Consider the following 557,509-nt stretch of genomic DNA (forward strand, 5'->3'; position numbering starts at 1 on the left):
AATTACTAAGCCATGGAAGAAGCCCAAGTGCCCATCGACCCATGAATGGACTAGCAAATTGTGGTACATGTATACCATGGAATACTATGCAGCCTTAAAGAAAGATGGAGACTTTACCTCTTTCATGTTTACATGGATGGAGCTAGAACATATTCTTCTTAGCAAAGTATCTCAGGAATGGAAGAAAAAGTATCCAATGTACTCAGCCCTACTATGAAGCTAAATTATAGCTTTCACATGAAGACTATAACCCAACTATAGCACAAGACTATGGGGAAAGGGCCAAGGAAGGGGAAAGGAGGGGGGAGGTTTTGATGGAGGGAGGGTAATGGGTGGGGCCACATCTATGGTGCATCTTAGAATGGGTACAGGCGATTGCACTAATGTACACAGCTATGATTTAACAATAAAAAAAAAAAGAGAAGGTGTGAGGAACTGAGCTGCTGCTTCCTCTTCTGTTTCCATGGGGGCCTTCCTGGAACTCTTGGGGAGTGGGGAAGGGTCCTAGTGACGAGCCTCCTTTCCTTCAAGCAGGTTGGTGAAGGTTTGCCATGTTGTGATTTGGATATAAGAGGGAAGCAGCAGCTCTTGTGTTACAGGTGCAGGCTGGTGAGGCAGGCAACACTGGGATAGTAAGTATAGGATCCTACCTAGACACAGCTGACTGGCCAGTCGTCCCACCAGCTCCCTCTATCTGTCATGATGTGGCATCTCTGAGCATTACATCAGTTGGATGCACAAAAGGCACAGCCAAAGTGCTTGAATGATAAAGATGTTGATCATCTCCCTCCCCTGACGAGGCATCCAGAGGTACAGCAGGTCTAGAGGGGGCTAATGCTGCAACTCAGTAATGGCATCAAGGACTCTTTCTATCTGTCTTCCCTTTTGTCTCCCTGTCTCTCCTCATGGTCTCAAGGTGGCTGCCACAGCTCCAGGCAAACATCCACACACTATATCCAAGGGTGAAAAGGGGACACTCTCATCCTTGAGTCTCTAAGAGCTTAGAACCCTTTCCAGCAGACTTCTCCTCACATCTCATTGGCCAGGATGGGTCACATATCCCTGCCTAAGCCAAAAATAGGCAAAAAGGATGGAGCCACATGTTTACATCAACCAGTCAGAATTTACCCATGTCTGGTGGGGGAGGGGTAGGCATGTAAGAAAGGGCCCTGACCAGTTAAGTTGAAAACCAACATTTTCTGCCTCAAGCATCTTCTTTATTTTATTTTTTTTATTATTAAATCATAGCTGTGTACATTAGTGTAGTCAAGGGGTACAATGTGATGGTTTCATATACAATCTGAAATATTTTCATCAAACTGTTTAACATAGCCTTCATGGCACTTTCTTAGTTATTGTATGAAGACATTTGAATTCTGCATTGAGTAAGTTTCACCTGTACCCATTCTAATATGCACCATAGTTGTGGCTCCACCCTAACCTCCCCCCTCCCCACTCCTCCCTTGGCCCTTTCCCCATATTCTTGTGCTATAGTTGGGTTATAGCCTTCATCAAGCATCTTCTTTAATGACACATTCTCAGCCACCATCCCCTTACAAAGAGTCCTCACACCAAGTTCATATTCAGCTTCTTTGCAAGTTAGGCAAACTACCTGTTCTAAATAGGAAACACATGAAATTCATCTTTCCCCAATCCTTTGGTCTTCAGCCTTGACAAACAAAGCTTTGCCTTGCCAGGCTGTATCTGATCAAGTGCCAATAATGATAAGGTTAAAACAAAAAACAGGGCCCAAATTCCTGGCTCGATTCAACTTAGAGATAACTACGTACAGACTTTCTGGGTGTTTCTGTAACGGATTTTGAGCTCAGCCTGTGTTTAGAAAAGATTGGTGTCACACATAAGCAGTATGGGGTCAGACAAAGTTTAGCCTGATTTAAAAGCAGGTCTGAAAGAGAGGCTGGGAGAGCCAGAGAGACCAGAGAGAGGAAGGCGGGAGAGATGGCTGAAAACTCAGGCTGGTCTTTTGTCTTTATCCCCAGGCAATGATATGGAAATGTTGCTCCAAAGAAAGGGACAATTGAGCTCCCAAGACACAGAACACCCCACAGAATCCCCAAATATGCTACAATATCACCCCACAATCAGTCCTAAATCCTAGCCTGAGAAACCACTTCTGCAAACTCTCCCAGCCCTCCCATATCCTGAATAGTATGCTCAGATCCCAACCCCAAACCTGCCATTGTTAAAAAATCAGAGTAAGAGAAATATCCCCTCAGTGGAGAAGCTTTCACCCAGTCCCGGGCATGGTTCTTCTGATTCGATTTTTTATTCCTCACCTCATTTGCTCTTCCCAAGAATGCTGGGAGTTGAGTGTGATCCTTTTGTAATGTTAGGTTTTCAGATACTCATTAACAGTTTGGAGAAGCTGTTAAAAGACTCAGCTATCTAGGTAGTAAGTGGCAGAGCCCGAAGTTTAACTTAAGTCTGTCCAACAATATCTGGATGCTTTTGGCAGGGAGCAAAGACCATTTAAAAGGCTGGGTAGGCCCGGTACAGTGGCGCATGCCTGTAACCTCTCACTTTGGGAGAATGAGGAGGAAGGATCGTTTGAGGCCAAGAATTTGAGACCAGCCTCTCAACATGGTAAGATCCCTGTCTCTACAAAAACATTTCAAAAATTAGCTAAGCCTGGTGGCACATGCCTGTAATTCCAGCTACTCTGGAGGCTAAGGCAGGAGGATCACTTGAGCCTACAAGTTCAGGACTCCAGTCCAGTGAACTATGTTTGGGCCATTGCACTCCAGCCTGAGAGACAGCTGGGAGATCTTGCCTCTAAAAAACAAAACAAACAAACGAACAACAACAACAAAAACCCAGAGGCTGTTTAATAGCATTATTGTCATTATTTAGAAATCCCCAATAATCTGGTTAATGGCCATGCATAGAAGTAATGCAGAGAACTGGTGTATAAAGACACCAGGGAAGAAAAGAGCATGGGAACATTTCCTGGGGAGATGATGGTCTTGTTGACCTTTTTTGTTTAAAAAAACCACTCACCCCTCAAACATGTATGTGTACATAAGGGTCCACAGTAGTTTTATTCATAAAAGGCAAAAGGTGGAAACAACTCAAATGGCCATCCCTGCAAAAATGGATGAACAAAATGTGGTGTGTCCATGCTCAGCAGTAAGAGGGAAGGAGGTACGAACCCCGCTGTAGAATGGATGAGCCTTGAAAACACTAAGCTGAGCAAAAGAAGCTGGACACAAAGGCCTCATATCGTAGGATTCCCTTTATATGAAAGGTCTAGAACTGACTCATTCATAGAGACAGACAGCAAATCGCTGGCAGCCAGGGATGGGGAGGGATGGGGGTGGAGAGTGACTGCTTCCTGGCTATGGGGTTTCCCTTTGGGGTGATGAAGATGACTATACTAACTGTCCACTGACCTGTTCACCTTAAAATGGTTAATTTTATAATATGTGAATGTCATCTCAATTTGAAAAGAGAAGAAGGAAAAAAGAGAAATAGTCCTCTAGCTTTATAATCATATTCTGATCAAAATACATCTGAGAGGGACACAGCCATTTCCTTTCCAACAAGCAGGGTCAGAGCTGACACCCCAACTGTCAGTAACCTCGAGGCATGGGGCCGCCTTGATAAAGTCTTGTTACTTGTGGAGTAACCTGATGGAATCACATCATTTTAGGAAGCCAGGATATGTTGTGAGGGGCCGAAGGTCTGCAGAACCAGCTCCGGATTCAGTGAAACCACTGTGGAGTGATGCATCAGAAAGGCCCAGGGAACTCTACCTGCTCCCCAGGAGACATCTGGGGAATTAGCGCAGGAGGGCAAAATGCGATCATTAGCCTGGAAATAAGTCAGCAGCAGCCTCCAGCAGGAATGGGAGTAACCAAATTGGCAGTGTGCTCTCTCGGACTGCGGTACCATGTGGACAAACCCTCAAGTGTTCCTGATTTGAAATTCCGCTTGAGGGGTGGGGGACGAGATCTGGTTTCTGTCTGAATGGGACAGGGAAAGTGGGGGCAGATGGAGAAGAAAGGGAAGTAGCTACAGTCCCAGCCACAAGCTTCCAAAGGAAGAGAGAATTGCAGTTTTATCTTTTCATTTTCAAAAGCTGGGTAACCCTCCGGCGTGCATGAAACGCTAGCATGTCAATGACAAAGCCATCCTGCAATGCAGTCTCCGGATTTCCCAAAGTCAGAGTAGGGGGTGTGCATAGGGGAACCCCAGGTTTCCAATATCTGGACTGCCTTGGCTTCTGCAAGACCCCTATGCAGATAACTGGTGTATAAAGACACCAGGGAAGAAAAGAGCACGGCAACATTTCCTGGAGAGATGATGGTCTTGTTGACCTTTTTTGTTTCAAAAAAATCACTCACCCCTCAAACATACGTGTATACATACGGAGCAGTGTGCGCACTAGCCCCAGGCTGGTAGGTGCCCTCGGAAACAGTCCACAAAGAATGCAACAAAAGATAGGGAGAAGCCAGCGCGGTGGATCAGACCAGGAATCCTGGCACTCCGGGAGGCCGAGGTGGGAGAATTGCCTGAGCTCGGGAGTTCGAGACCAGACTGGGCAAGAGTGAGACCCTGTCTCTACTAAACATAGAAAAACTGAGGCAAGAGGATCACTTGAGCCCAAGGGTTTGAAGTTGCTGTGAGCTATGATGTCACAGCACTCTACCCAGGGAGACAGACTCTGTCTCAAAAAAAAAAAAAAGATGACACAGAGAAGCCCAAGCCGGCCTCCGGACTTCCAAAGATTCCTTTTCCCATTTTCCCTGTTAACCAAGGAGACATTGCTGAAGGACCTCAAAGTGCTGGGTTGAATCTTGTTCCTCCCAAAGTCTTCCCAAAGGTCCTCTGTGGTCCCCCACCCTCCCAGCATCCCTTCACTTACGATGGTTTTCTTTCTTCATCTGTACTAAAGTCATAATTACTGTTCCGTCATTTTTTACACCTATTTACCCCCTCTCTGAAGGTTCCCCACTTGGTCCCATTGCCCTGTGTGCCCCCCCACTTGAAGGCGCCCTCTACTGTCGCAGTGCTGAGCCTGCACCAGGTCCCAACTTCACCTCACCACAGGTGTCACAGGTAATTCTGATTCAACCAACACACACACCAAGAACCACTCTCACCCAGGTATGGAGCTGAGTTTTCACCTCCTTTTCACGTTTACATAAGAACTTGGGAAGACTTGAATGGATTATGTTTTATCAACACTGCAGGATATTATGCAGCTGTTAAAAAGAATGCACTAGGGCGGGGTGTTAACCTAAAGGGACAGCTTATATATTAAGTTCAAAAATAGCCAGGGTGTGATCAAGGTTAACATCATCCATGATGTGTGCAAAACTGTGGGACTGACATTACAGGACAAGAACAGCCCTTCTTCCTCCCCAGAACCTATGACCCTGGTCTAACCATGAGAATTACATAAATAAACCCAAATTCTACAAACAATTGGCTGGTATTCTTCAAATGTGTCAAGGAAATAAAATAACTGTTCCAGATTGGAGGAAACTAAGAGACCTGACAACCGAATATCAGGAGGGGTCCTTTGTGGTTTGCTAGAAAGCAGAAAAATATTAAGGAAACTGCAGAGAGCTCTATGAAGGGTGTGGCTTCATTAGTAGTAAGGTTCGAGGTGGATTTCTTGGTTTTGACAAATGGGCAATCGAGGAAACTGGGTGAGGAGTACGTGAGAATTCTCTGGACTATCTTTGCAACTTTCCTATAAAAATTAAAACCATTCCATTATGAAATTAAAAGTTTATTTTTAAAAAGAGTGGCAAGTTGTAATGTGAACAGCATACGCTCATTTATTTAAAAAAATCAAAACCTATCAATGTATCCATATGTACAAACACAGCATAGAAGGACTCCCGCTAACCTGTTACTATTTGTTCCCTGGGGGTGGAAGTTGGAGGATTATTAATATGCTCTTTATTTCCATGCTATCTGATCTGTTGCAAGAGTAAATAAGTAATTTAAAAAAAAAAAAATCTAATGACACTGGGGAATGGCGATGTTTGCTTCCCTGTCTTTAAACGCGATGGGAAAAAAACATTTGTTGGAGCCGTAACAAGGACACTGTCATGACCCCTGGAAGAGTTTCTCTCTCTAGAAATATAGTGACCCCATCAGACAGTTAAACTGGATAATAAGCGTAAGACAAATTACTACCCTAAAGTCTGGCAGCTCATAAATAATGGCCCTCAATTGTAGCCCACAAAGAATTTTATACATTAAGAAAAATGGGGGGAAACTGTTCACACTCCAGCTGGGGCAGTACAGCAAGACCCTGTCTCCAAAAAAAAGGTCCTAATTTGTTCTGAGATGCCAATTGGTCCACCCTGTTGTGTGGGAACCCATAATTCATAACTGAACCCTTCTACAGTCGAATGTTCCTCTTTCCCTTGAATATTCCTCTTTCCCTCTTTCCCTTGACTTGAAAAGTGGGGCCCAGGGTACCAGAATACTCTCAGGTCTGAGGGACAGGTGAATCCCAGGCCTTGAAGATGATCTCTCATCTCAAGGATAGTTTTTATTGCAAAAGCCACTGATTTTGTTGCTAGGAACAACATGCCTTGCACTGAACAGGTTTAATTCTAGGGAAAACACAGAACGTGGAATTATGACTGCACTTGTGCTTTCTGAAAACTACATCAGAGCCCCTCAGGCAGGAAACACACTTCAGTCCAGGTGGACAAGTGTTTCTGACTCACCCTTGAACCAGCTGCATCAGAACCCCTTTGGGGGCTCCAAGCCACAAAGTTAGAATAGAGAATCTGCATTTTTAACAGACTTCCCAGGTAGTTTTTAAGCAGTGAGAAGTTGGGAACTACTAGATTAGAGCAGGGTTTCAAACTCGTCACAACAAATTAGTGGGGTGTGAAATAAATTTAGCAAGTTTAGGTCAGTTTTTTTTCTTTTCTTTTTTTAATGAAAATATGAGCTAGAGCAGCTTCCCTAATCACAAAAACAGGCCAGCTGCCATGGCTCAAGACTGCAATCCTAGCACTTTGGGAGGCTGAAATGGGAGGATCACTTGAGGCCAGAAGTTCTCTTCTAAAAATAGAAAAACTAGCCTGGCGTAGTCCCAGTTACTTGGGAGGCAAGAAGAACCAATTGAGCCCAAGAGTTTGAGGTTGCTGTGGGCTAAGACGCCACAGCACTCTAGCCTGGGGCAGCAGAGTGAGCATCCCAGAGGTGAAAGGTAAGCATTGTTTTATGAAGCTTTTGTTTCAATTACATATATAAAGCTGTGATTCAGCCGGTATCCAACCCTACAACTCTACCTATTGTTAAAATATTGAAACAAATTTTTCCGTGTTTGAGGAGTGGTGCAAACCATACAACTGCTCTCCTACGGCCCCGATGCTCCTCCCTCATCTCACTTTGAAACGTGGGAGGAAGGGTTTATTGTGGCCCAGCAGCAGGCTTCCAAGACTCAGAACAGATTCTGAGTGGTCAGCCTCCTGGCTTTCCCAGATGTTCAGTATTTTCACTCTCACCCCTGTGGATGTGGGCATGTGTAGTGAGTGGATCAAGATGTTAAATGGGTTGAGAGTATTTATAAAGGTTGAAAAACACTGTCAAGGGGCAAAGTTTCTCAGTGGGCGGTGGTGACAGGAGGGCAGCAGAGGGATCCTGGTCACCTGGGCTGGCTTTACAGGGCAAAGCAAACAAGCAATGGCCTTTGCTTCCCTCTCACATATTTTATCTGAAAACAAACAGCGGAAGGTGAGTAAATACACACACTGGAAGGGGAGGTGGCAGGACGCAAGATCAGAATGAGATGATAATGGCCTTACAGCTGTGGTCCAACTTCTAATGAAACGTCCAGGGATGGTCCAGAGAAGTCTGGACTTGAGAGGAAGCTAGAAAGCAGGAGGAGAAAAGCTGCTATAAACAGATCAGTTCCTCGTGCTAAATATGAACCATAGCTGCTGTTTTAAATCAGATTTAACAGTAGCCAATCGTTTCATGAATCCAAAGTGGACAGTATCATTCAAACCCGATCCCTAGATAAAATCCATTTCCTAAAACACTGTCAGCCTTGTGTGTCTCCATGATTTTTTCACAAATATCTTTTTAGTGTAAGTATAGCCCATTTGTTGCATGGGCTATACTTACAGTAAAAATTGTTATCTAAAATTTTTAAATGAGATAGACTTTGTTTATCTGAAATTCAGATTTAACTGGGCATCCTATGTTTTAATCTACTAAAACTGGTAGCCCTAGAAAGGACAGTCTACAGGAAACGGGAAAAGTTCATTTTCCATATTATACTTTCCTGCACTATTCAAATTTTCAAGCATTATACATTTTAGTGTTTTTCTCTTAATGTAAATGGGCGTTGTGCAAAATACGGACCTATTTTGTTTTCTTCTTTGTAATTGGTAAAAATCTCTTAAATGTTATATGTATAGGTACATATATATGTTTTAAGATTAAAAAAAAAACAACTCAGCTCAATGTTAGTAGAAAAGTCAATGACAAGCATTTTTCAGATCCATGGGCCGAGAGAAGAAAGGGTTAAAGTCATGTATGGAAAATGACCTAAAAATGAGGGCTCTTCGAATAGTTGATGAATTGAAAGAAAATACCAGAAATGGAAGCTGAGCCAACACATGGCAAGAACGAGAAGTGGGAATGGGGGAAGCACGTCAGGTGGCCTCGCGGTGGAACTCAATGTTTTATTTTAACCAGCCCTGAATGTTCCCAGGTCGTTGTGGTTTTTGTTAAAATTACTCTTGCACAACAAACTAAATTCCTCCCTTTTTCAAAGTAGAAACTGTAAGATGTGATCTCTCATTCCTATCATTCTGGTTTTAATACTCGTACTGCATAATTAATCTTCAGAATGCAGACAACAGTGGCTCATTTACTCTGTTTTAGGGACTCTGTGATCCATACATTCATGAATTTAAACTTTTTGCCCTTGGCTTATGTAAATATTTTCTCTGATCCTGACAGCATTTTGTTCCATCCCACCAGGCAACCAGAAACCTTCGCCTGCAGGGAGTATGAGTGCCCTTCTTTGATTGGGACCTGTCCTTGTGTGATTAGGACACACAATGGGACTGTGTGTCCCCAAGGGGGAATCAGGAGGGGTGTGTTGGCATTATCCATGAAATCACTGGAGTCCAGGAGCAACTGCACATCTTTCTCAAATCTTTCCTTAAATGATTTTTTTGAGGGAAAAAAATCGATTTTGTAAACTGTGAAATATGGTTTATACCCCACAACTCAGGAGGCTGGTTGGGCCAGGCCAGGAATTCTGGAATTCTGCTCTGCACACTGTTTGGGAATTCACAGACACAGAAAAGGAACTTTCTGAGAGTGAAGAGAAATATCCATAGACCCCGGACAACAGATGACCAGGAAGGGAGCCCGGTGGCCCAGGGTGGGCTACTTCTGCCTGAGACCTCCTAGGGAGCCAGAGCTGACGCCCAACAGTGAGGAGTTGGAGTCATTCTTCCATCAGCAGACGGCCTGGACACGCCCCACCGGCCTCCCCCTACCACCAGACTCTGGCCTCTGGGTGGACACCGCAGTGCAGAGGAGACGTGCCATGCAGGGGTTAGAGGCAGGTGGCTCCTGCCCATTTGTGAACATCTACCTCAAGGGCAATAGTTTAGCCCGTGGGGTGTGCTTAGAACAGGGTGTGTCCTGAGCACTGGATAAATGTTAGCTGTTCCTATTATGAAAGCCAAACAGGCCATCCTCTTTGGCAAACCTCAACAGAAAACGTCAGAGGACGACAGGATTACCAGGTATTTTCCACACTGGACTCAGCAGACCAGCACTCCTGATCCAGCCAACACTGGGGCACAAGGAGGCTGTTTGAGGAATACCTGTTATTGCCTCTGATGTGATCATTCATGGCCTCCCCCCTCCTTCCCCTTCGTGTGTAACCAGGGCCTTCTACCCACGCTCAGGAGGCACATGGGTGATTAAGACAGAGACAGCCCCCACCAGCGGACAAGGAAGCAGAAAGACCATCATTTGGTTTCCTCTTAGGAGTCAAGCCAGGTACCAGCTCTCAAGTGCAGAATGAAAATGTCAGAGAAACATGTGAACCAGAACTTCACATGTTCTGGTTTGTGTGTTCTTCAGACAGTTCAATAAAGAGGATGCTAGAAAAAGGAACGCTGGGCATCTTGGTAACATGGTGGTTCCATACCCAGGCTCTCAAGTCGAAGGCATGAGATTTGCATCCTAACTCTCCTTCTTTCCAGTTGTGTGATCCTGGGAACAATATTCATCCTCTACAACAACACTGTCCAGTAGAATTTTCTGCCGTGATGGAAAGGACCTATATCTGTGGTGTCCAATATGGTAGCCACCAGCCACCTGAGCATTGCTTATGATGTGGGTGGCTAGTGCTCCACTTTAATTAATTAATCTAAATTAAATTTGAATAGCCACATGTGGCTGAAATTACTGTATCAAACAGCACAACTCGATACATTTTTCCTCCTCTGTATCTACCTCATAGAATTAAATGAGATGGGGTGGTGCCTGTGGCTCAAGGAGTAGGGCACTGGTCCCATATGCCGGAGGTGGTGGGTTCAAAACCAGCCCCGGCCAAAAACCACAAAAAAAAAAAAAAAAGAATTAAATGAGATGAAGTATGTAGTGAGTGTGAACCATTATTGTATCTACCTCATAGAATTAAATGAGATGAAGTATGTAAGTGTGAACCATTATTTCCTTTGTTTATTTGCTACACAGTAGCCACTCTCCTTCCTGACTGCCTTTTCCTCCTCCTCTTGTGACTAACTCACTTGGCTTGGGCGTTAGTACTGTGGTAGGTAGAATACTGCCCTCTATTTCCTCCAAAAAGATGTCCTTATCCTAATTCATGGACCCCATGAACACGTTAGGTTACATGGCAAGGGGAATGTAAGATTACATAGGGAATTAAAGTTTTTAATCAGCTGACCTTAAAATAAGGAGAGTGTTTTAGAGGATCCAGGTGGACCTAATGTAGTCACTCACAAGAGTCCCTGAAAGATGAAGGAGGGAAGCAGAAGAGAAGGTCAGAGACTCAATTGGCCATCACCGACTTTGGCGATGACGGAAGGGGCCACAAGCCAAGGTGTGCAGGTGTCCTCCAGAAACGGGAAAAGGCAAGAAGCAAATCCTCCCCTAGAGCTTCCAGAAGGAACACAGCCCTGCCTACACCTGGGCATCAGCCCTTAGACCCACCACAGACTTCAGACTTCCCAATCTCTAAGACAGTAAGCTGTGTTGTTCTAAGCTGCTAAATTTCTGGTAATTTATCACAGCAGAAGCAGGACACTAACACAAGCCCTGACCTGCAGATTCTGTTATCTGGACCGGGATGAACTCCAGCCACGGGTGCCTTGTATTTGACTAGTCAATGCCATGGTTAACAACAAACCTATAAATCAAAAACCCTGAAAGAATTCTTATTTAAAAATACCTTTTCTACAAGAAAGTAAAAAATAAAAAGGGGATCCTTTATTACAGTTTCAAAGTCTGTTTATATGTTTCAGTTCAGTGCTTCTCTAAATGGTGCTGAGCAAATCACAGTCCTCAGTGAGCACCCCTTGGAGGACACTGGGTTAAAATAAAAATAAACTGACAGTGGGTGTATATTTTTCCTTGCAGTGAAGTATCTCCTTTGGTGCCAAACTGCTTTCCATTTCTGAGCCTCCCTTCCAAGGCAACAGGGCCATTTTCAGGTATCTTGGCCGCCCAGATCCTCAGGATGACAAAGGACAGGGTGTGTTTATAGCCAGGCCCAGGGAATCTGGCTGGACTCTGAGCAGAGGAGGTCAAACCACACAGACTTTTCAGTTTCATTCCTTGGCCTATTCACCAACATCCCACACCACAAAAGCCCTCGTGATCATCCACATTCCTGCCTCTCTCCCCATAAGCACAATTTGGCTCCAAAAAAAAAAAAAAAACCTCAAGGAAGTAACTTTTGTACCATATTCCTCTTGGTCTGATCAAAGATGGTGATGAAAACTTTTCCAGCAAAAGAGGAATAGTATCGCAGGCTTCTCTGGGGAAAGCTAATTTCCAATGTCAAGTTAGAAAGGAGAAACAGGTCCACAAATCCAGAATCCAAAAAGATCTGAAAACCAAAAGTTAATTCATTTGGCACCAAAGCTGAGCTGAATGGACGTGAGTTGACTTAGAGTCTTTATTGATCCAGCTTAGCATGACTATTCCTACAATTTACAGAAAATACTGTGCTATCCCAGGGTTCTCCAGCTCTGCTGGGGAGGGGTGGTGTTCCATAGCATACTGTATGTGTAACTTACTGCTTTCCAGAGTTGGAAAAATTCTGAACTTCTGGACACACGAACACAAAGGCTTTGAGTAATGGATTGCAAATGTGTACTAGATTTACAATTCTCGTGGCATCTTCATTTTCCCTCTCTTTGTCCTCCTAGCAACCTAACATTGAAAAAAAAAGAATACATCTTTTTCTCCCAAGAATATTTTTAGTTTAAAATGATGTGCAAATTTCAAAATTGGGGAAAGGCCCAATGGGAAGTCTGGGTCTGTTTTACCCACATCCCGGGCCTCTTCTTGCTGGATGCCTGGCCTAAGTCCTCCCAAACTGCCCGTTCCCCACCTCCCTGTGACCTTGCTATGAAGTCCTGGGAACTATCGTGGTTTGATCGGTGCTGATGCCCCAAGTCAGACAACACTACAACACACACCTCAGCCAAGTTTCCTAGAAACCAAAGGTCAAGACATCAGCTGTCGCTGAACATTAGAAACTAGATGTTCCAAAATCTGTTAAGTTTATAGGTTTAGGCTGTTGCCAAGGTCTTGGTGTCCACCATTTACCTCCAAAGTCTTTGATTTGTCAACCACTTGACTGCCAAAAGGTAAGACAGCTCTTTGGGCTATCTTTACAACTCCATCAGCCTATTCATGGATACTTGAAGTCCTTCCAGAAAACAATCCCAGCATCCAGTTGTGGGGGAATCACAGGGAGTTGAATGTATGTTACAATTCTCTTCGGCAAAAATAATTCCATTTCTTCACAATATTCGGTTGGGTGTCTTCCAAAGGCTCTAAAATAGAGTCAGTTAGGTTGCATTCATTTAGGCAAAATATGGGGGAAGGAAGCCAATGAAGGTCCTTCATTTCAATCCAGGTACCGCTGTGTGTAACAGCACAAACAAAGCACGTGCTCCAGAATTACTCCGCCCAGAGGGATGGCTCTCCCTTTAAAAAACAGCCTTCCAATTAATAAATGTAATAACTGAAATAATAATTAAATAAATGAAAGTAGATAAATAATAAATTCCAAGTACATCAATGGAGGAAATACAAAATCGCCATTCTGGCAAACACAACTAGCCGTTGTTGTTGGCAAGCTCTACCAACGGACACTAAAATTAGCCTGTGAGCTGGGCACAGTGGCTCTGGGGGGGGCCTAGGCAGGAGGATCACTTGAGCTCAGGAGTTGGAAACCAGCCGGAGCAAAAGTGATACCCCGTCTCTACTAAACATAGAACAACTAGCCGAGTGTTGTTGAGGATGCCTGTAATTCCTGCTGAGGCAGGAGGATCGCTGGAGCCCACGAGTTTGAGATTGCTGTGAGCTATGATGCCACAGCATGCTACCCAGGGCAACAGAGGGAGACTCTGTCTCAAAAAATCAAAATAAAATTAGTACATGAATGTTTGAAGAGAAACAGGATATTTGCAAGGCCTCAAATGTGTCTCCCCCCCAAAAGTTACTCATTACAAGGGGGGAAAAGTAGAAACTTTACAAAGCAGAAAATTTGGCAGGCATTGTCTTCACCAGACGCTCAAGGTCAACAGCGCAGTAGTATCAATGTCATGTGCCCTCAGTATGATGCGGTGGAAAAGGACACCACGCGGCCTCTGAACCCTTGTTGCTAAACATGCATAACCTCACTGTGAACGTGGGAAAACAGTGACGAATCCCAGTCCAGGGCTGCTCTCAAAATTACTGACGAACACTCTGACAATGTAAAGATCATGAAACACTGAGACACCGTCCCAGGAAGAGACTAAAGACACAACTAAATATGATGTGGGCTCCTAGACTGGATCCTGGGACAGAAAAAGGACGTTAGCGGAAACTGGGAAATTCAGTTTAGGTCTTCATATTAGCTGCCCTAACACGTCCTGTCAATGTCACTTTCCTAGCTCTGCACCTTCTACCGTGGTGTGGAGACGTCAATGGTCGGGGAAGCTGAGAGAAGGGTAGTTGGGAAATTCTCTGCTATTTTTCTACAATTTTTTGTAAGTTTAAATTTATTTCAAAATAAAGAAGTTTGAAAAAAAGAGATGAATGAGGTCACCTGAGGAGTAAAGGAACTAGGGTATTTAATATTGACTGCCCACAACCATGGGTAGAGCGTTTCTAGGGTCACTGGCGACCCCCTAGCACTTCCGGCCTGCTGGCGGGCAAAGTGGCCCTGCAAGGCACGGGGGGAAAGCCTCCAGGTGCTGGTGGTGGGAAGCTGGTGAGAGCACAGTGACCGCTGGAGAGAGATGAGGGGGACCCTGGCAGTGTCCACCAGAGACTCTCACTCTGAGGCCCAGCGATTCCTTTCCTGTCAGCAGGAAAACACACTTCCATATAACCCAAATGCACTCAGCCAGGCCACGGTGACCCTTCCAGAACATGCCCGGCGGCACGCAGAGCATGAATGGTGTCCACCTGGCTTCCAGAACAAGATTCAGCACAAAGTTCAGTAGATAATGACTGCCAAGTTAAAAGCAGAAGACAAAAAATACCTCCACGTATTAGTAATTCCGTTTAAACATATGAGTTTGACCTAAATTCAAACCTAATGAGCTGTGACAAGAAATCGGTCTTTCTTTCCACCGTAAATGAAAGACTGTACCCTTCACTTCATTCTCGCATCCACTGACAGTCACCACACTGTGCTAACATCTTACCCCACACGGCATCAAAGGGGCCCCAGCTCCCCACGGTACAGTCTTTCCTTAGGAAAAGTCACCTTTTTTTTTTTTTTCAGATCTGATGGTACATTTATTTTGTAAGAGAGAGGGAGCTTTGTATGTGTGCTCCCAACCTCTGTTTTAAATTATTGTTCAGGCCTTATTGCCAAACCTGTCAGGTATAAAGGGACTCACAGCTAAGTGTGTAAATAATTTTTAAAATTCCACTGGTAGTGATTTGGAAATAAGAGGGGTTTTATTCCTTTTCTTTTTTGCTTTCTTTCTTTTTTTTTTTTTTTCTTTTCCTGCTAGGATTACTAAGGAATGTAACATTGTTTTAATTTGCAACACAAGTCCAGTCCATTAAAACCTCTTGTGCCCTATACATGAAACTTGCACTTGACATCATCACAAAGCTTTAGGGGCTTAAGTAATTGATTTAATTAAACAAGCACTTTTTTTCCACCCTTGGGCCCCACGCTGAATGTGAAAAGATTCTTATAAATTACAAAGAATGTGGAGACATGGGGAGCCATGAACCTAAAAACCAAGGTGATCGTTCCCACGGAGGTACTAAAGAACAAACACCTGGGGGATCCCTAGGTGTAGGCACACTTGAGAGTTCTTAATTTTGTCACTGTTTTACCACGGAGGTACTAAAGAACAAACACCTGGGGGATCCCTAGGTGTAGGCACACTTGAGAGTTCTTAATTTTGTCACTATTTTATCCCTATTTTATCACAGCAGAAATCCATTGTTTTTTCTGCTGGGCATTGTTCATTTTCTCAGAGAACCCAAGAACAGACTCATCATAGAGAAGATGGGGCCAAGAAGGACAGAGAGAGAGCCTGAAACCACATCCTGGTGACATGGGTGGGGCCCCTACATTCAACTAACTGTGCCCAAATCAAATAAGGCAATAAATTATTTTAGTGCTAACCCAGTTTTGATTTGTTTTTTTTTTTTTTTTTGGTCACTTGCAGCCAAAAGTAGACGTAAACTGATTTGTCTGGAGAATTAACCCAGCAGCACCCCCCAAATTTAAATTACTCCTCAGATGCTATTGTGTCAACTTCTCCTCTCTCCTCAACCACAGCTATAGCAGGAGGGTCCTGAGGATTAGCTGTTGATGCTGGAAGTTGAGAACCTGCCATCCGACTCAGGAGTGACTTTGGACAGTCACTTTGTCTCTCTGGAATTCAGTCCCTCAATGAGGAGGCTTGTGAGATTCACCTGTGTTCATAGACAATAGAACCTCCGTAGCTGACCACCTCCCTACACTGACCATCTCCTTAAGTTGATCTAATTTTTATAGAGCGGACATGCACCACATGTATGTTTCAGTCAGCAGGCCTAGTTCCTTACCTGGACCCCCTCCATGTGGTGACCAGTCTGTTACAGTCTTTTGGGTGGTCAACCTACAAAGGTTCTACCATATATGGATATCAAAACATCATGTTTTACACACTTATACACATACGGAGAGTGCCCCAAAATGCATACCCATTTTAAGAAAGGAAAAATCTGTATTAAAAGTGTAATACTCAATAAATACTGAATATATAAGTCATGTTGAGCATCTCTTGTAATCGCAAAAGTCAAACATGACTTGAATTTTACAATTTTAATAGTTTTCTCCTTTCTTAAAATGTGTATACATCTTTTTGGCACCCTCTGTATATAAACACACACACAATGAATAAAGAAATGCATAAATAAATCAGCAGGAAGAAAAAGAAAGGAAAGGAAAGCAATCATCTCCCAGCTGGGGGTGATGGAAATGCTCATCGTCTTGATTACAGTGACGGTTTCATGGGGACACACTACTGTCAAACCCCGTCACGCCATACCTTGTAAATACATGCAGCTTATTGTACCTCAGTTATACCTCAATAAAGCTGTAAGAAAAAAACATATTTTTCAATTCCATAGATATCTGTAGATGTCCAGCTATGTAGAAGTTCTATAACAAATTGAGAATTTATAGTTTTTCTTATGGTGATGGGGAAAAAAATAAATTTAAACATACTCTGCAAAAATAAAATAAATAAAAATTGAATCCCACCTCCAGAATGATCTTTTTTGTTGTTGGGTTTTTTTTGTTTTTTTTTTTTTTTGCAGTTTTTGGCCAGGGCTGGGTGTGAACCTGCCACTTCCGGTATATGGGGCTGGTGCCCTACTCCTTTGAGCCACAACCGCTGCCCTTGTTGGTTTTTGAAGAGATAGGGTCTTACTACATTGCGCAGCCTGGATTCAGACTCTTGGGCTCAAGCAATCCTCCCACCTCAGCCCCCTCCCCACCCCACCCCCCAATAGCTGGGACTGCAGGAATGTGCCATTGAGCCTGGCTCAAATCTGTGATTATAGCGATTGTGAAGAGATACCCGCACCCCTGCATGAGGCTCTTCCCCAGAAGCCCTCTTTACCCCATAGACTACAGCAGGCTCCCCTGCAGGATCCACCTGTTCCTGGCACCTACGGACCAGGTACCCATCAGACCCAGCAATTGAGCAGGAAAAGCAGGACACCAACCCAGAGGTGCCACTTGCTAACTTACCACGTGAAATCCCACCACCACGTTCTAGAATATCAAGGGGAAGAGCAGAGGACATGGACAGCTCCTGTTCCATGCCTGGATTCCTGGGAGCCCACTGTGGAAAGTGAAAGCAATTGCTGAACTTCAAGAAAGAGTTCTTTGCCAACGAGACAGTGATTGCAGTGATAGTTGTGGTGTATGTGTGAGTGACAGGCAGTGTCTTTCCAAGAGCTATCTGCTGCTCCTACTTCTGGTCATATCCAACGACCAGACTTGTAATAACTGCTCAGCTTTCAAATATCTATAATGCATATAATGATCTCAAAAGACATCAAGGGGCCAGTCATGGGGCCTGTTCCTATAATCCTACCACTCTGGGATTGGACTGCTTGAGCTCAGGAGTTTGAGACTAGCCTGAGCAACAGCAAGACCTCGTCTCTACTAAAAATAGAAAAAATTAGACAGGAGGTGTGGTGGGCACCTGTAGTCCCAGCTCCTCAGGAGGATGAGGCAAGAGGATCACTTAAGCCCAGGAGTTTGAGGTTGCTGTGAGCTAGGCTGATACCACAGTGAGACTCTGCCTCAAAAAAAAAAAAAAAAAAAAGAAAGAAGGAAAGAAAGAAAAGACATCAAGAAGGGCATTAGAAAAAGCCAATTCCTGGCTCGGTGCCTGTAGCACAGCAGCTAGGGCACCAGCCACATATACCGGAGACGGCAGGTTCCAACCCAGCCCAGGCCTGCCAAACAACAATGACAACTAAAACCAAAAAAAAAAAAAAAAAATAGCCAGGCATTGTGACGGGCACCTATAGTCCCACCTACTTGAGAGGCTGAGGCAAGAGAATTGCTTAAGCCCAGGAGTTTGAGGTGGCTGTGAGCTGTGACACCACAGCACTCTATCCAGGGTGACATAGTGAGACTCTGTCTCAAAAAATAAATAAATAAATAAATAAATAAATAAAAATTTTTAAAAAAAGAAAAAGAAAAAGCCAATTCCTGATTTAAATTTTATAAAACTGAGAAAAGCAGGAACAAACTCTTTTTTTAAACTTAAGGGTTTTTTTTGTATCTATTCACGGGGTACATGTGTAGTTTTGCTACACTGATATATTGCATTGTGGTAAAATCAGTGAAAATGACACTTCAACGTTTTACACATATGAATGTGCACATACATGCATGCATACACCTATTTCACATGCAGGGTGTGTACTGCACTCCAAGCCTCAGGTGAGCACAGTAACACCCCAGCTGGCACATCTACCCTCTGCTCACCTTCCCTGCATCAGCCACCTCTCAACCACCCTCAGGTCTAGGGATGCTCATTCTGATTCTGAGGCCTCAGGTACCAGGTGCTGTCAGGGGCTGGCCCTAGAAGGAAGATCAGTTGGGGGGAGCTGCCTAGGGAACCAAATTTAAGGAGGCCCTCACTGCCAGGTGCCACTCTGGGGCCAGCGCCTTCTGGGGTGTAAGAGCCTCCTTAAATTTTGCACCCTGGACTCTCTCTAGTCTGACCTTGGCCTCTGTGAGCTCTGGGTGGCCTCATTACCCTGGGCAGGAGGGGCACAGCCAAACAAAGACTGAGCAGGCTCTATAAAGGACAGGGCAGCCCCCTATAGGCCCTAGGCCAAGTTCAAGGGCACTGTTGGCCCATAAGTACCACCATCCTAACTACCCTCCTAAAACAGAATTTGGAAACTGCAGCTCTGAAATATAGATGTCCAGGGCAGGATCCATCAAGCACCCTTCTGGGAGCCCTGTTTCCGTCTCCCTGGGCAGATGCACCCCTCTCCCCTCTGCTCTCCAAAACAGACCCCCTTTCAGGCACTTGGAGCACAGCGATTTCCTCCCACTTGGAAAAATAGAATTGCAGCTTCTATCACAGTGGGCTTCAAAGGCATGGGGACAAATTGATTTTTCCAGTGCTTCATTGAAAGTCCCAGAGAAGCCCTTTAATCTCCTCTTCCTGTTCTATTTCTAGGGGTCTGTTTCTCCAGCTGCCTCTGACCACTCACTGTTCCCTCCAAGACCTTTCCAAGGGCTTGGGGGGTGAGGTGCATGGAGAAGGAGACAGCTTGAGGTTTTCAGGAGGGGTGGGGCGGGCAACACCTGTCACAGAGTCAGATGCTCCCAGCTCAGTGTGACTCCTGATCACAACTTGAGTTTGTAAAATTCTATCCTCCCCAGGAACGTGAAGCTCCCTTCTGTGTGTATCACACACATTATTTACCCGCCCAACAGTCACAGGAGGGATAAGGCATTTTAATGAATGAAGCCAAAAAAGTCAGCACCCAGATGGGGCAGACCCCAAACCTTGGTTCCTACAGGCCCAGTTCCCAGACAAAGCAGAGACCCCCCCCCACGTGCCTCTGGCTTTTTTTAACAGGCTATCCTGGAGAAGGCACGAATTGATATAATTCTTTTTCTAAGCCAAATACCAATTCCACTTTCTTGGGACTTAAAAAATATGTGCCTTGGACAGCAGTTGGGGGACTCAGGCTGGAAAGGGTCAGGAGACAGAAGAGAGATGTCCAGGCCTGAAACAGTCCGAATTTGTGCTTCACCATTTTTGAGTGAACATACAATTATTTCCACTGGAATCGGAGAGGACTGAGATTTTCAATTTTCCTACAACACAGGAAGGAAACAAACTTTTAGTTCTGGTTTGTTCATTTCAGTTCAGAATCACTCACTGGTTGGAAAACGCCAATAGTTTTTTCTGGTTGAATTTTTTCTGCCATTATTCCCTTCAACTCCCCACGCTTTGAGCTTCAGCTCTTTCTTTTTTATTTTCTTCTGTCTCCAAATTGTTGTTGCAAAATTATCCTTCCGTGTGGGGTTTCTAATGCCTCTACCTTTCAATGATCTTCTTTTGGATCTTTGGTTGTGTAAAAGATGAATACCCAAAGATCCTTCATCACAACGTATGGACTGAAGGGATATAAAGATATAATTCTTATTGAGGCATCCAGAGTACTACCAAGGACTGTATCCACATGTGTGCCCTGGTGGGGCAGGAATCCCAAGTCACCTAAGTAAAGGTCCCCATGCTTTAAGGGAGGATCAGGAAACACGGCCACTCTGCAATGATTGTTATGTTGGCTCCAGATCTGTACAAATTCCAAACCCTGAGGCCACAGGCCACCTTCATAAACCTCCACACACATGCCCTGTGGCATCCCCGGTTCTGACCCCACAGACCTCCCCAACTCACAGACCCCAGTCATCTGCCCAGACCTTCTCAACAGTGAAACATTCACACTGGGCAACTGGCTTCCACCCATCAGAAGACAAGTGCGCAGTGGGAAGATGAACGGCTTTTCATGGCAATCATCTCCTTATTAAAAATATAAAAGAGGAAAAGGCCCTTTCTGGAGGGAGGGGAGAGGCTAGATGGGGTTGCCGTTTCCTGGGACAGAGGCTCAGACCCTGAATATCATTCCCTGTATTATCTCATTCATCCTTCCCCACCCAGCAAGACCTTGGCAGCCAGCCCCGGGGAATACAGTCCTGTCCAAACGTGGGAAACTTCTTTTAAAATGCGCTCAGTGTTCTACTTAAATGATAGAAGGCAGCAGGGTCCCTGGCCTGGAAATAGAGAGCTATCAGAGAAGATTCTTCTCACCTCCCCCTCCAAACATCTGGTGTCTCCCCATCAGCCATGGAATAGGTCTCACAGCAACGAAACAGTGCACATTGTAGGCACCGGGCACATTTGTTAAAGTGACTTAACTGGTGTTCACTTCCTCCTCTGGAAAAAGGGGCATAAAAATATTTGCTCTGCAAATCCAGAACTGTAAGGGGCAAAGAGGTAAGTTCAATGTCTTGGACAATCTGGGAGTCAGGGTGACTGACCCCTGCAACACACGCACAGTGGAAAATCTGTGTATAACTTTGGACTTTCCAAAAAGGTAACTAGTAACGGTCTGCTGTTGACTGGAAGCTTTACCAATAACATAACGGTCGATTAACACATATTTTGTATGTTATACATTTTATGTACTGTATTCTTACAATAAGCTAGAGAAAAGAAGTCTTATTAAGAAAATCATAAAGAAGAGAAAATATATTTAGTATTCATTAAGAGGAAGTAGATCGTCATAAGGGTCTTCACCTTCATAGTCTTCCTATTGAGTAGGCTGAGGAGGAGGGAGAGAAGACGTCAGTCTTCCGGTCTCGGGCATGGCAGGGGTGAGGAGGAAGAGAAGGTAGAAAGGGAGGTGGCAGAAACAGGGGCACTTTGTGTAAACTTTCTTGGAAAAAAATCCATGTGTAAGTAGAACCCTACTGCTCAAACCAGCATTGTCTAGGACAGCTGTACTACCAACCTCAGTGAGCTATCTTTTTGTCATTAGCTCAGTCAGAGTTTGTTGTGGTGAGGCATTGCTGCATAACAGGGAAAAAAGGGGGTTAATATAAACATCACTTTAGTCTATCTCACAATTCTGTGGGTCAGAAATTCAGGCAGGGCTGGGCTGGGTGATTGTTCTGTCCTAGATGGTGTTGACAGAGATCACTCCGTAGCCCCAAGCTAGCTGAAAGGTTGGCCTAAAGTGTCTAAGACAATCATACAACTGGCACCTTAGAGGAGAAGGCTGGGAGGTGGGGCCCAGGGAGATTGTCAGCTCGAGGGTCACATATGTTCAGCCCGGCACTGCAAGTTCAGAATAATTACTGTTCTTACGTGATGGCTCAGATCTCCATGTGTGAATATTCCAATGAATAAAGTAGATGTTCCACAGCCTTTTGTAACCTGGCTTTAGAAGTCATATGGATTCACCTCCACCTAATCTACTAATCAACATGGTCACAAGGCTACGAGTTTTCAGGGAAGAGGAACTAGATATTATCTCTCAATAGGAGGAGTGTCAAAGAATTCATGAATATGTTTTAAAACTGCCCTACAATGTTAATCATCTTCTTTTGCCCCTGGTGGGTTGGAAACTCCACAAACTGAAAGGTAGTCTTCCTGGAAGATGAGACAGCATTTGCCTCCATACTGTGGCTCAGTCTGAATTATTTTACACTTTTCCAAATGGAAAAAGGGCATGGTGAGCTGAAGTTCTGAAAAAAAAAAAAACTGTGATAGATCAGTTAGTTCCTGAGAATAGGCCCAACCAAGATGGGTAGCAATTACCTCATGCTCAATCCAGGACTCAAATGCTAGAGTTACTCCCATCTTTGGCCTCACTCTATCCTATTGACAGCTTTGTATAAAGCTCAAAAAGAAGTTTAAAATATTGAATGAGTATCAGTGAAAACAGAGCATGACTACTTAACTCCAAAGATCAGAATTGTAATCACAGTAATGCCCACCCTTTGCTCCTTCTCTTTTTCTCTTCCTTTCATTTTCTTTTTCTTTCTTCCTCTCTCTTTTTAAAAAAATTTATTCCACAATATTTACTGTGCAACTGCCAAGTGCTGAGCACTGGAAACCTAGGGTCACAGAGTGAACAAGACCTAGCTCCCGCCTACCTGGAGCCCAAAGTCTAGAAAAGGGAACAGACAATCAAATAATCTAATGACAAGTGTATCATTACAAACCAAGGTCAATGCTCTGGAGCAGAGGTTGACAAACTTTTTTTTTTTTTTAATTAAATTATAGCTGTGTACATTAATGCAATCATGGGGCACCATGCACTGGTTTTATATACAATTTGATATTTTCATCACACTGGTTAACATAGCCTTCCTGGCATTTTCTTAGTTATTGTGTTAAGACATTTATATTCTACATTTAGTAAGTTTCACATGTACCCGACAAACTTTCCCATAAAAGACCAGATGGTAAGTATTTCAGGCTATGTGAGCCATACAGTCTCTGTTGTAACTACTTAACTCTGCCACGATGGCAAGGAAGCAGCCACAGACCATGCAGAAATGAATAAGCAGTGTGCAAATAAAACTTCATTTATAGAAACAGGTGAACAGCCAAATTTGGCCCAACTGTTGTAGTTAGTTTATCTCTACTCCGGAGGAAAGGAACGTTGCTCTCTGAAGATGTATAGCAAAGAAACTCGATCTACTTTGGGATGTAGAATCTTTCCCCGAGAAAGTGACTTTTGAGTAAACAGACATTAATCAACCTGATGACAACGACAGGGCACAAAGATGGAGGGCAGGGAAACTCATCGCACATTGGAAGAACTTTAAAGGGGTCTGATTGGATGGAGGAGAGAAAGGTCAAGAGAAACTGGGAAGAAATGAGATTAGAGAAAGATAGATTGTGACCAAATCATTCAATAATCATGTTAAAATTTAGGGGGTTTTGATCCCAAAAGTAATAGAAAGCCAATTCAGGATTTTTTTTAAAAAGAAGATGTATGTGTAATTTTCTTTTCTCTTTACTAGGACATGTATTGACCTGATTGCATTTTCTTCCAAAAAAAAAATAATAATTTGCTAAAGAACAAAATGTGATCGTAGTGCTAGAGAGCTGAGATGTCACATTTTGGTGGTCTTTATAACCTTGGAACAAGGTCACTGAAATAGTCACACATTCCAAGGGATCAAAATAGACTTTTTCAAAGTATTAAAATGCTATTCATACTAAGGTCTTATTATTATTCAAGGTTGGTGCTCCAGAGGGTTCCTTGCATAATTAATTAATTGGTCTCACATTTCTCACCATGGATTCTGAATTTTTTTGTTAAAAGTATTTGGCTTCAAAGGTTTTTAAACTATTCTGTTTCATAATGTTAATTTTTCCATTGTCTAGACAGCTGGAGAGTCAGACAGGATTATCAAGAGGAAAGAGCCGATTTATGACCAACAGTCAGAGCCTTCTCAGCCAATGGAATTTACATATTAATGACCACTGTGGCAGCTGTCATAAGAAAACCTGTAGAAACCAAACCTTTCACAACCATGCATGTCTGAAATTTGGCATTGGGCAGCTATTTTGCATTTGTAACACACATGAAAGATCCTTTAATAAAACCACAGAAGACAGAGATTGATGAGAGTATACACAGTGGTGCGGAATGTGGGCTCAATTTTAAGGGAAATCTCATAAGAAATAAGATGAATTCTAAATGTCTTTGTTTGGACAAAAAGGGACCCTGTGTCCCTTTTCATATACCACCTCTCAAGCTTTTACAAAATCAAAAGACAGAAAGATGTGCCCATTAAGTTGGGTCATAAAACCAAATTTAGAGTAGGAGGGAACCTCAGAGGAGGTTGCTGTTGCTTCACGCTTGTATCCCTTCCACATTCCTCCCAAATGGGCATTTTACTCCTGTGAATATCTCTGTTGACAAGGAATTCACTCACCTCCTGATTGGAATAACTTCGTCCTTCTAGAAATTCAGTATCTTCTTCCATGGGATTCTTATTTGTTAGTTCCAGATCTCACTTTTGAGGCCAGTAGACTATGCCTGGCCCCTCAGATAGATTATTCTAGCATCATACAGACAAAACACTCCTAGGTTCATTCACCATTTGCCCTAAGACACAGTCTTCTCATCCAGAGTATCCCCTCAGTTGGAGATTGTGTTGCCTGCGTGGACAGGAGCATAGGTCCAGTGGCTGTCACTTTTCTGCAAAGATGTCACATAATGTGTCCATTGCAATAGGATGAACTCCAGAAACTCAGTAGTGTGGATTTATATTATGTGTATGAAATATGCAGCAAATGCACAGCAAGTGCTCCACAAAGCATTAGGTCTTATCCATGTGGGCATGCTTTCATTCATAAGGATAAGAATGTGGACCAATATGAGGCCCCAATCCTCATAAAATGATAAGTTCATGCAGTTACGTCTTGATGCCATCAATGTCACAGGCTCCTTCTATCTTCCTGCCTCCCTGTCTATACTGGAGAATGTCCCTTTGAGGGCACAAGATGGCTGCTGCATCTGCAGCTTCATGCCCCTGATTGAAGTATGAAGCGACAAGAGGAAGAAGTGGTGCTTATAAGAGGAAAGCGAAGCAATCCCAGGCAGCCCCTCTGGATTTCCACTTACAGTAGCTTATTGGCCAGAGCTGTGTCATGTGATTACATCTAGGCACAAGGGAGCCTGGGAAATGTAGTATTATTAACTAGAAAAAAGAAGGATGGTGTTGGGCAGGCAACTGGTAGTTTGATGTTTGCTAAAACTTCTTTTTTTTTTTTTTTTTTGTAGAGACAGAGTCTCACTTTATGCCCCTTGGTAGAGTGCCGTGGCATCACACAGCTCACAGCAACCTCCAACTCCTGGGCTTAAGCGATTCTCTTGCCTCAGCCTCCCAAGTAGCTGGGACTACAGGTGCCCGCCACAGCACCCGGCTATTTTTTGGCTGCAGTTTGGCCGGGGCTGGGTTTGAACCCGCCACCCTCGGCATATGGGGCCGGCGCCCTACTCACTGAGCCACAGGCGCCTCCCTGCTAAAACTTCTGATAATGTTCCCCTAGAAGTCAGAGGTCCAGAATGGGATGCCATGTCCCAGGTATGGTCTATGCAATCAGAATATAAAAATGAGATGGCCCCTAACTCTGAGCTTAGTTTAATTCATATAGACTGGGCCTGGAATTGCAACTCTAATACTTACTACTTGGGTGACCTTTGTCAATTTATTTCTCCTTTGTAAATATCAGTTTTCCCATTTGTAAAATGAAAATAATTGTGCTACTTTGTAAGACCATTGTGGGAATGAAAACATGATTGATTATGATCAATGACTAGCACAGGGGTAAGGATGGTTAGGTTCTCACTAGTTTCCTTATTTTCTCTGGATCCAAGCAAACTATGTCCAAGAAGTGACACAGGAACGTTCTTGTTTGGTTGTATCCTTTCCCCTAATTTGGCATCAATTTCTGTCCCTTCATCATCTTTCCTCCATTCCTTGTTTAACTGGCTCTTGGGAGCTGATTGTTAAATTTTCAAGAATTTTTCAAGCTGGTTACCAAGCACAACCATTACTCAAAATTCAATAATATAAACTTCAATTAAACAAATTATACTATTAGAAGTAAAGGCAATAAATACTTACATTCATTTCTTCAAACTTATTTTACTACATTGTATTAATACCCATGCAGTTGAGGCTATTTATATTCATAGCATCTGATGGGTAGAAATACCACACACAAAGCCATTCCTAATTCTATGTCCAGTGAAATCACTTTGGTAGCTTGAGCTAACCAAGATAGGAGCGTTTACACCATGGAAATTGGCAAATAGTACAAATCAGGGCTTTGCTTATTGTTTTGTTGATTATCTAGACTTAAAAAAGAAATGGAAAATAAAATAATGATGCAGATGAAACTTTAAAACATATCATGTCTATAGCTATTATACTGTGAATAGCACAAAAAAATTTGAGGAAATATTCTTCTAGTATTTTAAAACTATAATCCAATTCAGCAAAGTCCCTCACATCATTGATGAGTGATTGCAGTTCCAACATACAAGCACCTTGGCTATTTCATTTTCATCTTTCTTATTAACATAAACAAAAATATCAACCAATATTTGCGAGTGAACTATACTTGTTAGCCAATTACAATCATTGGTTGGGTATAGATGCAAAAGTTCGGCAAAAATCAAGCAACATATTCTATGAGGATCAATTGGCTATATGGGATTTATGTTTTAAAAAATTGTATATTTCATTATTATTTGCAAAGTATGTGCTATGCATTATTAACGTTTATAGCACATACACATATGTACTCTGTTTTTCTGGAGAGCTGGTTGTTAAACATTCACTGAATCTAAGTATGGTCATCCCTTGGTATCCATGGGGGATTGGTTCCAGGACCCTAGTGGATACCAAAATCCACAGATGCTCAAATCCCTGATATAAAATAGTGTAATATTTGCATATAGTTTATCCACATCCTCCCGTATAATATAAACCATCTCTAGATTACTTTTACTACTAAATACCAATGTAAATACCATATAAATAGTTACTCTACTATACTGTTTAGGGAATAATCAAAAAAAGTCTGTATGTGTTCAGTACAATTTTCTTCTGAATATTTTCCATCTGAGGTTGATTGAATCCATGGATGCAGAACCCATGGACATGGAGGGCTGAGTATAATAGTGATCCTGTGTCCTTTGTAACTTTTAGAGGAAGCTAATGATGCCCCACAACCAAGGGGGCACAGAGCAGAAGCCCCCCGGAAGTAGATGGCAACAGGGATGAACCTGAAATCTTGTTGGGAGAGGCATGGGCTTTCCACCATGTCGTGGCTCCTGCCTCTGGGTGTGTGTTTAGGGGACCCAGGCACTTGGAAACTAAGGCAGAGAAGGGAAGGGAATGTCAGTAGGTCTTGCTGGTAAAACACAAAAGAACTGATATAAGACACGAGCCTCACTGTGGCAAGTACTTCATTTCCTAACCATATTTCAGTTTGCCCCTGCCCTGATCTGTGACTACCCCCAACATGAGTTCCCTGTGGATTATCCAATTGGTTCAGTCCATCCTCAAACAAAGCTTAAAGAAGATGGCTTGATTTTGCCCTTTGCAAAAGGCCTCAGGTGGGGTGTCCCTGGTAAAACACAAAAGAACTGATATAAGACACGAGCCTCACTGTGGCAAGTACTTCATTTCCTAACCATATTTCAGTTTGCCCCTGGTGTCCCTGGAAAACCAGGAATGCCAATGGCAGAGCCAGGTGGAAAGAAATTATAATAACCCTGGTGCGGGTGACCAGGCCAAGATGGGAAGCTCCAGCACTCCGTTGCTTTGCCTAGTGCTCCATGTGGGGAGCAGAGACTTGGGTTGTGTTGGCCAAACTCTCCTACAGTGTGGCCCAAGCACAGAGCCGCTCCAGGAGTTTCATCTACAGGTGTCACAAAGTATAGAAAATCCTGTTACCAAAGGCTTAGCAAGATTCCAGATGTAGGGCTTAAAAATACAGCGCTGCCACCTCTCTCCTACCCCTTCCCCTCATCTCTATACTCTCTGGCACTAGTGTCCATATCCCAGATACACTCAGTTAGCATGATAATTTGCCAAGATGTTGATTCTTTTCAAATAAGTGTATTGGTTTAGTGTAAATCAAGTCAAGATCCTTGATTGCAGAATGATTTTAAAATTCACCTGCAAACTTGACCTAACAAGAATAGCTAACTTCAAAGAAAAGACAGGGAGAGGAGGCTTCGGCCTGCTGTGGATTAAAACTGTATTCATAAACTACACTTATAAAACTGCACTGACAAATTCAACCCTTGACCAGGTGCAGTGGCTTACACGTGTAATCCCAGCACACTGGGAGGCTGAGGCAGGCAGATCCCTTGAGCTCAGGAGTTTGAGACCATCCTGAGAAAGAGTGAGACCCATCTCCACTCAAAACAGAACAATTACCTGTTCATAATGTCAGGCGCCTATTTTCCCAGCTACTCAGGAGGCTGAGGCAGGAGGATCACTTGAGCCCCGGAGTTTGAGGTTATAGTAAGCTAGGCTGAGGCCATGGCATTCTAGCTCAGGTGACAGAGTGAGACTCTGTTTCAAAAAAAAAAGCAACACTTGACAGAAGTTCAAGAACTTCCACATGACAAAGGAAGCATCAACTAGGGAAAAGCTCAAATTATTCAATGAATAGAGCTGGGAGAACTGGATAACAATTGGGGAAAATAAATGAATTTAGATTTTCACCTCAAACCGTTTACCAAAATAAATTATAGATGTGTTAAATGCATAAATTAAAAGCATAATAAACTACAATGTTTCTTAAATACTAGGGTGTAGGAGGACGTTATGTGATTCAAGATAATGGAAGAAATTCATAAGGAAACAATGGGAAACTATAGATGGGCTAGATAATCAGGAAACATCATCAACAGAATTAATCCATTACAACAAATTAAGGCAAATAGCCGAAATAGATAAGACAAAGGGTTGATAGCTTTCACATAGGAAGACTTGATATAAATTCATAAGAAAACACTATCTCCAACAGGTAAGTGGGTGGGAAATTAAAGTTAATTCAAAAGAAATATAAGAATCAAATAAACACATGGAGGGAAATGTTCCATCTCTCTGGCAATAAAAATGCAAATTAGAATAATCTGTGCTCATATTGGTATAACTTTTCAACCATACACTTTGCAAAGAAGGAAAAGTCAAAGTACTCAAGGCTGCCACGATGCCTGGGTCAGGCATTTTCTTTTTTTTCTTTTTTTTTGTAGAGACAGAGTCTCACTTTATGGCCCTCGGTAGAGTGCCGTGGCATCACACAGCTCACAGCAACCTCCAACTCCTGGGCTTAGGCGATTCTCCTGCCTCAGCCTCCCGAGTAGCTGGGACTACAGGTGCCCGCCACAACGCCCGGCTATTTTTTTTGTTGTTGTTGTTGCAGTTTGGCCGGGGCTGGGTTTGAACCCTCCACCCTCGGTATATGGGGCCGGCGCCCTGCTCACTGAGCCACAGGCGCCGCCCAGGTCAGGCATTTTCACACATGGTAGTGTATGCTAAGAATCTTGATTTTGCCATTTATTTTCAAGCATCTCTCCTGGACAAAACTTCATGTATAAGGGTGTTTATCACAACACCCGAACCTAAATGCTCATGAATTCAAAAAAGAAAAAAGTCACTTGGTAAATTATTAGAACCAATGGCATGAGGGAGGCATTAAAAAGTGTGATGTTATTAGAAAGAAAAGATCCGTAATAGAACTAGGGGAAACACCCAATAGGAGAACACATGGATTAACTTTCTGTTTATTCATAAAAATTATTCAGACTGCCTGCTCACTCATCCAAACGGTACTCAGCCATAACAGAAAACACACTTGCTGCTTCATGAAGCTGCATAGGAGAATCTCAGAAGGTAATGTCGAGTGGAAGAAGATGGGTGCGAAGGAAAATATACTGGATGGTTGTATTTATTTGAAGTTCTACAACTTCAGAACTCATACAAATAGAAATCGGAACAGCGGTTGCCCAGAGTGGGGAAGGATAAGGCTGCCTGTAAAAAGGCTGGAGGGAACTCTCTGGGGGGCCAGAACATTCTAGGACTTGACTAGGTAAAGGTTACACAGGTGTACACATTTGCCTGAACTTATCACCCCATACATTCGAGGTGAATACATTTTATTACATGTATGTTATACCACAGTAATGTTGGTATAACATGAACCTTGTAGAACTGTCAAAAAAAATTGGGGTGCAGTATTGAAAATAAAGTGGTAACTATATTCAAATAGAGAAATGGCAACAGGCAGTATATTAAAGAGTTAATGGTACAGTTTTACTCTGAGGTCATGGAAATGTTTTGGAACCAGAGGTGGTGACTGCACCGGACTGTAAATGTACTAAATGCTCCTGAATTATACACTTTAAAATTACCACTTTAACTTTATGTCACACAAATTTCATCTCCATAAAGACAATCGTTAATAGTGGTCAACTCTAAAGGGAAGGATCTAAGTGACTTCTAGCTCCATTATATCCTTTGAATTTTCTGCAATGCCTGCACGGAAGAGTGATAATTATTAAATGGCTGGGCACATTATCAGCAAGCGTCTTACAGCCAGGCCCCTCCAACACTCCAGCACTACAGGGAGGTCCCTTCCCTTGCCCCATAGGGTTTTGCTGCCCCACAAAGGCCACCCTAGATTTCTCTGATGGTGTGTAAGGTGAAATGTACATTGCAGACATTTGCCATGGAAAACAGAGAAACAGTGGCCCAAGCTCCCTGCCTGATGTGATATGAGCGGCGCACTCCGTACTCTGCAGGATGGCCAGCCTGTGTCTGTTGTTGGTGGTTTAGGCAGAGTTGAGGCTAATGTGGGCAAGGGCAGCTCTGGTATTCAGCAAAATGTCACCCAGCTTAGAGACACTGCAGGCTTCTGTCTCTGAATTAGGGGATTGGGGCCATGCCTTGGGCAGCATTCCTGGGGAGATTCCATTATCAGGGGTCAGATTGGCTCAGCTCAAAGCTCCATGGGATCTGGACTCAATCTAAGCAGCCTGCAGTGGCAGAGACCAGCAGACCCAGCAGAGAAGCAGCCTCACAGCAGTTCTGCGCTCCTGATTCCTGAAAGCCTTGGGTGGGGAGTGGGGGTTATGATCTTGGTAAGAGGCAGCTTGGGTGCAGCAAGCATGGCCCCGCAGTAAAACATGACTCCTACAAAAGGGGCATTGTGTGAGCTGCGGGAAGTCTTTATGGAGGCATCAATCTTCTGTCACCCAGATATGTTCGTGTTGAACACAGTGTCACATGGTAGAGAGGAGGGGAGTCGAGTCGTGGGCAAATGTATTCACTCCGGAGGCAGGCGAGGTGGGGAGGAAAGCCAGGCCATGGGACCAGCTCCCCAGATAAGCAAGCACCCCAGAGGGTGTGTTTGAGACCACTCTGAGAGAGGGACAGGTGGAAGGCAAGAAGCAGAAAGATGAACTTCTGTTGGCTTCATTAGCAAGGAAAAATCTAAATCAAGTTCAGGATGACTGGAGGATAAGGGCAGGGGTCTGGCAGGACACTGGGAATTGGCAGAACTTGGAGCTTCTCCTGGGGGACCATTCACAGCCCTTACAGAGAAGCACAGGGCGCTTCCCATGTCACAGGGGTCTCATGAGAAGCTCAGGGCATCTTATTCCTAAGTAAAGCCCTGGCGGGTTGGTAGGAAGAATGCAGCCTTTTCCCTCCATTACAGATAAAAAGACCTTGGATTTACCCCCACACCACAGAGCCAGGGCCAGTGTTGTCCTGGCACAAATACAGAGCCAGAGGCCCAGGAGGAGAAAGCAAACGTTAGAGAGGCTGGCAGGCAATTCCTGGATGTTGACGCCTCTGGGTTAACACAGGAGGGTAGGAATCGCCAGAGTGGGGCATGGGGACTGGAGCATTTGGACCAGGTTCTGTGATCCAGGTCTCTGGGACGTTCTACCTTCTCCCTCTGCAATGTGAGAGTCAAGATAGTCCCAACTGGCCAAGGACAAGCGTGTGCCCAGGCGTCAGAAGCCTTGGCCCCTGGGGCAGCCACCGTTGCTATCATGTGACATTGGGCGCTCAGCCCCCATGTGTCCCAGTTTCCTCCTGGTTTTATCAGCTTTAAATGAGACCAGCCAAGTCAAGGCCTTTCGTCATCCATCTAAGTCAAGTGCAAGTGCCACTGTTGGTGTTTTTCCTTTGTTTTTAGCATCCAGCTGACAAACAATCCCCCATAGGACAGAATAAACCTCCAAGAGAAACTTTGGTATTTGCTAAATAAAAAGAATCCTTTTCACAACTCAAATGCAGCACCTTTCAGCTGGAGAGTGTCCAGGAGCCTCGTGTTTTTCCATTTGGGGGCACCAGGGTTTATTTGGAAAGAGAAGACACCGGGCTCAACTCCAAGTATCCTCATTTTACACGCCTGGCTCCAAGTAATATATTGTTTCAGTGTGACTTGTGGGACTCCAGCCCCAAGCAGGCTGAGCCACACCAGAGAAGGGAGGGAAAAGAGTGGAAAGAGGGACAAAGAGGGAGAAAGGGCCAGCTAGTTCCTATAATGAAATCCAATCGATGGAACTTAAACATAGTAAGAAACACGCCTCAAAGACTGACTTTAAAAAACAGGGACATGTGTTTGGCCCATGAAATGCCAAGATCTTCCTTATCTGACTTATGAGTCAGAAGCCAGTGAAAGGAACACGGGACTGTCCTCAATTTGGTGGCAACAGGAGAAAGATGGGGTTTGGATTTTGCAGAGCAAAAACAAATAAGGCTGAGGTTTATCACTTCCCTGTCTCCTTTCTTGGGGAAAGCAGGACAGCAGGGCTCCACTGCTGCCGGGGTAAGCGGCTAGCAGACTGGCTCCCCATGCTAAGGCAGCACAGGAGGGAGTCCATGCTGGGGGAGGTTAGAATGGACAAGCTGGGCATACAAGGTTGCAAAACCTAAATAAACCTCATAAGCCTCGGCATGGCACAGCCTGACCATGGTCCCTCCACTTTCCAGATGAGATGGGCAGATAAGAACAGGGAACAGAGTCAAACAGAAAGGGAGCAGTGGTGATGTCACTGCACCTCTGTCTAAAGCTGAGACAAGAAAACAATGATCTTTTCTCATGATGCACTTAGGAGATGAGCAGGAAGAGTTCTAGGAAGAGATAAGGAACTTCTCCACTTACTGGTCGAAGATGGGGTGCTGAGGGTACCCCTCAATGTTGGAATCTTGGAATCCAAGATTTGCAAAGGTTACTCCACTCCCAAAAGATTAGGCAGAATTAAGAAAATGTTAATCCTTCCTGGGTGGGCAGGGACAAACACGGGGGTCACACCTTCTCTGAGGATGGTCCCTAATCATGAAGGCGTTGAAGTTACAGAAACGGCGTCCAGTGCAGAGCAAACTGGTCAAGAGGAGAGCAACTGCTCTGCACTGCCAGGGCGAGAGGGCAAGAGGGTGAGGGGAGGGCAGAGCTCAGTCCCACAGCTGCCCCTGAGGTCCCGGCAGGACTGAATCCCCACCACGACACCTGGGACTGCAGCGAACTATCACAACCATCACTGGTGCCAGTGTCCCTCCTGGTGCTAGAAGCCCATGCAGTTGGGTCTACCTGAACAGCTGGGTAAAATTATGTGGTTTCTCAGACTGCTGTGTGCACAGGACCTCACGCCGGTGACCCCCACTCCACGTGGTGGTGCCACTTCAGCAGGAAGAAGAATGGACACTACCCCTAGAGGCAGATGCCATGAAGACCTGGATTTTCTGGCTCTTGCTCACTCACAGACAGCTTCCAGGCTACAGGTCTGGTTGCTGTCAGCACGGCTGAGAGATTTGTGTGTTATGATTCCTTATGACTACCCTGTGAGGAGGTCCTGCTACACCCCAGCGTCAGTCTGCTCGGGCTGCCACAGCACCGCTCCACAGACCAGGGACTTCAACCACAGAATAACTTCCTCACAGTTCTGGAGGCTAAAAGTTCAAGATCAAGATGTCAGCAGAGTTGGGGTTCTTTGTGAAGTCTCTCTCCTTGGTTTGTAGAAGGCCACCTCCTCCCTTTGTCCTCAAATGGTCTTTTCTGGCTGTATCTGTGTCTTAATCTCCTCTTATGAGGACACTGGCAAGATTGCCCTAGGGCCTGCCCTCATCACCTCATTTTAACTTAACCACCTCTTCACAGGCCTTGCCTCCAAACACAGTCACATTCTGAGGTGCTGGGGGTTAGAGTTTTAACTTACAAATTTGGAAGGGGACATAATTCAGCCCAAAATGCCTCCTAAGGAAACGGAGGCTCAGAGAGGTCAAGTCATTTCCCAAAGGCCACACAGCAAGAAGGTGTGACCCAGTGTTTGTCCCTGCCCATCCGGGAAGGATTAACATTTTCTTAATTCTGTCTAATCTTTTGGAAGTGGAATAACCTTTGCAAATCTTGGATCCCAATAGCAACATTGAGGGGTACCCTCAACATGCAGAAATGAAGCACCATCTACTATCTGACTCTAACCGGCAGCAAGCACCTACTTGGTCTGACTTTCCAGCCCCCAACTCAAACTGGAAAAATAGATTGGACAGGGTCAGAGAGAAAAACAACCACTTATTTTTATCTTTGATTTTCCATTCCCTTGGTATTCAGGCAGCAGTCACTTTTACCTTGGCTCCAGGGCCTTCCCTATCTCCACCCCACTTGGCTGCAACCTCTCCACCAGTGTGCATGCTCCTCCCGCTGTGTTCTGCCCAGTCATGTGCATCTTTCCCCACTGGCTCCAAGTTCCTTTTCTGCAGCAAATTCCTTCTCCCTTTCCTGACTTCCTACCACACCTGTTAGCGGCATTGTCCGTTGAGGCACCCAATTCTATTCCATTTGTGCTTTGAGACACAGTTTCGATGAGTGTGCTAATTGTCTAATTTATTTCCCACCTGTTCATGCTCTCCTGGCTCCTCCAAGGTTAACTCCTGCCCTGACCTTCAATCTTCTTGCTGCCTTTGCTCATCTCACATCAATCCACTTTCTGTCTTGTTGATCTAATCTCTCCCTCTACATTAGTTCCCTCTCCTTGAATTATAAATTGCCCAAGTCTCTGCAAGAGTATGAATAATGACTCAAGCCCTTCTTTCTCCTCACTGTCATTGTTAACCAACCCCCCACCCCAAGGCAGTCCTGGCCTCGGCTTCTCTGCCTGTCCTGAACATGACAATCCCCCGTCCAGCTATTATGCTCCCCAGAGACCCAGTTCCCAATGCCCAGGGTGCCCTACGCAGACCTTGGAGGTCACCTCTCTTTACAAACAAGGGGACAGAAACTCAGAAGACACAAAGCACTTGCCCAAGGTCACACACAAGGTCAAACACAGTGCTGTCCAATACACTCGGGATGTGAACCACAGATGCCATTTTAAATGTTCTAGTAGCCACATTTTAAAAAGTAAAAAAGAGTGAAATTAGTTTAATAGGTTTCATTCGACCTGATCTGTCCAAAATCTTACCATTTCAACATGTAATCAACATAACAAATTAATAATGAGAGCATCTACCTTCTTGTTTTCCCCAAGTATTTGAAACTCCGTGTACATTGACTAACTTACAGCACATCTGGCTTCACATTAGCCCCAAGTGCTCTGCAGCCACATTGACCGGTGGCTGCCAAGAGGGACAGAACCTGGCTGTGGTGCTCAAGGGCTGGACTCCCAGCCCAGTGCTGTCTCTCCACCTTGGCAAGTCAGAGGAGGCCTTCTAGTCAGGCCTTCCCTACCAACTTGCCCCCAACACTTGACCCTGGACCCTCACCACCTCTGTCCACTCTTGCCTCCTGTGAACATGTGACCCTGCAGACTTTGGGTTTTCATTGTCACACCTCTTCCTGCCACCCTCCCTGACTCCCCTTTCTTCTTGATACACTTTAAATGTGGACACCCCTCAAGGTAAGTATATTTACAGAAATGGTAATTATAAAAATCTTCTCCACCACTGTCACTATCATCATCATCACCACCATCACCACCACTGTCACTATCATCATCACCACCATCATCACCATCACTGCCATCAGCATCACCACCACCATCACCATCGGCATCACCATCGTCGCCATCAGCATCACTGCGATCAGCATTGTCACCATCAGCATCACCACCAGCAGCAGCAGCAGCACTGATGCTATACTGAGCCATGCACCATTCTAAGGCACTTTCCACATAATAACTCATTTAAAATTCACAGCCACCCCAAAAGGCAGGTACAAGCATTCTGTTATAACAAATTGCCATAAACCCAGAAACTGAAAGTGACATAAAGTTATTGTCACTACAATCCTGTAGGTTAGAAGTCTGGCACGGGTCCCCGTGGGCTGGAACCCAGATGTCTTCAGACTGCCCTCCCTCTGCAGCCTTGAGGAGACAACCTATTTCCCATATTCTCCAGATCGGGGGGCTGCCTGTAGCCTGCAGCTCATGGTCTCTTCCATCTCCCAGTCAGCCACACCAGCCCTCTCCTTCCCACATCCCATCTCTTTAGCCTCCTCTCTGCCTTCTTCTTCACTTTTAAGCAGCTCACTTTGATAGTACAAGATAATCTCACCTGAAAATTAGCTGATCATCAGCTTTAATTCTATCTGCAGCCTTAAATCCCCTGCACCATGGACATATTGGGGGGCATTATTCTGCCTACTGAACCCCTATTTTACAGATAAGGAAAGAGAAAGGTTAAGTACTTTATGCAAGGTCACATAGCTATAAGTTATCATCACTGCCACCACCACCACCAGCATCATTAATGAACTTTAATTCCTTGATGTGTTTTAGACCCAACTTCCACCTGTTACCTTCCCCCACCCCCAGCATGCAGGTTCAGGCTCTATGCCTTAGGCTTCTAGAGACTTTAACTGGTCTTGGTTCCCTCCACACCAGCCCACCCACCAAAGTCTTTCTTTCCAGATCCCAGGCTTGTTTGCAGCTGTTATTTCCCCGATGCCTTATGCCATGTGAGTGGATAGACTCAGACAGTGTAGAGAAGGTTGAATTCTAAAGCCCTTTGTGAACAATTCAGCCAGGACAGTGTGCTCTCTATGGGCAGTGGAGATTTCTTGTCCTCACCTCTGCCCCATTTGGACAGGGCAGTCTTACTCAACCTGTGCTCCAGCCTCTGTCGAGGCTCCCACTCTGCCCACCAGCCAAGAGAGATGGTGGCATGTCTGGAAATCCCTGGGTACTGTCCCCCAGTAGCCTGGTTTCCTTCATTTTTATATATAGCCTGATTGGAAAGAGAAAGAAAGCCTCAAGTTCATCACTCTCTGACACTAAATGTTCCAGAAAGGTTGACTTGGGACAAAGTAAAGTCCATAGCTTTTCCGGCCCCTGTGGCTCTCCTTTGTGCTCACTGGTTCAGAAGATCCCTGAGCCCCACCTGGATGGATGGACAGAGTGTTGTTCACTCTCCCCTCCCGTCCCAGATAATTCCCAGTGAAGGAAGATAGGAGGAGGGAGAGCAGTCCAGGCTGCTGACAGAATCCTCCTAAATGGTCAGGCCTGCATCTGTTGTCCTGGGTCTCCCAACCAACTGCCCCAAGCTTCACTCAGAAAGAGAGTCCATTTGTTGGAGGTCAAAGGGGCCAGAAGCTGCACATCTGCTCCAGTGACATCTCTGGAGCACTCAAAGACCCCATTTCTCCTTGCAGAAAAGGAAAATAATGGGCTCCTCTACTTCCCAGCTCCCCAGCAAACCCAACATGGTAAAAGCCCAGGCAGAAAACCAGGCCAAGTGGCTGGAAAAGCCACAGGCCCTTGGCCTCTACTGGACGCCAGGACTCGTCTGCAGCTCCTCCAGCGATCACCCACGTCACGGGAGGCTGCCCGCCTGATGGACACACGCAGATTGCCCACAGAATCCCAGGCACAGTCTAAATAGCTTTCTCATCAACTCTGCAATCAGAGCTTTGCACCAAGAGCAGGCTGAGCCCATTTCACTTTCATCTCCTCTCACTTATTAAAGGAAAATAAATGAAGACTGAACACGGCGAAGGATGTGAGAGCACTTCAAATGGGGCCCGGCAAGGTCAAGGCCTAGTTCCTCACATTCTCTTTTTCCCTGCAGGAGTGCCTAGCAGAAGGGCCCAAATAACTCAAAAATGAGCAAACAGAACAGAGGGCACCTCTATCTGCAAGAATGCAAATACTACATACATGTTGTCCGAGGAGTTAAGAAACCTGAAAATGGAATAAATGTAGAACGAAAACATGAGAGTTAAAGGATGAAGTTGACTTCCTGTTTTGATATGGCACTATTGTCACATGAGCTGTGACTCTTGGGGGAGCTGGGCACAGGGTCCAAGGGACCAGCTATTACCATGGCATTTTTTCAACTTTCTGTAGAGTCTTTAATCACTGCAAGATTAAAGGGTGGAGAGGGGGATTTGTTTTTTAAGGTGAAGGACTTGTAAGAGAAGGTGGGAGGGGAGGGAAGGACAGAATAGGAGGGAGAGAGCCAAAGAGAAAAGCAGAGGGGGAGAGGGAGGGAGGGAGGAAAAGAGAGGTGGGAGGAGAAAGGCAGAGTCGCTGCATTCTGTCACCAGCTCACGGGTGGACAATTCAGGAGTGGGCATCCTTGGTGAAGCACGCTGGGGCAGCTGCTGACTTTGGCTTTGATGCTCCCTGCTCTATTCTGCATCTATCCTCGGCTTCTGACTGGTCTGAATTAAAAGCTATTTCCAAGTGGTGGTTGGAGGAGCAGATTTCTTTTGATTATTTATTCTGGACCCACACCCAATGGAAAAATGCCTTCTATGGCCTTCGCCTCAGCTCCAGGGCCTGTTTTATTTGGAGAACAATTGAAAATGATGAGCAGCTTAACACGCAAAGTGCCCTGGCAGTCCCTGGCTCTGAAGCAGGATGACTGCATGTTCCAAAAGTACAGCTACAAGCAGGGGGATGCTGCTGCTAGTGCCCAGGGTTCACGGGTCGGGACCCTTGAGTGAAGATGCTACCGGGGTTTGCTCCTCATTCCCTAGTCATGAGGCGGATTATTCCGAAAGCTCCTGGACTGACTTCCGACAACGATCCAAGAAGATCAGTTCCAAATTCTGTAGTCTAAGCTGAAACATTTGCATGTTCTCGGCAGAAATTAGTTTTCTGTGACTTAAAAGAACACAGGCTATGGTAGGGGCTGCCTGTTGTGAGCAGTGGAAAATTTATTCCAAAACTCCATTTCTCCTCTAAAAAAAAAAACCTCCAAGCCTAAGGAGACATATATTTTCCTGACAGTGTGGAACAGAAAGAGGCAACATTACCCAGCTTCAACTTTCAGATCCTATCCGCAAGGTAAATAAAGAATAAATTAACCAATTACAATAAAATGCCGGATAAATGCCTTTGACAACTCTGAATTTCCCATGAAAATGTTTCCAGCTGTGACCCCTGGCTTGAGCTGCCTGGGCTGACTGAGGCTTGAGTTTATTTATAAGGCTATTTCAAACTCTCTGTTCCCAAAGGGGAAGGTGCCAGGGACCGGATCCCCATCTTTATGCCCCAGGAGGCCTCTGCCTCTCTCTCAGACAGAATCAGATAGAAGCAAACCATTTTAAAAGCCAGTGGCAAGGAGAGAGATACGCCTGGATACTCCCAAGGCTTCCCATTACTACACTTCAATCAGAAATCTGCTTTTCATAAATTGAAAATAGACTCTTAAGAATGGAGCCAAGAGTTCGCCAGGGGTAGCAGCTTGGATCTGGTGAGAGTAATGATTCCCTGGACAGAGGAGGTGGAGTAGGAGTCTGGAGGTGGATGGGCTTTTTTTTTTTTTTTTTTTTTTGCAGTTTTAGGCCGGGGCTAGGCTTGAACCCACCACCTCCGGCATATGGGGCCAGTGCCCTACTCTTTTGAACCACAGGCGCCACCCGGCGTTTTTTTTAATAAAGATTTATTGGCACGTAGCCAAACCCAATTGCTGACATGTCTGTGGTTGCTGTTTTGTTGCAAAAGTGGCTAAGATGCCAATAAAATTAGGCTGGCTGGAGCCCAACAGGATGATGAAGAATGGCGTGACAATGCAGTCGTGACATCATGTGACACCTGTGTATTAGGTATCTACGCTGCAAAACAAATCACCATAAACTTAGTAGCTTAAAACAACACTTATGACCCCTCAGCCTTGTGGATCGGGAGACCAGGTACAGTATAGCTGGGTTCTGCACTCAGGGTTTCAACTCAGAAGGCTGAAATTGAGGCTGCTTTGTTGTCTGTGGCTTGGAGTTCTCTTCTACTGTCACATGACTGTGTCAGACTTCAGTTCCTTGGGGCTGTGGGACTGAGGTCCTGGTATTATTGGTGGATGTCCTCTGGAAGTTGCCCACAGATCCTTGCCATGTGGCCCCTCCATCTTCAAGCCAGCTAAGGTGGAGTACTTCCCACACATCAAATCTCCCTTGCACTCCAAATCTTTGCCTCCCTCTCTCCTAGACCTCTAGACCCAAGGGTAAAGCTCTTCTGTAATTAGGCCAGGCCCGCCCAGAAAGCTCTCTATCTTATAGTCAAATGATTTGGGACCATTAGCTGCTCCAAGAATAGTGTTTGGCTGAATAGTGGAGAGAAGGTATGCGAGTACCAGGGGCCAAAATAGGGGTATTTTATCATTCTGTCTACCCCACTATCTGCATGGCAGAAGTCAGCAGACAACACCGGAGGTGGGTAAACCCCAAAATAACCAAGGAAGCCTGCACTTTGGAGGCTCAGGGACAACCACCAGAGTGGACACCTGCAAGTGATCAAAGGAGGTTGACTCCAGGATGCAGGGACAGGAGATGGGAGTCAGAGATGGGACGAGGAACTCCTGCCAGCCACTAGACTACGTGATTTTTGTGATCAGGTGGCTATTTTACTTTGCTAATGATTGTTTTAAGAAAGAAATCGATCCCACTGGACTTCTTTTCCCAGAGGATCTTATCTTAGCTTTCTCATTTGTTTAATTCCCTCCATCTGTGACCACAGTCACATTCTCTCCTCCATCCCTAGTCATCCTTCTCTTTGTCAAGTTCTATTCCCCTCCACCCCATCTGTGCCCTGGACTGGGAGCCTCTCTGGGCCTCCCCAGGACATTGCACCCTCACCTACCATCTACAAGTTCACAGGCTCCATCTGGGCTTCCCTAGAAGCAAACGCTGAAACCAGGGAGTGAGTGTAAGTATTTACTGGGGAGGTGACCCCAAGAAGTAACTGCCGGGGAGCAGAGAAGGGAAGGAAGTCACTAAGGTGTGTGTTTAAGGAAGTTGCCGTGGGGAGGTGGGGGGGAAACTTGGAGCTTAACCCTAGGTAAGGCACCCCTCAGAGTCATCCCAACCCTGGGGCACAGAAGCCAGCGTATTTATCCCCCACACTCCACTGTTGGTCGAGGCTGCAGCTGAGCTGTCACGGCTAGGCCCCGCCATGTGCACAGTGGTGGGATCATGATACTGCAGGCACTGCAGATGCCCAGAGAGACTTGCCCTCAGGACACAGACTCAAGTACCTGCAGAGCACCTGCAGCATCCATTGCCCCCCTTTCAACAAGGCCTCCCATTCAACAAGATGGCACTAGGGTTTATAGGGCCCCTGTGGTCATTTCCTGGGGCCGCCATAACAAATGACCACAAACTGGGAACTTAAAACAGAAGTGTATTCTCTCCTGGTTGGGGAGACCAGACGTCCAATGCCTAGGTGTCAGCAGGGACATCATGCTCATTCTGAAACCTCTTGGGGAGAAGCTGTTTTGTCTCTTCTGGCCAAACGCACTCTTCAGTGCATTTCCTGGCTTGTGGCTGCATCACGCCAGCCTCTGCCTCTGCAGTCACATGGCTGAGTGTCTCTGTATCCAAATTTCCTTCTTCTTATAAAGATGCCAATCATTGGATTAGGGCCCACTCCAATCCAGTGTAACCTCATCTTAACTTGATCATATCTGCAAAGACCCTATTTCCCAGGCAGCCTACATTCACAGGCACCAGGGTCAGGGCTTGAATATGACTTCTTTGGAGCACACAATTCTACCTACAAAAGGCTCATGCTCAGGTCAGGCTCTATGCTAAGCACTTTATATATATATTAACTCATTTAGGTCTCTGGCAACACCTCTAAGGTGGGTACTGGTATGATCCCTGATTTATAACTAAAACTCAGAGAAGTTAAGTGATTTACCTGGGGTCACACAGCTCATCAGTGGCAGAGTAAAAATTCCAATATGCACCCCGTCGCTTTAGTTTCTCCTCTCAGCCTCTTTTCTTAACCTTTAGTTCCTTTCTTACCTTGGTTTCATCTGCCAAATGTTTCATACAGCTGGTCCACACATACTTGCCAAGGCTCTTCCAGGTACCAGGTGCCGGGCAAGGTGCTTGGATGTGATGAGCAGAAACAGCTTCATTATTGCCATATTTTGCTGCAGAAACAGCTTCATTATTGCCGTATTTTGCTTCCCTCTAAACCACCTGAAGCTGCTTTGGAGAATGCAGCATACTGTCCAGACGCTGAGACAGATGCTAATGACATATGTGTCAATGAAACTTTATTCACGGAAATTTGAATTTTATATAATTTCCTCATGTGATAAAATATTATTCTTCCCTTCCCCCCCACCCCACTATCTAAAAATGAAAACATATTTCAGCTGGCAGGGTCACTCAGCTGGCCAGATATGGCCCATGGCCCTGGTTTGCTGACCTTGTGTGGCAATCTTGACAGCCTCATCAAGCTGCTACTCTTGCCGCATTGTAGCTCCTTTGCTGTCCTCAGACTTTGGACATGGTTTCTTACATATTACCACCCGCTGTCACTAGAGAATTAAGGGATGGGTCTGTATGTCACATTGAGAGGCCAACAAGATGGCAAGAAGTGATAGGCTAAAGAAATGAGTTCTGGTTCTGAGAGACACCACCATCACCTCCACCGCCAGAAGATCCATGGGGTGGGTGGGAAGGGGGAGAGGATTTGTGGCACATGGTAGCAAGCCCCAGGAATTCCCAGAAATAAGTAGAAAGAGGAACTAAGTCAAAGACTAGATTCCTGGAAGAAGCCCAAGTGCCCATCGACCCACAAATGGATTAATAAATTGTGGTATATGTACACCATGGAATATTATGCAGCCTTAAAGAAAGATGGAGACTTTACCTCTTTCGTGTTTACATGGATGGAGCTGGAACATATTCTTCTTATAAAGTATCTCAAGAATGGAAGAAAAAGTATCCAATGTACTCAGCCCTATTATGAAACTAATGTATAGCTTTCGTATGAAAGTTATAACCCAGTTATAACCTAAGAATATAGGGAAAGAGAAAAGGGAGGAGAGGGGAGAGGGGAGGATGGAGGAGGAAGGGTGATTGGTGGGATTACACCTGTGGTGCATCTTACAAGGGTACATGTGAAACTTACTAAATGTAGAATATAAATGTCTTAACGCAATAACTAAGAAAATGCCAGAAAGGCTATGTTAACCAGTCTGATGAAAATATTTCAAATTGTATATAAAACCAGTGCATGGTACCCCATGATTGCATTAATGTACACAGCTATGATTTAATTTAAAAAAAAAAAGACTAGATTCCTGCGTGAAGCATAATGGGAACTCGAACTGTGGTTATTGAGGCCCTAGGGGTTGGCATGTTAGATATGTGGTGTCCAAGGCCCAGAAACATCAGGGATGTGCTTCTTTCTTCCCCTCTCTTCACTTGTTTTCTTTCCTGCCTTGTTCCCAAAGGGCTCTAAGGCAGCTTACAAGGAAACATACACTTCATCATGACAGAATACAGAAGATGGAGAAGGAAACGAGAGAAACAACAGCAGAGCCCCACATCCAAGAAGGAGGCTCCTTCTAGACTGTGGCCCGTATTGCCCTGCGCACTTGAGCCAGTAGACACACAAATCTGACTCCATGTCTCTGGCTCCTAGGAGAAAATGAAAATCTAATTGGTTACACAGTTCAACTTGGAGTGTCCCTAACAAAAGATGAACCAATTGCTCAATGCGTCTGAAAAAGAGAACAGTACAAAATGTCAGGACAGATTTCCCCAAAGGCATCTGAAAGGGTGACTTTGAGGGGGCAGTTTCTCCATCAATAGCATCATGGTTCAGTGCATCCTGCTCTGTGCAATTCGGTAAAGGTAATTAATCACAGATTAATAGTAATCCTCTACAGTAGGTCATGGCAGTTAATTAATTCTGAAGGGAGACATATTACAGTCTCAGGGCAGTGCTCTCTGCCGTTTGCCTGAATCTATCCAGCCTTAGGCTGCACTGTCTAGAGTGCTCTGAGGTCAGCAAACTGTGGCCTGCAGACCACATCCAGCACACAACCATTTCTGTAAATAAAGCTTTATCAGCACAGAGCCACTCCCATTCCTTAATGTGTTATCTGTAGCTGCTTCAGAGCTACAAGGGTCTTGCCGAATAGCTGCAACAGAGACAGTCTTGCCTGCAAAGCCTAAAGTCATTTCCTTACGGCCATTTATTTAAAAAGCGTGCCAACTCCTAGCCTAGAAGAATGAGAGGACATATGTCCTTCAGGTCAGCCCTCCACAAAGACTGTTCTCAGCCGAGCTCTCGACAGGTATATGGCAGCAGTGAGTTGAAGATCACACTTCCTGGCAAGTACCAATGCGTGCTTGATGCTGGAGTTATAAATGGAACCGCAAGCCTGAGCCAACATTGTGGGTCAGCCTTGAGAGAACTGTGGCAAGGACGGGAGCCTGCATAGGAACCCTGCACCATGGCTCAGCAGACGGAGAAGACAGCACAAAGGTCATCTTTTAAAAATAACCCTTCATGAGCTGTGCCCATGGCTCAGTGGGTAGGGCGCCAGCCACACACACCGGCTTGGGCCTGCTAAACAACAATGACATCTGCAAGAAAAAATAGCTGGACATTGTGGCAGGCACCTGTAGTCCAAGCTACTAGGAGAGGCTGAGGCAAGAGAATCATTTAAGCCCAAGAGTTTGAGGTTGCTGTGAGCTGTGACACCATGGCCCTCTACCAAGGGTGACATAGTGAGACTCTGTCTCAAATAAATAAATAAAATAAAAATAACTCTTCATCCACACTCACGCACAGGAAAATGAGTGCTCTGAACCTTGCGTGTCTGTGCCATGGGGTATGGCCACACTAGGGTTAGTCCAGAAATTTCTTAGGGTCAATGCACCCAAACTAAACTCCTCAACAAAGCCCTAGAGGACCACTCAGCATGGAAGTGGCTGTTCTCCAATGAAGGGGCTCCGTGCCCTGGAGCCCCGGCCTACAGTCCCTGGGCTCATCTGAGTCTACCTGCAGCTGTGCTGAGCCCTTCCTGTGCATAGGGACAGCTTTCCTTCTCCCACGCCTGCCTCTGCTTCTCCACTTTCCATCTCCTCTGGGCTGCTCAGCCTGTTCTTGGGGCAGCCTGGTGGATAAAGGATTTAATGCCTTCAAAGCAAACCATCAACCAGTGAGGAATGACAATCAGCAGACAGACAGACTAGCTTCCTGCCATCAGGATGATTATGAGGCCTGGACTACTCAGTTCTTCAGGGGACTCCCGGTGAGGTTCAGTCCAAGTTGCTCACAGGTAACCAGCTCCTGGTTGTACCTGTTTGGGACTTTCTCCCTCTCTGGGTCACAATCCCCACTCGCCTGTGCTTCCTGGCATTGCTTCCCAGATAAACCACCTGGCCCTGAGTGTTTGCTCAGCATCTGCACTGGGGGAATCCAAACTTGCTGTGCCCCCTCCAAAGACAGAGAATTTACAAATTTTACGATGAATTCATTAACTCACATGTCCTACTGTACACGTCGCTATTTATTAGCCTATTAAATGTTGAAAATATCCACCAAAATTAATAACAGCAGCTTTTTAAAAAAGTTGAAGTGATACCCTAATTTGTCCTGAAAATAGTAACAGAGAGGGGCTAATTGTCTGTTAAGACCACCCAAAGACTGTGATGACAATACCATGTCCTGTATTTAAAAATAATCTTCTATGTACAATCTCTAGTAGGGCCCTTGCTGTATTACAGTATACTCTTCTGAATATATAGGGTGGCCATAAAGTTCGTGTGCAATTTTATTTATGTTATTTTATTTTTATTGTTTCAGGTTCATTGTGGGTACAAAGAATTAGGTTACACTGATTGCATGTGTTAGGTAAACTCCCTCTTATAATTGTGTCCCACCCCCAAGAGGTGTATCATACACCAGAACCCCCATACCCCTCCCTCCAAGTGTGCGATTTTAAATTGCACACGGCCACCCTTTATATCTGTCTCCACTGCCATATTATCAGTTCTATGAAGAGGAGACACAAGAGATACCCCTGTTTTACAGGGCTAAAATGATTCCAAAATATCAGCCTTCTGAAATGGTCTCTGCTCCTTTTTGTGTGACCAGAGGAAAGAACTCTACAAATAAAAGAGAGGAACTCAGTCTAAAACAGCACCATGGCAGCAACCAAGGCTCGCAGGTCAGAACTGTGGGTTTGCCTTCGCTTCTTCTCTGGGAGATTAATGCATTCAAGGTCCCAATGTGTCCCCCTCTGAGTGTCCCAGCTCAGCTCCGGAGGGCCCTCAGGGTCCTCCCACTCAACCTCTGAGCTTGAGCTGTGACTTGCTCTGGCCAATGAGAGAGCTGCAGACTGGGCTCATATGGAGACTTAGAGAAGCCCCTGGCACCTCTACTGCAGGACAAATATCACAGGAAGCTGAGTAGAGGTGTCCCGGACTTCTGAGTGGTGCCCTCAGGTCAGCTGAGAGCTGGCCAACCCTCAGGCACGTAAGGGGGCCCAGCAGAAGACATGTGAGCTAGAAAAACCTATTGTGTTAAGTCAATAGAGATCTGTGGCTATTTGTTACACAGCATTACTGTAGCCAAATAACTGATACATCTTCCTCATCTAAAAATCACATTTAAGAGACAGTTTTCCTGCGTCCTGGGCTTTGAGTCAAACACTGCACAAACAGTGGCATGTGATTAACATGAAAGCTGAATATGTCTCCTGTGATCACTGCTGGAGATTTCTCCGCTTGACCAAACTTCAGTCAGGCCCCTGTTAGTCCTCTTCTGGAATACTGCCAAGCCCAGTTTTAACAAAAGAATTCTGCAAAGTCAATTTATCAAGAATCCGCCCACCCATGGTATCTGATCAGATTTCCCCCCTACCCTTGATATCTAAGTCTTTGATTCCTGCCTTTAATGAGAATCTTCCTACCTTTGAAGTCTAATCGAGTTCCTCTGAATGATTTCCCATCTACTGCCCCCATGCTCTGGCTGTAAATGCCCCACAGTCTTTGCTGTATGCAGAGTCAAGTTCAGTCTCTCTTCCCTGTTCAGTAGTCTCAACCTCTACTGCAATAGCCTTGAGTCTTCCTTGTCTTTTTCAACAAGTATTCAGTGAATAATTTTTCCATTACAAAGCTAAACTGTCATAAATGTACCTCATAAGCAGATCTTCTGATACCAGAAAGAAATCCAATTCTGGAGCCTCTGAGCCACCAGAACGTGTTGCTGCTGTCAACATGATGACGAGTGTCATCCATTTACTCCTCTCTGCTATGAGCAAAACAAAGAGGAATAGGATGAGACTGGACAGTGAAGTGCACCAGGGGCCAGCGAACTGAGGCGGGGGAATAAACAGGGTTGAAGGAGGCCTAAGAGAGCACAAAGGAAGGAGGTGACCCAGGATGTTCAGGGAAGGGGTGCAGTTGCACTGGGGCTTAAATCAGTAGTTTCAATGACTAGAGAGCAAGGTTCCAAAGAGAAATTCCACTGCAGAAGAGCAGGATGAGGACACAACACAGGTGACGTGCGCTACAGGATGACAAGGCGAGGGGGGCGTCCAAGGCATCTGCTTTCAGGATCCCAGGGGCACGGTCATATTTTCAGATGGGGATGATTAGTCTCTCCAGATGCCTTCCAAGTAAATCTAGGAGGTTAAAGAAAACGATGGGGGAAGGAGTGGCAGAGGGAAAGGCAGCAGCTTTCACTGGCTTTTCTAATTGCCAGGCTGTTTCTCCCAAGAATTAGTCCTGCAGGACATTGCAATGAGCTATGAGGTGGAATGTGAAATGCCCAGGACACAAAGGCCTTTGCAGGTGACGTGATCGCCAACTCTCAGGAGCAACAACTTCAGGAAGACCTACCTCTCCTCAGCCTCTCTGGATATCAACGCAGTTTGAAATATCCATAAATCAGTTTTCCTCCAAGACTAATTCTCCTTTTCTGCACCCCCCCAACTGCTTCCTTGCCTGAATCATGTTTTCCTTTATTTTAAATAATTTTAAAAATTATAACAGTCACAGTGGTTTGTTTGTTTGTTTTTTTTTTTTTGTAGAGACAAGAGTTTCACTTTATGGCCCTCGGTAGAGTGCCGTGGCCTCACACAGCTCACAGCAACCTCCAACTCCTGGGCTCAAGCGATTCTCTTACCTCAGCCTCCCGAGTAGCTGGGACTACAGGCGCCCGCCACAACGCCCGGCCATCTTTTTGTTGCAGTTCCGCCGGGGCTGGGTTTGAACCCGCCACCCTCGGTATATGGGGCCGGCGCCCTACCGACTGAGCCACAGGCGCCGCCCAGCAGTCATAGTGGTTTTAAAAGAAAAAAATTACAAATGGTGAAAAAGTTCAAAAAAGAAATGAAAATTGCCTGCTGTTCCACCACCCAAGCCCCATTCATTGTTGATATTTTGGTGGCCTTTCTTTGTTTGAGGCTTAGTTGTGCAGGATTCTCCCACCTATGTAATCGTGTCAGGCATTTAATTTGGGGTCTAGCTCTTTCTCTTAATATTGTATCTTTTTTATGTTTAGTGTGGCTAGTGTACAGTTTGAGGTCCTCAAATAGCAAGTCCGAGTTTGTTACCATGTAAAACTTCATCAAAAACACTGTTTCCTGCTATGTCGTACTCATCATCAACATCTTTCTAAGGACAACAGAATCATGTATGGAATAGACATCTCAGATGATGCTTCTGTGAACATAGTTGGGGATAATGGTCTTTAGAAATACTTCCTTGAGCTAGACCCCTAGAAGGAAATTAGAAGGCCAAGGGGCATAAGCCTTTTCTAGGTGATGTTCGGAGGACTGCCTGGGTTCAAATCCCACCTCAGTTGCTAACGGGGTGACTTTGGACAAACTACCTCATTGATCTCTGCCTCTTTCCTCTACCATAAGACGGGGTGCCAGTCCTTTCCATAAGGTTGGTACCAGGATTAAATGAGATAATACATGGGAAATGGTACAAATAGTCCATGTAAGCCCTCAACAAATGGGAACCATTATGGGATTATTAATTATTATTGTTCTGATCACTGCTCTGGTACCTATTGCTTAATTGTTTGTATATCTATATATTATTTACATAATTTGTATGTTTTCGATATGTTTTAATATGTTTATGCCAAAAACATACGTCCATGTGTATGGAATTTCATTCACTGCAACAGTGTTACATACATCTATCATTTTTATTTACTTCTTGGCTGACTTGATGACAGAAAGCATTATTTTAATTTGCATTTCTTTGAATCTAATTTAGGCTGACCTCTCAAAAGGTGTTTTTCACATTTTCTATGGTTTATGTTTGTTCTGTTTCTCAATCATCTGCTCATATTCTTGGTCCATTTATGCGTGGCGACCCTGATGCATTTCTCACCCTTTCTGAATTTTCACATTTACTAAACTATTCCCAACATGAGCACACTTATCTTTGCTAAACGGAGTGGGAGGCCCTGGGGATAGAACAGAGACAGGGGAGAATAAACAGACGTTCAGGTGCAACCTGTCAAAGTGTGGATGCCACAAAGGGCATTGGAAGGAGGGCTCTTTCTAGTCTAGGGATGAATCAAGGGTGCTCTGAGAAGGTCGCCCTGGGCTGAGAAACAGGAAGGAGGGGTGAACCAGACAAAGGTGAAAGGCAGGGGAAGAGGTGTGAGTGAAAAAGAGCCCACATCACAATCACAGAAACATGAGTGTTGCTGCAAAATACATAAAAGTACGTCAGATTCTGAGGCAGCTAGGCATTCAAAACAAATGCAGTTAATAATAACAGCAACAGCTTGCTTTTTCTCAGAGGGTGCGTAATCTAATTGGCTCCCTCCAAGTAAAGACACGCTCTGGGGTAGGTGTAGCTCTGGGCTCACCAGCATCCAAACTTGGCTTTCTGTTTCCTCTTTAATTGTTCCAGTCAACATGGCATACCCTTGTGCTTCCAAAGGTCCCAGAAATGCATCTTTTTACTTTTGTGTTACATCTAACAATCTAAGATCAGTCCCAAAGGCTAGAAATCAGCTCACAAAGGAACTTCTAGGAGAGATTCACTATTGGCTGTGAGGAAACCCGAGAGCTTTCAACTTGACACCCCAAGCTAAAATTTCCTCATTTCTTGGGGCTTAAAAAAATTGACTGTGAGGTACAAGGTTTTCTTCAAAATATGCAAACATCATATAAGCTTTTGATGTCAGGTTGTTTTTTTTTATTCCACATAATTCTCTGGAAATCGAGGCAGGCAATCACGACTTTGTTCTTTTTTATTGCTGAGTAGTATTCTGTGTACCACATGGAGGTACCGGGGTTTGTTGAGCCATGTACACGTTGAATATTATTTCCAGTTTGGGACTATCATAAATAAAATTGCTATGAAATATTCATATAGAGACTCTGCATGACTATCCCTCTTCATTTCTCTGAGGTAAACAATGGAAGAGTAATTTCTAGTTCTATAATGGGGGATACACGTTTAATTTTAAAAATTCAAACTGTTTCCTAGAGTATCTGTGCCATTTTACATTTCTTTTTTTTTTTTTTTTTGCCATTTTACATTTCTACCAACATGTAAGTGATCTAGTTTCTCTGCATCCTCACCAGCGTTTGATGTTGTCCCTAGTCTTTATTTTAGCCATTCTAGTAAGTGTGTAGTGATCTCCTTGTGATTTTATGTTTTCCTAACAGCTAATGATGTTGCTAATGATCTCCTCATGTGCTTATTAGCCAGTCGTAATCTTCTTCATTGAAATGTTTCTCCATGTCTTTGGCCCATGCTCTAATTAAATTGCTTGCATTTTTACTGTTGAGTATTCGACAGTAAAATGTGAGTGTTCTTTATATAGTCTAGACACACATTCCTTGCCAAATATGTGGTTTACAAATATTTTCTCTCTCTAGTTTGTCTTTTCATCCTCTTACTTATTTTTTTAAAGACAGAGTCTCACTTTATTGCCCTCAGTGGAGTGCTGTTTCATCACAGCTCACAGCAACCTCCAACTCCTGGGCTTAGGCAATTCTCTTGCCTCAGCCTCCCTGGTAGCTGGGACTATAGGCGCCCGCCACAACACCCAGCTATTTTTTGTTACAGTTTGGCCAGGACCGGGTTTGAACCTGCCACCCTCAGCATATGGGGCCGGCGCCCTACCCACTGAGTCACAGGCACTGCCCCTTTTCATCCTCTTAAAGGAGCATTTTGCAGAGAAAAGCTTTTTCATTTGATGAAACCCAGTTTACTAATTTTTCATTTTATGGCTCGTGCTTTTGGTATCAAGGCTAAGAATTTGTTTCCTATCCCTAGAGTGTAAATATTTTTCCTAAAAGTTTTACGTTTGTCTTACATATGTTTACATGTGTTTTACATTTCATTCAATGATTCATTCTGAGTTTTGTGAAAGGTGTGAGACAGGTCATGGTTCATGCATTTGTCTATGGATGAATATATTTGTCCAGCATGATTTTTTAAAGGGCTGTCTTTTTTTTTTTTTTTTTTGAGACAGAGTCTCATTTTGTCACCCTCGGTAGAGTGCTGTGGCATCACAGCTCACAGCAACCTCCAGCTGTTGGGCTTATGTGATTGTCTTGCCTCAACCTCCCGAGTAGCTGGGACTACAGGCGCCCGCCACAACACCCAGCTATTTTTGTTTGTAGTTGTCATTGTTGTTTAACAGGCCCAGGATGGATTCAAACCTGCCAACTCTGGTGTATATAGCTGGCACCTTAACTGCTTGAGCTACAGGTACTGAGCCTAGATGCTGAATTTTGTCAAGTATTTTCTATGTATCGGAATGGTCATGTGATTTTTCTTCTTTAACTTGTCAATATGTAGATTAATTACATTGACTGATTTAACAAATATTGGAACATCCTGGCATCCTTAGAATAAACTCCACTTCTTCACTATGTGTGTATAATTTTTTCATAGTGTGTTGAATTTTATTTGCTATTATTTTGTTAAACTTATTTTGCTCCTATGTTCATGAGGGATATTAGTTTATAGTTCTCTGTTTCTCTCTTTGTCCTTTGGGTTTTGGTGTGAGAAAAATATAGGCTCGGCGCCTGTAGCTAAGTGGCTAGGGCGCCAGCCACACATACCAGGGCTGGTGGGTTGGAACCCAGCCTGGGCCTGCCAAACAACAATGAAAACTGCAACAACGACAAAAATAGCCAGGCATTGTGGCAGGTGCCTGTAGTCCCAGCTACTGGGGAGGCTGAGGAAAGAGAATCATTTAAGCCCAACGGTTTGATGCTGTGAGTTGTGATGTCACACCACTCTGCCCGGGGCGACAGCTTGAGACTATCTCAAAAAAAAAAAAAAAAAAAAAATATATATATATATATATATAAAATATATTCATAAAATACATTGGGAAATGTTTTCTAATTTCTGGGATAGATTGTATAGAATTGGTGTTAACTTTAATGTGATAGAGTTCTCTAGTGAAACTATCTAGACTTAAAGATTTCTTTCCGGGGAGATTTTAGATAATTTAATTTCGTTAATATTTATAGAGCTAATCAAATGATCAATTTCACACTCTCCTTCGTACCCAGAAAAGTTCTGATAACAAGTTGGCTTCCCTTGGGCGGCGCCTGTGGCTCAGTCGGTAAGGCGCCGGCCCCATATACCGAGGGTGGCGGGTTCAAACCCAGCCCCAGCCAAACTGCAACAAAAAAAATAGCTGGGCGTTGTGGCGGGCGCCTGTAGTCCCAGCTACTCTGGAGGCTGAGGCAAGAGAATCGCTTAAGCCCAGGAGTTGGAGGTTGCCATGGCACTCTACCAAGGGCCATAAAGTGAAACTCTGTCTCTACAAGAAAAAAAAAACAAAACAAGTTGGCTTCCCATGAGTGCACGTCTTAAAGAAGACAACGCACTACTCATTCTGACATGCTCAATCCAGCTAGAATAAATGAGTAAACTTGTAGTCACAAAGAAATAAGACACAAGTTTTCAATGATTATATTAGTAAAAATTGAAAATAATAATACCTACCATTGGCACAGGTATAAGGACATTGGCATTCTTGTACACTGTTAAGTAGAAATTTAATTGGTACAAATTTTTCCAGAGTGCCTATTTGATAATATGCATGAAAAATACTGTGGAATGTTGTATACCCTTTGATCCACCTTCTCCTTCTAGGAATCTACCTAGACAGAGTTTTATAAGACTCCACCTTGCTAGCAGACTTGCTCTTGCTTTCCTCCTGTCCTTGAAGAAGCAAGTTGCCATGTTACGAACTGACAGGTAGCACGTACAAAACAAATGGAAGCTCTTGGTCCTACAGCCACAAAGAAACGATTTCTGACAACAACTGAGTGGGCTTGGAAGGAGATTCTTCCCCAGCCAGGCCTCCAGATAAGAACACAGCCCAGCCAACACCTCAAGTGCAGCTAAGGACTCTAAGCAGAGGACACAATTAAGTTGTGCCTAAGCTCCTGACCACAGAAACTGTGAGATCATTATGTATTGTTTTAAACCACTCAGTTTATGGTAATTGGTTTTGTGGTGATAAAACAAATATACTATTTTAAGCAAATAATGGACTAGTGCAGATTTACTTTAAAAAGTATTAATCAATATTTATAATGGCAAAGGAGCAGAAAAATCAAAATGTCCAAAACATGTATTAAATAAATTTTGGTATATTATAATAAAATAGTATGTAGCCATTACAAATGACAGTAGTTATTGATGTAGAAAAACATTCATGATTTGAGTTGAAAAATAACCTACAAATTATATGTGGTATCCTATTTTCTCTATTTATATACATATATATTTATTACAAATATATATTTGCATATGTGCTCATGTGCATATATTTGTATAGCAAAAGGCCTAGAAAGGCATATGTATACCAAAGGAGGTAGCCAGGTTAAGAGCTCCACCTCAGGAGGGCGGACCTGCCATTTGTAGGCTGAGAAACATTGGCAAAGTTACCTAATCTTTCCACATATAGTTCCCCGTGTGAAATAGGGATGACAGTGGTATCCCCTCTATGCCAAAGCACTGGAGATCTTAGAGTTGATATTTGCAAAACCCTTAAAAATAGAACCTAGATCCTCAACAACACCTGACCTTCATGTTTATCTCTAGGTAGTGGGGTTTCTTTTTATTTTACTCAACTTTTCTGTACAGTGCACACTTATGTAATTTAAACAATCTGACAGTTTGATTTTATGCATCAGTCCATGAAAGTGCTGGGGATTAGAGAAAAGGTCATAGAGACGTGAAATTTAAACTTGATCTTGAAGGGGGAGTAGAATTTCAATAGGAGGGCAAGGGATGCTGAGGGGGCAGCTTAAATAAAGACACTGTGGTGAGAGGGCAGAGCTTATTGATGATATACATGCCCATGGTAGCCATTACATTGAACAAGCATGACCTGCCACATGCAAACAAAAAGCAACTTTCTTTTTGTCTTCCACTGGGCTTCTAAGTCCACTCTATGGGAACAATTCCCCTTAACCCTAGAGGAAGTCTAGGGCAAGTCCTATACATTTTCTTGTCACTATGATGTAGAACAGTTCTTCAGGCCTTTCACATTCTAAAACCCAATTTCAACACTATCATTAAAACGTCTAGTTCATACAATAATCAGAACTCCAAACTTGATTTAAAGTTGATTGCTCTAAAAATATAAATAAAGTTGACTGTTCTCCCTGCTCCCAGTCCAAGCCCTGTTGCTTCTTCTCTTTCTTACTTTCTAGATTCTGCTCCCCTCTCCTGTCTTGATGCTTGACCCCTCACAGAGCAGGATGAGGTGACAGGAGCTCAAAGGTTGCGACTTGGCTGGCACCATCATGGCTATGGGGCTTCAGGCTCTCTGGAGTTGGTATGGTGAAGCTGAGCCCCTCTCTCATGTGCGCCTTTATGGGGTTTCACCCAGCAGCCCCCGGGACCAGGCTGATGCATCTCTTTTCTGGCTGGTCAGGCCTTTCTTGGCCCTGAGAAGCCTATGGATTTCTTTACTGAATGTTGTGCAACATCTAGGTGAGGTGGCTTCTGTAGCAAATTGCCCAGTGCCCTCGAAAGTCCCAATCAGCTTTGCGCCTTTCACGTTTTGTTGCTGAACCGGGGTTCCTCAGACATCTCGAGATCTGTTTTCCCAGCTCTTTCACCTCTGGCATGGTTTCCTCCCAGCTTCAGACTCACTGAGGCCTTCAGTTCTTGGCCTCCGTCTTGTTTGGCCTGAGGCTCAGTCTGTTGGCCCTTCTCAGCTGGGACTCAGTACCACTGCCTTCACTGCAGATGGGCACAGCCCCCTCCCTCTGAGCACCCCACCCCTGGGTCAGTTTAGCCTCTTCTTTCTCTGCCCCACTTTGGAGAGAGCTGCCAAAGTGTGCTGTAGACTGGACCACAAAGGGGGCCGGGGCACTTGACTAGGCCTCTGCGTTGCCTGGCAACCTTTCATGGCCCTGACCTCACTTCCTGGGCCCCAGCGCCCCTGCTTCCTTAGCAGTAGCTCCTCCTCATAGAGCAGGTGACGGACTGGCATGATCATCTCATGTCAGTCTCCTCCCCTGTAACTTTCTCTGCATCTTCTCTCAACCTTTCCTCCTCCCCTATTGCCTGGAAACAGCAATAAAAACAAAAAACAAACTGGGCGTGGTGGCACCCGCCTGTAATCTTAGCACTCTGGGAGGCCGAGGCCAGGGGATTGCCTGAGCTCACAGCCTGAGCCAGAGCAAGACCTCATCTCTAAAAACAGCCAGGAGTTGGGGCAGGCACCTGTAGTCCCAGCTACTTGGGAGGCTGCAGCAAGAGAATAGCTTGAGCCCAAGAGTTTGAGGTTGCTGTGAGCTATGATGCCGTGGCCCTCTACTAAGGGTCACAAAGTGAGACTCTGTCTCAAAAACAAAAACAAAAACAAAGTAACCCTACAAGGCTTATTTCCTCCTTTCTCCCAGGGTTACCACCACTGAGAATCCCCCTCTTCTCTTCAGCCTAAGAACATACAGGAATCTTCTTTATCTGAAAATTACATCTCTTGACCCAGATTTGCCAAGCTAACAGTCCGCCATAGGAAATCTCTGGCAGAATGATTGGAACATGGATGCGCTGGCTGCCTCTGCAAGGGGTTGGGGGGCTGGGGCCTGAAGGGCTTGGGGTGGGAGCAGGAAGGAGACGGCCTGTGAGCTCCAGTCACCATGTCTCCTTATGAGCCAGGCACCTATTCAAAAGGTTAGGACTCCTCACTCCCTGCTCTTCACTGCTAAGCAGCCCCCTGGGAGACATTTTCTTCAAAAATATCATTTTTCATGTGCCACATACTGTTCTATTCTTGGAGAATACCAGGTGTTAGACATTTTGTGTGCTCCCAAATTTTCAACATTATAAGGATGTCACAAAAACCATCTTTGGAATCCAGATCTGTGACCACCTTGCTGATGCTTTTCTCTGGATTAATAGCTGAAAGTGACCCACCAGGTAGATTCCTACAGGTGAACCACTAAGTCACTGAAGTTTCTTACGTATGGTGCCAAGTTGCACTTATAAACCCAGATGTCCATAGCAATGAGTGTTTTTCTCTGTACAGCCTCCCAGATTTGAATATTTTTAATCTTTGCTAATTTAATAAGTTAAAACATGTCGCCTCATGGTGTTAATTTGCATTTCTTTTATTATTACTGAGGTGGAAATTTTGCTCAACCTTTCATTAGCAATTACTTGCTATGCAATTATGGTTGCTCTCCCATAAATTGTCTATTCACGTTTTGCTCCTTTTTCTTTTTTTTGTTTTTTTTTTGTTTTTTTGGCCAGGGCTGGGTTTGAACCCACCACCTCCGGCATATGGGACCAGCGCCCTACTCCTTGAGCCACAGGCACCGCCCTTGCTTCTTTTTCTTTTGGGATCCTTGTCTTACTAGTGAATTCAAGTATTTTGTATTTTTAAAGATAAGACTCTAATACATTTGACCAAATATTTATTTTCTAGTTCATGATTGGCTTTTTTATGTATATATGCGGAAATCAAGTTTTTATGTATATGTATGTGATTTTTTTATATGTATATGAAAATTAAAAATTTAAGTGGCCATTCTATTAATTCTTTTAGAGTTTTTTTTCAGTTGCTTTTATACTGGAAAAGAAACAATGTTTTGTTTTGTTTTGTGTTCTGTGAATTTGTTTTTACTGAGGTATGGGACGTGGGGTGTGAAATGTCACTGTGAGGGATGGAATCCTCCTTCTCCTCACAGGGAACGTCCATTCTAACCTTCCTGGGCTGCCTTGTGGAACGTTTTCTTCTTCTTGGAGCTGCTCTTGCTGCCTGCGGCCTCTTCTGGCCCACTGCTGACCATCTCCTCCTTAGAAGAGATTTCCTAGAAAGAACATTTTTAATCCAGGGAGCACATTAACATCATCACCTACATTTTCTTCTAATTTACTCATGAGTTTACTTACATATGTATCTTCTCGATGCAACTAAAATTTACTGGGGATTCGGGATAAGGTGAAACTCTTCACAGATGTTTTTCTGAAGAGTCAATTTTTCACAAACCACTTACTACATGTTAACCAAGCCATCCCTTCCATTCTTTGGGATGTGTCCTTCATTGTAACTAAACATAACAGTGGATCTGTTTTTGAGCTCTCTGTTCTATCCCTTGACTTATTTGTATGTTCTTAAAACCATTTGCTATAATCATTATACCTTTACAATGTGTTTACTGTCTAGTAGGATAAGTCCTCTTCCTTTAGTCTCATTAAATATTTTCATTTACCCTTGCCTATTTATTCTTCCTAATAAGCATTTGCCAAGTTCCCGAAACTCTAATAGGATAATTAGTTCGACTGATTCTATCTTCACATCTTTTTTTTAAAATTTATTTATTAATTTCTTTTTACGTCTGTTGTTACTCTTCTTGGACCTCCCATTGCTTTCATGGTAAATAATTGACTTTTCTCCTGTGACCTTATGGGTTCACCCCGAAACCCCTGTAAAGGACATCAGCTGGTACTTAAACTTTATGTTAAACTTGAACTACACAACGTATTGTTCTAAAATGTCTGTCATCCTTTCTTAAGGGAGGATCATACTTTCTTGTCCAGTTGTAAGAAGCTTGGCCACAAGACTTGTAAAATATAGGAAATGGATGGTGAAGGAATGGATATGTGTCATTTCTGAATGGAAGCTGAAATAGTTAAGCATTTATCATGTCTTTTTAAAAATTTTTTCCTTTTGCCATAAGAAGTCATATCATGATGGGGGCATGGATAGCAGACATAGCCAACCCAAAATGGCCATGTACCATGAGTGAAAAATAAACCTCTATTGGTATAAATCAGTAAAATGTTGGCAATATTTGTTACTGCAGCCTAATGTAGCCCATCCTGACTGATACACTGAGGAAAAATAAAGAAAATGGATGATCTATGGACTAACAATTAGAATAGTTTTGTTAAAAGGAAATAATAATTAAATTTCACTAGCAGAGTATTCTATGATATTATTTGCCCTTTTATATTTCCTATGTGATGGATGAAAACACTGGATTACAGGGAACAAAGTATTAGCCTAAAGTTAGCCACAAATTTAAATGCATAGGTGGCCTGAGGCTCAGAGTCCAATTTCCTGACCCATATATTTCTTGATGCCTGAAATTAAGACTCTCAAAGAAGAGTCTCTCTGAAAGATACAAGTTTCATAAGCAAATATTCATGTAAACTGGTAATGTGACTGTTCCCATATAGGTATTTGAAGATGTAAAACAATGAGCATCATGAGTACCACCAGCCACAATTTATCCTTCCTCCCCTGCCCAACATCAGTTTGGCAGCCATTGAAAAGCTTGAAAATATATCAGATTATTCAAACCAACTAAGGATGATCCTCTTTCTCTTCTTCTTCCATGCCTGTTAGTTTCATTTTTCTGCTTCCTTTTTCTTCCTTCACTGTAACTGAGAGTAAAAATGAAACCAACTGTCACCAAGGACACAAAAGCAGGTGGCATATCTCCCCAGCCCTTCTCACAAGCAGCAGGTATGAGCTTTTCATTTCAGCAACAATTGTGATAAAGATGAAGGGAAATGTGGAATAGTTGAAATGTTCCTAGAAAAAAACCCTGTGCCAAACACTGGCTTATTCATTCATTCAGACACTGTGCTATGGAGATGATAGGAGTTGAATTCTGTACATCTCCCATTCATATGTTGAAATCCTAACCCTCAGTACCTCATAATGTGCTTATATTTGGAGATAAAATATTTAAAGAAGTGATTAAGGTAAAACGAAGTCTTTGGGATGGGCCCTAATACAATATGACTGGTATCCTTATAAGAAGAAATTTGGACACCCAAAGAGACACCAGAAACTTGAGCAGATAGAAGGACAACCATGAAAGACAAAGAAGTAGGCCATCTGCAAGCCAAACACAGAGGCCACAGAAAAAAACAAAACTACTGATGCCTGGATCTGGGATTTTAGCCTCTAAAACCATGAGAAAATAAATCTGTTTCTTAAGCCACCTGGTCTGTGATATTTGTTATGGCAGCACAAACAAACTATACAGGAAACAACACAAACAGACCCTGACCTCCCAGAACATACAGATTAGTAGTGGCTATCAAGCAATAAACATGAATAGAATAAAGTGTAATAAGTATTATGATGGGGCAGATGCTAAGAAAGCATAAGATAGGAGAAACTTATCTGGAACCAGGAAAAAGGTATGTCATCCAAGTCAATTAATATTTCCTATACATCATTATATTCACCATCTGTACCATTTACTTAGCATCTATCATGACAAAGATACAGTGTTAGAATCTACAAATAAAATTAGTTATAACTAAGGTTATATATTGAGTTAGGCAACTAAGGTTATATATTATAATGAGTTAAAGATGGTTATTATTTGAGTGATAAGATATATATAGAGAGGGAAGGGCGGAGACAAGATGGCTGACTGAAACCAGCTTTCCACAGAGGCTCCCATCCAGAAGAAGTTAAAGGACAGAAATTTACCAAGTAACCTGGTGGATTAGAGCTGTGCCAAGAGAGAAGGTTGAAGAACACACATCAACCCCGCTGAGGCGAGCCGCGACCCCAAGGATACAAACAAAAGATACAAAATCCATCACCAAGTGGACAGGAGTCCCCTCCCCCATGAGAATGGCTCGAAGTGCCCCACAAACAAATGAGCAGAGTTCAAAAGTCCTCCCATTATACTCCATGGGAGAGACCCTCTAAAAACTGCACCTACTTCCCCTACTAGGGTGCCATGGTGCTCTCCTGCCAGGCATAAAACTGTGTAAAACTGTATATATTCTCTACCTGCAATTCTGAGCTCTCAGCACTCCCCTCCACTCTCACTCTGAGGTCTGGAGGCCTGTCCCCCAGGAGTCCAGATTCTTGGGTGATTTCTTGAGGGGCGTGGACAGGGCTTGGACTGCAGCTGGTCAGTGCTGATTCTGCAGCACGAGAGTGAGGAGTAGACAGTCAGCTGAGAGGGAACCATGCCGGAGTGGTGGTGCCCCGAGACGCAGAGAGGGCAGCTGTTTTTGGCAACAATAGGGCTCACCCCCAGATACTCTGGAGTCACACCCTCTGTCTCTCTGGGCAACCAGAGAGGCCCGGCATCTTCTCAGGTGGCAACCACCGGAACAGATCTGGGACAGAAATGCAGGCCCCGTGAGTAAAGGGTTTGCCTGAGGCAGTACCGGCCTGGGTGGAGCGCGGGGACTAGAAAATGCACGCACAGTGCTGGCTGACTCCCAGGGCGGGGCTGACCCAGAGGACTGCTTTACTGAGCCTAAGACGCAGCCGGCCCCCAGGAGATCATCAGCCTAAACAAAGGAGGGCAGACAGAGGCTGGATCTGACAGGTAACTGTGCTGTGAATACAAACTACAGTTGAGACTGTACAACAGCACAGACAGGTCCTGAGGCACAGGTTCTGGGAACTCAAAACAGCTTCTCTTCTGCAGGGGAATTTAGCAGGGACAGAAACAAATTCCCACAAAGCTGTCAGTAACATCAATCAGGGGTGGGGCTGGAACTGAGTGAACAGCCCTAGCCTCCCAAAGTTGTCAGGCCTCACCTCCCCCTGCTGGATAGTGGCAGAGAGCAGTGGCCTGGCTGAGCAGACATAGATCTCCTTGTGATTCAGGCAGGTGCAAACCCCTGGAGTGTCTGCTCATTGGAGGCAACTGGGTCACAGCCCTGCAAGGTTATCAATGACTGGGTGTGACAGAGGTGCAAGGTAAGAAAGGAGGCATCAACCTTCCCAGACTAATCCATTTGCTGGGTGGGTCCTCCTGACCTCACAGAGCACCAGAGCAAGTCATTTTTGAGTTGTCAGCAGACCCCTGCGATCTAGTTGCCAGAGACCTTTTAAACGCTCCCACCTGAGACAGGTGCTGACTGAGACAATTGATTTGGACCTTTTGAACTGAGCCAATCGCCCAAGGACTATCCAAGTGGTGCCCTGGGTGTGTGGTTGTAGGAAGGTTTGATTTTCCTTTTCCAATTGTTACCTGCGGGGTGCGGAGCAACTTAATTGCTGGTGTTTCTCCACAGCTGAGACTTCAACCCAGAGTAACTGTTTCACTAGGGTTAGACAGAGACCAGCTAAAAACAAGACAGAACCACTTAGCCCCACTACACCAAACAGGCTCCCAGTTTCTCAGGCCGTAGCACTGTATGGGTCCTTGGCAAAGCTCCAGGAGACAAGTCAAACGGTGTAAAATAATCATGGGGCAGAATCAGTGGAAAAACTCTGGTAACATGAATAACCAGAGTAGATCAACCCCCGCCCCCCAAGGAAAGACATGACAGATGTAACTGAAGATCTCATCCATAAACAGATGGCCGAGATGTCAGGAATCAAATTCAGAATTTGGATTGCAAACAAGATTAATAGAATGGAGGAAAATTTGGAATTAGAAATTCGAGGAGCAATTCAAAAGTCAGAATTAGAAATTCGAGGAGAAATTCAAAAGTTGTCTCGAGAATTTAATGAATTTAAGGACAAAACCACCAAAGATTTTGACACACTGAAGCAAGAATTTGCAGTCCTCAAATATCTGAAAAATACAGTAGAATCCCTCAGTAACAGAGTGGAGCAAGCAGAAGAAAGGATTTATGACATTGAAGACAAAGCTTTTGAATGCTCCCAAACTCTCAAAGAAGAAGAGAAATGGAGAGCAAAAACGGGTCATTCTCTCAGAGAGCTCTGGGATAATTCAAAGAAGGCTAATATCTGCCTCATTGGAATCCCTGAAAGTGATTAAGTGGCTTTGCAAGGCAGAGGCCCCTCTCCATGAAACTAGGAAAGAGAATTTTCCAGACATGCCAAGAGACTCTGAAATTCAGATATCAGACAGTTTCAGAACCCTAGCACGAATCAACAAGAATAAGACATCCCCCAAGAACATCATAATTAACTTCACTAAAGTTAATATGAAGGAGAAAATTCTGAAAGCAGCCAGATGTAAGAAAACCATTACCTACAAAGGGAAGAATATTAGAATGACTGCAGATCTCTCTGCTGAAACTTTTCAAGTCAGAAGAGGGTGGTCATCGACTTTTAATCTCCTAAAACAAAATAACTTTCAACCCCGGATCCTGTATCCAGCTAAACTGAGTTTCATTTATGATGGAGAAATTAAATACTTTAATGACATTCACATGTTGAAGAAATTTGCCATAACCAAACCAGCTCTTCAGGATATTCTCAGACCAACCCTCCATAACGACCAGCCCAATCCTCTGCCACAAAAGTAAACTCATTCAGAAACTTTTGATCAAGATATATATAAAAGAATAAATAATATAAATAGTATATAATAATCACCTACCTAAAAACAGTTGCAGATTATTTCTTTACTTTCCTATCAATTCTGTGATCCCATGATGCACTTATGTTTTTATGGCAAATACTATATTGAATTTTAACATGACATTTGCTTTTCTGTGACATGAATACATGAGGTTTAACAGTGTTCTAATAAATTCACTGTACTGGCTAGCTATCACTATATAACAAATAACCACAGAAATCTCAGTGACATTCAGCAGTAAACATTTATTTCTTACCATTCAGATGGGTTAAGTGTTGGCTGATCTTGCTAGGCTCAGTGGGCCTGCTCTACTTAGGGCGACCAACTGTTCCAGTTTTCCCAGGACAGAGGAAACTTCTGTGATGTGAGATTTTCAGTTTTAAAACTGAGGGAGGGGGCAGAGCAAGATAGCCAACCAGGAGGACTGTTCAGCTGAGCTTTTCTAGAATGAAAAAAGAGACAACCCAGCCATACCTGGTACAAGAACCTTACCCAGAGTCGTTCCTCAGGGAGCACAGTGAGGCAATGGTGAGCTGGATACAGCATATGATCCAGAGTGGTGGAAATCTGATAAATTAGGCAAGTGATTGCAACCAACTAGGATCAGCTGGCCCTCCACAGAGGTCTGGAACAGGAGGAAGCCTTTCCAGAGTTTTCAGATGTTAAGGGAAGCTGAGCATTGAGTAGAAGCCTTTGAAGAGTGGGTTGACTTGAACAGTATACAACAACCAGGTTTTCATGCCAGTTGGAGTGGATTTGCCATAGGTTTGGTGGCAAGCAAGGCAGCCATACTGAGAAGGTCTCAACTGCCATGAGGATGCCACTGTGAGAAGGTCATGAGAAGGTCTTAGCAGGGGCCTAATGCACAGCTGTCTCAATTCCACCTGCCGGGATCAGAACTCCACTCTTGGGACGACTGAGGGACTCCCACACCCCATGGGAACTGAGTCAGGGATGCTGTGAAACCTGCTCTGAAGGATTTTTGTGGGCTTTAAGATTCCAACCCAGCAGGGTCTGAATGCCGAGGAAACAATCAGGCGATCACTGAAGGCAACTCAGTTTGGAATAAGGACCTTAGAGGCTGATGGCTGGGCTGTCTCCTAAAAACCCACAGCACTCAGTGACATATTGTAACATATTGTCATCAAGACAAGGACTTAAAACTGTTTATTTGGCCAGGAGGAAGAGTTTGGCTTTGCTCAGGCTGAGGCCACTTCAAGACCTAAGCTTTGAGACAAGGTAATTTGAAGCAAAGGAAGTAGTGAGAAGGAAAAAGGAGGACAAGGAGGTGAACAAGAAGAAAGAACACATGAAGAGGCCAACAGAAAAATTCAGGCAACATGAAAAACTGAAACAGAGGAACTCCCCCAAGGGACAATGAGGCAGCTACTCCATAAGACTCCATTTATAAAGAATTAATAGAATTGACAGGGAATTTAAAATGTGAATGATAAAGGCAATAAAAGGAATGGATGAGAAAATGGAAAGACAGAATGAAAAGTCAGATGAGAGATACGTAGAATATAGAAAGGATATGGGGGAGCTTAGAGAAATGAAGGAGACAATCAGGGAATGTAAAGATGCAGTAGAAAGTATCAAAAATAGGTTAGACCATGGAGAAGAAAGAATCTCAGAGCTAGAGGATAAAGTTTGAGTTAACCCAGGTAGTCAAAGAGGCAGAAAAGAAGAGAGAGAAAGCAGAACAGGTGCTCAGAGAACTACATGACTCCACGAAGCATTCACACATATGAATAATAGGGATTCCTGAAGGGGAAGAAGATTGTCCCAAAAGAATGGAAGCCCTACTGAAGATTATCATAAATGAAAACTTCCCAAGTGGCAGCACCTATAGCTCAGTGGGTAGGGTGCAGGCCACATACACCCAGGCTGGCAGGTTTGAACCCAGCCTGGGCCAGCTAAACAAAGACAACTGCAACGACAAAAAAAATAGCCGGGCATTTTGGCAGGCACCTGTAGTCCCAGCTACTTGGAAGGCTGAGGCAAGAGAATTGCTTAAGCCCAAGAGTTTGAGGTTACTGTGAGCTGTGATGCCATGGCACTCCACCGAGGGTGACTTAGTAAGACTCTGTTTCAAAAAAAAGGAAAAGAAAAGAAAAGAAAACTTCCCAAGTTTTACTAATGACTCTGACACACACGCCTTTCAGATGGATATCGAACCCTGGGTCATCTCAACTCAAACAGAGCCTCTTGGGAGGCTCATTCTCTCAGAGAATACACATCATAATGAACCTGTCCAAAATCAAGATGAAAGAAAAAAATTCTGCAAGCAGCCAGGAGTAAGCACCACCTGACCTACAGGGACAGAGCTATTAGGATGACAGCAAACTTTTCAACTGCAACCTTCCAATCCAGAAGAGCATGGTCATCTACTTTCAACATTCTTAAACAAAACAATTTTCAGCCCAGAATTCTATCTCCTAATAAACTAAGCTTCAAAACTGATGGAGACATCAAGTCTTTTGCAGATATACAGGTACTGAGGAAATTCACCACAACAAGATCAGAACTACAGGAAATACTTAGACCTATTCTCAACACTGACCATCACAATGGATCACCAGCAAAGTAAACACCCAGAAGCTAAAAGTCAAAACTTAGCTAATACAATGGCCAAAGGATAAAACTACACAATGGATTTTCACAAAATAAGATGAACAGAACTCCATCACACTTACCAATTCTCTCAATAAATGTCAATGGACTATATTCACCATTGAAGAGGCACAGGCTGACTGATAAAAAGAACACAAGCCATCTGTATATTTTTTCCAGGAGACACATCTAGCCTTGAAGGACAAATCAAGACTCAGGGTTAAGGGATGAACAACAGTATTTCAAGCAAATGGAAATCAGAAGAAAGGAGGGGTTGCAATCTTATTTTCAGGTTCAAGCAGATTTAAAGCAACTAAAGTTAAAAAAGACAAAGATGGATACTTCATACAGGTCAAAAGAACAATACAATAAGAAGACATTTCAATTTTAAATATTTATGCACCCAAATTAAATGCTCCCAGATTTATGAAACAGAGTTTGATGGGTCTGAGCAATATGATATCCCATAACACCATAATAGTCAGGGACTTTGACACCCCTCTGACAGAATTGAACAAATTCTCTAAACAGAAACTAGACAAAGATACAAAGGACTTAAATGTGACCCTAGAACAAATGGGATTAATAGACATTTACAGAATATACCATCCCAAAGTGAAAGAATATACATTTTTCTCATCAGCCCATGGTACGTACTTCAAAACTGACCACATCCTAAGACACAAATCAAACCTCAGCAAAATTAAAAGAATAGAAATTATGCCTTGTATCTTCTCAGACCACAGGCAATAAAGGTAGAACTCAACTCCAACAAAAACGTTCATCCCCACACAAAGACCTGGAAATTAAACTACCTTATGCTGAATGATAGTTGGGTTCAGGAAAAGATAAAAGAGGAAACCGTTTAACTCATCAAACATAACAACAATGAAGACACAAGTCATCAAAACCTGTGGGATACAGCAAAAGCAGTCTTGAGAGGGACTTAAGATGCCTACATTTGAAAAACAGAAAGAGAGTGCATTAACAAACTCATGAACCATCTTATGGAAGTGGAAAAAGAAGAACAATCTCATCCCAAACCCAGCAGAAGAAAAGAAATAACCAAAATTAAATCAGAGATTAATGAAATTTAAAACAAAAGAATCATTCAGAAAATTAATGAAACAAAAAGTTAGTTTTAGTTGGGTTTTTTTTTTTTTTTTTTTTGGCAGTTTTTGGCTGGGGCTAGTTTTAAACCCACCACCTCTGGCATATGGGGCCAGCACCCTACTCCTTTGAGTCACAGGCACCGCCCCAAAAAGTTAGTTTTTGACAAAATAAATAAAATCGATAAACCTTTGGCCAGATTTACTAGAAACAGAAAAGTAAAATCTCTATTAACCTCAATTAGAAACTATAAAGGAGAAATAACAACAGATGCCACACAGATATAAGAGATCATCTCTGAGTACTAAAAGAAACTCTATACCCAGAAATTCGACAATGTGCAGGAAATGGATCAATACCTGGAATCACACCCTCTCCTTAGACTTAATCAAGAAGAACTAGATCTCTTGAACAGACTGATTTCAAGAACTGAGATCAAAGAAACAATAAAAAAATCTCCCAACCAAAAAATGCGCTGGTCCAGATGGCTTCACACCAGAATTCTATCAAACCTTCAAAGAAAAGCTCATACCCATACTGCAGAAATTATTCCAAAAAATTGAGTCAGAAGGAATCTTCCCCAACATGTTCTATGAAGCAAACATCACCTTGATACCAAAACCAGGAAAAGACCCAACTAAAAAGGAGAACAACAGACCAATTTCACTAATGAATATAGATGCAAAAATTCTCAATAAAATCCTAGCCAATGGATTATAGTTACACATTAAAAAAATCATTCATCACAATTAAGTAGGTTTTATCCCAGGGATGCAAGGCTGGATTAACATACGCAAGTCCATAAACGTAATTCACCGTATCAACAGAAGCAAAAACAAAGACCATATGATCCTCTTAATAGATGCAGAAAAAGCATTTGATAAAATTCAGCAGCCTTTTCTAATTAGAACACTTAAGAATATAGGCACATTTCTTAATCCGATTGAAGCCATCTACAACAAACCCACAACTAATATTATACTGAATGGAATAAAACTGAAAGCTTTTCCACTTAGAACTGGAACCAGACAAGGTTGTCCTCTATCACCACTACCATTCAACATAGTACTGGAAGTTCTAGCCAACACATCAGGCCAGAGAAGGAAATAAAGGGCATCCAAGTGGATGCAGAAGAGGTCAAACTCTTGCTCTTTGCCGATGATATGATCTTATACTTAGAGAATCCCAAAGACTCAACCACAAGACTCCTGGAAGGGTTCAAAAAATACAGCAATGTCTCAGGATATAAAATCAATGTCCATAAATCAGAAGCCTTTGTATATGCCAATAATAGCCAAGATGAGAAGCTAATCAAGGACACAATTCCCTTCACAGTAGCTTAAAAAAAAAGAAAGAAAGACAGAAAGACCTACCGACCTAGGAATATACCTAACAAAAGAGGTGAAGGACCTCAACAAAGAAAATTACAAAATTCTAAGACAAGAAATAGCAGAAGATATTAACATATGGAAGAACATACCATGCTCATGATTGGGAAGAATCAACATTGTGAAAATGTCTGCACTACCCAAAGCAATCTACAGAGTCAACGCAATCCCCATTAAAATACTCATCATACTTTCAAGATTTGGAAAAAATAATTCTTCATTTTTTATGGAACTAAACCCCATAGAGCCAAGGCAATTCTTAGTAATAAAAACAAAGCTGTAGATATCACCCTACCAGACTTTTGGCTATCTTACAAGGCCATAGTGATCAAAAGAGCATGATATTGGCACAAAAATAGAGACATAGAGGCTTTGCGCCTGTAGTTCAAACAGCTAAAGTGCCTGCCACATACACCAGAGCTGGAGGGTTTGAATCCAGCCTGGGCCTGCCAAACAACAACGACAACTACAACCAAAAAACAGCTGGGCATTGTGGCGGGTGCTTGTATTCCCAGCTACTTGGGAGACTGAGGCAAGAGAATCACTTAAGCCCAGGAGTTGTTCAAGCTGTCACCATGGGTAGACAGCTTGTATTAGTTTGCTAATGTGAGCTGTAATGTCACAGCACTCTACCCATGGTGACAGCTTGAAGCTCTGTCTCCAAAAAAAATAGATAGAGACATAGACATCTGGAACTGACTAGAAAACAATGAGATGAAACTAACATCTTATAGCAACTTGATCTTTGATAAACCAAACAAGAACATACACTGGGGGGAAAAATTCCTATTCAATAAATGGTCTTGGGAGAACTGGATAACCACATGTGAAAGACTGAAACTGGACCCATACCTCTCATCACTTACAAAACTTAATCCAAGAGTGATAAAAGATTTAAATCTAAGGTATGAAACAATAAAAATCCTCAAAGAAACTATGGGGAAAACCCTTGAAGATATTGGCCTGGGGAAAGATTTTATGAAGAAGACTTCAGTGGCAATTGCAACAACAACAAAAATAAACAAATGAGATTTAAACTGAAATGCTTCTGTACAGCTAAGGAAACAACAACCAAAGCAAACAACCTTCAGAATGGAAAAAGATATTTGCATATTATGAATTGAACAAAAGCTTGATAGCTAGGATCTGTAGAGAACTCAAATTAATCAACAAAAAAAGATCCAACAATCCCATATATCACTGGGTAAGAGACATGAATAGAACCTTCTCTAAAGACGACAGACGAATGGCTAACAAACATATGAAAAATGCTTATCATCCCTAATCATCAGAGAAATGCAAATCAAAACTACCCTGAGATATCATCTAACCCCAGTGAGAATGGCTCACATCACAAAGTCTCAAGGCTGCAGATGCTGGCGTGGATGTGGAGAGAAGGGAACACTTTTACACTGCTGGTGGGACTACAAACTAGTACAACCTTTCTGGAAGGAAGTATGGAGAAACCTCAAAGAACTCAAATTAGACCTCCCATTTGATCCTGCAATCCCATTACTAGGCATTTACCCAGAAGAAAAAAAAAATCCTTTTATCATAAAGACATTTACACTAGACTGTTTATTGCAGCTCAATTTACAGTCACCAAAATGTAGAAACAGCCTAAATGCCCACCAACCCAGGAATGGATTAACAAGCTGTGGTATATGTACACCATGGAATACTACTCAGCCACTAAAAAAAGATGGAGACTTTACATCTTTTGTACTAACCTGGATGGAGGTAGAACACATTCTTCTTAGTAAAGCATCACAAGAATGGAGAAGCGAGAATCCAAAGTACTCAATTCTAACACGAAGGCAGTAGAAGAGGTAAAACAATGGGGGCGGGGGGACATGAACAAGTGGAGAGAGGAGAGAAGGGATGGGGGCCATGGTGTATGGTACACAATTGTAAGAGGGACTTTATCTAACAAATGCAATCAGTGTAACCTAATTTTTTGTATCCTCAGTGAATCCCAAACAATAAAAAATTTTTAAAAAGTAAACAAAAGGTATAAAATAAGGCCCCAGAAACTCACCTGGTGCTATTCTCTGTTGCTTTGAGAGATAGGAAGCTCCTTTTTTTTTTCTTTTCTTACTTCAATAAACTTACTTTTTCTTAAAAAAAAAAAAAAAAAAAAAAAAGACCTGGGGAGGTTGGTCATCCTTGCTCTACTTCAAACTCTGGTTCCAGGCTGATTTTCGCTACTTGCCGAGGGTTGGATTCCAAGTATCCATAGGGGAGACTCGGGCTGAATGGACAATAGCCACCCAAGGCAAGCTCTTCTCACTGTGAGAGCAGAGATGCGTGAGGCCAAGTGGCAACAGGCAATGCCTTCTAAAGCCTAAGTGTAGAACGGGCACAATGTCATTTCCACTGAGCAGAAAAATCGGAAATTCTTTTTTTTTTTTTTTTTTTTTGTAGAGACAGAGTCTCACTGTACCGCCCTCAGGTAGAGTGCCGTGGCCTCACACAGCTCACAGCAACCTCCAACTCCTGGGGCTCAAGCGATTCTCTTGCCTCAGCCTCCCGAGTAGCTGGGACTACAGGCGCCCGCCACAACGCCCGGCTAGGAAATTCTTGACAACATTGTTTAAGAGCCTTGATTCATCCATAGCTGAAAGTTTTCACCTTAACCCAATTGAGCTGGGTTTTCTGCTGTCTTCAAAAGGGTTCATATTACAGGGTTCATGGATTTCTCTCTCTCTCGTTCTTTTTGTATGAATAGACTAACAAGCTGGACTGGAGATAGATACAACTTTTCATAAGTTTTTGAGGTTTACAATAGGAAGGGGCCTGTGAGGTACCACAGCGGGGAGGGAAGGCTTCAGGATAAAGCCCCTCAAAGTAAGCACCAGCTTCTCCTCTCAGGTTTAAGGGTCCCCAGCATAGCCCACCACTCACTTAAATGTCCATCCCCTTTTTATATACATTCTATACTTTAGTGAAATTCGACTGTTTGATTTTTCTGAACCAAAGCCCACTCTTGGCCACTTCATTTAAAATACACTTCTTACCCCCTACCACATGTGCTACACTGTGCCAGGTTCTGGGGATACCACAGAGAGTAAGCCAGACAAGGTCCCTCCCAGGGTACTAACAGCGAAACTTGGATGGCAGGCACCAAATAAGCAATCCTACCGCGTGTGGTAAGTGTCTCAATAAAGGCATACCCGGCTGATGGAGCACTGGGGAAGAGGCCCCCCCATTTCCACTGGTGAAACCTATTCATCTGTCTCAGTCAGTATAAGAGACACTACTCACTGTAACAGACAACCAGGCACCCCAGTGGCTTACTTTCATTTCCCTTATGCCCTGGTCTCCTGCTGGCCGGCTATCTCTCCTGTGCAGCTCTTTTCAGTGACCAGTCAAAGATCTTGTTTTCCACCACTTATCTTAAACATGTGTCTTCCACGTGGAAGGGGACAGATGCTTGAATAACTGTGCAGGAGCTATTACAGACAGACCAAGAAGGGGCATACTCCACCTTCACTGTATCTGATTGGCTCTGTCAGACCCCCAGTCACCTGACAGCGAGGCAGGCCCAAGAAGATGAAACAGGATGGAAGGGCACCTGGCAAGCCTCTGCAGCACCACCCTCCCAGATCTGCCTCCAGCACTACCAACGCTATGAAGCACTTCCTGTCCCCCGTCAGAACGTCTCTCTCTCCTCACACTTGTCCTGCCCCTTCCTCGTGACTGCAATGTGCTCAACTGTCTGTTACAACCATCTGTGACTCTTATCTGTCTCCTCCTAATCAGAGGGGAACCTCTTGAGGGCAGAGACCAGGTCTAGGTCACCTTAGTATCTCCCGTTGCATCAGCCACACCAACAGATGGTAGGTGATCCACATATTTATGTGTTGAATGGGGGAAGACAAACGGGTTTGAACAGCACAGTAAAAACTGAGATGTTCGTTTCCCATTCCTTCTCTCAGGCCACCCTGAGACCAATTCTAATTCTAAAAATAATCACAATGGCTCTGAAAGGGGAGATTTCCGTGTGCCTATAAAACCCCATCATTGACATTTATACCTATGTTCCATTTCTTTCCACGATTCGTTGTATTTTTCCACTCTTTACTTCCAGCTAATGGAAAGTGGATTTTGAAAAAAAACAGGCCAACGGATTACAGGAAAATTCTTGATCCTAGAAAAAACAGAGAGGGACCCTTGAAAGGAAGTGGGTGGCGTTGCTCTCCGGCTTGCTGCAAGGTTGGAAGACCTTTGTTTCACATGTGTTGTGCTTGACTGCCCCCTTGCTGTAACTCTCTGTAATGACGATGTCGTATTCTAGGAGAGAGAGAGACTGACTTTAAAGAAAGAACCTTCGCAGGAAGCGTCGCCTGAAGCCGTCTGCACAGGAAACATACACAGAGAGAGAAGGAGGAGGAAGCAGCACGGCACAGATCTAGTATTTTTCCCTTTTCTACTGCATTTCCTTGTTCAGCAAGGGAGGTGGGGGTTCCCCCTCTCCTTCCTGTCACCTGTCTTGATTGTTCTGCTAGAAGGCTCTTTCTATCACATCCACACGTGTCCCATTGAGCTTTCTTCCTCCACTCTCTCCTGTAAACCAGAGAGTCAGTGCCACTCTGCCTCCTAGAGTTATGGAGACCTTGGCTTTTAGAGCTGGAAAAGAATCTTCATCAATAGCTTACAGAGCTTTTTCATTTTATGGAGGTACATCCTGATGATTCCTCTCTTCCCCTCCAGTTCAGAGCTTCTGCTGAGAATTTTCAACTAAAATGCAGGACAGCAGAGTCCAGTTGGTGAAAAGGCTCTCAACCAGAGACCTAGAAGGGGATTTCTGAGCTTGAGGGTTCCTTTCTAATCTCCAGGCAATATTTACCTGACCCAGGGCATGTCTGAAGCAGTGGGGTGTATGTAGGGCCCCAGGGACAGGGAGATGACACTGGGGTCCCCAGCATGCATTTCCACAACATCCTTTCCTTTTCATCTCCTCTTCTACTAACTCTGCCCACCACAACAAGGTAAGACAAATGTTTTTTTCACTTAAAAGAAAACCACATCCCTGGGAGATGAAATGATTTCTCAGAGGCGGTCATCGCATTAGTGCTGGCCTGGGCACCATCCCTTGGTTCTCAGAGGTGGTCATCGCATTAGGGCTGGCCTAGGCACCATCCCTTGGTTCTCAGAGGCGGTCATCGCATTAGTGCTGGCCTGGGCACCATCCCTTGGTTTTCAGAGGCAGTCATCGCATTAGGGCTGGCCTGGGCACCATCCCTTGGTTCTCAGAGGCGGTCATCGCATTAGGGCTGGCCTGGGCATCACCCCTTGGTTCTCAGAGGCAGTCATCACATTAGTGCTGGCCTGGGCACCACCCCTTGGTTCTCAGAGGCGGTCATCGCATTAGGGCTGGCCTGGGCACCATCCCTTGGTTCTCAGAGGCAGTCATTGCTTTAGTGCTGGCCTGGGCACCATCCCTTGGTTCTCAGAGGCAGTCATCACATTAGCGCTGGCCTGGGCACCATCCCTTGGTTCTCAGAGGCAGTCATCGCATTAGGGCTGGCCTGGGCATCACCCCTTGGTTCTCAGAGGCAGTCATCACATTAGTGCTGGCCTGGGCACCATCCCTTGGTTCTCAGAGGTGGTCATCGCTTTAGTGCTGGCCTAGGCACCATCCCTTGGTTCTCAGAGGCGGTCATCACATTAGGGCTGGCCTGGGCACCATCCCTTGGTTCTCAGAGGAGGTCATCACATTAGTGCTGGCCTGGGCATCATCCCTTGGCATGTGTGTCCTGACAGTTGGGAGCTCACAAAACAAACCCACTTCACCCTGCCCATCACGAAAACCCCAGCTTTTTCTGGAAAAATAAATGCCTTTTGGAGGGGGTGAGAATCATTCCAAAGACTTCATCTGATTTCTTCATCACTGGAAAATTCAGCCCCTGATGAATGTCAGTCCTACCCAGTCTAAATGTCCTAGAAACCCTCCCTCTGCATCACTGTCTGTAACTCAAGCAAAAGATGTATTTCCATCCTTCAAATCCTGTAATTTCTTGGAAGTACACAGATTTAGCATGTTTTCTCTATCCTCACTAAACATTTTTTCTAAACAACAACGAGGGAGTGAAACACTAATATCTTATGTAACCCAACCATCTAGATCAAAGATGAACCAGGTGAAGCCATTTCACGAGAGAGGTGAGACAGCCTTCCTTCCATTTTCTAGCATGTATGCAGAAATAGACCCAACTTCAGTCTGACAGGGTCATATTTCCACAATGTCTACAAATGCCACAAAGGAAATAATTAACAGGGACAAAAATTTTTTTTAAGTTAAGAATAACCATACACATATGAGTACACAGACCCACACAGAATGGCCCAGAGAAAAAACATGGATTGGGCGGCACCTGTGGTTCAAGGAGTAGGGCACTGGCCCCATGTACCGGAGGTGGCGGGTTCAAACCTGGCCCTGGCCCAAAAAAACTGCAAAAAAAAAAAAAAAGATAGAAAAGAAAAAACATGAATTATGCCTAAAAGAATAGATAAATACCAATTCTTAGAGTTGTTTGAAAGATCTAATTATTGGATTTTCTGGCATTAGCCCGACTCCTTAATGGAAGGAGTCAAATAAACAAGACTGAGTTCACATAGACTCCAAAATTAGTTAGGCTGGATTAAATTCTTAAGACCGCACTGAAGTCCAAGTTTGTGAATACAAATTCTTCCTATAATGTGAAGAACAAAATAGTATGTTTTGACCATGGAAAGTGAGGGATACAGTGACAATAGAGTTCTAAGAAAAGTCTAAACTTTGGACCTACTTACAATTCACTTCCTACCCTTAGGACACAAAGAAATGTTTTTTATGTTAGCGGATCACCCACTTATTAAACGCATATGCCCAATTGTATGGTGACATTAAGAAAAGCCATTTTGTCCAGGAATCTTCTAGACTCCGAGTCAATTTGCAACCAGATAATTCTCTCAAGCCTCAAAGTAAAACTTTCCATTGTTTTTACTTAATTCATTCAATGAACAAACACTGTGATGAGTGGTGTTTTTATTTTGTGAGAAGAGATTAAAGCAAAAAAAGCTTTGCAGTCCCTAAAGCAGCGGTTCTAAACCTGTGAGTCATGACCCACAGGAACTGTATTAAAGGGTTGCGGCATTGGGAAGGTTGAGAACCACTGCTCTAAAGGTTTACTTTGAGAGAGGAAAAACAAACATAGTCTTGATGACTTGAGAATAGTAACATTCATCTATAAATGAAACATATATTTCAAACTTAATACTGTAGCTCTTGGGAACAAGAAGCAGAGGAAGGCTCAAAGCAAGTGAGGTCCATCAGGAGTCCCCGTGGAGGACCAAGCATCCCTCTGAGCCTGTGTGGTCTGCCAGGGAACTGGGGAGAAGGCACAGCACCCCTGCAGGAGGCAAAACATCATGAAGACCCCAGGGATCACTTTCCTGTCTCGGTCCAGAAACCATGTTTTCTGTGTCTTTCCATCCCCACCTCCAGACCTCTGGCTGCCTCACCGCAGCCTGGAAGTCCAGGACTCCATGGCCTGCACCAAGAGCACACAGCACAGGCTTAGATCAGCAGCTAGCGTGAGTGGGAGCTGGGCCAGACGGAGCTGCTGCCATCAGTATATCATCGTCATTGTCACCAGCCACGAGCCCAGGTCTGCTGTTTCACCTACACCTTTCAGTAGACCTCTCAGGCCTTCCGACCTTTCTAGCAGAGTTAATGAGAAGAAGAGCAGAGGACGGGATTTTAGCTGGAAGCTGGTTGGACAGCAGGCCGGTGTTCAGTGAACATCATTTGTCCTGTTTTCCCTCCTTCTTATCTTCCTTCCTCTGGTTGGTTTATTAGCTACTGACTCTGCGGCAGGTACACCAGGGAGCAAGATCAATGTGGTCCCAGCCCTGATGGAGCTGACTTTCTGCCACTGAAATACAGGACACTTCTTTTATCCCCTTTTTGGAAGAACATCTTTCCCATAAGCTCTATCAGACTTTTGCTCTTGTTTTATTGGCTCTCCCTGGGTCACAGGCTTGCCCCACCCATCAGACACGGTCAGAGGGAACAGGATGGCCTTGCTGACACAACTCAATCATGACTCATCCTGGGGCTGGACCCCGGGACAGCCCAGATGAATCAGGATTTCTTTATGATGAAGGCAGAAGGGAGGATGGCCACGCAGGAGAGGACTTGGATGGACGATGGATTTAGACCACAGTCTGACACCAGGCTTAGGGCTCACACAGTTTTCTGGGGATCCCGGGGCTGTGGAATGGCGTTCAACTATGTCTGGCTCTTCAGAGGGGAAGGCTGGTTGCTATTGAGGATGACAGAGATGAGGTCAAGGGCTCACAGAAAGCACAGAAGGTTCAGAAATAACACAAAGGGTCTAGATTACCAGACTGGAGGACGCGAGGAAGGAGAGAATGGAAACCTGGTTCCACTGACCCTTTAACTGGCCACATAGGAACTTCTTTTAAAAAGGCCAAAGAACAGAGATTTTTTTAGAAGAAAAGAAACTCAGGGGCTGAGTTGAGAAGGACACTTACTTCAAAAAGCTTTTCTCCAGGGCACTGAGCAGAAAATCTTTTTGAAATAAGTGTCCTCCCCAACCCAGCCCCTGACACGTCTGTAATGGAACAGACCAGGTCCTTGCAGTAGCGTTGTGCAAAGAGCTGTTGCCAGCAGGAAGTGAAATAATAAAGCAAGGGCTTCTCCTCTGCTTACTGACCTCCTTTTGGGACCCTAGTCTACAAAAATAAAAAGAATCATCATCATCATTTCCATTCTGGAAACAGGCCAGCCTACTGTTGTGTTCACTAAACTCCCCAAGCCTGAGCCCTGAGGCAAGCTCGCTGTCTCTGGGACTGTAAAATGCCAAGTTAGCAAAATCTCTGGACTCCTAGTTTCCACCTTTGCACGCTTCCCTCACTGCCTGGGTACTTGACAGAGGATAAATGAGGTTTCATGAGCCAGAAATTAGCCTGACATCCTCCCTTCTCTGTTAAACTGTCCCATGTTACCTTCGACAACACAGTCTCCAAGTGTTTTTAATCATCCACCCTCACCAGGAAAAACAAATGAGCACAGACTCAGTTGGGTCCCCTGGGAAGCAGACACTGAGATGGAGTTAGGAAGGAAAGAGGTTTATTGCAAGTGATGCCCATAAAAGATAAAAGGGAAGAGAACAGGACTGGACAGGGAGAGCCGTGGGTGCCACATCAATCTGATGGTCTCAGCCAGCCCCACCTGCTCTCTGGGCAAAGATTGCCTGTAGGAGGAATTGCCCCGTTGAACATAAATGGCCAGGCCCAGGGGCACCGCCAGGCTCAGTCACTGGCTGGAAATGGGCGGCGCCTGTGGCTCAGTGAGTAGGGCGCCGGCCCCATATGCCGAGGGTGGCGGGTTCGGACCCAGCCCCGGCCAAACGGCAACAGAAAAGTAGCCGGGCGTTGTGGCAGGCGCCTGTAGTCCCAGCTACTCGGGAGGCTGAAGCAAGAGAATCGCGTAAGCCCAGGAGTTAGAGGTTGCTGTGAGCTGTGTGATGCCACGGCACTCTACCCGAGGGCGGTACAGTGAGACTCTGTCTCTACAAAAAAAAAAAAAGCTGAAGCGGAGTGTGAGGCGCATCTACCAGCAGGAGGCTGTCACACAACTCTACTCCTTGCTGCTCAACACGCCCTTTCTTAAAAGGGGATCTGAGCAAAGCAGCTCCACAGCTGCCCCAGGCCTCTGTGGGAGGGTCACAGGGGCTGCTCCTTATATTATTATACACGTGCCCCACAAATACATCAAAAATTAGGCCAGGTAAGGTGGCTCATGACTCTAATCCTATCACTCTGAAAGGCTGAGGCAGGCAGATTGCTTCAGTGAGACCCAGTCTCTACCTAAATTAGAAAAAATAGCCGGGCGTTGTGGCGGGCACCTGTAGTCCCAGCTACTTGGGAGGCTGAGGCCAGAGGATGGCTTAAGCCCAAGACTTTGAGGTTGCTGTGAGCTATGACACCATGGTATTCTACACAGGGTGAGAAAGTGAGACTCTGTCTCAAAAATAAAATAAAATTTCATAATAATATGACATAAAACACGTAAGTAGGGAAGCTCCATGGAGCTTCTTCATGGGTGCCCCTCTCCATCCCCAGGCCTGGAGTGGTGCTGGCTCCCCTCTGTCCAGCAGCAGCTGACCAGGTAGTCCTTGGACCCCGTGAGCCCCAGAGTCAGAGGAAGGGATCCAGCAGTTAAGGGGCACTTCCCATCCTTGGCACTCCCTTGTTAAAAACTGAGTTCTGCCATCTAAATCACACCGCTCTGCCTTTTGCTGCGGGAATCCCCTGAAGCCTGTACCGAACGTCTCCACTTGCAGTTCTTCCTGTCCTTCTCTCAAGCCTCGAGCAAAAGCAGCCACCAGGGGCGACGCCCTTCAGCTGCTCAAAGGGGAGATGCTGGCACTTAGCCAACGCGTCCCCAACATTGGTCCACGATTATTTCCTCCACCCGCATTTTGAAACCCCCCCTGCTAGGGCGGCACCTGTGGCTCAGTGAGTAGGGCGCCGGCCCCATATACTGAGAGTGGCAGGTTCAAACCCGGCCCCGGCCAAACTGCAATGAAAAAAATAGCCGGGCGTTGTGGTGGGCACCTGCAGTCCCAGCTACTTGAGAGGCTGAGGCAAGAGAATCACCTAAGCCCAAGAGCTGGAGGTTGCGGTGAGCTGTGACACCACAGCACTCTACCGAGGGTGACATAGTGAGACTCTGTCTCAAAAAAAAAAAAGAAAAGAAAAGAAAATCCCGCCCCCCCCACCGTATGACACACTTCAGGAGGACACAGAAAAGATCACACGCTCAGCCTTAAATTCAAGCCCAAACACAAGCACCAAGTTCCAACATCACAAGCAGAAGCATAGTGCCCAGGGCCTTGCCTGGGTCTCTCATCATTCTGACAGTGTAAATGCCTCCGTGACCCAAAGAGCACCCACATGGCTTCCCAGGGTGCTGTTCCCGGCACAGGACTGTGCTTGCCTAGTGTGTCCCCTGCTCTTTGAGAACCTAGGGTGCAAAGCTGAGGAAAGGAGATCAAAAAGAAACACAGGCCTCTAAACGAGCCTGGGACAAGAGCTGAGGAATGTGACAGTAGCTTCAGACAGAGCAGCGGACACCACACACATCACTGCCAGAGCACAGCCACGCGAGGGCGGAGATGTTTGTCTCCATAGAAAAGTTCATTTCTCTCCTCACAGCACCAACAACAGGGGCTGGCTTCAAGTATAGTATTTGTTGAATTAATTTTGTTCTTTTTCTAATATCTACATTTCCTTAAGGAGCCAAGACATCTACCATAAAAATATGAATTAAGGAACAAACAATGACTGTCCCTTCTTTCTCTTGAGTGCTTTCGGAAGTCTAGATCCTTTGTTTCTGGGGCTGTCATCCACAGCGACTTAGTAATATGTTTGTGAGGCCTCTCTGGACCAGCAGTAGAGAGCTGGCGGCAGGAGCTGCAGGGAGACCTGGACCCGTGTGAGTGGGCTCAGCAGATGATGTCCCCCACACCTACTACACCCATGTGCTTGCTTCTCTCCAATCTTTAGGATCGAATCTCCAGTAATGGCCCAGATCAGTGGTTCTCAATCAGGGATGACGGTGCCCCAAGAGACACTGGCAATGCTTGGAAACATTCTTGGTGGTCACAACCAGAAGGAAGCTTCTGGCGTCTAACAGGGACAGGCCAGTCTGGGCACACGGTTCCACAGCAGAGAAAGGCTCCTCCCCGAACGTCAGCAGTGCTGGGGCTCAGAAATCCTGACCTGTAACACAAGACACCAGCAGCCTCTTACCTTTTTTGGCTTTTTGTTTTCTTTCCTTCCTCAATGCAACAAAACAAAACAAAAAAATGCTGGAAAATAAAACCTTTTGTTCAACCTTCAGCCTGTGGCACTTCAAGCCAAGTGTGTCAGTGATTGGAGCAGCAAAGCCAAGGTTCACCTGGGAATAGGCACCTGGGCTGCCACGTACCTCTCTTGGGCACCTGCTACCAACCTCGAGGTGCCCAAGGTGCTGATTTCCCTAGAGCTCTTCTCTCCAAGTCACACCAAAGGTCTTCTGTACACCACAAGGAACTCTGCATAGGGCCATGAGCGGTGCTTCCAGGCAGCCAGGTCCCTGTCTCCACAGCCCACAACACAAACAGCATGGTGAGCCAATGTTTTGCGTATGGCAGAGTGGGCTGCACGCATCCATGGTGCTCTGGGCAGAAGGATAAGGACAGCAGACAAGAGGCCCTGACTTGACCCATATATTGGGAGGGGTAAGCCTTGTGCCTGAGACAGTGTTCACTGTGTGGGGACACAGGAAACCCTGCCAGTCTACAGGCCCAGGGAGAAAGTAAACATCAGGTCTCAGACTGCTCCTGTGTGCTGCCCCTCATCACAGAGAGGCATGTTTCTGCAAGAACTCTGATTAGGGATAAGACAGAACTTGAGATCAACAAGGTGATTCCAGAACACCTACCATGGAAGATATCTGTTTGGGTAGCCTTGAGGGGCCTAGGATGGAAGAAAGTCTCAAATCCATTCATTCAACGTAAACTCCGCAATCACTGGTGATTTAGACAAGATAAGAAAAATAGAAGCAGAATAGAGTTAAGAATTAAAGATATTCCACAATGATTGTTAAATTTTAGGCCAGGAGTGGTGGCTCCCACCTGTAATCCCAGCACTTTGGGAGGCCAAGGTAGGAGGCCAGAATTTGAGACCAGCCTGGGCAACACAGTGAGACTCCATCTCTACAAATACAAGAGAAGCTCTGTAAGTTGACCATCTAACTGTAACAAACTGATCAACATATAGATCAGTGGTCAACATAAGGAACTTCCATTGCACACATGTGGTGCATGTCCAGTCTGTGAAAATTAGGTCAACTTAAGGAGGTGCTCAATGTAGAGAGGTAGCCAACTATAGGTTCTACTATAATTCTTAAAAATTAGCTGGGCATAGTGGCACATACCTGTAGTCCTACCCAGGAGGACAGAGCACTCTGCCTCTAAAAAGAAAGAAAAGAAGAAAAGGAAATACAGGGTGGACATAAAGTTCATGTTCCATTTACTATGTTAAACTATTTTAAATTGCACACGAACTTTATGTTCGCCCTTTATATCAATTAAACAGCGTTACTACTGTCTAGGCACAGTGGCTCACACCTGTAATCCTAGTGCTCTGGGAGGCTGAGGCGGGTAGATTGTTTGAGATCAAGAGCTCCAGACCAGCTTGAACAAGAGTTAAGACTCCCATCTCTGCTAAAGAACAGAAAAACTATCCAGCCATTGTGGTGGACACATGTGGTCCTGGCTACTTGGGAGTCTGAGGCAAGAAGATCACTTGAGCCCAAGAGTTGGTGGTTGCTGTGAACTGTGATGCCATGGCATGCTACCCAGGACACCAGATTGAGACTCTGACTGGAAAAAAAAAAAAAAAGTTACTACTATACATTATCTACTATAATGATGTTGTTATATTGAATATAGTTAGTTGGGGGGAAAAGCAGTCCTAAAAATAAGTATCTATGACTTAATGAAGGCTCACTCCTGTGACTCCCAACTAAAGCCATCAAATCTTATTCTCTCACCAGCTGAGCAAAGAACCCTCCAGGTAAGATTATACTAAACTTTTGTTCTTATTCCCTTTCCAATAGCAAACAAAATCTGGCTGGTTTCATTCCTTCAGAATCCTCCTGATAAGCTGCCTGGTGGGTGGAAATGTTTTCCAAACAGAGGATAAGGTCACTCTATCCTACGGCAAACTCGCCCAGCGCCCGATGGCCCAGCTGCTGAGTCAGCGGTGCTGAGAAGGGAACAATTGCTGATCATTTCTGACAGTGGGCTCCAGGGCCCACTGGTTCAGCCTCTGTCTAAGTTAATCCTGTGTCTTCAAGTGTGGTGTTGAAGATGGAGTTCGTTTCCTTAGTTTGTACACCCTTGTTCTGTTCTTAACATCTGTGGGTTTATAGCTAAGGGACAAACAGATTTTAAAAGTTGGACAATCTCATACAAAAAGAAGTACTAACGGGGTCTTTTGAATTCTTCGATCAAGTAAGTGCTGCTAACCCACTTTCAACCATATGATACAAGAGAAAGTTTAAGGACACGTCAAAGTTTCATGGGCAAGTTGAGAAAATGAAATTTTTTCCCTTTTAATTTACAGAGCAGAGTTAATTGGCTCGGCTTCTGTCTTACATAAGCAAACTTGAGTCAAAGGCAAGGTCAACCAGAAACATCGGCTAAACCTGAGCATCCAGGAACTATACTTTCCCTTCAGGAGGCAGCTACTATCCCCCCGGCACAGTGTGGGAAACTCCAGTCACAGCTAAGGGGAGATGCTGCTGGATTTAAATCCAGAGCCTGAGGCTGAATTGCCCCTTAGTGATGAAAAGGGGATTTTTAGTGGAATTAAAGAAAAGGAAAATGTAAATTTTCAGGGAAACATGTATACTTTAAACTTAATAAAGTGAGTGGGGGAGGGCGGATGTTTTTAGAAATCAGTGTGCCCTGAGAGCCTGGGGACCTAGTAGTAAACCATCCACGTCACTTTATTTCAATGGACCAAAAAGTATTTTATATTTTCACTTTATTTCATAAATCTATTTTAAGTTACTATTACCATTATTTTCCACAAAGGTAAGAACACAGGATTACTTAAGTGGTTTCTTTATCTACCACTGCATCTATATTTACAAATCAAACAAACTCTTCTCACTGATGTATAATTTCAGGAGTGCTTTATATTTGTATTAAAATGATTTGGTACTTGGCTCGGCACCTGCAGCCCAGCTGGTGGGTTTGAACCCAGCCTGGGCCTCCCAAACAACAATGACAACTACAACCAAAAAGTAGCTGGGCGTTGTGGTGAGTGCCTGTAGTCCCAGCTACTTGGGAGGCTGAGGCAAGAGAATCGCTTCAGTGCAAGAGTTTGAGGTTGCTGTGAGCTCTGATGCCATGGCACTCTACCCAGGGTGACATAGTGAGACTCTGTCTCAAAAAAAAAAAAAAAAAGTTTGGTACTTCTTTTGCTGAAAATTTAATGTATTTATCCATTTCCCCACTATCATAATCCCATTTAAATAATCACAGTACTTCCCACTTCAAAAATACATCCCACTTAATCTATTGGAATTTGCATTTGTAAGAGATCTGATTAATCCCTGAGGCTCTGAATCTTAGTTAGGCTCCTCTTAGTAATTTTCCATCCATCCTGCTCTTGCCCAGCTGTCCTGGCTGTACCATCTCCCTCCCCTTCTGCAACAGGGAGAAGAACACCCCTCAAAATAGTCCTGAATCAAATCTTTCTCTCCCCATTAACAAGCACCAGAATAATCTTTTCTTTAACAGGCAAAATAACTCACACTGACCCTTACTCTAAGGCATCTGAGTGAAAGAGTATTCTTATAGTACAAAAGTATTTGACTTTGAAAACCAAACTTCAAGATAAGTGCCAAGAATGTTCCAGAACGTGCCTCCTTTTCCTCTTTCTGCAGACTTCAGAGGTGATTCCTAGGCCTCCTCCCAGTGTTGCCCCAGCATAGGCTGCTTCACTCCCCATCCACCCACAAGCTCCGGCCTCCTCTCTCCCCTCTCTAATTCACCTCCACTCCCCACTGAAGATCTTCCCATGACACTGGACACACACAGCGACTAAATTCCAAATCCGCTAGTTTTGGAATACCGCATCCCCTTCGGCCTCCCTAAACACAGCCTATGTTCCAGAACCTTCCAGCCATTTCACTTGCTTCTGGCACCATCACTTCCTGGGATGTCCCAACATGAGCTCACATCCACCTGAGTTTCTACAGCTTTGCTCGGAGTTGTGCTGGAGTCAGTGCAACCTCTCCTCCCTGCTAGGTCAGATAAGCTGCAAGGGCAGGAAATCTTTCACTTCTTCACCACTACAGTGCATGATGCATTGAACGCAGTCAGTATTCAGTTAATATTTATGGAAAAACTGAACAAATGTCGACAATGAATTTGATAGAATGGGAAACGCTGAAGGAAAAATCTTAAAAGACTCACATTCTTGGAAGATGTTTTATCTTTCATTGCTGGGCTCCAAAAATTTAAATTGTTCAAAGCAAACAAGTGCCGCCTTGTGGCTGAAAGCTGTCACTACAGCATTTCCAACAAAAATGGCGGCTCCCAGATAGTGAGAGAGTCAGGGAAGAATTAGTTTAATTATGGAGTTCTGAGGTTTCCCACCTGGAGGCTTTCTTCCCCCTATCCACAGGCAGGGGCACAATCGAACCATTCCAATCATAAGCCTAAGGTCCGCACGAGTAGCTCAGTGCCTGTCACTCTGAGGACATAGCTCTTCCTGCCTGCCTGCCAGATGATGGGAACTGTGGATGCAACCAGGAATTTGATGGGATCCCTTCCACATAAATACAGGAGGCATCAGAAGCACAACCATCAGCTACAATGTAGGGACCTTGAGCAGATCACAGTCAAAATAAACCAGCAATAGGAGACATTTGGAGAGTCCTCAAGAAAACCTGCATGTGAACAATCACAAAGGCTTTATTCACAATCACCAAAAAGAAGACACAGCCCAAGGACCTTTCAACAAGTGGATGGACAAGAAAACGGCTGAAGAGCCTCATGATGGGATCCCACACAGCAATGGAAAGCAGGGAACTACTGAGACACGCACAATGTGGATGAATATCAAAAGCATTAGGCTGCGTGAAAGATGCCTCACGCAAGAGTATGATTCTATTTACATGAAGTTCTAGAAGAGACGATGACAAGCAGGAACAGGAGTTGCAGGGGGTTGGGGGGCTTGTCTGGGAAGGGCTGTGGGGGAACCTTCTGGGGTGATCATAACGTTCTACATCTTTACAGGGACTTGGGTTAGACAGATATATCCATGTGTCTTAATTCTGAATATTATACTTAAAATTTGTGTCTTGCATTATGTGTCAATTTTACCTCAAAAGAAAAAAAAAACTAACCGATGCTGAACTCTAGTTAAGTGGTACCCATGCTGAAGTGTTTAGGGGGAAGGGTAATAATGTCTTCATCTTACTTTGAAATGCTCTGAAAAGCTGAGCTGGATTAAAGGATGAATGAAAGGATGAATAGAAGGATATGTACATAAGAAAGCACACAGAGCCAAGTGTTAAATGCAGAGCCAGGTGGTGGATATCCACATGCTCACTGTTCAATTCTTTCAATTTGTCTGATGTTTGAAAATACTTTTATATTGGCTCAGCGCCTGTAGCACAGTGGTTACGGCGCCAGCCACATGCATCGAGGCTGGTGGGTTTGAACCTGGCTCGGGCCAGTTAAACAACAATGACAACTGCAACAAAAAAATAGCCAGGCATTGTAGCGGGCACCTACAGTCCCAGCTACTTGGGAAGCTGAGGCAAGAGAATCGCTTAAGTCCAAGAGTTGGAGGTTACTGTAAGCTGTGATGCCATATCACTCTACAAAGGGCAACATAGTGAGACTCTGTTTAAAAAAAAAAAAGAAAAGAAAATACTTCTATGATAAAAATCTTGGAGGAAAAGACATTAGGGATAACAGAGGATATCCTAATATCAACTGTGTATTAGATGATTCAATCTTTTATGTGTGATGATGGTGTGGGAGTTAATAGGAAAGTTGTTCTTATTTTTAGAGATGTATATTAAAGCATTTAGAGGTGTCACAGTGTCTAAAATATACTTCAAAATACTACAGGGGGGAATGAAGCTAATATTGCAAAGTGTTAATCATCGTTACATCTGTCTGATGGACATATGGGTGTCAGTTACACTGTTGGCTTTCTGTGTTCATGAGAAGAGGACATGCTGTCTCAGGGAGCCTAGACTCCAATAGTTCAAGTTCTATCCTTCTCTCTTGTCCGGCCTCTTCCATTTTTTCCTTTTAAAATTTATATCCAGTTATAATTTGCTCATCTGGTGATGAGCATCATGTCATAAGAGAAAAGCAAAGAGAATGAGAAAATAAATAGAGAACCCAAAAATAAATCCTCATTATCTATAATGAACTTTATCTTCAATAGAGGTACCAAGAACATACAGTGGGGGAAAGGATAGTCTCTTCAATAAATGGTGCTGGGAAAAGTAGGCAGAAGGTTGAAACCAGCCCCTTCTCTATATATGTAAAAATCAAATAAAAACAGAAAAGAAAAGATAACAGAACAACCCAGTAAGGGAAAGGATGAGCGTCTGGTTAGGAGGGAGTTCCCAGGGTTCTAGGAAGCCTTCACCACAGGCCCATCCTGTGCCACCCTCCCTTGGTCACTGGCCCACCAGATTTCTCCCTCCAAAGTCAAAACCTATGAGGTCCTGCAACCACACCCCATCAGGTAGGTATTCCCCCGCCTCTCCTTTCCATTCTGCCTCTCCCCGTATGCATCTCACGTTCAGGGGCTACCAATTCAGCCTTTGCAAGTCTCGTGAAGAGTCCAGCATAAGCCCTTTCCCTTCCTTCCGTGCCCCCCTGCCCAAGATACTTCCTGTGACTCCCCAGTGCCTGTGGGGTGTTCAGTGCCTTAGCATGGAGCCTCCGGCAAGGGAGAAGGAATGGGCTTCAGGCTCACCCAGGTGTGGCTTGGAACCCTGGGTCCACCATTTACTCAAAGGAGTTATTTGGACAAATCAGTTAACCTTCTGTTCCACAACGTCCTGGTCTGCAAAATGGGCACGATGACGCCTACATTGGAGGCTGTTGTCAGGGTTGACTGTCACGGTGGAACAGCGCCACCTGCTGGCGGGACGCACAAAGTGCCCGCGCCTCAGCAACTAAAACGCCTCTCTGACTCTTAACCAGATTGCTCCGACATTCGGTAAATACAATTCCCCCAACACACGCTGTGCCTCCATGCTTCAGTTCTTCGTGTAAATCTGCAGTTTTCAAAGTGTGGTCCCTATAGCAACCTCACCAGCATTCCCCGGGAACTTGTTAGAAATACATATTTCCAAGCCTTACCCCAGATCCAGTAAATCCGAAACTCGAGGGCTGGGCCCAGAGATACCTCTCATCCTGAGCCTGTAGGCGATTCTGATGTATGCTTGGTTTTGAATACCACTGGTATATATTATCTTCTCTCCTTAAAGTGTGCTTTCTCACTGTGCCTGTCAAGTGAACTCCTAGGCATCACCTAAAACCCTCCTGTAGGAAGCCTCCCTTGGCTCCCATCATCCTAGATAGGGTGATTCGTGCTCATCTCTGAACTACAGCTATATTTTGATTACACTACTCTGGTTGTCTTTAGGACACTGTGACATAATTATTTGTTTGAAAGTCTTTCTCTCTTAACCATTGGTAACAAGGAGCATATTATTTTTTGTATTTTCAGCCTCTATCAAAATGACTCTCACTTCTTTGGGGCAAATACCCAAAAGTAAAATTGCTGGTAGTCATAGGGCAGTTTCAGGTTAGCTGGGTTTTGCAATTCACTGAACACTCTCTCCAGCTCTTATACATTAATAGAGACAGAGTATCTTTTCCCCTTTGAATTGCTACAACTAGTATGATGGGAAGTACGTTAAGACATAGATGTCAACTCCTAAAATATAAAGACGGTTTACATTCTACACTTGTTGCCTTGAGGGGGAGAGAATGGGCGGCAGAGAAGGAATTTTTTAACCGCTGAATGCTCAGAGCTTCCCCTACCTCTAAGCTAAAATCTGCTTTTGCAAGCGGCTGTGTCATGTAACATCTTTTTAGTCTTCTTACATTCTTAGTAGAACTTTCGGGCGGCGCCTGTGGCTCAAGGAGTAGGGCGCCGGTCCCATATGCCGGAGGTGGCAGGTTCAAACCTAGCCCCGGCCGGAAAAAAAAAAAAAAAAAAAAGAGAACTTTCTCTGGTCAGATCACGGTCACTGATGAAGCCCACAGGAGAAAAAGAGAATACAACATGATGCTAATCTGCTGACCCATGTGCTTGGGAATTTTAGAGCCAAAAAGAATCACTTTATCAATAGGCTGCCTTATTAGAGACAATTCATGGCATGTTTCACCAAGCAACTGTTTAAGAACTTTTAAAAACATTTTACCCTTTATGGTCTGATCGATGTGCAATGGTCTGAGCCCTCAGAAGGGAGCCTATTTTTATAATCTACAGCACAAATGAAGTAATGGCTTGTAATTTAATGCGTAGACTGTCAATTTCATTTTATATTTTCCCAAGGAAAGTACCTGATGAAAGCACATTGTTTTTCTGTTTTTGTATCACATGACCTCTTAGTATGAAAAGTCTCATTAGCATTCTTACTTAGATCTTTTTTATCTTGCAAATCAATGATCACTAAAGAACTAGCCTTGTTATAATTAATAAAACTTAGAAAGAAATACAAAGAATTTAAACAGCTGGAATTTAAAGTAAATGGAATCTGGTCATGAAGTTCACCATTTAAATTAGATAAGAAAGGCAGGAAGGAGAAAGAGAAGGGGTTAAAACGTGGGACCACAGAGTTTTATGACACCCATGGTGGTGGTTTTTGTAGCATTTGTGGTGAGCCAGAAAGGTGAGCCTTTATAAAACAAAAAAACCCAAAACTATCTTTTAAAAGTAATTCAGAGAACAAGTGAAGGGTGGCACTTTTCATCCTCCCTTCAAAAAACAGTTTAGAAAGTTGTATAGGGTTGTATGTAGATAATTACAAGAATTTGGGCCTGGTTCAGCTGCTCATGTCTGTAATCCAAGCTCTCTGGGAGGCCGAGGCAGGAGGACTGCTTGACCTTAGGAGTTCTGAGTCTAGCCTGAGCAAGAGTGAGACCCCATCTCTACTAAAAATATAGAAAAGTTACTTGAGAGGCTGAGGCAACAGGATGGCTTGAATTTGAGCTACCACACCCCTCTAGCCTGGGGTGACACAGTAAGACTCTGACTCAAAAACAGTTAAATAAAGAATTGGTAACACAGCCACCCTCCTGTCTACATCATTTCCCACAGCAGTACTTGGAGTAAGCAAGAGCTTAATCTTCAACTTCTACAGTCAAGTCACAGAACCGTAGGGCCCTTCTCATGCGCAATGCCTCTTGTTTCCTTTGGTACAAAACTTTGGCATTTTTTTAACCCTGCCAACCTAATCAAATGTGCCTCTGGTTTTTGTTTTGGCTTGGTTTAAAATCAGCTAACCCTAATAAAGGCAGTAGCAACCCTCCACTCAGTAAAAAGAGAATAACAAACTAAGTTGTTCTTCAGCTTTAGACTTGATTTTATAAAAGAAAAACAAACATCTCTCACCACATTGTGATTTTTAAAAATACTCCAGACTATGCAAAGCACATAAACTCTTTAGTATATGATTAATGTTCAACTATCCATGAGTGAATCAGCAACCTCTACTGTTGTTCACAGAGGAAAACTGAAATGAACCCCAGATTGGCCTTTTTCCTTTAGATTATTGGCTTTTTCCCAACCACCTATGCAACTCGAATTTGTTTAAGGAATGTAAGCTCATTTAATTATATTATTCAAAATGAAATCATGAAGGCAAATGAAATCTAATTCTGAAGCAACATACCTATTTTATTATTCCCTGCTCATGGGGATTATTCAAGTCATTGCTTCCCACCATCCCTCTGCAGATTAAAATTATATGTTAAAATTGTGTCAATTTTCAGAGCCAGTTATCAGAGGGACCAGAGGACTTTGAGGGTTTGTAAACTGTTCTGTGCATTTTCTCTGAGTGCATCAGAAAAAGAAAAAAGCACAAACCATTTGACACAGGGTCCCTCAAGCTTTCATGAATTCCCTGAATTGCCAGACATGATGCCTCACACCTACAATCCAAGCACTTTGCAGGCCAAGGTGGTAGGATTGTTTGAGGCCAGGAGGTTGCAGCCAGCCTGGGCAACATAAACAAGACCCCATCTCTACAAAAAGTAGAAAACTTAGTCAGGCGTGGTAGTGAGCACCTACAGTCCCAGTTACTTGGGAGTCTGAGGTAAGAGGATTGCTTGGGCCCAGGCAGAGGCTGCAATGAGCTATGATCATGATACTGCACTCCAGCTTGAGTGACAGAGCAAGACAGCGTCCTTTTTTTTTTTTTTTTTGAGACAGAGTCTCACCTGTGTCGCCCTGGGTAGAGTGCTATGGTGTCACAACTCACAGCAACCTCCAATTCTTGGGCTTAAGGGATTCTCTTGTCTTGGCCTCCCAAGTAGCTGGGACTACAGGCACCTCCCCCCCCAACACCCGGATATTTTGTTGTTGTAGTTGTCATTGTTGTTTGGCAGGCCGGGGCAGGGTTTGAACCTACCAGCTCCAGTGTATGTGTCTGGCACCCTACCCGCTGAGCTACACGCGCCAAGCCCTTTATTTTTATTTATTTATTTTTTTGAGAAAGAGTCTCTATTGCCTAGGCTAGAGTGTCTAGCTCACAGCAACCTCAGACTCCTAGGTTCAAGTGATCCTCCTGCCTCAGCCTCCCAAGTAGCTGAGACTGTAGGTGCCCACCATGACTCCCAGCTAATGTTCCTATTTTTGCTAGAGACAGGGTCTTGCTCTTGCTCAGGCTGGTTTCCAACTCCTGAGCTCAAGGGATCCTTCAGCCTCAGCTTCCCAGAAGGCTAGGATTATAGTTATGAGCCACCATAACTCTGAGCCCTGCAGAGATTTTGCTTTTAAAAAAGGAAGAGTTCCCTGCATTGCAGGTGTGAGGCTGAGGTTGACAACAATCCATATTTCCCAGGCACCCTGCAGCCCAAGGATCTCTCCAGGGTCTTAATTAGCACTTTGTTGCAACAGATACACACTGAAAAGAGATTATTCACACACCTTCCTGCCGCTCCACCTCAGGGAGGTCAAACAACTTGGCCAATGTGAAGCACACGAGCATCGGGAAAGCTGGAAAAAGACCCAAAAATGCTGACTCCCCTACCTGTGTTTTTTTGTGAAAAAAGAAGATTGGGCTTTAATGCCTAAGATTTTGTAAACTAAGAGTGGATTTCATGGGCTTTAGTTCCGATTTCTTTCTTGCCTCAAAATTACTGTTCAGTGTATATCATTTTTGTTTACTCATAAGGGACAGAAATTTCACTTAGGCCATCTAGTTTGCTAACCTGTGCTAACAAAATCTTTGAAGATGCCTGGTTGTCTGCACTACCCTTAAAGCTGGATAAGAGGGGTCTCTGCCCTGGGCCCCACTCTGACCCTCTCAGCAGCCATGGGGATACTCCAACCTGGAGTGCTGCTGCTTTGCTCAATCTCCCAGAGCTAGAGGGAGATAGCCCAGGCCTGTTCTTCAGGCTTGTCTCCCTAAGAGCAGGGTACTGGTCTCCATGGCTCATTCCAAGGGACTGCAAAGAGAGAGCTGCTGGAGTGGTGGGGCTGTGGACTCAGGCAGACTCAGCAGGGGCAGGAAGGGACATGAGCAGATCACTGGCCTCTGCTGCCCCACCATGACCCAAGGAAACCCAGACAGGTCACAGCAAGGTTGAGCCTGGCCTTCAGGACATTCTGAGGGGATCATGTCCCAGTGGAATGTATTTTCTTCAACACTTCATTAACTTGATTTATAATTTTAAAGCTGCAGCACATGGGCTTCAGGCCTCCACGTGTGCTCTTGCCTGGGCCCCCAATCATGCAGACGTGAATTCATTACTTGTAAGCCCCTGGGGGTCTGTTGTAAGATACAAACTTGGAGTGAATGCACACACAGGAAATTTGCAAATAATATTTTTAAGCATAATAAATAAAAAAAAAAAATAGGAATACAATTTTGCCCTGGTTACCTGCTTCCAAAGAATTCTAAAGAAATTGGTACATCAAGACCGAAGGACCAGATGGAAATTGGGCATGTGGGGTGTTACTGGGTTAAACTAAGTTCCACCAAACCCCAAGGCAAACTTCCAGCAAAGCAAGGTGACCATAGCTGGCAGGTCATCTGTAAAGAAATGCTGATGTTTCCAAATGCACACAAGCACCAGAAAACCAGCAGAGTCCTACCAAGAGCAAGATACAAGATCTCAGGCCAGGCACGTAGCTCCTGCCTATAATCCTAGCACTCTGGGAGGCTGAGGTGGGTGGATTGCTTGAGCTCAGGAGTTGAAGACCGGTCTGAACAAGAGCGAAACCTTGTCTCTAAAAAAATAGCCAGGCATTGTGGCAGGCACTTGTAATCCCAGCTACTTGGGAGGCTGAGGCAAGAGAATCGCTTAAGCCCAAGAGTTTGAGATTGCTGGGAGCTATGATGCCAGGGCACTCTACTCAGGGCCTCAAAGTAAGACTGTGTCTCCAAAAAAAAAAAAGATACATGATCCCTTCGCCCCATCTACCTGTCTGTAGAGAACTCACTAGTGCCCACAAGAGTCAGCTGTCCTCCTAAGCCAGTGCAGTGGTTCTCAACCTTCCTAATGCTGCAGCCCTTTAATACAGTTCCTGTGGGTTGTGATAGACAGGTTGAGAACCGCTTTCCTAAGCCCTCACCCTGCCGTGGAAGCTTGCAAAGATTTGCTTTTAGATAAAGGGAACTGAAAGTGTGTGGGGTTTTTTTTGTTTTTTTTTAGCTTTGGAGGTTTTTTTTTTTAAGATACAGAATCTCTTGATCTGACTTGAATGGCAGAAGATAGGTGCCCCAAGGCCATCAGAAGTGCATTCTTACAGGGCCTAACAGGGCCCACGTGGTGGCCAGGAGACCACAGGCTGTACAGTCCTGCAAGCAAGGAATGACTGTGGTTCAGAAGATGTTAGCTCAGACGAGAAAAAGGGACAATTGTGGAGTACATTCTGATGATAGAGTTGTCATGACTTACTGACAGATATGAAGGGAAAAGAGAAGTAAGAGCCTGCTGGGCATGGGGACCGTGGGCCCACTGAGGCAAGGCACCATGCACAGGGACAGACGTGGTGTGTGTGGTGTGAGTTTCATGTGTCAACCTGGCCAGGACATAGTACCCAAATATTCCGTCAAACACCAGTCAAGACGTCATTGTAAAGGTATTTTTTTTTTTAATTTTTTTTTTTTTTTTTTTGTAGAGACAGAGTCTCACCTTACCGCCTTCAGTAGAGTGCCATGATGTACACAGGACTCACAGCAACCTCTAGCTCTTGGGCTTCCGCGATTCTCCTGCCTCAGCCTCCCAAGCAGCTGGGATTACAGGCGCCCGCCACAATGCCCGGCTATTTTTTTTTTTGGTTGCAGTTCAGCCGGGGCTGGGTTTGAACCCGCCACCCTCGGTATATGGGGCTGGCGCCCTACTCACTGAGCCACAGGCACCACCCTGTAAAGGTATTTTTTAAGATGAATCAACATTTAAATCAGTAAACTGTGGGTGAGGCAGACGGCCCTCCACAGCGTGGGGAGGACACATCTTACCCAGGAAAGGCCTCAAAGCAAAAGACTGAGGTCCTGGAGGAAGAGGGAGCTCTGCCCCCAGGCAGCCTTCAGACTGCAGCTGCTACACCGGCTCTTCCCTGGGTCTCCAGGCCACCAGCTTGCCCTGCATCTTTCAGGCTCGCCAGCCCCTCCATTACACTCATCAATTCCCTAAAACAGTGGTTCTCAACCTTCCTAATGCCACGGCCCTTTAATACAGTTCCTGCGGGTCGCAACCCACAGGTTGAGAATCACTGCCCTAAAACCTCTACGTGTGTGTGTGTGTGTGTGTGTACATACATATGTATTTACGTACACAAACTCCTCTCACAGATGAGACACATATCCAGAATTCTCCTTTGAGATCCAGAGTTGTAGGTTCTGCCTGTTTGAATCTCTTCTTGGATGTTTCAAAAGCAGCTCAATCCTAAATCATGCAAACCTGCTCCTTTTCTGAAGCTGCCTCTTAATAAAACAGCCCCACTCAGCATCCCATGGCACAAGCCAGACACCCAGGAATCAGCAAGGACAGCTCTCTCTCTCCCTCCCTCCCTGTGGCAAGCAGAATTGTGGCCCCAAAGATGTGCACATCTTGTGGGTATGTCACCCAACATGGCAAAGGTGACCCTGTACATGTGATTAAATTAAGAACCTTGAGGTGGCAGATGGCCCTAGATTACCCAGATGGCCCTGTGTATCATCACAAGTCCTTATAAGAGGGGGATGGGAGGGCCAGGCTTGGAGGAGCAGATGTGACCAAGGCTGCAGAGGTCAGAGGTGTGGAGACCATGTATCAAGGAATGCAGGAAGCCTCTAGAACAGTGGTTCTCAACCTGTGGGTTGCGACCCCTTTGTAACAATGAAAATACATCCTGCATATCAGATATTTACATTACGATTCATAACAGTAGCAAAATTACAGTTATGAAGTAGCAACGAAAATAATTTTATGGTTGGGGGGTCACCACAACATGAAGAACTGTATTAAAGGGTTGTGGCATTAGGAGGGTTGAGAACCACTGCTCTGGAAGCTGCAAAAGGCAAAGAAAGATTCCTCAAGCTGCCAGAAGGGATGCAGCCCAGTGGACACCTTGATTTTAGTCCAGGGAGACTCTTTTCAAACTTCTGACTTCCAGAACTAAGAGAGAATAAATGTGAGCTGTTTTAAGCCCCCAAATTTGTGGTGATTTGTTCTGATGGCCACAGGAAATGAATATGCGCCCCATATCCAAATTCAAGTTCTGTCCCTTCCAAATATCCCCCAAGAGATCTGCCTCTGCCCATCTCTCACAGCACCTGCTTGAGGAGCTGCCTCCTCACTTCTCAGCCTCTATGACAATCTTCAATGGTCTTCTCCCACCTCCCCACCCACCCTCTCACCTCCCAGGAATGGAGGCCACCACCACCTTGCACCACTGCCTCCGTCTACTGGAAACACTTGGACCACCCATGGCCCTCAGGATCAGACTGAAATCCTAACCCATGCCTAAAGGGTCACCCCCTACCTTCCTCTGTGCCTCCCCACCCTGCCCTGTCTCAAGTGACTTCTTTCAGTACGCCAAAGGAACCCCTCCACCCCAGGCCTTTGCATGGCTGGCCCTCCCGTCCTCAGGGACGCCTCCTCTCCTCTGCAAAAGCCTCGAAAGCCTATTGGGAACCCACAATGCACACGTATTTCAGAGCATCATGTTGTATGCAATAAATACATACAATTATGTCAATTAATAAGTAAATTTTTAAAAATACGGACTGAACACTGCTTTCAGCACAATGAAAACAAAAACCATCTGCCAGAGCTACTGGTCAGCAGGTGAGACCTGCTGTAGGCAGCTGCCATCTGTGTTTGACTGATGTCTCTACCTGGCAAAACTGTAAACTCCACGAAGCCAGACCGTGGTTGTCCTTCTTACTCATGTGGCCTCGGCTCAGGACCCAGCACAACATGGATGGGTGACCCTTTGGCATGTAAATAAGTGACTATGAACAGATGCAGAGCAGGAGCAAACTCCTGTCTTTGATCAGCTTCTGTCCAGTAGCCTCCTCTCAGCATTTCTTCCTCTTTCCCTTTTGAATTGTTTCTTGAAGTTGCATCCTCACAATCCTGCTGGGTGGCTCCATAGGTCCCGTGGTCCCATGGCACCACTCTGCTGCCAGGAGTGGCACTGCTGGCAGCCTATGGGCTGTAGTTGGCCCAGATGCCCTGGACCTGATTAATTCTTGTGAACCTGGAACCGTCTCTCCCCACCCCAGGAGCATGTCATCAAGGGCCTGCAGCTTCTCTCTCTACCACAGAAATAAGAAACACACCCCTATCTCAGCCCAACAGGGGTCCCACACCCTATGACACCCTGAGCAACAGAGCCCTTGCTGATCTCCTTAAGGGCAGAACTACCAGATTAGCAAATATAAAAACACAGGACACCCGGTTATGTGAGCTTCAGGTTCACAAGGGGTGATTGTTAATAAATAATTCTAAATAAAATTACAATTGAATTGGGTTGGGCATCCTGCACTTTATCTGGCTATGGGTGACTCTTCAGGACCCAGGACTCTCTCCACTGCCTACAGGACCTAACAGGACTGCCTCTGGCTGAGGATGACCCTGGAACCTAGCATCTCACGTGAGAAGAAAAGTTGCAAGTTAAATCTTTAGCTATGCATCCTGTTATTTATGTCTATGTGGTCAGGAAACAAAAATAGGTTAACTTCATGAGCAGGCCAGAATACCCCTCAGGCTCCATGGTGGCTGGGAAACACATCACAGTATGTCTGGTTACTGGTTATAGGTTGGTGTGGATGCAGCCTGGGCTGCCTGGAGGAAGGACGAGGTGTCATTCAATTGCCCTCTGTAAAACAGAGCAAGAATATGGGATTTGGGAGTAAGCAAGGTGGTTAGAAAGCAGAGAGGACATCAAAGAAGGAAACAGCGGCCCAGCAACATGGTGGTAGGTTTGTTAGGGGCTGATGGAAGGCAGCCATGGACTCTCTGGGGGACAGGATGGCCAGGGCCCTCAAGAACTTATGTCTATTGTTCAACACGAAATTGCTGTCTGCAGACGGAACCCTTCTTGTTGCTACAAACTGTCAGTAAAGGACATCACACCACACACGTCTGTGATGGCGAGGGAAGCACACACACACACACGTCTGTGGTGGTGAGGGGAGGAAACACAGAGCAGCAGGATCCATCAGAATCAAGATGTGGAGCTGAGAGTGAGAACTCAGAACCAACGGGAAGGTGTTAGCCACAAGGACCCTAAGAAATGGAAACACCTTATCCCTCCTTCCAAAATAATGGGATTTCCCATCACATGAGGAACTGGGGTTCATACTTAATTTACTTAAACTATAGTGGAAAGGGTGATGAATGTAACAAATAATAAAAATGAGGCCATGCTTTTTTTTTTTTTTTTTTTGGATTTTGGCCAGGGCTAGGTTTGAACCTGCCACCTCTGGCATATGGGACCGGCGCCCTACTCCTTGAGCCACAGGCGCCGCCCGAGGCCATGCTTTTTTGTATTAATATTTTCTATTCAATTGGCAATATTCAACAGTTTAGCATATACTGCAAAAAAAATGTGTTGAGTGTTCTTAATAAAAGAATGAACATCCAGTCAAAAAAAAAAAACCAACTAGACTGTGGTGTGTATAAGACACACATCTAAGACAAAGTGACACTAAAGTCTAAAGGGAAAGGATCAAACATTTCAGAATAGATGAGAAAAATTTGGAAAAGAATAATAGCAGCCTTGGCTGTGCAATATTAAAGCATATAAAAAAAGATACAGTAATTAAAAGTTGATATTTGGCATTAAATAGATCAAAAAAATAGTAGACAAAAATATGGGAATAATTTCCATCAACTGGAAACTAATAACATAAATATGAAGGTCTTTCATTCAGTAGGAAACCATCCAGCAATGAAGAGAGGCAGGTCTAGTGGCTCAAGCAGCTAAGGCACCAACCACATACACCTGAGCTGACGGGTTCAAATCCAGCCCGTTAACTGAAAATTAATCAATCTACAGCAGAAGTACACAACGTGATCATGTCCTTGGGGAGAGAAGCAAGATATGCACGCACACATTAGCACACGTGTGTGTATATGAACTACTGCAAAAAAGACACATTAGAAAGGCAACTACTTAGGGGCAGGATCCACGGTGAAGAATGAGTCAGGCTAGAGTCTCTGATACTGTTTGGATTTTCTGATATGTGCATGTCATACCTTTCCCAAAATACAAAATTTTAAAAAGATAATTTTTTTTTTTTTTTTGTAGAGACAAGAGTCTCACTTTATCGCCCTCGGTAGAGTGCCATGGCCTCACACAGCTCACAGCAACCTCCAACTCCTGGGCTTAGGCGATTCTCTTGCCTCAGCCTCCCAAGTAGCTGGGATTACAGGCGCCCGCCACAACGCCCAGCTATTTTTTTTTTTTGTTGCAGTTTGGCCGGGGCGGGTTTGAACCCACCACCCTCGGCATGTGGGGCCGGCGCCCTACCCGCTGAGCCACAGGCGCCGCCCTTAAAAAGATAATTTTAAGGGATAAACATATCTTAGGCAAACACAAGAAAATTATGAGTTAAAACTGTTATATTGATGTAGAACTCAAGTAGACACCACTAAACAGGATGAAGACTGGTATTTCACATACAAAGTCCAAATGAATTGGTATTTATCCAATGAACAGCAGAGTATTAGAAATACAGAGAGGAGTTAACCAAACCAGAAGCATAGTGGAAGAAGAGTTCCCTCAAACATTTTTGAGATCAAGGAGGAAAAAAGTACAAAGGATTTGCATATTACAGTTATTAAGTTTAAGGGTATCCACATCTTTATAACCTTTACAGTATATCTCATTTCTTTTTCTAAACCAAATTAAGTCCCACACAAGTCCCCTCTAAACAGGGTTGGCTTCCTGGATGGCACCAGGACTCACTTGGGGGAGGCCTCTGCTCTGCACCTTTTTTTTTTTTTTGGAGACAGGGCCTATGTCGCCCTAAGTAAAGTGCTGTGGCATCACAGCTCACAGCAACCTCCAACTCTTGGGCTTAAGCAATTCTCTTGCCTCAGCCCCCCAAGCAGTTGGGACTACAGGCGCCCATCACAACGCCCGGCTATTTTTTGTTGTAGTTATCATTGTTGTTTAGCTGGCCTGTGCCAAACTTGAACCCGTCACCCTCAGTGCATGTGGCTGCCGCCATTAATCACTATGGTTATGTGCTATAGGTGCCAAGCCTGCTCTGCACTTTCTGGTAATGCTGAAGCCTGTGCAGTCCATGCAGACACTGGTGGCTGGGGGAGGGCCCTCCTGCCAGGTCAGGCCTGCATGTGGACCTTTGTTCCCATGGGCATAGCCTGGAGTCCCATCCTGGCCCTCCCACCTTCAGAAGCACCTCATATAAGGGGCCACAGTCCCTGGCATCATGAAACCCATCTCTCCTCCTATTCTTGGTCACCCCTCTTTGCACTTCGTTGTCTAGAAGCACCAGCCTCCCTCTTTTCCTTCTCTGGAATATTCCGGATTATTACAGTTGACTTTGAGATGGGGAAATCTTATCTTTCCCAAACTACAAAATTACAAAAAGATAACTTTAAGGGATAAACATGATGAGTGTGGTCATGTTCCAATAAAATTTTACTTATGGACATGGACATGGACATTTGAATTTTTTAATGTTTTTATGTTCACAAAATATTTGCTTTTTAAAAAAACATTTAGAAACATAACTGTTCTTAGCTGGCAGGCTATACAAAAATAACAGAAGGGCTGGACTCGGCCCAGGGGCCAAGTTTGCTGACCCTTGAAAATAAAGTCCGTTGAGATTATCTTGTGGGACTTTGGCAACTAAAAAAAAAAATAATAATAATTAGAAAAAGAATAATAAGATAAAACCAAGGGAAGGAACAGGATGTGATTAGTGATTATAGCAGAAAGAGTAAAGAATAAGGCAGGAAATTACCCAGTGGAATTGATAATCAAATCCCGTGTCTGGTTCTTTGGGGCAGTAGAGGTGGAGGGTAGGAAACATCGACATACTTGTGGCAAACTCAATGAAAATAATATAAACATACAAAAGGAGGTATGAGAGGAATTATCAAAATGCCCATCAGATTTAAGAATTTATAATTATATACATCTCTGAAATATATTTGAAGGTCTTCACAAAAAGGGGGTGATTTTCCTAGGAAACTAAAAAATATCAAAAAAAGGGGAAAAAAATCTAAACTCTGTCTTAGAAAGAGTAAAAACACTGACCAAGTTTTTTTTTTTTTTTGTAGAGACAGAGTCTCACTTTATGGCCCTCGCTAGAGTGCTATAATGTCACAGCTCACAGCAACCTCCATCTCCTGGGCTTAAGCAATTCTCTTGCCTCAGCCTCCCGAGTAGCTGGGACTACAGGCGCCCGCCACAATGCCCGGCTATTTTTTTTTGGTTGCAGTTCAGCCGGGGGCCAGGTTTGAACCCGCCACCCTTGGTACATGGGGCCGGCACCCTACCGACTGAGCCATAGGCGCCACCCAACACTGACCAAGTTTAAGTCCCACCCCCAAGGAACCTGAGTTATGCTGGATGAGTTCTATCTACCAAGCTTTCAAGGATCCAGATGACTAACGTAAACATTAATATGAGCTGTTACCTTAATTTTATCCTCCGGGCAAGTGAGGTGGGGCGCAGACATTAATTAATCTATGCACTACTTAATTTCTTCTAGAACAAGATAGAAAGCTTCTAAATCTTTTTAAGTGAGAGAACCTAAGAATGTCTCTGAAGATCACACATGAAAATTTTCAAAATTTCACCAAAGGGTAGGCTAGTCTACAACCATCAAATGTGTTATCCTTATTTTTCAAAATGACCCAGTATATTAATAAGTGAAAATATGAGAAACATTAAGATAATCTTGATAAAAGCTCAAAAGTCATTTGTGCTTATTTTTCCAGCTTGCTTAACTGCTTGGTGTAATTTCTTAAGACATGAATTTAAGACTGTGAAAGCTGTCCTCATTTCAGTCCCATCCACACAAACTAAGTAGATAATTTGCACTTGCTTTGATTCTTCTTTCATTGTAACTTGAGGTGGGAGAGAGGCATGTTTTGCTTTTTTTTAATTTCCAAGTGGATAGCATTTTTGGCTCTTAGTAACTTCAATTTTTATTACATTATAGTCAAAGAAAGTGGCCTGTGAAATTTCTACATTTTAGAATCTGGTAATTTTTCTGGCATAAAATATGGTTAATTTCTGTTACTATTCGGTGACACCAAGTTCATTTACAGTTGATCAAGTTTGTCAACAGTACTAAATAGTTGATTGATTTTCAGTTTCTGAGACATGAGAATTAACACATCCTGCTGTGACTGGGAATTACCTTGTCACTGTATTCTAAAAACTTCCAAAGTATCTTTCAAAGCTGTGTTGAGGCAAATAAAGGTCCTTAACTATTTATCTTCTTGACGAATTATTTCTTTCATAAACTGATGCTTTTTGCCTTGCATTCCATCGTGACTGACAATACTAACACCACCTGCTTTCCTCTGTAAGCATTCTGCTGATACATTTCCCCATCTGTTTATTTGCAGCCTTTCGTGTCATTTAAGTGGTCTCTTGTAATCAGAACATAACCCGTATTTGTGGTCACATTATAATTCAACCTGAAAATGTCCATAAGTGGTAGAATTTAATCCATTCACACTTGCCATAATTAACCACATGTTCTGCCATCTTATACTTTCCTATTTTTCTTTTTCTTGATGTTTGCTAAATCAAGTGAGATGTTCTGGTAAGCAACACAGAGAATTCAAAGTTGTTTTCTAAAAGCTGTTTTCAACAGTAACACTGCATGGCAACGATGGCCACAGGAAACAAAGCTTGTTAGTCTACTAGACAGAATCTTTAGTTCATTCTCTATAAGACTATAAACAGGACTTAGCCATTGGACAAGTGCCTGTGGACACTGACCTGATCTCAGAAAGGGCAGTGGGGCACAAAAGATGCAAGAGTGCCAGGGTTAAGAAAAAGTCTACATTTTGGAGACAGGATGAAGGCTCAAGAGGACTGATTTATGACCAGGAGCGGTGGCTCATGACCATAATCCTAGCATTCTGTGAGGCCAAGGCAGGTGATTGCCTGAGCTCAGGAGTTTGAGATCAGCCTAAACAAGAGCCAAGACACTGTCTCAACTAAAAATAGAAAAATTAGTTGGGCCTGGTGGCACATGCCTATAGTCCCAGCTGCTTGGGAGGCTGAGGCAAGAGGATCTCTTGAGCCCAGGAGTTTGAGGTTGCTTTAAGCTATCATGCCACGGGACTCTACGAGTAAGAATGTGTCTCAAAAAAAAAAAAAAAAAAAAAGTTACCTTAATTTGGTACTCCAGCCAAGGGAAGTGGGACACAGAAATGAGACATGAAAGACCACCAAGCAGTAGGAATAGGTTTATGTAAGAACCTAAATAGAACCACAGCAGCCTGGGGACCTCACCTCCATTTTACAGTAAAGAACTGCTTCCTCTGTAGCCAAGATCTTAATTGTAGATCTAGTCTTTTCCTGTCCTCACCTACACAGACTGGAACATACTGTTCTTACAACTGTTCTTTCAAGCACCTTACACTCAACCATCACACAGTTTACCTACTAAACCCAGTGTAACAACACATGCATACTCATCTTTCCATTTTATGCCAATGTCTTTTTCTTTCTGTACAACACAACGCAGCATTATTTTTTCTATCGTTTATCATAACCATCTACTCACCTGTTTGGAACTCTTAGGCACCCCAACCCCCTCAGCTCCCTGCTTTGCCTAAGGTCCCTGTTCAATGAGTAATTGTGTGGGTGGATCAAGAGGCTTTCCTCAGCCAGTATTCTTTATCTATTAGAGTCACAAACTTAAGGAAAGCTCCCTTTCCCAGAAAACCATGCACCAAAATTACACAGTTCTGCATACCATTTAATAAGGGCCTAGACTTCCCTGAAAGCCACCTACAGATCCTAGGTTTTAAAACTCTGAACACAACCCTCCCACTATAATCTGAGAGGACCTGGATCAGGGCCCACAAAGAACTGATGGGGGAGGGAAAGTCACTTTCCAAGTGAATCATTTCCAACTGGCAACATGGGGAAGTGCATCTGGCAGAGTACCCACAAAACAGAGTCTATGAAATATACAACTCACCTAAAAATAAGTCTATATGTTATTTTTACTCTAAAAATGTATTTTATTTGCAAATACCTAAAACTGACCAATAAAATAGCTTTGGTGTAACAGTCCTCTTCCACTGAGAGGCTACCTTAGTGGCATGTACAAACACGAGATCCTGGGATCTATGAATTGTTCATGTGTCTCTTGATACTTTAAAATATGGGAATAACAAAAAACAGTAATTAGTAATTACTGTTAATTTACATATGATCATAAGATTACTCTATCTTGTATCTTATCAGTGTACAAACTTAGGCTTGTATTGTCCTAACTCATCTTTGCTCATCTCTCCCCTAGTTTGATTTTATCACTAATTTCCATTTTACCTACTTTTTTCAAATTCTTGAGAGTAACAGAAAATCATACAGAAAAGAGTGCTTTTATTTTTGGAGAACTGAGAGTTCTGAGTTCTACTTTGGAAAGCCTACGTGTCCAAGCTCACACAACCAAAGGAATGAATGAACCCCTCTACGACTTCCAAGCTGGACGACTGGATGAGTTGTGTCCAGGCCCCCACACAGCACTGTCTGCATGCTAGGCTCTGTTGTGAAGTGTTCTTCCTCTCTCAAAGATACAATCTGCCATTTATTCAGGTTCCTGAATTAGAAACTGTGAAGTCATTCTTGACTTCTCTAAATGCTAGTGGGCCCCAGGAGTGACCCATCACAGATGACCTCTTTTTCCCACCCTGCTTATATCAGGAGGGCTAGTTTGAGTTGTCCCCAACTCAGCGGTGAAATCAAAGTGCAGACTTGTCCTTCAAAGCTAGTAGAAAGCAGGGTCACTGTCAGGCTTCTGCATAGAACACAGGCTCCCACTGCTTCAGCTAGGAGCACTTCAAGCTGGCTGCAATCATTAGGGACCAAAGCAGGGCTGACACGTGAGCAAACACCCAGGGTACCAGGCATATATCAGGAATAACCCACATGGGTCATACACGAAACATTAGCTGTCAACACTTAATATTAAATTTTATGTAAAAATCTATGTTGGTTTCTTCTTAAAAGACATAGTAGGAAGGAAACTTAAGCTTGTATTATGCTATGAAAACAAAGAGAAATAGCTGGTAGAGGAAGCTCTCTCCTGCAAGGTGTGCTTTCTCAGTTCCACACAGACCTTTACTGCTTTGAATTATTCCCAACCTAACTCAATCATTTGTTACTTGCTTGGCAATGACCTCTGGGCCAGGGTGCCTTCATACCTAGGCTTGTCTGTGACAGTCCTAGATTAGGCCTGTTGTCCAGACTTAAGTATTCACATCATCTCCCTCCTTCTACTCTCAAGCGCCCACTTTGGACAGCATGTATGGTTCACCCTAGGCAGTGAACAAGCCAATCCTCCCCTCCCCACACACACAATGACCACTGAATTCACACAACTACATGCCAAGCACAGAACCCTGTTATAAAGTGATTTTATTAAATTGATTTGGACATTATGTAGGTCAAATAATATTTTCTGAACAATTATGGACTTTAAAGCTCGACATAAAATTAGAAGCTTCAAAAGGGTTAGTCATATTCCCCAGCAACAGCATGATAAAATAATTCAACTATGTAGAAATATAGAACTCTAGGACTAGCTGGAAACTTGGAAATCGTTTAGCCTAATATCCTCTTTTTGAGAGAAACTAGACTCAAAAGATTAAGCAATCTGCCCAAGCTCATATACCTAATAGTAATAAAGCTAGAAATCAAACCAATTTTTCCTAAAACTAAAATTCTATCAATGATATTTCAACTGGCTCTCTATCAACTAAAAGTCTAGGCTTTTCTCTAATGCTCCACACTATTGTGACATGAAGAGTGATAAGACACTACAGTAAATTGTACTTGTGGAATTCTGGCCTGGAAGGGGCTTCAGCAAATAACTAAGCCAGCCCTCACTTGGTAAAAAGGAGGAAAAGTACGTAAAGTGATTTACCAAAGGCTTGCTAGCACAGATGTCTGGACAATGACAAATTTATGCCCAAATCCCATCTCTAGCTACATGGCCCACCCACTAAACAGTGTTCTCCTTTTAAATCTCCTTTATGCACTGAGGTTTTAGTTATACAAAAACCCCTTCCAGTCAAACAGAAGAACTTAATTCAAATATGGAGAGAAAAATCCAGCTTTGATTCAGTATTCCCATGATTACTCTGAGTTAGTTCACTTTCCAACCTCTGAGACAGCTGACAAGACACCACCAACCCAATCCCCATTTCAGAGCTTCAAAGATACGTAATTTCCCCCAAAGACTTCCTGAGCAAAAGGACTACATGTGGGAAATCAATGAAAATAGGAATGAGAAAAGAAACAAAATTAAAACATGGTTGCTTTTCTTCCTGTCATTGGGGACTTTTGGTCTTCTAAACATTCCTTGAGTTCCTCCACATGAGTTTTTAATATCAATCTAGCAAAAAAAAAAAAAAAAAAAAAATAGAAGAAGCCTATGAAAGGATGCTGAGCCTCTCAGTATCCCCCACCCCACCGCTAACTCCACGCTGGCCCTTCTGTCCCTCAGGTGCACGCCTGTGCTCTGTAGCGGGTGCTTCTCCTTCTCTGGCCTCAGCTCCAGTGCCACCCTTTGGAAAGGCCTCCCTGACCGCTAGCTAATGCTGCCCCACCCCCGCCCACCCCACCACTAAATCCTCACCCTAGTTTATTTTCTTCATAGCACTTAATCACTATCTCAAACTACATTATTTATTTGTTTACTTATCATCTGTCTCCTCCACCAGAAATAAACTCCATGAGAGCAGGGACCTCGTCTGTCCTATTCAGTGGTATTCCTAGCACCTAGCACAGTGTCTGGCACATAGGAGGTGTTCAAATAAATATTTGCTGAATGAAAGGAGAAAGAAAAGGATAATGGATTAATAAGATGTTCATGCCTAAAAAGGAAATGATACGTAGTACTCAACAAAGGGTACTGAGGACTCCTATACATTATTGCCCAAGATTATGGAGACAGAGACTAAATTCTAAATGTCATTAGTGACTCCTCCTACCATCCACTTTTCATAGCGTCTCCCTAGCTAGTGAGGAGCTCTACATGTAAAAGGAGCTGGAGAGGGCAATTCTGGATGGACAGAAGTTTTCATTTTGCTTGCTTCTTCCTCCTGCTATTTACATTCGGCTATTTCCAAAAAAATTTCAAGTTAAAAATATGTGATGCAGGCCACTAGAAAATAAGTCTGACTAAAACAGAGACATTATAATGATTAGCAGAATCCACAAAAATAAAAAAATTTCAAGGGCACATGTCTGCCAACGATTTTTCTGATAGGCCAAGTGAATGGATATTATGAGTCACCTAAAATCTAAAATGAAATTTGATGCCATCCAGGAAGGGGTGGGTATTTATGGGCATTTAGAGGACATGTAGGCAAAGTGGATTCAGAAATAATGGGATTTATGAAAAGATACACAGGGGCTAAATCAAGTGGTAACCTTGGAAATACCAGAACACTACCTTAGTGGGAGCTATCCATTTTCAAACGCATCACCAGTATGCTAAATTCAAGAGGAAGGAAGAGCACGAGCTCCTGAAGGGGGTCATCTGGGATAACTTTTACGTAAAACATCAATAGGTGACTCAGGAAGCTAGGCAATGATCATGGGTGTTCCTGTAGCATTTCAACTATGGAGGCATTGTGCTGGAATCTTAGAAAACGCACATCCACGACTGGGACCTGACAGCCCTCTCAGGCACACACCCAGAGGTTGTAGAACACACTTGGCATGAATCAGAAAATCAACCTCACATATGCCTCCTCAAAAAGAATGCTTCTGCCAGGAACTGCTGTAAATATATCTTGGGTCAATGTAGGTATATACAGTTTCCTTCCTAGTGGCACTTACGGGTTTTAAGATTTTTAACTCTTAGCAAAAACGTTTTATATAACTGATATTTTGAGATGGTTTCTCTCCTTTGTATGGACTCTCTGGTGGATGCAGAGGCTTGTACTCTGACTGAAGGCCTTCCCACACTCATCACATTTAAAAGGTTTCTCTCCTGTGTGGACTCTCTGATGGATGCAAAGGCTTGAACTCTGACTGAAGGCCTTCCCACATCCACAACATCTATAGGGTTTCTCTCCAGTGTGGACTCTCTGGTGGATGCAGAGGCTCGAACTCTGACTGAAGGCCTTCCCACATTCATAACATTTATAGGGTTTCTCTCCTGTGTGAACTCTTTGATGCATGCAGAGGCTGGAAGTATGCCTGAAGGCCTTGCCACACTCTTCGCATTTAAAGGGTTTCTCTCCTGTGTGGACTCTCTGATGCATACAAAGGTTTGAACTATTACTAAAGCCCCGTCCACACTCACTACAGACATAAGGTTTCTCTCCTGTATGAACTCGCATATGAATCTGAAGATGGGAGCTCCAATTGAAGGCTTTGCCACACTCGTAACATTTATAGGGCTTCTCCACTGTGTGGATTTTCTTATGTCTATTAAGCTTTGTTGTAGTGCTAAAATCCTTACCACAATCATCACATTTATACACCTTCTCTCCTGTGTGGTCTCTCCAATGAATATGCAGTTCTGATATATGAAAGAAACCCTTATCACACTTATCACATTTATGGGGCTTCTCAGCTGTGTGAATTTTCTGATGCATAAAAAGATCTGCTCTCTCAGAGAAAAATTCCCTACACATGGGGCACTTGTAGATCATTTTTCCTATTTGGTATCGTGATTTGGAGGAGAAAATTTCCTTTCAACTACTATAGTTACAGAATTGTTACTTCATAAAGTCTCTTATTTGGCCATTTTGGCAGTCTATCTCAGACTTGCTCTGTTAGGCAAGTTTAAGATCAGCTTAAGCTTTTCCCTGCCTGTCTTTCTATGGAAGGTTTCTTCCTGCATAGTGTTCCTCACTCAGTATTATTACTGATTATAAAATGACATTTACTTCCACATGAATCCTGTAATTCATAAACATAGAAATTTGTTTTAGATCCTGAGTTGTCAACATTCCAAGGGGCTGCCAAGGTGCAAACCTTTGCCTTTTTAAGGCCCTGGAATCTTCCTCTTGCAGAGTAATCTTGTACTTCTCACTTCTAGAAAAAGGACTATACAGTGTATCCCCCGTATTTGAGGGTGAGATCCTGCTGATCGGTCCTGAGCCTCTGCAGCCAGCCCCTGAGCAGTCAGTATGGCCTGCTGACTCCTGCACATCAGACAGGAAGCATTTCCAGGAAGCAAGCTCCTCGTGGTCCCAGTGTGGCAAGCCAGGCTTTTGGAAAGTGCCTACATAGGTATCACACCAGTGTCCTGCAACAGAAACAAAAAAATTAATTTTGTCCAGAAACCTGCTATGAATTCCTTAATTTTGTACCAATGTGACAGTAGTAACACAAACCTTTTTTGATCTGAAGACGCTCTCTTATCTTCCAGAGACACGTCTCTTGGGTTTGCAGGTCTGAAGAAAAGAATTTGTAGATATCATGCTCCTGTTTACAGCTCAAGTATATAATCCAATTACAACCACTCACTAATCATCTGAACAACATCAAGGGAAATTTACTGAAAGAGAAAAGAAATCCTCAAAAGATTCACAAGTGAGTATGGAAAGCAGCTGTCCTGCACAAAGGAACAAGGAAAATTGTCTCCACTTTGAACTTCAGAAGGTGCAGTGTTGCTGCTTTTACAAATAAAACATTCTATTTCAAAAGCCTTCTAGTGTATACAAAGAATGAGTATATGAGATGTAGGTATCAAATGTCATTCCTCTGCTTAATCACCCCTACATTGTTTCCTGATGAACTTAAAATCCAAATCCTTAACTAAAAAACCAAGGCCACGCATGAACCTGGTGCTTTCTCCCACCTCACTCACTACACTTCCTGCCATGGCTTTTTTCTGCTCTCAAACACCTCAAGCTGTTTCCTGCCTTAGGGCCTTTGTATATGCTATTCTGGGCACATGAACCCACTCCTGCTGGATTCTGTATGGTTCTGCATGTTAACTGGCCCTCCCCTACAAACGAAGGCCCCACCCTGGCTAGATTCTATTTTAATCTTTGATTCCTCCAAAGCAAATACAACACGTGTTACCTTACTTGTTCCTGGATTTTGACTTGTCTCCTGTACTAGGATGTTAAGTGCCTTGAGGGAGAAACTGTGTGTGTGCTCACTGTTATTTTCTGGCAGAGAGGAGATATTCAATTAAATACTGCCGAGTGAATCTGGAGAGTACTTTGAGGACACCCTCTCTCACCCTACATAAATATACCCTGATTCACTCTGGTAGAGCAGATACAGGTACATTTCCCAGTACCTTATTTCCAGTCTTTTGATAACCTACAGGTGACAAAATATAAAACAAATAGAATGAAGAGGAGATAAAAGAAGAAAAAAAAATCCAAAACACCCAATCTGAAACTTTATGAGGTTCAGGACCATGTCCCAACAATCTCATTTCTTTTATTCTATTCACAGAAATAATTAATTAATGAAATAAAATCAATAGATCTTCTTAAAATAATACTTTCGATAATATGTTCCATGCAAAGATAGCAAGCCTGGTGACTGAAGAGATTTCTTTAGCATTAAACTGGCCAAATAAACTGTATTACTTCTAGGTAGAAGCATTAAGAATTATAAAATTCAACTGGAATTTTCAGCAAAATTTCAGCAAAAATACATCTAGAAAAATTATATATGCATCTAGTCTTGGTCCCACTAATAATAATTCTAGATATCTATCCCAAAGATACACTGGCAAAACCAGGAAATGAGTGATATACCAGGTTATTCATTGAGCCAGTTAACCTGTCATAGCAGAACTGCAGGCAACTCAAGGCCTACCGATCATGGAGTAGTGGATTCAACTATGGTACTTCCTCATAAGGAAATACTGCTTAGGCATTTAAAACAAAAAAGGAATGCGGAAGAGCACTACGCAGTAGCATGGAATAAACCAAGTTCATACCATGAAGTTAAAAAAAAAAAAAAAAAGAAAAAAAAAGGTACATAGTAGTATATATTCTTTTTTTCCCTCCTGACCACCCCAAGAGACTGTAACAAACTGGTCGACACATGTAGGTGGTCAGAAACTAGGCCCACGACACTGATACGTACATGTGGTGTGTGTCCAGTCTATGAAAATTAGGTCAACTTAAGGAGCTGGTCTATGTAGGGAGGTGGTCAATTACAAAGGTCTTGCTGTATTTTATGTTACTTCTTGTGTAAAAATGGAAGGAAAAAAATAAACATGATGAGAAAGATAATCCAAAATTTAATTTAATGAGTACCAAGGGGAAGGAAGGAAACAAGAATGCAGTTAAGACTTCCCAGACTATACTTTGTTACACGGTTTTGACTTTGAAAACATAAATGCTTATATAGTCAAAAATAAAATTAAATAGGAAAGAAAAACCAATCCCTAAAATTTTAAAACAAAAGAGAATGAAACTTAACTTTCATGTTGGTGGCCCATCCACACATGGCATTCAAACACAGTATACTGACTGTACATCCACAGAAGAACACGTTCTATTGACAAATACAGCTACGAAGAAATCAAACTTCTTTCATTATTTTAACTGCTCATGATAACACTGGTGTTTTTACAAAGTAGGATAATGTAAATAAATAATTTATGTTAATGTTGCTCAAAACCAAGATTCAATGAAAGAAAAATAAAATCAAAGTTAAGAAAAGTTCTGTAAGGTAAGATTTTGTTTAGAAATATCAGTATGAATTCATTATTTTTATTTTATTTATTTATTTATTATTATTTTTATTTTTTGAGGCAGTCTCACTCTGTTGCCCAGGCTACAGTGCCATGGCATCAGCCCAGCTCACAGCAACCTCAAACTCCTGGGCTCAAGAGAATCTCCTGCCTCAGCTTCCCCAGTAGATGGGACTAAAGGCATACCAGGCTAATTTTTCTATTTTTAATAGAGATGGGGGTCTTGCTCTTGATCAGGCTGGTCCTCTAACTTCTGAGCTCAAGTGATCCTTCCACCTCCGCCTCCCTCTGAGTGCTAGGATTACAGGCATGAACCATTGTGCCCAGCCAAATTCATTATTTTTAAAGCTATTACCAAAAAGGCCCGCAAGCAATTAAGAACAGATAGCAATGGAGCATATCTAGATTTCTCTTTCCTTAAATTTCCTTCCTCACCAAGGGGAAAGGGATCCTCAGATAAATGGCTGGCTTCAAGGCCAGAGCAGCACCTACAAAATGAGCCTGGGACATCTTGTTAATGCAGACATATACCCAAGCAGCACAGAGCCAATTTATACAACTGAGAATCAAACAGAATAAGGCATGCAATTGATTAAGACTCATTAAATACACAAACCCCTGTAGTTTTTAACAATTGTAAGGGATGGGGGGAAAGAGACAGACAGGAGGAGGCAGAGCCATGGTCAGACCCAAGGCATTGGATGAAAACATTTCAAATAGTATATAAACCCAGCACATTGTACCCCATGATTGCATTAATGTATACAGCTATGATTTAATAAAAAAAAAAAAAGAAAGAAAGAAAGAAAAACTGCAACTAACTAGGAACACCAACTTTTTACCCTGAAAATCAGCAATTAGAAAGAAAGAATTAAACATCTATCCCATGTTTCCTCTACATATGCTCTCTCAAGACAATGAAACGTGCCTAATTATACCTGTACCTTTCCTTCATGAAATACCTGATTCAGACCATGACACTGTCAGGACCAAGCTGTCATTACTTGAAGCCCTGGTCAATCTTAGCACGACTCAAAGAGGAAGAGACAAGACGCATGTGGCTGATACTGTGACACAATGGGAAGGAAAACACACAGCACAACCTGGAGCCATTCTTGCCAAAAGATTGAACCAAATCAAGCCTCTGGATCTAATCTTTAATTAAAGGAACTGGAGGGGATAGAACTACCAAGAAGGAAGCAGCAAAATATCAAAAGGTAAAAAAGGTAAGCCCCTCTACAGCCCTAATTTCTACAACAAGTAAAGGGAATGGAAAAATGAGAGTGCTCTAGACAAAGACATTTGAGACATAATCAAACCTTAACAGGAAGACCTTCTTTGGAATCTGACACAAATAAAACAAGCATTAAAAAGAGACAGACAGCTGGGAAAATGTGATTAGGGGCTGACATCAGGAACTGACAGAGTATCAAATTACAAAGGCATATTGTTAACTGGTGATAATGCCACTGTAGCTATAGAAACCAATGTCTATAGCTTTGGAGACATAGGCTAAAGCAAAGAGGAATGAAATGACATTGACGTCTGATGTGTCTTAAAATACTTCAGCAAACAAAAAAAGGGAAAGTAAAAAAGGGCAGACAGGCAAATGTGGCAAAATCATTCTAATTGCTGAATCTGGGTGAGAGATAAATGGATGAATAAAACAGCCTTTATACCTTTGAATACAGTTGAAATTTTTCATGACAAAAAAAAATCGGTTAATGCTGAGAAGACATTCTTTACCTGTTCCATCTTCCACCACATAACTAATTCCAGGGCCAAGTATACTGTATAGAGGCGCAACTAAGAACAAAACCAATGCAATGATTTTTGTTCTTGAACCAGAATGTTTATTGCAGCTCAATTCATAATTGCCAAGATGTGGAAGCAACCCAAATGCCTATCAACTCATGAATGGATTAAGAAACTATGTATACCATGGAGTACTATTCAGCCATAAGATAAGATGGAGACTTTATATCTTTTATGTTGGATGGAGCCGAAACACATTCTTCTTAGTAAAGTATCTTAAGAATAGAAAAAAAAAAAATCCAATACGTTTAATACTAATATGAAACCAGTATATAAACAATTATATGCCCACACGAATGATAAAACACAATTATAGTCTAGTAATGCGGACAGCCAAGGAGAGGGAGGAGGGAGATTGGCAGGAAGAGGGAAGGCAACAGGCAGGAGCTCACCTAATGTGTACAAGGTGAGGGTACACAGCATGCCCCCTGGGTGAGGGGCTCAAATGCAACTTGAACTTTACCTTGGAAGTGAGAATAATGTAACCTAAAAATTTGTGCCCTCATATTAATTTGGAAAAAAAACACCAAAAACCAATGCAATGCTCCAAACAGCCAGCCTTCCCCCAATCAATCCTGGGCAGGGACGGATGGACAGCAGTTGTCTCTGGAGAGCAGGGGAAGGTGGTTGCTGTGTGGCCAAAAGAGCAGGACAGAGACAGTCGCGCTCAGTCCTCCCCTCAAAGCTAACTCCAGTGCCTTCACTGGGAAATCCAGACACAAGCATCAGAGCACTCATCCAGACCAGCCTCAGAAGTGGACTCTGCTCAGAAGGGCAACAGCGCAGCGCAAAGCTCAGAGACGACGGGATTCCCACAAGACCTCCTGCCAGAGCTCCTCTTGAGGAGGAATCAGGCACTGCCACTCTTTCTGGATAAAACGCTCTGAGGCATCTTCAAGCCTCACCACCTGATAGGGGGTTAACTTACATTCTGCAGGAAAAAGGAAGAGAAAGTAAAGCTAAAGAAACTAGCAAAATTTCCATGTGACCAAAGAACAAACAGAAAAAGGATCACCACTGCAGCACCTTCTGGATGCTTCTATACACATAAAGGGGGTTGTAAACCAAGATTCTTTAATCAAGGTTCCTGCAGCGTCCCCAACACTGTCTCCTACTCAAGACTCACCCTGACATCTTATGTTCAACATCCTAAAAGGGCCTTCGAGGGGAAATCCCACATGACTGCAAACCCAGCTTTCTGACCTGAGGGGGAACCCTGACACCACCAACGGCAATGCTCAGACTTCTGGGGCAGCCCCAGAAGTCAGTGCACTTCACCTACAAGCTAGAGTTCAGCTGAGACCTGAGAGAACAAAAGCTTAAAATACAGCCCATCTGCCTCAAGTCCCCACCTTCCACAAAAAGAGAGTCCCTGCTGTCTTTTCTGTAGCTTACCTGACTGCAGAGCATCTGAATTAGTGCTGACCTCTCTTGACACTGAGGGACTGGCTAATAAACAACTAACGCTGAGATTCAACCAAGTCAAAAATTGAGTCTTAAATATGAGCTGTGTCCTAAGTGAATAAATGCTCTGGGCCATGGCATTGGAAAGAGGATCTAGAGATGGGGACACAGGATTAACAGTTTGAGAGAAAACTTGTTTCTTTTTGAGGGCTCCTCAGGCCAAAAGCTACTACACCTTTTGAGGCAGGACGAAACCACTTTCAGTAACAGGGCCTCCCACTCACATCCATGTCTTGAACTCTACCCACTGCACTTTTATTACAGCAGCACCCCACCTTATTTATTTATTTATTATTTTTTTAATAGTACATTCTTTCTTTTTTTAAATTTAATTTTATTTATTATTTTCTTTTATTGTTAAATCATAGCTGTGTACATTAGTGCAATGGTCTGTACCCATTCTAAGATGCACCATAGATGTGGCCCCACCCATGACCCTCCCTCCACCAAAACCTCCCCCCTCCCTTCCCCTTCCTTGGCTCTTTCCTCATAGTCTTGTGCTATAGTTGGGTTATAGTCTTCATGTGAAAGCTATAATTTAGCTTCATAGTAGGGCTGAGTACATTGGATACTTTTTCTTCCATTCCTGAGATACTTTGCTGAGAAGAATATGTTCCAGCTCCATCCATGTAAACATGAAAGAGGACCCCACCTTATTTAAATCCAACTCACCAACTATCTATGCAGGCACCCAACCAGCTGGATAATGCCAAAATTTATTTCATTCATAATCATAAATCTCAAATGGACACTCACAAGCCCCCCATAAATTCTCCTGTAAGCCTGTAGTACATGCGCTTCCCCAATATTTTAAATGACTACTGCAACATTCTCCTTTCTCCTCAAATCTTCTGTATTCCTTCTGCCATCCTTGCTCATAGTTCAGATACACTACCAAGGTAATCTATTAAGAAAACAGAAGCAGCTCAGTGCCTGTAGCTCAAGCAGCTAAGGCACCAGCCACATACACCAAAGCTGGTGGGTTCGAATCCGGCCCAGGCCCATCAAACAATGACAACTACAACCAAAAACAGCCGGGCATTGTGGCGGGAGCCTGTAGTCCCAGCTTTTTGGGAGGCTGAGGCAAGAGAATTGCTTAAGCCCAAGAGTCTGAGGTTGCTGTGAGCTGTGATGCCATGGCACTCTACCCAAGGAGACAGCTTTAGGCTGTCTCAAAAAAAAAAAACAACCAAACAAAAAAAAAACAGAAGTAATCAGACAATACCCTCATTTCCCACCAGCAGATCCCCTCAGATCCTGCACTGACACTTCCCACTCCTGCAGGCAGTGCCCTGCTCGTCAGAAAGACCATCCCTCCCTCTGTGCCGCTTGCGCATCCTTCTCAAAATCCAGTCCTGTGGGTATTCCTTCTGTCTTGCCGCCATCACTTCCATCCTGACTACAGGTTCATTCCCATACAAACATGTTGCAGTATCTCCCTTTTTTAGGGGTCCTGCCATGCTACCCAGGCTGATCTCTCCTGAGCTCAAGTGATCCTCTTGCCGCAGCCTCCCTTGTATCTGGGATCCAAGTGTGCACTACCATGCCCAGCTAATAGCTCCTATCTTGAAACAAACCTCTTTGGATCCCACCACTGCATTCCAGCTCTCAGCTAAACACCTACTCCCTACACAACAGAACTCTCCTGTCCCTCCAGGTAGTTTTGTCCCTCCAGTCCATGGAAAACAGATATTACCCAGGCCATGGAGAAGGAACTACAGGACACACCTGGGAACATATTCCTCCTTGGCTAGGCGGCACCACTCTGCTTGGCTGGCGCCACCTCCCCAGCCCCTTGTTTCCTCCACTACTGACACCTCCTCTACACGCTAGGGTCCTGCAGGGCTTTCTTGGGTCTACACTCTCTGGGTAATCTTGATGTTGGCTCCCAAGTTTTACCTCCAGTCCTGAACTACTCCACAATTTCTGCTGACAGGTGCCACCTTGAATCCCCCTCAAACCATTTCTTTGTCCTTCTTCCCCACTGCAGCAAACTGCACCAACATTCACCTACCTGTTACCCTTACTCCTCCTTCCCCTCAGCCCTCAAGGCAGGTCACTGGAAAATCTTGCCTCCCCCCAAAAGCACATCCCAGTCTGCCCTCATCCTTCCACCCACCCCCCCAGCAACAACAAACCCCCCCAGACTGTGGGATGGCCTCCTCCCATGTGGACCTTCTCAATAGGCTCTCAAGCAACAGGTCTCTCTGCAGTCATTCTGTTCTCTCATAACTTGGCATCTACCAGCAGTCACCATAATCTTTTAGAAACATAAATAAGAGAACATCACTTCCCTGCTTAGCCCCTCTGCTGCTGCACACCCCTCTCACTAGCTCACAGCCACATAAGGCCTGGTCATCACCCACCACAACCTCTTTAGGCTCATTTGTCCTCAGTTCCTTCACAGGAGTTGCATCTTCTCAACACCTAGGTCTAAGTACAAGCACCGCCTTCTCATGGACAGCTCCCCAGAGACATTCCAGTGTCAGTGAAGCTGATTCACCTTTCCACCTGCAAGCCTCTCTCATTATATCACTCTGCTTTAGTTCTGGACGGTACTTTGCTACTTAACACTTCAAATTATTTTGCTTATTTGTGCAGAGGCTTCCTTGTTTGTTGTCCCCCTTTCCCCACCCACTGACCAGCAGAAACTGCAGATAATTAGTGAATCTGTGAATCTCTAAAACCCCTTCATCTCTGTCTCCCACTCATTCGAGCAACAAATGTTTACTGAGCTTCTAATCAGGGTCAGCCACTGTGCCTTCAGCAGTGAGCAGAATTGTACTTAGCCCCTTCCTGTTGTGATTTACAGGCTAGCAGGGAGACATTCAAAGTTTTCATAAAGAAATATCAAACTAAAACTACTTGAAGTGTTCCAAAACAGCCCTGTGTTGTTCCAAGAGCCTCAGGCTTGGCTGGAAGCAAGAATGAGCCTTCAGAAGTGATGGCTGAGCTCAGATCTAGAGGACTCCACAGGGCAAAGACAAAACAAGCAGTGTTGAGGGAAGAGCACACACAGAGGACGGTGAGAAGGGCAGGCAGTGGGTGCCAGTAGGGGCAGAGCCAGTGTGGCCGGAGGCCAGGGAGCCAGGAAGACCTCAGTACCAGGGGGAAGGAGAAGCTAAAGATCATGATCTTTATCCTGGGAGCAATGGGGAGCCACTGAAGCAGTTAGAGATTTGCATTTTTAATATAAACTCCACCTGAAGTACATAAATTAACAGATGAGTAGAAAGCAAGAGCATCCGGAGATAACTAGCAGTTTGGGTTAGAAATGATGGTAATCTGGACTAAAGCAATAGTGGTAAAAGAAAAATCATTCAAACTACCCTGTTTCTCCGAAAATAAGACCTACTTACAGGAAAGATAAGATGTCCCCTGAAAATAAGACCTAGCGCATCTTTGGGAGCACACTTTAAAATAAGACACTGTCTTATTTTCGGGGAAACAGGGTAGTACTAGATGGAACACAATGGGTAAGAGGTAAGGAAGTCCCAAGGCTGACCCTTACGTTTTTTATTTGAATATCTGGAGTTAGAGCCACTCAGTAAGACAGGAAACTCTAGAAAAGACCAAGTTTGGGGGTTTACATTGTGATCTCAATCTTAGATGTGCTCATAGAATCCAGTTTTATAGGACAGTAGCTGGATGAAAGGAAGTCACTGAGGTAAGACGTGACTTTACAAAATATAAATTTGTGAGCCATCAACATTTAGAAGGTACATGAAACTAGAGGCAGGGATGAGACTGCCGAGGAAGAAGTACAGGGCAAGTGGCACAGAGGACCCTGGAATGGAGCACACAGAAGCCCAACATGAGTTGTGTTCAAAAGAAGGCAAGCACGAGAGTACATCTGTGATAATTCCACCTACACATCACTCAAAACCAGGCAAAATCAATCGCTGCTGTTAGAAAGCAGAGCAGGCAGAGGGCTAACACCTAGGAAAGAACACAGGGGTTTTGGAGGTCCCAGTCTAGTGGCATCTTAACCTGGGCACAGTTGTATCCAGATGTGCTCATCTCACAGCTGTGGAAATTCAAGCTGTTCAAATTGAGTTTATAAACTTTTATGTTATACTTCAAGGAAAAGTTCAGGAAAGATAATCAACAGAAAGAATTCTGTTGAGAGGGAAAGACTGAAAATATAGGAGAGAAAAGAAATAATGGAAAAGGCAAATGGAGACAGGTTCTAAAGCTCAGTAAGAGACAAGGATACTGTTCTCTGTGTCACAGCCAAAGGCAGGAGGTGGCACATGTGCTCTGGAGTAAAGCTGATGAGTCTCGCTGGCTGCTGGAAAGCACCTGCTGAGAAGGGAGAGGAGTTGTAGCAAGCAGAGCACAGAGGTGGTGTGAGACAGTTGTGTGGAGAAACTGCCAGTGCATGGAGGGTGGATTTGTCCCTAGGGCTCAGACACTCAGTGCTGCATGGGAAATGCAGGTGGCAGAATAGTTTCTGCAGAACTAAGTTTTTGAGAAAGGGAATAATCAAAGGACGAAGGGGCCTTCTATCTGAAATTTCTACCTTCTCATCCTGATGGAGAAAATCATAAACCTGCCACAGTCTTCATGGCTACTGCCCTCAAGTGGGCCTTCCAAGCCTCAGGTATCTGTATGTCACTTCTCCCCAACTCACCACATAGCTGCTGCACCCCTACCTTACGTTCTATCTCCATCTGACCTGCAGACATCTCTGCTCTCTACCTGGAATGCCTCACAGAAAAAGCAGATCCATCAGAGGACTTCCTCCAATTTCCGCCAAATAAACATACACACACTGCACAACTCCAGTCCTCCTTCCTCCTTTGACAAATGGAAGATTCATCCCAACACTATTCCTCTCTAGATGTCTGAACTGAGCTTTTCTTTTTTATATTGAAGATAGTATCTCAAAATCAGACTTCTGGATTATAAAAATATAATGTTATTTTTAATAAATACACAAGTATTTTGCCATAAAAGTGAAAAATCACTACTTTTATTTTTAAGACAAACTACTGTGATTGTAAGAAACCTATAAAGTATTATACCTTCCTGCACCATTACAGTTGCAGCTCTTCCTAGGAATCACTAAATGTAAACAGTAGTAGCAGATCTTACACATAAGTTAAATCTATTTCCAGATCCTATCCAGAGTCAGATCTATCAGAATGTGTAGTATATAATTTTGTCACTCAAGGGGATAAGGGCACACTTTCTGTGAAAGAAGAAAATGAACAGAGAAGAAGATACATCACTGCCTCTCCACCTTCTACCGAAAATAACCAATGAGTTGGAAAGGCCATGTGATTATCTCTCCCACACACAGAACAGGCAATTAACTGTATCCTGGGATCCAGATAAGATTCTCCAAGAAAGATGATCTAAGTGCCTTAGCTCAGGTGATGATATGCTAGGCCAGTGATGTGAAATATACAGAATCCAAAGCAACTTCTAGGTTTTACCAAACTACATTCACAGTTCCTTTAACACACGCTGACTAGCATTTGATACAGATGGGAGATGGTCAGAGAAACCAGCCCACCCTGAAGCAGGCCTAGAATGGAGGTGTTATTGAGGCCAGGGTTCTGAGCAGGCTGACCTCTGAAACACACACCAGAGCTGCATGCACACATGCACGTTCCAGAAACATTATCCAGTACCAAGTATCTGTCAGGCATGGGGTAGGCTCTGGAGTTGCTGATGATGAACAAAATAGACATGGCCTCTGCACCTACAAGTTTATAGTTGAGGAGGGGAAGGTTCTGGTACACAGCAGTGGGGCTATGACACAAGCCCCTGGGACTACACCTGATGAACCAAGGACACCCTAACTAATCTTAGCATGACAAAGACTACTTCTAGTAGACTCTATTTCTAAGATGAAACTCAAAGGATGAAACAAAGATGACACGTGATAAACAGGAGGGAATAGCACATGTCTAGAGGTGACCTTGTGCTGAGCACCAGGAAGTGGAAGTCCAACCTACAAAAGCATGGGGCTAGTCAGCCAGGGCCCATCAGCAACAGAAATGCGTTATGTGGAGTTCACAGGGCTTTTCTGTAGGTCTTATTTTTGAGGAAATACAACCATTATAGTACTAGACACCTAGGAAGTAGTGGTCTTCCTACGAAAACCAATAAAGACTTAGATGTCTTCATTATGAAGTCCTATAAAGTTAGGACTCTGCCTTTTTTTAACGTAAATTACTTTTACCTTATAGATTTACTTTCTGTCATATAGCGGAATGTGTTAAGTGTTTGGAATTCCAGTCTTACACTTATAAGTTAACTGGATTGCCCAGAAGTTTAGATGAATTTGTTTTGTTCTTTATCTTTTCCACACTGAAGATGTGTGTAGGTCATCCGAAAGCATCAGGTTTGATTACAACCACACAATGCATGTCTCTCTAAAGTATTGGTGTTACACAAATGGTTCTTAGAAACAGAGAAGTTGACAGGGAGAAGGAAGGAAAGGTTTGAGAGTTCTTTAGATTACTAAAACCTTGAAACAAAGATACAGTAAGAGAAGCCAAGGATGACAGCTAGTGACCAACTAACTATTACCTAAGCATACTATGCTGTACAAGCCAGGCCACCCTGGGTCTTGTAGTCTTCAAGTTAGGAAGGCATTTTCTCCTAGGGCTTTAGTGGCTAGCTGCCCCTGAACTGCTCCCAATGGGACATACTGATGCTAAAATTTTTTTTCCTTTGCTCACACACAGATATATAAGCATAAAAGCCTAACCTCCTATATAACCAATTAAGTGCTAAACACTCTACATAGCAACAGTAAAACTTTGAAGAATAAGGCAGCAAACCTAGACATTTATTGTCATCTATAGTTAATTTAAGGTTCTTGACTGCTCTGCATAATAAAATTTTCAATTCATTAAGTGAAATAAAGTGCTAGATTCTAGGCCCATTTTCACTATGAATATAAGGACAGAGGGAAGCATAGTATCTCTTGTTACCTATACTAGGAAACATGTACGAAATACACAAAACAGGGATTTTGGAGAAAAGCAATGTCTAGTGCTGCAAAGTTTGCCCAGCATTAATGGAAGCACCACCCCTTTCAATCCTCAAAGTGCTTCAAGCCCAGTGGAGAAAAACAAGCTGGCAGTTTCCTACACCCAGCCAGAGAAGAACTTCTTAACACCCCATGAAAAGGAGTGAACTAGACCCCAGGATCCCAAAAGAGCAGTAACAAAAATGTAGGAGCAAATTAGAGCATTCAGTTTATCTTCTCTGTGGACTCCTCACCAATATAACCCACAATGACCCTTACAGGTTCCACTGTTTGAAATGTGAGCTTATTTTCCTGAATACTCAGTTGGGGGATGGGTAACAGAGACAGACTATCTATAAATAAGAATGGAAAGGAATCTGCAAAGATCAACAGATATTTTTATCATTGTTTTGAAAACAAGGTGCCTCAAATTCTGTATGTCAAACACAGCAGAATAAAAACAAAATGCAATTCAATTTGTCAATGACTTCAGGACTCTGTCTTAAGATAACAGGAAGGCATTAAAGGGGTGAACGCCTATGGGGACTGTCATAGGTCCCCCAAAATAAGAAGGCCAGGACCCATAAACCCTGGTATAAATGTTTACAGGCGGGGGGAGAAGTACAGTAAATGCCCCAGCTGGGAGTTAGGAAACCAAGTTGCACAGGAAATTAGCTCCCCAAAGGGTTGACATTACACTTCTGGAATGGGGAACTCTCTCTTTGGCTCCGGCACTCCCTTATCCAACAGAGTTTTCCCAAAACTATGTATAGTCCCACTTGAAGTCCTCACCTCACTCAATGCATCCTTCTCCCTTCAGACAGCCTGTGCCCAGTGCAGCCCAAACAGCCAGTCTTCATGTGCTGACAAAGGGTCCAGCATTAGTACTCATCCCCACGCCAATCTGTCAGTGCTGAGTATGGGTAAGAAGTTTTGAGGAAGGGAGGAGGAAAAGGTTCTGTGTTGAACAGTATCTCTCTGAAACTGATTTCCACTTGGAACCTAAGAATATGACCTTATTTGGAAACAGGGTCTTTGCAGACATTATTTGTTAAGTTAGATGAGGTCATAGTAGATCAGGTGGATCCTAATTTATATCGCCTGACAGCCTTACAAAAGAAAGGAGAGGGAGATTCTAACACACAACACAGACACCTGGGAAAGAAGGCCATCTGCAGATGCAGCAGAGACTGGGTTGATGCATCTACTAGCCAAGGAATGCCAAGGATTGCTGGTAACCACCATAAGTTGGAAAGAGGCAAAGGATTCTCCTCTAGAGCAGTGGTTCTCAACCTTCCTAATGCCGTGTCCCTTTAATACAGTTCCTGTGGGTCACAACCCACAGGCTGAGAACCGCTGCTCTAGAGCCTTCCAAGGGAGCCTAACCCTGCTGACACCTTTATCTCAGAATTCTAGCCCCCAGAACTGTGAGAACACATTCCCACTGTCTCAAGACCCCTAGTCTGTGGCACTTTGTTGCTAAGGCAGCCCAGAGAAACTACAAGGAGGACACGGCATGCTCTCAGCATGTTTCCCTTCTACTGGTCTCTGTCTGGGCTCTGCATACATAAGGCATATTGTTCACTCTTTCGTGATGTTGAATGGATTGTGTCTCTTTCACACTTCACCTGAGTCCTTTCGCTCTGTGAAAACCTAGAGTCATTTCATCTTTACTCACTTCAGAAGGTGCACATTTCACTTACATACTTTTACTCAATAGACTGCATTTCATAGAAAAATCTTAGTTTTTCCTTCCTTTTACAATACTCTCATTTTTTGCTTCCATTTCCAAAGGAAACAAAAATCCATAAACAATATCTAGTCTTCACCTCCCACACCGAAAAAGTTCCAGACACAGATACACTTCCGTCCTCGGCAGCAAGGGGAAGGAGGTAAGAAGTAGTTTTGCAACTGGATCAACTAGAGTGAATGGGGTTTTTGTACACAGTACATGTAATGTGGGGCATCCAGCCTGCTTCCGTCTATCACAAACAGGCAGGCTTTGTCCTGATGATGTAGGAATGTTCCCTCACTGGCCAGGCACTGAGGACAGAGCCCTGCAACCTAACTGGCTGCAGCAGAAGATACAAATTAAAAAAAAAAAAAGAAAACAATTATTAACCAACTAAATTGTCTCATTTCCAAACGGAACACTCCTCCCCATTCCTGCCTGTTCCCCTCTGATTTCACATCTTAAATTTTCATTCTATGATAGTATCATTTCACACATCATAGGCAAACCCATAATTTGGTAGAGCTAAGAGGTTTGAAGACCTTCTCAAGGCCACCAAGCTTGGAATCGACACAGGATAAGTTTAAACTTGCTCTGAGAGCATTCAATCTCTGCAATCTTGCTGTCCACACACCCCCAGTTCCCTGGGTCCACACACATTCTGTCCAACTTCCAGCACTCCTTGCAATGCTCAGCCTACTTTTACCCCAAGCAGCAGCAATTTCTGCAAATTATACTATAGCACAAACATACTGGAATTCAAGTTCCAGCTCTCCACGAACAGTGTGAATTCAAGAAATTGTTTAATCCTAAGATTCAATTTCCTCAAATGTAAAAGAGAAATAATATCTATATCTCTTGGGATTGCTCTGAAAATGAAATAAGACAATGCATGAGGATTTATAGTGCCTAAATAAATACTATCCTTTTTCTTTTTCCAATGTAAAAGAATGTACCTGCCTGGTGAGCACAGCAAATGACCACTGTTACCTTGCAGATGGCTTTAGGAGCCTGCAGGGAACAACTCAGCCTCCCAGCTTCCATTCCCTTTTCTAATCGCACTCTGATGTCCTGTTGAGGACCACCTCTCCCTCTATGCAGCAGTGACAGGCCAATAAATCAGGGTGCTCCTCTATCATCCCCTATGAAAGCTGAGGTCCCCAGATCTGCTCTCTTACAACAGTACCTGGTATAGTCAAAGGGCAAGAAACTAAGCTCAACCAGATAGTCTTTCTCTCCAGGTTCTCTGAATTGTGAAGAGAACGTGAAAGATGACATAAAGGATTACAGTTCATTCACGGTCTAGTGATGGCACCCAGGACAGATTTAAGCAGTTCCTACTATGAAGATCCTCTAGAGCACGGATTTTCAACTGGTGTGCTGCAGAAGTTTTTAAAGATCACTTATTATTTTTGAAAGTTCAAAGCAAAGTACATTCTTTTTTTTTTACTCTTCTTTTTAAATCAACATAATGTAAGCGTGCTGCAGAAATTTAACTACAGGTTCAAGTGTGCCATGAGATAACAAAGGTTGAAAACACTGCTCTAGAGCTACTAGGTTCTTTCCACCTTGCCTTCCACGCCACAATTCCTTTTTACCTTGAATTAGCTCAGCGGTTCTCAACCTGTGGGTCGCAACCCCTTTGTAACAATGAAAATACATCATGGGGCGGCGCCTGTGGCTCAAGGAGTAGGGCGCCGGTCGCATATGCCGGAGGTGGCGGGTTCAAACCCAGCCCCGGCCAAAAACCAAAAAAAAAAAAAGCTACCACCAATCTTCTCCATCTCAGTTGTCCTTCTCCAAAGCTTGACTGGGATTAACAATCACATCACTTACTAAGAGCATGCAGAAAAGGAAAGGTGGTTCTGGAAACTTGATTTCAAAAACTGATCCATAAACCAGGATTGCCAGCCTCAGGGTTGGGGGGGTGGGGGTGGGCCTGTCAGAAATGCAAGTCTCTAACTCCCTCCAGATCTACCAAATTAGAACTGGCATTTTAGCAAGAGTTCCAGCATCACAGTAAAGTTGTAAAGCACTGATTCAGGGGTAAATGTGATTCTTGGCAAGTGCCAGATCAACGTCGCATACTTAATGTGAAACATTCTTTAATGTTCTTTGTTTGTAAACTATAAAACAAAACCTACTTGATTTATACCTCTCCCCAGCAGAAGACAGGGGCTGGCAGTACAACATAGTTTTTACACACAACGAGCCCACAGCTCTCCTCAACTCCTGTCCCTATCACCAACAGTGTGACTTCAGATTGTGTTCCGAACTAAGCACCTACTTCCTGTCTATAAAATGGGCCTGTAATCCCCACCCCCTCAGAGTACTATGTACGCAAATCATACATTTCCATCATTCGTTCACCGTGGTAGATGTGTGTCTCATTACTCCAGCTAAAACTGGCCCTGACCCGGATAAATGACCTAAGCACCTGGTGATCTACAGCCTTCCTCCCTCCCAACTGCACTTCACGATGTACAATACAAGGCCTACTGATTAATGTTCAATTAGGTAGGAGCTTAATGAAAGCTCCAAATGACAAACATGGTGTCATGATGTACTGGTAAAAGGTCTACTCAAAGTCTGAGAGTAACCAGTGGATTTTAAACACCAGAGTATGGAAAGTTCACAAATACAGTTTCAGCTTGCACATTGCAACTAATTTATAAGACCCTACCATTTGTCAAGTTTTGCTGTCATGTCACACATAAAGCCACAATTACCTGAAACACTTACTAAAATCTGTTTTCCATCTATTCTACGTTGTCTGTGCAGGGCCAAATCTCTCCATCTGCTTCAACCAAAACAACATACTGTAAGAGACTGAATACAGAAGCAGGTATCTTTTATTTAAGCTCTATACATTTAAAGAGCTTTGACAAAATGCATACATTGCCACTCCTCCTCCTAAATGTCTTTTTAGAAAAGTTATTTTTCATTAAAATGTCATTTATGTTGGCATGTAATGAGTTTACCACTTTTAAATGATCTAATATTTTTGTAAAATGTTAGTTTTCATTTTCTATTACTGTAAATGTCAAAGCCTGCAACTCACATAAACTTAAAGCTCTTTGGGGTCTTTATGTTTTGGGGGGTATTTTTTGAGACAGAGTGTCTCCCTTTGTCTCACTTTGTCACCCTTGGTAGAGTGTTATGGCCTCATATCTCAACATCAACCTCAAACTCTTGGGCTCAAGCAATACTCTTGCCTCAGTTTTTCATTTTTAGTAGAGATAATTCTTGCTCAGGCTGGTCTCAAATTCATGAGCTCAAGTGATCCACTGGCCTCAACCTCCCAATGCTAGGATTACAGGTGGAAGCCACTGTGCCCAGCCCAAATCCACTTGTTTTAAAGACAAAATATGTAAACTGTTAAGATGAACATTTACTTGTAGTTAGTAATTCCCATTATCAGACATTATTCTTCTAGATGTTAAAAAAAAAAATTCGCTCGGGAGGCTGAGGCAGGAGAACCGCGTAAGCCCAAGAGTTAGAGGTTGCTGTGAGCCGTGTGACATCATGGCACTCTACCCAAGGGCAGTACAGTGAGACTCTGTCTCTACCAAACAAAATTCAATTTTCGTACACAAGAGGGCTGAGAGCTGAACATTACAAGAAATAACTCTCTATGCAGAGAGATGCTTTATAAAGGATTCAGCAGTGTCTCATTAATGTGTTCTTATAAGACCTTGATTTCCATGAGGGGGATTAGGCACCTCTACCTGACACTGTTCCCCCTGACGTGATGGGTCCCCCCCATTCATGGAGAGAGGTAATGATCCTTCCGCTTGGTTAGGAATTCTTTTGCCCTCATAAAATAATCAAGAAGTCCCAGAAATCATCAGATTTTAATTTGGCAGGTCTTGGCAGAGGTACAACCTCAAGGGAACCTCTGCTCACCCCTTTTCTACATGTCTTGGCATACAAAAATATAAATGCAAAGACCATTTAAGTATTAGGACCTGAATGCTGCCAAAGGAACAGGGTTAAAGAGAGCATTGGTTCTGTTTGATGGCACTAGTCCCCACATGCTTTCAGTATGTGGAAATACAACAGAGCAGGATCTACCTCCTCACAAATCTCCTCTACGCCTTTAGAAAATGCCAATCTACACAACACGTAACAAAGATTAGGAAGACTCAGATACTCGAGCTAGTAGGCCCAGTCCACTTAATCTTAGCTCAGATATGTCTTCCAATAACTTTACTTATAGCAGTCATTACTTAGGAGTGAGGAATGAATGCCAAACCTTTTGCTTCTACCAACATCCTCAGTCCTGAAATTGAAGATGTGGCAACCTAGGAGGTCCTTCTGGCTGCCCAGGCAGGCTCATGACCTTGACAGGCCATTCCTATATTTTCCAGTCTTCTTTCAGTACCTGGCTCTCAAAGATGCCAGAGCTGTTGTTCCTTACTATAGTCTCTGCATGTGCCCCAGGCCACCTCAATGATAACAGATCACAGTGAAGTCCCATTTGTAAGGTCCTACCTAGACTTCTCCCCTTGGCAGTGGGCTTTCACGGAGTCTCTGAAGGAGGGTCCACTTGGCTCCCAAGACCTCTGAATTAGCCACTCAAGCCTCATCTCCTCTAGCCAATAGCACCATGAAAAGCCTAGCTGCCACGCCACTTTTCTCAGGTGTGCTTCTCATTCATGGAAGTAAACTTGCACGCCTCATTTTCTCGGGCTAATTTCAGGTGCTGGAAATTGGGAGGTGGTCAGAACTGAGAGGGGGAGTTTTACTTGGAGAACCTCTGGCATGTGTCTGTAACTCCTGACTAAACCTCTTGTGGTCAAATCCTCCATACCAGAATGCCCAACCTCAAAAGATATTCAGGCCAAATGCTTGTGCATTCCACTGCAGGCATCACAGTGCTGTGCACTTCTGAGAATGGAAATGACCTTGAAGCCAGGCTCCTCAACCAGAACAGCAGTGTGTGGCTACTGCTGCCATTTGTGTGTCATCTCGGTGGCAGGTTCTAACTCACGTCCAGATGCTCCCATACCTGGGGCTCAAGCAGCAGCCAGCATATCCTGCACATGCTATTGCCAATCATTTGCTTCAGTAACACAGGGGTAACTTCCCCAAGGGTTTTGAAGTCAACTTTTTAGGTGGATAAAAGGAGGTTCGGACTTTGAGCAAGATTCTCCAACTAAAATGGGCCTACTTTTCTCCTTTCTGGAATAAGGTCAAACTTTTAAAAAATCTGTTCTTTTATTGGGAAGTGAGGATTTTACATCACTTTTGATGCCTTCCTGTGTGCATCCTTGCCACCAGCTAGCTACAAAAGACTGCAGCAACCCAGATGACTGCTGAGCACAAGAGAACCCTGGTCTTACTCTGCCAGCATCTCACCCCTACCCTCACACCACTTTTCCTCCTCTGGGCTCTGTACCTCCTTCTCCCCCTCTTTCCTTCATCACTGCCCACACTTCCCCATCTCCTACACATCAGAAGTTCTAGGTTCTTTGCTTTTTCTCACAATAAACCAAAGTCAGTGGCTAATGATTTGGACTCTGGGTTTTAATGAGCTATAGGGAAGAAGGATGTTTTTATTCTGTCCTGGGGAAAATTGCTCTTTGCATGATTTGTCCTAATGACTCCTAATGGAGAAAAAACAAAAGAAGCTGTGTCTGATTTTTCTTTAACTAGAAATCACAAAGACCATGAACTTAGGTCCAGAGATGGGAAAACAAAAATGATTGAGGGAGTGATGCCAAGTTTCATTCTGAGTCTGAGAAAGAGAAGTGCATGTATTACAAAGGCAATAAAAGACTCACAAGTCTACCTCTGGAGTTGTCCTTTAGCTAATCCTCCCCCATTGCTGGAAGAGTGACATTGCTGGGTACAGCCTCTGCTCTGCCACCTGCTATGTGACTGTGGCTTATTTCAGACTGATCTACAAACATATGAATAATAATGTCTACAAACACTTGGCTGGGGGTAATTAAAGAATATAATAAATGTGAGAGTACCTATCAGACTGCCCACGGCATAGCTGAGGGTAAATAAATATTAGTTGTCTTATTTCCTTTATTTTAATTAGTGCATGACACATTCATTCATCTGCTAAGGATGTCATTTCACAGGCAGAGACTTCCAAAGACCTGCTGATTTAATCTCCCTATAATTAAAGCTCCTCCTCTGTTCAAAGTCAAATGCTGCTTTTATACCTATGAGTCTGACTGCTCCTCCCGCTTCTACCCATGTGTTCTTCCCTCTTGACCTTCTATTCAGAGGATTGCTTTATAAAAAAATCTGACTTTAAGGAGATTTCCTCAGTTTGCACTCTATTGCTTTTTTTCTTGCTCTTCAACCCCACATACAAAAAGGCCTCAGCAATAAGATCAAATGATTTGCTTCAGCCCTGGCCCCTACATGAATTCCACATACAAGGCCTAAGCTTATCTTATCTATCTAGTAAATGTGTAACATGCACACGCATTAAGAATCATAATAGTTTGATGGGTATAACACTAGACTTGTGGTCAAAAAGCCCAAGTTCAAATTCTTGATATGGCATTCAAGAGCTATAGAACCCTAATTCACTTATTCTCTCCAGCCTCTGTTTACTCAGCTACGAGGCAGAGGTTGAGCAGTTGCTTACTCCTACCTCAAACCAGGGTCATTGCTTCCATGCTCATTCCTCCTCAGAAAGGATGAGCACTGACAGGGAGACTGAAAAGAAAAAAATCTCAGGACACAACAGGATACCCAGAGAGAAAGGAAGCACAGTAAATACAATGCAATGTAAGAAAATTCATTCTTCCCTGCATACTCTGCCTTTCCCATCCCTTCCTTATGGCTGATTCTGCTGGATCTATCCTTCACAGCTGGCCAGGGAATTCCTCCTGCTCTGAGGTCAGACAGGAACTGGCTGGGGGAGGGAATGCCAAAGGAAGCACAAAGGCTTAAGACAGATTAGTTCTAATGCACAGTGAGAAACTGGCTTCTTCCTTCCATTGCTGGCGTAGTAAGAGCCAAATGGACAAAATCCATGTTGAGGCCCAGGAAAAAAAAAGAACAAAGGCTGGAAAGTTCAAACCACCTACAGGAAGAGAAAAAAGAAATGCCTAAAGGTCACATGGGGCCCAGCCTAGCCATTAAAGAAAATAAAGAGACCGAAATTGAGCCCTGGAGAATGAACAGAAATGAGAAGTGAGTTACTAGAATTCGACTGTCCTAATGACGCTGGGAGCAGGAGCAGCCATAGTAGTTGGCAAGTCAAAAAGTGTGGGATTTGAGATTCTGGCTCTATTTTTAAAACTGGTAAAAGAAAACAACATAAAATGTACTATCTTAACTACCTTTAGAGTATAGTTCAGTAGTTAAACATATGTTACAGGACTTTCTCATCTTACAAATCTCAAACTCTACCCCCATCCAACAGCATGCCTCTCCCCTCTCCTTCCAGCCCCCAGCAACAACCATTCTACTTTCTTGTCTCTATAAATTTAACTCGAACTGTTTGGCAAACAGAATAAGCATGTACAAGAGAGACAAATCTGTGGGGCAGGTTCACTCGGCAACAAACAGTGCAAGAGCAGCTGCTTCTTATAGCCACAGTAGTATATAGAGATGATGAGTCTAAGATTGAATAAGATTTGGTAATTACAATTTAGTATCTGAATGGATAGAAATCACTGCCACCCCACTCTCAGAAAGGACCAGGGAATGGTTACCACAAATATACAAGCTTTTCGGTGTTCAGGCTTTTGACCTTGTAGCACTGGCACTGGTGGCTGATCCAGTGTTATTTTGAAAATGTATGCAATTAATGGCTAATATCAACTTTGGCCAGTGGTCTCAGCAAACACCTCTAACTTCTAGGTACCCTGGATGGAAATATGCACAGGACTAAACTAGAAAAGCAGAACACATGAACACTTTTTTATTAGCTGACCCTGTGAATCCCAATTCCCAACGCAGCATTCCCTAAATGAGGATGTATCACATGAGGAGTTCATACATCACATGAACTCCTTTTCCCTACATCGGTGACAATTTTGAGCTTGAGTCAAAGTATATACCAACATGAAGAGGAAAATACTAGGCCTAAATATTCAGTCTCACCAACCAAAATAAAGAAGGCTAGCCAAGGGCACGCAAGTCAGAAAAGGAGAGAACAGGGCCAGGAGGAAAGAAGAGAGAACATTTGCCATTATGCCAAAGTTTCCAAATTGCCCCCAGATTCCAAATAGGGCAGTCACCTGGAAACCAATCTAGCACAGAGAAAAGGGAGAGTTGGCGAGGCTCTATTCAGAAGCAGCCCCAGCCTTACCACTCGGGCCATGTAAAGCCAGAAAAAAGAAAAGATACCACACATCCTCATGAGCTTAGCCTCCTAACTGGGCACAGAACTAGACCCACTTAAGACAGAGGCCACTGAAATGTCCTTTACCTCACAGAGCCAATCCTCCTCATTGGGTAGAGAAGTCAAGTCAGGGAAGGAAGAAGCCCAGAGCCTAAGAAATCAACCGTTGGCAGTGGGAGAAATGGTAAGAAGTCACATGCTCCTCCTGGAAACCAAAGGTTTCCCTTTCTCTTGTTTCTTAGCTGTCAGAAATAATGTACAATTTTATGACATATGTGAAGAACAGATAACCAGACTGCTTGTTCAACTAGAAAATTCTGGATTTAGGCAATGACCAAATAAAGATGAACAAATACCCAACCTATATAAGATACATGTTGTCTTATTAAGTGAAAGAGGGAAAAAAAATCAGTAAGAAATGATCACAACTCCAAAGGCTCAAAAGAAAACAGAAGACAAAAAAACTTGTGCTGGAAGCACAATAGCACTTAGAATCAAGTTTGCATAGAGACTGACGTAAAACCATAATCCCCAGATAAGAAGACTTTCAGGAACTAATATTTAAGGAAAAGGCTTTGGAAAAAACAGCATAAATGTACAGAGCAACAAACACGGCTTTAAAAAAAAGTTTTAGTATCTCAGTGAAGATAGGAATAATGAGAAAGAAAAATAGAACGGCATGAGATCTAAAAACCACATTGTAAGGTCGCTGAGATCGCAGAAGAAAATGAGACAAGGAGGCGGAATTTTAATAACCGATGGTTTACATGAAAAGAAAATGATATTCCTGAGAAACAAGAAAAGAGATGGGACAAAGATGCTTCTGCCATCTGAAGGTGGTCCAGGGACTCAAAAGCCAGATACAGGCAAGAATTTAAGGAAGAACATGAGGCAGAGGGGAGTTTCATCCTCACTGAACCACAAAGGGCGCACGCTTAGAAAAAATTCCAGGGGCAGCCTCAGTTTAAAATACTCAAGGGGGATTCTCCATCTACGAAAATGGTGCAACAAGGGGAAAACTTACCACAGTGATGTAAGTCCAAACCCCCAAAACATTCCAGAAGAAGAGGCAGAGACAGGATCCACAGTGGCTGAAGGGCTACAAAAGCCTTAGGATCCTGCTGGATGGGAGAAATGCAGAGAAAAGTAGGTTTATATTATTGAGAATTTAGGATCACAAAGTTGTCGAAGAACTGCCTAATATAAATGCAGGGTCCCAGCTCAGAATATGGACCTACATACATCTGGAATTTATATAAATATACAGGATTCAAGGCTTGGAGGACCAAAGGGATGAGAAAACCTGAGAAACCATGGAAAGGAAAATCCGGGAAATCTGCATAACTTCTTCCAAGAGGTAAGAATCCTATTATCTTCATTAGCCTTCAATATGAACTTCATCCAAAATTACAGGTGTTAGATGACTGGCTCAGCTTCTCACCAATTTTCCAGTCTCAACGAGTACTGAAGGAGCACAAACAGGAGTCAGATCAAACAGTTTCATGTCCTACTCTACCACATACCTGCTGGGCAACCTTCACCTAGGTGGTTAAGAATGGAATTATGCAGATAATAAACGTTACCTTATTAGGTAGTTTAAGGACTAACTAAATTAATACATGAGACATACTTAAAACAATGCCTGGCAAATTTCAAGGATTCTACAGAGATTAGCTATCATTATCATTGTTTTATTTATTCCATCTATGACCTTCCTCTGCTATATTCTGTAATTGCTCAGAGTAGTTTGAGTACAGATTTCAACATCGATTTTTAAGCTTGAGGAACTTCACTTTCTTTGAGAGGTATGATGACATATTAGGGGATGTGGACATCAAATAGTTGCCACCTTTATATCTGTATAGAATGTGTTTTTCTGTATGTTGTCAATCTGGGGACAGTGCTAAATTAGTTATGTCTACATAGCTCCCTAGAACACTGGGGGAATGGAATGAGGTTAGAATTACCCAGCTTGCTAACAATTATCTGAAGTTCCTATGTCATCTTCAGCAGAAATCACTAACATGAGAAATAAGAGTACTGCAGACTAGGTGGCACCTGTGGCTCACTGAGTAGGGTGCCAGCCCCATGTGCCAGAGGTGGTGGGTTCAAACCCGACCCTGGCAAAAAAAATAAAAAAAGAGTACTGCAGACTATGCCAGGTGGCCCTGCACTGTCAGGGACTAAATAAAACAGGAAGAGAACGGAAAAGTGAAAATGCTTTCAACATATTCAGGGATTTTAGCTTGTCTATGGAAAAAAAGGGTTGATGTAGAATGAAGGCCATTAGCAGGATATATTTTAAAGGGCAAGAATACAATTGGAAGAATTTCAAACGCTTATGGTATCAGCTGGGTTTTTTCTCCCTTCCAGAACTATACACACCAATTATAATGCCTGCTAGCCTATAAATCCTACTAACAGGAACTGTCTCAGTTTTAAGGGTAGGCCTAGGTGGCTACGGGCCATAAGACTGCTTATGAGACCAAGTTACAGACATCTATTCCAAGAGCTTAACTGCAACCTATGCTGTAGCTTACAACAATAGTAACAATAAAATCAGGTTCTCTCTCAGAAACTTGACCAATACTGAGAACAGGTGCTTAGCTGTGAGAGGAGGCTGAGAGGTTACAATGTGCAAACAGACTACAGAGGTCTTAAGTGATCTCAGCAATCTAAGTCATGAAGAAGTAGATTCTATTCTAAAAGAGAAGCTCAAAGGTAGAAAAATGATAGACGTAGGAAGGAAAAACAAGCCAGGTGGCAGGAAGAGGAGAAAGACACAAAGAAATGAGACACACCACGAGAGACCCCTCTGTGGGAGAGACCCCTTCCTGGCAAAGACCATGGCTTGTCTCTGCACGGCCTCACTTCCGCACAGGTCTAGTCCATGTGTCCTCACAACATAATCCCTTTTTCTTAAAATTCTCTGAATGAATCTCTGTTCCTTCCAACCAAAAAAATCCCTCACTAAAATAGTTAATTCAACTCCTTTTCAGGATGACGTTTTCCCAGGAGGTTTCCTGGTGCTGAAACAGACAGATACTTGGCAAATCCACTCCCACCAGACACGTCTAGACATACCTGAGGGCTGCTTCCCAACAGAACAGAGGTATCTTATCCCTAGGCACACGAGCATGAGTTAGAATTACCTCATGGGATTATAAGCATCTCAAGGGCCTACGAAAATGTTTGAAATCTGAAAAAAGATTTACTGGATGCAAAATATGAAAAGAAAATTGCAAAATCAAAGTTTAAATATTAAATGTCTACAACTAGATATTCAAATGAAACTTAACTCACACAGTTTCATATACACTAATTTATGTGGGATGCATGGTGATTTTTTTTTTAATGTTTGATATGACATAGTAAAGGCCTCCGAAGTTGAAAGAACTTAAGGTCTTCAAACTAGTTGACAGCAGTGGGCATGTTTGGGCCTAAGCTAGCTCCTTCCCACCCCAGCCCTTTCATGAGCACATACTTTAAACACTCATATCCTGCCTCCCAAATTTAAACATACTATTATGTTAGCACTTCTGATACTAGGAAATCTATTATCTTTTCTTAGTTAAGTATTTAAATAAATGAAACCAAGTAATTTCTATTAGCCATCTTACTAGTTTTACCAGAAGAAAACATCAATCATGATAGCAAATGATCCTGTATATTTAAGGAATTTGACTTTTGACATTTGTAAAAATTAATCAAAAAACGGTTAAATTTACTGTTTGCTTCTGCAAGAACTCCTCAAATGTCACAGACCTTAACATTTTCTTCCATTTCATCAGATCCTCAAGCTAAGAAAAATAGGTGGCACACAAGTTATATAAACTTAAATCTCATACCCTGATAGTGTTAAAAACAAAAAACCAAACCTAATTCTTTTCTAAAGTCACTGTTGATTGTTACAGCTCTAATCTTTTATGTGTGGACAAGCTCCATCTGTTCCCTGGAACCATGGTCTGTCTGGCGATGGTCCCTTCCCTCTCCTCACTTTCACTGAACTCCCACACCTGCTTATGCCTCCTACCTACCCAACCTGTCCTCACCACTGCACCACACCCCTTCTGTAAAAACACTCTCAAAGTTGTGATCTCCCCTTGTCAAATCTTAAGGCCATTCCTCACATCCCTCTCTGACTCCTGGTTTATATAAGTCTCCTTGGCCCCCAATCCCTACACATTCTCACTTCTGCTCTGGCCTTGTGGAGTCCACTTATCATTTCTTTTATGCCTACTTTCAAAATACAGGTATTCTCCAAAGGCATGTCCTGTCTCCATTCCTTAGCTCAACTGACTGCTCAGCTTGCAGGGACTACTTCCGTGATGGTAATGCCACATTCTCCTATCACCAGTCTTTTATCTCCAGCTGCCTAGTAGAATATTTCCCCATCAGCCAATAGTTGACTGGAAACCATTATGTTGCCATACTCAGAAGTTCCTGTAAAAAGCAACTTCTCCCTCAACAAATCTCTTCCGTAAGGAATATCAAAGCCAATTCTCCCCCCACACACTTCAATGTTTTTCTGTGTGCCTGTCTTTTCCTTTCAGCATTTAAACATAAGGCAAGAATCTCAACGTACCTTAGGAGAAAATAGCATTTAAGCCCATGCCTTCTCCAGCTGCCATGTGTGTACCACTACCACCCTTTTTTCCCCATCCAGGCTTCTCAAAGACTGAATTCCCCTGCTTCACTTCTCATTCATGTCTCAATCCACTGCACAATGATGTTCCTGTCAATTATCTGCTTTCTTGTGACCAATCCAAGGGCATTTTTTGTTATTGATCTCACTGGATGCTACTGAATGCCTTGGCTCCTTCTGACTCTATAGCCTCTGTTACACTCTTACTGTATAAGCTGTATTCTCAGTCTCCTTGGTCTGTCCTTCTTCCTCCATCAACACTGGCGTATTCCTGGAGGCTCCATCTCCAACAGTTTCAACCATCTCACCCACAGGTTCTGATCTCTGGCTATTAAAGAAAACCCTTGTTAGGAGTCTGATTCAACTGTGCAGAATGCCTCCAGAGGGCACTCCAACACTTGCTCAGAAACCCGGATGGGATCTTCACACTAAGGTCTCAGAACCCGAAATGAATTTCATTGTGGATTACTCTAATTGCCTAGCATCATGAAAATCTATGCAACCTGTTTTGTACAGGTTCCCTGATTATAATTTTGAGTCTAGTAGTGCCTCATCACAAGGCCATAATACCATCATAATGCGCACATACAGTGGTAAGTTATTAGATACTGATCAACTGAGACACCAAAAACTGTAAACACTAGATCATGTTTTCTAGCTGATGGCTGGTACTCTGAATCAATGAAATATTCTTAAACCCTGTTAGGCTCAATCCTAAATGTATCTGAACTACACATCCAAACATGATTCTAAAAGACAGAGGGCATTAATATTTAATCTACGTAAGGGTTCTAATTGTTTTTATGAATTGTTTTATTGTTAACTTAAGTGTCAGAATTCATCTTCTTTGGGATAGAGGTCTGCTCTGGCTACAAAGGCTTCCTTACAAGTTATCACAGTATCATGGAAGCAACACATAACAAAGTAAGATGTGGAAATATGTATGATTATTTTATGAACTTGCAGGGGTATGAAAAATAAATGAGCTCTAGAACAGCTTTACTGAATTTCTGACATCAGGTGACAGGAGATACTGCATATTCCAGAGTATAGAAATGTTTTAATAGGGCGGCGCCTGTGGCTCAAGGAGTAGGGCACCGGTCCCATATGCCGGAGGTGGTGGGTTCAAACCCAGCCCCGGCCAAAAAAAAAGAAATGTTTTAATATTAAAAGCAATACAAATTATGCTTTTTAAAAATTAAACTCTGAAGGCTTCTGCTACATCTCCAAAATTAAAGTTTAAAAGCATAAAGAAGGGTGGCGCCTGTGGCTCAGTTGGTAGGGCGCCGGCCCCATATACCGAGGGTGACGGGTTCAAACCTGGCCCCGGCCAAACTGCAACCAAAAAATAGCCGGGCGTTGTGGTGGGCGCCTGTAGTCCCAGCTTCTTGGGAGGCTGAGGCAAGAGAATCGCTTAAGCCCAGGAGTTGGAGGTTGCTGTGGAGATAAAGGCCACGGCACTCTACGGAGGGCCATAAAGTGAGACTCTGTCTCTACAAAAAAAAAAAAAAAAAAGCATAAAGAAAAACCCTCTCTTCAAGTTTCTTACCAATGAATATTTACCATAGCCACTAGTTATCCATTTTAGGAATCTTCCATGGGAATCAACTGTGACAGTACTTTCCAGCTAAAGGACTTCAATTTGTGAAATTAGTTTCACTCCTAATCTCTTTATCATGTCTTGGGCCATTTAAAACTACAGCCTCTGCCGTTCTTTTTTTTGCAGTTTTTGGCTGGGGCTGGGTTTGAACCCGCCACCCACCACCTCTGGTATATGGGGCTGGCACCCTACTCCTTTGAGCCACAGGCACCGCCCCCTCTGCCCATTCTTGAAACTTCCTCCCAACTTCCAGGATACCGCTCCAAAGTATGCTCACCTGCATTCTCTCTGACCATCACCGCTAAGCCAATGTGCTCCTGCAGGCCCCTTGACAGTGAACCCAATAACAGTGAGTGTGGAATCTAAGCTGAGCCAACCAGCTTGTCCTCCCTGAGAACTCAGAATTGAGAACTAGAAAGACTGGGTCTATGAAGTCAGCTGGCAGGCACTACAGCCTTCTGTAGCAGACACATGGGGTCACGTGTGTTAAGCATGGCAGAACGAGGCCACTGAGAGAGAAGCAGAAGCGCACAGCAGACACTCAGTTAAGGAGGAGAGGTAGGGGAGATAAAGGCAGAGATCACAGCACTGACTGCTGCCAACTTCCCAGAGGCTGGGCCTTAAGCCAGAGGCAACTTTGGACTCCCTGGTATTATCCTCAGTATGCCCCCTGCACTTAAGCCATTTCAAATGGATTTTATTTCTTTCAAGCAAATGCTTTAAGATATTCATTCTCCTTCCTTCCTAACAACTCCTTCCATCACCTCTGTAGGCATGCCCTCCCCCTCACCTTGTCCTTCACTCTACCCTGCCTTATGTGTCTTCTCATCCTGCTCTGCCTGTTCTCATCCATTCCTAGCCAGAGCAAGGGCACAAAGGATTCCTAAATCTCTAGCCATCCTGCCACTGGTCAGGTGGGCACTTACATATGGATAAAGGGCGAGGGCACCCCACTGCCTATTTCCTATCCTGCCTCTATGTAGAAAGGACTAGTTCATCACCATCAACGGCAACTGCCCCAATCAGGCACACTCAGTATGCCTCACAATAGGACCATTTAATGCCAGAAAAACCTCCACCACTTGCTCATACAGGCAGGCTCCAGCCTGATGGACCCCACAGACAATCACAGTATTACTCAAAGTCAGTCTTAAATAATTCCACATGAAAGATATCAACAGTCTAAGTTAGATATGTATACCACAATCTTAAACAATTTACAGACATACAATTATATTGCAAGAAAAATTACCTTGTAGAAACAATAATCTTAATAATGAAGCTCTATACAGTATCTGGTCCTTTGCATAGTAAAGCATATGTGTACTATAAAAGCATTCTGAGCAAATCCCGTCAGAAAGAACCTACATGTCCTATTAAGTCCTTCAAACCCAGCATGTCCAAAACTGTATCTGTTACCTCCCCACCAAAGCCTACCATATTCCTTTCTTAATTCATTTTCTAATGCTTATAACAAAATACCTGGAACTAGGTAATTTGTAAAGAAAAGTAATTTCCTAGTTATGTAGGCTGAGAAGTCTGAGGCGAGGGGCTGCATTTGGTAAGGGCTTTCTCGCTGGTGGGGACTCTGAGGAGTTAGTCCCAGGGCTGCTCAGGGCATCACATGGTGAAGGGCTGAGACTGCTAACACGGTAGCTCAGGTTGCTCTTCCTCTTCTCACAAAGCCTCCAGCACCCTCCCACACTCACCCATTAATACATGAATGGCAGAGCCCTCTAGATCCAATCACCTGGTCAAGACCCCACCTCTCAATACTGCCACACTGAAGATTAAGTTTCACCATCAATTTTGGAGCAAATATTCAAACCACAGCAATTCCCAACTATAATTAATGGGTCTACCCCCAGTGGCCTAAGACAGAAACCTAGAAATCAGCCACTCTCCTCCCACTCACGAACAACGGTCCACTGTCCTTCCCAAATATACGTTATAGGTTTATTTATGAACCTCTCCACTCATTCCATCTACACTGTCTGGACTAAACTGAAGCCACCCTTCCTTATCTTCCCTTGCAATACTACAAAAGCATCCAGGCTTTCTTCCCCATCCATTATCCACTCTAATGTTATCTTTCTAAAATGCAAACTGGATTGTTCTTACCCTGCTTCAAGTTTTTCAAAGGGTCCCACTTATTTTTCAGTGTAATTTCCAAATTTATTCACATGGCTCTCAAAAAAAGTATACACATCTATTTGCCATGCAGTTAACATATCACCCCAGATATACTTTGTTAGATCAAATGTTCCAATATAAATGTAACACAGTTACATATTATCTTGGTAAATAAATATAAAGGCAGATTATTTAAATCATCCAACATCCTGCTACCCAGGCATTTTTTTCCATGCATAGGTTTTATTGGAAAGTTGTCAGGTTTTCTGTTTAACTAAGACTTTTAATCATATGAAGTACCCAAATGTGTATCCTAATTTTCTTCTACTTAACGCTGTTGTAAGAATTTTAATATATTTTCATCATGAACATTTCAGTGGCAATATGCTACCAGTGGATATATCATAACCGTTCTGCAAACTGTACCCTTATACATAATTCTACAATATACATCTTTTCCGCATAAAGGTCTTCTCAGTATTTAAAAATATTCATTTGATGGTTCCTAGATGGTTATTGCATGAAGAAATACAATTTTAAGACTCGATACATATGGTCAACATAAGAGTGTGCCATTTTTACTACCTCCCTTTAAGTACTAGGTGCTATCATTTTTCAGCCTAAATTTAGGTTGTTATGAATTTAGGTGAGAAATTATAACACATTTATTACAAAAGTAAATGCTCACAGTAAAAAAACCACGAAACAATCCAAAACATAAGAAATCAAAATTCAGTCTCCCTTAGGCTTTCCCCCTAGCAGTAATCATATTAAATGTTTACCACATATTCTTGTAGAACTTTTTCTATTTTTATTCAGAACACACACATATACAATTATTGTTTTGTACCTTACAAAAAAATAAGATTAAGTTTGCTTTGGGGGCTCAATAGTATATCCCAAATATCCATGCAAGCTCATCAATCCATACAAATCTACCTTTCTTTTAAAAATCTACACGATACTCCACAGTCCAGAGATAACAAATATTTACTGTTTATCTTCAATTTTTCCTCTATAAACGACAGTTCATATTAACTTGTATCCTCCAATGATGGTATCGTGGAGTAGGTATCAGGCAAGGGTAGACGATATCATACTAGAGTATGTGCAAGATCAAACCATGTTTTTATTTTGATAAATATCTGCCAAAACTGCCATACAAAAAGGCTGAACCAGTTTTATGCTTCTAACAATATTCAGGTTTACCATCCACCATTTTGAATTTTTGCATGATGCCTTCCCCACTCCCCTGCAAAAAATCTGCTTGTTTCAATTTCCATTTCCCTTATCCTGAGTGAGGGTGAATTCCTCTTCACTGTTTTGACACTTTCATTTCTCTGAGAACTACTCAGATCCTTATTTCTTAATTGTGTCTATCCCATTTATCTTTTTTTTTTTTTTTTTTTTGTAGAGACAGAGTCTCATTGTACCGCCCTTGGTAGAGTGCCGTGGCGTCACACGGCTCACAGCAACCTCCAACTCTTGGGCTTACGCGATTCTCTTGCCTCAGCCTCCCGAGCAGCTAGGACTACAGGCGGGCACCACAACGCCCTGGCTATTTTTCTATATCCCATTTATCTTTGATACATGTTTCAGAAGCTTTTTAAATCCCAGTCTGTCACTTTGTAATGTCTTTTACCTCACAGAAGTATCGACTTTGATTATGGTCAAATGTATCAATCATTTCCTTTACGACTTTAGGTTTTGGTCCTACCTAAGTAGCTTGCCTTCAAAAGAACCATATTCCTCAATATATCCTCCTACCTAACAAATTCTCTTGTATTCTCTTCTAATACTTTTATGGGTCTTTTTTTTAGTTAGTTCCTTAATCCATCTAACAGTCACTTTGAATATGGTGAAGTAGGACGTTTCCTTCCAAATACAGAACTTAACAGTATCCAATATTTTTTCTTTTCTGCCGCACACTGGAAGGTAACAGTTGTCTTGGGCTACACATTAAATACAAAAACACTAATGAAAGTTGATGAGCACAAAAAAAAAAAAAAAAAAAACAGTCCGAGCATACTTTTCATGATATACAATCCCACAAATAAACAAAAAAAGTCCTCACAAAATCAGCAAGCGACCAGCATGCTGCAGGTTGGATGCCCCGGGACGATATAATGAACAATAATTTCCCAACAGTTGTGAAATACCAACTTTATCACATAGTAAATGCCTATGTATAAATTAGTCTGTTACTCTATTCTACTTTGCTCCATGCCTCAGTCTGTATATTCTTGTGCTCACCATTTATTACAGCATGCTTTGATTTCTGGTATAGCAAATATCCCACCACTATTTTTCCATCAGAAAAATGTTTTAGCCATTCTAGAACATTTACTACAACAGAATAATATTAGAGGCAATTTATCAAGTGTCCAAAAATAATTTCCATTGGGATTTCAATTATAATTACATTGACATAGTTTAATTTGGAGAGTACTGCAATATTTACAATGATCTCTTCCCCTCCAATAACATACAATGTTGCCCATTTACTTAGGTTAGTTTTTAAATCCTGTAGGTGAAAGTGTTTACTTTTCTTTATAAAGCTTTGATACATTTATGTCTTATTATTAAATGTTTTCTGGTTTTGTTGCTATTGAGAATAGAATCTTTCTTTTCTGCAAAACGTAAAAGTAACTAGTAATTACTTGATCTAGTGAATTAAACAACTTTTAAATATTTAACAAGTTATATTTCTATCCAGTGAACTATCTATTCATTATCCTATAATCACTCGTGTGTAGATTTTCATTTTCTCGTCAATGATTTGTATGAGTTCTTTACAAACTGAAGACACTCAACTCTTTGCTTATCATTTGTCACAGGTATTTTTCTACTCTGCAGTTTGGCTTTTACACCTCAGGGTTTTCTCTTTACTTCTTAAAGAAGTTTTAATTTTTTAATATAGTCTAATACATAGTTTTTTTATTATTTTCTCCAGTGTTTCTTATAGCAGCAACTGGTAACAGATTTGAGTGATATTAGGTGCCTCCCAAGATAGATTATTTTCCTCACTTAAAAAATTCCAATTTAAGTCATCTGACTGCAAAACTTGTTCTCTGTTCACCTTAGCACGCATAATTCCTCTCTCTAGACGTTTAATATTTACTTTCATTTTCTTTAGACTTGGGGACATTCATGATTTATCATTTACTACATTTCCAAGTAAAATACACTAGAACCTCTGTAAGTTGACTGCTCAAGGGACTGTAACAAACTGATCAACATATAGTCATCCTAAGGAACTAGGCCTACTATACTGATATGTACATGTGGTGTATGTCCAGTCTATGAAAATTAGGTTAATTTAAGGAGGTGATCAATGTGGGAAGGTGGTCAGCTATGGAGGTTCTACTGTAGTTTATCTCTGGGGTGCTGAAGAGGTTCTAGTGAAGTGTTCGTACAGCTCGTATAACACTTTTAATGAATGTGGCTCTACAGTATGTTGAAATTTATCTGTCCTACCTTACTATTCATCATTACCTTGACAAGTTTACCCCTAAATGGACATCTCCATAAAATTTAGGTATCATAAAAAAAATAAATAAATAAATAATTTAGGTATCATAGCCAGGAACATGGCCTGTCTTTCCATTCACGATATTCTTTCAAATCTGGATACTTCACAGTCATTCCATGAAGATCACACTTGATTCAATCAGGTTCTGTCTCTATGTTTCACGTTTTTGCTACAATATAGTCAAGAGCCGGCTTTGTGTGTGTTATTTCCATTTTGGTTTCTGTTAGGTTATTTCTGGTATTCACAAAGCTATTTTATGCACACTGTCACTTCACCTATTTTTTTGTCTAATGATTTTTCTACTATTCTTGCTTTTCTAGTCAATAACATCTATAACATCTATAACATTTTCCTGAATTGGAAAAGCTTTTTCCCTTTTCAGTTGACTTTCCTCATGCTGTTCCTCTGCCCAGAAAATTATGACCCCACTTCACTCCCCAATCCCCCCACCATTCACTCAACACTAATGCTACTCACCCTTTAAATCTCAGCTTAAAATTTATTTTTACAGAAATGTCTTTCCTGGGCCTCCTCTCCCCAATCTAAAATGTGATCCTCTTCTTAAATTCGCTCATAGAAGGTGCTACTTCATTTTCATAGCAGATACCACAGTTTGTGATTACACATGTAGTTGTGTGACTATATTTAATTTCTGATCCACTCCTTGAAAATTATACACTCCAACAGAACGGAGACAAGTTAATTTTGTTGGCCACACTACACGTAATCATACAGCTGAATAAAAGAAAAATATCTATAAAGTCCCTAACTGTATCTCTTACACCTTAAAATACTACCCATTATGTCATTCGATCAATATTTAAATTGCTAAAACTTTCTGGTACTGCCTACAAATTCAATAAAAAACTCCGCTTTCCCTGAAGGACAAGGAAGTCAAACTGAATCTACTGCTAACATAAAAAGTACAAATACAATTTATACCTCTAAAAAATAAAGTTTTGCTTAAATATTATAATCAGCATTTTAACTAGTGTTCAATTTGCTGATATATTTACTCGCAATTTATATGCCTTATTTTTTAAGACATGCAAAAACACAAGGAAAAATGTACTTTGCAAAATATTCTTTAAGACTAATGTACTGTCATTTGATAATAACAATCACAAATTAAGAATTGACTATAGTATTATATAATACATACAGCTGGTAAACAAATATAAATTATATTGCAAATAAACAATTTTTTGCTCACAAAGGCTAATAATACCAATCTTTAGAAACTACATTCTATCAGGCACGTGCACATCATTGAACTTCAACAGAGAGAGCAGGTATTAACTGTTTATAGAAAAGAAAACTAAGGCATAGAATGATTAAGTGTCCTCTGAAGGTCATCAGATGACTCGTAAATTATACAATCCTAACTATAATGCAGGTGGCAGCTCCCACATGTAAATTTCTTAACTAAAGAGAACTTTTCCTGATAAATGCCTAGTCTCTGTAATTAGTGCAGATTTGCGCTCCCTTCCTAAAACTTCATCTCACCAGAGAACGACCACCGTCAAAAAATCTGTTTTAAAGTTAAAACTTAAATTGCTATCCATCTGGGAAACGGCAAAATAACTATAGTATACAGAAACTAAAGAACATGATGCAGCATTTCTTAAAAAATGAGTCAATTCACATGCCAAAATTCAGAACAGTAGAGATGACATTAAGTACACTCTAGTAAGGTATTTTTCAAGATCTAGAAGGATACACACCACACACTTAATAGTCCTTATCTCTGGGACAAGGGCTGATAGCCAAAAACTTTTGCCATCTCCGTGATGTGTTCCTTTTTACAAAGAACACATACTACCCTACTAATTTTAAATTAACCTGTGGACTGAAAAAGAAGGTTATTTTTCTGCTCTAAAAAAGCTATGTATCTGTAAGCAGAAGCCCTCTCTAAAATAGAAGACAAAATACTTAAAAACAATCCTATTAAAACAATAATCTGTCTAAATACCACATAACATTCTTTTAAGGAGCCAATTGCTTAGAACTATTTTTTTTCAGTATCTGGTCTCCTTTTTTGCACTAACACAGTCAATAAACAGATCCTCAACTAGAACAGTACAAAGCAGGCTCCTATAGAGATTTAGTTGTTGGAGTTCAGCAAGGTTTCACAAAGGAGCTGAGTTTTGAGGGAAGAGGTGATTTGACAGTGAAATTAATCCGTTTGGGAAAATGTCTGGGAAGAGAATATACTAAGTTAAACAGAAGCAGGAGCAGTAAGAAAAACTGAAGTCAAGTCCTGAAAGAGAATCATAATTTCTTTGATGTGGGAGTTGAGAGGGAACTCGACGGCACTGCCAGCCAGTTTACCTGGGTGAGAATCCGGCCCTTGTTGTGGTCAAACAATGGAGGCGTCCAGTGGCAGCAGCCTCCTGCGCTGGGTGCGTGAAGGATTCCTCTTCACCTGAGTTGGATGTTCGTCTGTCTCTGCCGGGACGGAAGGAGCTATAAAAAACACAACATCACACTATGCAGCGAAGCTTCTCAGCAGCACAACCCGGCTCCCCGATCCCACGGCGCGGCCATTACCGTCTCTCCAGGGACCCGCCTGGAAAGGTTCCAAGGCGCGGCTCCACTGGCTTCGAAAGCTGTTGTGCTCCCCCTTCCCTCGGCTCCAACAACAATGGAGCCCAACTCGGGAGTCCGGCTCCCGCGGGGCTTCCGCCCCGCCTCGACCCTGCCCGCTGCCCATCCTTCGCCTCGCGCCCGGCCGCCATCTGTGAACCCCCCCAAGCCCCGCTCCCCAGCAATGAGGGCCCGCAGCCGCCCTCCAGAGGCCCGGGGGGCAGCCTCGCACCCAGGGGCCTGCCTGGCGGTTGCCCGGCCACAAAAAAAAACGTTCTGACCTTCCCTCTCCATCCCCAAGGGCCGGCCCCGGCTCAAGGCCCATCCTAAGTGACGGGTTGTTTTTCTTTTCTTTAATCCACTCAACCTCCTTCCACCCCCCAGCCCGCTCCCCTGCCCATTGCACCGGCCTTCATCCAGTAAAGAAATAAAGGACACTACAGTTCGGCTGCCGAGAACTCACTCCAACTGCGGGGTGCAAGCGCCCCAGACCGCGAGCTCAGTGCACCCACCTCCCGCTCCTCCGGAGACACCTCACAGGTGCGCCTCCAAGCAGCGCGCGCGCGCTCCGCACACCCAGACGCCTCCGGGGGACAGCGCGCGTGCGCACGCACGAGGCCGGCGAGCCCCGGGGGAGCGGGGGCCGCACGCATGCGCGCCGCCCGGCCCGCGCCCCCGCCTCCGCCCCCAGCCCCCATTCCCAGGCCAGGCCCGGACACCACCCCTCACCCCCCAGCGCCCAGCGCGCGCGCTCCCGCTAGCCTCCCTCGCTCCTCCCTCGCCCCCCACCCGGGCTCGCGTTACCCGGGGCAACCGCAGTGCGGCCGCACCTGAGCTGTGCGCCTGCGTCCCACCGGCCAGATCCTCCCTTCCCCTCGGTCTTATCCCACGCCCCGCTACAGCTGGGGGGAGGGGGGCGTTGCCCCCTCCCAGCCTAGTGAGTAGCGATCGCGTCGCACGCTCCGCCCCGCAGATACAGACCCGCAGGCGCCTCGGCCGCCTGCTGCCCGCGCGCCGGGTCAGCGCCGCCAGGCCCCGTCGCCGGCCCGCTCCCAGGGTGCACCGCGGCCAGCGCTCGGGTGGGAGCCCGCGAGATGCGCTGGGCGGGCGGCGCCCACTGACCTCCCTCGGCGGCCCGGCCGGGGCAGGGCCGGAGCCGAGCCAGCCCCGCCCGCCGCCGCCCCGCCCATGGGCCGCGGACCCCCGCTGCCGCCCGCCGGGAGGAGCGCGCCGAGGCGGGGAGCCGCTTGAAGGACCGCGACAGCCGCGCCCGCAGGTGAGGCGGGGCCCAGGTGTGCCCAGTCCAGCCGGCCCCGCTCACCTGGAGGCGCCTGGCGGGTACTCGAGTTCGTGTAAACGACTTTAAAAACCCTCCCTGCAAGGGGCGGGGGTCCTGCCGCCCCACCCCCACGAGAAACGCTAGCTCTGGGGGTGAGCAGGGGCGTCTTTTGCCGAGACAAGTTTAGGGACGACGAAGTAAGGAGGAGGAGGATCAAAGTGAGGCGTAGGGACCCCTGCACCTGCTGCCTGCAGGGTCTTCCAGCCCCATTTGGGGAAGGGGCGCCTTTGCCAGGGCTCCAGTCTAGGGTGCGGACTGGCCGCCACGCGCACCCCCGTCCATGTGATGAGAGAGGAAGGGCTGGTCCAGGGGCCGCACCTGCCAGCCCCCGGGTGGGATCGCAGGGAGAGGAATCCGCATTGCAGGTGCACCGGGAGCGCCCTAGGGCCTAGCCCAGCTTTGTCTGGAATGCTGTGTAAAAGAGGCTGTCTGAATCCACATCGCCTTATTAAATGCTGTGTCCATCCTGTGGACGTTGGAGACCCTTCCTAATAAGTATTGTCTCCAGTTCTGGTAACCCTTTACGTAAGTACACTACCTTACAGCGCTTTTCTGAAGCTTTGATGTGGGCTTTAGTTTGCCCTAAATAACTATTAGCTTGTGATTCACGAAATGGAGCTTACATGCAGCAGAGCTGCAGACTTGGCTGCTACAGTGAGTTCCTCTGGTTTGTCTAACTTAGGTTTCATGCTGACCTGTATTGTTTAATTTCAAGCTTTAGTATTTACCAGTAACGATCTAGTCCACTTAGGTGGCCTGAGAGAAAATACAACCATATTCTATAACTTAGGTTGTAGTAATGGGTTTTTTTGTTTGTTTTTAGACAGTCTCTCACTTGGTCACCCTTGGTAGAGTGCTGTGGTGTCATAGCTCACAGCAACCTCAAACTCTTAGGTTCAAGTGATCCTTTTGCCTCAGCCTCCCATGTAGCTGGGACTACAGGCGCCCGCCACTACGCCTGGCTATTTTTGTTGTCGTTGTTGCATTTTGGCCGGGGCCAAGTTCAAACCCTCCACTCTCGGTATCTGGGGCTGGTGCCCTTACTCACTGAGCCACAGGCGCCAAGTTTGAAATTTCTTTGAAGAGCTTTGTTATTGTTTTGTTAAATGATTTTATTTGCACAGTCAATAAGTTCCCAGCATTTTCTTGCCATTGAATTGTTAGGAAAAAGGTACTGACATTAAAATGATTTTTACCTACAAAGATATTTTAAAATTTTCCTTTGGCTAACTGTTCATCCTTTGTGAAATATGTTTGGAAGGCTTTAAGACTCGTTATTATATATACATATATGTATATGCGTGTATATATATGGGTTTTTATACACATACACACTACAGAAAAACCTTTCATTCATCTTATGCATCCTAAAATTACTCAGTAAATTTAGTTATATTTAAAATCGAAAGTACAAGACAATTATTCATGTGCATCAGATTTTTACTGTAACATTTAAATACGTTAGTCTAACAAACGAGTTAGACTATTAGACTAAATGAGTTAGACTAAAAACAAGTTTTTTGGAAGTTAGATATTTTTATTAACTTTTAAAAAACAAATGAATCCTTTTACTTACAACAGAGCATTCATGGTGGGTTCTTGACTTTTTCATCTGTCATATGTTAGTTAAATTGATGTTAACCTTGTTACCTAGTCAGTGGGTTGCATTTGCACCAATACTGACATTAACAACTGTTGGTGTTTTTAAGACATACAGCATATTCTCATATTTCTAGTAAGAAAAAGCATGGATCTGTTTTCTTTTATGTGGAACAAGGTCAGCCATAAATAGTTCCGAAAATTAGTGGGAACATATTTGGTGAGTTTAATTACATCTGCTGAATTTACTAAATTGCATATCCTTCAAGGGTACCAACTAGGTACCTTTATATACTTCCCATACCAAGGCTGCAGATAAATGTTTGAGTCATATTGAAGTTCCAGACTAGTTAGGTAGGCACTAGCTAAATCACACCAGTTTTCACATCTTTAGCTTTGCTGTTCAGCCTGCAAAAAGAATTGGGGCAGGGAAGTAGATATGTCCTAATTGTTTTCGAATATTTGAAGGTCTATCATGAAGTTTTATCAGGTTTCACTTGGATATAGATGCAAAGGTTATGATTAGAACTTAGAGTAGCAGAAAGAAGGGGCTGTTCCTTCCCGAGGGGCTTTCTGGTAAGCTGGCTCCCCACTTAGCTTGCCTGGCTGCTAGGACAAGGTATCACCAAGCTCAGGGAGGGTCCTTCTGAGGAGACCACCTAGGGGTTTTGGTGTCAGCTGGATTGGAGGACTTCTGCATTTCCTTTCTAGCTCTGGCTCAGTGGTTCCTTCTTTTTTTTTTTTTTTCCCCTCTTCCTCCTCTTATGCTGGCTTCTACAGTTGTGGGCATAGCAAAATTCCCAGATACCTGCATGAAGATTTATACTGAGTCAGAGACCAGCCTGGTATCAGAGGTGATTCTATCCTACTTTGCATTTGTATGAGGCATTACAGGTAATGAAGCACTCTCATATTCAATGTGTTGTTTTAAAAAAAGTTTTTAACTACAAGTGATTTGTATTTTTTCCTTTGACTTTTATTTTCTATAATAAACATTTATCAAGAGGATAGGTACCCTTTTCTAGGAAGGCAGGCAGAGGAATCTTTGTTTTGGAATCTCTTGTTAAAAATGGGACAATGTCATTCATTCTCTTGAGAGACAGCAAGTGGTGAAGGTGAACTGGATTTTTCTTAGCTGAAAATACTGTTTAGATAGATGATACTGCTTAAGAGATGATTCTTATGCTTGCTGTGTTAGTTTCTGTTTATTTCATTACTCATGACTCAGATTTCACAGCAAAAAGTCCAGTCATAGCCACCTACAGTAAGCTGTATTCAATGTTTTTTTTTTTTCAATTTGTCTGCATAGCTTTTAAATATATGCTGACAGATAAGGGTAAAACAAAGCCAAGAAGTAGAATTACAGTAAACTGAAAAGATGAGGTGAATTGGAGCTTTATGTTTGAAGAAGAAAAAGATGTACCCTATTTGTGCTAAGCCAATCTTGGTAACAATGATTTTATCAACTACAGGAATAATGATCCATCCATTATAACCAGCATTAGCCCACTGAGAGTCAATCTCAGCACTCGTATTAAGTGGGTCAGTGAGGTTAGGACTCTAGTCTGTGGTCAAGGAGCAGAGCTGAGTTTTCTGTGAACACCAGTATGCCCAGCGCATAAGGACTAACATGGAGCAAGACAGCAAAAAGGCCAACTGAGTTAAACCAGGGTCTGAACTCTCCAATTTAAGAAGTCAGAGAAAAGAACAATTTTAAATTAATGTATACATGTGCTTAATTAAAAAAAAATTTTTTTAAATAGTTTCTTTCTTTTGTTCTTTAGCACATGAGTTTGTCTCATGCTTTTGTGCCTGGTACCCATCCACTGAATTTGAGTGCGATAAGTGACAAAGGCTCTCAAACCTTATTTGAACAAGGAACACATCATTTATTTATACTATGCATGAAGGGAAAAGAGAAGAACATTAAGTTTGTCAAGCCAACCAAAAAGTAAACCTTAGAAATAGTTATCATTTCTAAAAAAAACAGAGGTGCTACTTTAAATATTATTACCAGGATAACAAATTATCAATTGAAGCAATTAGTTAGAAAGCAGCCTTAAGGACAACAAATTATCAATTAAAGCACTCAGTTAGAAAGCAGCCTTTATAAAGCTTGAAGATTACATTTTATTTTATTTATTTTGGGGACAGAATCTCACTCTGTTGCCCTGGGTAGAGTGCTGTGGCATCATAGCTCACAGCAACCTCAGACTCCTAGGCTCAAGCCATCCTCTTGCCTCAGCCTCCCAAGTAGCTGGGACTATAGGTGCCTGCCACCACACCTGGATAATTTTTCTATTTTTAGTAGAGACAGGATCTTTCTCTTGCTCAGAATAGTCTCAAACTCCTGAGCTAAATGGATCCACCTGCCTTGGCCTCCCACAGTGGTAGGATTACAGGTAGGAGCCACCTTGCCCGGCCTTTAGCCCGTTTTCTAATGTAACATTGCTTAAACATTACTGCTACATATAGATTATAATTCCCAGTATTATTACAATACTGGCTTTTAAAGTTGCACATTTTAGGGCAACACCTGTGGCTCAGTGAGTAGGACACTGGCCCCATATAGCAAGGGTGGCCGGTTCAAAACCGGCCCCAGCCAAACTGCAATGAAGAAATAGCCAGGCGTTGTGGTGGGCACCTGTGGTCCCAGCTACTCAGGAGGCTGAGGCAGGAGAATCGCGTAAGCCCAGAAGCTGGAGGTTGCTGTGAACTGTGATGCCATGGCACTCCACGGAGAGCGATAAAGTGAGACTCTGTCTCTAAAAAAAAAAAAAAAAAAAGGTTGCACATTTTACCTAGAAATCTGCAGCATTATACTCTGAAAGGGCCATCTTTGGTGTAACATAAAACACTGGTTTCCCAAGATAAAAGTTTCATCTGTGTCATAACATAACCCTGGGATCTCCGTATTTTTCTAATGATTCCTAGTCTAATTTTTTTTAATAATGAATGAATGTAGGCAGGCTCATGCCAGAACATACATCAAACCAGGTGAAAGTACTGGTGTTATTTCTCCCTCAGTGGCTAGAGAAGTGGGAGAACAAATACACTTTCTAGCATCTTGAGTCTGAAACTCAAGTGGAAAGGAGATTAGCCATCCCTGTGCCATAGAGGAAAACTGAGTTTATTTAGACGCTGTTAAGCAGTTGGGACCAGTTTCTTCCTGCAAAGGAGCTAAGAGTCCCTGGCACGCTAGTAGCCTTCAGCACTACAGAGTCCCTTCCAGGAAGTGCAATGTGAACCTAGTCAGGTAGGCTTCCTGCACCGGTGAATGAAATCTGTTGACATCCTTCATCAATGCTTTCCAGCGACAGGACACAGATTCATCTCTCACATATGTTCAGCCATTGGATGAGTAACCACAAGTCTCAGAAGCCTGCTCGATTTTTTAGGTTGAAGTCCCATATTTTTGTTTACTAAAACTCTCACATTTATAAACCTGTAAGTAAGGCATCCAGCCATGTTGGCCCAGTTTCTGCAAAATCCTCCAGGATTTGGACATGCCACAATTCCATTTGGACATTTTACCACCTCTTAGGATTCTGGCCAAGACAGTGAAGACATTAATGAATGCGTAGGGCTTTACAGCTTTATGTACAAACCAACTTGTAAATTGTGCATTCCTATTATAAACAGACACACTTAATGTACCAAATCTGGAAATAAAATATTTCAGAAGTCTTTGTAACAATCGTTGTTGTCAGCCTTAGCACATGAGTCTCTTCTACACCTATTGAAATTACAAAAACATTCATAAGAAAACCCATTTTTCTCATTTAAACAAAAGTAATTAAACATATTAACATTTACAAATGCCCATCTCCAGTAGGTAGGCTACTCTCTTTGTCTTAATGGTTCTTTTTTACCACATGAGCCAGAAAAGTACACTGGAAAATTCAGTGTATACTACGCATGTCTGTTTATAGCTGGCGTCCCTTCCCATCCATGTGAACTAGGCCAAAGGACACAGGAGCTAGATGAGGAAGTTAAATGCTATGGAGCTACCAAGGGTCTATCTGGGGAATGCCAAGGATGGTCTGGTTGTCAAGACTCCCTGTCAGTCTTCAGAGGCTCTTTACCATGTGGGGCTGACCTGGGACAAGAACAGCATGGGAAAGAGCTCCCACAAGGGATTGATCAGTGTGAGAAAAATGACTAGCCATCGGTAGCCTTGGCTGTGTTATTCCCCAAAGGAAGTACATTTCTAAAGCAGCTGCAACACAGGATAACTGAGGACCATTAGAAACGTGAGTTTTCATGATTGTCTCTAATCATGAGAGTCAGGAAAAAGAGAAGGAAAAGCAGGATTTCATATTCCGGTGAGGGCAATAAGTTTCATCTTCTGGACAGAATATACAAACAAAAACCAATTTCCTTTTCTGTGAACCCCTAGTCTTCAATTAGACACTTTGTATTGATTTTCCTTACTGTTCTCTGCTGCTCACATGCACACATACAGTTGTTATAGAGTAAATGGCAACAATTGTATATTCAGAGATTTAAAATTGGGATTTTTAAATATCAAACATATCAGATATCTCAATACATCTATCGATTTTACTGTCTTAATTTGAGTTTTAAGAACAAATATTCAAAGAGACTCATAGATCATCCTTCGGGATTGTCAGGTGACAAGGTGTGTTTGTTCCATTTGAATTTTAATTTCTTTAGAAGTCTTTAGGTAATAGCCAGGCGTTGTGGCGGGCGCCTGTAGTCCCAGCTACTCGGGAGGCTGAGGCAATAGAATCGCTTAAGCCCAGGAGTTGGAGGTTGCTGTGAGCTGTGTGAGGCCACGGCACTCTACTGAGGGCCATAGAGTGAGACTCTCACTCTGTCTCTACAAAAAAAAAAAAAAAAAGAAGTCTTTAGGTAAATATAGATTGTTAACTAACTTTCCTTTATTGATCCAAAGGCAATTAGGAATTTTAGAAGACATAAAATCTACATTAAGAAATAATGCAAATTGTTATTTTGAATTATCAGAGAAATATAATATCTTGAAACATTACTCAGTTAATAGAAGTAACTGCCTGTCCATATTATATAAGATTGAGATTTTTAAAAATCAAATTATAAAGATACTAGTTTAAGTTACTGCTCACTTTAATTGTACACTCATGTTTATATTTACATACTCTTATGGTATATGTAGTCATCTATCTGATCTGTAAAGCAAGTGTAAAGAATTTAGGAAGTTCCATTTAATTTTCATGAAAAATCCTCTGCTTTTTTTGTATGAATTAGTATGTGTAGGGTTGTCTGTTACCCCAACTCCCAAATATTAGCTCCATAAGGTCAGAATTTTTGTCTGTTTTATTCATTAGGGTATTCCAAATGCCCCCCTTAGTGCCTGGTTCAAAGATGCTCAAAAGTTCTTTATTGAAAGAATGAACTGTAATATTCTGTATTAACCCTACCCCCACCCCTGGAAAGATATATCCTTTTTTTTTTTTTGAGACAGAGTCTGATTATGTCATCCTCAGTAGAGTGCTATGGCGTCACAGCTCACAACAACCTCAAACTCTTGGGCTTAAACGATTCTCTTGCCTCAGCCTCCCAAGTAGCTGGGACTACAGGTACCTGCCACAATGCCCAGCTATTTTTTTGTTGCAATTGTCATTGTTGTTTAGCTGGCCCAGGCCAGATTCAAACCCCCTTGCATGTGGCAGGTGTCCTAAACACTGAACTATGGGTGCTGAGCCAGATACATCTTTTTTTTATACTCCTATAGACATAAAACAATGTATGAAACATTTGCCTTAAGAATACTAAGAAGAGGATACTAAGAGAACATTAATGATTTCTTTTTTTTTTTTTGCCAGGGCCAGGTTTGAACCTGCCACCTCCGGTATATGGGGCTGGCGCCCTACTCCTTGAGCCACAGGCCCTGCCCCCATTAATAATTTCTTATATATAGTCTTCCATTTTATATTGGAATACACTCATTCTTAGTAAAGAGGCTTTTTTTTTTAAGATTAAAAAGATATCCAATTTGTTCCTGTTATCTTTAAACTTTAGGGATTTTATAACTTGAGCAATTGTTTTTATTTTGGAAGAAACCTTTTTCAAGTAGAAAACCACTTTAAGATTTACCAGCTCAATACTACTTTAAGTTCTCCAATATTTGTGCAAATTACAAAGTTTAAATTATGGCCCTTGTTGCAAACTATACTTTGCTGGTGACCATGGAAACTATACTTCCAAAGTTTTTAAGAAAACTTTTCTTAAAGTACTAGGATACATAAAATGTTAGGACCTTTAACATCATTTCATAAATTTCTTGTTAGTTTTTAAAATCCTCATAGGGTTTATTATATATAGAGAGGGTGCCAAATAATATATACATACAAAGGAAAAAGCTGTATTAAAATTAAAATACTCAAGTCATGTTTGACTTCTGTAATTACAAGAGATACAATATACAAGACAACAAATGTCATCAGTATATATTGAATATTACAATTTCAATACAGTTTTTTCCTTAAAATGTGTGTACATAATTTTGGCACCCTTCATATTTAGCAATCTCCTTTAAAACAGAAATTCCTTTGCATTTGAGAAATGTTAAAGCCTTTAAACAAAGTTTCCTAGAGATTCATAACCTGTCTTATATCAAAGAACTCCCATGAAAACCATGCCTGGGTCAACTTCATTATGACCATTTAATTCCTCTAGAAACACACAGCTTTTATAACAAAAATACTAGAGTCCCTGGTTGAAGTTTCACAATTCTTTTGCACACACCCTCTCCATTTCTCAGTTCACTTCAGTGTCCATGTGGGAAAAACAAAATCTCATGCTATCAAAATTGGGAAAACAATTACTATATTCTTGGACAATTTAGAGTTTATTTGCAACGCTTTCTTCCAAGCAAAAGAAAGGAAGGAAATGCCTACACCCTGACCCAGTATAAAAAGGTAAAACTGGGCCTTTCTGCACACATGCCTGACAGGAGAAGCAGCTCCTCAGATAGGCAACCTAGTGGTCCTTCATCTGATAGTTGCCTTTTCCTCCAGGGTCAGCGGCTCTCTGTTACAGGAAGGAAGATGCACATGGCCAGGGCTTGTACCTCCCAAGGGTTCCATACACCCACAGTTTACTAGTAATCCAGGACATCCAAGGAGAGTAGGATGAACTCAAGTCAGAAGAGGAAAAAGGCGTACACCAGATTAGACTGACCCTAACCCAGGGTTTCTTGACCAAAACACCACTGACATTTGGGGATGGATCATCCTTTGTTGTGGGGCTGTTCTCTGTTACATGCTGTCTAGCAGCATCCCTGTCCTCTACCCTCTAGATGCCAGGAGCACAAAACCCCCTAGTTGTGATAACCCAAAGTATATCTGGACATTGCCAAATGCCCCTTGGGGGGCACAGTTGCCCCGGATGTAAACCACTAACTACTATAACTTCATCAAACTCTCAAATAGAGTTCATTAGGAGGATAGAATTTTCTGTATTCATCCTTTAATTTTGACAATTTAAAAGATTGTCTTAAATCAGAAAACTTACACACTAATTCCATCTAGTCTTTGGCTCAAGAAAAAAAAAAAACTTGCATTAGCCATAAAACAAATGACTGTAGATTCTCTGAGGGGGAAAAAAAAAAGCTTATATTGATGGTTTGCAAGCAGGGTAGAGTGAGATCAAAGAAGCAGGCCAGTTCCTCACCAACACCCACATGGAGGTCACTTGTGCCATCCTGCCAGATGATGTTTGTCTCAGCACAGTCACCGTCTTCCTCTCTCTACTCACTCCCCATTCTGTTTAGCCAAATGAATTGTGGCACCAATTGTTGATTAATGCAACTACATTTGAATAAAGAATTTGTCACATTTGTTTTAGTCTTCTGTATGAAGAAATTCCAAGTTCCTCCAGCTAACCGGAAAACCTTTAGATGCATCTTCAAAGAGATGTCACATCTAATTATGTTATTAAGACACATTATCAAGTAAGGCAACCAGTTTAAAAAGCAAACTTCTAGAAGTTAAAGGTTCTATTTTATTTTTTATTTATTCATTTTTTTGAGACAGTGTCTCTTGGCCTCCGTAGATTGCTGTGGTATCATAGCTCACAGCAACCTCAAACTCTCGGGCTCAAGCAAGTCTCCTGCCTCAGCCTCCCTTGTAGCTGGAACTCCAGCCACCAGCCACAACACCTGGCTATTTTTTTTTATTTTTAGTAGAGATGGGGTCTTGCTCTTGTTCAGGCTGGTCTCGAACTACTGAGCTCAAACAGTACTCCTGCCTCAACCTCCCAGAGTACTAGGATTACAGGCATGAGCTACTGCACCCAGCCTACAAGTTCTATTTTAAAGAATTTGGCAACAATCTAAAACCCAGGTGTTTAAAAATACTTGTTTTGTAATAAAAATTGAAAAAAATTATTTCCATCCACATTTACCAAATAGCAGAGCATGCTTGTAGTTCTTCAACAGAATTAGCTTCTTAACCAAGAATATTGTTTGCTTTTCTGCAGGTTTAGGACAGAAAAAACATTTTCTCTTGTTCTGAGATTTTTTTTCTCAAGCAGCGTTCTCAAGAATAAGCACTGGAATTCTCTTAGCACAGAACACCAAATAGTAGACCCGAGTAGCTCACAACTTAAAATATAGAGAAAGAAAAGGGTAGAAGAGAACTTTTAACAAATGGAATGTGAGCTGAACAATGTTCTGTCTCCACCACAAAATTTGCACTTTTACATCTGAGTGGGTTGCAACATTTCATCTTCATTAAGAGACAACAATATAGTGTATAGTTAAGAGCATGAACCTCAGAGTCAGTCTGGTTTAGGATCGTCCCAGCCCTACCTCCTAGCACGTGTGAGCTGTAACTTGAAGGCATGGAACCCCTCTAAGCCTGTGTGCTGATGTGTAGAGAGAGAGTGACAGTAACTACTTCTTACCCGGTTTATAAAGCATGGCCTGTAGGCTGTCAGTGAAAGGTGAGTCTGCGTAGGTGCTTTCTCCCTGGAGCTGTGGGCTGTGCTCCCACTGCATTTACCTTCTGCTTCATCCTGTACCTTCCCTGCCAGATGAAATTCCCTTAAGGAGAGATTTTGCCTCTCTTGGGTAAAAACTCAGCTTTTCCCCATTTCCAATCTCTTCCATCTGAACTTTTCCAAAGGGCTTTCAATATGCAACTTAAATCTCAGACTAGCTTTTCTAACTAACCTTGTTTTCTGCCACTCCCCAGAATGTTCTTTCCGTGTTGAATAGCTTAATGGTTTCAGTTACTTTTAAAACTTCATTCACAGTATCCTTACCAGAAATGCTTCCTCCTGTCCCAACTTCTGATCCTTTAACACTTGTTTCTGACCTGTTTAGAATAAAATCTTTGTCGCTCCAGTCCTTATTCACTCAACATTCATTAGTACCTCCATGTGCCTGGCAACATGTAAGGGACCAGGAATGCTATAATGATTGGGACCCAGCCCTGCCTTCCAGGGATTTACACAGCCTGGCACAGTAGACAAGCAGGTAAATAAGAGCTGTGGACACTATGATGGGCAGACCTCATGGATGGCCTTCCCCTGGCTCCTGTGCTTGGTGTATATCTCATGAGGATTTAATTATACATTGTTTTCTTTGTACTTTAGTAGCAGAGTCTCATATTCTCAAATAAATGGTAAGGATAGAACTGAGTACACAGTGAGCACTTTAGAAACATATGCTTCTGGCTTGATCTTTACCCTCCAGATACCTATTTAAAGGGAGGGACGGATTGCCCAGCCTATTGTAATAAGCCTCACAAACTTCAAAAAACTAATTAAAAAACAAAATCAATTGTAATGTTAAGCTTCTGGCAACTTGACTGGCTCCCAGGCTTTGGAATTCATGAATGGTTTATTTTATTTTTTTTTTCCTTTTGCGACAGTCTCAAGCTGTTGTCCTAGGTAGAGTGCTGTGGCGTCATAGCTCACAGCAACCTCAAACTGAGACTCAAGCAATCCTCTTGCCTCAGTTTTCCTATTTTTAGTAGAAACAGGGGTCTCAGTTTTGCTCAGGCTGGTCTCAAACTCCTGATGTCAAGCAATCCATCTGCCTCAGTCTCAGTGTTAGGATTACAGGCATGAGCCACTGCGCCTGGCCAGAATGGTTCATTCTTTAATTTATCAATTGTAAAATGAAAATGTAGTATTGTCCTTTGAGTCAAGTAAAGTTAGCTTTATGGAAAGTTCCTATTTTGTTCCTGCTTCCTTTATGCATTGTCCCTATTTCGTCACAGACGAGGAAAAGCATCATCAAAGCTCAGCCAAGCATCTCAGTTTCAGAGCTTCCAAGTGCCACCGAGAAGTTCCAAAAGCATGACCCGAGTCTTCAGTTTACACACAGTGCAGCTGCATCTCAGGTCTGTTGCTGTCCCACAGTGTCAGCACCAGCAGTCCACATGGCTGGCTCAGCGACAGCAACATTTCCAGGTTTCAGTAAGCTGCACCAAATAAGCTACCTACAAAATGTTCTAAACAAGGCTGCCTTTTCCTTTCTACAAAAAAAGAAACTTTAACTTTTATGTGGCTGATAATATTTTAGTCTTTTTAGAGCTTTCCTACTAACCTCAGTGCCACATACGTGTAAATTAGCCATCCTTCCCTCTACCATATCCTCATGGCGATAAATCTTTCTGAGCTCTCAAGTGCTCACCAACACAAAACCTAGTCTAGTATCTAATGGGGGCAAGAGTGAGCGAGATCTCCTCTGATTTTCCACTGTGGAAGAGAACTCTTTCTTAAAGGACCAGCTCAGATTAGTAGAAGTATTCATTATTCCAGGTGCCAGGGGTGTAACAGGCAAGAAGACAGAAAGCCCTGTTCTAGTGGAGTATACATGCCAGTAAGGAAAGGAAGATAAATGCCCTAGCTTTAGAGAGTGATAAATGCTAGGAACACATGAGATGGCACAGTGTGATAATAATGGCAGTTAAAATTGTTGTGATATGCAGTGCAAAGTGAAAACAGCCCACAGCAGATTCTATATTGATTTATCTGAGAGCCAGTGAAACCCACCTGTGTGACTGTCCATATTGGAGTAATAACAACAGCAGACGTACAGTTCTAGGTGTGGTTCTAAATGCTTTAGAGCTCTGTTGCCCAATATGGGAGACGCTAGCCTTGTGGGCATGTTCAATTTTAGTTAATCTAAGTAAAAAGAAATAAAATGAAAAACTCAGTTTCTCAGACACATGAGCCACATTTCAAGTGGTCAGTAGGTATATGTGGCTAGTGGCTGTATTATTAGACAGCAAATAATAGAATATTTACATCACAGAAAGTTCTATTAGATAGCACCTTTTTAAGGTTAAACTCAATCTTCACTATACCTACTAAGGCATATTCTAATTTTCCACTTTGCAGAGGAGGAAAGTGAGGCACAGGGAGTTATGTGTAACTTCCCCAAGGTTGTTTAGTTAACACAGGGGTCCTCAAACTGCAGCCTGCGGGCCACATGATGCGGTGTGATTGTATTTATTCCCGTTTTTTTTTTTTTTTACTTCAAAATAAGATATGTGCAGTGTGCATAGGAATTTGTTCATAGTTTGTTTTTTTTTTTAAACTATAGTCTGGCTCTCCAATGGTCTGAGGGACAGTGATTGGCCCCCTGTTTAAAAAGTTTGAGGACGCCTGAGTTAACAAGTAGCAGAGCTAGGATTCAAACCATGGCAGTCCGCATCCAGAGCCTAGGGGCTAATCCTACCCTGTTATGTCACTATAGCAACTCGTGAGTTGAGTACATCTCATCTGTACCATCCACTTTCAACTGAGCTACAACCAGTGGAGAACCTTACCCCATAATAAAATCTTGTCATTGAAAGCTTTAAGTTTCAGCTGAAAGAATTTCTGAGAAAAGGGTCCTATCTTTACTGACAAAAAAAAAAAAAAATGGAGGCCTATGTTAGCACAATTTCTCCCTCCTTGAAAAGGAAGAGGGATCTACAAAGTACCAGGGGAATACCAAGCATGTGTGTAATCTCAATAAGGCAAATTATCTAAACTCTCCATACCTCGGTTTCCTCGTATGCAAAGTTAGGAAAATGAAAGGTACCTATCCTAGAGCACATGAGGATTTTATACGCCCTGGAAAGCCTCAGCACAGGACCTAGCACACAGTAAACACTTGGCAGGTGGCAAGTACTGCACTGTCCGCAGTAGCATTGCTACTCTACTCTTAAAGACATTCCAGAATGCATAGAAAACACCAGAACTGGCCATCTCCCTACGTGGGAAGACAGCTCATCCTCACCTCCTGGAGCTGCTTGGGTTAACACTCCAAGAAAGCACATGGCTGAGAAAGTGGCAGCCTTTCGAAATGGATTTGCATTTAGCCCAGGCACTGTCTAGTGTTTTTAAAGTTTGGGCAAGTGTATTTACTCCTCTGAACCCCATAGTTCAGTGGTTAGGGTGCTGGTCACATACACCAAGGCTGGCAGGTTTGAACCTGGCCTGAGCCAGCGAAAACAACGATGACAACTGTAACAAAAGAAAAAAAAAATAGCTGGGCGTTGTGGTGGGTGCCTATAGTCCCAACTACTTTGGAGGCTGAGGCAAGAGAATCACGTAAGCCCAGGAGTTGGAGTTTGCTGTGAGCTGTGATGCTACAGCACTCTACAGAGGGTGATAAAGTGAAACTCTGTCTCTAAAAAAAAAAAAAGTGCTATCATACCCATCTTGCATGATTGTTTCAAGTGATTATGAGCCTGGCACAAAGACACTTGGTAAATCATAGCCATAATTACTGTTTTTGTTAATGATTTTCAGCTTTTCATGATTAAAACCTATGTTTGAGTATTTTCTCACCCAGAGGCTATGCTAAGACAGATGTGTCAAAAACAATCACTTTAAAGCACAGCCATCACACCCTTGAATGGGAAGCTAGTGCCAATGGCAAGGCCTTGGGGAGTATATAGCAACTGTTTCCCCACTGTCCCACAACCAGCAAGGTCAGTGGCTGCCACATGTGACCTAAGGTGACCATCCTGCCTTTTCTGAAAACTAGGAGAAATAAATTTCCCAGGCTCCTGACTGACCAATAGGCTTTACTAGAGTTGAATCAACTAGAAGGTGAAACATCCAACCTCAGAATTTTTAATTTCAAATGGGAAATATGAGCACTCTAAGCCAAAATTGTTACGTTCCACGTATGTAGATTGGGAGTATATTAGTATAAGTATCTAAGAGTGAGCCCTGAAAAAATGTGCCACAAGCCAAGGATTATAATTAATCGCATTGTGAGAACATGAGGTCAAGTATAAGAAGAAAGCAAAAGGGGCGGCGCCTGTGGCTCAGTCGGTAGGGCGCCGGGCCCGTATACTGAGGGTGGCAGGTTCAAACCCGGCCCCGGCCCCGGCCAAACTGCAACCAAAAAATAGCTGGGCGTTGTGGTGGGCGCCTGTAGTCCCAGCTGCTCAGGAGGCTGAGGCAAGAGAATCGCTTAAGCCCAGGAGTTGGAGGTTGCTGTGAGCTGTGTGAGGCCACAGAACTCTACCAAGGGCCATAAAGTGAGACTCTGTCTCTACAAAAAAAAGAAGAAAGCAAAGATAGATGTACAAATGAAAAACTAGTAACCTTTACCCAGGTAAAGGATGGTTAGAATAAGAATATTCTAGGTTTCATCCCATTCTTTGAAAAATCCTAATAAGCATAAGATACAGTGGTGACTCACTTTCTCCCACCCTCCTCCCACAGGTAATGTCATCTATGAAAGAGTCATCCTGCCTCTTACTCTCCTTTACTGGTTTTCATTTATTTCTATTGGGTTAATATGCTAATGGCTCATTTATCTAATATGATCCAAATTTGGTTGGAAAGACAAGCGTTAAAGTAACAGGCACAGCACCTGTTTACCTGGTGTCGTTCTCACACTGACCACTGTGTCTAGACCATAGGGTTGCTGGCATATTTTAAAGGACAGATGTCCTTTAATGGACAGATGTTTTATAGGGAGTGGTTTTCCTCTCCTGGAACTTAATGCATGACCTATGAAAGAACTAGAATATATGATCCGGGGAGTTCTCTCGTTCCCTGACATAATAAAGAATGATGATGAGTAGAAAGAACTTTATGGGAGCCAGTCTGAAATGTCATCATTAAATGTGCCTCTCGTGTTCTACATAGCACAAGAAGCTCTCGGAAAGGAAACGTTTAAAGAATTGAATAATCCATGTTGGGGCTGGCAGATCACTATATGGAAAGGCAAGGGTCAAGCAGCTTTAAATGGACATGCTGAAGTCATCAAAAAAAAGTTCTAGGACATGAAGACCTAGGGAAATGGTAAATGCTATCTTTTAAATTAAGTTTATCTTCTTTTAAAAGTATTAGTACTTAAGTTATGTTTTCCCAAAGAAATAAATGTCCAATAAAAATAAATATTTTATTGATCACTGGAAGGTAGGTAATTACTAAAATTAAATGCCTGGTTGTGGTGACTCTACTTACAGCAATTCACTACTGTTGGACTATTTTAGTAACGTTAAATGTCGCTAATGTCCTGCCTGTTTAAACTCTTCTGAAGTAATCAGTGTAGGCCCGTTTTGTAGAGAAGCAAATCAGAGGATTTGCCTTGCTTCTGCTTGATCACGTAGCCAAATTCTTAGTGTTCAAGATGACATGGCCGGGACCAGGCAGCGCTCTTTCTGCTACACCACCGGAATAAACTCTGTAAGTGGTGGTCATGTCTTCAGATGTTCAGTTTAGCTACGTAAGTTTTATTATAATTAATGAAACAATTGCCTCTTTTTATAATAAAGGAAAAGTATGGCTAAATTAAAGTGTATAGAGCTTCAGTTAATTAGTCCCTTTATCTCTTTAAAACCTGTACTATAATTAGGCAGACCCACAAAATGAGTAAAAGAAGCCTTATCAGTTAAGGCAGCTGACATGGGTCATCTGTTTGGCAGACCATATAGAGAGATTTTTTTTTTTTTTTTTAAAGAGGCAGAGTCTCACTTTGTCGCCCTTGGTAGAGTGCTGTGGCGTCACAGCTCACAACAACTTCCAGTTCTTGGGCTCAGGTCAGCCTCCCAAGTAGCTGGGACTACAGTCACCCGCCACAATGCCCAGCTATTTTGTTCGTTGTTGTTGTTGCAGTATGACTGGGGCCGGGTTCAAACACACCACCCTCGGTATATGGGGCCAGCACCCTACTCACTGAGCCACAGGCGCCACCCTAGAGAGAGATTTTTAAAGCAAGTAAATGTGTCTTCTTGGCCTAGGTTTTGATGATCAAGCTCTAAGATTTAAGGAATATTTCCTATTTTATTAGTATGAAAATTAAAATATTTCCTATTTTATTAGTATGTGGCATTTGAGATCACTGTATCTTTTAGTTATAACCATTAGACAATTAAAATCTGTAGTAGTCACAATCAGATGTGGAAATGAAAACACTAAATAGGAACTGGTTGTTTTCCTTTCCATTAAAGAAAAATATCACTACTACTTATAAATTGTGAGGTATTTATATCCTTAAATCGTTGACTCAGTATCATTTTGGTAACTGAAAAGCTTGTTAGAAGTTCACAAGTGACTTTTCTATTAAGTTGCAAACATTTCTAGCTTCAGCTCATGAAAAAAGCCTATTTGAGTGACTCCCAGAGGGCAGTCAGCTGGGGACTGCCCAGAAGGGGCTGCAGGAGGAAGCAGGCTGAACACAGCCACCACAGCTTCACCTGGCCCTGGGCAACCTCCCCTTCTAGGGGCGACTTCTTTCTGGGGCTGCTCCCTTTGTGCAATCAGAAGTGCTAAGCTGACCTTACAGGCACGTGTCCAGTCCTGAGCAGCAACCCTCCTGCTTCTGAGGGCGGGAGGTGGGGTGCTGGTAGGGTCTTCAACAGGGTGCTAGCATCCTGGCTTTTAGTAACCCAGTCTTCCTGGGGCCCAGGGGACTCCCATATGGAAGGTACCATATGATACAGATTGTGGGAGCTCATGCATTTGCCTATCTTGGCCTGCATGGCCCACTTAGAGACAGTGGCAGTCTGAGATACAGACTTGCTTTCTTTGTGAGACATACACACAGAGGGGCTAAGGCCTTATCAGTGGACAGATACATGACCTGTTTTTTAATAGAAGCCAAATAGAAACTCTTAAATTATGAGATAATCAGAGTGCAGAGAAACCCAGTTAATAAATCCATAGTGCAGCCTCCAGTGACTGCAGACTTCCCAGACAGGCTACATATCCTATTTCCATGTCTAATTGCTAATCTCTCTCATTGCATCTGTTATGACTTTAATGTTAGGCTGTACATTCTTTCAGAAGGAAGTAGCTGCCAGTGTCTAAAGAATTGTCGATGGGCCTTGTATTTTATGATAGAGAATGTCAGAGGAGGAATGTATAATGCATGGGGTAGGGAGTACCTAAGAGTTCATCATTGTCATTTTCTGCATATCTTGGGAACACTAAATTGTTGATTTTACAAAAATTGCCTTCCCTTTAATTCTTCTTGATGCTCGTAAACTAACCACAATTCTAGCACAATTCCATGATAATCTTGGAATAATGTTATCACAACATGTGATGCTACTATGTTAGCGGGTATTTAGAGATCATATTTTGTTACAAGGAATACCTTTATAATTTTTTTTCTAACTATAAAGTAGTATGTGTTCATCATTAAAGAAGCTTTAGGTATTACCAGTAGAATTTCAAAGAATTAGAAATCACCCACACCGTACCATGTAGAACTCAATACTTTCACCACTTTGGTGTGTGTATCCTTCTAGATACACTACTTATGTACACAAAGATGTGATGTTATACATATAGCTTTTAATATACTTTTAAAAGTTTAACCTATCATAGACATATTACCTTGTTGATAATTCTACATTTTTTTAATTATTGAAGAGTTTAGAAGTGCCATTATCACCCCTTACATTCAGATTATTTTGTGTAGTGGTTATCTTGCAAAATATGTATAAGACTTTTTTTTATTTCTACCCTGTTTCCCTGAAAATAAGACATCCTCTGAAAAGAAGACCTACTTACAGGAAAGATAAGATGTCCCCTGAAAATAAGACCTAGCGCATCTTTGGAAGCACACCTTAAAATAAGACACTGTCTTATTTTCGGGGAAACAGGGTACTAGAGTTTTCTTTTTAGCCTTTAGAGGCTTACCTATTAAAAGATGTCTGCTGCCTATTCAGAGAATAGGGGACCCCACAAAACATCTCCATCCAAAGTTCTCACGTTTGGATGAGTCCAAATTTAGTCCAACTACCACTTTATTAGAATAAGACCGACATACTGTAAATGTTTTATCTGAAAAGTATAATTTTATCTTCCCAGTCATTATATGATGTAGATACTGTGATTATTTCTCTTGCTAAAGAAAAGAATGGTGAGGACTTAGGTTGCAGCTTGAATGTGGCCACATCAGGATGGGAACCCAAGATTCTGATTCCCATGCTAAGCCCTTAACCACACCTGTTTTTATTATGTTAATAAAAACCCTAATTGGGGCAGTGCCTATGGCTCAGCAAGTAAGGCACTGGCCCCATATACCAAGGGTGGCAGGTTCGAACCTGGCCCCAGCCAAACTACAACAAAAAAATAGCACCCACGTTGTGGCAGGCGCCTGTATTCCCAGCTACTCAGGAGGCTGAGGCAAGAGAATCGTTTAAGCCCAAGACCTGGAGGTTGCTATGAGCTGTGACACTACAGTACTCTACTGAGGGCAACAAAGTGAGACTCTGTCTCTAAAAACTAAAAAAAAAAAAAAAAAACCTAATTCCTGAAGAATGATTAATAAACAAGATTTTTTGTCTCTTTAAAAAATAATTGTACCTTTGCCTTCAACATTTTTTGCTTCCATTTTGTAATGGTGTTCACTCTTTTTACCAAAATATTCCTGGAGTCATTGTTGAATGCTTACCCTTCTTTGAAATGATGTCCTTTTTCTTGCTGCCCTATTCTTTTGAAATTTTCAAATTGCTTATTAGTTAAATTTTTAAAATATATGTGCAAGTAGGAATAGTAGGGTCCTACAGCTTAAAACAGTTTATCCAGTATATGAATTCAGAATAACATTGGTATTCATTTTCAGAGATGATAAAAGTTCCTTTCTTAAAAGCAGGTATTTTAGATTGAGAGTTGATGGCCTAATTAGCCTTGGACCTTTTTTTAGCCTCTTATAAAGTACTATAGATTGATTGAAAGGAAGAAGTAGGTTTTACTATCCCTTAGGGCATCTGGCTCTGCCTAACTCTATTTGCTTCCCTGAATGGCTCCTTTCCAGCAAAAATGGAGGATAAAGGCCACCAGAAAATGTTTCTCTTTGCTTTTATGTTTCCTCTTTGAAAATAACTAGAATTTCTTTGTTAGCTCATTTCCATATTTAGATGATGTTCAGGAGAAACCCAGGTAAACAACTTGAAGGTACAATTATAGAATTCTAGACCAACATTTATATAAAAACAATATAGCTAATATTTACTGAGCACTTACTATATGCCAGACACTATATCTGCTTATACTATGATTCAGATATCACAATGATCTAGGTAACAAGATAGGGTTCAGATTTAACCTCAGACACAGTCTAACTCCTCAAAGTGTGTCCACTCTGTTCTCTCTTATCCCTATGCTAAGCAAATCTTCTTCGGGCCTTGATTTCTTAATCTTTTTTTTTTTTTTTTTTTTTTGTAGAGACAGAGTCTCACTTTATGGCCCTCGGTAGAGTGCCGTGGCCTCACACAGCTCACAGCAACCTCCAACTCCTGGGCTTAAGCAATTCTCTTGCCTCAGCCTCCCGAGTAGCTGGGACTACAGGTGCCCGCCACAACGCCCAGCTATTTTTTGGTTGCAGTTTGGCCGGGGCCGGGTTTGAACCCGCCACCCTTGGTATATGGGGCCGGCGCCTTACCGACTGAGCCACAGGCGCCGCCCTGATTTCTTAATCTTAAAGAAGTTGTTGGATGGCTGATTTTGCAGGTTTCTTCCACCCTCAACATTTTTCCTAGTCCATGAATCTACTTAGAAAACACTACCTCCCTGCTAAGAATCATTTTATCCTCCTCTTACATTTAGTCACTACAATTGCTGCTTTTGTTTCCTGGCCAACCTTCATTGTCTTGATGGCAGGGCTTAAGCTATAGGACACCAGCACAGTACAGAAAGTTCCCCGAATAAGGCCTCAGAGGTCCCTGTGCACAGATGCTGAGGTACTATTAAGTGCCAGGCTGCAGGGTCAGGGCCGGGTTTCCCAGAACACTCACAGGGAGGGCTCTAGCTCTTCCCATTGGTCAGGGTGGGAGAGGACCAAATGTGAATGGGTTATAACTTATTCATGACTAGAATCTTAAATAGCTTGTTATAACTAATTCACAGCTACCACCTGAGTACTGGTGTGCTGCTATTTTTTCAGATTCTAAAATTATTACCCTATTTCCACAGGCTTTGTGTTCAGCTGAAAGATAGGTTTTGTTCCGATTGCCAAGAAACAAATTTCCCATTTTTAAATAGTAAGACCCTTTACTACCAAGGATATTCTATTTCTTTTAGTCTAAGAAATGTAGTTTAGGGATACTTTAGCAATATTGCTTCTGGCATGTCGAGAAATTATGGGATGAGGTCATGTCCAGATCAATGCTGCTGCAGCACTTTTTGATTAATGCAATATAATTCTGGTTTAGATCTGTCCTCAGTACCATTATGAAGTGGTATAAAATTATCTGAAGCACATACGTAATGCATGAGTTCAGATGTGCAGGAAGAATGGAAGTTAATTAGGCCAGGGGGGCAGGAGGTGGTTTGCCAAGTATGTTCCAGACAGAGGGAACAAGATGTGCAAAGGCCCTGTGTTGGGTGTGGCCAACACCAGGGACCAGAGGACATCAGTGCTAGTGAGCATAGAGCTGGAGGGGGCCCAGTGGGATGGGATGGGGAGGGCAGGCTGACCTGGCAGGGCCTCTAGGGCTGTGGTGCTTGATCCTAGGAGCATCAGAAAGGTGCAGTGTGGTCAGAGAAAAACCCCAAAAGGTAGACACAGGAAAAGGTATATTTTTAAAAAGGGAAAAGATAAGTCCGGCTTTGGTTCCTCCTCACAATGACATCAGAGTGGTCCTGGCAGCTAGGGTCCGAGCTGAGTGCTGTGTGTTCCCCAGGAGCAGCCTTGTCACTGACTTAGCCCCGAGAGGGTTCCTATTAGCCTGGCCTTGGAGAGGAAGGGTGTGAGTGTGGTCCTGGTCCTGGAGAGCTACAGGGTGGGAAACCTAGTTCTTCGGGGGGGTTTTTTTGTTTGTTTTTGTTTGTTTGTTTGTTTGTTTTGTAGAGACAGAGTCTCACTTTATCGCCCTCGCCCTCGTAGAGTAAGATGGAGTCACACAGCTCACAGCAACCTCCACCTCCTGGGCTTAAGCTATTCTCTTGCCTCAGCCTCCCGAGTAGCTGGGACTACAGGCGCCTGCCACAACGCCCTGCTATTTTTTGGTTGCAGTTGAGCCGGGGCCGGGTTTGAATCCACCACTCTCAGTATATGGGGCCAGCACCCTACGCACCATAGGCACTGCCCAGAAACCCAGTTCTTTGTTCCTAAGCTAGTCTGGCTGCTTTGTGAGGGTGCTGGATAGGCCCAGCATGCCTTACCCTCCTCTAGCTTCAGGGAAAGCTTGGCCATAACACAAGCAAGGCTCATGCTACATGGATGGTCAGCAGTGCTGCTTTAGTCATGTGACTTTCTAGCCTGGACTCGGAGAGCTGTGGATTCTGCCTCGCTGCGTGCAGTGCTGTTCCCAGGCTGGCATGTCACCTGGCCCTGTGTTCTGCTGAGGGATGCTGGCTTCCCTTCCATGGACTGTATCTGTCTGTCCTCTGCAGTCTCAGAGCACCAGAGATTTGATGTACACGACTTGGAAAGCATCTGAATTTCTGATGAAATTCTATCAAACCTCGGGATTTTTACCCACAGAGCCTAAGGGCCAGGAGAAACTGTGCAGCTCAGATGCATTGCTTGGTTTATGTCCCTCACTTCAGGAGGACATTTTCCTCTGTTCCCTCAGAGGGGTACTGTGAGAGCAAATGACCTTGGTGACAGGAAAGCACTTTGTGCTCATGCAAGTCAAGATGGTCCATAAATAAGATTATTATGTCATCATTTATACACAATTCCCTGAGAGGCAGCAGCAGCACTTTTGGATTGGGATGACAAGAAGACTCAAGCTGTTGACCAGGCGGCTGTCCTCCTCCTGCTGGACAGCAGCGAATGGGGCCCTTCTCTCCCCACGTCCTTCTTCACAACATGCTGCCCCTTCCCACTCCAGGAAGCTGCCTCATGGGTCTTCACAGCCCATCTCTCTAGAATTTGGAGTGGAAAGGCTTTTTTGAATGTTAATTTTCTGAATTTGTAAATAGCAAATTAACAAAATACTTAGCAAATTTACCATGGGAGAAAATGCCTAGCCTTTGAGTCATGATCACGGTAACTTACACCACAGATCTCTACCTGGCAAGCACGTACTTGCACTGCTCCTGCCAGAGAAGAAGTAGGCCTGTGCACATTCACCAGCGTAGAGCAAGCCCTGGAGTTGACAGTCACTTGGAGAAGAGGCCCAGTGTCCAGGCTGTGTTGCCATTGGTTGCCAAAATAACTGTAAAATTGCCGAAGGCTCCCAGCAGTGCTTAGAAACAAAATCGGATTACCTGAAGACAAAGGCTGCAGTACAGAGGGCCCACAATTTGTGTATGCTCTTTGACATAGAAAGTCCAGTGCTTTGCAAGGCAGGCTCTATGAGGGTTGCCCTCCATTGCTGGCTGACACACGACTGAGATGGGGTGAAGACCTGTAGTTGCAAGATGCGCTATTCATCTACAGCAGACCCCTGCACTTCCACTCCCATCCAGCACCCTGGCCCCTTCAGGATTGGTCACAGATGCTCCTTCATGTTTCTGATGCTTAGAGTGTCTCAAATTCTGAATTAAGCCTCTCAGGACCAAGTCCATTTCTTCTGAATTAGCTGTATCTCTCAGCTGTGTTGTCTTGGCCTAAACAGGATGCTTTCATAGCTTGATTCGTGTCACTGTACTGGAAGGATTAAATCATTACAGTGATTACATGTCCTCAGCAGCTAAGGATAAAAATTGGAGACATCACTGCTTTTAAACTGCAGCAACTCTTTTGCCCTTGGAAAGTCAGAGATACTGTTTTATTTAGAAAATAATTTAGTAAGTTAGATGCCATTTGGATATTGATTTCCTTGGCCCCAAGAGGACATTTCTTGTTCGTGTATATCCTAACAATTGCGGAGTGCCCTGCACAGATGGCACAGCAACATTAGAGCCTTTTAAGTCAGCACTGAGTGGGGAAGGGGAGCATGACAGTGAATGTTACCGGGGGGAGAATCTCGTCCTCCAGCTGTCCGGACTCCAAGTGGTGTCAGTGGAGCTCACTTTGGCCTGGCCGCGTTATGTAATCCTACTCTCGCTGTTCACCTTGCATTCCTTCTCATCCCAACTGTCTACCTATAATGATGGGAAGCTTCAAGGACACATTTTTATTTCTGTAGTTACCACAGTGGATTCATGAAATACAGAGTTGTTACCTTTCAAAGTTGCTGATTTACCAAGGCAGTTTAGAGTATGAATACTCATGTAAGTCATATTCAGATTTGCTACAAATTAAATTTAATACTGCACTATGATTGGGATGGGGCACCTGCAGCCACCAAGACTGCAATTTTACTTCCGTCCTGCCCCACCCCCACCCCGCCCCGTGGTAGGTTGTGGAAGTGAATATGTATTTCCCTGTCCAGGCGCATGTCATTTTGTGCTATTGGGGTTGAGTGAAATTCTTTTGAAGTTTTAAAATATTTTGGTATATCATGTTTTCTTGGAGCAAGGCGTGCCTGTAAACTAAAGGCTCTATAGCTCTGAAGGTCTCATGCTGCTCTGGTGCCACAGTTGTGCTGACAGCTCATTCGTTTAACAAGTGCTGCCACAGGCCTCCTGTGTGCCAGGCACCATGCTGGGGCTGAGAGGGCAGTGGCATGCTAACACTTACAGACTCCCACACAGAGGGAGAGAACTAAAACTAGGGACAGAGCATGACATGTCCGTTGCCACGGGCTTGCAGAAGAACCTTGCCTAATGTGGCAGGCCAAGGCTTCCAGGAGGAAATGATCTTAGCTAGGACCCAGATGGTAGGTAGAAAGGTAGGCAGAAGAGAGGTGCTGGGAAGGGTGTTCTGGGCAGAGGAGGAGCCATGAGAGGGCATCAGAGTGGGAAGGACACGGCCCCATTGGGAGACCTGGAGGAAAGCTGGTGCCATGAGTAGGGGATGGGCTGGGGGGTGGCAGGACCAGTCATTCTCAGGGCTGGGCAAACCCACTTGATTCTCAGAGCAGTGGGAATCATTAAATATTTTTAAATAGTCTCAATTTTATTTTTAATCATTCTGATGTGTGGAGAAAGGAATGGAGCAGAGGGTGGTTTATTTGCAGTGTTTTGGGCGAGGGTGATGGCAGCCTTGGGGAAAAGTGAGTGAATTTGAAAACTAGTATTGAAGATAGACCCCTGAGAAAACTTGATGGATTAGAAACAAGTGGCCAGTGATTCTGGAGTCAGGTGACTTGCAGGCGCACAGCTGGGGCAAATGCTGGAGAAGGGGTGAGGTGCTAGGCCTGTCCTCCTAGACCTGCTACGTTCAGGATCAAAGTTAAATTGTCCTCACTCTTCATCAGCAAGCTCCTAAAATATGGGCTCTGCTTTTCCCATTAACCAGCAGAAGCTCAGATTTGAGGCTGTCCTTTTAAAATATTGCCAGGCAGCTCATCTGGAGTTCTGCTTCCAAATCCCTCTCAGCTCTGAGGGTCCGCGTCCCAGGTCAGATGCTGGCATTCCTGAGTGGAGGTCAAGTGTGGGCAGTGCTGAAGGCACAGGCAGCACCTCGCCTGTGGCTATTCAGCTTCCAAGCATTCTGCTTTGTCAGGGAAGGGTAAGGTCAACATGCGGCTCAGGAGGCTCACTCTCAGAACCTGCCTTGGCTATGGTTGGCTCTTTCGTTCTGGCTGGTGATGCCCAAGGCCACGTGTTACACAGACAGTGCTGGGACCTCAGGGCCTGTGGGGCTCCAGAGCCTGTAGAGGGAGAGTCTGTGGTTGAAGCAGAGATAAGTAAGGGCAGAAACTTATTTTCTTGTTCCTGCCCTTCTCACATGTCCACTGAGGTAAGCCCTGTGTGATGGAGACAGCTCTGGCATCATCTGCAGCCAGGAAGCCTGGCAAACCACAGGCCAGGACTCAGCTCTGTTTCAAGGAAACGGGCCTAGGGAGGACCCCCAAGGTTATGTCACCAGCTTCCTATTGTTGGGATTTGAGTTTGTTTCCAGGCTTTTCTGACTACAAGGCATACCATAATGATCATTCTCACAGCTACCTCTTTTCACACAGTACTAACCTTTGCCAGATTCCTAGAAGTAAACTTGCTAATTCAGAGAGGTGATCGATTCTGAGGCTTCCAATAGGCTTTGCTGAATTGCTGCCTAAGGCGAGGGGCACCCATTCACGGTCCCACCAAACCCGAACTGTTCCCTGGTGGTTGCTGCTTTCTTTTGTCATTTCTGCCCCCAAGTGAAAGGTCCTCTTGTTTTTATCCTGGTCCTTTTTAGGATGTGACGTTAGTCACTTCTCTTCCCATACTTTGTTTTGGTCTCATTTATTTCCTCCTCTGCATTTTTCAGGTTGCACCAGGCAGAATGTTTTTGTCTCAGTGAAAGTGTGTCTTAAGTTGCAGTTAGGAAGCATTTCTAGCTCCAGAGCTAGTGTGTAAATATGTCACTGGTCTTACAGATTACGAGGAGTGATCAGTATTGCCGGATGTGTTGACAGCCTAGATGTGTCACGGTCTCCAAAATCATCCCATCTTGCCATCCTACAAATATGCTGTGTACTGGAAGCCTTTGAGAACTGGTGTTTCCTTTAGGGCGCGTTCTCTGGCATAGCAAATTAGAGACACTATACTCTGAGGCTCTATATTTACAAGAATAATTTATCAGCAAATAATAAACATTTTGTCCTTGGTTATTTATCAGCACTTGCAAGGAATCTTGAATTACTCTGGTAGCTTTTCTAGAAAGGCTGTTTGGCTTTACCACATTTCTCGAGTTACAGTAAAGGCAAAGAACCTGAGGCGTGAGCATTGGATGATGGAAGCCAAAGTGGGGCGGGGGAGGGAAGGGATTGGGACAGAGCCCAGATGCAGCCACCACATGGCCCCATGACATGTGCTCTCAGGACATTCCTAAGGATTCGGGGCCCCTCTGCCTCTTCTTGCTTTGGCCTGCTCCAGATGCCATTTAGAGGAAGCAGTCAGCCCATTTCCTGGTGCCAGGATTCCCTGTGAGGAAGCACTCAGTGCCTCCTTTGACAGTAGAATCTTTTAGGTGTAATTTGGGCCAGTCACAGTCTGTTGAGGTCAGGTGGTGTATGTCAAGAGATTTAGAATCAGGGCCCAGGATGTGAACCCCTACTCTATACTTACTGGGTGTGTGAACACCCCCCCCCCACACACACACACATACACACTCATTAATCATCCTCTTAACCTATTTCCTTGCAAGCAAATGAGGTGACTTATGACTGCACTGGGCATAGCTCACTGGTGTGCCAGGAAGCAGAAGCTTCTGCCACTGCACTTGGGCCTCCCTGCAGTGACTGGAATATAGGCCCCCAGGCCCTACCCTCCAGGCTCCATTGGTTTCCTCCTGCTTTCTCCTGGGAGGTGCACAGCCCTGTGTACTCAGAGCCAAGGAGGGTAGGCAGAGGACAGCTCCCTCTTCCAGCCCATCACTGTGGGACCCTCATTGTCAGAGATAGCAAACAGGGTCTGTGTTTCCCTCAGGTCACCTGGATGTCAGCATGGCAACCACAAACCTGGAGAACCAGTTGCACAGTGCACAGAAGAACCTCTTGTTCCTTCAGCGGGAGCATGCCAGCACACTCAAGGGGCTGCATGCTGAGATCAGGCGGCTGCAGCAACACTGTACAGGTACACGGGGGCAGGGCACAGCAGAGCCTGGTGTCAGGTCACGGAGGCTGGATAACAATCTGGCACAGTGGCCCTCACCAGCTCCCTGTCCTCATGGGAGTCTGTGTGAGTGTATTGCATAATGGAAACAGACTGAGCCGCAGCTGCAAAACCTTTTCTTGGCATACTGAGGACTTAAAAGATTAAAATAAAATTGTTATAATTCACCATGCATTTTGGAAAGGATAACCAAGAGGTAGCCTGTGTGGAAAATCAGACTGCTCATTCATTGTGGATTGTTTTGGAGGAAAGGGGAAGGGGGCTTTTAAGGGAAAGGAGGGTCCCTCTTAACCCTAGTAAGGACAGTGGCCACTGCTGTTTTCTGCTGTTCTCATACTTGCCTCTGAGACTACCAAACCCTGCTCTGTGTGGGCACAACTCTCTACCTGCCCATGGGAATTGCTTCTGCATTTCCAGAGCTGATGAAGGTTTGAAGTGTACCTTAACAGAACTAACGTATGAAATTTCCTTTTTAGATCTGACATATGAGCTGACACTCAAAAGTTCTGAGCAGACAGGTAAGAACTCCTCCCCAAAAGTTAATGACAGTATTGCTTCTTTTTGTGGTTTGTGTTGGTACCATTTGTTTTCGCTAGTTATACACTTCGAAGGAAACACATTTGCCATGAAGAGTTGCATATGTGGCAAGAACGCCCTAAGAAATGACAAAGATGTTATGAGTGGTTATCAGTGGGCAGCAGGATGAGTAATTTTATTTTCTTTTGATCGATGCATATATTTGGAGTGTCTATTATATTTTTTAGATTTCCGACTTCTCCACAATGAATGTTTCTTGTGTAATCAAGACATAAAAATAGATGTGATTTAAACCCAAGAGGAGGAGCAGCAACACAGGCAGAACACACCCCTACCCAGGCCCTGTGTCCCTATATCTTAGCAAGGGTCCCGGCAGAGAGCAGGTGCTCTCTAACTACTGGCTAGGTGAGTGACCACTATACAAGGTGGCCCAGAGAAGATCAATGACCGTCTTTCTCTTGACTGCAGCCCCAGAAACGCTTCCCCCAACCGGAAATCTCTGAGACATTGGGGAACCCCAAGGAGTGTCAGTCTGATGGCAGCCAAGAGTAGAGAGACAGCAGCCTGGGCCTTCCCAGGGTCCTCTGTGCCTGTTGCAAATAGCAAACACAGAACAGTGTGGAGATTTAGAGAATGCAGAATATGTGAGGCAAGATGCGTGTTCACGACGGTAGTTATTATTCATGAGCGTGTCCAATTCCTTATAAAAGACATGGACTATTTCCAGTCCTAATGTATTACTGAGCACTGAGTTCTCCACTTGGGTTATTCACATGACAGTCTCTTAAGTGCTCCTTTCAGGAGCCAGGACATCTCATCTGCGTGCGGTAGAGAAGGCATGGCCAGACTTCTAAGGGCTTGCAACAGGAGCCGACCCTCAGGTTCTGCCTGTAGAGGAGGGATACCAGGATCCTGTCCTACAGGAATCTGTATCCCTCCAGATTTCAACCTGATGTTGGGGGCCTCAGCCTCCGTCCCCCCATGTCATGGAAACCAGGGCATCCTCCCTCCCTGTCCCCTCTTGGCCCAGACTAAACTGAAAATGCACGGTTTTGTCCTTTGGCTTCTCCACTTGAAGTTCTCAACCCTGAGTCTCAGGGCTACCCACTCAACTGGTGTGGTCCTCTCAGCAGCAGCAGGGTCTCTATGATAATGGTTTTCAGGGTGTGTCTCGGTGTGGAGGCAGTGGAAAGCCCCTCAGGAGGTTCTAGTGGGGTGTCTGCCCTCCCCAGGGGTGAACATCATTGCTTTACATTGGTGCTTCCCAAACTCTGCCCAATCCTAAGAAGCCCTGCACAAAACAAGTATAATCCTCCGTAGGGCCTTGAGAAGCTATGTGTCTGGATGATAGAACATGTTACGAAAGCTGCCAGCTCAGGCCAGTGGGGAAATGCTAGGAGACGCAAAGAGACAGAGGCTCTGAAGACAGCAGAGGCTCAGGAAGGATGGCCAGTTCGGGCCAGGGCATGGGTGGGGCCTCAGGCAGTGAGTTTTGCTCAAGGGGATGGACACAGGGGTCTGAAGTTGGCTCAGGGACAGAAGTGGGCAAGGTGGGTGGCAGGGGTGCTGGTGGGAGCAGGTAACACTGGGACACTAGGAAATGAAGGCCATCTAGCAGTTTGGATTTTATCAGGTAATGAGGAACCACATTTGAACAGTAGAGTAGAAAGAATGACCTATCTTCCTAAATGCTAGATAGATCTGAGGGAAGACCAGAGGGGCCAGAGCAAGGCCAAGAAGCAGGAGCAGGGAGCATCAGAGCTGGATAAGTCTGCCAAGAGCTGACAGATGTGGGCCATGGGGACATGAGCAGAGCTGGGGAGGGAAGGGTCACAGGTGGCCTATGGAACATCTAGGTTCGGCCTAGTTGGGAAGATAGTAATGTGGGAAGTAGAACAGCTATTTAGATTTGAGGGACTCGTCTGAGGGACCATCACTGGGAGAACTGGCACTCAGGAGATGCTGACTCAGGAGCTGACTCAAAATTTATTGTAGATCAGCTAGGAAGAGTCTAGAAAGAACTTCCTAGGAGCCAGGTGAAGAGGAGGGCCAGTCAGGCAGTGTGAAGATGAGCAAGGTCATAGCACTCACTGGGTCTGGAGTTTAGCCAGCAGGTGTGAGTGCAGACAGCTGGGGACAACGTCTGCAGGTCACTAAAGGAGCAGAGGTGGTGGGGTGGTGATGTGTGCTGCAGGCAGGGTGAGGGCAGAACTAGGCAGCAGCCCCTGGTGTCAGGGTGGGCACAGGGACAGGGATGCCTCCCTCTCTGAGTAGGAGGCGGGAGAGGATGAGAGGCCATGAGAGGAAACCAGAGGCAAAGGAAATGTGACATCTTGACCTCTCTTACGAGTATTTGTGTCTTAGACATGGAGAACTATTACATTTGAGTTTCAAAACAGTGCTTTGAATGTAGCAGGCATTTAACAAACATCACCTAAAATTGCCTGTTTGAACTTCAGCAAGTTTAAAATTGGGACACATTCTTTTATGCAATGAGCTAGTGAAGTGAGAGCTGGAAAGGGCTTGGCCACCCCCTGAACCTCCCACCCCCTGGAAGTGGCTGTGACACAGCCCTGGCCCTGCCTGCCCCCAGGCTTCATGGCGCTGCCTCCGTCTAGTGGGTTCTTCACCTGCTGTCTCGACTTCTTCTTGTAGGCGATGGGTCTTCTCGAAGCAGTGAACTGAAGAAAAGGTGTGAGGAACTAGAAGCTCAGCTGAAAGTCAAAGGGGACGAGAACGCGGAGCTGTTAAAGGAACTGGAGCAGAAGGATGCCATGATCACAGTACTGGAGAACACCATCCGCGAGCGCGAGCGCAAGTACCTGGAGGAGCTGAAGGTGAAGAGCCACAAGCTGAACCTGCTGTCCAGCGAGCTGGAGCAGCGGGCGGGCACCATTGCCTACCTGACCTCCCAGCTGCACGCCACCAAGAAGAAGCTCCTGAGCTCCAGCGGGACCTCGGACGCCAGCCCGTCAGGGAGCCCCGTGTTGGCAAGCTACAAGCCAGCGCCGCCCAAAGACAAGCTGCCCGAAACGCCTCGCCGCCGCATGAAGAAGAGTCTCTCGGCTCCCCTGCACCCGGAATTCGAAGAGGTCTACAGATTTGGGGCTGAGAGCCGGAAACTACTTTTGCGGGAACCGGTAGATGCCATGCCTGACCCCACCCCATTCCTGCTGGCCCGGGAGTCCGCGGAGGTCCACCTCAAAGAGCGGCCTCTCATCCCGCCCATTGCCTCCGAGCGCAGCGCTGGTGAGCAGCACAGCCCAGCCCGCGACAAGCAGCACAAGGCCCACGTGGGGGTGGCCCACCGCATCCACCATGTGGCCCCACCGCAGGCGCAGCCTGAGGTGGAGACGCTGGCGGTCGACCAGGTGAATGGAGGCAAAGCTGTGAGAAAGCACCCAGGCACGGACAGAACTGTTTGAGGCCGCGGCCCCTCGGCTTCGTCGCACTGTGAGCACCACTAGAAAACACTCATTCACACCTTCTGTTTATTTTTTTCCCATGCATGCCAAATTTTTTTTCAGACCTGTCTACCAATTCTTCTCCTTCTGCTTTTCTTGCCCTCTTACTGACAGCTAAATATGATCGTGTCCCTGCTGCAGAATACATATTTACCAAGTGCCGTGGCCAAGCACCTGCGTGCGGCTCGCTTGCTTCTAATCCCACTCCATGTGAGCTAAGTGCGCTTGTGGGCAGAGCACAGGCCTCGGGCTGCATCACTACTCAATGTTCATGAAATCAGATATTCTTATGCCTAATTACAAAGTGGGAGCAACACGTATCAACCTTGACCTCCCTCCCCAGGCTCCAGGGCAGCCTGTCCGGAGCACCCGTGATCCCTCCTGGAGACTTAGTAACCTCCCAACATCCCAACAGACCTTTCCCAGGGCGGCACCGATCACCAAGCAACTGTGTGTGTATCTAAAGGAACTAAATAAGATGATGTTTTACTCCTCATAGCACCACAACCTGAATGTGTGTTCATATTTTTTGTTAGTTTTATCCAAAATGTTTAAGATCCCAACAAACTTTATTTTCTAAACCTGCCTTCTTTCTGTTTTGTGTCTTTTATTAAATCCCAAGGGAGGGCTGGAAGAAGATCACGGGAGGGGGAGAAACAGCAGGTCCCGGCGGTAACTCCTACCTTCTCCCAGCCCAGAGCTATTCCTTCCACTGTCTGCGCTTCTGAGGGCTGGCGGAAGCCTCTTTTGGTGGGACTGGCCTCTGCCCTTCTGTCCTGCAGTGCTCAGCCCTGCCCCTCCATCTTGGAGTAAAAGCTACTCCTTGCCTTCAGCTGGCTTGGCCAGGGATCCAGGCCAGGCTCAGAGAACACAGAGGGGGTGGCCACTGGCTTCCGAGGTTCCAAGTCTGTGCCCAACCCCAATCAAACTCAGCAAGTTGGGGCTAAAAGCTTAGGAATTAAATAAGCTCAACAGCCTTATGAGTACCCGGCAAGTCAGAGCCAAAGGAGCTGGGGCCAGAGAGTTCTGGAATGGGGACAAGTGGCTGTAGGTGGTTCTGGCATCATCAGTCTTGCCTGCCATCAGCTCACAGAGAAGGGGTCTGCCTGGAATCCCTCCCCCAGCAGCCTCAGCCTTCTGAGGAGCATCTGCTGAAACAGACCTGGAATGTCAAAAACACCCATTTGGAAATTTACCTTAGGACTCTCACTTGGGCCAGTGATATGCCAGGCACGTCTGCTTAATCAAGTGTTTCCTCTGAGAATGAAAAGAAAACTCAACTCATCTTAAAATGCTCTGTAGTATTTACTTTTTGAATATACAGAATCCTTAAAAAAAAAAAAAAAAAAAAGGTAGCTAAAAACCAAAACCATTCAGGTTAATTTGTACAGAAAGATTTAAATGGCTGATTTTTAATATAAGGAAGATCATTATAAATCTCCCCCTGCCCCTTGAGAGGCCCCAAGAAATGACAGCAAACAACATCCTCCTTCTCCAAGCCCCAGAGCATCCACCACTAACCCCCGGCTCAGGATTTGTTATCCAGTTTTCTTTGCCCAAAGGTTAATCAGAATTGAGGGTGAGGCATACCCCTTGTAGCACCCAATGAGAAATGTGCTTTGTGGTAAAGAGATCAGCTTCAAAAACCAAGCCAACTCCCATAGCGTTCCTTCTCATGGAGGTGGTGTAGACAGGGGTCCGGAAGGTATTCTGCAAGGGAAAGGCAGGTGAGATGCCCCACAGAGAGAGGAGAAAAAGTTCAGTAGGCTCCTGTCCCTGGCTAATCTAAGGGCAGCATCTGAGAACAAAGGCCATTCCCCACCAACTTAATGGGGACTGGGCTAGCCATCTCCACAGAATTTCACAAGAAGAGAGGGAGTCTCAGCAAGGCTAGACCATAGGATCTAAACTTGAACCTGACACTTGTGGAATGATCACACATATGTGCATGCCTCTGTGCGTCTTCCCCAGAAGTGGCTCCATTGCTTTTTATCCTATCTCCAAGGCCTCCCCAGCCCACAAAGCTTAAGAGCCCCTGTTTTAAAAGGTATGGCCATTGGAAACCACCTCAGATGTCACTACCATAGGACTGGCATCAGAGGACAGAGCGGGCCTTCACCTGCAGTTTGAGGCGATGGGCTTCAATGGGGATGATCTTCAGGATTGGCAGGTCCACAACCAGTACCTTGGGTTTGCTCTTGACAAGACATCCCTTCTCTAAATCCCAGTCAGCACCTTCTAGATACAGTCCTGAGACAAAGCATCCTAGAGATAACGGGAAGAGGAGCTATGTGCAAAGGTGTCCATACTTTGCCATGCACTGATAGCACTTGCCCAAGGCACCAAGGCCTTGGCCCAGGCCTTTCTCCATTTCTGTCCTGCCTACTTTCCCCAGTGTCTCCTGTCCTCCCTACAGACAGGAGACACTGTAGACCCCATAACCTCCCTCATGGTCCCAAAGAGGTGGATGAGGGATGGTCACCTCTCCCCAGCAGGGCCTGCCAGATCCTCTCCACAGGTATGTGGCTTCAAAGCTACAGAACACTTGGGCCCTCAGGCTACAAAGATGAGTGGCACTGGAGTCACTGGGCACCACGGCAACCCCAGATCCCCTGTGAGCTGAGTGGCCCTAGAAGCTGAAGCCTCCCAGAAAGAGTGGTCTCTGGGGAGGAGGGCCCGGCAGACGTGCAGAGAGCAGCAGAGAAGAGGACAACCACTTTGCTCCAGACAGTGGCAGCCTGGACACTTGCCAGTTCCCAAGAACCAGCTGGACTCCTATTGCTGGGACCTGTGAGAGGCCCGAATCTTTACTGAAAATGCACGCTCCTTAAACTAGCTCGGGAGGGCTTTTTCCTTGCAGTTTAAATGGCCCCTAATGCAACATGGCCCCACAATAATAGTAGGGGCAATTTCTAGCTATTGTTCGCATAGTCAGTACCCAACGTCTAAGTGACCTGAAGTTATAGCATAATCTAATGGTCCCAACCAAGCTAGTCCATACTGTGCTCTGGCTCCCATGCCCCTGGCCCCAGGTTTATAGGGAAGCCACCTGTTGAACTAATTCTTAGCAAGAGCAATTCTGACGCAGGAGCTCATTCACCACAAACTAGCAGGGTGGACGTGGTTCAGGTCTGTCCTGAGAACCCCAGGTCTCAATGGAGACAGTGGATGAGAACTTGTGTATGCACTCTCAGCAGCACCGAGCCCTGGGCAGTGCACCCAGTGAATGGCTTCTGAACAGGGCCTGTGCATTCTGGTGCACACTATGCTTGTGCCTTTGAGTCAGGGCTGTCTCAGGGAAAGAAATCCTGAGGGAGACCAACAGCCAGCTGACCGTACCTTGTCCTGCCCGCTCGTTCACTTCATCTGCTTCTTGGAACTTGGTCACTTGCGTGAACAAGGTGGAACGGTCCAGGGGCCATCCATTCTTCCGGCAGGTGGCCTGCACCAGGGCCGTAAGGTAGGATTCTGGGATGTGCAGCCCTGAGAGCCACATCACACTGGGTTCACTCTCGGTGACCTGGAAGGAACCAGGGGCAAATGGTGGGAGCCTGGTACTGCCATCACCTGCCAGGCTCAAAGCCAGCTATAGAAGCACAGCTTGTGGTAAAGGTGTATTTCAGTGGCAAAAAGATGGTGTCAGCACAATAGGCAGCCCACTTGGGAAACAAGCCAGACTGCCAAATTCCAGATGGATCAAATATTTAGATATAAACCAAAATAAAGCCACAAAACTACTGAATGAATCTCCAAAGGATGTTTTCATAATCATGAAGTGGGAAATATGAATCCCAGAAGCCATTAAAAAAAAAAATGATACATGTGACTACAAAATTTAAAACTTTTCTATGGAAAAAATAGCATAAAAAGTCAAGACTTGGGACAAGCTGGGAAAAATATGTACAACACTAGCAGTGGAAGGGCTAATTTCTTTAACATACTATGAGCTCCTAAACATCAATGAAAAAGATGGAGACAATAAAAATGAAATTGAGGTATGAAAATAATTCACAGAAAAAGAAAATGTAAGCGCGTGACATACACTCAGTAATTAAAGAATGCAAAGCAAAACAATCAGGGAGACAATGATCCAAAATATTAAGAATATACAAATATGACACCACGGCACTCTACCGAGAGTGACAAAGTGATAGTGACACTCTATCTCCAATAAAAAAAAAAAAAAAAGAATATACAGTGTTGTAGAGGGGTGTGGAAAGAATCATCATCATATATGGAGATTTAGACTCTTCTAAAGAATCATCTGAGAAGACTCGTCAAAAGTTAAAATGTACACACTCTGATCCAACTGCATTATTGGAATTCACTCACAGAATATACTCATATATGTATTTACAGACATGCACCAGAATGTTGTTTGTACTAGCAATAATATACATATATGGTAACCACCTAAATGTCTATCATTGGCAAAAGGATATGGAATATTTGTAAGATACAGTACTCTAAAAAGAATGAGTTAGATCGCTATGTCCGAATATGAAACAATTGCCAAGATATTCTCTTAGACAAAATAACCACAGGGGTCCTCAAACTGTGGCCAGCGGGCCACATGAGGCGGTGTGATTGTATTTGTTCCTGTTTTGTTTTTTGACTTCAAAATAAGATATGTGCAGTGTGCATAGGAATTTGTTCATAGTTTTGTGTTTTTTTTTAAACCATAGTCCGGCCCTCCAACGGTCTGAGGGACAGTGAATTGGCCCCCTGTTTAAAAAGTTTGAGGACGCCTGATATAGAGCATGCTTTAAAGTCTTAAAAATAGGCCTGCCACAGTGGCTCACACCTGTAACCCTAGCACTCTGGGAGGCTGAGGCAGGAGGATCACTTGAGCACAGGAGTTTGAAACCAATCCAAGCAAGAGTGAAACTCTGTCTCTACTAAAAATAGAAAAATTAGCTAGGTGTGGTGGCTGGTGCCTGTAGTCCCAGCTACTTAGGAGGCTGAAGCATGATCACTTGAGCCGAGGAATTTGAGATTGCTATGATGATGCCACTGCACTCTAGCAACAAAGACAGACCCCATCTCAAAAATAAGAAGTCTTAAAAACAAAAAAGAGAAGGAAAAATGGAAAAAATATATATGCATAGAATCTAAGAACATTTCTAGAGCACCCAATAAATTTTACAGAATTTATCCTTCTGCTAGGGATTGGGCAGAAGGTGTTGAAAGGTGGTTTGAGGAAGTCCACGTTGAGAGTGACATATCACTCACCCACAGCGTGTACTGGCTGAACCGTCGTAGGAAGTAGACTATCCAGTTTCCAAGGGACTTTAAGGTGTCAGGGGCAAGCTTCCTCCAGATATTAGGGATATTCCCAACAAAAAGAGACCTGGCCACATCATCTAACTCACTGCTCATTCCAACATCTCCAGCCAAGGCCTATTTAGAATCAAGGGCAAAAAGGCAAGACTATGTCAGAAATCAGGGGCTACACTGAGGCAGCAACCTACACAAGAGAAACACACTCACCCTTTGAAGTTCAGCCAAAGACTTGGTCATCCGTACCACGAGCTTGTTGAAGCGCTCCAGCTCCTGCAAGAGCACCACTGACGTCGGGGAGATTGCGAAGCCAAGGTGCTTCCTGACCTGGTCCAAGTCAAAGACTTTGGGCAGCTTGTTTTCTATATCCTTGGCCACTTGGCCAATGTAATCATCGCGGCTGATGCCACTGCTGGATTCCCCTAAAACCAGGACACTTTTTAGAGTAAGTACGGCCCCAGGTGAGCATGGGGCCTCCTGGGCCTTCTAGCTCTTGAAAGGGCACAGCAACATGGGACAGCTCCAAGAACCAGCCAGTCGCACCTGTGCTGACACTGCAAGACCCTAATCAGAACTCATGTGCTCCTCTGAGCAGACTTACCCGTCTGAGGCTGTAGCTCCAGGAGGTGAGTCCACATGTCCCGAGCCGCCTGTGTGTAATATCCAATCTCGGCATTGGAATGAAGGCCAAACACTTCAGGTGTGTTAGCAAGTGGGAGGGCCTCAATGGCTTCTGTGATCACAGAGAACAACAGAAGTAACAGCATCAAGCCACCTTTGATTTTGGAGAGCCCACAGCCTCAAAATCCCCATACGTGAGAGTCTAAATTCCACTGCTTACCGGGTAACATGTTTTCAACTAAAATTTCTATACCACCACACCCAGTCCAGCTGTATGTTTATCATTTATGAAAATGGCTCAGTGAACTTGCAGGCAGAATTGGATATATTTACCGTGATTCCAAGGTGGGAAATCTGCCCTGTCGGCTCTGAGGCCAGGAGGAACCTAACAGGCTGCCCAGCAGGCTTAACAGACCACACCTGGCCAGCTAAGGCACCCTAGCAGCACAGGGGTCGCAAAAGCTGCCAAGGCAACCATAGAAAACAAATGCTTTTTCTTTTTTCTTTTTTTTTTTGTAGAGACAGAGTCTCACTTTATGGCCCTCGGTAGAGTGCCATGGCATCACACAGCTCACAGCAACCTCCAACTCCTGGGCTTAAGTGATTCTCCTGCCTCAGCCTCCCGAGTAGCTGGGACTACAGGCGCCCGCCACAACGCCCGGCTATTTTTTGGTTGCAGTTCAGCCGGGGCTGGGTTTGAACCCGCCACCCTCGGTATATGGGGCCGGCACCTTACCGACTGAGCCACAGGCGCTGCCCGAAAACAAATGCTTTTTCATTCTGAGAAAGCTCACCAACAAATTTTTCCTTTACATCACCAGCAGGGATTTTATAGTCCACTTCCTTGTTCCAAAAGAAGTGGAATGGCTGGAAAGTATCAAAAAGGAAGTCTCCCAGGTATTCATCCATGTAGACAGTCAGGATACGGCGATCAAAGCTGTCAATGGCCCGCCCTCCATACATGACCTGAAATCAGAGGGGATAAGAGCCAACTAGGAACCCAGAACCTACTCTGTGCAACCCACACCCCCCAGAGCCAGAGGCTCACCCAGGATCAAGACCAAATTCACCCTTCTTACAGTCCCGTCACTGTGCAGCTCAAACCTGTTGACTCAAACTTTGGGGCCAATGCATGCAAGAGGACTTGTTTACATATCATACTGTGGCTTTGCTGGCTTTCCAAGGGATGGAGCTCAAGGTAATAAGCAGCCTTGATGAAGTACTAGAGGCCAGCAGGCCATGAGGAAAGTCTCCAAAACATACCAAACAACCAAAAAACCAAAACAACCCCAAAAAAGCAGCAGCCACTTTTGTCTTTGGAATTGACGTCATCTTTTCTCCCATGTGCAGACCACCAGGGAAGCTGGGAGCTCTGCATAAAAACCAGTGGTCTCCGGAGTGGCCTTCCATGCCTGGCTAGGCAGGGTCCTTAAGGGTTCCTGGCCTGGGCCTTGGGCCAAGAATCCAGCTTAGGGCACCTCCATTGGAATGGAGTTCATTTGGGACTAAGAACAACCAGGACCAGGTAAGAATTTCACAGAGACTTGAGGGGCCTTCAGTGGAAGGTGAGCAGGAGCAAAAGGGCTCAGAGGACCAAGACAGAAGGCCGCAGTCCCACCACAGCCCTCCCTGGGCACTCCTACCTCTCCAATTAGGTACTTGAGGCTACCCCACGGGATCCTTGGGTCATGCTGCTGGAAGGCCTTCGTTAAGTATGTGTTCAGAATTTCCATGCAGACCTTGAAAGAAGAGGAGCAGACCTAGTTAAATCATTTGCATCCTATTTACTGAAACGGTGGGCAGGCACAACTCTGCCACTGTCAAACTTGGAGGAAAGGGCGGGGTGGAGATAGCCCACTAGGGAAGCATCTTCCAGGGGAGGAGACACAGCCAAGCTCTCACCTGGAAGTCTGACTCATTGAAGTCGTAATACACATTCCAGCCTATCTTCCCGAACTTCCTGCGCTCCTGCACCACAGCGTGGAAGAATGCCAGCACGTAGATCAAGGGCTTGAAGGCAGGGTGTGGGCACTGCTCCAGCATCTCATGAGAGATCTTGAAGTAGGTTGCCCTCATATTCAGTTTCAGCCCATTGGGTGGCTCCGTGACAACCTCCAGAAGAGAAAAAAAGAAACCCTGATGGAAACTGCAGGCCTCTAGTAGAGCTTGAGGAACGTGCAGAGAGCAGGCTCCGGCATCTCTATCTTTTCAGAGCCAAATGTCCTACCTAGTTCCCCAATAGTCAAAGTCTCTCATCACGGGCCCAGACAAAAAATGTTAAAGGACTAGATGTCCTAACTCTGCTCCTGCTTGTCGAGGGACTCTGTCTTTGACATCTCTGTGAACCATGGGATCCTCAACTAGAAAATGAAAGTAGTTACACCTCCTTCCATCTGCCCCAGAGAGAGAGAGATGACAAAACCTTTCCAAAAGAATTCCTGGAGATTAAACGAGGCAAGGAATCCACTCAACTTCTGCATGCAGCCACTGCCACTGTGGGTAGGTCTATCACAAGCAATAAAGGGGAGGCAATAAAGTAAACAAAACTGGCCTAGGATTATGAGAGACATGTGCCAGAGTGGAAACACAGGCCCAGGAATCACCAACACCCAATTCAGGACAGTGGCTCCCTCGGAAGAGAGGGGGAAGTAGGTTTGGGGAGGGGTGTCCATGAGGTCTCCAAGAGCACTCTGAAGCTTTTTCTACACACCCCCACAGCAAAAGGGTAGTGACATGGATACATCAGTGTTTATCCTGAAACCAGACCTTTAAGGACTTCTGCAGAATCCCAATGGGGAAGCCCTTCGTGGGGTCGGTGGTGAGCCACAGGCGGAAGTCGGGGTGCGGCTTGGTGATCCTCTCCAGGGCTTTCTCCAGGTCTTTCAGCCACTTGACCAGGAGATGGCAGTTCTGCAGCATCAGCCACTGCCCACGGGCCACCGCTGTCTCCAGCAGCTGTAGCGCCAACTGCACCAAGGTCGGGGGGAAAGAGTTGGGAATCCCAAAGCCACATTGACCCTGGGCTCTCTGGAGACCCACTCCCAGTGCACAGAGAAGTAGCCACCCTCTCCTGCAATGGCAAAAAAAAGCTGATCCAGGAGCTACCGTGGGAGCCAAAGAAACAATCTCAGAAACCCTCAGGCTGCCTGTTTGAGTGCAGGGCTCTCATAGCCCGGAAGATGAGTGAATGTCTTGCACCCATTGGCCTCCACAGCCCTAAGAGTTCCAGCCCCTCCCACATAGTTACACCTGTACCCCAAGCACCCCACAGAGCAGGACTGCTAGAGACCAACTAAAACCCACTACAGGTAAAGGAACACTCATAATGTCCCCTCCCAATGTCATTCAAAGTATAGACAAGATACTTAGACAAAATTTTGGTTTTTGAAATGACTTAAAACTTATACAGGGACAACATTATAATAGCTAATTTCAGTCTCATGGTTAGAGAGAGCTGGCTATGCCTAGCTGGTGCCCTTGGCTTACCAGCCTGGAATTACCATCATCACTGCACAGGTGAGCTTGCGGCATCAGGGGGCTGGCCCAGAGCCTTACAGACAGTTCACAACCAAGCCAGGGCTGGCAGTCAGTGCCTCTGACCCCAGAGCCCTCATGTCTGACCAGCATTACTTAATAGTCTTGTCCCACATCTACCGTACTTGTGTGGCAAGTTCCAACAGAATGCAACATGGTCCAGATAAGCAGGGCAGTAGCAAAGAGAGCTTACTGGCCCGGGACTTGCACCATTGTTCTGTTTCACATGGTCCACTTCCACAGCCATGTAACTGGGGCAATAATACTGATCCATAGCGGGGACACTGCAGGGACTGAGGGAGGTCAGGACTGGGTATGAAAGGGCTTTGAAAATAGCAGGGCACAATGATCCTGCAAGATTGTGAAATCACAACTATTATTAACATTGTCAGCTTTCCAACATTTGCTTACTGCTCCATAGATCACAAATGCAGCCAGCTCATACGTGGAGCTTAAAACCAGGTTAACACATTGCTAACAAGGACCTCAAGTGTACAGCTTGCTCCTTTCAATAGCAAATTACCTTTTCCTGACCTTGACCCATCGCAAGAAATTTGAGACGATTTCCTCCAAAGCCACTTCGCTCAGCTAATTTCATGAGATCACTGGCAGGGTCAGAGCCAGGACTCAGGATGAACACAATGGGTGAATTTGGTGTGCTCTGCTCAAAAATGGCCTCAAAGCTGATCATCGGGGGCTGCACATACCTGGCAAAAGACACGGAATTAGAAAGCCCTCCTAGGAGGAGGGCTCTAGGCTAGGGGCCAGCCTGCTGGTGAGTGCTGTCTCCGATCTGGGTCCAGATCCTTCTGACTTCCTCTGGCATAGCTCTCTGCACAGCCTTCCTTGTCTGAGAATCTAGTTCCTGAGTACATCTCCCAGCCTGGATGGCACACTCGAGAATGACAGGGCCTTCTCTGTCCCACTCTTGCACATGCTGCACATGCGTGCTGGGTCAGTGGATACATGCTGAGCTGATGCCTCAGCTTGCCCTCCAGGTGGATGTGCCCTGGGCACAAAACCCACAGGTTCCACATCAGCAATTCCACACACATGTCCTGAAATGGTCTACATGTTGTGTTTTGTGGGCATTTCAAAAAAATTAGTTGCCAACACATAAAGATTGGGAGATTTCATGTAAAAATGTGAATTTCTAGCTTCTTTCAAAGAGTCAGAGGGTCTAGCTACTCTAGGTCCCTGCTGCCACCTGATGTCAGTCAGCAGGTGCCAGGGGCAACTGCTCCCTGGCTTGGGACCCCATCCAGCCTCTTTCACTCACTCATATGGCCTGCTGCTGGCCATGAAGGTACCTTGAGTTTGCAATCCCAAGCTATCTGTCTAGCTTCATGCCCAGAGCTAGCACTACACTGTCTAGTACAGTGGCCATGAGGCCTGTAAAAGGTGGCTTGACCCAATGGAGGTGTGCCTGTGTGAATTCATATAGGATTTCAAAGATTTAATACAAAAAAAAAAATGTAAAATATCTCAATGATCTTTATACATTATAATGACCTTTTAAAATATTCGATTAAATAAAACGTTACTAAAACCAGCTTTACCTGTTTCTTTTCTAATGTGGCTACTATAAGATTTGGAATTACAAACACGGCTCACGTGGTATTTCTGTCGAATAGCGCTGTTCTAGAGTGACTATCAAATGTTGCTCAGAGTCAGGGCTGTAATGGTCCCCTTGGGAGCTGGCCAGCTACTGCTCTCTCTGCATCCAGGTGGGGGTAATGTCAGATTTTCTACCCCATAGAAAGGGGCCAGTAAACCAAACATCACACTTACTTCTCTCCCATTGTTACAGTCACATAGTCAGTCACTGCCCGATATACCCGATCCACACGGAAACAGCGCAAAATAAGCAACTTCTGAAAAGGGGTGATGTTTTTATCATAACCCAAGGGGAACGGAAACTGTTCCAGTGAATCCAGGTCATACCACTGGGAAAAGCAAAAAATATTCATTGTAGTGTCAACTCAGAAATGACATCCCCCCCACTTATGTGAAGGTGCCAAAAGCCATTGTAAAGAGATAAGAATCTGTAGATGTATGAGCTCATCTAGTTGAAACTGTAAACTTTGGACAGGGAGGAACTATAAACTTTGAGTGCTCAGCAGATACTTCTTGGACAGATGGATGAATGGACAGATAGATGGACAGATGGATGGATGGGCGGACGGGTGGACAGATGGATGGAAGGTTCTCCACAGCTAGCTGAATTAGCTAGAGGGAGATTCCATCCAGGGAGTAAGAGAGCACTGACTACACTCTGAAGGTGTTACTCAAAGTCTTATATTCTCAAGCACAGGGGTGGGGCCACAAGTTAAGTCTGGAGATTGCTGATGGGTAGGGAAGGAAAGGAGGAGGAAGAGAATATGAGCTTACCTCCTGCCAGACGGTCTGATGATCCTCAACATCATCAGGAAGCTTCCCAAAGTCATCTGAAAACATTTCTGATAAAAGAATGATATCTTCCCATCCCTGGTCGGACAGCCAAGTGCAGGGCTTTTTCCGTTTGCTTTTCTCCAGGGAGATGTTTCCTAGCCACAACAGCAGAAGAGAAGCAACAGCCATTGTGCAAAGCAGTCAATTCAAGACTTTGACTTCCTTTACTTTTGGGAAAAGTCCACTTCCCAAAAAGGAGACTGGACGAGAAGACGGCCCCAATTGGCTCTTGTCACTGCCAGTGACCCCAAGCAGGCGCTCAGCATGGCATCCAGCCTCAGGCAGCTCTGAGGCAAAGGCTGGCTGCTCTGAGTACACCCAGAACCATTGCTGAAACTGGAATCACCAACTGAAGTATTTAATAAAGCAGTGCTGTTGGAAGCCAAGCTTTAAGGAGAATTTTCATTGTCGGTTTTTTTAATAAACAAATTTATAGATGTATACCACACAGGTTAAGGAAGTTGGGAAGAATAAAACTGAGCAAATTCATTACCTTTTAAAAAGAAATCTAGTTCTTCCTGGGGGACTCTCCCTTCTGCTTGTTCTATCTTGATAGTCATATTAAAAGAAAAGAGTAGCTTGTGCCTCTCAAACAATCCTGTAGGGAAACACCAGATGGGTATCGATTTAAAATTATTTTTCCATTTTAAAATCTGAGTTGCTTAGCCAGGCATTGTGGTGGACGCCTGTAGTCCCAGCTAGTTGGGAAGCTGAGGCAAGAGAATCACTTGTTCCCAAGAGTCTGAGGTTGTTGTGAGCTATAATGCCACAGCACTCTATCCAGGGAGACAGAGTGAGACTGTGTCTAAAAAAAAAAAAAAAACAGAGTTGCTTACATACAATGTACTTAAATTTAACAGAAATGGAATGAAACACTCAAAGTGCATGCAGTTAGCTCTCTTCGCCCCTAATGTTCATGAATATCTAAATGCAAAAAAGATGGGCTTGGCTGGTAGCCCCAGCACTTAGAGAGGCCAAGGTTGGAGGATCTGTTAAGCCAAGGAATTCAAGGCTGCAGTGAACCATGACCATGCTACTGCACTCCAGCCTGGGTGGCAGAACAAGACCCTATCTCTTAAAAAAAAAAAAAAAAAAGATAGGTTCAACTTATAGGTCATGCCCAAGTACAACCTATAGGGACACTCACTTACAACTGAAATGGCCATGTCTGCAGAAGGAAGTTCTCATCATACCCTCCCGGGAAGAGAGGTGTAGGTGGAAAATCAAGTGAGGACAGAACGGGTACCGAGCCAGCTTCACCAAGGGCTGGTTGATTGCCTCACCCAGAGGGTAAGTTCTTGTCCATTATAGTCTAAGAGAGGTGCTGGCAAACTCTCCATAAAGGGCCAGATAGTCAATATTTTTGGGTGTGCAAGCTAGGTAGTCTGTGTCATAACTACTAAACTCTGCCTTTGTAGAATGAAAGTAGCCAAAGACAATATGTATATAAAGGGATGTGGCAGTGCCCCAATAAAACTTTATTTACAAAAGCAAGTAGTGGGCCAGATCTGCACAGCAGGCCACGGGTTTACAGTCTCTACTGCAAAGGAAGCACACTCCATCAGTAGACTCTTCATTGATGGATATAAAATACTAGATTTCTTCTCTTTTGTTTTATAACAGAAGAAATGTGTTCCTGGGGAAAAGTGTCATAAGACAAATTTGTGATTTGAATTCTACTTTATATGTATTTAGAGCAGTGGTTCTCAACCTGTGTGCTGCGACCCCTTTGGGGGTCAAACAACCCTTTCCCTTTCACAGGGGTCTCCTAAGACCATCGGAAAACACATATTTCTATTTTTATTTATTTATTTATTTTATTAATTTTAAATCATAGCTGTGTACATTAATGCGATCATGGGGCACCATAAGGAAAACACATATTTCTGATGGTCTTAGGAACTAAAGACACCGCTCCTCATGTGCCGGGGTCACCACAATATGAGGAACTGTATTAAAGGGTCACGGCATTAGGAAGGTTGAGAACCACTGATTTAGAGGGTTGGTTTCTTAAGTGAGCACTACAAGAATAACCTCTTTTTTTTTTTTGTCCAATTGTAACAGGCTGAATTATATCCCCCCACAAACTTCATACCCTAACCCCTGGTACCTCACAATATGACTATATTTGGATACAGAGCTTTTAAAGATGTGATTAAGTTAAAATGAGACCATTAGAGTGGGCTCTAACCCAATCTCGTTAGAGACCCTATACAAAGAGGAAATTTGGACACCCATAGAAACAACCAGGGATGCACACACACAGAAGGAAGACCAGGTGAGGACACAGCAAGAAGACCAGGAGAGAGTCCCCAGGAGAAATCAAATCTATCAAAACCCCGATGTTGGACTTTCAACCTCCGGAACTATGAAAAAATAAATTTCTGTTAAGTTTAAGCCACCCAGTCTGTGGTATTTTCTTATGGCAATCCCAGCAAACTAATTTGCCAACCCCCAGAGGCATATAGAACATCATAAACAGGACAGTGTCTTATCAAAGACCCTCTTCTTTCTAAGACTCACTGTACACAGTAGGCTTCTGGTTAAAAATGGTTGTTCTGAGTTTGTCTCAAGCCCTTTCCAAAAATCTGCTAATACAAGATGGAACTTTTTAAAAAAAGGTATAAACCCTAAGAAAATTGGAGAAAAGCAATAGCAATAAACTTTTGCCAGCTAAAGACAGATGGACAAGTGAGAACTTCTTACATCAGGAGGAGATAAAGCTGAGAAGCAAACCACAGAACTCATAAAAAGCTCAGAAACTGGCAGTTGCAAGTACTTCTGAAGTGGAGTTGAATATGAGCTAAAAACAGAAGACAGGCAGACAATTTATTTAAGACATGGTCAGGTCCCAGATCCCCTCTCATATTCCATGCTGCTGGGCGACTGCCCTCCCTACCCAAATGGAGTTCGGAAAGCTTTGGAAAAGATAAAACAGGGTCTCTATGGACAGAAGAATAACAGGAACAGTTGAAGGGAAACCATAATGAAAATAAGGCTTTACATGAAAGTTTTTGTAATGAATGTTGCAATCACCAGCCTTCTTTTCTCACTTGGTCCCTGAAATGTTGACAGCCAAGATTACTTATTTCAGGAAGAGGGTGAAAACTCTTCTTTAGGGATTCTAAGAGTCTCACAAGGACAGAACTACATATGTTGATCTCTGAGAGTCCTCCCAAGATTCAGCCCAGCCAGATCACCCAGTGAAGCCCAAATTGGCCAATCCCATCCAACCACAGAACTTTCCAATAAGCTTTTCAGTTCTATTCTTAAGTATAAATAGACAATCAAGGATCACAAGAATTTGAGGAAAGCTTCTAATTGAAATACAGATGACAAAACAAATAACTGGGAGCAGGAGACTTATAGGAAGCAGAGACTATCTCATGCAAGAAAAGTTTAGGAAACTATCATCAAAATCTTCTGAGAACTACATTTCTCTGTGAAATAAGAATAAAATGATTTTTTTTTTTAAAGAAAAGAGTACTGGTAGAACCAAAAGAGTTCCATAAAATTAAAATTATGGTAGTAGAAATAAATCACCCAGCAGAAGCTTTATAAAAAAAATTTGTAAAAAAATTTTTGTAAAAAAATTTTGTAAAAAAAATTTCCCAGAGAAAAAAGCAGCAAAACAAAGACACAGTAAATAGAAAAGGCAATTGGAAAATCAGCCAGGGAGGTTCGCCATGTAAATAATAGGAGTTCTAAAAAAATAAAATAGACAGGGCGGCACCTGTGGCTCAAGGAGTAGGGCGCCAGTCCCATATACCAGAGGTGCCGGGTTCAAGCCCGGCCCCAGCCAAAACTACAAAAAAAATAAAATTAAAGAAAAATAAAATAGAGAAATTAGAGAAAAGGAAACTAGCAAATAATTAAAGAAAATTTTGCAGACTGAAGGAAGTAAGTTTACAGATTGAAATGGGCCACTGAGTTCAGATCACAATGGATGAAAATAGATCTAAACCATTCCAAATCATCATGAAATTTTAGAGTGTCTTATAAGAAAACAAGATCCTAAAAGCTCCTAAAAACAAAAAGGATCAGTATTAGAATAACTTCAGACTCCTCAACTGCAATAATGACAACAAAAGAAAAATTCTGAATGAAAATAATTTTTAAAACTAGATTTTTATACCCAGCCAAACTATGAATCAAATTTGAGAGTAGAATAAAGATATTGTCAGATATGCATTGTTTCCAAAAATTTTCCAACTATGTACCTTTTTTTCAGGAAGCTACTAGAGGAGGTACTCCACCAAAATAAGGAGTAAAACACAACTTAGGAAGACACAAGAAACAGAAAACAAGAGAATCAACACAAGAGAAAGGTTACAGTGGAGCCTCACGATGACAATGCTGGGGTGGAGAGCAACTGGTCCACCCTGAATCAGGTAATTCTTTTTTTAAGGCTTTCCTAACGGTATCTTGACTTTGTAACCATGTAAAGTATTTAAGTTTTTAATTTTAAAAAATCCCTAACAATTGAAGGCAAAATGAAAAAAATGAACATTAACAGTATATCAAGTTGGTGGTATACGCACACACAGAGGAACCATCCTGAGTGACATTAAAACAGTTTGTTCTTTCAACTAGCAATATATACCCTTGGAGACAAAAATACATCATGAACTGCTTTCAGTAATCATATTGATGGTTATTGATTTGAAATTGTTATTCTGAGACTTTTTGTATGCGTGTATGTGCACGCGCACATGTATATACTGTGAAATAAAGAAATGGGTATACTGATGTAATAAGAAAACCAGGTTTTGCAAGAGAAAAGGAGATAGATACTGGTGCACTATGAACTCGTGGTATATTTTTAAAGCTTCTTAGCTCAATCTACTGAAAAAGCATTAAGCCCTTTGGTCTCTCAATACCATTTTCTACTAAAAAGAACCATGATGTGCGTGGAGTATCCTGTCCTACCAGGAAATGGGGAAACTGTCAAAAGACTACAGATTTGGGCAAAAGGACTCATAAGCCAACCTAAAAAAGCTCCAAAGGTACAAAGGTAGGATCATTTGAACATGAATAATGACAATTACTAAAATGTATTGAAACATATTGAATATGTTTACATGAGATGGTAAGAATATAACAAAAATTAAAAACAATAAAGGAGAAGAGTCAAACAGTCAAAGGGATCTGCCTTTCCCATATGAACTACACATCATACTAACCAAATAGTTGAACAGAACCAAGTTTCTCTCAATAGAAAACATTTTGACTAATGAAAACAGAATGATTGCAAGAGTCAGAATATTACCATTTATAAACGTTAATAAATAAACAGGCTTAAAAAATTTCTTTCATTGATTGCTGACATCACAAAAAAGAAAAAGACAAAAAATTATGTGATTCCTAATAGCAATACACAAGACCACACATGAAGTATTCTTACCAGAACCAGAACCTGGATCTGCCCAATTCTAACTCTGTTACAAATTTACAAGCAGTAGAGAAGACAGGAACATTTTAAATATACCACAGAGAGGCAACCAGCAACATTACAGTGGTAATGTATAGTGTCTATAGACTTTGTCAGGGTTCTGATTTAAACAAACATGAAAAATAACTTAACAAGACAGCTGGGAACATTAATTAAGTCTATCTTTTAAAAAGGAATCCTTTTTTTTTTTTTTCTTAAGCAATTCTCTTGCCTCAGTCTCTCAAGCAGCTGGGACTACAGGTGCCCACCACAATGCCCAGCTATTTTTAGAGATGTGGTCTGTCCATACAACTGAATATTATGCAGCTATAAAAAGGAATGATGCGCTGACACCGGCTACCAATGTGGATGAGCCTTACACACTTTACACTGTGTGAGGGACATTGTCCTGAGAAGCCACGTGTAATTCCACTGATAGGAAGTATCCGGAATAGGTAAATCCACAGAGACTGCAAGGAGAGTAGCAGTTTCCAGAGACTAGGGCTGGGGGAATAGGGTGCTAAAGCCCCCAGGTTGGGGGGTTTCAGTTCTGGGCTGCTGGAAGCATTCTGGAACTGCATAGTGGTGGTGGTTGTACAACTCTGATTTGTAAATCATAAAATTGTACATTTTAAAGAGAGAATGTGGCGCATATGAACTGTATTTCAATCAAGCTGCTATCTTAAAATTCAGTGCTTTGAACATTCCTCTTTGTGAATAGTCACAGTAAAGAATGCCTTTTGGCAAGTTTCCGTTTCACAGATCAGGTTTCTTTAAAGCCCCACGTTACACACAAAAAACTGCATGTGCTTGTATTCATCACCTGTGCAGCCATAGTTATAGATGTTGAAAGTCAGCGTGTCCATGATGTTCTTTAATCGCTTTATGAGAATGGAGTCAGGCAGCGACTTCTTAAGTGACAACCCAAAAACATCTAAGAAGGCGATCAGGGAGTACTGATACATGGCATTCACAAGGGCCATCTCGGATAGGACGAAGAACAGGATGGCCCCCCTCCTGGCAGCCGGCCGGTAGCCATCTCGTAGCCTGTCAATGTCCAGGGCCGTCTTCTCTGCCAGCCTGAGCTTCTCTGATACCTGAAGAAAAGGTGCAAGTTACCCTGGAAACAGGAAGGCTTATGAAAATAGGCAGAGGACAAGAGTGGCCTGGGATGGCAAAGAGATGCCTGCAAAGCTTTGAAAGCCACTGGGGACTGCAGGGACCAACAGTGCTCACCCTCTTGACAGCTGCAGTCCGTATTTGGGCTGACTCCACTCACCCAGGCCCCATTCTTCATTACCAAGTACTTGCCTTCCCTTTTTGTTCCATATGTGGGCTCCACCCCAACTCCAGAGGAGGAACATGTGACCCAGGCCCAGCCAATCAAAGCCTGGCATCACTAGGTGGTGGGATTGGTTTGGGGTAGGCAGGTGATGTAAGTGACTCTTAGGACCTTCATGATAGAAAGAGGAAAATATTCTCACTTATCTCTTTGGACTTGAACCTGAGAGGACATGAGGCCACACATGGTCTTGTGACCCTGGGAGGAGTGAAAAAAGAATGAAGACAACCCAGCAGAAGGCCCAGCCCAGAAATTGGAAGAAACCAAGACTCAGTGATATTTTTTCAAGTCCCAGATCCAGCCCTGCCTGAAGCTATCTCTGAACTTTTCTACTCTCTAAGCTAATAACTTCCCTTCTGATGTAAGCCAGTTAGGACTGTGTTTTCTATCATCTCAGCTGAAAGAGACTGACTTGATGAACAGGTATCCCTGGGGGCACCTTTAAGGACACCCCTCCTCACAGCACACCTCAATAGAGGTGGCCTTTCATTAATGTCATCAAACAAATTTTCAGGTGATTCAAAGCCTGAGTCTGATGAGGTATAGGCAGATGGCCCTCAACGCTCAGCTATTGTAATCTAAGGCCTGTGACCATGAATGAGCCCCTGTGATCACAGAGTCTGATTTCCTCATTGAGCAGATCAGGAAACAGGCATTCCAAGGGCACATCCATTCCCTCCCACCCCCACTTGAATTTTCTTTCCACTGTAGTTTCTACCTCTGTGGCTTTAGACTTGGTCTCTTCCAAGGTCTGCACCAGCTCCACATTATCCAGCATGTTCCCCGTGGAGGTTGCCAGTTCCCGGAGGAGGGAATCCTCCAGGTCCTTGAGCAGATTCTTATTCTCGCTGGTCTCCTGGATGAGGTGCTCCCTCTGCTCTTCCAGCTCCCGCCTCTCGTAGGCCACCAGCACACTCAGAAGCTGGTCCTCCAGGCCCTTCAGTGTGACTGTGGGAACAATGACAGACACTCACCACCTGTGGTCCCTGCTAAGCTGGTCAGAGTGTTTATACCTGCATCACCAAGCAGAACAAGCTGAGGGTAGGTCTAAGCCTACATGTCAGAGGCACAGGGACTCACGTCCTACTCTAAAATCACTCCAAGGCCAGGTGCCGTGGCTCACACCTGTAATCCTAGCACTCTGGGAGGCCAAGGCAGGTGAGTCACCTGAGCTCAAGAATTTGAGACCATCCTGAGCAAGAATGAGACCCTGTCTCTACTGAAAATGGAAAAACTAGCTGGGCATTGTGGCAGGTGCCTATAGTCCCAGTTACTTGGGAAGCTGAGGCAAGAGGAGCTCTTAAGCCCAAAAGTTTGAGGTTGCTGTGAGCTATGACACCACAGCACTCTATCTAGGGCAACAGTGTAAGACTCTGTCTAAAAACAAAAAAACAAAAATCACTCTAAAGCAACAAAGTGACAAACATCCGACAGCAAAACAGTACCACTAAATTAAATGAGGGCTCCTCTATACCAGGCGACTATAAAGTACACCCACGTCTCACACACTTACTTAAGCAGCTATGTGACAGCCCAAGAAAATGTGAGAGGTGCTATCCCATTCCTAACAGAATTCAAGTGAGAGGAAGGAGAAAAACCCAGACTCGCAATATACACTGAAATACACAAATACAGGATAACCTTCTGGCCAAGCAGACAGAGGTCTGCCACACTCCAAGTGTAAACACACAAGCCTACAGTCCAGCCTCAGGACACGTAGCTCATGGCCCTCCCAATGCCCGGCCCTTCTGGGGTCTGCTTAATCATGAAGAGCTGACGAGTCAAGTGGTGACCACGGGAGCATGATCTGGGGATGCTGAGTGAGAGGACGTGCCATGAAAGCCTGCATCTGAGACTGTGGTCGCTCCGGTAACCAGGTTGATATGCAGCTAGGGCTCTACCCATTCTCACCTGTATAATTGATCACCATGGCTTTCCCAAACACTGAGGGGGAATATCTGGGATTGGCCATCTTGGTGTTTAGATACAGCCTGAAATTTGAGTCATAGTCAACTTCCTTGTCTCCCAGTATAATAAACTGCCGTCCTTGAGTGACTTTTATATTTTTTTCTAAGACATTATCAATCACAGGATCAATGTATTCATCAACATCGTGGAACAGGAAAGGAGTCCCATACTTTATGGACATCTCTAGCTGCTTGAGGAAGTCAGGGTCATTAAAGGAAGCAACCTGGAAGAGAGGAAAAGCAGAGGTGAAAGTCAGAGGGGGAAGGCCTTGTAAGGGGGCAGATAATGAGTCAGGAACTTGAGGGAGTTGGAGTAAAAAGAAGAAAGAGAAAAGCAAAGCGTACAATCCTGTAAGTCCATAAATCCATGTGGTTCAGGCTCAGAGCAGCATCTCATTCGAAGAGGGTTGTCAGGGGGAAGGGAAGGGATTTACTTCACTCCCCCCCCTCAATAAGCTATAATCTTTCCTCTTTAAGAGACAGGGTGGGAGTTGGAATCAGACTGGGGGCTAGGATGGGCTGGCAATTTCACAACTCTCTGGCATGCTGAGGGAAGTCTAGGGATATTCTTGTATTTGTAGTATCTGTCCCACTATTGCTACAAGTGAATGTCAGAGGCAAATGTTCCCCTGACCATGGAACTTAAATGAGGTTCCCCCAACAGCAGGTAAATACCCAGGACCAAGGACCAGAAAGCATAAGGAAAAGGTAAAACTGAACATCATTAATTTATTCATTAGTTGACCAAAAAGTGATTGGGCCCCAGCAATTCCACTCTTAGGTATATACCCAGGAGAATGGAAAACACATCCACATAAAAACCTGTACATGAATGTTCACAGGGGAAATCATTCACAATAGCCAAAAAGTAGAAACAACTCAGTGATCCATCGACAGACAAGTAGATAAACAAAATGTAACAAATGCACACAATGGACATTCAGCCACAAAAAGGAATGGAATGCTGACTATGCTACAACAGGGATGAACCTCGACAAGATGCTAAGCAAAAAGAAGGCAGACATGGAAGGCTGCTTATTTGTATTTGTATGAGTCTGTCTATATGAAATGTCCAGAATAGGCAAATCCTAGAGAAAAAGTAGATTAGCTGTTGTCAGAGGCTGTGGGGAGGCGGCTGGAAGGATTGGGTGGAGTGATGGCTAAAAGATATATATAGCTTTTCTTCTTAGGGTGAAAAATGTTCTGAAATTCACTCTGGTAGTTATAAAACTTTATGAATACACTAAAAACTACTGAATTGTGTGTTACTCTCACCTCTCTGTCTCCTCTTCCCCAAAGCAGCTCCAAAAAATAGCCTGTAGGCTGGGTGATGTGGCTCACACCTATAATCCTAGTACTCTGGGAGGCCAAGGTGGGTGGATTGCTTGAGCCCAGGTGTTCAAGACCAGCCTGAGCAAGACCTTGTCTCTACTAAAAACAGAAAAACTAGCCAGGCACTGTGACAGGTGCCTATAGTCCTAGCTACACGGGAGGCTGAGGCAGGAGAATCGCTTGAGCCCAAGAGTTTGAAGTTGTTGTAAGCTATAACCCTACAGCACTCTCTCTACCCCGGGCGGCAGAGTGAGACTCTGTTATCAAACAACAACAAAAAATAGCCGAGCGTGGTGCCTCACGCCTGTAATCCTAGCACCTTGGGAGGCCAAGGCGAGTGGATTGCCCTGAGCTCAGAGGTTTGAGACCAGCATGAGCCAGAGTGAGACCCCATTTCTACCAAAAAAAAGCCGAGCATTCTGGCAGGTGCCTGTAGTCCCAGCTACTTGGAAGCCTGAGGCAAGAGAATAGCTTAAGCCTAGGAGGGTGGAGGTTACTGTGAGCTGTGACACCACGCTACTCTACTGAAGGCCACAAAGTGAGGCTCTGTCTCAATAAAAAAGAAAAGAAAAGAAAGAAGGAAGGAAGGAAGGAAAAAGAAAAGAAAGAAAACACTTCAAAGTAAGAAGAGTGAAAGCCAATTGAAAGCAAAATTAAAAAAAGAAAAACAGTAGCATGTAGCGTGAGGGCCACCAAGCCCAGTACTGGGCAGAAGGCAGGCGAAGCTGAGAGCAGGGCAGTCTTCACCCTTATGGTGCCCAGAGCTTGAGAGGGGGGATGCAAACGAGAATAAAATTCAAGTTGGGTGGTGCCCCTGGAAGGGCGGGCCCCACGTGGGGGTCAGGTGGTAACATTTCAGCTTGCCCTGCTGAGGGCGCTGAGGAGCTGGAAGGGGGCCTTCCCTGGAGAAGGGGCAGCAGGGTAGAGGACCAAAGAGGGGCCACACCCACCCGCAGGTTGTTTTTCTCCTCTTTCCTCTTTATCCAGTTGAGAGCCTGTTGCTGGGGGTCGATGCAGAGGGGGAAGCGGCTGGCACGGGTGGTGAGGATGCCGTTTTGAATTGACAGCTCATCAGGGGGCAGCCCCTGGGAGCCCCACCTGGAAGGGAAAGCCACAGGGACATTTATTTTTCTCACCAAGTTATGAACCAAGGACTATAGCTGGGAGGACTGGCCTTCTAGAATAATCTATCAATCGACCCAGGCTGTTCAACCCTCCTGAAACTCCAGGAAGAAGAGCTTGGGGCTGGATCTGTAGCTCACCTGGCAATTTCCCTACAGTCATGCCAGCTGCAGCCCTTGCTAGGTCCCCCAGGCCATCAGCCTGCTCCCAGGGTGACAACCTGTACAAAGTCACCTCAGCCCGCTGGCTCAGAGGCCACACACACCTGCTGATCTCGACATCATCTGTGAGTAGGCTTTCGAGCCGGAAAGGCTGGCTCAGGGGGATGTCTCGCTCCAGGATGTCATTTTGCCAAATCTGATTGACCATCTCATTTCGGAACTCCCAGGTGAAGGCACCTTCATAGCTCAGGAAGGCAGCACAGAGAAGGCAGTCCCCCAGCAGCTTCACACGCCGGTGCATCAGCTCATCCAAGTCCTTCAGCCACCTGTTGCAAGAGAGGAAGGCTGCAGTGAGCAGTTCCCCTCTGGTTGCAACCAAAAGGAACATTCAAGAAGGACCAGCTTGACACCTTGCTAACAGGGCTAAGATGAAACATTTTTTGAGCTATTCTTCATAGAGAACAGAGATCACCAGCTTATTCATAGAGAACAGAGATCACCAGCTTATTCTGTAATTTCCCACCTCAGTGACCTAGTGTTTTAAAAGACTTTGTTCAACTCTAGGGCTTGGTAGAGCCCGGCATTTAGCAGGGGGCTCAGGAAATGTTTGTGAGACTCATTTTGTCTCAAAGCTATTTATTTAGTAATCACATTGTTTCTAAACGCTTAATTAAAGACAAGTAAATAAGCCCAGCAGAGGTAACGAGCTCGGGCCCCACTTCACAGAGACCTACCCAAGATAAAAAGAAGTGCATGTTTCCTTTGGATTCTTCTAGTAAATGTCTAAGGGCTTTTGGGTTTAAGAAATATTGAAAACTGTTTCGTACATGCAAACAATATTTTCTAGTATTTTCTTTTTTCTTTTTTATTAATAGAAGGGTCTGACTGAATCCAGTGGTTTTTTTTTATTATTATTATTTATTTATTTTGTGTGTGTGTGTGTGTGTGTGTGTGGTTTTTGGCCAGGGCTGGGTTTGAACCCACCACCTCCAGCATATGGGATTGGCACCCTACCACTTTGAGCCACAGGTGCCGCCCTCCAGTGGGTTTTTTTAAAAATATATTTACAGATGCAATATTTGAAACTATCCTCATACCCAGATCAGCTGCAGCCACATGCCCTTACCAGTAAGTATCAAGCAGCCCCACCCACTGAAGAGTGAAGCCCGAGACTGAACACACCACTGGAGCACTTAGCTGGCATCTGTGCAGAGAGATGGATTCTTCCTCTAGACTCCTCCAGAACGGACCCAGGGGCTAACGATCACCAAGAAGGAGCACTGGCGAAGGCAAGGCCAGTCTGCTCAGTGCTCTGGGTTTCTCCCTGTCTCCACTGCTATACTTCTGCCTCCCAACCCCAGAGGTCACTTAATAAGTAACATTCAGTACCTAATAAAAACAGAGTCTATACAATGTCATTAGCCACCATCAACATGGTAATAAGAAAACAAGAACTTGTCACGTGCTTTTCAATGAAAATGCAATGTGCAATAAAGACTGAATACAGCAAGAAATTCTGCCAGGGACATCCATTTGTGAGCCGTAAAAGGTGGGCTCGTGAATCACGCTGACCTGACGTTTTCCGATCCCAGACCCGAGATGAGCTTGTCAGCAGCGATCAGCCGCCTCTCCATGATTTCGGCTTCTTCCTGCAGCTTTTGCTTTTCCAGTATGGCTGCCTCATATTTGGCACCCAAAGCTTCCAGTTCTTTCTGGATAGTTGCCAACTCATTCTGGATCCTTTCTAGTTCCCGTTTAGTTAGGTAAAAATTCCGCTCTAGCCTGGCCACCTAAGTGAAGACAATTGGCACAATGCTGGGGAAAAGGACTGTGTGGGGCAGGGCGCAAGGGCAGGGCGTGTGTCCACATGGATGACGTCTGTGCTCTAGGGTCACCATGGGCTATATTGAGGCTTGTGACCTCTTAGTTTCCTTTTCAACTATTTGTAACAAAAGCTCCTAAACCCAAGTTAGCAGACGGTCTCCTTTTCATGTGTATGGAGGCCACCGTAAAATGATTCTGTGACTCTAAGTGAAAACTTCAAAAGACTACACTGAAGACAACACTGGGTCTATTATTGGTTGTAAATTTTCTTTGATTTCTGTTCTAAGTTTTCTGAACAATGAAACTCTAAGCTATAAGATCTTGGAGGCCAAGGCAGATAGATTGCCTGAGCTCAGGCGTTCAAGACCAGCCTGAGCAACAGCAAGACCCCATCTCTAAAAATAGCCAGGTGTTGTGCTAGGCACCTGTAGTCCCAGCTACTCAGAAGGCTGAAGCAAGAGGATCACTTGAGCCCAAGCATTTGAGGTTGCTATGAGCTCTGACACCATGGCACTCTACTAAGGGTAACAAGGTGAGACTGTGTTAAAAAAAACACAGTATCAAAACATGACTCAAAATGATCAAATCAACCTTATTCTCTTTGTGTTTTGTGTTCTACATGTTACTTCAACCCAGTTGTTCTCAACTGGGGCTGATTTTGTCTCCCAGGAGACATCTGGCAATTTCTGAATATCACAACTTGGGAGGGAGAAGGATGCTACTGGCATCTAGTGGGGCGAGGCCAGGGTGCTGCTAAACATCCACAGTGCCCAGGACACCCCCACACTGGCAAAGAATTGCCCAGCCCCAAATGTCAATGGCACATTTGAGAAACTCTCCTTTGACCCCAGAAAACAACTTTAACATCTTTTATCCCACATTTTCACACATAATCTGAAAATCTTTCGTTCTCTAGGGTTCTGTCCATCTACATTATACCTAAATGAGAGTTGTACTTTTACTGGGGTAGACAGAGGAATTTTTTATGCTGTTTAAAGCCAGAACCTTGCCAGAGCATGTTCATTCTCTTGGCAGCAGTGTGCCAGTCTTACAGACGGGCAATACCTTGTCTCTCTTGGGCTTGATTTCTCTGAAAACATCACAGTAGCCCATCACAGCTTCAACAAATTTCAGCATTCCCAGCCCGGCTTTGCTGACAGCTTCCATTTCTTCGATTGTGGTGTTCAGAGTCCTCAAGAGGCCTAAAGTCAAAGATGCAATTGTTTTCATGAGTGGCAAGCTTCACCTTGTGCCTGCGAACAAAGTAAGGGTAGCAAGTTCCTCATTCCTCAGTGAGCAGAACCCAGACTGCCCCCGTGAACATCAATGTGAGGCCCAACCTAGCATGGGTAAGCAGATATTTGAGACATGAGTATCCTGCCACCCAGAACATTCTATGTCACCCAGAAGCCCTGGGGACCCAGTATGTAATATGGACTCCCAACTCCCAACTCCCAACCAAGGCAGCTCAGCACAGGCAGCTAACGGAGATTTGCAGGCCATAACCGATCATCTGTCACTTCTACCTGTGCACACACCTCAGGAGTAATCACACATAAGTGGAAACCCATCCAGTCTACACTTGGAGAGGGGCAGGGCCTTGGGTTTTTGTAGTTGTTGTCATTGTTTGTGTTTAGTTTACTTTTGTTTTTAAGAGGCTAAAAACAAGATTGGATAATAAGGCTCTAAACAAATTGTCAAATACAGATGAACTTGTACTGCTGTTTGCAAAGGATAACATTATTCTGCCTGGCTAAACACCTGGTAGGGTCAGGGATTAGGCTCAAAGGGAGCCTGGAGTTCTGTAACCAAAGATGGAGGGGCTGGCGGTGGGCCATGCAGTCAGTCCTCTCTCCCTGAGGCCCCACGGACCTGTAGAAGACTTTATACTGACAAGAGCAGCAAGGGGAGAAGTCAAAGTTAGACCACCTCTTGGCACCACTATGTGCATTGCATAGAAGACAGACCAGGCTGGGTTCCAATGAGAAGATCTTGTCTGCTGACCGGAGAACTAGAGCTAGTGTGAACCAGGCATACAGTGGGTATCAGCCCTACCACCTGCCCCCAGCCATTCTTCCTCTGAAGACAGTCTCCTGTTCTATCTGCAGGGCTTCAGTGGTACCATCTGACCACAGGGAGGGCCTGCCTGCTGTAAGTCCCTTCTTTGCCCCTCCATCCCTGTCCCAGACCAAGACGCCAAATCAAGATCAACTCTGGCTATTCACATATTCGACCAAACTCACCTTTGATATTTTTAACCTGGCTCTGGGAAATTGAATCAAAATCAATCTCCATCAGAGACCTTAGGAAATTTGGATCAGACATCATGCCTTTGGCGGTTTTCCAGTTGAGCTCTTTGTACCCTTTTATGATGAGGATGCACTCGCAGACCGTCTGCACCTGCTTCGGGGGCTTAGCAAATGACCTGGCAGGGAACAAAAGCGCACATGATAGACCCTGGATGTGGCAGGAGCTGGCCTGGAAGAGTTCCAGGGAAAGTGGCCACCCGGAAGTCATTCACTAGAGGTGATGCTGCATGGAAACAAAGGAAGCCAGATCCCAGCACAGACTGGGTTCCTGCATGGGAGGGTCCCTGAGGACAGGCATAGGGTCTCCCCTCAGGGTCCCATCTCAAAGTCAGCTGGGCACCAGAGTCATGGGGGAGGGTCATTAAAACACACATCCAGGCCGCCCCTGGAGCCTGGGTGGAGCCTGAGAATCTGTGTCTTCATTACACCCTGGGGTGACTCCTCAGACTCTAAATGGTGGCTGCTATCATTATCATCCTTATCATGAACACTATCATCATTTTCCCCGATTACTAGATGAAGAAACGGGGGTCTGAGCACTTGGATGACAGCCTGGGAGGCCTTGGGTCCCCACGTCTAGGCCTCTTTCCAGGCTACGTTGACCCCTTATTGTTTTCTTTGGCTTTGATGAAGTGAGCCCATTGCTGTTTCTCCAACACTCAGACACCCTGTGTCCTTGACCCTCCAGAGAACCGGGCCCCTACAGAACTGGAGACAGCCTTGGGGCAAAGGCCTCCCAGAGAGAGTACTCACTGGCTTCCCACTGCCCGGCAAAGCCCACAAAAGCCAAGAAGAGAGACAGAAGCAGAAGGAGACTGATGCAGAAAAGGCAAAAAAGAAAAAGAAAGGAAAAAAACGGTGAGAAGAGAAGGAAATGGAGGCCCCAAAGTGTGTGGAGGTGGTATTTGGAACACAGGTTGCAGTCCAGGCCTTAGTGTCCTACTCCCCCAGGAGGGTGGGGAGAGCCACAAAAAGAAAGGGGAATAGAAAGACACAGAGACACAGAGTCAGAGGACAGAGAAAGACAGAGCAAGGCAGAGACAGAAAGATAAAGGGAAAAGAGGGAGAAGAGAGAAAGAGTGAGGAGACAGCCTGAGCAGAGACTTTCTGCAGTGGGCACACCCACACCCCCTGGCCCGGGATCCCCTCTACACCCTCACAGACAGGAGAGGAGAGAGGGAACCACACAGCAAAGGACAACCAGGGCAGCAGCCAGGTCGGAGGACACCCAGACTTCAGCACAAAGCCAAATGATTAAAGTAATGGCCCTGAATCACCAGGGAAAGGTTCAATTACGCCAGCATTTAGGAAAGCAGGCGGTGCTGTCAGCTGTTTTTAAAAGGCTCCCTTCAGGGTTGATGAAAGCCAGGTCCAAGCCACTGCTCTTTGAATGATCAGGGGTGGAAAGAATCAAGGAGATATTTTCAGATATAAGACAGAAAGAGCTCCCGGCCTGAGTGGTAGGGTCCTAGGCGTTGGGCAGTTTAGGAACCAGCCATGGGTCTCAGCTTTCCCATCTGTAAAGTGGGGGCACCAAACCAAAACCTTCCAGCTCCAAAATCTTGTGTGTCTATGAAAGTGAAGTTCTCTGCTATCAGCTTACAGACCAAGCCTTGGAACCTCATTTATCCAGAAACCATTGCAGTCCCCAGTACCAGATAAGAGGGTTGTTTGAAATATGAAAGTTGCAAGTCAAAGAAGCAGAGATGTCTCTGTTTCATCTGATTCCCTTTTTCTATCACAAAACACGCTCAGAGATGAGAGAGAGAGGAAAATACATTGCCCTCCTACTACTTCACCCTGGACACCCCAACTATCTGTGCTTTTCTCTCAGGCAACCCCTCTGGCCTCCATGACCAGGTCCATGTTGTCCACTAACAGAGCATCAAGTATTTTTCCTTCCTAACGTCATATACCATTGAACCACACCCGGGACTCCTGAAACAGACCATCAGCTCCATGCAGTGAGACGCTGCCTACCGGGCTCACTGCCAGCATGCCCTAGTGATGACAGACTGAATGAAAGGAAGAAAAGTAAAATCAAAAGCCAGTGACAAAGGGAGCCCTTTATACTTTTACAGTGGAGAAGCATCCACTTCTAACCCTCATTAGCCCTCATCTGCCTGCCTTAACAGTTGATGATCTTTGCAAAAGGAACTGCATATTAAAGAAAGGAAGTGCTTTTTAAAGGAATTAATGGATTATGAAATTGACAGATGTAAGTGCTGGCTCATGTGCCGAACATCCAAATGATCTAAAGAGAGCCAGAGGGTAGCTATGTGGAAAGAGCAAAGTGGGATCCAAACTCACATGGGACCCTGGGAATGAAATCACCAAGAGATAAAAGATGTAAATATAAAAACCTAAACCATAAAAATTTAATGAAACCACAGGGAAATTATTCTACAATCTTGTCATGGTAAGGACTAACTATGACACAGTATCTAAAAACCACAAAATAAAATATTGCTAAAATCCACCACATAAAAATAAACATACATGGCAAACACACACATACAAACCTCATCAACAAAGTCAAACTGCCCATGACAGGCTGGTTAAATATTTGCAACACGCATAATGGAGTTATATAAAAAGCCCCTGGAAATGGATAAGGGGGGAGAAAGCAACAACAAATAACAGCAACCCAACATATAAACGGACAAAGCACTAAACAGTTCACAGAAGAGGAAATACACGTGACTTTGATACACATTTTTCCATATATGAAAAAAGGGCTAGCCTCACTCCTAAGAGAAATGCAAATTAAAACTGCACTAACAATGCTCTTCAGCAGCAAGGTGAGCAAAAAGCCAAGTGTTGGACAGCGCCCTCTGTTGGTGAGGCTCTGAAAAGGCAGGTACTACACATTTGGGTTGGGAGTGAATGTAAATTGGCCCCATCCTTGCGGAGTAGAGGGGATTAGCCAGCAGCTATGCACATTCTGAAGGCACACTCCCTTGGACCCAGCGGTCCCACTTCCAGAAATGTATCCCAGTTGGGTAGCTTTGCCCAACTGCATAATGAAACATCATCAAGTTAATTCTTTTTTTTTTTTTGTAGAGACAGAGTCTCACTTTATGGCCCTTGGTAGAGTGCCGTGGCCTCACACAGCTCACAGCAACCTCCAACTCCTGGGCTTAAGCGATTCTCTTGCCTCAGCCTCCCGAGTAGCTGGGACTACAGGTGCCTGCCACAACGCCTGGCTATTTTTTTTTTTTTTTTGGTTACAGTTTAGCTGGGGCCGGGCTTGAACCCGCCATCCTCAGTATATGAGGCCGGCACCTTACCAACTGAGCCACAGGCGCCGCCGCATTGTTTGCAAAGGTAAAAGACTGGAAACAAGCTAAAGGTCCTCAGTAGGGATAGTTAAATAAATCACAACACAGGCACACAGTGGGATGTGATGGAGCTGTTTTAAAATACTGGGGAAGCACCTGGCTTATTGCACCCTCAATGAATACCCAACAATAAAAAATAAAAAATAAAAATAAAATACTGGGGAAGTTAACCACATATTGACATGCTAAGTATCTTCAGAATGTATTGCTAAGCAGAAACATATGGGTAGTTGTTACCGTTTCTACATAAAAGGCAGGCAAAGAGGATCTACAGGTATCCTTTGCTTTCTGAACTAAAGTCAGAACTGAAGAGACCCACGTGTATCCAGTTACCTTGATCTTGTGCAAAAACTCTCTGGACAGATACGTGAGAAACAAATGGTGGTGGTTACCTGCTGCAGAGCAGGGAGGCGATCAGAGCTGGGGGAACATGGTGGGAGGGGGCTTTCAGGTATGCCTTTTTGATGTTAGAACCATGTAACAGCTAATGTTTGCACAGCCTAGCACAGCTCTTCAGATCCTAACAAAGATCCTGATGTCCAGGCGTGGTACATCCTGGATCACGTACATCCAAACATCCTGATGTACAAGCTCATGCCTATAATCCCAGCACTTTAGACAGGCTGAGGTGGGGGGATCATCTGAGGCCAGAAGCGCAGAACCAGTTTGGGCAACATAGCGAGACCCCATCTACAAAAACATTTCAAAATTAGCCAGGCATGGTAGCGTGTGCCTATAGTCCCAGCTACCTGGCAGGCTGAGATTACAGGATCACTTGAGCCCAGGAGTTTGAGGTTATAGTGAGTTATGATCATTTCATTGAACTCCAGCCTGGATGACAGAACAAGACTCTGCCTCTTACCAAAAAAAAAAGGAAAAACTTTTGACATGGTAGAGACAAATGCCATCCACATTTTACAAATGAAGAAACTGAAGCACAGAAAGTTTAGATGACTTGCCAAAGGTCACACAATAGGCCATGCATGAACGTGTTACCTGTTCTGATAATGACGTTTTAAAAAATGACTCCTTTGAGGCCATAGGCTACTTTAGCTTTGTCAAGGCAAACTGGGCATCTGTCCATAAGGTCTAACTGCAGGGCACACATGTCAAGCTCTCCATGTGATCCCACGGCACCCCCTCCCACTCTTCCCCTGGGGGTCAATAAGGAGACTCACAGACACTTCTCTTCAAATAAATCTTCTTCAAAAATTCTTCCCAACTCTCTCCTCTCACAATGTTTTTATGCTGCTGACCTGAGAGGGGTGTCCATAATCATGTGACCAGTAGTTGGGTATTTCCCCTGAAAATGTGTGTTGACGATCTATGCTCCTGTTCAGTGTGGCGTGCACTTAGACTTTGTCCTGGAAACTCAGGACACAGTGTTGAAACTTTAAAACGTTCATCTTTAAACGTTTGGTTGGCCCCACACTCTGCAGAACACTACCCTGAAATAATGACTTCTTGCTGACAATAGCATCTCCAGGTGACCTCCCAAGAATAACTCAGGTCCCCTGTCTTAGAATGAGCTGAATTCTGTGTTCCATTTCACATACATTTCACTAACAAGAGAACAAGGACGCAGCCTTCAGACAGGGAGTGCTGCTCAGCACAGAGAATGGAGAAGCCTGGAGAACCAGTATTGTTCTGCCACGAGCCTGTGACAGAAAGTCAGCCACCAACCTGAAAACAGTAGTGTCTCCCAGCTGTGAGACCTGCCTGTGGGGCAACAGGGATGATTTTCCTTCTGGAAATGAACATGCAATGAAGAATGACGGAAGGAGAGAACAGTGGCTCCCAGGCCTGGGGAATTCAGTGCAGAGACAGGCAGCAGGGGGCAGGGCGGACGGGCTGCTGGGACAGTGTCCCTTCCTGGGGCTTCACTCACGCCACTAAGTTTACCATTAAAATCCAGTAATGGTGGCCTGGGGAGACCAGTCCACAGGGGGGAAGTGCATACAGCTGCCCCACACCAGATCCCTCATCCCGACAGCAGACAGAACCTCTGGTTGTAGGGGATGGAGACATTTTACACATCGATTTGCAGATGGGGCCACAATAATGACCCAGCCTTCCCCCTCTAGAAGGCCCGTTTCCTAGAAATGGATCAGGGTGTTGCCCATCCAGCCTTGGTGTGTGGCTCAGCTTTGCTGCACTATTTTCAGCAGGGCATGGCCCCCCTACTGACTACCTTGCTGCGGTTTAGAGCAGACGCTTGTTTCTGTGACGAGGGCTGATTTACAATACTGCACACACACACACACAGAGTCACCAAAACACCATTCTGGAGCCTCCTTCTGTGGTCCGGGGTCCAGGCCAGCAGCCCTGCTCCCTATAGCTGGGGGCAGTTACCTGGGCCCTGGGCCTCACCATCCTCATCTGCAAATGACAACAACAGCAGTGCCCCCAGGAGAATGCTCAGCACATGGTGTGAACCCTTCCCAAGTGCTATATAAAGGTGGTGGCCAAGGTATACTGGAGACTGCCATTGCCTACCTGATCTCAGTCACGTCCGACTTGTCCAGCTTCTGCAGCTCCAGCTTGGCAGCCTCTAGGATGGGCATGACCTCAGCAAGGGCTGTTTCAGCCTCCGCCTTCTCCACTGCAATGATCTTGTTCTGCTCCTCTATCTCCATGGCCTTCTCTTCTGCCAGCTTCTTCTTTTCCTCCGCTGCAAGGGAAGAGGGAGGTCAGTAAATCTGTTGGGCGGAGGGAGGGTGCACTTACAGGTCCTGGATCAAGGCAGAGTGTGATCCTCAGGTCAGTCTGTGCCCTGGGCGGGGGTCTGGGGAGCTCTGGTCAACATGGCATCCCCAGGCTTTCCTGGTGGGACAGAAACCCTCACTGGGTCTGGGGCCTCTGACTCTAACCTTCCTCAACTGACCCCCATAACCCCCTCGCTCTACCGCATGGCAGGCCACATGGCTCTGACAGCCCCGACCCTCTCTCACCAGTGTCAGCTGAGGACACAGTGGCTGCCCTTCCTGCTTCCTGGCTCATCAAGATCCCCTGCTATGTCCACTCAGGCCCAGCTCAAGAGCCTGCCCCTCTGTCACTCTCCGTCTCATTGTTCTGGTTATTTGCTTCATGGCACTAATCACACCCTGACTATTGGCCTGTTTATTGTCTGGTTGTCCTCACTGGGATGTAAGCGCCTCCGGAAGGCTAGAACCCAGACCTAGAACAGGGCTGGCTCACATTAGGAACACTGAGCTGGACATTGCCCCTCCCTCAAATGCGTGTCCACCTGGATCCTCAGAATGTGACCTAATTTGGAAAGAAGGTCTTTGTGGATATAATTTGTTAAGATGAGGTCATACTGGCTAGGGTGGACCCCAAATCCAATGACTGGTGTCTATCTAAAAAGGCTATCTGAAAACACACAGGGAAAAAGTGCACATGACGATGGAGGCAGAGATCAGTGATGCACCTACGAGGACAGCCAGGTACTTCCGGAAACCACTAGCAGCTGGAAGAGGCAAGACATAATAGCTCTCCAGACTTGTGGCCTCCAGGACTGTGAGACATAAATGTTTGTCGTTTTAAGCCACCCAGTTTGTGGTACTTTGTTACGGCGGCTGTAGGACACTGACGCAGAAGGTGATCCATACACGCGAGCCAGGGGTGCTGAGCTAGCAGGGTGCCAGCTTCATGCTGGAGGCTCCCAGATTCTTAGCATGGACAGGGCCTGCAGCCTGAATGAAGCCCAAACCCAGTGGTTCTCAACCTGTGGGTCGCAACCCCTTTGGGCTGTATTAAAGGTTCGCGGCATTAGGAAGGTTGAGAACCACTGCTCAAACTGAAGGCAGCAGAGCCAACATGCAGATTCCCATTAATACATTTGAGCCTCTAGATCCAGCTGTGCTTAAAGGCAGCCTGCCTCCAAATCAATGCATTTCCATTTTTGCTTATGTCACTTTGAGCTCACTTTCCAACATTTGCAACTGAAATAGGCGCAGGCACCCTGGAGACAGAGATCCCAGAGGAAGGTGCCTTCAAAATTTCAAGAGCAAATTGCCCTTGGACAAAGAATGATGGTGATAGGGCAGGGAAAACAACAACAGATGGGAGAGCCACTAAAGTTAGGGGTGGCAAACAGGTCACCCTCAGTCCAGACTGCAGCCTGGGCTCTGGGGGAGGGGCTTCTTTGTCACAAGCTTCTTTAAGGCGGTGGTTGAGTCTCTTTCAGTTCTCCTGCCTCCCTATGGTGATGTCTGATGTGAAGTTGATATCCAGTCAGTATCTGTTGACTGGACAGATGAAGACATGAAATAACAGCATCCTTCGAGACACATTTCAGTCTAGTTTTACATCCAGAGCACACAAGTTCAGCAGGGGTCTCTGCATGTTCATATAAATACACATAGTGAACACTTGGGAATACAGACTTTTTAAAAGAAGAATCATAGCAAAAGGAGCTATGTAAGAATGAGGCATTTGATCAAGGTTCTGAGAGAAGAAACATGGCCAGGAAGACAGAATTCTTCCTGGAAGAGAGTATTCTTTGGGCAAAGCAAAGTGAGTCACGTGGCATAAAGAAATAATGTTGTGAGCATGAAACAGGTGTCCTGAGAAATGAGCTGGGCCGGATGACACAGATGGGTTGACAGGGACCCTTCTTGGCCTCACTGAGCATTCAGCATTAAAATAGGCATCAGGGAATTGCCAGGAATTACAGGGAGGAATCACTATCAGTTAAGTTGTTTTGGTTGCAAGCAACAGAAACTAATAATGGTCAAGTTAAGACAAATGAGAATCTGTTGTAGGAGACAGAGCAGCTCATAGAAGTGGAAGATGCTGAAAGACATAAATGGGGGAGCTCCAGGGATCCAGGCTTAGAAACCAGATGCAGTCTCTTCCCTCTTTCATTTATGGGATAAATGAAAACAAATTATCTCGAGCCTCATGTTGGCTGATTCAAAATGTTCAGGCCAGGAGAATCATCTGATTGGCTGCCGGGGTTGGAATAAGTCCATCCCAATGGCACACAGGGGGAACTGGGGAGAGGCAGTTTGCCAAAGCCAAACTGGGGGCACTATCTCCAGAGTGGTAGAAAATGTATCCTGTGCAGAGAGGGCCTGGTGCAGTTGGTACAGAATTAAACCAAGATTACACTTAGAAGCAATATGTGTGAACTAGAAGGAGCAGGAAGAGAGGCAGGCAGATTGGATGGCTTCTGAAAGAATCTGGGGATTAGCTGTACCAGGCACAAATCAGGATTTGGATGATATAAAATAATGACAGAAAACAGAAGCCCACAGACTTGAGAGAAGGGTGAGAGGTAAGGCACAAAGGTAAGCTAGAGGAGCCATTTGGTGTGAGGTGTCTGTGAGAGCCAGACACCTGGGTGGGACAGTACTGGTAAGCACAGCTGCTTAGCCAGGAACTCCAAGTGCAGGGGCCCAAGAGGGAGCCTTGAAATAGCTTCAGGGAAACCCAAGAAAGCCCCACGCAGAGGATGCTAAGGCTTCGGTCATTTCAACCTCAGCAATTAGTTTACTGGCTCAATGAAGATCAAGAAACTGACTTCTCCACACCCCATCAAATCCTCAGGCTGCTCACTCAGGGTCCTACGGACGGCAGAGTCTCAGGGCTTAGGAAGGAGTACAGGACTGGCTGCATAGGAACTCAGAAAGAAACAGGAATCCAAGTGTCAAGGATGCCAAGCTCAGTGCCAAAAAGTGATTTCTCAAGGACATCCCAGTGTAAGCTTGTCCAACTCAAGAGTGGGCCCACCCCAGCATTGCCCCTCACTCGCCTATGGCCGTGTTGGTGGCAATCTCCTCCAGCAAGGCCTCGCAGGCAGCAGACTTCTCCGCCAGCACAATCTTCTGTTCGGCCAGCTTTTGGTTCAGCTCATCCAGCTGAATGGTGGCCTCCTTCAGCTTGTCCAGGCCCCCCTCCAGACGTTTGCACTGAGCTGAGGAGAAAGTGTGCAGGGTTCACGATCAGGGCCACTCTGGACACACCTGGGCAGGTGAGCTAAGATTCATCAAACGTGGGCTCATTGAAACAAAGATCACTTTTAAGAGATGCCATGCATCCTTCAGTGCCTCCACTGCCACATGGGACAGCACTGGTCAAAATGAATACATGTCTGAAAACAGCTAGTGCCGGAGCATTTTTTAAAAAGCACTTTCTAATGGAGCATGTTGCACTCAACAGTTATCTCTAATGAGATGAAAATCCAGAGCAACAAAGCATATGGCCCAACACTGAGAGTAAAAATAAGAGCATGCCGGGCGGCACCTGTGGCTCAGTGAGTAGGGCGCCGGTCCCATATACCGAGGGTGGCGGGTTCAAATCCAGGCCCCGGCCAAACTGTAACAAAAAATAGCCAGGCGTTGTGGTGGGCGCCTGTAGTCCCAGCTTCTCGGGAGGCTGAGGCAAGAGAATCACCTAAGCCCAGGAGTTTGAGGCTGCTGTGAGCTGTGACGCAACAGCACTCTACCAAGGGAGATAAAGTGAGACTCGGTCTCTAAAGAAAAAAAAAAAAGAAAGAGCATGCCCAGGGGTCCCCCCACATAGAGGAATTACTTCAAAATGCAAACTCCAAAATGTGCTTTGCTTGGCCTCAATCATGAACCTGCCTGATCTTGCTAAAAAATATCTGCCTCAGAAAAGACAGGTGCTTGAAGGCTTACTCGTAAATAATGATTTCTCTCAACTGTTCCATCCCATAACATGTCTTACCTATGTTATACTGAGTTTTCTCATCCAGTAATTTTGCATAGGTGTTAATAAAATCAAGGTAATTCTTGGGAGTTACGTAGTTGCTGCGTCTGAGTTTCTGCAGAAATTGTTTGCTGAATTGCCCCACGGACTCGTGAACCAAAACAACATGCTCTACCAGATCTTCCATGTTTTCTGGTGGGATCAATGAGTTATCCCCTGAAGAGGAAGGAATGAAAAAGATGGAAAGAAAGGAAAACAGCAGTTCCTCAAGAAGTTACATAAAGAATTACCATATGACCCAACAACTCCACTCCTAGGTCTGTACCCCAAAGAACTGAAAACAGGGACTCGAGCAGATTCTTACGTTCCAATATTTACAGCAGCACTTCTCACAGTGGCCAAAAGGTAGAAATGATCTGAGTGTCTATAAACAGATGAATAAACACAGAAATGTGGTCCATCCACACAATGGAACACTGCACACCCGTACCGAGGAAAGACGCACTGGCGGCTACAGCGTGATGAGCCTCAAAACAAGATGCTAAGTGAGAGAAGCCAGACACAAAAGGACACAGCCTTCATGATTCCACTTCTATGAATTTCTACAATAGGCAAATTCATAAAAACAGAAAGTAGAGCAGAGGTGACCAGGGGCTGGGAACAGAGTTTCAGTTTGAGATGAATAAATAGTCTTGGAAATAGATAGTGGTGATGATGGCACAGTGTTATAAATGTAATTAGTGCCAAATATACACTTAAAAATGGTTAACATGGAAAATTTTGCTGTATATATTTTGTGACTTTGAAAATTTTAATATAGAAAGGAGAGGGAAACTATTACTTATTGGTGACTTTTCTAGACGACAGCTGCAACCCAAGCTCCAGCGATTTCTCTGATAACACAGAAAGCCAATCTTCCTTCCCACTAATAGGAAGATCTGTCTTTCCTAATGGCTAAGACACCACGGTGGAAGGAGACTGAAATCTCAGAGAGATCAACATGCCTAATCCCACCCCTGGGAGTGGGGTGGGCTTAGTCAGCCTTTCATCATTGGATGTGTATCGGACAAAAGGTGGGCCTTCCTATTAATCTGTTGAAAGAATTAATGATCACTTCCAGTGCCAAGACTACATGTCTCCAGTCACCTGACAGACTGTTGAATATACTTACCACAAAGCTGACTATGTCTCATATTAAAACGAAAGAAGGAAAAATTGACCAAAAGGGCAAATTCACATTCTACAGAACTGATCTTGAATTATATCATCAGCAAACCACAGTCAGAGGGCCAGTCTTCTAGTGTAATGAAAAACTCCGCCTCACAAATATCCATACTTTAGGGCACAGTCATTCCAACCCTAAGGAATATATTCTAAGGGAAAGAACTCTAAGCAAATTTCAAGTAACATTATTTAAGGCTCTGAAACATGGAATACTGAAAGCAAATCCAACTGCTAACACTGGAAATGGCAAACACACCTATGAAAAGTAGGGCCCATCTCTCTCAGGGTTGGCAAACCGTGAACCAAAGGGCAAATCCTCCACCACCTTTCTTTGTAAATAGTTTTATTGGAACACTGCCACATCCATTCATGTACATAATATCTATGACCTCTTTCATGATACAAATGCAAAATTGAGTAGTTCTGACATAGCTGTATTTACCATCTGAACCTTTACAGAAAGCTTGCTACCCTCTGAGTTATGTAATCAGAACAGAGTCATTCTCTTAGCCCCCTTCTCCCAAATGCTGCATTAAAATTAAAGTTATGAATGCTGCTTGTATATAAGGACTATTTATTTACTGAATATATATTTTTAAGGTTGAAACGATTTACAAGGTCACCTACTGTCATTTGGCATAAATCTGCTCAAGCTAGGTCCAAAGAAAAAGATTTTATCTAGGCAATAAACAGACTTTCTTTTTTATTCAAAGATTTAAATAGAAGGGAGGGGGGAGGTTTTGGTGGAGCGAGGGTAATGGGTGGGGCCACATCTATGGTGCATCTTAGAATGGGTACAGGTGATTGCACTAATGTACACAGATATGATTTAACAATAAAAAAAAGAAAAAAAAGATTTAAATAAATATCGAAAGTCTTAGGTGTTTGAAACTTTAGAGAGAAATTTGATACTGATTGATAATGTTTACTGAAAGGTCCTTGGGGCACCAGCGCACGTTTTTCTTCATTCAAAGAGGCAAATAGTAATAGTACAGTCTCTCTTGCAGTTATTCAACTCTGCTGTTACAGCATTAATGTAGCTACAGAAAGTATGTTTTCCCCACCCCCAAGGGTAAGATAGGATTTTCATTAAACAGAAAGGAATACAGAAGAAATAAAAAGCCCCACAGAAAGTATGTTAAGGAGTGAATCTGTGTACCAATAAAACTTTATTTACCAAAACGAGTGGTGAGTCAATTTGGCAGCAGGCCATGGTTTGCCAACTCATGCTTTAAATGACACCTAATCAATTTTTATCCTGCATTGTCCATGTAAGTCTCCTGAAATCCCTTGAACTGTAACTTAATATAGATCAAAAATGAAAGTCATTTGTTACCACAGGGGTTTCCAGTGAAGGAATTGACTAGGCCAAATTCAAAGTCGGAAAAGAGGTAACAAATCACTTTGGTATACTAACAATGTAGTCCCCATAATAGCTGTGACTTACCTAAAAATGACTTAGCCACTGCATGGAGAGCTTGGGGAGGCCAGGGCATGAACCAGTCAATACCAGTGTTATTTACCATACCTTAAAAAGACAGATAAAAAAATGATGCTCACTCTGTAGCCCTGAGATGGGCCCAAGAATACAGATCCCATCTCAAGCAGCCCATGGATTGGTGAATGAGATGAACATATCCAAGTCTAATTCATCAGAAGCAGTTTTTCAACCTTGCCACCATTGACATTTGGGGTTGGGCAATCCTCTGTTTCCAGGGCTGGCTGTGCATATGTTTGGCAACATCCCCAGCCTCTACTCACCAGATGCCTGGAGTATATGTCAGCCTCTTCCCCACATTGTGATGTACACAAATGTCTCCAGCCATTGCCAAAGGACCCCTGGAGGAAGCAAAACCCTCCTCCTATCAAGAACCTCTGTCTAGCAGAATTTTCCCAAACGGAAGGGAGCAGAGAGCCACCCTCCATGCACTATGGACCTTGCACTTATGAGCATGAACAGAATAATTCACCTAAGCCTAAGCCTGGTGGCAATCACAAGGCTCCCCCCACCATGTAAGGCCCACATGTCAACCCAATGCTTGTTCTACTTCACTGGTGGAATCTCAAGAGGTAGACAAACCCCAAGCACCCAAGCCCTGCTAACCAGGGGAAATAAGTCTGCAGGCTCAGACCTGGGAAATTTCTGCACCAGGTCCTCAGGGTATCTCCCACCGGCGACATGCCTAAGACGATGTGCAGGTTGTTTGCACTTTTGTTCACAAAGTACTGCCACACAGACTCCTTGGCTGGCCCCATGCCCTGTTTGGCAGCCTCTTGTCCAATCTGACTGAGGATAGACTCCTTGTCCTCTTCTGCGAAAAGTGCAGGTACAATTCCTAGGAAACAGGGACACATGGGTTAGTTTTTACTTTTTTTTTTTTTTTGGTCTCAAGGTCATTACTTCTCCAGGCACTGACCAAAGGTCATAGAATAATACTGAGGAAGAGGGCTGCATCCTGGCTCTGAGACCTGAGGCTCACTTGCTATAGGCAGAAAGCCTATAAATAAGCCTTTAAATGGTTCCATTTTGTGAAGGCAAGTTTGAAGTCTTTTGTGAATTAGAAAGTAAAAAAAACCTGGATAGAACTCCATATGTGGCTAAAGGCTTGGTGACGTAGAAGTGATTAAAGGCCTGGTTTTGTGGGGGCAGGCCTGCAGGCAGGTACCTGTATATCTCAGGAATTTCCAGACTACTCACTAAAGATGAATGACTGCCTCTAGATGGTCTGTTAAAGGTCAAGAATTCAAACAGCTTATTCCCCCCAGAACCCTGTTTTGTGGTTTTGTTTTTGATTACTTATGAATATCTTTAGATAATGCTAGTGAAGTGGTTATTGGTTAATCCGTAGACCCATAGGTGCCAGGCAGTGAGAGGCCTGGGGCTAAGGTTTAAGTTATATGTATATTGAGTAATTGTGTATACGTGAAGTATTACCTATGTAAGCTTTGGTGGAAGAAATAAAGTTGCTGCATGCTATGAGAGATCTACAGCCTTCCTTATTCGCCATACAATTTCATTTCAGGTCTTAATCTCTGCGGCACTGCACCACACAACTTTCACGCATTTTGGTGCAGCAAGCAGGGTCCAAACCTGTGTGGGGACAGCATGAGCCCAAGCGGGTCTCAGCTTAAGGTAAGCCTGGTACTTTGAAACTGGAAGGAAGGTTGCTGTGCCGTGGGTACATGAGACTTCCAGCAATAAAATAAGGAAATAATGGGACATTCTCAGTCCTTGCAGGACCAGTATATGGCCCTGTTAAAGACTCTGTTAAAGTCTATAGGCACCACTGTTAAAACAAAAACCTTGCAAGGACTGTTTCGGGTAGTAGCTAAACATTGCTAGAAAAATCAATTAAATTTAAAAGTCTGGAAGAGTATAGGCAAAGCTCTAAGGCATGTCCATCAGAGGGGAGATGTCTAAGTAAAGATATTTGGGCCTCTTATCACTTGGTAACTGTGGCATTGGAACCCTTACAATCTAGTTCTGATGTAGAAAATCTTGAAATTTTTCCTCCCCAGCCTCCGGAAGAGGGATAGACTGTAGAAGAGCCTGTGTATAATGAACCAGAAAATCCATAAGTTAAGAAAGAGTCAGAGAAAGATCAAACCAAAAGTGACGCAGATCGTACTATAACCAATTTTCTTTTTTTTTTTTTTTTGTAGAGACAGAGTCTCACTGTACCGTCCTCGGGTAGAGTGCCGTGGCATCACACGGCTCACAGCAACCTCTAACTCTTGGGCTTACGCGATTCTCTTGCCTCAGCCTCCCGAGCAGCTGGGACTACAGGTGCCCGCCACAACACCCGGCTATTTTTTTTGTTGTTGTTGCAATTTGGCCGGGGCTGGGTTTGAACCCGCCACCCTCGGCATATGGGGCCAGCGCCCTACTCACTGAGCCACAGGCGCCGCCCACCAATTTTCTGATAGTGAGGATATGACTAAAATTAAGAAAAAGTTAACCAGGCCAATGAGAAACGTTATTCAAAACCTCCCAATTTTCTGACCTTACAAGATAAACCTTTGACCCCCACTGCTCCTCCAGGTTGCTATCTAGTGTGGCCAAATCCTCTGGATTCTCAATTCATTACTAAACTCCATTTTCCTGTTGATCTGGCAACTTTTAATATTGTCCAAAATGCCGAGTCTTCCTTGGCATTGCCCCAAGCTTCTAATGCTCAGTTCACCAGTGCTTTCACTTTCCCACTACTTAAGGAAGCGCTTAAGGACAGTCATATTCCTATTCAACTAAAAGTTTTAACTATATTAAAAGATGCTGTTCATACTTACGCCCCTAACTTGCAGTATGTTTTAGGGATTTTAAGATGCTATTGTGCTGGGCAGCGCCTGTGGCTCGGTGAGTAAGGTGCCAGCCCCATATGCCGAGGGTGGCGGATTTAAACCCAGCCTCGGCCAAACCCAACAACAAAAAAAAATAGCCAGGCATTGTGGCGGGTGCCTGTAGTCCCAGCTGCTTGGGAGGCTAAGGCAAGAGAATCACATAAGCCCAAGAGTTAGAGGTTGCTGTGAGCCATGTGACGTCATGGCCCTCTACCAGAGGGCAGTACAGTGAGACTCTGTCTCTACAAAAAAAAAAAAGATCCTATTGTGCAAACCATTTACTTATTCCCGTAGATTGGGATACTCTAGCACAGACTACTTTGTGTAGAGGATAATACATTCAATTTAAGTCCTGGTGGATGAAGGAAGCAAATAAACAAACTCGCCATAATAGACAGGACAATCCTCCTACTTTTAACTTTGATCAGTTAACAGGAACTGGAGCCTTTGATGGTATAAATGTTCAAACACAGTATTCTAATGATATACTGGCTCAAATTCAAGATAATTGCCTTACTGCATGGCAGCATCTCGATGAAAAGGGGCCGATTAAACAATTTTTCACAAAAATATTTCAAGGAAACAATGAACCATATACTGAACTTATTGCTCATTTACAATCAACAATTGAGAGATCGGTGCTTGGAGAAAATGCCCCAAAATGTTGCTCCTGCAACTGGCTTTTGAAAATGCTAACACTGATTGCAAAAAAAGCCATGGCCAGACTCAAAAATCAGGATAATGTCACTATTGATCAATATATTCGCGTTTATCACGAGAGGATCAAGCACTTTCCAAGCTAATCTGTTAGCCTCAGTTTTGCAACCCAGTACTACAAGATCTAAATGCTACAACTATGGAAAATTTGGCCACATTCGGAAAGAATGCAGAAAAGGTAAAATTGAAACTAAAACCGAGACCAAGCCACCAGGCATATGTCGCCGGTGTGGTAAAGGCAGACATTGGACAAATGAGTGGCGCTCAGTTAAGGACAAAGACGGCAATATTTTGCCTTCTACCCAGAATCAGGGAAACTTCAATGCAGGGCTAGCTCAAGGCCCCCAAAAAAACAAGTTGAGCTCTCTTCTTCATCAGTTTCCAGTGAGTGATGACCAGGCTCACGCTCAAATGAATCAGAACTAGGTTCTGTTAACAAAGTCCACATCCAGGATTTATTTCATGCCACTCAAGGAAGTGCAGCCTTGGATCTCCTTTTATTAACAGATGTTAACTTTAACAGTGGGAAATCTCCTAAAAAATTACCCACTGGAGTTTATGGTCCCATACCTTCAGGAACTGTAGGATCAATACTAGGAATAAATAGTTTTACTATGGAAGGACTTTGTGTACACCCAGGAATAATTGATGAAGACTATAAGGAAGAAATTTTAATAATGGCTTCAGCCACAAAAAATATCCAATTGTCTGTAGGACATCATGTGGCTCAAATATTAATTTTACATCATAAAGGAAAAACAGCTCCTGTTACCAGGGAAGGTGGTTTTGGAAACACAGGAAAACATGTCTCTTGGCATACTTTCCTAAATGATGCTTGCCCTCAATGTAAGGTGACATTTGAACATAACATTCAAATTGAGGGGCTAATGGACACAGGAGCAGATGTCTCTATTATTGCTTCTCACATGTGGCCTGAATGTTGGTCACAAGCTCGAGTAAAAGCTACTTTTGTCGGGCTTGGAACAATGACTAATATTGAACAAAGTACTTCTGATTTACATTGTCAAGGACCTGAAGGACAAGCAGCTTGTATCTGCCCTTATGTTGTACCCATAGCCATTACCTTGTGGGGTCGAGATCTATTACAACAATGGGGAGCTATGCTCACTATCCCCACAATTTCAAAAGCTGCTAAAAATATAATGTTTAATATGGGCTACGATCCAACCCAGTCCAGCCTTTCTAGAGAGCTTAAAATAACTTGAATTGGCCATGATAAAAAAGGCCTGGGGCTTCCTTCTTTATTAGAGGATTTTTCTTAGGGGCCTCTTCCCAGTGCTTCACCCTTTCCTTGCAGTGGAAAACAGATAAACCAGTTTGCGTGGAGCAGTGGCCTCTTCCTTTAGTAAAATTAGAAGCACTACATCAATTAATTGATGAACAATTACAAGCTGGACATATAGAACCCACTACCAGTGCATGGAATTCTCCAATATTTGTAATTAAAAAGAAATCAGGCAAATGGAGAATGTTAACAGATTTAAGAAAAATTAATGCAGTCATTAAACCAATGGATCCTTTACAACCCAGAATTCCTAATCCAACTTTAATACCAAAACATTGTCCTATAATTATTATTGACTTAAAAGATTGCTTTTTTAATATTCATTTGCAACCAAAAGATGCAGAACGGTTTGCTTTTACCATTTCTGCTTTACACAATGAAAAACCTACTCGGAAGTTCCACTGGAAGGTATTGCATCAAGGTATGCTTAACAGCCCCACCTTGTGTCAACTGTTTGTCAACCTTTAGAAGAACTTAGGAAATCTTTTCCAGAGGCCATGTGTTTACATTATATGGATGATATATTGTTGGCTCATCCATGCCCTAATAAATTACAAGAATTATACCAATTAGCATGTTCCAAATTTAAAGAATATGGTCTTCAATTAGCAGAAGATAAAGTTCAAACTCAGGAACCTTGGAAATATTTAGGATATCACATTACTGCTCAAAATATTGTTCCTCAAAAAGTACAGATTAGAAGAGATTCTCTTCTAACTCTAAATGACTTTCAAAAATTATTAGGAGATATTAATTGGGTATGGCCAACTTTAGGAATCCTCACTTATTCTCTTATTCATTTATTTTCCATTTTGGAAGGGGATCCTGATCTTTGCAGCCCTAGACAGCTTACTCCTGAGGATGAAAAAGAATTACAGTGGGTTGAGGAACATATTCCGGACGCTCAATTAAACCAAATCTCTCAAATTAATAATTTTTATATCTATGTCTTTCCATCAATGCACTCTCCTACAGGACTGATTGTGCAAGAAACAGGCTTTGTCGGATGGTGCTTTTTACCTAACAAAGCATCCAAAAGTATGGAAACCTACATACAAAAAATGGCTGTTAATTATAATAATAAAAGGAAGACAGCGCTTAAGACAATTAATATAAAGAGATCCTGAACAAATCATTGCTCCTCTAATAATCAAATTTCTGATTTACTTACGTGGAATACTGAATGGCAAATTGCATTATCAGATTATATTGGAATAATAGACAATCATTTTCCTCCAGATAAAAGAATTCAGTTTCTTAAAAATACTTCTTGGATTTTCCCTAAAATAGTAAAATTAGAACCCATCCCACATGCAGAAACGTTTTACATGGATGCAAATAAAATGGGAATATCTGGATATTTAGGTCCTCATACTCATAAAGCACAACAATCCCCTTATTCATCTGTACAAAAAGCAGGGCTATTTGCTATTATATTACTTCTAACAGATTTTCCTGATCATCCCCTTAACATTATTTCTGATTCACAGTATTCTATCCATATTGTAAAAACTATTGAAATTGTTACTTTGCCATTTAATTCACAAGAACTTACTTTATTGTTTTCATGCCTTCAGCAGTTAATTAGAAATAGATCTTATCCTATATATATTACTCATGTTAGAGCTCATTCCAATATATCAGAACCCATTTCATTGGGCAATCAAACTATTGATCAGTTAGTAGGTTCAGTTTTATCTGCTCAACATGAGCATACATTACATCATATTAATGCTTAAGCTTTAAAAAGAAGACATGAAATTTCTTGGCATACTGCAAGAGCTAAAATATGCTCTTGCCCTACTTGTCAGCCTTTAATAACTCCACATTTACCTATGGGAGTCAATCCTAGAGGATTATTATCTAATCAATGATGGCAGATGGATGTTACTCAATGTCAAGAATTTAGAAAATTAAAATATATCCATCATTCTGTAGATACTTATTCTCATTTTGGGGGGGGGGGCTTCAGCAATGACATCTGAGAAGGCTGATGCTGTAATTTCTCATTTATTAGAAGCCTTTTCAGTCATGGGTAAACCTTTGACTATAAAAACAAATAATGGTTCTGCTTATATTTCTAGCAAATGTCAAGCTTTTTAAAAATTACATAATATAAAGCATATTACTGGAATTCCTGGTAATAGTATAGGACAGGCCATTATCAAAAGACAAAATTGAACTCTAAAAGAAATGCTATTAAAACAAAAGAAAGGGGGAGAACAGTATAATATCACCCTGAGAAATAGATTATCTCCAGCTCTTTTTACTTTAAATTTTTTCAATATAAATGACAAAAATAATCCAGCATTGGATCAAAATTACTTCTCCTCCATTAAATCAACCCATTTATTATAAGGATACTCTAACAAACTCATGGACCCCGGCAAATGTCATACAATGGGGAAAAGGTTATGCTTATATTTCTACAGGAAATACTAAACTTTGTGTTCCAGATAAAAACTTGAAAGTCTGACATGGCCCCTTTGACACACACTCAGAAATTGGAGAAACAAATGATGTCCCGCTTGAATGGACTAAATCGGGCAGCAACATGGAAGGAGAGATGATCACTGCTGCCTCGGACAAAGGAAGCACTCCTGATGACTTGGGGTCAGGTAAAGAAATTGTGCCATAAAGTGGAGGAACTGGTGAATTACACCCACCAGCAGATGAATGCCTCCAACCTGTTTCTGGCAATGATGGCCCTTCTGACTGTCCAGACTTAAGGACAAAAATATGAATATTGGACTTACATTCCTAACTCTCCTTTACTTTGAGGTGTTAGCTGGCTGGAACCTACTGTTCCAACTTATGTTAATGATTCTTCTTGGCTTCCCGGTCCTTATGACACCAGAGGGCCATTCCGGCCTAATGAAGAAGGCATAGGAATTTCTAAGTATACTAGTGGGGTGATTGGTCCTCCCATATGTTTTTGAGACTACTCCCATTGCCTTAACGTGTCTGTTCAAATGTGGGCTAGTTTGTATAAACATAAGCCTGAAAACAAAGAACAAATATCTGAAATATTTATGTTAAGTGCTTACTCTCTAGACAAGGTCTGTATTGATAAGATTTCTTCCAATCCTGAATTACCACCTTGAAAATGCTTATGTTTTCAGAAATTTGTGAATGGGTACATTGGACCAAATGTGAAGGAGATTTTGCACATATGCTTATTAATACCACAGGTGGAGAAGTCATGTATTAGGGACCTATGGCTTACTTAAGATCAGACTTGGAATCAGCTTTGTCTTTAAAATTTTTATATAATGAGAGCAAAGCATCAGCTTTAGCTTCTGAGTATATTTCATGGATGAATGGAGGGTTCCACCACCACCAGCCCCCAATACCTGGAATTGCAGCATAACCTAAACAAATGCATTTGTGAAAAATTGCTGTAGCTTTACAGCCTCTTAAAGCTTGGATTGGAGGATTATTTTTCCATAACAACCTCCAAGAATATGAAATGCAGTTTGTGGTAAATGATACCAAATACATTCAAGCCTGTTTACAACTTCCTTTTGTATGGCTAAAAGGAAATGTTACTTGGAATCAAGTAATAGGAAAATTATTTCGTTCTACTTGCCAATTGTTCAATTGTATTAACAATTCTTTGAGTTTTATTTATTTATTTATTTTTTTAGAGACAGAGTTTCACTTTATGGCCCTTGGTAGAGTGCCATGACATCATACAGCTCACAGCAACCTCCAACTCCTGGGCCCAAGCGATTCTCCTGCCTCAGCCTTCTGAGTAGCTGGGACTACAGGCGCCTGCCACAACGCCCGGCTATTTTTTGGTTGCAGTTCAGCCGGGGCCGGGTTTGAACCCGCCACCCTCGGTATATGGGGCCGGCGCCTTACCGACTGAGCCACAGGCGCCGCCCAATTCTTTGAGTTTTAATCCATCTAAGGAACAACTGTATTTGCTGAGAATTTGCACTGGAGTTTGGCTGCCTATCAACTTAAACAGACCTTGGCAGGAGTCCCCAGCATTGTCCATTCTGCAACTTGTAGCTGATAAGATCCTGAAAAGAAGCAGACGTTTCATTGGTCTGCTCATTGCTGCCATCTTAGGGATTATCACTGTTACTGCTGCCACTGCTACTGCTAGCATTGCATTAACTGAAAATATTAAGACTCAAAACTTTGTGGCCAATTGGCATAGGAACTCTGAACAATTATGGACTGCCCAAAAACAGATTGATACTGAAATATATAATGAATTATCAGATTTAGAACAAGCTGTTGTTATGTTAGGTAATGAATTGGTCAGTTTAAAAAGACAGATAAAATTGAAATGTGATTGGAATATGTCATCTTTTTGTATTATCCCTGTTATGAAACTAAGTTCCCTTGGGAAAAAGTGAAAAAACATTTGTTAAACCATGAAAATTTAACCGCTGATATTGTTAATTTACAACATGAAGTGTATTCCACTTTTTCAGCATAAATTGGAAAAAGTGGATGGAGATGCAATTTTAAAAGGAATTGCTGATGGAATAGAACAGTTAAATCCATTGCCAAAAATTAATGGTCTAATTGGAAGTTCCATAGGATCATTTGCATTGTTATTAATTTTGTGTTTGATTTTATATAATGTGTGTAAGAGAATTAATCAAGCTAAGCAAGAAAACGAAAGACATGCTGAGATTTTCACATTAATGATGAGTGATATAAACGCTCAAAACCACAATAAAAAAGAAAGGGGGAATTATAGGCGGAAAGCCTATAAATAAGCCTTTAAATGGTTCCACTTTGTGAAGGCAAGTTTGAAGTCTTTTGTAAATTAGAAAGGAAAAAAACCTGGATAGAGCTCCATATATGGCTAAAGGCCTGGTCATGTACAAATGATTAAAGGCCTGGCTTCGTGGGGGCAGGCCTGCAGGCAGGTACCTGTATACCTCAAGAATTTCCAGACTACTCCCTAAAGATGAATGACTGTCTCCAGATGGTCTATTAAAGGTCAAGCATTCAAACAGCTTATTCCCCCCAGAACCTTGCTTTGTGGTTTTGTTTTTGATTACTTAGCATAAGAATAACTTTAGATAATGTTAGTGAAGTGGTTATCGGTTAATCCGTAGACCTGTAGGTGCCAGGCAGTGAGAGGCCTGGGGCTAAGGTTTAAGTCATATGTTTATTGATTAATTGTGCGTACGTGTAGTATTGCCTATATAAGCTTTGGTGGAAGAAATAAAGTTGCTGCATGCCATGAGAGAGCTACAGCCTTCCTTATTCACCATACAATTTCATTTCAGGTCTTAATCTCTGTGGCACTGCACCACGCAACTTTCACACAACACTTGCCCTGTGTATAAAGCCCCTTGAGCCTTAAGCTCCTCATCTGTAAAGTGGGCATAATAAATGTCATCTGCTTACCTGGAGGGTTACTGTGAGCGCCAAAGGTGACCACATGGAACAAGTGAAAGCCTCACTCACCTCTAACTCTGAAGCAGGAATTCTCAGCTGTGCTGATCTGCCCCCTCCAAGAGATTTTTAGTAATGTCTGGAGTCATTTGGGGTTGAAACAACTTGGGATGGGGGAAGAATGCTACTGGTACCTAGGCAGTAGAGTCCAGGGATGCTGCTGAACCCAGGCTGCTGCCCAGTCCAGTGTCAGTCATGCTACAGCTGAGAAGCCCTGGCTAGTTAGACTTCTTTCTCTTATATCTACACCATTTCACATCATACATTTTTATTAAATTGTCTGATGTTTTCCTGTGCAGGAAAGAGTTAATATGGCAGGCCCCAGGCTGCTCACCTTTGAGAGGCCTGCTCCTCAGGTGGGCCTGTGCTGGTGTCTAGGAATTAAGACTTGGGGAGGGCTCCCTACACTGCTGAGGGGAGCAGTTCCCTGTGAACTGCTCACCCAACAAGGCATTTCATGCAGACCATCTGCTCCCTCTCTGGCCACCTGGGTTTTAGTACATACCAGGGAGATGTGCCTGCTTATGCGTCCCCCAACACAGACCCCGGGCAGGGAGAACTAGCTTCACTGGTAGACAACATTTCACATAGGTTGTCACAACTTGTCATTGGGGAATTAAGCATATCCTATGTAACTCTATGGGGAAAGTTTGAGTCTGGTTTCCTCAGACTTTAGCCTTCATGCCTTTTCCCTTTGCTGATCATGCTCTGTGTCCTTTAGCTACAATAATCATGACCATGAACACTGTTGTATGCTGTATCCTTCAAGTCCTCGTAGTGAATCATACACCTGGGGATGGTCTTGGGGACCTTCTATGTGGGTAGAAATATAATGCAGGCAAAGGACTTACAAGGAAATGGCCCCAGGCCTCATACCCACCCCACCACCAGCACGCCTATTCTTCAGAATGTTGGCCAGAAGAGATAGAAAACTAGTTTGAAGACATCTGAGTAAAATTCAGTAGCTTAGTGGAGATAGGGTATCAGCAGAATTAGAAGACAATTAAAAATTGTCTTGAGCCCAGACAATTCATTCCTCTCCCATCCCCCAAGGCAATTTTGTTACCTACTTAGTTCTGCCCTTGATAATTGTTCTATGATTTAGTACCTTCACCCTGATGAATGTTTTAATAATCAAAAGATAACCCTTATAATTAAATCATAAGACTATTAACTCTTTACTTCTTCATTTTGTAAACACATGCCCTAAAATCTTTTTTTCATATTATTTTTTTTTATTAAATCATAACTATATACATTGATATGATCATGCACTCGCTTCATAGACCATTTGACACATTTTTATCTCAGTGGTTAACATAGCCTTTCCGGCCTTATCTCAGTTACTGTGCCAAAACCTTTACATTCTACATCTACCAAGTTTCGCAAATACCCCTGTAAGATGCACCACAGGTGTGATCCCACCGATCCCCCTCCCTCTACCCACCCACCCCCTTTCCCACATCCCCCTATTGTTAAGTTGTAACTGGGTTATAGCTTTCATGTGAGAGCCCCAAATTAGTTTCATAGTAGGGCTGAGTACATTGGGTACTTTTTCTTCCATTCTTGAGATACTTTACTAAGAAGAATATGTTCCAGCTCCATCCATGTAAACATGAAAGAGGTAAAGTCTCCATCTTTCTTTAAGGCTGCATAGTATTCCATGGTCTACATATACCACAATTTATTAATCCATTCGTGGATCGATGGGCACTTGGGCTTTTTCCATGACTTAGCTATTATGAATTGGGCTGCAATAAACATTCTGGTACAAATATCTTTGTTGTGTTGTGATTTTTGGTTTTCTGGGTATATGCCCAGCAGAGGAATTACAGGATTGAATGGCAGATCTATTTTTAGATCTCTGAGTGTTCTCCATATATCTTTCCAAAAGGAATGTATTAATTTGCATTCCCACCAGCAGTGCAGAAGTGTTCCCTTTTCTCCGCATCCACACCAACATCTCTGGTCTTGAGATTTTGTGATATAGGCTAGTCTCATTGGAGTTAGATGATATCTCAAAGTAGTTTTGATTTGCATTTCTCTGATGATTAAAGATGATGAGCATTTTTTCATATGTCTGAAGGCCGTGCGCCTGTCTTCTTCAGAGAAGTTTCTCTTCAAATCCCTTGCCCAGCCTGCGATGGGATCCCTTGTTTTTTTCTTGCTGATGCGTTTGAGCGTTTGAGTTCTCTGTGGATTCTGGTTATTAAACCTTTGTCAGAGATATACCCTGCAAATATCTTCTCCCATTCTGAGGGCTGTCTGCTTGCTTTGCTTACTGTGTTCTTAGCTGTGCACATGCTTTTTAGTTTGATCAAGTCCCAGTAGTGTATTTTTGAAGCTGCTTCAATTGCCCGGGGGGTTCTCCTCATGAAATACTCACCCAGACCAATGTCTTCAAGGGTTTTCCCTGCATTCTCCTCTAGTATTTTTTTTTTTTTTTTTTGTAGAGACAGAGTCTCACTTTATGGCCCTCGGTAGAGTGCCGTGGCCTCACCCAGCTCACAGCAACCTCCAACTCCTGGGCCTAAGCGATTCTCTTGCCTCAGCCTCCCGAGTAGCTGGGACTACAGGCGCTCCTCCTCTAGTATTTTTATAGTTTCATGTTTTAAGTTTAAATCTTTAATCCAATGAGAGTCTATCTTAGTTAATGGCGAAAGGTATGGGTCCAATTTCAGTCTTCTGCAGGTTGCCAGCCAATTCACCCAGCACCATTTGTTAAATAGGGAATCTTTTCCCCACTGAATGTTTTTAATTGGCTTGTCAAAAATCAAATAGCGGTAAGTAGCTGAATTCATCTCTTGGTTCTCTATTCTGTTCCAGATATCTACTTCTCTGTTTTTGTGCCAATACCATGCTGTTTTGATCACTATCGATTTGTAGTAAAGTCTGAGGTCTGGTAGTGTGATTCCTCCTGTTTTGTTTTTATTTCTGAGTAATGTCTTGGCTATTCGAGGTTTTTTCTGATTCCATATAAAACGAAGTAATGTTTTTTCAAGATCTTTAAAATATGACAGTGGAGCTTTAATAGGGAGTGTGTTGAAATTATATATTGCTTTGGGTAGTATGGACATTTTGATAATGTTGATTCTTCCTAGCCATGAGCATGGTATGTTTTTCTATTTGTTAACATTTTCAGCTATTTCTTTTCTTAGAGTTTCATAGTTCTCTTTATAGAGATCTTTCACGTCTTTTGTTAGGTAAATTCCCAAATATTTCATCTTCTTTGGCACTACTGTGAATGGGATAGAGTCCTTAACTGCTTTTTCAACTTGACTGTTGTTGGTGTATATAAAGGCTACCGATTTATGGATGTTGATTTTATAACCTGAGACGCTGCTGTATTCCTTGATCACTTCTAGGAGTTTTGTAGTAGAGTCCCTAGTGTTTTCCAGATACACAATCATATCATCTGCGAAGAGCGAAAGTTTGATCTCTTCTGACCCTATATGGATACCCTTGATCACCTTTTCTTCCCTAATTGCGGTGGCTAAAACTTCCATTACAATGTTGAAAAGCAATGGAGACAATGGGCAGCCTTGTCTGGTTCCTGATCTGAGTGGAAATGATTCCAATTTAACTCCATTCAATATGATATTGGCTGTGGGTTTGCTGTAGATGGCCTCTATCAGTTTAAGGAAAGTCCCTTCTAGACCAATTTTCTTGAGTGTTCTGATCATGAAGGGATGCTGGATATTATCAAAAGCTTTCTCTGCATCAATTGAGAGAATCATATGGTCTTGGTTTTTTAATTTGTTTATGTGCTGAATTACATTTATAGATTTACGTATATTGAACCAGCCTTGACACCCTGGGATAAAACCAACTTGGTCATGATGTATAATTTGTTTGATGCGTTGCTGGATTCTGTTTGTTAGGATCTTGTTGAATATTTTTGCATCTATATTTATTAGTGATATTGGTCTATAATTTTCTTTTCTTGTTGGGTCTTTTCCTGGTTTGGGGATCAGGGTGATGTTTGCTTCATAGAACGTGTTGGGTAGTCTTCCTTCTTTTTCTACATTTTGGAACAGGTTGAGTAATATAGGTACTAATTCCTCTTTAAAGGTTTGGTAGAATTCTGACGTGAAACCATCTGGTCCCAGGCTTTTCTTTTTAGGGAGGTTTTGTATAGTTGATGCCATTTCTGAACTTGATATGGGTCTGTTCAACATTTCCACTTGATTCTTGTTAAGTCTTGGAAGGTGGCGTGCTTCCAAGTATCGGTCAATTTCCTTCAGATTTTCATATTTCTGAGAATAAAGTTTCTTGTAATATTCATTACGGATTTTTTTGATTTCTGATGAGTCTGTTGTTATTTCGTCTTTGTTGTTTCTGATTGATGAGATTAGAGATTTTACTCTTTTTTTCCTGATTAGGTTGGCCAGAGGTTTATCTATTTTATTGACCTTTTCAAAAAAACAACTTTTTGATTTATTGATCTGCTGTATTATTCTTTTGTTTTCAATTTCATTTAATTCTGCTCTAATTTTGGTTATTTCTTTTCTTCTACTGGGTTTGGGGTTGGAATGTTCTTCCTTTTCCAGTTGCTTGAGATGTTCCATGAAGTTGTTAACTTCCTCTCTTTCCGTTCTCTTGAGGAAGGCTTGCAATGCTATAAATTTCCCTCTTAGAACTGCCTTTGCGGTGTCCCAGAGGTTCTGATAATTCGTGTCTTCATTGTCATTTTGTTCCACAAATTTGGCAATTTCCTTCTTAATCTCATCTCTGACCCAGCTATCATTCAGCATAAGGTTATTTAAGTTCCATGTTTTTGTATGAGTATGCAGATTCCTGTTGTTACTCAATTCAAGTTTTATTCCATGATGGTCCGAGAAGATGCATGGAATAATTTCTATTCCTTTAAATACTGAGGTTAGACTTGTGACCTAAAATGTGGTCAATTTTGGAGTAAGTTCCATGGGCTGGTGAGAAGTATGTGTATTCAGTTTTGTTGGGATGAAATGTTCTGTAGATGTCTGCTAAATCTAAATATTGGATGGTTAGGTTTAAATCTAAGATTTCTTTGCTCAGCTTCTTGCTGGAGGATCGATCCAACACTGCCAAGGGAGTGCTGAAATCTCTGACGATTATGGAGCTGGAGGAAATCAAGTTACTCATGTCTGTTAGAGTTTCTCTTATAAATTGAGGTGCATTCTGGTTGGGTGCATAGATATTAATAATTGAGATCTCATCATATTGAGTATTACCCTTAACAAATATGAAGTGACCATTCTTGTCCTTCCTTACTTTTGATGGTTTAAAGCCTACTGTATCTGCAAATAAAATTGCAACACCTGCTTTTTTCTGATTACCATTTGCCTGAAATATGGATGACCATCCTTTCACCCTGAGTCTGTATTTGTCTTTTAAGTTGAGATGTGACTCTTGTATGCAACAAATATCTGGCTTGAGTTTTTGTATCCAGTCAGCTAACCTATGCCTCTTTAGAGGACAGTTTAAGCCATTCACATTGATGGAGAGTATTGATAAGTCTGGTGGAATTTTGGGTATCGAGTTTTTCAAAGGTCCAGTGGACATTTTTAGTCCTTTCACCAGTGTGGAAGTTGGAGTTTGATCCGAAGTTTCTGAGTGAGTTTACTTTTGTGGTATAGGATTGGGTTGGTCATTGTGGAGGATAGGTCTGAGAATATCCTGAAGAGCTGGTTTACTTATGGCAAATATTTTCAACATATGAATGTCATTGAAGTATTTAATTTCTCCATCATAGATGAAACTCAGTTTGGCTGGATACAAGATCCTGGGTTGAAAGTTATTTTGCTTTAGGAGATTAAAAGTTGATGACCACCCTCTTCTGGCTTGAAAAGTTTCAGCAGAGAGATCTGCAGTTATTCTAATATTCTTACCTTTGTACGTAATAGTTTTCTTTTGCCGGACTGCTTTGAGAATCTTCTCTTTCATGTTAACTTTAGTGAAGCTAATTATGATATGTCTGGGGGATGACTTATTGGGGTTGAATCGTGCTGGGGTTCTGAAGCTGTCTGCTATCTGAATTTCAGATTCTCTAGGCATGTCTGGAAAATTTTCTTTCATAATTTCATGCAGAAGGGCCTCTGTGCCCTTGGAGGCCACTTCATCGTTCTCAGAAATCCCTATAATTCTTATATTGCTTTTTTTCGAATTATCTGGGAGCTCTCTGAGTGAGTGATCCGTTTTTGCTCTCCATTTCTCTTCCTCTTTGAGAGATTGGGAGTGTTCGAAGACTTTATCTTCAATGTCAGAAATCCTTTCTTCTGCTTGGTCCATTCTGTTGCTGAGGGATTCTACTGTATTTTTCATATCTTTGAGGGCTGTAAATTCTTGCTTCAGTGTGTCTAAGTCTTTGGTGGGTTTGTCTTTAAATTCGTTAAATTCTTGAGACAACTTTTGAATTTCTCCTCGAATTCCTAATTCCATTTTATTAATCTTGTCTGCAATCCAAATTCTGAATTCGATTTCTGACATCTCAGCCAGTTGTTTATGAATGGGATCTTCAATCACATCTGCCGTATCTTTTCTTGGGGGGGTTGATCTATTCTGGTTATTCATGTTACCAGAGTTTTCCCGCTGATTCCGCCCCATGGTTATTTTACTCCCTTTGGTTTTTCCCCTGGGGCTTTATCGAGGGGCCGTACAGTATTGTGGCCTGAGAAACTGGGGCCCTGTCTGGTGTGGTGGAGCAAAGTGGTTCTGTCTTGTTTTCAGCTGGTTTCTGTTCGATCCTATTGTAACTTCTACTCTGGCTTGAAGTCTCAGCTGTGTGGAAAAATCAGCAATTAAGTCACCCCGCCCGCCCACCTCTGGCCCCAGTTGGAAAAGGAGAATCAAACCTTCCTACAACCGCACACCCAGGGCACCGCCTGAAAAGTCCTCAGTCTATTAGCCCAGTTCAAAAGGTCCAAATCAACTGTCTCAATCAGCACCTGTCTCGGGTGGGAGAGTTCAAGAGGTCTCTGGGAACTGGATCACAGGAGCCTGGTGACTCCTCTGACACGGCTCACCCCAGTGCAGCGTGGAGTCAGGAGGAGCCACCCAGCAAACAGAGCAGTCTGGTAAGGTTGACGTCTCCTTCCCCACTTTGCCCCTCCGTCAGACCCAGTCACTGGTATCTCTGCAGATGGCTAACCCAGTTGCCTGCAGTGAACAGACACTCCAGGGGTTTGCACCTGCCTGAATCGCAAGGAAGTCTGCCAGGCCCCCTCAGACTGCCGCTATCTAGCAGGAGGAGATGGGGCCTGACATCTTTGAGTGCTTGATGCAGGTGATGGGAAGGAGGTGTTCACTCAGGCTTAGCCCCATCCCTGATGGATGCTGCTAACAGAACAGAACAGACAATTTTGCGGGGTTCTGTCTCTGTTCCTGCCGAAATCGCCTACAGAAGACGGGCTGTTCTGAGTTCAAACGTCTTTGCTGCTGGAGGTTTGTGTCCTCTTTGCTACTGGAGGTTTGCGTCCGATCACCTCTCTGGGTCGGCCCCGCCCTGGAAGCTTCCCGGGTTTGTGAGCAGTGTCAGGAAATCCCCCGCTCACCGGTGGCCTCCTCTGGTTGCCCAGGGAGACAGGGGGTGTGGCCTCAGAATATCCAGAAGTGAGTGTTCTTCCGTTAAAGAAAAAACGGCTGTTGATCTACCTCCAGGGAACTGCTGCTCTGGTGTGGGCACTCAGCCGACCCTTTTCTCCTCTGTCTCGCGCCCCAGAGTCAGCACTGAGCGGCCACAGTTTATGCTGGGTCCACACCCCTCAAGAGATCCCCCAAGAATCCGAACTCTTGGGGGATAGGCCCCCAGACCCCGATTGGGAGTGGGGGGGGAAGCTAGAGTTTCATTCAGTTTTACGCCCGCCCAGGGAGGGCTGTTGCACCGCACCACAGGGAGGTGCCGCCAAGGTTTGATTTCCCCTCAGCAGAGTGCCCTCTCCTTGCCCACGTGTCTCAGAGTCAGTGCTGACCTGATGCAGCTCGGGCACTGTGCACTCCCCTCGAGAAATCACCCAAGGATCCGAACTCCTAGGGGATAGGCCTCCAGACCCCAAGTGAGAGTAGGGGCTCTCAGCTCTCAGCGGGGAAGCTAGAGTTTTATTCAGTTTTGTGCCCGGCCCCGTAATGTTGCCCGGGGAGGGCTGCTGCAACTAATCCGCAGGGAAGTGCCGCCAAGGCGTGACTCCCCCTCAGTAGAGTGCTTTCTCCTCGCCTGCGTGTCTCAGAGTCAGCGCTGACCAGTCGCGGCTCGGGCACTGTGCGCTCCCCTCGAGAAATCACCCAAGGATCCAAACTCCTGGGGGACAGGTCCCCAGACCCTGAGTGAGAGTGGGGGGGAAGCTAGAGTTTCATTCAGTTTTATGTCTGGCTGTATTGATGCACGGGGAGGGGTGCTTCACCGCACCACAGGGAAGTGCCGCCGAGGTGTGACTCCCCCTCGGCCCGGTGCCCTCTCCTCACTTGCATGCCTCAGAGTCAATGCTGACCAGTCGCAACTCGGGGACTGTCCACTCCCCTTGAGAAATCACTCAAGGATCCAAACTCCTGGGGGACAGGCCTCCAGACCTCAGTGGGCGGGAGGGGAGTGTTGGGGATTCAGGGTTGCTGGCAAAGGATTTTTAAAGTTTTATTCAGTTTTATGCCCGGCAGGAGAACGCCACGGCACCCCAGTAGGGGAGGTAGGTCCAGTTTTTAGAAGGTCTCTCCCGTGGAGTGTAGTGGGAGGGCCTTTAATTTCTGCCCGCTTGTTTAATTGTGGGGCTCTTGAGCCGGTCCCATGGGGGAGGGGGACTCCCGTCCGCTTGGTGTTGGATTTTGTACCTTTTGTTTGCGTCCTTGTGATCACAGCTTGCTTCAGCGGTGTTGATGTGCGTTCTTCAACCTTCTCACTTGGTGAGGCTCAAGTCCACCAGGATACTTACTAAATTCCTGTCCCTTAACCCTCCTTCTGGACGGGAGCCTCTGTTGAAAGCTGGGTTCAGTCCGCCATCTTGTCTCCGGAATCCTAAAATCTTAATAAAAACCTTCTGAAATTTCAAACCAGGGTGGCACCTATCTACCTTGCTCCAGGCTGATAAGTATCTGTCTCTCTGGGTCTCAGCAGATTTTTTCACAGAAACTCTGCATATAAATTTCACGTGCCAACATTTCTCCCTTAGTCTCCAGATACGGGTGGTCAGATAAGTCCCTGCTTGGGGAATTCTCAGTCCACCATGTTGTGGCTCCCTGCCACACTGTAACACTTCTACATAGTCCTGAGACTGCAAGGCACAAAGGAGAATTTCCTCCTTCTTCTCCTTCTCCTCTTTCAGATACCTGCTCATTCCTCTTCTACCTGAACTTGATACTGAACTCTCCCCTGGGTGAGTACATCTGTTCCTGTAGTTTTATGAACCACCTGTCGGTGACTCTGAAGTTGGCATCCCCACCCTAAGCCCCTATTCTGAGAACCAGTGAATCACTCATTTCACATGCTGCAGTCCCCCTGGACCACAGAACATAATCTGATTTGAAAATAAGGTCTTTACAGAGGCTGTCAAGTTAAAATGATGACTTTAAGTTGGGCCTTAATCTAAAACACCAGGTGCCTTCACAAAGGGGGGCAATGTGGACACAGAGACAGACCACATGGGAGAAAGGCACATGAAAATGGGGGCAGAGATCGGGGGGTGAGTCACCATCATCCCCCACCTGCACTGCAAGGCAGCACCAAACTGGCCACCATTCTCCCACTCTTGTCCCCCTCCAGTCTAGACCCCTCAATGCAACAGCTGGAGGGATCTTTTAGAAACATAAATCTATACCACGTCATTGCACCAGGAAAAAAAAAATCTCATCTCCTGAAAATGGCCCTCTCCACTGTGTCCTGCTGCTCCCACCACTCAACCACACACACACCTGCCCTGTTGGCTCCTCAGCACATGGATTTCTCTCCTCCACCTCTAGTGCTCTGGCCAGCTTCTACTCTCATCTGGGGGCCTCAATAACAGCCTCCCATGGATGTCTACAATACTCTAAACCCTGCAACTTGTGGGCAAGTTTCCTTATATTTCCTGCAAAAGGAACTCTGCAGATGTGGCTAAGTTAAGGGTCCTGAGATGGGCAAAGACTTGGCTTATCTAGGGGGGCCTAAGGCAATCACAAGGATCCTCAGAATCTGAGTCCAGATGACAGAGACAGAGACTGGACTATGTGAACCAAGGAGCAAACCACGGACCAGCCTCTAGCAGCTGGAAGAGATGAAAAACAGACCTTTCTTGGGATCCTCCAGAAGGAGCCATCCCTTCCTGTGCCTTGATTTTTAGCTTATTCAGATCCTTTTCTGACTTTGATCCTCAGACCCTTAAGGAAATAAATTTGCATTATTTTAAGCTGCTGCATTTGGGGTGATGTGTTATGGCGGCCACAGGAAATCTAATGTACCATCTTTCAGGTGTTGGCTGAAAAGTCTTACAGTGTAGCCTTCCCTGTCTAACTGAGACAGACAGCACCCGAGTCCTCTCATAACACCTGTTCTTCTCATTCAAAGCCCCTATTGCAATTGGTTATTGCTGTATCTTTGTGTGTTTCTGTTGTTGATATTAATCAGCCCACACATACTCACTTTCAGGGAAGGCAGAGGTCATGACTGACTTATTCCCTACCAGATCCAGTATCTGAAATAAACTGTGTGGGATAAAAACAAGTGGGTTACATGGCCCCTGCACTCAAAAAGCTGACAACCCAACCTGGCATGGTGGCTCACACATATAAGTCCAGCACTCTAGGAGGCTGAAGTAGATGGATCATTTGAGTTCAGGAATTCAAGACTAGCTTGAGCAAGAGTGAGACACCATCTCTACTAAAAACAGAAAAACTAGCCATGTGTTGTGGCAAGCACCTGTGGTCCCAGTTACTTGGGAGGCTGAGCCAAGAGAATCACTCGAGCCTAAGAGTTTGCAGTTGCCATAAGCTATTGTCACAGCACTCTAACTCAAGTGACAGAAGAAGACTCCGTCTCAAAAACAAAAAAGCTGATGACCCATCAAAACAGACACGGCTTAAAACTCAATGGTCAAAACAGCAAATACATGCTTTAAAATGTGTGCCTTGCATTGTGTTTAAATTTTACATCAAAAACACTGCAAACAAAAATTGGACTCTAGACAATGACAGGCATGCAGAAGCATTAAGAGGCAAGTGTGCTGATGTTGCCATTGACTCTGGAAGGCATCAAAAAATGAGATGTGAGAAGAGAGGGAGGGAGAGCTGTTTATATATGTGATAAAGCAAGAAAGGAAAATATGAATGGTGGCCTCTAGGTGGCACGAAGGGGTTCACTATCAATTCTCTCAATCTTACTGTTATGCTTACCATTTTTTATAATAAATGTTACTCAGAAAACTCAATGAATAATACAGCAATACAATAAGAAACACAGTCAGGTGGCAAAATGAATAAGCAATAAATGCAACAGGTCCCTAGGAAAAAAAGAGAAGTTGCCTTCGGCCACTTGGTCAAGCAAAGTCAGCATGAAACTTCACAGGCTCCACCGCAGAAGGGATTTTGACAGCACAACATGGTTGTGAGCACGGATATGACACTGGTACCACCTCAGTGCTCCTCAACTGGGAGCCCTGGGACATGTTAGGTGTTACCTACCGTAAGTAATCATCACAAACTGGGTAATTTAAAACAATAAAGAAAGACATTTCTCTCTTTCTTTTAGAAACATAAAGTTCACAGTTCTAGAGGACTGAGGCCAAGGTACCTGACATCCCTGCCAAAGGCTGGAGGGGAGGATTGATCCTTTCTCAGCTTTTCTGGCTTCAGGCAGCTCCAGACATCCCTTGGCTTGTGGAAATCTCTGGCTGCTTCTTTGCAGGGCCTCATTCTCTGTCGCAAATCTCCCTCTCCCTTCTTTTCTAAGGATCACTGTCACTGGATTGAGGACCTACCTTAGATCCAGGATGCCATTTCAGATCCTTGACTGAATTACATCCACAAAGACCCTTTTTCTTATTAATGTCCTGTTCACAGGTTCTAGGAGCTTAGGGCCAGAATACATCTATGGGAGGAGCCACCATTCCTTTTTTTTTTTTTTTTTTTTTTTGTTGCAGTTTGGCCGGGGCTGGGTTTGAACCCGCCACCCTCAGCATATGGGGCCGGCGCCCTACTCACTGAGCCACAGGCGTCGCCCCACCATTCCATTTTCTACAGCAGCCTCTGTGCCTCTGTTTCCTCAGCTACAAAGTGAGGATGACAATGGTGCTTCCTCATCAGACTGAGCACACATTATAAGAGCTCAGAAGGCATGTGGCTGGGGTGGCTGCTCAGTAAGCACGAGCTATGGTAGCTGCTGCTGTCACCACACATGCAGAGGGGGGGTTCTCAGGACAGGAGGGCCCCAGAGCTCTTGTGTAAAATGAGATACAAAGACCTCTGTCAGGCTGCTGTGAGAGAGGGCAGGGGCAACCTGCACAGGGCTACAAGCAGTGCCTGCAGTGATGAATGCTGAGAAAAGGCCATCCCCACGGGGCTGATGTAGCGAGGCTGGGTGGTACCTGAGGTCAGCATGTTGTTGATGAGCTCCAGGAAGCCCTCCTCGGCCACGTGGGCATCCGTGAACAGAAAGATCATTGTTTTGTTCTCAATGCCAAGTTTCAGATAAAGGTTCTTCAGATCTTCCCGGAAATTGCTCTCCCCGTAGCCTCGGCTCAGCAAGATCTCAAATACCTGCCAATACAGAGTACAAAGTCACCAAATCACAGAGTACAAAGGCACCAAATCACAGAGCACAAAGTCACCAAGCCACAGAGCACAAAGTCACTAGCCATGGAACACAAAGTCACACAGCCCTGGAGCACAAAGTCACCAAACCATGGAACACAGTTTCACCAAACCATGGAACACAGTGTCACTAAGCCACGGAGCACAATGTCACCAAGCCACAGAGCACAAAGTCACCAAGCCATGGAACACAGTGTCACAAAGCCACAGAGCAGAGCCACCAAGCCACAGAGCACAAAGTCACCACCCATGGAGTACAATGTTACCAAGCCACAGAGCACAGAGTCACCAAGTCACAAAGCACATCATCAAGTCACAGAGACTAAGTCACCAAGCAACAGCGCACAAGGTCACTAAGTCACAGAACACAGTCACCAAGCCACTGAGCACAAAGTCACCAAGCCACAGAGCACAAAGTCACTAAGCCACAGAGCACACAGTCACCAAGCCACGGAGCACAAAGTTACCAAGCCACGGAGCACAAAGTCACCAAGTAACAGAACAGTCACCAAGCCACGGAGCAAAATGTCACCAAGCCACAGAGCACAAAGTCACTAAGCCACAGAGCACACAGTCACCAAGCCACGGAGCACAAAGTTACCAAGCCACGGAGCACAAAGTCACCAAGTAACAGAACAGTCACCAAGCCACGGAGCAAAATGTCACCAAGCCACAGAGCACAATGTCACCAAGCCATGGAGCACAGTCACCAAGTCATGGAGCACAAAGTCACCAAGTAACAGAACACAGTCACCAAGTAACAGAACACAGTCACCAAGTCACAGAGGACAAAATCACCAAGCCGAGGAGCACAAAGTCACCAAGCCATGGAGCACAAAGTCACCAACCCATGGAGTACGATGTTACCAAGCCACAGAGCACAGAGTCACCAAGCTGCAGACCACGTCGTCAAGCCACAGAGACCTAGTCACCAAGCCGTGGAGCGCAAAGTCACCAAGCCACAGAGCACAAAGTCACTAACTCACAGAACACAGTCACCAAACCACAGAGCACAAAGTTACCAAGTCTCACAGCACAAAGTCACCAAATCAAAGAGTACAATGTCACCAAGTCACAGAGTACAACATCACCAAGCAAAAGAACACAATCACCAAGCCACAGAGCACAAAGTCACCAAGTCACAGAATGCTGTCACCAAGCCACGGAACACAAAGTTACCAAGCAATGGAGCACAAAGTCATCAAATCACAGAGCATAAAGTCACCAAGCTACACAGCACAAAGTCACTAAGCCACACAGCACAAAGTCAACAAGCCACACAGCACAATGTCACCAAGCCATGGAACACAAGGTCACCAAGTCACAGAGCACAATGTCACCAAGCCATGGAGCACAGCGTCCCCAAGCTATGGAACACAATGTCACCAAACCATGAAGCACAAAATCACCAAGCTATGGAGCATAAAGTCACTAAGCTATGGAGCACAGTGTCACTAAGTCATAGAGCAGAAAATTACCAAGCCACAGAGCACAAAGTCACCAAACCACAGAGCACAAAGTCACCAAGGTCCAGAGCAGAAAGTCACCACGTCACCAAGTACAAAGTCACCAAGTCACACAGCACATTGTCACCAAATCACAGCACAACATCACCAAGCAAAAGAACACAGTCACCAAGCCACAGAGCACAAAGTCACCAAGTCACAGAACACAGTTGCCAAGCCGCAGAGCACAAAGTCACCAAATCATGGTGCATAACATCACCAAGTCACAGAACAGAGTCACTAAGCCATAGAGCACAACATCACCAAGTCACAGAATGCAGTAACCAAGCCACAGAGCACAACATCACCAAGCCACGGAGCACAAAATCACCAAGCCACAGAGCACAAAGTCTCCAAGCCACAGAGCTCAAAGTCACCAAGCCACAGAGCACAAAATCACCAAGCCACAGAGCACAAAGTCACCAAGCCACAGAGCACAACGTCACCAAGCCACAGAGCGCAAAATCACCAAGCCACAGAGCACAAAGTCACCAAGCCACAGAGCTCAAAGTCACTAAATCATGGAGCACAAAGTCACCAAATCACAGAGCACAGTCACCAAGCCATAGAGCACACAGTCACCAAGCCACAGAGCACAAAGTTACCAAATCATGGAGTACAATGTCACCAAGCCACAGAGCACAGTCACCAAGCCACAGAGCACAAAGGCACCAAATCATGGAGCAAAGTCACCAAGCCATGGAACACAAAGTCACAAAATCATGGCGTACAATGTCACCAAGCCACAGAGTACAGTCACCAAGCCACAGAGAACAAAGGCACCAAATCATGGAGCACAGTCGTCAAGCCATGAAGCACAAAGTCACCAAATCATGGAGTACAATGTCACCAAGCCATGGAGCACAGTCACCAAGCCACGGAGCACAAAGTCACCAAATCATGGAGCACAGCCACCAAGCCATGGAGCACAAAGTCACTAAATTATGGAGCACAGCCACCAAGCCACAGAGCACAAAGTCACCAACCCATGGATCACAAAGTCACCAACCCATGGAGCATAATGTCACCAAGCCACAGAGCAGAGTCACCAAGCCACAGAGCACAAAGTCACCAAGCCACAGAGCACAAAGTCACCAAGCCATAGAGCAAAAAGTCACCATCCCACAGAGCACAAAGTCACCATGCCACAGAGCACAAAGTCACCAAGCCATAGAACAAAAAGTTACCAAGCCACTGAGCAAAATCTTACCAAGCCACAAAGCACCAAGCCACCAAGCCATAAAGCACCAAGCCACCAAGTCACAGAGCACAGTGACCAAGCCACAGAATGGTTACCAAATCACAAAGCACAAAGTCACCAAGCCACAGAGTACATCACCACCAGCAGCATGCAGAAGGCACAAGGCTGTCCAAATGGGAGTACGTGGGCTAGAGAAGGCCTCCTTGTCATGAAAACAAGAACCTATGAGCTACTAAGAGGGGGGAAGGCAAGGCAGGGGAGACAGGAAGGAAGTAGCCCCGGGGCCAAGTTATAAGGGAAAGGAAGATTATACACACGCCACCTAAAGGGTGCACAGCCACGTGCTACAGTTGATGTGAAATTAGATGAATTGTGAGGAGATGTGTTAATAAATTCAATGAGAAGCCATTTTAAAGTCTTGAACAAGAAAATACTATTTACCCATGAAAAAGACATAAATGTAAGTAAAAGCATATCTTTTCTGGTTGAGTATTTAATTTAGCTCAGAGACAGAAGTTAAAAATTTCACTGTGACCAGCAACCCTAATTTTGGAAACATGTCATATTTATAGAAACTGAGAGTTCTCTGTTCCCCCTTTCCCTGAATTCTATGCACTCACACACACAGTCATGCACCAGCCAGTAGACTGGTGTCCAATTCTGTCCAATGCCTGCACTGCCTGTCCTCTCTCCAGCAGCTCCTGGCATTATGCCGTGTGAAGGCCTGCTCTGATCCCATTACCAAACCCCTTCTGTTTCCCAGGGCCCAGCCACAGCCTAATAATGTGTCCTGATCCTCCTCCCAACTTCTGTCCCTTGACACCCTCTCTCTGCTGTTTCTCAAGGTGCTACATCAAAGGAAAAGGCCTTGGGTTTGCCAGGACAAATCAATAGAAAAAAAAAAAAACGAACTTTGCCAGAGGGGAATGTTTTATACTACAGAAAAAATGTAAAAAGCAATTATAAAACAACTATATTTTAATAATTAATGAATTCAATTATATATTTTATCAGCTTTAAAGGTAAATCAAGCATATTAGTTTTTCATTCTTTTAAAAATACTATAGACAAAAGGTCAATATTTGTGTAATACCATAAGCTGAATTCATTGAATGAACCATGATGGCTGTCCTATATAAAGAGTTCTCACAAACCAATAAGCATATAGAGAGGCAACTCACAAAAGATAAAAAGGCAAATGTCCAGTGAACATATAAAAAGATATTCAAACTTTAGTTTTAATTGAAGAAAGTATTCTTTAAACTGCAATATTTTCCTTCTCTAATATTGGCAAATATCAGAATGAAATACCCAGCATTGGCAAGAGTATGAAGAAAACAGACATGCGCTCGGCACCTGTGGCTCAAACAGCTAAGGCACCAGACACATACACCAGAGCTGGCAGGTTCAAATCCAGCCCAGATCTGCCAAACAACGACAATTGGACAATTGCAACAAAAAACAGCCAGGTGTTGTAGCGGGTGCCTGTGGTCCCAGCTACTTGGGAGGCTGAGGCAAGAGAATTGCTTAAGCCTAGGAGTTTGAGGTTGCTGTGAGCTGTGATGCCATGGCACTGTACCCAGGGCGACAGCTTGAGGCTCTGTCTCAAAAATAAAAAAAAAGAAAGAAAGAAAAAAGAAAACAGACATTGCCAGTAGCATAAATTAGCGTAATCCTTTGTTGTGGGGTATAACTGGTTGTTAATTAAGACATTTTAAAAAATAAACCAAGCATGATAAATAAAAGTGATCCTATACCCACCACTCATATTTAATATTTGCTAGAAAAAAAAAACTTTGTCATTTTTTGCTTCAAGCCTATTTTTAACTAAGTTAGCAATCAGGTAACTTGTCTCTCCCCTTCTCTGCATTCCTAGGTCTTTTTTACTCCTCCTGCAAGGAAGCAAACTCCGTGAGTTTAGGCCTAGCCTTTCTAATGAGAAATCTAGTGCCACATATCAAAAGTCTTTAAAAAGCATATATCCTTTAACCCATCAATTAATTGATCGATTTCTTTTTTTTTTTTTGTAGAGACAGAGTCTCACTGTACTGCCCTCGGGTAGAGTGCCGTGGCGTCACACGGCTCACAGCAACCTCTAACTCTTGGGCTTACCCGATTCTCTTGCCTCAGCCTCCCGAGCAGCTGGGACTACAGGCACCCGCCACAGCGCCCGGCTATTTTTTTGTTGCAGTGTGGCTGGGGCTGGGTTTGAACCCGCCACCCTCGGCATATGGGGCCGGCACCCTACTCACTGAGCCACAGGCGCCACCCAATTAATCGATTTCTAAAAAGAGTGATCCTATGCAAAAAACTGAACAATATTTAAAGATATCTGACATAAGATGTTCATCACTGCACTGTCTATAATAATAAAACAAGGGAAAAGCTAAATGTCCAACAACAGGTCAAAACAGTCTAAGCTTAACACTGTGTGTGCCAGTTGTACTGATCGAGCAGCCAGCAAATTGCTGATCTGATACAATGAGTCCCCTAAGATCTGGGCCAAGCCTCCACCACATGACACACCACAATTCACAGGACTTGCTTATGTTTGATTTTTGAATTTGATTTGACATATTCTCATATTCTAAAACAGACAGTCCTAACTTAAAATAGTTTGACTTATGATTTTTCAACCTTCCAATGGGTTTATTGGGGTATTAAATGCATTTTCATCATTATATATATAAATATATATATTTTTTTTTTTTTTTGAGACAGAGTCTCACTATGTCACCCTCTATAGAGTGCTGTGGCGTCACAACTCACAGCAACCTCAAACTCTTGGTTATTAAGCGATTCTCTTGCGTCAGCCTCCCAAGTAGCTGGGAGTACAGGTGCCTACCACAAAGCCCTGCTATTTTTTTGTTGCAGTTGTCATTGTTGTTTAGCTGGCCCGGGCTGGGCTCGAACCCACCAGCCTCATTGCATGTAGCTGGTGCCGTAAACACTGTGCTACAGGTGCCAAGCCATCAAGCTATATTTTTGATTTATGATGGGTTTATCAGGATGTAATGGCATCATATATCAACAAGCGTCTGTAGTTAGATGCTTTGCACAGTCAGTAAAAACAATACCAAGCCAAAAATAAGAAAGTTAAAACCCACCCACCTCTATACTCCCTGAAAGTTAAAACCAAACCCACCTCTATACTCCCTAAAAACATCACGGTATGACTTGCTATGGACTGTTCCCATAGTTACACAAATACCAATGGCAGAAACTGGCGTAATACACTTTTTCTGGGAGAGGAGGGAGACTCACCTCGCAGCCAGCTGTGAAGGCAGCTAGCCTTGCAAGAGACTGCTTCCCCGAGCCCCCGACACCCACTAGCAGAGCATGGCCGCGGTCCATTCGGATGATGCGGTGCACCCGGGTTAAGTGCTCCAGGGCGTCATCAAAAAGAACCAAGTTCATTTTGGTGTTACTTTCATTATATTCTTCAAGAATTTCCTGAATTTAGAAGAAAATTTGTTTTAAAGGATCACTGGATTTTAAGAGGTGGAGAGATTAAGAATGGAGGAGAGATTTTTCTGACCATCTATAGTAGTTGAAATAATTAAATCTTTTGTGCCTACAGGCTTCATCTGGCTTTCACAATCAAGATTTTGATCTGCTGGATTTTGATTGGCCAGCCACAAGACACAGCAGATCAGAAGGCTCATCTCCTGAATTTAAATGTAAATGAATATAAGAGAATCCAATGAGTGTCCCCAAACCCAGCTATGCATCAGAACCTCGGGACCCTTTGTTGGCCTGATCAAGTGAACCACAGGGGGCACGCCAGAGGAGTCTGGGTTTAACAAATTCCTGACTGTGGGAACCACTAGGTCTGACACAAGCCTACATCTGACCCCTGAGAAAGAACCACAGGCATTACACTCCTGAGCACCCACTCAGGGCTTGGCTCCCCCACTTGGCCTGCACTCCGAGAGGATAGGCGCCTTGGGAGAAGGTGCAGCTCTTCCACACCTGGAACAGAGCCTTGGCCGCCTCGTAGTCTTGGATGTCTTCATAAATGCGTGGCTCGTCTTCATGCAGAGCCATCCGGAAGTCTCCAAATAGTATGGGATCTCTCATCACCATCTCCAATTCATCATTAAAATGCTCCATAACCAAGCTTCTTATGTACTCTTGTACCTTAAAACAAAAGCCCACTTAAGGACCCAAATTCACCAACAGCGTATGCACTAAAACTTGTCAAGAAAAGACCTAAACAAATTTGCATTTGGTTTTTTTTTCTCAATTACTACAAGGTACTTAATAACCAACCCACCCTCCTTTCCCTGTTGACTCCTATTGTTAGTGACTATTTTTCTGCAATTGGTGTCCTATATAAAAAAATACACTTTTTTTTTTAATGCTTGTTTGTTTTACTCAGAGAATTCTGTGGTTAGAGTCTTGTATTGGCTGGTACATATCAATGTACTCACCAGCTGCTTGTCCATTTCACTGATCAGTCGGTCGTGAAAGACTCTCAGACACTCATTCCTCCAGACTCTCACCATCTGAGCCACAGTCTGGAATCTGCAAAATACAAGGGGCAAAATCAGCCATGAGGCCACATACAGAAGAGTGGGGCTTATGCCACCATTTTCAAATGCTTACTCAGGGAGCAAGAAAGGACCAACATTTCTATAGTCCCCCCCTCCAATTCTGTGCCCAACAGAAACTAACAAATTAAATGTAAAGACCACAAAGTCATCATCTATAACTTATCTTACTATAAGGGGGGGGGGAGTGTTATCTACATGCCACAAGTGACATAAAGTAAGTACATAATATCACCCATACTTGCTAGAATATATGAACTCTAAATCAAGATCAGAGCTACTGGCAGCTCCTTTTTCTAAGAGTCAACTCCATCTGGCCCCAGTTCCAGAACTTTCCCTGGTTTCTGGCAAAGACCCATCGCTCCACCCAAAATACCTGGAGCTATTCTCTCCTGGACTGACATTCTGCACAACCTCATGGGCAGAGCAAAGAGCAAGTTTGAGTTCATGGGAAGACCTTAATTCAGTTTTCAGTATTTCACTGACTCATAACATGAATCCACATAATTGGATTCTGTTTGCAAATCTACATAGCCTAAAGTAGACATTCATTTGAAAACGTAAGTCTAGTTTTAGTGGGAAATTTTCCATACCCAGACATAAATCCTTCCTGTTTTCTGCTTATTTCTCCTAAGACACACATAACCAATGGGCAACCGGAAACGATGCAGTTGCATGAAAGGCTCCATGCAGGGAAATCCCAAGTTCAGAAGTGAAAATCAGAGTTCAACAAAGTCGTCCCTCAGTCTCTCTGCCGGGGCCTGACACACTGTTCACACGTGGACGTTGCTGCTGCTCTTGGTTCCACCTGTCTTCCACTAACAACGTACCAGGCCTTATGCCAAACATTTGTCTATTTTCTTATTTAACATATGCAAAAACACTGGGTAATTAATACACTGACCATCAAAATCGTTGATAAGTTCTCTGTCATAAAAGAATAAAAGAAATTGTCATACCTATGGCAGATATTTTAGTAAAAGAAACCAAACTCACCTCTCTGGGTTAGTGAGGACAAGACCATTAAAAACTCGAGAGAGATCTCGAAGGTTAAAGATGTAATGGAACTTTGAAGGTGTAGGAGGTAGATCCTGAATAACATTTTTGTAAAGTGCTAACGTGCAGATCGTCAGCCCATCACTCAAGGCTGCAATGCTTTCATGAAATGTCTAAAAAAATGAAAAGACCCCCCCCAAAAAATGTCCTTCAATAGATGAATGAATAGATGAATACATGCACAAGAGAATAGGATTTAGCCATAAAAAGGAACGAGGTTCATTGCTACAGAAAACATCATGACCACATATGATGCCATTTATGGGAAAAACCCAGAATAGGCGCATCCATAGAGACAAGAGGTAAACTACTGGTTGCTGGGGGACAAGGGATGGGATGGGAGTAACTGCTATGGAGTATGGGTTTCCTTTTGGGGGGATGAAAATATTCTAGAATTCGATAGTGGTGGTGGTTGCACAACGTTGTGAGTGGGCTAAATGCCATACAACTATATACTTTAGAATAGTGACTAAGTCAATTTTATCATTTTAAAAGGAGCTAAAAAAAGTTAAAATACCAGAGAAGCTCATCATCTGATCTGCTTTTGTCACTCTTGATTTTCATAGTAACTGACAAGTCAATATGATGTGAAACCAAAGGCCCAAACAAGCCCTCAGTCTGAGTTGTATCTGAGTGGCACAGACCTCATAGTTCTGAAAGCAAATGCCTCACACGTGGCCTACTCCACGCCTTGGCCTCACCCACCTGGAGTGTGCAGACTCTGCTTTAGTAGGGAAGTGTCAGGATCAAAAGGTTATTATTTAAATAAATGGGTTACCTTTGGGGGACACATAAGTCCTCCTGATTCCAGCAATAACTATTGTCTAGTGAGTATCTGCTATGTGCTAGGCACTGTCACACACATTTTACACACATTTTTCTCCTCTCATTCTCTCCAGCTCCAGCGAGGTGAGTACCATCATCTCCCTGCTCCGGATAAGAATGGGCATGGGGAGAGCTCAAGGGACTTGCTCAAGGAGCAGAATAGGGACTGAATCAGAACCCCAGGCCCTTGGTTGAGTCACTGCTGTAACTCAGTGTGGTGTATGTAACTCAGGGCCACTTCATCACTACCATGGGCCTTAGGTACTTTTGTCTTTTTGGACCCCTTCCTCTATAAAAATATGTTAAAATTATAATTTGTAACTCCACTGGTATAAAGACGATTTTTCCTCCTGATTTTGAAAGAAATTAAAACATTTTCCTGGGCCCTTAGAGGTATCACAGGCCCTTGGCATTGTCCCTGCTGCACCGGATGGCTAAGTCAGCCCTGCATAAGGACAGACATCAGATTAAAGTCAAGTTACCGAGGTATGGCCTTTCAGGATGGAGGAATAAATTAAATGCAAAGACTCCTCTGATGGGAATGGCACATTAAAGACGCTGAACAGTGAGATAAATCTTGGGTCGACTTCATTGCGGCCTCCACCAGCTTTTCCCATGGCAGCAATAAAGCCAAGGTCTCGAATGCTTTTACAGTTCAGCTCCTTCCCACGGTCATACAAGTAGCCTTTCTCCAACAGCAATTTCAGCAAGGCAATGGGCTGCTGTGTGCCATATTCATCCACCTTGATTTTTTTTTTAAAGAAAAGAGAATAGTAGTATCATAAAGCAGAATTCAGAGAGGCCTTTGCTGACTGACCATCTAAACTAAATCTTATTTTGCCTATTATTCTCTCAGAACACCTTGGTTTTAGTTTCATAGGGTTTCTCATGCTTTACAATTACATATTCACTTGTGATTTTTTTAAGTCTGTCTCACTCACTAAGACTGTAAGCCTTATGAAGGCAAGGACTACACAGGCTTTACACACTGCACAGCACCAGTCCCATAAGAGGTGCTCTGTAAATGTTAATTAGATGGATGGACAGACAGAGGACTGAAGGGACAGACAGGTAGAGGGACAGATGGACAGATGAATGGACAGGTGAGTAGTTGGGTGAATGGATGGATAGACAGACAAGTGAATGAATAGGTGGACAGATGAACAGATAGATGGACAGATGGATGAGTCAATGAACAGATGGGTGGACTGACAGACAAGTGAAAGAGTGGACAGATGGATACCTGGAAGGATGACCAGAGGGGTGGATGGGTGGATAGAAAACAGAGATGTAGATGGATACATAGAATAGACAGATAAATGAATATGGGTACCTCAAACTTTATGGAAGCCCTGTATATAGATGGATGGATGGACGGATGAATCCTGGCTTAACATATAGTTCTTCTGGAAGATAGATTTTCAGTATAAAATGGTTCTGTGAAATGATATAAATTTAAATTCTAGTATGCTAAGTGCAAAACTCTGTTTCTCAGGCTCTGGCCCCAGAAACACACCCATCTTACAGCTAAAGCTTTCCTTCCTCAGCAAATCCAGAGAAATTCTTGGGAAGTGTCTGCCCTGTTGCTTTCCATGTATCTGGGGCCAAGAACAGTAATATCATTTAAAGTAGAGTTCATGTGGGAACCACTTACTCAAAGGCATGCTGAATATAGGCTCAGAGGTTGCCTGCTGCCTGCCTTCCTCCTCCAGGAAACTAAAGAGCGCCATCAGTAAGAGTAGGACCATCCCAGGAACATTATACACCTGTGCACACCAGGCAGCGCTAAAGAAGGGGCTCTCACACTCACTCCAAATGCACACACCCCAACACAACCACAAGCAGCATCGTGCCCCACCTTGGGCATGTTCATGTCGTCCATGAACACCAGCAGGCGCTTCCCCATTGGTGGCCCGTAAGTGTCTTTGGTTCGCTTTTCCACATTTGCTTCTAAATTTCTTTGGATATCCATGGATGTGGTGCGGGAGGAGAAATTGACCATTAACACAATCTGAAGCAAAAAGAGATTATTCGAAAACAGATTGTTCCACTTCTTCTGCAGGGCGTCAGCAGTAAACATGGGAGTGGAAGGGCTGGACTGCCAGGACAGCCCGTGTAGCCTGGGGAGGAGGAAGGGAAGGCCCAGAGAGGCAGGTTACCAGGCAGCAGGACAGCGAGCTGGGGGGGTGGGAGGGGGTATCCCGGGGTGAAGTGAGAGGTAACAGAGACCGTGGAGGGGTCTCTGTGGCTGACCCTTCCGAGCCATGGTGACCTCCGGCCTCCTCCGAGTCGCTGCTGCCACCACCGTCTTTGGAAAGAGGGGTGCGGATGAGGTGAGCGAGGAGGCGGTGGCTGGAGAGGAGGGGACCAGAGGGGACCATAGTGACCACGTCGGATACAGGGAATGAAGACCAGCAATGGGACAACGAGGCTCTGGGCGCGTCTCCACTTACATAGAGGAGCTTAAAGGGGTGTCGCTGCGGGTTCGGGCAAAGGCCCACGGATCACTATGGCCCGAGAATTCGTAAGGCAACAAGCTCAGCAGAGGGATGATGACCTTCTACTAATGTAGTAATTGAGCAAATGATCTGTGATTCCCATCCTGAGCTAGGAGGTGCTGCTCAGTTAATGGACTTCTTTGTACTCTTACTGATCCAGAGAACATGTTAGCTACAACTAATAAAACTGAAAAAACCGAATTTCACCCACGCCGTCCCGCGAATCGAGTCTGCAGTATTGAGGTTTCTGAGACGGTTAGTGCTTCGTGACCTGCGTAGTTTAAGAAGGAGCTGGAAAATCTGGGGAAATAGAACTCTGGGCGTCTCTGGCTGGTGGGATCTGCCTATCATCACCCCCTGCGCGGATACAGGGAGTCAGCGAGAGACTTCTGGACCCCAAGAGGAGGACTAAAACAGTGGAAAACCGGCAAGTGGTCGCGTGTGTTCAATCCGTCTAAACCCGCCCGCAACTGTAAGTTCAGTAGCAGCGAGACTGCAGACCAGCAAGGCCTTACCTGTGAACTGTTTAGGTGTCTTTGGACTTGGCACTCAGTTGAACTGCCTTGGGGAGAGCCTGAGCGGGAGTGCGGAGAACTTTGGCCGTTGTCTAGGGACCCAGTCTGAGCCGCTGAGCCAGACGGAGCTAATGGTGTTTGGCGGTGGGTCACAGGGAGCCATTGTGAGCGATCTGCCCCAGCAAGCTCCGCCCTCAGGGTTGCAGAGCTAAAATTGGGTGGGAGCTCGTAATCCAGCGACCAAGTAGCCTAAGGGCGGGGTCTGAGCCACCTTGCAGCCCTAACCCTCAGGGGCAGAGTGAGACCGGTTTTGGCACACTGGGTAAGTGGATAGCCACTTCAGCAGTGATTCCAGCGACAAGCACTTTCCTGGGAAAGCTTCTGCTCAGCAAGTGAACCAGTTCAAAGTGCCCTTTAAGTGGGCTGAAGAGAGATTTAGGGTGTCTACCTGCTGGGGGTTGAGAAATCAGCACCCTCCAGTCATATCAGAACTGTGATTAACATCTCATACCCCAGAAGACCACATGTTGCCCAGACAATATTCAATAACATATACATACTGCTTTGTTTTTGGTTGTGTTTTTTTTTTTTTTTGGTTTGGTTGTGTTTTTTTGTTTATTTTGATGTTGTTGATGTTATTTTGTTTTATAAGTTCAACCTTTTCCATTCAGATCCTTTTTCTTTCTCAATTTTTCTAGTTTAATTAAAATTTCCCATTGCTGTCTTTTTCAATAATTAGAACTTCATTTTTGCTAGTGTTTCTACTGCTATTATTCGGTTTTTCACCCAATTTTATCCCGTAAAGTTTTCTGTTTGCTTGTTTTGATTTGATTTATAGCATTTTTGTCTTTCCTCTCTACTGGGTGAAGGTGGGGTACTGTGTCTGATCAGGTTACCAAAGAGCTGCTGACCTCAAGGGAACTACCCAACTGGGCACCCCCAGAAGGTGGTTTTTTTTTAAGGTTGTGTCAAAGTACCCTACTGTACACCTATATTGTTCTGTCTCCCTCTTTCTGTGCCTCTCTTTTTTTGTCAATGTTCCTTTTACCCACCCTCTCTCCTTTCTCTATTTTTCTTTTTTTTCTTATCACTCGGTCCCCCTTTCTTTCATCCCTTTTTTGCTCTTCAACCTTCTCACCCCTCTGGTCCTGTAACCCTTAGTCCACAGGCACGAGAACTTAAAGAACAAGAGGAAGTGAAAGGAAAATTAGGGCAAGGAAACAGATAAAAGAAACCACTCATGAGGAAGAATCAGCAGAAAACTCCAGGCAACATGAAGAACCAGTCCAGAACAACCCTGCCAAGGGACCATGAGGTAGCTAATGCAGAGGATTCCACCTAGAAAGAAATGTTAGGAATGACAGAAAGGGAATTTAGAATACACATGTTGAAAACAATGAAAGAAATGATGGAAACAATGAAGGAAACTGCTAATAAAGTGGAAAATAACCAAAAGGAAATCCAAAAACAGAATCAAATAAGAGATGAACGATATGAAGAATATAAAAAGGACATAGCACTTGAATCGACTATGTTCAGACATTTAAAGGACTGAAGACTAAATATGAGCAAGAAAAAGACAAAATCAGAAACTGAGCAGTGTGCCATCTATATTGCATAGTAACAGATTTCACAGAGGTGCAAAAACCTTGGAAGAGGATGAAGAAATGTGGTTTAATGAAGATGAAGAGGAGGAAGGGAGGAAAAGCAGTGGTAGCACCAAAGGAGAAATCTAAACCAGAAGACGATTTTCCAGATACCCATGAAAAATTACGGAGACTAAGAAAGCAAAAGAAAGTGAAGATAAGGAAAACCTTCCCAAAAGGACATCTCCTGGTGGCTTCAAATTTACTTCCTCCCACTCTGCCAGTGCTGCTACAGGAATAAATAGTAAATCCACAGTGGCTCAGACTCCAGCAAGTTCTAATGGGCCCTCTTCCAAAACTACAAACTTGGCTACATCAGTAACAACCACCAGGGAAGTTTTGTTGGCTTAGTGGATTATCCAGATGATGAGGAAAAAGATGAAGATGAAGAAACATCCCCCAGGAAAAGACCTCGTCTTGGCTCATAAAATATTTACTGGGGGACCCTCAACACGTGGTCTTACTGAGATGCTGCAACTGTTCAATGAGCTGAAAATCTGAATCAGAAAGCTTTCTCACTTGAACTTACAAATATACAAGGAGTAGCAAAAAACACTCAGTGTATCCGCTAGGAGAGTTTAGTTCTGTAAAAAACCAGGCTTCCCAGGAACTTGATTGCCTGCTAGTAATTAAGGGGTTTGCCTTTCAGGCTGTCCAGAACCTGAGAGATAGCTTCTCAGCAAGGAAAGTCTCAGGTCAGGTTTTGGGACAGTTTCGGGAAAGGGAAAGGTTGAGAAAATAATATTAATGCAGGGTTGCTCCGTGGGAGTATCTAATGTAGAAACAATTATAAAACTTCAGTTGCAAACTCAGTAATATTAATTGTATAATGATGCTGGCCATACTGTTGTTTTAATCAGTTGCCTCTTTTGATAATATAGGTGGATCTAACAAAAACAACACGATTTGTCCCAATAATTATCAAACAGCACAGCTACTTGCCTTAATTTTAGAGTTACTCAGGTTTTGTGTGGAACATAACACCTACCACAAGAAACTATATTATGAATAAGGACTCCCTAAGAAGAGTCTTGGTCTTGATGAACTCGAAGCACACTTTTCTGGCCTAATGTGCTCTTCGCTTTATGAGGTGGATAATTTGCCTTAAAAGATGAATTTTATAATCGTTACATCACCAAGACACAAGAGTCCCAGCATGCTTCACAAATAGGTCAAAGACAGCAGAAACAACCAGGAGTTGCTGGAGAGAAAGGTGAGGGTAGCCCCCCCCTCACACAAGTGTCACATGTGTCACTCACGTGTCGTGGGCCCCTCTCATTCCTGTTCTTAGAGGGGCTGCTGAGAGCTCCTGGGTAGCAGTTCCCATGCTTCACCATGCACCAGCTACACCAGGCGGGCTTGAGCCATACAACACTGGGCCATCCCCAGAGTTTCCGATTCAGTAGGTCTGGGGTGTCTTTAAAATGAGTTTTCAGTGTTGTCAACACTGCTGATCTGGGGACCACACTCTGAGAACCGCTGTCTTCCATAATGCCCTCCAATCAGGGCACCTGAAGTGCAGGTGACATAAGCTGGACGTGGTGCTGCTGAATATGCATCTAAAGCCAATGAGCACCAATTGCACAGCCCCAGGGCAGGGAGCTGGGAGGAGCCTCTGGAGTGCAGCTTCCCTGGGTCCAACTCCACAAACCTGCAGCTCCCCCAGCTGTAAATGTGCCTTCTGTGCTGGCCACACTGACACCTTCAAGGCTAAATCAGCTGATGCAACAGGATGCGTGTGACCGTGCCCACTTGGGCACTCTAGCCCCACCCTGCCCTCAGCCCCCAGGATGTCTAGCAGAGAGCCCAGAGGGCTGCATGGCTACCTGAGCCCCTGGGAGTGAAAGAGGCATAAAACTACGTGGGAGAATCCAAGAGGAACCTCTTCTCCCCTCTGAGGGCCCAGCAGGCCAAAACAGGGACTGGCAGCTTAAATGACAAACAGGCATTAATGACAAGAGAGAAATAAGACCCGGCAGATCTGAGGCAAGAATCTACAAGTGGGAGCTCCTGGAAGTCAGAGGAAGCTTCCTGGGGGAGAGTCTTCACTCAGTTAGAAAACATGAGCAAAGATTGTGCAGAGCCAGGAGCGCTGAAGTGGGGAGCAGGGCAGGCCCGTGCAGGGCAGCCCGAGGGCACAGAGGAGAACCGGAGAACCGGGCCCGTCTCCCTACTGCCCCTGCCTGCCCTGCCACACCCGCACTGCCACATTCCCTGGAGTCACCATTGCGCTTGTCCCCACCGCCTGCGAAGCCATCCAGGGCAGACACGGTAGGCTTGCTCACTGTTGCTTGTCCTGCACACCCTGCAAACCCCATGTCTAGCAGACCCCTCTCCCCCAGCACCACCACATTGGACAAAAAACTGCAGGAAGGAGAGAAAAAACCTAAAACGTTTTAGAAACCCCCAAATGATGAAGAAAACCATGATAGCTAGCCTCCATGGGGGTCCCCAACCACCCTACCCCAGGTACTTACACCCTGGTGCACCTCCCTCATATGACACCAGGGTGGTTCTGGTTCTCCCTGAGCCACAGAATATAGCAGAAGCGATAGCCGGTGACTTCCAAGGCCAGGGCACGAAAGACACTATGGCACCAGCCCTGCAGTCTTTCCAGGACACTCAGCCTGGAGGAAGCCACCTACCACATCACAACAACACTCTAGCAGCCCTTGGAGAGGGCCCTGCAGGGAGGAACTGACACTCCAGCCATGTGAAATAATGTCCTGGACAAGGACCCCCAGCCCTAGTCAAGCCCCCGCCAGCAGCTTGACTGCAATTCTGTGAGAGACCCTAGGCCAGAACCACCCAGCTATGCCACTCCTGGATTCTTTCCTCCTCAGAAACTGTGCAGTGACAAGCACGCATTGTGCTAAGCTGCTGGGGTCATTTGTTATGCAGCAGAACAGAACTAACACTAGCAATGACTCACGTGTGTGTCTTCATTCAGATTTCTGAGGAAGGTCTGGGTTGTGGCTGTCTTAGAAGTGCCAGATTCTCCAACAAAAATAACAGCTTGCTTAATTTTAACCATTTGTCCCAATATCCAAGTAGTTCGAGTTGTGTCCACGGTATGAACTATTAAAAACACATTAAGAATAGGAGCATTGGGTAGTGCCTGTGGCTCAGTGAGTAGGGTGCTGGCCCCATATACCAAGGGTAGTGAGTTCAAACCCAGCCCCAGCCAAACTGCAACACCAAAAAACTAAAAAATTAAAAAAGAAAAATAATAGGAGCATTGCAAGAAGTCCAGACAGGATAAGCATTTGGCAACTTGGAGTTCCACAGAATCCCTCAAATCCCCTAAAAAGCATCAGTACAAACTCAGCTGTGATTCCAAAAACAAAGGTATGCAGAAACGAGTTCTAAGGAGGGCCTCATTATCCCAGCCATTATTCTGATAGCTTTATCAAGGTATAACTTGCATTCCATAATATGCACCCATTTTAGGTATATAATTTGATGAGCCTGATATAATTATAAGGCTGTATAATTGTTACCACAGTCCAGGTTTAAAATGCCCAAACTAGGTTTTATTTGTTTGTTCATTTTGAGACAGGATCTCACTAGAGTGCAGTGGTGTCAACATAGCTCACTGCAGCCTCCAATTCCTGGCCTCAAGCGATCCTTCTGCCTCAGCCTCCCAGAGTGCTAGGATCAAGGTGAGTGTCACCATACCCAGCCCTACACCATTTTTAACATCTAATTCTGGTTTATACCCAGGATATTAAAAACTCAGCTTCCCTGTTGCTCATACCCCTCAGACTTCTGAAAGATCTTCTTTCCTGAAGACAGAGTAAAACCACAAAGTCAGGTCTGGCTCACTCCTACATTAGCAGTTTTCAATCTGGATGGGCTCCTGAGAAAACCGCTATGCCTCACTCTATAAGCACAATGGACCCAAATCAGTCAACATGCTCCATGAACATATTTGGCCCATATTTCATCTAAATACTCAGAGGAGCGCATTTAAAGTATGCCTCAGTATATAAATGCCCACAGCACACAACTCTTCAAGGCAGCACTGTTTACAAAACACTGCCTTGTTTGCTCTGTTCCATTCACTCTGAGGGCTGATGGGAGCCTAAGGAAACACAAAGAAAAACAAGGCAGCACCCTGTGCGTGGGGACCTGCCTGCCGGGGGAGGAGCTGAGAGGAGCAGCCATCCCAAGATGCTCAGAGCCAGCAGCAGATGGAAAGGACCCAAGGCACTGCCCGCTCAGCAGGGCCCACGGCTCCCTCTCCTAGTTTCTCTCCACCAGCTCCCTGGGTAGGACTCAAGGTGCCAGAGACACTATGAGGTCTTTGTTACTTCTCTCAGAACAAGGACCACAGTCTTGAACATGGGAGCAGGGGCTGGACCCACTTACCCAGGATGTCAATAAATCTCCTCTCTGGAGAGTAGATGTACTCTGGAACTAACTTACTCCACGGGACCCACCGATTCCGTGTATTATCAAAGTGAAAGTCGTACAGGGTTGGTAGGTGACCTGCAATACATGATGGCCTGTTTCACTGTGATCACAGACTTAGAAATACAGAATCAATGCTGGTGTTTGCTTGGCGTGAACCAGTGGGCCCGGCTGCTGGACAGGTAGCAGAGTGAGCGCACCGTGCTGCTCCTTCTGAGCACTCTGAAGTAGCACTGCCTGACGGACACCAAGACATAGACAAGTCGCAAGCGGCCTCAGCGCGGCACACCAGGCTCTGCAGAGGAGGAAGAACAGGCCTAGTGGGCAGCCTGCAAAGGTGTCCAGCCAAGGTGGGGCAGAAACCTGAGAAGGCCCAGGTGGCAGCAGCAGCTTGGGAGACTCGTTCTTCTGAGAGTCACTGTCACTTCTACCCACTCACACTTTCTTTCCTGTGATCACCAGTCACAGAGGTGCCATGCAAGCCCACCTCTCAGAGAAGTCCACTGGCGCCCTCCTCCCTGAGATAGACATATAGGCCACCTGTATAGGCCACACCAGTACAAAATTTTGGAACCACCACTGTAAGGAAGGCCTCTCAAAGAGAACGCCATCAAACTGAGCCCTGGGAGGCTCTGTTGGGGGATGGAGGGCACGTGGAGGGCAGAACATGCAGGTGCAGCCTGCCACAGCCGAGGTCATAAGTGAGGTGAGGCCAGAGGGGCTTCAGGGCCGCCCCGGGAGGAGCCCGGCAGCCACCCTGCAGGGCCTGTTCTCTGCCCAGTGGGTACTGAGGGGTCAGTGACATCAGTCCTTCATGGATTAGATCTTTATTCCTAAAAGATTGGTAAGGCTGTGACAGGAAAACTGACTTGAAGGAGGGTTAGAGACGAGGACAGCTGTGAGTGAGCTCCCACCTTGTTCAGGGCAGAGGTGATGAGAGCGGCAGGAGAAATGACAAATCCGGAGACACTAGAGGGCAGAGCTGACAGGGAAGGGTCATGTTGGAATGGGAAGAGTGTCAAGGTCACTGATGTGAGAAGACAGATGATGGTAGATGGCACATGCCACAGAGATGCCACAGTAATAGAAGGTGCCTGACAGCCAGCAAGATGAGAGGTAGATAATAACCATAGATAACAGACGAGAATACACAATACACTAGTAATACACGATAGAGAAAGACGATACATGGTAGGTGACAGAGGGGACCCAGCCGAGTGCTCAGAAGGGATAGAGACTGGCAGGCAGAGGCCAAGGCCATGGTGAAAGCTCAGCCAAGGGAAGGGGAAGGGAGGACCCAGGACCCAACACTGATCTGAGGGAGGGCGGAGGACAGAAGCTGACAGGTGGGTAGTGGAGGGAGGAGGACAGTTTCAAGAGGCTGGCAGGTGGTCGACTGTGTCAAGGTCAGGAAATCAAAGCAGAAATGCTCCAGCTGGCAGCTCACTGGAGCTGTGGGGAGAAGGTTGGGGCTGCAGATTGGGATGAAACACAGGGGATGACAGAGAGAAGAAAGCACCGCAGAAAGCCCCGTGGGACACGGGACACGCAGCTGAGGAAGGGAAGCGGCTCTGTGAACTCAGGCAAGTTAAACAAATAAACAAAACAAAAGGGAGGAGGCATTGAGACACCTCCAGAAGGTGACAAGAGTTGGGAAGGTTTTACTAGAGCATGTCTTAGGAGTTGCTGGGAGCTGGCAGACAGAGAGAGAGACAGGGGACACCAATGCTGCAAGAAGCCTGAGGAGGGAGGGGCTGGACTCGAAGCACAGCATGGGCAGGTGACCTGCAGGGTGGCCTTGGCCAGTGGAGGTAGGGTCTCCTCTTACGCTGTGAACATACAGAGGAGACAGGAGCTAGGACAGTGGCACCTGCAGGCTGGACAGCTGGAAGGAGAAATTCCTACCAGACTGTGCTATTTTTCCAGATGAACCAAGAAGATCCTCTGCAGAGAAATGGGGGAGAGCAGGGGAAGGGTCTAGGAAGAAGGTGGGTCAGCTGCTCTGTGGAGTGAGGAGGGAGCATTCTAACTGAGGACTGTGATTTAGGGAGGCACTGTCCTCTTGGCTGCATGGTTTTCTCAGTGACCACTCAGCCCCTGGAGAGACAGAGAACACAGACCTGGGGTTTCTTCAGTGGGACTCAGCAGAAAGACAGTTAGGCAAGGGGTGAGATATTTGGGCAAGGATGGCGGAAGTGATGGGCCAACAGGAGGTGAGGGTGCAGGGAAGGAACCCGGTAGCAGAGAGCTCAAGATGACAGCAGACGCTGGATGACTGAGTGGCTGTCTCCATGAGGTCACATATGATCATGTGTAGCCAGAGCCCTAGAGACAAACTCTAGGCAGAGAGGAGGCAAGGTCCATGACACACAGACAGAATGGTGTCAGAGGCTGGTGGTCCATGATGTACTCAAAGGAACGCGTTGCTGAGATTGTGTGCAGAAGGTGTCCTGAGGGCCATTCGAGTCCCCAGGATGAGGGCAAACTAGAGTGAAACACAAACCCAGGAGACAGGGCTCACATCATCTCTAATAAGGGGCCTGCAGTGTGGCATGCAGATCTGGGAAACATTCTCCAAAGGAGCCTTTGGGTTCTGAAACTGTACAACTGCCACCAAATAGAGCACAGACTTTAAAAATGTCTTTTACTTGCCCGATGACTCTCCATTAGAAAGAACTGAGGCCATTTTACACTTTAAAAAGAACACCCCAGGGGCTCAGCGCCCATAGCTCAGTGAGTAGGGTACCAGGCACATACACTGAAGCTAGCGGGTTTGAACCCAGCCCGGCCTGCTAGACACCAATGACAAATGCAACCAAAAAATAGCCAGGCATTGTGGTGGGCACCTGTAGTCCTGGCTACTTGGGAGGCTGAGACAAGAGAATCGCTCGAGCCTAAGAGTTTGAGGTTGCTGTGAGCTGTGATACCACAGCACTCTACGGAGGGTGACACAGTGAGACTCTGTCTCAAAAAAAAAAAAAAGAACACCCCAGGTAAAAATTATAAAATACAACTTAAAAAGTCACCTACCTGCCAAAGCATACAAGATATGATGAGATGAACAAAAAAAAGATTCCAGTGCCACACACAGTCCTCAGAGAACACATACCTTTCATTCTATCTAGTTCTCTGAAGATGCATGTTTCTGTGCAAAACTTAAAGGCTAATTTGGTGATTTGCGATGAACAACCTATAAGCCCATATTGGATTGCCAACTGAGCAAATACCCAGGAACACAGCCAATGAATTAAACTGTAGAACTTTAGAGAGGTGACTTAAAAAAAAAAAAAAAGAAACAAACAAAAAAATGAAAGCCTAAAGGAGAAGAAACTCAAAATCATGCAGAACACGAAACATTTAAAGAGCTTAAACAGAGCAAAGGAAGCAAGTGCCTAAACTCAGGTGAGAAACGTTTAGACTCATCAAGAAAGGTCATCCAAGGGGTTGGCCTTCTGCCATAGCATTCAATGCACTTGAACTTCTCCTGAGGGTACTGCCAGATGCTCTGACCATTGCCTGTTTCTCTACAAAAGCGAACAGTTTAGGAAACCCATACAGACAGAAACGTGGCAAAGCAAGTTCACTGCCTCTAATCAAACCAAACATACTCAGTGCAGGAGAACAGGTGACACTCAGTTCCTACCTGGCAATTCCCCAGGTCTGGCCCAAACTCCTTCTGTGTCAGCACTAGGCAAAGACGCAATGCGTTTAATACACTCATCAAATTTAGCCCTTCCATCCTCGAGCAGGGAGGCACCCAGAGAGCAGTACAGAGCCTCTAGGAAGAAGCACTCCAGCAGGTCAGCGTCCTCTATTTCTCCTTCTAGTAATGCATCCAACATCTTGGTTAACTGGGTTACCTGGTTCACAGGAAAAGACTTGGTTCAGTTCATATGTTCCACCCACACAGAATCAGTTCCGGTCCTAAGTCCTGGGATCCCAGAGTGATGGGGACATTATGTCCTGCTATATCAGTTCAGACAGATGGAGCCCATCTTGACTTGTGTGGGGTCACAGATGCTGAGTGTTGTGTTGTCTTTCATACTAAGCCATAATGTCACAGGTTACCCATCTGACACCTTCACCCCCCTTAAAAGCCCACTGCAGGTCTATCTTTAGGGAAGAATTCCCTTTTGCTAGCAGCAGTGATCTTCTCTTACCATATTTAGGTCTGTCTGTGGGACGATTGTCTTCAGCTTCTCTCCTTGTCTTCCATCCACTATCCCTTCCACTATCACATCGATGAGATAGGGCACATACTTCCCAAAGAGACTATCTAAGGTGCTTTGCTCCACCTATAAAAGGGCAGAATTCCAAAGCATCTTCAAGGGTTCGTTTATTTACATGAAGTTAGTGGAGACCTTTTCTTGTGAGGGGCAGAAACATATTATAGTGAATAATAAGTTTGGCAGGTAAGGAAACCCTGATAATAGTGCCTTGTATTTGTAGAGAGATTTGTCCTTTATAAAACACATTTCATTTTGTCATGAAGCATTTCATTTTGCTTCATAGGGTCTCCCTCACTCTGGGAGGGAGGATAATAGGTCCCATTTCACAGAAAAGGGACCGAACATCTTAGAGTTCAAGTGACCTAACTACAGTCATCCAGCAAAGTAGCAGAAGGCCCTTCTTCCTACCAAGCATTGGAAACCACCAGGGATTGCATGGCTCCTTGGACAACACCCTCTCCCATATCACAGTGCCTCAAATGATCATATCATGTTTCCCTTGGTCTTCTCTTCTCTGGGATAATTATGTCCTGGTTCCTAAATAATCTCCAGCTTAGCAGCCGTTCTAGAGATACACCCAGACTACCTGTGTCCCTTTGAGAATATGGTCATGGTATCCTGGGTGTGGTCAAACCACAACCTGCCCACAACTAAAATATCCATCTCTGTTCCTTTCAAAGAAAACTTTAGTTAAGACAATACACACTCTGGTCTGCCACCCAATTTTGTAAATAAAGTTTTACTGGTAAACAGCCATCCCCATTTGTGCACATATTGTCTATAGCTGCTTTCACGTTACAATAACAGAATTGAACAGTTGCAAAAGAAAGCCTATGGCCCACAAAGCCTAAAATATTTACTATCCACCCCTTTACAGAAAAAGATTGTCAGCCCCTGGTTCAGACCATCAAAATCATTGCCTATCCCACTGGCTATGAACTATTTGAGGTCTCCTAAGTGTGTCTGCCATGCTTTCATTCCACTTGTGCTCAAGGACATGGGCAGGTCAAGGACAGGGTCATGGCCTTCAATTACAAATATCCCTCTGGGCTGTAATCCAAGTAACCACCACAACTAAAAATTTTAGAAATAGTTTTCACCTTGTTTTGTATTTGATTAACCCACTTTTTCCAATATGGTTGATATTTCAAGTTTTTAGGATCCACATAAACCATTCCACATCGAGAGACAGTTGCAGGGGACGCATACTGTAAATCTCCAACCTAGAGAAATGAAGAAGATTGGTCACAGTGATAGCTATAAACAAGATGGATGAGTTGTTTAAGGGCCTTTTCTTGCGCAAGTGCATAAAATGCAAGTCATACCAAAATTAACATAAGTTTCATGAGGTTTCTGCTTCAACACTTTGATTTATAATGGGAAGATTATATATCTCTAATGCAGGGGTTCTCAACCTTCCTAATGCTGTGACCCTTTAATACAGTTGTTGTGGTGACCCCCCCAACCATAAAATTATTTTTGTTTCTACTTCATAATTGTAATTTTGCTACCTTTATGAATAGTAATGTAAATATTTGATATGCAGGATGTATTTAGGTGACCCCTGTGAAAGGGTCATTCGACCCCCAAAGAGGTTGCAATCCACAGGTTGAGAACCGCTGCTCTAATGTAACACTTTTTAAAAATTTCTGTTACTACAAAACTAACATGAAAATTATTATGTTATAGAGTATTTGACAAAAATAAAAAATATAAAGAAGAAAGTAAGTTATTTAAATCCTTAGACCCAGAAACAAATATCATTTTGGAGAGTTTTTCTTTCTGTCTTTTTTTTTTTTAACATAGTTCAGATCAGATAGTATAAAACATAATAAGTACAGAGCTAAACCAGCAATGTTAACAATCCTATCTCTTTCTATGAAAGAAGACATAGTTCCATCTGCCAATCAGATAATGATATATACAAATACTCATGTGCTGATAAATTTTGCAGGCCAATTTAGGAATAGTGTTAATGTTAAGTCAGAGTGAAAGCATGTCCCAGGGCCACAGCTATGTAACAAGCATTCCATGCTGTCAGAATATTAAAGGCCTTAGAGCATAGTCTGCAGGAAACAGAGGAGCTCAACTGAACAAAAAACAGATGAGGATAAGATAAAGACAAACTGTGGGAAGGAAAAAAGGAAGGCAGGCTCGGCGCTTGTAGCTCAGCAGCTAGAGTGCCAGCCACGTACACCAGAGCTGGCAGGTTCAAATCCAGCCCGGGCCTGCCAAACAACAATGACAACTAGAACAACAACAAAAATATAGCCAGGCATTGTGGCGGGCACCTGCAGTCCCAGCTACTTGGGAGGCTGAGACAAGAGAATCACTTAAGCCCAAGAGTTTGAGGTTACTGTGAGCTATGACACCACAGCACTCTACCCAGGGTGACAGCTTGAGAATCTGACTCAAAAAAAAAAAAAAAAAGAAAGAAAGAAAAGAGGAAGGCAATTACAAACTCCAGACAAAACAAATGGCTCTAAAAGAAAGTAAATGTAATCACAATATACTAATTGGCTCTGCAGTAAATATTTCTATCTTCATAATAATGTAAACGTGGTTTACTATCAACTGACTTAACAATATACTATCCTGAGGAGGGGAGGTAGCTAGTGGTTTAAGAGATGAATTCTTACTTTTATAGCCGTCAGCCAATAGATAACATGTATAAAGGAAGAAATACCATGCCGACCACATTGCTTATACATACTACGGTAATCACCAGAAAAAGCAATTTTTAAAAAAGTAGAAATAATCATCTCTGGGATACAGTAAAGAGGGAAGAACAAAGTGTTGTACTCACCATAAACTTTTGTTCATTGTTATTCATAATCATCTATATTTATCACTACTTTAATAAACATTCAAATTTTCAAAAGAAAGATGTCTATTCAAAATGATTTTTCATCACTACTTGCCTCAAAGAGCAGAGCACAGTGTGCTTGAAGCCGAATACGTTCCCCATTGGCCAATGTCAGTAGCCTGTTGTCATCCATCACTGAATTCATGTTTTCCACCCACAGAGCATCCACATCACCATCAAATAATATGTACCTGCAGCAACCACAGGAAGGTGAGCCATAGGTCTTAAGACAGTTTCCAATCATGGAACTAGCTGTAACCTGCCCATGCAGGTTGTGTAGCTTCTCCCAGGGTTTTCTAGCCAGGATCTGAGACAGAGCATCCTACATGGTTCCAGAGGTTTGGCCCAGAGGGAACACACAAATTGAGCTCTTTGCCAACATTTAAGAATCAGGGAACTTCACATAAAAATACAGAGTTCTTACTTCTTGGACAAACTGGAAGGTCTAAACACAAAAACCTGCATTTCTGCATAGGAACAACATGATGCTGCTGAGAGGGAGCCACCCGTGGAGACAGAAAGTGTCACCGTCTATCCCCACCTCAACCCCATTCTTTTCTTAAATCTGAGGCTGAGTATCAATTGCTATTTATCACTATTTTTAATCCCTAGTTTCCTTATGGTAGAGTTAAGAGAAAAGGGAAGGATTAGGGTTACCATGAAGTTACCTCACCACCAACAATGTATTCACACAGGAGCAGTGACTATGACCTTATTTGGGGAAAAGGCCTTTGCAGATGCTATTAATTAAGGATCTAAAGATGAGATCATTCAGGATTATATAGGTGGGCCTTAATCCAATTACAAATGTCCTTAAAAGAGCAAAGCAGAGAGATTTGAGACACAGAGGGAAAAGGCCATGTAAAGACAGAGGCAGAGATCAGAGTTATGTGGCCACAAACCAAGGACACCTGGAGCCACAGAAGCCAGAGAAGGCAGGGAGGATTTGTTCCTGGAGGCTTCAGAAGGAGTAAAGACCTGCTGACACCTTTATTTCAGACTTTTGGCCTTTAGAACTATTAGAGAATAAATTTCTATTTCTAGTTACGACAGCCCTAGGAAACTAATGCACCCTCCAATTTGGCCACTTCCCTCACTTATGCTACCTGCTGGGTCCTTGGGAGCAGCTGTATCTACAAGGCCTGGTTCACTTATCATCTGTCCTGGCAGCAGGTCTACTTTGGCTCCAAGGCTACAGGAAGCTTCAACTTTGTGGCTATAAAGTCCATCCCCAAAGGACAGACTCTGTTACTCTGTTGTGAGGGAATGGTGGTTTGATTCATTTAATTCACTATATAAGTAGTTAGATTTTTTTTTTTTCTTTGAGACAAAGCCTCAAGCTGTCACCCCAGGTAGAGTGCTTTGGCATCACAGCTCACAGCAACCTCCAACTCCTGGGCTCAAGTGATTCTCCTGCCTCAGCCTCCCAAGTAGTTGGGACTACAGGCGCCCACCACAACCCAGCTATGTTTTGGTTGTACCCATCATTGTTGTCTGTCAGGCCTGGGCTGGATTCGAACCCGCTGGCTCAGGCGTACATGGCTGGCGCCTTAGCCACTTGAGCCATAAGTGCCAGCCAGTAGTTAGATTTTTTGCAGCATTAACATTCTGGCTTATTTTTTTCCAGTATTCTTTTCTTTTTAACTTTTTATTTTTATTTTATTTATTTATTTTTTTTTTTTTGAGACAGAGTCTCAAGCTGTCACCCTGGGTAGAGTGCCATGGCGCCACAGCTTACAGCAACCTCAAACTCTTGAGTTTAAACGATTCTCTTGCCTCAGCCACCCAAGTAGCTGGGACTATAGACGCTTGCCACAACACCCAGCTATTTGTTGTTGTTGTTGCCTTTGTTGTTTTAGCTGGCCCGGGCCAGGTTCAAACCCGCTAGCCTTGGTGTATGTGGCTGGCGCCCTATACACTGAGCTACAGGCACTGCCCTTTAACTTTTTATTTTTAAATAAATTCAAACTTGTAGAGTTACAAAAATAGAACAAAAGAACTCCCATATGCCCTTTAACTAGATTCTCCAATTGTTAAATTTTTTTGTTGCAACATTCATGCGCTCTTGCTCTTAATCTTTCTCTCTGTCTCCCATGAATTATTTTAGAGTCAGTGGCAGACATAGTGTGCTCCTTTTCTAAATACTCAAATATGTATATCCTAAGATCAAACACCTTCCCTTATATAACTGGAGCACAATTATGAAATTCAGAAAATTTAACATTGATACTAAGCTATTATCTAATAACAGTCCATATTCAAATGTTACCAATTATTCCAAAAGAAAGGAATTCATTTTGTATTCATTGTAAGAAGACAAGATTCAAGCAGCCATTAATCCCAACACTTTGGGAGGCCAAGACAAAAGGATTGTTTGAGTCCAGGAGTTTAAGAGCAGCCTGGGCAACCTAGTGAGACCCCATCTCTACAAAAAATTTAAAAATGAGCTGGGCATGATGGTGCAGGCTTGTAGTCCCAGCTACTCAGGAGACTGAGGTGAAAGGACTACTTAAGCCTAGGACTTCGAAGCTATAGTGAGCTATGACTGTGCTACTACATTGCAGCCTAGGCAAAAGAGCAAGATCTATCTCTTAAAAAAAAAAAAAAATAGATGCTCAAGCCATTGGGTGAAGTTTTGATAAAGAATGCTACAGTTACAGTCATAGGGTATCTCACTACAGATTGCATGTCAGCTGCAGAGGGGAAACTGAAATGGTACCTTCACCCATTAACCAGTGAAAACCACCAATAATGGGGCAAACCAATGTCACGTGCCTCTAATCAGGTGCTGTGAAGGACATAACATCACTCCTGCATCATTCCTGTTACAAAGACCTAGCCTGAACCTAATTGTGAAGAAGCATCTGAAACCCAAGCAGAGTCCATTCTATAAATGATCTGGAATCTTCTAGTACACCAAGGTCATAGAAGACAAAGAAATCTTGAAAAACTGCTCAAAACTGAAGGACCCCAAACCTAACACCTAAATCACTGTGAGATACTGGATTAATCCCAAATCAGGAGAGAAGTGCTAAAAAGATGTTAATGCTTTTAAAGCCATTAGTTGGGACTTTAAACTCTTGTTATTTATTATTAATGGAACATTAATCAGGACTGTTTCTAAGCTGACCCAGGACATATCACAGGGAACAACTGTGATAAAACCTGTTCCTATGGTGCACCCACAGTGTGTTTCTACACTCGGCCTCACTGGCCCTTGCCACAGCATGTGAGAAGGTCAGCAGAGCAATGCCAGCCATGTCCATAGGTGGGAAAGTCCTTACTCAGGTCCCAGCACTCTCCACGGCACTTTGCTGCCTTTCCTTGACTGAATTTGCCTTAGAGCATAGTGACCAGTCACCTCAGCATGGTGGCTGTATTTAAGGGCTCAGAGTCACACCACCCAGGGTCCAACACCCTGGCCTTAGGGCAAGTTTCCTACCTCCTCTAGGCCTTGGGGTTCTTCTGTGGTAATTTGGGGACAGACGTGGCATCTCCCATATCACACTGTAGGAGAGGACCGATTGAAGTCATATACAAAGAGCACTAAGTTGGTACCTGTCACGTGATAGGCAGAGCCCCTAGGACTGGACTCTATGTCTGAAACTATAATATCCACTTAGTCTTGCCACAATTTGTAATGTTTAGCTAGGTATTATCAACTAGCCTAGGCTCTTTCCTTATTAGAAAAATACTCACTTTCGCTCCTTCTTATCCGTTGGCCTGTTGATTTCCCTGAAGATGTTTGACAATACCCCATCTGTCCAGTCTCTGGTGGTGGGGTCCAGGATACCGTAGAGTTCTATGACGCTCACAGCCTTGGGGTTCAGGGTGTACAACTTTGTCACTATCCCAAGCCTAAATCAGAAGAGAGGCTTCAGCCTTGGTCCAGGCAAACTAACAGAATTAGCAAATCAGTCTGGGTTGCCTATTTGAAGAATCAGATATTCTATATCCAGTCCAAAATTTCGAATGTAATCCACATGAACCCTCCACTGGGCTTCCCATTCGCTGGTTAGTGGTTTATACTAAATGCAAAGGAAGCACATTTCAAGAACAATGTGGCTTTACCGCAAATGAAGTGTGAACTAGAAACACAGTTTTGCCTGTGAAGGGCACCAAGAAGCTATAACTTTTGTGTATATTTCATATTCATACATATTACATATTCATATACAGTAGAACCTCTGTAAGCAGACCACCCAAGGGACTATAACAAACTGGTCAACATACAGAGGTGGTCAACATAAGGAACTAGGCCTACTATACTGATACATACATGTGGGGCATGTCCTGTCTATGACAATTAGGTCAACTTAAGGACGTGGTCAGTGTAGGGAGGTGGTCAGCTATGGAAGTTCTACTATATATGACATTTATGTTAATGTTCCATAGTTAATGGTATGAAGGAGATTCAGTCATCTGGGATAATGTAACAAGCCTTTGAACTACTAACATTCAATCTCTCTTATTTACAGAACAGTGTCCACTCTGTGTTGCTGACTTTATAAATCAAGTAGACAGGCTGTTTCCCACTGTAATGCCTGTAAATTCCCACAACACAAACCACACGGTTAATTCATCTAAAAAAAACTCACATAAAACCTTAGTTCATAATTCACAGATAATTATGCATATTACACATACACACGTATGAGATAGTTCTATAAGTTATCAAAAAGGGAACAACTAATCACATAATGAAAGGCAGGATGACTACAGAGAGAACACACTGGGAGCCCATAAGCCACTGTCCACTGGTTTTCTCAAATGAAACATATGCAGAAACAGAAAGAAATGACAGTCACCCATTAGACTGTATAGACTAATACGTCTACAAATATGAAAGCCACAAATATTATAAGGCTTGCTTTAAATTTTTGCTGGACTGTTGGCATCCACTTAAGTCTTTCTGCAAGCTAGTTACTGCTCCCGAGGTCAGGAGATCCACTGTCAGTACACAACAGCTGTCAGTCGACCGCAGGCCTTTGTCATGTTCTACATACACACATTAGAACAGGAGGTCACACCTTCCTCCAAGCAAAATTGCCTCTGCAGGGCCGGTGATAAGAATCTAAGGAAGTGACACTTTTTCTGAACACTCAGATACCACAATGGTTGCTGACTTACTTGAAAGAAGCAATTTGAACACTGAGAAAATATGACTTAAGTTCACTATCAAAATATCCTTACAAGATAGTTTATGAAATTCTCATTTCACAAATCAACCACTCACTGTCTGACATAGGAAAGAGTCGCTATTTAGTATTCTAAAATATGTTAACTAGATCAGCAATGAAACAAGTAAAGACACTCTGAGTTTTAAGGGTCTGTGGAGGACAAATTTACCCTCCCAGGAAATCAGAGAGCCAAGTGCAACTTGGTAATACTGCCACCAAACGTTTCCTGCAAAACCACCCCAGCAACCAGGCCCTCCCCATGGAGATGGTACTCACTTGGTCTGGGCCTGACACAAGGCATTAATGACCACGGACTTGCCCCCTCCCGTGGGCCCCACCACCATTGTCGTGTGGCGGGTTAACATGGTCTCGAACATTTGAACCACTTTATCCACCTGTGGGACAAGCATAGACAGCTGAGTTAAAATAAATCTTTTTTTTTTTAAGTTTAAAAAAAAGGTTTGTTGAGGTATAATTCACCCATTTAAAGTGTACAATTCGATGGTTCCTAGTATATTTCCTGAGTTGTGCAACTATCACCACAATCAATTTAGAACATTTTTATCACCCCTCGCTGCAAAAACAAAACAAAAAAAACCCAAAAAAACCCTTGTGGGTGGCACCCGTAGCTCAGTGGGTAGGGCGCCGGCCACATACACCCAGGCTGGCAGGTTCAAACCTGGACCCAGCAAGCTAAACAATGATAACTGCAACAAAAAAATAGCTGGGCGTTGTCGCTGGCACCTGTACTCCCAGCTACTTGGGAGGCTGAGGCAAGAGAATCACTTAAGCCCAAGAGTTTGAGGTTGCTGTGAGCTAGGATGCCACAGCACTCTACTGAGGGTGACATAGTGAGACTCTGTCTCAAAAAAAGCCTTGTACCCATTCACCATCCCTCCCAATCTCATTTATTCCCACTCCCTGGCAACCACCAATCTACTTTCTGTCTTAATAGATTCGCCTATTCGGAACATTTCATATGAATGGAAGCATACTTCGTGTGTCCTTTTGTGTCTGGCTTCTTCCACTTAGCATGATGTTTTCAAGAGTCAACCATGTCTTAGCCTGTATCAGTAATATTCTATGGTATGAACAGACCACCTTTGTTTCATCAGTTGAGTCATCAGTTGATGGATCTTATGTTGTTTCCACTTTTTTTTTTTTTTGAGACAGTATCTCACTATGTAGTGAGTGACAGTATCTCCCAAGTAGCTGGGACTATAGGCACCCGCCATAACGCCCAGCTATTTTGGTGGCGGGGAGGAGGCGGGTTGTAGTTGTCATTGTTGTTTGGCAGGCCTGGGCTACGTTCAAATCCCCCAGCTCCAGTATATGTGGCTGGCGCCCTAGCCGCTGAGCTACAGGCGCCAAGCCTGTTTCCACTTTTTGTCTGTTAAGAATGATGCTGCTATGAACACTCACGAACAAGTTTCTGGGTAGGCATTTGTTCTCACTTCTCTTGGGTAAATACACAGGCATAGAACTGCTGTGTTATATGGTGACCCTGTGTTTAACCTGCTAAGGAACTGCCAGGCTGCTTTCAAAGTGGCTTCATCATTTTACATTCCTGCCAGAAAACATACCTTTTTAAATAACCACTTGGAGAGAAAACCAGGGTTAGGAAAGGCCCAGATTGCTCTTATCCATGGTTGCTGCCCATTGCGCAGGCCTGAGGCATCTGAGTAGCCTGGTACCCCTGGGCAGCTATCCCGGTCCGGCAACTGGGGCACCTGCACGCTCAGCAGGACACTTGGCCAATGAGCTTTTGGCTTAATGGCAATATTTACAACCTCACAGGCTTCAGATGAGCATCATTCTACCCCAGAAATAACTAATTTAATTTTTTTGTAAATGTGACTCTTGATGGGGGTAGTGAGGGGGGAAAGAACCTCCAATAGTCAAAACAAAATAATTTGAGTCACCTGGCACAAGTACCAAAAGTCAATTGGAGGGTAGTGTATAAATCCATGCAACGAAGAAGTATTCAGCCTTACAAAGGAAGGAAAGTCTGACACAGGCTACCACATGGAAGAAACTTGAGGACATTACGCTAAGTGAGATAAGCCAGTCACAAAAAGACAAATCCTGGAGGATTCCCCTAATGGGAGGTCCCTAGAGTTGTCAGATTCACAGAGACAGAAAGTAGAATGGTGGGCGTCTGGGGCTGGGGAGGGGAAGAAAGTAAATTGTTTAATGAGCGTGCAGTTTGATTTTCCAAGATGCAAAAGTTCTGTAGACAGATGATAGCGATGGCTGAAAAACAATGTGAGTGTACTTAATGCCACCAAACTGTACACTTAAAAATAGTTAAGATGGTAAATTTTAGGTTACGTGTATTTTGCCACAATAAAAAAAGGAGGAAGTGGTTAAGATGGTAAAACTGATGTTACGTATATTTTACCGTAATTCTTTTTTTTTTTTTAAAGAACTGCAACACAGTTCTTTAAAACAAAAAACTAATGAAAAAAAAAAAAAACTAATGGAAAGGACCAGAAGTCACAGTGAATGCTTGCTTTTAGCGGTTCACCTGCACGGGCAGGACCACGTAGCCGCTCTCCCCAAGGACAAGCTCTACAGCATCATTGAAGTCCGGGTAGCGGACGCGAGGGCAGTCTAGTCCTGGAAACAGATCGGAGATCAAACCGAGGAAAAGAGGGACATCTTCAAACACAAACTTGGGCAGATTCATGTCTCGAAGGGCCCGCATCAGCACCACATCCTGAATGAAACAAAACACAGAGGTTGCCAAGGAATTCCCAAAGCAACCGAGTACCAGCCTGGAACTCAGTCCTTCTTTCTTAACTATGGCAAACTGGGAACTAATTTTAAAGAATACCTGCCTTTCCAGAACTTGATGACCCTCATTTTATGAAATATAAAATGAAATGTTATGTATTTTAAAAACTGTTATACATAATGTACAAATATACAGTAAATGTGGAATATATAATTTCAATTTTTATGTTAAGATTTTACATAAAACTTTTATTAAAAATGAAATTTTATGTAAAACAAAATTTTATGAAATATGCAATTTATATAAATGTAAAATTTCACTCAATTTTTCAAAATTTAAAAATGTTTTATATATGAAAATAAAAATCTAAAATGAAACAAATAAGAGTGAAGTATAAAATATAAAATTTTATATAAAAATAAAAGTAAAATATATTAATAAAATGGTAATATATTAATATAACAAATAAAACAAACATTCTATTTGCCCATAGAATGGCACTAAACTTACACTTTAGAATAAAAACACACAAACTTCCCCCTCGTTTTTTGGTGCAAAGAGAAAATGAAAACTCATATTTATGTTTTCACAAGAATTTTGTTTGTCCCCGTCCTCCCACCTCACCATCCTGAGATTACAGATTGACTATTACTATTGAAGCATCATATACGTTGGTACTGGAAAAATGATATTAAACTTCACCTGAAGCTACTAATTACAAGTCTAATTAGAATTAAATGATACAATGGGAAAGAGATCAAACTAAGACCAGACCACTAAATGAAGGGACATCTAAGATTTAAAACTTGCAGTTGAAGCTGGGTGCAGTGGCTCATGCCTATAAACCTAGCACTTTGGGAGGCCGAGGTGAGAGGATCACTTGAGTTGAGAAGTCACTCGGGCAACATAGCAATACCCCATCTCTACCAAAAAAATTAAAGAATCGTCCCAGCTACTCAGGAGGCTGAGGCAGGAGGATCTCTTGAACCCAGGAGCTGGAGGCTGCAGTGAGCTGTGATTGCACCACTGCACTCCTGCCTAGGTGATAGAATGAGACCTTGTCTCAAAAAAAAGCCCAAAGCCTTTCAATCGAGGACTATCTGTACCTGTCCCCTTCATCCCAGTATTTATTACATTTACATGATCCAAATGAAACCAAAGAACATTCCAGCATGTGGCCCCTACCTCTCTAAGGTCAGAGGAGCCTCTCTTCAGCTCACCAGCCATCACCAGCACCGATTTCAAGGCCCTGAGTCCAAAATCATAATGATGCTGTTTGGAGAGCTGCTCCCGGGCCAGCTTATACAGGACCGTCATCTTTTTTGCCAGAGTCTTATTTGATGGAAGATCATGGGGAAAAAATGACATCAAATAAAATGATGCAAAAAGCAGCAGAACGTTCTTACACAAGAAAATCCATGCAGATGTTCCAATGTAGCTGCTCTATAAATAAGCGAATCTGGTCTCTAACTTCCAGAAATACCAGGTGGGTCCTTCTTTCTTAACTATGGCAAACTGGGAACTAATTTTAAAGAATACCTGGCTTTCCAGAACTTGATGACCCTCTTAGAGAACCGGGGAAGATCTTAACCACCTTAAAGTAAAGAGCAAAACCCACCATAGCAATGTCACTCAAAAAATATCCTCCTGTTTATTTGGACCTAAACCTATAATTAAAGGTATAACTGTGTCAGCCACCCACTTTACATCAGGGATTCAAAGCCCACTGGTTCCTAAGGCAGATACAGGGTCTCTTAGTCATAAAAGAATAAGAGATCTCATCACACTGACTCAAAATCCTGACAAGAGTTAACAAGAGCATTCAATAAAATGTATATTGCAAAAAATAAAATGTATATTGCAGAAAAGTAACATAACAACCCTTTATGTTAAAAGTATGCACGATTTTGTTTCTTTTCCAGGACCTTCTGGATATATCTATGTGCATACTTTGACAGATATCTTTTAAAAGAATAAATGATAACAATAATTTTTTTTTTTTAATCCACATATTCTCCAAGGTGTTATGCTGAGTGGAGGACTCCCATTGCAGAGGGGTGCATGCTGAGTGACGACTCCAGGTGTAGACCATTTTTGAAGCAATGCAATTATAGTGACTGGGGAACAGAGGGGGTTGCCAGGAATTGGGAAAGGTGTGACTATTAAGAGGTGACAATAAGGGAATGTCTGTATCTTGTCTGTAATGGTCACTCAGTACATAAGTGATAAAATGTCACAGAAATACACACACACACCAGATTGAAAGAGAGAGAATGTAAAACCTGGTGAAATCCAAGAAAAGTCTGTAGCTGAGTTAATGGCATTCATGCCAACATCATTTTCCTGGTTTGGGAGACAGACCACGTATGTGTTTGATATTATCATAGAGAAAAGGTACACCAGAACTGTTACTATTGCTACAAGCTCTTCTGCGTCTTCCATTATTCCAAAATTTTAAAAGAACTTAATATGAAGTGGCGGGTAGAGAAACCAAGTGGGAAAATGTAAGGAGCCCCACAGAGCCCAGGCGTCCTAAGCTCCCAGTCTGGAAGCAGACCCCACCTTGGCCCCGAGGAAGCCCTCGGAGAAAAGCATGATCTCACAGATCTGCTGTAGGTCGGGCACGATCACAACCACGGGCCTGAAGAGGGCCTTCACCGACTCTGGCAGCTCTGTGCGGCCTGCGTAGCCAGGGTTCATGGTGATGAAGATGCCCATCCGGGAGTCCAGGGAGATCTCCTGGCCTTCAAACTGTAGGACAAGAACAAAGGAAGGAGGCAGTCGTGTGGCCTGGCCCACTCCAGAGCGAGGAGGCCTTGGGCAAGACACGTGGAGATTCATTTTTATGGTATGAGCCAGATGATGCCACTTAGCTCCTTTGCCTTCCCAAGAATCAAACACAGAGTCCCCCCTTGCTGAAAGCCCTGGTGTTCTGGGGAGGGTGAGCCTCCGCTGACACCCAAACTCTGATCCGAGTCCACTGGAGAAGTAGCTGAGGCTGGGAAAGCCCAAGCCTGGGGCTGGATAAGGTGTGGTGTGACCCCAGCAGGTCACTTACCTTGAGTCTCAGGTTCCTTTCCTGAATGGTTGTGGTGAGACAGCACCTAGCACCGCCTCGCATGCGCCGGTTTCCATTTCTCCTTCTTTTCGAATTTTTTCCATTCCCATCTCACCCCTGCATGGGCACCACACTTCATGCGGTCAATCTCCCCAAATGAATCTAACTCAGCAGCCTTCAGGACACCAGACTTTGTTCCTTCAGCTGCCCCAGGAAGCAACAAACTGCAGACATCCCTACATTCTCGGCCTCCTCCAGACAGCCTTATCCTTACATTCTCAGCCTCTTTAGACAGATGTGAGACCCGACTGTCTCTCAGTGAACTCTTCTTTTTTATTTCTGTTCCTTGTCCACCCAATAAACAGAAGACAGAACTTTCTATTTTTATGAAATATAGGCTGCATCACCAACAAGAGGCCAGCCTGGCAGACAGCTGATGCTCTACATAAAACAAGGCCACTGTCTTATTCCCACGTTATTCCCAAGCCCACACTGAGACTGTCCTCACTCTCCTCCATATCCCCAGTTTATCCCCTGGGGAAGAGCAGACAGCTGCTGCTCCCTCTGCCTTTAAAACTCAGCTCCCAATAGCCGGGCGTTGTGGCGGGTGCCTATGGTCCCAGCTGCTTGGGAGGCTGAGGCAGGAGAATCGCGTAAGCCCAAGAGTTAGAGGTTGCTGTGAGCCGTTTGACACCACGGCACTCTACCGAGGGCGGTACAGTGAGACTCTGTCTCTACAAAAAAAAATAAATAAATAAAACTCAGCTCCCGAAACCCACCTGCCACACAGGTTAAATTTCCCTCCAATGGGGCACTCAGCTCCACCCTGACATGCATCAGAACAATTAATTCAAAGGAAATGTATGCAGAACCTTTACTGGGATCCTGAAAATACTGGAGCAAGGACAAAGCAGCTGTGGAGTAAGGAAGGGACAGGGCATGCGGGGACCACAGAGGACCCCAGTGCAGGGAAATGGTCCAGCTACTCTAGTCCTGTGTTGTCAAAAAGTCATTTCTGCCTGGGCTACCTAAATTATATATTAAGATCATGTTTCTCCAAATTCTGGTCCAGCTTAATCTAATGTAATTTAATGCAGACTTCTTAAACTAAACATGTATCTACAAATGTATCCCTGGACAAAAAGAGACCAGTGAATTCTCAAAATTTTTTATTTGTTTATTTTAAGACATGGTCTTGCTCTGTTGCCCAGGCCGGAGTGCAGTGGCACAATCATAGCTCATGGCAACCTCAAACTCCTGGGCTCAAGCGATCCTCCCACCTCAGCCTCCCAAGTAGCTGAGGCTGTAGGAGTGCACCACCAAACCCAGCTCATTTTTCTCAGGCTTGTCTTGAACTCCTGATCTCAAGCAATCCTCCTGCCTCAACCTCCCAAAGTGCAACGATTTTAGGTGTGAGCCACTGTACCCAGCCCCCCCCAATTTATTTTTAATTTGCCTTCTCACTTTGATAACAACCTTAAAAGTCCAATAATGCTATAACTTTATAAGATATGAAGGCAAAATTTCTTTTTTTTTTTTTTGTAGAGACAGAGTCTCACTGTACCACCCTCGGGTAGAGTGCCGTGGCGTCACATGGCTCACAGCAACCTCTAACTCTTGGGCTTACGCGATTCTCTTGCCTCAGCCTCCTGAGCAGCTGGGACTACAGGCGCCTGCCACAACGCCCGGCTATTTTTTTGTGGCAGTTTGGCCGGGGCTGGGTTTGAACCGGCCACCCTTGGCATATGAGGCCGGCGCCCTATTCACTGAGCCACAGGCGCCGCCCCAGCAAAATTTCTTGTTCACAATGTGAATATGATTGAACGGAGCATTAACTTTTTTTTCTTTTCTTTTTTTTTTTTTGAAACAGAGTCTTATTCTGTCACTGTGGGTGGAGTGTTGTGTCATCATAGCTCACAGAGCATTAACTTTCTAAGTCAGGTCTTCTCAAACTTGAGAAGTCACCAAGAATTTTTTTTCTCCTTTATAAGGGGCCCCGCACATCACTTTTTTGAGGACACTGTCCTGTTTATTAGTTATATATCTGGAATTAGCTTTAAGTCCTCGGAATTTTAAAATCTTTAATCATCAATGATGATAATTTGGGGAATCCAACCAACTCAATCAGAAAACAAAAATTTGGCAAATCTTCTTCAGGAGTCTAGAAAGACAACGCCACACCATCTGACGTTTCAAAGGTAAGGGGGCCAGTTTTCAACCCAAGGATACCACACTAGGGGGCTTCACACTTATTCTCACCTGGAATGTGGTTAACTGATGGATCAGAGCATTTCGGATTGTCTGGATTTGAGACGAGATAACTGAGAGCACAGAGGCGTCGATTCGATTAAACTCATCAAAGCAGCCCCAAGCCCCACACTGGGCAAGACCAGAGAAAATCTTCCCCACAGCCTAAAGTGAAAGAAATGTCAGGACAAGGGTGATTGTCATCTTTAAAAATGCAAGTAGCATATCTGTAGATACACTTTTTAAATTAAAGCAAACAAAGAGACTGTCAGGTAGGGAGGGAAGCAGCCAGCTGGCCACCCCACTAATGGATCTTTCTGGCAAGACCTCCAAATCTTCTCATGGGCCAGCTCCCACTCAAGATTTTACAAATCAAGATTTTTGTGTAAAACACCATTTCTCTTGAAATGTTGAACCTAGCAATGCTGGGTCCACTTTCCCAAGGAGTGGTAATTAATGGAAGCTGAGCAGGAGCACCCTCTTTAGACAGAGCATTGTTCTCCAATTGGCCACAGACCCTCCCCACTCACTATTGTCTCTGCCAGCTGCTTGACTCATTTACATTAGCTACCTGACCCTGGCAGGCTAGGAAGTTTGGGACTCTTGCTCTACATGCTCTAACAAAGCAGAAGCTCTAAGCAGACACATTTAAGTTCTGAGACTATGCCAGTGGTTCTCAACCTTCCTAATGCCGCAGCCCTTTAATACAGTTCCTGTGGGTCACGATCCACAGGTTGAGAACCACTGCACTATGCTCATGAAAGGTTTTCTACTTCAACTACACTCTTCCAGCTGTCACTAGGCCATACTGTGGTGAAATGCCTTCCTGCTATGTCCCACTTCAAGCTCTCTGCCTTGTAAGATAGAAGAAGTGACAGCAAAGCCTTACTTTGTAATCCATGCCTTCGCCGCAGTTGGTTACAACGCAGAGCAAGCCCAAGGCTTTTGCGAGGTCCTTGGTGGTCTCAGTTTTGCCAGTCCCTGCTGGGCCAGCAGGGGCGCCACCCAAATACATGGACAGTGCCTGTGATAAGCCAAATGTGAAACATGTTTTCTGATGCACAGAAGGAAATAGGTGTCGTTTCCAAATTCATTACTGTGACAACAGGTACAGACTATGTATATACCTGTATATATAATATAATCATTAATTTGATGTGTCAACTTGACTGGGCTACAGGATGCCCAGAAAACAGGTGGCTAAGCATTATTTCTGTGTCTGTGAAGGTTAGTACGTGAGCTGGTAGACTGAATAGAGCAGACAGCCCTACCCAGTGTGGGTGGGCCTCAACCAATCTGTTGAAGACTGATTAGAGCAAAAAGATGGAGGAAGGTCCTGGCTGCCTAGCTGGGATATCAGCTTCTCCCTACAGTGCTCATGGTTCTCAGACCCAGATTGGAGTCCACACTGTTGGCTCTCTGGCAGTCAGACCTGCAAGCTATAGCACTAGTTTTGCTGGTTCCCCAGCTTGCAGACAGTGGGAACTAATCAGCCTCCATAATCACATGAGTCAATACTTCATAACAAATCTCTTCCTAGATCTCAATCTACCTAGATAAATATTTTGGAGACAGAGTCTCACTCTATCACCCTGGGTAGAGTGCAGTGTTATCATCATAGCTCACAGCAACCTCAAACTCTTTGGCTCAAGCGATCCTCCTGCCTCAGTCCCCTGCGTAGCTGGGACTACAAGTATCTGACACAACACCCAGCTAATTTTTCTAATTTTTTTTTTTTTTTTTTTTTTGGCCGGGGCTGAGTTTGAACCCACCATCTCAGCATTTGGGACCAGTGCCCTACTCCTTGAGCCATAGGCGCCGCCCCTAATTTTTCTAATTTTAGTAGAGACTCTGTCTCACTCCTGCTCAGGCTGGTCTTGAACTTCTGAGCCCAGAGGATCCTCCTGCCTCGGCCTCCCAGAGTGCTAGCATTACAGGTGTGAGCCACCATGCCACTCCTCTACCTAAATAATTTATCTAGATATGTTTAAGAATACCTTCACAGATACATTTTCTAAACTAAAGCAAACAGTGAGATCTACCTATCTAGATGTACTATCCAGATAGATAATAGTGAATAGATAACATCCTACTGATTCTGTTTCTCTGGAGAACCCTGACTAATGCAGGTAAGATCGTACTTTATTTTTTCCCCTAAGACAAAGAATTTTATCACTCCTAGCACGAGTGGGCTTCCTGTTCTCACCCACCTCCTTAGCCTCTGTGCCCAGATCCCACAGAATGAGGTGGGGAGGGCCAGGTGCTGCCCCAGGGTCTGAGTCACAGCTGAACAATCCTGGGGGTTGCTTGGAAACCTGCCCAAACTCTGCCTGCACAGCAGCGTTATTTGTATTATATGGACAGCAAACAAATTTGCCCTCTGACCTGGAGGGAGACACCATCTGTTTCTTCTAAAGCTGTTCACTTGGAATCTGGAATAAGAGCTGCTTTACAGACATGCAAAAGCATGGTGTCCTCACCCCCAACACACCACCTTTGATATTTATGTTCCTAATTGACCTCTACTAACCACCCCCCATTATAAGGACTAGTGACCCAGGGACCGAGCAGCCCACTGCAAACTATTTGGTGCCTGTCCTGAGGACTATGCTTTAATGGTCCCCAGCAATAGTGCTCACATCCCAGTCCGAAACAGTGACAGTCATGTCATATTCCAAATGAAACATCTTTTCCAGATTTAAAAGCTGTGATTTCCCTTAACCATGTCAATCACTATGGCTGTACATAGGGGAAATGCACAACAAGTGGCAGCTATGAGCGCCAGGCCAGTAGTCACCTGGGTGAGTGTCAAGTAGATGCGGTCGGTGAGGGGCGTAATGACCAGACGCCCATTCAGCCCCATGTACTCATAGCCGTAGCCGAAGGTCCCTGTGCACTGCCGGATGTTCAACTCGTCTGGCTCTCGGTCCCAGTAAAACCGCAGCTGACTTTCCCACTCAAACTCCCGGGCTTCAAGAATGCTGGGTGGCGAGAAATGTGGGGGGCAAAGAGGCTTGGTTGAGCAGGACCAGAGAACAACAAAGGGTCTGGTTTGAAACTCAGGTGCCCTTGGAAGATGCTCACCTGCCTCTGATGAAAGAATCCACGATATCCCTGGCGTGCACATCAATAATGAGAACAGTGTTATATTTCTTCCTGTCGTTTTTGCTTAAGGACATGGTGATACGAGTTACCAGCTCATCGATTTGCCGGTGCATTTTCCTGCCATAGTTCTTCATGGCCTGCTTCTCCCCTGCCTGCACTTTGCGGAAGACATCTTCCACCTCCCAGGTCCACCACACCTGGCTGGCTGCTAGCACCACCATGCCTTGGTACAGGAGCATCCAGTCGACTCTGCGGAAGGAATCACACTTTTAAGAGACTTTGTGAAGGGGCACAGTCCCCTGCACTCTTGTAAGGTGAATCAGTATCAGTTGCGCTCCTTGAGGCATGAGACTCTGAGAAGAAACATTTCCAGTACTTGGGCAGCAATCACGCCTTAAAGGAAAGAATGTGCCTGAGAGCCCTCGCCAAGTCATAGCTGGAGACAGATCATCTGCCTGGAACAATGGACCTTTGCACTTAATCCCCTACCTCTATTTACACAATAACTTTCAGTTAAGTCATCTAGGGAAGTAGGCAAACAGAACAGACAACCCAGCCCTTTGCGGTTCATCTCCAAACAAGATGTTCTTGGTTTAGAAAGGTGTGTACGTACTTTGCTGTATTAACGCTGATAAGGAATCTTTACCTTTTGTCTTCCTTATTCTTGGATTATTTTTATCGGATGAGTTTGGGTATATAAGAAAGTGAGTAAAGACAGCTGATGGCTGCTGTGCCCAAGTGAGCACCAGCCATCCCTTAATAAATCATTCATTTCATCTGCAGTGCTTGCCTCTGTGTCTCTGACTAAGCCAGTGGACAGCAACACTTTGACCAACCCAAGGACTGGTACCAAAAATAGTCCCAGTAGGAACTGGAATAGGAAAGGCAAAGTAAAGGTTTAAGTAAGCAAATAACAATAAGAGTCCCTTGACTACTTAGTAAAATACCAGACCAAAGATCCACCTCCAAGAAAATGCTGCAGGTACCATACTGCATAGAAAGATGCCAGGTCATTTTTAAAATTTTTCTTCATCAGGCAGTGCCTATGGCTCAATGAATAGGGGCGCCAGCCCTACATACCGAGGGTGGCGGGTTCGAACCCAGCCCCAGCCAAACCGCAACAACAACAAAAAATAGCCAGGCATTGTGGCGAAAGCCTGTAGTTGCAGCTACTCAGGAGGCTGAAGCAAGAGAATCGCCTAAGCCCAAGAGCTGGAGACTGCTGTTAGCTGTGACACCATGGCACTCTACGGAGGGTGACAAAATAAGACTCTGTCTCTAAAAAATATATATATTTCTTCATGGGCCAGGTGTGGCTCAGGCCTGTATTCCTAGCACTCTGGGAGGCCAAGGTGGGAGGATTGTTTGCGCTTAGGAGTTTGAGACCAGCCTGAGAAAGAGTGATACCCTGTGTGTAAAAATAGGAAAATGAGGCAGGCACAGTGGCGGACTCCTATAGACCCAGCTACTTGGAGGCCAGGGCAAGAGGATTGCCTGAGCCCAGGAGTTTGAGGTTGCTGTGAATTAGGATGACAGCACTCTAGCTTGGGCAACAGAGTGAGACACTGTCTCAAAAAAAGAAAAAAAGTCTTCATCAGTTTTCAAATTGACTCAGTATCATGGACCAATAAAAACATTTCAGCAAAGAATTTCATAATCTTTGACCATGCCCTTGTTATAACTTCCTGAGTGTCACCCATCGCTTTTTCCATTATCACCAGACTTAGTCTATTATATATGAGAAGGAATTATGCCCTATGATTCTCCAAGAATGCATCATGTGGTAAATTACTCTGCACTTTGCTTTTCTCATTTAATAACTCTCATGAATGTGCCTCTAGGTTAGTGGTTCTCAACCTTCCTAATGCCTCCTAACGCCGCAACCCTTTAATGCAGCACCTCATGTTGTGGTGACCCCCAAACATAAAATTATTTTCATTGCTACTTCATAACTGTAATTTTGCTACTGTTATGAATCGTAATGTAAATATCTGATATGCAGGATGTATTTTAATTGTTACAAAGGGGTTGCGGCCCACAGGTTAAGAACTGCTGATCTAGGTGAAGGCATGTGGATCTAACCCAATCGTTAGAAAAGCTGATGATATTGCAAAGCATGAAAGTACCACAGCTTTACTCAAACATTACTCTTCTGATGCCTAGTCAAATTGCTTCATTTGCCCATATAAAAATACCACAATAAGCATCACTCTATATCATTTGGCACTGTCCGGAGACATTTTTGGTTGTCACAGGTGGAACATCTGGTGGGTTGATATATAAACTGCATCTAGTGAGTGGTAGGGCCAGGTATACTGTTAAACATCCTGTAATGCATAGGACAGCCCTCTCTCCATCACCAAAGAATTATCCAGCCCCAGACGTCGCGTGCTGAGGCTGAGAAACCCTGCTCTGCACAGGTCATATTTCCTGATGATTCAGAGCCGTTTCCAGTGTCACAAGGCAGACTCTCACAAGCAGAACCACCAGGCCAAAGTATATGCACACTTATTTTGTAGTTCATTTCCATAGAAATAGTCAAATCACTTTAAAAGGTGGCAACAATCCACAACCTCATCAGCAATTCAAGTGCTGCCCATCTCAACATACCCTCTCTACAACCAGGTTTCATCATGCTTTTGAATTTTTGCCAATCTGAAAAGTGAAAAGACATTATCTCATTCTGCCTTAATTTGCAGATCCCAGCTGAGTAGTGACAGTTCTCCTCTTTTTATTGTGTTTATCAGCCAGTTGGATTTCCTCTATAGAGATACTCATTTACAAAGCTAGTCAATGCCTCGAAATATGTCCAGAGCACGAGCCTTTCTTTCTAAATTGTAGTTAAAAAGTAATAGACTCAGAGCTCTAAATTCCAGTGCTGGAAAAGTGATTGTGAATTACCATAGTCCTATTCTGATGACCTTCAATTCATGACAAAATAAATGTAAAAGAATATTAAATGCAATAAAAAGAACATTAACCTTTACTATCTTGTTTTAAAATTGTGTGGTGTGAATATATCCAGCAATGTGTTGGGGCCACCTCCTATCAGCTCACAAGCTAACTGTCAAATATTCAGGAATTTTGCAACTTGGTTATTAAACTACTTATCATTATTCTATTCAGCTTTGGCATTAACCATGGTAAGAGGATTTATACCATGGACACTGGCGAACACTCTAAATCAATGCTTCTTAAATTTTTTTCCAGAGAGCCAGTTTATCAGCAAACCACTGAATTATGTATCTAATTACATAAAGATGTAAACAATTTTTAATATGCCACAATACCTCAGAAATAGAAGTATCATGATCATCCAAATATTATACTATTTTCTAAAAAACTGATTTTTAAATAGATGTTTTTTACTTTGTGAAATCAAAAAGGCAGTGTACATAATCGAGAGAACAGTGTCTTATAATAACAATAAAGCTTTTACGTCTGCCTAAAGGCCCTGCCAAATAAATGACAACTATACTGCCTAAATCTAATAGGACAAGTTATCTAAAGGTGCTTTATGTATCTATCATGAGTTCAACTGCACTCTCAGCTGCTAGGAGCAGGCATGGCTACAGGGTAAAACCCTGAAGCCTCTATGGCCACAAAAGTCAAGGAATGATTAACATTCATCAAATATTTTAGAACAACTTTATATACACATAATCAATCCTAAACACCTGGTTACAGCTGCCTCATTAAGTCAGTGGTTCTCCCTGGAGGGCTCTCAGAGGTCCTGAGGAGCAGGTGTAGGGTGAAGCCCAAGAATTTGCATTTCTAACCAGCTGTCAGGAAACACATCTGCACTTGGTGATCATCAGTTCAATGTAAGCATTTCACATCGTACATCAAATCAGTACACTGTACCCCATAAATGCTTCAATGTACACAGTTATGATTTAATAAAGAAAAAAATTCTTTTTTAATAAGTCATTTGTACATAGATCATAAATACATTTATGACATTATGGGATTCAATGTGTTGATTATTTGTACAATTTAGAGTGCTTACATCCTACTAATCAACATAGCCTTCACCTCATTTACCCAATTACAGCATTAAGACATTTGTGTTCTACACCTGATAGATGCAACTTGTACTTGCAATGTGCTCCATAGGCGTGGTCCCACTACTAACCCTCCCTCTATGAACCCATCCCTCACCCTTTCCCTCTCTCTCCCCTTCCCTCCTTCATCCTAGGCTATAGTTGTGTTTCATTTTTCATACACAAGTGTGAGTGATTATAAATTGGTTTCACAGTAGTACTGAGTACATTGGATATTTTTTTTCCATTCCTGAGATACTTTACTAAGAAGAATATTTTCCAGCTCCATCCATGTAAACATAAAAGAGGTAAAGTCTAAGAAAAAAAATTCTTAAAGACAGCTATATGTTGGCTAGTTAGCTACTGTAAGAAAAAAAAAAAAACTTCCTTTGGAATGTCAGCTGATCTCCAAACCCTTAAAATTAATCCATTCTGTCCATTAGTAAGATAGAATAGCCAATGTTCACATGCACGGCCTTACCTGCTTCTGTCCTCACAGTATCTGAAAATAGCCTCTTTGGTGATGAGTCTATTAGTCCTTCTCATCTCATTCAAAACCGCTGTCATCCAGTCCTCTACACGCCCTTCGGCCCGGATAATCTTCCGAAACTCCATGACTTCTCCTTCTGCTGAAATCATCGCTGACACCAGTTTTTCTCCACTGTCCCCGTCATTAAACCTCAGTGAGGCAATGTTGTCAAACATCTGCAATACAGCAGCAGAGGTGACCCTGTGACCCTTCACTAAGCTCTGAAATCAAAGACCAGCCTGCGGTGCTCTGTCAGAACTGCCAGGATGCAAGCAACAGCAACAGGCCAGCTGTGACCGCACAATGAATGATGCTCATTCGCCCAGCTGCCTACGTCCAGCAGACATGCACTTGGTACTTTCATTTATCCTGCACCATGCAGGATCTATGGTGAGTTAAAAGAAGACAGACTCTAACACTCCTGAGATGGGGAGAAATCTAAACGTGTATACCAGTTGACCGTGAAAGAGAAAGAAAGGTAACAAAACACACTGGGGAACTAGAGTCTGTGGTGGAGCCTCAGATGCCCTGCTGTCTAACAGACAACTCTAGGTGCACTGCTTCCCTTCTCTCAGCCTAGAATAAACATAACCATGGCATTTCCAAGATAGGGTTGGGAGAATCAAATGAAACGTGAGTAAAATGCTGGTATATTGAACATTTGGCATTTGTTCACTATCATCATTGTTACTAATCAGAGAAATATTTACGAAAGTGGGTCCTTTGGTGCCCAAGACATAATAATACAAGGCGCTCTGAAAATGAGAATAAAATCAGAGGCTGGCAAAAGAGGCTAACGGCAAAGTACTGTGATCTAACACCATGTTCTTCTACAGCTGTTAAATATCTATGAAAGTGGAAACAGAACACTGTATAAACCTCCCCTTTATAAAAGGAAAAACATACAGTTGTAAATAGGAATCTTATTTTTAAGCAGAAAATCAGGATGAAAAAGAAAGTATGGAATAAAGTCCTTATTCCTAAGTGCTTTGTTCATATGGAACAAAGGAATTGTACTATATAAATACTGGTTTTCAACTCAGGATGATTTTGCCACCAGGAGACACTGGCAATGTGTGGAGATGTTTCTGTGTCATAACTGGGGAGAGAGAGCTATTGGCACCTAGTGGGGCAAGGCCAAGGACACTGCTAACTACCCTGTAATACTCAGGACGCACCCACAGCAAAGAGTCACCAAGCCTAAAACACCCAGTAGTGCCTCTAGAAAGTGGAGAACTATGAGTGGGGATAGAGGACAAAGAGTGTAGCAATTTTATCTGTACAACTTAACAAAAAAGAGGCAAAGCAAATGTTACTAAATAGTAGCAAGCGTCAGCTCTGGGTGGTGGCTAAGGTTATTTGGCCAGCATTGTAAGGTAGGTACTTTTCAAAGTACTTTATAAACATTAACTCATTTCATCTTTATAACAACTACCCTGAAACAGGTAACTATTAGGATTATCTTTATGCACAGATGGGGAGACCAATGCCCAGAGAGGTTAAGCAACTTGCCAAAGGCCACACAGCAACTCAGTATAGAGCCAGGATTTGAACCTACACCATCTGGTTCGAGTCCCTATACTAAACCAGTATCCTCTACTTCAGCTTTTGTGTACTTCTATATTTTTCTAGTTTCTCAGAAAGAAAAGAAGTTTGGGAGTATGCAAAAGAGCTGATTCTGGTGCAATTTAGGACTGAGCATCATCAGGTTTATGCTTCAAATAAAACCCCACAACAGCATTTCACAGTCTTAAACCTCGGAGGAGGCTGACCTTTATCATGTGCTCCTGGACACAGAGCGGGTCGCTGCTTCCCAAGATGCTGAGCAGCTCATCATCAGAAATGAAGAAGAACCTCGGGAAGGCATTTCTCTTTGAGTCTAAGTAGTCATTTAAGCTCTTCTGGCACTTCTCCAGGCCCTCACTGATGAGCTGCAGGTCATTGAGGCGGTTTGGGGCTTCACAACATCGCTTGATCACAGGGTCTTTTAAGGTCTCACCCATGATCTAGACAGGGACAGAAAAGTGCCATCACTTGAGGGAAGCAGAGACATTGTTCTGGAATGGGCATTCTCAGGGCCCAGGCATGCCAGAGAACAAAACCAACAAACTGCCCAGAGCCACCACCTATTGAGGGACTAATCTGGCAAAAGCCACCAAATTTTTATTTTTTAATTTTTTTTAATTTGGATATATTGCGTTTCTATTCTTTTTTTTTTATTGTTAACTCGTAGCTGTGTACATTAGTGTAATCAAGGGGTACAATGTGCTGGTTTCATATACAATCTGAAATATTCTCATCAAACTGTTTAACATAGCCTTCATGGCATTTTCTTAGTTATTGGATGTAGACATTTGTATTCTGCCTTTAGTAAGTTTCACCTGTACCCATTCTAAGATGCACCGGAGGTGTGGCCCCACCCATGACCCTCCCTCCACCCTAACTTCCCCCCTCCCTTCCCCTTCCTTGGCTCTTTCCTCATAGTCTTGTGCTACAGTTGGGTTATAGCCTTCATGTGAAAGCTATAATTTAGCTTCATAGTAGGGCTGAGTACATTGGATACTTTTTCTTCCATTCCTGAGATACTTTGCTTAGAAGAATATGTTCCAGCTCCATCCATGTAAACATGAAAGAGGTAAAGTCTCCATCTTTCTTTAAGGCTGCATAATATTCCATGGTATACATGTACCACAATTTGCTAGTCCATTCGTGGGTCGATGGACACCTGGGCTTCTTCCATGATTTAGTAATTATGAATTGGGCTACAATAAACATTCTGGTACAGATGTCTTTGTTATATTGTGATTTTTGGTCTTCTGGGTATAAACCTAGTAAAGGAATTATAGGATCGAATGGCAGGTCTATTTTTAGGTCTCTAAGTATTCTCCAAAATCCTTCCAGAAGGAACGTATCAGTGGGCATTCCCACCAGCAGTGTAGAAGTGGGCCCTTTTCTCCACATCCACACCAACATCTCTGGTTTTGGGATTTTGTTATGTGGGCTACTCTTACTGGGGTTAGGTGATGTCTCAAAGTAGTTTTGATTTGCATTTCTCTGATGATTAAGGATGATAAGCTTTTTTTCATGTGTTTGTAGATTGTGCATCTGTCTTCTTTAGACAAGTTTCTCTTCAAGTCCCTTTCACGTGTTCTTTTCTTCCTAATACGTTTGAGTTCTCTGTGGATTCTGGTTATTAGACCTTTATTGGAGGTATAACCTGCAAATATTTTCTCCTATTCTGAGGGCTGTCTGCTTGCTTTACTTACTATGTTCTCGGCTGTGCAGAAGCTTTTTAGTTTGATCAGATCCCAGTAGTGTATTTTGGATACTGCTTCAATTGCCTGGGGAGTCCTCCTCATAAAATATTCACCCAGGCCGATTCCTTCAAGAGTTTTCCCTGCACTTTCTTCAAGTATTTTTATAGTTTCATGTCTTAAGTTGAAATCTTTTATCCAGTGAGAGTCTATCTTAGTTAATGGTGAAAGGTGTGGGTCTAGTTTCGATCTTCTACAGGTTGCCAGCTAGTTCACCCAGCACCATTTGTTAAATAGGGAATCTTTTCTCCACTGAATGTTTTTAATTGGCTTGTCAAAAATCAAATAATGGTAAGTAGCTGGATTCATCTCTTGGTTCTCTATTCTGTTCCAGACATCTACTTCTCTGCTTTTGTTCCATTACCATGCTGTTTTGATCACTATCGATTTATAGTACAGTCTCAGGTCTGGCAGCGTGATTCCTCCTGCTTTGTTTTTATTGCTGAGTAATGTTTTGGCTATTCGAGGTTTTTTCTGATTCCATATAAAACGAAGTATTATTTTTTCAAGATCTTTAAAATATGACAATGGAGCTTTAATAGGAATTGCATTAAATTTATATATTGCTTTGGGCAGTATAGACATTTTAACAATGTTGATTCTTCCCAGCCATGAGCATGGTATGTTTTTCCATTTGTTAACATCTTCAGCTATTTCTTTTCTTAGTTTCATAGTTCTCTTTGTAGAGATCTTTCATATCTTTTGTTAGGTATACTCCCAAATATTTCATCTTCTTTGGCACTACTGTAAAAGGAATAGAGTCCTTGACTGTTTTTGCGGCTTGCTTATTGTTGGTATATATAAAGGCTACAGACTTATGGGTGTTGATTTTGTAGCCTGATACCTTGCTGTATTCCTTGATCACTTCTAAAAGTTTCGTAGTAGAATCCCTAGTGTTTTCCAGATATACGATCATATCATCTACAAAGAGTGAAAGTTTGATCTCTTCTGACCCTATGTGGATATCCTTGATGGCCTTTTCTTCCCTAATTGCAATGGCTAAAACTTCCATTACAATGTTAAGGAGCAATGGAGACAATGGGCAACATTGCCTGGTTCCTAATCTAAGTGGAAATGATTCCAATTTAACTCCATTCAATACGATATTGGCTGTGGGTTTGCTGTAGATGGCCTCTATTAGTTTAAGAAATGTCCCTTCTATACCAATTTTCTTAAGTGTTTTGATCAGGAAGGGATGCTGGATATTATCAAAAGCTTTTTTTTGCATCAACTGAAAGAATCATATGGTCCTTATTTTTTAGTTTATTTATGTGCTGAATTACATTTATAGATTTACATATATTGAACCAGCCTTGAGACCCTGAGATAAATCCCACTTGGTCGTGGTGTATAATTTTTTTGATGTGTTGTTGGATTCTGTTTGTTAGGATCTTATTGAGTATTTTAGCATCTATATTCATTAGTGATATTGGTCTATAATTTTCTTTTCTTCTTGGGTCTTTCCCTGGTTTGGGATCAAGGTGATGTTTGCTTCGTAGAATGTGTTGGGTAATATTCCTTCTTTTTCTATATTTTGGAAGAGGTTTAGTAATATAGGTACTAGTTCTTCTTTAAAGGTTTGGTAGAATTCTGACGTAAAGCCATCTGGTCCTGGGCTTTTCTTTTTAGGGAGATTTTGTATAGTTGATGCTATTTCAGAACTTGATATAGACCTGTTCAACATTTCCACTTTGTCCTGGCTAAGTCTTGGTAGGTGACGTACTTCCAGGTATTGGTCGATTTCTTTCAGATTTTCATATTTCTGAGAGAAGAGTTTCTTGTACTATTCGTTAAGGATTTTTTGAATTTCTGAGGGGTCTGTTGTTATTTCATCATTACCATTTCTGATTGATGAAATTAGAGATTTTACTCTTTTTTTCCTGGTTAGGTTGGCCAAAGGTTTATCTATTTTATTGATCGTCTCAAAAAAACAACTTTTGGATTTATTGATCTGTTGTATAATTCTTCTGTTTTCAATTTCATTTAATTCTGCTCAGATTTTGGTTATTTCTTTTCTTCTGCTGGGTTTGGGGTTGGAGTGTTCTTCCTTCTCCAGTTGCTTGAGATGTCCCATTAAGTTATTAACTTCCTCTCTTTCCATTTTCTTGAGGAAGGCTTGCAGTGCTATAAATTTCCCTCTTAGGACTGCCTTTGCAGTATCCCAGAGGTTCAGGTAATTCGTGTCTTGATTGTTGTTTTGTTCCAAAAATTTGGTGATTTCCTTCTTAATCTAGTCTATAACCCATCTATCCTTCAGCATAAGGTTGTTTAGCTTCCATGTTCTTGTATGGGTATGCAGGTTCCTATTGTTATTGAGTTCAACTTTTATTCCATGTTGGTCTGAGAAGATGCAAGGAATAATTTCTATTTTTTTAAATTTGCTGAGGTTAGATTTGTGGCCTAGGATGTGGTTGATTTTGGAGTATGTTCCGTGGGCTGATGAGAAGAATGTGTATTAATTTTTGTTGGGATGAAATGTTCTGTAGATGTCTGTTAAGTCCAGATGTTGAATGGTTAAGTTTAAATCTAAAATTTCTTTGCTTAGCTTCTTTTTGGAGGATCTATCGAGCACTGCTAAAGGGGTGTTAGTGTTCCAACTACTATGGAACTGGAGGAAATCAAGTTGCTCATGTCTGTTAGAGTTTCTCTTATAAATCGAGGTGCGTTCTGGTTGGGTGATAATTGAAATCTCATCATATTGAATATTACCTTTAACAAATATGAAGTGTCCATCCTTATCCTTCCTTATTTTGGTTGGTTTAAAGCCTACTGCGTCTGTGAATAGGATTGCAATGCCTGCTTTTTTCTGCTTTCCATTTACCTGGAGTATAGATGACCATCCCTTCACCTTGAGTCTATATTTGTCTTTTAATGTAAGATGCGATTCTTGTATGCAGCAGATATCTGGCTTGAGTTTTTGTATCCAGTCAGCCAACCTCTGCCTCTTTAGAGGACAATTTAAACCATTCACATTAATTGAGAATATTGATAAGCCTTTCGAGAGTCCAGTGGACATTTTTAATCCTTTTGTGACTGTGGAAGTTGGAATTTGATCAAAATTTTCTGGGTGGGTTTACTTTTGTGGTGGAGGATTACACTGGTCTTTATGGAGGATAGGTCTGAGAATATCCTGGAGAGCTGGTTTAGTTATGGCAAATTTCTTCAACATGTGAATGTCATTGAAGTATTTAATTTCTCCGTCATAAATGAAAATCAGTTTAACTGGGTACAGGATCCTGGGTTGAAAGTTATTTTGTTTTAGGAGATTAAAAGTCGATGACCATCCTCTTCTAGCTTTAAAGGTTTCAGCAGAGACATCTGCAGTTATTCTAATATTCTTGCCCTTGTAGGTGATGGTTTTTTTTTTCATCTGGCTGCTTTCAGAATTTTCTCCTTCATATTAACTTTAGTGAAATTGATTATGATGTGTCTGGGGGACATCTTATTTGGGTTGAGTCATGCTGGAGTTCTGAAACTGTCTGCTATCTGAATTTCAGAATCTCTTGGCATGTCTGGAAAGTTCTCCTTCATAATCTCATGGAGAAGAGACTCTGTACCTTGTGAAGCCACTTCATTGCTTTCGAGGATCCCTATAAGACAAATATTAGTTTTCTTCTAATTATCCCAGAGCTTTCTGAGAGAGCGATCTGTTTTTGCCCTCCATTTCTCTTCCTCTTTGAGAGTTTGGGAGCATTGGAAAGCTCTGTCTTCAATGTCAGAAATCCTTTCTTCTGCTTGCTCCATTCTGTTGCTGAGGGATTCTACTGTGTTTCTCAGATCTTTGAGGGCCGCAACGTCTTGTCTCAATGTGTCAATATCTTTGGTCATTTGGTCTTTGAATTCGTTGAATTCTTGAGATATCTTTTGGGTTACTGCTTGAAATTCTAAATCGATCTTATTTGCTATCCAGATTCTGAATTTGATTTCTGACATCTTAGGTATTTGTTTGTGCATGGGATCTTATGCTGTGTCTGCCCCATTGATCCTTGAGTTGATCTACTCTGACTATTCATATTGCCAGAGTTTTTCTATTGATTTTGCCTCATGATTGTTTTTCACCATTGCCTCTGGCCATCCTCAAAGTTGGGGAGATGTCTCTCCAAGATGAGACCCCAGCAGGATCACTCTATTGTTGCTGGATCTTTGTAGGGAGTGACCCTGTGTAGTTCCTCTGGGGCTGCCCCAGCCAGGGAGTTCTGGTTGTGGAAGCAGCTCCGGAGTGTGACACACCAGGATCCAGCAACAGGGAGGGAGGTGGGGTGCACGGTTCTGGGAGTGCCTGGTGCCCAGTGACTTTGGCACAGAGGACCCAAGGCTCCAGTAGTCTCTGGCAAGAAGAAGGGCTCTGCGCAGAGGCAGGGAGGGCTCCGGAGGGCATGCGGCTACCAGAGTCCCTGGCCAGACAAGCGGGCCAGTGTGGAGGCAGGGAGGGTACAGGAGGGAGGATGCAGGGTTGCACAGCTCTCGCAGTTCCTGGTCAGGGCATGCAGAGGCCCAGCGGGCGCAGGTCACAGGTCGGGGGCCATGGCATAGCTCTTATGGAGGTCCGGGCAGTGCCAAGCCCAGGAGTTTGAGCCTGCTATGAGCTGTGACACCATAGCACTCTATCCAGGGCAACAGCCCGAGGCTCCAGTGTGCCAAAACCAGTCTCACTCTGCCCCTGTGGGTTAAGGCTGTAAGGCAGCTCAATCCCCGCCTTTAGGCTGCTCAGTCACTAGGTTACTAGTTCCCGCCCAATCCTTGCTCTGCGACCCTGAGGGCGGAACTTGCCGGGGAAGTTCTCTCACAGTGGTTCCCTGCGGCCCACAGCCAAACACTATTAGCTCCGTCCAGCTCAGCGGCTCAGTCTGGGGCCCTAGACAATGCCCAAAGTTCTCCGCACTCCTGCTCAAGCTCTCCCCAAGGCAGTTCAACTGAGTGCCAAGTCCAAAAACACAGAAACAGTTCACAGGTAAGGCCTTTCCAGTTTGCAGTCTCACTGCTGCTTGTACTTACGGCTGCTAGCGGGATTAGGTAGATCGAACACATGCAACCACTTGCCAGTTTTCCACTGTTTTTGTCTTCCTCTTGGGGTCCAGAAGTTCCTTGCAGACTCCCTGTATCCTCAAAGGGATGATTATAGGCAGATCCCACCAGCCAGAGATGCCTGGAGTCTTATCTCCCCAGACTCACTGTGCCCAGTTGCAGGGAAGCTGTTAATCAGCTGCCATCTTCTGCATTTCTGTTCTTACACTTCGCCACTAAATTTTTAAATAAGCATATTCATAGCACCCTCTAATATATGACATATAATTAACTTATTTCTTGATTGTTTCCCCCCATCTTTCCTCTAGAAGGCCAGCAGCACAGGGTTGGGATTTTCATCTGCTTTGCTCACTGGTGGGTCTAACCACCCACAACAAGGTGCTCAATCAACGTTTGTTGAATGAATGAAGCCAGTAATTCCCAATTGAGCAATCTGTGTACATGGAATAGTCCCAGCAGCACCTGCTATCACGGCAAAAAACACAGAAATACAGAACCTACATGTCCAACAAGAGAGAAACAGGTAAACCAGACACCGTAAGTGGTAATTTAGTTGTTTATTGAAATAGGTCAAAAATGGTAAATGAAAAAAGTCAATCATATTGGTAAGGATGATCCTATTTTGTAGAATACTTACTTATCAACATATATTTACATATTTAATAGGAATAAACATTCTGGGATGCTCTATGCTCAGCTGTTTTAAAATAATTATCTCGAGTGAGCTTATTATAACAGTTATTTTTCCTTTCTTTTTCTTGGCTTTCTTCTTTTTTAATAATTTCTAAATTCATCTATAAGGCATCAGTATTTGTTGTATAACTTAAGTTTTTTTAAAGAGCTTATGCAAATGAATGAGAAAAAAATTATAAACTCTAGTGAGTTCAGAAGACAGGACCTGCCCACCTGTAATTGAAGCATACATCAGCAAAGCTAAGTCAAAAAATCCCCTGGCTTTGAGCAGAGTGGGTTTAAATCCCAACCACACTAACTATCAACAGCAGTAATGGCCACAACCCTTTCTGGAAAGGATTTTAAATCCTTTCTTGGGCAATTGCTTCCCAACAATATGTCTTAAAATATTCATCCTAAATATGCAAAAAACATCAGGTACAAACCTGCACATTATTTATGAAAGCTAAGAATTCTGTTCAAACAAAATGTCAAATTACTAGGGAACAATCAAACAAACTAATGCCAACCCACTAATTGGAACATTATGTAAAGCTGTTAAAATATTTTCTCTGATGGTTTCATAATATGAAATATTTCTCATAATATTAAGATAAAATTATAAGTTATAAAATTGTACACAAAATGACATTATCATTATCTTTTTAAACTTATTCACATATGAAAAAGATAAAAGGAATATATTGACAAATTAAAATGGTCCCCATTAAGTTGATAAAACCATAAGAGATACATTTTTCCTATTTTTGTAAATTTTCAAAATGTTTTAAAATAAGCAAATATTACTTTTATAATGAAAATAAACATTTAAAGGTGGCACTCGTAGCTCAATGGTTAGGGCGCTGGCCACATACACCGAGGCTGGTGGGTTCGAATCCGGCCCAGGCCTGCTAAAACAACAATGATGACTGCAACAAAAAAACTCGCCCTGGGTAGAGTGCCGAGGTGTCACAGTTCATAGCAACCTCAAACTCTTGAGCTTAAATGATTCTCTTGCCTCAGCCTCCCAAGTAGCTGGGACTACAGGCAACCACCACAATGCCCGGCTATTTTTTGGTTGTAGGTGTCATTGTTGTTTGGCAGGCTCAGGCTGGGTTAGAACCCACCAGCTCTAGTGTAACGTGGCACCCTAGCTGCTGAGCTCTCCTCTTTTTTTTAAGAAACAGTGTTTTGCTCTGTCACCTGGTCTAGCATTCAGTGCCATGATCTTAACTCACTGTAACCTTGAACTCTGGGGCTCAAGAGATCCTTCTGCCTCAGCTCCTGAGGAGCTGAGATTACAGGTGCAATCCATAATGCCCAGCTCAGAAATTTTCACTAAATTGATTAAGGTCAAAAATAATGGGGAAAAAGGTTCAGAAGCTACTAATGGAGAAATCATTACATGCAAAAACAAATGTAAACATTTCTCAAGTCACTGTCCTTTTCTCATGACTCAAACAGATGACAGTTACTTGCCCTTCTAAATATTCTATCAATGTTGTCAAACTTTTTTGCCTCATCCGGAAGTTGCGATCTTATATCTCCACCAATAAAAATGCTTTCAAGATACATCCATTTTCTCTGTACCAACATCCAAATCTGTAAATATATAGAATGTTAATGTCAGAGGGTACCTCAAGGAATGTATTACAAAATCCCACCTCAAGGAATGTATTACAAAATCCCACCTTAACATGGGACAGATTCAAATCAGATTCTTTCAGGTGGAAAGAATTTCTAAGCAAAACGACAGAGTGAGGACACATATGACCAGCTCCCCCTGCACCCCAAATGTATAGGAATGCTGGAGAACACAGAATTGAATATTTAAAAATACATGGCCATGCTCACTGCCAACCCAGGACTGGGAGGAAACTTTTAGTTATGATCGGGGGTAGAGTCCTGTGACCCACAACAACCCAGGACAGGCCGTGCAGAACCCCATGAAAAAAAGTAAGCCAAGTACCATGTGTCCAGTAATACTGCTACTAGATACAGACCCAAAAGAACTGAAAATAGTGACTCAAATAGTTGCACACGAATGCTCACAGCACAACTGTTCACAATAGCCAAAAGGTGGAACCTACCCAAATGTCCATCAACCAATGAACAGATAAGACAAAATGTAGTCCATCCATACAATAGAACATTATTTGGCCAAAAACAGAAATGACGTACTGATGCATGTCAAAATCATTATGCTAAGCTAAAAAAGCCAGACATAAAGGACCACAGATTACATGACTCCATTTATACGAAACACCTACAATAGGTAAATCCATACAGACAGAAAACAGACCTGGGGGAGCAGATGTGATGGGAAGGGAATGACTGCTTAATGAGTATCAGCTTTTCTTTCAGTTTGATGAAAATGTTCTGGAACTGTAGGTGATGTTTGCACAACATGGTGAATGTACTAAATATCACCGAATTGTATGCTTTAAAATGGTTTGTTTTATGTTATATAAATTGCAACTCAAAAAAAAAAAGTCTGTATTTGTTTTCTACATCAGAGTTTCCACTAATAAAAAAGTCACAGACAGGGGCGGCGCCTGTGGCTCAGTCAGTAAGGCACCGGCCCCATATACCGAGGGTGGCGGGTTCAAACCCGGCCCTGGCCAAACTGCAACCAAAAAATAGCCGGGCGTTGTGGCAGGTGCCTGTAGTCCCAGATACTCAGGAGGCTGAGGCAAGAGAATCGCTTAAGCCCAGGAGTTGGAGGTTGCTGTGAGCTGTGTGAGGCCACGGCACTCTACTGAGGGCCATAAAGTGAGACTCTGTCTCTACAAAAAAAAAAAAAAAAGTCACAGACAAACAAATAAACAAAGCAAGCCAAGGAAGCCCAGGCATGATGGGAGGCTAAGGCCCGCATCGCACTTCCAGCCAGAGAACTGGGCCTGGTATCATCTCCATCTCACCGGCAACAAGGTGCTTACCTGTGGGCTGGGGAGGAAAAAAGGCAACCACCCAAAAATGGCAAAGTGAGCCTGGTTGCTCAGAGAGGTCTGGACTAGTATTTTTCACAAAGGAAGAGAGCCTCAAAGCACCTCATAGAAGATTCTGGTGCTTCCCAGTGTGACAGGCCAGGTTAGAGAGACTGCAAAAGCAGGTGACAAAGAAATCCAAGCACAACAAAAATACTTTATGTGAGACGAACTAAAAATAATCAAAATCGCACAGAGGAAAACCCACCACCATGAGAGACAGTCAACAGAAACAAAATGAAAGAAAATTCTTATCTAGGAAAATAAAAAGTATAGAGAAATCTGAAGAGGACTCTAAATATGTTTACAACTTTCAGTGCGATAAAAGATGTGAAAGCATCCTTGCAAAAAGAAAGGGACAGTATAAAAGAAGAACAGGCATGTGAAAAAGAGCCGATTAGGAATCTGGAAAACTAAAAAGCATTCTTCGAAATTTAGAATCAAATCAACCACTCTAGACACACACTCCTCCCCCAAAATAAACCAAGACAAAAAAGTACGAAAGAGGAACATTCATTTCTAAGAACAAAATATTCTCGTATAAGGGTTCTCCCCTGCTGTGAATTGGCTCTAATCCATCTTTTGCTTTCTTCTGTTCTCTCACCTCAATAACTTCTCCAATTAGAGAAAGTGTTTTTTCCCATTTGTGAACAGTTTGCAGAAAAGGCCCCACAAATCTGCTTCCTGAGATGCTTTGCAGGTTGAAAGTATTGTCATCAAGACTCTGAACAATCTCATCAACAGAGCCCAAAACGTAGCCTCGCTCCTGTGTGCCTTTGTAATATTTGACCACAGAGAATTTCATGTTTTCCCACGTGTCCAGGATTTCCTTCACGGCCTGGTCAGGGACAGAAAAAGAATAATTCAGACACATAAACTGGAAAGACAGAAACCAAGCCAACAACTTCCTTAGCTTGTCTCTGACCAACAGTTCAATTCAGAGTTCTGGATCAGAACTGCATCAGTCCTGAGAAAGTCAAGATTCTGTCATGGTAGTAGTAATAGTCATTCATCAAGCATTTGCTATGCGCCAGGTGAGCATGTTACATTTTCTGTGGTCCCTTTTAACCTCCTGTTGAAATGTGATCCCCAGTCCTGGAGGTGGAGCCTAGTGGGAGGTGTCTGGGTCATGGGCGTGGATCTCTCATGAAAGGCTTGGTGCCATCCTCATGATAATAAGTGAGTTCTCACTTGGTTAGTGCCCACAAGAACTGGTTATTCGGAAGAGCCTGGCACCTCCCCACCCCTCTTGCTTCCTGTCTTGCCACGTGACCACATGGCCAAAGGGAATACTTCCAAGCTGGCCACAGTGATATTTATTCAGCAATGAGGCATGTATCACTTTTTCTAGGATGAATTCAGGAACATCATTGTCCAACCTCGTACATGTGTGTATACACTATGTATTATGTGTGTGTGTATACAAGTCTGTATGTGTGTACATACGTGTATATGTGTGCGGTGTGCACATATACATAGGTTTATGGACACATACACATGCATATATACATGAGTGCACACTCATGCATCACATAACAATATTTCAGTGACGGCCCACGCACACAACGGAAGTCCCTTAAAATTATAACACCAAATTTTTGCTCTGCCTTTTCTACATTAGATATATTTGGATGCACAGATACCGCTGTGTTATAAATGCCTACAGTGTTGAGGTTTGTGGCCCAGGCACACATAGCCTGGGTGTGCAGGAGGCGACGCTGTCTGGGCTCCTGTAAAGCCTAAGCACTCCATGGTGTCTGAACAGTAATGAAATCACCTGACCACACAGAACATATCCCCATCACTGAGAGACACAGGACTGTAGATACATGTATGTATGCGTGTGGATGCCGGTGTCTGTCTGTGTGCGTGTATGTTTGTGCATACCCATCCAAGGCTTTGTGCGCTTGCGTGTGTGCAGCGTGTGTACATGTGTGTGCATTTTTAAGTAGGAAAGGATATATACTAAAATATTAACAATAATTATCTTCAGGTGATAGGGTTATAAGACTTTTTTAATTTTTCTACCATGAATATCCATTCCTTCTATAATATATAAACAAAAAGTGAAACTATAGAAGCTAAAGAATTTAACTGAGGCAGCAATTCTATTTCCACAACAGATAATTCATCATTCCTTAAATGCAACAAGTGCTAGAGCACATGTTTTCTCCTTGAATACAAAAATTTTCTTCTTCTTCTAACTAATCTTACCCTCTCGATGGCGACTTCCTTGGTAGCTGCTGTAACAATCTCATTAAGAACATCCGAGTGTTTGTGAAGTTCCATAGCAAACATATTTTCCAAGGTGAACGTGTCGGTCATTTCAAAAAAGACACCTGTTTTTTCCATCAGTTCATTCCAGTGCCTGAAAGTATATCCACATTAACATCTTCACACTGACTGAATGTAGGGATGAATTTATTTATTCTCATGTAAGTCACAGGACAAAGCTCATTATGAAAACTTCTTAACAGATTTCTAAAATATGAGGCCATCGTTAGAATTTCATTCCCCAAATTTTCCAAAGTCTTGCTGGCTAAACCCAGGAATCAACATCCAGCAAGATTCAGCATGCTCTATTCTTCATGGTCATCGAATAAAACACACAGCTTTGTAGTTTTGGGAAGCTGCTTCTGTCCTAGGCTCAACCAGTGAGCCCCATCTCGGTTGGATCACTCAGCCTTTTTGAGAACCTCGTGGAAATTACAAGCCCTCGCATATTTATTAAACGTTTACTGGTGCTGACTTGGCCAGGGAGAGGGATGGGTGCAGGGGGTACATGATAACCAAGGGGCAAGGCCCAGGGCCTCTGGGAAGACACCACATACTTGGTGAATAAACAATAAAACAAACCTGGAAATTAAATAATTGCGTAGAGTTTGAACACTATGAAAAAAACTATAGCACCATAGAAAGTAAGAAGGGCTCACTTCAAGCTGGTAGGGTGGGGGGCAGATGTCTGTGTGCACAGACACAATAGCCAGCAGTGCGCACTTGACCCAATTTGCCTTCTGTTAAGGTTTGAATTTAGCCTGTGGGGTTGCCCACTTTCTGGTTTCATGTGTATGGGACAGGTATGACTATGGCGCTTGAAAGTGGAATGCCAGGAGGCCAGCACATGTGCAGTAAGTGTTTAGTCACTGATTTATGTTGTCAACAGACACACAGGAAAGTGTTCATAAAGGAGGCCCTTTCATATTCCCAAGCCTGGCACAGGGGCTGACAGGAAGGGGTGTCGCTACTCTGCTTAGTGGGTTCTAGAGTCCACAGCTCTTACCACAGCCCCCTGAGTCACTCTTCAGTCATCCCCCCAATCCTTCTGATTACACAGAAGGGTTAGTCCCCACTTGGTGCTGCCATGACTTTAACACCATTTGCATTTCTCAGAGGGCAGGCCTCCAGCTCAGAGACCAGCAACCACTCTGAGCTAAAACTTTTTAAAGTTTTCTACTTTCATAATTTTACTTTCTATTTCTGGCGAGAGCTTTTGGTTCTCCATTTACAGTGGTGGTATAAGTTTCTTTTTAAAATACATTCACTTAAGTAAAAAAGAAATACACTGATAGAAATTATAAAGCCATGATAGCATAAGTGATGTTTAAATATGATAAAAATGGTGAGAAATGACCAAAGTTTGGGAAACACTGGGTTATGAGGTCATAAAACAGGGACTTTGGCTAAAAAATGCTTATCTATGTAGTATGCAGAGGTAAAAGTGGGGGCCCCAGGTTAGCAGAACAGTAACAAAGATGGGCTAAGACCCCAAGTCAGCTGGGCCTGAGAGCAGCCTGTTCCTTGTTGAAAGGCAGAGTAACAGGTGTTAGAAACAGCTGAGCACTTAAGAGCAACACCTCCTTGTTGTTGTAACCATGAGATCCTCAAACTGCGGCCCGCGGGCCACATGCAGTGGTGTGATTGTATTTGTTCCCCTTTTGTTTTTTTACTTCAAAATAAGATATGTGCAGTGTGCACAGGAATTTGTTCATAGTTTGTTTTTTTAAAGTATAGTCTGGCCCTCCAACAGTCTGAGGAACAGTAAACTGGCCCCCTGTTTAAAAAGTCTGAGGACCCCTGAATTGTAACAGAAGGATCAGAAAGGAACTGAAAAAGTAATGACTTTCTCACTAAGGAACATGAAGGTACTGGATGTCATTACGTGACTAGGTGACCACACTTTGGAAAACAAGGACACACAGAGGAATAGAGACTATAACTCACAAAACTACTACCCTCCACCTGTGTGGAGCCACAACAATGGTCACAGACCCATAGTGGGGTATCTCGCCCCATCCCACCCACCGACAATTGAGACTTGTTTTGTCCCCTACGTGGCTATTGAACACTCAAAATGTGGCAAGTCCAGGGGAAGGATGTTGTAGATGTGAAACACTAGCCCAGATCTCAACCTAGTTTTGTTTGTTTTTTTTTTTTGAGACAGAGTCTCACTATGTCCCCCTTGGTAGGGTGCCTGTGGCATCATAGTTCATAGCAACCTCCAACACTTGGGCTTAAGTAATTCTCTCGCCTCAGCCCCCCAAGTAGCTGGGACTACAGGCGCCTGCCACAACAACCAGCTATTTTTTGTTGCAGTTGCCATTGTTGCTTAGCTGTCCCAGGTCAGGTTTGAACCTGTCCCATGGGTGGTTGACTGTGATACAAGTGCCAAGCTCAACCTATTTTTTAAGAAGAATGTAAAATGTCACAGGAATCAATTTGCACATTGGTTATATGTTGAAATAATGTTTTGCATGTATTGGGTTAATTAAAATAGATTCTTTTTTTTAATTTCTCCTTCTTTCTTCTTTTTTTTTTTTTTTTTGTGGTTTTGGGCTGGGGCTGGGTTTGAACCCGCCACCTCCGGCATATGGGACCAGCACCCTACTTCCTGAGCCACAGGTGCCGCCCTCTTTCTTTTTTTTTTTAAATTAAATCATAGCTGTGTACATAAATGCAATCGTGGGGTACAATGTGCTGGTTTATATACGATTTGAAATATTTTCATCAAAAAGGTTAACACAGCCTTCGTGACATTTTCTTATTGTGTTAAGCCATTTGTATTCTACGTTTAGTAAATTTCACATGTACCGTTTATAAGATGCACCGTAGATGTGGTCCCACCAATCACCCTCCCTCTACCCATCCTCCCCGCTCCCCTCCCGTCCCTACCCCGTTTCCCCATATTCTTGGGCTATAATTGGGTTATAGCTTGGTTTTATAGTAGACTGAGTACATTGGAGATCAAAATAGATTCTTGGACGGCGCCTGTGGCTCAGTGAGTAGGGCGCCGGCCCCATATACCAAGGGTGGCAGGTTCAAACCCGGCCCTGGCCAAACTGCAACAACAACAAAAAAAGAAACAGCTGGGCATTGTGGCAAGCGCCTGTGGTCCCAGCTACTCAGGAGCCTGAGGCAAGAGAATCGCCTAAGCCCAGGAGCTGGAGGTTGCTATAAGCTGTATGATGCCACAGCACACTACCAAGGGCAATAAAGTGAGACTTGAGAATAGATTCTTTTTTTTTTTTTTTTTCTTTTTGGCCGAGGCCGGTTTGAACCCACCACCTCCAGTATATGGGGCCAACACCCTACTCCTTGAGCCACAGGCACTGCCCAAAATAGATTCTTAAAATTAACTCAATCTGCTTCATTTTAAGCTTTTAATAGCTGCTAGATGGAAAACTATAAATTACATATTAGAGTCTCATGATATCTCTGTTAGATGGGCTGATCTTAGGCCCTTTTCTTTTCTTTTCCAATCTGCAAATGCCACTTTACACCTGCTAGGGATTTTTTTTTTTTTTTAAGAATCCTTGTAGTTGATAATCTTATAGAAACAATATTACAGAACTGTCTCTTGCATTACACACAGAGCACAACATCATTGTTGAACCTTTGTTCCCCGTCACCAGGTCTAAGTAAAGATAAGGCACTGAGGGACATACTGTAAACTAAAGGCTCCTTTCCCGCTTTCACATAGGCTCACAGAGGACAAAACAAACCTGTCTCTTAGGGCATCGTGCTTCAAGTCAAGAAGTAAAGGAATTGAGTCTTTGAATGCCTTCATTTTTGCTTCCAAATAGTAGGCCACTGACAGGTTGCGGACTGACCGAGGCAGCTTCCTGAGAGCCTTGAGAAAACCTTCAATTCCATCCTGGAGAAACTGCACATTCAGGTTGGCCCAAAGGGTCTGAGACCATTCTTCTTTTGCAACCTAGAAACAGGCAAGAAATGGTTCAATCAATTAAGACCCCTTTGGAAATGTCACTTGACAGGAAGAGCAAATCCTTACCTCAGTCATGCTCAGCAATTTGAAAATATTATAGGGGAGGGGAGGGAGGAGGATGGGCGGAGGGAGGGTGATTGGTGGGACCACACCTACAGTACATCTTACAAGGGTACATCTGAAAACTACTAAATGTAGAATATAAATGTCTTAACACAATAACTAAGAAAATGCCAGGACGGCTATGTCAAATGGTATATAAAACCAGTGTATGGTACCCCATGATTGCATTAATGTACACAGCTATGATTTAATAATAAATAAATTTAAAAAAAAAGAAAATATTATTACTGGGAGGCACAGTGGTTCATGCCTATAATCCCAGCACTTTGGGAGGCTGAGGCAGAAGGATCACTTAAGGTCAGGAGTTTTTTGTTTGTTTGTTTGTTTTGAGACAGAGTCTTACTATGTTGCCTAGAATGCCGTGGCATCACAGCTCACAGCAACCTCAAACTCCTGGGCTTGATTCTCTTGCCTCAGCCTCCCGAGTAGCTGGAACAACAGGCGCCTGTCACAACACCCAGCTATTTTTTGGTTGTAGTTGTCATTGTTGCTTGGCAGGCCTGGGCTATATTCGAACCCGCCAGCTCCAGAGTATGTGGCTGGTGCCCCAGCCACTGAGCTATAGGCGCCAAGGCCAGGCGTTTAAGACTACCTGGGCAACATAGCAAAATTCCATATCTACAAAAAAATTTTAAATTATACAGGCACCGTGGTGGTGCACACTTGTGGTCTCAGCTACTTGGGAGACTAAGGCAGGAGGATCACTGAGCCCAGAAGTTCAAGGGTGCAGTGAGCTATGACTGGACCAATGTATTCCAGCCTGGGCAACAGAATGAGACCTTGTCTCTAATAAAGGCAAAATAAAATAAAATATTGTTACCCATCTATCCACAACTACCTCAGATTCAACAATAGAGGACTGACTCCAAGGATCTCTAAAACAAAAACAAAAGAATCCCAACTTTCTTAAGCTCTTGAAAAAATAATGCTGTATCTAAGGACATGTGGAATCCAAAAATGCATCTTCTTTTCCTTAAGACAAAAGTGAGAAGTAAACAGTCATTTGTTAAATCAGGGAATCACTTGTGTTTCAAAGTATGTACTTCGCACAGGTGCTGTCTGCCGTCTACTGGCTCTTCTTTCTGATAAAAGCAGCTTAGGTTGCATAATATTTCCAGTTTATCAATAGAATGCTAATCTAAGACTCTGTCTACTAGCCATCAGACTGAGGCTAAGAAGTAAGAATAAAACGTGAACCTACTTGATTATGATAAAAGAGAAGACTTTCTATGTTATATTTTCTTGAAATTTAATGTAAAAAATTTCTTTCTTAGTAAATTCACCACTAAAAATAGCTTTCATTGGTAACCCATAACATCTAGGCTTGATGAAATTGCTGGAATCATGAAAATTTTTTAACAGGAAATTGCACTAATTGCTGAAACATACTTATATTTTGCCTTTTTTAAAGAAACAAGGTCTTACTCTGTCACTCATGTTTTTGTAGAGATGGGATCTTGCTCTACAAGATGTTGCCCAGCTGGTCTTGAACTCCTAGCCTTAAGTGATCCTCCTGCCTTGGCTTCCAAAAGTTCTGGGTTTACAGGCATGAGCTACCGCACCCAGCGCTAAGAAAGGGCTTAAGAAAGTTGGGTTCAAACCCAGCCCCGGGCAAAAACTGAAAAAAGAAAAAGTCATAAAAACTTCAGATGCCAACTCTTTGGCAGAGCTCTGGGGTCACCCTCCTTCCTCCCCTGGGCTCTGTGGCACCCTGTCTACCTCATTTCCATCACAGTATACCACAGCAGGGTGGGTATCAGTGCAATGGTTAATCTTACATGTGAGCATGACTGGGCTATGGGTGCCCAGATATTTAGTCAAGTCAAACATTCTGGAGGGTGTCTCTGGGTGAGATGGACATTTGAACTGGCAGACAGAGTGATGAAGACTGCCCTCCCCAATCCTCTGAACAGAACAAAAGGATGAAGAGAGAATTTGCTTTCTCTGCCTGACTGTCTTCAAGCTGGAATGTCAATCTTCTCCTACATTCGCACTTGGATTCAGATTGGAACTTACACCTTCAGGTCTCCTGGATCTTCAGCTTGCCAACTGCAGATCTTGGGACTCCTAAGCCTCCGTAACCACATGAGCTGATTCCTTATAATAAATATCCTTATATGTGTGTGTGTACATAGTAATAGACAAAGATATGGAGATACATGTATCTCCTATTGATTCTATTTCTCAAAAATGGGCACAATCAGTCTTTGTTGGGGGCTTAAGGAGGGCAGAGACAGGGAGACATGACTCCGTTCCCAACCCTGCACTCCCACCAGTACCGCACTGAGTTGTAAAAGACTAAGTCAACCGAGGAATGAATGAATGAGCAGCATGCATTTGCCCAGGGAACATATACCAAAGAGAGGAGCTTCAATGACATGACATTCGCTACTTTTAATTTCCACTTGCAACCAAACCCTTTTCTCCACAACTTTGCCAAGCCCTTCATCTCCAAAACAGAAGTTTCTCTTTTATGATGGTGGCAAAATACATATAACATAAAATTTACCATTTCAACCATTTTAAAATGTATAATTCCATGACATCAAGTACATTTACAATGTTAGGTAACCAATCACCAATAACTACTTCCAGAACTTTCTCAACATCCTAAATGGAAACCCTGTCTCCACGGGCAATCACTTCCTGATCCCTGCCCTGCAGCTACAATGAGTATTTGTATGAAATCTGACCCAAGCTCTTTACTGTGGTGGCATCCCAGTCCACGGGGCCTAGCTAATTCCCACATCCCCTTCAGTGACGCTGTACCTGTCGGGAGATGCTCACCTTTAGTCCTGCATAGAGATCATAAATCATCCTCAGCCCATTCACCTCCTTCTGCACCTTGACTAGCTCTGGATACATCGTAATAGGAAGATCAAAAAGTTTCTCAGCGTTCGCCAACTCCTGACGGTTCCTTTCATGTTTTGCCAGCTCTCTTTCAAATTCACCCAGAAGCTCCATTCCTAGTCAATAAACACATGGATGAACAAATAAATAAAATGATAAGGTATACACAATTGAATGAGAAAGCATGAATACTGTACACAAATTGTAATTCCATCATCAGAGAAGGCAAATTAAAAATTATTAGACTTTGGCTCTGAGCCTGTAAGCTCAGTGGCTAGGGCGCCGGCCACATACATTGGAGCGGGCAGGTTTGAATCCAACCCAGGAAGCTAAACAACAATGGCAACTGCAACACCAACAACAACAAAAATAGCCGGGCGTTGTGGCAGGAGCCTGTAGTCCCAGCTACTTGGGAGGCTGAGGCAAGACAATCACTTGAGCCCAAGAGTTTGAGGTTGCTGTGAGTGTGACGCCACAGCACTCTACCGAAGATGACATATTGAGACTGTCTCAAAAAAAAAAAAAAAAAAAGAATTATCAGACTTTATTACTCCATCACTAAAACCAAAGGGCCAGTGACATCTACAGGCTTCTCCAGTTAGAAAATTCTGTCTAGGCTTGGCGCCTGTGGCTCAAGCAGCTAAGGTACCAGCCATATACACCTGAGCTGGTGGGTTTGAATCCAGCTGGGCCCGCCAAACAACAAAGACAGCTGCAACCAAAAAATAGCCAGGCAATGTGGTGGGTGCCTGTAATCCCAGCTACTTGGGGGGCTGAGGCAGGAGAATCACTTGAGCCCAAGAGTTTGAGGTTGCTGTGAGCTTGATGCTACAGCACATAGTGAGACTCTGTCTCAAAAAAAGGGTGACATAGTGAGACTGTCTCAAAAAAAAAAAAAGAAAGAAAGAAAGAAAGAAAATTCTGTCTAATTCTTGCACCCAGAGTATATGAAATGAGGCTATTTTAAGAGAATCTGAGCTGGCCTCTCTCACCCATCCTTTGCTGCCCCATTTTGAGAACTTGGTCACCACACTGATAATGCTCCCCACACATTCGAATTCACGATTCTACACTCTCTGCCACGACTTCACATCACTGAGTCACCACTCACAAACCCCCCATCCAAAATGCCATGTTTTCAAGATGCCTTTTCTGAGTATCTCTAAATAGAAGCGACCCTATTTCTTCTGAATCCCAAGCAATCATTGGTTTGTACCAGTCTCATGGTATTCATAAAATCCTCTTTAGAATAAGAATGTTAGTATTTTTAATCTTGTCACCCTTTTAGCCCATGTTACTTGCAAGGCATAAGACAAACATAAAGTAGTTGAGGACCTAAGTCCAAAGAATAAATACAACAGGAATAAAGCAGTGAGACCTTGGAAGGATACAGGTTGCATTTATAAAGGCAGAGGCTGGCATTTAAGATTTCTGATGGCGCTCCTACAGGGAGAACACTTTCCCTGATGCCTTCACAAAGGAGGCATTCAGAGCTCAGTGAAGGAATTGGTCTAGCTTTTCATATAAGTAACCACTGAAAACATCCAAGATAAACGTATTTGTGGAAAAACCAATATTTATATTTCAGCACAATGACCACCTCCTGTGACATTCGTTTTTTGTTGTTGTTGTTGTTGTTGTTGTTGAGACAGTCTCACTTTACCTCCGTAGAGTGCCATGACATCACAGGACTCACAGCAACCTCCAACTCCTGAGCTTACACTATTCTCTTGCCTCAGCCTCTCAAGCAGCTGGGACTACAGGTGCCTACCACAATGCCTGGCTATTTTTTTGTTGCAGTTTGGCCGGGGCTGGGTTTGAACCTGCCACCCTCGGTATATGGGGCTGACGCCCTACTCACTGAGCCACAGGCACCGCCCCTCCTGTGACATTCTTAAGCAAAACATACTCAAATCTCTCAGGAAGACCAACATGCATCTTCTTACCTTTATCAAGATCGTCACCAACAGAACCAGGACCTTCACTGTAAAAACGTTTTGCAAACTCCTCTACCTCAGTTCGGTAGTTCATTATTTCGCCTCGAGTAATCTGCAAAAAATAAGATTACCTTGATTTAACCCAAATACATTTTTCAACATCTTTACTCAGAATGTAAAATTGAAAAGGTACCTCTGTGAAAGTTTTCTTTATGCCCCCAAGAGTATGCTCCACAGTCACTGAATCATTAAACAGAGAGGACCACATGCTCTCGATCTTGTCAACCAGCTCCCTCTCTGCATCTGAAGGCTAATTAGGAAAAAAAAAAAAGAACAAATAATAAATGATCAGCAGGCCAGTGGCTCACGCCTGTAATCCTAGCACTCTGGGAGGCCAAGGTGGGTGGATTGCCTGAGCTCACAGGTTCAAGACAGCTGGAATCAAAGCAAGACCTCATCTCTAAAAATAGCCGGGTGTTGTGGCAGGCGCCTGTAGTCCAAGCTACTTGGGGGGCTGAGGCAAGAGAATTGCTTAAGCCCAAGAGTTTGAGATTGCTGTGAGCTGTAACGCCATGGCACTCTACCCAGGGTGACGGCTTGAGACTCTGTCTCAAAAACTAAAAATAAAAATAAATGATCAGCAATTTGGAATTGAAATTTATGGTCAAAGATACTTCCTAGAGACTCCTACTTCTGGTAACAGCAGGCTAGGAAATTTGAATCAACCGAAAAAGCAGGTTAAAATAATAAAATTATATTTTTATAATCAAAATCAGGATAAATTTTTTTCTTTGAGACAGAGTCTCAAACGTGGGTAGAATAATGTGACATCAGTGTAGCTGAGCCTCCCGAGTAGCTGGACTACAGGTATGTGCCACCATGCCCAGCTAGTTTTTTCTATTTTTAGTAGAGACAGGGTCTCAAACTCCTGAGCTCACAGGATCCACCCACCTTGGCCTCCCAGAGTGCTAGGATTTACAGGCATGAGCCACTGTGCTGGGCCAGGACAAATGATTTTTTTTAATTAATTGATATTCAGAGATATCCTAGAGAGATATGCCCTTCATAAACTAAACCCCAACTTCAAATCAACCTGATCTTGTATTAGGATTTAACTATTGTTAAATAGTTAAAACTAAACCCCAACTTCAGATCAACTTGATCTTGTATTAGGATTTTAACTTGGCCTGCTAATGTGCCCAGTTGTGCTATCTGTTAAAAACCAAAATAAATCTCCTCTGATAAAATACAACATCATCCAGCGCATCCAATTCTCTCTACAATTTATCACATACTCTCAAAGAATTCAATTAGAGCTGGGCGCAGTGGCTCACGCCTATAATCCTAGCACTTGGGAGGCTGAGGTGGGTGGATTGCCTGAGCTCATAGGTTTGAGACCAGCCTGAGCCAGAGCAAGACCTCGTCTCAAAAAACAGCCAGGCGTTGTGGCAGGTGCCTGTAGTCCCAGCTACTTGGAAGGCTGAGGCAACAGAATTGCTCGAGTCCAAGAGTTGGAGGTTGCGCTGAGCTATGACACCACGGCACTCTACCGAGGGCAACAAAATGGGACTCTGTCTCCAAAAAAAAAAAAAAGAATTCAATCAGGAATATCAGGTATATAAGGATATGAAAGGATTTAAATGAAACCAAGAGATTCCAGATGATATAAACAGACCATAATGGAGTTATAAGACAAATAATTTAAAATAATTTTACATAATAGAATAAAGGAAACAAAAGACAAAAAGAAAATTGCAAATTTTACCAGAGAACAGAAAATTTGTTTTGAAATGGGAATTCTAGAATTGATAATTATAATGCTTGGAATTAAAAGGTCAAAGGATTGGTTAAGGAACCAGCAAAAACAGATCAGATACAACCAAACAATAAATAAATGACCTAAACTTTCAGTTCGCTAATTTACTAAGAGAATGTTAGCTGTATAGAATCTAACTGAGAAGGTCTAATTCATGGGGCATTGGAGTCCCACAAGAAAAGAAAAAATAAAGCTTCCCTGGTGGTCTAGTGGTTAGGGAAAAAAAAAATAAAGCAAAAGCTGTTAATTTTCCCAAATAGTTAAAGACATCAACCTGCAGATTTAAAAATTACTACAAATCCAGGGCGGCGCCTGTGGCTCAGTCGGTAGGGCGCTGGCCCCATATGCCGAGGGTGGCGGGTTCAAACCCGGCCCCAGCCAAACTGCAACCAAAAAATAGCCGGGTGTTGTGGTGGGCACCTGTAGTCCCAGCTACTTGGGAGGCTGAGGCAAGAGAATCGCTTAAGCCCAAGAGTTGGAGGTTGCTGTGAGCTGTGTGAGGCCACGGCACTCTACCGAGGGCTATAGGATGAGACTCTGTCTCTACAAAAAAAAAAAAAAAAAATTACTACAAATCCCAAACAGGATTTAAAACCAAAGAAAACAATGGTCAGGTCCAGTGGCTCACACCTGTAATCCCAGCATTGGGGAGGCTGAGGCAGGAGGATTGCTTGACCAGGGGTTCACAAGACAAACCCAGTTAATGCTGCAATACTCCATTTCTACAAAAAATTTTAAAAATTGAGCAGTGCCTGTAGCTCAGAGGAGTAGAGCGCTAGCCCTATATACAAGAGGTGGTGGGTTCAAACCCAGCCCAGGCCAAAAACTGCAAAAAAAATAATAATTTAAAAATTAACTGGGTTCTGTGGCATGTGCCTGTGGCCCCAGCTACGGGGGGCAGGAGAGGGGGGGCTAAAGTGGAAGGATCACTCAAACCCAGAAATTTGAGGCTTCAGTGAGCTGTGGTGGTACCACTGCACTCTAGCCTGGGTGACAATGCAGGACCTTGTCTCAAAAGAAATTTCAGAAAGACCTGAATAAAGAGAGAGGGCAAACATGTTCATGGATAAGAAAACTCAGTAATATAAGAATATCCTTTTGCCTCAAATAAATAAAAAATTAATTAAAAAATAAATAAAGTGCTACCAGACCTAAGACTGTACTATAAATCAATAGTGATCAAAACAGCATGGTACTGGCACAAAAGCAGAGAAGTAGATGTCTGGAACAGAATAGAGAACCAAGAGATGAATCCAGCTACTTACCATTATTTGATCTTTGACAAGCCAATTAAAAACATTCAGTGGGGAAAAGATTCCCTGTTTAACAAATAGTGCTGGGTAAACTGGCTGGCAACCTGTAGAAGATTGAAACCGGACCCACACCTTTCACCATTAACTAAGATAGACTCTCACTGGATAAAAGATTTCAACTTAAGACATGAAACTATAAAAATACTTGAAGAAAGTGCAGGGAAAACTCTTGAAGGAATCGGTCTGGGTGAATATTTTATGAGGAGGACTCCCCAGGCAATTCAACCAGTATCAAAAATACACTACTGGGACCTGATCAAACTAAAAAGCTTCTGCACAGCCAAGAACATAGTAAGTAAAGCAAGCAGACAGCCCTCAGAATAGGAGAAAATATTTGCAGGTTATACCTCCGATAAAGGTCTAATAACCAGAATCTACAGAGAACTCAAACGTATTAGCAAGAAAAGAACACGTGATCCCATCTCAGGGTGGGCAAGGGACTTAAAGAGAAACTTCTCTAAAGGAGACAGACGCACAATCTACAAACACATGAAAAAAAGCTCATCATCCTTAATCATCAGAGAAATGCAAATCAAAACTACTTTGAGACATCACCTAACCCCAGTAAGAGTAGCCCACATAACAAAATCCCCAAACCAGAGATGTTGGCGTGGATGTGGAGGAAAGGGCACACTTCTACACTGCTGGTGGGAATGCCCACTAATACGTTCCTTCTGGAAGGATGTTTGGAGAATACTTAGAGACCTAAAAATAGACCTGCCATTCGATCCTATAATTCCTTTACTAGGTTTATACCCAGAAGACCAAAAATCACAATATAACAAAGACATCTGTACCAGAATGTTTATTGCAGCCCAATTCATAATTACTAAGTCATGGAAGAAGCCCAGGTGTCCATCGACCCACGAATGGACTAGCAAATTGTGGTACATGTATACCATGGAATATTATGCAGCCTTAAAGAAAGATGGAGACTTTACCTCTTTCATGTTTACATGGATGGAGCTGGAACATATTCTTCTTAGCAAAGTATTTCAGGAATGGAAGAAAAAGTATCCAATGTACTCAGCTCTACTATGAAGCTAAATTATAGCTTTCACATGAAGGCTACAACCCAACTATAGCACAAGACTATGGGGAAAGGGCCAAGGAAGGGGAAGGGAGGGGGGAGGTTTTGGTGGAGGGAGGGTCATGGGTGGGGCCACATCTACGGTGCATCTTAGAATGGGTACAGGCGAGACTCACTAAATGCAGAATACAAATGCCTACACACAGTAACTAAGAAAATGCCATGAAGGCTACGCTGAACAGTTTGATGAGAATATTTCAGATTGTATATGAAACCCACACATTGTACCCCTTGATTGCACTAATGTACACAGCTATGACTTAACAATAAAAATAAATAAATTCAAAAAATATATATCTGCACTCAAGTCTGATGATAGTAATAATTACAGAAAACACTGGATACTAAGCAAGTTATTGTATTAATCTTCCTGCATGTAACCATTAAAAACCATACCTCTGCTAAAAAATAAATAAATAAATAAAAATAAATAAATAAATAAATAAAGCTTCCCTGGTAGTCTAGTGATTAGAAAAAATAATAATAAAAACAAAACAAGAATAAAGCAAAGCTGTTAATTTTCCCAAATCGTTAAAGAAAACTCTACAGAATCAATGCAATGCTAATCAAAATCTCAACTGCTGTTGTTGGAATCTGACAAACTGATTCTTTGTGTGTGTGCGTGACACACAGCACACAGTGCAAAATCCTTGGTTACCCTGATCCTCCTATTGTTTCTCTGATACAAACCAGAGGAAGCAAAGTCTGACAAAATCTACTTGATTGAAGGAGAAATACAAACCAGAGAGGAGAAACAAATAGATACTGTAAGTCTAGATTTGCATAACATTTGCATTTCGGCCTTTACGTTGCTTCACTGCCTCAAACCTCAGCATCCCTCACCTCCAAGGGTGTGGCACCCTCAACCCCTCCAATGAGCAGTAGACCTGGGCTGAAAGCTTGAGACCTTCTCATTGGAAAAATGCACAGTACACAAAATTTCACATACAATTTCGGGGAGAGCCCAGACCCCCTCAAATTCGTCTATGGACTTTGAAAGGTCCTTGGAACCCACATTTAATAACCCTAAACAAAGCAAGACTAATCAAATTATTGCTGACCATTTTCTTCATCATTTTAGATCTTCTCTCTCTTACCATTTTTGCAAGAGCTCTTTACTTATTAAAGGAAATTAATGCTAAAAAAAAAAGAAAAGAAAAAGAAAGTAAGAAAGTAAGAGGTAGAAATCAAAATGATACACAGTTACAGACCCATCCACCTGAGCTAAGAAAGAGCAAGAAATAATCTTTGTTATCATAATCTTATTATCAAGTAATAAGTTGTAAGCATAGAGTGACCCCATAGGTATTTGGAGTCACTCTACATTTACAACTTATTACTTGAAGTCACTTATTTGGAAACAAGTGTATGGCAGTGTCCTTGAGACATATTTCTGAAAAGCGTTTTAGGAGTGAAGGCAAAATGCATAAGAAAACAGAAGTTGACTCACAAAGAGGTTATACATTGCCATGGTGCGGTACCGCTCCTGCACGTCCCTGTATCTTAGTTCCATGACTAACGATTTACTTCTAATTTCTGCAATTGTTGCGAGGACAAACTTGAGATCTTCAAGGGTAGTGGGGCTCTTCTTAAGGTTTCTGGCCAGGTGCTATAAAAAAAAGTTCAAAGGACACTAAATAAATAGAAAAAAAAAAAACAGTAATAGTACAAATGAAGCCCAACCTTCACGAAAAGTCGTTTTCTTTACGCAGAACAATTGAGTACCTCGATTTCCTCTTGGAGATTATAGAGCTCCTCCTTTGCTGACTCGTTGAGAAGTTTTCCAAGAGAAATCACCCAGGACTTGGCGTTTTCCTGCACGGTGTTTGCCAGAGGCCCTAGTTGAAGCCTAATGCAATGTTCCTCTTTAATTAGAGAGTAGCGCATGACCTCATAGGCTATCTTGGAATAGAACTGCAACTTTTCGTCATATGCTACACAAGCGGGTTTCTTGGCCGCAAATTTCTCCATCACAATAGCTTTGTCCAATTTCCAGAGTGGCCGATACCGCTTCCATTTTTGCAGATACTTCATAAGACTGACCAGAATCCTGTGGATATTTTGTGGGATCATAACAGCTTGTTCAATTATCTGAGGGTTCAGAGAAATGTCATTGTAAAAGCTTATTATAACAGTTTCTTCTTCCTCCCCCTTCTGAGGTGGGCATTCAATGCAGCTGCCATTCATCCATCGAACAAAATGCTGGCAAAATAAGAATTGGGGGGAAACATAGTATTTGAATATTTATTTTGCCTCCTAGGAACATTTTAGTATTCAGTGATAAGTCTTACCTAGTAAATCATTTTATTATTAATAAACTGTCCTACATGACAAAAATGACTACAATAACCTTTGTTCTCCCATCAAGAGATGGACTCTATTGCCCCGTCCTGGACTAGTTTGTGACTTAATTTGACCCGGTGGAAAGGGGCAGAAGTGGCATTATACAAGTTCCAAGCCAAGGATGCAAGAAGCCCTGCAGCTCCCACACTCATGCTCTTGAACCTTTGCAGCTACCGGATGTCTAAGCTTGAGGTAGCCTACCAGATGATAATAAGCCGTTCACGAGAGAACCAAGGTGCCCCATCCAAAAGCCAGCCAATCATCAGAGCTGTGCTTGAGGTCATCAACTGCTAGACACATAAGTAAGCACAGCCAAGGCCAGAAGAATCACTCAGCAAAGCCTTGCCCACAGAACTCGGAGCTAAATCATCACTGTTTAAGCCACTAAGATTTGAAGTGGCTTATTACATAATGTAAGCTAACTACGCTGTAAATGAAGAAAACAATATTGTTTCCATGTTCACAGATGAGGAAATACAAAGAGGCTACATGACTGCTTAGTGTCACAGAACAAATCTGCTAATTTGGCGTCTTCCTGCTTCATAGTCAAGGCTCTCTTTTCTTTTAATCAAGTGTGATTCATAACAGCAAACCATGCATGTGTTACGTATAACTGTTCTGGACAAAAGTTTTACCATCTGTAAAATGTGAATAACAACTACTACTTCTACTTCTAATATTACTAATAGTAATGCTAATACTAATAATAGCTAATATTTATTTAGAGCTACTGGTTGCCAAACTCTTCAAATGAGTTACATAAGTTAATCCTTCCAACAGCTCGAGAAAGTAAATTGTGTTATCATTTCCACTGAATCGAAAAGTTAATTCAGATCCTAGCTAGAAAACTTTTCCTCATTTTTTCAACTGTGAAATATAAATCATGAAGATCAAAGAGATGCTGCAATTAAGCCATATTAAGTGACCTAGTCACACATGTTCATTTGCAGAAATTTATTTTAATGGAATATATTCTAACATTTTCCTAGAGAATATATAAAAATTATTTTCATTTAAAAGAAAAAATTTACAAAGACAAAGTAATACAGGCTTCACCGAGAGCCCCAAATCCATCTATTAGTAATGAGGAAAGTTAAATGAGCATAAAATATTGTGATTAATATTCATAACATCTTATAGACCATCTTTCCTATTTATTTACCCCCGGAAAATTGTTGTTTCCCTGTACAAAGACTCTATGATATAGCACCTGTAAGTTAAGAGAATTTATGCAACAGAGGCTTAACAAATAACTATATTAGCATGGATTATAAAACATGTACAATTTATTCATTTTCAAGTACAATGAAATGAAATTCTCTATGCATCATGTCTACATTTATTTTTATACTCCCCCAAAATGCCTGAATCATCTCTAACTTGCTGAACAAACCAAATGAAGAGAAAAATGTCAATATGTTGAGGGGGCATGATGTCCCTTATGCACAAATATGGTCCTATTTCCTCACCTTTTATAAGACATAAACTGTGGGATATCTGCCAACAGACAGTCAGAAACATTTACTGAAAACAAACTATGAGCTAAACATTCTTCTCCGTGCTAGGGATTCAAAAGAGAACAAACGGCAGGTGCAGTGGCTCACACCTGTAATCCTAGCATTCTGGGAGACTGAGGCAGGAGGATTGCTTAAGCCCAGGAGTTAGAGACTATAGCGACCTATGATGACGCCACCGTATACTAGCTTAGACAAAAGAGGAAGACTCTATCTCAAAATCTTTTAAAAAGTGAACAAAAGGGTGGCGCCCATGGCTCAGTGAGTAGGGCACCCACCCCATATACCAAGGGTGGCGGGTTCGAACCTGGCCCTGGCCAAACTGCAAAACAAAAAAAATAAAATAGGCAGGCATTGTGGCGGGTGCCTGCAGTCCCAGCTACTTGGGAGGCTGAGGCAAGAGAATTGCCTAAGCCCAAGAGCTGGAGGTTGCTGTGAGCTGTGATGCCACAGCACTCTACCAAGGGCGACAAAATGAGACTCTGTCTCTAAAAAAAAAAAAAAAGTGAACAAAATACTCAAGTTCTATATTCTCAAGCAACTTGCAGGCTAGTGGCCTGAAGAGAGTCAAAAGAAAAAATTAGCAAGAGAATGAGAAAGAAAAGGTGAGATAGTGTTAAGTGGAAGGAAGAGAATGGAAGGGGGTGATAGGATAGTGAAGAACAAGGAGAGGGCAGAAGTAAAGATCTGGGCTAGAGCCACTGTCTCAGAGGAACTTGTGTTACCTGCTGGAGGTACAAGACAACTGCCAGGGGAGCTAAGCACAGAGGCTTCACAAAGGTATTCAGTAATTCTAAGTGTAATTAAAAGTCATGAGGGGCGGCGCTTGTGGCTCAAGGAGTAGGGCGCCGGTCCCATATGCCGGAGGTGGTGGGTTCAAACCCAGCCCCGGCCAAAAAAAAAAAAAAAAAGTCATGAGAAGAGTGGCTCAGCACCCCTAGCACAGTGGTTACGGTGCCAGCCACATACACGGAAGTTGGTGGGTTCAAACCCAGCCTGGGCCGGCTAAAAACAACAATGACAACTGCAACAAAAAACAGCTAGGTATTGCGGCAAGCACCTGTAGTCTCAGCTACTTGGGAGGCTAAGGCAAGAGAATTGCTTAAGCCTGAGAGTTTGAGGTTGCTGTGAGCTGTGATGCCACAGCACTCTATCCAGGGTAACGTAGTGTGACTCTGTCTCAAAAAAATAAATGAATAAATAAAAGTCATGAGGTGGGTATGCAAGGGTGAAAAAATTATTTGTATCTTTTAAAGATAATTCTGACCACCTGCAGTGGCAACTTGGGAGAGGAAGGTGACGTGGTATGTTTGGGAGACTTGCCGACAGGCTGGGTGTTGCTGGATAAGAGAAACAGAGGGGTCGGGGATGGCTCCCAGGTTTCTGAGTTAAGCCATTTGGTTGATTTTGGTGACATTTCCTGAAGTAATGAGAAAACTGGGGCAGGAACACACTGAAAGCCGGGACACTAAGACTTTTATCTTAGACACCCTCTGTCTAAGGTCCAAGGGGGAGATTCAAGCAGACAACTATGTGGATCACTACAGTACGCAGCAGAGAAGCCTGGGCTGTGGACAGAAATGTGGTGGTCCCCTCCACAGTGGTGGTGTTCAAAGCCACAGCACTGGAAAAAAGCAGCAGCTTGGCGGTAGACAGACAGACGCAGCACGTAGCTTGAAAAGAGAAAGTCGAGCCGGGCATTGTGGCGGGCGCCTGTAGTCCCAGCTACTTGGGAGGCTGAGGCAAGAGAATCGCTTAAGCCCAGGAGTTGGAGGTTGCTGTGAGCTGTGTGATGCCATGGCACTCTACCGAGGGCCATAAAGTGAGACTCTGTCTCTACAAAAAAAAAAAAAAAAAAAAAAAAAAAAAAAAAGAAAAGAGAAAGTCGAATGATTGCAAGAGGGACTTTACCTAACAATTGCAATCAGTGTAACCTGGCTTATTGTACCCTCAATGAATCCCCAACAATAAAAAAAAAAAAAAAAAAAAAATAAGAAAGTCGAGAGCAAATTTCTCTAAGTTCCTTTTAATTTTTTCTCCAATGAAAAAAAGGCTTAAACATTATTTGTAGATTTACAGAAGAACCCAATAAAATATATAGAAGGAGAAGGGAAAAATTGAAATGACAACAGAAAGAGAGGATAACACATTAAAACAGAGAGTAGGCAGAACCAGGGTTCGAGACACTCCCAAATTTAGAGCTCTATGAGGAGGAGCCAGGGAGAGACAGAAGACAGGAGGATCCCATGTCCTCCAACTCACAGGAACTTGCTTTCAACACCTGCAGGGCCCAGCCACCTGCAGCGAGGAACTGTCTGAGAAACCACAGCACCTCTGCACTCACCCTGGTGATCTCCACGCAATTCCGGACACAGTGGACGCACATTTTGTCAATCTCATTTGCGTTGGGCTGAAGGATTATCTCAGGAGCAGTCAAAATGGTTTCCGCTTGGAACAAAGGGACGTTTCCAAGGATTAAAGTGTTAAAAGCATGCAAATTCCTGAAAAGGTTAATGAAAATAACTTGAGTACTCACTAGAGTGAAATATACCTAACAATTGCTGGAGATGACCAGGATCATCACAAAAACCACAGTGAGAAGTCCACTACAAGAAACACCACGGGGGTGGGGGGGTGGGGGGGGGGGTGTTGTAATGGATAATCTGAGTTTTGGAATACATTATTTTTGTCCTCAGATTACAGACGTGAGCCACTGTGCCAAGCCTTCCCAGGCTCTCTTTGTGGTCTTTCCTTCTTTCTGTTCCTCCCACCTGCCAAAGGTCCACCTGTGGGTCTTCACATTGGCTCTTGACTTTCCCCATAAAGATCTTCCCCCTCCTCTTTGGGACTCAGCTAAAATTCCACCTTCCTTTGGCCTTTCCTGACTTGACAGTTCCAACAGCCACCCCTGCCATTCTCTCCCCAGAACATTATTCTGTTTTATTTCTTTAGCAGAAATTGTCTTGTCTTTGTCTGTCTCCTTGGGTCTTGCCTTTTTCCCTTATAAAGTTAGAGAACCTTGGCTCAGTGCCCATAGTTCAGTGGTGAGGGTGCCAGCCACGTGTACCGGGGCTGGTGGGTTTGAACCCAGCCCAGGCCTGCTAAACAAAAAATAAATAAATAATAAAGTTAGAGAACCTGAAAGAGAATAGGGGCCTTGTCTATGACCAGGATCTAGTCCCACACTTGACACAGGGCAGGCTCTAATACACCTTGGGATGGATGGATGGATGGATGGATGGATGGATGGATGGATGGATGGATGGATGGATGGATAGAAAAACAGATAGATAAACAGAAGAATAGATGGATAGATAATTAAAGAAATGGATAGATGGATTGATGGATAGATGAATACAAGAGTGAAATAATGGGCAAATGAATGGATGGATGAGTGAATGGAAAGATCAAGGGACAATGTAGCATATTAGAGAGGGAAATACTACAGGAAGTAGCTTCTTCTAAGGGGCTGGTTTATGGAGTCTAAGTTAGAGGCAACAATGAAAAATAAACAAAATATATAGAAAACAGATTTACGTAAAGGATCCTTTTAGCGAAGTTTACCAAACAGGGTCCAGAAAACAAAAAGACCAAAGGTCTTTATTCTATGTATTAATATTTTATTCCAAAGTGGATTTTAGCAGCTCCTAAGAACACCTTAACTGCATTAAGAGATCCTGAAATCAAAGAGGGATGTAAGAAGAAAGGAAGAAGACACTAATCAGGGGAAGCACTGCTGGGGACCTACAGCCCAGGCTCAAATCCCAGCTCCTCCCCTGCAGGCCACGTGGCCCAAGGCAAGACACTCAACACCCCCCCACCACCACCAGTCTGTGTCCTCATCCATGAAAGGGGAGTGAGGATTGGAAAGAGTGGCACAGAGCATGGTGCAGGGGGGTGGTTTCCTCCATGTTGGCCTTAAAAATACTTGTATAGGGCAGTGCCTGTGGCTCAAGGAGTAGGGCGCCGGCCCCATATGCCGGAGGTGGCAGGTTCAAACCCAGCCCCGGCCAAAAACTGAAAATAAATAAATAAATAAACACTTGTATGAAGAATCAAGAGACAAAACTTGTGAATCATAAATACCTATACTCTTGCTGCGTTCAGGCTACAGATTTGGTTCTGGGCTTTCTAGCAGGCAAGGAGAAAGGGAAGTTATGAAGTCAACAACTTGTAGTGTCCCTGTTATTTAAAAACAAAGCAAAACATGAAAGAGGAAAAAGAAAAAGAAAAATGCTTTCTCGGGAAGTTAAGGTTAAAGCGGGTAGTTAGAGGAATCTCTTCTGGGGTTCTTTATAAGGGAGGTGACGTGTGAAATGAACACCACCCTTGACACCATGAACGTAACAGTAATGGTAATGAATTTCACAAGCTTGTTTCTGAGATTGATCCTGTCAGCTTCGCACTCAGAGCAGTTCGTGGACCACCAGTGTGAGGGAGCTTAGGCACTCAGCTCTCAGCTGGTCTCGCTGAGCTGCCTGGCTGCGAGGCCCAGGAGGCCAGGCATGGTGTCTGCTGTGCCAGAGGCTGGCACACGAAACAGGCTTCCAACACACATACATGATATCCAGGGGTGGACTTTAGACCAATAGGAAGAGGGAACAGGTCATGTGTCCTGCAAATCAGCCTCTATCAACAGGAGTGAGGCCATCCTCTGGGATTTTAGTAAATACTGAGTGAAAACAAATCTCTGTTGCTAGCTGCACACAAATACACTCTGTCATTCAGACAGTTGAAGTAGAAAGGGGGATAATTTCTTTTTCAAAATGCCGAGGAGGCTAACAAGAATATAGGCCCAAATAGAAGGTAATCCCCCATCCTAAGGGCCAAAAAGCCATCTTTCTGATTTTTATTTTGTGCCTTGCCACTCCTCTTTAACTGTCCATTTATGTAAAATATTTCCACGTAAACATTGTTTTTAAAACATGCAAGAAGAGGAACTCTAAGCACGGTGGTCCTAGCCCCTGAGGAGATCGAGGCAAGTGGACCCTTTGAACCCAGGAGTTCGAGGCTACAGGGTGCTATGATGGTGCCTGTGGATAAACATCATACTCCAGCCTGAGTGAGTGACAGAGCAATACCCAATCTCTAAAAAATAAAAAGAAGATGAACTTACTTCAGGATGAGCTTTGTCAGGACCTCATACATTCTATTTTCCCAGTATTCATAGTAGGAGGCCAGCTTGGGAGCCTTGCCTGTGTTAGTATGGATGACTAGACCCTCAACTTTGGTCAACAGGGGTCCGATGGCAAGATACCACCGGACCATGTGCTCCACGTCTCTGGCCCTTTCCCGATCAATGTGCTCAAAGAATTCTTTCACGCCTAGAGAGAAAGACATTTGTTACAACTGTGCACAAAGACAGGAAGGACCCTTATGCTAGCTGTATGTCTTTGAAATACACAAACAGCCTCTAACCTCGACCCAAAGAATTAAACAAATCAACACCAGAAGTCAAGACACATCCTGAGCAACAAATAAATGACAAGGGCGGAATGCCCCTTACAGATATAGAAGCACACCACATCCAGTGGGCGGCTTTTCTAGCTTTGGGTGACCTTCTTTTTCTTAAATTCCTTGACTAGCCTAAGAATGTTTTCAGTATCTTGTCTGAACATGTAAATGTGAGCCTATAAAAGCATAATGCACTTTGCTGTTACAAGGTTATCGACCAAAGTGCCACCGATTTTCAGACTCAAGAATTTGTGAAACTATCTCAGCAATACATAAAATACGACAAAAAGTTAAGAATTACCCATGATCATTTCAAGTAAATGACTGAGATCCTTAGGAAGGGTTTTATTTCATTGATTATTTCATTCATTTTATTTATTGCCATGTATATTTATATTTATATCTATATTTATATTTATTGTTTATATTTATATCTATATTTATTATTTATATCTATATGTATATTTATATGCCATGCATATTTATATATCATAAATATATAGATATAGATATAGATATAGATATAGATATATATAACCATGACCCAGAGGTTTATCATTCATTCTGTAACTAGAGCACGGAGAAGTCAGATCTACCTGGGAGTTCTTCCTCACTTTTAGGTGCTGGATATTTAAAGAGATTTATGCCCTCTATTAACATAAGCCTGGAAGAAATTTCATCTGCATTCTTATGAATCTGGTGGACAAGAGATTCGAATTTCCCAATGGCCTGTTTGCACCGAGTTATATAGTCAGCAATACCTTTGGAGAAAAAAGAAAGATATTTGGCTTCCAAGTCTGTCTCCCACAACCCTCCCACCAACATCTGTACCGTTAACATTGGAGTCCCTTCACAGCAAACATCCCACTTGTTCTAACTCCTTGGGTCTGAGAGGTGGCAAAGATCCACCCTGCATCCCTGTGGGACAAGGAATCTGGTGCCCGAATGAACCAAGTGATACATTTCTTCTGTTCTCATTTTAGCACAACTGTGTCTGAATCACCACAGGAGCAGCGGATAGGAGGGGTGAAGAAGATGGAGCCCTGTTGTCTTCCCTTTGCTAATGCTCCCTGGACTCTCCATCTCTGCAACAACCCTAGAGGGCCTGCAGACCCCTAGGCCTGGAACTTAGAGAGGTAAACACCAAGAAGGTAAAAAGGTAAACCTGGGTTAAGTACTTATGACAAGTCTCACAATTTAAATATATATAAGAAAAAAATTCAAGGCTCAGCGCCTGTAGCACAGTGGTTACGGCACCAACCGCATACACCGAGCCTGACGGGTTCAAACCCAGCCTGGCCTGCTAAACGACAATGACAGCTGCAACAAAAATAGCCAGGCATTGTGGTGGGCACCTGTAGTCCCAGCTACTTGGGAGGCTGAGGCAAGAGAATCGCTTAAGCCCAAGAGTTGGAGATGGCTGTGAGCTGTGACGCCACAGCACTCTACCAAGGGTGACATAGTGAGACTGTCTCAAAAAAAAAAAAGAAAAAAATTCGAAATTGATCACAGACTATACTGTAAAACATGAAACTATAACATTTTTAGGGGGAAGAAAGAAGGGAGAAAAGCTTTGAGATCTAAGGAGCGATCTAACACCAAAAACAGGACCCATTAAAGGAGCATTGACAAGTTGGACCTCTCCAAAATTTAAAACTTTTGCCCTACAAAAGGCCCTCCTAAAAGAAAGAAAAGACACACTACACTACAGATTGGGAGAAAATATCTGCAAACCACACATCCAACAAAGGACTAGTATCCAGAATATATAAAGAACTCTGAAAACTCAACAGTGAGAAAATGGGCAGAAGACATAAAAAGACACTTTACTTGAGAGGATATACTCAGCAACGTCGATCGTTACACAATGCAAATCAAACTCAGGACGAGATATCTTTACACCGCTATCAGGCGGCTAAAGTTAAAAAACAGTGACAACACTAAATGCTGGCCAGGATGTGCAGAAACTGAATCACTCAGATATTGCTGATGGCAATGTAAAATGGCAAAGTTAGCCCAAAAAAACAGGGTAACAACTAAAAGAAAAAGGAAAAAAAATAACTAAGCTAAACGTGCAACTAGCGTACAATTCAGCAATCACACTCCTTGGCATTTATCCCATAAAAATGCAAACTCGTGTTCACATAAAACCCTGTACACAGAAGTTTACCGCAGCTTTATTTACAACAGCCTAAACTGGAAACAAACTAGACATCCTTCAAGAGGTGAATGGCTAAATAAACTATAATCCATTGATGACTTAGAGTATTATTTAGTACTACTTAGCAAGTAAAAGAAACAAATTGTTGACATATGCAACGACTCAGATGGCACGCTAGAGAATTAGGCTAAGCAAGAAAAGCCGATCCAAAAAAAGGTTAAATAATATATTATTTCATTTAGATAATAGTCTGGAATAGGACAAAATTACAGAAATGGAGGACAAAATCGTGGTGGCCGGGGTTAAGGAGAGGGAAGTGGATTTGACTGTAACCACTGTGCTCTATCCTGACTGCTTCTGTCCCATTCTCTCGGCCGTGATCTTCTAGTATTGCAAGAAGTCACCACTGGGGAGAGCTGGGGAGACGGCACGCGGGATATCTCTGCAATAATTCTTAGCAACTGCATTCGAATCTATAATTGCCTCCATGTTAATTTTTTAATTAAGAAAAGTAAAGGTCACTTTCTTTCTGGAGGAGAGCACCTTGGGTCTGCAGAGTATGCAAACAGCACTCCTCTCAATTTTGCCCCAAGTGCAGCCTGGATATTGGTTCTAAGTTCCACAGCTGTATTTTATCAACCCTCAAAAATTATTTGGCAACTGTACCTGTAAACATACAAAAATTTTAATTCAAATAAAGCAGCCTGAAAGAATTTTGTGCATCCCAAAGTCTAAAAAACAATAAATAGGCCGGGCACAGTGGCATATACTTGCAATCCCAGCACTTTGGGAGGTTGAGATAAGAGAATCACTTAAGGCTGGCAGTTCAAGACTATCCTGGGCAACATAGCAAGACCCAATCTCTACAAAAAAAATTAAAATTAGCCAGGTGTGATGGCTGATGCCTGCAGTCCCAGCTACTTGGGAGGCTGAGGGAAGAGGATCACTTGAACCCAGGAATTCAAGGCTACAGTGAGCTATGATAACAATACTACATTCCAACCTGGAGATGGCAAAACCCTATCTCCAAAAAAAAAAAAAGGCAATAACAAGATAAATCATATTACCTAGTGAGTTCCAATTCAATCTCTTATATCCAGACCTAAACACTCGGATTAATTCCTGGGAATGATCATCAAGAAGAGTAGTTTCCGCCTCATTTAACGTTCCTATGAGTGTGTGATAATGATCCAACATGCGCTGTATCCCCTCTGTGTACCTGCATGTGATCAATAGGTCATTAACATGAGAAAGTGCACAAGTGAACTCATACAAAGCTTTTGCAATCAGCAGATTACCAAAGACCATGGACAAGTGTGCAACTTTGATCAAGAGAGTTGCAGAAATTTAAAACACCACCTCTCTTTTCACTTTCTGTTTTGAAAAATATTGATAATTTCCAGCCTCAGCAAGAGCAAGACCATTAGCTGGGCATAGTGGTAGGCATCTTTAGTCCCAGCTACTTGGGAGGCTAAGGCAGGAGGATCACCTAAGCCCAGGAGTTTAAGGTTGCTATTAGCTAGGCTGACGCCACTGCACTCTAGCCTGGACAGCAGAATGAGACCCTGTCTCAAAAAGGAAAAAAAAAAAACAGTTTTCATTAAAACTGTTATTTACATTAACATGTAATAGGTTTATTATTGCTCTTTTTAGATTGATAACTAAATCCATATTTTAAACATTTGTTGGCTTTAATTTCTAATGTGGTAAATACTGGAAGTTATAGAATCCATGAAAATGAAAGCTTTGGGGGGGGGGTGGGGGAATCCTTAATAATTTTTAAGAGTGTGAAGAGAGGGCCAGCTGCAGTGGCTCACACCTGTAATCCCACCACTTTTGGAGGCTGAGGCAAAAGGATCACTTGAGGACAGAAGTCTAAAACCATCCTGAGCAACATAGCAAGATCCCATCGCTAAAAAAATTTTTTAAAACTTGGCAGCTGTAGGCCTAGCTACTCTGGAGGCTCAGGCAGGATGATCACTTGAGTCCAGGAATTTGAGGCTACAGTGAGATATGAGGATGCCACTGCAACAGGGCAACAGAGCAAGACCCTGTCTCAAAAAAAAAAAAAAAGAAAGAAAGAAAAAGTGCAAAGGGGTTCCAGACCAAAAAGTTTACAGCTAATTTAAGAGAACAACCTTTTTACCTAAGGAATTTGTCTTCCTGGAGAGCAATATTTCTTGCTAATTCAGGGACAACAAACCCCAGCTGTTCCAAGTACTTTGTTTCATTAATAATTTCTTTGAGCACAGGTGAAAAATTGATGACAAAAACAGTTCCTTTTTCTTGAGTGGAAGGCTCATCGGCAGGGGTAGAAATCTGTGGAAGAGATATTTAAGAGGCTCAGGAAAGACAGACCAGGAGACAATCGCCCTGATCAACGTAATCCAGGTTAAAAGCAAATTTGAAAAAGATAAAACACTGGGCCCTTCACGGAGACACTGGCTAGAACTAGCTGGAAGTACATTGGTGAATAAAGTTTTTAAAGAATTCCATTTAGTCGCAAGGGGTTGAAAAATTGGGTCATTTCCCAGAAAAATAGAGTTCAAGCCTGCAAGGTAGCTCACGTCTATAATCCTAGCACTCTGGGAGGCCGAGTTGGGTGGATTACCTGAGCTCACAGGTTCTTTGAGACCAGCCTGAGCAAGAGCCAGACCTCATCTCTAAAAATAGCCAGGCACTGTGGCAGGTGCCTATAGTCCCAGCTACTTGGGAAGCTGAGGCAAGCTTCTCCCACTACTATCATCTAGGACAAGAGTTGCTATGAGCTATGATGCTGCAGCACTCTACCAAAGATGACAAAGTGAGACTATCTCAAAAAAAAAAAAGGATTCTGGCATCCTTTGAAAAAATGGGAAATTGAATCATGAGAAGCAAGAATAGTCTGAAGTTAGAAAGCAGCAGCCTCTTTTGATAGGCCCTGAGCAGACCAGTTCCCTACAGGGCCTCACCACCCATTTTTGTAGCTATATCAGAATTTCAGGGACCTAAAACTGCCAGGCCATATCTTCCTGTATAACAACTGCGTTTATTGAGCACTCGCTGTATGCCAGGCCCAATGCTAATAAGGATGAATCACATGGATTGGCATTTTTCCCTGTAGGTTATTAATGGTCAACTGGGCCAGGTGCAGTGGCTCATGCCTGTAACTCTAACATCTTGGGAGGTAAGGTGAGAGGATCGCTTGAGCCCAGGAGTTCAAGACCAGCCTGAGGAAGAGCAAGACCCCATCCCTACGAAAAAAAAAAAAAAAAGAAATTAGCTGGATGTGGTGGCCTAAGCCTGTAATCTCAGCTACTAAGGAGGCTATGGCGGGAGGATTGCTTGAGCCCAGGGGTTTGAGGTTGCTGTGAGCAATGATGAAGCCAGGGCACTCTGGCTGTAGCAGAAGAGCAAGACTCTGACCTGGGAAAAAAAGATGGGAGGAGGGCAAGTGACAACTACTTCCATACATGGTTCAACTAATCCTTTTACATGTTTATGTCATCTGATCCGACTCACTTTGTAAGTGGTCAAACTAAGGTTCAGAATTGAGCCTCCTGCCCAAGGAGCCAGTCGGGCTGCCCGTTCCAGCCCGTGTCCTATCCCTACCATTATGCCATGTCTGTTCGCCTTCCTTTTGGCCTCTCCTCTTCTTCCCCATCAATCCTTGCCCTTCTTTGTCTTTGATTTTGGGAATACCTCGTGAGTTTGAACTTCGTGAGTTTGAACAAATCAAATCTCAGGAAAATGAAACAGATACCATTATTTGATGTGACCAAGATCATCTAGGACAAGAGTCTGGAAATAGGCACCTTGGTCAGAAGACTCTTCTTCATGAGGCTTGGGAGGATCTGTTCTGTGGTCTCTCTCCACTGCACGTACTTTTTATCTTCATACTCCTTCATCGTCTTACCCACTTCCATGTATTTTTGTTTGACCTACCAAAGAATTCAGGCAATGGTCATTCCTATTCTTGAAAATAGCATTTTATCATCCCTCTCTACGCACACAAAAATGTATTTTCAAATGATCTATTAACACATTTTGAAGGCCATGTACAGTGGCTCACGCCTGTAATCCTAGTACTCTGGGAGGCTGGGACAGGTGGACTGCTTGAGCTCAGGAGTCCAAGACCAGCCTGAGCAATTGTGAGAGCCTGTCTCTATTAAAAATAGAAAAACTAGCGGGCATTGTGGTGCGTGCCAGTAGTCTCAGCTACTAGGGAGACTGAGGCAAGAGGATTGCTTGAACCCAAGAGTTGCTCTGAGCTATGATGCCTCAGCATTCTGCCCAGGGCAATGGAATGAGACTCTGTCTTAAAAAAAAAAAGAGAGAGAGAGAGAAAGAAAAAAAAAAACCCATTTTGAAAATGGAAGCACAGACTTTCACAAATTTTGGAGGGTCCATTTGGGGTGGTGCGAATTAAAATGTAGGCTGACATAGACTAGCTACTGTAGCCTAGGGGCTGAATTTGATACAGTCCATGAACTAAGAATGATTTTCACATGACTATAGGGATAATTAGGAGTAAACTGAAACAACAATAATCCTTCCCAACATGTGAAAACTACATGAAATTTAAATTGCAACATCCATAAATAGAGTTTTATTGGAACTTGGGCAGGCCTGTTCATATAGGGCTACTTTCTTGCAACAATAGCAACTTGAATAATTGCAAACCCCTGTAATATTTATCTGAATCTTTAAAGAAAAGGCTTGCCAACCTCTGCTATATATATATATAAAACAAATAAAATTCCATGAGTACAGGGGAGGGGTGACATCCAAAAAATAGTGGTCATCCTCCAGAGAGGCTAAAAATCAAGTACAAGAAGGAGCTTACGTGACCAGGACCTGGAAGATGTCCTATGTATTAAGATGCCCAAGAGAAAGAACTCAGAAGTTAGTTTTATGCAGTTTTTGGCCAGGGCTGGGTTTGAACCCGCCACCTCTAGCATATGGGGCCGGCACCCTACTCCTTTGAGCCACAGGCGCCGCCCTCAGAAGTTAGTTTTAAATATGAGCCTAAATCACAGACAATAGAAAAGACCCTCTAACTTGCAGGCATGAATTTGAAAGTAAGCTGCTTCTCACACGGGCAATTCTTCGCAGCCTCTGCAGAGTAGCTGCCACCCAGATCTAAGGACTTTCCCGGAGGAGATCTGGGAGACCGACCTGTATAGGATAAAAGCGTCAAATACAAAAGGAGATAGTTCCACCCAAAGCAACATACTTCCTGTCCTCGTTCACCTTCTAGTATCTCCTCTACTTCTTGAAATCTCAGGATGGTGTGCTTAATTCGATAGAACAGAGATCGTTCCCAGTAGATGGCACCCGCTATTGGAGGGTGGTTCTTGTACAGTGGTGGATTATCAAGGTTCTGGACAAAGATTTTATTGACTATGTCAACCTGAAAAGCAATTAGATATATTCTGTAAAGGATAAACATTCACCATGTCAGCCAAAAGAGACTGAAGTTAAGATCTACATCTTTAAGCAAATGAAAATTGGAATGTCAAGAAATACTCTAACATCAACATACAAAAAAATGTTTTTTACTTACTATTTATTACTTTTTCTTATACTCTCTAGTAATTTTTTCCCTTTGGTTTAACATCCGCAATGCTCCAAACTACCTGCATATATTGGTTTGATTGAATTATTAGAAAGCATGAATTATGTTCTGAACATGACCAGTGGCCAACTCACATTTTAAAAGAAGCATTTCCGTGCTCTCATGTGGATAACTGGATGTGGCAGGCACAACAACAGCTTCCCAAACATGTCTACGGTCCTAATCCCTGAACGTAAGAATGTGTTATATCACACGGAAAAGGAGAAATACAAATGGAATTAAGGTTGTCAATCGGCTAATCTTGAAATAGAGAAATTATCTTGGATTCTCTGGGCAGGTCCAATGTAATCACAAAGGTCCTTAAAACAGAGTTTGGGGGCAAAGGAGGTCAGACTAATTTGATGTAAAACTGGTCACTGTGACTTTGAAGATGGAAGGACAGTGTCGTGAACCTCTATTATCTGGGAAAAACAAAAAATGGATTCTCCACGAGGGATCCAGCCCTGTTGTCACCTTGGACATGTGTCACAAACTTCTAACCTCCAGTACTATAGGATGATAAATCTGTGTGGTTTTAAGTTACTAAGTTTGTGGCAATTTGTTACAGCAATAGGAAATTAATACAGCAGGAGACCACTTTGGGCTTGTATTTTACACTACCTTATGTTGATCTAATTATTTCACATAGTCTCATTTTATATTGTGAATAAGATAATCGGCATTTTTTGTTTCTCCCACTACATTCTGATTTCTCTGAAGGCAGAATCTGTGTTTTGTCTCTCTGTTCCTAAAGCCATACAGGAATAGGTGAGCACAGAATACACTTTTCTGAATCAATTATAAATACATACATGATCCTTGGGACATAGTGAGTGATGGCTACTACCCTGTTTCCCCAAAAATAAGACATCCTCCGAAAATAAGACCTACTTAAAGGAAAGATAAGACGTCCCCTGAAAATAAGACACATCTTTGGGAGCACAACTTAAAATAAGACACTGTCTTATTTTCGGGGAAACAGGGTATTATAATACGTATATTATTATTACTAACTCACACAGGGCCTACTACAATACTAAGGAAACAATATTATACTTGATAAATTCTTATCATATTTCTCCACTAAATAAACAAATCTACTTTGTTTGGGTTACTTGTATTATGTGATATGCTTATTTGGTAAAAGTCTATAGTTTCTCTGAATTTAAATAGGAAAGACAGATAAAGGTTCAATTGCTCACATTTTGCCAAGTGTATTTTTATTGTTATGACAGCTACTGATTTTTCGATTACCTCTTTGCAATACTGTACAAGAATATCATTAAATTTCATCATCATTTGTCGATTAACAGCCTCCCGTGAACGAATATGCTTAAATTTTAAAAGCATGTCAAATGCTGCTTCGGCTGATCGAAGTGTCTTAAAAGATTCGTCAATAAAATTTTTTGCTTCTTTCTCAATAACCTGCAAAAAAAAAAAAGGCAAGAAAAGAGCATTCATGCCTCTATAATTATCTCATAAAAGCAAAGTGGCAAGAAATGAGAAAAAAGAAATCAGTGACTTGGGACAGATTTCCCACTTTAATGAAAGCTGGTATCCAATTAAAAATGGCAGATCTAGGCTCAGCGCCTGTGGCTCAAGCGGCTAAGGCGCCAGCCATATACACCTGAGCTGGCAGGTTCGAATCCAGCCTGGGCCCACGGAACACTGATGGCTGCAACCAAAAAATAGCCAGGCGTTATGGCAGGCGCCTGTAATCCAAGCTGCTTGGGAGGCGGAGGCAGGAGACTCTCTTGAGCCCAGGAGTTGGAGGTTGCTGTGAGCTGTGATGCCACAGCACTATACCCAGGGTGACAGCTTGAGGCTCTGTCTCAAAAAAAAAAAAATGGCAGATCAGCTGTATTGATTCTCTGATTTCTCTACCCAACCAGTTCAAAGTGATAGGGAAAAAGAATTTTCACAAGTATTAACTCTTTTAGACTATATATATATGCATGACAGGACATCACAGCAGAGAAGCTAGGAATTTAACTTTAAGGAAGGCAGAGAGTTATAACCTAATAATGGCAGCAGGGGGCACAGGTGAGTATCTGTTCCCCCCAAAGAAACCTCAAAGGTTGAGTATTTGGGGCACCAGGAATGGGGGGGTTGGTGTGAAAGTGAGGGACACCCAGCACAGCTGGGCCGCTATGCAGCCTCTATCCCTTCCATCCCAACCCTACTCTATAAAAGGGTGAGAGGTTAATTCTAGAAAAATTAAATCAGAATGACATCAGACTTCTAACAACACTGGAATCTAGAAATCAATGAAGAATGTCTTCCAATCGCTCAAGAAAAGTTATTTTTAGCTTTGAATTCTATACCCAACTCTTATTTCAGAATTCACATATGCAAGACACAAAAAACATATGTCGCATGAAACTCTGCTTAGGAAGCTGCTATAAAATGTGCTCCATTGCTCTACATATTTGCCAGAACAATGGCAAAAAAATAAAAAAAAAAAAGGAAAAAGAAAGAAAAGAAACGAACAAAAAAAAAACCATACTAAGATATCTTTTACAAAGAAAAGAAACATCTCCAGCAAAACAAAGAAAGAAAAAGGAAGGAAAGAGGAAGAGATGTGATCAGAAAATAGAAGATCCAACATAGAGGAGAGAAGACAGAAGTCCCAGGGTGACTGCTTGTGACAGGCCTGTGGATGACAGCAGCAGGACAGCCAGCTCTGGGAAGGGATCCTCTAGGAAAATAATGGAACGGATATTTCTGAGCATATGGAACCTATTCTGGAAAGGTATGTGGCAGAGATGTTACAGAAGTTGAAAAAAATTAACAATAGGTATATAAATGAAAAACAAAAACAATGATGGGTTGAACAGGAAAGCCTGCATGGTTATCATGGACTTCCTGGATCAGCAATAAACTCATTATTTGCACAGCCATAATGAGTAAACACTGACCAGTAATTTAACTAAAAGTAGTCAGGCGTGGTGGCTCACACCTATAATCCTAGCTGTCTGGGAGCCTGAGAAAGATGGATTTTTGAGACCAGCCTGAACAAGAGTAAGACCCTTATCTCTACTAACATAAAAAAATATAGAGAAAAACTTGTATAGTGGCTCACGCCTGTAGTCCTAGCTACTCAGGAGGCTGAAGCAAGAGGATGGCTTGACCTCAAGAGTTTGATGTTGCTATGAGCTATGATGCCTCAGCATTCTACCCAAGGCAACAGAGTGAGATTCCGTCTCAAAAAAAAATTAACCAACAGTTATGATAAAACTATGTTAGAGACAGAGAGGCAAATGGGATTAGGAATGGGACCGTCAAATTCTGAGAAGTTAACAGATGTCTACATTAATAAATTAGGAAATAATCACACTGGCATGTTCTTTAGGCAACTTGGAGGTAAACAACAAAAGAAACGACTAAAATTGAGCAAGAACGGGGATGTCAAGGATTTACACCTGGGGCTGCTTTTTCTTACTATGAGCCTCTCGATATTACCGGATTAAGTGACTTCGATGGAAAGTTCAATTAGAAAAGTAAATAACATTTAAAATAAAACAGAGGCTGAGAATAAATTGGATACAACTGAAATGAAAATATCTATATAACCATGTAGCACTATCTAGGATTATCCATAGAAAATGAGGTTCCCCACAGGGCACTTGGTGATTCTCTCACTATATCTGGTTTATTTTTACCTTGATTCATAGATAGGTGGATTTACATTACAAAACACGGTAAGAAATGCTACCTTAATTTAAACTCTTCCTCCTGCGGAACAGAAGTGAAGAGGAGGATTGAGGATGAAGAAGACTGAGGAATGTTCACTTTTACCTCATCACTTTTGTATTGTTTCTTCTTTTTACAAATAAATATGCATTGCTTTTTGTGATTAAAAAGAATAATAACTCAATCACCACTCAATAACCCAACAAACTTAGCATAGGGAAAATAGAGTATCCACTCCCAAGACTGAACCCATGGATACGCTACTTACCAGAACTTCAATCTTGAACTCATCCATCACATATTTCCAGTAATTGGAGGACTTGATGCTGAAGGGGTCAAAGTTCAGGTTTTCCATGGGGGTGACCAGGCTATCCACCCTGCACAGGACATCGTCAATGCGCTTGGGATCTCCTGTCACTGCTTTTAGTTCTGGACCAAATATGTTGTAAAATTCCTCTATAACCTGTCCAATCAAACATTAACAGGGAGGTTACAGTTTGGTTTTCTCATGTGAACGTTCTAACTACAAATGCATAGCAGATATAGATTAACCTGAGGGGAAGCATCGGGTCACACAAGCAACCTCCCCACTGACTACGCCCTTTGGTACTATGCCCACTGCAAATAGGATAAGACCCAGATGCCCTAACACAACGCAGCCTGCACGATACACAAGGTCTGTCCCCCCGCCTATTCTCCCTAGCCACCCTGCAGCCTCCCTAGCCCTCCTTCAGGCCCACATTCCTTTCTGCCTCAGGGCCTTTGCACTTGCAGTTCTAAGTGCCTGGCTAGCACCTACTCATGATTAATTACCTCTTTGTTGTGTCCAACCCCTCTAGACCAGGTCAGTCCTCCATGCACACTCTGGAGTAACCTCAGTGTGCTCTCTATAGCACTACCTCAGCTGTCGTGTACAATTATGACATCCACCATCTTTCTCTTCCACTACACAGTGAGCTCCATGTAGCCATGGCCTTGGCATGTTTGCTCAGAAGGGCCCTGGGTTAAGTTTAAGGCTCTGCTATCACCAACTTGAAATTCTTAATCATTTTAACTCTGAAATTGCGTTTTAGAAATGGAGTGTGCAGGTGGCGCCTGTGGCTCAGTGAGTAGTGTGCCGGCCCCATATACCAAGGGTGGCAGGTTCAAGCCCAGCCCTGGCCAAACCACAACAAAAAAATAGCCAGGCGTTGTGGCAGGCACCTGTAGTCCCAGCTACTCGGGAGGCTGAGGCAAGAGAAGGTTGCTGTGAGCTGTGACGCTACAGCACCCTACAGAGGGTGACAAATTGAGACTCTGTCTCTTAAAAAAAGAAAAAAGAAACAGAAATGGAGTGTGATGCGACAGGGGTGTATGTGAGTGGGGAGGGGAAGTGACAGGAATCTGCCTGTCTGCCATTCCATAGGGCATGGTGCTGCCTCCAGCAGAGACTTCTAGTGGAGCCATGAGCTGAGCAAGCCCCAAGTGCAAATAGGCCAGTGTTTTGCAGCTATGACAAGTATGTAGGGGCCCTGACAGCTCACATGGGCTACATTTCCCATTTGCACCAGAGCTGGCTTCAAACACAGAAAGGAAACAAAGGAATGTTCAAAAACACACAAGGCCAGATCCTGTCTTACTCAGGTTTCTTCCTGTATTAGCCAACCACCTACACCGAAAATGACAACTGACAAGGAACACAGCAAAGATAAGGCAACCCAGAGCTCCTGGTCCTTCCATTCCAACCTCACTCACCAGGAAGCTGAAGGTAGAGGGTGTTGGGAGACTGTGCAAGATCCAGAAGTTAAAGAAATAGAGCTGAATTCGTTTCTAATGTTCTGGTAACAGACACAGTCACTATGGTGATTCCATATGTAAGTTAAATGCCTCATATCCACATTTTAAACTAACTTTGTACCATAAAAAGATGAGCAGTTATCATCTGACACCATAAACAATTTGTAATAATCATTTAAAAGTTTACTTTGTCTTCAATTTCTTTCTTAACTCTGTCACTGTCATGGCAAACCAAAAAAAGCCATGATAGGGAGAGAGACATCAGGAAAACAAGCTTTATATTTTAGCACTCATTCATTCATTCAGGCAAGAGTCTTGCCCTGTTGCCTGGACTGAAGTGCAATGGTACAATCACAGCTCACAGCAACCTCAAATTCCTGGGTTCAATCAATCCTCCGGCCTCAGCGGCCCAAGTAACTGAGACTACAGACATCTGCCACAACGCCCAGGTAGTCTTCCTATTTTAGGTAGAGACGGGGTTTCACTCTTGCTCAGGCTGGTCTCAAACTCTGAGCTCAAGGGATCCTCCTTCCTTGGCCCCCAGAGTGTTAGGATTATAGGCCTCAGTTACCACCCCCAGCCTATATTTTAGCCCTTTTTAAAGCATTTTTTTCCTGCTTTTCAACAGGGCCCTTGCCTTTCTGTTTTGCACTGGGCTCTGTAATTATATAGTTAGTCCTAGGTTTTGCTCACCATTGTTTCTCAGCAGCAAAACAAGTGCCTGGCACATGGCGCGTTCTCAGTAAGCAGTACTTAGAATAAACGGAAAGGCGGATGTTCACATGACAATGCACCTAATTCATCCATTCAGTCACTTTGTTCAGATATATGTGAAGTCCCTGGCAGGCAGGAGGAGCAATGGGCAAGGATGTCCTGGCTTAAGGACAGAGTGAACAGAGGTCTCAAATTGGCCTTTGAGGGATGCCAACATTTAATGGGAAGATAGGAGGAACTTTGCAAAAGACATGAAGAAGGAGCAGCCAAAGAGGCCCAAGGAACCAAAAAGCAGCAGGGCAGAAGGGATGTCACTGAAGACAAGAAAAAGCTGCAAAGGTCTGATGTGCGCTGAGGTTACTGGCACATTCTAGCACATTCTGTGTATTCTTACTTTCAAGAGTTTCACCCTGCCAGGCCCTTCCTGACTCCCAGCTTCTGCCTGGAAAGCCAAATTGTTTTCTACTGGGCAAATCCCAGCTGTCCTTGGCATGAGTCACCCTCATGTGTCACAGAAGTGACAGCCCCGGCCCTACCTGCAGAATGTCATACAGGTCCTGGCAGATGGAGGCCATGTAATCAGTCCTCTCAAACAGCCGCTTCCGATCAAACTCCCATCGAGCTTCTCTCCCTGAAGCCTCAATCTTGGCCCGGATGTCAAAGTAGGCCTTTTTCCACATCTTGAGGGTGTTCTTGGCCTCTAGGGTTTTGTGTTGTGCACTTGCTCGGTTTTCTCTGTGAAGCCAAAGGTTGGTGTGACGGGAGGGAAGGCAGAGCTGCAGAGTCTCTGAGGGATTCACACCCAGGAGCCTCCCTGGTTTCGCGGCCACTGTTCTGCTGCCCGGTGCCAGGGCAGGAAGCCAGCGCAGCCTCTGCTGCAGACACCCACTCAGAGCAAAAGGCTGTGCTTGTCCTGGTGCCTTTTCCCTTTGCACGTGAAAGAGGGCAGGTGGCCTTGAATCCTATACCAGAAGTCAACAGTGGTCGCCACAATGCCTGGATTTCGGTACCCGTTTCACCTATATACTTTTTTTAAAGGAAGTAAAAAAGTTCTCCATCTCCCTCCACATCGTCCATCATCCCTCTATATTTTCAAAGGCTGTTCCATCTGAGGGGGGCTGAGGTCCGGAACTGAGGATACTCTGGCCCTCTGCCTCAGTCTTTCCAAGTATAAATGGGGAAGAAAGTCCAACTTAAAACAAAAGAAATTTATTCACACACACACACATCTCTGTATAATGGAATATTATCCAGCCTTGAAGCAGCATAAGGCACTGATAGATCTATGACATCAATGAGCCTTGAAAACAATGATGCTGAGTGAATCAGCCACATGTTATAGGATTCCATTCATATTCAGAAGACTCCATATCGTGTGGGCCCACAGTGTACCCTGTGGGGAGGCCGGGAGTGACTGCTAGAAGGTAAAAGGCTTCTTAGGGGGGAGGAAGCAAATGTTCTGTGGTGATGAATATGTGAATATAACAAAAACCACTGAACTGTGCCTTTTAAATGGGTGAATTGTATGGTGCATAAATTACAGCTCCAGAAAGGTTTTTAAGATCTAAAAACAAACACTGTCACTTCTTACTTGAACAAAGTCCGCAGGTTGACCACTCTGCAGACTCTCTCAGCGATCTCCCAGGCAATGCGCTCCATGAGCGGAATCATCCTCTCGTCCTTATTGTAGTGTCGGGAGATGATCCACACCATCCGCAGGGCGCTCATCATGGAGGGGATGGTGTCCAAAACGACTTGAAAGCCAGATCCATGTGTTATGTTCTGACCAAGAGACACGTGTGAAAGAGAGAAAGCAACGCACGGGACCTCAGCCTTGTGCTTCAAATAGCTTTATAGAACTGTGTGCAAGAACATTCACTCTCCTTGATTCATAGAAGTGTGACCACTCTGTTACCCTGATGTCCTGATCACACAGCAAGGCCCTGGGGCCATGAGACACCATGTGGAGAGACAGAAGCCAGGGGGCACCCAGAACCAGACAGGCTGGCAAAGGTGCCACCTTGGAAAGGGATCCCTCAACCCAACCACCCAGTGGTTGTCTCAGGAACTCAGATGAACCAATTCCTGATCTACAAAATGCAGAGACAAACACCGTGGTTGTTGTTAAGAAAGTGAAAAAAGTCAGCTTGGCGCCCGTGGCACAGTGGTTATGGTGCCAGCCACCTACATTGAGGCTGGCGGGTTCGAACCCAGCCCAGGCCAGCGGAGCAGCAGTGACAACTGCAACACAAAAATAGCCGGCATTGTGGTGGGCGCCTGTAGTCCCAGCTACCTGGGAGGCTGAGGCCAGAGAATCGCTTAAGCCCAAGAGTTTGAGATTGCTGTGAGCTGTGACACCATAGCCCTCTACCTACCAAGGAGACAGAGTGAGACCCTGTCTCAAACAAAAAAAAAAAAAAGAAAGAAAGTGAAAAAACAACCATAGACTATGATGCTGCAAAATCATATATCTGATTTAAAAAATTTGTTTTCAGAATGTTCATAAACTAATAATAAGACAAATAAACAATGGGCAATGATTAAAATCAACATTTCAGGGCAGTGCCTGTGGCTCAAAGGGGTAGGGCGCTGGCCCCATATGCCGGAGGTGGAGGGTTCAAAACCAGCCTCGGCCAAAAACTGCAAAAAATAAATAAATAAAATCAACATTTCACCAAAAATATGAAATTGACAAAAAGCACATTAAAAGTATTGTTCCGGGCGGCACCTGTGGCTCAGTTGGTAAGGCACCGGCCCCATATACCAAGGGTAGCGGGTTCAAACCCGGCCCCGGCCAAACTGCAGCCAAAAATAGCCGGGCGTTGTGGCGGGCGCCTGTAGTCCCAGCTACTCGGGAGGCTGAGGCAAGAGAATCGCTTAAGCCCAGGAGTTGGAGGTTGCTGTGAGCTGTGTGAGGCCAAAGCACTCTACCGAGGGCCATAAAGTGAGACTCTGTCTCTACAAAAAAAACAAAAACAAAATAAAAGTATTGTTCCACCTCACTAGTTATTAGGGAAATGCAAATTAAACCATGATGAGAAGAGGGACATCACCTAACAAATGCAATTAGTATAACCTAAAAAATATTTTAAAAATTTAAAAAACCATGATGAGATACCACCTCATATCCTAAGAATGGCTATATTCAATATGAAATATAACAGATGTTGGTAAGAACGTGGGAAAACTAGAACCCTAATATACTGCTGATAAAAATGTCAAAGGATAGAGAAAGGAAGAGCAGAGAGAGGGAAGGAAGGAGAAGGGTGGGGTCTCGGTGTGTGACACACCTTTTGGGGGCAAGGCACAATTGTCAGAGGGACTATACCTAACAAATGCAATCAGTGTAACCTGGTTTCTTGTACCCTCAATGAATCCCCCAAAATTAAAAAAAAAAAAATGTCAAAAGAGGCAACCACTTTGGAAAACAGTCTAGAAGTTCCTCAAAAGGTTAAAAAGAGGTACACGTGACCCAGATATTCCACACCTGGGCACAAGGATAATTAAAAACATGGGTCTAGGCTGGGCACCCATAGCTCAGTGGTTAGGGCACCAGTCACATGCTCCGGGGCTGATGGGTTCAAAGCCGGCCTGGGCCTGCTAAACAACAACAACAAAATAGCCGGGCACTGTGGCGGGTACCTGTAGTACCACCTACTAGGGAGGCTGAGGCAAGAGAATCTCTTGAGCCCAAGAGTTTGAGGTTGCTGTGAGCCATGATGCCATGGCACTCTACCCAGGGCAAGAATGTGAGACTCTGTCTCAATTAAAAAAAAAAAAAATGGGTCCATACAAAACTTGTACACAAATGTTCATAACAGCATTATTTCTAACAACCCAGAGGTGGAAACAACTCAAATACCCATCAACTGATGGACAGAGAAACACAATGTAGTGATGTAGTGTGTCCATACGCTGGAATATTATTTAGCTGTCGAAGGAATGAAACAGTGACACCTGCCACTATGTGGGTGAACCTCACAAATGTTACACGGAGGGAAATGAGCCAGACACAGGATAGACACTGTATCATGCCACTTATATGATGTCCCTAGGGTCATCGAATTCATAAGAGAGAAAATGGAGGACAGTGTCACCAGCAAATTGGAGGAAGGGGTAAGGGGGCATTGGTCTTTAATAGGTACAGAGTTTCAGTTTGGGAAGATGAAGTGGTTTTGGATAATGATATTGTAATTTGGACATAGCACTGTGTATGTGTTTGAGGCCACTGAACTCTATGCTGGAAATGGTTAAAATGATAAATAATATGCCATTATCTGTTTTATCGCAATTTTTTAAATCTTGAATAAAAACGAGAGAGAGAAATTAAACCCGTGTGAAACCTCATCGCCAGAGCTGACCTTCTAAAGTGAGGCACCCACAGCGTACCTTGAAATGACGTTCCACGGTGGAAAGAAACCGCACGTTGTCCGAGGCCTCTGTGTGGAACTTGAATAATTCGGTCAGGACTGGCTGCAGGTTAGACACAAGCATAGAGTCTGCTTCCTTGATCACATCCAAGACTTTTCTAACTATGGGAAGCTTTGTTTGTTCATGAAGTGCACTTAAGGTTGCATTTCTTTCCCGCCAGAATTCAATTTCAGCCAGAGGGCCACGACCCTGAGAGGTGACATGAATACACAAAGAACTCTCATTATTAGTGTGAAGCAGACACCTGTGGTAGTTTCTTCCCAACTGCACCAATCCATACAGGATTTTCAGAGGTGGGTTACTGACCTAGGATGGTCCAATCAGAGTGAACCTCAAGGCTGCAACTGGGAACACTAGACAAAGCTCTGCCTTTCTTTCAACAACACAGTAAGTGGTCATGGGACTAGAAACTGCTACAAATTGTTACCATGAAAGAAATCAGCCTGAGGAGGAAGCCCCCTCACTTTACCGAGAAGAGTTTGGAACTAAGAGATTCACAGAGAAACACAGCGGAGTCCTGAGAAAACTATTCCTGAAGCCAGCCCTGCCCCTGAATGTTTCAGGTATGTGAACCAAGGACTTCTCTTTCTTATTTGATCCAGTTGAGTTGGGTTTCATGTTTCTGGCAACTCAAGCATCCTGACTGCTACACAGTGTTAGTTTTGTGGATCCAGGCAGTAATCTGGTAGCACACTAATATAAGAAAGCCCAAAAATGATATCTTGGGTATGTTTACTCTGGTGTTTTAAGGAAGTCACAAAACAGTAAGAAAAAGCCTGGACTATGTTGACTCTCAGCCTCGGGGCTCTTTCTCAGGGCAGTAAGCGCAGCCTCGTATCAGGGCTCTTGGAAAGCTCTGCACAAATTACCTGCGGTGTTTTCTTCAGCTGGTCCTCTACGGCTGCAGATATCTGATTCAGCCAGTTTATCACACATTGCTCCAAGATTTCAAGAGTTTCTGGGTCAGCTGCCAGATCAGACACTTCTCCTTCTAGACTGATAGTCGGCATTTCTAACTTGATCTCACCTAGTAGAATGGAAATGGTTAGTCAACCACTGGTTTAGGAAAAATGATTACAAACACCAATGTTCAGGTTACTTGGATGGCCCTTCTCTCTTTCTCCATACATCAGTCTAATAAGGTCTAATACAACCTTTGTCCTACTAATGTCTCTATCTCATTCTCTTTCATTAGAATGCAATTGAAACATTTTAGGCAACTGTTCCAGCTTTAAACTCCATGACCAGGATTTAATTATGTAAGATGTTCCTGAATTTACAACCTAGTGACTTCCATTTTTAAAAAACTGAACAAACAACCAGAGCTCAACAGAGATGTAAGATGACTTCCAGCATGAAACAGTCAAAGATAAATCAGGGGGTGAGGGGTGTTGGGGGAGGGGAAAGTAGATGACCTCAGAGGATATTGAGATGATGTGAAGAAAAGAGAAAATTTCTAAAAAGAAATCCTATCTGTCTCAGAGATTTGAGACAATACAGCATCCATCAAACAAGAACAGAATGCTATGAAAAAGGTACAGAGAATAAGAGGTATGAATGTCATTCAGAGATTGAAAAGGTAAAAGTGAGGGAACACTCTAGGAACACAGAATACAAAGACAACAACAAGATGGAACATATGAGAGAAGAGGGAAGAACTAAAATGTACAGACAACTATCCAATAGAAATTTTAACAAGAGGAAACAAAGTCAAACAGTGGAGGAAATTATCAAGAAAAATTTTCAATCTTCAGACTGAAAACACAGAGTACTTAACAAAATGAATTGAAGCCAGGCGTGGTGGTTCAGGCCTATAATCCTAGCACTTTGGGAGCCTGAGGCAGGTGGATTGCCTGAGCTCAGGAGTTTGAGACCAATCTGAACAAGAGTAAGACTCTGTCTCTACTAAAAACAAAAAAACTAGCCAGCATTGTGGTGGGAATCTAGTCTTCACTCAGGAGGCTGAAGCAAGAGGATCACTGAAGCCCCAGAGTTTGAGACTGCTATGAGCTATGAAGCCACAGCACTTCACCCAGAACAACAGAGTGACATGCTGTCCCCACCACAAAAAAAAAATAAAAAAATACAAAGGAACTGGGATCCAGGGAACACTGCATCTGGGATGACAGTTATGGAACACGCTAAGGGAGAAACTAGTCCATGTTGTACTAGGGAACTGGGACCCTGAGAAAAAGCACATCCATTAAAGGAGAGCCCCCCGCGAAGATGCTTTCGCAAAAACAAAGACGACCAGGTAAGACAATTCAAAAAAGAAAGGCGATTGGGAATGTAGATGGAGGAAGGGAAAAGCTGCTTAAGAGAAAAATTATCCACATATATACTACACTGCTCTACAGTGAACAACATCCCCCTGACTATAGTAATATAAGCACTATTTACTGTTTAATGAAAAAAAAAGGGAATATAACTACAATGAAAGGAGGGAGGTGGGCCAGCAGTGGGGAAGAAGGGACAAAATCCTCAGCATAGGGCTGGGTGCAGTATCTCACTCACACCTGTAATCCTAGCACTCTGGGAGGCCAAGCTGGGAGGATCCCTTTGAGCTCAGGAGTTCAAGACCAGCCTGCGCAATGGTGAGACCCCATCTCAACAACAACAGAAAAAAAAAAAAAAAAAAACAGAAAAAAGTTAGCCAGTCACGTGGCAGGTGCCTGTAGTAGAGCTACTCAGTAGGCTGAGGCACAAGGATGGCTTGAGCCCTGGAGTTTGAGGTAACCATGAGCTAAGCTGGCACCACTGTACTCTAGCCTGGGTGACAGAGAGAGACTCTGTTTGGGGGGGAAAAAAATAAAAGAAGAAGAAGAAGAAAGGAGGAGGAAGAGAAGGAGAAGTAGCAGTGTGAGCACGTAATTTAGATATATAGAGATATGGCTGCAACTATCATTAGAAACAGCTAAAGAGCTGGACGCAGTGATTCACACCTGTAATCCTGGCACTCTGGGAGGCCAACGCAGGTGGATTGCTTGAGCTCAGGAGTTCAAGACCAGCCTGAGCAAGAGTGAGACCCCCTATCTCTTCTAAAATAGAAAAAAAAAAAAAAAAACTAGCTGAGTGTTGTGGCGGACATCTGTAGTCCAGCTATTTGGAAGACTGAGGCAAGAGGATCTCTTGAGCCCAAAGTGAGATTCTGTGTCTCAAAAAAAAAAAAAAAAAAAAGTCACCACGAGGGAGCAGAAGTCACAGATAAGAAGAGTGAGTCAGGGCCATTTTCTTCAACTCATTAGCATCTGTTAGTATATACATTTTTTTAATTTTACGTATGTATTGCTGTGAGAAAAATGTAATACATATACATAGATATACACATTTATTAACATATTTAATATATTTGATATATTAAATATACTCATTTTAAAAGCTCACTCTGTAGCAGATTCCCTGACATTTACAAGAGGATGCATCTTAAAGAAAAAGTAAAAGAGCTTTTCAAATTAATAGCCAGTAACTTACAAAAAGCTATCAGGAAATGTCCCATAAACAAAAACAAATTTCTTCCTCATGACATTATAAAACAGGGATCAGCAAACTTTTCTCAAAAGGCTGAACAGTAAATATCTTAGGTTTTGCAAGTCAAAAGGCAAAATTGAGGATAGAATGTAGGTGTTCATATAGCCACAAAAAATGCAACCATTTAATATTAAAAATGCTATTAGCAGCCCACAGGCCATTACAAAAACAGGCAATGGGGCTGGGTTAGGCCATAATCCCACTTTTCTGATTGTTTAAATATAAACAGTATATGCTCATTGTAAAAAAATACAAAAAATGGCTCGGCGCCTGCGCTCAGTGGCTAGGGCACCAGCCACATACACTGGAGCTGACAGGTTCAAATCCAGCCCGGGCCTGCCAAACAACAATGACAACTACAACCAAAAAATAAAAATAAAAAAGAGTTGGGCGTTGTGATGGGCACCTGTAGTCCCAGCTACTTGGGAGGCTAAGGCAAGACAATTGCGTAAGCCCAAGAGTTTGAGGTTGCTGTGAGCTGTGACACCACATCACTTTACCCAGGGTGACAGCTTAAGACTCTATCTCAAAAAAGAAAGAAAAAAAAAAAGAAAATGAAAAAAATCTTTTTTTTCTTTTTTATTGAGACAGAGTCTCACTTTTTAACCCTCGGTAGAGTGCCATAGCATCACAACTCATAGCAACCTCCAAATCCTTGGGCTTAGGCAATTCTCCTGCCTCAGCCTCCCAAATAGCTGGGACTACAGGCACCCGCCACAATGCCTGACTATTTTTTTGTTGCAGTTTGGCCAGGGCTGGGTTTGAACCCACCACCCTCAGTATATGGGACTGGCGCCTTACCCACTGAGCCATAGGCACCACCCGAAAAAAACCTTCTTATTCTCACAACCTAGTCAGTGACAGTCACTGATAACATTTAAGGTATTTCCTAGCAGTATTTTATCTAAACATGGATATATTTTTTACTCATTCTACTTTTTTACACCACCAGCAAGACACACAAATCATGTTTAAGATAATAAGAAATAATTTGAGGCTCAGCGCCTGTAGCACAGTGGTTACAGCGCTAGCCACATGCACCAAGTTGGTGGGTTCAAACCCAGCCCAGGCCAGCTAAACAACTATTAAGTGCAACAAAAAAAATAAATGGGCGCTGTGGTGGGCACCTGCAGTCCCACCTACTTGGGAGGCTGAGGCAAGACAATAGCTTAAGCCCAAGAGTTTGAGGTTGCTGTGAGCTGTGACACCACAGCACTCTACTGAGGGTGACGTAGTGAGACTCTGTCTTAAAAAAAAAAAAAGGTAATAATTCTTTATTTCCCTGTTATGTTATACCTATTCAAGGAGGGTAAAAAAGGGAAAAGAAAGAAAAACATTAGGCAGAAATACAAGAAAATGGATACAAAAGACAATGAAAGAAACCCAGAGATACCAAGGGAGAAACTGTACTTCTTGGGGGCAGGGAGAAAAGAATAGTCTAAATAGAAGCCTGAAAAAACATCCCCGCAACACATTATAAAAATTTTGATCGCGGGCGGCGCCTGTGGCTCAGTCGGTAAGGCGCTGGCCCCATATACCGAGGGTGGCGGGTTCAAACCCGGCCCCTGCCAAACTGCAACCAAAAAATAGCCGGGCGTTGTGGTGGACGCCTGTAGTCCCAGCTACTCAGGAGGCTGAGGCAAGAGAATCGCTTAAGCCCAGGAGTTAGAGGTTGCTGTGAGCTGTGTGAGGCCACGGCACTCTACCGAGGGCCATAAAGTGAGACTCTGTCTCTACAAAAAAAAAAAAAAAAATTTTGATCGCTACATGTGTTTCTAGCTTTCTCATTTCCAGCAGAGAAAATTCCTACAAACTGGGGCGTGTTTAATTTTACTTTTAAAGGAAGAAAGGTTTATTTTCCTAGAATAATAATCCCAAGGCCCTAATAGCCTTGCCTCTTTTGTCTTTTCACAATGCAAGACTCTAAAAATATAGGACCAAAGGAGACTCAGCTTCCTTACTATGCCAGCCTCGCAGCCTCCCTGTTCTGTACCCACAAAACAGGTTCTCACACTGACCCAGGCTCTAGGACTCTTGCTGGGCCACCCACTCCATCAAATGAGTTGCAAACCAGCTCAATTCAATAATAGCTGCTGTGTGCAACTTTCAAATGGCTCAAACGCCACCTAATCCATAAAGCTCTGCTTGACTCCCTCAGCCTGGTCTCCCTCTCCCAAACCCTAAAGACCCCAATATCTTTCTTAAGCTTCTTATTCTGCCCTAATTCTTTTTTTTTTTTTTTTTAAAGGGATTTTCTATTTTATTAGATTTAAAAAACACAACAAAACCAGTAGGACTAGAGGAAAAAGTGAAGAAGGAAATGAAGAAAAGGCCTGGGTAAAGAACAGAGATGACAAGGTAAGAAACAGGGAGAGAAAGGGGGGAAGTCAAGAGCCCTGAGTCAGGGCTCTGCCCTAATTCTTTATGCACCGAACTTTAAGATACTGAGGACAAAGATTTCCTCATTCCCTTTTATGTCTCTTATAATAATGATCAGCTCGGTTTCTTTCATGATAGTAGTGAGGCATGTAAACAAGAATTATTATAAATTAAAACAAAAAAGCTCCTAAATTGCCTTCTTAAAGTACATTAATCATTCTTAACTAAGGAGGAGAAATAGACCTTACCTTCAAGTTGCTGCATTGTTCTTTGAATGCCATTTACGAATTTCTGAATGTTCATTAAAAATTCATCCCGTATTAGTTGAATACTGTGATATTCCACGGCTTCCCCTGGCATGCTGGGCAGGTCCACCACCATGTCATACACAGAAGAGTTAGGGATTTCTCCAGATGCAAGTCCCGTGCTCGTATCCATCTTGTGCTGATTGAAAGACAGTGCTGGCAAAAATACCTGAAATACCAAGTTTATAAAACAAATCATACAATGTCGTTTTCAATGATTCATGTACTTACGCTGCCTCTGGCTTAGAATATTCTGCTTTATTGAGGCACAAATGTGCAAAGTGAACACTGCTCAAATCCAGAGCACAGACCTACGGAAACAGAAATTATACTGGACTTAAAATGATCCTAGGGTAAGAATTTTAACCAAGCCTGCAATGACTACACAGTAAAACAATAGTGCATGTGTTCCTCTGCCTCTGATAACTGAGAACTTAGAAAATGTGGCACAGGGAAGTGAGAAACTTCCATCAGCTCAAGGCCATGCTGGTCCTTGTAAAGGAAATGATGAGACTGGGGACAGTCTTTCTGAAAGTCAGCTGAGGACAAAGCCACACATTTATGCAGTCACTCGAACACAATTACAAAACAACTTTCCACCAACTTAACCACATAAAAAGCAAGACATGGTGGGGCATGGGGGAAGGGAAGAGCAGACAGGGAAGGAGGGAGGGGGTGAGGGTAAGGAAAACAAAAAAAAAAGAAAGAAAATAGTGACTAATTCTGACATAAATTGGATTCGATTTTGACCAAAGTACATTACTTAAACATTAATTTTTACTTCAACTTGTTAACATGTTGTTTAGGATACAGGATACTGCATCCTCATCTATAACTGAATTATGTTTGTAATTTCCCCTTTATAATAATATGTTTTTTCCAATTTTAATATCAGGTGTATCTAGATGAAGTAGAATGATTTTGAAGTATTTCTTCTTTTTCTATTGTCTAAAAATTTGGCATGATCTGTTTTTTGAAATTATCTTTTATTTTTATTTATAAGTATCAGTTGTCTATTTTTTGAGACTTTTGGAAAAAAATAATAAGCAATTAACTGATGACTCCATACTGAACCTCAGAGTCAAAGCATTCTATAATAGACATACTCTTATCTGACAATGTGAATGTTACTTTCTTTGCATTACTATAATTTTTATTATTATTATTGCTTAATACTTCGTTGCAGCAATCGTCTGATTTCTTTTCTGAATGTATTTATCTTCGTTTGTTCTTTACAAGGTTTTTGTTTCTAGTCCTTATCTTAAACATTGTTATTGTTATTAAATTTTAAGCCTTTTTAATTTTGTGAAGGCAGAAAGTGGAAACCTAATAAACACATGTATATGTAAAATAAAAAATAAAAATAAATTCCAATGCCCATCATGAAAAAAAAAAAGAGAGACATAAACACCTGAGGGTTGATTTGGTTGGTTTTGTTGGTTTGTTGATTTTTGGGTTTTAGTTCCTATTTTTCTTAAATCTTGGACACATCTTTTACCATGTGAAGACACAGTTAGAAGGCTCCATCTGAGAACCAGAAAGCAGGACTACCCCAAACACAGAATCTGCTGATGCCTTGATTTGGACTTCTTGACCTCCAGAATTAGTTGGAAAAGGGCATTATAGTGGAACGGAAAAAGCCTTTAACATCATGCAGACCTGTTGGAATCCCCGCTCTATCACATAATAGCTTCTCCCCCACTCCCAGACTCTGGTTGTACAGGAAATTAAAAGAAGGGCAGAGCTGGCGAGATGGAAGTCATCATTGCCGTTGGGTTACTGAAAGCTCCCAGTTCATGGACTCTGTGACGGTAGGGCCCTGTCTGCGGAGGTGATCTGGTAGCAAGCTGCAGGTAGAATTTGGCCCAAGGGCATGAGCCAGTCTGAGGCATTGTCGAAGGGCCATATTCTTCTTCCCAGGAGTGCTGATGATGACAAGTTCAAGGAAGATGGAGAAGGAAAGCTAGAGGGACCCTGGACAGGGCTCCAAAAGCTTGGCCCACCTGGAAAATGCTTAAGAGTAAATCTTCACAGAAGATGACGTATATGAGGAAGCCTAGTAGGGCTATTGGGGTCCCATAGGGATCATCCTGAAGGAAGGAGAGGGGGTCCCCTGCCCCATGCACCTGGGACCCACAGCCTGGTGGGCCTGCGCCAGCCTGATGATCCCATCACCAGCTCTGGATTTAATGCTGTGTCTCAAGAATTAGCAAAGGGCCTGCCACTCAGTTTAATTGAGTTTCAGAACTGTGAAGAGACCAATGCTCTTTTAAATCTGTACCACATTAATGAAATGTTCCCAATTTTACCAATGTTTATTTTTTTTAAATATTATGCTCCAGGCCTCTCTAATCGAAGAGAACTGCAATGTTTCCCATTATCTCGGGACAATATAATAGCATGAAGTTAATTCACTATGGCAGATGTGCCAGGGTCCTGGTCACAAACAGCTCTTCGTTCAGTCCAGGGGCCACCTATAACTTTGGTGGGCAATTCTCACACATCCCTGAGATAGGCAGCCTCAGCAATGGTCCTGGAGTCTCCTGCTATTTATGCTGTAGTGTGATCCTCCCCTGCTTTGAGTGGGAGATGGACTTAGCAATGCATTTCTCAGCCACTCCTGAGATTGGGAAGCCCGCTCTCGCGCTGAGAGCTGTGTTGTGGAGGGCCCGTGTGGCCTGAAGGAGACCTTTGCCCAACAGCCAGCGAGGAACTGAGGTCCCTGGTCCATCAGCCTGTGAGGAACTGAATCCTGCCAATAACATCTCCACTGCCCCCTCTTCCCCATCACAGCTGCAGGGGGCCCAGAGGAAGCTGCACAGTTCTGCGACTTCAGAATAGGGAAGGCAGTGGAACTGGAGCTGTCCTGCAAGCAGGAGTTGGATAAATCAGACAGGCCCCCTTCGAGGTTGCTGATCACTATGGATGAGTCAAGAAGCTGACAACTTCCTGGGAAAGGGTTTCCCAAGCTTTGCTTCAGAAGAGTTGCAACTCCGACTAGCTCTTGGCGAAGAGATGCATAATTAACAGAAGAGGCTCCATGGGCATCAATGGACGAGGGCTTTGTTTTTCTTATTTCCAGAGGCAGAAAACCCAAGGCACGCCATACATTGTTTGTCTAATGTGCCTCTTCCATACAGAGCAGAACTGAGTGAAGGAAATGAGCAAGTAGGGATTAGAATCCAGAGTCCTTGACTCTCAGAATCCCTGGGAATTTCTCAATTTCATTAACTGGGAAGATGTCCACAGTGGATAGCAGTGACTACCCTTGGGTGTGATGATTGAGCACACAGGCTATGTTGTCCAAAGGGGTTGGAGTCCCAGCCTTTCCACAAATTGAATTTGGCCAAGTAACCACTCTGTCCCTTAGTTTCCTCATCTAAACCTCTCTGTGTTTTAAAATTAAATGAGATATCACAAAAAAAAAAAAAATGTGGACACATCTTTTAAGACTCTTAATCTACATGTACGTCCTATAGTTTATGGAAGAATGCAGAGTGTTTGACTTGCGGAGCTTCCCAGTCTGGATGCTGCCAGCTGCACACGCATGGCACAGCTGGACAAGCTCCACTGTCGTGTGGATTCCCTGCAAATTGGCAGCTACGTCCAGAGACTTGCAGAAAACTCTACCAGGACTACTAGTATTTGTTCTATCAGAGGACTTGGTCTCTTCTCTCTTTTTTTAATCCACGGATGTTCAATGCCTAGATCCATTAATCTAATGGGGGTTACAGAATTTTTGAAATATTCTCTTTCTAAAACATCTTGTTTTTAACTGGAATACTGTTTTTTTGAGAGACAGTCTCATTTTGTCACCCTTGGTAGAGTGCTGCGGTATCATAGCTTACAGCTCAAACTCTTGAGCTCAAGTGATTCTCTTGCCTCAGCCTCTCAAGTACCTGGGACTACAGGCACCTGCCACAATGCCTGGCTATTTTTAGAGATGGCGGTTTTGCTCTTGCTCAGACTGGTCTCAAACTCCCAAGCTCGGGCAATCCACCCACCTTGGCTGCCCAGAATGCAGGATTACAGGTGTGAGCCACAGTGCCCGGCTAACTGGAATACTTTTATAAAGACACACTTTCTCTCATCTGCTATTTGATGATCTTGTACATTTACTACAGGGAAGGCAGCATCTCTTTATTGGCTCAATTTTCCAAATAATAAGTTGGTTCCCTACCATCCTCCAAAAGTGATCCATTGGGGTTTTTAAAAATCATTATAAACTGGTGGATTTGAACGTATTTGAAACACTGGTTTTGATCCAGTGCAATGGTTGAACTCAAAGATCAAAATGTCCCACCTTTGGCCAATGTGAAATTCTTTGCGTTGGCCCTTACGTCCTTTAGACATGATTCTGACAGTCTAAATGGTGGACAGAGTAACAACAGTAGAGTATTAGGCAAATTATGGCATGTTCTTCCACATTACATGGGGGAATATCGACAGGACGTCAGCAGTGGTTAAACCCATCCTCCTTCCCAACTGTCCCTCGCCGCTCTCTAGACACACTGGCTACCCATTTGCCCTGGGCCAAGCTCAGTCTGCTCCTGCCTCAGAGCCTTTGTACTTGCTGTTTTCTTTGCCCCGGAATGCTCCTCCTCCAAATCCTCACATCTGATGCTTTTGCCTCATTCAGTCTCGACTTAATGCTGGCTCCAAAGGGGCCTGCCCTGGGGCCCTCCTCAGTCCTTCCTTGTTGCACTTTCCTAATACTTTATCATTACTAGAAATGGCCTGTTGATGAGCTTTTTTCATATTTTGTCTATAAAGAAAGCCAGACATCACTTCCTCAGCAAAGCCATCATCCTTTACTACCACCCCCGTGCATGCACGCACGCACACATATGCACACACACACATACATACACACATACACACCTATACACACCACACACACACACATATACACACACAAAAACAAACACACACACTCACACACGCACATACATATAGACACATACATATACGTACACAAACACACATACACATGCACACACATATCCACCTGCACACAAACACACATAAACACACATATTCACATGCACATATATACACATATCACACACATGTAAATACACATACATGGACACATCTGCACACCCACACATACACAGAAACACACATACATATATACACATGCACACATAAACATGCATACACAAGCACAACAGATACACACGCATGCATACACACACACATACAGAGTCCATCTCTGTCCCATCACCAGGATTTGTTTCTCTCCTGCCACTTGTCACTACCTGCTATTTTCTTGCTGATGTTTGTGCTGTGTCTTCCCCCACTAGAAGCCCCTGAAGAGCAGGGACATCGCGCACCCTGTTCACTGCTTTACTCTCAGGCCCAGGGCCAGCACCTGCGCCTCCAGAGCTGCCCACTACCTGTTTGGGAAATAAACAAATCAAGTGGTCTTAATCTCAGAAAGGCTGGGATTTCTTCCTTTCTCCATATTTACCTGAGCTATAATATCCTTCAGAAGATGCAGCACATTTGCATTTATAATTCCATACTCCAGCACCTCGGGCATGATTTCCATGGCTTCCTTCATGTCAACAGCTTCAGTGACTGTCTCTAAACAGGAGCAGACACAGAGACAGCCTGAGATGGGGATGGGGATGGGGATGGGGCGGCCAAGAGGCAACACTTCCTACAGCCCAGAAACCCCCTTCCTCTCCCTCTCAAGTCACTAAAGCAAAGTGTTGCTCACAGACTCCGAATATACACTCCTTTTGTATTTAAATGAATCCTGGGACTATGAGAAGCTGAAATAAACACTGACACACTGTGGTTCTGGTTTCTGGTTTTGTTTCAGACAGGGTCTCTCTCAGTTGCCTTGGCTGGAGTGCAGTGGCATCATAGCTCACAGCAACCTCAACTCCTGGGCTCAAGCAACCCTCCTGCTCCGGCCTCCCAAGTAGCCAGGATTACAGGTGTCCATCACAACTTTTCTATTTTTTTTAGTAGAGCTGGGGTCACATTCTTGTTTATGTTCGTCACGAACTCCTAGGCTTCAGTGATCCTTCTGCCTCAGCCTCCCAAAGTGTAGCAGGCATGAGCCATTGCACCCGGCCAACCCTGTGACTCATGGATCAGTATAAGCAATACACAGTAACTAATCTGCTTGGAGCATCTAAAGCTGGACAAAAACAAATAATGGGGGTTGTCTAGAAATGATTGCTGGATTCCTTGCTAAGGACTAAATGGCCCCAAATTCATATATTGACATTTCAATCCCAATGTGACGGTATTAGGAGGTGGGGCTTAGGGAGGTTATTAAGTCACGAAGGCACCTTGGGGTGATCAGTGCCCTGTAAGAGAGACGCAGAGCTCGCTGCTTCTCCATCACGTGAGGTTAGGAGGAGCCATCTGTGAACCAGGAAGTAGGCTCCCTCTAGATGCCATATCTACCAGCACCTTGATCTTGGACTTCCCAGCCACCAGAACTGTGAGGAGTAAATGTTTGTTGTTTAAGCTGCCCTGTCTGTGGGTATCTCTTACACCTGCTCCAGCCCCAATTTAGACACTGGCTTTGCCTGTCTCCACTCCCAGATAATTATTCCCTAACTCATCACTAAAGCATCTTTTGTTTCATTCCTGGCAACAGCCTACCCTTCCAACACACAGATTTGGGGATTTTTGTGTGTGTTTTTGCTTTTTTGTTGTTGAGAAAGAGTTTCACCCTATGCCCTTAGCAGAGTTGCAGTGACGTCATAGCTCACTGCAACCTCAGACTTGGGCTGAGGGCATTCTGCTGCCTTGGCCTCCGGAAGCCTCTGGGATTACAGGTGCTTGCTGCAGCGCCTAGCTGGGCTTTTCATTATTTTTTTTTATTATTAAATCATAGCTGTGTACATTAATGCAATCATGGGACACCATACACTGGTTTAATAGACCGTTTGACACATTTTCATCACACTGGTTAAAATAGCCTTCCTGACATTTTCTTAGTTATTGTGTTAAGATATTTATATTCTACATTTACTAAGTTTCCCTTGTAAGATGCATCGCATGTATAATCCCACCAATCGCCCTCCCTCCATCCATCTTGCTCCCTTCCCTCCCTCTCCCCCTTCCCCATATTCTTAGGTTATAACTGCATTATAGCTTTCATATGAAAGCCATACATTAGTTTCATAGTAGGGCTGTGTACATTGGATACATTTTCTTCCATTCTTGAGATACTTTACTAAGAAGAATATGTTCCAGCTCCATCCATGTAAACATGAAAGAGGTAAAGTCTCCATCTTTCTTTAAGGCTGCATAATATTCCATGGTGTACATATACCACAATTTATTAATCCATTCATGGATCAATGGGCACTTGGGCCTTTTCCATGACTTAGCAATTATGAATTGGGCTGCAATAAACATTCTGGTACAAATATCTTTTTGTTATAATGTGACTTTTGGTCTTCTGGGTATATATCTAGTAGAGGAATTATAGGATTGAATGGCAGGTCTATTTTTAGATCTCTAAGTGGTCTCCAAACATCTTTCCAAAAGGAATATATTAATTTGCATTCCCACCATCAGTGGAGAAGTGTTCCCTTTTCTCCACATCCACGCCAACATCTCTGGTCTTGGGATTTTGTGATATGGGCTAATCTTACTGGAGTTAGATGATATCTCAAAGTAGTTTTGCTTTGCATTTCTCTGATGATTAAAGATGATGAGCATTTTTTCATTTGTCTGTAGGCCGTGCGCCTGTCTTCTTCAGAGAAGTTTCTCTTCAAGTCCCTTGCCCAGCCTGCGATGGGATCCCTTGTTCTTTTCTTGCTTATACATTTGAGTTCTCTGTGGATTCTGGTTATTAAACCTTTGTCAGAAACATAACCTACAAATATCTTCTCCCATTCTGAAGGCTGTTTGCTTATTTTACTTACTGTGTTCTTGGCTGTGCAGAAGCTTTTTAGTTTGATCAGGTTCCAGTAGTGTATTTTTGAAGCTGCTTCAATTGCCCGGGGGATCCTCCTCATAAGATACTTGCCCAGACCGATTTCTTCAAGGGTTTTCCTTGCACTCTCTTCTAGTATTTTTATAGTTTCATGTCTTAAGTTTAAATCTTTAATCCAGTGAGAGTCTATCTTAATTAATGGTGAAAGGTGTGGGTCCAATTTCAGTCTTCTGCAGGTTGCCAGCCAGTTCACCCAGCACCATTTGTTAAATAGGGAATCTTTTCCCCACTGAATGTTTTTAATTGGCTTATCAAATATCAAATAACGGTAAGTAGCTGGGTTAATCTCTTGGTTCTCTATTTTGTTCCATACATCTACCTCTCTGTTTTTGTGCCAGTGCCATGCTGTTTTGATCACTATCGGTTTATAGTATTGTCTGAGGTCCGGTAGCATGATTCCTCCTGCTCTGTTTTTATTTCTGAGTAATGTCTTGGCTATTCGAGGTTTTTTTCTGATTCCATATAAAATGAAGTATTATTTTTTCAAGATCTTTAAAGTATGACAGTGGAGCTTTAATAGAGATTGCATTAAAATTGTATATTGCTTTGCTTTGGGTAGTATGGACATTTTAACAATGTTGATTCTTCCCAACCATGAGCATGGTATGTTTATCCATTTGTTAACATTTTCAGCTATTTCTTTTCTTACAGTTTCATAGTTCTCTTTATAGAGATTTTTCACGTCCTTTGTTAGATAAACTCCCAAATATTTCATCTTCTTTGGCACTACTGTGAATGGAATAGAGTCCTTAATTGTTTTTTCAGCTTGACTATTGTTGGTATATATAAAGGCTACGGATTTATGAATGTTAATTTTGTAACCTGAGATGCTGCTGTATTCCTTGATCACTTCTAAGAGTTTTGTAGTAGAATCCCTGGGTGTTTTCCAGATATACAATCATATCATCTGCGAAGAGCAAAAATTTGATCTCTTCTGACCCTATATACCCTGTTTCCCTGAAAATAAGACATCCTCCGAAAATAAGACCTACTTACAGGAAATAAGACATCCCCTGAAAATAAGACCTAGCGCATCTTTGGGAGCACACCTTAAAATAAGACACTGTTATTTTCGGGGAAACAGGGTAGATACCCTTGATCGCCTTTTCTTCCCTAATTGCAATGGCTAAAACTTCCATTACAATATTAAAGAGCAGTGGAGACAATGGGCAGCCTTATCTGGTTCCTGATCTGAATGGAAATGATTTCAATTTAACTCCATTCAATGTGATATTGGCTGTGGGTTTGCTGTAGATGGCCTCTATCAGTTTAAGAAATGTCCCTTCTATACCAATTTTCTTAAGTGTTCTGATCATGAAGGGATGCTGGATATTATCAAAAGCTTTTTCTGCATCAATTGAGAGAATCATATGGTCTTTGTTTTTTTTTTTTTTTTTTGTAGAGACAGAGTCTTACTTTATGGTCCTCAGTAGAGTGCCGTGGCCTCACACAGCTCACAGCAACCTCCAACTCCTGGGCTTAAGCGATTCGCTTGCCTCAGCCTCCCGAGTAGCTGGGACTACAGGCGCCTGCCACAACGCCCGGCTATTTTTTGGTTGCAGTTTGGCCGGGGCTGGGTTTGAACCCGCCACCCTCGGCATATGGGGCCGGCGCCTTACTGACTGAGCCACAGGCGCCGCCCAGTCTTTGTTTTTTAATTTGTTTATGTGCTGAATTATACTTATAGATTTACATATATTGAACCAGCCTTGAGACCCTGGGATAAAACTGACTTGGTCATGATGTATAATTTGCTTGATGTGTTGCTGGATTCTGTTTGTTAGGATCTTGTTGAATATTTTTACATCTATATTCATTAGTGATATTGGTCTATAATTTTCTTTTCTTGTTGGGTCTTTTCCTGGTTTGGGGATCAGGGTGATGTTTGCTTCATAGAACATGTTGGGTAGTCTTCCTTCTTTTTCTATATTTTGGAACAGGTTGAGTAATATAGGTACTAGTTCCTCTTTCTTTAAAGGTTTGGTAGAATTCTGACATGAAGCCATCTGGTCCCGGGCTTTTCAATTTAGGGAGATTTTTGTATGGTTGATGCTATTTCAGAACTTGATATTGGCCTGTTCAACATTTCCACTTGATTCTGGCTAAGTCTTGGAAGGTGACGTGCTTCCAAGTATTGGTCAATTTCCTTCAGATTTTCAAATTTCTGAGAATAAAGTTTCTTGTAATATTCATTAGGGATTTTTTGAATTTCTGAGGAGTCTGTTGTTATTTTGTCTTTGCTGTTTCTGATTGATGTAATTATAGATTTTACTCTTTTTTTCCTGGTTAGGTTAGCCAAAGGTTTATCCATTTTATTGACCTTTTCAAAAAACCAACTTTTTGATTTATTGACCTGTTGTATAATTCTTTTGTTTTCAACTTCATTTAATTCTGCTCTAATTTTGGTTATTTCTTTTCTTCTACTGGGTTCGAGGTTGGAATGTTCTTCCTTTTCCAGTTGCTCGAGATGTCCCATTAAGTTTTTAACTTCCTCTCTTTCCATTCTCTTGAGGAAGGCTTGCAGTGCTATAAATTTATCTCTTAGGACTGCCTTTGCGGTATCCCAGAGGTTCTGATAATTCATGTCTTCATTGTCGTTTTGTTCCAAAAATTTGGCAATTTCCTTCTTAATCTCATGGAAGTTATTTAACTTCCATGTTTTTGTATGAGTATGCAGATTCCTGTTGTTACTGAGTTCAACTTTTATTCCATGGTGGTCCGAGAAGATGCAAGGAATAATTTCTATTCCTTTAAATTTACTGAGGTTAGACTTGTGACCTAAGATGTGATCGATTTTGGAGTATGTTCCCTGGGCTGATGAGAAGTATGTGTATTCAGTTTTGTTGGGATGAAATGTTCTGTAGATGTCTGCTAAATCCAAATGTTGGATGGTTAGGTTTAAATCTAAAATTTCTTTGCTCAGCTTTTTATTGGAGGATCTATCCAACACTGCCAAAGGAGTGTTGAAATCTCTCACTATTATGGAGCTGGAGGAAATCAAGTTGCTCGTGTCTGTTAGAGTTTCTCTTATAAACTGAAGCACATTCTGGTTGGATGCATAAATATTAATGATTGAAATCTCATCATATTGAGTATTATCCTTAACATATATAAAGTGACCATTCTTATCCTTCCTTACTTTTGTTGTTGTAAAGCCTATGGTTTAAAGTCTGCAAATAGAATTGCAACACCTGCTTTTTTCTGATTACCATTTGCCTGAAATATGGACGACCATCCTTTCACCCTGAGTCTATTTTTATCTTTTAAGGTAAGATGTGATTCTAGTATGCAGCAAATATCTGGCCTGAGTTTTTGTATCCAGTCAGCCAACCTATGCCTCTTTAGAGGACAGTTTAAGCTATTCACATTAATGGAGAATATTGATAAGTCTGGTAAAATTTTGGGTATCGAGTTTTTTGCAAGTCCACTGGACCTTTTTAATCCTTTTGCCACTGTGGAAGTTGGAGTTTGATCAAAAGTTTCTGAGTGAGTTTACTTTTGTAGTAGAGGATTGGGCTGGTCATTATGGAGGATAGGTCTGAGAATATCCTGAAGAGCTGGTTTGGATATGGCAAATTTCTTCAACATATGAATGTCATTAAAGTATTTAATTTCTCCATCATAAATGAAACTCAGGTTAGCTGGATACAGGATTCGGGGTTGAAAGTTATTTTGTTTTAGGAGATTAAAAGTCAATGACCACCCTCTTCTGGCTTGAAAAGTTTCAGCAGAGAGATCTGCAGTCATTCTAATATTTTTCCCTTCGTAGGTAATGGATTTCTTACGTCTGGCTGCTTTCAGAATTTTCTCCTTCATATTAACTTTAGTGAAGTTAATTATGATGTGCCTGGGGATGTCTTATTTGGGTTGAGTTGGGCTGGGGTTCTGAAATTGTCTGCTATCTGAATTTCAGAATCTCTTGGCATGTCTGGAAAATTCTCTTTCATAATTTCATGGAGAAGGGCCTCTGTGCCTTGCGAAGCCACTTCATCACTTTCAGGGATTCCAATGAGTTGGGTATTAGCCTTCTTCGAATCATCCCAGAGCTCTCTAAGAGAATGATCCATTTTTGCTCTCCATTTTTCTTCCTCTTTGAGAGTTTGGGAGTGTTCAAAAGCTTTGTCTTCAATGTCAGAAATCCTTTCTTCTGCTTGCTCCACTCTGTTACTGAGGGATTCTACTGTATTTTTCAGATCTTTGAGGGCTGCAAATTCTTGCTTCAGTGCATCAAAATCGGTGGTTTTGTCTTTAAATTTGTTAAATTCTTGAGACAACTTTTGAATTTCTCCTCGAATTTCTAATTCCGACTTTTGAACTGCTCCTTGAATTTCTAATTCCAAATTTTCCTCCATTCTATTAATCTTGTTTGCAATCCAAATTCTGAATTCGATTTCTGACATTTGGCCAGCTGTTTATGAATGGAATCTTCAGTTACATCTGCCATATCTTTCCTTGGGGGGGTTAATCTATTCTGGTTATTCATGTTACCAGAGTTTTTCCGCTGATCTGCCCCATGATTATTTTACACCGTTTGACTTTTCCCCTGGAGCTTTGTCGAGGACCATACAGTGCTATGGCCTGAGAAACTGGGGACCTGTTTAGTGTGGTGGGGCTAAGTGGCTCTGTCTTGTTTTCAGCTGGTCTCTGTCTGACCCTAGTGAAACAGTTACTCTGGGTTGAAGTCTCAGCTGTGGAGAAATACCAGAAATTAAGTCATCCCATACCCCACAGGTAACAATTGGAAAAGGAAAATCAAACCCTCCTACAACCACACACCCAGGGCACCACTTGGATAGTCCTCGGGTGATTGGCTCAGTTCAAAAGGTCCAGATCAATTGTTTCAGTCAGCACCTGTCTCAGGTGGGAGAGTTTAAAAGGTCTCTGGCAACTAGATCGCAGGGGTCTGCTGACAACTCAAATATGACTTGCTCCGGTGCTCCGTAAAGTCAGGAGGACCCACCCAGCAAATAGATTAGTCTGGGAAGCTTGATGCCTCCTTCCCCACCTTGCACCTCTGTCACACCCAGTCACTGATAACCCCGCAGGGCTGTGACCCAGTAGCCTCCAATGAGCAGATACTCCAGGGGTTTGTACCTGCCTGAATCACAAGGAAATCTATGTCTGCTCAGCCAGGCCGCTGCTCTCTGCCTCTATCCAGCAGGGGGAGGTGAGGCCTGACAACCTTGGGAGCTTGATGGAGGCTGGGGGTGTTCACTCAGTTCCAGCCCCACCCCGATTGATGTTACTGACAGAACAGAACAACTTTGCGGGAATTTGTTTCTGTCCCTGCTAAATTCCCCTGCAGAAGAGAAGCTGCTTTGAGTTCTCAGAACCTGCGCCTCAGGCCCTGTCTTTGCTCCTGCAGGTTTGTATTTGCAGCACGGTTAGCTGTCAGTTCTAGCTTCCTGCCTTCCTTTGTCTATAGGCTGACAATCGCCTGAGGGCCAGGTGCGTCTTAGGCTCAGTAAAGCGGTCCTCTGGGTCAGCCTTGCCCTGGGAATCTCCCAGCACTATGAGTGCGTTTTCTAGTCCCTGCACTCCACCCAGGCAGGTACCACCTCAGGCAAACCCTTTACTCATGGGGCCTGCGTTTCTGTCCCAGATCTGCGGTGGTTGCCACCTGAGAAGATGCCCGGCCTCCTCTGGTTGCCCAGAGAGACAGGGGATGTGACTTCAGAATATCCGGGAGTGAGCACATTGTTGCCAAAAACGGCTGCTGCTCTGTGCCTCGGGGCACCACCACTCCGGCGTGGTTCCCTCTCAGCCAACCGTCCTCTCCTCACTCCCGTGCCGCAGAATCAGCACTGAACAGCTGCAGTCCAGGCCCTATCCACACCCCTTGAGAAATCACCCAAGAATCTGGACTCCTGGGGGACAGGTCTGCAGACCTCAGAGTGAGAGTAAAGCTCTCAGTAAAGCTCTGTGCTGGGAGCTCAGAATTGCAGGTAGAGAATATATACAGTTTTATGCCCGACAGGAGAACACCATGGCACCCTAGTAGGGGAGGTAGGTCCAGTTTTTAGAGGGTCTGTACCATGGAGTGAATGGGAGGACCTTTGAACTCTGTTCATTTGTTTGTGGAGCACTCCGAACCATTCTCATGGAGGAGGGGATTCCCGTCCGCTTGGTGATGGATTTTGTACCTTTTATTTGTATCCTTGGGGTCACAGCTCGCCTCAGCGGGGTTGATGTGCGTTTTTCTTTCTTTTTTTTTTTTTTTTTTAATTTTGGTGATTTTCTTCTTTTTATTTATTTATATTTTTTTAGATTTTTATTTTATTTATTTATTTTTGTGTGTGTGTGTGGTTTTCGGCCAGGGCTGGGTTTGAACCCGCCACCTCCGGCATATGGGACCGGTACCCTTCCCCTTTGAGCCACAGGCACCGCCCTTGATGTACGTTTTTCAACCTTCTCTCTTGGTGAAGCTCTAATCCACCAGGTTACTTGCTAACTTTCTGTCCTTTAACTCTCCGTCTGGATGGGAGCCTCTGCGGAAAGCTGGCTTCAGTCAGCCATCTTGTCTCTCAACTTAGGTTATCTTTATGTGAAATTATTTTCTTTCCTAAATCATAGTATTTGTGCAAGGAGTTGCTATTTGGATAACTTGGAATTATTACAGAGTGACCACTGTCCTGTGTGTACAGACCAGAGGAAATAGGGATAAGGGTTTTCGTTCTCAGCAAGGAGAGCTCTCATATGGGTCCATAACCCCACAAGCAATGGCCAGCTTTATTCCTGGCATTTGAGAAAGTTTAAACAACAGAAGAACCAAGGACTAAGCAACCTTTGCAGCTGCACAGTGGAATTCCTGGCACAAAGGGGAACCGTTCTTGAATAAATTCTCTAATGTCACAGGCAAAAATAGCCTTTGTCATGGTTTGGCCTCAGCAACTGTTTGCTCTGCCTGGATCAAAGCATAGCAGAATTGTGTTCTCGGCTTTTCATTTTTTTAATGAGTCTGGGTCTCATTCTTGCTCAGACAAGTCTCGAACTCCTCAGCTCAAGCAATTCTCCCGCCTCAGCTTCCCATAGTGCTGGGATTACAGGCATGAGGCACCACGCCTGGCCAACACACAGGTTTAATTTCATACATATTTACTTCACCCAACCAAACAGTGATCACCACAGTAGATAGATTAAAGGTTACCCGAACTCATTCCTTCATCTATTTGGAAACAAAACAGAAACACCACAAATCTATTCACTGGAGCAGTTTCCGTCATCACGCCTTTTCCCAAATCTGTGGAGACATATACTGTCATTTGTCTAACACATTTCTTTATAGCAAACATGTCTTTACTTGAATTTATTTTAAAGGACTACAAAAAGAAGGTGAGCTTGACATAAACAAAAGATAACTGCAAAATGACAAATAGAATGAACGCATGGCATTCAGGCCAGAGACTGATGCTGCCTAGTCCCAGGCCCCTGTTTTGCTATTACTAATTAGCAAGTGTTGGTGGGGAAGGTGTTCTGGACAGGAAAGCTGAGACTCCTCGGAAAGAGCCTGCACGGGAGGGAGCAGAGACTATATAACACTTGTCTGCGCGTCATGCTTCTACTGATGGTTCCCAACCACTTGAAAAGAATGAGTTACAGGACATCTCGCTGTCTAACAGGCAGCTGCTGGCCCAAAGTGCCATTAAAATTTTTAAAAAGGGGGGAAAATACACAATGTTTGTCCTAGAATTCAAGGTGAGTCCCAAAATGTAAAAATGCACCACCTCTACAGGCAGGGCAGTCGGGCAATGGCAGAAATAACAGACAGTGGAGAATCAGTCAGAGTCAAAGACAGCAAGAGGAATGGCTACGGCCAAAAGAGACCCAGAGCAAACATCCCTGGGGGGTCACTCAGGAAGGCCCAGTGGGCTCAGGATGGGGCACAGTGCGGATGCCCAAAAGTTACTCTGCAGGTTGGCTTGGCCTCTGAGCGGCACCTGCATTTTTACTGCACAGCCTTGCAGAGGATGCCCACCAAAGCTCATCTTAGAACTGGCATAACATCATTTAGAATCTTCCTCTAGTTGTTATAAATAGAGCTGAGAATATATAAACACCGTCAATTCTCTTTACTCTTGGTGGTTATGTTCTATAAAATCACTGTGCCTGACCACAGAATCAGAATGCCGAGCCCTTGCTCCTAGAGGAAATGCAAGGTTAGGTTCCTGTGAGTCACCAACCAAGCAATACATAGCTTTGTTTTATGTGTGTTTCTGTTCATTGTTGACCTGCTAATGATGAACTCACAGACAACAGTTCAGTCACTTGCGCCTAAAGGAAGTTTCCCTAACATACTACTTTCTCTGTAAGGCATCCCACAGCCTCCTCTGCCTAGAAACATCAGACAGCACCTCCATGCTACACTTGGGGGTCATTTAAAATAGCAAAATCACCAAGAAAAAGCACAAAAATGCAAAACGCATGGCATTAAACAGATCATGGAAAGGACATCTGCTTACAATACGAGAACTGAAACAAGAAGGCTGAGAATGTAGACTTATTCAAACACATCTTGGAACTCGCACATCGAGGACTCACATTTCTCCTCACTCTGCCCACATCCGTAAATGACATTGAAAGTGCTGTGAGTATTGCTTGTGGGGTTATGAGTAAATCTCAGTGAGTGGGCGAACTTGCAAGTAAGGAATCCACGAAAAATGAGACTCAACTGTACAAATTAAGTTAAGCTCTCTTGATTCCCAAAGGAGGAATAACAAAAAAAAAAAAAAAGTTATGCTCTTAAGAAAATATAAAAAGAGGGGGAAAAAAAGAATCAACACACACACATACAACCAGAAATATACCTTTGGCATTTCTGAGAAAAAATACCACATTCTGGTCCAGAAACAACTCAGGGACAGGAGTACACAGCACATGGAGATAGGTCCTTTCCACGATGTGCTTCACAAGTCTCTGAAACACGGGAAACAAAAATCTGTCATTCTGGAGATACATTTGTTCATCCAAAGAACCTAATATTCAAGTCCACCCAAGCAGCCCCAGCCACACAGTGGGTGCTAGGGGATCACAACACAGGCCTGAAATGCACACAGACTCTGCCCTCCTAGCTTGACTCCCCTGAGGACTGGCCAGCACAGCCACCTCTGAATAAACTGACTAGAAAAAGTCCAGATGGACCTTCACTAGGCCAGACCCTGCAACAAACCAGGTGTGAACTTTGTTTTGGGTGGAGGGAACATACTGATGAAGCAATTAGGTGCAATCTCATCAGGTACAAGCCTGACTGAATGCTTACATCCTAGCCTTAAACTCCACCCTTGGGATTTTTGCAATAAAGCATTCACTCAGCAAGCCTGGGTTGCACATCCTCTAAGACAGTGGTTCTCAACCTTCCTAAGGCTGCAGCTCTTCAATACAGTTCCTGTGGGTCGCACCCACAGATTGAGAACCGCTGCTCTAAGGTCTCCAGACCTGGTCTTTGACTGATTCCTGGGTGACAGCATCTAAGTTTCTGGAATGTCCTGCCTGATGTGAGTGTCTTCATATACCTGCAATCTCGGGCTAAGTCAAACGGTTCGTGCTAACCATTAGATTTGTGGCGCATGCTTGTTTTTGTTGCGGGAGGCCTGGTCAGGCTATTTCAGTTTGACCTCCCAGGTGCTGGTGGGGCTGGATCCTGGGGGTAGCTGAGTAACAGAAGTCAGTCATGTGGACCTGCATGACTACACATCTGTCCTTCAATAAAAATCCTGGACACTGAGGCTTGAGGGAGCTTCTCTGGTTGGCAGCACTCCATGCACGTTGTCACACATTAGTTACTGGGAGAACCGAGCGCTATGCGTGAAGCTTCACTGGGAGAGGACAACTGGAAGCTCGCACCTGCTTCTTCCTGGATTCTGCCCTGTGCACCTTTTCCTTTGCTGATCTTAACTTGTATTCTTTCACTGGAATAGACTGGAACAGGGAGTATTACAGCTTTCCTGGGTCCTGTAAGTCCTTCTGGCCAATCACTGAATCTGAGGGGTGGTCAGGAGGACCCTTAGCATAAGATTCCACAATCTCCATTCCAATATGAGGAATACCCTGGATGGACTGTGTCCATTATCCAGACTCCCCAGCAGGCAGCACCACCCCCAAAGCGAGGACCAAGAGCCATGCGTACTTTGGTGTAGAGTTTCTCTGAAATGTCTCTGTCTATTTCCTCATTCTCTATGCCAACTGAAGATTGACGGACGGAACCACTTTTCCGCTGGAAAATCTTAGCTGTAAAACATTATTCAAAGTGTAAGATGAAATCATCAGAAAATTAGGTTTCCTGTCAAGACCAGGCCTACATTTTATGTAACAGTATACGTGATTCAAAAGGCATGTTATCACATAGCCATACAGACGTTTTTAACAAATGAATCCTCTCATAGCCTTGACTTCCATTATAATTGAAGAAAGGCAGGCTGCATTTTTCACAGGTCGTCCACCAGAAATTGTGTGAGTGTGTGGTTTTCCAGCTACAGTGTGCAATCCATGACTTTTCTGAGATGTTTAATTAAAAATGAATTTATCATTAAGATGAGAATTATAGCTAACGTGTACACATTTATGCCTTTTTCACCATGAGATTCAAAAACTCCTGAGGGACAAAAAGAAAAGAAGTCTAAATTCAATAAAATGATTGCATCTCTCTTAATGTAGACTTGTAAACCCCAAAGAGCAACCAGCAAGTCAGGGGATGACAGAGAAGCGTGTCTTCCCTGGAAGGTGCTGTGCAAAGTCAGTGTGGCTTTGGAATCAACTCCACATAGGGGGTCTGAATCCTCTCTGCTACTGGTTTTCTCATCCATAAAATGGGCCAGTAGCAACTAGTGGCAGATTCTGGAAGAGTTGATCATGGCATATTAAAGGCTACTAGGACAAATAGTCCAGAGAAGGCCACATTTTTAGGGCACCAGCAATAAACTACAATAAAAAATACACTTATGAATATACTTAATGCCATCTAGAAATGGTTAAAATGGCAAGTTTCATGTTATAGCTATTTTACCATAATAAAAAGAACACTTAAATGTTAATTAATTTACTCTGTGGGAAAGAACTTCCCTGACCTGTTCCCACCTAAGCAAACTCCTCCCACCCAAATCTTTCCTGTTCACAAATTTAGCGGCGCCAAGAACCTCTTCCTGGGACTCCCTCTGTGGCCCTCCCTAAGTTCCGTCTGCCTTACCAAAATCCAATCCAGACAAGCCTCGTTAAGAATGTCTATCCTGGGGCGGCGCCTGTGGCTCAGTCGGTAAGGTGCTGGCCCCATATACCGAGGGTGGCGGGTTCAAACCCAGCCCCGGCCAAACTGCAACCAAAAAATAGCTGGGCATTGTGGCGGGCGCCTGTAGTCCCAGCTGCTCGGGAGGCTGAGGCAAGAGAATCGCTTAAGCCCAGGAGTTGGAGGTTGCTGTGAGCTGTGTGAGGCCACGGCACTCTACCGAGGGCCATAAAGTGAGACTCTGTCTCTACAAAAAAAAAAAAAGAATGTCTATCCTTATTCCTAAACTTGTATTCCCCTCCCTACTCCAAGCTTTGCTACTTGAGGGAACTTACAATTTGCTTAAAAATAAATTATTCTGAAAACATAAAGATACCTGGGGAGACACTACATACGGCCAACATCCTTTTCCCCTCTGGTCTTCAAGCATTTAGTGTGGTGTCCACGAGGTGGGAGGTGGGGTCTAACCTACAGCCTCTGCTTTTTGTCAGAGAAGATGAAATATGAGATAAACGGAGCACAAGGAGGCTGTTCTGCTCTGCTGACAACACAGAGGTATACAGTTTCTCAACCTCAGCACTATTGAGACTTAGGGCTGGATCATTCCCTGTGGTGGGGACCATCCTGTACATTTTAGGGGATCCAGCAGCCTCCCTGTCCTCTCCCCACTAGATGCCAGTAGCACCATCCCTCCAGTTGTGATAACCCAAAATGTCTCCAGACATCTTCCTTTGTCTTCTTGGCAGGGGACAAAATTGCCTCCTGTCAAAAACCACCAGTATAGAAAGATAGGTCAAAGCATGTCACCACCACAGCAGAAATAATTTCAGGCCTATGAAGGATCAAGAATATCAGCATATAACTGCATGTACTCACAGCAGCCCCTCTGGTTCAGATGTCTCAACCCACTATCAGTGAGATCCCTTAACTTAAAAATTAAGTGTGCCTCGGAGATTCCCTAAAAAAATGGCCTCTGTAGTTTGTGCAACGGGAAGCCTGCTCTACAAGACAGCACACAGCATGGGCTCGGCATCAGGCAAACACTGGAAACGGGTGTTATGTTACGCACTACACTGAGCTGAATGGTGTCCCCTCCAAATCACATCCTCAGAGTGTGACCTTATTTGGATATAAGGTCTTTACAGATGTCATTAGTTAAGACAAGGCCACACTGCATTAGGGTGGGCCCTAAATCCAATATGACCTGTATCTGTGTAAAAGGAAAAAGTAGGAGATGCAGTCACACCAGGGAGGAGGCCACGTGACAACGAGGTACAGGCTGCAGGGATGCCCCTGTGAGCCGAGGACATCAGCAGCCCCCAGACACTGGAGGAGGCCTTGACTCTCATGGGAAGCCAGGCCCTGGTAACTCCTTGATTTTGAACTTCTGGCCTCCAGAGCTGTGAGAGAATAAATTTCTGTTGTTTTCAGCCCTCAAGTCCATGGTGATTTGTGAAAACAGACCAGGAAACTATTGTGTGTGTTTATTAACCCCCAGCAAGAGCAGGAACTGAGTCTAGTGTGGCGGGTGAACACCCAACACCCAGAGAAGGATTTCTCTGTCCTGCCCACCCAGTACCCCTCTGGCTGCCACACCTGACACTTTATCCGTGGACTCCATTTTTTGAGAATCAGTTTCTTCTTCTTCTTCTTCCTCTTCAGAGCCAACAAGTGGCTCATCTTTACAGCCACATACATAGAAAGAAAATATAAAATTAATTTTTCACTGCAAGAAATACCCGATGTGTTTGCTTTCTGTGGAGCTAAGGAGTTTAGGTGTGGGCCACTGGAGACCCACGCATGTTACAGTCATACAGAAAGACCAGGTACTATGGCAAGCTTTCGGTGACAGCAAGGAAGGTTCATGCAAGTTCAGCCAAGAGATGAAGGACAGGAGAAAAATCACCTGCCCAGGGGAATAACCAAAAAGCATAACAAAAAAGGCTTGTGGTCACACCATGTTATGAACGTATTTAATTACCCTGAGCTGTACACTTAACAATGGTGAAGATGGTAAAATGTGTGCTAGGTGTTATGTATCATAATAAAAAAAACTATAAGGAAAAAGGAGGCTCACCTCCACTAACAGTTATATAAATATAAATGTAAATCAGAATCAGGACGTGCATCTGCTCTTTGTCCATGACACTGGCAAAAGTCTAAAAATTTGGCCAGGCACAGTGACTCACACCTATAGTCTTAGCACTCTGGGAGGCCACAGTGGGTGGATTACTTGAGCCCAAGAGTTTGAGATTGCTGTGAGCTATTAGGCCATGGCACTCCACCCAGGGCAACAAAGTAAAACTCTCTCTCTCATAAAAAAAAAAATACTAATAATAAGGCAGGTATGGTGGCTCACACCTGTAATCCTAGTGCTCTGGGAGGCAGAGGCAAGTGGTTTGCTTGAGCTCAGAAGTTTGAGACTACCCTGAGCAAGAGTAAGACTCTGTCTCTAAAAAATAGCTGGGCACTGTGGCAGGCACCTGTAGTCCCAGCTACTTGGGAAGCTGAGACAAGAGAATTGCTTGAGCCCAAGAGTTTGAGGTTGCTATGAGCTATGACGCCATGACACTCTACCAAGGGTGACAAAGCGAGACTCTGTCTCATAAAATAATAATGATAATAACCTAAAAATCTGACAATATCCAATGTCAGCAAGGCTATTGAAAAACAGGCACATCACCCACCATTGCTGGGGTGACAAGCAGGGCCTCTCTGTGGGACAGTTCAACAGGACCTGCCCTATCCAAATTATAATTATGCATACTCATTACAGGACCAATTCCACTTTCATAAACCTATCCTAGAGAAACACACATAATGTGTATGAACAGATGGATATCATTACATTGTTTGTAGAATAAAATACTCTAAAAAGCTAAATGTCAATTAACTGGGGAATAGGTAAATCAAATATGGTACATGTGTGCATTTAAAAGCCATAGAGCTAGGTAGATCTATAGGTACTAACATGAACAAATCTCCAAGATTTGTTGGGGAGAGGAGTCACAAAATAATATGTATAGTATGGGGGGGGGTGTTTGTTGTTTGTTTGTTTTTGAGACAGAGTCTCACTATGTCACTCTTGATAGAGTGCCGTGGTGTCACAGTTCACAGCAACCTCCAATTCTTGAGCTTAAGCGATTCTCTTGCCTCAGCCTCCCAAGTAGCTGGGACTATGGGCTCCTGCCACAACACCTGGCTATTTTTCTTGTTGTTATTGTTGCAGGTGACATTGTTATTTTAGCTGGACCGGGCCGGGTTCAAACCCGCCATCCTCGGTGTACATGGCTGGTGCCATAACTACTGAGCTACGGGCGGCAAGCCTGTTAGTGTATTTTTGTATCCACAATTTCACTTGGTGTTAATGAAAGAGCCTAATGTTATAATGTAATGTCCAGGCCCAAGGACCTGCCCAGGGTAACAGAGAAAAAGACTGGAAGGTTGGATTCAAATGGTTATCATGAGGTCATCTCTCTAGGTACAACAAGCAACTTGTCATTGTTTATTTGTGGTGTGGGGTGTCTTTACAATAATACCTGTGTTACTTTGTGCGAGTAAAATAATTCATATTTAAAATAAAAGAATGTGGCCAGGCATGGCAGCTCACGCCTATTATCTCATCATTTTGGGAAACCAAGGTGGAAGGATCACTTGAACCCAGGAATTTGAGGCCAACCTGGGCAATGTAGCAAGATCCTATCTCTACAAAAAAATTCTAAAAATTAGTGGGGTATGGTGGCACAAGCCTACAGTTTCAGCCACTTAGGCCCAAGGAGTTCAAGGTTACAATGATCTGTGATCATGCCACTGCACTCTAGCCTGGGCTACAGAGTGAGACCCAATCTCTAAAAATTATTTAAATAAATGTGTCTAGTACCTTCAAAAAAAAGTATACCTAGTGCCAGGCACAGTGACTCATGTGCCTGTAACCCTGTACTCTGGGAGGTTGAGGCAAGTGGATCACGTGAGCTCAGGAGTTCGAGATCAGCCTGAGCAAGAGCCAGACCCCATCTCAAAGAATCTACTCAGGCATTATGGCAGGCACCTGTAGTCCCAGGTACTGGGGAAGCTGAGGCAAGAGGATCACTTGAGCCCAGAAGTTTGACATTGCTGTTAGCTATAATGCCTACCAAGGGTGACCAGGCAAGACTGCGTCTTGAGAAAAAAAAAAAAAAAAAAAGGGCGGTGCCTGTGGTTCAGTGGGTAGGGCGCCAGCCCCATATACCAAGGGTGGAGGGTTCAAACTCTAGCCCAGGCTGGTGTGCAGTGGCACAATCACAAATCATTGTAACCTTGAACTCCTTGGGCCTGAGTGGCTGAAACTATAGGCCAAACTGCAACAAAAAAAAAATAGCTGGGCGTTGTGGAGGGCACCTGTAGCCCCAGCTACTCAGGAGGCTGAGGCAAGAGAATCGCCTAAGCCCAGGAGCTGGAGGTTGCTGTGAGCTGTGTGACGCCACCACACTCTACCGAGGGCGATAAAGTGAGACTCAAAAAAGAGTATACCTGGCTCCACAACCCCACCTGTGAGAGGTCCAGTGTGGGATCTGTAAGTCTTCATATTCCGGAGGCTGATACAGATCTGGCAGGAGTTCAGGACAGCTGTCTGGACGCTGCCACAAGGAGGTAACTTTTTCCACCTCCTCCCTGGTAGGTTCCCATCTGGGCAGCCCACTGGCTGGGTCCTGCCGCCTCTTACAACCCTGTGCTCCCCTCATCTGTGTCCTCAGCCTTTCAAGGTGAGCAGGCCTACCCTTTGGGATGAGAACCCAACTCTACACGGGGTCTGAGCACCCAGTCACCGTGACTTTTTTTGCATTAGAGATGCTGACTTATTCAACATAAACATCTAAAACTGCAGTAATTTTTTAAAAACCTTGTGTTGGCATTACCTATTTTCTATCATACATAGTATCAGAGCCTCCAGAAATATAAAGGGATTGCTCTTCTGCCCCTCCCTGAGACCCTGCGACCACCAAAGACAGTGTGAGTGCCTGGGCCTCTCCTGCCAGCATCTGGGCAGGTTGTACCCAGTCACTTCGTGTACAGGACGGCGAATCCCGCTGCCCACGTGGCCTTGGGCGAGTTACTTAACCCTCTCTGTGCCAGTCTGCTCGTCTGTAAAGTGGGGATGCCGATACACCCGCCCCACAGGACGCCTGAGGAGACATGAGCGCGTGGATCTGAGGCTGCCGCAGGGTGAGAGCTAAGCAAGAGTTGGCTGTAGGTTTTCATGGAAGGTCTGACTGCCCAAGTGGGCTGCGGACCCGGAGGGCAGGGGCGGCTGTGACCCGAGGTCTCGCAGCTCCCCGCACGCGGCGGGCGGGAGGGGGCGCGGAGCTGGAAGGGCGGGCTCACCTATCTCCACCTCCTCCTCGGGCACCACCGTGCGGTAGAAGAAGAGCGTTAAGGCGCCCTCCTCCTCGCTCGCCTTGTTGAGGAAGTGCAGGATCTCGTCCTCCGCCTCGCCGTCGTCGCGGTTCAGCAGCTCCTCAAAGAGCTGGGGGTCGGTGAGGCCGAAGGCGGTGTACACGCGGTCGCGCATCCACAGCACCCGCAGGTCGTCCATGGCGCGGCGCCGGGCCGAGGGAGCCGGGTGCCGGCCTGGCGTCCGTGACAACGGCGACCCTAGCTACGGACGCCCCGGCAACGGCCTCCTGCGCGCCCCGTCAACCCAGGCCTGCGCCCCGCGCCCGCGCACGGCCGTAGGCGCAACCCAGGGGCGCACGGCCATAGGCCCCCCCCCCCGGGCTGCAGGGCGCATGCCCACCCTGCGGATGCGGGCGCTCGGGTGGGAGAGGCGCCAGGCAGGGTTCCAGCTCCGGGCGGCGGGAACAGGGTGGAAGGCCGGGAGGGGCACACAGCCTCAGCCCTCCGCGACTGTGCAGCGAAGGGCGGCGGCGGAGTGAGGGAACCAGCTCCTTCTCGGGTGCAGGGACGAAAAAGGAGCAGAGTTCTCTGGCTTTGTAGTCAAGCGAAAGCATAATAAAGAAGAACGCCCGTTTTGAAAAATATAGCTATATTTATTTGTCATTAGTAAAAGGAAGTCCAATACTGATAGGAAGATGCAAATTTGTCCGTTCATGCATTTGTGAAGCAAAAGACTGTCATTTCCCCACGTTGAGCCCCTAGATTACTAGGCTGACGCTTTCAAAACCTAACCTTCTTGTTAGATTTTCCCATCCAGGAAAAAGTGGAATGTTCTAAGCATTTCTTAAAACTCTAAACCAAAATTCAGCATTAATGGCCTGACTGTTGGAAAACTATTTCTCCAAATTGCCTTATTTCCATCATCTTGAATTAGGATTTCTTAAGAACCTTCTTGGACCTAGTCCATATGGCATGCAAGCAAACCTGGCTTTACATTTTTAATAGAGAAATTTGTTTTAAAATGCGGGCTGCAGAACAGGTGTAGATGTTATTTTTGTTTTTGCTTTCCAAAATGAATCAGGTTATAAAATGCCTGAATATTTAATTCATAAACATGGTAAGAGTGACCCATGCTATAGATATTCCCTGCCTTATTAAACTACTGCAGACTGACCATTGAGACCAGAATGTTGTTATAAAATACCCATTCCAGAAAGGAAGACAGCAGCATTCAGCGAAAGAAGAGTCTTTCCAAGTCCTGTTGATAATAGCAAATCCCCAGGGCTTAGCACAATCCAGGACCATCTTTTGTAGTCCTTAACTGACCAGACTCCTCCACTGCAAGCAAAGTCTCCATGCTAGCAGGATGAAATCAAATTCTACTTTACTAAAAAAATCCCTTGGGCTTTTATTTGAGGACTTCATTAACATATGGCAATAATCATCTGAATGAAAACTAAAAAATGTGGCTGTCATGACATTTATCTTTAAGAAAATAAAGAGATATTTAGTGTCATCCAATCATCTGACTGTTTTTCCTCTGGATATTTGCTATCAAGGGAATGAAGACTATCTTAAAAATTGTCTGCATAATAGGTTCTAGCAAATTGCTTAATAACAATCAAAACAGAGTCACCACTCTGATAGCATGACATCAGAGCCAATCGAGTTATAAAGAAATAAAACTTCCTTTGGTGGATATGATACCGTATCAACCTATATTTCCACAGAGTTCTTTCACAAAAGTTAGGATGATTGATTTGCTTTTCGTATTAATTACCTTCTATATAACCATTACATAGATTTCAAATGAAAAAGGATTCTTCACCCTTTGTGTTCTATATTCTGACAGGAGGTGTTAATTAGAATTTTTTTTTTTTTTTTGAGACAGAGTCTCACTATGTCACCCTCGGTAGAGTGCCCTGGCATCACAGCTCACAGCAACCTCCAGCTCTTGGGCTTAAGCGATTCTCTTGCCTCAGCCTCCCAAGTAGCTGGGACTACAGGCATCCACCACAACGCCCGGCTAGTTAATTAGAATTTAAAACTGGCACCCATGACAATTACCACGAGGGAAGAGATTCAGCAGACACCATTTACTAATAATTAGCTAATAAAGTCCTGAATCAGAAGTCTTGGGTTTCCTAGGGATGAAGTCATTCCTACTATTTTTGACAGATCTTTGGATTAGATCTGTCAAAAATCTAGGTTACTTAACCTAATTACAACTTGTGGGGAACATCAGCTGTAGGTAAAAAACTTTGAAATCTGAACAGCATTGCTTGGATTTCATATTCCCCCCACAGAAGTGCCCAACATTACACCTTTCTGGAGAAACTTAACTTTGACAACAAATTCATTTTAAGGAGTTTCATCAGCATTGTTTTGTGTTTGATAATATTAATTAACATAAGGGACAAAAAGCAGGGAATCCAAACTAGCCTTGGTTACCTCTCATCAAGCAGCAGCATAAAATCTTCATTATAATAAAGAAGGTTGAATTTTAGAGTCAAAGTTAGGTGGGATGATATTCAGTTCAGGCCTCTCAGCCAATGAGCCTTGAAATCATTTGCAAAGATCTACTTCAATTCAGTGCTACCAGAATGGTGCTTGTCATGAAAGTGTCAAACTTGGGCGGCCCTGTGGCTCAAAGGAGTAAGGCACCAGCCCCATATGCTGGAGGTGCTGGGTTCAAACCCAGCCCCAGCCAAGAACTGCAAAAAAAAAAAAGAAAGTGTCAAACTCTCTGTAACTAAGCACAGTGAAGGACTATGGAAGCAGACAGACCTTTAATGTGTGGTACTCTAAATGTTAAGAAAGAGAAAATAATTATCTCAAATCAATAAAAGCAAAATATGAAAAACTGACATGATTTACAAGATGACAGTATAGATCAAAATGTTCAATAGGGCTGACTCAAATTCACAAAAAACTAAATGTCAAGTGAACAGATGAATTTAAACTAAGTTTTACAAATTAATGGCTTAGTAAGATTTAGTTTTCAACCGATCTAGATAGCGTTTGAAGGTTAAATTAACTCTAAATACCTATATCAGACCTTTATTTAGAAATAGTCTGAAAATAAAAAATTATAATTACACTGTTCTCAAGGGTAAGTGCAATCTCTTCACGGTAAAATATCTTAATTTATATTTTGTTATAAAAAATATACAAAATACTACTTTTTAACCCTTCCTTCACTCATTTGGTTCAGTAACATCAGCCAAGTTGGTCATTCAGTTCAAGTCATAGTAACATTAGGTCTTCTACAATCAAACTGGGTTTTAAGGCTCAGTATACAATTTATCTTTCCAGACATACAATGGTATATTGGTTTTATGAAAGGGTAAGAGGATAAGAGTCTCTAAAAAAATATACAAATGGGATAGCCATTTGTTGTATGTTATTTTATCCCATTTCCCCCAATTTTTTAAAACAAGACAAAATTGTAGAAATTGTAATTCTAGATAGCATATGATAAAAAATGTTTGCATATTTTTTAATCAAGCAGAATAAATGTGAACTTTTGCTTAGCCATCATTAATTTTTTTAAAAAAACCATGCTAACTTAAACAGTTGGAAAATATTATCTGACAACTTCAGGTAACAGAATAACTTTTCTTTTTTAATAAAGTTTAAAGGAATCAAGTATCTAAGACCATTTTTTTAATTAGCCATTTGAAACTGGCTTCTCTCCTCCATCCTATCTTTTAAAAAACAACTTTAACATAACATTTGACAAAAGCTTATATATGCTCATCATAAAAACCAAAGGAAATTTATATACCTGAAATTGATAAACTATACAAAATATTTAACATAAGAAGAAGAGGTATATCTTACAGAATTATTTGGCTATATCATAAGGCAATCAATGAAGATGGAATCTTTCCTATCAGAAATTGAGATAAGTGAAATTCTATAACATGATAATTCTCCATAAATTTGAAAGTTTGCTGGTTACAGCAGGATGATCATGCCACACTGTCATCCTTATTGAAGTTCGATGAAAGCAGACTGAATGAAAAAGGAACAAATTTGGTGCCTGCACCAACGTAGAATTTGTTCTGAAATTCTACCCTAAAAAAAGAAAATCCATGTATTAACGGAAAATTATGAAATAACATTCCTACGTTTCTTAAAACAACATTAATATGTTAAAAAAAAAAAAAACCTCATGTGCTGATTGCTTCATTCCCTAATATGCTCTAAGCACAAATATTTTTACTTACATACCTCCTGCCCCTGTGTGGACTGTCCTAATGTGTAACACAAACTTTCTCTAATGCCACCTCTGTCACACTACCAGACATACGGAAGGCACATGCACAAGTAATAAGAACCTCTCTCTCCAGGTAGGTAAGTGGATACATGGAGGAGTAATCTGATATACACTGTAACACATAAGAAATACATAAGTATTTTGCAATAAGATAAAGCAATCTGTCAGACCCAAAGTGAATTAACATTATAAAACATATATAATTATTCTGTAAGCAAAAACTTGTAAGCATGAAGTAATAACAGTTGAGAAACAAAATAAAATTTTAACTCAGAAGATCTGAATACAGATCCCAATGACAAGAAGGGAAAAACAAGCCTACCTTAAGCATCAGATTTTTGTTCTATATATTTTGGGGGAAGGAGTTATATTTTTTATTTATTTTTTATTTTTTGAGACAGTCTCACTATGTCACCCTCGGTAGAGTGCCGTGCCATCATGCTCACAACAACCTCAAACTTTTGGCCTTAAGCAATTTCCTTGCCTCAGCCTCCCAGGTAACTGGGACTACAGGTACCCACTACAACGCCCAGCTGTTTTTTTGTCGTAGTTGTCATTGTTGTTTAGCAGCCCCGGGCTAGGTTTGAACCCCCCCAGCTCCGGTGTATGTGGTAGGCGCCCTAACCACTGAGCTATGGGCACTGAGCTGGGTTATATTTTTTAAGTAACAGTCCCTAAGCTAAATTTCAAACTCACCAATGGAGACGTATGGCATGAAGAAATGCAGAAAGCCCTTCCATGATCAAAAGGATGAAAATTGTCAAAATTGCAAAGAGGGCGATCACTGGGAGCAGGAGCAGGACCCCGTAAGTAGTGTCCACGCGAAGGCCCACACGCATGAGCATGGCCCACAGGACGTCAGATAACTCTGGAAAGGAATTCAGTTTGCAGAAGTCACTTCCACTTACATTCAACTCTGAACTGTGATCCCATAAAATAGCATGCATACATAGCTCCTATGGAACCCGCCTCTCGTGTAAAAGTTAACCAGCTGTTTAACTGTCTTGAACACTGAGGAAGACTTGGCATTCCAGAAATATCAGAGGCCCTCCTACTAACAGCAGATCTTGACTCAGACTGGGGTAGCATTAGTTCCGTTCCAGAGCAGCAGTGGACCTGACAGCAGCACACCAACCCTCATTGGCTTCAGTTACCTCCTCTGCAAAATGGAGATAATAGACCACAGGGGACCCTCCAGCCACAAAATTCCAGACCTTCCACTATGCTTCTAAAAATGTCAGTGTAATTAAAAAAAAAAAAGCCCTCTCATCAGGCATTTTTTACAAGTTCAGGTCATCCTTGCTGTGCGCAGTAGTACAGGAGCATGAATGTGACTTCACCATCACCCCATCCCCCAGCATCTTTTATCAACCAATGAAAGGGAAAAATTATGATTGTTCTATGGCCCTTGAATTTTTTGTCAGAACTTTAAAACTCTCTTAATGTTAGTTATAGGGAAATGGAAAAAAAAATACTAAATCTATCTTTAAAACATTAGAAGCACTAAGTATTAAGGCATTTTCTTAAAAAAAAAAAAAAAAAAAAAACACCTCATCACAGGTAGTTTGAACAATACTTGCTTTCTTGTTCTTATAATAACTTGGCAAGTTGAGTGACCTGATACGTAGCACGTGTTCTTTTCTAGTATGTGTCCAAATGCCATATTCTTTGCTAAGTTTGGATCTAGTACCCTTTGCAGCTTCAGCATCCTAGACCATCTCTGAGCATCCCTCTGGGCCATCAGCATCTGCGCCGCCACTTTCCCCTTGCTCACATCACTAAGCTCGGCTGCCACAAAGTGACTCCAGAACTGGAGCCTCCCCAACGGAAGTGGCATGAGCATCCCCAAAGTTGGCTGCTGTATACTGCATTAATGCTCTCTTTGAATTTCACTTTAAGTGTCATCACTTTTGGTGTCTCTGCTGCACTTTTATCTTTGTTGGCCAATTTCCTCCTTCGATTAGTCATTTTTATAAAATGTCCTATGGGTTTGCCAGGGGACAATGAGGTGACACCACCACACTCTCTGCTGTCTGCTTGTGAGCTGAATACCAGATGCACAGTCACCAAATGCCAACACTTTGAAAGAAGAAAGCATCACTTACGTCATCTGCAGACTAAAGAACAAGCAGCAAAGTGTGTACTTTTACACATGTACTCACAGATAGTAGACTGTGGTTACTGAAATTTGAGCTGTGCTGTTATAGAACAGGTGTTATTTAACTAAACAGTGAAAAATAAAATTTGTGCATTATTGGATTGTGCAAAGACAGGAATGCCTATAGCGAAACCTATTAATCACCATTGTTTTAGGACTTGATTAAAATAAATAAATATTCACAGCTGGTATGGCAGGACTGAGTAAAATGGCAGTAATAACAAAAACAGTAACAATAACTGCAGAGAGAAATTGAAGGTGTTTACCCCAGAGGTTCCCAAGTCTTCTTAGTTCTCAAAGCCCCTCATGCCTCAGTGATTGTTTTTCTCAGCACCCCAGATCTATGTATTCAGTAGTTAACAGCACAAGTTCCCACAATAACTCAAAGATGGTATTGTTTCCCTGAAAAACTTAAATTACTCCCACAGTGGCCAGGCATGGTAACTCACGCCTGTAATACCAGCACTTAGGAGGCCGAGGTGGGTGGATTGCCTGAGCTCATGAGTTTGAGACCAGCTTGAGCAAGAGCAAGACCCCATCTCTAAAAAAGTCAGGCATTGTGGCAGGCATCTGTAGTCCCAGCTACTTGGGAGGCTGAAGCAAGAGAATCGCTTGAGCCCAAGAGTTGGGGTTACTATGAGCTGTGATGCCACAGTACTCTACTGAGGGCGACAAAGTGAAACTGTCTCAAAAAAAAAAAAAAAAAAATTAGCTGCCTTCCCCCCCCAGTGTCTCCCCTGAGATCACCACAGCATGAGAGGGTGTCTCAGCACAAAGTCTGGGGACTGCAGGTCTGAGTCAAAACTTACGTGCATGAGCCAGACTAAGGGCCCAGAGCCTCAGGTAGGAGGCAGTGTTGGAGATGCAGCCAAGACAGTACTCGATGGAATGAATGACCTGGGTCATTAGTATCTCTCCAAAATTGAACTGAGAGAGAGAGCACACAGTATGTGTTAGCTTCCCTGTATTACACGAATACTTCCACATATTAATGTGTTCCACTTTCGAGATTACAATGAAAGAACTGCCTTCTGGAATTCTGGTGACAACACCCAAGAGGGTAAGGAACAGAAATCTCAAGATCAAATTCTGTTCACAGCTCCACCACTTCCAGTTCCACAACCATGGAGCTCACCCCAGCTCCTCATTCTCACCAGCCCCGCTTCCATCCCCTGCCTCAGTTTCCCTGTGTAAATGCAGGGGCTAGACTAGAAGAGGCAGCATTGCCACAGCCCAGGACAGTGGTACTCCTGAACTGATGTCAGTATCACACAACATATAACGATAAAAAGGGTGTTTACTAATGAGAGTAAAAGACCATTAATAACTCAGCTAGCTTAATAGATAAAAGAACTCTAAATACAGAGTCAAGAAGGGAAAATAATAAAAGGAGTCCCTGATAGTGAAAAGGCTGCAAAACACAAGGCAAGAAGACTCCAGTGCTCTTTCCAGCTATGCTTTCTGTTTTTCTATCATTCTATAAGCCCAAATATTAATTATCCCACATTAAAACACTAAATTACACGATAATTACAAAATGTTGACTATAAGAAATTTTGTTTGGGCTGGGTGCAGTGGCTCATGCTTGTAATCCTAGCACTCTGGGAGGCCAAGATGGGCAGACCGCTTGAGCTCAGGAGTTCAAACCTAGCCTGAGCAAGAGGAAGATCCTGTTTCTACTAAAAAAAAAAAAAAGAAAGAAAGAAAAAGAAACAGAGGCAAGAGGATCACTTGAGCCCAAAAGTTTGAGTTTGCTGTGAGCTATGATGACACCACAGCATTCTACCCAGAGTGAGAGTCAGACTTTGTCTCCAAAAAGAAAAAACCCACAAAACAAACCAAGGCCTCTTAGAATTAGAGATTCAGAAACTGTAATCATTCTGAAACCAACTCTACTTCTGTCCTGACATGAGCCAGTAGATCTCCCTTTGAAATGAGAGTAAACTGGGTCTCTGTGTCTTGCAACTATAGAAAGTTCTGGGAATGGTGTGGTGGCCCACGTCCATAATCCTAGCACTCTGGGAGGCTGAGACCGGAGGACTGCTTAAGGCTAGAAGCCTATGCCTAAGAGACCAGCCTGAGAAAGATCGAGATCCCATCTTTACAAAAAATAGGAATATTAGCCAAATGTGGTGGCAGGCGCCTATGTTTACCAGGGAGTCTGAGGTTATAGTGAGCTATGATGATGACACTGCATTCCATCTGGAGCAACAGAGAGAGAGACCCTGTCTCAAGTCAAAAAACAATTTATGGCTGGGAGACGTGGCTCACACCTGTAGTTCTAGCACTCTGGGAGCCCGAGGCAGGCCATGGGTTGAACTCAGGAGTTCAAGACCAGCCTGGGCAAGAGTGAGATCCCATCTCTTAAAAAAAAAAAAAAGTTATTATACAAGAATCTTTTGAAAGTAATATTCATGGTACCTTAAGTCATTTCAATCATAACTTGTAATGGTAACAGTGTAAGTCCCATCGTAAAAGTAAAACAATAAAATGAGAACCCAAATTCTTATATTATGACACCAACTGTACAACCAAAACAGCATTTGGAAAGCTTTGAGTAACTGTTACTTTGTATTTTAAAATTATTATCATTTTATCATGATGATTATCTGCAAAAGACTTCATTACTTATGTAAGTTTATCGATAGCAACTGAAAAGATTACCTCTTCGCATCTCATTTCTCTACATCCATCTTCCATTTGGTTATGTCCCTCTTCTATATCTTGGTTTCCCAGCAAAGAAACTTCTTCCTCACTATCTTTCCTTATAAGTGTGTAGCCACTCTAACAATAAAAAGAGTGTACAGTCAGTGCCTTTAAAACTATAAGCTTGTAACAAAACCAAAGTTATATAGCCCTTTTTTCTCTTAATGATTCAGCTCTTTGGGAATAAAGAAGTTCTTAAAAGAAAACAAGCACTTCATACCCATTAGGATGGCTATTACCAAAAACCATACAATGATAAGTGTTGGGAGGATGTGCAGAGACACTGGAACCCTCATGCGTTGTTGGTAGGAATGTTAAATGCCACAGCCGCTGTGAAAAAGCAGTACGGTCATTCCTCAAGAATTCGACATAGAATTATGGTGGCACCTGTAGCTCAGTGGGTAAGATGCCAGCCACATACACCCCAGCTGGCGGGTTCAAAGCCAGCCCATGCCAGCTAAACCACAATGACAACTGCAACAAAAAAATAGCCGGGTACTGTGGCAGGCACCTGTAGTCCCAGCTACTTGGGAGGCTGAGGAAAGAGAATTGCTTAAGCCCAAAAGACTTTGAGATTGCTGTGAGCTGTGATGCCACCGCACTCTACTGAGGGTGACATAGTGAGACTCTGTCTCAAGAAATAAATAAATAAATAAAATAAACATGCAATTATGATATGATCCAGCAATTCCAATTCTGGGTATATACTCAAAAGAACTGAAAGCAGAGACTCAAAGAGATACTTATATACCATCTTCATAGCAGCAACAAAGTACACAACAGCCAAAAGGTGGAAACAATCCAAATGTCCATCAATGGATGAATGAATAAACACAATGTGGTATATCTACACGGTGGAATATTACTCAGTTTCAGAAAAGGAGATTTTGGCACATCCTGTAACACGGATGAACTTTAAAGACATTATGCTAAGTGAAAGAAGCTAGACACAAGAGACAAATACTGCATGATTCTGTAATACTTATATGAGGCCGCTAGTCAAACAGAGACAGAAACTGGAGTGGTGGTTACCAGGGGCTGGGAGGAGAAAGGAATAGGGACTTAGTGTTTAATTGGAACAGAGTTTCAGTTCTGCAAGATGAAAAAGTATTGCAGATGGAAGGCGGTGATGGTTACATAACATTGTGAATGTTCTGAATGCCACTGAATCATACACTTAAAAATGGTTAAAATGGCAAATTCTATGTTATGTATATTAATTTTTTTAAAAAGAAAGAAAATGAGATATTAGACACACGGGAGAACAATCTGGAAAGAAATTCAGCAAGTGGTAACTGGTTATAATTGAGTGGTGGAACTTAATATTCTATATTTTCCATATTTTCTATAAACTAGTTATATTATTTAAATAAAAAACACTTTAAAGAAAAAAATTAAAAGGTAAGAACATGGAAAAAACTTTTTAATTATGGCAAGCTGGATCAAAGGACTGAGTTAAATGCCTAACAGGCTTGTTGTTCAGAATAGTGGGGCTTGCTGCCACACACACAGGACTCGGCAGGCCCTGTCATTACGCTTCTGCAGGACAAGCAACATCAAGGTTCTAAATAAAGGGAAGTTTGGGCTTTTAAACCTAGAGCCTGGGACCCTCTGAAAGGTGGTTTTTACGCCAATCTCTATAACAACTAAAAGTAGATGTTGCTCACAACTTACACAACATGCCTTCAAACTCACCCGGCTTACCCCAAAGCAGCTGCGTCCATTGTGCAGCCATAATAAAAAGAGTGGCTTTCCCAAGAAGAGGACAGGGACAGACAATACTGTGACAACCAGCAACACTTTCTGGACATGTTCCTGTTAGTGCAAAAGGAAAGAAAATCAATCAAAATGCAAAGGTGTGCCAACAATGTCAGCAGCACTTGCATAGATTAGTAAAGATCAAACAGAACGTCTCTCTGCAGGGAACACTAAATACATGTAAGCCAAATTATATATGCCAGTGAACTGTTTTCTTTTTCCTAAACTCACAGCTGAATTCTAGAACTGATGAATAATATTAATGATATAGGGGTAAAGTACATATATTCTTATGTTTTAAACCAGTAAGGAAATTTTTTTTTTTTTAGAGACAGAGTTTCACTTTATCACCCTCGGACCAGTAAGGAAATTTTAAGAAAATTCTAAATGGAGTCAAACTCTCGATAATCATTTTCTGGAAAGACTGTAAATGGCAAAATACAAACATGATCAGAATACTTTTTTTATATTCTTGGTTCTATTTTTTTATTGACTTATTATAAAGACTATATAAGACCTGTGAGTATATAGTACTCAACACATGAAAAATACTGAAATAACATTCAGAACAAAACTAAAATAGTTACTGAAAATTAATTCAAGAGCAAAACACAGCTGGGCACAGTGGCTCACCCCTATAATCCAAGCACTCTGGGAGGCTGAAGTGGGCGGACTGCCTGAGCTCACAAGTTCAAGACCAGCCTGAGCCACAGGGAGACATCTATAAAAGTAGCAGGGTACTGTGGCGGGCGCCTGTAGTCCCAGCTACTCGGGAGGCTGAGGCAAGAGAATCGCTTGAGCCCAAGAATTTGAGGTTGCTGTGAGCTGTGATGCCACAGCACTCTACCAAGAACAACAAAGTGAGACTCTTGTCTCAAAAATAAATAAATAAATAAAAATAAGACCAAAACACATTTCCACTCACACAGCCACTATAGTATCTGTGAATTTATAAGATCTGGCCCAGATGCTGCCCCATGTTTATCCCTCTCGGTGGCTTCCCTTTCATTCCAAATTGAGTCATGTGTGTTATTCAGGTACGAGGTTATGTTGTCTATGCACCATAGACATAATTTACCCCTTGAAATGGGAAGAGAGTGGGGGCTACAGGCAGAGCCACATCAGAGGAGCCAAACACACCAGGGTTAACATTCTGACCCTACTAGCTGGGGACTGACAAGCCTGCCCCAAGCCACCATCATCACTGCTGGGATGGCATACCTACCTCGTGGGCGGCCATGAAAATTTTTCAGTATGCAATTGGTGCTAAATAAGGGCACTTCCCTCTCACTGCTCTTTCTGACCACAGCACTTATGCCCCACTGATCTCCCATGCATTTATCTATAATATCCATGTCATTGTAAAAAGTTTCAATAAAATAATGACAAAATAAAATTTTTAAAAAATCATGAACAGGAAAAAGAGACATAAAAGTCAAAACTTGAAAAGTTCAAAAAGAACACAAATACACAGCTCTTAACCAAAGCCCAAAGTTCTATAAACTGAGCTTCGCATCTGACTTAAACCTTTGTAGCAGCCAATAACAAGTAAAAAACAAAATAGGAATAAGATTAAAAACAAAAACATGGCTCAGGAGAACCAAAGATGTCTGAACTCTGAAGAGGGATCCCCCACACATCCTCACAGACACCAGCCTGTGTCGAAAGCAGTGTTTTCAACACCATGCTTGGGAAGGAGCTAGGGCACTTAATAAGGCAGAAAGACCCTCAAAATAAGACAAAGTAAAAGCTACAGAAAATGCTGTATTTATTGAATAGCTCTAATACATGCTAAGCACTCTTTAAAGCACTTTGGACATATTATCTTTATACTATGAACTGAGTCCTATTTTTACTCCTGTTTTGCAGATGAGGAAACTGAGGCACAAGAAGTTCAGTAATCTGTTCAAAGTTCCATTTTGAGGAAATGGCAGAGCTGGGACTCCAAGCAGAACAGTGAGCCCTAAGAGTCCGACATCACAAAACATACAAGTATACGACTGCCATTTTTGGCCAGGGCCCATGTGCTGTGGTCCAGGTGCTCATTCTAAATGGAGGTACTACTGATTAGCAGAAATTCTGGTCACCCAGCCTGCCCAGAGCTCCAGCACAGCAGTCGAGCCAGAACAGCATCCTCTGTGATAACACACAGACACAGAACACTTGCTCAGTTCCGGGGAGGCCTGCAGAAATCACTTTCGCTCCTTCTAGAAATCACCTGCAGTCCTTCTACTGATCAGAATAAAAGGCTTTCAGGAAAACATCTGTTAAGTTCATGAGAGTCTAAAAGATTACTCACCTGCCCTGTGTAAAGACCATTTGTTTCAGTAGCTGGAAATAAAAACATATTAATAAATTCGATCAGAATGCTAGGAGCATTTCTGGAGGTTTCTGATGAAAAAACCAGCCACTTATAGACAATCATAAATATAAGGTATCCGAAGATGCAGAGCATGTAGAGAAGTTCTGGGATGGAAACCAAATAAATATTGAACTTCTTCCTGAAATGCCTAGAAAAAAGAATACATCACTCAACCCATGAACAAGATCAGCCTAAGTTAAAAAGAATAAATCAATCTCCATTCTTTGTGACTAAAAAAAAAAAAATAAAGCCAGTTCACTTTAATATCATTTGTCTTGTGATGATTCATACTAGCATTCCAGATACATCCACAAGGAACAAGAGATGTGAGGACAGCAAAAATGACTAATGCTTTTGTGCTCAAACCCACTCAAGCTTTCTTCCTCAATTCTTTTATTCAGAAACGTGTCAAACTGTTTATAAAACCAGTGTATGGTGCCCTATGATCACATTAATGTATACAGCTATGATTTAATATTAATAAAAAAAAAAAAAACATTTCGTCAAAGCAAAGCTACAAACTATTACTGAATCTGGCTCCAAAATGCTGTATCTTAAATTACTGTAAAAGTTTTTCAAGTTTCCAGTTATATTAAGACTTAAAGCTGGGCTCGGCACCTGTGGTTCAAGCGGCTAAGGCGCCAGCCACATACACCTGAGCTGGCGGGTTTGAATCCAGCCCGGGCCCAAACAACAATGATGGCTGCAACCAAAAAATACCCAGGCATTGTGGCAGGCGCCTGTGGTCCCAGCTACTTGGGAGGCTGAGGCAGGAGAATTGTTTGAGCCCAGGAGTTGGAGGTTGCTGTGAGCTGTGAAGCCACGGCACTCTACCCAGGACAACAGCTTGAGGCTCTGTCTCAAAAAAAAAAAAACTTAAAGCTATAATATCAAACTACACAAATTATGTTCAGAGAGGAAAATGAGAGGTCTAGTTAGAGACCCTATACTTAATAGACTAGCTCTAATAAACAAAGTAAAAACAAAAAGTTTTCTTACTTGTAAAATAAAAAGGAATATGATAAAAACCACTCCGGCAATATATAAATTTATGTGTTGTGTGTCTCTCCCACACTCCACGAGGGCAAAAACATTTTCATGCCTTCCCTACTGCTGAATTCCTTAGTGCTTAGAACAGCACTTGTCACATACTATGTGTTCAGTAAATATTTCCTGAATGAATGAATCACTGAAACTGCAAAAAGTCTAAATAATTAAAACAGAATAATACATAATAAGGCAGGACACTACCACACTGGCTACCCTTTACCCAATAAATACAGTCTACATACAACAGAAAGCAAAGTTTATGAAATGCTAAACTTGGCTTAAATATTGCTTTCAAAACATCTGTACTTACAAGTGGTTAAATATTCCCAGAATGACTCCAAAAGTCATATGAATGATTCCTAAGATCACAGACATCTTCATTTTGAAAGAGTTTAGAAAAGTGAGGCGATTTGTGGCTAAGTTCCAAATCTAAAGACCAAACAAACAAAACAAAAATCTTTTAACTTCCTTCAACAGGTGACTCTCAAGAAAGTGCTTGTCTTAAATTGAGAGGCAGTTCTAAATTTAAAAAGAAAACAACACTCAGATTTCTCTCTTGATGCTTTCAATCTGAGAACCACTGATTTTCTTAAACAGAGCCACGGACAGTTTAAAAAACAATTTTCTTAATATAAAGCTCCAAGAATGCCAAATGGAACAGCACGGCATTCAGGGATACATGCTCAGGAAGCAATGCCACAAAGAAAAGCAAGACAAAGAGTCACACAACATTCGCAGAGCCAAAGGTCGAAGTTGCAGAGAAGGTCCTGTGTAACAGCCCCTCTTACTGAGTAGGGGACACCCAAGTACACGTGTTATAACATGTTTACACACATATGCTACACACTGTTGTATATGTATATTTTGTAGTAAAGTTTAATTGTGAAAAAATATAAATTATAAAATTATAAAAGTAGAAGTGCAGCAAGTGGCCCATCTGAGCTGATGACAGCCAAGGTGTCAGAGCACAGGGAGCCCCTCACTGAGTAACCCAAGCACCTTCCCTCAGATAAGCACATGTGAACCCTGCTCAAATGTCTAAAGGACCTTCTGGCACCTAAAACTAGAGGGCACCCCAGACCAAGTGGAGACCAGGGCAGGGCAGAGCACTCACCGGGTCAATGCCAAAAGGATAAGGGCCCCGGAACACCCCAGGCACACTTGGGTCCAACTGCAGAACCCTGCTGTGCCTTATGGTGCTGTCACTGTAACAGAGAATAGAGTGAGGATGGGGAGGAATCTCAGAAAAATGCTTTCTACCCAAATGTACCCAAACGTGATCAGGTAACAGGACACTTACTTCCACAGCACCATTTTCTTGTGCTCAGATGGGCTGTGGCTGGAGCTGAACATAGCTGACACGTTCCACCCAGAGCCAAACAGGTTCACCGACTTGGAGAAGCAGTCGTTGTAGATGAGGCCGGTGTACACGGAGAACAGCCCCATGAGCAGGAGGATGTAGCGCCCATTAAAGAACATTCTCATGATCTGTGGGGAGCAAAGCGTGATGACCAAGATATGATTGCTGGGAGGCGTGGTCATGTGACAGCAATCAGTCCGGCCACATTCTCAGCCAGTTAAAAAATAAAGCCCTCTCAGCACTTTTAAGAAAACAACCCCCATAACGGACGACCCTGATGGGCAAGCTGACGACCTCTCAGGCAGCACAGCTACAGCCATGCAGCTAAGAGCCAACTCTCTTCTGGTCACTACTAAGTTGCCGGACCAGAAATAATGGGCTGGAGTGTTTATATTTTTACCTCCTGAGACTGATTCAGTCTGGGATGATTTTCATTTAACACCAACAGGAGGGCAAATAAGAACATCACAAAACCGTGTCCACAGTCTCCAAACATCACAGCAAACAAGAACGGGAATGTGATGATGGTGAAGAGAGCTGCAGGGAAAAGGAAGGGAAAGAGATTCTGACTTAATTCAAATACCATTGTATCATCTTGACTATCTCTAGACTTCCTAAGAGAGACCTGAGAGGTTACATTTAAAACTCCATACTAAATAAGAGGTCAAAAAAGTGGCAGTGAGCCTATTTTTCCAAACGTCTATCACATTCTCAAGAGTAAGAAAATGCAGCAACGCAACATGAAATACAAGGATTTACAAACTCAGATTCCAACCTGGGTTCACTTCCCTGTAGCTCCCGACGCCGTAGGCATCCACGATGTTCTGGAACCCCTCAGTGAATCTGTTGGTGCGGATTAGAGTTGGGGGTGTTTCTTTTGTTGGGATTATGTTCATAAATGAGGGGATTGTAGCACCGCTTTCTCTCTTTCACATGAAAAGAGAAAAAGAAAACAAATTTACTGGGCAGTGCCTGTGGCTCAAAGGAGTAGGGCACCAGCCCCATATGCCAGAGGTGGCATGTTCAAACCCAGTTCCAGCTAGAAACTGCAAAAAAAAAAAAAAGAAAAGAAAACAAATTTAGTATCCGGGAAAAAAATTACTAACCCATATTCATCAAATATGGGCTGTGGGCTTTGGGCACAGCCATAGCTCTGTGCATGGTGGAATATTAATCACCACTGGAGTAAAGTAAGTCCCTCCATGAAAGAGTGGGGAGCTAGGGGGACTTGGGAGGGTAGCACTTGGGGGCTGTGGACTGTGATCACACAGAAGGAAGAACAAGAGCAGAGCTGAGAGAGTCGGTCGTGAACAGGCAGAGCTGGACTGGGCAACGAGAGGCAGGCAGGTATGGAAGGAGGAGCCGCCAACAGAAAACTGACAGTATTTCATCTCCTAGAACTGGTGAAAAAGGTCAGGAAAGAGAACAGTAGAAGCAACTGCAAAATGTCCTAATAAAAAGATGAAGAAAAAGACAAGAATAAACCAAAATGTCAACATCAATTGTAGTAGTATGACTAAATCATATTCTTATATTTAAAATGTTTGCCTTCAGTGTTTATAATTCTTCTGAAATATATTATATTGATTTATAATGAAAAAAACTTTTAAAATAAACTACGACCTTATTTTCAGAAAAGTAAATTTTTAACTCAAATTATATTTCTTAAAACACACAATAAGGCCAGGCAGGATGGCTTAGGTCTATAATCCCAGCACTCTGGGAGACCAAGGAAGGAGGATCACTTGAGGCCAGGATTTTGAGACCAACCTGGGCAACACGGCAATGCTCCCTCATAAAAAAATTAGAAATGGGGGCAGCGCCTGTGGCTCAGGGAATAGGGCACTGGCCCCATATACCAAGGGTGGCGGGTTTGAACCTGGCCCCGGTCAAACTGCAACAACAACCAAAAAAATAATAGCCAGGCATTGTGGCGGGTGCCTGTAGTCCTAACTGCTTGGGAGGTTGAGGCAAGAGAAATACTTAAGCCCAAGAGCTAGAGGCTGCTGTGAGCTGTGACGCCACAGCACTCTGCCGAGAACAATAGAGTGAGACTCTGTTTCAACAACAACAAAAAAAAATAGAAATGGGCTCGGCGCCTGTAGCTCAGTAGTTACGGCGCTGGCCACATACATGGAGGGCTGGTGGGTTCAAACCTATCCTGGGCCTGCCAAAAAACAATGACGACTACAACCAAAAAACAGTCAGGCATTGTGGTGGGCACCTGCAGTCCCAGCTACTTGGGAGGCTAAGGCAAGAGAATCACCTAAGCCCAAGAGCTGGAGGTTGCTGTGAGCTGTAACGCCATGGCACTCTACTAAGGGTGACAAAGTGGGACTCTGTCTCTAAAAAAAAAAAAGAAAGAAAGAAACGGTGCTGTGCACGGCCTGTAGTCCCAACTACTTAGGAGGCTGAGGGGGGAGGACAGCTTGACCCCAGGAGTTCAAGCTGCAGTGAGCTATGATCAGGCCACCGCACTCCAGCCTGGGTGACAGAATGAATGTCTCTAAAAAAGGGGAAAATGTAAATAAACACACACATAAAAGGATTCTAGGAAAACTCCCAGTGGTGGCAACTTTAAATGTCCCTGAGTCTCCTGTCAAGCAGACGATGCAACTGGACAGCAAAACCAAAACCCATGGAGAACATTTATAGCAAAACTATGTCCCACGGATCTCAAAATCCAAATGGGGAGAACAACCACTGACAGCTAGAAGACCTACTTAGCATCCTCCAAGCCAGAGGAATGAAGGAAGCTCTGAGAGACCTGAGAAAAATATAGCCCATTACAGCCAAAAATATTCCCTGAAAAGCAGGTTACACCAACCCACGAAAAGCAGCTGATACTGCGAAGATTTTTGTCCAATCCAAGAGTGGTGGATGCACGGGGACCACAGCAAGGGAGACTCCAAGGGGTCCAGGCAGCCCAGGCCCTATGAACTCGGGACACGGACCATCTAAGGCCTCCCTAGAAAGGGGCTCACACCAAGAAGTAAAAACAAAACTAAGCAGGACAGGAACAAAAGAGAAAAGGAAACAGAAGGTTCAGATAAAAGAGACAGATAAAATCTCTGGAAATCTCAGGTCCAGGAACTGATATGTTTTTATCAGTACATGAAAACATGACAAGAAAAAAGTCTCTGTGAATTAGGAAAGTTAACTAGAATCTGCCTCCTCTGAAAGTTCCTGGAGTACCTTAAACAAGTTCCAGAAAACCAATTCATTTAAAAGTAAGAGCAGGATGGAAGTCCAATCTTACACAAAGTTATAAGAAAAAAGTCGAAGGAGGGCGGTGCCTGTGGCTAGTCGGTAAGGCGCCGGCCCCATATGCCGAGGGTGGCGGGTTCAAGCCCAGCCCCGGCCAAACTGCAACAAAAAATAGCCGGGCGTTGTGGCGGGCACCTGTAGTCCCAGCTACTCGAGAGGCTGAGGCAAGAGAATCGCGTAAGCCCAGGAGCTGGAGGTTGCTGTGAGCCGTGTGAGGCCACGGCACTTTACCCGAGGGCAGTACAGTGAGACTCTGTCTCTACAAAAAAAAAAAAAAAGTCGAAGGAGCAGAACGACATCCCCGTGGACAAGAACACACCAGAAGACTGCCCATGAGAGAGATGAAAATTCTTACTATTTCAAAATGAGCTGAAAGAATTAAGAAAATAATGCAAGACAAGAGGGACTTTACCTAACAATTGCAATCGGTGTAACTGGCTTATTGTACCCTCAATGAATCCCCAACAATAAAAAAAAAAAGAAAAGAAAATAATGCAAGATACGAAAAACTATCACAAATTAGAATCAGGAAGACACAGAAATGAGGTAAAAAGAAAACTCAGGAAAGAATTAAGAAACAAAGAAAAACGAGGAAAAAACGAAAAAATATTTTTCAGAAATGAAACAGAACTGAACTGGAAGGAATGCACAGCCAAAATCCAGCCCTTTTTAAAGAAAATTAAAAAGATAAAGAGAAATAAAAACAACACAAGAGACAAGAAAGAATATAAGGAAAGAGAGAAGGGGTACAGTGAAATGAGTGGCTAAGCACTCAGTGGGAAACCCAGCTGAGTCAGACAGCACAAATGGAGCCAGGGACAGCTACACAGAGGGAGGTGGACAGATGGCCACTGACACCTTAATCAGGAGCTCTCAAGAGACACCCAGAGTGTATGTGTGCAGATGGCAGCAGCAGCAGCTTGGACTGTATCTGAATCAAATACAGAAATCTTAAAAGTTACCAAGCAGCACAGACACGCATACACCCATGCACACACCACATGTAACAAGTGTGTTAGTCAGGTCCCCCCAAACTGATGATACTTCAATAAACAAGAATCATCTATATTTATCTTTTAAATAGATGGCTCATAACAAAATGGTATTTACATATTCTCAGTACTGAGTGTGTTACATTTGAATCATAATGGACATTAAATTTTACATTTGCATGATCACAAAATGATGTAACAATTAAAAACAACCTCAGATGAAAAGTGATTCCTGGCTCAGTGCCTGTAGTTGAGTGGTTAGGACACTGCCACAGACACCGCGAGGCTGGTGAGTTCAAACCTGGCCTGGGCCCGCTAAACAACAATGACATAGCCGGGGGTTGGGGGGGGGTGGCGGGCGCCTGTAGTCCCAGCTACTTGGAAGGCTGAGACAAGAGAATCGCTGAAAACCCAAGAGTTTGAGGTTTCTGTGAGCTGTGACACTACAGCACTCTACTGAGGGCAACATAATAAGACTCTGTCTCAAAAAAAAAAACAAAAGAAAAGTGATTCCTTAACTGTTACTTAAAATATGTGAAACTGTTCTTTTTTTACATTTTTTTTTTTTTTAAAGACAGAGTCTTACTTTATCACCCTCGGTAGAGTGCTGTGGCGTCACAGCTCACAGCAACCTCCAACTCCTGGGTTTAGGCGATTCTCTTGCCTCAGCCTCCCGAGCAGCTGGGACTACAGGCGCCTGCCGCAATGCCCGGCTATTTTTTTGTTGCAGTTTGTCCAGAGCTGGGTTTGAACCCACCACCCTCAGTATATGGGGCCGGCACCCTACTCACTGAGCCACAGGCGCTGCCCGTGAAACTGTTCTTTTCCTGGTCAAAAACTGAGTTTAAGGCTGGGCATGGTGGCTCACGCCTATAATCCTTGCACTCTGAGAGACCAACATGGGTGGATCGCCTGAGCTCAGGAGTTTGAGATCAACCTAAGCAAAAGTGAGACCTCGTCTCTAAAAAAAAAAAAAAAACAGCTGGGCATTGTGGCAGGTGTCTATAGTCCCAGCTTCTTGGGAGGCTGAGGCAAGAGGATTGCTTGAGCCCAAGAGTTTGAGGTTGCTGTGAGCTATGATGCCACAGCACTCTACTGAGGGTGACAAAATAAGACTGTCTAAAAAAAAAGAAAAAAACTCAGTTCAATGTAGGAAAAAAAACTCACAGGAACATGGGAGAATTACTTTATAGCCATAGCCTTTAGGTGGGAAAAGCCTATGATTCAAAATCTAGAAGCAATAAGAGCAAAGATGGATAAATTCAACTATATTTAACAAAACATTTCTGCATGACCAAAACAAACAGGAACCTCAGAAGTTAAAAGACAAGTAACAAACTAGAGGATATTCCTACTCCTATCACAGACAAGGAGTTAAGAGAAATTGGTAAGAGACAGACCCACACCCAGTAGAAAATGGGTAAAGATACAGACAAACAGCTCTGGAAAAAGAAGAAAATCCAAAAGGCTCTTAAACATACAAAAAAGGTATTCAGCTTCACTCAAAATAAGGGAAATGCAATAGCTGGCAATATCTATCAGAATTCATCCAACAGTTCCATTTCTGGGAATTTCCTCTACAGACAAAGACAGACTGTATATGAAACACTCTAGGTCAAGTGGAACTTACTACAGTGGTATTTAAAATTAGAAACTACCTAAATGACCAGGGAACTACTTAAATAAACCACAGGATGTACATACAACAGAATATTAGTTATAAAAAATAGGGAAGTTTTGTAAGTAAAAATAATAGTATGACTAGCATACCTTTTGGGAAGAAAAAGAACGTCTAATCATGCCTGCTTCTCTATGATTAAGAAACGCAACGATGGAACAGAACTGAAATGATGGTTATATTTGAGTAGAAGAAATGGACAAATAAAGCTATGGGGTAAAGCCATCTCCCTGTGTCTTTTACACTTTTTACATTTCCTTTTACTTTTAAACCATATGAATATACTACTTATTCAAAAGAGTAATTTAAAAACATATGCACACCCACACAGCCTCGAACGACAGCTCACCATAATTTCAGTTCAAAAGAACAGTCAATACAACGCCTTCTCCTTACACTGTGAAATTCTCACTTCCTTATGTCTCTGAGTTTACGGGATTCCTCAGTCTCTCTTTTGATCCTGGCCAAGGAGAGGAAGGCAGCCTTACCGAGCCCTCCTCCAGTGCCCGGCGCAGCTCATGCAGATCCACTTCAGGACACCAGACCTCGGCAATGAGGCACTTGTTAGTCACGTCAATGCTGCACATGTTCAACATGTGGTAAATGGCTTTCATTTTCTTCACCTGGATGACGCGGGTGTAGACAGACTCAGCGGCTTTACATAGCACTTGCCTTAAATAGTCCTCGGTTTTGTGAAGCACCTGTTTAAGAACACACGTGGGCTTTCAGCTTAGTAGGCGTTCTTCAGTTTTTGTCCACCTGGCCCCTGACTTCTTTTAGGGAAATTTCTTCCCACTGATGGAGAACTGTTTCAGGCATCCATCTCGCCTGGTGGCAGTTAAGGGAGCTTCCCCTCCCCAACCCCAGCACCACCTGGGAGTGGGCAGAAAATCTAAGGTCAGCCAAGCATATGCCCTCTTTTGGAAGGTCACCTCCAGAGAACATGACCCCAAGGACACAGGAAGAGGTTAGATGTCACTGTCATTGTGGCAGCAGGATGGTCTACTTGGGCCCCCTGGGTTCCTATCCATTCCCAGTTTCCTATCCTTGGCCCAGTTTCCTGTCACCCTTGTGAGCCACTAACACGCATCCCATCCCATCCTGCCAAGAAATCCCCTTCTGCTTAAATGAGTCAGTCTACTTCTTGCCACTTGCCACCAAGAACCCTCACTAACAGCAGGACAAGCTAAATGTGAATCGTACAGGTAAAACAACGCCTACTGTTTCTCACGGGCTTTCTCACCTTTTGTGATCAAAAACTACAATCCAACATATCAAAGATGACCAGAGAATCCTTTCTTAGAAGTCCCATCATTACTACCAGGATTCTAATATGCTGCTAAAGTAAAACTTCCATAAGGGAAGGAGCAACACTGCAATCTCACTGGAACATCTGGATTTGCCTACATCTAAAATTATGCAGATTTAAAAAGAATGGCTGAGATGGGTGGATTGCCTGCGTTTACAAGTTCGAGACCAGCCTGAGCAAGAGTAAGACCTTGTCTCTAAAAATACCCAGGTATTGTGGCGGGCACCTGTAGTCCCAGATATTTAGGAGGCTAAGGCATGAGAATTGCTTGAGCCCAGGAATTTGAGATTGCTGTGAGCTGTGACGCCACAGTACTCTACTAAGGATGAAAAAGTGAGACTCTGTCTCAAAAAAAAAAAAAGAAAAGAAAAGAAAAGAAAATGGATCTGTAAATGCCTCAGGTGAGGAGACACTGATCTCCGGCTTACTCACAGTATAAAGATCCTGGATCCGAGTGTTCAGCCCCTCCTGGATCTCTGCTCTCTCCTCGGCTGTGTGTGGATAGGGGTACACGTGGCAGTGGTAACTGGAAGACAGAAGTGAACACGTCTTGTATCTGTCCATCCACCCCACGAGACACCTGGCAGCCCTCTGGGGGGAAAAGGTGTAGACACAGGCATCTGCCATGGTCAGGCCTTGCACAGGACGCTCACTAGACTTCAGCTGAATTATACAAATTGAGCAAACTTGCTCTCAGATCCAAACTGAGAGCAAGATCCTCAGATCCTACCCCCAACAACTGGCAGCATGGTCCTAATTCCACCTTTCCAAAATCCAACAATATCTTTGGCCTGGGAATCATTAAATAGGTTTAAAACACAGAAACAAAGACCACACACACACATATACACCCACAAGAAAACCAAGAGAGAAAAGAGCTCTGGCTTCCCAGCAATTGATTCTGACAGATTCTGTGGTCCCCACTGTTTCCCAGGGGCCGCTCACCACCCAGACTGCATGGGGAACTGTCAAGCCACCAAACTGCACCCATTTCCAGGCTACCTTCCTGTAGTAATACATGCTTTTATTTTTCTTTAAGTTCTGACTTTGAAAAATGAAATGCCCACTCACTTTAGCCTGAGCCCAAGGAACTATATCTTTGAAATGATAGGCTGGTTCAGCTATGTATATATTTTAATCTACAGTCAAACAAACATCTATCAAAGTAAAAGGTTTTTGGCTTGGCGCCATAGCACAGTGGTTACAGCACCAGCCACATAAACCGAAGGTGGCAAGTTCGAGCCCAGGCCAGGCCTGCCAAACAACGACAACTACACCAAAATATAGCCAGGCATCGTGGCAGGCACCTACAGTCCCAGCTACTTAGGAGGCTGAGGCAAGAGAATCACTTAAGCCCAAGAGTTTGAGGTTGCTGTGAGCTGTGACACCACAGCACTCTACGGAGGGTGACATAGTGAGACTGTCTCATAAAAAAAAAAAAAAAGGTTTGAACAGGCACAGCAGCTCACACTGTAATTTCAGCTATATGGGAGGCTAAGGCGGGTGGCTTACTTGAGTTCAGGAATTCAAGACGAGCGTGAACAAGAATGAGACCCTGTCTCTATTTTAAAAAAAGTAGCTAGGTGTTGTGGTGGCACCTGTAGTCCCAGCTACTTGGGAGGCTGAGGCAAGGGGATCTCTTGAGTCCAAGAGTTTGAGGTTGCTATGGGTTATGGCCCTGGCACTCTACCTAGGATATGAGAGTAAGACTCTGTCTCAAAAATAAATAAATAAAGCAAGCAAGCACTGGCAAGAGCGATAACAAATTAAATGTTTAAGAAGCTGGGTTAACCAGTGTGACGAAAATATTTCAAATTGTATATAAAACTAGCGCATGGTACCCCGTAATTGCATTAATGTACACAGCTATGATTTAATTTAAAAAAATAAATAAATAAAAGAAGTTGGTATTGGCTTGGCACCTGTAGCTCAGCAGCTAGGGCACCAGCCATATACACTGGAGCTGACAGGTTCGAATCTAGTCTGGGCCTGCCAAACAACAACTACAATCAAAAAATAGCCGAGCACTGGCGGGGGGCACCTGTAGTCCCAGCTACTTGGGAGGCTGAGGCAAGAGAATCTCTTAAGCCCAAGAGTTGGAGGTTGCTGTGAGCTGTGACATCATAGTACTCTATCCATGGTGACATAGTGAGCCTCTGTCTCAATAAAATAAAATAAAATAAAAAGAATTTGGTATCAAATCATAATAAAAGCTATCAGCTTTTGTACTCATCCTATTTCTATCCCTTTGACTACAAAGGGATATTTAAGGAAAACCAGAGGTTACTGAATATTTAAAAAATGAAACAAATTGTTTCTTTTTCTTACCAATCACATATCTTCTTAACTTTGTGGCCAATCTGTTCTCCCCAAAAGGATATTAAAAACACATACCATTTTATGACTTCTCCCTACAAAGAATAAATAAGGGTAAGTGTTACTTCTGTGTGTATAACTTCTAGAACTTTGGCAACTCAAACACGCAGAGTTGGTTCATTCATTTATTCAGTAAATAAAGTCAAACCTCACCTAAAGATTCCATAACTGCAAATTCACCTACTCACTAAAATAACCCCCAAATCAATACATGTAACATTTTCAGTCAAATGCAGAGTAGCAAAAACTTTTAGGGACCCAAAGCCCAGGAGGTTGCCTCTTCATCTCAGCTCTCACTGCAAACAAGTGTCCTATCTTACACGGTCTATTTAGTGTCATGTTTTTCACTTTGTGTGTGATTTCAACATTTAAAATGGCCCCAAGTCAGCTGGGCATTGTGGTGGGCGCCTGTAGTCCCAGCTACTTGGGAGGCTAAGGCAAGAGAATCGCTTAAGCCCAGTAGTTGGAGGTTGCTGTGAGCTGTGATATCACAGCACTCTACCCAGGGTGACAAAGTGAGACTCTGTCTCAAAACAAGGAAAAAAAAGAGTGATGAGTAAATGTGGCAACATTAACAGTTGGGGAAGCTGAGTGAAAAGACATGGGAATTGTTTGTTGTCTTCCAGCAACTCTTCTATGAATTGCAATTATTTCAAAATAAATTATTTAAGAAACTACAGTGGGCGGGGGAAGAAATAGCAGTTATAATGAATGTGACTCTGAAAATTCCCTAACAATTTTAAAAATAGTATTGTGTCAAGGAACACAACCACCTAAGGCACAAGATGGACCAGCTACCATTTAAAAAAAATACAAATCATAAAATCCAAGAGAAATCACCTGAGCTTAGCTTCAACGCAGACAGAGAACAGTCAGCATTTATAAACAACAATGAAAAGGAGAAAATGGGGCGGCGCCTGTGGCTCAGTCGGTAAGGCGCCGGCCGCATATACCGAGGGTGGTGGGTTCAAGCCCGGCCCCGGCCAAACTGCAACAAAAAAATAGCCGGGCGTTGTGGCGGGCGCCTGTAGTCCCAGCTACTCGGGAGGCTGAGGCAAGAGAATCGCTTAAGCCCAGGAGTTGGAGGTTGCTGTGAGCTGTGTGACGCCACGGCACTCTACCGAGGGCCATGAAGTGAGACTCTGTCTCTACAAAAAAAACAAAAAAAAAAAAAAAGAAAAGGAGAAAATGGCCAGAAATGGGGTCTGGGGCCTGTAATGATTTCAAGGGGTCAAACATTAAACCCTACTGCTAAGCCTGATACTATAAACAAATTCTAGAACCTGACCAAAATTATAAAATAAAGTACCCATATCTTTTTCTTTTTGAGGCAGTCTCACTTTGTCACCCTCGATAGAGTATCATGGTATCATAGCTGACAGCAACCTCAAACTCCTAGGCTTAAGCGATTCTTTTGCCTCAGCTTCCGGAGTAGATGGGACTATATAGGTGCCCACCACAACGCCCGTGAGCTCAGGCAATCCACCCACCTCGGCCTCCCAGAGTGCAAGGATTACAGGCGTGAGATACCACACCCAGCCAAAGAACCCATATCTTATCTGGACGAGGACTAAAATAATACACACTGAAGTAAACAGTGGTTCAGAGTAGGAAAAATATAATTGACTTATTTTTCTCTTCATGTTTTCTATATTGTTCCAAATCTCCTACAACAGGCATGTATTTCCTCTGCAATCAAGTGGGCAGGGCGGCTGCATTTTCAAGATATACATATCTCTATCCAGCCTGTGGATATCTTCACAGACATTTAATGCCCTTCACCATCCCATAAAAACTTAGCACAAGGGCGGCGCCTGTGGCTCAGTGAGTAGGGCGCTAGCCCCATATGCCGAGGGTGGCGGGTTCAAACCCAGCCCCGGCCAAACTGCAACCAAAAAATAGCCGGGCGTTGTGGCGGGCGCCTGTAGTCCCAGCTGCTCGGGAGGCTGAGGCAAGAGAATCGCGTAAGCCCAAGAGTTAAGAGGTTGCTGTGAGCCGTGTGACGCCACGGCACTCTACCCGAGGGCGGTACAGTGAGACTCTGTCTCTACAAAAAAAAAAAAAAAACTTAGCACAAGGGCGGCGCCTGTGGCTCAGTCCGTAGGGCGCCAACCCCATATACCGAGGATGGCGGGTTCAAACCTGGCCCCGGCCAAACTGCAACCAAAAAAAAAATAGCCGGGCGTTGTGGCGGGCGCCTGTAGTCCCAGCTACTCGGGAGGCTGAGCAAGAGAATCGCTTAAGCCCAGGAGTTGGAGGTTGCTGTGAGCTGTGTGAGGCCACGGCACTCTACCGAGGGCCATAAAGTAAGACTGTCTCTACAAAAAAAAAAAAAAAAAAAAACTTAGCACAAGAGGCTCGGCGCCTGTGGCTCAAGCGGCTAAGGCGCCAGCCACATACTTGAGCTGTCAGGTTCGAATCCAGCCCGGGCCCACCAAACAACAATGACGGCTACAACCAAAAAATAGCCCAGCATTGTGGCGGGCGCCTGTCATCCCAGCTACTTGGGAGGCTGAAGCAGAGAATTTCTTAAGCCGAGGAGTGGAGGTTGCTGTGAGCTGTAATGCCATGGCACTCTACCCAGGGCAACAGCTTGAGGCTCTGTCTCAAAAAAAAAAAAAAAACTTAGCACAAGAGAGTTTAAAAATTCAATGGAAAAAAAACAAATTAAGGGGACTAGACGTGGTGGCTCACGCCAATAACCTTAACACTTTGGGAGGCCAAGGCAGGATAATAGCTTGAGGCCAGGAGTTCAACATCAGGCTAGGCAATAGCAAAACCTCATCTCTACAAAAAATTTTTAAGAACTCAGCCAGGTGGTGGTGGCACACCAGCTACTTAGGAGACTGAAGGAGAAGGATCACTTGTGCCCAGGAGTTTGAGGCTGCAGTGAGCTATGATGACGCCACTGTACCCCCCACTGGGCAACAGAGCAAGACCTTATCTCAAAAAAAATAAAATAAAAGTAGAAAATATTCCAGGTGTGTGGTTAATGAACAGCTCAACTGATTAGGTTTCCCAACACTCAGGCTGAGGCTTATGAAGCTCATTTCACAGCCAAATTCCTCTTGATGTGTCAAAACCATTATGGGACATATATTGATCTTGCAGACCAAATCTCTGAGGCTAACCTAGAAGAAAAGCACATACCTTTTCCGAAAATCGAGAAGTCCAAGTTCTTTTTCTACCTTTATTAGATCACCCTCATTTAGAACAATATACTTTTTTTTTTTTTGAGACAGAGTCTCATTTTGTCACCTGGGTAGAATGTCATGGTATCATAGCTCACAGCAACCTCATACTCTTGGGCTCAAGAGATCTTCTTGTCTCAGCCTCCCAAGTACTGGGAGTACAGGTGGCAACCACAATGCTCATCTACTTTTTTTTTTTTTTTTTTTTGAGACAGAGTCTCACTATGTCACCCTCGGTAGAGTGCCGTAGCGTCACAGCTCACAGCAACCTCAAACTCTTGGGCTTAGGCGATTCTCTTGCCTCAGCCTCCCAAGTAGCTGGGACTACAGGCGCCCACCACACTGCCAGGCTATTTTTAGAGACAGAATCTCACTCTTGCTCAGGCTGATCTCAAACAATCCATCCATCCTCCTCAGACTCCCACCACACCCGGTTAGAACATATTTTTATTTTATTAGATTAGATTTTTAGGTTAGAATAGTTATTTTTATTTTATTTGTTTATTTATTTTTTGGTTGCAGTTTTTGGCCAGGGCCAGGTTTGAACCTGCCACCTCCAGTGTATGGGGCCAATGCCCTACTCCTTGAGCCACAGGTGCCACCCCATCGTTATTTTCACCATGAAGTCTAAAAAATCAGAGAGATTTAAAAAGGTGACTATGGCTGTATCTTTCCCCTGTGCCTCCACTTTCCTTCCTGAAGCTATCAGGTGTGTATGTGGGAATAGACATGGGAGAGGGGGGTGATCACACCCACAGTTGTAAATGCAGGTGCACATATACATAAGTGCATCCAAGAGCTCTCTCTGAGACAGCAGGGAACAGCAACCCCCCAGTTATACTGGGTACATCTTGAATTCAAAATACTAACATCTCCCCTAAAAAAGGCCAGCTTCTTAGAGAAACTGCTGCTCTGATCCCAGAGGTGTGTGAGGGGAACTGCAAGCTGAATCTGAACATCTTCTTGTACAAAGAAAGAAGGGAAGTGCTCAGAAAATGATGGGAACATGTAAAACAGAGAGAGAAAAAAGCCACTTTGAATGGGCTCTAACTGTCCAAATCAAGGAGAATTTAAATATAAAAATAAAGAATTGTGGTAAGAGCATACAGCCCTCTGAGTAAAATAGGAAATAAATTAGTAAGGTGAAAATCTGATGAAGAATGAGAGATTTATAGTTTCAAAGTACTCCCCACCTCCCATCCCCACAGCCCTACCCCCACTGGGCTCCTATAGCTCAGCAGCTAGGACACTAGCTGCATAAACCAGAGCTGGCTGTTTCAAAACCAGCCCGGGCCTACCAAACAACAATTGACAACTACAACCAAAAAACAGCCAGGCGTGGGCAGCGCCTGTGGCTCAACGAGTAGGGCGCTGGCCCCATATGCCGGTGGGTGGTGGGTTCAAACTCAGCCCCGGCCAAAAACTGCAAAAAAAATAGCTGGGCATTGTGGTGGGCGCCTGTAGTCCCAGCTACTTGGGAGGCTGAGGCAAGAGAATCACGTAAGCCCAAGAGTTACAGGTTGCTGTGAGCTGTGATGGCACGGCACTCTACCCAGAGTGACATAGTGAGACTCTCTGTCTCAAAAAAAAAAAAAAAACTACTTCCCCTAAAATACTTATTTACAAAGGAAAGAAAAGAATGCTTCACAATGGAGTAGCCTAAGGCTACTATCTTAACCAGGTGATCAAAGTGACCATTCCCAGTAATGGGATAAATTAAACCCTGTGACAGCTGATAGGATGTAATGAGGTAATGAGATGAAAGCAGCCCCACTTCAGTGATGCTCTTGCCAAAGACACATGATCTGAATCTAATCATGAAAAAACATCTGATAACCCAAACTGAGGGCCATTCTATCCAAAACACTGGTCTTTAATAACTAAAATGTCAAGGTCATGAAAGTCAAGGCAAGTCTGAGAAACTGTCACAAAATGAAGGAACCAAAAAGACATGACAACTAAATCTGAGAGAGGACATCCAGGAAGGGTGAGGCCCAGGAGAACAGGTCTTTTCAAGGAGACCACAAGGATACATCTGCAGGGTCCTCTGCATGGTGACTCGGCTCTTGGGAATTTGTAAACTTAACTTCCTGGAACTTGGAAATTTCCACTTCTGTGAAATCCTATAGTTCTGTGGAGGCTGGAATAGCATCTCCTGCTTAATTCAAACTGACCAATGAAAAAGGTACCTTTGAAAAAAAAAAAAGAAAAAGGTACCTTTGGGTTGGAACTTTTTGACTGTCAATAAAAAGGGAAAAACCAAGCCAGTCGGGGAACACGGCCATTTGGAATTCTTCTATGCCATAAGCTCCTGGCCAGTGAATAAAGCCCTTCCTCTTATAAACATGCTGTTTGGGTGCTCTTTCTCTCTGTTGGGCCTCATCCTCCTGCAACGAATCTATGCATGATGCTAATTAGATCCTTTGCTGTGACTGTACTGGCGCAACTGGGGAAACCTGAATAGGGTCATAATGTAGAAATGTCTCTATATTTCCTTCCTGATTTGGAGGGTCAGGTTGTAACACAGGAGAATGCCCTTGATTTTAGGACCAGCACATGAATACATACAATATAAGGCATCGGGTTAACAATTTACTCTCAAATATTTCAGAAGAAAAATATTCCTTTGTTCTGTTTCTTCAGCTTTGCCGTTCATCAGTTATTGTAAAAGAGTGATTGCGGGCCAAATGCAATCACTCACGCATGTAATCCTAGCACTCTGGGACGCCAAGATAGGTGGATTGCTTGAGCTCAGGAATTCCAGACCAGCCTGAGTAACAGCAAGACCCTGTCTCTGCTGAAAATAGAAAAACTAGCTGAGGGGTGGCGCCTGTGGCTCAGTCGGTAAGGTGCCGGCCCCGTATACCGAGGGTGGCGGGTTCAAACCCGGCCCCGGCCAAACTGCAACCAAAAAATAGCCGGGCGTTGTGGCGGGCGCCTGTAGTCCCAGCTACTCGGGAGGCTGAGGCAAGGGAATCGCTTAAGCCCAGGAGTTGGAGGTTGCTGTGAGCTGTGTGAGGCCACAGCACTCTCCCGAGGGTAATAAAGTGAGACTCTGTCTCTACAAAAAAAAAAGAAAAAGAAAAACTAGCTGGGTGTTGTGGCAGTGCCTATGGTACTACCTACTTGGGAGGCTGAACCAAGACAATTGCTAGAGCCCAGAGTTTGAAGTTGCTATGAGCTATGACACCACAGTGCTCTACCCAGGGCAATATGTATTTTTTAACTTAAAAATTTTTTGATAAATATTTTTTTAAAAAAAGACTCACTGTTTCAGGGTCTTCAAGGGATTCATCCAGTTCTGCATAGGTCACAATCGTATACCCTTTGCAGGCTCTCCATAGCATTTTTTCAAATGCTTCAACTTTTCCTTGGTTAATTAAGCCAGACACAAATCTATGAAATAATAAAGCCAACCAGTAGTCAACTGAAAGCCACGAATGTTATCAAACTGCATTAAAAGAATGATAGAAGGCTGGCTCAGTGCCTGTAGTTTGCCTGGGCCTGCCAAACAACAATAACAACTACAAAAAAAATAAATAAATAACCGGGCATTGTGGCAGGCGCCTGTAGTCCCAGCTACTTGAGAGGCTGAGGCAAGAGAATCACTTGCCCAAAAGTTGGAGGTTGCAAGAGAATCACTTGCCCAAAAGTTGGAGGTTGCTGTGAGCTGTGACGCCACAGCACTCTACCAAGGGTGACATAGTGAGACTCTGTCTCAAAAAAAAAAAAAAAAAAAAGAATGATGAAGGCTTCCACTGCTGGCAAAATGGTGAAAATGAAAAGCCTCCAACTGTAAAATATCTCAGATGCTAGATAATTTTTTTTTAATTTTCACATGTCATAACTTTATTTTCAGCTATTTAAAAACAAAAAAAAATTATTCTTTACTCTTGGGACATACAAAAGCAGGTGACAGACCACAGGCAGTAGTTTGCATCAGAGGGTAATTTAACAGATCTCAAAAAGAATAAAAACAACCAAAGAGTCTCTAAATAAAATACTGTCTCTGAGTAAAAAAAAAAAAATTTTAAGACAGAATCTCAAGCTGTCACCATGGGTAGAGTGCTGTGGCATCACAGCTCATAGCAACCTCCAACTCTTGGGCTTAAGCGATTCTCTTGCCTCAGCCTCCCAAGTAGCTGGGACTACAGGCACCCACCACAATGCCTAGCTATTTTTTTTGTTGTTGTTGCAGTTGTCGTTTTTGTTTTAACTGGCCCAGACAGGGTTCGAACCTGTGAACCAGCGAACCAGCCTGCTTTGGTGTATGCGGCCGGCACCCTACCCACTAGGCTATGGGCGCCGCCAGGGTAAAATATTTTTGAAACATCCTTTTAAAGTACAGCTGAGCTTATAGTAAACAGAAAATCTTAGAATCCATAGTTCTCCTGATTATTATCATACTGACTCTGTCTCTCAAGGGCTAGAGTTTAACAACAGCATGGGCAACGGGAGACAGACACTGGGTCCAGAGAAGATGACCAACTAGAACTGAATCCCCATCAAATGGGGACTACTTCATGCCCCAAGAGCTATACCTTCTTCACTGAATGGGTGGACCAGAATAATCCAAAGGAGCCCACAAGTAAATATTTATTTCTGTTTTGCTTCTAGATGGACAAAGAAGTCTTCCTTAAGAATTTACGACCACAGGTTAAAATTCACTCAGGTTTATGGCTTAACATTATTTGCATAGTCAAAAAACCAACCAACACAACAGAAAAAAAATCCCACGCTGAGAAACAAATGATTCCAGATTGCTAGAGCACTTCCAGGTACCCAACAAATGTAAAAACAAATTCTCTCTGGAATAATCCTAAAACCAAACATCACTGAATTCCTTCAGATAACAGACCAAAGAATATAAGATTATAATGGTAAAAAAATCACAAATCACAAAAGGAAACAACTTACCATTAGTTCAAGTAAGCAGAAAGAATAAATAGCAGAACAAGACCCTTAAAATATAATTAATAAAAAAAAGTAGCCAATTCAGTTTAACTCCTATGTTTCTATCAAACAGGACTTGATGCTTCAATGACCAATTATTTTAGGCTTATAGGAGTAACACTGAATAACATAAATGTTGATCCTTTCCAAAGCACTATACCAAAAAAAGGAATTTCCATTGTATTTAGTTTAAAAGTCAATACAGCTGAGTAATTCAGCTCAAAAAGAACAGGAACACAGTATTTTCTGAAACAAATATTCACTTTCTTTCATTCGATCATGGACTTTAAGACAGTCCCCATTCATTCACTCTGTAGGAAGGGCAGTATGAAGTGTGACACTCAGTCCTGGTCACCTACCCCAGTTTCGCCCCCAGCCTCTGCATACAGCTGTAGTCCAACAAAGAATCATTCTCTAAGGGAGGGAATTCTTCATAAGTGGGTTCAAACTAGAAAGAGAAACATATAAAAACCAGTGTGTCTTATAAAAAGTGACACTTTATTTCTCATGTCATATTTCCAAACAAGTTTATGGAACACCATACCTAACTATTTAGATTTGGGTACAAAAGCCCCCAGGTAACATAGACATATAACTCAGCTCTAATAAATAAAACAATAATTTCCTCATCTAACATTTGTAAGCCACATAAAGACATTTACATAAAAGAAGAATTACAATTTGAGTCATCACCTTCATTCAAGGGAGAATCACTTTATCAGAGGTCAACTACTATATCAAGTGGAACTGATTTCAAAAGGAATCTAATTCTTCCACACAAAGCTCAGTAAAATACAACTACACAGACTACTCTTTATTCTTACATAGATTATTTTCTTACTTCCTTTATTCAGCAATTTGCAAAGAACAAATTTTAGAGTTCAATTTCCACTGTTCAATTTTTCTCATGATCGTAAAAAGTTTTTCCATTGTAAACTATTTTACAAATATGCAGTGTTGTTACTAAAACCAACCAATACAAGAAAAGGCTCTTAAAACTTTAAACTAAACCCAAGGTTTAAATTTATCTCCAAAAAGCAGCAGCATATTTATATGAATTAATAACAAAACCCACAAGCTGAAGAGAACGAGACTTTTGTAAAAGAAACGTATTACCAGGCGGCGCCTGTGGCTCAGTGAGCAGGGTGCCGGCCCCATATACCGAGGGTGGCGTGTTCAAACCCGGCCCCAGCTGATCTGCAACAAAAAAATAGCCGGGCGTTGTGGCGGGCGCCTGTAGTCCCAGCTACTGGGGAGGCTGAGGCAGGAGAATCGCCTAAGCCCAGGAGTTGGGGGTTGCTGTGAGCTGTGTGACACCACAGCACTCTACCGAGGGCAATAAAGTGAAACTCTGTCTCTACAAAAAAAAAAAAAAGAAACGTATTGCCTCACGAGATGTACAATACCTCAATGTTACGTTTCACGAAGGTTTTTGTCACTCTCAGCATGTGAGTGTACTCAATCAGCTCCAATAAATTTTTCCTCAGTTTCTCTTTGTTCTTAGTGACTTCTCTCAATTCAACCTCAAGTTTCTGCAACTGCTCCTAAAACAAAATAGCGATTAGTTAAGAGTATGAATTAGTTTCAAGTGTGATTCTAATAACCTTTTTACAGTCACTAAGACCAGTAGAGGTTTTAAAAAGCCAGAATTTATATTAGTTTGGTAGGGGTACAAAAACATGCAAAGATTTTAAAGGTCCATCATTTATTTTTTCATATTAATTGAGGTAATTTCTGTTGACATTCACGCCATCTATGATGTAACATCCCAGAGGCTCTGATGACTCTCAGGACCAGAAGCCTGGCCGTCCTCTCTAACTGCAGGTCCTGTCGTTTCTTTCGTTTTACCTTTGTCTGCTTATCCATTATCATATATCCAAGAATCTTCTTCAAGTCTACATTTCCTTTCGTTTGCAACACAGAAAATGTTTAGATGATCTTTTCCAACACATTTTCCTGGTCCCTGGCTTAAGTTATCTATGTACTGGCACTTCTACAATTCTTTTTTTTTTTTTTTTTTTTGAGCATAAAAATTCTTGAGAACAAATATTCTTTTTTTTTTTTTTTTCTTTTGTAGAGACAGAGTCTCACTTTATGGCCCTCGGGTAGAGTGCCGTGGCCTCACACAGCTCACAGCAACCCCCAACTCCTGGGCTTAAGCGATTCTCTTGCCTCAGCCTCCCGAGCAGCTGGGACTACAGGCGCCCGCCACAACGCCCGGCTATTTTTTGGTTGCAGTTTGGCCGGGGCTGGGTTTGAACCCGCCACCCTCGGTATATGGGGCCGGCGCCCTACTGACTGAGCCACAGGCGCCGCCCGAGAACAAATATTCTTTAATAATTAGTTAATATTAAACATCCTTAACAGTTCTTAAATATTAAAACAATAGAAGTAGAACTCTTAAAACAAATAAAGTAAATAAGAACTTGTCTTCAAACAAATCATTTAACATACTATTAATACATTCGCTACTTCTGCCATGCCTGTAAAGGCTATAAAGAGTAATTACTATGTTAACATCATAGCCGACCAACCAAAAGGGCCAGACCAGATGACTGCTTTCTATTACTTGTCTGACTGTACCATTTTCTCTGGAGTCTACTCATACATCAAATGTAAATGACTTCCTCCCAGATAAACAAACAGAGCAGTCAGCAATGGAAAAGGCCTCAGTTACACAGTAATAATTGTTTTAGAAGAGTTATAAAGGGCTCCAGCCTATTTACCAGGATGATGAACTATAAAATGATCAGATTAAAACCTCAATGGGTAATTCACAGTTCAGGGGAGGGGGGGTTGAGGGACTGCTATTAAACAACACAAGCCAGTGTTCTCACAGAGGGAAGTCTGTAATCTCTCACTCACAAGCCAGTGAACTCAGGATGAAAGAATCCTGTTCGCTACCCACCTGAAACAACCTATCAACTTCATACTAGTTTCTGCAAATCAGAGCAGTTAGGCTGAATCAGGCAGGGCTGAGAAGGCACAGGATTAAAGCCTCAATTACTTATAGGAGAGGCATGCTAAGGAATGGGTAATCCCAAATGAACTTTCTGCAACATTAAAAGCCTATGTCCTACATTTGATGGCCAAATTCTCTTTAGCCTTGATTTACCACCACCAGGAAAGGAAGCGCATGTCTTTATCTTTCTTTCTTTTCTTTTTTTGTTGCAGTTCGGCCAGGGCCGGGTTTGAACCCGCCACCCTCGGTATATGGGGCCGGCGCCCTACTCACTGAGCCACAGGCACTACCCAGAAGCACATGTCTTAACATTGAAAAAGAAAACCGAATTATCATTAAAATTTATCACAGATAATCTATTACTGACAGTTTTAACCATAATTCTATTCTTTAATTTTTTTTCTAGACATATTCTCACTTTGTTGCCCTCAGTAGAGTGCTATGGTATCATAGCTCACAGCAACCTCCAACTCTTAGGCTCAAGCCATTCTCTTGCCTCAGCCTCCCAAGTAGCTGGGACTACAGGCGCCTGGCACAATGCCTGGCTATTTTTAGAGACAAGGTCTCACTGTGGCTCAGGCTAGTCTTAAATCTGTGAGCTCAGGCAATCCACTTTGGCCTCCCAGAGCACTGGGATTACAAGCTTGAGCCACCTCACCCGGCCTATTCTTTAATTTTTTTCCATGGTTTTGAAAAGGGAGAAAAGCATTGACAACATAAACCAGCCCTTGAGTCAATGGCTTAAAAAGCTTTCTCAGAAGCAAATTACCTGCATTTGTAGAACCTGTTTAAGAGGGGGCGCAGGAGGACTGGTCTCTCCCTCTGGAAGGGGAATATCAGCTCTATTAATTTCCTGCACCAAATAAACTGTGAAAATAAAATAAAAGTTAAACAAATTAGATTTAAAAAACTTACTATGATACATTTCAGTCAAAACATTGTAAATCCCTACCTTTCCTAGGCCATCTAAAAAAATCAATGTTTAGGGCGGCACCTGTGGCTCAAGGAGTAGGGCGCCGGTCCCATATGCCGGAGGTGGCGGGTTCAAACCCAGCCCCGGCCAAAAAAAAAAAAAAAATCAATGTTTAAATACACAATGCTTGAAACAAGCAAGATTTATAGGTCACTTTCGACAAGTGTTTCCAAAGATTTACAAAATAAGGCTGCCTAGAAATATCAGCATACAGTGACAAAATTCCCTCCTATGTTTTCCATTTCTAAAGAACTTTGAGTCAGAGCTGTCTCTGCATCTGCAGAATGATGCAGGGGTTAGAGGTGCACTTGGAATTGCAGAAATCATCCAACTGGTAGATCCACAACAGTCCCCACAAGAGCTGGCAACTTGACTTTCTCTGCAGATGCCCTTAGGAAGAGATGGGCATCCATTAAGAAAATCATGACTCCCAGGGCAGAAGCCAGGCTCTCTTGCAAATCCCCAGTTAGCACTGATGTTGTGACTTAGGACAACTTTCATTATTTCACTACTTAAAGACTAGATTCATAAACCAATAGTGTACTAGCCAAATGAACTCACTTTCTCTAGTTTATATTTTCAATTCCAAGAAACATCTTTTTTCTTAGGATACATGTCATACCTGGTGGTCATTACCAAACATAATATATCAGAAAAGTGTTACTAGTTAGTCTATTTTTAGGAGGGAAAGAAGAAAGGAAGAAAAACAAAAAGGAAAAGAAAAGCAACTAGGTCTTACTAACAAGACAACAAAGGAAGCATTGGGTTTAAGAGATTTCCAGAAATGGATGAAAACTGCTTTAACCACTTTTTTTTTTTTTTGAGACAGAGTCTATATTGCCCTCTGTAGAGTGCCATGGTGTCACAGCTCACAGCAACCTCAAACTCTTGGGCTAAAATTCTCTTGCCTCAGCCTCCCAAGTAGCTGGGACTACAGGCGCCTGCCACAATGCCCGGCTATTTTTTGGTTGCAGTTTAGTTGGCCTGGGCCACATTCAAACCCGCCACCCTTGGGGTATATGGCTGGCGCCATAACCACTGTGCTATGGGCACTGAGCCTATTTTTTTTTTTTTTTTTTGAGATAAGAGTCTTACTCTGTTGCCCTGGATAGAGTGCTGTGGCATCATAGTTCACAATAATCTCAAACTCTTGGGCTCAAGCAATCCACTTGCCTCAGCCTTCTGAGTAGCTGGGATTCTACCCAGACACTTTTTTTTTTTTTTTTTAGAAGAGAAAACCAGACCCACCTTGAACTCCTGGACTTAAGCAATCAGCACACCTCAGCCTCCCAAGTAGATGGCCCTTTGAGAGCATACCACCATGTCTAGCTTATACCTAAATTTACTTGGGAGTTCCTTTTTTATTTATTCAAGTCTGCATTCTTTCTGAAATAGTTTAAACTACAAGACATGTAAACTCCTGGATGTGCCCAGTGTGTTACTACCTTTGCCCTCCCTTTTTTAAAAATCTCATTCCAGCCGAGAACAGTGGCTAAACCCTATAATTCTAGCACTCTGGGAGGCTGAGGCAGGTCGATCACCTGAGCTCAGGAGTTCAAGACCAGCCTGAGCGAGAACAAGACCCTGTCTCTACTTAGAACAATTAGCCAGGCATTGTGGTGGGCACCTGTGGTCCCAGCTACTCGGGAGGCTAAGGCAAGAGGACTGCTTGAGCCCAGGAGTTTGAGTTTGCTGTGAGCTCTCACAGCATAGCACTCTAGCCTGGGGCAATAGAGTGAGACTCTGTGTCAAAAAATAAAATAAAAGTCTCATTCCAAATGCAAGATCTATCTGTCCAACGATTCACACAGGTTGCAAACACATGGAACATCTTAAGCCACACAAATAACTAGGACCTCAAGCAATATGAAAAGGAACAGGTTTCAGATGACTATAAATTTCTGTTAATCTTAAAAATCCTCAATTTAAAAATAAAACCTACAATAATTACCAACTGTTAGAAATCATGCCAAGTCATATTCTTCCTGCACATCCCCACATCTGGCCTTATAAAAACAAATTCAGTGACTTCTCTGCCATTTTCCCTTCCATTTCGGTCCGAACTTGACTTCACTTGATAATGACTAAAGTTAAAGACTTCAGAGATAAGACCAGGTGCAGTGGCTGGGGCCTGTAAGCCCAGTACTTGGGAGGCTGAGGGGGGTGGATTGCCTGAGTTCACGGGTTCAAGACCAGCCTAAGCCAGAGTGAGACACCGTCTCTAAAAACTAGCCAAGCATTGTGGTGGGCAACTATAGTCCCAGCTACTTGGGAGGCTGAGGCAAGATCACTTAAACTCAAGAGGTTGAGGTTGCTGTGAGCTAAGATGTCACCAAGCAAGACTCTGTCTCAAGAAAAAAAAAAAAAGACTTCAAAGATAAAGGAAGTAACCTCAGACTACTGAATTTTAATGGTTAACAATCAGAGAGCACTGATCTAACTCACTGGCAAAAGAAGCCCTGAAACATAGAAAATGATTATCAAACAATCACTCTGCCATTTCCTGCCTCTCTAGTTCCTTGATATAATTTTAGATGAAGCAATGTTATGTATGTACACAATGTTTTTAAGTTAGGATAATGTGTCAAAAAAAATCATGATGCATTAATACAATGAAATATTACACAGACATTTAAAATGATGACGCAGGGTGGGATGTACTTTGGGAGAGGGAGGTAGGAGAACCACTTGAATCCAGGAGTTTAGGATGAGACTGAGCAAGAGCCAAGACCCTGTCTCTACAAAAAATTTAGTAGTGAGCGGCTCCTGTGGCTCAGGGAGTCGGGCACCAGCCCCATACACCAAGGATGGTGGGTTTGAACCCAGCCCCGGCCAAACTGCAACAAAAAAATAGCCGGGTCTTGTGGCAGGTGCCTGTAGTCCCAGCTACTTGGGAGTCTGAGGCAAGAGATTGCCTAAGCCCAAGAGCTAAAGGTTGCTATGAGCTTTGACACCACAGCACTCTACCAAGGGCAAAAAAGTGAGACTCTGTCTCTAAAAAAAAAAAATATTTAGTAGCATGTGCCTGTAGTCAAGACTGAGGTAGAAGGATCACATGAGCCCTGGAGTTCAAGGCTGCAGTGAGCTCTGACTGTGCCACTGTACTTCAGCTAGGGTGACAGAACATAAAATAACTAACTAAATGAGTAAATAAATAAATAATTACTATTACTTTTTAACATGGAAAATAAGCTTACCCAATATCCGCTCTAGTTCTTCACATCTCTTCACCTCACCAACAAATTTTCTTTGGAAAGAACTTATGTTCTGGTTGAGCTGAGAAAAGGATGAAAAATTTGCTTTAAATTTGGCAAAGTTTTGGGGAAATTACACTGTCTTATACTACTGAATGGAAGTATAAACTGACATAACTTTTCTGGTGAACAATCTGGCAACTGGTACCAAATAGCCTGAAAATTGTCCTTTTCCCAGCAATACCCCATGAAGAAATTTAACCTAAGGAAAAAAGTACAGATACAAATTTTATGAATAAGAACATGAAACTCAGAGAAAGAGAAAAATGATAACCCCAAAATTCAACAACATAAAATTGGTTAAAGAAATTATACTCTAAAAAAATAATAAATTATACTCTAGAGCCCTTGGATGGAATATACTTAGCAACAAAAAGGAACTAATGACACGTGAAACAACCCAGGTGACTTTCATAAACATTATATACTAAGTGGAAGAAGCCAGACCCAAGAGGCCACATATTGTGATTATTTATATGGAATGTCAAGAAAAGGCAAATCTAGAGGCAGAAATTAGATCAATGGTTAACTGGATAGTGGTGATGGTTGCATGACTCAATAAACTTTCTAAAAATCAATAAATTGTATACTTGAGCTGGGTGCTGTGATTCATACCTGTAATCAATCCCCAAAATTCTGGAATCTGAGGCAGGAGGATCACTCGAGCCCAGAGTTCAAGAGCAGCCTTGGGAACGTATCTAGACCTCATAGCAAATAAGTTGCAAAAAAATTAGCCAGGCGTTTTCTCATGTGCTATAGTCTCAGCTCCTTAAGAGGCTGAAGCAGAAAGATTGCTTAAACCCAGGAATTTAAGGCCACATTGAGCTCTGATCACAAAACTGCATTCCAGCCTGGGAAACAGAGTAAGACCTCAACTCTAAAAATAAAATAAAATAAATTACACACTGAAAATGGGTGAATTACGTGTTACACCTCAATAAAGGTATATAAAAACTATGGTTCAGTCACACAACTGACTTGGCACTTTTGTTTTTTCTTTTTTCGAGACAGGATCTTGTTCTGTTGCCCTGGCTAGAGTACAGTGGCATCCTCATAGCTCACTGCAACCTCAAACTCCTGGACTCAACCAATCCTTCTGCCTTAGTCTCCTGAGTACCTGGGACTACAGGCACCCACCACGGTGCCTGGTTGATTTTTTTTTTTTTTTTGCAGTTTTTGGCCAGGGCTGGGTGGCCCGCCACCTCCAGCATATGGGGCCGGCGCCCTACTCCTCTGAGCCACAGGCGCCGCCCTCCTGGTTGATTTTTATATTTTTTTGTAGAGAAGGGGTCTTGCTCCTATTCAGGCTGGTCTCAGAGCTCAAGTGATCCCCCCACCTCAGCCTCTTAGAATGCTACATTTATAGGCATAAGCCACCACACCTGGCCCTACTCTGCACTGGGACTGGCAGGTTTGAACCCAGGTCTGCTAAACAACAATGACAACTAAAACAAAAAAATAGCAGGGTGTTGTGGCAGGCACCTGTAGTCCCAGCTACTTGGGAGGCTAAGGCAAGAGAATCACTTAAGCCCAGGAGTTGGAGGTTGCTGTGAGCTGTGACGCCACAGCGCTCTACCAAGGGCAACATAGTGAGACTCCATCTCAAAAATAATAATAATAATAAATAAAAAATAAAATAAATGACCAGGCATTTGATTATATTAAGAAATGTATTATTAAATTTTTCAGGTATGATAATGGTATCATGGTTTTGATTTTTGAGTTCTTATCTTTCGGAGATCCTTATTGAAATATGAGTTCATATAGTTTAGATTTGATTCAAAATGATCTAGTATAGTAGGGGAAATAGGGGTGGGGGTAAAAAACTGTGGCCATGAGTTTATATTACAAGTATGTGGGATCCCACTATACTCTTTCCTCTACTTCTTATAATACAAAACTTAAAGCAAATTTTAAAAATTGTAGGCTGGGTGCCATGGCTCACACCTATAATCCTAGCACTCAGGGAAGCTGAAGCAGGACTGCTTGAGCTCAGGAGTTTGAGAGCAGCCTGAGCAAAAGCAAAACCCCATCTCTACTAAAATAGAAAAACTAGCCAGGCATGTGACAGGCTCCTGTAGTCCCAGGTGCTTGGGAGGCTGATACAAGAGGATTATTTGAGCCTGAGAGTTTGAGGTTGCTGTAAGCTACAATGATGCCACAGCACTCTACCCATGGCAATAGAGTGAGATTCTGTCTACCCCCCAAAAAAAGGGAATGTTTAATAACATTAGGAAATTAGTCATAATTTGTGTGTGAAGAAAAGTAGATTAAGATATTTCCAGTGTCATTCCAAGTATATAAAAACACAGATATATACACATTTCAAAATATTGTTACAAAAATGCCCGATATTAACCAAAAAGCTAAAATGTTTATTTCTAGGTATAGAATTTCCCACAATGCACATATATTACTTTTATAATTTAAAAAGTTTACACTAACCATTCATGTTGAAAGCCATTTCAGATAAGAAATTTATCTTTGTTCCATCCAGCATTTGTTCTGGGCACTCTCAAAAAACATGAAACTGCTCAACCTGAGAAGTGCCTACCCCAACAGTTCAGTTCCAGTTCAGTTTTTTGAATTTTTTAAAAAAGAATAAACCAGAAAAAAAAAAAGATGAAAATTCAAATTTCACTTCTCTCACCTTCTCATTCATTTCTGGAGATCATACTAGAGTAACCAGTTCCAAGTCCCTAATGATTCAGACACAATCTATTTGTATAGAAGAACTTGGAAAGGAAGTTCTGCGTCAAAAGCTGTCTACCAAGAGCACGACTTCTTGGTTTCAATTTTGTTTCCTTCAATGTCAAACACTACTTAAGTCTAATTGTACAACAATGGTTCTATAAATGGCAAAATTTTTATAAAGAGGTAAATTTCTATGGCAATGATACTAATATGATTGGCTCTGATATACACCACCATCACTGGCTTACATACATTAACTATTATTTTTCCTGTTGCATGCTTCTGTTTATAAAATTTACATTTTGTTTCCCCTTTAGGCCAGCAAAGGCAACCTAATCCAGGGCTAATGGTATAGAGTACATTTTAACCAAGACTGATTTTAAGACCCATTTCACTTAGAAACACTGACAGAGGAAACTTGGTGCTATTTGTCCTGATGTTCGCCCCCTGATCCTCCCACTCCAGGCTCTGTTACAAAAGGCAAGAGGACCTTCCCTTCGCTGAATGACCTTTCTTTTCCAGGTCTTTCACTGGCTGTCACCACAGAAATCCTTGCCCTGCTCCTTTTCCCTTGCAAAAGTGGCTGAAAGAAAAACACAAAAGAGCCAGAAAAGACCGATGTCGGCAAAGTCAGTAACTCACTCCAGAAAACAGCAGAAGCATCACATGTGACAATGCTTTCTGCACTAGCACTCAAGATGCTGAGTGTCAGCCTCAGTTTTATTTTCCTTTTGAAAAAATATGAATGGCATTTTTTTCTTTACTGACTTTCAATTAAAAAGGATCCCAAGTATACTCTACAAAACCACTGTAAAGGTACTCAATGAAACTCGAATCTCTGTGGTGATTAGAGCACTGGCTCAAATCTGTGAGACTGAAGTCTGATACCCGTCTTGGCTTGAATACTAACAGGATGGAACAAACAAACCTGTTACAAAGAAAGGCACCTGTTTCACTTGAGACTGCTGCCTTAGTCTTTTGGGTGATACTCAGGGGTCAGTGCAGCTCCTGCCAGCTGAGTGGGTCCCATGTACTGAGACCCAACTGGCTCTAGGAACCAGGAGGGCGCTGCACCTCACCCCGCACCCTCAGTAGTCACTCAGGAGTTTCTCCTGTGACTTTCCTGTTACCTCATTAGGCCAACCCAAACATCACCGCTGTCACATCTGGGATAGTCTTTCGAAATGAAGGTCCCCTCAAAACGGTGAAGGCAAATAGCCAAGAAATCAAAGTGGAAACTAGGAAATAAAATGTTTGCCTGAGTGAATTTCCATTTAGTCGGTAATATTAGGTCCTGCTTACCAGTCTCCCATCCACACCCTTTTCTTTTCCTTCAGAGCACTTATCACAGCTTATAATCAGGGAGTGTTTAACCTGTCTCCTCCCAGACCATGAGCTCTAGGAGCACAAGGACTTTTCCTTGCTCACCACTGAGTCCCCACGCACCAAAAACATGCCTGAATATAGCAGGCACTCAATAAAAGCTTCATTCATTCAACAGATGCCTATTAATGCCAACAAATGGCAGGCACTGTGAAGTCTAGGAGAATCAGGAGTGAACAAGTCAGGCAAGGTTCTTGCTCTCAGAGGTTGACAGTTCATGGTGGAGACAAACAATAAACAAGTAAATGGATATAAGCAAACTGTGTTTATTATTACACATCGGGGAGACAGCCCCCATTCAACAAATAATGACTACACTTCTAGTCCTTGCACAATGGCACATCCATCATTACACATCAGTGAAGAAAAAACAAACATTCCTCTCCTCAATTCCCAGTCCAGGCTCTGCCCATGCTCTTCCTGTTCCCCGCCAGGGCCCTCTTTCCCCAGATCCTTCCCACGGCCAGCACCTTCCCACTCGAGTCTCAGCTGAAACGTCACCTCCTCAGAGAGGCTTTCTTTGACCACCTATTCAAAAGCACCTCCCACCCAAATCACCATCATACCGCCTCGTTTTATTTTCTTTATAGCAAACATTTTCTGGTTTAGGTATTCATCGGCTTAACGTGTCCTCTTCCCCACCCCTGTAAGTTCCAAAAGGACTCCAAAGAGGCCTTTATCAGATTTGTCCTCCCCAATCATCTGATGAACACTGCCCCAAGTTGATGAAGATTACACGGAGGCGATCCTAAGTGACCCGGGCAGAGCCGCCCCAGATTAGACTCTGGCAACCCTGGGGGTCAGCCCCCGCTGGGCAGAAACTCTAGCGGGTAAAACGGGGGGTCTCAGCTTCCCCGCCTGGAAAATGGGGGCAGGAGCGCGCCCCTCCCCAGGCTCTCGCGGCAGGAAGGCCCGAGCGAGCGGCAGGACGGGAGAGCGCCTGGCCGGCGGGCAGGTGCGGCCCGCGTCTCCCGGGAGACACTCACGTCTCGGAACTGGACTAGGCCCTTCTCGCCCAGGGCGCTGAGGCACTCGTAGGCCGTGCCGGACTGCAGGAAGAGCTGCGCCAGGCACATGGTCTCGCTCCGGAACAGGGACCCCATGGCGGGCTGGCCCGCGCCCCGGAGGGGGTCGACGCAGCGACAGCTCCGAGCAGCGCGGGCCCGCAGTCAGCCGGGGCGGCCCGGGCCTCGGGCTCTTCCTGCGGCCTGGTCGCGGCCCCGCACCATCGGGTTCCGAGCTGCAGCGGCCGTGCCGGGTGCTACCACCGCGGGCGCCACTCCAGCCGCCGCCGCCGGCGACACCCCACCCCCGAGCTGCGGCCGGTTCCGGTTCCGCCCCCGCCCCCGCGCACCGCCCCCTCCGGCCGACCAATGGGCGCCCGGAGTTGCGGCCGCAAGCCTCGGCCGCCGGGCCAACCGGCGCAAACCCGGCGGCCACCCCGGCTGCTCCCGGGTCTCAAATCCTGCCCGACCCGAGGCGGTAGAAGATGAGGCCTTCCCGACTTCACGCGCCGTTTCAAGTGCACAGCTCCGTGACTTTCAATGAAGTTACAGCGTGTACAATCCCAACGACCCCAGAAAGATTCCTCCTGCCCAGATGCGGTCTCTCCTTTTTTTTTTTTTTTTTTTTTTGGAGACATAGTCTAACTTTATCGCCCTCGGTAGAGTGCTGTGGCGTCATAGCTCACAGCAACCTCCAAATCCGGTTGCCTCAGCCTCCCGAGTAGCTGGGACTACAGGCGCCCGCCACAGCGCCCGGCTATTTTTTGTCGCAGTTTGGCCAGGGCCGGGTTCGAACCCGCCACCCTCGGTATATGGGGCCAGCGCCCTATTCACTGAGCCACGGGCGCCGCCCTGGTTTCCCCTTCTTACCAGCGACCTGACTCCTGCCTCGCCGGACCTCCCGAATCTCCAGGACCTTGCACATAGCAAGGCACTCAATACTAGTTCTTGAATGCATACATGAATGTATTACATAAACATAGAAAGTTAAAACCGTATGATACGCAACCAGATCCTGTTTTCCTGCCCAAGTGAGTTTTTCCCTCTCTGAAATACCAAAGGCATCCTAACAAAGACCACAAAATCAGGCTGAATTACTGTCATTTGGAAACTTTAAAATAGTTTTCCGTAAATATAGTATCTTAAATCCAAAGCTAGTTACACTAACTGCCATTGAAAGACTTTCTGAATCACTGCAATTAAACAGTGGGTATTTCCTTTTCTTCAACAAAAGGTAACTTTCAGCTCCATCTGTAGGGTATAATCACTTCAACCCTCAGAGATACAAATCAAAGAAACAGAAAGGGGAGGATGCCAACATTAACGCCAATGTAATACCAACTGTGATACCTGAGAGGGAAAAAATTGTTATTAGTTATGTGTTTAATATTAATTAGGAAAAATATAACAAACCCAATTTCACAAATATTATTAGTGAAGTTGGTTCTTTTATTTAAAGAAAAGTTTAAACAACAGGTGATACTAACATACAGTAAGAATTGTGAAGGATGGCTTGGTGCCCATAGCTCAGTGGTTAGGGCACTAGGCACATCCGCTGGGGCCGGCAAGTTTGAACCCGACCCAGGCCAGTTAAAACAACAATGACAACTGCAACAACAACAAAAAAGAAAAATAGCCGGGCATTGTGGTGGGCGCCTGTAGTCCTAGCTACTTGGGAGGCTAAGGCAAGAGAATCGCTTAAGCCCAAGAGTTGGAGGTTGCTGTGAGCTATGGTGGCACGGCCTTCTACCAAGGGTGACATACTAAGACTCTGTCTCAAAAAATAAATAAATAAATAAAAACCACCTTTCATTTATTTAAAATTTTACAGGGTGGTGCCTGTGGCTCAAGGAGTAGGGTGCCAGCCCCATATACCGGAGGTGGTGGGTTCAAACCCAGCCCCAGCCAAAAACTGCAAAAAAAAAATTTTACAGAGAGGCACGTAGGGCTCCAACAAATCCCAGAAGTATAGTCTTTAGTAGGTCAGGTAGTAGTTAGTCAAACTCCAAGCTTTGCATATTCTGATCCATGGGTTGCTGAGAAATGCAGCCAACATGAGGAACAACATCAACAGCAAGCCCTTGACAACACGCTGAGAGTAAGGTTCCCCTGTAAAACAATGAATAAATTAAGCAACATCAGCTGCGCACACCTATAATCCTAGCACTCTGGGAGACCAAGGCAGGAGGATTGCTTGAGCTCAGGAGTTTGAGACCAGCCTGGCCAGCCTGAGCAAGAATGAGACCTCATCTCCACTAAAAATAGAAAAATTAGCCAGACATAGTGGAGGGCACCAGTAGTCTCAGCTACGAGGGAGGCTGAGAGAGGAGGATCATTTGTATCTAAGAGTTTGAAGTTGCTGTAAGCTAGGCTAAAGCCAAAGCATTCTAGCCTGGGTGACAGAGTGAGACTCTGAAAAAAAAAAAATTAAGCAACATTATTTCTTAACTCTTTTTGTAATGACATAGGTGGAATAAAACCAAAATACCAAAATATTAATAGTGACAACTTCTAAGTGGCAATATTATCTAGTAAATTTATTTTCTTTTTAGAACTTTTCTTCTGTGTTTGGGAAAAATGAGGTACCAAAGGAAAAAAAACTTTTCTATATGTTTTAATTTTTCTGTCACATTTACATATTACTTTTTAATATTTTTAATTGATGTAACATTATTGATAACAGAAATCTGTCTTATCCTACCTTGATAATACTGGGTAAATGGATATAGAAGTTGTGGCCAACACACCTCATTTCTGTTACAGTCATACTCTGTAAAATTGATCTGGAATCTGCAAAACATTTTAGAAGGTTATAAAAACTACAAATGAAAAGCATCGGGCCGGCGCCTGTGGCTCAGTGAGCAGGGCACTGGCGCCATATACCGAGGGTGGTGGGTTCAAACCCAGCCCTAGCCAAACTGCAACAAAAAAATAGCCGGGCGTTGTGGCGGGCGCCTGTAATCCCAGCTACTCGGGAGGCTGAGGCAGGAGAATCGCCTAAGCCCAGGAGTTGGAGGTTGCTGTGAGCTGTGTGAGGCCACAGCACTCTACCAAGGGCAATAAAGTGAAACTCTGTCTCTACAAAAAAAATAATAATAATAATAATAAAAAAAGAAAAAAAAAAGCATCAAAACTTCACTAAGGCTTGGCACCCATAGCAGTGGCCACATACACCCAGGCTAGTGGGTTTGAGCCTGGCCCAGGCCAGCTAAACAACGACAACTGCAACAAGAAAATAGCTGGGCGTTGTGGCGGGTGCCTGCAGTCCCAGCTACTTGGGAGGCTGAGACAAGAGAATCTCGTAAGTCCAAGAGTTTGAGGTTGCTGTGAGCTGTGACGCCACAGTTCTCTACCAAGGGCGACATAGTGGAGACTCTGTCTCAAAAAAAAAATAAAGAAAGCTGGGCGGTACCTATGGCTCAAAGGGGTAGGGCTGCAGCCCCATATGCTGGAGGTGGTGGGTTCAAACCCAGCCCTGGCCAAAAACTGCAAAAAAAAAAAAAAAAGAAAGAAAAGAAAAGAAAGAAAGAATAGGCTCGGTGCCTATAGCACGGTGGTTATAGCTCCAGCCACATACACTGAGGGTGGTGGGTTTGAACCCAGCCCGGGCCAGCTAAACAATGACAGCTGCAACAAAAAAATAGCTAGGCATTGTTTCGGGCGCCTGTAGTCTCAGCTACTTGGGAGGCTGAGGCAAGAGAATCACTTAAGCCCAAGACTTTGAGATTGCTGTCAGCTATAACGCCACAGCACTATATTGAGGGCAACATAGTGAGACTCTTGTCTCCAAAAAAAAAAAAAAAGAAGAAGAAGAAAAGAAAAGAAAAAGAAAGTTAATTAAAAGAATAAACTTTCAGCTGGGCATGGTGGCTCACACCTGTAATCCTAGCACTCTGGGAGGCCGAGACAGGTGGATTGCTTGAGCCCACAAGTTTGAGACCAGCCTGAGCAAAAGCAAGACCCCCATCTCTACTAAAAATAGAAAAACTGAGGCAAGAGGATGGCTTGAGCCCAAGAGTTAGAGGTTACTGTGAGCTATGATGCCACAGCACTCTACCCAGAGCAACAACTTAAGACTCTGTCTCAAAAAAAAAAAAAAAATTATGGCAGCGCCCATAGCTCAGTGGGTACGATGCAAGCCACATGCACCCAGTCTGGTGGGTTCAAACTTAGCTGGGCCAGCTAAACAACAATGACAGCTGCAACAAAAAAATAGCCAGGCATTGTGGCGGGCGCCTGTAGTCCCAGCTACTTGGGAGGATGAGGCAAGAGAATCACTTAAGCCCAAGTTTGAGGTTGCTGTGAGCTGTGATGCCACAGCACTCTACCAAGGATGACATAGTGAGACTCTGTCTCAAAAAAAATGAAAAACAAAAAATAAAAAAATAAACTTTCTATTTTCTAACATATATTTTACTGTTTCCTAATAATGTCCATTGGGTCAGCAGCTGGATTACCTTGTCAGGGGGCGAGGTAACTGTGCAGGTACTTTAATAAACTGGACTGATGCACTGATGGGAAAAAGGTCGGTCTTATCCTCACAAGTAAGCCCACACTGATACTGCCAGTTCACGCAAGAGATCCTAGAGGAAAAGATTATGCAGGCAACACAGCCACCATTCACCCTAGTCTACTAAGAACATCAAGGACATGAACTCAGGTTCTCTTTAAAAGGTTCAAATTCTATACATGCTTTTTTATTCTTTGTATTATGTCAAATTTCACATACAGATGCAAGGAGAGAGAAGAGTATTGTATAATGAACTCTCCTGGACCTACCACCTGGCTACAACTGCCAGTATGTTGCCAATCAGGTGCTATTAAACATAACTTGTTTCATCAAACAATATAATAATAATAACAACAACTAACCATTTACTGAGGGCTTTCCAGTTTGAGACACAGAGCTTTATACATTCCAGTTCATGTAATCCTCCGAATAGTACTACCAAGGTGAGTTTGGTGCTTAACATTTGTTATCTCTGCCTACCCAACATCCCTTCTCCTGTCTTCTGGTAAAGGCACCCCAGTTCTTCACTGAGGAACCATCACTCCCAGCTCTGAGTTCAGTGGACCAGAAGGGACTAGCTTGAATCTAGCCTGTCACTTGAGCCTGGCCAATGAGGGCTATCTATCGCCTTAGCCATAGCGATTGCTTCAGAAAGGAGCACATGACCCAAACTGAACCAATAAAAGTCTGCCCAGATCCTTTATGAGAAAGATGAGGATAGACATTTGCTCTCTCCACTGGATTTGCTAAAGTGATTTAGCCTAGAATTGCTGGTGTTCCCCTTTGCCATCTCTGAAAATTAACCCAGCCCAGAGGGAGGAGGAGCTAAGAGATGACAAGAAAAAGATCCCTGACTATATCAGATCCATGAACCATAAATTAGCTGTAAGTGAATTTTTCTGAACATGAACCAATAAATACCCCCTTTTGCTTAAGCCACTGTGAACTAGGACTCTGAAACTTAAAACTTATAGAGGCATGGTACATAAAGGTATTATCAGCATTTTACAGATGAGGAAACTACAGCTCAGAAGAGGTTAAGCAATTGCCTAATGTCACACAGTTCATCAGTGGGAGAGGCCTGATCAAACTTGCCTATCTGCTGCCAATGTCTTTAATCACTGCACAGTATTATTTGACCAGCGTGCCAATTACATTCATGCATTTCAAAATATGCTCAGCGATAAGCAGCCCTTTATATTCCCTAAAATACCTTACAGAATCTTTTATACAAAGCTTCATAAGTACTTGTGAGAATAACTTTCCATTATAAATATAGTTTATACATATTTCATATATACATATGATAATGCTAATAATTCCAACTTGTAAATAAAAAATGAGATTCTAAACTAGCATCTCCCTATTCTTTGGTGAACCTTCAACTTTACAGCCATTCTGCAAGCTACACTTTTCTAAGATGTGATCATACCTTGTCTCTAAGCCAAGAATCTCCTGCTGAGTAATACCCTCCACCACACCAGCATCTGAGATGAGGATTCGGATGTGCAGCTGAGCAGGAACATCCAGGCAGATGCCTTTCACATCACTACCAGCTGGGTCTGTCCCTGTATCAGGAGCCTCTACACCTATAGAAATGTTAAGGTATGTAGTTTTGAAAAAACGTTTTTATGACAGTTTTCCTTCAATGTCATCATACCCCCCAAATGGGAAATGATATTAATAGAAAGCACATTAATGAGACTTTAATCTCTCGTAGGCTCTAGTACTCATCATTTCATAACTGCTACCTCTGGATGCCTACAGGGTACATTGGCTGGCAGTAATTAACCAAAGGTATTCTTAAAATGTTTCCTTATATGTTAAATCAGTCACTAGAACTTTAAAAGCTCTGACCCATATAATAAAACCATAAATTATGATACAGTTTCTAAACTCCCCCCTGAAATCCACCAGTCTTTTGACAAAAACATAAATCATTACAGTGAAATGCCAGAAGTTATCCCTTGAGGTAAAAACATTTAAAAACCATACTAACAACTTCAATTAGTATGGATTACATAGCTAAAAATTATTTTCGAAATGTGTTGCCACAGCAGTGATACAACTGAAAGGGAATAAAGTTGAGTGAGAAATTAACTTTCATTCATCTTGAAAACTTGCACTTAGGGGAAAAACCAGCAAAGTCAATGGCAAGAGGTAGGGAACAGGTTCTATGACAACTCTGGAGGGGGTTTCTTTGCTCCATCAGGGATTCTGAAGGTCGGTGACACTTTTTTCATGACATCTAATTTCCTTACACATGTGTCAACATCACTTCTCTTCTATTTATTAACCAGGCTGCTTTCTGGCTCAGACATGAAATAGAAGCCAACCTCCTCCACTTGAAGGCAACAAAATGTCATCACTTTGGTAATTTTGTACCTTAACCAACCTCCACTCTCTGTCTGGAAATTCTCCACATTGTTTACTTGTCAAGTGATTTGATGACTTCTTCCCTCCATCCCTCAGGGGTCATTCCACAAGCCATCTCGCTGGCCTGGATGGCAGAGCCCCGGGCTTAACAAGCCTGACTTCTGGGTTCGGTTTGCAAAAAAGGACTGAACTCTGGGTCTTGGGTATGAACTGGATCAGCAAAAGGGCAGCCTGAGACACCCATGGCCTACAGGACCCTCTTCTCTGAGTCAGAAAGTAGTCTGAGGCATTTCAAGCCCATAGACCTAATCACGTGATCCACGTCCATCCAAGAGATTAAGGGGTCCTCGTCACTGTGATCACAATCACAAGGGGTAGCAACCAGGCAAGCTTATATCTGGAGGGTCACTGTGAACTCCAGCTTGCTGAACCAAAATGACCTCAGAGCAGACAGAAAGGGGAGAGGGCAGGATCTAGGCCAAGGTGAGGGCACAGCAGCATCTCAGGGACAGAAGGGCACTGATGAAAACAGGAGCAGGCTCACTGAGTTCTTTTTTTTTTTTTTTTTTTCTTTTTGAGACAGAGTCTCAGTATGTCACCCTCGGTAGAGTGCCATGGCGTCACAGCTCACAGCAACCTCAAACTCTTGGACGTAAGTGATTCTCTTGCCTCAACCTACCAAATAGCTGGGACTACAGACACCCGCCATAACACCTGGCTATTTTTTGGTTGTAGTTGTCGTTGTTTGGCAGGCCCAGGCTGGGTTCGAACCCGCCAGCTCCAGTGTATGCGGCTGGTGTCCTAGCCGCTGAGCTACGGACACCAAGCCCTCACTAAGCTCCTTCTAGCCCTAAAAGGCAATTTAGTTAGTACAATAGAAGCTTTCTATTCAACACATTTCATTTACACACTTAAGACTCCCCAAGAAATCTGAAAGATACCTGACAAGTCCCAGCTACCTTACTTGTTACCTGGGAAGCGAGAAAAGAGGCTGGAAGTCTGGGTTTTCATTCTAGCTCTGCCAAAACTCACATGACCATAGCCTTCTCATAGATAACTGGATTTCAACAACTAGATGGACATTTGGACTAGAAGGTAATATCAGGTCTGTTGTGCAAGCTAAGCCCAGTACACTTTTACACTATGTGCATGTGGTGTATTTCCAACCTGCTGCCCCACTTTATGCACAATCCACCTGTCAAACCAACACTTTGGCCAAAGGCACTGGACTGTGAACTGTTTTTACCTGGCCTCTGTGATCCATGCTGGTATTAGATATGTTATACCTTAATTTCTTTCTTTCTTTTCAACAGCTTTATTCAGATATAATTCACATACCACATAAACTACCCATTTAAAATGTGCGATTTAGTAGTTTTGAATATACTCACAGAGTTGTACAACCGCCACCTGGTTTTGTTTTAGAACATTTTATCACCCCATGAAGAAACCCTATACCCATGGTAGTTGTTCCCAATTTTCTCCCAATACATATAGCCCCTGGCACCCACTACTCCACTTTCTGTCTCTTATGCATTATTTGCCCACGCTGGACACTGCACATAAAGGGAGTCATACAATATATGACCTTTTGTTGTTTCCTTCCCTTCCCCTTCCTTTCCCTTTTCCTTCCTTCCTTCCTTCCTAACAAGGAATACTTCATGAAGTTATATGTCATCCTGTAGGAGCCATGCTAATCTTCCCCATACCAGGCCAATTTGGATTATATGTACTGCTCAATACCATATCACCACATGATGATATGTGGTCTTTTGTGTCTGGCTTCTTACACTTGGCCTAATGTTTTCAATCACCTTCTTTTTCTTTTTTTTTTTTTTTTTGCAGGTTTTTGGCTGGCGCTGGGTTTGAACCTGCCACCTCCAGCATATAGGGCCGGCGCTCCACTTCTTTGAGCCACAGGAGCTGCCTACCTTCTTTTCTTTTAAGCTAACAAAATTGATTTTATAAATTACAAAATCAGGGCAGTGCCTATAGCCCAGTGGGTAGGATGCAAGCCACATACACCCAGGCTGGTGGGTTGCAGCTGAACAATAATGCCAACTACAACAAAAAAATAGTGGGGAATTGTGGCAAGCACCTGTAGTCCCAGTTACATGGGAACCTGAGGAAAGAGAATCGCTTAAGCCCAAGAGTTTGAGGTTGCTGTGAGCTGTGACACCACGGCACTCTACCGAGGGTGACATAGTGACACTCTGTCAATAAATAAATAAATTACAAAGTCAATACTCAAATTTCTGTATTCCTGGCAATCAAAAATAGCAATGCAAACTGAAGTGCACTAAAAATCTTTAAACCTCATTTAGATTTTTGGACTTTCTCCTTTTTCCTTTTTTTTTCTTGTTCTGTCTCCCAGGCTGGAGGTCAGTGGCTCAATGATAGTCAATTGCAACCTCAAACTCCTGGGTTCAGCAATCCTCCTGCATCAGCTTCCTGAGTAGCTAAGACTACATGTACATGACACTCCAGCCAGCTAAGTTTAGAGAAAGGGTCTTGCTATATTGCCTAGGCTGGCATCCAACTCCTGACCTCAAGCCATCCTCCCACCTCACGTCCCCAGAGCATCTGCCTGGGCTTCCTTTCACAAAGATTGCTAACTCATACAACAACTGAGCAATTGAACTCAGTTAAGCCACAGTAAAGAAAGATGACCCACTGGGTCAAGCTCTAATGATAAACTATAGTTGGCAGTCATAGCAACCAAGTCACACATTTTATTGTATGCAGCTTTGACTTACGTATTATCTCCAGCCAGCCATCACTAAGATCATTGTAATCAGAGTTGCCTCTCATTGCAACATGAGTCACTTTTATTAGTGAACCAAGTCTTTCAGCAGCATTCCTCCTGCAAGAGAGTAAGATATTTCTCAGCTCAGGACGAGTAGGTCATGTCCTGAAGTCCTTTTCAGTGAATGTCCAGTCTGTGTTCACCAAGTGCCTAAATAAAACATTGCCAGAGGAACTGGCATTAAAAACTGGCTGGGCATCATATTTCTCTTTGATGACCTTTTCAGGATGACCCTAAACAGCTAAAGGAAGACACACAGAAGCAATCTTTGACTTTGTACTTAAATTGTTAGCAACTTACATTGGTATCACGTGGTTTATAGGCTCCCTTAAGTATCACCAAAACCTCGGAGATGGTTAGGTCACATATCAAGTTAACAGGATAAATTCATGAGCCAGAGTGATCCGACAGTAAAAGGAACTTAAATATCTAGTTAGAATTCTGAGTTATAAAAGTAAGTTTGAGATTAAGAATTGGAACTCGGGCCCAGTGCAGTGGTTCACACCTGTAATCCTAGCACTCTGGGAGGCCGAGGCAGGTGGATCGCCTGAGCTCACAGGTTCCAGACCAGCCTGAGCCAGAGCGAGACCTCGTCTCTAAAAATAGCCAGGCATTGTGGCAGGTGCCTGTAGTTTCCAGCTACTCAGTAGGCTGAGACAAGAGAATCACTTGAGTCCCTGTGTTGGAGGTTGCTGTGAGCTATGGCTCTCTACCAAGAGTGACAAAATGAGATTCTATCTCAAAAAAAAAAAACAAAAAAAGAATTGGAACTCAGCATCCCTCCTTTTTAGGAATGTCACTGGAGGATATAAATCTGAGCTGCAGGAGGGGGGCTCTGACTATTGAGTCAGGCCTCATAACCTATGATCAGGAGCTGCCACTGACATCCAGAATAGGCAAACCCACAGACACAGAAAGCAGGTGAGTCACTGACAGGCCTGGATGAGGGAGAAATGCAGAGTAAGTTGCTCAGTAGATGCAGCCTTCCTTTCTTGGTGATGAAAATGTTTTAGACTTTAAAATATAGAGGTGATGGTGGTTGTATAACATTATAAATTTACTAAATGCTACTGAATTGTTCACTTTAAAAGACTATGTTATATGAATTTTTTCCTTTGTTTCATATTTTGTCCTTTTTAAAATTTTTTACCCTTTAAAAAATGTTTCCTTGCCCTTAATATCTGATACTATGGCAATTCCACATAATTTTTTCTTTTCTCTCTTTTTTTTTTTTTTTTGAGAAAGTCTCACTCTGTTGCCCCAGCTAGAGTGTCATCATTACAACTCACTACAATCTCAAATTTCTGGGCTCAAGTGATTCTCCAGCCTCAGCCCCCTGCGTAACTGGGACTAGAGGTCACACCACTATGCCCAGCTAAGTTTTTCTATTTTTAGCAGAAATTGGGTCTCACTTTTTCTCAGGTTGGTATTGCATTTCTGAGCTCAAGCAATCCTCCTGCCTCGGCCTCCCAAAATGCTAGGACTATGGGCCATGAGCCACCATGCCTAGCTAATTCACCTAAATTTTATTTTTTATTTTTTTTTTTTTTTGTTGTTATGGTTTTTGGCCGGGGCTGGGTTTGAACCCGCCACCTCCGGCATATGGGACCGGCACCCTACTCACTGAGCCACAAGCGCCGCCCTTCACCTAAATTTTAAATAAAAGAATACATAAGCATATTTATAAGTACACTTTCCAAATGCCACCCACATAATCAAGTGGAAAGGGGCTGGTCATGATGCTCATGCCTGTAATCCTAGCACTCTGGGAGGCTGAGGTGGGTGGATTGTCTGAGCTCAGGAGTTTGAGACAAGTCTGAGCAAGACCAAGACCTCCATCTCTACTAAAAACAGAAGTAGCCAGGATACTAGGGAGGCCGAGGCAGGAGGATCACTTGAGTCCAAGAGTTTGAGGTGAGCTATGACTCCATGACATTCAGAGTAAGACTCTGTCTCAAAAACAAAAAACAATCAAATGGAAAGTTCCTTATATAACATGTACCAGGGATTATATTCTTTAAGTACTAATCACACCAATTATATCTTGCTCTGGCTTCTTTTCACAGCTCTAGAGTACAAAGGGTCAAATGATGTAAACAAACTTTGGCAGAGAAATTTGCTTACCTATAGATAAAAAAGTTTTAGTCTCAAGAAAAAAGTCTGTTTTCTCTTATGTTGATGATTGGATCAACTCTAAATTGTATTGCAAGGTTATAGTCATTCATTATTCACTATCACTTTTGTAAGTTTTTTTTTACTTTTTTCCCCCAGATACCTCAGACAAATGGTAAATCTCTTCATGGTTGACTCTTACAAGTTTTAATTCAGACTTTAATTCTTCATATTCATGTTGCCTTTAATATTCATATAACGAATTAATTTTAACCAAGCCATTCAAAATTGCAGATAAATTCATCAATGAAACACTCACCTGAGCTGACTGCAGTTTGCATTAATCCCAACTTCTAAAAAACACCCAGATAGTGCATTTTCTCCAAATAAAACAGGTTTCAAAGTTGCTGATGAACACAAACCCCTTCCAGCTATAAAAAAAAAGATTATCCTCATATTATTTTTTTAAATAAAAGGTTTGCTTCAAAGTTTTTCTTTAAAAACAGAAAGGAAACAATAAGTAGAAATAAAGTTTCCAGTTTTCAAAAACTCTGATCATTGTTACTCTAATCTCTAATACTTTCAAAGTGGAACAAGGGCTCCTTTTAGTATCAGAATTCCTGGACCCTGATCGGTGGTTTATTCAGAACATGACATTGAAAACCTCTGGCAGGGCGGCACCTCTGGCTCAAAGGGGTAGGGCACCGACCCATATGCTGGAGGTGGCGGGTTCAAGTCCAGCCCCAGCCAAAAACTGCAAAAAAGAAAAAAAAAAAAAAGAAAACCTCTGGCAGATGTGGGTAATCACCCCTGATGGGAAGATCTGCCACACTTCAGCATGTAGTTCTGAATTCTCTGTATTCTCACAGAGAAAAACTACACCACCTGGTGCTACATCAGTTAGCACCACCTTGGGCTACAGGTGTCAGTGATAAGAAATACTCATGTTAATCTTAAATGTTACTAACAACCAGTATTTAGGGGTGAACAATATTAGCATTCCTTAAAACAGAAACTGCAGAAGCATGAAAAACAACCACTACTCTTATTTAGCAGGCTGTATCTCCCCACTAAATAAGCCATCAGGGCTTTCAAGTAGTTGTTCACTTGATTAGACACAAAATACAGGGAAATACTTTGAACTCCATTTTACCAGAGGACTAATCATAATGACCAAACCAGATTACCTGAATGCCAAAAGTGTAAAGTCGTAACATTATTCATTGCATTGGAATTTAGAACTCGTACAGGCTTGCTAAGTTGGTAACCTAGACAAATCCAACAAATGAGAATTAGCATCTTTCCTGCTATATTCTAACACAGCAAGTGCCATCTCATCAAATAAAATAAGGATTTCACCTTCATTCAATGTTTGTTTTCCTTTCTTAAACAAACTAGAACAGTCATGTAGTTTTTAAAATACATTTTAAAGGCCAGGCATGGTGGCTTACACCTGTAATCCCAGTACTCTGGGAAGTTGAAGGGGGTGGATTGCTTGAGCTCAGTAATTTGGAGACCAGCCTGACCAAGAGCGAGACCCCATCCCCAAAAACTAGCTGGGCGTTGTGGCAGGCACCTGTAGTCCCAGCTACAAGGGAGGCTGAGGCAGAAGGACTGCTTGAGTCCAGGAGTTTGAGGTTCCTGTGAGCTATGATGATGTCACAGCACCCTTTGAGGGTGACAAAGTAAGACTCTGTCTCAAAATATATATATATACATATATATACATTTTAACAATAGAATCTGAAAATTAAGAAGCAGGCATGAGTTAGTTTTGGATCTCTCATGCAAGAGACATATGAGCTGCTGAGCAGGCCAACTAATGAATACTTGCTTAATGATTAATATCACTTATCACAGGAGGCTGTAAGGAAACTTAAATCAAAGTAACCTTTCAATGGGACCATTTTCTAATAAAGCCACACAACCCCAAAGTTTGGTGTTAGGTCCTATTCCCATCTATCTCCTATTAATCCAACTTACTGTTTCCACCTTTTTATAATGAAAATGTTTGTATGCACAGAAAAATTGAAAGTAATATCATGAATACCAATATATACATACCTAAAATCAACAACTGTTAATATTTAGCCATATTTGCCTTATCTATATCCTTCAGGTTGTATCTTTTATCTTTTAAATGCTTAAGATCAGAAGTATTTCAGATTTTAGAATATTTGCAAATATATAACAAGATATCTTGGTGATGGGACCCAAGTCTAAACACAAAATTAATTTATGTTTCATACATACCATATAAACACACAGCATGAAGGTAATTTTATATGATATTTTCAATAATTTTGTGTATAGGGCGGCACCTGCGACTCAGTGAGTAGGGTACTGGCCCCATATACCAAAGGCAGCGGGTTCAAATCTGGCCCAGCCAAACTGCAATAAAAAAATAGCCTGGGCGGTGCCTGTGGCTCAAAGGAGTAGGGCGCCGGCTCCATATGCAGGAGGTGGTGGGTTCAAACCCAGCCCCGGCAAAAAAAAAACAGCCGGGCATTGTGGCGGGCACCTATAGTCCCAGCTTCTCAGGAGACTGAGGCAAGAGAATCGGGTAAGCCCAAGAGCTAGAGGTTGCTGTGAGCTATGATGCCACAGCACTCTGCCAAGGGTGACAATGTGAGACTCTGTCTCTAAAAGTAATAATAATATTAATAATTTGTGCATAAAATTTATAGATGAAATTGTGTCCACTGAACCATCAGAAAGCAAAATGTCAAGTGTGGAATTTTCCACTTGTGGCATCATGTAAGCACTCAAAAAGTTTCAGATTTTGAAGCGTTTTGAATTTCAAATTTTCAGATTAGAGATGGTCAAGCTGGATAGCATGTGTGTGTATGTATTTTTTGCAGGAACATTTGAAAATAAGCTGCAGATATCAGGTCACTTCATCTAAAAGCTCATCATGGGCTGGGCAAGGTGCTGCCTACCTATAATCTCAGCCCTCTGGGAAGCCAAGGTGGGTGGATTGCCTGAGCTGGGGAGTTCAAGACCAGCCTGAGCAAGAGCAAGACCCCCATCTCTAAAAATTAGCTGAGTGTTGTGGCAGGTACCTGTAGTCCAAGCTACTTGGGAGGCTGAGGCAAGAGAATCGCTTGAGCCCAAGAGTTTGAGGCTGCTGTGAGCTGTGATGCCAGGACACTCTTCCAAGGTTGACAAAGTGAGACTCTGTCTCAAAAAAAATAATAAAAGCTCCTTCAGGGCTGAGCTTCACATCTATAATTCCAGCACCATAGGAGGCCAAGGCAGGAAAATCACTTGAGCTCAGGAGTTCAACATCAGCCTGAGCAACATAGTGAGACCCCCATCTCTATAATAAATAGAAAAATTAGCTAGGCATGGTGGTCCCAGCTACTCAAAAAGCTGAGACAGAAGAATCATTTGAGCCCAGGAGTTTGAAGCTTCAGAGAGCTATGATGACACCACTGCACTGTAGCCCAGGCAGCAGAGCAAGATCCTATCTCAAAATTTTAAATTAAATTGAATTAAATCAAACTTCTATTATAGATCTCCTAAAATTAAGAATATTCTCCTATATAACCATGATATAAATATTTCTTCTAAGAAAATTAATAACAATTCTTTATAATATCTACTTCATATTTATACTTTCTCATGTCCCCAAAAATGTGTTTTAGAGCTGTTTTTGCAAACTAGGATCCAATCGAGTTTCATGCATCACTTCTGTATTTCCAACATCACTTCTGCTATTGCTGAACACCTAGCTGACATCCCAGCCCCTGAACTGTCTGTCCCTCCCCATGTGTATACATGCTCATGTCTACCTGCTTAGCTTCATCCAAGTTGATCTCAACTCGCACTATCTGCTTTTCAAGGAATAGTCTTCTCCACATGATCCCAAGACAGAAGGTCAGCAAGGGCAGAGACTCCCACTGGTTCACTGCTTTACCTCCCCCACTGAGCACAGAATCTAGTGCATTCTAGACACCCAACATAGTTCCATAATGACCAAAAGTTTGGCTGAGTGATCAGTTTTCCTCTCCTCTGAAGTTCTAGAGTACCTGTAATACCTTAAGTCCAGCATTTATTTATTCATTATTTTGAAATTTTATACTATTGCTTCCTGTAATGTGGTGCTGTCTTTCCAAGTAAGACATTTAATTCCCTGAAGATAGGGCTCATGTTGTACCTTCTTCCTAAAACCCTATCCTGCCTTGAAGAATGACAGATAGTCAGTGATTGCAGGTACAGGAGCTAGTTCACTGACTGGTCCACTCTAGCTCTTAACCAATCCATTCCCTTTTGGCCAAAGCTTCAAACATTTTTCACATATTCTGATGGTGTTTCTCAGAAACCCTACAAAAGCCCTAAAATTCCAGGAGCCTGAATTTAAAGCCAACAATCAATCCCCAAACTCCTTAGTAAGATTTTTTCTTTTCTTTTTTAAAAAATTTATCATTCAGGCCAGGCATGGTGGCTCACGCCTGTAATCCTCCCAGTAGTCTGGGAGGCCGAGGCAGGTAGATCACTTGAGCTCAGAAGTTAGAGAGCAGCCTGAGCGAGAGTGAGGCCCCGTCTCTAAAAATAGCCCAGCATTGTGGTGGGCGCCTATAGTCCCAGCTACTCAAGAGGCTAAAGCAAAAGGATCTCTTGAGCCCAAGAGTTTGAGGTTGCTATGAGCTATGATGCCACAGTACTCTACTGGGGGTAATGAAGTGAGACTGTGTCTCAAAAAAAAAAAAAAAAGCCTCAAGAGAAAGGATATTTTGCATCTGCAATACCTGTAACTATGTACAATACTCTACGTCAAAAAATTAAGTTGCCATTAGAAAAAGAATACCATATGAACAAAAGAAAACAAAGGTCCCAGTCACAAACTGAAGTTGGAAAGAGTTACTTGAAAACATCTCAAAAGTGCAGGAGTACTGAACTAAAACATATTAATAAGATGGATGATTAACACATACACATCTTACCTGGATTTCCAGATATTTCCTTTTCATTACCACTGTTATAACTTAAAAATTTTACTGTAAATCTCTGTGTCATTATTCCTAGAAACAAAACAAAATAAAAATAATGTGTACTATTTCACTAGAACAAGAAATTATCCCCTATGTTATTTTCTTTACCATAAAATTGCATTTTGATACACACAACACACACAAAAATACTATCTCTTTAATTAAATCATAAACACACATAAATAAATCTACATAGTTGTATATGCTATAATTATGAGAATCTTGAAGAAAGAAAAAAATAACTTTAAATGGAAATCATTCTTGTACCCTCATCAAAATTACCTTTCTGATGGATATTAATTTCTGCCCTGATAATTCTGACATTTATTTCACTGATTGTCTTATTATTCCATATGAAAATATAATGTTCTTCCACATTCACATTTCTGGAGGCTGATCCATTATTTAAAAGAATTTCTGCAAATACAAGAGTATGTTTATGAATGACAGACCCTCTTTAATCTCAAGTATATGCTGGGTGGCTCTCTCATCTTAGGTGGCCTTCCCTGTGCACCCCACCCTGGCCTTGCCCATCTCCAGTCCTTAACACAGCTCAAGGAAGCCTTCTCTGGTCCCACTAGGCCACATTGGCCACCTCCTCTACATCATCATGGTGTCCTGAATGAGATCTGCCCCTGTCCTCTTACTTCTGTATCCCCAGCTCATAGCTAGACACAGGGCACACACTTGTGAGATGAAAGATTACAGTGAGTCAGCTCCACATAAGTGAGGACCTGCTGCCTAGTTCCCTAATGTATTGCAGTAATGCCACTCATATTTGATGAAGTAATGAATAAATTTGAGAATTGTAACACATTAAAAAAAAATACAAATACCATCCTTCATTAAAAACATGCTGAGCATGGTGGCTCATGCCTATAATCCTAGGATCCTGGGAGGCCAAAGTGAGTGGATTGCCTGAGTTCAGGAGTTCGAGACCAGACTGAGCAAGAACAAGACACCTCCCTGCAACCCCATCTCTAAAAATAGCTGGGCACTGTGACAGGCACCTGTAGTCCCAACTGCTGGGAAGGCTGAGGCAAGGGCATTGCTTAAGCCCAAGAGTTGATGCCACAGCACTCTACCAAGGGTAACAAAGTGAGACTGTCTCAAAGAAAATAAAAACAAAAAGTCCTGGTAAGATCAGCCAAACTCTACATAACTTATTTGCAGTATCAAACTGGAAAGTTTAATTATCAAAAAAAGAAAAGCAAGAAGTGAAAATGTGCTTCTAAAGAATTCTTTATCTGGCTTGGCACAGTGGTTACAGCTCAGTGGTTACGTACACCAAGGCTGGCAAGTTCAAACCTGAACTGGGCCAGCTAAACAAAAACAACTGCAACAACAACAATAGCCGAGCATTGTGGCGGGCACCTATAGTCCCAGCTATTAGGGAGGCTGAGCCAAGAGAATCGCTTAAGCCTAAGAGTTTGAGGTTGCTGTGAGCTGTGACACCACAGCACTTTACCAAGGGTGACATAATGAGACTCTATCTCAAAAAAACAAAAAAATAATAATAATTCTTTATCTGACAAACATTTAAGAAAAGGTTCACGAGCAGTGGTTGTTCTTGGTTGGTAAGAAAAAGGGGAAAGGAAAAGGTCCACAGAACAAGGGACTATGGAACTCTTATAATCTGTGAAGTGAAGGAACTGGCTCAAGGTCAAGGGAAGACAGAAGAAGGAACAAAAGAAATGCTACTGGGCTCGGCGCCCATAGCTCAAACGGCTAAGGCATCAGCCACATACACCAGAGCTGGTGGGTTCGAATCCAGCCCAGGCCTGCCAAAGAACAATGACAACTACAATCAAAACATAGCCAAGAGTTGTGGTGGGCGTCTGTGGTCCCAGCTACTTGGGAGGCTGAGGCAAGAAAATCGCTTAAGCCCGGAGTTAGAGGTTGCTGTGAGCTGTGATGCCACGGCTCTCTACCCAGGGCAACAGCTTAAGGCTCTGTCTCAAAAAAAAAAAAAAATGCTACTGGGATATCTTTCTTACTGTTGTGAACTTCTTTAAATTATTTTTAAAAATGAATTTTATTCTGGAGCTGTATGTTACTTGTAAGAAACAACATATATATTTTTGTAGAAATCACATTAAGGGCAACCCCATCAGAACCCTTTCAATAGTATTGGGAGCTTTTCTATCCTCTAACAAACTATCACTCTGTCGTTTCAGAGAAAAAAAAAAAAGGGTAACATTAACTTACCTGCATTGGTGATGAATTTGTGTAGGTCAGTTGCTTCCTCATAGATTACTTTTGGTGTAACTGTGCCTAAAAAGACATGAATTAACTCCTGTAGGACCACATGGCCTACGATGATCACAATTACTCACTCAAAAGGAAAGCTTATCAACAAATACAGTAACTGCACCTGCTCTGTGTGCAACTACAAAACCTTCCCCACTCCACACACACCATCAGATGGGAATCCCACTCTTCTTAGTATCCACTTGTAACTATAAAGGAGAATCCCAAAATTTAGTGGTGATAATCTGGTATTTCATTCTCATATAAAAAAAAAATATGCAGTGCACTGGTGGTAAGAACGCAAAATGGTACAGCCACTGTAGAAAACAGTTTGGTAAGTCCTCGAAAAGTCATATTACCTGCTTCTCAAAGCTCAAAAAAAAAAAAAAAGAAAGAAAAAAAAGCCAATTACCACATGACATGATAATTCCAGTCCTAGCTGTCTGCACAAGAAAAATAGAAACATACAACCACACAAAAACTTAAACACAAGTGTTCACAGAAACATTATTTACAAGAGCCACAAAGTGAAAACAATCTACATGTCCATTAACTAATGAATGGACAAAAAACATGGTCTGTCCATACAATAGAATATGACTTTTTGGCATAAAAATGAAGTACTGACATGCTACAACATGAATGAACCTCAGAAACATCATGCAAAATGAAAGAAGTCAGACACAAAAGGCCACATTTTGTATGATTCCATTTATATGAAATATCTGGAAAAAGCAAATTTAAAGAGACAGAAAGCAGACTGGTGGTTGCTGGAGGAGGATGGTGAACACAAGGGTTTCTTTCTTAGGTGAATAAAACATACTTTGGACCTAGACAGGTGAGGACAGCATAACACTGTGAAAGTACTAAATGTCACTGAATTATACACTTTAAAATGGTGAATTTTATGTTATTTGAATTTTAATTCAGTATCAAAAAAAGAACTGATATGCAAGATGCTACCTCATAGAACTGATCTTTGTCCAAAGAAAATACCCTCCTCCATTGGCAGTTGAAATATTATTTACGCTGATCCAATAGAAGCGATTTATAATCTCATGAGATCAGAGTTTATCTTAGCGCTCGAATCTGTGGGAGGGTTTTGTTTTGTTTGTTTGTTTTGAAGAAATAGAACATACCTCCTTCTACAGAACCACTCTTTATTGTCACATTGATGATACCATCTCGTTCCTGGTATACTTCCAAATCAATAATGCATTTAACATCAAAATTATGAAGAAATGCCACTGGGGCATTCTGCATACACTGCCCAGCCAGGGACACCTAAGAGTGAGAGAAAAACCCAGCAGATTTATGCCCTGCCTTATATTCATAAATATAGATCAATGTCTCTTAAAATTATGCTTTTTACAGGCCTCCTCCTATTACTGGTTTAGTTTTAAGAATGGCTAGTTTTTTGACTAGTTGACAAACTTTAGTAAAACATCTAATCAAGGTCTGCAAACCACTGGGCAAGAAATAATAATAATAACAAAGAAAAATCCCTTGCCCTGCTCTGTTTACTTTGCAGAGACATGATTATAATCAACTTCATTTTCTTTCCTTCATCACAACCCGATTTTTTTTTTTTTTTGAGACAGAGTTTCACTATGTCGCCCTTGGTAGAGTGCGGTGGCATCCCAGCTCACAGCAACCTCCAACTCTTTGGGCTTAAACGATTCTCTTGCCTCAGCCTCCCAAGTAGCTGGGACCACAGGTGCCCGCTACAACGCCCGGCTATTTTTTTTTGTTGTTGCAATTGTCATTGATGTTTAGCTGGCCCGGGCCAGGTTGGAACCCGCCACCCTCTGTGCATGTGGTCGGCGCCATAACCACTGTGCTAAGCGTGCCGCCTCAACCAGATTTTTTTTAATAGCATGAAAACAGGGCGGCGCCTGTGGCTCAGTCGGTAGGGCGCCAGCCCCATATACCGAGGGTGGCGGGTTCAAACCCGGCCCTGGCCAAACTCCAACCAAAAAATAGCCAGGCGTTGTGGCGGGCGCCTGTAGTCCCAGCTGCTCGGGAGGCTGAGGCAAGAGAATCGCGTAAGCCCAACAGTTAGAGGTTGCTGTGAGCCGTGTGACGCCACGGCACTCTTCCGAGGGCGGTACAGTGAGACTCTGTCTCTACAAAAAAAAAAAAAAAATATTTCTCAAGTTTCAGTAATGTTATGTAAAAAGATATCTTTACAACTTGTAAGAAATTGGCTATTAAACTAACAGAAGTAGCCAAGGGTGGTGGCTCACACCTATAATCCTAGCACTCTGGGAGGCTGAAGTGGGTGGATTGCTCCAGCTCAGGAGTTTGAGACCAGTTTAAGCAAGAGCAAGACCCCATCTCTACCAAAAATAGGAAAAAACTAGCCCAGCATGGTGGTGCACATAATGGTAATACCAGCTACTCAGGAGGCCAAGGCAAGAGGATTGCTCAAGCCCATGAGTTTGAGGTTACTATGAACTAGAATGCCAGAGCACTGTATCCAGGGTGACAGAGTAAGACTGTCTCAATGCCACCCACATACACAGAGGCTGGCAGTTTCAAATCTTGCCTCGGAGAAAAATAAGCAACTTAGCGAGAGATTCTGAAGAGCAGTATGAGTCAAATTAATGACAGGATGGGAAAAATAAGAGAAGCATCTAGCATATTAAAGTTGAAATGATTACCTGTGGAATAGTAAAATACGCCTTATCTACAGTCATAATTGGATCTCCTTGTTTGTAACCAAAGTCTGCAAAATCTTTTGGATCAATATGCAAATATACGTCAAAGGAAGAGTCCTGTCTAGGGCTACTGTAAATCAAAAAGAAAGTCTGTCACTAATATTTTCACTTATCATCTGCTGGAACACAATTCTTCCTTTAGGTTTTTCTTTACTTTTTAAATTACAAAGACAAGAGATAGGCCAGGTGCAATGGCTCACAGGTACCACTCTGGGAGGACCAGGGTAGAGGATCGCTTGAGCTTAAGAGTTTGAGACCAGCCTGAGCAAAAGTGAGACCCCGTCTCCAAAAATAGCCAGGCGTTGTGGTGGGCCCCTGTAGTCCTAGCTACTTGGGAGGCTGAGACAAGAGAATTGCTTAAGCCCAGGAGTTGGAGGTTGCTGTGAGCTGTGACACCACAGCACTCTACCAAAGGCAACAAAGTGAGACTCTGTCTCAAAAAGAAAAAGAAAGGGCGGCGCCTGTGGCTCAGTGAGTAGGGCACCAGCCCCATATACCAGAGGTGGCAGGTTCAAACCCAGCCCCCGGCCAAAAATTGCAACAACAACAAAAAAAAAAAAGAAAGAAAGAAAGAAAGAAAAACAAAAAAAGAGAGGGATAGTTATAAATTTTCAATAACACAGAACTGTAAAATACAGAAAGTTAAAGTCCCTGTGAGCCCACCATTCCTCCTGCCCTAGAATAGCACTAGAACTGTTTATAGGATCAATTTATTTTCACCTCTTCATTTATAAAGTCTTAAGAATGTAAATAAAAGCTAATAATAATAATAATTTTCAATAACACCCAAGACTTTCAAATACTTAATACAAAATAAACCTGCTGACTAAAGTAAAAAACTGAATCCTTGGGCGGCGCCTGTGGGTCAGTTGGTAAGGCACCAGCCCCATATACCGAGGGTGGCAGGTTTAAACCCGGCCCCAGCTGAACTGCAACCAAAAAATAGCTGGGCGTTGTGGCGGGCGCCTGTAGTCCCAGCTGCTTGGGAGGCTGAGGCAAGAGAATCGCTTAAGCCCAGGAGTTGGAGGTTGCTGTGAGCTGTGTGATGCCATGGCACTCTACCAAGGGCCATAAAGTGAGACTCTGTCTCTACAAAAAAAACAAAACTGAATCCTTGTGGGGGGGGAATCTCTGGAGAAGGGTTGGGAAACATGTGAACAGCCTAACAGGGCCTACTGGGGTGTGGCCACCATCACTGGAAAACAATGCCCCCTCCCCGACAGCTGCTGGGACACTTACACAGACCCATGATAGAAGTAGCCAAGGAAGGGCGTGTTGGCAAGGGATGATTGCACACACAGGAAGGGAAACCAATCAGGGACATGGTCCATCCTCCGTACAGAGCAGAGGTGATCAAACAGAGGATTGACGTCTCCTCCAAACACACCAGAAAAACACGACTGTCTGAACAGTTCTGTTAACTCTGGTGAGCATTCCTGGAAAGCAAACAGACAGGAGTAGTGAGGGGACAGGGCTTCCATTGTGGCAGCGCTAAGATCCCCTGGCAGGTATGATGAACACTGAGGCCAGCAGGACCCTATTGAGTGAGAAAAAATACAATTTCCTCTCCATCTCAGTTAAAAGTGCTCTGTGCCACAAAAAGTACAGTAGTTCTAGAATTTTTTGTTTTTTTGATACAGTCTCAAGCTGTAGCCCTAGGTAGACTGCTGTGGCATCATAGCTCATAGCAACCTCCAACTCTTGGGCCCAAGTGATCCTCTTGCCTTAGTTTTTCTATTTTTAGTTGAGAGAGGGTCTCACTTTTGCTCAGGCTAGTCTCTAAATCCTGAGCTCAGGCAATCCACCCACCTTGGCCTCCCAGAATGCTAGGATTACAGGTATTAGCCACCTCGCCCAGCCAAAATACCCTGTTTCCCCGAAAATAAGACAGGGTCTTATTTTAAGGTGTGCTCCCAAATATGCGCTAGGTCTTATTTTCAGGGGACGTCTTATCTTTCCTGTAAGGTCTTATTTTCGGAGGATGTCTTATTTTTGGGGAAACAGGGTAGGAACACAGCTGTTTTAGAATTTCTTTAGTCAATTTCCTAAACAAGCCTCCAAGTTAGGAACTTCAAGCCTTCCAGGGAGCCACAGCATTACTAGGGACATGAGATATACCCTGTGAAAAAATAGAGGAAAAAATAGTACTGAAGAGACCCCAAATGGGGACTAAATCAGAGTAAACTTCCCTTTTTAATTGCTGTCACCATTCAAACCTCTGGCCCAGAAAAGCCTAAAGATGTTCAGAGTTAGGCACATAGTCCATACTCCACAGGAGCCTTAGAGGCCCTCATCATGTTACAACACAACCCAATTAACGTCAGCAAGAAGCAACTTCATTCATAAATCCATGTTTTCACCTGTATTCCTTGTTTCACAAAGGACAGAGGGGGCTCAAAGTTCAATTATGTCCTGAATCCCTTGTTTACTGAAGGTAGAAAAAGGATCTATTCTTTTAAACAAGAGCAATTCAAATTAAAAATAGATCATGCATAAAGTGATAAGGTGTGGTTTATGTGAAAATGTATTTTGACATTTCCATTGATATCTAAATGAGATTTATGATGTGCTTTAGTTTTGTTTTGTTTTTTCAGACAGATTCTCACTATGTCACCCTCGGTAGACTGCCTTGGTGTCACAGCTCAAAGCAACCTCAAACTCGTGGGCTTAAGTGATTCTCTTGCCTCAGCCTCCCAGATAGCTGGGACTACAGGCACCCACCACAACGGCCGGCTATTTTTTTGTTGCAGTTGTCATTGTTATTTAGCTGGATGGGTCCAGGTTCGAACCCGCCAGCCTCAGGATATGTGGCTGGCACTGTAACCACTGTGCTATGGGCGCCAAGCCAGTGTGTTTTAGTTTTTAATTAAATATAATCGTTACATATTAAGTATAATTTTTAGGATAAGAATTACAATATTAATGCAGACTCTAAACTTTCCTTTTCTGTATTTTAAAAACAAGCATGGCAGCATACTTAAAAATTTGCTAAGAGTGTGGATCTTATGTTTTAGTGCTTTAACTACAACAAGAAACAAAAGAAAACAACCCTGGGCGGTGCCTGTGGCTCAAGGAGCAGGGTGCCGGCCCCATATGCCAGAGGTGGTAGGTTCAAACCCAGCCCCAGCCATTAAAAAAAAAAGAAAACAACAACTCCAAAACCCAAAAGTGGGTAGAAGGAAGGAGCAATGGAAAGCGCAGAGTATTGATGGTGATGATGGCTGAGTCTGTACTTACCTCTAAACGTATCAAGTTGTGTATCTTAAATACTTACAGTTTCTTGTACATTAATCACACCTCAATAAAGTGGTTTTAAACAAATAAATTTCCATTTCCCAAGAAGGGGAGGAAAAAACCAAGCCAAACATAATTGCACTCATCTAAAAATGGGAGTAACTTGGGTACTAGTGAATGTTCTTTTGCATTTCTCATTTTTAAATCTAAATAACAATTGAAATAGACATTTGACCTGTGATTAGGTAATCATTTGTAAGACATGACACCAGAAGCACAAATTAAAAAAGAAAAATTTAGCTAAACTTCACCAAATGTGGTTCAAAGGACACCAACAAGAAAGTAAACAACCTGCACAATGAGAGAATTTTTTTATAAATAATATATTTGAGGCGGCGCCTGTGGCTCAGTGAGTAGGGCGCCGGCCCCATATGCCGAGGGTGGCAGGTTCAAACCCAGCCCCGGCCAAACTGCAACAGAAAAATAGCCGGGCGTTGTGGCGGGCGCCTGTAGTCCCAGCTGCTCGGGAGGCTGAGGCAAGAGAATTGCGTAAGCCCAAGAGTTAGAGGTTGCTGTGAGCCGTATGACGCCATGGCACTCTATCCGAGGGCAATACAGTGAGACTCTGTCTCTACAAAAAAAATAAAATATATATTTGATAAGAGACTGGGATCCAGAATGTATAACGAACTCATAATTTAATAAAAAGACAAGCCAATTTATACATGGGTAGAGAATCTGAATAGACATTTTTCCAAAAAGGATACACAAATATCTAATAAGCACATGAAAAGATCTTCAACATCATTTGCCATTATTGAAATGCAAATCAGAATCACAATGAAATCTCAGTTCACATCTACTAGAATGGCTATCATCAAAAAGACAAATAGTGACAAGTGTTGGAAGGATTTAGAAAAATTGCAACCCACATATGTTGCTAGTGGGTATGTAAAATGGTTTGGCTGCTTTGGAAAATCATTCTTCAAAAGGTTAAACATACAGTAACAATATAACCCAGTAATTCCTCTCCTAGCTGTATACCCAAGAGAAATGAAAACACATATTCACATGAAAACTTGTACACAACGTTCATGGCAGTATTATTCATAATAGCCAAAAAAAAGAAACAACCCAAATGTCCATCCACTGATAAATGGATAAGAAATATGTGATATATTCAAACAATGGAATATGATTCAGCCATTAAAAAAACAATGAAGGCAGCTCCTGTAACTCAGTGAGTGGGGTGCCGGGCACATATACTGAGGCTGGAGGGTTTGAACCCAGCCTGGGCCAGCTAAACAACGATGACAACTGCAACCAAAAAATAGCCAGGCGTTGTGGCGGGTGCCTGTAGTCCTAACTACTCGGGAGGCTGAGGCAAGAGACACGCTTAAGCCCAAGAGTTTGAGGTTGCTGTGAGCTGTGAAGCCACAGCACTCTACCGAGGATGACATAGTGAGACTCTGTCTCAAAAAACAAAAAAAAAAAATGAAATATAAATAGATGCTATACTGTGAATGAACCTTAAAAGCATCTTACTAAGTGACTAAGTGAAGGAAGCCAGTCACTGAAAACCATGTGTTGTAGGATTCCCTGCATTTATAATGTCCAGAATAGGCAAATCCATAGGGACAGAAGAGTAGGCAAAGAGCAAATTAATGATGGAGGGAGATAGGAGTGACTGCAAATGGGCGCAAGGTTTCTTTCCAAGGAGGTGGAAATGCTCTACAATTAGATATGGTGATGGTTGTACAATTCTATAAATCTACTAAAAATTAGTGAAAACTATACTTGCTTTCCTTTTTCTATTTTCTTAAAAGATTCTAAATAAATATTAAGCCAGGCACACATCTGTAATCCCAGCAATTTGAGAGCCCAAGGCAGAAGGACTACTTGAGGCTGGGATTCGAGAACAACACAGTGAGACCCCATCTCTGTAAAAAATAAAAAAATAAGCCAGGGTTGGGGACACGCACCTGTAGTCCCAGCTACTGGAGAGGCTGAAGCGGAAGAACTCCTATAACCTGCTTTTGAGGTTACAGTTCACTATGATCAGGATGCTGCACTCCAGCCTAGGCAAGACCCTCTCTCTAAAAGAAATAATGAATAAGGGGTGGCGCCCATAGCTCAGTGGGTAGGGCACTGGCCACATACACCCAGGCTGGCGGGTTCAAACCCACATGGGCCAGCTAAACAACAATGATGACAACTGCAACCAAAATATTTAGCTGGGTGTTGTGGTGGATACCGGTAGTCCCAGCTACTCAGGAGGCTGAGGCAAGAGAATGGCCTAAGCCCAAAAGTTGGAGGTTGCTATAAACTGTGACGCCACGGCACTCTACCAAGGGCAACACAGTGAGATTCTGTCTCAAAAATAAATAAATAAAAGAAATAATGAATAAATAAATAAATTTAAAACCAACCAGGTCGGCCAGGCACAGTGGCACACGCCTATAATCCCAGCATTCTGGGAGGCCAAGGCAGGTGGATTGCTTGAGCTCAGGAGTTCTCGGCCAGCCTGAGCAAGAGCAAGACCCTGTCTCTAAAAAATAGCCAGGCATTATGGCAGGTGCCTGTTGCCCCAGCTACTAGGGAGGCTGAGGCAAAACAATCACTTGAGCCCAAGAGCTTGAGGTTGCTGTGAGCTATGACACCATGGCACTCAACCCTAGGGCAAATGAATGAGACTCTGTCTCAAAAAAAAAGAAGAGGAAAGAAGAGAAGAGGAGAGGAAAGGGGAGGGGAGGAAGGGAAGACCAACTGCTCAGTATGGTCTTCACAATAACACAATAATGATGTTATCCAAAGAGATACACTTTTTTTCTTCTATAAACTAAACCAACAATGCTACATAACAAAATACTCAAATTTTGTTTGTTTGTTTGTTTGTTTGTTTGCTGGAGACAGAGTCTCACTAAGAAAATACTCAATTTGAAAATAATTTGCGATAGGAAATATCTGTTTTGGAAGACCACCCACGAAAAAGCTGTTAGTGGGGAACTGTTGGTTTTCCTCATAAACTATCAGATGGTGTTACTTCTACGCCCAATAATCAGAAAGAACGCACCTTCAGCGGCACCTGTGGCTCAGTGAGTAGGGCGCCAGCCCCATATACCGAGGGTGGTGGGTTCGAACCCGGCCCCAGCCAAACTGCAACAAAAAAATAGCTGGGCATTGTCCCAGGCACCTGTAGTCCCAGCTACTCGGGATTTTGAGGCAAGAGAGTCACCTATGCCCAAGAGCTGGAGGTTGTTGTAAGCTGTGACGCTACGGCACTTTACCGAGGGTGACAAAGTGAGATTCTGTCTCTAAAAAAAAAAAAAGAAGAAGAAGAAAGAACGCACCTGATCACAACAGCAGCAAATATCACAGGCCCCGGCTGTTAAATTACAAGGACAAGGACCAAGAGGCTGATATACCTGGTTAGGAATAACAGTCACATTCTCTGGAAAATACAACAGAAAAGTTCAGCTATGAAACACTGTGACAAAGCACCGCCACATTTTTCACATTCAAAAAAGCTGAATCATCATGTTTTATAAATCATCATTACCAAATATTCCACATTAAGGAATGCCTGAAATAAGCTATGCATTAAAATTATTTGAGGCTTGCACCTGGTAGTCCAACAAAAACCCAAATATAAGAAAATATGCTAGTTACAATGAACCAAAGAAGTTAGTTGATTTTGAAGATAATCGGCTAAAAGTTACATGTTAAGATAAATATAATGCACTGATTTTTATTTTTTTATTTTTTGAGACAGAGTCTTACTATGTCACCCTCGGCAGAGTGCCGTAGCGTCACAGCTCACAGCAACCTCCAACTCTTGGGTTCAAGCAATTCTCTTGCCTCAGCCTCCCGAGTAGCTGGGACTATAGGCACCCACCACAAGGCCCAGCTATTTTTTGGTTGTTGTAGTTGTCATTGTTGTTTAGCAGGCCCGGGCCAGGTTCGAACCCATCAGCCCCGGTGTATGTGGCTGGTGCCCTAACCATTGAGCCATGCATGCCAAGCCAAAAGATCATATTTAATTATGCTGCATGCTGGACCTCAAGACCCCTGACTCACTGTTGTAAATCCAACTCTTCTCACCATTATTCTGTCTCAAATATTCGGGAAATTAACTAAATCCAAGGGAGAACCCTGAGGCAATTTTAGCTCATGATAAATCAACTCTCCGCAGCGAATTCAGAGGTCCTTCCAGTTCATTCTCCACACTCACTCATAGAGATCTTTCTAAAATTACAAATGAAACTGCACTGCTGGCCAGGCAAGGTGGCTCACGCCTGTAATCCCAGCACTTGGGAGACCGAGGAGGGTGGACTACCTGAGCTCACAGATTCAAGACCAGCCTAAGCAAGAGCAAGACCTCATCTCTAAAAAATAGCCGGGTGTTGTGGCAGCCACTACAGTCCCAGCTACTTGGGAGGCTGAGGCAAGAGAATCACTTGAGTCCAAGAGTTTGAGGTTGCTTGAGCTATGACACCCCAGGACTTTACCAACAGCAACAAAGCAAAACTCTCCAAAAAAAAAAAAAAAAAAAGCTCAGAGCCCATAGTTCAGTGGTTAGGGAGCTGGCAACATACCAGAGTTGGCAGGTTCGAACCCAGCCCAGGCCTGCTAAACAACAATGACAAATGCAACAAAAAAATAGCCAGGCAGCCAAGTGCCTTTAGTCCCAACTACTTGGGAAGCTGAGGCAAAAGAATCGCTTAAGCCCAAGAATTTGAGGTTGCTGTGAGCTGTGACTCCACAGCACACTACCCAGGGCGATATAGTAAGACTCTGTCTCAAAAAAAAAAAAAACCCACAATTTTGAAATCTTTAAGTAATACATGTGCATGTTTCTGAAAAATAAAAAAGATATTAAAAAAAAGAAGGCTCAGCGCCTATAGGTCAAGCTGCTAAGGCGCCAGCTACATATACCAGAGCTGGTGGGTTCAAATCCAGCCTGGGCCTGCCAAACAACAATGACAACTACAACCAAAAAATAGCTGGGTGTTGTGGCGGGCACCTGTAGTCCCAGCTACTTGGGAGGCTGAGGCAAGAGAATCGTTTAAGCCCAGGAGTTGGAGGTTGCTGCGAGCTGTGACACCATGGCACTCTACCCAGGGTGACAGCGTGAGGCTCTGTCTCAAAAAATAAAATAAGAAGTAAAAGTTCACTCTCATCCCTTTAGTGTTTTCACATCACTCTCAAACTATTGCACACTGTTAGCTTTTAGAATATCCTTCCAGAATTTCTTTATGCAAATATAAATGTTTCCATTTCTATGTCCTTTCTGACAAAAGATGGCATACTCTATGTACCCACTTGTTTTTGCACTTAACCATTTATCTTGGAGATCTCCCATGCAAGTGCACTAAGGGCACAGTAGGCTGCTAAAGCACTATCACTACTCATCTCATCCTCCTAAACTTCCAGAAGCACTAGGAGACCACAGTTAGGGCATATGATAAGTGAGGTGGTAGGTCCAGCGAGGTGGCTCACACCTGTAATCCTAGCACTCTGGGAGGCCCAGGTGGGTGGATAGCCTGAGCTCATGGGTACAAGACCAGCCTGAGCAAAAATCGAGGCCCCATATCTACTAAAAATAGAAAAACTGAGGCAAGAGGATCACTTGAGCCCAGGTTGGAGGTTGTTGCTCTGAGACATGATGCCATGGTACTCCAACCAGGGTGACAGCTTGAGACTGTCTCAAAAAAAAAAAAGGCTGGGCGTGTTGGCTCACACCTGTAGTCCTAGCACTCTGGGAAGCAGAGGTTGGTGGATTGCTTGAGCTCAGGACTTCAAGATCAGCCTAAGCAAGAGTGAGACCCTGTCTCCACTAAAAATATGGCAATAGTCTCAAATACTCAGGAAGCTGAGGCAAGAGGATCACTTGAGCCCAAGGCTTTGAGGTTACTGTGAGCAATAATACCACAGCACTCTACTCAAGGTGATAGAATGACATTCTGTTTCAAAATAATAATAAGAAGAAGAAAAAGAAGAAGGCTTACAAAGATGCAAACAGTAAAGATAAAATAAAAATTAAATAGTAAAAAACAGTATGGTGCCCCATGATTGCATTAATGTACACAGCTATGATTTAATAATAAATAATTTTTTTTTTTTTTTTTTTTTTTTGTAGAGACAGGGTCTCACTTTATGGCCCTCGGTAGAGTGCCGTGGCCTCACACGGCTCACAGCAACCTCTAATTCTTGGGTTTACGTGATTCTCTTGCCTCAGCCTCCCTAGTAGCTGGGACTACAGGCGCCCGCCACAACGCCCGGTTATTTTTCTGTTGCAGTTTGGCCGGGGCTGGGTCCGAACTGCCACCCTCGGTATATGGGGCCCGCGCCCTACTCACTGATCCCTGGCGCCTGTGGCTCAGTGAGTAGGGCGCCGGCCCTCTATGCCGAGGGTGGCGGTTTGGACCCAGCCTCGCCAAACTGCAACACAAAAATAACCGGGCATTGTGGCGGGCGCCTGTAGTCCCAGCTACTCGGGAGGCTGAGGCAAGAGAATCACGTAAACCCAAGAATTAGAGGTTGCTGTGAGCCGTGTGAGGCCATGGCACTCTACCCGAGGGCGGTACAGTGAGACTCTGTCTCTACCAAAAATAAATAAATAGTAAAAAAACACTTTTATAATAAAAAAAGGGAAAATAAGTTTATGGCGGCAAGACAGACTCAAGAGTGAAGGTAAATACACTTTATCGACTGCATGGTACATACTTATGATCAAACAGGTAAGTGTGCCATGAATGTTTAGACAGTCAAAGACTACTTGCCTGAGACATTATGGGTCAGAGAAGAGTTGGCATAAATTTCCACTTGAATGAGTAGATGTGCTAAACAGGATGAATTGTGAGATGCTGAAACCAGAAGAGTTTGGAGAACACACAGGGAGTCTGGGAAAGAATCTGTCTCATTAGAGGAACACCATTCTAGATCCTTCAGCCTTACTGTCACTTCCAGCACATTCTGAAAGGACAAGGTTTCTGTACTTTTAAAGTGACTCAAAATAGCAATTATAAGAACACACAATGGAAAACACAATAAAATTATATATAAGCCTCAGTTCACTTTATAAAAGGAGACTGTATACAAAGATGACAGAGTTATCTTCATTTACACCCCATAAATCTGGTAAGATATAAGTCGTGATTCCTAATTCCTTTGTTTAACAAAAAACAAACTTTTAGATACTTACAGAAAGCTAGACCCAGGTCTGACAGATTAATTTAGTTTGTCTGGCATACAAAAAGTCAATGAAAACAATCTCCAGTTTATCTCAGAATGACTTTGAATGCGTAAATGCTCATTCCTAGGGTGTAAGCAGAATCAATCTTTCTCATCCTTTTATTTCCAGAGTTAATGTCTTGCACATATAGCACTCAATAACACTTATTAAGTAGAAGATATTTAATCTCTCTAGGATTAAGTGTCTTTACACATAAGCTTAGAGTTGGGCAAGGTCAGTGGTTATGAAGCTTTTCTGGTAATACAATGCAAGCTGACAGCCCTCTTATCAGAAAAATGCACATACACACAGAATTTTACACACAATGTCATAAGATTCGCAGACCCCTTGAAATGCACACAAGGACCCCTGAACTCCCAAAGCAGGATAGGTTCTTAGAGATCCTACAGCCCACAATTTCATGACACTTCTGAGCAAGGAGAAAGTGATATCTTGTCAAATTACAACAGCACTGCAGAAATCCTAGATGTGGGGCTCTACACGGGTTACAGAGAAAAATTTACCTGTGGTCCTACTGCACTGGGGGTCACAGTCACACTCCAGTCTTCTGCCTCATTGCTCAGCACACCACAAGTTGGAACTGGCAAGATTCCTAAAGAATAGAAGACAACGCAAGGCACTATTGCCCAGCAGCCAGCGGGTTGCGCTAGAAGGAGACTGCTTTATCTCTTTACAAGCTGTGTGACACTGGGCAAGGGACAACGTCAGTTTTTCTATATACTATTATAGAAAAATAGTATATAGAAAATACTATATACTATTATAGTATATTACTATTCCTATTAAGAAAAGGAGATACCTAACTTGGGCTTCTGGGTCGTGCCTGTGGCTCAAAGAGTCGGGCGCTGGCCCCATATACCGGGGGTGGAGAGCCCGGCCCCGGCCAAAACTGCGAACTTGGGCGTCTGTCGTCTTTGGTGTGCAGCAACCCCCCTCCTTCCTCCCCGTTCCGACTTTGCAGAGGATGGGGGTGGGAGCAGAGTACCCCACTTCGCTAGGCTCGGGGGCGGCCTCGATCTGACCCAACCCCCGCCCTCCCCATCAGGAGGGCCGGACTCTTTACCCTCCTCGTCCTGCAGCACAGCCAGGGACACAGTCACACCTTCGGTGTCTCCGACCAGAGACGCGCTGACTACAGGGCTGGACATTCGGATGAAAGAAGGGATGAAAACTAGGCGGGAAGGAAGGAGACAGGGAGGAGTTAACAGTTGAAGAGTCAGTGCCTAAGGTGTGTGTGGCGGCCTTCTGGGGCGGTTCTGACTTCCGGAGTTCCCGGAGGAGCCCCCAGTCTGATCCTTTAAACATGTGGTCCCCTCAGCCCCAGCCCCTGCAGGTCCCTGCCCGGCCGTACACACCCAAGTCCCCTCGCAGCGGCCTCAGGACGTTCTGCAAAAGGAGGAGCCCCAAAAGGAGAGTGCCCGGCGGCGGAAAGACCATGCTTGGGCCTCGCGGGCCGGGTACTGCAAGTCCGCGCCAGCCTAAGAAGCCCGGAAAGGACAACACGCGAAAACGCTGCCACAGCAGCCCCGCCGCCGCCGCCGCCATCTTGTCAAACGAAAGCCGGGAACTATGGCAACCACCACTAGGCTGTTGGCCAGAGGGAGCAGCGCGTTGTGATTGGCCAGTAATAAGAGGGCCCGCCCCGGCCCGGGCCGAAGCGTCCCGGCCCCGCCCACAAGGCCTTGCTCCTTTGCGGCTTTACTCGCCACCTGTAAGAAGAATTTTGACCCAGGCGTGGCGGCTTACACTTGCAATCCCAGCACTCCGGGAGGCTGTAGGCGGGCGGATCGCCTGAGCTCACGAGTTTAGGACCAACCTGAGCTAGATACTGCGAGACCCCCCCATCTCTAATAAAAAATAACTGGGTGTTATGGCGGGCACCTGAATCCCAGCTACTGGGGAGGCTGAGGCAAGAAAATCGCTTGAACCCAGGAGTCTGAAGTTGCTGTGAGTTATGATGCCAAAGCACTCTACCGAGGGCGACAAAATGAGACTGTCTCAAAGAAAAAAAAATCTTGAAAAGGTAGGAATCCTTGTCCAATTCAAAAATTGGAGTTTTCCCTAACCTGGGAGTTAATGCAGCTACACTGCAAGGGTGAGGATTTAAGCACTGGCTTTTTAACGAAAAGGGTAGGATTTGCTCCTTAATAAACTTGATTTTTATGGGGATTTTTTTATTTGGGGAGACAAAAGGGGGATGAGGCTGCAGTACTGTGATTATGTGGCCCTGTTGAATTGCTTTTATTATCATTCTCCCGATTTTTTTGAATAGTTTTCTTCACCACACTGAGTTGTCAGCACCCTGAAAGCAGATCCGATCAAAGAACACACAAGATTTTGCCTAGCTATAGGGCAGATGGTAAAGTATCAGAATTCAGCCTGGGAAAAAGTTTTTATTTTCTCATGTCAATAGCCTCAGAGCATTTCAAGCATTGTTATAGCCTGGGACTGGAGTTGATGTCCAGAGTCAGACTGCCTAATATGGGATTTTTTACCTTCTTCCACAGATACTCTCTAGCTATTAAGTGACATCTCTAGCTATTAAGTCACTTAACCTCTCTAGGCTTCAGTTTCCTCATTTATATAAAAAGTATAGTCCTTCCCTCAAAAGATTGTGTGAGGACTAAGTGAGGTAACATATCTAACGAGGTCAGACCAATGCCTGGTATACAATAAGCACTCAGTTAATGCTCACTCATTTTTTTAGTTACGGTGTGTCCTTCAGCTGAGAGAATCCATGTATGGTGTTCATACAAATCCACATGTGGTGTTGGCTCACAAACAAATGCCAAATAAAGGTTTGCCATTATTAGTCTTACCATTAAATTATATTATTAATTGATTAGCAAAACTACTATTATGAAAGGTTTCTGAAAGTTGAGTATAACAACTTTACGTAGGGTGTTATCTTTTCCCTACACTCTTGAAAAATTTCGGGTTGCTCCAGTTGTAACATTAGCATGAAACATTTCCCTGCATCTCAGCTGCTCTCTGGGAAACTGCAAAGTGTTTACCTCTCTCGATATCTGGGAATAAAGCCTAGGAGAACGTTATTAAGAGGAAAGTTGTCACTTACATATTTCTGTTATTCTCCATTTATTTTGGCGGAATGAATCTACAAATAGAGTCAGCAGGGCCAAACCATAAAGCTTGGGAGGTAAATCTTCCAGAAAGAAACATTTCTATGAATAAGTAACCATGACCATTTGTATTCCTCTCTCCACATTATTTCACACACACTCACTCCTCACTATAAACAATACACATAGGGCAGCACCTGTGGCTAAAAGGAGTAGGGCACTGGCACCATATACTGGAGGTGGTGGGTTCAAACCCGGCCCCAGCCAAAAGCTGCAAAAAAAAAATGCACATAAAGCCCAGTGCAGTGACTCACACCTATAATCCCAGCACTTGGGAGGCCAAGGCAGATAGATTACCTGAGCTCACAAGTTCAAGACCAGCCTGAGCTAGAGTGAGACCCCCACCTCTAAAAAATAGCTGGGCATTGTGGCGGACGCCTATAGTCCCAGCTACTTGGGAGGCTGAGGCAAGAAAATTGCTTAAGCCCAAGAGTTGGAGGTTGCTGTGAGCTGTGACACCACAGCACTCTACCAGGGGTGACAAAGTAAGACTGTGTCTCTCAAAAAAAAAAAAAGAATACACATAAAGACTTCAGTAACTGGTTGAATTTGCCCAGTACAGCTTTGGGTTTATGAATGATAGTTTCGCCTCTCCTAGGTTGAGTCAATGTTTGGCTTTAGTGGAAAACTGAAATTGGTAAGAGATTGAGTTTGGACCTGGTCAATGGGCTTCATCAGAGCAGTGGATCTGTTGGGACATCCTGACTAAGGCTGTTGAAGGGCATCCTTGAATGACTTAGCTCCAAAGAGGATTCTACCTAGGGATGCCAGAAACAAGCCCAGGCTGAGCAGTAGATGTCAATTATGTTCTCTCGCTTTCATTCTTGGCTACATAGCCCTGGAAATGTTACTTAACTCCCCAAGTCATCTGTAAAATGAGAATAAGAATAGTATATTGAGGCCATCTCAGTTCCTAGCACTCTGGGAGGCTGAGGCCGCTGGATCATATGAACTCAAGAGCTTGACACCAGCCAGAGCAAGAACAAGACCCCATCTCTACTAAAAATAGAAAAATTAGCTGGGCTTTGTGGCAGGCGCCTGTAGTCTCAGCTACTTGGGAGGCTGAGGCAGGAGAATCGCCTAAGCCCAGGAACTGGAGGTTGCTGTGAGCTGTGTGATGCCATGGCACTCTACCAAGGGCGATAAAATGAGACTCTGTCTCTACCAAAAAAAAAAGTATATTGTGAAGATTAAATGAGTTAATATAGTTAAAATATATAGAACTATGTTCAATGCAAAATAAATGTTTAATAAGTGCTAGCCCATATTATCATTATTCATTCAACAAATAATTTGTCATTGTTTAGCCACTAGCAATGAATAAAATTACAAAACTTCTAACCCTTGTGAAGCTTACATGCTCAGAGGGGAGACAGACAGCAAACAAATAAAATATGCAATGTGTGAGATAAGAGTTGATGGAGGAAAAGTAAGCAGGAAAGAGAGAGCTGGGGAGAAAGACTACATTTTTAAATTGGGTGGTCAGGAAACTCTCACTGAGATGATTCATGTCTCCATTTTACAGATGCAAAAACTGAGGCACAGAGCACATGCATAATTTCTCCAAAGTGGCAGAGTCAAAGTCTGGCACCAGACTATGCTCTTAACCCTGCAACTGGTTTTGAGAATCCAAATACTATAATTGGGGTGGAATATAGTATGGTGTCATTGCTACTACCACTTGCCACTGTAGGGGGAAAAAGAGACCAGGTCTTATAGGGACCAATGATAGAAACTACAAGGAGAGGTATTTTGGTTCCAGATATAAAGTTGTCTGATAAATAGAATTGCTGAAAATAGAAGGGACTGTCCTGGAAGCATGGTGTCCTGGAAGCACTGGAAAGCTGCTGGCTTTCTTGCAGGTTCCTGGTCCTAGCACTGACTGTGTCTATGTGCTTTCATTCCTTCCCACAGTGAAAACACATAGACACAGTGTGTGTCTATTCTTTGGGCATGGTCGCGTATTGGAGCATGAAGGGCAGAATAATGAGAATTGGCTTCTTGCTTACCTCTGGCGGTGAGAGTGCACTGGCAGCATTACTCCATGGGGATGGGGCGTAGGGGACAAAGTGTGCTGCATCTACACCAGTTCTGTGCGATATCCTTGTTTCTTTTGCAGTCTGAATTCTTAGCTAAAATCACTTAGAGCAGCTATGTGTGCATGGGTTTGTCTTGGCAAGCCTGAAGCCCAGAGAGGTGGATCCACCAGCACTAGGCATTCTAAAGAGAGGCCCCCTTGGGCAGTGCCTATGGCTCAAAGGAGCAGGGCACTGGCTCCATATACCGGAGGTGGCAGGTTCAAACCCAGCCACGGCCAAAAACTGCAATAAATAAATAAATAAATAAATAAAGAGAGGCACCCCTTGGGAGAAACCCAGAGGAGGGCCAGTGTGGGAGGGAGGCCAAGCAGGACAACCTCAAAGTCCCCTTCCCATCTCAGTCTCTAAGATCCTGCTTCTCTGTGGCACTAGTATTTTCACATGCAGATGACTTCCTTATTTTCATCTTTACTAGAATTTTTTTTTTTTTTTTTGAGACAGAGTCTCAAGCTGTCACCTTGTGTAGAGTGCTGTCGCATCACTGCTCACAGCAACCTCTAACTCCTGGGCTCACGCGATTCTCCTCCCTCCGCCTCCCAAGTAGCTGGAACTACAGGCCCCCGCTACAATGCCTCAGCCATTTTTTGGTTGCAGCCGTCATTGTTGTTTGGCGGGCTGGATTCAAACTGGCCAGTTCAGGTATATGTGGCTGGCACCTTAGCCGCTTGAGAATATATATATATATATATTTTTTTTTTTTTTTTTTGGTTTTTGGCCAGTGCTAGGTTTGAACCCGCCACCTCTGGCTTATGGGACCGGCACCCCACTCCTTGAGCCACAGGCACCACCCAGAATATTTTTGTTGAATTAGTTTTTTTTTTTTTGTACAAAAGGTCTTTATTGGGGGGGGGATGTTGCAGGACAACACCAAGGAGAAGTGAGGAAAGAAAGAGAGAGAGGGGAGAAAAGAGACAGAGAGAGAGGAGAGAGAAGGGAGAGTGAATTAGAATATTTTTATATGTAGTGCCAAGCCTAGAATATATTTTTGAATTAGAATATTTTTATATATAGTATTTTAAAGTCTACTCAACCCAATTCCATTTTCGTTTTGCAGAAACTAAAGAAATTATCAATACAACACCAAAGACTGATAGATAAAGACAACTGAATGAAGAGATAAACAGTTGACCTTCTCACAGAAACAAAATTGTACAGCTCAGAAGCAGGCTTTTTTTTTTTTAATGAGACAGTCTCACTCTGTTGCCCAGGCTAGAGTTCTGTGGCATCAGCCTAGCTTACAGTAACCTAAAACTCCTGGGTTCAAGCGATCCTTTTGCTTCAGACTCTGAATACCTGGGACTACACTACAGGTACCTGCCACCACACCTGGGTAATTTTTCTATTTTTACTAGAGACGATCTCACTCTTGCTTAGGCTGATCTTAAACTCCTGAGCTGAAGGGATCCTCCCCACTGGGCCTCCCCTGTCCCTGGCTTACATTGAACAAAACTTGAAGGGATACGCCCAGCTGTTTGGGAGGCTGAGGCAGGAGAATCACAGAAGCCCAAGAGCTAGAGGTTGCTGTGAGTCTGTCACATCATGGCACTCTACCGAAGGCGGTAAAATGAGACTCTGTCTCTACAAAAAAAAAAAAAAAAGAAAGAAGGGATAATGATGAAAGCTTTTAAAAGATCCCCTATTTTTTAGTACTTTTTTGTAGCCTGTGTCCTCCTAGAACAGTGGTTCTCAACCTGTGGGTTGCAACCCCCAGGAACTGTATTAATGGGCTGCAGCAAAAGGAAGGTTGAGAATCACTATCTAGAAGCTGCTGCCAAGGTGAGATTAAAGTGCATTAGGGAAACCGCTTGTGAAATGGGGATGGAGCTGGGACAGCCCTCAGACCAGGCCACAATCTGACCTTGAATGAAAGGAAAAGAAGGGGTAAGGGAAGGGAGAGAGGAAGAAGAGGAAAGGAAGAAAGACAATGAATTTGGGTGGAAGCAACTTAGACCCCAGTGTAAATCTGGCCAGGGGGCAATTCTCAAACTGAAGATGCTCCTCAGTGGAGCCTTGCCTGGGCACCTCAGCATTCCTGCCATGCTGTCACTGCTGGGATCAGCCTGTGGGAGCCTGGCTTCCCACAATGACAGGCTTCTGGATTTCAGAATCGGTGGCTGGGCCCTCAGGTAGTACCATTCCCAGAAGGTGGAGATCTAAGAGGTACATTCTGTCAAACACTGCCTTACCTGTTAAAGCACTTTACAATTTATAAAACACTTTTAAATCCTTTATCCCCTACAACTCTTGTGAGGCCAGGAAGGCAAATATCATCTGGTATGGGCATATGTAGATTTCTAGAGTTACCTGATTTGCATTACTCTCTCACTTAGGGGAAAATTTTTCTAAACTTCCCTTTTTTCTTTTTTTAGAAAGTCTCACTTTGTTGCCCTCGGTAGAGTGCTATGGCATCATATCTCACAGCAACCTCCAGCTCTTGGGCTTAGCTGTTTCTCTTGCCTAAGCCTCCTGAGTAGCTGGGACTACAGGCACCCGCCATAATGCCCCGCTATTTTTTTGTTGCAGTTTGGCCAGGGCTGAGCTCAAACCCACCACTCTCAGTATATGGGGCCAGCACCCTACTCACTGAGCCACAGGCGTCCCTAAACTTCCTTTTAATATAGGTGCTACAACCTAATGTAAGAGTTCCTAAGTCACAATGTTTTAAATCAGTTACAAATAAAGCTGAAACAAGCAAATATGTAAAACACTTTTAATGGAAAAACAGCAAAGCCTTATTAGCTTATTTGAAATTATTCATCTTTTAGATACGATGCCTTATTTCCTAAATGTAAAACAGTGCTTTCCATTATACTTAATTAGCATATGAAATATAAAGTATTATTTTTATTTATTTATTATTATTATTTTTTTTTTTTGGTTTTTGGCCGGGGCTGGGTTTGAACCCGCCACTTCCAGCATATGGGACCGGCGCCCTACCCCTTGAGCCACAGGCGCCGCCTAAAGTATTATTTTTAAAAGACAGATTCTCAAACTCAAAAATTAACAAATGAGTGCAAAGTGATCACCAAAGTCTTTGTATAATTTGTTTTTTTGTTTGTTTTGTTTTGTTTTGAGACAGAGTTGCAAGCTGTCGCCCTAGGTAGAGTGCTGTAGTGTAATAGCTCACCTTCAACTCTTGGGCTCAAGGATCCTCCTGCCTCAGTTTTTTCTATTTTTAGTAGAGACAGGGTCTCACTTTTTGTTCAGGCTGAATAATTTGTTAACAAAACCATAAATCCAGAATATAAAATCTACCTGAAATCATCTAGGCCAAAACCAAATTATTTAAGATTCAGCTTGTATGAAGAAAAATATTAAATCTATTTACATATAAACTTATATATACAAACAGGTTTTTAAATTACTTTTGTTTTTAATATTTTTTTGCAGAGATGAGGGTCTATGTTGCTCAGGCTGGTCTCAAACTCTTGGCCTCTTATGATGCTCTCATTTTAGCCTCCCGAAGTGCCCAAAGTGCTGGGATTATAGGCATGAGCCACCTTACCCAGCCTGTCAACTGTAAAAACAAGCTAAACCAGCCACCGTTCCTTAAACTCTTCATATATATACATGCTGGAACTTAAAAGGACTTTTAATAATTTCAAGATTACATAGAAAAATAAATTTTTTATTGTTGAAATTACAAATAATTTTTTTGAACTTATAAAGGTTTTCAGTAATCACTTCAAAACTTCTAGAGAACAGTTTCCAATATTAATGTGTTTTTTCCTCCATTAAAAAAAGGAAAGATTTCTATCTGGGAACAACCCTTAACACAGAGTCCACTTCCCTAATAAATTCCCTTACAACCAGACATTAGCTTCCACAAATAAGCTCTTTACCCAACTGTTTGTGAAGAAAAATTTGCTATGGGGGCGGCGCCTGTGGCTCAGTGAGTAGGGTGCCGGTCCCATATGCCGGAGGTGGCAGGTTCATACCCAGCCCCGGCCAAAAAAAAAAAAGAAAAATTTGCTATGAGACTACTGCCCTTGCTCTTCTTTTTTTTTTTTTTGCAGATTTTGGCCGGGGCTGGGTTTGAACCCACCACCTCCAGCATATGGGGCTGGCGCCTTACTCCGTTGAGCCACAGGTGCCACCCTGCCCTTGTTCTTCTTAAACTCACTTAAAATCAAATATTGTAGGTATTTGGTGACAAACTATCATTATTTGGATATTTTGTCCAAATATGTACTGATACATGGTATCAGACAAAAAAAAAAATGTGTTAATATCTGAAGCTAAATATCAATTTAGACAATAAGGATTTTATTTGTATGATGACTGCTGATGTTAACTGTTGATTAAGTAAGATGTTCTATCTTGATTAATGCCGTTATTCCGTAAACAGTTACTTTTTCCAAAGATGTGTTCAAATTTCACATGCCATACAATTCATAGTAAGGACCTAAACTTGGATAATAACTTCTAAAACATATAATCAGTCATGACAGGTGACAGGTGATCAGTTAATCAGATCATTGACAAAAGATCATCCTATTAAAAAAAAAAAGCCACAAATTTGTGCTTTCTTCTCCTTCTCTGGACAAAAACCAGTCATGGGAGATTTTAGGATATATTGCATAGAATGACTTCCATAAACAAATCAGTCCCTCAGAAGCCCAGGATGAGAAGGATGTTTTGGAAATATTTCCTATAAGAATCTCACTACATTAAAAATTATCCCCTGCATATCTGTGTTTTTTTCAGAGCCTACCCAACAAAGACTCTATTAACAGCTCAACAAGTAGGGGAATGCATTATCCTCATGCAGATGTTTTCAGTTTCTTTTTCTTGGCCTTCAGTACCGGAGGCAGAGAGATCTTAAAGGCTGTCCTGAAATGACAGAAAGAAGAAAACACTTTTTAATACTTGAAACCTCTGAAGTATGAGCCACCCACACAACCTGAAGGATACTTACTCGCACGTAGTGCAGATAGGGCTGAAATTGCAGAATACTATAAATCAAAAACAAAACAAAAAACAGGGTGATTTAAAAATCACAGAATTCAGATATTTTTTGCCTGTCCCTGACAAAGAAAAACTAAGTACATGAACTTACTTGACAAACACACAGAACAGACATAGCCAATTTCAATGAGATTTCGATGACAGAAGCAGGCGGCCCTGTAGTCAACATGAACTGGGGGTGGGAGGATTAACTGAGATCTCTGATCTTGATCAGGAAGGAAAACCCACTGTACAAAAGAAAAAACAAACAAAAACAAGGAACTTTTACTTAAAATAAGGGAAAAGCATCTGAAGCCTGTCTTTCTCAGCTTTGAAACTCTAAGACCACCCAATTATTCCTTTTTTTTTTGTTTTTTTTAAAAAGGCTTATACATTTAACTTTATTGACATATGCAAGTTTGCTTTTGTGTGTGTGTGTGTGTGTGTGTGTGTGTGTGTGGTTTTTCTATTTTTGGCCGGGGCTGGGTTTGAACCCACCACCTCTGGCATATGGGACCAGCGCCCTACTCCTTGAGCCACAGGCGCTGCCCCAGTTATTCCTTTCTTCCAATTATCAGCACCAGCCATCTTGTTCCCATTCATTCCCCAGGACATGGGAGTGGGGTGTGGGAGGGGTTGTCATATTTTATTCAAGGCATTGGGGTCACTCTTGCTGCCTCCTTACCAGCAAATACTGCAGAAGTGAAGGCATCTGAGGGACCTTCAAGTACAGGCCTCCTGTGATGTCACAAGCCTGCAAGACACACAGAGGGCTCTGCCAAACTACCACTTACTGAGTTTTTCCAGAGAGATGGAAAGACATCTTCCCAGCATAATGAGGACCAGAAACTTCCAGCTATTTCTTTTTTTTTTTTTTTTTTTGTAGAGACAGAGTCTCACTGTACCGCCCTCGGGTAGAGTGCCGTGGCGTCACACGGCTCACAGCAGCCTCTTAACTCTTGGGCTTACGCGATTCTCCTGCCTCAGCCTCCCGAGCAGCTGGGACTACAGGCGCCCGCCACAACGCCCGGCTATTTTTTGGTTGCAGTTTGGCCGGGGCTGGGTTTGAACCCGCCACCCTCAGCATATGGGGCTGGCGCCCTACTCACTGAGCCACAGGTGCCGCCCAACTTCCAGCTATTTCTTAAGATGTTCAAAATCTCTTATTTCAGGCCAGGCAAGGTGGCTCATACCTATAATCCTAGTACTCTGGGAGCCCGAGGTGGGAGGATCACTTAAGCCCAAGAGTTTGAGATTGCTGTGAGCTGTGATGCCACAGCCCTCTACTGAAGGTGATGAAATGAAACTGTCTCAAAACAACTCTTATTTTTCTCTCTTGACCAGTACTCTTTCACTCTTTGAAGATGGTTATATGAGAGTATGCCTTTTTTTCTATTTGTTTGCTATTGATACATTATTGTTGTCATATTTATTAATTTTCATTAAACTTTTTGAGTAACAACTTTGCGATATAATTAACATGCTATAAAATTCACCATTTTAGGGCGGTGCCTGTGGCTCAGTGAGTAGGGCGCCGGCCCCATATGCTGAGGGTGGCAGGTTCGAACCCAGCCCTGGCCAAACTGCAACAAAAAAATAGCCGGGTGTTGTGGCGGGCGCCTGTAGTCCCAGCTGCTTGGGAGGCTGAGGTAAGAGAATCACCTAAGCCCAAGAGTTAGAGGTTGCTGTGAGCCGTGTGAAGTCATGGCACTCTACCCGAGGATGGTACAGTGAGACTCTGTCTCTACAAAAAAAAAACACAAAAAAAATTCACCATTTTAAGGAGTACAATCTAGTAGTTTTTAGTATATTCAGAATTGTGCAACCATTGCCACTATCTAATTCCAGTACATTTTTCATCATTCCACAAAGAAACCCCACACCAGTCACTAATCACTCCCTATGCCCTCTCCCCCAGTCCCTGGCGACTCTAAACCTACTTTCTGTCTCCATGCACTTGCCTGGAGATTTCATATGAATGGAAATGACACAAAATATGGCCTTTTGTGACTGCATTCTTTCACTTAGAATGTTTTCAAAGTTTATAAGCATGCACAGTACCTCATTTCTTCCTATAACAAAACGTCCACAATTTGTTTATCCATTCACCAGTGAACAGACATTTGTGTTGTTTCCAATTTTGGTCTATTATGAATAAGGAAGCTATGCATATTGAAGAACATATTTTTGTGTGGACATATGTTTTCATTTCTCTTGAATATATGCCTCGGAGTGGAACTGCTGAGTCACATGTTAATTCTATATTTAACTTTTTGAGAAAGTTATCTAGACTACTTTCCAAAGTGGCAATACCATTTTACATCCCAGCAGTAGTGTAGGAGGGAGCTAATGTCTCTACATCCTCACCAACACTAGCTATCCTAGGGGGTGAAGTGGAATCTCATCATGGTTTTGATTTGCATTTCCCTAGTCACTAATGATACTGAGCATCCTTTCATGTACTTATTGACCACTTGTAGATTTTCTTTGAGAAATATCTATTCAAAATCTTTGCCCATTTTTAAATGAGTTGTCTTTTTTTGTCAAGATAGAGTTCTATCCTATGCTCTGAGCAGAGTGCAATGGCATCATAGCTCATGGCAACCTCAGATTCAGACAGTGGGCATCCTGCTGCCTCAGCCTCCGAAGCTGCTAGGATTACAGGCACTCTCCAAGGTCCCTGGCTGGGTTTTTCAATTTTTTTCTTGAGTCATGGTCTTACTCTCACTCAGACAAGCCTCGAATTCCTGAGCTCAAGCAATCCTCCCGCCTCAGTCTCCCACAGTGCTGGGACTACGAGCATGAACCACCACACCCAGCGAGTTATTTGTCTTATTGGTGAGTTTTAAGAGTTCTTTATAAAATCTGAATACAAGTCCCTTTATCAGATATGATTTGCAAATACTTTTCCCAGTTGTTTTATTCTTTTACTTTCTTCTTTTTAGGTATATAAACGTTTTATTAACAGACAAGGCCTACAGACTTATTTCTTCTTAGACACACCCACAGTACAGCCACGACGGCCAGCTGTCTTGGTGTGCTGGCCTCGGACGTGAAGGCCCCAGAAGTGGCGCAGCCCTCTATGGGCCCGAATCTTCTTCAGCCACTCCAAGTCTTCCTGGAGCTTGCTGTCCAGGCCATTGACCAGGACCTGGCTGTATTTTCCGTCCTTTACTTCCTCCTGTCTGTTTAAAAACCAGTCTGAGATCTTATACTGGCACGGATTCTGCATAGTAGTGATCACATGTTCCACCTCATCCTCTGCGAGTTCTCCTGCCCTCTTGGTAAGGTCGATGTCTGCTTTCCTCAACACTACGTGAGCATGTCTTCAACCCACGCCCTTAACAGTGGTGATGGCAAAGGCTATTTCCGCCGCCCGTCGATGCTGGTGTTGAGTACTCGCAAAATGTGCTGGAACTTCTCAGGGATCACTAGAGACATGGCGGCGGCACAAGTGGCGGCGTGTAAGCCTCCTGTGGAAGAGCTGTTCTTTTCCTTTCTTGATGTTCTTTGAAACACAATTTTTTTTTCTTTTAGAGACAGGGTCTCACTCTGTCACCCAGGATACGGTGCAGTGGCATATCATAGTCACTGCAACCTCCAACTCCTGGGCTCAAACAATCCACCTGCCTCAATCTCCCAAGTATCTGGGACCACAGGCATGCACTACCACACCTGGCTAATTTTTTAAGAAATTTTGGTAGAGAAACTCCTAGCCTCAGCTATTCTCTTGCCTTGGCCTCTCAAAGTGCTGGGATTACAGGTGTGAGCCACCGCACCGGGCCTGATTGCTTAGGAATTATTTCTTGTGGCCAAAAAACATTTATCAAAAGCTTGGTAATTTCTTCAGACTTACTCACAGGTTTTTCCCTTTCCTTTTGATTAAATTAAGGTATACTTCAGTTTGTTTGGATAGACCCTCCCTCTGTCATCTGGGCTAGAATGCAGTGGTGTCATCATAGCTCACTGGAGCCTTGAATCCCTAGGATCAAGTGATAAAGTGATCCCTCCCTCCACCTCCCAAGTAGCTGGGACACTACCACATCCAGCTAATTTTTTTATATTTTGTAGAGACAGGGTCTCACTATTGCACAGAATGGTCTTGAACACCTGGGCTTAAGCAATCATCCTGCCTTGACCTCTCAAAGTGCTAAAATTCCAGGCAGGGGTCCTCAAATTGCGGCCTGCGGGCCACATGAGGCGGTGTGATCATATTTGTTCCCATTTTGTTTTTTTACTTCAAAATAAGATATGTGCAGTGTGCAAGGAATTTGTTCAGTTTTGTTGTTTTTTTTTTTTGTAGAGACAGTCTCACTGTACCGCCCTCGGGTAGAGTGCCATAACGTCACACGGCTCACAGCAACCTCTAACTCTTGGGCTTACATGATTCTCTTGCCTCAGCCTCCTGAGCAGCTGGGACTACAGGCACCCACCACAAGGCCCGGCTATTTTTTTGTTGCAGTTTGGCTGGGGCTGGGTTTGAACCCGCCACCCTCAGCATATGGGGCCAGTGCCCTACTCACTGAGCCACAGGCGCCTCCTCACAGTTTATTTGTTTGTTTTTTCTTTTTTTTTTTTTTTTTTTAGAGACAGAGTCTCACTTTATTGCCCTTGGTAGAGTGCTGTGGCCTCACACAGCTCACAGCAACCTCCAACTCCTGGGCTTAGGCGATTCTCTTGCCTCAGCCTCCCGAGCAGCTGGGACTACAGGCACCCGCCACAATGCCCGGCTATTTTTTGGTTGCAGTTTGGCCGGGGCCAGGTTTGAACCCGCCACCCTCAGTATATGGGGCCGGCGCCCTAACAATTGAGCCACAGGCGCCGCCCTGTTTGTTTTTTCTTAAACTATAGTCCGGCCCTCCAACAGTCTGAGGGACAGTGAACTGGCCCCCTATTTAAAAAGTTTAAGGACCCTTGATCAGGTATGAGCCACTGTACATGGCCGAAATTCAGGTTTTTACTTTTGATTAAAAACCAACATTTAACAATATTGCCCAACAGAAATATAATGCAAGCAACATAAGTAATTTATAATTTTCTAGGCCCTCCATAAAAAAGAGGGAAAGGAACAGATAAAATTAGTTTTAATAACATATTTTAGTTTAACTCCATATAGCCAAAGAATTATCATTTTAAATTGTAATCAATAATCATTAATTTTCATAAGCAACACCAAGCGTTCTCTTGAAACATACCTGTTGGAGGAGGCCTGAATCAGAGTCTAAAACGCAGGCATCAATCAAAATATTCTGAAAAGAACATTTTGAAAATATTATAGGAATAATAACATTAATGACTACCCTATACTGAAAACCTACTATGTGCCAGTGCCAGGCTCTGTTCTGAAAATACCTCATTTACAATAATATGCACAGTGACTCTGCCCGGCAGATACTTCATTTGCATTTGGCAGCTAAAGCACCCAGGACTCAGCCAGGCTGTGGTCACAAAGCCAGTGGGTGGCAGAGCTGTCACCCTACTCTGCCTGTCTCCGAAGTCTGTGCTCTTTTCATCGCATCATCTTGCCAGTCTGTGAGAATATTACAGAATATACAGATAATAATACAGGCAGCATTTTAAGTTAAAACTTAAGTTTTTAGAAGATTTTCTTTCACTTTTTTTTTTTTTTTTTTTTTTGTAGAGACAGTCTCACTGTACTGCCCTCGGTAGAGTGCCGTGGCGTCACACGGCTCACAGCAACCTCTAACTCTTGGGCTTATGCAATTCTCTTGCCTCAGCCTCCCGAGCAGCTGGACTTTCACTTATTTTTAATATTTTTTTAAATTAAGTTTTTTTTTTTAATTTTTTTTTTTTTTTATTGTTGCAGTTTGGCCAGGGTTGGGTTTGAACTCACCCCCCTCAGTATATGGGGCCAGCACCCTACTCACTGAGCCACAGGCACCGCCCTTCTTTCATTTATTAAAAGGTATCAAGGAAGAAAGTGCATTAGTTATGATTTATCTAAACATTTCAGTTATTGCAAAGTTAAAATACTGAATTTTTACACAGTTCACTAAAGTAAGAGAAGGAAATCAAAGGTTTTGCACACTGTCAAGCCAGGGATTCTTAGTGTGAAATCCAAGGATAAACTAAAAGGGGTTGCCTGAATGCTAGGAAACTATATGCAAAACTGCACTGCATTCTGGGGGCCCATCAAATTCCCAAGCAACCCAGGACCCCAGATAGAGAAATAACAAGTATACAATATGGATTCTGAATTCCTAGCCCATTAACACATTTATTTTCTCAGACTGTCTCTCTGAACAGGCCATAAATAATTGGTTCCTTCCTTCATTATTAAACAAATATTTTTTAAAAGGCAGGTTCTCAATTCACCTGTTTCTGTGCTGCAAAGATGACATTCATGAAGTTCATATACTGCAATGCACTGTCTTCTGCAGCCTTAATCACCTAAAAAATCTCGGCAATGTTAATAACTCTCAGGCACATCCCTCTCAAATGTCTCACTCAGTACTTTGACTTAAGTGTCACATAATCTATAGTGAGCTGTAATTAATATAATTTTTCCAATTTGTCTTCCCATTTATTATTAAATAATACCTAACATGTAAAGATGACAACAAAATTTCTCCCTAAATCCTACCACCCAGAGAAATACCTTGTAAATAGCTTGATGAACACCCTTCTAGAGAGCATCTATGTGGGCAAGTATGTACACTCACACCCCAAAGACACACACACACAGAATAACTGGATGATACTCTACCTAGTGTTCTACAACCTGATTTTTCAGTTCACAATGTATGTATTAGGAAAGAGAATATTTTTATGTCAAAGAATTAGAATATATATATGTTAGGCTTCTTGCTGACTTAATAGATTTCCACTATTTAACTAATTATCTATAGAGGATATTTAAGCAGTTTCCAATTCTCGGATTTAAACAGTGCTATGATAACACCCTCATATACCCTCTGCACAAATCCCCAGTTACCTCTCAAAGATAATCAGTTATTGCTAAATTGTACGTACATTTAATTTTGATACAGATTACCAAATTGCCTTCCAGAAAAAGTTTACCAATTTATCCTCCCATCAATGACACATGAAAATAACCAACTCCTAACACCATGGTCAACCCTGCGAACTACCAGGGTTTCTTTGTGCTGAGCCAACAAGCAAATAAGGAAAATCTCATTATTTGACATTTCTTTGCTTCCTAGTAAGACTAAACATATTTTCTTTTCTTTTGATACAGGGTCTCCCTCTGTTGCCCAGGCTAGAGTGTAGTGATGCAATCATAGCTCACAGCAGCCTTGACTCCTAGGCTCAAGGGACCCTCCCACCTTGACCTCTCAAAGTGCTACAATTACAGGTACAAGCCACCACACCTGACCTATATTGTGTTTTAATGACTAACAGAGCAAGTTCCTATTATTCATTTTCAGAAAGTTCCTTTTGAACTTTGATTTACTCTTCCAGATAAACTGCCGAATTTCTTTTTTTAAATCATTCCACCCTGACAGGAAAAACAAATCTTATTGATATCCTGACTGCGACTGTGTTGCCAGCCTCAGTAGGAACAAGACCCCATCTCTACCGAAATCGAAGAAAAAACTACCCACACATTGTGGTGGGCACCTGCAGTCCTAGCTACTCGAGAGGCTGAGGCAAGAGGATCCCTTCAGACCAAGAGTTTGAGGTTGCTGTGAGCTATGAGGCCACAGCCCTCTCCCAGAAAAAAAGAGTGAGACTGTTTCTCAAAAAAATAGATAGATAGATAGATAGATAGATAGATAGAGACTATATTGAATTTACAGTGTGACTTTGGAAAAATCAACACCCAAGAATAAAATATGGTCCTCCATTTATTTAATTCTTTCATTTCTCTCTGAACTTCAGCTTTTCTTCATAATCAGTTTCACACTTTGCTCATTAAATTAATTCTGAATACTTATCATATTTTTGCTTCTACTCTAAATTAGTCTTATTTCCCACTGTTTTCCAATTGTCTGTAGTTAATATAAAGAGTATTGATTTTTTAATCTTACCAATATCCTTGATTTCATTTCTTGATTATCTATAAAAATAAAAACAGATTATAATTTAAATGAATCTTATTAAACATATATGGTTTCCTAATCAATTTTTTTTTTTTTAGAGACAGTCTCGCTATGTCACCCTCAGTAGAGTGCCGTGCCATCACAGCTCACAGCAACCTCCAGCTCTTGGGCTTAGGCAATTCTCTTAACTCAGCCTCCCGAGTAGCTGGGACTACAGGTGCCTGCCGTAACACCCGGCTATTTTTTGTTGCAGTTTGGCTGGGGCTGGGTTTAAACCCACCACCCTCGGTATATGGGGCCGGCGCCCTACTCACTGAGCCATTTTTTTAGGCAGTCCACTTAACATACAATAGTAAAATAAGTAGGATTACCATTCTCATAGAAAAACATAGTCTCCTACCTTTAACTTCCTTGTTCATTCTATGAATGTCTTAATTTCTTAGCATTAAGGAATACAAAAATACTATTTTATTTCACAGATATCTATAGTGAACATAAAAATAACCTCAAATTTTAGTTAAATAAACCCAGCTAAAAGAGAAAAATCTCCACTTGCTGTGACTGATACACAAGAGTGACTGGTGATTTCCAGTTACCAACCTGCAATCAACTGGGCTTTGTAACCTCATCAAAATAGGATCCTTGTCTCAGAAGATTAAAATTAGCAATATACGTTTGTCCTGTTATTATCTACCATGTCCTAGATTTGAATACTGGGGACCACAAGCAAATCAGTAATCCAGTCAATTGAAGTAATAAATTTGGAAACCACACAAAGCTGATCAGGCAACCCAAGTCAAAGTCTGGGACAAGTTACTAGATACTGTCCCACTCCCCTAAATTTTGATTACATTAGGATGAAAGAACATCACACAAACAATAAAACTCAGGAAGGTGTTACTACCCTATGCTAAGTGCAGAATAATCTGCTTGCCTGTAGAGAAGCAGTCACTCATTTATTAAGCTTCAGGGTCAGCAAACAGCTTTTAAAATCACTGTTCCCAACTCAAGGAAGACAAAAATTTTTCAAAAGCCCCAATTTATTAGAATAAGAAACAAGGAAGCATCGTGAAGCAGCACTGGCTGCAGGCAGAAGGACATAGTGTAGAAACTAGAGTTTTCTCATCCTTCCCACTTTTGAGTTTGTACCACTTATCTTTTTTTTTTTTTTTTTTTTTTTTTTGGCCAGGGCTGGGTTTGAACCCGCCACCTTTGGCATATGGGACCGGTGCCCTACCCGCTGAGCCACAGGAGCCGCCCTGTACCACTTATCTTAAAAACATTTCAAGGCCAAGATAAACTATTTTTGTATTTTCTACCACTTTATTACACTCATGCCTCCTATTAAGGGACACCTACGGTTCTAAGAAATGTTACAAGACGTTTTTGTTACACAAGACATCTTCTATGTAACTCAGACACCAAGGATACAGCACAGGGCTTTGGCCAGGGATCCTGCCAGCAGAGTTTCTGTATGTTGACCCTTTATGTCACCTACAAATAACAGAAAATATTAAAAAGAGAATTTTCAAGAACTTGTTTGAACTAAAATTTAGCATTTTCTTGAACCAAGTATGCTTAGAACCAAAGGATTTTGCATGAATAGAATCAAAATATGACATTTTGAAACTGGGCGTTTAAAACCATACCAATTTGTTCCCAGTAATGCTTCAATAAGCAACTTGTTCACCTTTTCTCAATTTAAAATATCCTGGTGTCTGTTCATGGGCTGGGAGGTGGGGGAATGGGGAATGAGTATGGCGTTTTAGTTTGGAAAAACAAGTTGTGGAGAAGGAAGGTAGTAATGGTTGCACAACGAAGTGAGTGGTCTCAACAACACCTAACTGTACACCCAGAAACGGTAAAAATGGTAAATTTTGTTATCTATATTTTACCACAATAAAAACACTAATTAATGGGCGGCACCTGTGGCTCAGTGAGTAGGGCGCCGGCCCGATATGCCGAGGGTGGCGGGTTCGGACCCAGCCGGCCAAACTGCAACCAAAAAAATAGCCGGGCGTTGTGGCGGGCGCCTGTAGTCCCAGCTGCTCGGGAGGCTGAGGCAAGAGAATCGCGTAAGCCCAAGAGTTAGAGGTTGCTGTGAGCCGTGTGACGCCACGGCACTCTACCCGAGGGCGGTACAGTGAGACTCTGTCTCCACAAAAAAAAAAAAAAAACACTAATTAAAATATACTGTTATTTGGGGCTGGGTGCACTGCTGCACTCCTATAATCCTGGCAGTGTGGGAGGCCGAGATGGGTGAATTGCTTGAGCTCAGGAGTTTAAGACTAGCCTAAGCAAGAGTGAGGCCCTGTCACTACTAAAAACAGAAAAATTAGCCAGGTGTGGTGGCTCAGGCCTATAGTCCCAGCTACTCTGGAGGCTGAGGCAGGAGGATCCCTTGAGCCCAAGGTTGGCACGAAACGGTAAGACTGTGTCTAGACAAAAATTCCTGTTATTTGGGAAGATTCAAATTTATGAATGATCATACATAATTGTACAAAATGCCATGAATAAATGTAGGCAGCCTGGACAGGCTCCCTGCCTCCCACATCCCATTATCCTTCTGCTGGTCACTCCCAAAGCATGGCCAGTGAAAAGAGGACAGAGAAACTCTTCCCTCTGGCTATGGGAAGCCGGGAGGGAGGATGCCACAAGTTTGGTGTCTTGGGTGAATAAGGTCCCCCAAGAAATCAAAATCCTAAACCTAGAATTCAAGAGGGTGAGGAATCTAGATTAATTCTCTACTGGCAGCTGGTCCAGGACAACTGGTAACCTGTGGGTGAGGTCACATCTGGAAAAGTCTTCAACGCTATGGAAGTTGAGACTTTTACCTGGAGGCCAGTGGTTCATCTTAAAGCAAGATTCTAAAACCAGCTATAGGAGCACTGTCACCTGGGAACTTAATAAAAACACAAATTCTTAGAAACCAGTGAATCGGGCGGCACCTGTGGCTCAGTGAGTAGGGCGCCGGCCCCATATGCCGAGGGTGGCGGGTTCAGACCCAGCCCCGGCCAAACTGCAACAAAAAAATAGCCGGGCGTTGTGGCGGGCGCCTGTAGTCCCAGCTGCTCGGGAGGCTGAGACAAGAGAATCGCTTAAGCCCAGGAGTTGGAGGTTGCTGTGAGCCGTGTGACGCCACGGCACCCTACCCAGGGGCAGTACAGTGAGACTCTGTCTCTACAAAAAAAAAAAAAAGAAACCAGTGAATCAAAAACTATAACAGGGTCCTGACATTTTGTTTTAACAAGCCTTCCAGGTGACTTTTTTTTTTTTTTTTTTTATGGAGACAGTCTCAAGCTGTCACCCTGGGTAGAGTGCTATGGCATCACAGCTCACAGCAACCTCCAACTCCTGAGCTCAAGTGATTCTCCTGCCTCTGCCTCCCAAGTAGCTGGGAATACAGGCGCCCACCACAATACCTGGTTATTTCTTGGTTGCAGCTGTCATTGTTGCTTGGCGGACCCGGCTGGATTTGAACCTGTCAGCTCAGGTATATGTGGCTGGCGCCTTAACCGCTTGAGCCACAGGCACTGAGCCCTTCCAGGTGACTTTTTAAAGTTTTATTGAGGAAAAAAAAATTTTTTTTAAGTTTTATTGAGGTATAATTTACAGACCATAAAGTTTACTCCTTTTGGATATGCAACTCAGTTATTTTTAGTAAATTTATAGTTGTGCAACCATCACCACAGTCCAATTTTGGAATAGCTTTCATTACTCCAAAAGGTCACCTAGGCTGGGGTGCCCATGTCACTCCCGTCTCTCCCTAGCTCTGGGCACTAACTACTTTCTGTCTCCATAGAGCTGCCTTTTCCCTCCAAGTGATTCTGAGGCAGACTAAGATTTGAAAACCACCACCCACTGGCAACAGGCATCCAGCAGAGGCCTGGAAGCTGGGAAAATGGCAACTTTGACTTAAAGACTTAAATGGGGAGACAAATTCAGAAGACCAGTTAAAGGAAGCATTACAATCATCAGAGCAGAAGCCTATAGGGCGAATGTGCCCTACAGGGAACAGTTGACAATGTCTGAAGGTATATTTGCTTATCACAACTGGGGGATGTTATGGCATCTAGTAGTGGGTGGAGGCTAGGGATACTGTTAAGTATTTTATAATGCACAGGACAGTCCCCACAGCAAAGAATTGTCTAGCCCAAAATGTCAATAGTGCTGAGGTTAATCTAGATAGAAGTGGTCAGGCTATCTAAGGCTAAACTACTGGGATTTCATATCAGAGTAGATATCAGAGTTGAGAAGCAAAGAGTCAAAACCAAAGTTTTTAATTTGGAAAACTAGGTGGATGAGGTTGACAGAAATAGGAAATGTAATGGCAGTATAATAGAAGGCAAAGATAATAAATTTTATAAAATAAGGGGACAAGAAATGGAGATTAACAAATGTTTTAAAAAAGAGGAAAAACAGGTCAATAGGATAACTTTAGAAGCCAAAAAAAAAAAAGCCAAAAATTATGTTTCAAGACGTAAAAGCTGGTTCATGCTTGTAATCTCAACACTTTGGGAGACCAGGGTGGGAGGATTCCTTGAGGCCAGTAGTTTAAAACCAGCCTGAGTAACAGAGTGAGAACTCATCTCTACAAAAAATAGCCAGGCATTGGCTTGGCGCCTATAGCTCAGTGAGTAGGGCACCAGCTACATACACCAAGGCTGGCAAGTTCTAACTCCGCCCGGGCTTGCTAAACAACAATGACAGCTGCAATAAAAAAATAGCTGGGCACTGTAGTGGGTGCCTGTAAGTACTTGGGAGGCTGAGGCAAGAGAGTCTCTTAAGCCCAAGAGTTTGAGGCACTTTACCGAGGGTGACATAGTGAGACTCTGTCTCAGAAAAAAAATAAAAATAGCCAGGTATGGTAGCATGTACATCGAGTTCAGCTACTCAAGAGGATGAGGCAGGAAGATTGCTTGAGCCCAGGGACTTGGGGTTGCAGTGAGCCATGATGACACCACTGCACACTCTACACTAGGCAACTATCTCAAAAAAATAAATAAATAAATAAAAATAAAAAGTAAAAGTAAAGAAGTAAAGACTAGCCAAGTGCAGTGGCTTGTAACTATAGTCCCAGCTGCTCAGGAGGCTAAAGCAGGAGGATCATTTGAGCCCAGGAGTTTGAGACCAGCCTGGGTAACATAGTGAGATCCTATTTCTTTCTTTCTTTTTTTCTTTTTTTTTGAGACAGAGCCTCAAGCTGTCACCCTGGGTAGAATGCCGTGGCATCACAGCTCACAGCAACCTCAAACTCCTCGGCTTAAGCGATTCTCTTGCCTCAGCCTCCCAAGTAGCTGGGATGACAGGCGCCCGCCACAACGCCCGGCTATTTTTTGGTTGTAGCTGTCATTGTTGTTTGGCAGGCCTGGGCTGGATTTGAACCCACCAGCTCAGGTGTATGTGGCTGGCGCCTTAGCTGCTTGAGCCACAGGCTCCAAGCCGTGAGATCCTATTTCTAAGAAAAAAAAGAAAAAAAATTAGTCAACTATGGTAATGAGCACCAGTAGTCCCATATACATGGGAGGTGGAGGCAGGATGATCCCTTGAACCTATGAATTTGAGGATGCGGTGAGCTATGTGATTGGGCCACTGCACTCCAGCGTGGGTGACAGAGCAAAAAAGCCTGTCTCAAAAAAACAAAACAAAACAAAGTAGTACAGGCTGGTCAGCAATGTCAAATGCTGTAGAGGTAAGATAAATTATACAGATTTTGATAAAGAAAAGAGAGTGGTTAGTAAGGAGTATCAAGAGTTTCAAATCCCTGAATTTTACATGTCAAAGATCTCCAGAATCAACTCTATTTGCAAAATAACAATAAGTTTTTAAAAAGCTGTTACTCTTGGTCATTAGATCTTTAATCTCTTCAACAATAACTTCATTTGCTGCTGTTAACAGCTCGTATTTTCCATCTTTACTTCCTGTAGGATTAAATTCAGGAGGAGGGTTGCCAGGGTCTCCGAAGAAGTCCCCAAGTCTGCCATTTTTTCCAGGATATAAAAATCGACTGAAATAACAGAGGGAAAAAGTACAGTTACACCAGGATGCATTGCCCATACTCTCTCTTTTTTTTTTTTTTTACCTTGTTTCTTTTTCATTGCCCATACTCTTACTCATGCACAGAATGAAATTCAACAGAGAAAACAAAATCACAACAATTTTGGACTCACAAGATTCTACAATGAATTTCATTTTTAAAAAATGTATAAAATAGGTAAATCAACAAACATTTGTCTATCACTACAGAACGTTTTCATGGTTCCAGTGCTTTCTGAACAATAAGTGAAAATAAAGAGGGTCTTGGCTATAGTCTCCTAAAATGCTTCAGGTGGTCTCCACACTTTCCATTCTCAGATGATAATCTCAAGAGATTTCCACCAAAGTCTAATTTACTACTAGTTTATTTGCGGTACATATTATCTACCCCAGTAATACAAATCTGGCCCAAGGGTCCCTAAAAACATTCTCCTGTGCTTCATGACATTTAAGGTAATCACACAGAGGACACTTTTGATTGGATGCAAAGAAGGAAGGGAGGGAGGGAGGGAAGGAAGGGAAGACGGAAAAGGAAGGAGGAGTGGAAGGAAGCAAGGGAGGAAGGAGAGAAAAGGAAGGAAGGAAAGAAGAAAAAGGGAAGGAAAGGAGGGAGGGAGGGAAGGAGAAGAAAACAAACTCTGGCTTTTCCTCCAATTCTAAGAAAAATATGGATGAAAGTAGGTGCATGTGCTTGGTAGCCTGTGGACTCTTTTCCCCACCAGAGGAAGCAGTCCTAAGAGTAAGAAAATTTGACACATAGCCACTAATCTCAGGTGAAATATGTCGGTAAACAAGAGTCACTTCTATTATGATGTGACAGTTACGATACAGAAGAGCTGTATCTCACATGAGGATTCAATTCTACATTCAATGCATAATGTGACAAATACATATGATCAAAATTATTCATGAAAACGTGTCAAATATGTGGCCGTATTGAACATCAGCTGCAGACTAACGGCACCATCTTGCAGTGAGTCCAACACAGCCAATTTTTACAATAATACTAGAGAAAATAATTGTTTCTTCAGTCAAGTATCAGATAGAATACTTGGCTTAGGTTTAGAAGCCAATGTTAAAAGAAAAATCCTTATTCTAAACACAAAAAGTCACCCACAGAGCAGTGAAATAGTCATGCCCTGAAAGGTACACAGAGCTACTGGCTGTAGGGAAAGCAGAATCAAACCTCACATCTTAACCCTCATCTGGGACAGACATATACTGAAAATACAGGTGAGAGGAAATACCAACCCAATTTGATAGTTCCTTCTCCTTTTCTGCCTAGACAATATAATTCAACCTGTGTAAATTAATTACGCCACTGCATAACTCTACTATCTAGCAGGTAATGAGGTTTTCAATATTCATAGTTGTCAAAATATACATGTACTTGTTCTTGCTGCTGTATGTGATGTTCCCTGGGTAGATAAAAAGATTTTCGTTTGCAACATACAATAGGAACAATACATGCCAATTGGCACAAAAATCTCATGAATGTTCAGCACTGAGTAGAAAAAATAATCATAATGGTCATACCTTTCATGAATGTGACTTGCTATCACAGCAAGTTTGTTGGAACGATTCATGAATAAATGGGAATTTCCCATCACCATCACAGCATCTATACATTTGGATAAAGTAAACTGTTGAAAAATAGAAGACATCAGAAAAACAAATTAGCTATCCAAATAATTGTCAGGTCTTTTTTTTTTTTTTCCTGCAGTTTTTGGTCGGGGCTGGGTTTGAACCCACCACCTCCAGCATATGGGTCCGGCGCCCTACCCCTTTGAGCCACAGGCGCTGCCCAAGTCAGGTCTTAAATTAGGCTTTCACTGAAATTTTAGGTAAAAATTTACTAAAAAAAAAAAAATTCACTGCTAAAAATTTATGTAGGGACATAAACAAAAGTTTTCTAATTTTACTTAGATCGTTTCTTCATCACTACAATATTCCACAAACATTTTTTGCATAACATTTAGAGAATAACAAACATGTCACATCTTCTGTGATAAAATTACTAGCAAACTACTTCTACATGTGGAATGGATAATATATACTGAATAAATTGGAGATTTGCAAAAGTTTTCAATTAATTTTTTTCACTCAGTATGCTACTATATGCCAGGCAAAGAGCCCTTCTTTTCATTAGCACCTTATACAAGGACATTTCAAGGTACTAATATTACTAAGAAAAATAAGTGAATATTTTTATAATACTGGAATAAGGCCTGTTTCTCTTCAAAACACAAATATTTCAGGTAAAAAGAATGGATAGGCTGGGTGCTGTAGCTCAAGTGGCTAAGGCGCCAGCCACATACACCTGAGCTGGCGGGTTTGAATCCAGCCTGGGCCCGCCAAACAACAATGACAACTACAACCAAAAAATAGCTGGTGCGTTGTGGCAGGCACCTGTAGTCCCAGCTACTTGGGAGGCTGAGGCAAGAGAATTGCTTAAGCCCAGGAGTTGGAGATTGCTGTAAGCTGCGATGCCACGGAACTCTACCCAGGGTGACAGCTTGAGGCTCCGTCTCAAAAAAAAAAGGATAAATTTCAGCCTATTGAAAAAAATGTAAATCTATTAAAATTTTCATATAACAAAAAATGACACTATAAACAAAAGTGAAAGGCAAGTTAAAAGAAAGCTGGAAAAAAAACACTTGCAATATATGACAAGCAACGGATTAAACCTTTTAATATAAAAAGTATTCACAAATCAGTAACTTTTTTTTTGAGACAGAGTCTCACTTTGTCACCCTTGGTAGAGTACTGTTGCGTCACAGCTCACAGTAACCTCAAATTCTTGGGCTCAAGTGATTCTCTTGCCTCAGCCTCCCGAGTATCTGGGCCTACAGGCACCTGACACAATGCCTGGCTATTTTTAGAGACAGGGTCTCGCTCTTGCTCAGACTGGTCTCAAACCCATGAGCTCAGACAATCCACCTGCCTCAGCCTCCCAGAGAGCTAGGACTATAGGCATGCGCCACCACGCCTGGCCTCAAATCAATAATTTTCAAAAAAAACCCACGTACACACAAACCCATGAACATCCAAAGAAAAAATAGGCAAAGACCCATGAAAGAAGTAAAAATTGCCATAAAATACACTAAAAGCAAATTGAGATTGCATTGTTTTTTGCATATTATATTGACAAAAGATAACACAAGGAGAGAGAGTGTCTTGTAGCTGGTACAAGAAAAAAGGAATTCTCACATGCCACTGATGCAAACTAAGATAGCCTTCTGGAGAATAGTAGGGAGAATAAAAGGGCAGCATGCTGAGATATGCCAGTAAATGTTTAACCACTCACTCCCTAAACACCTAAACACTAGGCATACATATACACAAGGACACATGTTTCTTTCGATATAAAGGTTTTTTTTTTTTTTTTTCCCTGGTTTTTGGCCGGGGCTAGGCTCGAACCTGCCACCTCCAGCATATGGGACTGGTGCCCTACTCCTTGAGCCACAGGCGCCGTCCGATATAAAGGTTTTTTAAACATTATTTACAAATAATAATGAAATGTACAATAGTCTTTACTATTCAGTGTAGCCAAGTGATTCTCATAAAATGCCTATGTTGATTTTTGCTGAATTTTTGTACTCCTATTAAACTCATGGTTTCAACTGAACGTGTATATATAGTTCTGATATAAATATTGTGTGATATTTTTGTTTTATGTTATCAAATTAAGAGGGAAGTCAAATAATTATATAAGCCAAGGCTGGGGAAACTGCAGCCTTAAGGCCACATGTGGCCTTCTAAGTCCTTAAGTGCGGCCTTTTGATTGATTCCAAATTTTACAAAATAAATATTTTATATTTTTATAATGAACCTATTCAAAATACCAAACAATAAAATAAATTCCAACAAAATAATACTCCCAGATTGACTGGCACAAGTGAGCGTGGTCAAGCATAGTGCCTCACGCCTATAATCCCAGCACTAAGGGAGGCTGAAGCAGGTAAATTGCTTGGGCTCAGGAGCTCAGTACCAACCTGAGCAAGAGCAAGACTCTATCTCTACTGAAAATAGCAAAAAACTAGCTGGGCCATAGTGGTACACAGCTTTAGTCCCAGCTACTCAGAAAGCTGAGGAAAGAGAATTGTTTACTCAGGCCCAAGAGTTTGAGGTTGTGCACTCTACCCAGGATGACAAAGTGAGACTATTAAAAAAAAAAGAAAAAAAAAAAAAACAGAAGGAAGGAGACAAGAAAAGAAAAAGAAAAAAACACTAGTGAGCCATAAGGACTCAATTGACAATGCTATGCTTATGATTTAGTTTTAACTTTCCCCACCTGACTGGTGCCACCACCACAGGAGGCTGGTTGGTAAAAGTTTATGGGGGTCAGGTATACCACTCAGCTTCTGACAATGGTGCACTATGTTTCTGTTTGAAGTGGAATTTGTGAACGGTTGTACAGCTAGACAATATTTTTTAATTCTGCCTGCTTAATGGTCCATCATGTCAAAGAACAAAAGAATACTGAAGATGTTTTAGTGAGGATTGGGAATTGCATATTATCTTGTTTCTGATAAAGATAAGATGATTTGCTTGCTTTGTGATACTACAACATCAACATCAAAGAAATTCAATCCTCATCAGCATTATAACATTCATAAGGACTCAAAATATTTTAGATTAGAGGGAGAAGCGTGAAAGATTGGATTACAGAAATTAAAAGATGAAAAAGCAGCCCAGGAATGGTGGCTCACACCTATAATGCTTAAGCTACAGGCGCTGAGCCCAGATTGGCAGTTTCTTAAAAAGTTATACATATTATACCTATATAACTCAGCTATGCTACTACCAAGTATATATACAAGGAAAATTAAAACAGGGTAGGCACTGTGTCTCATGCCTGTAGTCCTAGCACTCTGAGAGGCTGAGGTAGGTGGACTGCTTGAGCTCAGGAGTTCCAGACCAGCCTAACTAAAGCAAGACCCCAGCTCTGCTAAAAGCAGAAAAATTAGCTGGGTCTGGAGCTGTGCACTTGTAGTCCCAGCTACTTGGGAGGTTGAGGCAAAAGGATCGCCTGAGCCCAGGAGTTTAAGGTTTCTGTGAGCTAGGCTAAGGCCATGGCCCTCCAGCCTGGAGTAACAGATTGAGACTCTGCGTCCAAAAAAAAAGGAAAAGAGGGGAGGAGAAAACATACATTCACACAAAGACTTGTAAATAAATGTTCACAGCATCTTTATCTCTAAAAACTGTAACCAATCCAAATGTCCATCAACAAGAGATAGAGTATAGATACATAACGGAATAGTAGTCAACAATAAAAAGGAATAAACGATAAACTACGGATACATATAACATCATTAATGAATCTCAAACTAATTACGCTGAATAAAGAAATCAGGCCACTAACCCCACCATATACTACTTGGGTGATGCCATTTACATGCATGTATAATAATCTAGAAAATGCATGCTAGTCCATACTGACAGAAATAGACCAGTGGTTGCCTGGAGTGGGGATAATGAGGGGAAGGCGGAGAGTTTATGAAGGAACATGAAGAAACTTTTGAGAGTGATGAATATATTCAATATTTAAATTGTGGTGATACTTTCATAAATGTATGTATATGTGAAAACATATCAAATTTAACATTTTAAATATGTGAGTTCATTGTATGTCAGTTATATTTCAATAAGGCTCCTATAAATAGACATTACTAAGAAAATGAAAAGATAAACCACAAAACCATAGACTGGGAGAAAATATGTGCAAATCATATATTTGATAAAGGACTTATATCCATATGCCAAAAAAAAAAAGAGTGGATTTTGTGGTATATAAATTATACTTTAATAAAGCCATTTTCTTAAAATGCAATATAAACATTCACTCAGTTAAACCAGAATAATCCAAAGCCATCCTCAAGCAATTTACCTGAGATTCCTTCAGTGCTTGTTTTCCCCACCAAATTGGGTTGGTATCAACTATGATAACTAGAAGATTCAATTCATCTTCTGAAAATTAACAAGAAATAAAATTAAAAATATTAGCCTCATAAAAATGAATCAAAGCTAACATTCTCAATTCATAAATGAAATCCAGAGCAAGTACCACTACATGCCTTTAAATGTTTATCATCTCACAAATGAGATTAACAATTAAAGATGGAAAGCTCAGTAGGTTCTTGTTAAGCTCTTGCCTGCTTAAGAATATAAACTCCAGGCGGCACCTGTGGTTCAGTGGGTGGAGCGCCGGCCCCATGTGCCGAGCGTGGTCCAGGCCCCGGCAGAACTGCGACAGAAAAATGGCCGGGCGTTGTGGCGCACACCTGTAGTCCCAGCTGCTCTGGAGGCTGAGGCAAGAGAATCGCCTAAGCCCAGGAGTTGGAGGTTGCTGTGAGCTGTGTGATGACCCCACGGCACCCTACCCAAGGTGATAAAGTGAGACTCTGTCTCTACCAAAAAAAAAAAAAAAAAAAGAATATAAACTCCATGAGGACAGGGACTTTTGTCTGTTTTGTTTACTCTTTCTCCTCAGCTCCTAGCATACTGCCTACCACATAGCAGATGCTGAATGAAGGTCTATTGAATGAACCCAAAGGAATTTGCATTTTGCCAAGTGGAGGACAGAGGCAGTGATTAATCAACAGTAGGAAACCCGATGGGAGAATCTGAGACACGAAGAATTAAAGAGAGACATAGGAATCAAAGGAATTAATGTGGCCTGGTCCATCAAATCACCTATCAACAAGGCCAAATGTGGATAGGAGCCAAATTTTAAAAGATTAAGATCCAGACCAGGTGTTGTGGCTTATGCCTGTAATCCTAGCACTCTGGGAGGCTAAGTTAGGTGGATTGCTCGAGCTCAGGAGTTCAAGACCAGCCTGAGCAAGAGTGAGTAGCCAGGCGTTGTGGCGGACAGCCATAGTGGTCCCAGCAACTTGGGAGGCTGAGGCCAGAGGATCACTTGAGCCCAAGAGTTTGAGGTTGCTGTGAGCTATGATGCCATAGCACTCTACCAAGGGAAACAGTGAGACTGTGTCTCAAAAAAAAAAAAAAAAAGGATAAGATCCAGAGGGTATAGCAATTCCTATGTAAAAAGAATTTACTGGCGGCACCCATAGCTCAGTGGGTAGGGCGCCTGCCACACACACAGAGGCAGGCGGGTTCGAACCCAGCCCAGGCCAGCTAAAAACAATGACAACTACAACAACAACAACAACAACAACAACAACAAAAATAGCCAGGCATTGGGGCAGGCGCCTGTAGTCCCAGCTACTTGGGAGGCTGATGTAAGAGAAGAGTCAGCCCAAGAGTTTGAGATTGTTGAGCCGTGATGCCATAGCATTCTACCTAGGGTGACAGCTTGAGACTCTTGTCTCAAAAAAAAAAGAAAAGAAAAAGAATTTACTGTGAAAAGGAATTAGGTTACTCTTGAAAGTGACAAAAACAACTAAACAGACTACCTCAACACATTAATCATTCTTTTCAGCTTTTTTTGACAGGCGGTTCTCACTATGTTACCTAGGTTGGTCTCAAACTCCCCAGCTCTAGCAATCCACAGGCACCAATGCAAGCACGTTGATCATTCAACAAACATTTACACTAAGTATCAACATAAGGCATTGGGGATAATAGATCCAAACCCTCAGAGAGGATACACTCTAAACAAGGTGACGGATGTATAAACTGGTTAAGTGTACAGTTTTGAAAAGCCCAGGATGCTCACTTAAAAGCGAAAAGAAGCTATATGTTTCCTGCCTCTATACATACCTTCCTTCTTGCAGCCCCCTATCTCCCACATCAGGATGAACCCCACCCCATCTTTGACTTCTGCATATTCAAATTCTCATTACTCTTCAAGGGCCAAACCAATGCTACCTCTTTCTTCTAGCAGGAGGTCAAGGCTCCCCTATCTCAGGGAACAGGAATGCCAGCCTGCTCTCTACCAGGTACGGGCATATGTAATACTATAATCCCATTCCATCCTGACAACCCAGCAAAAAAACATATCACTGCCATTTTTCATCAATTATAAACTGTACCCCTCTTTTTTCTTACATTCATTAATTGCAGAAATCCGAATGGTGCCTTACCAACAAGATTGGCATATTTTTGTCTTTCTTGGTGGTATTTTTTTTTTTTTTTGTAGAAACAGAGTTTCACATTATGGCCCTCGGTAGAGTGCCGTGGCATCACACAGCTCACAGCAACCTCCAACTCCTGGGCTTAGGCGATTCTCTTGCCTCAGCCTCCCGAGTAGCTGGGACTACAGGCGCCCGCCACAACGCCCGGCTATTTTTTTGTTGCAGTTTAGCAGGGGCTGGGTTTGAACCCGCCACCCTCGGTATATGGGGCCGGCGCCCTGCTCACTGAGCCATAGGCACCGCCCTCTTGGTGGTATTTTAAATAAGGGCACACTTCATAATCACTATTGTCCTAGATTAGATGAAATATGGCATATGGTACCCTATTTTGCAAATGAAATAACACACCCTAAGTCACATAGCCTGCTAGCAAATGGCAAGGTCAAAGCCCTGCTTGGAAGATAGATCTGCTTTGTTTCTAAAAACTGTGACTCTTGGCTGGTTGGGATGGCTCATGATTGTAATCTCAGCACTTTGGGAGACCAAGGTGGGAGGAATGCTTGAGGCAGGAGTTCAAAACCAGCCTGAGAAATATAGCAAGATCCAGTCACTACCAAAAAAGTTTTAAGAATTTGGGTCGGTGCCTATAGCTCAGTGGTTCCACACCAGCCACATAACCAGGGCTGACCGGTTCAAGCCCGGCCTGGGGCCAGCTAAACAATGACAACTGCAATTAAAATATATATATATATAGCTGAGTGTTGTAGTGGGCACCTGTAGTCCAGCAACCTATAGTCCCAGCTACTGTAGTCTCAGGCTGAGGCAAGAGAATCGCTTAAGCCCAAGAGTTTGAGGTTGCTGTGAGCTGTGACGCCACAGCACTCTACTAAGGGCAACATAGTAAGACTCTGTCTCAAAAAAAAAAAAAAAGTTTAAGAATTAGCTGGGAATACCCTCCACAGTAGCTTCAAAGAAAATGAAACACTTAGGAATATACCTAATAAAAGAGGTGAAGGATCTTTACAAAGACAATTATGAAACCCTAATAAAAGAAATAACCCTTTTTCCCTGAAAATAAGACAGTGTCTTATTTTAAGGTGTGCTCCCAAAGATGTGCTAAGTCTTATTTTCAGGGGATGTCTTATCTTTCCTGTAAGTAGGTCTTATTTTCGGAGGATGTCTTATTTTCGGGGAAACAGGGTAGCAGAAGACATTACCAAATGGAAGAACATACCATGTTCTTGGCTGGGAAGAATCAACATTAAAATGTCTACTCTAGGCTCGGCGCCTGTGGCACAAGCGGCTAAGGCGCCAGCCACATACACCTAAGTTGGCAGGTTTGAATCCAGTCCGGGCCCGCCAAACAACAATTATGGCTGCAACCTCTCAAATTAGACCTCACATTTGATCCTGCAATCCTATTACTAGACATTTATCTGGAAAAAAATCATTTTATCATAAGGACATTTGCAGTAGATTGTTTATCACAGCTCAATTTACAATTGCCAAAATGTGGAAACAGCCTCAATGCCCACCAACCCAGGAATGGATTAACAAGCTGTGGTATATGTATACTATGGAATACTATTCAGCCATTGAAACAGATGGAGACTTTACATCTTTTGTATTAACCTGGATGGAACTGAAACACATTCTTCTTAGTAAAGTATCACAAGAACGGAGGAGTAAGAATCCAATGTACTCCATACTAATATGAAACCAGCAGATGATCTAAATCATACCCACATAAGAGAAAAATTCAAATCAATTCAACGTGGGGGGCAGGGGAACAAGGCAGTAGAGAGAGGGAAGGAGGAAGAAGGAGGGGTAAGGGTGTGCTCCCACTTAATGGGCACAATGTTAGTGGGTATGGCACACCTCTTGGGGGCAGGACACAACTACAAGAGAGACAACACTTAAAAACTGCAAACAGGGCGGCGCCTATGGCTCAGTCGGTAAGGCGCCGGCCCCATGTACCGAGGGTGGCGGGTTCAAATCCGGCCCCGGCCAAACCGCAACCAAAAAATAGCTGGACGTTGTGGTGGGTGCCTGTAGTCCCAGCTACTCGGGAGGCTGAGGCAAGAGAATCGCTTAAGCCCAGGAGTTGGAGGCTGCTGTGAGCTGTGTGAGGCCACGGCACTCTACCCAGGGCCATAAAGTGAGACTCTGTCTCTACAAAAAAAAAAACAAACAAAAAACTGCAAACATTATAACCCAATTCTTTGTACCCTCAAATTAACCTGAAACAATAAAAAAATAAATAAATTAGCTAGGCATAGTGGCACACCCCTAAATTTCCAGCTACTGAGGAGGGAGGATTACTTGAGTTCAGGAATCCCAGCTTACAGGGATCTATGGTCGTGCTACAGTACTCCATCCTGGGTGACAGAGCTAGACTTTCTCCAAAAAAAGAAAGAAAAGAGAAAACTATGGCTCTTAACTACCCCATTACCCATCTCTGACTACCCACAGCGTTAAGTGATCCTTTTCTAATGACACTTAGCATTCTCTACCTCATTTTATACTTAGTTATAAGTTTCTGATTTCTTCCCAGTCCTTCCCACTAAACAATTAATTACTAAAAGAATGATGAATTAATCCTAGGATGAAATAATAACTTGTCAATTATACAATGAAGTGTGTAGCACAGAAGTACTTAGTGTGTCCGCCACAGGCCCACATCCCGTAAGCCTTTGGCCTTATTCTCCATCCATCACCACCCACCTCACAATTCTCTGTGTACTACTGCCAAGAAACTTAAGAGAAGAAGTGTTGTCTGTGGGGAGAGGTGTACATCTACACACATGCAATGTCTCTGTGACCTTTCTTCTTTAGTTCTCTACCTCCTCGTCTGCAGACAGGCAATGCCAAGCCTGCCTCCTTCACCAGGCTGTGGTAGTGATTAGAACTACCAATAAAGGGAGTATGGACAATCGTTAACTGCCTCTGAAAGGATCTCTCCTGGTTTCTATGGCTGCTCTCCACAGTCCATTTTCCACACAGAGGCAAAAATGAATGATTTTTTAATTGTTAATCATAACACTTCCTGGCTTAAAATTCTACAATGGCTTCGTATTACACTTAAAAATAAAGCTCAACCACATTATCATGGCCCACAAGGCCCCGTATGAGCTGCAACTGGCTAGTTTTCTGATCTCATCCCTCTATCGTTTTTCTTCAAGACACCGGACTGTGTAACGGGGTTTAATGTATGAATGAAACCCCTTTCCCTCTATCCTCAGGTTCTCCATTTCTTTCTTAGTGTAATCTGGTGGCTCGACGTGCCACAGAGCCTTTCTACTTAAAAAGCACTTTCTGCGGGACTTAAAATAATCTTTCAAGTCTTTGTTTCAATGTCCCACTCTCCCTTGGGCTCCTACCTAAAGCGGCTTCCTCCGGGACTCTAATCACAATCTACCACATTGTCCTATTACGTTGTCTTCATAGCTCTTGTCACCCTGTGGAATTATTTTTATTCCCTTGCCGACAGTCTGCCTCGCCCACTGGAAGGCAACCTCCGCAAGGACCCTGTCATGATCTCTATTCCAGTCCAGAAAGGAACGCCCAGCACACAGGAGGCGATCCAAAAACATTTACTGAATGAATGACTGGATACACCGCGTACTCCTCTAAAGACCAAACAAATTCCACCCAGCCCAGAAGATACACTGCATTTGACAGGTCCTGGCCAAGCCAAATCCGCCCAGCTACGGAGTCTGAGGTCCCGCCCGGCGCTGCCCTCACCGTCCGAGACCATGGTGGCCGAGCGCCTCGGCTTACAGCAGGCACCGAGCGGTCTGCAAGCTCCGGCCTCCTCCCACCTTGACTTCCGGTGCCGCCAGGTGACGTACAAGGCTGTTTGACCCGGGCCGCGCGCCGTACTCTGGGCCCCGCCCCCGAATCGCCGGAAGTGAAGGGCGGAGGTGGGCCACGCGCTGTCAATCTCCGTGGCTTGCAGTCAGCGCGGTTGCTGAACTCGCTCGAGGCAGCGCGGGCGGCTCCGGGACTCTGGCCCTCAGTCCTAAGGGCACCATGGACGACAAGGGTAAATCAGGACCGGCAGGACTGCTATGTCTGTAGCGGAGCCGCGCGGGCGTACCCCTTAACCTCTCACACTCAAGCGGAGCTCCTGGAGAGTTCAGGCTGCTCGTCTGCATGTGATTCCTCTAGTCAAAACTTAGTCCCCTTGGTGCTCTTGAATCCAGGGATGGGCTGTGAGACCATCCGCAGACACCCTCCCATACAGGCACGCTCTTTCCCAGCGCCATCCTCCAAAAAAGTCCTTCGCCCTGTTGGATCTATTACTAAAAAAAGATTTTTTAAAGGCATATTTGTTGTTTCTCTAGTAGAGTTACCAAAGTATATTATTAAGTGAAAAGCAAGGGCAAACTAATATAATACCTTTTTTTTTTTTTTTTGGAGATAGTCTCACTTTGTCACCTTCAATAGAGTCCTGTGCAGTCACAGCTCACAGCAACCTCCAACTCTTGGGCTCAAGCGATTCTCTTGCCTCAGCCTCCGAGAAGCTGGAACTACAGGCGCCTGCCACAACGCCTGGCTATTTTTTTAGAGATAGGGGTCTCGCTCTTGCTCAGGCTGGTCTCAAACCCGTATCTCAGACAATTCTCCTGCCTGGGCCTCGCAGAGTGTAATATAATACCTTTTAATGTAAAGAAATAGAGGGGGGGGTGTAACTCTATCTACAGGTATACACATGTGTGTATGTAAATTGACTTGGATTAGCATTGACTGTCAGAGGGGGTACAGGAGAAAATCGGTAAAGTACCTGGCTTGGACACTCTCATAACTTAGGCCCAAGGATAGGTGGGAGAATGTTTATTTTTTAGTAGAGCTTAAATTTTATGCCTTGCATGTCAGTAATTTTTCAAAATAATAAAGATCTCTCAAATAGTAAAGTGGTGCCTTCTCTACTTCCATCAATATTTATCATGTCCCTGATACCAAATACTCCAAAAAGAAAGTATTTTATTTATTTGTTTTTAGACAATCTCACTCTTGTCACGCTAGGTAGAGTGCCATGGCATCATAGCTCACAACTACCTCAAACTACTGGGCTTAAGCGATCCCCTTGCCTCAGGCACCCACCACAACGCCCAGCTAGTTTTTCTATTTTTTTTTTTTTTAATAGAGACGGGGTCTCTCTTATTCAGGCGGGGCTTTAACTCCTACGCTCAAGCAATTCACCTGCCTCAGCCTCCCAGTGCCAGGATTAGAAGTGTGAGCCACCATGCCCAGCCAGAAAGTATTTTTTTAATTATTTTTCTTCTTAAGGTCAATGATCATCAATAAGCTCTTTGGCCTTACATCCTGCTAAATGAATTTGATAAAATCACTTTTTCCCCAGAGTTAATTGAATACTTTAAGTCTCAGATGAAAGAAGATCCTGACATGGCCTCAGCGGTGGCTGCCATCCGGACTTTACTGGAGTTTTTGAAGAGAGATAAAGGTAAAAAGAGTCATGTGTGAATATTCTGGGTCACAGGAAAGTCTTCTGATGACTCTTAAAAATGTAAAAAGAGAGATTGATGTTTACCTGTAATAAGGTAACATAGCCGTAGGCTCAGTGTCTGCCTTCATTTCATGCCTTTTTATCTGGAGAGAGCCAGTTATTATTAACAGGATCCCCTTTCATAAATGAAATATATTTTTAATCAAGAGAGACAATTTTATTGTCTTTTTTTATATATATTTTTTGAGACACAGTCTCAAGCTGTCCCCCTGGGTAGAGTGCTGTGGTGTCGTAGCTCACAGCAACCTCCAACTTGGCTCAAGCGATCCTCTTGCCTCAGATTTTCTATTTTTAGTACAAATGGGATTTGCTTTTTTTTGCTCAGGCTGGTTTCAAACTCGTGAGCTCAAGCAATCCACCTGATTCAGCCTCCCAGAGTGCTAGGAGTACAGGCGTAAGCCACCGCACCTGGCCAAAAGAGACCATTTTTCTATCAGATTAATCATGAAGCTTAAATTACAGCAGTAATTCAGCTTTACAAGTATGTATTGGACTTTTACCTTGTGCCAGATTCTGTAGAAATACCTCAGAGAATATACCAGAATTCTGATCTTAATATTATTGTGATGTCATACTAGTTCAGCATCCTAAATGTAAGCATCTAGGCATAGCATGACACCTTGTATAAGCAAAATAATAACAATAAGAATAATCCCTTCTTTAAAGGGCTGCCCTAGAGACATGTCTTCCCATTATACTTACAATAACATCCAGACACCTTAGCCTCACCTAGACCACCTTGCAAACCTCATCTGCCACTACTACTTAATACCCTTCCATGCTGTCCCTCTCTGAAGTCTCTTTGTTTCTCATACCAGGTTTATTCCCATCTCAGAGCCTTTATTGTTATAATCTGTACCTAGAACATTTCCCTTTGGCTGTGTGGCTGGATCCTATCTTAATCAGGTTTCAGTTTAGATGGGCCCCACTCCAAGAGGCCATCCCCTGTTAAATATCCCCATATTGCCTGTCATTCTGCTTTTTTCATTGTTCATTACAAATATCTGTGTTTCACTTGTTTATTTTTTGTTGTATGCTTATTGTCTTCTTCCTCTCCATTAGAGCAGAACCCTGTCTCCCCCCCCGCCCCCCAAGAGATGGTGTCTGTGTTGCCCAGGCTAGTTTCAAACTCCTGGCCTCAAGTGATCCTCCTGCTTGGCCTACTTAGCAGCTGGGATTACAGATATAAGGCACCAGGCCTGGCTTGTCATATCACTGATATATCCCTAGCATCTGAAACAGTGCTTGACATATAGTATGCAACCAGTAAATATTTGTTAAATGAATGAATGAATGTCTCACAGACCCGGCTAGAGCCTGTGATACTAAAATGAACATCACATTTTGTTTGATCATTCCAGGGGAGACAATCCAGGGCCTGAGAGCAAACCTCACCAGTGCAATAGAGACCCTGTGTGGTGTGGACTCCTCTGTGGCAGTGTCCTCTGGCGGGGAGCTCTTTCTTCGCTTCATCAGCCTTACCTCCCTGGAATACTCTGTAAGCCCTCTTTCAGAGTACCTTTCTGCTTCTCTGTTTAGCTACGGATATTCTCACCTTTACATGGATTGTCCTTGTTCCCTCATTTTGCTCTTTTCCTCCCAGGATTACTCCAAATGTAAAAAGATTATGATTGAGCGGGGAGAACTTTTTCTCAGGAGAATATCACTGTCAAGAAATAAGATTGCAGATTTGTGCCATACTTTCATCAAAGATGGAGCAGTGAGTAGTCATCCATTGTGTGTAGTAACTAGGAGCAAGGGCTTTGAGTCAGACTGCCTCTGGGGAAAAATCCTGGCTCTGCCACTTACTTGCTGTGTAGCGTTGGACAAGTTGTTAACCTCTGCACGGTTTTCTCATCAGTTAAATAAGGATGACAATAGTACCTACCTCATAGGGTTATTGTGAGGATTAAATGAGATGGTATGTGTGAGGGCTCAGCACTATGTCTGGCCCATAGTAAGTGCAATATCAATGTAGACATTAGGGGCGGAGCCTATGGCTCAGTGAGTAGGACGCCAGTCCCATATACTGAGGGTGGCGGGTTCAGACCCAGCCCCGGCCAAACTGCAACAACAAAAAAAATAGCTGGGCGTTGTGGCAGGCGCCTGTAGTACCAACTACGCAGGAAGCTGAGGCAAGAGAATCGCCTAAGCCCAAGAGCTGCAGGTTACTGTGAGCTGTGATACCATAGCACTCTACTGAGGGTGACAAAGTGAGACTCTGTCTCAAAAAAAAAAAAAAAATGTAGACATTAGATGGTCATCATGTAAACATGTAGGGAAAGACACTGGGGCAGCACAGATGATTCCTAATAAGATGTTTTACTAAAGTATGATTATGTAAGTAGTAAGTTAGTCTGAATTAAATCAGCACAGAACAGTTCTTGCCACTGTTTAATACTGAGCATCTTCCTGGTGAAAGTTAGCACTAGAAAAGGATTTTCTTTTTAACTTATTTTTTGAGACAGAGTCTCACTATGTCGCCCTCGGTAGAGTGCCGTGGCATCACAGCTCACAGCAACCTCCAACTCTTGGGCTTAAGCAATTCTCTTGCCTCAGCCTCCTAAGCAGCTGGGACTACAGGCACCCACCACAATGCTCAGCTATTTTTTTTTTTTTTTTTTGTAGAGACAGAGTCTCACTTTACCGCCCTCGGTAGAGTGCCATGACGTCACGGGACTCACAGCAACCTCCAGCTCTTGGGCCCAGGCAATTCTCTTGCCTCAGCCTCCCGAGCAGCCGGGACTACAGGCGCCCTGCCACAACGCCCTGCTATTTTTTTGTTGCAGTTTGACCAGGGCTGGGCTCGAACCTGCCACCCTCGGTATATGGGGCCGGTGCCCTACTCACTGAGCCACAGGCACTGCCCTCGGCTATTTTTTGGTTGCAGTTGTTATTGTTGTTTTAGCAGGCCCAGGCTGGACTCGAACCCACCAGCCTTGGCATATATGGTCAGTGCCCTACTCGCTGAGCTATAGGCACCGAGCCTTAACTTCATTTGTTTTTTTTTTTTTCTTTTTTTTGAGACAGAGCCTCAAGCTGTTGTCCTGGGTAGAGTGCCGTGACATGACAACTCACAGCAACCTCCAACTCCTGGGCTCAAGCGATTCTCCTGCCTCAGCCTCCCAAGAAGCTGGGACTATAGGCACCTGCCACAACGCCTGGCTATTTTTTGGTTGCAGCCATCATTGTTGTTTGGCGGGCCCGGGCTGGATTTGAACCTGCCAGCTCAGGTATATGTGGCTGGCCCCTAAGCCGCTTGAGCCACAGGCGCTGAGCCTTTAACTTCATTTTAAATGCTATTACAGGTGGTGCCTGTAGCTCAGTGGGTAGGGTGTCAGCCACATACATGGAGGCTGGCAGGTTTGAACCCACCCTGTGCCAGCTAAAATCAACAATGACAACTGCAGCAAAAAAATAGCCAGGCGTTGTGGTGGGTGTCTATAGTCCCAGCTACTTGGGAGGCAGAGGCAAGAAAATCTCTTAAGCCCAAGAGTTTGAGGTTGCTATGAGCTGTGATACCACAAAACTCTACCGAGGGTGACACAGTAAGACTGTCTTAAAAAATAAAAATAATAAAAAAATGAAAAAAATAAATAAATAAACAATTGCTATTACAGGGATGCAAAGCTGCCAAGTATTTATAAGTGAGTAAAGACAGGAGCTGCAGGTTAAGCCAGTCCTCCAGCAAAGGGTAATAAAACCTTTGTAACGTCTCTCCCACCAGCATACATCCCTTCTGCCACCTGACCCTCCACTGACCATAAAATTATTTACTTGCGTTTGACTCTTAAATCTTGTCCCAACCTTTGAGGTATTATACTTTTTTTAAGAGATAGAGTCTTTTTTTTTTTTTTTTTTTTTTTTTTTGTGGTTTTTGGCCAGGGCTGGGTTTGAACCCACCACCTCCGGCATATGGGACCGGCGCCCTACTCCTTGAGCCACAGGTGCCACCCAAGAGATAGAGTCTTAATTCTGTCACCCTCAGTAGAGTGCCGTGGCGTCACAGCTCACAGCAACCTCCAGCTCTTGGGCTTAGGTGATTTTCTTGCCTCAGCCTCCCAAGTAGCTGGGACTACTGGCATCCACCACAACACATGGCTATTTTTTGTTGCAGTTTGGCTGGGGCTGGGTTCAAAACTGCCACCCTCGGTATATAGGGCCGGTGCCTTACTCACTGAGCCACAGGCACTGCCCTTGAAGTATATTATGATGTAAATGATGTCATAGATATAAATGGAGTTTTGGCCAAATGGAGGCAAGGTCGTAATTGCCTCTCACTGAGACCTTCTGCATACTCATCATGCTGTCAGTATTCTGAAGGTTTTGTTGGCTCTAATGTAGTGTAATGTGTGTATACAGCACCTGCTCACACTGACTTGAGACAGCTTCCAACATTTAGAGCAGAGCTGCTGAACTTTGAACATGCAGATGAATCATCTGGGGGTCTTATTAAATGCAGTTTGGGTTCAGTAGGTTTGGGGCAGAGCCTGAGAATCTGCATTTCTAAAAAGTTCTCAGGTGAGGCCCAGAAAGGAGCTATAAAGCTGTGTCCACCATCTTGCATTACAAGTGATCCTTTGCACTTTTCCATAGAAGTTACGCACGTGTGTGCAAATTGCATCCATGCCACACATAGGTTGTGTTTACCCCAAACAGTGCTATTTAAAAACTAGTTTGCCAACCCTTCAGTGTTGGATTTTTGGCCCTTCTGGGAAAATCAGATGATCTGGCAACAGTAGGACCATGTGATGACAGCCATGTGACAGAGTTGAAGAGTCCTGACTCTCCTTAGCCTTTTTACTTTGCTGCTGGCTCCACTCACTCTACTGCAGTGCATTATGCTAGTAAGCCCAAGTATAAAAACCACATCTTAGAAATAGGGAAACCAAACCAAAGGAAGCCCAAGGCCCCTTCCGACATCCAAGACTTTTCTTTCTCATGATACTGCATGGGGCTCCACTTCTACATTTGCTATGGGAAGTGAGACCTATACTGTAGTTCTCTGGCAGACTTTTCAGCTTGTAAGTGGGCTGGAAACACTGTACTATCAGTTCTCCTTTCTGATTATAGTTGGTTTCTGAGGAAGCATACAGAAGTCTAGGATGGCAGGACTACTCATTACTGTGCAGATAGTGTAGCTGATGACAAGGGAGTTAGCCCCTTTGACAAGTTTTCTCTATCCACAGAAAATACTGACTCACGCCTACTCCAGAGTGGTCCTGAGAGTCCTAGAAGCAGCTGTGGCAGCCAAGAAGAGATTCAGTGTATACATTACAGAGTCACAGCCTGATTTATCAGGGCAAGTACTTTTCTGTTCAGTTATGTGCCTGGCTATCACTTTGAACAGCAAACTGAGGTTTAGCATCTATAATAATAGGAACCAGAGCACACCCTCTCCCCCTCCCATTTGTCAGCAGTGCTTTTGATTATGCCTATTACTGTTCTGGAAGAAAATCTGCTATGAATTTTGCAGTAGGTCATAGTATAGGAACTGGGGGGTTTTAATCAGAGGACCAGCAGGAGATTGTGTTGAGGCAGAATGCTTATGGAGGAATTAGGCAATTGCTAAGCACAGTGGCTCATGTTTGTAATCCCAGCAACTTAGGAGGCTAAGGCAGGAGGATCACTTGAGGGGAGGAGTTCAAGATCAGCCTGGGCAATATAGCAAGAACCCATCTCTAAAAATGTATATTTTTTAAATTAGCCAAGTGTGGTGGCAAATGCCTTTAGTTGCACCTACTTGGGAGTCTTAGGTGGGAGAGATCATTTGAGTTCAGTAGTTCAAGGTTGCAGTAAGCTATAATGGGGCAACTGCACTTCAGCCCAGGTAAAAGAGATCTTGTTTCTAAAAAATAATAACAATTTATAAAAAATGAATAGGTAGTACTCAGCCCTACTATGAAACGAATTTATAGCTTTCATATGAAAGCTATAACCCAGTTATAACCTAAGAATATGGGAAAAGGGAGGATAGGGGAGGGGAGGATGGGCGGAGGGAGGCTAATTGGTGGGACCACACCTACAGTGCATCTTACAAGGGTACATGTGAAACTTAGTAAATGTAGAATATAAATGTCTTAACACAATAACTAAGAAAATGCCAGGAAGGCTATGTTAACCAGTGTGATGAAAATATGTCAAACGGTCTATAAAACCAGTGTATGGTGCCCCATGATTGCATTAATGTTCACAGCTATGATTTAATAATAAAGAATTTTTTTTAAAAAAAGGAATAGGTAATTCATATCTCCATTTCTTCCGAAGGTTAAAAACTTTTCTTCTTTTTTCTGATTTTATATCTCTTGCCCAGAGTACCTACAAGTATGGCTTTCTAAAATATAGTTTTTTCTAAAGAACCTAAATCCTTGTTTCCTTGTCCAGTGTCTTAGGATCTGCCCCTTAATCTATTAGTATTAGCTGAGTTTCAAGCAAACATGACTTATCACTGTTCAAATTAAGTGACTCACCATACAGCACTATGGGACTTTCTGGACTTTTCTAATGTTTTCAAAATGTCACCTTCAGTAAGAAAATGGCCAAAGCCCTCTGCCACCTCAACGTCCCTGTCACTGTGGTGCTGGATGCTGCTGTTGGGTAAGTGCCTGTCTTCTCTGAGTCACCTTTCCTTGCCCACCTCCAGGGTTGGCTCCCAGTGGGATTTTCACATTGGCAGTTTGAGTTCCATTCATAAAACTGCACTGGGTAGCATCCCACCTCTTAATTAATAGCTGCACTAAGTCAGCAAGCTCATTATAAGATCTTGATAGTGTACACAAAAAAGACAGAGTTATAGGATAGGATGTTGGGGAGAGTAGGAGTTTGTATCCATAGTTTAATGGATCTAAGCGTTTGTACATTTTAAGAGCAAGATGCCAAGGTTGGTCTGGATCAGCACTTAGGGTAATCAGTGCTTTCTCTTCATTTGAAGACCTGAGCTGTCCTCAGTGCCACACTGAGATGCTTTGTCTCACCCAGGCAACTTCTAAAAACCAAGGTCATGTGTTCCTGGGATTATCAGTGTGTTTCACAAGAGAAAACAGGAGTAATAATGTCTTGGGAAGAAAACATGATGAAGTAAAATTAGGGATGTGTTCAAGAATAAGCATTTTGAACAAATCTGCTCATTTTACAAAGTAAATTGCCCTTCATCCAACTAAAAAGATTGCCTAACATTTTGTTCCAACTTCGGATCACATCAGCTTTTAAAATTGTCATTTTTTTATATTGAAGTAGAACAGAAACACCACAATACCAAACTAGTAAGGATGAGTACTGTATCATGAAATTCTTGCTTCAATTACACACTTAGGCTGAGCAAGGTGGCTCATGCCTGTACTTGTAGCACGAGGCAGGTGGATCGCCTGACCTCGGGAGTTTGAGCCCAGCCTGAGCAAGACTCCATCTCTACTAAAAATGCAAAAACTAGCAGGGCATTATGGCAGGAACCTGTAGTCCCAGCTACTCGGGAGGCTGAGTCAGGAGGATCACTTAAAAACAAGGGTTTGAGAGTGCTGTGAGCTTTGACGGCAAGGTACTCTACCCAGACTCTGTCTCAAAAAAATTTAAAAAATTACACTACACAGAGAATGCCAAAACATGTATACTTGCAGTCTGAGAAAGGAAAAACTATTAAAATTATAATACTCCATATAAACCACTAACAAAAGATGAATATAAGTCATATTGACCATCTCTTATAAATGCAGAAATCAGGCAATGCTTATGTATTAGAAATTTAATACAGTTTTTTCTTAAGATGTGTATACACGTTTTTGGCATCTTCTGTATACACATGTGGAGGGGGCAGTGTAGAGTGTATGTCTTATTGTGCAATCATAATAAAAAAGGTTTTAATGTCCCTGGTAACAGTGCCAGGGGCTGACGCCTTATCACTTATGTTTTATGTGCTTTTGGCAGGGGTGGTGGTGGTGGTGGTATAGTAATGGGATGAACTTATGATGAAAATGGAAGAATGGGTTCAGCACCTGTAGCACAGTGGTTATGGTGCCAGCCACATACACCAAGGCTGGTGGGTTCAAACGTGGCCCAGGCCAGCTAAAACAATGACAACTGTAACAAAAAATAGCCAGGCTTTGTGGCAGGCGCCTGTAGTCTCAGCTACTTGGGAGGCTGAGGCAAGAGTTGGAGGTTGCTGTGAGCTGTGACGCCACAGCACTCTACCGAGGGTGACATAGTGAGACTCTGTCTGAAAAAAAAAAAAGAAAATGGAATAATGACCTTTGCAAATGTTGATGCTACTAATAAAAGCCAACAAAAGAAAGCATGAAAAACTTTTTTTGTTTTAATTTCTTTAGTTATATCATGGAGAAAGCAGATCTTGTCATAGTTGGTGCAGAAGGAGTTGTTGAAAACGGAGGAATTATTAACAAGGTAGGAGCATCAGTTCTCCCCAGTTCTTTGCGCAGGGCTGGGAGATGTCTTGCAGACCTACGATACCACCACAGTGTTGTATGCTCTATCATTCATTTTTCTCCTAATCTGCCTTAGCATTAGGAATTCATCATGGTATTTAATTGTTGACAATTCTCATGAGCCATCATCACGGTGGTCAAATTTTCTTCTTTTGATGATTGATTGTAAATTAAGATAATGTAATTTACATTTATCCAAAATGAGCTTTATTAGAATTGGGATTTGGTTTTTGTTTTGTTTTGAGACGAGAGTCTCATTTTGTCATCCTCACTAGAGTACTGTGTCGTCACAGCTCACAGCAACCTCAAACTCTTGGGCTCAATTTTCTTTGCTCCCAAGTAGCTGGGAATATAGGTGCCCACTACACCTGTTTTATTTTTAGAGATGGGGTCTTGCTCTTGCTCAGGCTGATCTCAAACCTGTAAACTCAGGCAGTCCATCTGCCTTGGCCTCCTAGAGTGCTTTGTATTCTTTTTAATCGAGCATATTTGATCTTCATATATTTTATTCCAATTTCTCTATCCATTGATTAACTTAGAAAGGTTTCATTTTTTTTTTTTTTTTGTGGTTTTTGGCTGAGGCTGGGTTTGAACCCACCACCTCCAGCATATGGGACTGGCGCCCTATCCCTTTGAGCCACAAAGGTTTCATAAAAGTTTTTTTAGTTAAAATATATAACAAAATGTTTCCATTTTAACCATTTCTATGTATACAATTCAGTGGTATTAAATGCATTCACATTGTTGTGCTACTGTTACCATTGTCTGTTTTGAAAACTTTTCTTTCTGGCTTGGGGCCTATAGCTCAAGCAGCTAAGGCACCAGCCACATACACCAGAGCTGGCAGGTTCAAATCCACCCCGGGCCTGCCAAACAGCAATGACAACTACAACCAAAAAATAGTCGGACGTTGTGGTGGGTGCTTATAGTCCCAGCAACTTGGGAGGCTGAGGCAAGAGAATCGCTTAAGCCCAGGAGTTGGAATTGCTGTGAGCTGTGATGCCACAGCACTCTACCCAGGGTGATAGCTTGAGTCGCTCCTCAAAAAAAAAAAAAAAGAGAGGAAAAAAAACCCTTTTCTTTCTTTTCCACTTACTTGGTTGCTTTTTAGAGATGAGGTTTCCCTCTGTTGTCCAGGCTAGAGTGCAGTGGCACAATCATAGTTTACAGTAGCCTTAATCCTCCTACCTCAGCCTAAATAGCTGGGACTACAGGTATACAGGTACATGCCACCAAACTCAGCTTATTTTTTTATTTTTTATTGTTTTGCAGTTTTTGGCTGGGGCTGGGTTTAAACCCACCACCTCCAGCATATGGGGCTGGTGCCCTACTTCTTTGAGCCACAGGTTCTGCCCCTCAGCTTAGTTTTTGTAGAGACAAGGTCTCCCTATGTTCTCCAGACTGGTCTCAATTCCTGGCCTCAAGGGACCAGCCCTCCTACCTCAGCCTCCCAAGTAGCTAGGATTAGAGGAGTGAGCCACCATGCCTGGGTGCTTTAAAAACTTCCATTCTTCCCAAACAGAAATCTATGTTCATTAAATGCTGATTCTCCCTCCCCTATCCCCAATAAGCTCTATTTTACTTTGTCTCTTGACTTTTGCCTATTCTAGGTACGTCAAATAAGTGGAATCATGTAATACTTACCAAGTTTGACATTTTCACTTAGCAAGATGTTTTCAAGGTTCATCCATACAGGTTGTATGTAGCATGTGTCCAAACTTCATTCCTTTTATCACTGAATAAAATTACGTTGTATGGATGTGTCACAACTTTATCTACTCATCTCTTGATGGATACTTGGCTTGTTGCCACCTTTTAGCTATTGTAAGTAATGCTTCTGTGAGCCTTGGTGTACAAGTATCTGAGTGTCTGTCTTCAATTCTTTTGGAATTACTGAGTTATGTAGAATTGTTACTGTATGTAATGGTATGTTTAGCTTTTTTTTTTTTTTTTGTAATGGTATGTTTAGCTTTTGAGTAATTTCCACAGCAGCTACACCATTTTACATTCCCGCCAGCAATACAGACGTGTTCTAATTTCTCTACATCTTTGCCGATACTTGCTATTTTCAATTTTTAAAATTACAGCTATCTTAGTAGGTGTGAAGTGGTATCTTGCTATGGTTGGGCTTATACTGCCCTAATGACTAATGATGTTGAGCATCTTTTCATGTACCTGGTGGCCATTTGTATATCCTTGGAGAAATATCTATTGTCTTCCTTTTTAAAGGTCCTCTTTGACTCCTAAGCCAGCATTGAGTACATTCATACACTTTTTGTTTTTTCTACTTCAAATGTTCAGTACTGCTTATCATTCTCCATTTTCTCTAACTTCTCAGATTGGAACCAACCAGATGGCTGTGTGTGCCAAAGCACAGAACAAACCTTTTTATGTGGTTGCAGAAAGTTTCAAGTTTGTGCGGCTCTTTCCACTAAACCAGCAAGATGTCCCAGATAAGTTCAAGGCAAGAGTTTTACATATTTGAAGGGGTAACTGAAGTCTAAACAGAAAGCTTTGAAAAACTGCAATGCTAAGACTGTTCCAGTAAGTTTTTCACTTCCCATTGCTATTTTCTCCAACACTTGGGATACAGAGATAAGTCAGTGATAGGACTCACGCATTTACCCCAGAATGTCTGTCTTTCAGTCCCTCATTCACTCAGGCAGCACCACACATGGGCTGAAAGGAGGTAGGAAGCTGGTGATGGGGTCTGAGCTTCCTCTGTCTGGGCTCAGTTCCCATCTTCACAGACACTTATAAACCATATCACTTTGCACAAATCCTTTCATTGTAACCTCTAAACTTGTTTTTTTTTTTTTTTTTGAGATAGAGTCTCATTTTGTTGCCTTCAGTAGAGTGCCATGGCATAGCTCACAGCAATCTCAAAATCTTGGGCTCAAGTGATTCTCTTGCCTCAGCCTCCCAAGTAGCTGGGACTGTAGTCGCTTGCCACAATGCCCAGCTATTTTTAGACACAGGGTCTCACTCTTGCTCAGGCAAATCCACACACCTCGGCCTTCTAGAGTGGTAGGATTACAGGCATGAGCCACTGTGCTTGTTGAACTTGTTTCCTTATCTGTAAATGGGATGGTGGCATCTGACAGAGTTATGAGGATGCTGAGATAATACAAGGGAAATGCTCAGCACAGAGCTTGGCACATGGCAAGTGATGTACAAACAGACTCTTAAACTGTTACCTCGAGAGATCTAAAAAATTAATCCAATACATCAATGAAGGGACATGTGACCTTAGGCTTTTGGTTACACTGCAGCTTTTGGCAAGTAGCCACCATGTTCTGGCTTGTGGCGGTGACCCTATCCTCCCCACCAGTGTGCTGCAGAGCTAGCTCCTCCCATCTTCAGAGAGCAGTTATGAGCAGTAGCACAGTCACAGCTCAAGCCACGGCATCACTGGTTCAGAGCCCTGAAGGTTCAGGGCAGGCTAACGTGTGCTTCTTATCTCCTCAGTATAAAGCAGATACTCTCAGGTCTGTGCAGACTGGACAAGATCTCAGAGAGGAGCATCCGTGGGTCGACTACACTGCCCCTTCCCTAATCACGCTGCTGTTTACAGACCTGGGAGTGCTGACCCCCTCAGCAGTCAGTGATGAACTCATCAAGCTCTATCTATAACCACCAGGCCCTCTCCTGCCAATGTACAGCTGAGGTGAGCAGCCACATGACCTCCCAGTGAGCCAGGCCAAAACGGAATTGTTTTTTATTGAAGATTTATGGACTAAGGATTTAAAATTATAAATCGTAGAGAATCTTTCTTATTTCAGTCCCACCTAAAACTTATCCATGGTTCTGAAACCCAACCTAAACGTGCTTACAGTTTCCAGAACTAAAAGTTCAATTATAGGCTACTTAACCAATGAAAGGTGTACCTAAGTCCACTTCCTTTCATCCTCCCCTGCACTCCAGACTGATTTGCCAAACAAGTCCATAAAAGATAAAGGCTGAAAAGCAGCCATTCCTAACTACAGCCATGCCCTCTCCAATAAACGGCTAACAGCTGGCCGGGACATAAATTACACATGTGAGAAAGGGAAGGCATAAGGAACAATACTGAATTTACGTCTGGTGTTCCATGCTGAACACGTCCCAGCAGGATCAAGACAAATAGAATAAAAACCATACACAAGGAAAGCAGAAATAGCGTTTAGCAGTAAGATCCTGCATCACCACTGAAGGAGATGCCTTCCAAAATATGTGTAAACTGAAATTCTGTATCTGTAAAAGGTGTGAACTTTCCTTTAAACATGTTTGGGACTAAATAGCTTTTTTAAATTATACTTGAGAACAAAGTTACATCTTTTCAAATAAATTATATAGTAAGGATTTTGATACGGTGTCACATCAGTTTGCAAGCTGACTCCTGAAATGTATTGACCATTTTTGTGAAAACAGTAGGCAGCCACACTAAGACACAATCAATTAGAAGGTTATACAGTTTATTCAACACAAAGCATAAAATTATAGTGGTTTTCTTTCCCACTTGCTTCCCAGTTTTCAGCTATTCACCAATAAACAGCAACGGGACTATTCTTAGAAAACCCCCAGCACATTAGCCACCCCTGCTGGTGCCCTGTGCAAGGCGTCACAGGGTAGCTGAAATCCAGGGACAAGGACACCCAGGGGGGTCAGTGCCTCAAAGTATGAAGGAACTTTAAAAAGCCCAAACCAAGTACATTTCAATACCTTTGAAAAAAGTAAGTATAACCTTAAAAGAAACGAGCTCTTTCATAAGTGATCAAGATATACAAATACTGGTATTATTTATATCAAATAATTTTACATTTTCTCTAATAGAATTCCTCAAGACTGCTGTGTTTTTATAGAATACTCACAAGTGTGAAATCTCTCATTTCCCCCCAGTCTGGAAGGATTCTTTTCAGAAGTCTCCCGAAGTTCTGATTCGCAGTAAAGGCAAACAGAAGCATTTTGCTGAGGGTGGGGCCAGATGTGTCTTGGTGGGTTTGTCTGTGGCACTGGAATCAGCTGTCATCTTCCAAATCTGAGATCTCTAAATCTGCTGTCTTAACTGTTCTTTTGCCACTTGTCAACAATCCCTTTTCAAATTCGTCTTCACTAATTTTGCCTTTTTTAAACCTTTTCAAGAGCCTTGTGTCATTAAGTAGTTCCTCCATGTCCTCATCTTCAACATCAGAACCCTAAGTTCAGAAGAAACCAACAACTACTGAACTTCTCAGCAACAGTGGTCTAGTGACATAGCATTTTTTTTTTTTTTTTTTTTGTAGAGACAGAGTCTCACTGTACCGCCCTAGGGTAGAGTGCCGTGGCGTCACAGCTCACAGCAACCTCTAACTCCTGGGCTTCCGCGATTCTCTTGCCTCAGCCTCCCTAGTAGCTGGGACTACAGGCGCCCGCCACAACGCCCAGCTATTTTTTTTTGTTGTTGTTGTTGCAGTTTGGCCGGGGCTGGGTTTGAACCCGCCACCTCCGGCATATGGGACCGGCGCCCTACCCGTTGAGCCACAGGCGCCGCCCAGCATTTTTTTTTTTTTTTTTTAAAGACAGGGTCTCACTCTGTTGCCCAGGTTGGACAGTAGTGGCACAATCATAGCTCATTGTAACCTTGAACTCTTGGGCTCAAGTGATCCGCCCTCAACCTCTCAAGTAGCTGGGATTACACACACCACCATGCCTGGCTAATTTCTGTTAGTAGTGGTGGGGGTCTCACAGTTGCCTAGGCTGGTCTCTACCTCGGCCTTCCATAGTATTGGGATCACAGCCATAACCTACCAGGCCTGTCCAAGACCAGCAATTTTTAATCAGGGACTATAAGCTCTTTCATCAGCTTCCACAAACACAGCAAGTTCCCCACACTAGTTGCTAAGGTAATAAAGAAATCTGAGAACCCATATGCACACTATTTCTAATTGAAGATTCTATTGCAATAAAATTTACTTAGAATTCTAAGTTGAAATATAATAAAGAAAATCACAAATTTTACCTCTTCTCTTTTCCTTTTCTTACTCATTTTTTTCTTCTTTTCCTTTTTGGCCTTCTGCTTTGACCACGCTTTATTTTTTATGAATTTTCTTTTCCCTTCATTTTCTGTTTTCTCTTTTCTTCGTTGCTCCAGTAGTTTCTGCCTCTGCTTTTCTCTAATTTTATCTTTAAATGGTATAGTATCAGTATTAACATCCATGGGCACAAAGTCTGGGAACTGCTTTCCTCTCAGTTCTGGCATCTTAGGCATCTTCAGCAGGGCAAAACCTCGAGCAAGACTGGCGAGATCAAGGTCTAATTTGAGCCAAAACATCAGAGTTAGTAAAGGGCAGTGGTGTGATCACAGCTCATGGTAGCCTCCAACTTCTAGACCCAAGCAGTCATTCTGCCTCAGCCTCCCACGTAGCTACAGGCACCCACCACCACACCCAGCTAATTTTTTTCATTTTTTGGAGAGACAGAGTCTTACACTATATTGCTCACCCTGGGCTTGAATTTTTGACCTCAAATGATCCTCCTACCTAAGCCTCCCAAAGTGTTGGGATTACAGGTGTAAGCCACCACTCAGTCTTACAATATAATTTTCCACAAAAAGATTTAATGGATTCAACTAGAATTGAAATAATTACATTTTTATAAAGTAAAAGGGAATATTCTGCAGCCAGTGGCTACTTGATCCTGTGTCTATTCAAAGCCTAGAAACATTCCCTCTTAAATATTTAGAAAACATTAATGCCTAACATTTTTATAAGAACGAGCAGTTTTATCTTTGAAAGAACATTAGATAGGTAAGATGGAAACTCAATTATGTGAAGAAAAAGTCTAGCTTACCCTTTAATCTGAAAATGAGGTTACATTCATGCTTTGCATAAGCCTGGACATATGACACAAAAGCTTTTATGCCCTTTTCAAACACAGCTCTGTCAGCCAGGGCCATGGACTTGAGCTTTGGCAGAAGGTCAGCTGTGTTTTTCTGAAGCTTCATCTCCTGCAGGGGGCACTGCACACAGACCACATTCTCACCTCTGGTTAGCACCACCTCACCCCAATGCTCCCCAGTCTTGAAAAGCACAACAGTTCGTTTTATCTTAGAAGCCCAAATCCAACCCAACTATTTTACTTGATCCAAAAAGTATCTTAAATTTTTAAAAGAAAATTTAAAAAGATGATTTCACATGATAAGCCTACCTGGTAAGAAAGTATGGCAGCGCTGGGTCCTTGTTCTTGCCTGGGGCCCAACAGTGACTATGACACCACAGGAAGCTTAGTCACTCTGCAACTGAGTGGCCCCTACAGCCTGAAAGCCTGCCCAGTCCCTGTGAGTCTGCAACCCCTAATCTAAATTTCTGACCATGTGCCAAAGAACTCTGCAGCTCCCATCACTGGGTGTTCTATATAAAAAAGAGCAAAGCTTACTTTTTGATTAATTGCAAGGAAATTGATGTATGACTCTTCCATGGGCAGAAGGAACACCAGAGCACTGCCACCGCGGCCAATGCGGGCTGTGCGGCCACAGCGATGCACGAAGGCACTGTGAGGACACAGGATGGGAACAGGCACCCAGGTGGAGATGGCTGAGCAGAGCTCAGGCTCCAGCCATGCAGCTCAATGCTATGAGGAGCCGCCGGACTCCACCCAGCCACCTACTAGTGAGAGAAACACAATAGCTGGCAATCAAACAGACCTTGCAAACAGATAAGATTCCTAAGAATAGAAAATTTGAGAAATAAAGTATAAAAAATAAAATAAAAATAATCTATAATCTCAGAAGTAACCATTATCACTTAAGGATTTATATTTACAGGCATTTTCCTGTGCTTGAAAGCACATATTAGGAATATATATACTTACTTTGAAGCAAATAATTACAATTTTCATATATGATTTTAGGTATTGCTTTTTTCTTTTTTTTTGGTGTGTGTGTGGTTTTTGGCCGGGGCTGGGTTTGAACCCACCACCTCCGGCATATGGGACTGATGCCCTACTCCTTGAGCCACAGGCGCCACCCAGGTATTGCTTTTTTCATTTAAACATTATGTCATGTGCATTTCTGTCAGAGATTAGGATATTTGAAAATATCTTTAATTGCTATAATATCATATCACTTTTACCCAGAGTAGTGAATGGGTGAGTTATTCACTCATTAGCATATATATTTTTTTTTTTTTTGTAGAGACAGAGTTTCACTTTATTGCCGTTGATAGAGTGCCGGGGCGTCACACAGCTCACAGCAACCTCCAACTCCTGGGCTTAGGCGATTCTCCTGCCTCAGCCTCCCGAGTAGCTGGGACTACAGGCGCCTGCCACAATGCCCGGCTATTTTTTTGTTGCAGTTTGGCTGGGGCTGGGTTTGAACCCACCACCCTCGGTATATGGGGCCGGTGCCCTACTCACTAAGCCACAGGCGCTGCCCTCATTAGCCTATTTTTTTGTTTGTTTTGTTTTGGTTTTTGAGACAAAGTCTTACTTTGTCACTCTCAGTAGAGTGCCATAGCATCATAGCTCACAGCAACCTCAATCTCTTGGGCTCAAGCGATTCTCTTGCCTCAGCCTCCTGAGTAGCTGGGACTACAGGCGCCCGCCACAACACCCAGCTATTTTTAGAGATGGGGTCTCACTCTTGCTCAGGCTGGTTTCGAACCCCTCAGCTCAGCCTCCCAGAGTCTAGGATTACAGGCATGAACCATTGTGCCCTGCCCTCATTAGCCTATTTTTGCTATTCTCTTTTTTTAAAGAAACGGTCTCACTCTGTCACCCAGGCTGGAGTGCCGTGGCGTCACACAGCTCACAGCAACTTCCAAATCCTTGGGCTCAGGAGATTCTCTTGACTCAGCCTCCCAAGTAGCTAGGACTACAGGCGCCGGCCACAACGCCCGGCTATTTTTTTTGTTGTTGCAGTTTGGCTGGGGCTGGGTTTGAACCCGCCACCCTCGGCATATGGGGCTGGCACCCTACCGGCTGAGCCACAGGCGCCACCCCTGGCTAACTTTTTAATTGTTTTAGAAACAGATCTCAACCATGTTGCCCAGGCGGTCTTGGATTCCTGGCCTCAAGCAGTCCTTTCACCTCAGCCTCCCAAGCAGCTAAATTAATGTTCTGATGAATACCTCTGTATGTTTATCTTCCTACTCAGAATTCCCACTTCATTAAGCTACTTTCCTATACAGAGAGAGGGTAACAGCAGTCTACCACACAGTACCTTGCATTGCTGGGAGGGTCGTACTGCAAAACCCAGTTTACTTCAGGAATATCTATTCCTCGGGCCATCACATCAGTGCACACTAAAATCCCACTAGAAAATGAAAACAACATTCTAAGTAAAGGAGATCATCATTTTCATTATCATCAGTATTTGTTGTTGCTGAGACAGGTTTTTCTCTGTTGCTGTGGCTAGAGTACAGTGGTGTCATTACAGCTCACTGCAGCCTCAAACTGTTGGGCTCAAGCAATCTTCCTGCCTCAGCCTCCCTGTAGCTTGGACTACAGGTGTGCACCACCATGCCTAGCTATTTTTTTAATACTTTATGGAGATGGGGTCTTGCTGTGTTGCCCAGGAAGGTCTCAAACTAAAGTGAGTCTCCCACCTCGGTCTCTCAAAGTGCTGGAGTTACAGGTGTGAGCCACTGTACGCAGCCAAGAGCACTTGTAACACAGCCAGGATGCTCAATGATTAAGAAAAACAGAAAATTATTTATACAAACAAATAAGTGATGACCACTCAGACACAAGTTCCCTGCCATGTAGTCACAAGCCTGACCACCCAGACAGTTTGAATCCCAAAAAGACTAATAAACTGCTCCTTTTCTGCAACAGTCATCACAACCCTCCACTGGGCTAGGGCAATCTAGGAGGGAACACGATACCTAAGTCTCCTGTCTTCATGGAGCCTACAATTCAAGAGGGAGACCCCGTAACTACAGCAGTGACACAGCAAAGCATAAAAGGAGTGAGGACCAAGGAATGGGTGCTCTAGGCATTTATTCCAAGGAAATTTGAGAAGGAAAAGGGTTCCAGGCGGCACCTGTGGCTCAAGGAGTAGGGCGCCAGTCCCATATGCTGAGAGTGGTGGGTTCAAAACTTGGCCAAAAAAAAAAAAAAAAGGAAAAGGGTTCCAGACAAGAAAGATAACACATGCATGGCTGGAGGTCTACTATCTCCAATGAAGCCAACACACCTCTGCAATTTGCGGAACTCCATGAAGATCTTATTGCGTTTATATTTCATCTTTCCATGAATGCACATTATCTTCGCACCTTTCACCAGGGCCTCCAGAGCCTTCCCATAGTACTCAACACAGGCACAGGTACTGCAAGAAGGGATAGAGGCCTAAACATCACTGGCCATCTCGGTCCTTTTGCAATTAAGGGAAGGAAAGCAACAAATGACATGTAATAGACGCAACCCTCCTTGGGGAATGAAGAGGGGACCGGCTGTGTATCATCCACCACTAAGCTCCAGATCTGCAATTCTCTCAGTCAATGAATGACCAATCTTTTGGTAAAATCCCTTAAACGTGAGTTTAACTCCAAGGATATATTCTACTGTCTAAAGATGTTCTAGAACGTGTAATCTCCCTGGGACCCTGAGAAAGGAATTAAACTGAAGCAGTCATTCAGAACAAAACAATGAAAGATTAGACACAAACGGTCTTATAAGATTTTACAACACTGCTGCTTTTCCTTTGGGGAACTACTTCTTCCCCAATTAGCGGGATTTCCAAGGGCTCAGCAAATAACCCAAATTAGACCAATCAGATCCTTTCTCCCAGATATTTGGGAATTACCACTGTCACCCAAGAATAAAAGGGGGCTGGGGTATGGTCATTCCAAAGAGGATATGCCCTAAAGAGACAGCCCAGAAAATCCTGCCAGGAAACTCCCCAAGGGGTAGGCACTCAATTTTCCCTTTGAGTCTGTAAGCACCTTACCCCGGTGCTTCCACCTCTCTGCCTTTCCTCCATTACCTGCCTTTCGTGCACATATGGCAGGGTGTTATTTAGTGGTCACCTGGAAACTATGAGGTGACATGTAAGAGGGGGAGGATCAAGACAATAACATAAATTTTGACATTGAAATTACTGAGACATTAAACCAATGTCAGAAACCACCTACCTTTGGAATTCTTTTTATAGGATAAAAATAAACACTTCATGTTTGAGCCACAGAAGTTGGGTTTTCAGTTTTTTGTAGCCAAAAGCACTCAAGAGAGAACCATCTTAGACAGAATCCCAAAACCAAAGGCCACACTGGCCCACATTCTGGATGTGGCTGAACTCCAGACTCTCTTCACCAAAGACCACTGGATTACCTGAAGAAGACCAGGTGTTTTTCTTGCTTGTGATTGCGAAGAAAATGTACCACCTGATTAAACTTCTCATCTGCCTTGCATACCTACCAAATAAAAAGGGATACTACTAAAATAAAAGCATATACATTGGCAATAATAATCCCCATGGCTATTTTTAGTTTCAGTCTTAAATTTTCAGGAATCTAATTTTTTCCACAAATAGGAGAGACTTTAGTCAGAATGGTAATCAGTCTACCTAGCTCAGAATAAATGCTGACATGTGCTGTTGTCTGTAAAGGTAAGTTTTAAGTCACAAAATAATGTAACTCAGAGAAATAGTCATCTAATGTAACAGTTCCCAAATCCCAATCCCAATATATATGCTGGCTACAACACCATTTTCAGGACAGATTTTTAAAATGCAGATTCTTGGACACAGCAAACAGATTCTTATTCAGTAGGTCTAAAATCGGACCCAAGAATCTATTAAATATTGTTGAGTTCTCCAGGAGATTTTGATGCCAAGGTCAGAAGTAACTGCTCTAAGGTAAATACAGAGTTCCAGAAAGAAATGTACATAATTATTTGAAAGGCCCCCATATAGACAGACCCCACTGTTTCTCTTAAAAATGCAATCAAATCCTCCATTCAAATCCCCTAACTGGAACCATTAAATTCACCTGAAAACATTCCCCCTATTTTTACCAACATCACTCAGATATTTCTAAATGTAATTGCTGAAATTAACGCAGAACAGAAGAATACAACAGAAGCTACGGTGGGTATGCAAAGTTAACATGAATTAGTACAGGTCGAATATCCCTTATCCAAAATGTCTGGAACCCAAACTGTTCAAGATTTCAAGTTTTTTCAGGTTTTGGAACATGTACACTCTGCTTACGAGCTGGACATCCCTGATACGAAAATCTAAACTCTGAAATAGTCCAATGAGCATCTCCTTTGAGCCTCGTGTTGGTTGGTGCTCAAAAAGTTTCAGATTTTAGAGCATTCTGCATTTCGAATTTTAAGGTTAGGGATGCTCAACCTTTACTATGTACTAAGCACTGTCCCGGACATGTTTTACATGAGTCAATTAATCCTCAGACAGATAACCCTATGAAGCTGTGCACTACTCCAGTCCCCATTTTACAGGGACAAAGTCAAGATATGCACCTAGTAGTCTTGCTCTAGTGCCCAGGCTCCCGACGAGGCACTACATACTGAGTCCTTCCCTCCGCCTGCAAGGAGCCAGCCTCCTACCTGACCCAGACAAGCCTTAGTCACAAACATCAATGGCAAATCAACTTCCACTTTCAGTGAGCCTGTGTGATTTCAACATCCTCCAGGCTTGCACTAGGGACAGCTGCTGATTTGCAAACCTTTTCTACCTTTAATCCACCCACAAGGGGATATTACCTTGATTTAGCAACCAGCTCCCTTGTTTGTAAATAGCCGCTGTGTTTTGGAGGGTAGGAGCGCCTCTGGGCCTCAAGAAAAGCGGCAGCCCCAGACTGATGTGCCCAGTAGCACTCACACTGCCTACAGGGTCTTCTAGCACCCAAAGGGCACTACTGCCCGTGTACTCTGCTCTCAATGCCTCTCAGCCCATCACTGTGGTAGGAGAGAGTGAAATGGGGGAGGGAGTGGCCTCATTACTAAAGAATTAAATTTCCAAAAGCCCATTTGCTGCTGTTTTGAGGAAACTACAGAAAATAGCAGCTAAGATTTATTGCTACAAATCTAGGAACTTCCAGATGACAAACATATAAAACATTTAGGTTACAAAGCAGAGTATTCCTACCTAATAAGGTCTTACTAGAAGTCTATCATTTGATTTTCTGAGTTCTACCTGCACATCTAGCTATGGCCTCCTCTATGACACAGGCAGTTACAACAGACCCAGGAACCACTGAGTTTAACCATGCCCACATCCAGCTTACCCCAGCCATGTCTAATAAACACACTTGCTTGGCCAAGTGTGATGGATTATGCTTATAACCCCAGCACTTTGGGGGCCCAAGTGAGAGGACTACTTTAGGTCAGGAGGTTAAGACCAGCCTGGACAATAATAAGACCCCCATCTCTACAAAAAATTAAAAAATAGCCAGGCATGGTGGCAGACACCTATAATCCCAACTACTCAGAAGAATGGGGCAAGAAGACTGCTTGAGCCCAGGAGTTTAAAGTTGCAGTAAGCTATGATTAGGCTGCTGTGCTCTACCCTGGGTGACAGAATGAGACCCTGTCTCAAAAAAAAAAAAAAAAAAGCAAAATGCTTGGTCACTGGTCATTTCAGAGTGGGAGATTCAGAGACACTGGCCTCAGAGATTGTGCTTAAAATACACTTACGCCCAAGATAACTAACTTATTCACTCATTCAACAAGTAGGACCACCATTTATCCTGTATCTGTCCTCAAATGCTTTTTAAATGTAACACAGGATCTCATTATATAAATTTACTTTCCTAGTAAACTGTAAGGACTCTCACAAGCACTGGTCATCATTACTAAACCACAGGACTGAGAGCAGCAGCCCAGGTGCGCACCATGTAGTAGTTCTCCAGGCGGGAGGGGGTCTTCTGGGTGCTGCTGGCCGCCACACCCTTCTCCTTCACTGAGATCCGGACAGGGTTCCGGAGGCCCGCTCTCACCAGGTTCTCTACTTCCTGTGTCTGAGTAGCAGAGAAAAGGCCCGTTCGCCTCTGCTTTGGCAGAAACTCCAGGATGGTGTTTATGCTGAAAAAAGAAGGCTCACACAGTGCTTCATGACAGTAACAGATATTTTAAAAGACTGAAAAAGAGAGGGCGGCACCTGTGAGTCAAAGGAATAAGGCACTGGCCACATATGCCAGAGGTGGCAGGTTCAAACCCAGCCCCGGCCAAAAACTGCAAAAAAAAAAAAAGACTGAAAAGAGGCCACTAAAGTATTTATAATAGGCCAGGTAGCACACCCCCTAGCACTCTGGGAGGCCAAGGCAGAAGGACCATTTGAGCTTAAGAGTTCAAAGCCAGGGTGGCGCCTGTGGCTCAGTTGGTAAGGCGCCAGCCCCATATACCGAGGGTGGCGGGTTCAAACCCAGCCCCGGCCAAACTGCAAACCAAAAAAAAAAAAATAGCCGGGCGTTGTGGCGGGCGCCTGTAGTCCCAGCTACTCGGGAGGCTGAGGCAAGAGAATCGCTTAAGCCCAGGAGTTGGAGGTTGCTGTGAGCTGTGTGAGGCCACGGCACTCTACCGAGGGCCATGAAGTGAGACTCTAGTCTCAAAAAAAAAAAAAAAAGAGTTCAAAGCCAGCCTGAGCAAGAGACCCCATCTCCACTAAAGATAAAAAAAATTAGCTGGGCATTGTGGTGCCTGTAGCCCCAGCTACAGGGGAGGCGAAGGCAGAAGGACTGCTTGAGCCTAAGAGTTTGAGGTTGCGGTGAGCTATGATGATACCACTGCAGTTTAGACAGGGACAGAATGAAACCCTGTCTCAAAAGGAAAAAAAAAAAAAATTACAGTAGCTGTTGCTAAGGAAGTGAGGTTATGGCAATTTTTGTTTCTTCTTTGTATCTTTACACTGAATAGCTGGGACTACAGGTACCCGTCATAACGCCTGGCTTATTTTAGAGACGGGGTCTCACTCTAGCTCAGGCTGGTCTTGAACTGGTAAGCTCCGGTGATCCACTCACCTCGGTCTCCCACAGTGCTGGGATTACAGGCATAAATCACTGGGCCCAGCCTATACATTTTTTTTTTAAGAGATGGGACCTCACTTTGTCGTCCAGGCTAGAGTACAGTGGCCCAATTATAGATCACCGCAGCCTTGAACTCCTAGCCTCAAGCTAACACCCGGCCTCAGCCTCCCAAGTAGCTGAGACTATAGGTGCCTACCACCTTGCCTGTCTACTTTTTTTTGTTGTTGTTTTTTTAGAGACATGGTCTTGCTATGTTGCCTAGGCTGGTCCCGAACTCTTGGGCTCACATGATCTTCCCACATCAGCCTCCAAAAAATACTGGGATTAGAGGCATGAACAACCAAACCAAACCCAGACAACACTTTTTTTTTTTTGGAGACAAAGTCTCACTCTTTTGCCCCAGGCTACAGTGCCAAGGGGTCATAGCTCACAGCAACCTCAAACTCCTGGGCTCAAGGGATATTCTCCAGGCAAGATTTTAAATGGATGAATTATGTGGTATGTAAATTATTGCCCAGTCTGGCATGGTGGCATACACCTGTAATCCTAGCAGTTTGGGAGGCCGCGGTGAGTGATGCTTGAATTCACAAATTTGAGACCAGCCTGAGCAAGAGCAAGACCCCCTCTCTACTAAAAATAGAAAAACTAGTCAGGCATTATGGCAAGCACCTTTAGTCCCAACTACTTGGGAAGCTGAAACAGGAGGATCTCTTAAGCCCAAGAGTCTGAGGTTGCTGTGAGCTATGATGCTGCCATTCTCTACCCAGGGCAAGAGTAAGACTCTATTTCAAAAAAAAATTGGCTCAGCGCCTGTAGCTAAAGCAGCTAAGGCGCCAGCCACATACACCTGAGCTGGCGGCTTTGAATCAAGCCTGGGCCTGCCAAACAACAATGACAGCTGCAACCAAAAAATGGCTGGGCATTGTGGCAGGCGCCTACTTGGGAGGCAGAGACAAGAGAATCGCTTGGGCCCAGGAGTTGGAGGTGTGATGGAGGTGTGAGCTGTGATGCCACGGCACTCTACTACCCAGGGCGATAGCTTGAGGCTCTGTCTCAAAAACAAACAAACAAAAAAATTATATCCCAATAAAGCTGTTTATTGGTTTGTTTTTTTTCCAGATTTTTTTTTTAATTAAATCATAGCTGTGTACATTAGTGCAGTCAAGGGGTACAATGTGCTGGTTTCATATACAATCTGAAATATTTTCATCAAACTGTTTAACATAGCCTTCATGGCATTTTCTTAGAATAAAGCTGTTTATTAAAACACAACACCAAAGACAAAACAAAACCATGAAGGAAAATGCATTTTTAAGAAGATTAAAGATAGAAAAACTAGAATTAAATTTGTGTGGTAGAATCCAAAGAAGCAAACTACCTAATTATCTGAAACTCCAATGTGGTTAACAGAAACACTAATTTGGGAAAAAGTAAAGGAATCCCATTTTGCTCAAGTTTTCTCCCCAGTATCACCCCCCACACTCAAAGCCAATGAAGTCCAAAATCTGGTTACCTTGCCTCAAATCCCATGTCTAAAAGTCTGTCTGCTTCATCCAACACCAGGACATCCAGGGAACGCACACAGCTAGCCAGATCCAAGCCTTCAGCCTTCCTTCGGAACATGTCCTCTAAGCGGCCTGGCGTGGCCACAATGATGTTCCCACTGTGGAAAGAAAGTTAAATTTACCTTACTCTCTGGATCTTGGGAATATCCATGATGGTTACCAAAATACCATGTTTTTTTGTACCCCTAAAAGATATCTAAGTGATGAGAAAGATGACCACAAGAGTGGAAGAGTGCTGCAGGGTAGATACAGCAAGGACCATAAGGAAGGAGTCTGGGTTTGGGGGCTAAGATCCAGAGCAGATAGGCAAGCTCTGCCCCCAGTGCAAACCTGGTCTGCTGCCCATCTGTGATAAGTGTTTCTTTCGCACACAACCATACCCATCCCTTCACATGTCCTCTATTGCAGTTGAGTCATTTTGACAGAGACCATGTGGTCCACAAGGACGAAAATATTTACCATCTATCTGGTCTTTTACAGAAAAAGCTTGCCAACCTCTGACCTACAGCAACTTACTCAATCACTTTAGGGCCCAAGTAATCCTCTGTAAAATGAGAATGCTGACAGAATGAGGAAGAATCTTATGTAACAATCAAAAACTGGCAGACTGAGGGCCAGCTATGGCCCCACAGACTGGCTGATCTGCAAGGTATTTTTTTTTAAATGTAGGTTACATGCCAACAGATAAAAAATCAGAGGATTACATGTACAAATCTGAAATTCCATTTCCTTTTCAAAAAACTCAAAACCTGGCAATACTGAGCCCACAGTCCAGCCAGGTAACTTCTAACCGGAGATGAATATTGATGGCATCTACTGGCCAGTGCCTCACAATCCCTCCAGCCCCCTTCACTCATTCATATCATTCCTCACCACAGAGGAGCTAAAGTTTATGAAGTGTTCATCAGTGCCCATTGGAAGGAGCCAACAAAGCAAGATGGGACGTTGGCCCTGAGAAAACACCTTTTTTTTGGAGAAGAGAGTTGCTGAAAGGGGACACTCACAGGTAGGCCTAAATGAGCCACATCCATAACTCATCTTGTGTTCACTGCCAAGAACAATCAAAGAAAGCAACAGAAGCAAGCAAACTTACCCTTGTTGCTTAAACCTCTCAACATCTTCCCCAGGATTCCTGCCACCAATCCAAAGAATCTGGCTAAAACAAGAAACAGGTCTCTGAGTAAGTTAGGCAAAACAACAGCCCATGCCACAGTGATGCCCCATCCAATTCACCTGAACTGTGAGAAGTGCTTCGTGAAATGAGCCAGGACCTCATCTATCTGTATGGCCAATTCTCGAGTGGGGGTGATGATTATGGCTCCAACCTACTCACATGGAGGGACAGGACATAGTTAGCAGCACAAGAAACCACCAGAGCTGAACACACAGCCCCATACCCGCCACCTCACAGAGGAAAGTTCCCAGAGAAAAAGCACTTCCCAGACTTTCATAGCAGCCTCGGTCATAGTATGTTTCAACGATAGTAGAAACTCCACAGCTGACCACCTCCTGAAGTTGATGTAGTAATCTTCACAGACTGGACATGCACCACATGTACTCAACATACAGTAGACCTCGTTCCTTATGTTGACCACCTCTGTGTATTGGCCAGTTTGTTAGAGTCCCTTGGGTGGTTAACTTAGCGAGATTTTTCTGTACTATGAATTACTATCACTTATTATTATTCACTTCAGTTATGCTCGATTAACTGTCGCTACAGACACTGAGCTGTTGAATACTAATACTGAATCACTGCTCCTCAGGAAAATATGGCATTAGGTTTCTGCAAGTCTCTGAGCATAACATTTTTGTTGACTGCTCACATAACCTTGCTGTATATTTCATTTAAAGATGGCATATTGTACACATACTGATTTGTTCACATTAAATTCATACCCAACAGCTCCACACCTGTGACTGAACAAATCTTATATAACAAATGTACTCTGTCTACAAATCATAATCTTGGACTTAGGAACACTAAATTGTACCTCAGCAACACATTAGTAGGGGGCCATTTTAAACAACAAAATCACCAAAAAAAAAAAAAGACAAAAATGCGAAAAAAAGACATTAACCAGACCATGAAAGAGACACACATGTAGTCTGAGGGCTGAAATAAAAAGCAGCTTTGCCCACATCCACAAATAACACGGGCAGTGGCTCACTCCTATAATCCTAGCACTCTGGGAGGCCGAGGCATGGACATTGCTTGAGCTCAGGAGTTCAAGATCAGCCTGAGCAAGAGCAAGACCCTATCTCTACTAAAAATATAAAAATTAGCTGGGTGCTGTGGCAAGCACCTGTACTCCCAGTTACTTGGGAGGCTGAGATAGGAGAATCACTTGAGCCCAGAATTTGAGGTTGCTATGAGCTATGATTCCACGGCACTCTACCAAGGACAACACAGTAAGACTCTGTCTCAGATAATGAATGAATGGGTGGTGCCTGTAGCTCAGTGAGTAGGGCGCAAGCCACCTACACCAAGGCTGGTGGGTTCAAGCCTGGCCCAGGCCTACTAAACAAAATGACAACTGCAACCAAAAAATAGCCAGGCATTATGGTGGGCGCCTATAGTCCCAGCTACCTGGTAGCTGAGGCAAGAGAATCGCTTAAACCCAAGAGTTGGAGGTTGCTGTGAACTGTGATGCAACGGCACTCTACCAAGGGCAACATAATAAAACTCTGTCTCAAAAAAAAAAAAAAAAAAAGAAAGAATAAATGAATGAACACAAATAACTTTGAAAACACCCCAGCACTGAACTGGGGTTGTTATAAATTTTAAGGAGCAGACACATTTACAAATATAGAATCCATAAATAATAATGTTGACTGCCTTTTAGTTTTTCAGGATTTTAACCACCTCTTACCCAACTGTGAACTGTCTGATGACAAAGTGAAAATAAATCACTTTCACAATTGCTCACCTGACTCTTTTTTAACTTTTCTTCCCTTCTCAGAAGAATTTCCAGAATAGGGATGACAAAAGCCAGTGTTTTGCCACTACCTGTGACCTGCAAAGGGAGAGCAAGTTTTGTGCTTTTGTTCTCACAGTTCCTTTGAGGGAAAACAGAACAGGCGGAGGTACTCACCGCTTCTGCAGCAACATCTTTGTTTTTCATGAAAAGAGGGATAGTTGCAGACTATGAAAAGATTGCAAATCACTGGTTAAAAAATGCTACGAACAACAGGTTAGACCCAAAACCCTAGAAACATACTAAGTGGCTAATGTCACAGCAGACCCTATCATAAAGGGGACTCTAAATAACCAAGACAACTTGGAGGAGCCGAATCAAACGTGGCAACACAGTGTGGTGGAGATAGCAAGCTGAGCTGGGAAGCAGGAGTCCTGATTTCTAGTCCCGTCTCTCCTACTTTTCCACTATGGGCTAGGAAGGGGTTGACAACATTGCATTTTAAGGTCTCTTCCAGCTCTACCACAGAAGGAAAATTCAAATAAACCCTGTCATTTTAAGCACTGTGGAGGCCTGGCTCTTTGGTCTCAGGTCTTGGCCTCAAGGTCACTCCCTCCAGGCCTTGCTCCTGGTACCCAAAGCCTGAGCTTACCTGCACTGCAGATGTCATACCTTTCCAATTGCCTCTACATGAGTGGTTCTCAACCTGGGTGATTTCTATCCTTCCCTCTAACCCCCCAGGAACACTGCAATGTCTGGAGACACTGTTGGTTGTCAAACCCTGGGCTGGGGAGTGTTGTCATCTGGTGGGTAGATTCCAGGGGTGTTGCTAAACAATGCCCAGAACAGCTCCCATAACTACAAATTTTCCAGCCCAAAATGTCAACAGTGGCAAGGCTGAAGACCATGCTCTGGACCACTGTTGTCCAATAGAAATATAATGTGAACCAGACACATAATTTTAAATTTTTTAATAGCTACAGTAAATAAAGTAAAAAGAAAAAGGTGAAAGCTGGGCATGATGGCTCACACCTGTAATCCTAGCACTCTGGGAGGCCAAGGTGGGTAGATTGCTTAAGTTCATGGGTTTGAGACCAGCCTAAGCAAGAGCAAGACCACATCTCTACTAAAATAAATAAATAAATAAACAAAGGCCAGAGGATCACTTGAGCCCAAGAGTTGGAGGTTGCTATGAGCTATGATGTCGCCATAGCACTTTACCCAGGGTGACTGCTTGAGACTCTGTCCCAAAAAAAAAAAAAAAAGAAAAAGTGAAATAAATTTTAATAATTTATTTGATTTAACCTAATAGATTCAAAATCAAAATGCTGTCATTCCAAAATTTAATCAATATTAAAAATTAAGGGGTGGCGCCTGTGGCTCAGTGGGTAGGGCGCCAGCCCCATATGCTGAGGGTGGCGGGTTCAAACCCAGCGCAGGCCGAATTGCAACAAAAAAATAGCTGGGTGTTGTGGTGGATGCTACTTGGGAGGCTGAGGCATGAGAATCACCCAAGCCCAGGAATTGGAGGTTGCTGTGAGCTGTGTGACGCCACGGCACACTACCGAGGGCCATAAAGTGAGACTCTGTCTCTACAAAAAAAAAAAGGGAGATATTTATCATTATTCTGTTTTTCATACTAACTCTTCAAAATCCAGTGTGTTATTTTATAGCTAGTGTACATCTTAACTTTGGACAAACTGTAGTGCAAGTGCTCAACACCTATGTGTGTCTGGTGGCTACTGCAGCAGCAGATGGAGAGCTCTAAGCAATGAACTCTGAGGGCAGAGAATGGGTCTTGTTTCCACTCCATTCCCAAGGCATGGCACACAGCACCCCCAGTTTTTCTCTGTAGCCCTGCCTGCTTCCTCCACATCCTTCCTGGGAATCTAGCCATCTCTGACTCAACAGGTTAAAACAGAAGTCTGGATTTTTCCCTCTGAAACCTGTTACCCTCCAAGTCTTCCTAATCTCAGGAAATGGTAGCACCATCCACCCACCTAGATTCCTCTTTCCTAACTCCCACATCCAGTCCCTCGGCAACCCCACTGCTACCCCAAAGCTGACTTCTCTTTATCCACTGCTTCCATTCTACTCCAAGCCACATCATCACTCACCTCACAATGAGGCAGGTCTCCTAACTGACCTGCCTGCTTCTCTTATCTTTTTAAAGGCAAATTTTTCCACAGAAATCAGTCCTTGTATTCTTATATGGCTGCCACATAGAATGGCTTCCCACTACATCTACAATTAAATCCGAGCTCCCAGGGGCCTCTGCTAAGGCCTTCTTTCTGTTCTTGAAAGTTCATTTCCAGTCGGCCCCAGGGCATTTGCAATGGCATTCCTGAAGCTGTCCCCAGTCACTCCACACCCAGCTCCTTCTCAATCACTCAGGTCTCAGCTCAATGACAGCTCTTCAAAGAAGCCTCATGTAACATACTAACACAGCAATCCATTTTAATCCTTCATAAGCTTAACACCAGATGAATTTACTTCATTCTTTTACTTCTTTCTCTAGCTCCTGCACTAAGAAATAAGCCCATGAGTAGGTACCAACATTGCAAAATCTCCAGGGCCTACAAAAGGTACCTGATACATAGCAGGTCCCCGAGAAACTTTACTTATTTTTGAATAAATGAACCAATTGGGTCAGGGTGCTTCATTTAGCCACACTGGAACAACGGGTAACATTTATTATTGAGCAACGTGAGTACATCGTTTTATTTCTTCTCCACAACCACCGTATGAGGCGGGTGATGTTATTTTCGTCAATTCATAGAGAAGGAAAATGAAGCACAGCACCATTTGTCCGAGGTCCCTAGTCTAGTGTGGGCAGGGCCTGGATGTGACCAAGGAGCTAAGTCCCCTACTGCCCACGGGCGGGGCGCGGTGCGGTGGAGGCGAAATGCCCACACAGCTGCGCCGCCGCCGGCCGCCAGGTCACTAACCCGCTTCACTTCGCGCGGGTCTGGACAGCCTGGAGTCGTGGTACTGTTCCAGGTGAAGGGATGAGAACCTCGGGGTTTGAGTCCTACCTAGTTCGACCACCTACCCGCTGTGTCCAGTCAGCAAGTGCCTACCCCGCTCCCAGCCTCGCTTTCCCCAACTGCCCCTAGGGACGGTACCTGCACCGGCGTCATGCACCGGAAGCCGAGCTTCCGCAGCGCGCCCAGCACCCCCGGGTGTAGCGGCACAGGCAGAGACTCCCAGGAACCCTCCGTCACGTGCTCCATGGCTCGCTACTCCACCGTCTGCGAAACCACAGCTACCCCGACGCCTCCAGGGCATTGCCGGCGAGCACTTCCGCTTCCGGCAGCTCCAGCGACCCGCGGGAAACTGCTAGGGAGCTGCAAAGTTCCGGAGGGCTGGGAAGGCAGCCGGGGCGCTGGAGGAAGGAAAGCAGACCGTGGCAGCGTGAAAGCTGGCGAGGGTCCAGGTCTGAGTATTTCCACCCACCCTACAAAAGCCCTTTGACTCCCGGCGTCTTTCCACACTAAGCAGGAATTTTGACGGGCGAGATTCTAGCCCTGCTCCCCCACTTTTTCGGCCTGTCGGAGGCAGGTGGCAGTATAACACCGCATCCAGGCCAAAGGACAGCGGAGTTCGCTGGAGTGGGCAGAGCCTAAGAGCCCCAGTTTAGCAGACATGCAAAATAGGGCTAATGGTGGGGATCCAATGGCTGGTACATAATAAATGTTGGTTTACTTTTCACAAAATATGGTCAGCGTCCCAAACAAACAAGAACACCTTCTTCCCATTCCTGTGTTCACTTTTGGCTTGGGGCATTCATTTACCCACACATTCATCAGCACGCTTTTACTGGCCACTCATTATTGCTGGGCTCTGAGGAGATACTCCCCTCTCCTAGATATGTCCATCGCTTGCTCGCGTTGGGACTCTGAAGGCCATGGAAGCAAAAGTTCCTTCCTCTCTTGTTTTCTGCGTTTCCTAACCCCCCCACCCTGTATCTCCCTCGCTCATTCTAAGGGTAGCCATAGAAATTAGAATCCTCTTACCCAAAGCAGATCACAGAAACCAGAACCCCTTTTCTCCAAAACCAGCCATTAAAACCTAAAAATATTGCTCTCTTTTCCCTCAGTATTCTGTGTAAAAACTGACGGTAAGAAATTACCTAACCTACCTGGTCATGATTGTAGGTCATAAAATTCCCATTCCAGAAAGGGTCTTGGCCCATACCCAGAAGCTGCACTGACAGACCAAGATGAATCTGGACAGGCCTTGCTGGGTTTCCCCAGTCTGTTAGCATTAGATCACATCCTTTAATTGTATTTCTACACAGCTATCTGTGCATCATTGAACCTAAGCATAAAATTAATACTTCTCCCTGTTTGGAGGTATACATTCTGAAGGTTCCTGTGTCATGTAAAACCATGATCAAATATCTGTGTGCCCTTTCTCCTATTAATCTGCCTTTTGTCAGTTGATTTTTCAGCAAACTTCATCAGACGGCAAAGGGGAAGTTTTCCCTTCACCCCTATACTGCCTTACATGCACCAGAACTTTTGAAATGTCACCTTTTCAGTGATGCTTCCTTTTCCTTATCACTATAACTCCTAGCCTGCTTAATTTTTCTCCTTAGCACTTACCATTACTATATAAAATGGTATATAATTTACATATGTATTATGCTCATCTCCTTCACTAAAAGATAAAAACCACGATAATGTGGTCTTTTCTCTCTTTTCTTTATCCCAGTGACTACAACTGTAGCACACAATGGTCAAATATAAATGAGAATCAGCTTAGCACCCGTAGCACAGTGGTTATGGCATCAGCCACATACACTGAAGGTGGAGGGTTCGAACCTGGCCCAGGCCAACTAAACAATAGGTAAACAACTACAAAAAAAAATAGCCAGGTGTTGTGGTGGGCGCCTGTAGTCCCGGCTACTTGGGAGGCTGAGTCAAGAGAATCACTTAAGCCCAAGAGTTTGAGGTTGCTGTGAGCTGTGATGCCACAGCACTGTACTGAGGGCAGCATAGTGAGACTCTATCTCAAAAAAAAAAATTTATATATATATGTGTGTGTGTATATATAAATATATATATGAGAATCATCAGTACTCATGCAGACTCCAGTCATCCCAAAATAAATTAAGAAAAAGATAAAAGCCTGAAGCAACATTTTCACTGAAATAAACCATCACATCCTCAAAACACCTCTGACAACTTTTCTAAGGGGGACAGATGGCTGTGAAAGCAAAGGCCAAGGAAAATTACATAGCTGTTGGCCCTTTGGGCTCTCCTACTGATTAGTCTTCTGTTCTTGAGACCCAAGGTATTTGAGGCTTGTTTCCTCAATTGCAAAATTATTCTACCCAAGGTAATGGCAGTTTTAAGGCATAAATAACATGGTCTCAGCACAAAGTCAGGACATTACACAATGTGAGTTAACGGTAGCTTCTTTTATTCCTAGCATGTCCTTGATGTGTTAGAGGAAGAGGAAAAATTTCTATAAGCAAAGAACTAGTCTCTGGTTTCACTTTTGCTCTCTATTTGAGGGCCTTAGGCAAATCATTTAATCTCTCTTAAACCTATTTCCCATATCCATAAACCAGGTGGCTGAAAGAAAATAATTCAAACTTTTATTTCCCAAGTGAAAAAATGCCTAAAGGTTTAACACCAACCCATCTGAGAAACCACACAGGAACATCTGTGTAGAAACTAAAATTTGGTTCCTGGGTGGCGCCTGTGGCTCAAGGAGTAGGGCGCTGGTCCCATATGCCGGAGGTGGTGGGTTCAAACCCGACCCCGGCCAAAAAAAAAAAATTTGGTTCCTGTTTACTACCCAAAAGTTTATGAAAATAAAAAGTAACAGGTTTAATACTCAGAAATACGGACATGTCTTATATCAAATAAGAATAGAAAGCTGCTATTTACAGAATGTGAATTAAAACATCAATATATAAAACACAGAATACTGACTGTTTTTAAAAAGAACTGTTTATTTACTGAAACTGGGCAGATTAGATATACAACCAATTTTAAATTTACATCTTTTAATTCAATTGTGAAGTGTTTTCTCACACACACACACAAATTGGCATGCAACAGTTGTCTTAAGGTGAAACAGTCACCTTATCAATAAACTGTTGCAAGTATTTTTACCCAAGGTTGAAAAATTGTTTTATCCTGAACATGAAAACCTGTAACAAATTTAAATTAATTATATAAAACTCGTTACTTGTAGTTTTCCCCTTGCAAAGATCCAAAAAAAATGTACAAGTAACTAATATATATCAGTCACAACATAATCCTGGATCACCCCCACACCAAAACCAGATGCTCCTTTAATTTTAAACCCATCATCAGAAACCAAGAGAAAGTCATTTCATTTTATACAAAACAAAATTCACATGTGCCAAAAAAGAAAGACCCAAAGAAACAAAAACAAAAACCCTAGTGCTGACACTGATGTTCAGTGCCCTGGTTAAATAGTGACCCAAAGGCCACTGATCAAAAATAAAATAGTGGCTGTATTTGCAGTGAAATCCAAGAGGCTCTAACCCTTTGGTATCAGAAATCCAGATTTTTCCAATTACGTGAATGCATACTTCCTACATGCCAAGAGTGGGAAAGGTGGACATGCCAATGCAGAATGGACAATAGCTACCATTCACTGGAACACCCAGAGAATTGGCTTTAACAGAGACTTCTTAGAAGGTTAAACAGAAACAAACAAAAAAAAAGATTATTAGCTGCTTGTGACTTCAATTTAAGTGGGGGTGACTGAGTCCTAAGGTTCAATGTAAAAATTTACGGGAGAAAATATATATTGGGGCAAATCTTACCTTTAAAGGAAAAACAAGGTAACAAAGTATAAAAGTACCCAGCCTGGTATCACACTCCAGTCAGAGCTCGTGCCATTAGAATGGGCAGAAAACATTAAGATTCATACTGTTGTTTTTTCATAAGGACTCTACAAAATGAATCTTTAATGATTTGAACCACAGGATGAAGGACTCCAAAGAATGCAGCAGTCATTTCAGTAAAGTACTATGAGGCTTTGTACTGATTTCCTAAACAAACTGCACTTTATTATAAAAACAAAAGGGAAAGACATAATAAAGGCCATATGCCTACATATTATTTATAGCGTTTGAGTTCTGCAAGGACCTATGTAATAGAGGCAGCATTCAATTAAGAAATTATGCCAATCAAGTATCAAATTTTCACTATAACTTTCCTAAAAAGGTATATTTCCCCCAATATCTGTTAATCACAAAAAACATAAGCTGTGAATGTACAGTTCAGAAAATAAAAACGTAGAAACTAATGACATTATTATGACCAAGGTGTTGGTAAACAGTGAATTATGAGTTTGGGATCATCAGGAAAAGACTTAAACAACCCTCCGGACTTCAAAAAATCTCTTCAGGTAGTAGATCTGTCCCAATGTCATGGCAACTAGAACAAGAGCTTCAAAGAAGGACCAAAGGACCACTCTGCTGTTTGTGTTGTCATTGACTGTTGAGGACAAACAAATAAACAAATTTTAACAACCCCCCCCAAAAAAGGCATAGGCATCATAAATTATTTTCTAGTCTTTACTCTGTGTGAAAGTAACATCTTGCACATCATTTATATAGTACAGATGCTTCTCAACTTCTGATAGGGTTACTTTGCTAAAAACCCATCGTAAGTTTGAAACTAAGTAAAAAACACATTTAATACATCTAACCTACTGAACATCATAAGCTTAGGTTAGACCTACCTTACATATATATGCTCAGAATACTTACATTAGCCTACACAGGCAAAAGCATCTAGCACAAAGACTATCTTATAATAAAGTGTTGAATACATGGTATCTCACATAATTTATTGAACACTATACTGCAGGTAGAAAAGAGAATAATTGTATGAATAGCTAAATTACAGTTTCTACTGAATATCACTTTTGCAGCATTATAAAGTCAAAAAATTATAAGTAGTACCATCATAAATTGCAGACCATCTACACTCTAAATTTTGTGGTTTGTCCCCAAGCAAACCAACATATCCAAAAATAAGAGATTTTTAGATTTAAAAGGGACCTTAAAAATTAAACGAGGATAGCCAAACCCAGTCAGCTTACATATGGGGAATAGAGAAGGAAAGTAACTTGCCTAACATAACACTTCTAGAGTTAAAACCCAATCTAACCTTCTTTCTCCTTCCTCATTGTAATGTCTTACAATGATCCTTTTGGCCAAATCAGAAAACTACTTTTAAAAAAATTAAAGGAGGCTCGGTGCCCATACCTCAGTGGTTAGGGCACCAACCACATGTAATGGACCCCAGTCCAGGCCTGTAAACAACAATGACAACTACAACAACAACAAAAAATAACCAGGCATTGTGGCGGGCGCCAGTAGTCCCAGCTACTCAGGAGCCTGAGGCAAGAAAATCACTTAAGCTCAAGAGTTTGAGGTTGCTGTGAGCCTTGACACCACAGCACTCTACTGAGGGTGACACAGTAAGACTCTGTCTCAAAAAAAAGTAAAGTATTATTATTTTTTTTTTTTTGTAGAGACAGTCTCACTTTATGGCCCTCGGTAGAGTGCCGTGGCATCACACAGCTCACAGCAATCTCCAACTCCTGGGCCTAAGCGATTCTCTTATCTCAGCCTCCCCAGTAGCTGGGACTACAAGCGCCCGCCACAACGCCCAGCTATTTTTTGGTTGCAGTTCAGCAGAGGCCGGGCTTGAACCCGCCACCCTCGGCATATGGGGCCGGCGCCTTACCAACTGAGCCACAGGCGCCGCCCAGTAAAGGATTATTTCAACATCACAGTTATCCAATAAGCAATATTTACCAAGTTAAAATATGTCTGCCTAAACATTCATCCAAACAGATATTTACTATGCAACTACAACAGATACGTACTTTGCATTTGTTCTAAATGAAAGAGGTTTCTCAGTAACGTGGACTAACATTGGTAGTTACTATCAGACTGGTAAAACATTAGGTATTTATCCCACTCTCCAGCTAAGAATTTGATCCTTAAAATGAAAGCCATGACTACTCTTCATTAATTTACTCAATTTGTTACACTTAAGTTTCTGGTCAAATTATATAGCTTTAACTTTTTAAAATTACTAAGTAGTTTTTAACATTTCTGCAAATAGCCAATATTAAAAACAATTATAATTAGCAACATAGTAACAGTATTAAACAGCTGAGAGACTGCTACATTTTAAGATTTATGCATATCACCTATAAAAAGAATAAATAATCTAGGCGCCATGCCTCACGCCTGTAATCCCAGCACTTTGGGAGGCTGAGGATTAATATAGCCCAAGAGTTTCAGACCAGCCTGGGCAACATAGCAACACCCCATCTCTACAAAGGAAATAAGAATAAATTAGCAAGGCATTGGGACACATGCCTTAGCCCCAGCTACTCAGGAAGCTGAAGTGGGAAGATTACTTGGGTCATTCAGGAGTTTCAGGTTGTAGTGAGCTATGACTGTGCCATTGCACTCTAGCCTAGAAGCAACAGAGTGAAACCCTGTCTTAAAACAAAAAAATTTTAATAAAACACCACAAGATAAAACAAAAAAGATTAACTAGAATTGTAATAGCTACTAATGATCACTCAGTAAGAAAAGCAATTAACAAGTTTGCAAAACAATTAACTCAAAATTTCTAAAGTGATTTTTTTCAAAATAGACACAACCTGAAAAAAAACATTAACTAGAACTCCAGAAACCACCGAAATTACTAAAATTTTACTACTAATTCTGTGATATGAACTTTATTTCTGCTAAAAACTTAGTAACAAATTTCTAACATAACAAATAACTATCATTTAAAGATTATGTCTAAAAGAGGAATGGTTGGATACTTCAAAATAGTAATTAACCATTAAAAAACTTTAGAGACGGGCGGCGCCTGTGGCTCAGTGAGTAGGGCGCCGGCCCCATATGCCGAGGGTGGCGGGTTCAAACCCAGCCCCGGCCAAACTGCAAACCAAAAAAAAAAAAAAAATAGCCAGGCGTTGTGGCCAGTGCCTGTAGTCCCAGCTGCTCAGGAGGCTGAGACAAGAGAATCACGTAAGCCCAAGAGTTAGAGGTTGCTGTGAGCCATGTGACGCCACAGCACTCTACCCGAGGGCGGTACAGTGAGACTCTGTCTCTACAAAAAAAAAAAAAAAAAAACTTTAGAGACATGGAAAAATACTTTTCTTAAAATGACAAAGAGAAATCCAGGGCACAAAATTGTACACCTGGGTACAATAGTGCCTGCCTCTAGTCCCTCAGGAAGCTGAGATGGAAGGATCACTTGAGCACAGAAGTTCAAGGCTATAATTCCTTATGATCACACTCATGAACCCCAACCTGATGAAAATAGCAAGACCCTCATCTCTTTAAAAGAAAAAAAAATGTAGGCGGCGCCTGTGGCTCAGTCGGTAAGGTGCCGGCCCCATATACCGAGGGTGGCGGGTTCAAACCCGGCCCCGGTCAAACTGCAACCAAAAAATAGCCAGGCGTTGTGGCGAGCGCCTGTAGTCCCAGCTACTCGGGAGGCTGAGGCAAGAGAATCGCTTAAGCCCAGGAGTTGGAGGTTGCTGTGAGCTGTGTGAGGCCACGGCACTCTACCGAGGGCCATAAAGTGAGACTCTGTCTCTACAAAAAAAAAGAAAAAAATGTACATATAGCTTTACTCACTTATGTTAAAATTCCAATTTTTTTTTTTTTGTTGTTGAGACAGGGTCCCACCCTATGCCCCTGAGCAGAGTGCAGTAGGCGTGGTAGCTCACCACAACCTCAGACTCAGGCTGCGGGCACCCTGCTGCCTCAGCCTCCGGAAGCCGCTGGGATTACAGGTGCCCGCCGCTGGCACCCGGCTGGGTTTTTCCATTTTTTTAGGAGTCGGGGTCTCACTCTCGCTCAGACGACTCTCGAACTCCTGAGCTCGAGCAATTCTCCCTCCTCAGCCTCCCACAGTGCTGGAATTACAGGCGTGAGCCACTGCGCCCGGCTAAAATTCCAATTTTTAAGGAAAAAATAGGCTGAAAGAAACTTAAAGGTTGACAGTGGTATCTTAAATAAGATTATGAGTGATTGCTATTTCTTTATGGTTGTATTTTCCAAATTTTCTAACTGCATATAACTTTTTCCCCTAATTATAAAGCTTATTATACCTGAGAAATATCATCTGTCACATGGTCTCTTACATATGAATGTGAAAAGAAATCTTATCTTTCACTTATAGAAAAATGCATCTTGGGGGTGGCACCTGTGGCTCAGTGAGTAGGACGCTGGCCCCGTATGCCGAGGGTGACGGGTTCAAACCCAGTCCCAGCCAAACTGCAACAAAAAAAATAGCCAGGCGTTGTGGCGGGCGCCTGTAGTCCCGCTACTCAGGAGGCTGAGGCAAGAGAATCGCGTAAGCCCAAGAGTTGGAGGTTGCTGTGAGCCATGTGACACCACGGCACTTTACCCGAGGGCAGTACAGTGAGACTCTGTCTCTACAAAAAAAAAAAAAAGAAAAATGCATCTTGGCTCGCGCCTGTAGCTCAAGCGGCTAAGGTGCCAGCCACATACACCAGAACTGGTGGGTTCGAATCCAGCTCGGACCTGCCAAACAACAATGACAATAACAACCAAAAAATAGCTGGGCATTGTGGCGGGTGCCTGTAGTTCCAGCTACTTGGGAGGCTGAGGCAAGAGAATCGCTTAAGCACAGGAATCGGAGGTTGCTGTGATCTGTGAAGCCACAGCACTCTATCCAGGGCGAGAGCCTGAGGCTCTATCTCAAAAAAAGAAAAGAAAAAGAAAAATGCATCTTTAGGGTACCGCCTGTGACTCAGTGAGTAGGACGCTGGCCCCATATACTGAGGGTGGCAGGTTCGAACCCGCCCTGGCCAAACTGCAACAAAAAAATAGCCAGGCGTTGTGGCGGCCGCCTGTAGTTCCAGCTACTCTGGAGGCTGAGGCAAGAGAATTGCCTAAGCCCAAGAGCTGGAGGTTCTGTGAGCTATGACGCCAGGGCACTCTATCCAGGGAGACAGAGTGAGACTCTGTCTCTAAAAAAAAAAAAAAAAAAGAAAGAAAGAAAAGAAAAATGCATCTTTAAACAGAATACACTGCAGTGTAACAACAAAAGAAGGTGGCCACAAAGGAATGGGGGTGTAAGAAACTGTCTTCACACCATTCACATACTAGCCTGATCTAAAAGCAACACGTAGTAAAGAACACTGTAGTAAAGAAAAAAATCTCACTATATCCACCTCTGAGGAGTGGGTGCTGTAGAAAGATACAGAAAAACCAAACAACTTGTGGGAACAATTTAATTTGCAAAATTAAACTGAATGTTTGAATATGCAATTCTAGAGATTGCTAACACTTTTAAATATGAATACATACTAACCCCACTATTTGTGAAATAAATACAAGAGTATCTCCACACAAATTAAGGCTGGAAGATGTTCTTTCTCTGGCTGCTGTGTTTCCAAGAACTTAAAACTGCAAAACAGTGAAATCCCTTAACCCTCTTAGTTTAGTGCCCTTCTAACCCCAGAATGGCCTGACCCCACCTGAAAGCAAGCTACCCACAAATGAAAAACTACAAGGTAAGAGAGAGAAGGTGGAAATCTCAGAGGGTGAGGAGATTAAGTAGGCAAGGAGAGAGAATCATGAGGGAGAGGCCGTGTGTGTGTAGACAAGTCCGTGCTCCACTTCACTCCCAAAAAAGTGACAGTGGTGGCAGTACATGTACACATCATCCTACCAAAGTGAGGTAGTATCTGTGCTCTAGGTCCTGAAGGCTCAGAGTAAAAAAGAATAGATGTAAGAGAATGGGAAGAACAGACACCACACCTTGAAGAAGAATCACTCTTCTTTCTACTCTCATCCCAGCCTCCTGATTCCTGATATAAAATCACTCTGCACTTATAGATAAGAGCTTGTTGCTAGTAAGACCTACCCCCAAGAACTATTTGAAAGATTAAAGACAATGAACCAGTGTGGGCCTGGACCAAAAATACATTATTTAGTCTACATGTCAATATAGACCAATATAGACCTCTTAATTTTAAATACAAAAACATAATATTTAATGCTACATCATGTGTTAAACAGACTTTTGCAACCTACCGAAAGATTCCAATAATCACTATTTTCAGAAAAAAATATATTCCAAGTTCCTGGCTTAGAAATTTGAAAACTCAAACTGATCATCACCTGGTAACTTGCCCATATCTATGTTTTGGTGTTTTCTCTTCCATTTGGAAAAAGAAAAAAGTTAAATCTCACCAAATATTATTAATCACACTGGCATAAAATTTCAGGTATGTAATTAAAACCCACTTTACCATGTTTCCCCCTGCTTCTTTAAGGAAATTATTAGCTTATTCATTAGCTGACCATGCATTAAAAAAAAAAAAAAAACTCTTAAAAACTTAGGCTGCATCCTAATAGTGTTTGGTTTAGAATGAACACCCCAATAATAAACTACAAATGCATATACTCAAAAAATATCTTTGCGTAGATGCATTTTTTAAACTAATGCTTTTGCATGAAGTTAGCAAATTTTCCAAATGAGAAAAATACAAGCAAACTGTCGAGAAATACAACCTGCACCATCAGACCCTGCTGCAAAAGTAAATCACTAACTTACTGGCTCTGTGTATCCTCTCCCGGACTTCCATGTACTCCTGTTCGTGCTTCACTGCTGTCATTGCCACTGCTAACTCATTGATCATTTCTTCTAGCTTGTTCTGGTGAGCTACAGAAGGATTTGAAAACAGATTAGCACAAATTACACAATCTCTTTTTGAATAATATTTATTAAATAAAAAAAAATCCTCAGAGAAGGTACAAAAAAAGCTATTTTTACAAATGGCTCGGACATCAATTTGGACCACTGATCCAATTTTTTTAAAGTCCATTCCAGTACAGAAACTTCTTTCAAAGCAAAAAAGGGAAAATCCCTAAGAAATGGCTTCTCATGAATTGCTACTACCGTTCACTACACTGATTACTAACTACGGAATAGCACTGAGAGGGGAAAAAAAGAGCAAAAAATAAATACATGGTATTTTAAAAAACCTAAAACCTAATGCTACTGGGCGGCGCCTGTGGCTCAAAGGAGTAGGGCGCCGGCCCCATATGCCGGCAGTGGCAGGCTCAAACCCAGCCCCGGCCAAAAAAAAAAAAAAACCTAATGCTGCAAATAACAAAATCTTTTAGGAATCACATAACTTGGCTCCGCACCTATAGCTCAGCAGCTAGGGCGCCAGCCACATACACAAGAGCTGGCAGGTTCAAACCCCGCCCAGGCCTGCCAAACAATAACAACTGCAACCAAAAAATAGCCAGTACATTTAAAATTTTAATTTTCTTTTCCTAATCATCCATAACTATTCCAACATAGGTGGAGAGTCATGAGGATATTGAGAAAGTATGATATATCATTTAATTGATACCGTGAAAAAAAAAAAATAGCCGGGTACTGTGGCAGGCGCCTGTAGTCCCAGCTACTTGGGAGGCTGAGGCAAGGGAATCACTTAAGCCCAAGAGTTGGAGGTTGCTATGAGCTGTGACGTCACAGCACTCTACCGAGGGTGACATAATGAGAGTCTATCTCAAAAATAATAATAATAAAATAAAAGATTCACATAACTCTAATGTTAATTTAGAAGAAGCACCAAAATAGATTTTTAACCTCTAAGAAGCCAAGCAGAGACAAACATTAAGACACTGTTGGGAAAATTCACACCAACTAAAACATTCTTCTGTGATATTCATAGTAAGAATTTCATTACAGTGAGGAACACAGGCATTGTTAAGTAAAGAGATAAGCTCTCAGCTGCACAAGGTTTTCAACCAGGTATCCTCTTTAGCCAAAAATAAGTATAAGGTACCGTTCTGAAGATTAAGCATGTTTCTAGGCAGTGCTATACTATGACAATGAACAAACAGACAGAAAAGAAACAGCACAAGGAAAAATTCCCAGGGGTGAGGGCGAGTATCTTCATCTCTCCCCAAGATAGGGCCTCATCCAGGATTCCAGATTACCACAAATAACCCTCAATTTTTCAGAAGCTTAGGGTCCCTATCACTGAAGGTAGCTGAGCTGGAATTGCATACCATCCCTCACCAGTTTCCTACTAGAAGCCCCAGGAAACCATTAGAGCAGGGTTTCTCAGGAGTGGCACTGTTGTCATCTTAAACCAAATGTTGCTCTTTGTGGATTGTGAGGAGCTGTGTGATGCACTGATATTCACCACGATCCATAGCTTCCAGCCCCTACAAGCCAGTAGCACCCACCCAACCAGGCTTAAGAATCCAAAAGGCCTGCAGATATTGACAAATGTTCCCCAGGGAGCAAACACCATCCCAATTTGAGAACCACTGCTTAGAGGAAGGCTTGATTTGACAGCTGCCATTCATTGACATTAACAAGCAAAAGTAAGAATTTCAGATGTCGGGTGGCGCCTGTGGCTCAAGGAGTAGGGCGCCAGTCGCATATGCCAGAGGTGGAGGGTTCAAACCTAGCCCCGGCCAAAAACCAAAAAAAAAAAAAGAATTTCAGATGTTGTGTTAAAAGATTAAAAAGTCTAATATTCACTTTCATCAGCCAACATTTTCCAACTATTTAAATAGGACCCATTTCCAGAAAATGAACAAGGAAAAGCCCTTTAAAACTCCTAACTCTCCTTCAAATTAGCCAAGTGCTACCTTATACATGGCTTAAAAAATAAGCACAGAAATTAATAAGTAGTACGATTCTCTAAATTATAAAGATTTCAAGATATAACCAAACATTCCCCCTTCGGGAGACATCTGTGGCTCAAGGAGTAGGGCGCTGGGCCCATGTACTGGGGGTGGCAGATTCAAGCCTGGCCCTGACCAAAACTGCAAAGTAAAAAAAAAAAAAAAAACATTTCCCCTTCTTTATGTTAGTACTCTACTAACTGCTGAATAAATGGGACAAATATCATTATGCCAATAAAATACTATTAAATTATTTATGTGCCGAACAACAGCTAGCTTCCAAAACTCCTGGCATGCACTGTGGCCTAAATAAATAACAAACAAACAAACGAACAAACAAATCCGAATGTGTTGACTCCTGGTAAGAACCAATGGCTCCAGAGGAACAAATCAGGGTTCATTACTGGTCAGCTCGGCAACATATGGCCAAACGAACTTTTTTTGTCCTATCTATCCTTGGCTCCTAGAATTGCATTTCATATCCAATCAAGCTTTAAGTTAAAAATTTTAATAATGTTGTGGCAGGCGCCTATAGTCCCCACTACTCAGGAGGCTGAGGCAAGAGAACCGCCTAAGCCCAGGAGTTGGAGGCTGCTGTGAGGCCATGACACTCTACCAAGAGCAATAAAGTGAGGCTGTCTCTAAAAAAAAAAAAAAAAATTTTTTTGTAGTTTTTGTCCAGGGCTGGGCTTGAACCCGCCACCTCTGGCATATGGGGCCAGCGCCCTACCCCTTTGAGCCACAGGCACCACCACCCCCCCAAAAAAATTTTTTTTTAATAATGGCCAGGCAAAGTGGCTCACACCTGTAATCCTAGCACTCTGGAAGGCTGAGACAGGCAGACTGCCTGAGCTCGCAGGTTCAAGACCAGCCTGAGCCAGAGAAAGACCCTGTCTTTAAAAATAGCTGGGTGTTGTGGTGGGTGCCTGTAGTCCCAGCTACTTGAGAGGCAAAGGCAAGAGAATCGCTTAAGCCCAAGAGTTGGAGGTTGCTGTGAGCTATGATGCCACAGCACTCTACCAAGGGCAACAAAGTGAAACTGTCTCCACCCCCCCCCAAAAAGAAAACTTCCTACAAAGTCAAAAGTCAAAGGCATTATTTATCAGCTATGTTTAATTAAAACTTTTACTTGTCCACTTACACATAATGGAATCTCTCTCTCCTTTGGTATTCATTTTAAAGAGCCAAGATATTACTACTAAAATGTCAATCACTATGTTCTCAGTACCACTAATTTAAATAACCTAATCTGGGCACAGTAGCTGGTGTCTATAATGCTAATACTCTGCAAGTCTGAAGCAGGATCACTTGAGGCCAGGAGTTTGAAACCAGCCTCAACAATAGCAAGACTCGGTCTCTACAAAAAAATAGAAAAGGCCAGGCCCAGTAGCTCAAGCCTATAATCCTAGAACTCCGAGAGGCTGAAACAGATGGATTGCTTGTGCTCATGAGTTCGAGACCAGCCTGAGCAAAAGTGAGACCCTGTCTCCACTAAAAATAGAAAAAACTAGCCGGGCATGGTGGTGCATGCCTGTAGTCCCAGCTACTTGGGAAGCTGAGGCAAGAGAATCCCTTGAACCCAGGAGTTTGAGGTTGCTTGAGCTATGACACTATGGCACTCTACCCACAGTAACAGAAACTCAGTCTCAAAAAAAAAAAAATTAGCCAGGTGTGGTGGCACACATCATAGTCAGTCCCAGGTACTCAGGAGGTTGAGGTAGGTTCCTGGGATCACTTGAGCTCAGAGCCTGAGGTTGTAGTGAGCAACAAAGATGCCATTACACTCTTTCCTAGGCAACAGCACATGACCCTGTCTCAAAAATAAATAAAATAAAATACAGTGCATGACCCTGCCTCAAAAATAAATAAACTATATGTACTGTAAATTAAATTACACTGCCCCCCCCCAAAAAAATCTAATTAGTTGTAATTTTATTTTTAAAGCAAAAAACCCACTCTCATGCCAACAAGCTATGGTTAGAAAAAAGCAGAAATTAGACATCAGCAAACGAAAAGATGAGATAAGACAAAATACTGTTAAAAAGCAATCCACATACCATCCCAGGTATCTCCACCACCTAAATAAAAGTGTAAGATATAAACATAAAAAAAAAAAGTTTAGCTAAACTAGTCATGTATACAAAGGAGCAAATAAAGGTGTCTATACCAGGATTAGCAAATAAACAGAACCTAACACAAATGTAACTTAGATGATCACAAATACATAAAAATCTGTCAAAAGAGGTAACCATAAAGAATGAAAAAAATAAACATTAACATCCAGAAACTTTTTTAATTAGAAGACTTGTATAAATAAAAAGCACATTTCACAAAAGATTTTTGGTTTTAAGTACAGTGAATGAACCTGGAGTAAGAAAAAAACAAGTACTCTGTTCGGATAGGTACAAATGTATAGAATTAAAATTAGCTCTTCGAATGTGATTTAATCTGAATGTTCACCTCACCTTCTGTTTCCATGTCTTGCCCTTTTGGAGCCTCCCCAATATCAATGGTGAACATGACTATCTTTGGAGTCATGGTGGACATCCTGTTACTAAAACAAAACTTATATGTTCCATCCATATGAGCAGCAAATGTGTATTTCCCACTGGACTCTCGGTCTCCTTTATAAATTCCTTTATTATCAGGTCCTGTAATCTGGAAGGAGAGAAATACATAAAATGTCACAGAAGATTTTAAATCATAAGCTTTAGGGTGGTGCCTGGGGCTCAGTGGGTAGGGCGTCACCTTGAACCCAAGGGTGGTGGATTCAAACCCAGCCCTAGCCAAAATGCAACAAAAAAATAGCTGGGGGTTATGACGGGCACCTGTAGTCCCAGTTACTCAGGAAGCTGAGGAAAGAGAATCGCCTAAGCCCTGGAGTTGGAGGTTGCTGTGAGCTGTGTGATGCCATGGCACTCTACCGAGGGCAATAAAGTGAGACTCTGTCTCTACAAAAAAATAAACAAATAAACTTTATAAGTAATGTCCACGGGCAGTAGGAAATTCACTAAGTCTATGTAACTTTCACTTAGCTTCACTTCAGTGAGAGTAACCACTTTGGACTGCAATTCTTCCACATAAGAAAGCAAGGGTGGACTAGATGGCTCTCCACTGCAGTGTTCAGTTCTGATTGCCTTTATGTCTGTCTTATCCAATTTAATCTTAAATCCCTCAAAAACTGAAACCACACCTTACACATAGTCTCCAACTGGCCTAATACTACCAGCAAACATGCTAACATGGCTGATGTCGAAACTTAAGAAAAAAACAAAACTCCTTAAAACCAAGATTTTTCTATAAGGTCACATTTCAAGGTTTTCCCAATTACTGCCAAATAGTAAAGGAATAGCTTTATTTCAGATATCTAAGGGTTATATGAAAGGACTAAACTGAAAATTAGGAGACGCAAATTCTCATCCCAGTTTGCTGTGATCAAATCAGTTCCTCTTTTAAGGCCCCTGTTACCTGTAAAACTTGGAAGACTGAATTAGGTGTCATCTAAGTTTTCAGCTAATTCCAACTCTCTCCCTTCCATTATCATCCTCTTATTTTTGGATTTCACTTGTAGCGTGTAACTTAAGAGATACACTGTCAAATGGAAAATCCATAGACCCAATTAGTTATGCTAGCAGGCGAGTTAAAATATTTAGCTCCCTAAAAAAATCAGCAACAAAACATTTTTTTTTGTTTGAAATAAGGTATGGGTGAAGATCGAGTGACTATTTCTTAATTTCTTGCTTCTCCAGCTACTTCACTGCGATCCTTACTCCTAAAATGTATGACTCAACTCCACGGCTCTCCCAGGCGTGGGGGAGTAAAAGAGGCACCTGGACCCTTGCGTGAAAGTGAGTTAGGAACATTAATGTTCCTTCCATGAAAAATAAAGAAACACAACGCAAAAGTCTGCCTAGCATGCCTCAATAACTTTACATCTACTTTTCCAAAGTTTCCACGCCACGTTGCAACATTAATCCGTGACACGAAGAACAGCAGCTGCTGACTGGATCGAGACCTGCCACCAGCTAACCGCGACCGAAAAGCGCCTTCGGAGCTGATATGCGGCGCCTAGTTGACAAGGCTCGGTGAGAGGTTCCACGGGAACCAGTCGTTCAGGATGGGAACCCAAGGCACCTAAGCAGCGGCTCCGTATCCCGATGGGATCCTGGAGCCCGGAATCCAGGCGGACGGCGGGAAAAAAGGCTGTTAGGGTGTCGCCGAAGCAGGAGTGTGGGTGGCGGCCTGGGTTCCTCCAGGACTCGGACAGCGACCTCTAGGCCCGGTTCCCCGGCAGGCCACGCGCGGACCCCGGACGCCACCAACCCCCAAGTGGCCGCGCGACCCCTCCTCGGCCGCGGGCAGCGCTCCCGCACCTCCACGTCGATGTCCAGGAAGCCGCCCTCAGCCACCTCGAAAATGAGGCCCATCTTGGTGCCCGAGGTGACCCGCTCAAAGAAGCACTCCTCGGCATGCGCGTCGATGCTGACGAAGTAGCCTGAGGCCGTGGCCAGAAGAGCGGCCAGAAGCACCAGCAGTTCAGCAAGCGTCACCATGGTGGGGCTGGGGCCAAAGCCAGGATCCAGACTGCGGCCACCACAGTAGCCGCCACCGCCGCCGCCGCCGCCGCCGCCCCGCAGCCTTCTCAGCCGCCACCGCCTCAACTCCGCCCCTTCCGGCTGCGCCACCCGAGGGGGCTGATGCGGGCGCCACGGATTGGCAGGCGCCGGCCGATGCCACGTAACGGACTCACGGCGGCCGCCGAGGGACATGAGGGTTCCGCGCGGCCCAAGCCTGGACGGTGGCTCCAGTGGAACAAAAATCCTGTTCCAAACTCTTTAGTGCTCAAAGTTCTTGAGGTCTTTCTAAGAAAGTCACATTGTCCAAAAGCCTTCCCTGCCCAACCTAATGCCCTCTTAAGATTGTCCAGGAAAATAGTGAAAGAGTTACACGCACCATAGGAATGAGGGAACGTGAGACGGGGGTCAAAGTCAAGGTTTTATGATATGCTAGTTTCTTCCTGTCCGTCTGGGAAACCACCTGGGGTGCTGGAAATACTCTGTATCATCACCCGAGTGGTGGATACATAGGTGTTGACATCTTTTTTTTGAGACAGAGACTCACTATGTCGCCCTCGGTAGAGTGCTGTCGCATCATAGCTCACAGCAACCTCAAACTCCTGGGCTTAAGCGATTCTCTTGCCTCAGCCTCCCAGTAACTGGGACTACAGGTGCCCGCCACAACGCCCGGCTATTTTTGTGTTGCAGCTGGCCCTGGCCGGGTTCGAACTCGCCAGCCACTGTGCTATGGGCGCCGAGCTGACTTTTTTTTTTTTAATCAAGATCCTCTATACTTAAAACTAATGCCCTTATTTTACCATGTATATGTAAGATCCTAAATACAAAGAATAATTACTTTTTCAAATTCCTCAAAATTAGAATTCTCCCAAATTCCCAAAGTTTTGTTGCCTTTCCGTATCCTTCCCCCTTGGCAGCTGCTAAAATTGTCTTGTCTTTTTTTTGAGACAGAGTCTCACTATGTTGCCCTGGGTAGAGTACCCTGGCGTCACAGCTCACAGCAACCTCAAACTCTTGGGCTTAAGCAATTCTTTTGCCTCAGCCTCCCAAGTAGGTGGGATTACAGGCGCTGGCCACAACGCCCAGCTATTTTTTTGTTGCAGTTGTCGTTGTTTAGCTGGCCCGGTCCAATTCGAACTGGCCAGCCTCGCTGTATGTGGCTGGCACCGTAACCACTGTGCTACGGGTGTCAAGCCTGCTAAAATTGTCTTTTCGCCCTTTGCCTCTGGGCATACTCTTACTGATCTCTCAAAACTCAAATGTCAAAAAAAAAAAAATTCAAGGGGCAGCACCTGTGGCTTAACAGAGTAGGGCACTGGCCCCATATGCTGGAGGTGGTGAGTTCAAACCCAGCCCAAGCCAAAAAAAAAAAAATTCAAATGTCATACCGTATATTCTCTGAGATGTTCCTAGACATCCTTCTGCTTAATACTAGTCCCTTCCTCTGTACTTGTTCCTCCTGAATTACAGTGATTTACTAGTCTGCAGCACTCATAAGGCACCAGTCTTGCCATATTTGCTGTTCTCTCAGGCCCTACCACAAGGTCACAGAAGACCTCACTCATTACATGTTAGTTGAGTTCACTGAACTGATCTGCGAATGAGGAACCCGAGTTGTTACTCCACTTTTACACAAAGTTGTGTGACCTTGATTATTTTCTGTCACCACTTTCTGACACACCACACACCTTCAAAGTTTAAGTGATTATTTCTTCAAAGACCAATGGGCAATAGGGGGCAGTAGTCGCCCATATCCAGTTTCCCACTGCGGGTTTCAAGAACCAGGTGCAGCAACAGAGATGAAGTCTTCCTGGTTATGACAATTACCCTGGACCCTTGAACAACAACGTAAGGGTTGGGGGCACCCACCCCTGCCCAGTCAAAAATCTGCGTATAATTTTTGACTCTCCATAAACGTAACTACTAAGAGCCTACAGCTGACTGATAACATGAACAATGGATTCACACATATTTTGTCTGTGTGTTATATACTGTAATCTTACAATAAAGTAAGAGAAGCAAACATGATATTGGGAAATGCTAAGGAAGAGAAAATATATTTACTATTCATTAAGTGGAAGTGGATTTTTTTAAAGATCTTCATCCTCATCATCTTCACATTGAGCAGGCTGAGGAGGAGAAGGGAGAAGAGAGGTTAGTCTTGCTGTCTCAACGGTAGCAGAAGCAAAAGAGGTGGAGGTCATGGAAAGGGAAGCAGGAGAGGCAGGTAGACTTGGGGCAACTTTTATTGAACAGAATCCACATGTAAGTGGAACCACATAGTTCAAACCCATGTTGTTTAAGAATTAACTGTGTTAGTGAACTCAAGAGTTCTTTTTTTTGAAGACAGTCTCACTCTCTCACCCTCAGTAGAGTGCTATGGCATCATAGCTCACAGCAACCTCCAACTCTTTGGCTCAAGCAATTCTCTTGCCTCAGCCTCTGGAATATCTGGGACTGAGGCACCCACCACAACGCCCGGCTATTTTTTTTTTTTTTTTGTAGAGACAGAGTCTCACTGTACTGGGTAGAGTGCCATGACATCACACGGCTCACAGCAGCCTCTAACTCTTGGGCTTACGCGATTCTCTTGCCTCAGCCTCCCAAGCAGCTGGGACTACAGGCGCCCGCCACAACGCCCGGCTATTTTTTTGTTTCAGTTTGGCCAGCGCTGGGTTTGAACCTGCCACCCTTGGCATATGGGGCCTATGGGGCCAGCGCCCTACTGACTGAACCACAGGTGCCGCCCCAACGCCCGGCTATTTTTATAGACAAGGTCTCCCTCTGGCTCAGGCTGGTCTCAAATCCATGAGCTCAGGCAATCCACCTGCCTTGGCCTCCCAAGTGCTAGTCAAGAGTTCTTTTTTTTTATTTATTTTTATTTTTTTATTTTTTTGTAGAGACAGAGTCTCACTTTTATGGCCCTCGGTAGAGTGCCATGGCATCACACAGCTCACAGCAACCTCCAACTCCTGGGCTTAAGCGATTCTCTTGCCTCAGCCTCCCAAGTAGCTGGGACTACAGGCGCCCGCCACAACACCCAGCTATTTTTTGGTTGCAGTTTGGCCGGGGCCGGGTTTGAACGCGCCACCCTCGGTATATGGGGCCGGCACCTTACTGACTGAGCCACAGGTGCCACCCTGCTAGTCAAGAGTTCTAATAGTGGTTCTCTGCTTCCCTATCTTCTGGCAGGAGTCCTGCCTTCCCTGGCAGGTCAGTTCCGTAATGTTCCTCTGAGTGCTGTCCCTGAAGTGAGACTCAGTCTAGAGGTTGCTCCTTCAGCATTCCCAACTCATTTTATAACCCTCTCTCTCTCCATATTGAATCATTTTCTGCTGATAATACATACAGAGGTTTCTACAGGCCTCCACTTATTATTATTATTTTTTTAAGACACAGGGTCTTACTCTTTCACTGATCCTGGAGTGCAATGGCACAATCATAGCTCATTACAATCTCAAACTCCTTCCCTCAAATAATCCTCCTGCCTCAGCTCCCAAAGTCCTGGGACTACAGGCATAGACTACCATGCCTGGCCCACTTGGCTGTTTTGTATTTTTTTTTTTTTTTTTTGAGACAGCGTCTCTATCTGTCACCTTAGGTAGAGTGCTGTGGTGTCATAGCTCATAGCAACCTCCAATTCAGGCTCAAGCAATCCTCTTACCTCAGTTTTCCTATTTTTAGTAGAGACAGAGTCTGGCTTTTGCTCAGGCTGGTCTCGAACTCATGAGCTCAAGCAATCCACCCACCGTGGCCTCCCAGAGTGTTAGGATTACAGGTGTGAGCCCATGCACCCGGCCCCTCTTGTTTTTTTTGTACAACCCTTCCAACTTCTGAAGAAACGCAACTGTAGAAAAGTGCCAAGAACAATTTTGTTCTCATCTAGAAATTCAAAGTTAATTTTCATCTTTATTTTATTTATTTATTTTTTTTGTAGAGACAGAGTTTCACTTTATGACCCTAGGTAGAGGGCCATGGCATCACATAGCTCACAGCAACCTCCAACTCCTGGGCTTAAGCGATTCTCTTGCCTCAGCCTCCCAAGTAGCTGGGACTACAGGTGCCCGCCACAACACCCGGCTATTTTTTTTGTTGCAGTTTGAACCTGCCACCCTGGGTATAGGGGGCCGGCACCCTACTGACTGAGCCACAGGTACCGCCCTAATTTTCATTTTTAAACTGATTAAATAATATTCTATCTCCACCTGTCAGAGATTAAAATGTGAGTATTTAGCATCTCAGTGGAACGCAATGAATTGTATATTGTAGGGTTTTAATATATAAATCAGGGCAGTTTATATGAATGAGAAAAAGCACTAGCTTAGGCAATAGGTAAGAGGGAATTGCAAACTGGAGCATAGGTGCCCTCACTAGATACATTCAATCCTAATTTTTTTTTTTTTTTTTTTTTTTTTTTTTAGAGACAGAGTCTCACTTTATTGCCCTTGGTAGAGTGCTGTGGTGTCACAGCTCCTGGGCTTAGCCGATTCTCTTGCCTCAGCCTCTCAAGTAGCTGGGACTACAGGCACCCACCACACACCTGGCTATTTTTTGTTGCAGTTTGGCCGGGGCCGGGTTCGAACCCACCACCCTTGGTATATGGAGCTGGCTGAGCCACAGGTGCCCTTGGAAGTCAAATTAATCCAAAGGATCACAGGTCTCAGGGCTTGATAGGACTCCCAAAGGAAATATGCATTTTTTTTTTTTTTTGAGACTAAGTCTCACTCGGTTTCCCTCAGGTCAAGTGCCATGGCATCATGGCTCACAGCAATCTCAAACTCTTAGGTTTGAGTGATTCTCAAGTGATTCTCTTACCTCAGCCTCCTGAGTAGCAGCGACTACAAGCACCCACCACAACGCCTGGCTATTTTTTTAGAGACAGGGTCTCGCTTTTGCTCAGGCTGGTCTTGAACTCCTGAGCTCAGGCAATCAACCCAACTTGGCCTCCCTGAGTACGAGAATAACAGGCATGAGCCACTGCACCTGGCCAGAAATGTGTACGTGTAAGGTTATCAACACAGACTGATTTTCATGAGCCAATCCTGGACAAACTCTTGTCCCATCATGTGCATGAATACATCCAGCAAGACAAATAGTTGGCACATAGTGGGTACTTAATATCTGTTGAATGATGAATGAAGCTCTCAGCTGGGGTCTGGCCCAGAACCAACCAGGTAGTGACCCGTGGTCCCTGTAGTGTAACACAGAATGGGCCCTCTTTCCTTCACATGCCATAAAGCTCATCCCTTATTACATGTAGTGTATGCTTCAGTGGTTTTTAGTACATTCTCAGAGTTGTTCAAACATCAGCACTGCCTAATTTCAAAACATCTCATCACCCCGAATAGAAGTCCTATACCCAGTCCCCACTCTGCTCCTCCCTGCATCACACTGTCATTTACTTTCTTTTTTTTTTTTGGCCAGGGCCAGGTTTGAACCCGCCACCTGTGGTATATGGGGCCGGCACCCTACTCCTTGAACCACAGGAGCCACCCTGTCATCTACTTTCTGTCTGCAGATTTGGAATGGAATTGTACAATACGTGGTCTTTTGTAACTGGCTTCTTTCCTTAGCATGATATTTTCAAGATTCATCTGTATTGTAGCATGTGTCTGTACTTCATTTCTTTTGTGGCTAAATAATATTCTATCATATCTTTAACACCACATGTTGTTTATCAAGTTTATGACATTGGGTTGTTTCCACGTTTCTGCCATTCTGAATAATGAACTGCTATAAACATTCTTTTTTTGGCCAGGGCTGGGTTTGAAGCCGCCATCTCTGGCATATGGGACCGGCGCCCTACTCCTTGAGCCACAGGCACCGCCCTAAACATTCATTTTTATATGGACATGTCTTCAATTCTCTTACATATGTATCTAGAGTGGACAAAATTATACATAGTACAACCTCCATAGTTAACCACCTCTCCACATTGACCACTTCCTTAACTTGACCCAATTTTCATAGCCTGGACATGCATCACATGTACCTGTCAGTACAGTAGGCCTAGTTCCTTATGTTGGCCACCTCCAAATGTTGACCAGTTTGTTACAGTCCCTTGGTTGCACAACTTATAGTGGTTCTCCTATATATGTTTCATGAATGTCCAATACCCACTTGGGGGTATGTGAGAACTGATAAGATAATTCATGCAAAGCTTTTGGCACAGTGCTTGGCACATAGTAACTGTTTAGTAAATGTCACCTGATATTAACTAACACTCTTATTTAATATGTGCCAGGTGCTGTTTTACATATATTCATTCATTTTCACTGCACAATAGCCCTTGACATTAGCACTATCATGGTTCCCATTTTGCAAACAGGGAAATGAGGCTCAGAGGACTTGGTGAAGTAAAGGAGAATGTGAATCCAAGGAGTCAAGCTCAAAATTCCACAGGCTGAGGGCCAACCAATCTACTACCTCTCCTAGCAACTTTTTTTTTTTTTGTAGAGACAGAGTCTCACTTTACCGCCCTCGGTAGAGTGCCATGGCGTCACACGGTTCACAGCAACCTCCAGCTCTTGGGCTTACATGATTCTCTTGCCTCAGCCTCCCGAGTAGCTGGGACTACAGGCACCCGCCACAGCGCCCGGCTATTTTTTTGTTGCAGTTTGGCCGGGGCTGGGTTTGAACCCGCCACCCTCGGTATATGGGGCTGGCGCCCTACTCACTGAGCCACAGGCGCCGCCCTCCTATCAACTTCTATTAGCAGTATTCTGCCTGACCTCGGCTTGTTAACCTCTTAAACACTAGTTCCTGCTAGGATCACAGCTAAGTCTGCAAAAGCACTCAAACCGGGAGTTCCTGAGGGCAGTTCTGAGAGTATTAATGTATGAGTTCCTCATCTGGTGGTATATTTACCAGTAAGCTGAATAAAACCTGAATTAATAATATGTACCAGTTGGTGGGGAATAAAGTAGTAAAATTATTCACCAGAGATGTAGGGAATACAGCAGTGAAGATAGGCAAGGACCCTGCCCTGAGCTAACAGACATTTGACAGTTAAACTTGATCCAAACTGGCAAAATAACAGGGAATATATTGGCTCAAGGCACTAAAAATTCAAGACATAGGTCTTGAACTGTGCCTCAGTTCTGCTTCCCTCCCTGTGAGCTTCATTTGCAGGCTCCCTGTGAGGGCAAAAAACGTTGCCAGCAGGTCAAATTTTCAATGTCCAAGTTCAAGAACAAATAGGAATTAGAAAGGGCCCAGAAAAAAAAAGGTCTCAGGGGTCTCCTTGGCTCTGATTGGGTCATATGCCTATCCCAGGACCAATCATTATTTGCAGAGAAATCCACGGCTCTGATTGGCCAGGCCTGGGCGTGGTGCTAATTCGCTGGAAGCGTGGATTGGGAGCAGAGAAAGGAGTGGTTTCTGAAAAGAAAATATAGATCATTTACCAGAAGAATGGTGAATGATTGCTGGTGGGAGAAACCACAGATTAACAAATCAAATTTACAGAGATTACTAAATTATCACTGAAATAATAGAAGCCACAACTTCAACTATTTGGTTATGAAAGTCCTCCACACTGTATTAGCACATAAAGAATAGTCTCGTCTAAATTCTAAACTGGGGGCTAGAGAAGGTTCCCTTAGGAAAATGACAGTTGAGCTGAGGCCCTAAGGATTGAGGAAGCTAGAAAGGAAACAGGAAAGGAGTGGGAGAGGAAAGGAACTCTCCAGACACTCAGAACTGAGGTGCGGAGATCCTAAGATTAGAAAGACATCAGTTCCGGGTGGTGCCTGTGGCTCAGTGAGTAGGGCGCAGGCCCCATATGCCGGGGGTGGCGGGTTCAAACCCAGCCCCGGCCAAACTGCAACAAAAAAATAGCCGGGCGTTGTGGCGGGCGCCTGTAGTCCCAGCTGCTCGGGAGGCTGAGGCAACAAAATCGCGTAAGCCCAAGAGTTGGAGGTTGCTGTGAGCCGTGTGACGCCCTGGCACTCTACCCAAGGGCAGTACAGTGAAACTCTGTCTCTACAAAAAAAAAAAGATTTGCAAAGCTTCCATAAGGTTTCACCTGCCCATTCACAATCAGTTGCCACCTCTCACATAAAGGAACCACTGTTCTGATTACTATCACCAGATGGATTTGCATGTTTTGTTTATGTTTTGGAGACAGAGCCTCATTATGTCACCTTCAGTAGAGTGCTGTAGCGTCACAGCTCACAGCAACCTCAAACTCTTGGGCTTAAGCAATTCTCTCTCTCTCTCTTTTTTTATTTATTTATTTTTGTTGTTGTTGCAGTTTGGCCAGGGCTGGGCTTGAATCCGCCACCCTCGGCATATGGGACCGGCGCCCTACTCACTGAGCTACAGGCGCCGCCCTCTCTCTCTTTTTTTTTTTTTTGTAGAGACAGAGTCTCACTGTACCGCCCTCGGTAGAGTGCCGTGGCGTCACACAGCTCACAGCAACCTCCAGCTCCTGGGCTTACGCGATTCTCTTGCCTCAGCCTCCCGAGCAGCGGGGACTACAGGCGCCCGCCACAACGCCCGGCTATTTTTTGTTGCAGTTTGGCCGGGGCTGGGTTTGAACCCGCCACCCTCGGCATATGGGGCCGGCGCCCTACTCACTGAGCCACAGGCGCCGCCCTCTCTCTCTTTTTTTTTTAGAGACAGAGTTCCACTTTATTGCCCTCAGTAGAGTGATGTGGCGTTACAGCTCACAGCAACCTCCAACTCCTGGGCTTAGGCAATTCTCTTGTCTCAACCTCCCAAGTAGCTGAGACTACAAGGGCCCACCACAACGCTCAGCTATTTTTTGGTTGCAGTTGTCATTGTTGTTTGCAGGCCCAAGCAGGGCTCGAGCCCTCCAGCCTCGGTGTATGTGGCTGGCACCCTACTCACTGAGCTAGGGGAGCCAAGCTGGATTTGCATGCTTTTAAAATAGCAACTTCAGGAGACTCTGTCTCAAAAAAATAATTAAAATAAAATAACTTCGGGCCAGATGTGGTGGCTCACTCCTGTAATCCTAGCACTCTGGAAGGCCAAGGCAGAAGGGTGTCCCGAGCTCAGAAGCTTGAGATCAGACTGAGCAAGAGTGAGTCCCCTCTTTTAAAAATGGCCTGGTGGGCTTGGCACCCGTAGCACAGTGTTTACAGTGCCAGCCACATACACCGAGGGTGGCGGGTTCAACCCAGCCGGGGCCAACTAAACAATTGCAACAAAAAAATAGCCGGGAGTCGTGGTGGGCACCTGTAGTCCCAGCTACTTGGGAGGCTGAAGCAAGAGAATCACTTAAGCCTAAGAGTTTGAGGTTGCTGTGAGTTGTGACGCCAGGACACTCTACCAAGAGCAACACGGTGAGACTCTGTCTAAAAAAAAAGAAGACAAAAGAAAAATAGCCTAGTGTTGTGGCAGGTGCCTGTAGTCCCAGCTACTAGGGAGGCTGAGGCAAGAGGATTACTTGAGCCCAAGTGTTTGAGATTGCTGTGAGCTATGATGCCATATTACTCTACTGAGGGCAACAAAGTGAGAGTCTGTCTCAAATAAATAAATCAAATCAAATATCAACTTCATTGAGGTATACTTTAGGTATAATAAAATGTACCCATTTGAAATGTACAGCATTATATATATATATATATATATACACACACATGTTGTTTGTGTGGTGTAACCATAATTCCAATCAAATAGAAACATTTCCTTGACTCCAGAAGTCTCCGTATGCCTCTGCAGTCAGTCCCACCCCCACCTCTTGCCCCAGTCCTGCTCTGGGTTCAGTCACCATAGCTTAGTTTTGCCTGTTCAAACATTTCACACAAAAGGAGCCGGACAGTATATATTCCTTGGTGTCTGAATAATTTCTTGCAATATTATGCCTGAGAGAAACATTCATGCTGTTGCATATGGGAATCATCTGTTAGTTTTCATTCCTGCATAGCATTTCACCGTGTGAATTTATTTCTCCATTCTACTGCTGATGGACATTCAGCTCATTTGCTGTTTAGGATGATCTTGAGTAAAGCTGCTATGGACATTTTTATCTCATTTCTGTTGGGTTTAAACCTAGACTTGCTAGGGGAGATGTATGTTTAGATTCAGCAAATGTTTAGATGTTATAGGGGAGATGTATGTTTAGATTTAACAAAAACTGTCAATGTCAACCTAAATAAGAGCAAGGGGCCCTCTAAGAGGAAATGATATTTATGTGGGAATAGGACACGGGGCTGGATATGGGCATACCACAGCAAACTATATGCATATTCAGGGAAGTAAAGGAAGACAAAGGTTTTTAAAGGACCATGGAGGAGAATTACATAATTGTTTTAAGATAATGACCCTTGGATACAGGATCAATAGAGAGGATGTCACCAGTGCAAAGCTGGCCAGGGAACTGCTAAGCAGATGTCCTTGCAGAAGCATTCTTTTGTGTAAGGTTGCACAGGGCCTTTGTGCAAGGTTGTGGTTTTTGCAGAGTCTTTAGTGATAGTTTTTATCAGGCCTTCATGCACAAGAACCCACTTTTCCGACTGGGTACCTGTAATCCTAGCACTCTGGGAGGCTGAAGGCAGTGGATCATCTGAGCTCAGGAGTTCAAGACCAGCCTGAACAGAGCAAGACCTCCCCATCTCTAAAAATAGCCAGGTGTTGTGGAGGGCGCCTGTAATCCCAGCTACTTGGGAGAGTGAGGCAATGAAATCCTTGAGCCCAAGAGTTTGAGGTTGCTGTGAGCTGTGATGCCATGGCACTCTACTGAGGGCAACAAAGTGAGACTCAGTCTCAAAAAAAAAGAACCCTCTTTTCATGTGTTTCCCGGGGCTCTATTTGTCAGGTTTTTTTGGAAAACTGAGGTAAGGCTAATGTGGTTGACATGTAGAGAAAGAGATGATGAGGCTGAAGAGGAAGGAAGGACTAGATCCATCCTCAGCCCCAGACCCTAATGAGCAATGGAAATCACAGGAAGGATTCAAGTCAGAAAACAGCATGGGCAAAATTGCATTTTAGAAAGGTGTCTTGGGCGGCACCTGTGGTTCAGTGGGTAGGGTGCTGGCCCCATATACCGAGGGTGGCAGGTTCAAATCCAGCCCCGGCCAAACTGCAACAAAGAAATAGCCGGGCGTTGTGGTGGGCACCTGTAGTCCCAGCTACTCGGAAGGGTGAAGCAGGAGAATCTCCTGAGCACAGGAGTTGGAGGTTACTGTGAGCTGTATGACGGCACAGCACTCTACCAAGGGTGACAAAAGTGAGACTGTCTCTACAAAAAAAAAAAAAAAGAAAGATGTCTTGCTGCAGGGCAACACCACCAGCACATGCCAGCATGCTCCTGGGCTTTGCTCTCAGCAGTGGTGAGCTGTGGCCTTCAGCCTTTCACCTTTTTGCCTAATTTACAGTTAGGAATGGAGGTAACTGGGGAAATGAGGATATAACATGTTTTAGACACTTTTCATAAAGTTGAGAGAACAAAAATTATGTCAATTTGCACAGCAACATTGTTTAAAAGAGTCCATAAAGCTGGGCATTTAGAAAGGTGCTATGTGGGGTGGTGCCTGTGGCTCAGCGGGTAGGGCACCGGTCCCATATGCCGGAGGTAGTGGGTTCAAATCCAGCCCTGGCACAAAAAAAAAAAAAAAAAAAGAAAGGTGCTATGTGCTATAGCCACTTTGGTGGCTTGTACCTGTAATCCCAGTATCTGGAGAGGCTGATGTAGAAGGATTTCTTTTTTTTTTTTTTTGTAGAGACAGAGTCTCACTTTATGGCCCTTGGTAGAGTGCCGTGGCCTCACACAGCTGACAGCAACCTCCAACTCCTGGGCTTACACGATTCTCTTGCCTCAGCCTCCCAAGTAGCTGGGACTACAGGCGCCTGCCACAACGCCCGGCTATTTTTTGGTTGCAGTTTGGCCGGGGCCGGGTTTGAACCTGTCATCCTCGGCATATGGGGCCGGCGCCCTACCGACTGAGCCACAGGCGCCGCCCTAGAAGGATTTCTTGAGAACAGGAGTTCCAGACCAGCCTGAGAAACAAAGCGAGATCCCATCTCTACTGAAAATAGAAGAATTATCCGGGTGTCATGGCAAACACCTGTAGTTCCAGCTACTGGAAGGTTGAGCCGGGAGGACTCCTTGAGCCCAGAAGTTCAAGGCTGCAGTGAGCTATGATAATGCCACTGCACTTCAGCCTGTTGCTAATTTACAGGGAAGCTCTCTGTTCAGGAAGAAACAGACAAAATTCAGAGAGTGGCCAATGTAGTTTAAATCCTGTTGCTAAGGTTTGATCTTCTTGTTTCCCAGCATGGATTTGGAGAGTCAGATCATATCTCAGTGCCCTTGGCATAGGTAGGTGGCTTTCAAGCAGAAGTCAGTGCAGAAAAGAACATGAATCTTGAGTGACATTTCTGGTGCCCAAAGATGCAATGATGATGCCAAAATGATTCTTTAGCACCTTAAGTCTGTCACATCGGAAGAGGGAGAGGAGGAGAAATGAGAAGCCATAGCACAGCTGTGGAAAGTCAAGAGGATGGCATGGCCAAAGAGTATTTGGGTGCAAGGCTGTTTCAGGTTGTCAGACCTTGGGATCCAAAGGACAGTACAAGTACAGGTAAGGTAGGGTTGAGCTAATGATGGCTACTGAAGAATGTTGTTGGTCATGAAAGACTTCACTGGCAATAGCACAGACAAGCCACACTCAAGTCCCCTGAGGCTGCCTTTCTAGCCTAATGTGGTTTTGCAGGCCCCTGTGGCCTATTTTCCAGGAAGCAGTGACTTCTCCTTCCATAGAATCACTGCTTGTCTCTGTCACATGCCTTGTCCAAGTGAGGAACCATCTGTCATCTGTCCACAGCTCTGCCTCCTACCCCTACCCATGGTGGTCCCTGGCACCCCGTCTTGAGAGCCCTCTCTGTACACTCTCCCCCCAGAACTCATCCATTCTCCAGATATTCTATTTCTGTTGGTGGCATCAAATCTCTCTTCTCTTACCCATGGCTGAAGCAAGACTTGTGGTCGGTTATCGCAGGCATGCTAAAGCTTTACCACTCTGTCAAGCCCATCATTTTTTGGGGGGGGAGGGAGGCAGTCTCTATTGCTTTGGGTAGTGTCCTATGGTGTCATCTTAGCTCACAGCAACTTCAAACTCTTGGGCTTGAGCAATTCTCTTGCCTCAGCCTCCCAAGCTGGGACTGCAGGCATCCACCTCAAGGCCCAGCTAGTTTTTCTTTTTCTTTTCTTTCTTTCTTTTTTTTTTTTTTTTTAATAGAGAGAGCATCTTGCTCTTGCTCAGGCTGGTCTCAAACTCCTGAACTCAAGCAATCCGCCTGCCTTGGCCTCCCAGAGTGCTAGGATTATAGGCATGAGCCACGGCACTAGGCTAGCACATCATTTTTATTAAAACAAACAAAAACTAAAATAAAACCCCTTTTATTATGAAAATTTTCAAATATTATAGAGGGAAAGTAGTATAATGGACCTTCACGTGCCCTTCACCCACCCAGCTTCAATAATGTTGAACAAAATGGCCAGTCTTTATTTCATCTATAATCCCAACCACCCTATCTTCCCAGTGGACTATTTTAAAGCAATTCCCAGACGTTATTTTATATTCATAAATATTGCAGTAAGCCTATAGCCTTTAAATCGCTGTTCTGTGTCATTTAGAGGGGCTGTTGAGTCCTGTGAGGATGAAGATAGAAAGCTCTAGCAATTTTCCCACCTTGGCCTCCCAGAGTGCTGGGATTCCAGGTGTGACCCACCGAGCCAGCTTTAGGACATTGGGTTTTATTGTAAACTGGTGTGGAGACCTGGTGTGATAAAATTTATGTTTTTATTACCTGGCTAGCTCAGTTGATAGAAAAAAATATGTTTGTATCAAGATTACTGTTACTGGCTGCTCTATAGAAAACAGATGGTCTCTATCCGGGTGTTGTGGCGGGCGCCTGTGGTCCCAGCTGCTTGGGAGGCTGAGGCAGGAGAATCGCGGAAGCCCAAGAGCTAGAGGTTGCTGTGAGCTGTGTGACGTCATGGCACTCTACCAAGGGCCCAAGTGAGACTCTGTCTCTACAAAAAAAGAAAAAAAAAAACACACACACACAAAAAAAAAACAGATGGTCTGAACGAAGAGATGAAGTGGATAAATCCATCAGAAGTCTTCAGTAGCCCTTTGGTACAGGGTTCCCCCATTCAGGGATGAACAGGGGCCCCCTATTTTCTAGGCTGGGACAAATAGGCCTTCTCCAGATGGTGTTTTCTGGACCCCAACAGGATTAGAGAAAAGCTGCCTGACCAACATCTCAACTGGACAACCCTTCCTGAAGTGAAAAACCCTGTTGCTTTGCCTGGGACAGGAATTATGAGGACTGTGTTCATTTGCTAATATGTTCATTCACTAACCAACGTGGGCAAGCTGTTTTCTATCTGCCAGCGCCCCGCCAAGTGTGACATACATTCCCAAGATGCCCCCCTGCTTGAAAGTAGTATGAAAACCCCTGGCTGGGCGGCGCCTGTGGCTCAGTGAGTAGGGCGCCGGCCCCATATGCCGAGGGTGGCGGGTTCAAACCCAGCCCCGGCCAAACTGCAACAAAAAAATAGCCGGGTGTTGTGGCAGGCGCCTGTAGTCCCAGCTGCTCGGGAGGCTGAGGCAGGAGAATCACGTAAGCCCAAGAGCTGGAGGTTGCTGTGAGCCGTGTGACGCCACGGCACTCTACTGAGGGCAGTAAAGTGAGACTCTGTATCTACAAAAAAAAAAAAGAAAAGAAAACCCCTGGACAAAAGACCCACGTGGGTTTTCCTACTTGGGAATCCCCACTCCACTGCCAGAAGTTTGTTACCCTTCTTTGTTGCCCTTCTTTCTATGACTTTCCCTGTAAATAAGCTTTGTCCCATCATTTATTCGCATGATCTGGGGTTTCATTCTTGAATCTCCAGACCAAGGACCTGCCACAGAGAGAAAAACGCCAGTAACACTTTCAGGAGACAAAGGGCTGGTAAGTTAAGCCAGGAGGGTAGCAAGGAGCTGGAGAAAAGTAGATGATTTGAGAGATATTTTAGAGGTAGAAATTGCCCTAACTTCCTCTAGTCGCCCCAATAATCAGACATCAGCATTAATTCCATGATGTCATTTTTCTGAATGAAAGGCTTCCGTGGTAATAATAACAGCAAATGTCAAGAGTCATGACAATAGGAACAACAGCCTCAGCTGACAATTGTGATAGCTTTTACTATGTGCTAGTCTGTGTTCTAGATGCTTTCTTTTAACTCATTTAATCTCTGCAAAAATCTGATTGAGATTATTCCCAATTTACTAATAAAAACACGGAGACAAAGAAAGATTCAACAATTTGCCTGAGGTCATATAACATTCCTACCACAGCAAATGTGAACTTGGCTGGCCCACCGGTTTCTGATTCCCTCTCCAGTTCTATTTCCCTCTGCTGTCCTGCCTGTCCTGGCTGTCCCCTGTCCTGGCTCAGCCTGCTGACTCACCACAGAGCCCTTGCTGCCCTGGGCCCCACACTCTGCTTCTCTCTGCACTTCCCCCCATCTCTGCACCAGGGAGCCATTCCTGAGTATGCAACACAGTCTTGATTAAAGTGGGATACAGTATGGACAGGGATGGTTTGTCATGGTATCCATGTTACCTCGGTGCCCTGGGGAGAATGGAAAGATGGCTTCTGCCTGGCAATAACTTAAGTTCACTGTCTATCCTTCTGTGATATTTGCTTTTCTGAGCAGATACAGTAGGACCTCACTTAACATCATTGCTAGGCTCTTGGAAAGGGCCACCTTAAGCAAAATGTTCTATAATGAAACCAATCTCACCACAGGCTAATTGATATAAACAAGAGTTTCTGTGGTATATTTCTGATCACAAAAACATCACCAAACTTCTAAATGGACCAAAACACTTCTAATATGAAACATGAAAAAAATGTGAACTATGCAATTAAGAAAGAGTAATAAGGCGGCACCTGTGGCTCAGTGAGTAGGGCGCTGGCCTCATATACTGAGGGTGGCAGGTTCAAACCCAGCCCCGGCCAAACTGCAACAAAAAGTAGCCGGGCGTTGTGGCAGGCACCTGTGGTCCCTGCTACGCGGCTGAGGCAAGAGAATCGCCTAAGGCCAAGAACTGGATGTTGCTGTGAGCACTCTACTGAGGGTGACAAAGTGAGACTCTGTCTCTTGAAAAAAAAAAAAAAAGAAAAGAAAAGAAAAAGAAAGAGTAATAAAAACAAGGTAATTATTTAAACAATTATTCCAGTTTGAGGTTGCAAGTCACTGAAGCCTGGCTCTGCCCAGTTCAGGCAGGTCCCAGCCCTGGACAGATGACATCCTAGTCATCTATGACATCCATGTCGGGGACACTAGGACCATCTCGCCCACACTGGAACCATATAGACACACTAGGGAATCTAATGTGCACATCTTTGGGGCGTGAGAGAAACCCGGAGTACCCAGAGAAAACTCACACAGTTGTGGGGAGAACATAGAAATAGCAGAGGGATGGTGGCCACCGCCAGGCAATGATTTTTCTTTCTCACCAAATCATGTTGAATGAAAAGAAAAATGTTATTTGACATCCTGGTGTGTATCTTTTACCTTAAAAGTTTTTCTTAAGGATGGTTTTTGGAGTCAGAGTCCTCTAGGATTTTGATGAGGATCAAATAAATTAAAATGGTCAAAATTCTTCGAACAGAGCGTGGCACATACAGGAACTAAGTACTGATTTGGAAATCAGACTGTGCGAATTTACTAGCTCAAGATGTTCAGTGACTTGGACAAGTAATCTGACCTCTCTTAGCCTCTTTAGTTTCCTTTTCTGTAAATGGAATACTGAAGCCCAGATCATTGGATTTATTTATAAAGTGCTTAGCACAGTTCCTGAAATAATAAATATTCAATACATAGTTGCAATTGCTGGGCTTAGTAGCTCATGCCTCAAATTCTGGTGCTTTGGAAACCCAAGGTGGGAGGATCACTTGAGGCCAGGAGTTCAAGACTAGCCTGGGTAACATAGTGAGACCCTTTCTATAGAAAAAAATAAGAAAAATTAGTCTGATCTGGTGGTGCACATCTGTAGTCCTAGCTACTGAGGAGGCTGAGGCAGGAAGATACCTTCAGCTCAGGACTTTGAGGCTATAGTAAGATACGATGAAACCCTGCACTCTAGCCTGAATGACAGAGTGAGACCTTGTTTCTTTTCTTTTTCTTTTTTTTTTGTAGAGACACAGTCTCAATTTATGGCCCTCGGTAGAGTGCCGTGGCCTCACACAGCTCACAGCAACCTCCAACTCCTGGGCTTAAGCGATTCTCTTGCCTCAGCCTCCCGAGTAGCTGGGACTATAGGTGTCCGCCACAATGCCCGGCTATTTTTTTTGGTTGCAGTTTGGCCGGGGCCAGGTTTGAACCCACCACCCTCGGTATATGGGGCCGGCGCCTTACCGACTGAGCCACAGGCACCGCCCTTTTTTTCTTTTTCTTTTTAGAGACAATTACTTTATCTTCCTTGGTAGAGTGCTGTGGCATCACACAGCTCACAGCAACCTCAAACTCCTGGGCTTAGGCGATTCTCTTGCCTCAGCCTCCTGAGTAGCTGGGACTACAGGCACCTGCCACAATGCTGAGCTATTTTTTTGTTGCAGTTTGGCCGGGGTTGGATTTGAACCTGCCACCCTCAGTATTTGGGGCCGGCACCCTACCCACTGAGCCACAGGTGCCGCCAGTGAGACCCTGTTTCAAAAAAGAAAAAGCTGCGCGGTGCCTGTGGCTCAGTGCATAGGGCACCGGCCCCATAAACCGAGGGTGGTGAGGATGCAAACTACAAGCTCCAGCACACCACTGGGACTATATGCTGGGGTAAGGCACTGATGCAGGGGAGCCAGAAGGGATGGTCCAAAACCTTAGGGGTAGCAACAGCAGGACTGAAGGGACAGAGACTGAGACAGAGCCAACAGAGTACAGACGTACCCTGAGCTGGTTTTGAACCCGCCAAGCCTCGGTGCCTGTGGCCAGCACACAGTGACCCTGCAGCAGGGACTTGGAGAATAAACACTCCAGTTGCACTCTCCCCTCACCCTCCTGGCCCCTGTTAGAAGTTGGATGGATAGGAAGCTATCGATCCATTCAAATATGTTAGCTTCCTGACTCGGCACCTGTAGCTCTGCAGCTAGGGTGCTGGCCACATGCACTGGGACTTGGCAGGTTCAAACCCAGCTCCAGCCTGCCAAAACAATGACAACTATAAAAAAAAAAAAATAGCCGGGCATTGTTGCAAGTGCCTGTAGTCCCAGCTACTTGGAAGGCTAAGACAAGAGAATCGCTTAAGCCCGAGAGTTTGAAGTTGCTGTGAGCTGTGACGCCACCACACTCTACCGAGGGTGACATAGTGAGACTCTGTTTCCAAAAAAAAAAAAAAAAAAGTTAGATTCCTGAGATGTGGAACAGAGTGGAGGAGGAAGGAGAGCAGAGGGGCAAAGGGAAAATGTCCAGCATGCTTTATGGTGTTTTTGCTTAAGCATATAAAACACATTATATTTATCAAAAAATTAATCTTTTTTTTTTTTTTCAGTTTTTGGCTGGGGCCAGGTTTGAACCCACCACCTCCAGTACATGGGGCCAGCGCCCTACTCCTTGAGACACAGATGCCACCCAAAAGATTAATTTTTAATCATCTGAGTAGTACCTTCATGATTTTTGCCATATCTAAGTGCTCTCTCTCCCATTATTTACTTAATATGTGTATTTAAGTTGACACACTTTTTCACTTAAATTTTTAAAATGCTATGCAAATAAAAATCACAATGCTATACCACTTCACACCCACTCAGATGGTTATAATCAAAGGACAGTCAACAGCAAGTGTCGGCAAGATGTGGAGAAATGGGAACGTTCGTGCTTGCTGGTGGGAGTTAAAAGGAGGCAGCCCCCAGGTGGTGCCTGTGGCTCAAAGGGGTGGGGTGCTGGCCCCATATGCCGGAGGATGAGGGTTCGGACCCAGCCCCGGCCAAAAACTGCAAAAAAAAAAAAAAGGAGGCAGCCCCTTTGGACAATGGTTTGGCAGTTCCTCTAAAGCTTAAACATGCAGTTACCCTATGACCCAGCAATTCCAGTCTTGGACCCTTGTCTCCTCATTCTAAGAGAAATGAAAACATGTATCCACACAAAAGCCTATACACAAATGTCCATAGTATTATTATTCACAGCGGCCAAAAATCGGAAATGATCAAAATGTCCATTAACTGCTGAAGGTATAGGCAAAATATCCGTACAATAAACTATTACTCAAGTATAAATAGGCTGGCTGCAGTGGCTCAAATCTGCAATCTCAGCATTTTGGAAGGCTGAGGTAGGAGGATAGCTTTAGTCCAAGAGTTTGACACCAACCTGGACAATATAAAAACTCCCTCCTTTGTTTGTACCAAAAAAAAAAAAAAAACAGGCATGCTGGTGCACACCTACAGTCCCAACTAAGTGGGAGCCTGAGGCAGGAGGCTTGCTTGAGCCCAGAAGTGAGCTATGATGGTGCCACTGCACTCTAGCCTGGGTGATGGAATAAGACGGTCTCTAAATAAGAAAAAGGAAATAAAAATAAATTTTAAAAGGTATAAAGTACTGATAATGCTACAATGTGGATAAACTTTGAAAACATGCTAAGGGAAAGAAGCCAAACTCAAAAAACACATATGTAATTCCATTTACAAGAAATACTCAGAATAGGCAAATCCATAGACACAGAAAGCAGATTAATAATAATTACCCCAAGGTGGAGGTAAGGGAGAATGGAGAGTGACTACTAATGGGGACTGGTTGGGGGTAATGAAAATGCTCTCAGATTAGAGTAGTGATGGTTGCACAACTGTGTGAATATACTAAAAAACCACTAAATTGTATACCATAAAAGAGTTACTATTATCACACATGATTTATGAGAAAAAATAGAAAGGCTGGAACACACTAACATCAAATAAACTAAACTGAAATCTGATCAAACTTCCTTTTATTTTTTTTTCCAGACAGAGTCTCACTGTGTTGCCCTTGGTAGAGTGCTGTGGCA

The 557,509-nt window shown here is 43.4% G+C and overlaps 9 protein-coding genes, 1 long non-coding RNA gene and 1 pseudogene across 32 annotated transcripts; 2 read left to right on the forward strand and 9 right to left on the reverse strand.

The window, feature by feature from the left end:
* Positions 1-78,058: 78,058 nt before the first annotated feature.
* On the reverse strand, positions 78,059-81,501 carry LOC128584848 (uncharacterized). 2 transcript variants are annotated; one of them, XR_008379748.1, is made up of 5 exons: positions 81,443-81,501; positions 81,141-81,221; positions 80,948-81,035; positions 80,477-80,599; positions 78,059-80,244 (listed from the first exon to the last, which is right to left on the reverse strand). It is a non-coding gene; the product is annotated as an uncharacterized LOC128584848 (long non-coding RNA). The 2 variants fall into 2 exon arrangements; XR_008379747.1 differs by having other exon boundaries at positions 80,477-81,035.
* A 22,854-nt stretch (positions 81,502-104,355) lies between these two features.
* On the reverse strand, positions 104,356-146,576 carry ZNF664 (zinc finger protein 664). 10 transcript variants are annotated; one of them, XM_053587880.1, is made up of 6 exons: positions 146,441-146,576; positions 145,205-145,339; positions 135,816-135,936; positions 131,988-132,081; positions 108,312-108,371; positions 104,356-108,223 (listed from the first exon to the last, which is right to left on the reverse strand). In XM_053587880.1, exon 6 carries the CDS (start codon positions 107,622-107,624, stop codon positions 106,839-106,841), a length of 786 nt encoding a protein of 261 aa, XP_053443855.1. In that variant the 5' UTR covers positions 107,625-108,223; positions 108,312-108,371; positions 131,988-132,081; positions 135,816-135,936; positions 145,205-145,339; positions 146,441-146,576; the 3' UTR covers positions 104,356-106,838. The 10 variants fall into 10 exon arrangements, with proteins under 10 accessions (XP_053443855.1, XP_053443854.1, XP_053443853.1 ...); XM_053587879.1 differs by having other exon boundaries at positions 131,988-132,084; XM_053587878.1 differs by lacking the exon at positions 135,816-135,936.
* A 22-nt stretch (positions 146,577-146,598) lies between these two features.
* On the forward strand, positions 146,599-179,003 carry CCDC92 (coiled-coil domain containing 92). Of its 3 annotated transcripts, XM_053587872.1 has the most exons (5): positions 146,599-146,735; positions 149,178-149,291; positions 174,231-174,377; positions 174,893-174,934; positions 177,609-179,003. In XM_053587872.1, the coding sequence occupies exons 3-5, from the start codon at positions 174,248-174,250 to the stop codon at positions 178,376-178,378; spliced, it is 942 nt and encodes a 313-aa protein (XP_053443847.1). In that variant the 5' UTR covers positions 146,599-146,735; positions 149,178-149,291; positions 174,231-174,247; the 3' UTR covers positions 178,379-179,003. The 3 variants fall into 3 exon arrangements, with proteins under 3 accessions (XP_053443847.1, XP_053443846.1, XP_053443845.1); XM_053587871.1 differs by lacking the exon at positions 149,178-149,291; XM_053587870.1 differs by lacking the exons at positions 146,599-146,735; positions 149,178-149,291 and adding an exon at positions 146,972-147,323.
* Positions 179,004-179,758: 755 nt separating this feature from the next.
* On the reverse strand, positions 179,759-374,020 carry DNAH10 (dynein axonemal heavy chain 10). Its single transcript, XM_053589697.1, has 79 exons — positions 373,565-374,020; positions 369,800-369,883; positions 367,112-367,212; positions 365,793-365,901; positions 354,490-354,605; positions 348,960-349,185; positions 343,674-343,831; positions 342,763-342,993; positions 339,965-340,155; positions 338,910-339,108; positions 336,152-336,346; positions 333,445-333,615; positions 331,810-331,986; positions 330,389-330,514; positions 328,741-328,913; positions 327,662-327,813; positions 325,030-325,194; positions 324,096-324,303; positions 321,324-321,480; positions 316,848-317,324; positions 316,573-316,731; positions 311,097-311,213; positions 310,913-311,015; positions 308,904-309,082; positions 305,770-305,981; positions 301,985-302,138; positions 300,375-300,608; positions 298,263-298,385; positions 289,545-289,778; positions 287,725-287,948; positions 283,180-283,449; positions 282,893-283,076; positions 280,985-281,119; positions 280,108-280,260; positions 277,353-277,541; positions 275,976-276,122; positions 274,581-274,772; positions 272,330-272,448; positions 270,573-270,731; positions 266,929-267,064; positions 265,108-265,230; positions 263,939-264,073; positions 263,422-263,638; positions 259,737-259,856; positions 258,298-258,443; positions 252,565-252,717; positions 251,189-251,449; positions 249,822-249,994; positions 248,706-248,799; positions 248,245-248,412; positions 247,537-247,725; positions 241,341-241,512; positions 219,164-219,367; positions 218,479-218,559; positions 215,826-216,023; positions 214,891-215,052; positions 211,629-211,803; positions 205,726-205,907; positions 204,548-204,684; positions 203,231-203,448; positions 201,763-201,984; positions 201,326-201,473; positions 198,988-199,267; positions 197,795-198,024; positions 196,558-196,831; positions 190,797-190,901; positions 190,244-190,398; positions 189,644-189,798; positions 188,376-188,559; positions 187,085-187,285; positions 186,221-186,430; positions 185,962-186,057; positions 185,113-185,284; positions 184,299-184,430; positions 183,908-184,119; positions 183,650-183,817; positions 181,757-181,937; positions 180,537-180,682; positions 179,759-180,127 (listed from the first exon to the last, which is right to left on the reverse strand). Exons 1-79 carry the CDS (start codon positions 373,773-373,775, stop codon positions 179,981-179,983), a joined length of 13,776 nt encoding a protein of 4,591 aa, XP_053445672.1. The 5' UTR covers positions 373,776-374,020; the 3' UTR covers positions 179,759-179,980.
* Positions 374,021-376,620: 2,600 nt separating this feature from the next.
* Positions 376,621-419,626, reverse strand: ATP6V0A2 (ATPase H+ transporting V0 subunit a2). 4 transcript variants are annotated; one of them, XM_053588398.1, is made up of 21 exons: positions 419,271-419,590; positions 414,326-414,409; positions 414,151-414,229; positions 410,750-410,847; positions 408,425-408,562; positions 407,378-407,466; positions 405,335-405,461; positions 398,827-398,909; positions 396,931-397,024; positions 395,678-395,890; positions 390,028-390,178; positions 389,653-389,789; positions 389,193-389,380; positions 389,007-389,097; positions 388,203-388,321; positions 386,780-386,990; positions 384,427-384,537; positions 382,681-382,800; positions 380,826-380,943; positions 378,555-378,726; positions 376,621-377,656 (listed from the first exon to the last, which is right to left on the reverse strand). In XM_053588398.1, exons 1-21 carry the CDS (start codon positions 419,385-419,387, stop codon positions 377,551-377,553), a joined length of 2,646 nt encoding a protein of 881 aa, XP_053444373.1. In that variant the 5' UTR covers positions 419,388-419,590; the 3' UTR covers positions 376,621-377,550. The 4 variants fall into 4 exon arrangements, with proteins under 4 accessions (XP_053444373.1, XP_053444372.1, XP_053444374.1 ...); XM_053588397.1 differs by having other exon boundaries at positions 384,418-384,537; XM_053588399.1 differs by lacking the exon at positions 414,326-414,409 and having other exon boundaries at positions 384,418-384,537; positions 419,271-419,626.
* A 1,102-nt stretch (positions 419,627-420,728) lies between these two features.
* On the reverse strand, positions 420,729-453,080 carry TCTN2 (tectonic family member 2). Of its 2 annotated transcripts, XM_053588401.1 has the most exons (18): positions 452,901-453,080; positions 452,609-452,716; positions 452,049-452,137; positions 451,073-451,265; positions 447,641-447,741; positions 442,296-442,492; positions 441,000-441,126; positions 439,476-439,620; positions 438,295-438,360; positions 436,369-436,503; positions 436,039-436,116; positions 432,280-432,360; positions 431,412-431,523; positions 428,931-429,037; positions 425,231-425,387; positions 423,746-423,871; positions 421,990-422,078; positions 420,729-421,397 (listed from the first exon to the last, which is right to left on the reverse strand). In XM_053588401.1, exons 1-18 carry the CDS (start codon positions 452,980-452,982, stop codon positions 421,264-421,266), a joined length of 2,127 nt encoding a protein of 708 aa, XP_053444376.1. In that variant the 5' UTR covers positions 452,983-453,080; the 3' UTR covers positions 420,729-421,263. The 2 variants fall into 2 exon arrangements, with proteins under 2 accessions (XP_053444376.1, XP_053444377.1); XM_053588402.1 differs by lacking the exon at positions 451,073-451,265 and having other exon boundaries at positions 447,641-447,715.
* An 8,464-nt stretch (positions 453,081-461,544) lies between these two features.
* On the reverse strand, positions 461,545-487,660 carry GTF2H3 (general transcription factor IIH subunit 3). 5 transcript variants are annotated; one of them, XM_053588755.1, is made up of 13 exons: positions 487,578-487,660; positions 481,682-481,761; positions 477,328-477,434; positions 475,596-475,762; positions 471,187-471,249; positions 470,156-470,185; positions 469,744-469,772; positions 468,068-468,142; positions 466,927-466,980; positions 462,417-462,506; positions 461,844-461,979; positions 461,703-461,739; positions 461,545-461,617 (listed from the first exon to the last, which is right to left on the reverse strand). In XM_053588755.1, exons 1-13 carry the CDS (start codon positions 487,588-487,590, stop codon positions 461,548-461,550), a joined length of 951 nt encoding a protein of 316 aa, XP_053444730.1. In that variant the 5' UTR covers positions 487,591-487,660; the 3' UTR covers positions 461,545-461,547. The 5 variants fall into 5 exon arrangements, with proteins under 5 accessions (XP_053444730.1, XP_053444731.1, XP_053444734.1 ...); XM_053588756.1 differs by having other exon boundaries at positions 462,417-462,485; positions 487,578-487,648; XM_053588759.1 differs by having other exon boundaries at positions 477,328-477,412; positions 487,578-487,612.
* LOC128584006 (40S ribosomal protein S18-like) lies at positions 462,866-465,269 on the reverse strand (annotated as a pseudogene).
* An 84-nt stretch (positions 487,661-487,744) lies between the features above and the next one.
* On the forward strand, positions 487,745-502,145 carry EIF2B1 (eukaryotic translation initiation factor 2B subunit alpha). Its single transcript, XM_053588760.1, has 9 exons — positions 487,745-487,878; positions 489,199-489,300; positions 490,725-490,861; positions 490,967-491,083; positions 494,553-494,669; positions 495,896-495,960; positions 497,682-497,757; positions 500,137-500,262; positions 501,267-502,145. The coding sequence occupies exons 1-9, from the start codon at positions 487,866-487,868 to the stop codon at positions 501,429-501,431; spliced, it is 918 nt and encodes a 305-aa protein (XP_053444735.1). The 5' UTR covers positions 487,745-487,865; the 3' UTR covers positions 501,432-502,145.
* Positions 502,146-502,236: 91 nt separating this feature from the next.
* Positions 502,237-520,553, reverse strand: DDX55 (DEAD-box helicase 55). Of its 2 annotated transcripts, XM_053588743.1 has the most exons (14): positions 520,343-520,551; positions 517,395-517,445; positions 517,230-517,316; positions 515,536-515,627; positions 515,396-515,458; positions 514,251-514,400; positions 511,607-511,796; positions 509,082-509,164; positions 507,949-508,080; positions 506,974-507,066; positions 505,191-505,305; positions 504,606-504,774; positions 503,776-504,068; positions 502,238-502,972 (listed from the first exon to the last, which is right to left on the reverse strand). In XM_053588743.1, exons 1-14 carry the CDS (start codon positions 520,448-520,450, stop codon positions 502,796-502,798), a joined length of 1,803 nt encoding a protein of 600 aa, XP_053444718.1. In that variant the 5' UTR covers positions 520,451-520,551; the 3' UTR covers positions 502,238-502,795. The 2 variants fall into 2 exon arrangements, with proteins under 2 accessions (XP_053444719.1, XP_053444718.1); XM_053588744.1 differs by lacking the exon at positions 506,974-507,066 and having other exon boundaries at positions 502,237-502,972; positions 520,343-520,553.
* Positions 520,554-523,162: 2,609 nt separating this feature from the next.
* On the reverse strand, positions 523,163-537,609 carry TMED2 (transmembrane p24 trafficking protein 2). Of its 2 annotated transcripts, XM_053588764.1 has the most exons (5): positions 537,315-537,607; positions 535,407-535,599; positions 534,999-535,019; positions 530,843-530,950; positions 523,163-524,704 (listed from the first exon to the last, which is right to left on the reverse strand). In XM_053588764.1, exons 1-5 carry the CDS (start codon positions 537,492-537,494, stop codon positions 524,580-524,582), a joined length of 627 nt encoding a protein of 208 aa, XP_053444739.1. In that variant the 5' UTR covers positions 537,495-537,607; the 3' UTR covers positions 523,163-524,579. The 2 variants fall into 2 exon arrangements, with proteins under 2 accessions (XP_053444739.1, XP_053444740.1); XM_053588765.1 differs by lacking the exon at positions 534,999-535,019 and having other exon boundaries at positions 537,315-537,609.
* Between the last annotated feature and the right edge of the window lie 19,900 nt (positions 537,610-557,509).

The sequence above is a fragment of the Nycticebus coucang genome, chromosome 4, assembly GCF_027406575.1.
Source record: "Nycticebus coucang isolate mNycCou1 chromosome 4, mNycCou1.pri, whole genome shotgun sequence".
Lineage (NCBI taxonomy): Eukaryota > Metazoa > Chordata > Mammalia > Primates > Lorisidae > Nycticebus > Nycticebus coucang.

Bases quoted from the DNA above. Each gene is read 5' to 3' on its own strand.
- ZNF664 (XM_053587881.1), bottom strand. From the start codon at position 107,624: ATGATCTACAAGTGCCCCATGTGTAGGGAATTTTTCTCTGAGAGAGCA.
- CCDC92 (XM_053587870.1), top strand. From the start codon at position 147,251: ATGCTGTGTCCATCCTGTGGACGTTGGAGACCCTTCCTAATAAGTATT. The intron at 147,324-174,230 runs GTAAGTACACTA...TGTTTCCCTCAG, and splicing joins CAGTTCTGGTAACCCTTTAC to GTCACCTGGATGTCAGCATG. The intron at 174,935-177,608 runs GTAAGAACTCCT...TTCTTCTTGTAG, and splicing joins CAAAAGTTCTGAGCAGACAG to GCGATGGGTCTTCTCGAAGC.
- ATP6V0A2 (XM_053588397.1), bottom strand. From the start codon at position 419,387: ATGGGGTCCCTGTTCCGGAGCGAGACCATGTGCCTGGCGCAGCTCTTC. The intron at 407,467-408,424 runs GTATTGTACATC...TTCTCTTTCTAG, and splicing joins TCGTGAAACGTAACATTGAG to TTTGAACCCACTTATGAAGA. The intron at 386,991-388,202 runs GTAAGTACAGAT...TCTTTTTTCTAG, and splicing joins CTGGGAATATTTAACCACTT to GCATTTCAGGAAGAAGTTCA.
- TCTN2 (XM_053588401.1), bottom strand. From the start codon at position 452,982: ATGGTCTTTCCGCCGCCGGGCACTCTCCTTTTGGGGCTCCTCCTTTTG. The intron at 441,127-442,295 runs GTAAGTGTCCCA...TTTGATTTACAG, and splicing joins TACTTCTATCATGGGTCTGT to TAGCCCTAGACAGGACTCTT. The intron at 438,361-439,475 runs GTATGTTCTATT...ATGTCTTTTTAG, and splicing joins GAGTGGTTCTGTAGAAGGAG to GCACAGTTACACCAAAAGTA.
- GTF2H3 (XM_053588755.1), bottom strand. The intron at 477,435-481,681 runs GTAAATTGCTTG...ATTTTTCAACAG, and splicing joins AAGCACTGAAGGAATCTCAG to TTTACTTTATCCAAATGTAT. The intron at 469,773-470,155 runs GTAGGAGACTAT...TTATTTTTATAG, and splicing joins AATGAACAAGGAAGTTAAAG to ATAATCAAGAAATGAAATCA.
- EIF2B1 (XM_053588760.1), top strand. The intron at 491,084-494,552 runs GTGAGTAGTCAT...CTCTATCCACAG, and splicing joins CTTTCATCAAAGATGGAGCA to AAAATACTGACTCACGCCTA. The intron at 500,263-501,266 runs GCAAGAGTTTTA...TTATCTCCTCAG, and splicing joins ATGTCCCAGATAAGTTCAAG to TATAAAGCAGATACTCTCAG.
- DDX55 (XM_053588743.1), bottom strand. From the start codon at position 520,450: ATGGAGCACGTGACGGAGGGTTCCTGGGAGTCTCTGCCTGTGCCGCTA. The intron at 515,459-515,535 runs GTGAATTGGATG...TTCTTGTTTTAG, and splicing joins AAGCACTTCTCACAGTTCAG to CCAGATTCTTTGGATTGGTG. The intron at 504,069-504,605 runs GTAAGCTAGACT...GGCTCAAATTAG, and splicing joins CCTCATTTTCAGATTAAAGG to ACCTTGATCTCGCCAGTCTT.
- DNAH10 (XM_053589697.1), bottom strand. From the start codon at position 373,775: ATGGACGACCTGCGGGTGCTGTGGATGCGCGACCGCGTGTACACCGCC. The intron at 190,902-196,557 runs GTGATGAATACA...GTTTCCCTACAG, and splicing joins CTATAACTATGGCTGCACAG to GATTGTTTGAGAGGCACAAG. The intron at 186,058-186,220 runs GTGAGAGCTTGG...TCTTCTTTCAAG, and splicing joins TCAATGAGTCAGACTTCCAG to GTCTGCATGGAAATTCTGAA.
- TMED2 (XM_053588764.1), bottom strand. From the start codon at position 537,494: ATGGTGACGCTTGCTGAACTGCTGGTGCTTCTGGCCGCTCTTCTGGCC. The intron at 535,020-535,406 runs GTGAGGTGAACA...ACTTTTATTTAG, and splicing joins GCAAGACATGGAAACAGAAG to GTGGTGGAGATACCTGGGAT. The intron at 524,705-530,842 runs GTAAGTTAGTGA...TGTCCTCAACAG, and splicing joins GGAGAGGATACACAGAGCCA to TCAATGACAACACAAACAGC.